The sequence below is a fragment of the Micropterus salmoides genome, unplaced genomic scaffold, assembly GCF_014851395.1.
Source record: "Micropterus salmoides isolate LMB-PRFRI ecotype aquatic unplaced genomic scaffold, ASM1485139v1 Ms_hic_scaffold_6, whole genome shotgun sequence".
Taxonomy (NCBI): domain Eukaryota; kingdom Metazoa; phylum Chordata; class Actinopteri; order Centrarchiformes; family Centrarchidae; genus Micropterus; species Micropterus salmoides.
Window position 1 is genome coordinate 27,917,098 of NW_024044348.1, and position 576,716 is coordinate 28,493,813.

At 40.9% G+C, this 576,716-nt stretch overlaps 17 protein-coding genes, 4 long non-coding RNA genes and 1 other non-coding gene across 37 annotated transcripts; 10 read left to right on the plus strand and 12 right to left on the minus strand.

Annotated features, from left to right (window-relative positions):
* Positions 1-8,692: 8,692 nt before the first annotated feature.
* Positions 8,693-10,336, minus strand: LOC119890571. Its single transcript, XR_005442258.1, has 2 exons — positions 10,076-10,336; positions 8,693-8,921 (listed from the first exon to the last, which is right to left on the minus strand). It is a non-coding gene; the product is annotated as an uncharacterized LOC119890571 (long non-coding RNA).
* Positions 10,337-21,930: 11,594 nt separating this feature from the next.
* On the minus strand, positions 21,931-26,429 carry si:ch211-107o10.3 (uncharacterized protein LOC407663 homolog). Its single transcript, XM_038701843.1, has 8 exons — positions 26,411-26,429; positions 26,170-26,285; positions 25,506-25,646; positions 25,140-25,331; positions 24,596-24,757; positions 24,346-24,462; positions 23,844-24,048; positions 21,931-23,642 (listed from the first exon to the last, which is right to left on the minus strand). The coding sequence occupies exons 2-8, from the start codon at positions 26,243-26,245 to the stop codon at positions 23,546-23,548; spliced, it is 990 nt and encodes a 329-aa protein (XP_038557771.1). The 5' UTR covers positions 26,246-26,285; positions 26,411-26,429; the 3' UTR covers positions 21,931-23,545.
* Positions 26,430-27,030: 601 nt separating this feature from the next.
* Positions 27,031-31,407, plus strand: tmed3 (transmembrane p24 trafficking protein 3). Its single transcript, XM_038701844.1, has 3 exons — positions 27,031-27,251; positions 27,858-28,103; positions 30,266-31,407. Exons 1-3 carry the CDS (start codon positions 27,108-27,110, stop codon positions 30,497-30,499), a joined length of 624 nt encoding a protein of 207 aa, XP_038557772.1. The 5' UTR covers positions 27,031-27,107; the 3' UTR covers positions 30,500-31,407.
* A 186-nt stretch (positions 31,408-31,593) lies between these two features.
* On the plus strand, positions 31,594-36,464 carry LOC119890530 (isocitrate dehydrogenase [NADP], mitochondrial-like). The gene is made up of 11 exons (XM_038701842.1): positions 31,594-31,900; positions 32,974-33,065; positions 33,250-33,415; positions 33,568-33,728; positions 33,822-33,965; positions 34,425-34,561; positions 34,768-34,919; positions 35,022-35,134; positions 35,563-35,660; positions 35,756-35,848; positions 35,999-36,464. The coding sequence occupies exons 1-11, from the start codon at positions 31,780-31,782 to the stop codon at positions 36,081-36,083; spliced, it is 1,362 nt and encodes a 453-aa protein (XP_038557770.1). The 5' UTR covers positions 31,594-31,779; the 3' UTR covers positions 36,084-36,464.
* A 2,839-nt stretch (positions 36,465-39,303) lies between these two features.
* On the minus strand, positions 39,304-49,028 carry znf710b (zinc finger protein 710b). Its single transcript, XM_038701841.1, has 5 exons — positions 48,242-49,028; positions 44,984-46,558; positions 42,244-42,435; positions 41,680-41,851; positions 39,304-41,076 (listed from the first exon to the last, which is right to left on the minus strand). The coding sequence occupies exons 1-5, from the start codon at positions 48,284-48,286 to the stop codon at positions 40,895-40,897; spliced, it is 2,166 nt and encodes a 721-aa protein (XP_038557769.1). The 5' UTR covers positions 48,287-49,028; the 3' UTR covers positions 39,304-40,894.
* A 43,438-nt stretch (positions 49,029-92,466) lies between these two features.
* sema4bb (sema domain, immunoglobulin domain (Ig), transmembrane domain (TM) and short cytoplasmic domain, (semaphorin) 4Bb) lies at positions 92,467-154,426 on the plus strand. Of its 2 annotated transcripts, none has more exons than XM_038701251.1 (15): positions 92,467-92,649; positions 120,977-121,406; positions 136,279-136,439; positions 137,023-137,085; positions 137,657-137,755; positions 140,053-140,164; positions 140,641-140,757; positions 141,129-141,286; positions 145,155-145,336; positions 145,857-146,007; positions 146,607-146,817; positions 146,976-147,091; positions 148,014-148,171; positions 149,095-149,186; positions 149,798-154,426. In XM_038701251.1, the coding sequence occupies exons 2-15, from the start codon at positions 121,286-121,288 to the stop codon at positions 150,568-150,570; spliced, it is 2,514 nt and encodes an 837-aa protein (XP_038557179.1). In that variant the 5' UTR covers positions 92,467-92,649; positions 120,977-121,285; the 3' UTR covers positions 150,571-154,426. The 2 variants fall into 2 exon arrangements, with proteins under 2 accessions (XP_038557179.1, XP_038557178.1); XM_038701250.1 differs by lacking the exon at positions 92,467-92,649 and adding an exon at positions 108,032-108,234.
* Positions 154,427-161,912: 7,486 nt separating this feature from the next.
* On the minus strand, positions 161,913-163,706 carry serf2 (small EDRK-rich factor 2). The gene is made up of 3 exons (XM_038701765.1): positions 163,552-163,706; positions 162,664-162,772; positions 161,913-162,341 (listed from the first exon to the last, which is right to left on the minus strand). The coding sequence occupies exons 1-3, from the start codon at positions 163,556-163,558 to the stop codon at positions 162,269-162,271; spliced, it is 189 nt and encodes a 62-aa protein (XP_038557693.1). The 5' UTR covers positions 163,559-163,706; the 3' UTR covers positions 161,913-162,268.
* Positions 163,707-190,053: 26,347 nt separating this feature from the next.
* On the plus strand, positions 190,054-215,242 carry LOC119890042 (RNA polymerase II elongation factor ELL2-like). Its single transcript, XM_038701053.1, has 12 exons — positions 190,054-190,208; positions 190,769-190,816; positions 202,191-202,318; positions 203,493-203,656; positions 205,658-205,902; positions 208,427-208,551; positions 208,794-208,908; positions 209,194-209,665; positions 210,783-210,834; positions 211,254-211,425; positions 211,539-211,583; positions 212,253-215,242. Exons 1-12 carry the CDS (start codon positions 190,071-190,073, stop codon positions 212,361-212,363), a joined length of 1,815 nt encoding a protein of 604 aa, XP_038556981.1. The 5' UTR covers positions 190,054-190,070; the 3' UTR covers positions 212,364-215,242.
* Positions 215,243-215,641: 399 nt separating this feature from the next.
* Positions 215,642-224,512, plus strand: wdr93 (WD repeat domain 93). 4 transcript variants are annotated; one of them, XM_038701054.1, is made up of 17 exons: positions 215,644-215,860; positions 217,046-217,189; positions 217,478-217,589; positions 217,900-218,101; positions 218,425-218,489; positions 218,578-218,656; positions 218,760-218,845; positions 220,678-220,762; positions 220,874-221,006; positions 221,300-221,370; positions 221,723-221,812; positions 221,982-222,113; positions 223,021-223,228; positions 223,340-223,400; positions 223,495-223,651; positions 223,777-223,957; positions 224,116-224,512. In XM_038701054.1, the coding sequence occupies exons 3-17, from the start codon at positions 217,518-217,520 to the stop codon at positions 224,222-224,224; spliced, it is 1,731 nt and encodes a 576-aa protein (XP_038556982.1). In that variant the 5' UTR covers positions 215,644-215,860; positions 217,046-217,189; positions 217,478-217,517; the 3' UTR covers positions 224,225-224,512. The 4 variants fall into 4 exon arrangements, with proteins under 4 accessions (XP_038556983.1, XP_038556982.1, XP_038556984.1 ...); XM_038701056.1 differs by having other exon boundaries at positions 215,646-215,860; positions 221,726-221,812; XM_038701055.1 differs by lacking the exon at positions 217,046-217,189 and having other exon boundaries at positions 215,642-215,860.
* Positions 224,513-229,166: 4,654 nt separating this feature from the next.
* Positions 229,167-234,634, minus strand: LOC119889694 (putative gonadotropin-releasing hormone II receptor). Its single transcript, XM_038700483.1, has 4 exons — positions 234,424-234,634; positions 232,205-232,796; positions 231,521-231,725; positions 229,167-229,852 (listed from the first exon to the last, which is right to left on the minus strand). Exons 2-4 carry the CDS (start codon positions 232,748-232,750, stop codon positions 229,326-229,328), a joined length of 1,278 nt encoding a protein of 425 aa, XP_038556411.1. The 5' UTR covers positions 232,751-232,796; positions 234,424-234,634; the 3' UTR covers positions 229,167-229,325.
* Positions 234,635-245,348: 10,714 nt separating this feature from the next.
* On the plus strand, positions 245,349-257,600 carry zgc:123258 (uncharacterized protein LOC641502 homolog). Of its 3 annotated transcripts, XM_038701804.1 has the most exons (17): positions 245,349-245,557; positions 246,406-246,516; positions 246,989-247,171; positions 247,547-247,636; positions 247,754-247,887; positions 248,186-248,349; positions 248,438-248,534; positions 248,962-249,063; positions 249,597-249,678; positions 249,966-250,040; positions 250,233-250,289; positions 252,667-252,720; positions 253,854-253,953; positions 254,199-254,279; positions 254,659-254,819; positions 256,353-256,386; positions 257,090-257,600. In XM_038701804.1, the coding sequence occupies exons 1-17, from the start codon at positions 245,504-245,506 to the stop codon at positions 257,128-257,130; spliced, it is 1,620 nt and encodes a 539-aa protein (XP_038557732.1). In that variant the 5' UTR covers positions 245,349-245,503; the 3' UTR covers positions 257,131-257,600. The 3 variants fall into 3 exon arrangements, with proteins under 3 accessions (XP_038557732.1, XP_038557733.1, XP_038557734.1); XM_038701805.1 differs by lacking the exon at positions 256,353-256,386; XM_038701806.1 differs by lacking the exon at positions 252,667-252,720.
* A 2,084-nt stretch (positions 257,601-259,684) lies between these two features.
* Positions 259,685-308,535, plus strand: trpm7 (transient receptor potential cation channel, subfamily M, member 7). 2 transcript variants are annotated; one of them, XM_038701807.1, is made up of 41 exons: positions 259,686-259,871; positions 269,948-270,027; positions 271,167-271,205; positions 272,052-272,259; positions 272,592-272,805; positions 275,462-275,586; positions 275,697-275,868; positions 276,900-277,074; positions 278,406-278,529; positions 278,947-279,019; positions 280,181-280,281; positions 280,708-280,842; positions 280,931-280,984; positions 281,081-281,221; positions 281,502-281,630; positions 281,715-281,992; positions 282,093-282,321; positions 283,216-283,371; positions 283,812-283,955; positions 290,526-290,654; positions 290,881-291,132; positions 293,216-293,390; positions 293,936-294,068; positions 294,191-294,369; positions 294,476-294,608; positions 296,193-296,983; positions 298,006-298,094; positions 298,687-298,783; positions 298,928-299,004; positions 299,159-299,196; positions 299,457-299,485; positions 300,049-300,102; positions 300,974-301,018; positions 301,144-301,188; positions 301,442-301,507; positions 304,981-305,264; positions 305,761-305,843; positions 306,293-306,498; positions 306,754-306,805; positions 306,906-307,012; positions 307,626-308,535. In XM_038701807.1, the coding sequence occupies exons 1-41, from the start codon at positions 259,869-259,871 to the stop codon at positions 307,670-307,672; spliced, it is 5,691 nt and encodes a 1,896-aa protein (XP_038557735.1). In that variant the 5' UTR covers positions 259,686-259,868; the 3' UTR covers positions 307,673-308,535. The 2 variants fall into 2 exon arrangements, with proteins under 2 accessions (XP_038557736.1, XP_038557735.1); XM_038701808.1 differs by lacking the exons at positions 283,812-283,955; positions 290,526-290,654; positions 290,881-291,132; ... (18 more) ...; positions 306,906-307,012; positions 307,626-308,535 and having other exon boundaries at positions 259,685-259,871; positions 282,093-282,314; positions 283,216-283,353.
* Positions 308,536-309,895: 1,360 nt separating this feature from the next.
* On the plus strand, positions 309,896-315,439 carry LOC119890770. The gene is made up of 4 exons (XR_005442297.1): positions 309,896-310,053; positions 310,346-310,440; positions 311,646-311,722; positions 314,336-315,439. It is a non-coding gene; the product is annotated as an uncharacterized LOC119890770 (long non-coding RNA).
* A 3,417-nt stretch (positions 315,440-318,856) lies between these two features.
* Positions 318,857-322,620, minus strand: bcl2l10 (BCL2 like 10). Its single transcript, XM_038700891.1, has 3 exons — positions 322,497-322,620; positions 320,968-321,432; positions 318,857-319,680 (listed from the first exon to the last, which is right to left on the minus strand). The coding sequence occupies exons 1-3, from the start codon at positions 322,527-322,529 to the stop codon at positions 319,558-319,560; spliced, it is 621 nt and encodes a 206-aa protein (XP_038556819.1). The 5' UTR covers positions 322,530-322,620; the 3' UTR covers positions 318,857-319,557.
* A 3,653-nt stretch (positions 322,621-326,273) lies between these two features.
* On the minus strand, positions 326,274-340,274 carry gnb5b (guanine nucleotide binding protein (G protein), beta 5b). Its single transcript, XM_038700893.1, has 11 exons — positions 340,036-340,274; positions 339,220-339,356; positions 339,033-339,074; positions 336,761-336,837; positions 335,602-335,734; positions 330,168-330,311; positions 329,913-330,004; positions 328,826-328,874; positions 328,427-328,523; positions 328,011-328,177; positions 326,274-326,840 (listed from the first exon to the last, which is right to left on the minus strand). The coding sequence occupies exons 1-11, from the start codon at positions 340,145-340,147 to the stop codon at positions 326,829-326,831; spliced, it is 1,062 nt and encodes a 353-aa protein (XP_038556821.1). The 5' UTR covers positions 340,148-340,274; the 3' UTR covers positions 326,274-326,828.
* Positions 334,321-334,392, plus strand: trnap-cgg. The gene has a single exon. It is a non-coding gene; the product is annotated as a tRNA-Pro (tRNA).
* A 3,317-nt stretch (positions 340,275-343,591) lies between the features above and the next one.
* Positions 343,592-395,259, minus strand: myo5aa (myosin VAa). Of its 8 annotated transcripts, none has more exons than XM_038700895.1 (44): positions 394,981-395,259; positions 381,641-381,751; positions 379,825-379,996; positions 379,003-379,147; positions 377,626-377,782; positions 375,223-375,366; positions 373,571-373,652; positions 371,887-371,994; positions 371,542-371,648; positions 370,258-370,523; positions 369,998-370,079; positions 369,741-369,881; positions 368,599-368,724; positions 367,737-367,820; positions 365,236-365,238; positions 363,996-364,151; positions 363,503-363,600; positions 363,218-363,304; positions 362,545-362,653; positions 362,198-362,409; positions 361,891-362,047; positions 361,414-361,653; positions 361,082-361,330; positions 360,239-360,332; positions 359,955-360,100; positions 359,583-359,696; positions 359,339-359,473; positions 358,811-358,867; positions 358,437-358,664; positions 357,943-357,951; positions 356,173-356,273; positions 355,962-356,018; positions 354,637-354,717; positions 352,611-352,809; positions 351,563-351,628; positions 351,074-351,167; positions 350,821-350,970; positions 350,299-350,453; positions 350,050-350,139; positions 349,645-349,795; positions 349,233-349,515; positions 348,945-349,119; positions 348,739-348,819; positions 343,592-347,508 (listed from the first exon to the last, which is right to left on the minus strand). In XM_038700895.1, the coding sequence occupies exons 1-44, from the start codon at positions 395,005-395,007 to the stop codon at positions 347,356-347,358; spliced, it is 5,682 nt and encodes a 1,893-aa protein (XP_038556823.1). In that variant the 5' UTR covers positions 395,008-395,259; the 3' UTR covers positions 343,592-347,355. The 8 variants fall into 8 exon arrangements, with proteins under 8 accessions (XP_038556823.1, XP_038556822.1, XP_038556824.1 ...); XM_038700894.1 differs by having other exon boundaries at positions 365,236-365,241; XM_038700896.1 differs by lacking the exon at positions 357,943-357,951 and having other exon boundaries at positions 365,236-365,241.
* Positions 395,260-398,181: 2,922 nt separating this feature from the next.
* Positions 398,182-404,117, minus strand: LOC119890193 (cAMP-regulated phosphoprotein 19-like). The gene is made up of 3 exons (XM_038701323.1): positions 403,951-404,117; positions 402,908-403,030; positions 398,182-400,613 (listed from the first exon to the last, which is right to left on the minus strand). Exons 1-3 carry the CDS (start codon positions 404,005-404,007, stop codon positions 400,443-400,445), a joined length of 351 nt encoding a protein of 116 aa, XP_038557251.1. The 5' UTR covers positions 404,008-404,117; the 3' UTR covers positions 398,182-400,442.
* Positions 404,118-407,363: 3,246 nt separating this feature from the next.
* Positions 407,364-410,948, plus strand: LOC119890194. Its single transcript, XR_005442199.1, has 2 exons — positions 407,364-407,447; positions 410,088-410,948. It is a non-coding gene; the product is annotated as an uncharacterized LOC119890194 (long non-coding RNA).
* Positions 410,949-415,216: 4,268 nt separating this feature from the next.
* fam214a (family with sequence similarity 214 member A) lies at positions 415,217-449,809 on the minus strand. The gene is made up of 12 exons (XM_038700854.1): positions 448,573-449,809; positions 426,559-426,743; positions 424,268-424,464; positions 422,814-422,939; positions 420,733-422,593; positions 419,750-419,875; positions 419,133-419,221; positions 417,890-417,986; positions 417,430-417,588; positions 417,213-417,281; positions 416,626-416,819; positions 415,217-416,510 (listed from the first exon to the last, which is right to left on the minus strand). Exons 1-12 carry the CDS (start codon positions 448,601-448,603, stop codon positions 416,357-416,359), a joined length of 3,288 nt encoding a protein of 1,095 aa, XP_038556782.1. The 5' UTR covers positions 448,604-449,809; the 3' UTR covers positions 415,217-416,356.
* A 3,889-nt stretch (positions 449,810-453,698) lies between these two features.
* Positions 453,699-464,991, minus strand: onecut1 (one cut homeobox 1). 2 transcript variants are annotated; one of them, XM_038701317.1, is made up of 2 exons: positions 463,523-464,991; positions 453,699-459,161 (listed from the first exon to the last, which is right to left on the minus strand). In XM_038701317.1, the coding sequence occupies exons 1-2, from the start codon at positions 464,592-464,594 to the stop codon at positions 458,872-458,874; spliced, it is 1,362 nt and encodes a 453-aa protein (XP_038557245.1). In that variant the 5' UTR covers positions 464,595-464,991; the 3' UTR covers positions 453,699-458,871. The 2 variants fall into 2 exon arrangements, with proteins under 2 accessions (XP_038557245.1, XP_038557244.1); XM_038701316.1 differs by having other exon boundaries at positions 463,508-464,990.
* A 9,853-nt stretch (positions 464,992-474,844) lies between these two features.
* Positions 474,845-479,985, minus strand: LOC119890864. Its single transcript, XR_005442325.1, has 2 exons — positions 479,761-479,985; positions 474,845-475,067 (listed from the first exon to the last, which is right to left on the minus strand). It is a non-coding gene; the product is annotated as an uncharacterized LOC119890864 (long non-coding RNA).
* Positions 479,986-576,716: the final 96,731 nt, after the last annotated feature.

Here is a 576,716-nt window from a genome sequence, read left to right on the forward strand (position 1 = left end):
GCTGCAGTGTTCCTGTTGTATCAGTTAAGCCTATTAAAAAGAACCAAATGTGTGACCGAACTTTCTGCCCTTCTCCGTTTGTGTAGCGCCTCATAAAGAGGTGTTCTAACCGCATTCCTTAATGTCATTTCACTTTGACATCACTGATGTTGTTATTGTTGAATGTCATGCAGGATTGTAAAAATGAACAGTAAATAGCGGCTGGATGAAGCCTCTCCCCAGTGACACTGTGCGCATTTACGCACGAGCCACACCAACATAAATTAATAATAAATCTCCCGACACGCCGACAGGATCGGTCAGGATCTGGTGTTAATTCATATTCTGTGTTCTTCTTCTACACATCTGAACGGTCTCACACAGACTCCAGTTTCATATAGTAAAAGTGTTTGGAGTAAAGCAGCCGTCCTCCTGATCAACCCGGAGCTCCATCAGAGTCTAAACGTGAATTATAGAAGCTGAAAGTTTAATTCTGTTTCCTCTCTCCGTCCTGTCAAGTTTATTACTGCATTTTTTTTCGGTTTTGTCCCACGGTATTACTGCACCGATGGAAATGTTTAAAATCATCAAAGTAAATCATTAAAGAAAACACTCACATCAATATAACACACAAGAAAGAAATCGCCTGGAAATCTACAGAGACCGGTGGAGGTGTCGGTAAAATGTCCATGCAGATGCTGGTCTCTAAATCTGATAAAATAATTGGTTGGTGGGGGTCAGGGGGATGATTTATGCGTATAGGCCTATATAAGTTCCGTTGATGTCCGAGCCAATCCGCACATCACACCAATTCAGCTGCAATAATCGTGACAAAACAGCTGCTGAAGTCAAATTATTAGGCTGTAATATCGACCAGAGCATTCAGACCTGATCTGTTTCATGTTTTAATAATAGTGCCCATGTAGTCTGCACGTTATTCCAACAGTAGAGTCCTGTGATGACAGCTGTAACTGGGGCTATATGAGATAAATGTTAGGCTACTGTGTCATTTTGTAAAGGGACTGATGATAAAACGCTCATCAGGCTGAGGGCTGTAATGATCTCCTGTTTACAGACAAAAGGCGCACCGCAAAAAAGTGGTAGGCATAGTCTGCTGTGTAGCCTATGATCAGGCTGCTGTAATCTGACTGTTTTCAACAGATAATGTTTATTGGAACCTCAAGATCTTGACAGACATGTTTCTGGATTGTGAAGAAATGATCTGGAGCCTTTATTGCTCCGGCCTCCTCGCCTCGCTACCACGCGACAACAAGGAGGAGAGCGCCTCGGTACGTAGCCCCACCTCCACCTGCTCCTTGGATGTCCTTTGGGTTACTGCTGGCGGGCCCACGTGGCTGGGTCCGTCCTTCGGTGGGAGCAGTGTAAGTTAACTCGACGGAACAAAGCTTAAAAGAACTTGGTCATTCTTAAATTAAAATTGTGTGACTTAACGGTCTGATAACTTCTTACAAACAAAAGAAAATTAAAAAAGCAAGTAAGTTGCTGGAAACAAGGGAAAAGCCGAGGTCGCGGCGCTTCGCATGGGGGCTTGAAAAGGACAAAGGGTCTTCGCGGCATGCCGGGCCGGACTTCTTAGGGCGTTGCTGGGAGATGGAGCACGCTGAGCTCATGCCGAAGTCCAAGGGAAGAGCAAAGAGAGCCAAGCGAGCGCAAGTCGCTGCTTTTGTTGGGGCGTGTTCCCAGGGGGCTTGGCTTTGTTCCCCTGAGGGCTTGTTTCCGGTTTCCTGAGAGACTGTCTTTTAACTTTTAATATGTCTATTCTAAAACCTATTTGCGCGTATTGTAATCAAATGTCTTCCCACACTCAAACCTTAATTGTCATAACAGTTATACCATTCTTAGCTTCAAGCATTTGATAAAAAGGATAACAATTGTCAGTGGTTAAACCTTAAAAAGCTTAGCATTTCACAGGAATCAGATGAAAGGAAAATGAAATTAGATGAAAGGAACTTAACTAGCTTCCTGGATAATATTGGCTGTTACACATTCTTTCTTAAATATATGAGAGCAAGTTATACGAACATGGCATCATATTATGAACAATAAACGGTAAGATTAAACAGCATTTCAGAACGATGGCATGTAATACTTATTTTGTCCTCTTGGGGGAACTCTGGTTCCATGAGGAGACTGAAGATAGCAAATGATTGTTTCTTTAAACAATCATTTGCTCAGGAGCTGGGGAAATGAATTATTTAACACAGGATAACATTTCGGTATATATCATTTCTAAGTATAAGAGGTCAGAAGGAGCTGGAAATAATCCATTAGTTAAAAACACTTAAACAAATGTCAGGAATCATTGCTGAAAATTAAAACACTGCGGAATTAACTTATATGGATTCTTTTCAATGGCAACAACACAGTAACATAACTACTCAAATGAAGTGAAGTTGCCTGTTTAGTAACTTAGCAAAGATTATTTAATTAAACAAAGTAATCTGGCGTCTGGAGTTCCTCACACCTGGCTGTGAAAGTGAGAGGGCATGTTAAGAGTCCAAATTAATGGGTTTTTGGTGGGTAGAGTCACAAGACTGAAGAGGAGATCTTTGATGTTTGGAAGTAACCTGAAAGAGGAACTTCATTACCATGGTTACTCTGCCCTTTTGGTCTTGGGAGTGTTTAGAGGTTGTTTAGTTTATGGCTGCGGAGGTCCACACAGCTTGGTTCAGGTTGAGGTTAGTCTCTGTGTAATGTTAATCTTGTCATTTTAACAGTCAGGCACCAGTCAGCTGCACCAAAGGTGGCAAGTTTTACGACCGAACTGCCCAAATACAGCACTTAGGGAAAGCAAACCTTTCACCCCCCTCCTTTGGGGTCTCTTCAGCTGTCTGTTGGTTGACATCTCAACCCCCCCTCTCTATCTCTCAGGGAGAGGGAAGGAATTTGGAGTCTCCAAATTTATTTGATATAAAATGAACAAATCCACACTGGCTGATCACTACAACATACACTTACAAAAACCTGTGTAAAATAGTCATTTTTCATGTTATTGGTATGTAATTTAAACTAGGACTAGGTAAGACTTAGGCCCTACAGTGCTAATAATTTCCAGCTAATAAGTCCCAGCTATAGTTGTCTGCATGCATTTGTTAGTTTTAGTGTGTTTAAACTTATATTAATCAATTCCAGTAGCACACAATCATTCTGACTTTTGGGTCAGACACTCCAGAGTGTTGCCCAAAACCGTGCATATACTCTAAATGGTTCAAGAACTACATTCAATTTACTTTAGAGATGCCTTGAATAGGCATTTTGCGGTTAAATAATTTTAAAGGAGTATTTATTTTCTAACAACCATGTAATGCTCATTAAAATGTCCCTGCAGCTCTGAAGAATGTGGTTTTTATGTTGTTGTTTTTTTTGCTTCCCGTGGTGTAGTTCTGTCGCTGGTCCAAATATAATTTGCTGTATTATGACTACAAAGACCATCAGGCAGCTTTCATGTTATTGCCGCAAGTCTCTTTCAGATTGTACCACAGAAATAAAACAGATTTATTCTTCAGCTATGGGGAAGTGCAACCTTATCGGTTCTTGGATAGAAAAACAGATCTTAGGGCTTAAAACCAGTCTCTGGCAACGTATTTTAAGCCTACTGTCACTGCCTAATAAATGAGCGCCGCTATTAAAATTTCACACCATCATTAATGATTTTCTAAAAACGACAGTAACACTCAACGCATGGCTGTCTCCCTCTCGTTGTTCTTCAAATGACGAGCAAATGTGAGAGCGTCAGAAATGACGGTGAAAGTTAGCAGACGAAAAGATCAACATTAAGTTGTCAGGTTACAGCTCTGTCCTCTACTGTACATCTTGATAGTTAAATTAAAAAAAATGACGATGTTGACCACGGAGGAGCTGAGGTTAGTAACGTTAAAGCAAATTAGGGATGCAAACTAACGTTAGTCCTTTTAAGCTAATGAAGGGATTATTCTTGTGGATTTTGATGTACAAATAAAATAGTTGTAATACAGAAGGGAGGTGGTTCTCATGTTGCCTATTTGTCAGTTTCTACAAATGTATAAAGCAGTAAATTAAGACACAAAAGGCAAACATGAATAATCCTATCTGTAATGATTCTGAGGTCATTAACAGTGTTTTCCTGCCATTATAAGGTGGTGAGGCTCAAAACTGCTTGATGTGCCATGAATGTAAAATCACTGTGGAGAGCATCAAAACTAACCAAATGAATTTTCACAGATCTAATGGTTGGAATTCAACCCCAGTAGACATATTTAGTAAGTTTAGCTTTTGGGGTGTAGTTTATTATTGTCTCCCTGTCTGCTCCCCTGAGTTTACAGTAGGTTAAGTTTTATAAAGTCGCCAAAAAGACAGAACATTTTTTTAATATTTTTTTTATTTCCACCGGTGATCCATTTTTCACGTCAGCAGGTCCACCGCATTTCGCCAGCTTGGTAATTATGTAGCTTATCAATGTCATCGTCCATCCTGGTGTTTCATTGACATCGTCCAATGCCAATTTTGTAGACATCACTCAATCCTAATTTGAATACATTTATGAAAGTAATTTTGTGACTGCATTTCCAGTCCTAAATTTGACCAGGTGAAACCTGCAGAAACCCTGATTGTTCCATTACCTTGTCTACCTGACTTAACAACAGGGTTGGGCAGTAACGGATTACATGTAATGGCGTTACGTAATCAGGATACAAAAATAATTTTTTTGCGATTACAGTACAGAAAAAATTGTACACAGTAATCAGATTACTCTCTAGTTATCAAGTTTCCTTTTACTACTGTGTTTCACACAGTGTGACCTGATAACTGGAGAGCAATCTAATTGCAGTGTTTCCAAGCGGCAAACTTCTGGTCTCCGGGCTGACGCCGATACGGAAGTATCTGAAACTGCAATTCATCGAGTGGCCACTTGAGGCTGGCTCCAAAAAGGAGTCCATCCCCATTGACCCCCCAACTTCACAGCAGAATAAAACGTGTTTACAGCCTGGTTCAAAAAATTGTTTTAGTGTATCCATAAAACTTTGCCATTATTCATCCGGTGTCTGCATGTAGAAATCTACCAAAAGGCGGAGAGAGAACCTCCAGGAAGTCCGTTTTCCAGTTAGTGAGTAAAGTTTTTGTATTTGTTAACAATATTTAACAGGTATCGGTGTCAGCATATAGCTTGTTAGCTTAGCTCGTTACACTAATTAGCCAGATACGAGACAAGACAAGTTGGCAAGTCGGTTAGACATTAGGGTGATAATGCTTTGAAGAAAAGGCATGTGTGAAGTTGTAAAGTAAAGGCTCAGCTCTGTTAGCTGATGTTATGTTAATGGAAAACGGGCAATGTTAGATTTGGCTTCATCCTATAACGCAGTCACTGTTCAGTTATATACTAGTCAGATACTATCATAAGTGGCTGCACCTGGGTCAATGACATGACATGCATATTTTTGTGTGAATTCTTTTCTGTTAAAGTAATTTTAATCAATTCACGACATATCACTTTATTCTACAAAACCAATTTTGTGTGAATACATTTTCACAACACAATAATATATTGTTTTGGCATCTAAAGTTGCCAAAATGTCAGGTGGTGTAACCGTCTGTGCAAATAAACAGATTAAGAAAAGATTTTAAATTGTCTTAAGCATATTAAATTCAAAATAAAATACTGTGGCATGATGTATTTTAAACCTTTCAAATAAACCAAATTTTACAAGTACCAATAGTTTTAAAGTTGCTTAAATAATTGAAAAACTTCTGTCCAGCAATTTGATTGTTTTCAATTGTCAGGGGGGTTATTGCATCATCCAGAGGACCCCAAGTAACCTTTATGTCTGAGTGAAAAGGTTTGTAAATCCCTTTCAAATAATGATAAAAATACCTATGTTTAACTTATAGTCAGACTGGTTCACTCTCCATGTCAGGTGTTACAACCAATGTAATGCTTAAATTAGTCATAAAACCTTTTATTTAATCAAAACATATGTATGAACTTACTAGCAAAAGTTAATACAAGTTTCATAGTATAAGCCTGTTTCATTTGAAATAAGTTGTAAAGTCAGGTGGCGCAACTGCAAGGAAAGTTATTCTAAAGTGACTATGTTTTGATTGATTGAAATTAATTGTTTTAAATTAATGTTTTACACTCTAAGCTTTTTCATGAGAAATGTTTACTAGCTTCAGAAGAGCTGTGTCCAATTTAATAAGGCAGCTAAAAAATGAACACTAAACAGAATACACTGAGTTCACTCGGGTAACTCAATCCAAAGCTGCCCCGAAGCAACACACTAGGATACTTTTTAAGGATAGAGAAATTTAATTAAACAGAGCCATCCTGAAGTGTCCACTGTGCAACTGTATTTAGTAAAATACAAGGATCGGGACTCGAAATTGGCAGATCCTAAATATTAAATGACTTGAATCGTGGGCAAAAAAAGTGATTGGGACATCCCTATTTATAGTAGGTTTGGGCGAGGTCTACAATGAAACATCGTGATGGATGTCATCGGGTGCGCGGGCGGGGGACACGCAGTCATCTTATGTGCATGTGTTCTCGCACAGCCTTCACTCGGGAAAAAAAATTGGTAGACTATTAACTTACGTAAGCAGTCGCGGTGGATATGTAGGCGACTGCTGATGGGGGGGCGGAATAGAGGGGACGGCTCAAGCCGGGGTGTTTACCTGAGGTGTGGGGAGAAGAGAATTCCGGGCCAGGTGCAAAGCATAGCCTACTTAAAAACAATGATAAGAATGTTTGTGGTCATTAAAACCTGCTTGCTGGGGGCCATCGGCAATGGACGATACCATCGTCGATCGAACAAAAAACTTTGTTGTTCAATTACAATCTAATACATTGAATCCATTGCACTGTAGCCTTTGCCATTTGTTTTACTGAATGTGATATCATGTATCCTGTTTTTAATCAGTTCATTACTTTTACTTCAATAGAGATTTAAGACTAAAACACCTTTTTTGTATTTGAAAGAAAATGCAATTTTTCAGTATATTCGCTGTCATTACTAATATGTTATCAGGTGGCCTAACTGAATTGTCAGGTGGTGCGACCAGCTAAAATATTGATTTTAAACTGATAAATAATAGGTTAAAGCGAACATATGGTTTAAAACGAAGATCATAGATACCGTAATGAAACGTTAATTTGTATTTGTATAATTTTTCCATCAATAAATGTAAAATTGGATGTTAAGATACTAAATAACTGGCCTGTAGAATGCAATAATGTTAGATGATGGATACACAAGCACAAAATAATTAAGCCTATAGACATTAGGGAATACTTGCCAAAGCTTTCTGAGAGAGAGACGCATGTTACTGTTTCATTTATTTTAATTTTTAATATTTCTATCTAACACACATACGCTTTAATTTCTTGTTTAATGAAATGTATGTGGTTGATTGTCCTTTAGTTTGTATGATGCTTTGGCAATATTGTTATACATTCATGCCAATAAAGCTAAATTGAGAGAGAGCCCACCTGACATGTTGTTTAACAAATAAAACTTGTTTATACACTGTTCTAATTTCAAATATATGAATTAAATCCATTTTGAAGAGATTTTTTAAAAATGCATTTTTAGAAGCTTTGTCATTGACTCACCTGAACCGGAGGGACACAAAGGGTTTAAAGGTGGAGAGCCAAAGAGGGAGCGGCTGCAGAGTTCTGCCTGTTCACCGAGGAGAGCCGTGCACATCCAAGTGTACTGTTTAAAATGATACACTATTCTTTGTGGGGTTCATCAGTGGGGATTGATTCGCTTTCTCAGAGGGGGGGCACTCTGAGGTGAAAACCGAGTTTGATCTGCGACGTCGACGATGCCAAAAAGGTTAGTACAGTTCACTAAGAAATATAAAAAGATCCTTATAATAAATGTTCCAGTAAGATCTGACTTGAGTAGTCAACAGGTGTCTAACAGCATGAATTATTATTGCACAGTGTCCAGCAACAAACCGTATTGCACATTAGTAAACTGTATTTCACATTGCCACCCCTGATTACTGTTACATGCCAGAGAGGTTATCATGCTGAGGCGATCTCAGAGTTCAGTAGCTTTATGGCACTCTGGAAGGACTGTCAACAGCTTCAGCTCCTGCTTTGCGCAGCCTTTTCTTTTTACTCACAACACCTAAACACCACTGATGTGAAATTATGATTCTATCATTATAATAACTCTTACAACACATTATTTCAAGTCATACAAAACTACTACATTTGTAACCTTTTAATATTGATGATTTCATGAATGCAAGACAATATATATAATAAACATTATCATCACATTATTCATTCATTAGTTTCCTATGTTAATTGTAAATAGTGTGACTCAACAATATATTATAGTATACAGCTAAATGAAATTGAAATAAATATTAAGATGGTATTTATAGGTTAACATTTTACATAGTAAAAAATGAAAGGTTGATGTTATATACTGTTTTATTTTGACATGTCTTTAAGAGACAAATGTGACATTGACTGAGAAGTTACCCTGTTGTCAAAAACAGAATTATCTGCACACTGAATAGTTTTAAAGCCCTGTACGAGGTGTCATTTATTGCGACCCCTAAGAAGATTACTCTGTGCAGATCATTCTTTGTTTCAGCAGTTACCCACTGGATGGTTTGGAGGTGTTGAAATTATTCTGTGTTTAAGCTAGACCTATATCAGAGCAGCAAACAAGGCACTCTTCAGAAACTTCAGGCTCTGTTACTAGGTGTATGGCTCCTTATTTATTTTAAAGTATAAGGTAGAGAATTACAAAGTGAACCATAAATCATCTTTTTTTTCTTTTCTTTTTTATATAAATGAACTATAACCCAAAGGAGAGAAGGCCTTTCCATGTCAGTCCACCCCAACAGATCTAGACTTCCAGCACACTGAGGATGCATCCCAGGTCTCTGGTCTCCAGGTGGGACATCTGATCCACAATGTGACTCTGGGAGGAAAATGCTCCAGGTAGTGAAAAATATAAAGTAAACGATGCAGAAATGTTTTTTATTAAATATTATAATTATATATATATATATATATATATATATGGAATATTGTGGAGAAGTTACTTTTTAAATATAATTCAAAAAGTGAATCTTTGATATATACTCTAGATTCATAACGCAAAGTGAAGCCCCATTTGTTTTCATCTTGATTACGGTTTATAGCTCATGGAAATAAACTCCATAATCTCAAAGTATAAAATTTTTTAGAATAAATACATTTCTGTATTGGAAATTATACAGAAAAGAAGGAGAGAAGAGCTCTCTAATTAGCTAATTAACTAAAACACCTGCAAAGGTTTCTGAAGCCTTTAATCTCTGTCTGGTTCTGGTGCTCACAATGAACTTTTCCTCAGTATTCTAATTTTTTTTTAGATGCTCTAAAAGATGACTGTTTTAATGTTGACAGCACTATTGTCACATACGTGGGAGAAAATGGAACAAGGGAGACAGTCTTTAAATGTTTGTGTTGTCATCTTAAAACAGACAATTTTATATCAGCTGTCAATGTCCAGTAGCCAAGTTGTCCTAGTAACATTACAGTTTAAGCTTTGACTAGCAGACATGGAGGCAACAGAACCTCAACTAGAACTGTTCACTAAAATCTCGTGCCAAACAAAAGAAGTACCTTTCTCTTTCAAGTGTCCTATTCCAGACAATAATCTCACAGCCCTGTTGACAACAGAAACATTACTAAAAATAGCGGTGTGGGGAATTAATTAACGTGATAGTAGCCATGGGTAACGTTTTGCAAGTTATACAGTTTCCATCATGTAACTAATGACTCTACCGCTAGCTTATTACGTTCATTACAAGTGACATACTGAAGTGATGTCCAAATAAACGACTCATAACTAACTTTGTTAAAAGTTTAATTGATTTGCTTCAAATCGTTCATTTGAGCTGTAACGTTAAGTAAACTTAAGATAATTAATAACTGATTCATAGTTAACTGTTAACGTTGGTCTCAACAAAATCTAACGTTTGTGTTGCAGAAAAATGTTACCCCATTTATATATTAAAAAGCGTTTAAAACCTTGAAGTATAATGTCAATAACAGATATGGTAGTTATTTTAATATTTTCCGGTGTCTTACTTTGACTGTGAGCTGGTAACGACCATAGACTGGTAGCAACAACAGTCACAGGTTCCAACCTCCACCATACAGCACTGGGGATTTAGAAGCTGCCTCTGCTAACGCAGAGTAGCATATAGCATTAGCTCCTTAGCATGAGCTAACTCGGTCACGTCGAGCTAGGCGGGAGTGGTTTCAGCAAAACGTTGCATCAGCTCCACCCACGACCTGCGTCTTTGCCCATTTTTCGTTATTCGGGAGTGATGTGCGGTGACGTGCTGCTAAGATGGCAACGACCAGCTCCGCCCAATTCAGGCTTCAAAACTGCTCTTCAAAAACCAACGGGTGACGTCACAGATACCACGTCCATTTTTATATACAGTCTGTGTTTCACACAGTGACAGTGTGACCCGATAACTACAGAGTAATCTGATTGCTGCGTTTTACTCCTCTGGGGCTGGTGACTGGCAATTTGTGCTGGTTCTTTTGTCTAGTAACTAGTTTGGAACTGAGTAAATTTTCAGTAAGTTGGGCCAAGCAGTCTCAATTAGCCTGGGTGATTTCAAAGTTGTGAAAACAGCATGTTTTGACTTATTATTTTTAATTCCAAAGTCTATTAAAGCCTATGATTATGAAAACAGAAACACTTATTGAATGTAATATTAAATATATTTGAATATTATTTTCAGCAGCACATTTGCATTTCATTGCATATTTTTATCCATCATTTTTTAAGCACAAATAACTGGGCAAGGTATTAGGTTCGTGATGTGTATCAACCTCTTCATTATGTTCCTATGTGGAGTGTATGATTGACATAATCAATCATATAAAACAGCCCCGCCCCTCCCCCATCTGTTATCTTACGCAGCTCAAGTACTGTCCCAATACGCAAGATCACATTTCACAAAGAACGGTTAAAGTCTTCTTAACAAGCCAGTTTTACCAGGATGCATCGGTTGGTAACTTTTATGAACTTGACCACCCAAATTTCCCAGCATTCATTTTGGAATTCCAGTGAGGAGCGGAAAGCAGAAAGAGGCCAATATGTTCACGTTTGAGAAGATTTGAGGCAACTGTGTAGATTTCAAATATTGGCAGTTTTAATAAAAATGGATGGCAAATTGAAAATGTGCTCCAACGTTTTCAGAGTTGAGAGGCTACACAAGCGCCTGTGGGGGTAGCTAGCCAGCCAGCTAGCCAGTCACACTCTTGCCCCACAGTCACACACAGACCACTTCAGCCAATGCAGCAAATGACTTCAGCAACAATAACAGAGGAAACCAGGCCTACCCCAAAGACCATTCTTTCTACTTGCAAATTAGGGTAGGCTATAGCACATCACCAAAGGTTTTGGGTGATTAAGCCTGCCAGTTATTTTGGAGCACTGCAGGCGGCCTCTGTGCTGGGAGTGTTGCACAATACCAGGAAACATATCATCTCAAACTGTCAACAGTGTTCTGTATGTTTTGTGACATTGAGTTCATTCTTACAAGAACGACAAGCATGAACTTTCTCCCCAAGAACAAAAGTCTGTCTTTTGCAATCTTAGGATTTAGAAAAGCCTTCTGTCTCCTCCTGACTTTAATGTTTTAGCTCATGAAAATGGAAACCTCAAAAAGCATCTTTAATATCGATACATAGGCTACATGAAACCATGCTAATTAATCAAAAAGGTCTAAAGGCTAAAGGTAGGAGGTCCCAAAAGTCTGCATCCTAACCAGTTAATTATCCATTTAAAAGCAGCAGCATTGTTCTTGGATGTACATACAGTCCAGATCTTTACTATAGAAATAGACAAGTGGGATAGAAACACAAAGGTTAGATTTATGTTATGATTCATGTTTGACACAAGTGAAATCTTTGAGTATAAGGATGAACTGATTAGTCTGGCAAAATCTTCTTGGATAAACTCCCCCACATCCCACCTAATTGTGATATAATTATTACTAACATCCGGAGCTGGCTCCCACAAAGCAGATGGGTCTGGAATAACATTCTGGTAAGTACTGATTTTACTTAAGCCCCCTGCACGCTTCCTAACCCCCAACTCCTCCAATTGAACTGTACGTTGTCACAGCCGCTGCAGTCAGGATCCTGGCCTTCACTGCATTGATTTCACGTTAGTCCACTGTGCTCGTTTTAGGCGGCATCTGCAGGGCCAAAGTATGAAAGGCTCACAAGGTCCTAACAAGGGCAACTAAATATGTAAATATTATTCAAGTAGGCCCTAATGACTTGCAATGAAATTCACTAATTGTGTTTTATATACAGCATATTTGTGTGGGGGGGGGGTTTACATATTCATTGATTACAAAATAAGTCAACAAAAGTTGGCTCATATAGTGTTTGTCCATTCAGAGTTGACACGGCTCTGGAGCAGCTTTTTAACAGCAAAAGCTAGTAATAATGTTAGTATTGCATCAACAGTGGGTCTGTAGCAACCAAGTTAATTATCAATTTTCATTGAATTGAATGAGAGTGGCCCCTGGTGGCCACTACATGCAAATGTATCTTTCAGATTTAGATAATCTCCACTTAAAGATTCCACAATATGTTTTATTTTTCTACAATATTATTATACCCTGTCATTACTAAATTGGTATTGAATAACAAAAATTATTTTAAAAGCCCATTTAAACCAACATTGTTACCCCTTCCCCTTGGTCTCTCTTAAGGTACCCAGTAAGTATTTAATTGATACTCTTTATGTACTAAATCATTTGAATGTATTTTGGTCCCTGTAATCTATGCTTTAACATCTTCTTTCCATTCAAAACCTGAACATTGCAATGTTCAATTGTTTTTGTATTATGTATCATTATATATGTATTACCAGTTCATCCCAAGTACTGAGTGCATCTGGTCAATGAGTATTGTATACTGAGCGCATCAGTGTTTAAGTTCAAGATAACTGAGTTATGCAATCAATGAGGGAAATAACAATTCTGAATGTGCCAACATCATGGCCTGACTCTTCATTTTCCCTAGGACATTCACAAAAATACCAGAATCCATCATTTTTAGAATCCATTTATACATATGGCAAAATCCTCTTGGATGGATAGAGATAGAGAGAGATATGTATAGTGATATATCTGTGTGTGTGTGTGTGTGTGTGTGTGTGTGTGTGTGTGTGTGTTTTCACAAAAAATGTTACCATGTCAGTGTTTTCATTTCATAGGACATATAGACGGTGTCCATTCTGTTAACAACACACTGACGGTATCATAGTTGATGCAGTGCTTGCCCTCTAGCGTTCAGAGGCTGACAGTGACAGTACAGACGTGTTACATCTCAGTTCGTTGTGCTTGCCATTTCAACTGCTGGGTCCTGATGTGTGCTGGCAGCCCTCCATGATCACATTTCACCCTTCACTTAACAGCAGGGGTGTAGTACAGCACAGCAGCGGCAGCTCTGGAAGCTCCATCGTGTTGCCTCTAATCTGCTCAGGTCCCAGCGAGGTTGACAAGCTCGCTTTCAAAATCAATCAGTTACACATTACTTTCTCCATGCCTAAAACTGGATCTTCTGTTGTGGTGTTTTTCCTACACAGTAAGATAATAACAATTGCTTTACCAATTTTACTTTACTTATTATTATAATTATTATTATTATTGCACATTCAGTATTCCTGCCCAAAGTGTTGCCCTGGCTCACACTGGCCTGTTGGTAAACTCATGTTATGTGACGCACATGTGCACACACACAGAAGCACCAACAAACCACTGTACTACATGTTTCAAACAAGTAAGCATAAACACACACAAACAGAAAGTTGTAGTTTGTTTTTCAAACCCCACATGATCTGTGTCAATGGCAACTAGGTGGTATTTGGTCCCTTCAAAATGGACTGTGTATGGAAATGATAAGAAACGCAAGAATAGAATTGAGTTATATAAAAAACACTCGTGTGATCTCAGAACATCAATCACGTTCAATAGTTCTCCTGTGTACAGAACTGGATGCTAAATGTCATGTTATTGTTATATCTAAATATGGACTAAGATACCACATGGTTGCTTGTTTGAGGCAGTGATAAAATACATCTTCACATAGAAATAACATCTGATAAGGTATGATATGGAGCTGCCAGCGCAAGACTCTGGCAAGATGAGAGGAGGTGGACTGTGTTTTACATCGATGATGCTTGGTGCGCAAATTCAGTCAAGATGGACTCTGTTTCCCAAATATCTGACTGTTTATTGTGAGGATGAAACTTTCATATTATCATCTGGTTGCTGCTGTTTACATTCACCCCATGCAAATTCAAAAGATTTACTGTGGACTGTTGTGTGTATACGTGTCTGTATATATAGTCCCCTCCAAAAGTATTGGAACGGTAAGGCAAATTCCTTTGTTTTTGTTGTTCACTGAAGACATTTGGGTTTAAGATCAAAAGATTATTTATATTATAGATTATAGGATTTCAGCTTTTATTTCCTGGTATTCACATCTAGATGTGTTAAACAGCTTAGGACATACCACCGTTTGTATTAGACCACAGCATTCTTAGGTGAGCAAAAGTAATGGAACAAATAATCTTAAAGTAAATAACATTTAATATTTGGTGGCTTAACCCTTGCTTGCAATAACTGCCTCAAGCCTGCGACACATCGACATGACCAAACTGTTGCATTCTTCATTTGTGATGCTATTCCAGGCTTTTACTGCAGCTTCTTTCAGTTCTTGTTTGTTTCGGGGTGTGTCTCCTCTTAAGGAGGTGAAATGCATGCTCTATTGGGTTAAGTTCAGGTGATTGACTTGGCCAGTCTAAAACCTTCCACTTTTTCCCCCTGATGAAGTCCTTTGTTTTGTTGGCAGTGTGCTTTGGCTCATTGTCCTGCTGCATGATAAACTTCCTCCCGATTAGTTTCAATGCATTTCTCCGTAAATTGGTAGACAAAATGTTTCTGTCCACTTCTGAATTAATTCTGCTGCTACCATCATCAGTTACATCATCAATAAATATTAACGACCCTGTTCCAGAAGCAGCCATGCACGCCCAAGCCATTACCTCCAACATGCTTTACAGATGAGCTTGTATGCTTCGGATCATAAGCAGTTCCTTTCTTTCTCCACACTTTGTTAGAAATTAATCTTGGTCTCATCAGTCCATAAGATTGTGTTGCAGACCTTTTGCAGCTCATCTCTGTACTTCTTTGCAAATTTCAGTCTGGCCAGTCAGGACATTCCAAATAGTTGTGCTTGCTTTGGGGACTGCACATGGATCAGATGAAGGCCAAACAGCAGGGTTTGCAGTGAGATGTGTTCCAGAAGTCTCTAAAGTCTAAAATTGTCCTCTGTCAAGCTGTTGCAAAAAAATGTCCTTTGTATGATGTATACCTTAGAAACACATTTTTGGTGGTGTGGGTGGGCATTATAGCCAACAATGATTACCAATAGTGATTTTTCATATTTTTGTAATTTAAAACCATTTAGTGTGCTGTGTCAGTTTGCACTTTAGGCCACTAGAAGGCATTGCTCTCTTGGAGGTGGATCAGATGATGTGATGTCTTACTTTTTACTCTCTCTTTAAAAGTTAGAAGTTCACTTTTTAAAACACACAGTTCTCATTGCCAACCTTGGTGTGGTAGTTCATCTTACATCCAAAAATAGATTTGTCAAAGTACATGTCACGGTGGCATGTCCAGACTTTTTTGACTGAGGTGGCTCAAGTGGGACTTAGGCAGATGTGGCATGAACCACGTCCATGTGCATGCAAACATCTTATATTACGTTCTGTGTTTAAATTTTGAATTTAAAACATAAATAGCGACCATCAAAACACAATAGATTGACGCCATACAAATTTTCTATAAATATAAAGCTTTTGTACTTTATACTTTTAGTCCTAAAAAAGGAATTATTTACCTCTAAAAGTAGGTTTTGCACAAAAGAAAACGATACACATTCAAAAAATATAAAGTACCAACAAAATCAAATGAACAAAACTGTGTGGACAAAATATTGTATTGACAAAATTGTGCAAAACTTCCCGCTTTGACACGAGGGGGTCCTGATATTTGCCAGGTCTGCCCTGACAAAATGTATCCGTTTCTTTTTGTTGTGTAGTTTTGCTACAAACCTGTACTGCAGAAACAATCAGACATTCTTTCAGGAAAAAAGTGTACATCTGCCTCCTCCTGGCATGAGGCTTTATCAGTACAATATCAATTAAAATAACAATTTCCAAGTTAACACAATGTTTAAGATTTTAAAATGGGATCCTCAAGTTGGAATACAAAAACACACACATTTGGCTCTTCAGAATGCATTTAATAAAAACTTGATCACAAAAAAAAGAATGCATTTAATACTTTAAACACTGTAATGAAGTTCAGGCAGACACCCTTCTTACCTGTTTAATTAACTGCAAATTTTTGTTAAAGTCTAGGATTTGTTGAAGGAAACTCGGTTTATGAATTGCTTCACATACAGTAAGTAGCTATAAGCACTGTCATAATGTAACTGTGATGTGACATGGTGAACATATATATATATATATATATATCAACCGTTATCAGTCTGTTGTCAAATATTTTTCAAGCAATGAAACTGATTTTATGACCAAAATTCTCAAACCATTTTAGCGATCCTATGAATGGTAATTTCCCAAAGTATAAACTCAGATTGCCCTGTTTCACACTGCAGGCTTCATAAGGTGCTCATCCAGCAAGCACTGCCATTCAGGACTGCCAGTAAACTTAAGCCATCACATCTGAACTCAACTAACACTCATTTCTCCAGGTCCAAACACTGAAAAGCAACTTCAGCTTACACAGCAATTACAATTCCAGGAGCAAATAATAGGATTTTTTCTGGCCTAGTGGTTAAAGGTGTATGACAGGAGTCCTTACGAATGGGAAACGGTGTGCAATGCTGGAGGAAGCATGTAGGGACATTCCACTGGAGTCCATCCAGGGGAGGATTTGACACACCAGGGGGTACTTCCCCCACTGCCTGGCTAAGGCTGACATCGCGTGTGATGTGTGGATGGTATTTTATGGCCTCATGTAGCCAGAACCTTGAAGCTGAGGAAGATAATATGATGTGAGTGGATATTTACGCTATTGCTTACAGTACTGCATTGCAGTGGAATACTTAGCTTTTGATTGGTGTAATCTCTCCTTTACAACATCTGATTGGTGTACTGTACAGTCACGAAATAAAACGTTTGAAATCTGAGTGTTGAGTTTTTGTGTTCTGTCACATTTGTGTAATTTGTATTGATCGCAGTAGAATAGTGTTTCAAAGCATATAGAGGGTTTTATAAACACAGTATGTTTTTAGATGTGTTTGAAACTGAATTTATTACAGATCAGTGGTGGATTTTGTCTTTATCATTTTGAAAAAGTGGTGCATAAAATGTGGATGTGAACAGTATGGTGGGAGCTGCAGAGCACAGGGGCCAGGAATGTGTCCGGTCTAATCCCAGTGAGGGACAGAAGATGTTTTAGCAGATCTCCTCTTGTCCACATGAGTGGCCCTGGTGTCTGATGTTCCCACAAACTCCGGAACTGGATAAACAGAGGCCAACGCCTGTTTGGTTAGCACCAGACTTTCACACTGACGAGAGGAACTGAACTAAATAATCAACAACAATGCCAGCAGAGATGGCTATAGCCCTTCCTCTCCCGATGGTATGCTAAGACATCACAAAATATCAGGAGCAGAATGTCAAACCATGCAGAAGAGCTGAGTTAAAGCTGCATGGTACCACATGGAGGAATACTATAGGTAAAGACTACCTTACATGGTATGGTATATGAGCTCAACACACTAATGTACCAAGTCAAAACATCTTTCTTAATCACACCATCACTTCATAGGTCTTCACTCATTTTAAAGCAACTTTTTTGTGTCGTTGTGATTCATTCTGCCATTTTCATGGAAGTAAAAAGTATTAAAACCTAAAAATCTAATTTATTAGTATCAGTTATAGTATATATTTATATAATTTAAAATACTATGGTGTACAAAATTAGTACAAAACAAATTTTAGGTCAAAATTTATTTTTATTACAAAATTAAATTGATCAAATTGAAGTTCCCATCATGCACCAGTCTCAATGAGAGAAAATGTCTTCCAAAGTACAGTTTGGATTGCATGCTTTTAAATGAGTCAGATCAACGTTTCACGCCTTATCGCTGTTTAAATAAAGCGGTCAGAACATTTGAATTTGCCTCTGAACTGAAATGTGGGAGTCGTGGCTCCTGACTTGAGAATCTGATGGGAACCTTTCGGTGAAGAGTCCGGAGCACCACAGCGTGTGCTAAGCCAGACGGACAGCTGACTCAGCACCTCCCCTGTTGTCTGTGTGCTCACTCGACAATGTCTTTATCCCCAGCGACAGAGTACAGCTTCAGGGCCTGAACATCCCTCAAAACCATTTGAAAATCCTCCTCCCAGCCCGGGACCTAGGATTCTTGCAGACACCCCTGATCCAGACACCCCCCCCCCCCCCCCCCATCCCAAGCTCTTATAAAACTTCAACAGAAATCCTAAAAGTCTAATTTGAGATTTGGGAGAGTTGTGCTGTGAAAGAAGTACTTTTAGCACCAATCACAGATACGCAGCACATGGATATCCATTGTTATTAATCATATTATCTTCAGCTGGACTTCTGAGAACTTCATTAGTCAAAATGTTTATTAGCAATTCTCAAAATGTGAGATTTTTGAAAACTTGATGTAAAAAGTCATGACATAACACGGATAAAGTAATGTTAAGTACGTCTTTTGGACTGTTAAAGAGGCCCCCAGGATGTTGAGTGTGCTCCAAATAATAGGAACACCTTACAACATAATGCAGTGCACCCTGAACTACTTACAGGTGAGTTGAATCAACACGTCTCTGATACAGCGTCAACTCAAATATATATATATATGATATATACAGTATATTAAGCCCTACAACATTTATTAGTACATTTACCCTTTGAAATTAAGTTGATTACCTACTTTTGAGTTTAATAATGATTGAAATATATTTATTATTTCTTTCTTTGTTGAATTAAAGCACATTTAATTGTGTGATAGTTTCTCACTAGCATCTCATCACCAACATCTTTTATTGATGCACTTCTGCTGTCGGTTATCTCATTTCTTTTTTATATCTAGTCAACGTTTAGTCACTCTACACTGCAGACAAATTCAGTATACCAACCACAAGAACATCCCCTGGCTCATAATTTCACATGAACGTAACACAGACAATGAGGAAAGCCAACATGGGACATTTCCATATATTAAACAATAGATATTATTTTCATGAGTCACACAGCCTTAGCTGTGATCAGTATTTCACATTTAGGATGCTTTGTTACAAAACTCTTCCGGTAAGTGTGATATCATTAGTACCTTTATTTCTGTTTGAAGTAGCAACAGTATCATTTTTAACACTGTGGTGCTAACATTTCCATATATCAGACTCTTATTTTACACCAGTGGTTCTCTATTGTCAAACTGGGTGACAAACCTGTTTCTGAGGTGAAACATTTTTCAAAATGAAACAAGCAAGGTCTGATGAGAGCTACAGCTATTCTATAAGTGACTGACGACACAGAGAAGCTTAGTCACTGTGGCTGCTCTGACTGAGCTTAACACATGCACAGACTCGTCCAAAGGTAATCACGGCATGGGCTGCTCTGCTCTGCTTTAGGCCAGTGAATCCTGCAAACCTGCATTCCCGCACCTGCTTGAGGCACACAGTGTTCGCTTCTGTACTCTGAGAGAGAGAGGAATAGAGAGAAAGAGGGAGAGATAGAGCAATCCACTAGAAGATGAAGAGCCACAAAGGAGGTGTGTGTGAGAGAGAGAGAGAGAGATGAAGACAGAGAAAGACATATGGAAAATGGCTGGAATAGAGAAAGAGAGAGAAGCCTGCATACCAGAGGGACAGACAACGCAATCTTTACACACATTCTCGTTAAGGCTTAAGGCTTTATGATCTCCAGAGGGAGAAAACAGGCGCAGATGATCTGATGTTCTTTATGGGGGGGGGGGGCACATGCCACTGCCTGCACCTGTACACTGTCTCCACATATCAGGGTGTATAATGAGATACAACTGTGGCTCCAGGAATACTCAACATCCACTCCAAACAGCCTTTGATGCACATGGGAAGCCTTTTTCTGTCCTACACATACACACAGCATGGGCAGAAAATCACTTGTTTATGCATCTGAAACAGGAGCTATTTCCTTCTCCCTCTGCATGGGCCCCAGGAGGAGGAAAGAGGAGAGCAAGTGGTCAACAGAGGTCTTTCTAGGAGCAGCTGAATACCAGAGGAGCTGACAGGTATGTACATATTGGAATGTGCTTCTCAGCCACACCTGTGGGGAACACACCCGCCAAGCCTGGCCTCTCTCATCCCACTGGCTGATCTCTTCAAGATTGACAACTGAACTATTTGGCTCCCGTCCACAAGAGCCAGAGGGCAGGTATGGCAAGTTCTGAATGTGGACCAATGGGAGCCAAGAAATCCCTCCGAGCCAGGCGGGGCCGCAGTGAAATAAAACTCATCAATGGGGTGTGTCTCAAAAGTTTGTCAGCAGTCAAACAGTGAAGTGCTACTGCTGCAGGAGTCCACTTTGACCGGTTAAAGCTTAACTAGTTCTTCGCTGCGTGAGGATCTGAGCGGTTTTCAGTTGGCAGAGATGGTAGAAAAAGACAGAGAGGCACTATTTTCCCATGACCTTTTCTGTGGCTGAGAGATCACTGAGAAGACAACAGATCTCATCTCCTCCAACTTCAAGAACTCCTCTTTCAGGGCCAGGACTTGAAGGGAAGGGATGGCAGCTTCAGGCAGTACATGGTTGGAGACTTTTTAAACCTCTCAGGACTCATTTTCGTCCCTTAACAATAGGTACATCATCACAGTATGATAGAGATTTTACAGCTGTTACTACACTGTAGTCGCTCACATCTCCTTATCACTTTTCCAGCCCAGCTATAGATTCTGTATCCGTTGGACGGAGAACTGATAAGGGCATGTGCATGACATTACCTACAAATACTGGAGACATCTGAGTAAGAGAGCCTTTGGGGTAATTAAGTAATTCAATTTTAATTGGAGATCATTTTGAAGATTGATATCTGTTTTTGTGCTTTTGTTGTTTGCTTTTAAGCAATTTTTAGATGGATGACTTGAACTGTAATGTATTGCTTTTTAAAGATGTCAAAAAATAAGAGCTATAAGTTGTAAGTTTTAAAATGTGAACTTTGTAAGTGGCTAAAAGGTAAGTAAGGGGCTAATGCAAGTTCATGACAACCAACGCTAACATTTTGCTTGCATTGTAATCTATCTTGTGATTTGTCTGTAATGACCTTTTGGTTTTTTTTGATGATTTAGCACTGGATACATCAACTTGTGCCAAGGACTGCAAAGTGGAAAGGTTTGTCTTTCTGCTTCTGTCATGTAACACGAGATTGAGTGGAATATTAATCAAAACAAATTCCCTTCAGGCAGTTCTGAGCACACCTGGTTTTAAGTCCTATTTCCCAGAAATATGACAGAAAGCAAGAGTGCAGCTTTCTTTGTCAGGTGAGACTTCAGGCAAAATGATGTATTTCTCTTAAAAGGCAAGACCGGTGATTGACACAATCTGGTTTGGGAAATCAGTATGATCCATTAAAATTAAAATAGCTTTCCAAAAATGGTTCCATTGACATCAAATTTAGAAAGAGGGGTCACAGTGAGCTTGGACACTCATGACACACATGATACAGCATGACTGACATAATCTATTGAGACCTTAATTACGCTGAGGATCGTGGAACTGGTGAACTGGATTACAAAAATCTGGTGAGTAATTTAGATATGATTCACACCAACATGCTTACACGATTCTCACACCCATAAACACGCAGCCTTGCCGTTTTTCTGTTTTATTACAGATCACACAGTGGATTGTTCCAAACATAGGAATACATCTCATACTTAACATACTTTGCAGGAATAAACATGTTGATACAAAATGACGAATCAACATCAAACTGAGCTGGAAAACAGGAATATGAAAATCCATAGGATGTTATATAAAAATAACATCCACACACGTTGTTGATTCAAAGAGAAAAACATGACTTTCTTTTAAAAAGCGGTATGTGTAACAGCTGAGGGACGCTTTATTCTTTCAAACGCCTAAGATAATACATCTAAGTTCCTTTTGTTTCATTTATATTTTCATCTGGCTTCATTTAAAAGAGCTCTACAGAAACTCTTTTAAATAACTGAGCTTCCAGTAAGGAGCTCAGACTGGCATCTGTTTTTCCCACGTCTTAAGATGCATAAACTGCTCTCAAACACAAGTTGGGGCCACATTCAGCCTTTCAGAACATATCATGTTCTTGAAATGTGTTAACCTGATAACAGAAGCCTGAATTCTCTATTTGTGTCTGCTAAGTGACGTGACTCTAAAATACTGTTTCATTTGTTGTGGATGTTTTTTTCTCATTTACAATAAATATGTAAGAGCTTTAGAGCTTTACTGCACCTTTTATTAAGTAACTGCCAGAATCCCTTCTAATCAGACATTTATTGCCAAATGCATTACATTTCTGATGCTTCCCATTTTAAACTTATGTATTGTTCAATCAACAAAAGGCACACAGTGCAATTCTCACTGTTTACAATGAGAGCAACAAAACACAAAAATGACATTGTGATCATACAACAAGCAGCATCTATTTAAAGAAACACACTCACACATACACAGGAGGGCACTCAGTAAGCTGACAAGTCTTCTGGATCTACTAGCTGCTTCTCTGCCCTCAAGGTGTCCACTCCCTCTTTACACCTGGTGGAGGATCTCCCCTCCTCTGAAGTGCCTCTCACTGCCTGCCGACACACAAGGTCACCTCCCAGGCTTTAAGCAACACCTCAACGCTACTTCAACACAGTCTACCTCTTCAAACTGCATACAAATAGGCTCTCATCTTCCCTTTCTTGTACTTATTAGGAAAATGTAGTTATGCTTTACGTTTTTATCACTGTGTTTCTGCAATTAGTTTGATACAGAACTTTACTGTATGTTGGCAATTGCTGTTATATGCCATGAATAAAAGCGGCAGTCTTAAATGTCTCTTGGAATTTGCAGCACAAATCATTTGATGAAAAAATTAGAGCCTGTTTAGCACCTAAGCATTTTAGCATTCAAACCCTAAAACAATTACTCAGCAAAATGCAAACATCTACAAAGGTGGCAGATTAAAAAGTGTTGTCTTGTTTTTCTAAGGATATGACAGCATACCATAAATATACAATAAAGCAGAAAATATAATGCAGAATATAAAGATGAAGAAATTATTTTAAAATGCAATCAACTGACTGGAGTCTGAGATTAAATGTTTCACTCATCAGCAAATTGTTTTGGTCTAAAGAAATTAACTTGGTAAAATCATCCTTATTAATGCAATACTTTTTAACGTTGAAAAATAAGTGCTGTGTTTTATCCACCCATGCAAACAAGGGCACTGCTGTTGTGTTTAAGCCAGACCAACCATGGAAGCACTGAGATCCCACAGCTTCTTGGCTGCGGCATCATCCAGGGCCTGCGGTGCTGCCGTTTTGGGGGCACAATCACTGTATGATGGAAGAAATAAAATAGGGAGAAAGGATCACCGAAAGTCTAATACTGTGTGCTTATAATCTAATCTGATGTAGTACAATCTCTAATGGATCAGCAGAAGCTTCTGTAATAAACCATGTCACTGAATTTCAGACAACTATTAACAATGAAGTTTATCTTCACAATCAGGTGAGTTTTATTGCAGATGTACTTGCCTGTAGTAGAGGCCACTGACGTTTGCCAGGCTCTCGTCCACAGCGCAGTATATGGTGGTCTGAGCTCCTTCCCAGGGACTTTTAATCAGCATGATAAATGGCATGGCTATGATCCTCTTCCACAGCGGTATAGTAGGGAAAAAGTGGCGGCCTAACTCGGTGCGGATGACCCCAGGGTGAAGACTGTACACTGTCACACCTGTGCCTGATGAGAGGGATCCATCAATTCAAAAGTTAGCTACAGTGTCTGAAACATCATCAGACTATTAGGAAAGGGAGAAGGAAAAAGAACACCAAGGCAAAAACAAATCTGATCAGATCTGTTCTACATTAGGCTTTATGTTAATGTAAGAAATTAAAAACTGGGACAATGTGAGGGAATTATTCCCCAATGTCTTTCCCCTTGCAGAGTAGAAGATTAATAATAACATAACTTACATTACATAATAATAATGCTGTATCAATGCTGTATTAAGGCCACATAATGTGCATTGGGCACTACCTTCCAGTCTTTTAGCCAGTTCTCTGCAGAAGAGCACATTGGCCAGCTTGCTTTGGCGGTAGCTCTTCTGGCGCTGGTAGTCATTATCAAGGTTGATGTCATCAAAGTGTATATGACCTGCAAGTGAAACAATCCAGTGTAGTCTTTAAGCAGAAATCACACATTTTTTTAATCCAGAAACGACCACGTGAATTTGTGTTTTGTGACATTTCAGAAACGATAAAACACACAGCTGCTTCAATCACAAAACCTTTCTCGTGTGCCAGGCTGGAGACGGTGACAATTCGACTTGGAGCTGACTTCTTCAGCAGGTCAAGAAGACAATTGGTGAGGAGAAAATGTCCCAGGTGGTTGACACCAAACTGCATTTCAAAGCCATCCTCAGTCTTCCACTTGGGACACATCATGATACCTAACAATCAACAAAAACACTTATATGGAATACAACTAACTAGTAAATAACCTCTTGGTTCCACCTTCAGTAGAACCCAAATTGAGGTAACTTTTTGGCCTATAAAAGTTGGGAAAGGACAATAAATACAGCCAGTTCAATTTCAGCTGGAAAAAATAAGATGCCTTTTTAATCAACTGACTTTTTTTTGATCGTACGAATTGTTTAGCTGTGATGTGTTATTTAAGTCCTCAATGTGCTTCTATGTCATGAAGTTTGCTTTATGCATCCTGCATTTATCCTGCTTGTACCCACACTATATACTATACACACACACACACACATATACATATATATATATACACTGCTGCCACCCGTGTAAGGGAGAACCACTGCAAAATACCGGCATTGTTGATGAGGATGTCCAAACGTTCCTCAGTCTCCTGCACATCTTTGGCCAGGTCCCTGACAGACTGCAGCGAGGCGAGGTCCAGTTTCTTTACCACGACGTTACCGTTTCCACTCTGCTGCCGGATCTCATCAGCTGCAATGCGGGCTCTGGTCATGTCCCTGCAGGCTAGAATCACTCTGGCTCCTTGTTTAAAATAAGGAATGTAGTCAAGATTTATACAGTAATAAAGTGTAAGTATTACTGAGTTAGTAGTTTTGGTTACAGTCAGTTTAGGTCAATCCAAAGCCACTCTATAAATAATAACTGTGCTGCGACAACAGAGCAACTAACAGAAAGTGTATGAATAACTTTAATCACCTCGCTTGGCCATATCCAGGGCCGTCTCCTTCCCAATGCCAGTGTTGGCTCCTGTGATCAGGACTGTTTTGCCATCCAGCCTGACCTTGCTCCGACACACTCCCCCAGCCAGCCACCTGCGCAAGGCCAATACGCCTGCCCCTGACAGAAAAGGGGGGAAAGAAATACAATGTAGTGAAATATGCCTTGGTTTGGTTATTTTTTTTATTTTCCCTGTAATTGTATTGCCATGCCTTGGTCCTTGTTTATGTGACATGAAAAGCTGAACTAATTCCCTTACAGGAGAATGATATACTGAATTGAACCTCTGCTTTGGATAATTTAGATGTGACTCGGGCACCATAGAGATTATGTTAATTTATGATTGTGAACAACTGAATTACTAAAATTCTCTTTATATTTGTATTTGTGAAACACTTCACTGTGCTGATTCAAACAGCTATTCCACTGACATTTCTAGGTGTTCACAAAGTGAGCAGCAGTAGCAGTGAATGCCTCAACAAATATGATCTTATCTGACGCGAGGGGTTTCAAAGTAGCCTATTACTTAAACTATACGCTCAGTAGTAAGAGTTATTTAATTTCCCTTGCACTGACATTTAAGACGTTGTACAAAACATAGCTTACGTAGGCTAATATCCTTATGATAATAGAAATGATTTACCTGCAACAACAGCAACTGTGAGAACGGTCGCATGCCTCTCTACGAAGTCCCTCATTGCCTCTGCGTAGTTTTGCATCTCTTAGGCTCTTAGGCTGTTAATTAGTAACTACAAATGACTACAAGCATGAACGGAGAGATCATAGCACAATTAAAAACAATTGATTAGTATTATTAGAAATTGCAAAACTTCCCGTTTAGGATAACTCTACGTAGTTCATTTGATATAATGTCAGAGTACTACCAAAAAACTGTCCAAGAAAGTGTTCTTCCTTTCCGTGCGGCGTTGTGGTGTGTACGCACCCACTGGGATTTTCAGAATAAGATGCCTGTTTGTGTACTATGTTATCATAGCAAGAAATTTGTGCCATAACTGCTATGTTGGTACTTTGCTTCTATCTACAATAAAAAATTACATTTTGAGTTAGTGTCAGACTCATCTTGTGTGTTAGTTTACTAGTACTACGCAATTTTACAAATTAAACAGCAATGTTGAGCATTTCAGCTGCGTCTGGACCAGCTGCAACAAAAATGCTGCTTACACGTCCGTGCTTCAATAACAGGAGTCCAATACGCTGACCAGGCCCATTGTCTCTGATATACAGCATAGGTCTAATGTTTTACTTCTGATACTTTAAAATATTGGACATTTATTTTGAAATCTAACCTTCATGACGGTTGCGGTGTAGATGTGTGGCTGTAACTTGTCGATTCGTGCCTTTAAGTAGTTTAAAATGTGCAGTCTCAAAACTAACAACTGGATCTTGTTTGACAGTAACTGCCGTTTCATAACCATTGGCTTTTATTTATTTTTTTTACCAAAAATTTAACAAACCTGACCCGGAAGTTGTTCGTGCTCGTGCCACGTCAGAGCTAAGCCAGTTATAATCCCTGCAATAGTGTCTCTGCAGTTTCCAGCTATTCATTTTTATGCTTTCACCATGCTGTGCCTGGCACTGAGCGGTCTGCTGCTGCATGTGTTTGTGGTGCTCGGGACTGAGCTCACATTTGAGCTGCCTGACAACGATAAGCAGTGTTTCTACGAGGAGCTAGAGAAAGACGTGAAGTTTGACATAGACTTCCAGGTAAGTTACTCTGAAAGCTTCATCCCGTTTACACTGTGCGTTTTTAAAAGATCCTGCCAAAGTTATCATGTTTCTGTTTTTAGTGAGTCGCCCTTTTGGTAACTCAAATGACACCCTCATTCATTAATTTAGCCTACCTAAAAAAAATTGTTTTGATAAATGTTTTCTTACCAACTGGTTTGCTGCAAAGTCAACTTGAGTGAGTCAGCTCATTATTTGCATATATTACAACAACACAAGGGCGGCGCGTGTGCAGTGGTTAGCACTGTCGCCTCACAGCAAGAAGGTCGTGGGTTCAAACCCCGGTTGCCCGGCCTTTCTTTGTGGAGTTTGCATGTTCTCCCCGTGTCCGTGTGGGTTCTCTCCGGGTGCTCCGGCTTCCTCCCACCATCCAAAGACATGCAGGCTAGGTTAATTGGTGTCTCCGAAATTGTCCTTAGGTGTGGATGTGAGTGCGAGTGGTTGTGATGGACTGGTGACCTGTCCAGAGTGTACCCCGCCTTTCGCCCAAAGTCAGTCGCAGGATAAGCGGTTCTGGATGGATGGATGGACAACAACACAACTATTTTGACATGCATGTGAGCTGTCATTTTTTGCTTCTTTTAGGTCATTTCTGGAGGCAACTATGATGTGGACTGCTTTGTCACAGATCCTCTAAACAATGTCTTGTATAATGAGAAGAAGAAGCAGTACGACAGCTTCTCTCACACCACAGCCATGAAGGGCGTCTACAAGGTCTGCTTTAGCAACGAGTTCTCCACTTTTACACACAAAACGGTGTACCTGGAGTTCCGCTATGGAGATGAGGAACCTCTCCTGCAGAGCATGACTGGTGTTCGAGCACTGACACAGGTAAGTCTCAGGAACATATATGCAACGATTAGTCACTGTCTTTACTCCTCAATGACAGAAAACTGAATATCTTTGGGATGTGGTCAAAACATGACATTTGAGTGACGTCATCTCGGGGTGTGGGAAACACTGATCGACATTTATCACCATTTTCTGACCGTTTATGGACCAAACAACTTAGCAATTAATAAAACTGATCGATAATGACGTGAATCATTAGTTGCAGCCCTACGCAAGAGCTTGCTTTACAACTACACTTGAGGAAGAAGGGGCTCAAATTCTGTCTGCTGCAGTGCAAAACATTTTTAATGGGCCAGAGGGTGGCTGTCACTTGGCAGACTGTTCACAAAAGATCAAATGGGCTCCCATAAAGAGGTGTTATTATGCTCATTTTCAGGGTCAAAATCTTATTTAGGGGTTGTATCAGAACAGGTTTACATGGTTTCATTTTCAAAAAACACCATATGTTTTTCATACTGCACATTGCTGCAGCTCCTTTTTTCACCCTGTGTTGAAGGCTTTGTTTTAGCTATGGAGTGATATATCTTACCTCTCTACAAGATCTTTGTTGGGAGTTGCACATGTGCAGTTCCTAGTTAAGGACTACTAGTGTTTGGAAGGGAGAGGAGAGACAGCAGATGTCTTGTCACTGTGTGCTGCAGCAGCTGAGTGTTTTTCCACCGGTGTTTTTTGAGGGCGTGTCAGACAGCGGCTTGGTGAGCATTTTGCTGTGTAGTCACAGGGATCAAAGGGAAACAGCTGGACTACAAACAAGCTGTTTTCAGACATTTCAGAGCATAGTTTTCTGTGGGAGATATGAACTCACTTTGGGGTAGACTTTGGGCTTTTTCACTTTGCAAACCGATTTACATGCAAAAAAAAAAGATATATAACTCAATAAAGGAGAGGGGAAAAAGCCAAAAAGCATAATATGACCTCTTTAAATAGTTCACTGGACCAGAAAATTGCATGTTTGCCTTTATGTTAGGGATTTGTTTAAATCCTTCTGGCTTGCTGAGCATTCAGGTTTTGACTCCAGGGTTCGCCTCCACCCTGTGGCCCTTTGCTGGTGTCATCCCCTCTCTCTCTCCCCTGTTTCCAGATGCTATTCACTATTCTATAACTCTCAATAAAATGCACAAGAAGCCCAAAAAACATTTGTTAATGCATCTTAGTGGACTGGCAAGCAGAAGAAGAAAACCACAATATGTAGCAAAAACTTTTCCAGCAGGGGCTAGCTCAAATAGTGGCATCAGAAGCTACCAGTGGCATTTCCAGTGGCAGGTACTGTGTTTAGTAATTCATGCTTACTAATCAGCTGTTGAGGTGATGCAAATGAAGCAGAACTGTTACTGTTACATTAATGTTGGATTCAAGTGAGACGGTTTATATTAAGTCCACAAGGTGGAGCCAGAGTCTAATCATGTATCCAAAGGTTCTCAAACGTTTTCTGTTCTGCCCTCCTTTAGAAGCCAAAAAAAGTTCAAGCCCCTGATTCTAGCAAAAGGTGGATAATTTTTTAAAAAGTCATTAACAACACGGGTGATAAATAAAACTAAAGATCCAGTTCAACAAAATAGAGTTGCTTGCGTCAGAGCCCTTTTTTTGTTTGAATCACACTCGTGCAATTTTAGGACTCCTCAACATCCATGCTTCCTCAGCAGTGGCACTATGCTCCCCCAAGGGGGGCGTGCCCCCCAGTTTGTTAATCATTGCTGAATCTTACCTGCAAGTCTTTTAATGTGCTCTCCTTATTGCACAATACCAGAAACACCGAGACGTGTTAACCGCCCCTTTTAGAGGGTGGTTTTTCCTTTTCAGTTTTACATAAACTGGAGTTACAAATGAAAGCCATTTTCATAAATACTTCATCATCAGATTCCCCATATCAGCCCACATTTGTAATTCCCTAGTTATGGATAGTCTATACTGTACTACGCTATACTATATACAGGACAGTATAATGTATGTGTTACATTTTGACCACTTCAAGTCCTGAGACTTGCGGGAAAAGTGTAGGAAGTTGAAGTGAATCTTTTCAGGAGCAGTTTGGAGAATATAATTCAACATTTGAGGATGTCTGACCCACCTTCCGCTGTATGTTTTGCCACAGGCCATTGCTCTGCTCTTGATTAATTTGTGTTGACTTTTTCTACTTTCAGTTGGAGTCATCTTGCGTCTCCATTCACGAGATCCTGAAGGTGGTGGCTGATTCGCAGACATGGTACAGACTGAGAGAGGCGCATGACCGCACAAAAGCAGAGCATCTCCTCGAGCGGGTGACCTACTGGTCTATCGGTGAAACCGTCATGTTGTTTGTCATCGGCATCGGTCAAGTCATGTTGCTCAGGAGCTTCTTCACGGAGAAGAAAGGCTCTGTGGCAGCCACTACTTAGAACTCTTGATATGCCCTCAGAAACAGGTGGACACATAAGTGCATCTGGAGCCAGCATGCATCTTAGTGTTTTCAGCAAACACTTTGTTAGAGGGATAGTTCGAATAATTCTTCTTTTTTCCTGCTTACCCAGTGTCAGATAAACGTGTGAATGTCTCTCTTTTTTTTTTTTAAATGTCTGTATTGATTTGTTCTGGACAAGCTATACTGAAAAGAAACTTGTACTTGTGTTGAAAATGAGATTGACACCTTTCAACCTTGCACAGATTATTTATTACGTTTTATAGAAGTAGGGCTAAAAGACAAAGCGGGTTTAGTTGGATCTTTCTGTTAATAACCCAGATTGCCTTACAGTAGGACCATTGTGGATTTTCATCTGGGTACCCAGCAAGTAAATAGTGGCACACTGATAGAAACCAAAGAAGTGTTGTTTCTGAATGTTAGTCTTGTTTGTTTTATAGTGTGTGTGTGTGTGTGTGTGTGTGTGTGTGTGTGTGTGTGTGTTATGTTTGGTATTACCTTTTAATTTAAGTGCAAAATGTTGTTATGAGTTGTAAGAGCTCTGTCTCAGTCATGTCCTTGTGTGTCTCATACAAAGTGCCTTAAGAAATCCTTTTTATTTTTTTCATTTCCTACCAAGTTTAAAGCTTACGTTTAGGTTTGTCTGTTATGTGCCATCTTGTTGTTGTTGTTACTGATTCATTGGATACTCCCTTCTCATTATGTTTTACATTTGGGTGTGCTTACAAGTCTGTTATTTCATAAAGAGATACATTTAATGGACATTGTTAAGTGACCAATTATTATAGCCTTTTTTCCACAAAGACAGTTGTGTATTTTTCTATTTCTTTCTGTTTATTATCTGTAAAAACCTGACAACAGATTTTAGTAAAATTTGGTGGAAAGTCATTTGTAGTGACGCTACAATCCATTTTTTCTTTGCAAGATTATCCATCTTTCAATTTCTCATGTTTTCTTTTAAGTTAAGACACCGGATGTGAATGTCTTTACTCTTCGGATAGGCCTACTCTGTCATCCCTCATGAACAACAGTGCGGGAAAACAGCGGTCTAGACATGAGAGATGGGAAATAGGAAGAAGGATTGAATTGAACTTGAGCCTACGGCGAACTCAACGTGCGCACTTCACGGTCCTCTAAGCTGACGTGGATGGAAGTCATTGGATCTTAGAGGCCCGGCGTCACCAGTTTACCGGCCCGTCATTCATTCATAAGAAAAGCAGGTACAGTTCCAGTGGCCGTGTCCGTACGCAGTCTCTAAACATGGCGGGTTACCTAAGGGCTCTGACGACCGTATCGAGAAGTGCAGCTGCTGTGCTGTCGGAAAACCCCGCAGTGTTCTCACCGGCCGTCGTCTGCCACCACAGACCGCAACAGAGGAACTGTAAGTCCGCCGTCGACCATATGACTCAAAGACCATTGCAGTGCGCATTTTCACCGAGGTTCACAACATTAATGTGGTCGCCTGGGTGTGAAACATAGTCTACAGTGTGGACAGCGTGTTATGAATGAGTAGGCTACTGAATTAAGTGACAGTGGAAACCGAGGTAATTAGGAAGTCGATGTGGCTGATTGGCGTAAAGCCATCACTGAATCACAAGATCCTGAAAGTAGTAAAGTCAGTGCCATTAACCTAAATCAGTTTTCATTTATACAAATGTATCAAAACTCAAGGCAGAAGAGAAAGTTAAAACTGCTCAGGCCTAATAGAAAACTTTAATGTGTAAGAGGAAACCAAAAAGCAATATCACGCTGAATACGAAATAAAATGTGAATCATTTGTTGTATAAATCTCACAGGTGAGAGCAAGGATGTATTTATACCACTAACAGGCTGTATGTTACAAAAAGTAATCTTATGAAGCCCATATGAGCAGCTGGTGCCAGTCTGTCTTGGCATGCAAGTCCATGTGTTACAGTTACAAAAAGGCCTTGACAGGTAATAACTGCTATCAAAACTGTAATATAATCCCAAGGTCACAATGTCTGGCAGAGTTTCACTGTCTCAGCGTGAATGAGTTTTGCGTAACAAAGTAAAGAAAGGGATATAAAAAGGAAAGCAGGCTGTGCTGTGTGTCACTGTCATCAGTTAGTTGGTGGGTCAGAGAGGTTCCACAGGTGAGCGGAGTACGTTAAAAGGTGGTAATTTTTAGAGATATTCTTCACTTGTAGATGATCCAACAGGGATGTGAGTTTAAAGACTACTAACCAGATTGCAGGGATAGTCACAAACCAGCCAGAATGAACGGAAGTGTGGGCTAATATAAGGCAGTGGATTCAGTCTGAAGCAATGAAAACATGCAAATTGTGAATGACCCTAAAGCTAAATTAAAGTTAAGTAGACAGACGAGAGACAGCATTGACTGTGTTTCTGCCCAACATTTTCAGTGTCATCACCTCCTTGCTGCTGTGAGCAACAGAGTAAAGCTTGAAAGATAATGTAACGTACATTTTTCAGATGCCACAAAGCGCATCAAAGTGGACCAGCCAGTGGTGGAGATGGACGGAGATGAGATGACTCGCATCATATGGGAGTTCATCAAAGAGAAGGTACATGGAGCAGAGTAAAACTCGGCTTACTTCTCAGTGATTTAGGCCTTAAAATCATCAGACTGTGTTTGTGTGTGTGTGTGTGTGTGTGTGTGTGTGTGTGTGTGTGTGTGTGTGTGCGCGCGCGCTTGCTGTGCAGTTGTCTTCATACATATAACACATTAAACATCTTGTACATGTACAGCTCATCCTGCCAAATGTTGATGTTGAGCTGAAGTACTTTGACCTGGGTCTGCCCTACCGTGACCAGACAGACGACCAGGTCACCATTGACTCTGCTCTGGCAACTATGAAATACAACGTTGCTGTCAAGTGTGCCACCATCACCCCTGATGAGGCCAGAGTTGAAGGTAACTTTGATTATTTTGATATTTAATTATATGTTAATTGTGCTTGTGCTAATTTATATTATAGCATATTTCAACCAATAGCAGCATTAGCAATAATATCTATATATCTATCTATCTTGTATTTTAAACTGTTTACTGTTTTTTCTTTTCAGAGTTTAAGCTAAAGAAGATGTGGAAGAGTCCTAACGGAACTATCAGGAACATCTTGGGTGGCACAGTTTTCCGTGAGCCAATCCTTTGTAAAAACATCCCTCGTCTGGTTCCCGGTTGGACACAAGCCATAACAATCGGCCGGCATGCTTTCGGCGATCAGGTAACAAATGTGTGTTTGCCCTTTACAGAGATGCATCCAAACTGACAGAAGATAAATCTTACATACCTGCGGGTTTGATTTTTAATCTCACAGTACAGGGCCACAGACTTTGTTGTTGACCGGCCTGGCAAGTTCAAGATGGTTTTCTCCCCAGCTGATGGAAGCAAACAGAAAGAGTGGGAGGTGTATGACTTTCAAGCAGGAGGCTGTGGGATGGGAATGTACAACACTGATGAGGTAAGAATGAGTTTGTTTATATATTTATTTACATGAATGATATACCAATGTGATATTTATAAATAATAAACATAAATAATCTTAAAAGAGGTGGTATTATGCTCATTTTCAGGTTCAAAATCCTATTTAGGGGTTGTACCAGAACAGGTTTACATGGTTTAATTTTCAAAAATCACCATATTGTTTTTCATTGCTGCAGCTCCTCTTTTCACCCTGTGTTGAAGGCTTCGTTTTAACTATGGAGTGATACATCTTGTCTCTAAATGATCTTTGTTGCACATGCTCAGTTCCTAGTTAAGGACTACTAGCCAATAAGAAGCAGAGAAGGGCGGGTCAATGAGAAGCAAACATGGCTTCGGTTCAGCTGTAGGCTACATGTTGCCGACCAACTTGACAGCTGTGAAATTGCTGTGATGCAATTTCAAATCTCTACCTTATTGTTATATTTTCTTTGCACAGTCGATCAGTGGGTTTGCTCACAGCTGCTTCCAGTATGCCATCCAGAAGAAGTGGCCTCTGTACATGAGCACCAAGAACACCATCCTCAAGGCCTACGATGGGCGCTTCAAAGACATCTTCCAAGACATCTTCGAGAAGTGAGATACTGTGCAGATGAGGAATCAGACTTGGTGCATTGCTCCAGAAATAAACTCTTTAGTAGACTCATTGCAATTAAATTATGTAAAACCAGATGAACAAACAGTGTACTTTTCTCCAATTGTATTGCTCAGTGGTCTGGGCGCTGAATTTAACAGTCACTGTTATGGTGACATAAACATTTCATTATTCTGTGTTTTTTCAGGAAGTACAAGCCAGAGTTTGACAAGCTGAAGATCTGGTATGAGCACCGTCTCATTGATGACATGGTGGCCCAGGTCTTGAAGTCTTCTGGAGGATTTGTTTGGGCGTGCAAGAATTACGATGGAGATGTGCAGTCAGACATTCTGGCTCAGGGTAAGCACACTTTAATTAGATGATGGGTAAACGCCATATTGTCTCATTAGTTACATCTGAACTAAGATCACCTTGACAGGCTTGTCTGTGTTTTTTGTCCAGGTTTTGGTTCTCTAGGTCTCATGACATCAGTACTAGTGTGCCCTGATGGCAAGACTATCGAGGCTGAGGCCGCCCATGGTACCGTCACCAGGCACTACCGTGAACACCAGAGGGTGAGAGCCACCAGCTGACAATGCTGGGAGTGTTTTTACTTTGGGAGCAAAATACAATGTTCTTGTACTTCTACCTCTGCTCAAACTGATTGGATTTTTAGACCTTGAGAGTGAGGAACTATGATGTGCTAAGTGATGGACATTTTGGCGGGACCCAAAATTTAAGACTTTGTGTTGGGTTTGAAGTTAGGTTGTAGTTGAAGTTTAGATGGTGCCAAATACTGCCACTGTCAGACAGCTGTCACTCAAATCAGCCTTTTCAAGATATTTCCAGTTTTGTGAGATTACCCACTTTTGAAGTGTTTAAAGCCAGTGCAAACACATCAAACATGGAAACAAAGCCGGATGCTAATGTATCCATCCACGGTGGCATTACTAGATCTGAAGGGAATGCAAAGCAACTACAATACATGCCCTTTGCTTTATAGGGAAGACCAACCAGTACCAATCCCATTGCTAGCATCTTTGCCTGGACTAGAGGATTGGAGCACAGAGGCAAACTGGACAGAAATCCCGATTTGATAAAGTATGTTATCTGATTATATAGTTTTATTTACTCATGGGATATCTGTTTATGCAGTTTTACATAATAATTTGTCACTCTGCACTGTCGCTCTCCAGGTTCTCCCAGATGTTAGAAAAAGTCTGTGTGGAAACTGTGGAAAATGGTGTGATGACTAAGGATCTCGCAGGCTGCATCCATGGTTTAGCCAAGTGAGTTTACATTTTCAGATACCACACTCATGCTTAGAGTGTGTCACATATGCTTGTGGACTGTTTTTAGGAAACTTATTATGATGTTCTAACATACAGACTGATTTTATTACTTATTGCAAATGTAACCCCTGCACTATGATCTTGCAGCTGCAAGCTGAATGAACATTATGTCAACACATCAGACTTCCTGGATGCTATCAAGACTAACCTGGACAAATCTCTGGGCAAATGAAGAACAATCTGAAGACACACTTAGAGAGACAAAACCTGTCTGTAGATTTTTAGCTTTTGTTTGTATGACCCTTTGTATCTGATTTTGAAGGATCTAAGTTTGCTATTTTATAGTGCCATTTTTATATTTGTATAGCTCACTAACACATTACTGTGGTCGTGGTCCTCTGCCTTTCCTGTTGCCAACGGTCCACTTTTGTATTGCACAATTAAGTGATTGTACTGTAAGAATTGGTATTAACTTACGTTAACTTATAATGTCAAAGAAATCACAATTAATTAGAGGGCATCTTCAGGGAACAAAGGACAATATGCCATGTTTTGTACTGTCAGCATTAATATTAAAAAGAAATAGTGATTGCTTATCTCTCAGTTACAAGCAGTGTATGGGCTTGCTCTCATTTTGTCCTTTACTTCAGTAGCTACACTGTTCGGTGCTGTTATCCTGAACATTGGGGCAGAAAACAGACTTATCAGCACACTCTGGACAGAATGATTATGGGGGTTGTTAGATTAACTTTCAGACTCCTCTGCGCTCTAATGATACTCATCAATTTAATTATTTAGGCAGATGGAGGCGTTATAATTAAAAGTAGCAGTGAAGCATTTTGTTTCAGTTTATCAAAATCTGCAAAGAAGAAGAATGTATTTACTAAATGTTTGAGATGTCAGAATAGTACTCAGCTAGTATTGGTCTGATCAGTGTTGTGGTTGCAACTGAGCCTTCAGGAGGAGCTTTGAGAATGATAAATCAGACAGAATGAGAAGTAGAGGGCGCTGTAGAAGTTACCTCACTGGAGCCAAATGGCAAATCCAGATGTTTAAATCAGAATCACTTATAGTAAATGTCATCCACATGCAATTTCCCTTCACATTTTAATTTCAAGCACATATCCAGCAGTGCATTCATGCAGTGCTCATTTACTAGACGTCATATGCACCCTCTAGTGCATGACAGTGAGTAGTAACACTCTGCTGTGCTGACAACTACAGTATATCACCAGCAGATGTCAACATGGTCAGTTAGCCAGCTTTTAACTTTACACTGCTCTTGTCTGAAATTGATTGTGGCAAAATTGCACCTTTTAGATCATTATTGGTGCTTGTAATTTAAAATAATTAATAGTGGCTTGCTGCAGTAGGATAATTCAGGTTATGTCAGGAAGACTGTCAATCATGGTTACCTGAATTATTTCCGTTTATCTAAATAACCTGGTTTTCATCAAGTTGTTCTGTATCCAACCTAAAACCTACCTAACTAAAGCAAACACATGTCATTAGGAAGTTATGTGAAAAAGATCTCATCCAGCCTGTTGATATAATTGAAGGCAACTGGAGCCATCAGACACAGAAGCACTGACAGAACAAAGGTTAGTTTGATAGCATGATATTCCTTCTGTTCATTCTTAGTCATTTGTTACTCAAAAGTCCTGCCAGAGGTGAACTTTATAACTGAACCACTCTGCAGGGAATATGCTAGTCTGTCTCTCCCAGCCACTAAAAAGTCAAAGAAAATGAACAAGGTGCCTCTACCACAAAATTACCAGAAATTAGCATTTAGATTACCTTTTTTAATTCCCTCCTGGAAGAACATTCCCATGCAACTATTAAGTGCTGAAGAACCTTCTACTTAATATGATCTGCAGCCATAAAAGAGTCATATCTCTGAGCATATTGATCAATCACTTCCTGGGAAATGATTTCCTATGGAAGTATAATGCGTGCACAATGCAAAGCATCCGTGAAATAGAGTAGGACCAATCTTTGAGTGCACATTTTGCAGTGGGACAGTCCATACTGGAGCTGACTGAGGCTTCAGAAAGACCACGGACATAACTCAAAAGTAACAATTCAATTCCCACAACGGGCAATGTGTCCTTAAGCAAGACACTAACCCCCTACCAGCTGACTGCTAGAAGCACATTTTAAAAACATGCGTAAGAGATGCCATTACCAATGAACAATAAAGGAAGTTACCCCCTTGACAGTTAGTAAATAAGTCAGACATGCAGTTTGCCTTTTTTTACTGCTCTGTCTGCAGATTTCTCTGATACATCTTTTTTCACATTTAACAAAATACTCTTTTGTCTTTCAGAAATGTCCCAATTTTCTTCCTCACATGTGAACGTCCTGAAACCCTGAATGACAATTACACTGAGCCATGATTCATTGCAAGTTTGGGTTGGTCTTCAGCCATGCTAGCAGCTCTGTGACACTGTGCTTAGGCAGTGCTTTGCTAACATATTCACAATGACAACGCTAACATGCTGATGTTTAGCAGTATGTTTACCATTTTCACAATCTTAGTTTAGCATGTTAGCATGCTAACATTTGCTAATTAGCACAAAGAACAGCTGGGCAGATGGGAATGTCATTAGTTTTGTAAGTTAGAGTTATGTTCACATCCATAATCAGTATCACATCAGTAGTACCACCACAGTAGAAACAAAGCAAACTTTAATTTTATTTGCGATGTGTCAACCAACTACAGCTCTCAAATACCCACAGGGTGGAAATGAGGGATTACATTTATATATATGATTATAATGTCAGTCATTTTGCCATAGGCTACAGTGTATATTCCTCAATTTCATCCTGTGTATTTTGACCTGAGGAAGACACGTAGTTGGTTGAACAGCCCTAATAAAATGAAAAGGAGCTATGGTTCCAGTCCGCAGGTACATATCACTAGTTCCGTCAGTAGTTTTTTAGTCATAAACCAAAGTACTGAAAAATGTTTTATTTATTTCTGATGATGGCCACCCCTAGAGCTTTAGTGCTAGCATGGCTAAATCAAAACCAATAGTCCACAGCCATGCTAACAGGTATATGTGAGACTGTATTTAGACACAGTGGTGCTTTGAGCTAAATGCTAATGTCAGCATGCTAACAATGAGGTATGTTTATCATGGTCACCATCTTAGTTTAGCATCTTAGCATGCTAACATTTGCTAATTAGCACTGAACACAAAGTACAGCTGAGGCAGAATTCTGACCAGAAGATGGCGCTATCTGAAAAGTTAATTAATCAACATATTTATTACAATTCCTACTGAGGGGACATAAATGTGTGTACCAAATTTAAGAGATATTTCAGTCTCAACCAAAGTCTGACAGACTGACATTGCTATCCATACAGCCACTAGCATGGCTAAAAATACAACATGCTGAGAATTACCCCCCAAACAAAACAACAACAAAGGGACAGATTAAAGCATCAGTCTCATTTAAACTAGATAACCTTTATTAAATAATCCATGGTCAATTTCCATGAGGTCTCAGTTTGATACTCCTCATTTCAAAAATGAACAAGTAGACCATTCCTCTGGTTTAGTGTGCATATCAAGGCTGACCTGCATGGCAGGACAGGGGGAACTGACGGTCTTCCCCAAAACAGAATTATGAATAGCAGGACTAGCATCAGTCCACTTTCAATTCAACCAATCAAAATTTAACCAGGACTACCAAATAATAATATTTCCTTCTTTTAAATCTACAGATTGGATTTATATCCATTTTCAGTGTCTTTTTCCCATTGAGAGGGAGGAATATCTTTCTGAAGTAACTGAATTGAAAGTGAAGTGAAAAGAGCCCTGGATTTAAGAGTGCTGAAACTACAAACAACAAAAAACCCAAACTGCTGATTCTCCATACAAATTGCTCATTCTTCAATTCACATTTGAACTGACAACTGTGAAATATCCATATCAAGGAAACTGCAGTTTACAAAATACCTACTGAGAAAGCATATCTGTTTGTGTTTCATAATATTGCCGTTATGGGGGTTTGGAAGATTGTACAATCTTACTTCCCCCAGCTCTTCTCCTTGAGGCAAATGAGTTACAGAAGACAGCCTTCACAGAAAAATGACAGGTCTCAATGAAAAAGTGCTTTGTATTGTTCACTCAGTAATTCAAAAACTGGAGCAGATTATTCACTACACGGGATAGATTATTAATGTAAAGCTAAACCATGTGAAACGAAAACGGTAAGTAAGCACACTGCATGTTGAAGAATCATTTGTACAGTGAGAGGGCTTTACATGTCGGTGTCATTGTTTTCAGTTGTCAGCCGACATGGGACAGTAGCCACTTTGGTAGGAAGTGACCTGCCAAGAAAAAGGCTATAAAGTCCTGTGCAAAGCACACAAGCATTGAAAGACCGTCCTGTTTAAACGGAGGGCTGGGTAGAAACAGGTTACTACAATTAGGAGCTTTTTAGTAAGAGCATTCAAACCTATGAATATGTTGTGACTATGTATCAAAAGTTCGATATACAGTGAGTAAATAGCTGACAAGGCGGAAGCTTAGCTGCGAATGTCTCTAGCTGGCACTTTCAGTCAAAAACTATAAGGGCATACATTGGTTGTGAATGTGACAAAAATGGCAAAATGGTAAACAAATTTTTATCACATCAAATGTAACTGATGGCTCTGCAAATGCAACTTTTTTCTTCTTTTTTTTCTTCAAATAACTGATACATACACACAACATACAGATTTGACTGTCCGCCAGTGAGAGTCTTTGAGTCTGTAAGCGCAGTAATCCCCCCCAAAAAAGGAGCTCCAGCCCGCGTCAACAGTTTCGGCGTCTCTGCTATCAGCAACAGAGCTGAAACGTCTCCTTTGAAGTGCGTCTCCTTCCTGGCCTCCCATCAGAGTTTGTCAGTTCTGGCTCTTCTGCAAGGAGGCCAAAACTAAATGAAAACCCCTTTCCCAGTGTCTCCCAAAGCCTTGTCAACAACTTTGTAATTTCCTTCTGCCTTCCAAAAAAACAAAACAAAAGCAAAACATGTCTTCTGGCCCATCACCACTCAAGGTGTAGTGTAGCTGCTTGTATCCTTCCCAAAATTGTAATACTCCTCCATGTCCTCCATGTTTGCTGTAGTGAGTTTAGTGAGGTTTTGGGAGCCTCCATTGTCCATATTGTCTGGTGATGTAAAGCCGAAGTTCTGTCCTTCATACTCCCCCTGGCTTTCTATTTCTGGAAGAACTTCTGGAAAATACAAAAAAAAAAGCTGTAAAAAAAAAAAAGATATAAAAGTACCAAAGCTACCATATTCCTTTCACTAATAAGTGTCACCATGCTGAAGAAATTGTAGACATATTATATCAATAAATGAAACATAAATGAACTGAACAACAGAAAAGCAAAAACAAGCAAGAGAAAATATATATATACAGTATCTCCCAAAAGTGAATACACCCCACCCATTTGACTATATCTTTTCATGTGACAACACTGAAGAAATGACACTTTGCTACAATATAAAGTAGCGCATGTACAGCTTGTATAATAGTGTAAATTTGCAGTCCCCTCAAAATAACACATCACACAGCCATTAATGTCTAAACCGCTTGAAATAAAAGTGAGTACACCCCTAGTGAAAATGTCCAAATTGGCCACAATTAGCCATTTTTCCTCCCCGGTGTCATGTGACACGTTAGAGTTACAAGGTCTCAGGTGTGAATGGGGAGCAGGTGTGTTAAATTTGGTGTTGAATTTGTTGGACCAGGGTCCAGGTCAGTACTAGGTTTATGATCAGAGGGTCACTGGTGTGGAATGAATAATAGAAATGATGTGTGCAGCGGGTCTCACCTTGTCCTTCTGGTGAGACGTCCATTCCGTGTTTGACCTTCATGTGCCTGCTGAGGTTTCCCTTCAGGTTGAACTTACTGGTGCAGTAAGGACACTTGAAGGGCTTACTGCCAGCATGGAGATGCATGTGGCCCAGCAAGTTGTACATTCTGTTGAAAGACTTGCCACATACCTGGAAAAAAAGGAACCAAAAATATTGACACTGATGAACAAGGACATAAATAAATGTAAATATATACGTCACAGTAGCTACTTGTAGATGGGAAGTAACTATCATCCTGCCTGATGTCAGGTGCCTCAAACCGCTGGGAGTTTATCCCACTCTAATAATATGAATTTAATTGTAGCAAAACTGCACTGGTATCGAACCGTATGAATTGCTTCCTAGCAGCATATTTTCTAATTTCTCCACTTTACATAATCCTGTTAAATTAAATTGAACTAATTTTAAAATGTGTCATCACATCTCATTTCACACCGAAATTGATTAGAAAAGCTTACATTTGCTACTAACCCAGAATATAATCTCTTTTCCTTTTTTATTCATCAAGTTCAAATATTCACCTTGCATTTAAATGGCTTCACAGGTAGGTGGACGATCATGTGGGTCTTGAGGGTCTGTTTCTGGATGAAGCTCTTGAAGCATACGTGACACTGGAAGGGCCTGACGCTGTTGTGGATGAGCATATGCCTCTTCAGGTTGGCTGACAGGGTAAACTCCCGGGAACACACGTCACACTTGTGGCCTTTCATCCCCTGCAGAGTCCAAACAGAAGGAAAGGGTTAAACACTCAAATATAGCAATGACTAGATTTATTGCTTAAATCACAGCTTTTCAAACTGTGAGTTGGAGGGGCACAAGAGTTGGGAAGAGACTGAGGAAAATACAGTGTGAGGTGAAAGACACACGTACATGCTGGTGTTTTTAAAACGGGAAGTTAGTATTGTAGTTTGGCTGCTGATATGGCCTGACTTGTCAACACAGTCAGCAGTTGGAGGAGCAGCAGTGGCACACAGCTCATGGAGGCAATTAAGACACTAAAACCCTTAGCACCCGATTGCCGCAGTAAGTACAAAAAACTGCACTCTTCTCAGATTTATAACGCACTCAAATTTGAACATACAGACATTATACACATATTTTTTCAATTTGGTGTGACTTATACTTTCCTGGAATATAACAAAGTATCAAACTTTGTTGTGGTACTGTAACAATATACAATTCCATCCACAAATCAACAGGGAATGTATAACTTTCCTGTAAAACATGCAGGCCATGATGCCAAGATGTACTCTAATGAACAGAACATTTTTCAGTTGTTATCATGTCGTGCAAATACTATGTAAAGCCAATGTGCTATGACGGCAAAGCAACCATTTGTCTGGGGTGTCGGTGGCAATTTTGTAGAATATTTTAACCTTATGACATTCACATTCTGCCTGGGAGATGCTGCTCATTTGTTTTACTATATCAAAATCTAAGGCAACCAAGGTAGGTGTATCAAAATGATTGCTATAGTACAGCAAAAAAAAAAGAAAAAGCCCTTTCTATCCCTCCTTCTTCTGTTCCCATAACATTCTCAACCACATGCGACAGGATATGTATAAACATTAAGAAGCAGGTCACAAGAGCAGACAATTCACAGCATCTAAGGCCTTGGGGCTTGTCTAAATGAATGTGCTGTAGCCCTATACACTCCACTCTGCAGTCAATATCAGCAGACAAAAAAAGTGGGTCTGAATAAATGGATTCTGGGTTATTGAGAAGAACAAATATGTATCACAGGTCACCAGTGTGCCGACAGACAGTGTTTGTATAAGCAGACAAATCTGGCAGACTGTCAGTCCACCCGCTGCCTACACAACAATCGGTATGTGTTGCTGTTGTCCACCAGGGGGAGCAGTGAGCAGACAGCAGGCTCAAATACAAGCCACAAAAGAGAACATTTTCTCTACTGAGAATACAGACAGCTCTCTCATTTCGATGAGTGTGGCTTAGGATTTTTGCTGCCCTGAAAGTAATCAAATTTAGGTAAATCCTTGGGAATTCAGCATTTTCATTTGACGCTGTGTGTGATTTCTATTAGAAACTAGCGGAAATGATCTGATCCATCTATACGTCCGTCGCTCTATCTATCTGTATTAAGAAAATGATGGCAGTTTCTAAAAATTGCCTCATTCAAAGGTGAATTGAAGAGTGCAGTTTCAGAGAAATTTTAAGATGTCATTTGCTGCGCATTTCAGAATGACAAGTAATAATCAAGGCTTCAAATTGAGTCCTCTGGTTACATTAAATGAATTGTGGTCCTCATCTCTCTCTTCCTCACCTGTGTGTGTGAGTAATTGTGTGCATGCGGGTAGAACAGACAGGGGGCACTGAGCAATTACAGACATTTCATTCAGACGAGGACTATAATGAGGAGTACATGACGACACTCAGTTTTGTAGATGTACAGAATCAAATCTTTGTGAAAATGCAGCACTGAACAGACATATCTATTCTACTTCTCATTGCCATTTCTCTAAAAGCAGATGAAACATCACAGCACACTTGAACAGTTTTTTTAACTTTACAGCTTACAGGAGAATTATTTGGCCGGATTTGTTAACATGAGCAAACTTTTTTGAAAAGCTAGAAACTCAATTCTCTCATCCTGGAGCTTAATCTATTGAATAGTGAATGAGTGATCAACTGGATTTAAGGTGTCTGCATGCAAAAAATAGGCACATCCCGACCCAGACTTGTTAGCACTACAATGATAAGTGGATGAAAATAATCCTGTAGCAAAGACCGTCCTTGGTATGTTGTTGATGAAGTTGCTTCCTATTATTTAATTTGACTTTATTAACATTTAGATTCAGGTTAGCCTAGTTTAGTCTAGTCTATGTTAGAACAGGACATTTAGCTGTTTGTACTTGCTTCTATTCTGACTTCAGAAATTCCAAGCAAGCCTTAGTCACACCAAAAATCTGACATAAAAACACAAAAGGACGCAGTACAGAAGATGGCTGCCTGCCAGGGTAAGTGCTCTTACCTGTCTACTTCACCCAGGTCTCAGTGGGTAAAGGACAGAAAGGCCTTTGGACAACAGAGGGGTGGTATCCTCCCTTTGGTGATCCGATTGTGCCTCTTTTTGTGTGTGTGTGTTTGCTTTCGTTCTCCACTATCATTTTATTTTAGATCACAAAAGGAAAACCCTTAACAGTCTAATGAGCTATACAGGTAATATTTACAGCGTGTCTGTAACTAGAGCAGTCAGGAAGTCTGGGTGGGAGCTGAAGTGTCCGGCGGCGGTGTCAGTACCTTATGAGTGAGTGAGTGCTGACGGAGGTGGTGGAGCTGCACAAACTCCAGGCCGCACTGGGAGCAGGTGTAAGGCCTCGGACTCTGGTGCTTCAAGAGATGGTTCTGGAGCTGGCTACGGTAGGCAAACGACTTGTTGCACTCTGTGCACTGGAAGGTGTGGGGGCCCTGGTGGCTGGTCTGGTGGCGTTTGAGGTGGGCGTAGGTGGGGAACTCCATGCCGCACTGCGAGCAGACGTGGCAACGTCCGCGCTCATGCTTCACCTCGTGCGCCCGCAGCTCGCTGGGATAGGCGAAGCCGCGGCGGCAGAAGCGGCAGCTGTAGGGCTTGACGTCAGTGTGTTGGAGCATGTGCCGCTTCAGGTGGCTGGTCTGGGTGAAGCCCTTCTTGCAGACCGTGCACTTGTGGGGCCGCGTACCTTGGTGGGTCAGCAGGTGGGTTTGAAGATGACTGGGCTGCTTGAAGAGCTTCCCACAATGTGGACAGGCGTGTGGTTTGATGCCATTGTGGCCTAGGATGTGCGTGACCAGGTTGTACTTGGAGGTGTATGATTTATCACACATGCGGCACTTCCAGCGCTTCAGACCATCTCCCACGTCTACGCAGTAAGATTCATCAATCTGGATGTTGATATCTAGCCGGTCCACTCTGCGGCCGCCGTGCCGCCGTGGAGGCTGGGGGTGCGGAGGCTGCTGGTGCTGCCCTCCTCCACTCCCATCTGTCCACATCATGCTCTGGCTGCCGTCTTCATACTCACCCCCCCCAATGCCCATTTCCGCCGAATCATAGCTGCCCACTTCACTGGTCTGGAAGTAGCTGCTGATGGCTTCCTCCTGTTGTGTAGGCTTCATCATGTTGTTCCCCTGATGTTCTACCTCTTCATGATCCTCTCTGCCACCTCGACCGTGGCCCCCCATAGGGCGCTGGCCCTGCAGTCCTCTGTGGCCCTGCTCCCCTCCTCTGTGGCCCACCTGGGGGGGAGGAGGGTGAACATGTGTGTTGGCTTGCTGCTGGTTGGATGCTTCCCGCTCACATTCTGAACAGTTCTTGTTGGTGCCTCTGAGGGTGGCTGGATCCACTTGTACTAAACCACCTCTGGGAGCCATATTGTTAAGCATGTGGACACAGGAGGACATCCCAGAGTTCACCACTTCCCCTTTCACATGGGATGAGGAGACGTCACCGCCTTGAAGGCTGTGACGCTCGGGGCCAACCATTTTCCCGTCAGGATGTTGAGGGGGCCCCTGCTGCCACCTCCTCTGACTGCAGCTGGGTTGCATCTGACCTTCTTCGCCCAAATTGTCTCCAAGGTAATCTCCGTTGGCTCCGATAAGCTGGTCTGCGTACTCGTAGTCGACTCCGTCTACTGGTGGCGCGGGGGACTCTTTGGGTTCGCCGGTGTAGAAGCCGTTAGGTGCAATGGTAGCTCCGAACACTTCATTCTGGGAGATGAGACCTAGCACGGCGGCCTGGGCCAAGGACAGCACGACAACTGGATCTGTCTGTGTGCCTATGTCCACCAGCCTGGCCATTACCTTGGGCTCACATCTACCCAGGCGCCGGCTCGCCTCCTCCTGGAACAGAAAGACACACACATGCACGAAGAGGCAAGATGTCAGCACTGCACGGAAGCAATTAACAAATATATATCTGACAAAATAGAGTTTACATTCTGCTGCATGGTACTGTGGGGAAAACAAATGAAACTATGGATTTCTTCTCTGTCACCATCTTAAATATAGGTAAAGGTCTGTTTTGTTGTTTCAGCGAATTTCTCAAATCCAAACAAAACAAAACTAGCTAGGAGAAGCTAAGAAAACAATCGAGAACACAACACAGCTTGGTCTTGACAACATTTGTCAATACAGGATACTTAGCCTACAACCAAATACATCTCATCTAAACTGTTACACAGGCAGAAAAGTAATGACATGAGTAATATAATGCATGCAATATAATGCAACAGCATACTGTCCTCCAACGAGAATATGTCCTTCATCAAAAGTGACCCAATAACGACAAAAAGGTGTAAAGACTCATCATCCTATCACAGTGTCTCGTTGAGCCAGTTGTTGAGATAGACAGAAGGAGGAAGAGACAAAGAGAAACAGAGATTTTTATTGCATCACTACAAAGACTACACAACAAAACATAGAATATTTCCTCCTACTGAGACTAACCTCATCCCAATTCAATGGTTCTGGTATAAGAAGTAAACCTGAATCAAGACTGCCCAAACGCAAACCTTTAGCTCTAGTGACTGAGACACAGGAACTATGAAAGACACCATCCTAATCCAGCGTGCTAACCATGTATGGCTTGTGTCCGTGTATGTGTGTTGTGGGGGATTAGATGGCCTACTGAACTATACACAAACACACACATTCAAGTGCAAGAAGGAAAAAATATTGAGAATAAACTGAGCAAGATTAAAGAAATTAAAAAAAAAAGAATGGAAAAGCAGGAGAGGAGACAAAAACAGAGGAGAGCAGAGTGAGAACAGAGGGGGGGAAGAGGAAAAAGCAGAGACAGAGAGAGGGTGGGAGGGAGAAAAGCAGGAGAGAGAGAGAGAGCTTTGAGCAGGCAAGAGTCTTGTGGAGGGGAGGGGTAGAGGAAAAAAGAAAAAAGAGAAAATGAAAGGTAGAGAAGAGATAAGGAGAAGAGGGGGCAGGAGGAAAGCAGAGAGAGAGAGAGAGAGAGAGAGAGAGAGAGAGAGAGAGAGAGAGAGAGAGAGAGAGAGAGAGAGAGAGAGAGAGAGAGAGAGATACACTGGAGAGGGAGGGGGGAGAGCTGAGTGAAAGAGTGAGAGGGTGAGTGTGAGACAGCAGTCAGAAGAGAGCAAGAGGAAGACAGAGAAAGAAAGATTTGTAGACAGGGAGGGAGGGAGAGGCAATGAGCAACCAGGAGACAGAAGGAGAAAGAAAATGACAAAATGAAAGCCAGACAGAATGAAAGATAAAAATTGTGAAGTGAAAGAGGCAAGCGAGAGAAAAAAGAGGAACGGAGAAGAGTTGGGAAAAGCTCAAAAGAGGGCGAGTAGAGAAGGCCATGATGCCAGAGACAATTCTTAATTTGTGAGAAATAAGAAATCCGCAAATGGCAACTTTAAAAACAAAGAACATCTACAAAGAATCAAAGCATCTCCGAGGGCCATTTTCTACCTGTCTTTCAGCTGGGACGTGATCAACCCATGTTGCCCACCCCCCGCTCAGCAAACTACCACTTAATATGCTACGAGTGAGAGCCAATAAACTCACCACGCTCCTCCTGCTGTGAGGTTTCAGGTGCTTTAAGGATCTCATTCTTCAGTGCAAGTGTTGAAGTGAGAATGGACTCTGTTCGCCTCCTATTTATACGTGAGGGATGAGGGGAGGCGGGGCTAACATTGCCCGCCTCCACCCCTCTTCTTCTTCTTCAGCACAGTTTCGGTAGTGACTCTGGTCACACGAGCACAAACACAGGCCAGACACAAAAAACAAACAAACAAATACTTCCTCTGGAAAAGGAGCATGTGGCCAGTAGCGTTTTAAAAACAAACAAACAAACAAAAAAAGCTTGTGTCACTGATGCACACGGCTCCTTGATAGTTTGGTGATAAATCGGCTAAGTCACCTCAAAGTCACAAGACACACACACACACATACACCCCAGCAAGAAAAACAAAATCAACATCACATCAGTCTGAAATTATGGATCCACCAGGCTGCCTCCCACCTCACTCCTCACTCGCCCTCCTTTCTTCCATCTCCGTCTGTCATTCTTTGTCTTTGTTTCTGCCTATCCCTGTCTGTCTCCCTTCCTTTATCTGTTTATTCCTCTAGCTCCATCTATTGCTGAGTCTTTTCCTGTGTATCCTCTATGTATCTCTCTCTCTCTCTCTCTCTGCCTTAGTATTTCACTCTCTCATTTATCAAGTAAGGTTTATGAGTACAGAAAAGTGTTGGAAGATTGTTTCGTGCACAGACTTGGATGCAAGTATGTGATAGGAGAGGGGAGAAGAGAGAGAGAGAGACAGACAGAGGGAGAGAAAGAGATAGAAGGTGACTGACAAGGAGATGAGCGAATGGAAGAGAGAGAGAGAGGGAGAGAAGATGGAGAAAGAGAGGAGGAGGAGGAGGAGGAGGGAGTGAAAGGAAAGAATACTGAAGGAAAAGAGAGGGGAGGGGTGGAGGGGAGAGACAGAAAGAGAGAGGGAGAGAAAGAGAAGGAGGGGGATGGGAAGAGTGGAGCAGAATGCGGTAAAAGAATAAGAAGAAATGGAAGATGGATGTAGGGAAGAAACAGATCAAATGAGAGTTACAGGAGAGATTAAAATGTGTTGTTCTGCTCTTAATGATGCATCAAACAGGCCAGTGTCTCCCTCTCTCCTTGCCTCAATCACACACACACACAAATTGGGCCTCTGACTGACACCTCGGGAAATGTCGAGGTTCGATTGTGAAGAACTTTCATCCCTTTTTCGCATCGTCTCGCGAACCAGCGCACCGCCAGCAAAGATTGGGGATGCGTGGAAAGAGGAGACAGCCGCGGAGATGTTGCCAACCGGTAGCCTGAGAGTCCACAAAGGTCATGCATATCCTGCCAATGATGAAACTGAGAGGAAACAGAAATTGTAGATTACCATGCTGCAAATTACGGAGGGAAATTAAGAAAATGGGATTCAAATGACTGACTGACGCTTCCTCCTAGCCCTAAGAAATAAACAAGGATACAGCAACATTCAAATTTCTTGTATGCACTCTGCAACAAACACTTCAGCTGGTGTCAATATATGCGAGGACAAACCAAAGCCTCATGTCTTTTGCTGGAGTTTCCTGAGACATTGTGAAGCTGCCAGGAGAGAATGGACAGTTGAGGCCATGCTGTATATGTTCAAAGTGTGCGCTCTCTGCAATATGTAGTATAGCCACAACATTAAGTTTCATAAAGTGAGTTTCAACAGATCAATCTGCACCCTCCCATGTCACCGAACACACAGTAATAATGCAATGCAAACAACAGACCTTTGTTTACTTTGGGCCGGCCAGATACTGGTTTTCCTTTTTTGTAGCATTGCCACCTCTCAAGCCAGAGTAGTTTTACATGGCTCCCAAGAGAGATGATAGATGAATACAGTGAAAAACTCCAGGTGCAAGAACCGCCAAATGTTCAACAAATGAAAGACACAACCGATCGCTTCAAGAAACCAAAAGTTCTTGCAAATCTGAAAGAGGAGGTGAGGAAAACGGATGCAGTCATTCATTGTTTAAATGATTGGCTGATCGCCAAAATATTAATCTGCAGCAATTTTGATAATCAACTCATTGTTATAACAAGTTTTTTTGAAGCAAAAATGACAAAACTTTAGGTGTTCCTGCTTCTCAAATATGAATATTTTGCTGTGGTTTTCAATCTTTTATTACAGTGACCTGAATCTCTTTGGGTTCGGAACAAAACAAGACATTTAACAGACATCACTTTGGAAAACTGATGGAATATTTTACTATGTTTTATAAAATGTTTAATGGATTACTTGAGAAAATGAATAACTTAGAAACCATCCAGCATCACCAGCATTGTTGTTTCTTTGACCCTTTGTTTATGTGGACTGCATTTAAAAGGTTTTCTAAACAAGGTATACACTAAAGAATTTTGGGGGAAATTTTCTTAGCAGGTAATTTTTGGCTGTTTTGCAGCAGTAGTGTTGATGGTTAATTTGTGGATTTGTTTCCAAGCCTGTCTAATAAAATCACTATTTCTATGAATATTTTAAACATATTAATTATGTCATAATAACTGTTTCTCCTACACAAAGCCGCATCAGAATGTTTAAGACTATACATTTTAAATCAGACATCTCACTGTTTCATATGGAAGTGCACACTGAGAAATACTTCAAGGGCAGAGATGTGACAAGTGGGGCTGACTTGCCTCTATTTTCAGCCTCACTGATTTCCGTGTTTTCACTGACAAAATAAAACTTTCCACAAATAGTTAACGCTCTCTGCGGTTATGCTACAACCCACCTCCTGCCAATCACACACAAAACAACACAAGATGTTTCCACTGAATTTAGTCTGTACAATACGATTTTGCTTAGTTTTACAATATTTCTATGGGTTAAGACATGCAAATCCTACAGTGTGATAGAGCAAAGGAATACAATCTAAAAAAATGTACAAAAGTAAAGAAATCCTGGAAATTAACCCCCACTCATATTGCTCTTTTAATTGGTTTCTTCACCTTTAAACTCTTTATCCAAACTGACTTAAATTATTGAAACGCTTGCTTTACTGTTTTATCTTTAAATTGATGGCTGCCCATGATCACAGAGATACATTTTTCCATTTAAAAGGAAACTAAACTGACCATTCCCCAGCGCACCTACACAACATACCATGGGGTGTGAAGTCTTGTTCACAAACTCAGCAATTAAAATGTGACCCGATCCACCCACTAGCCACTGCAAACCTATTTTCTAGCTGTATGGTCAAGAGCAAAATGTGCATGTTTTCTGTTAAGCAGCAGTCACTGTTTCCTACAGATAAGATCAAATGGGAGCGGGAAGTGAAACCTGACCGAATGTGGCGGCTCGAGATACATTCTGGTGCTAGGTGTAAACTGTCTCAGCTGTATCCAGACTCGTTCTGGATTTTTCTGGATAAAGGACACTGAGGTGGGAGAGAGCCTGGCAGGGTCTGCACTGAGCTTGCTGCTGTTGACCTGTGGAGTCCATCACAGAGCCAATGAAAAACAGTTTGGCCATAGCTCTCTTTGCAGGCAGCCATATTAGCTCCACATTCTGGCTCAATTTGCTAAGTGTGTCCATAACTTCAGATTTAAAGTCAGAGAACTATAAATTTGTAAAAGTGCACGAACAATTAGCTGATTAATCAATAATCGATAAGCCACTGAAAATGAACAGCCAAAAATTTTGATAACCAATTAATAGTATAGTTTTATCACGCAGAAATGCCAAACATTATTGGTTCTAACTTCTAAAATTTGAGGATTTGCTGCTTTTGCTGCTTCATTTCATATTTTTTGGCTATTAAATTGTTGGTCAGACAAAACAAGTGACCTTGGACTCAAGGAAAAGTGTGATGCGGCATGTGTGGGCATTTTCTATTATTTTGTGACATTTTAAAGACTAAATGATAAAACACAAAACAATCAACCAATCAATGAAAAATAATTGTTACAGCTCTAATCTGTAAATGTTTTTTGGTACCGACAGAAATATACTTGTCAACCACCAGAAGTTGCTAACATTTGCAGTCAGAGTTTCTGGTTTGAATCATCATTTTTCATTTTTCATTTCCTTTTAATTCGATTTACTGAACAAAGTCAATACAAAGACGCGTAGAGCCGCAATTTCCTGTCGGGCGGCGCAAAGTGACGCGAAGGGGGCGGGGCCAGTAATGCGAAGGCAACGTGAAGGAATTCGCGTGAGTTTAATATTTTCAAGCTAGAAAGTCGCATGACACTGAGTCGCGATGGCCTATCAGTGTTGAGATTGTCCGTACGTCACCAAGGCTTCAGAGCGTTTACTCGCGGGCGGAGCTCGGAGTTAACTGCTTTTATTAAATGAGCTTTTTACTAGTTTTTGGGATTTCAACGTTGATTTATCTTCACTGGAGCTTCTCAAGAAAGCAAGGAGGTTGAACTACCTGGTGAGTTCAGAAAACATGTGTCGTTGTACTTTACTGTGACCAAGATAATAAATTCATATGTTTAACAAATCTGCATCATGTTGTAGTTATTTCGGTATCAGTTTAATCAGTTTATTGCTATTTAATCACAGCAAAATGTTTACTTTGGGTTCATACAGTAGTAATGGCGAGTTGTGTTTATTCACGTTATCGCGTTAAAATCGCGAATGTACTCGAATGTACTTTAAAGGGTAGACTGTAAAATCAGTTTTCTCAAAAGCATAATCTTTAGCTCCCGACAGAATGTGCTCTGTAATTGGAAATTTCTTGCCAAAATGCACCATGGGAGTTGTAGTTAAGTACTCACCTCATATTAATATGTACACTGGCTTTTTTTTTTTTTTATCAAAGAACCAGATAACACATAACATTGTCTTTGAGAAACATGAATTCAGGAACCAGTGGCGCCTGAAATAGCTCATTTGACTTGGCAACGCTACAGTATTGAGAAAAATTCAAATCATACCCAGTATTTTGATGCAGTAAAACCTCAGTAAATGATCTATGGATGAGGCTTCCAGCTATGCAGACGGGGCAGCTCAGTTTATGAGGCCACCATGTCTGTGAAAGTGAGAGGTGAGGCAGTCACCTGGTTTATCTAGTTTACATTCCTGTGAGGATGATGACTGTCATTTGTGGCGGTTTTGTAGGCTGGCAAGTTAGGCACTTGTTGAATATAGACAAACAGAAGGGTAAACAGCTAGCTTTGGGTCAGATTGTTACAGGAGGCAGGCAGTTATATTTGGGTTAATGTGAATAACAGCGGCCAGTAAAAAGCTCCATAGACGGACCGCTTAAATAAGAAACAAATATTTAATGATGGGGAGAGAAGCTTTTAGTCAAGCTACAGCTTTTTTCGTAGAATTATAACTGTTTCTCTCTCTAATGTGTTTGTTTTTTCTGTGATAGAAAACTGTTTTTTTTAATAGTTTGTATCATAAATGTCATGCAGGAGTGTGGTAAACAACGGGATAGAGAGAACATGGAGGAGAGAGAGAGAGAGGGAAACAGCAGAGGACAAAATGGGGGCGTAATAGAGGAAGCAGAGAGAGAGAGAGAGAGAGAGGGAAGAGAGACCAGATGATTGCATGGAATGAAAGAGGGATTGAAGGGGGAGGGAGGGGAGGAGATAAAGAGAACAGGGATGGGAGGGGGAGTGAGTGAGCGAGTGAGGGAGTGAGTGAGTGAAATGGTGGAGTGAGAGAGGAAAGCAGAGAGACAGAAAATGAGAGGCAGCAGTGGGGGAGGGGAGGATGTAGAGGGAGAGCAAGAGAAAGACAGAAAAAAGATACAAAAAAGGAAGAGAAAGAGAGAGAGAGAGAGATGGGGCAGGGAGCAACGTGAGAGTGAGACAGAGAGAGGGAGGGAGGGGTAGTGTGCAACGTGAGAGAAGAAGAGAGAAAGAAAGAGAGAGAGGGGAGGGAGGGAGGGAGGGGTAAAGCTTGATGGAAACCAAGAGAGGAAAAAAAGACAGAGGGAGAGAGAATGAAAGAGGGATAGAGGAGGAAAGAGGAACAGAGAGGGGGAGGGGAAGAGAGCTGGAGAGAGAAAAACAGAAAGAGGTAGAAAAAAAATAGGGAGCGAGCAAGGGAGAAAGAGCACAAAACCTTTCTCGCTCTATTTTGTGGTTTAACAAACATGGCTGCAGCAAAAGAAGAAGAAAAAGAACAACGGTATTGTTGGTTCTCAGAAGTCCTCTCTCTCTCTAACACACACACACACACACGATCAGTAACATTTTAATATACCAACATCAGTTGTAATCACCCATGTGATTCATTATAAGGTGAAAACAGCTCCACTGAGGTATACTGTGATGTGTTCACAGATGGGAGGTTTACCCTTGCTAAAAGGCCCTAGTCTTTTATTCTGCTCAAATGCTGAGATTCTCAGTAGTAAAGTACAACTGCTATATCGACCAATTTTATCTTACCACAGATATTTTGGCATTGGGGAGGAAGTCTGACACTGTGGGTCCAAGCTGCAACCTCCAGGTCAGAAAAGTGAAGTCAAAGCATTAGTGCTTTAAACCTGCATTCTTTATAATGGCCAGCGGGGAGTGACACCACTCGTTGCAAAAATAATTGATTGCTTTGGCGTCTATGATAAAATGACCCTACTTCTCACGTGATTTGCTACCTCAGTAAACACCTTTTGATAACGCAGGGTTTGTTTTAGGGAATGACAAGTTGCTACCACGGCGACCTGTCAAACAAGATAGAGGCAAATCGTGTCCATTGCGTACATTCAACTAGCCGTGAACTTGTTTTTGAGTGCTTCCATTGTTTTTGTCTAAGTTCAGCGTTTGGCTGTACTAAAAGACACTCTAAGGAGCCGGCTGTTCATTTTTTTAATTTTAAGCCCGTTTTTCATTAGACAATTAATATCACAGCTAACATGAACTACTGATGCACCTTACTAACCAAGCTAGCCATCTCCACACTCTCTTCCAAATATGGCCACTTCTGGTTCCAAAATCCCAAGATGCCGACAGCCAAAATACCAAACTCAAGGCTTCAAAACGGCAGACCAAAAACCTGTGGGTGAGGTCACGGTGGCTACCTCCACTTCTTTAATACCATCTCTAACTTATTGCAATGGATTCAAGTAAGTACATTTGAGCTACAATTTGAGCCCTATTTTATATAAACTTGTTAATATAATTTCATATTTCAATAATTTGGGCAACATTAGCTTAAAGAAAGTTTTCTAGATTAGGTTGAATACTGAAGAAAATTTAAAAATGTGATGATTCTAGGGCAAGTTCTGGAGTTGGAAGGAAAGTCTTTGTTCTATGATTTCTAAATGGATTCATGGATGTTTATTTGTGAATAAATGATAATGAAATCCTCGGACAGCGTAAGTCATATTGAAGCTACAAATTTGTGTATCATGTTTGTGTGAGCTATGACTCAGAAGGAGTCAGATTTTTGACATAAATTACAGCAAACCTTGCATGAATTTTCCACCAGAGAGCGCAGGCACATTTAGTTTTGTAATGTAAAATATCTTATTCGAGGTTGAGGAATTGGAATCAGAGAAAAATCTGGATTCCTCATTAATTATTTAATAACTAAATTTAAGTTATAAGATCTCAGTACATGAGTGAAAATTATGTACTCTGGAAACACAGGATGATTAGGTGCAATATCGACCAACTTTGGAATTCAGGTGACAACACTTGTATAAATAAATGTAGAGAGATAAGAGATATAGAGAGACACACATTTTGTAATTTTAAGCCTTCAGGACGCAGGAAGTTCAGGAGAATACAGAAGAAGAAGATGTCTCAGGGACAGAAATATGTTTGGAACAGGAACAACACAACCATTACTGTGTGACACTAATACTATGTCAGCAGCATTGCTGTATTTCTAGCTATAACCCTGATAATATGTGCAACTTTTGTCAGTTCCTCTAACTGGCCAGAGAGCCAAACAGCAACAAGACATGTAGGATAGCTGTATACCCACCTCCAAAAGTAACCATTGAGAGGGTCCTAAAACACTGACATGACCTCAAAGAACTAGTGCCAACAAAAGGCCGACTGGCCAAACATCTTTTGTTAAACGTTGCGCTTGACCACAAAGCAAATAGTAAAGCACTGGCATAAGAAGAAATAACAAGTCAGCAATTCTCATCAGGGTAGTTAACCATGCTGAGGTCTAAATCTGCAACTTATTCATGTGTGGTGAACAATGTTTAGGCTGCAATTACAAAAAGAAAGTATGCTTCTAACACTGTTGACTCATTTAAAGGGGAAATGTGTAGTTTTTCCACCACTAGCGGTGGGGATTTTAGATTGCAACCAGGTGTGTGCTCAAACTCATGAGCGAGCAGAATCTGACACAAATAGACAGACTCACTGGTAGACAGCTTCACACAACATGCTGGAAACTCAGGTAAACTCCCACTGCAACGTTACAGCGATATTTTTATTAGCTTGAGGTTGAACTAAGCCATGCTCGTTACATGATAACATTACACTGACTACATTTAGCCGACGTGATACATCGCGGTTAGCTCATCTGCCTGCTTTTCAGAAACTAACCAGCAATTGTTCCAGCCTAAAATGCCTGATTCTGCAGCAGCTTTTCTAAAAAATTGTGATAAAAGTTGCAATGTTTTGATGTGATGAAATTGTGGGAATAAGTGAAAACTGCAAAGGTAGATGTGAGTTTTTAAATGTTAGAATTATAGTTGAATCAGTAAACGGGATTTCGCTGACCTAACCCTAACCATGCATATTTTAACCAGCCTACCTTATCTCTCTCAGCGCTTGTAACTGGGATGCAACAGCCTGTGTGACAGCATGTGTCTCGTCTGACGTCCTCCATGCATTTTTTCCACTTTTTTCCACAGTCTTTTCTGTGGGTCAGTAGATTATTCCTTTTATGTTCAACCACAATATTGCACGTTGTGAAATGTGAGACTGTGGTATCACACGTCTGCTGCAAGGAAGTGACAAGCTGTCGTATGACAACATTTTGCAGGAAATGGCGACGATACGTCAAATTTGTGGAAAAGTGATTGGTCTAAATTGCAAGTCACGCTGAATTTTACGGGGATTTGTTGAATTTGTGTTCATAGTTGCAAAATCCTGGAGGGACTGACTAACGTTATTATTTGTTTATCTTTCACCGGAGGTTCAGAATGAAACAGTTAACGAGCTAGACTGAATATTATAAATGAGATTGTTGCCACACTTTAACAGTTAGACCACAGTAACATTACTGTAGTGAATGGGTCTTCCACTGTGTTGTTGTACTGCGCCCTAATGTTGCATTATTGTATATTATGTGGGTCACATAAGTTACAGCGACTGAGACGGTGGAGAAGCTGTGTACCTGAGTGTCGGTAAAACAATAAGTCTAAATTGAACATTACGAAGCAGCAGCGGGAGATCCATGCTAACCTTAGCTAGTATAAACAAATCGTTCCACATTTGATTTGTACTATTTAGGGATCGACCGATATGTTTTTTTACGGGCCAATCCCGATACCGATTATTAGTAACCAATTAGACTGATGACCGATATTTGGATATGGTGATATTTGGAACAGATACATTTACTTTAAAAATTTTAATCTTGGTGTCAAAATTTAGAATAACACAAACTCCAACACAAAACTTTGTTAAAAATAATAAGATTTTAGTTAATTGTCATGTTTAATCTTTATAAAGTAAATTAAATGAATTAGAGATCCATCCCAGACATGGACTTGTTAACTATGAGTGATAAATTATCATAAACTTTGTCTTTACCTGCTGCCATTTATATTGTATTTATTTTATATTGTTAGGATTTTATTGATTTATTTACTGATACTATTTACTGTTCTGTTCTTTATCTAAACTCTTATTGGTTTTTATAACTAACTGTTTTCAGAGCAGCAACAAAAGTAAAGTTTATTACAGCAGCAAAGTCACTATTCAAAATCAGTGTCTCACTAGAAACAAATGGAACATGTAAAATAAACTATATTCCTGACATCAATATACTGAGTGAAGTTTAGATCGAAGACACCAGTCAGTTTCAGTCCTCCTCCTCTCTCTGCTGCTGCTGGTGGAGGGTAGCTGGTTTCTCTCAACAAGCAGCTGAGTTTGCAAGGATTTGCTAAATTTTAAGGTACGTAGCATCTCAGCTAAACAGGCTGCATACAGAGATTTCGTTTTAGCTTGTTTATCACAAACTCGCTATTAGCAGAGTAAGCACATGTGCTTGTATAAAACTAAAACACAGCTACAGTGGATGAGACAGAGCAGATTGAAATATCTCTCTGTACACATCTGTGCCTGTTGTACTGATGCAGTAGCAGCCTTTTACTAGTACTGCTGGTTTTGCTGCACTTACTTACAGTTACGGCCCTAGTTATTGTCAACTTGTGTAAGAGACACTGATCTTCGCTCACTTCGCTCTGTGTGTGTGTATTTGCGGAGCTCTGCTGAGAGAGGAGGGGAGGGTCTCGTTCTATTGGCTACTTCTGCACAATAGTCAGTGTCGATAGGCTGTTACTCGTGACTTGTAACCAATCACCTAGTACAACAGGCGGGACATTGTACTCACCACTCTGTGGGCTCAAGCAGACAGAGAGAGGCGGCTGCATCAAAGCCAAAGGAGCGCATTTTTTGTTAATTAATTATATCGGCGATCTGTTTTTAAAATGACCAATACAGATTATTGAAAAAATGCTGAATATTGGTGCCGATAATCGGTCAGACCGATTATTGGTCGACCCCTAGTACTGTTAGATCATTTCTTGCAGGCTGAATAAACACTATGACATAATACCAGTGGTAAACAGGATAGTAATATGGATTGCGTTCGCTGGTGAAGTTACTGTGGAAAGCCATACAACTATTGTATTTTGCACCAGATAATGTTAGCAACTGGTCGGCATTAGCCGGCGAGCTGAAGTTATCTAACTTGAGCCAACTAAATCACAAAATCCCAACACATTTCACATGCTTTGCAGTAATGTTAGTTTACCTGTTTCAAACCAAACCAGAGGTCTCTCCTTGACTTAATAGCACGTGAATATTGATTAGGTGCTGCTTTCTGAAAGTGACAATGGGTTTTTCCACAATGGGGAGGTAGTCGTGACCGACCTGGGCCCATGCAAAACCCCTAATTGACATGTAGTTTCTACAGAAATGTGTCAGGTGTGCATTAAGTGTGAAACTGAGTAGTGCTACAAGTGGCTCTGCAAATTCTCTTCTCGTTATTCCTATGCAGTGGTCCAGGTGTTGGCAGCTATGGACAGGCAGTCTGTCCTCAAAGATGATAGATGGGTGGAGTGTGACCTTACACAGGACAGAACAACAGCCCAGACAGATTTGCTCAGCTCTTTAGAGCTTCCATAAACTTTGCACAGACCCTCATTATACCTAAACTCTACTTATCTTAACATGCACAGATGTCATTTAACACATAGACGGATGTGAGTGCTTGTTCTTTTAATAACACAACTGCAATCAATTTATGTACAATTTAGTTTTTTTCCTCAGCGTTCTTGGTTTGATAGTTCGCCTCAGTAGAATAAAGCTCTAAATTTTAAAGTTTTGTGTATTTTAACACATTTCAGACTGACAGACTACTTTACATCACCTCTCCATAAGCATCTACCATTAATATAAAATTAGCCATGATGCACTTGTAATCTGACATTTAGTGGAAGAAGGAAAGAACATAGTTCCATAACTTGTACTTTTTTCCCCATTGTGGTAACATGTGAAAGGTCACACCAGTTCACTTTTCACATACACAAAAACAACTGTGTGAGAACCCTGCTTAAGTTGGTATGGCATTGTTTATAGTCAGAATATAATGTTGCTGGTTAATAGAGTGGGTTGTTACAGAGATGTAACTGCCATATAGTTCATGCACTATTAATAGTAAACATTTGTAAATATTGGACTGTAGTGCTCACTCATAGATATGAGGCATGAGAGAATTCAAAGTTCTACACTTTGACACAGTCACACTATAATGGGTTGAAATGAGCATTCATAAATAATTGAGCCCTTATAATAAACACTAACTCTATACAGACAAGACAAATTAAAGGATGAACCTGTATAAATTACATACGAAAATCCTTCCATGCCACGACGGGTCACTGAATGGTGTGATGAGTATGAAAATGTTGTGAATCATATGCTATACCCTTTACAGTCACCAGATCTCAACCCCCATTGAACACCTATGGGAGTACATTTTGGTCTGATGCCTTTTATTTGTCATCCATCTTTATATCTCACCCAAACGTTGCTACCCGTCTCCCTGCAGTCCCTTGAAATGAGCAACTACTACAATAAATGTACATTTCTGTTTTCGATCCTCAAGCCCTAAAACAACAACTAATAACCAACTAAAAAAATCAAACACAGTAGTATAATACATTTGACCCCACAGATACATTTCTATGCAAACAATCCAGATAACAGCATTCTGGATCTTACACTAATCAGCACTGTGATGGGAGGAAACCCTCTACTTGAAACACACATGCAGCCAACATCAACAGCAGCTCTGGCACAGAAATTGCCATTTTAAATGGTAGAACTGAAGTGGTGAACGCAGAGGTCGAGCACCACTGGCTATTGGGTCGAACTATATTGAGTAGTAGTTCTGTGACCCATAAACATCTCTCTCTTTTCTTGAATTTCCGCTGAATTGGAGTTGAAAGTGCTTGTTTACTTGTGCTGTTTACTTTTGTCGTGGAGGCCAATAAAGGAAAACAAATTAAGCTGATAGATTTATATGTTCTGACATGATACCCTCATTTAACTGCCATCTATGAACGTGCCATCAAAGCTGGCAGCAGGTGTAAACAGCTGATTTATGGTAGCCTGTTTGCAGCACTTAAGGCAAGTATACAGTATAATATATGTACGAAGAGTGCTGTCCTTTGGGAATCAAGTCCCAAATTCCAAAACAAGTGGCGTGTTAGCTGTTCCTGGACATATCTCATCTTTGCTGTCCTTAAATATGAGTGAAAAACAGCTACATGACTTGCGAGATACACATTCCCACACCGTCCCGTTCACTTTCTCAGTTTTTTTACGCAGATATAAATGACCAGGGAGACGACTCTGGGTTTGTTCCATGTTTACGAGGTCATCAATCTAAACCAACCTAACAGCGTTAAAAAACATCAGTCCCACGTTTCATTTTATTCCTACCATGTTTCACCGTTATGTTACAAATTCACTTACAATGTCATAATAAAATATCACGGCATAAAGCTATCAAACACAATCACTTTGAGTGTAATTTAAAAAAGATACAATTTAAAGTCTCAATAAATGTCGGATCTGCTGCTCTGTTAAATGCTGCTGTGGGCCTACCATTTTGTTCCAGTGCTTGTAACTAACAGTTTTAAACTACACCACTCCTTTCTCCTCCTCTCTCTCTCTCATCACTCTCTCCTCATGTTTCCATGGATACACCCCCCTCCCCTTTTTTCTCTCCCTTTCCCCCCCACTTTTTCTTCACTTCCTTCTTATCTTTTCCCTCCCAGTATCATCCCTATCTGCTCCTCCACTCCTTCATTGCTCCATTCTTTCCCCAATCATTTCTCTCTTATGGTGATCAGGTGATCTTTGACTGCAAAATGTAAAAATGATAAATAGGACATTAAAAGGAAAGTAACACACTTTATAAAGGACTTTCAAACAACAGGATTAATGTTCTAGTACTATAGTCCTGGAGGGAATTTATTTTTTTTTACTTGTTCTTCGCCGGTTCAGCTACAGATCAGCTACACAACAGCGCCCCCAGAGACAAGATTGAGACTTAGTGTCTTGGTCAGGGACGCTTCAACAGGATTTAAACGTCCTAGCAGAAATTTGGTTTACCTGCTCACCATTTAGTCACTTAACCATACAGTGGGTTCTTGGATATGGAAATTGAATGGGGCCGTCATGTACTCGTGGCATGTCTTTTTCTCCTCGTTATGTTGAAGCTTATCTCTTCAAGGCTCTCAGATACAGCCAGCGATAGCTGGCACAACAGACAGCTGTCACAGGACGTCAGAATACACAACAAAAAGCACCCATTGGGCTTGTTTAATAGAAAATGTAGCAGAAAGGACATAAATAATACGTATAAATACATGGGGTAAATAAGACTTTATTTACATAATCCCTTAATGCAACACTGAAAAATTCAGAAAATAAGCATAAAGATCCTAACCATCTGATCTGAAATGACACAGCTAACAGTCTCACCAATGCACGCAAAGTATTTAGTGCATTACAGTCCAATTGCCAAAGTCTTTTGACATGATGCTGATCCAGTTTGTATTGTCCCAATCCTCCTAAAACTGGACGCCGTAAAGTAAAGCTGCTACCAATATTATCATTACACAATTTTAAAGTTGATTTATTTGCTAAGAGAAGCAATTCAATCTATCTAATCTTATACTAGAAAACAAGTGGTTCAGTCAGAAATCAAAAGTCTTTACAACTCCTCCAAACGGCCACTGTGGAAAAGGCCCCCTCTAGCGGTGACTTTATTGCCAGTTCCCCCCTACTATCTCTCTCCCCACCTGACATCTCTGACTTTTGAGGCAACTACGCCCAGATTCTTTAACAACCTGTCATCTGGTGTGAAGTACGTGTAGCGCAAGTGAATAACAGTGTGTAAAATTCTAGTATGCCTTCAGTATGTCTCTGTGGCATATAGTTAAGTTTGCTTGCGCATAATTTATCAGCCAGCAGAGAGCAGTGCTGCACAGAGACAAAAACCTGCGGCTAAAGTGTTAATAGGCTGCTTTTAGCTTCAGATATGCCTGAACACATTTTTTGCGTTATTTACAGCTATCTTTTTTCTTGTATATTATTTGATTTTATATAGAACCACTTATTCACCAGACAGTTGTGCAGAAGGAACGTGGTTGTGGTGGTGGAAATAAAGGCATTGGAGTTGCAGACATCTGTGTGGTTCTAAACGATCACCTGCAGCGGGTTACTAATTAATCGAATCCAGAACAGAAACAGCAGGGAAGCTATAACTTCCTCACACCCAACATCATAGAGACGGGGAGATGCAATATCGTTAACAGCTAAACATCACTCATCAAGCATCACTAACTGTAAAACTACTGAGATAACTGCACCAGCAACACTGGCCTGAGTATCACAGTGTCACGACAAAAGCCTCAACACTGACAGAGACAGACACAGGAACAGTGTGAAAGGACAGAGAGGGAATGAGAGAACGGGAAACAAAGACGATAAGAGTAGGAGACAAAACAGAGAGATCTCCACATACACACAATGCGCACACACACACAGCCAAAATTACATCCAAGAGGGCATGAACTAGGCCATTGCTCTGCACTATGCGGGAAAATGGTAGTTAGCTGAGAGAAGAGAGGCTGGCAGAGACCTTAAGGCTGAAGGCTGACACTAAATTTCGTTACCTATGTGACTGAACGATCATGTGACTGCACACAGTACCAATTTTGTCAGCCCAGATGGACTATGATCCGATCACGACTCAACACACAGGCTAATAATCAGGATCCAATCAGACTGAAAGAGAAAAAAAAGGAGCAAATGATGAGGAGCCAACAGTCGCCTTTATACATCAGAACAGAACATTCCAATTAACAGATTGTACAATGGTTCATTCTGTTAAACTGACAAACTGACTCACCAGACAACTAGTAACAACTTCACAAGTACAGCATTTAGCCAGACCAGCATCCAGAACATAACTGACCAGCATGACCGGCACCTAATAAGCATTACATACTGGTGTTGTTTATCAAATATTCTTTCCGCACACAGTACGCGCCATGATAGACACAACTCCATGGCATAACTGATGATGGCGCTTGATGAAAAGTTGTTTCATGCCGAGGGGAGACATGAATACTTGTACCAAAATCCGTGGCCAACCATCCAATAGTTCTTGAGACATTTCACTTGAACCACAAATGTCAACTTTATGGTGGTGCTGGAGGAAAAGTCAAATCACCATAGGATTCAGGAAATTTCATGGCAATCCCTCCAGTGCTGAGACATTTCAGTCTGGACAAAAGCGGTGTACTGACTGACCGACTGCTCAACGTTGTAACTCCATGAGCCAAACCACTAGCATGTTGAAAAAAAACTATCCCTGACATTAGCTACAGATATTGGGTAAAACATAGGTTGTTAAAGCAGAATTTGCTTCAGCCTTGTTAAAATATCAAAAAGATACACAGATTAGTCCAGGTTAAATCTAGATCACATTTTGCACACATAATAATTATTTCTCACTTGCGGTCAAAGTGTAGAGATTCTTACAAGTGATAATAACAGCTGACAACGCTGTTTTTGGTTTTAAATCACAATCATATTTACTCACATTGTCATTGTCAGATACGCTGACAGTTGTGTTACTTGCGAAAAATCCCAATGCTCCAACCAAAGAGTCAACTGGAAAATAGCAAGTTGCATTTATTATTAATGAAATCATATAGAGTAAGCTGCAAGCCCACTTAACAACAACAATTCAATGCCCCCCCCCAGAAGGCCTGAGTATTGTGACAAACAAACTAGCATTACCCTCTGGAGGTCGTTCAGCTGGTTGTACCCAACAGGCCCTACACATTAGGCCTTTGTGCTTCGAGAAACATCAGCCTCTTTTTTTAAAACCCTGCCTGCAGCACAGCAGAGCGCTGCAATGTGCTGACACCATCATCAGCTATTCTAAACCTTTTACCACAGCTATATTCCCACATCCTGATACAGAAAGGAGGGAGAGAAAAAAAATGGAACGCCTGATTTTTATTTATCTTTATCTGCAATAAATGGGTCTAATTTTGAGAGCCTGGTAAAACAATTCCGTTTGTTTAGGAATATTGTGGATGTCTTGATATGCTCTCTGTTTGGCCCTGCTGGAACGCACTCAACACAGTCACCCTGCAGCTGATGATCCATGGACGAATGGCTTATGATCCCCCGAGTAGAATACAGATTGTGTAGAAGCGGCAGCAGCGTAATAACACATCATCGATCCAAACATGGAGAAATTCATCATCATCATCATCATCATCACTGTACAAGTCAAGCTGGCCTAGAAATAAAAAAACTGTATAGTTAAACTTGGAGGCATAAATTCTGCAAAGTATGAGCCTAAATTGTTGAGAACTCGCCAGTGCTTTTTGTTGATTTTGACAATTTTCCAACAGACTATTATTAAATCAAGTTATGGGATCATCATACATGATGTCAAATACAATTATATCATCACCAAGCAATCTTTCAACGCTACAAAGTAGTCTGGTCAAAGACCAAAACACAATGCCTGTGTTTTTCATTAATGAGCACAATACGTGAAAATCACAAGGCAGAGCAGATTAGACAAACCATTAACACAAGGTTAACACAGAACACAACAAATATAGCAGCCAGCTGAGAGACAACAAGTTTGCAAAGCAAATTAATATTTGGCGAGATGCCTTCAAGCTAAAACAGACTGGAAATGTTATCATCAAACAGAGGCTCAAAACTGCATTCAGTGAGGCAGAGCGCTCCAATCCACCATGGCTGGTCATCCAGTAGAGCTGCTTGACAATTCAGGGGGGAAAAGCACAGCAAGAGCCAATAAATGTACTCTTTAGAAGACGGACGTTGACTCAGTGACAAAACACCAGGCCAGCATCACTTGACCAACAATCATAAGGCAAGAAAGGAAAGCCAAAAATGACTGGAGATGCCCCATTTAAGAGCTGCAATGAAATAGGACCTGCTGACAAAAGGCTGCTGTTAACACTACGACAGGGCGAGTTGGACAGAGGCGGGTGACGCCCTGCACTCCCTTGGGCACTGAGATGATTAAGTCAGTTAAGTCAAAGTGTCATTTCAGGACGCACGTGTGTATAAACTGACAACAGTGATGGGTCACTTTCAAAAATGCAAACAGCAAGATCTGCAGCGTGAATTAAGATAACATGGCAGCAGTGATACCTTGACGAACAATGCCGTCTTTTGAACATTTCCATCTAAAATGACCATCAATCAGATGACCATAGACTACAAGGGGAGGACGTCTTTCTAATTAGTGCCAGCCACCGAAGTGCACTGGCACCGAACTGCATCACAGCACATCTATAGGCCCAAGGCTGCCAACTGGTATGGACAGTATGCAGCTGCCTTGCTGCATGCAGTGCACCATCCACATTACAGGATTAGATACTGCATAGCAGGTTTGCAAAGGGTCAGCAGTGATATTGCTCATTCCAACTTTGCATTTGCACCTATGAAACAGCACTGAAGCAGTCCATAAGAGATACAGCCTATGCAAACCCAGACAGCCATACAGGACCTTTATGTCCCGTGACAGACAGTGTGAAAGGCAGTGCCCTTATTAGGCTTAGTGCAGTGGGGGATACCTGTGGCCTATCAATGATCTGACAGCTCAGTGAAGAGTCAGCCAACTGGTGGTGGCCTGTCTCCCCTCAGGAGCAAACAGTCCGGGCTACAGGTTATCTGCTGCAGTGCATTTTCCCGGTGTCAAAATATTACCTCTGCACTGGGTTGTGACCAAAATCTGGTCTCTGCACGATAACGTTATACACCGAAGCTGACCGGGGCGTGATCTCCACAGTGTGGACACTTCAGCCTACTTATAATAAACCATTATTTCCCCTCCCCAAAAAAACTAGCGCTGTATCTTTAAAAGAAAAGGGCCGACAACTTAACAGCAAAAACTTTGTTCAAGGCAGGCCTACGCAAGACGTCTCGGCCTCCCGCGTCCTGGCATGATGAGGTGCGTTATGTGCACGGTATCTATCAGTGATGGGGCAGACCCGGGCTAACGTGGCCTGGTGTAGCCCCTACTCCTTTATGCGTCTCCTTCCCCATTCTCTCCATCCCCCCCTCTCGACGCCATCTGTTTGTGGCATGAGAGAATGTGGAAGTAAAAAAAGAAAAGACGACATTTTGACTGTAGTTGCTGACCTACATCGAGCATTTGTTTGCAGTATAGCGTAAACACCGCACCGAAAGACACCCGTCCAAAGCGTACAGGCAGTAAAATCGCCATACATGACGCGCGTACATTTTCTAGCCTGGTCAGGAGGAATTTAATAAGTTACGCTTGAAACACTCCTCCGCCTCGCCGGGCCGGACAAGTCAACGCTCCCAGCGGCACATTATATTCCCTCTATGATCGCCAAAGGAGGAGAAAAGGAAAATCACAACTCACCTGATTCCAAAATCGGTTTATGGTGGCGACGTGATTGTGGTTAATTTTAATATGGGAAAAACAGTTACAACGGTGGGTCCCCGTTGTGTGGAGCAGGAAGGAGGGAAGGGAAGGCGAGAGGGGCTGACGTGAATGAATAAACAACTGAGCTCCTCCTCAACGCCACAAGTAAAGGCGGAATGTGGCTGACTTGGTGGAATTCACCACCAGCCATCAAACACCCTCTTTCCGAGTCTTTATCAATTCATGCTGTTTAAAAAATTTAAAAAACAAGCTTTACAACCCTTTGATACCGACAATCGTACCTAAGCCACAAGGTGTCAACTTGCTCTTTTAAAAATGCATTGTTTCTGGAAAACCCATATGGCAATTCTCATATTGTATTATTTTAAATGTAATATTAAGTAACAAAAAACAGTAATTTTTACAGTAAAACACATTGATTGTATGACATTAACGAAATCCAGAAGGTGGCACTGTGTCTGCGCCCTAACAACAGGGCTGAAATTGGCATGATGGCCAACTCCATTAAGATCCCCTTTAGCCATGTTTTACGAGGTAGAAAATACTTTGTTTTGGATAATAATACTTCGTCTGATATGGTTATTCAACAACAAAACACATCTACCACTTCTTCCTCATTGAAAAATCCAGAATTTATGAATATGCAAATACATTTCTGTTGGATGCAGCTGAAAAATCCATTCTCAGAGTACAGTATGTGTATGTGAACCAGGGACTTCAAGTTTCCACTTCACACTTGTATAAGTTGCATACTGGACCATGATTGGCTTCCAAACTAATTGTGTGGTCTACGCACATGCCTTAAACTTTCATGTAAGGTTTGCACAGAGAAACTTTCTTCTTGTGTCAAACCCCACTTATACATCATTCTGCAGGTTAAACATCCAAACGAGGTAACAATGGACTAAACCTATTTTTGAGTGGAGGGGGAAGCAAGACATAGCCTACCCCTTAAATATATTTGGTTTACTTGTGAGAACCAGCTTTTTGTCCCATGTGAGTCTCCATTTCTGTCCTCACAATGTATTACAAGCACACACACAAACACGGAGACAAAAACATTGTGACAAAAACTAATTACTTATTATTTAATTAGCACGCTATTTAAAAAATAGCTCACTCGCCTGTATATTTTGATTTGATCATTTCACATAAAAAAACGACAAAATCAAACCAAAAGGATTTAATTTATACCATAAAAAACTGACTTCTGTATTCTTAAAAGAGCCACTGTTGAGGTTTTGATTAAATAGATTCAAAAACTATGAATTAAGAGTAGAGGTTTTGAAACTGTGCTGAAAGAATCCATATCATAAGAGAAATATACAAGTCTGACAGTAGAGGGCACAAGCACTCCACTGAACTTGTGCCACTGAGCCTTGAACATCTTTTCAGTCACCAAAGATTAATGTCTCATATGATTAAGATTCCTTAATTCATTCATTGTTGTTAATGTGGGAATAACTACATCCTTGTTCCACTTATAAAGTGTCAAAGAAGATCAAGGCAGGTCCACTGTAACAGCATAAGACTTCTGCTGAAATCAATACACGTTCAGTGGTATGGCTCTCCCCCTTTAAATGCACTAATTTTTTACAACATGCTGGATTGATCCAGTTAATTTGTTGTTGGTAATCAGAAATTGATTGAAGGTTTGTGTTGTATGATTGTAAAGGAAAAAAATGATGTGTCATAACTGTGTCTTCCAGTGCCGTTGTGCTATCAGTCTACACAGAAGGCCTGCAGCTCCCTGCAACCTCTGATTATCCAGTGTTATTGACACAATCTGCTCTTTTACATAAAGATGCTGTGCCCTTCAGTATTCAGAGACCCATGACATCACTACAAATGTGCCGTGAATTTAAATGTTTGCGGGTTGATAGTTTTAAAACCTAGGTTAAAACTGTGTCAGCAAAGTGAGATGAGTTTTTATTGATTGTAATGAAGAAGATTCAAGGATATAAGAACACTGCATGCATTGTCAGAGGGAAAATCCGCTTGTTTCCCTCAGGCAGAGAACATCTGACAATGTGGGGGTGTTAGGGGAGCTCACTGGATTATAAATCGTATTTATGGCCATATATGGCTTTCTCACATCTTTTGTCATTGTCATATGCTTCTGCCTTTCTTTCAAGTGTCAGCAGAAAAGGTGCTGTTTGCATAATATGTGAGGTAATGTGCATCAAACGCTTTGACTTACATTAAGACATACTCCTTTTTTTCCCTCCACACCAGCATATTAATATTCAAGCCTGGTACTGTTGGTTCATCATGATGTGCCACCATGATAATTTGACTGCCTGCTTTTTCGCATTGCAGAAATCTGCGCAGTCTTTGAAAACGGCTTAAAAATGTTGTTCCTGTGGGTGGGTGATTTAACAGAAGGCCCATCTCCTCCTCGCCTACCTCCTCTCTGCCCTGCCTGTCTAGACTGTGATTACCATCTGCTTCATCACTTTGGAAGGTCCACTGTTTACTGCTCTCTCTCTCTCTCTCTCTCTCTCTCTCTCTCTCTCTCTCTCTCTCTCTCACATACACAAACACAATAAGATACTAGGGAGATTCTTGTCAGACTTATTGCCAATTTTCTTTTTAGTCAAAGTACGTTATTCAGTAAATCATGGCATTAGAAGCTGGTGTATATACTTTAAAAACAGTATCTCCAGACTGATGCAAGACTAGTGTGGTGAGGTTATGACAGCATTTGTTTCTCAGGATGAAACACGTTGCACAATGATTAATCTGAAACACATATTCTCTTAAAGGGAAAATGCATCAGAGAGAGAATTCGCCATGTGCTATTTGTTATGGCCTCAGCTAGCTGAGAACTATTTTATGATCAAGTATATTTTTCTTCTAAAACTACACGTATAGAGCCAATGATGATCTCATTTGCAAGCCACCTGCACAACCAGTTACTGACAGGGAACGTAAGAAAGAGGTTGTGACAGAGAGAGAAGAGGCAGGTTTGTGCAGCATACCTGAAAGGTGACAGAGAGAAGTTTTCAAGATTGTAAAATGACCAAACTACAATTTTGAGCCCACAAACCAACTTACAATCACTAATAATAGACCAGCCAAGTTTCTTCATTACATAATAGATCAGAGCCTTTATTCACATCTAGCCTTGGGACCAGGATCACAAATATTTATTGTGCTTTCTGTTTTGGGCTTTTAGCCATGGTAGTGGCATGCCCAAGGAAAATGGAGATGTTCATCTGGTCAATCAGTCCACCACTTTAGTCCGGATAGAAATATCGCAACATCCACTGGATTTATTGCCGTGACAGACATTCATGTTCCCCAGAGGATTATCGACTTTTCCTGTAGCAACACCAGTAGCTTGATCAATCCTCCCTCAGGATGAATTGTAATCATTTTGGTGATTCCTTTCATTTAACACCATCATCAGGTCAGTTTGTCCAATGCTTTGATTCATGACCAAATACCTGCAACACTAATCACATTCTCATCAGCCTTCAGCTATACATGGTGTCTTGTGCTGATTAGCAAATGTCCGTATGCTCACATGCTCAACAAAAATAGTAAACATCATACCTGCTTAATATCAGCATGTAAGCATTGTTATTTTGAGCATGTTAGTTTACCAACGTTAGCTTTAGCTCTAAGGCTGCGGTCAAAATGTCATTTCCCTAAACAAGGTTCCTAGACCTCGATGGAAAACGTCATGAGGTCAAGGAAAGATGTGAAGAAGAATTCATAAGGACTTAGCACCGCTGTTGTCTTTTCCGAGAATCCGACTGCACGGGCCACATTATAAACATACAGACATTCAGCTGGTAGAGATGGAATTAATATTGTTGTACAATTCAATTAAATGTGTGAAAAAAATAAATATCAATAAATATAAAAAAGTAAAGAAATGAGATATAAAAAAGTGTCTAAACATAATAAAAAACACTAACATTAATAAAAGTCAATATACCTCAAACAGGGGCCACAAAAAAATCGTTCTTTAAAATTTAACTGTGTGTGTTCACTTTTTGTCATAAGTGTTAATGTATCTATGTACTAATTGAATTCAACCTGAAAAATATCAAGGCTTGGGAAGGACTTGTCTTATGAAGTATGAGATTTTTCATGGAACTCCAAGGTTTATTATTAAAGCTTAATTTAGTAATAATGTCTTTAGGCATAATTGTTAAAGAATGTCCAGTCTTATCTATGTCAGCAACAAAATAAATGCTAATGCTAATGCTAATAAAGTGTTTCTGGCTCAGTGCCATAAAAGGTGCATTTAATATCTATGTCAGTAAATCTGGAAATAACAGTGTTCTGAAGGTAGACATGTTGGTCATGTTTATAATTTTTTTCAATTCAAATGTTGCTGCTGCAAGGAATTGTGGGACTGCATTATCTCCTTTCCTTTCGTAAGGGATGATCCAGTGTGTGCTATGCTAAAGGAGATAAGAAAGGAAGCATTGAAGCACCTTTCCATAGCATATAGAGAATTTGTCCAGCTCTTATCATGGCTGCTACTTAGATACTTCAGGGTAATTTCACTCTGATAAGAACCTTCCTAAGCAAAACATATCATTTGACCTCAAGCTTCTTCATGTTCTTTAATGATTAAAATAGATATCCAGTAATTGTTGGCTTTAAAATTAAGTTGTATCAACTTTTATGAATCAACCTGATCCGGCTTAACTTGAAGACAATACTTAAACTCTTCATGTCATTTAATATTTAATTCCATGTATTTGAAAGGGCATACAAATGCAAGAGCTCAGCTTGCTCAGTTTTTTACACCAGCGGATTTTAACTTTGGGCTTCCATGTGTTTGCTATTCATTCAAAGCAGTGTAGTATTCGGTTTTGCCATTTGCTTGACAGCGTGTTTTTATTGGGGTGTAACAGTATTACCTCATTCGTCCTCTGACAGCTCACTCCGAGCTTTCAGTGCTTTCCAGAAATGTACTTGCAGGGTGTGTTGGGGCAAATGAAGTTCACATGTTCAATTCAAACCAAAGCCCTAAGGAATGCACAAGCTGTTACATAAGACCGCCTTTCAAAGAAATACCCTGTGTTGTCATGAAGCATTTAAAACAGAGAGCATTCTTTCTGTTTTCTGGACAGCTGTGCATGTAGGCTCAGGTGAGGATTTAAATCCAGTCTGTGTATGTTAGCATCATGCCTTTGTGTATGCCTCTTTCCAAAATGCTAAAATACTGGAAGGAGTTGCACACACATTCCACAGGATTGTAGGAAAACATGTGAACTGTGACAGCACAGCAGTGAGAATGCCACAGTGGGGTCAGGGTGTCTCCAGAATCCCACTCCCGGTGAGGAGTTTAATATAGCCGAGGTTGCTCTCACCCCCTGACGAGAGACCAGTAATTAACACAGGGGCATCCATCCTCCTCCACATGCAGCCCACTGCACCAAGTTCTTGTGCATATTTCAGGATGGACAGCTCCACTTAGGTTTGTTCAGGAGCCTACACGGTTATGAGAGTGTGCAGACAGACTGTCCACAGACAGACGAGAAAGAGGAAGAGACGTCTCCTGCATACATGCAGAGTGGTCAATATCATGCAGCCCTCCTGTATTTCTTGCACTATTCCTTGCAGCCTCTCACGGTTGCAAAATTTTAATAAAGAAAAACAAAATACAACACTTTAAGACAGAGTCAGATAAGTTGTTTAACATTGCGACCATGCGTAAGTAAAAGCGAGACCTCTTTGATGGCTGCAGACCCCAGTGCACTTCCACTCAAGATGAACAACACTTCAGAAAAAATATATCTGAACATTCTTTTGAATACTGTGTACTTGATTTGATTACTTGAGTGCATGAAGTACTTGATTATGATTCTCCAGCCAACCTGGAAATGCGGTAACATGATTCACTAGGTGAGATAAATCAAATGATCCTCATGTATTGCAAAATACTGTATGTCTGAGCTTTTGAGTCCACTGAAAAAGGGAGAAGCAAGTGTACAGACAGAAATACCAGAAATACTACAGTCTCAGCAAGTGGGCTAAATACCTTTGGTAGGAAATGTAAAGAAGAGGCACAATGTCAGACAACGTATGCATGACAGACAAGATGGTGGGACAAATGGACCACTGCTTTAACGCACGTCCTTTAACATCCATTTGAATGAAAGCAGCCCTTTGTACACACACTTTCATGGTACATGTCCTACAGGTGTATTTGCACCGAAACATGAAGGTTTCATGTGGCCTAAACTAAGGGCTAGAGCGCTGCTGATGTAACACCCGATTGCTTCTAGCTGCTGGAGCACATTGAACAAATTGAACAAGCAACCCTCCAATTACTAATTGGTCCTGCTATCCTCAAGACTATTCCTATAAATTCTCAGTGTGATAATCCCTTTTCCTAGAGGTTCTCTCAGTTTATATTGCCCTAATAAGCAATAATTACTTCATAAATATAACTAATTAATAACATAATTACAGTTGTAATTTCAGTCCTGGTTGATCTGGCAACACCCATGTTTACTGTGGTAACAGTCAGTGCCATTTAATACTGTTGCTTTTCACACTAAATTCCGTGAATGTGAAGCAGTTGCCGTAGGATCCTCCATTTGCATTATCAATAACTTAATATAGCCCTGACATGGTGCAAAAAGAGTAAACAATAAACAGTGATGCTGTTTATCAATCATACAATCGTACTGGATTACTTGATGCATTTTTTTCTGTGAAAGTTAATTCAAGGGCAGGAATGGCGGGTCCACCACTAACAGTGAAAACTAATTACTGAACGTACAGGTACGTCTCAGAAAATTAGAAAACTGTGAAATTTTTTTTTGAGATATGGATTTTTGATTTCCATGAGCTGTAAGCTCATCAAATCATCTAGATTGAAACATTGTGCAATCGATCTAGAATATGTGAAAGTGTCACTTCTGACTTAAATTGCTGAACAAAATTAACTTTTTTCACATTATTCTGATTTTCTGAGATGCACATGGAATGACTATTGCAGAAAATATGCTGTACATAAAATACTATCAAAAATGAATGAATGAATGATTTCATTAAAATCTTAAGCATTATAACTTTATGCAGTAATTGTTATTGCACATTAAGCGTGTTGTTGTACTCTGCTTCTTGACAGACCAACAGTGGAAATGTGCGAGTGCCATTTCCATCATATTGTAGCTAATATAGCTTTTTCTTTTTTATATGATAGAAATGTGTTCATGTCTGTGAAGGATATCATCATTACATGGTGGTGGAAATGGCACTGACCTGTCAAGTTTCCTTGAAAACTGCCCTTTAAATCATCATGGAAGTCATACCACTGAACACTTCATTGTTCCTGTGCCACTTTTTCCTTTCAAAGCCTACTGGCCATTTCCATTTGTTTAAAACATTGTTTTAAAGCCAACGGCACTCCTCCATTCAATACACCAACATCTGTCATGTCGTTGGTCATTATTGCTAAAGAAAATGATCATCTAGATTTTTTAAAACCCTTTTTTTTTGTATTTCATACATTTCTTCTGCAATATCTTCACAAAGCTATTTTTCTAATCAGAACAATAATTTGGACTAACCAGCCAGATTTCAGCTTATTTTTGAAGGTCTGTAGACAAGTTTGTATCTGTCTAGCAGTTTGTAGGTAGTAGATCCAAAATACTGTAGGCTGCTCTAAAAAACTGCTTTCGAATTGTAGCCTACATTTTATCTAACGTTGTTAAGAATTTTAAATAAAGAGGGTATATCTTCTACAGTATTAATTTGGCTGTGGATGGGTCAGTGGGCGAAATCATTGAGTGTACCTTATCCTCCCCCCCCCCCCCCTCCCCCCCGAAGATTAGGTGTTGTCTATATTCATGTTACCATAGAAAATATAGCTTTTTATCAACTGAATAAAGCAGAGAATGCAATGTGTGCTTGCCTGTAGTGAAATCATGAAACAATGAATGCAGGTGTAACCATTCAATTGATCACCAGTATACAATGCTGAGGTTGTGCTTCCTTCCAGTGTAATACAATAAAAGCTCTCTCACTTATTCCAAATATATTGTGAATATTCTTGATCACACAGTGATTGTAAAAGCCCCCAAGTTCAGTACAGTGAGGGTGTTTTACAGAGCAAAGTGAGTGAGTGTCTGATCACAGCAACAGTTCCTGTGCTGTAACAGACAACCGAGAGTCCATTTAGGCTCAAAACCTCGATTCTGAACACATTTATAGACTAGATGACCATTAAAGATTTATATAAATTAGAGTAAAGTATAAATTCCTCCTCCTTGTCAAAACCTGCTACCTACATTGCAGTGATTCGGGTGTTTTATGCTAGCAGAGGCTTATGTAGCCTCAAGCCACTGCCTCAAGCAGAGATTAGGAGCTGGCTACAGAGGTCAGGTAAGCTCCCCTCTTTCTAACGCCACAACCCGAGATTTCTTTCATTTTCAGACTTGTAGTCTTCAGCCCCAACTGACACTACCTCAAGTGACATTACTTAAAGGTTCAGTGTGTAAGTTTTAGTGGCATCTAGTAGTGAGGGTTGTGAATTGAAACCTGATTGCAACCAACTGCTCACCGTTCAGCCCTCCCTTTCCAAGCGCATAGGAGAAGCTACAATGACTGACATGGTCTGTCGGCTCTTGTGCTAAACAATTCGTGTGGGCCTCCATTTGTCCAAATTGCACTTATTTTCATACTTTTAATAAACCAGATGACTGCTACTACCACTACAATTACTATTACTGCTACTACTAACGTCACTTCTTCTTCTTTCTTGTTCGTAGTGATGAAACATGCTCTGTAGCGCTGTTTGTCCGTTTGGGCTACTGTAGAAACAAGGCAACGCAACATGGCAACATCCATGTAAGGGGATTGGCAGTGTATGTAGATAGAAATGGCTCATTCTAAGGTGATAAAAACATAACGGTTCATTATGTAAGGTCTTTATACACAACTGAAAACCCTGTTATGTGTATTATATTGAATTTCTGACAATAGATCCTCCGAAATGTTACACACTGAACCTTTAAGGCAATTTATCGGACTTCACACAGCTCCCTCTTGAGCCAGAAAAGGCTTTATACAACTTTTTTTTTTTTCACAAAACCTCTAAAAAGTCCATGATTTGTAAAATTGGTGGACTTTTCCGTTAAGGATTCAAGTGAGAAAACAACATCTAGAATTAAACTAAAAGTGGCAATCTGATGAACTGCGTGCAGTATTGCATTTTTCTGAATGCAGCAAAAACCTCACCTAGGTCTGCTTATTGACAAGCAAACAATCTTGTTCCTCTGGAAAAACATTTCTGTGTCTCTCCGGCTGCAGTACAAAGCTTTGATACAAGTCTTGTAATTTGGTGGATGGGAGGATGTAAGCTAGCTGTGCACCTGTAAGGGGTCTTTCCCTCGTTCCTTGAAAAATAGAGTGTTTTGTAGCCTGAGGTGAGTGGCTAGCACAGGTGTTGCCTCTGTTTGATGTAGACTCTTTTACTGGGGGAAATCCACCCATCTGTATCCACCTGAGTTATTAAAAACTTTCCCTCCTCTGAATTCACATATTTACCTTTTGACATAAAGGACGGGATAGAGATTGTTGTCATTTAAAACTGAGATGTTAATCTGAGGTTTTCCTTACTACAGGTGTCTTGAACTAAGGGTTAGCCACAGTTCATGGTTCATTTTATACTTTATATCAATAAAGGCATTGGAATTTTCTTTTTCAGGTACATTTAATGCCAGAAACAGAAACAGATGGTCTCCACTGATAAGTGGATATTAATTCTGAATATGAAGATGAATTCAGGCATAAGAAAACACATTATAAATATGTATGTTAAGTGCAAGGTATGGCTGGCAGTATATATATTGTACAATAGTTTGCTCTCTGACTGCAGAGAAATATGAAGCTACAACAAATACCTCTATAATTATTGTGACTCCAGGTCTGTTCTAGTTTGATAAATTGTTGGCTCTGCATCAGGTACAGCCAACCTGGGCTCAAAACGTTGTATTCTTATTAAATTAAAGAAAAACTGTTTTTGAAAGGGAATGGAAGCATAAATGTGGCCTTTTGTACACAATAGCAAGTCACAGAAACCAAAAAGGCAAATTTGTCTTTATTGTTTCACATTATAATGTTGATGACTGGCACAGTGATTTGGCAAGCAATTCAGTTGTTTTCAATTTAGTAATTTTTCAATGATTTGACACCACAAATAATCCTCTTCACCCCCGTTGTAGTGGGATTGCATTACAATTATTACATTAAATCTATTTAGTTTTTAGAGTAAGTGCATTTCAACCATGTGGATTCAATCCACCAAAATTGCAGCACATGTCTCTGCAGTGGATATCTCAAAATTTCAGAAGATAAAACCAAAACCTTAGGGGGTAAGTTGAAAAGTCTTTTGGTAATTTAAGTGAGCCTTAAAGTAAGCTTTCTTGTTTTAAATTAATATTCAACCTTTATTTAACCAAGAAGTCTCTTGAGATTCAAATCTCTTTTCCGAGGGAGCCCTGACCAAGACACACCACTTGCAGTTGAAATAGAAATAAAACACTACAGACAGGGAAGCCACCAAACATTGTTAAATAAAGGGCTTCTGTGTGTCTAGTTCTTTATCGTTTCATAAGCGATAGGAAGAGAAAAGCTTGCAGCAGCAAGCAAAGTGTCACAGAGGCCACATTTACCACATGGCTAAAAATACAAGATGGGGCTTTGGACTGACTGATTTCAGCTGTACTTCATACTCGGGAGATCTCAAGTGTCTGAACGAATGTGCACAACCTGCCGGTGCTATCATTCAGCTGGTAATAGAAAAAAACCTAGGATATTATTTAGTCTGTTTCTTTTCTTTTTCTCAATTTGGTAATTGCCTCCCTTGAGTTTTTATTTTACAAAATAATCTTTTGGTTTTTTTTGCTTTTCAGTAGACCTGAAATAAAGGTTTCATAGAGATGGCACTTAAAAGTGGACCGAAAAGGAAAGAGTTTAACCTTACCAGTTCACATCAGCAAAAGGCACATCCATTATAAGTCATTAAAGCATCACATTGGCCACTGACTCATATGTCACTGAGACACATTCCTGTGTCATAGTTTCACGCATGCTTTTATGTATCAATTAAAATCCCACCAGTCAAAGGTTATCCAGTATCTAGAGGGTCAAAAGATGTGCTTCAGCACATCCTGTTGGCAGTGACTCACTTCAAGAATGAAAGAACAATTGTATTCAATAAAGGGAAGCAAAATGTCCCGGTGGCCTTGTTGGTCTTATCTCCCTGACTTTATTGTGTTGGTTATTATTCTTTTCCTCTCTCAAAGGTGCATTAAGCAATTTTAACTCTCCCACTTCACCGTGATGTTCAGATTTTGATGTAAGAATTTGTGAGGTGAAAAATGCTTTAAATGTCACTGAAACGTGATTTTAATGGTGCCACAAGAGAACTGTTTCCTTGTAGCTTGAATGAAATGAGAAATTACATTTCGACTGTAATTTTTCAATAAAAAAAAATAAAATCTTTTTCTGGATGGGAAATTTGATGTGAGAGCAGGTTTCCTCAAAAGACTTTGTTTCATTCATTCATTGCTCCTTCATTCCTACAACACTGTGCCATAGTAGTGCTACACATTCTGACATAAATCACTCCAGTTATATTTTGCCATAAATCAAATCCAGATACGTATGTTTTGTCTCAGCCAGTGTTACATAAAGGGGTTTTGACCTACTGGTGTATGAAAATGCTTTTTAAAGCTGCGCTGTTTATTTCAGTGTAAATCATAAATCATAAAGTGGAACTAGAATCCCCTGTCCATGCTGATGTTGTCGTAGATCCATACTTAAAGGTAGCCTTGTTTATTAGCAATGCAACAAATACCAATGAGTAATATGAAGAAAGAATCTTGTGCCAGATCCACAGGGAAATATCAAGCCAATCTGGAGTTTTTCCTTAAACAGAGCTTTTTACCCTCTTTTAGCTCCTTCTTTTGATTTCACAGCCTGAAACTTCATTGTTGCATTTTGTGTCCTACTGCGAAAAAGCTTTGAAAGCCCCTCTGTATGTTACCTGCCCTACCACTAAATGTCAGACAGGCAATGTTCACGGCTAGCTGGTGAACTTAAAAGTACCTGGAAGCAGGTACGGGTACAACTTTTCCACAATGGAAAACCAAACAAAGGCGAGTTGAGTCGAGTTGGTACTGTGCAGTGGAAAAGGGGCTATAGTGAAGTATTTAGAAGCTAAAAAGTCAGATACAGAGCTAAAAGGAGAGTGAATATTGGATTTACATTTGTCAGGTGGCTAGACACACAACTCCAAAAGAATTCCGTTAAGAGATAAATTCTGTCTTCTGGATATGTAAGAACTCAGCATGAGATATTCTTTTATATCCTTCAGACTGATCATCATAGACTAACCAAGCTCCTAAACATGGATCTTTTGTGCAGTATAATATATAATGTAGGAGGCAAACATGTGAATCAGTGTGTCTGTATCCTGAAACACCATAAGGCACCAAGGGATCTCGACAATAAGTAGAAACTGATGGGCAGAATGGTGCTAAAGTACTGGATATGACGCATGTTTCTGATAAATGACTGTAATTATTGTCGAAGCCCCTGTCATACATTGCATCATATCCTTTTTTCCTCCTCTGGGCTGACTGGATTCATATGTGCTGAGGTGGGCTTGGCCGGGCTGGATAGCGATGACCCTCCTACTTCTCAATAAGGTCAGAACTCAACAGTGTAAGAGCGTGTTTATTGTCTGCTCTCTGCTGGCTCTCCTTCTGTCTCCCTCTGTCTTTCTTCTCAGATGTGTCAGACCATCAATGATTGATGTCTCCCCGTAGGACTTGACTCATCTTTCACCTGCAGCCTGCCTCACAGCTGTTCAGTGAGCTCAGCACAGGCCCACATGCATGAACACACAGCTCGGCACACCATAATATAAGCTGCTCAGAGGCTATGTGGTTTTTGGAGAGTCCAAAGGCTGAGGTATCACATGCCTCTGTCTCTTCATGAATCATCTCGTGTCCAGTATTTCTCTCCCCACTGAGCTTCTTTCTCTGCTTGTTTGTTTCTTCTTTAGACTAGGTTTGGGAGGAGATTCAGGAGTGACAGATCAAACTTTGCCTCCTTTTAACCACTTGCATCTTTGTATGAGAATCAATGCTATTATTCAAGAAATATCCCACCCCTTATCGCCATTCCCAGGAGCACAGGAATAAAAAGCCATTTTTCAGCTGCAGAGGCTGTAATTCCATGTTGTCAGAGCCCATTGTATTGCAGAAGCTACATCTGTTCTTGTCTTGTATTGTCTATTGATGGTGTGGGAGCGGCAGACGCCTCAATGGGCACAATTATGCTGCTTCACACACAGCAAAACTATATTTCCCTACACATGGATCAGCGTTTTTTGAAGGCAAAGGTGAGGAAAGACTGAATAAATATGTTTATTCTCTTCGGCAACAGACCTTAAAGCTTTATGCTAAGGCTCAGTTCTCACTGTGCCTACAGTAACATCCATCCATCCATCCATCGTCAACCGTTTATCCTGCGTACAGGGTCGTGGGGGGCTGGAGCCAATCCCAGCTGACATCGGGCGAAAGGCGGGGTACACCCTGGACAGGTCGCCAGTCCATTGCAGGGCCGCCTACAGTAACATATTCATGCAAATATGATGAGCAGGTCATATACTCTCAGCACTGCCTTAGCTACGATATCGTTTGTTTGGCCTTGGTTTTTGGTTCAGGGCAGAGATTATGCTTGCAGAAAGTTTTAAGCTAAAATCCTTGCTTTAAACAAACAGACCGCCTGTGTTTGGAAAGACGTCTGCAGAGCTTTTGGAGGGATAACAAAGTCAAAGAGGCTATTGACAGCAAGTATTTTGTAGTTCTATACAATGCGCAGAGCTCAATGACTGTTTCACAAAGCAGCCGATGGTAACATGTTTCGGTTGTTGTTGCATTAGAGCGGACGTCCACCAACAACACAAACTTTGCAAGTTTGGAGGTCCAACAGAAAGTAGTGGGGATTATCAAAGTTCACTTTATTTAACTACATTTATTAATGTGATTATTATGTACACATGACTAATTGTTAAGAAGCATTAACTCATAAAAGTACAGTAAAACATGCTGAATACAGTTTGAACTCCAAAGAAACAGAGGGCCTAACATTGTCTTTAATCTTGTAACTGCAACCAAACAGCAATGTTCCAAAATCACAAAACCCATGCCTGGCTGTTACACAACGGATATGCACAAAAAACAATGTTAGATGAGTCATGTCTCCACAACACTTGATATGAAACAGGACACCAGTATCCTGGTTGTTTATTCCAACTTTTTCAAGGTGGCCTTCTTTCTCTGTTTGGAAAAATTCAAGGTTCAAAGACTAGAAAGTCAAAGACAATTATGACAGAATCAAGTTTCCTTGACAATAACACAAATCCACCTATCAAATCAGAATTGCTTTACTGGAACTAGACAAACAAGCATCAACAATGCATCAGCACTGTTCTACATGGCTGATCCTGAATCAATCTCTGAAGAAAACTGACACAATGCTCTAGTCCAGCTGGGAAGAAATATGCTTCGACTGCTGTGCTCAGTCACTGGAGCCAAATAAAATAACACTGCTTCATATGGAAGTGTAATGCATTCACCTGAGAGAAAAAAAAATCTGTTCTGTTTTTCTGAATAAACGGGACACCTCAAAATCCCAAGAGAAGCTCGTTATCGCATTAATTCAGAAAAACAGAGCAGATTTTTTTTTCTTAAATGAATGAATTACGCTTCTGTAGCTTCACATTCCCACTACACATGTAATTTTACTGTTTGTCCAAATTCATGTTCCACCTTTATCCTATACACATTCTGTATGTACAAGTAAAATGGAGAAGGGATGGCAACTGGCAACTGCAAGTTTCTCTTTAATTTCAGAACAGAAAATAGAGAGAAGCTCTGGGAGCGACTGTGACTGATTAGCGCTAGCCCTCCCGGGCCAGCTTGCAAGTTAATGGTCAGCTCGTCAGCTACACCAACTAGCCCTGCGTGTAGTCACAACATCACCAAGTTTCTGGCCTCACCTAATCTCACACAGACAAGCAAATATAACCTTGTGGTGAGATCGCCTTTATAGTCTGTTAGCAGGTGTTGCTCTCTTAGATATAAGATTTAATGTTACAGTGAGTTTTTTAGTTAATTCAAATATAATGAGAGTATCTCTGCTGATTAAAGCATCCAGCCTCCTCTGCCAAATATAACTTTAATTACATTCTTTCCTCATGCACGCACATGTTCTGACAGTAGAAGGGGCCAGAGTCAAACCAAAATAATTTGCCCTGATAGATGTTGACAGATGATTAAATTAACAGCATCAAACCACAGTTGTGTTGGAATTTTATTTGCAATTAACAAAGTCCCACAAAGAGCATAACACCGCTGTGTTACTGACAAAAAAGAATGTGATTTCAGTAGCACATTAATCGCAAACTGCTGGCACACTTCTATCAGTTAATTTATTGCTGATATTTGAAACTGTAGTTAAGGAAGTCGCATTGGCAGCACCAACAAACTAGTTAAGTAATACACTTCTTTAAGAAGTATGTATCCCATGTCTTATGACATGTCTTTGAACAGAAAAAAGTAATCACTTGCGATGATAACAGATTGTCAGATTGGTTGGAAACTATCTCTTGTATGTTATATTGAATATATTTAAATGGACCTTATATTGTTGACATTATATTAAGCATTCAAAATTAAAATATTCCCCCAGTTGTCAAAATACTTTATGCAGCTGCCACAAAACTGAACTCACAGTATCAGGATGAAAATACTCTCCACCCTTGGTTTAAAGTCAAAAGTTTGCTTGAAAAGGTATATGCAGCCAAGAGCATCCAGACTCTGTTCCCATTTAGCCAGGAGGAAGTTGACCTCATCAACATGAGAATCGTCAGATGGCTGACATCATGGGGAACCTATCCACAGCACTAATAGTCCCCCTGTCACATCTCAAAGAGTTTCCTCTCCCCCTTGTTGGTGCATGTGCCTCATGTTTAGGGGGACAAAGGCAAGTGTGTGTGTGTATTCAGTCCTGAACTGGCCCTTGTACAAAACACTATTGAGACGCATCGGGGACGTCCGCCTCAGGCTCCCCTTGACGTCACATTTGTTATAATAAGACAATCAATTGCTGGGCCTTCCCCTACAGTGCTGTGAATGGACGTCTGCCACTGCTTGACAGGTCTTTTTGGTTTTGGGGAGTTTAATTCCCTTCATATCTAACCAGGCTCAATGTCGCCAAGATGACATTTACACATGACCCTGACAGACTGTATACAGCCAATCACAGAGGAGGAACAATGAGGTATTCAATGATGCATTTCTGATTGGCTTGAATATTTACTGTATATGATCTCTCTTGTTTGTGGTCATAAGAGGGGGAGCTGTTTAAAACATGTACCAATAGGGTACAACTTGGTGTTTGGGGCGGCTGTGGCTCAGGAGTTAGAATTGGTTACCTGTTAATCGCAAGGTTGGAGGTTCAATCCCTGGCTCCTCTAGGATGCATGTTGAAGTGTCTTTGGGCAAGATGCTGAACCCTGCCAGTGTGCGAATGTTAGTTTCTGTTTGAGCACTCAGCTCAGTGAATGAATGGTGAATGCTGATGTAGTGTAAAAGCGCTTTGAGTGGTTGAAAAGACTGGAAAGGTGCTATACAAGTATGGAGCATTTACAACTTCAGTTTTATATGTGTACATTAATTATTTACACATTAAGTCCCTTATAGCCGGCCCATTTCTTCCTCTCTGCAATCCAGCTGGACTGTGTAAAGTGCTTCACATCTATGACAATATTTGTCCTCATTGAAGGAAAACCTTTCGTCAGCCTTTTTCCCCATTTCCCTTATGTTCCCACTATGTCATCAGTCTTGTGGATGACTTGCTGTCGAGCTGATTAATTGGCTGGCTGGCTGCTTTGCAATCAAACTGTGATTGTGTGACTGACTGACTGGCAGACACACAGAATGAATGACTAACTGTACAATACATGGCTGTTTTGCTGACTGACCACCAAGGTGACCGACTGGCTAGTTTGCTGGCTGACTCTCATTAGTTGCTTTTGCTTATGATTTATATAGAACCAAATGACTTAAAGGATAAAGCTGGCATTTTTCTACATTTTTATTTTTGTCATTATGATTTTTCCAAAAAAACCCAAAACAAATAGTGTGTTAGTACGTGTCTCAATACTTTCTGAATTCCCCAGCTGTCTGTGGCTCTCAGCCCCAAACATACTGGTCCCGAATGAACGTATGATATTGTTGGAGTGGTGATGGTGCATAGATACGATGCTTGCCGTTGGTGTGGGAGACCTGGGTTTGATTCCCACTGTGAGACATCCACCATTGTGTCCCTGAGCAAGACACTTAACCCCTAGTTGCTCCAGAGGCGTGCAACCTCTGACATGTACAGCAATTGTAAGTTGCTTTGGATAAAAGTGTCAGGTAAATTTAAAAATGGGACATGGATATATACTGTCATGTTTACAAAAGGGTAAAACATTTCCTTAAACAGCTGGGCACTGTAGTTTTTAACATTGCTCAAACAGGACTAAATTGTGCATTTGTTGGGGACTATTTTCAGCAATGGATGAATACACATTTAGTGATTTGGAGATTTGTTGCCAATAAGACAAATATAGACTACCACTAGAAAAAAGGCCATGAGAACACATGTTCCCCAATAGGTATTAGATTAATAGCAATGGGGACCGACATGAACACACAATTTTCATCCAAAGTTTGATAAATTCTAATTATTTTACATTTAGTTAATGAATCATTCATTCTGCATATCTTCTAGTCAGTCAGTCACACAATCACACTTTGCCTGCAAAGCTAGCCAGCTAATTAATCAGCTCAGCAGCCATTTGCTTGTGTTTACTGACATGGTCAATGATCTTTCCTGATGATTAACTAACTATTAAGTTATTTTAACACCTGATGAATTATATTTTTCTCCAACTCTGACCTTTGATTGTTGCTTTTCAGTCATGAATATGAATATTATTATGGAGAAGAACTTAAGATTTAAAATCGAGTTTACATGAGCTTCAAAATTAAAAATAAGCAATCTGTAACAATACAGTTTCTATTATGCAACCCATAAAAGGGAGCAATCTGTGCATCTGTGTGCTGAAGGCAGTCATCTAGATAATATTATGCAAGGATCAGATCTCAGAGTCCCATATAAGGTTTGGGTTGCGTTTCACTTTTGAAACCATCATTCAGCGAAGCTTGTGAGTTCTCAGTTGTTGTGAAAGATCTGTCAAGCTGATGGAAGCAGATGAAAGAGGTTAGCAGGGGACAGATTTTCTCATTCTCATAAAGCATTTACTTCAGTCATTGTTTGTATTTATGAGTAATTATCTCATTAGGTTACTAGAGTGATTTGTGTGGATCACTGCCAGTGTCAACAAAACAAGCTGTTCCAGAAGATCTATCTGTCTGTCACCCCAGGCGGTCACAGTCAGGAATCTCTCCAAGAAAACTCCATATTTGTCCCTTTTCTTTTCCTCAGATGCTTTGGGAAAGAGGGTTAAGTGATGGTTTAAAGTTTGGAGACATCCTGTTTCTCTCTTCCTATCTATCTGCACACACTCAGACACTAAAAAGAAGTATCTCTTTCGACTCTCGCTGTATCTGGAAGCTAATAAATGCCAACTATCAGTGCCACTGCTAACCATTCGCATACTCCAACTCAGAACAGGTTTAATACAAGTAACAACCCTTCAGTGTATTGTTCCGGAAATACAAGATGAACTACACGGTGCACCTGCTTCTCCCATTCTTTGTTCCGCTAAGCCTTGAGAGGCCATTGACCAGAGAGTCTATTAAACTGGAAGATGTTGTCAGAACAGAACGATTTGTTCTGCCAAGGGGGAGACAAAACATACACACACCAATGAGAAAAAGTTCCATCAAGACAAATCCAAATAATTAAAGCTGATGGATTACAGCTAAGGAGATAAAGCGATAAACCATTCTTCATTAATTAACGCAAAACAGAGCATGGGAAAAGGCCCCTCGGTTTTGCATTGTACAGTGTTGATGTTATGGTGAAGTTGAACGTGAGACTCCAAACAACAACATCTGCTCTCAACTTTACATACAGCCCACTTCTGTTAGAAAGTCAGTTGGATGGCTTACCATCACAGAGCAATTGACATCAGACTGACATGTCTATTAGTGTCCAATCAGCAAGACCAGGATGCAGTAGTTTGGATAGGGTGGCATAGGCAATGTGAAAGTAAGACAGGTAAAACAAAGACTAAATGTGCATGCTTCATCTAGAAATTATGAATGTCAAAAAATCTAATAAGCCTAAATGTAAAAATCAAACTGTGTTGGTTGTTTAACTGTGTGAAAGTTGCCAGTAACTGAGCATAAACCTTAATTAGTAAAAAGGTAAAATTAAAGTAAAAGTGAGTGTAGGTGGGTGGAAATAACATCACCAACTGTTTGTCTACTGGTGGTGGAGGCCATCGCAGTGTCTACACAGAGAGACGCACAGGGCGGCTGATAGTGTAACTGTTCAGTGGTGTCCCTGCAATCAGAATCAGTATCAGAAGGAGCTTTATTGCCAAGTAGTGTTTTGGTGATAAGGTGCTACTTGTAGACAAACATACAGTTGACCAGTTGACATAAATCCATCCATCCATCCATCCATCGTCAACCGCTTATCCTAAAACATGGCAAAATAGGGTCCAGGTTGAAGTTACTCTTTAACTGAGTCTTCTTTTGTCAGTCAAATTGTTTCAGGGTAGCTTAAATCTGTTAAAAAAATATGCCTAGAAGCACCTTTAAAGGTTCCTTATCAACACGGTTATTTCCGCTTGATTACCATACAAAAGTGTAAATCTGCTGTAATTATTTGACAACCAACAGTTTATCAGAGTACTTAACAGCTTATTTATTAGGCAAGGAAAAATGTTTTGTACTTGTCCTAGAGCTATATGAATCAACTTCATACACATACAGAAATAAGAGAAAATGGAAAGAGACACACATATGTTGCTAGCTAGCTTACAGCCAACTTCTGTACAGTTAACACACTGGCTGTTTGGGGTGAATAAACACAGATTACACAGTCCAGTGGAAAATGTTGCTTTACCTTCTTTCTGAATGCACATTTGGTGTTCGTAGGTGTATTTTTCCCCCCAACTTTTTTCAACATCTGTTTCCTTCTGTCTACTAAGCTAAGCTAATTTTCTGATGGCTCTAACTGTGTAATTTAAAGCACAGACATGGGAGTCGTATCAATATTCTCATCTTAGTTTAGTGAGCCTTTTTGTCTTGCACGAGCTTTAGCAGAATGGATGAGACGGTGGATGAAAGCAACAGAGACAAAACTTCTGTGCTCATGCTTTATCATAATGGACACTAATCTATTTGTCAAAATGACACAGCACATTATTGTATTCTTGTTTGGCACTTCCTATCAGCTGGAACAGATCTTTTTGACCTAAAACTCTGGGAGTTAATGGCAAACAGAATTTAACCTTTACTTTCAGTTTTCAGAATATATATATATATATAGTGCTGTTTTCCACACCACATATATTTGTAAAGGCTTTATTCAGTTTGAGTTCATGCAAAGAGAGAAAAGACAAGGACAAGCATGTACCTTTTTCTCTACACAACCTTAGTGAGTCTTCTTAGTGAGCTACTTCAGCAGCTTGCAAGAACACAAGTCCCTGTGTGTGTTCCAGAAAGAGAGGGGGTGAGAGAGGGAGAGAGAGAGAGAGAGAGAGACAGAGCAAGGGAGACGAAGGGAGACAGAGAGAGAGAGGCCTGGCCATAGGGTTGCCAAGGCAACAGGGACCAGTGCAGGCATGGTGGGGAAAGAAGAAGAGGGGTCGGGGCTGATAGGGATAACTGAAGACGCCAGGGGACACCTTTGTGCATTAAGATACTCCACACTCCCCTTTGAGGGGGAAAGAGCTTTATTTTATTTATATTTTAAACCAAACTATATTAAACCGTAAATAGTGCTGCTTAGGCAGTGTCTGAAATTGAAGACCCCAATATCAGGGAATATACCTCACGGGCGGACACAGAGAATTTTTCTGGTATCCAAACCAGGGTGAATGGGTACTTTGATCCATTTCTTATGTCTGCTTTATTAGATACATGGTCTCCGGTGCACTGAAAACGAACACACTTGAAAATATGTGAAGTTATTTGTAAAAAAGAAAAATACAAAGCTTAACATGGGCTCTTCCCTTCTACTTGATCATTTTATTTATCTAAAACCAACAGATAAATATATATGCTTATAGTGTTGTTCTGCCTTTTTCTAGGATATAAATATAGAAAAGTTTACATCAAATTTGGGATACAAATGGAGACATATTGGGGGGAAAAAAATAACCCCTATCCCTCAATTCCTGTTTCAATTCACTTTCAAATATCAAATACAAAAGAAAAATACCCCAACAAATTGCCTTAAAAAAGAAAACAGTACAAGTACACACACATTCAGAACTTAAAGTCGCACAAAACCATCGCTATCTGGGGTTTTCTTTGTGCCCAGCATCCTCACAAGGTTTTGAAAGCCACAATTTAATAATCCAGGTGTAGCTTATTGTTATAGTTTATTGTAATAGCATTACAGTGTCCATCCACTAGCTTATATATTGCCAAATATATAATGGGATTGGCCACTGGACATTAAGAAAGTAGGTGTAAATAATAAAACCAAGTTGCTTCAGTCTCAGGTTGCTGGTGTGTGACTGTCACACTGTCTTATGTGGGACACTTGAATAGAGCAGAGCCATCATTAATGTTGTTAGTTACACCTGGGCTTTTCTTAATATGACAATGTCTACTGTGAAAATGCAGTAATTATCTGCACATACTGTAATTTCATAACTGCAGGATATGAACTCCTCTCACATTATTTTATCGTTCAACAGGATTAACACAGTTTGCTGCATTTGTTTTCCCAGTGTGCTAATTAAATCACAAGTTAAGCAATATGGCAGCATACAACATATCTATGCTACGTAATATAGCCAGTCGAACACTGTATGTGTGCTTGCCATACCGATAGACCATCCATCACAGTTTGGGCTGCCATTCTCATGTCAGCGGTCTTAATTGGTGCTTAGTTTCCAGAGCCTGGGAACCCTGCTACCATGTTGACTTTAGATGTGGCCCCCTAGGAAGATACAGCTTTACTGGAACTTACACATAACAAGCTGGCCAGAATGGGCATGATATGACCATTAACGTAACAGCTTCGGGGTGCTGTTTTATCTTTTTTGATCAAAGTGTACAGACCTGAAATGCTAATACTTTTGGAGACCGTGCCTATCACTAAAAAAATGAATCCTGGATTGATCCAATACTCTGACACCATAATAACACGCTAACCTGATACAGTTTTCACACTGCACTGCATCGTCATTCCCCTAATCCCATCTGAATTGAAAGGATGGTTTGATAAATTACATTACATTAATGTCAGTTTTAGTCTTTCACAGTGGTTCTTACAATAGACCCCAGTCTAGGAAGCATACACGTTATGAGCAACATGTAGACTAAATGATTCACATCCACTCACATGTGGGCGCAGGTCCATTAGCCTTTGTCACATTTCATTTAGTGAGTCAAGAGGATCTCTAATGGCTTGTGACAAATAAAAGGTCAAACCTATTTAGAACAGGTTACAAAAGAAGAAGTGAAGAAGTTAAGTTGAATTGAAAAGTCAGCAGCATTACCTCAGAATAGACACATGATGGTGAACTTATGACCACGGCTGTGATTTTCTGGTAACATTACAACCGCATTGCCCAACAAATACCTTGAAATTAGTTAAAATGAGGCACATTTCTGATGTTTGACAGCCCACCTCACAGACAACTGATGGCGCATTCCCAGTCAGCAATTCCTATGTGGGAGATGAGAGGACAAAGACATAAAAGGAGGCCATTCTTTAGCCAGTCAGTGATTATGGCCAAATCTGCCTTAATTTGAAACAGCAGCAAGAATCATTAGGTGAAGGTGTGTGTGTGAAAATATCCAGTATCTCATAAATTGATATTGGCAGCACTTCTAAAAGCTGGTATAACACCAATGTGCCAGAAATGTTGTAAATAGAAAACAATCACTAATAATTCCAATTCAGTAGAAGCTTTTTTGTTTGTTTCCCCACTGAGATTTCCGCCTGTCCTTTAAGGTATAATACCTACATTTGTGTTGGATTAACCACTGCTGAACAATTGTGCTGGTTATCTTTTAAAGAGGTAGTATTTTGCATTTTGGCTTTTTGCCTCTCCTTTATTGAGTTATATTCCTTTTTGTGTATGTGATAGGTTTGCAAAGTGAAAAAGCACAAAGTCCAGCCCAAAGGGAGTTCCTATCTCCCACAGAAAACTCTGCTCTGAACTGACTGAAAACAGCTCGTTTATAGTCCAGCCGCTTCCCCTTGATCCCTGTGACGTCACAAGGATTCTCTTCAAACTTGGTGACACAAGAATATTGCAAAGCGGCTCCCAGTATGTCTGCCATTGCAGTCAATGGCTGCATGGGGTTCAACTTTGATGAAATGTTACGAGCAAATTTACACCAGAAAACTATCTGTCTTGATAATTGTGTGTCACCTCTGTCGGAGTAAAAACTGTTCCACAAAAGAGAAGTGGTTTACAGAAAGTCATGACACAGGGGTTGATGGTACAAATACATATTTTGAATAAAGTTATTGTTCTGTTAGTCACCAAGCTGAGCTAACAAGGTGACAAATTCGCTAACCAACCATTGGCAAGCTTTTTAGGTGAAAGGGCTTTATGTTCCCTCCTCTAGAAACGTTTTATTGAACAAACGGTTCAATGGTGTGCAGTGACCAAAATGCCAGGGGAGAAGAATTAGACAGAACAGTACAGAGAAAATAGAGAGATGCTCTGGGAGCTATGGTGACTGCCAAGAGCTCGCCCAACGGTTGGCTCGCCAACTAAAGAAGTTCACCAACTAGCCCTGTGAGTAGTCACTATGCCGCCTCACCTGTTTCGTGTGAGACATTAGAGGGAGGAAATACTTCCTTCCATCTACGTGTGTCTGCCACCTGCATCCGTCCTATCTCGTTTTCTGCCTGTCGGGTGCCAGATTGGTACAGACAGAGCAGAGGTGCAAGGTATGACCCTGAGCTGTCATTGTTTTCCTACTCTCTTCCTTCTTACGCTCTCTCTTTCTCTCTCTCTCCTTCCTTCCCCCGCTCTGTTCCCTTTTAGGGATGGCAGGCTGCACAAAGGCAGGTGATTGCTGCTATAGGGTAAAAAAAAAAGTGTGTGTGCGTGTTTTCTCCTTTTTCTTTTAGAGATGTGCTCTGTCAAAACCAGCAGAAAGTGTTTGGAATCAATCACCTGAAATGTCAGTGACTTCCTAACAGGGTGTCCATCTGGATTTTTTTAAATGGACAAGGGAGCCATTAGCCAGTATCTCTGAGTGTGTTTACTGAGGTGGAAAGGGGCAGGATTGAGATTTTTTGTCCATCTGCAGCAAACTGTTGACAGAAACATAGATCAGCATCTGGAATTTATCTGTTCATGAAACCTGTGAGAATATGTATAGTCACCTGGAGGTTTGGGTACATGATCTATGAAATGTGGTGGGATTATTATACCATCTTGATTATAGCTGTTGCTTATGTTCTGTTTATGTACACAAACACACACACACAATCGCAGACACACGCACACACACAGGTGCAGGCTCCATGACGACGCAGCACTGTATGCAACATGGACAGTCTTTAATCATCTTGTGGTCCGCTGCAGAGGGAGAATATACAGTGATGTTGATGCAGACACAAACACAAACACAAGGACACACACATGCACCCGCACACCTTCCCCCACCCGTAGTCCACCCCCTGCAAACCCACTGTTCCCTAGTCCATGATGTAATGCTATCAGACCCCTCCTCTGCTGTCTCTCCCTCCCTCCGTCTCTCACACACTCCTCTCTCTCTCCTTCTCCTCATTCTATTGGTGGCTCCCGTCTGCATCTGCTGGATCAGCTCTGACTCCCTGCACACACCACACTCACACACACTTGCATGCACACACACACAGAGATACACACGCACTCACGCACACAAACATCCACGCTCCCTCTCACACACTCTTACACATACACTACCAGGGGGATTCCTCCGCCACTGCAGCCTCTGCTCACTCCACCTGGCTCCTGTCTTCCGCCGAGGGGGGGAAAGCACGGTGAGTCCCTCCTTTCTCTTATGACAGCAGGCGATAGTGGTTCACAATAAGACAAAAGGATGAAAGGATGTTTTTTTTATGCAGAGAGTGGCGGACAAACACCAGGAGGCATTGCTGCCACCGCAGCCTGGGAGGAGAGGCTTGCAGCTGAGTTTGTGCTTTGGAGTAATAAAGTGGTGTGAGGTTGCTCAGTTACTACAGATACCGGTCATCTAGGCGCTGGGTGCCATGGCAATAGATTGCATTCAGTCAGGGTCTGGGCTTGTTGTGTGTCTGTGTCCTAGTAAGGGGCTGGAAGCCGTGGTGGATGCACGTGTGTGTGTGTGTGTGTGTGTGTGTGTGTGTGTGTGTGTGTGTGTGTGAGTGTGATAAGGAATCTGTTTATATGCATATGTGTGCTTGTGCAGCTTGTGTTAGGAAGCCTAAATTTGCTCCAGGGTGTCGTGTGTTATCTGGTTTCCTATTTGAAAACCATCAGTCACCTTGCTTTAATGCAGAGAAGGGGGGGTGGAAGCTAAATGACATGCAAACCAGAGCTGCTATTGCATTGCAATTTGTTTCCTCTGATGGTTTAGTTTGTTCTGACCCCTTACCGCTGGACTGGGAGGATATGTTGGCTACAATACAGTCCTGACAGTCTCATTATGTCCGTAGAGATTGTTCCTGTTGTGTCACTGACAAAACAGGGTGTGTGCATGTGGCGTGAACTCGTGCGCCTGTGACATTTGGACACTTGCAGTGCTCTCTCTCTGTCTTTTCTTTCCCCATGGTGCATGCTGGGCTCTTTCACTGTGAGGCTCAATGACGCTGAGTCTATTAGGAAAAGTAATTACATTATTGACTTTGCTTTTGACTGCTAAATGACACAATAATGATAATGAAGCTGAGGCACGAAGCGACTGGTGCACATTTCTTCCTGGGCGGAGGTTGACCAAACTGCATTTTATGTAGCAGCTCACTGCAATCTCACCTTTAACATCCAATGTGTTGAAATGTAAATATTTTATAATGGTTGGTCTACTCCACATGTGGACACTCTCATAACTAATTCATCCAGATGTTTTTCCATTACTCTTTCACATGGACCTGACAAAAAGACAGATATGAATCGCTGCTTTTCCATTTCAATATGAATGCCTAAAGTTGTTTCATTTTTCCGGCTTCGCCATCCTGTTTTGATGATTATTGCATTGGAAGGATCCATAATTCAAACGAATATCTAGTAAATCTGGATGGAAGTGTAATCCATCAAACGTCACCATCTCACTGGCGGCAAACTAAACAATACATTTTTTCATGCTAGATAATCCACATGCCATCCATCAATTAACCAACAAACAAATTAGCTTTGCTATGCTCTTGAACTTGCTCATTATCATCAATGATTGCAGCTATAACCACAAAGAAAGGAAACAACCCACAAAGATATTTTGAAAGTCAGCTGGCCTTGTTCAAGTTCTCCGCAGTACTTAATGAACAGTGTGTCTTTAAACATGTTGGGGGATTTTTTAATCAATGATTAGCACATGAAACAGCTTTTCCTTGAGGCTGTTTAACTCTGACATACTCTCTGTAGGCATAAATGAAAAGTAATTAGGATGGTGGTCCAACAACAAACTGATAAACCAACAGACAATGAGGAAGTGCATTGCACAGTCAATTCCCATTGGCTATTGAAGCATTATTTCTAAATGGTGAAAATCTAAATGGTAATGTTGTCCCTGATCATTTCTTCTGTTCTCAGATCGTGCTCTGATTGTGAGGATTCTCTTCTTTCATCTGTTTTGTCACAAATTTCTGACTCTGGAGCTTCCTGTGAAGTGAAGTTGAGGATGCAGAACGTGTGTTGTTGGTACATTAGATGTGCTACAATTTCAAGCTGACTGAACCTGTTAATTTTGTATCTTCCCCTCACTGGGCGCACTGACCCTGTCAAACCAATCATCTGAAGGAATTTTTGAATATTTTAACTCACTCAAGATAGAATAGTGAAAGTCTGCGAAAGTAAAAAGGTCAATTCAATCAATATTTCATCGACTTCGCCAACTGCATAACCAATTTGGAGCACCAAAAAGGATGTGTGCATGTGTGTACTGTTTGGTCTATTTACTGGCTTCACGAGCAATGTCAGCTGTGATTTTCTCTTTTTTTATCAAAGATTGAGAGTGATAGTTGTTTTTTCCCTGTTGACTATAAACAGAGACACCACAAGTATTCCTAAGAATAAAACATGTGACGATATGGGCCTTACTTGTGGAAAAACGGTTGATGGTAGTGGTTTTTTCATCCTGAAAACACTGAAGTGCTTTTTCACCCAAACTGTTTACCAAATGTCATGCATACAAGGTTTTCCATACAAAAAAAACTTCCTCTAGCCTCCAACATCTAAATGTATTCAGTCTAATTTGTAACTGCAATGAATACTTTTAAAGTGAAGAGCTGGGTGTCTGCAAATGGACACAGCTTAGAGCATACAGTAAGGATGCCTGGTAATGCACAGTGGTTTAACAGAGACCAATCACAGAACAGAAGGTTGAGAGCAAAGAAATATATGGAGGATAGCTGAAAATCTAGTTTGTATCTTGCTGTTATCACTACTAAAATGCCTAAATACTTAAAAATGTGTTTAAAATGTGTGTTAAAAATGTGATTACTAATATCTTGCATCCAAGCAGCTGATCTTAATCTTCTTTTCAGGCAGCTGTTTTTCATAACATGCTACAAACCTCTACAGAGCTTTACTGAAAGTGGAGCAGCTCCAAGTTTAGATTTTCTGCTCTGTAACTTGAAGAAAGGATCACAAGAAAAACTTAATGGATAAACCTTCCATTAGACCTAACAAAAACAAAGGCAATTTCTTACAGTTAATGATATTCCCCTTTAACGCTGTACTATATTTAATGTCAAGATTAATAAAGTTACGCTGAAAATGTCATCAAAAATCAGAAACTCATTAATTCATTCCGAGTGCCTGGAGGCTTTCTTTCACAGCCCCCACCCCTCCCGCTGTGCAGCTGTGCAGGACCTATGCCCTCTTGCTGCAGCATCCACAGCCTCCCAGCTTCAAAAACCATGAGGAAAAAGCCAGACAAAGAAAGTATATGTATTGAGCAAACACACACACAGAGATGTCTTCATTTAAACTGCACTTAAGCTCTCAGGGGAAAACCAGATCACATTAACATGCAATAATCTCATAACATCCAATAGAATTCATCTTAATGCCATATGTCAGCCGCCCTTCCCCCATGTGTGTGCACCGAAGCTGTTAAATATAGGCTAGCAGATATTGGTTCTTACTCATTGTGGAAGATAAAGAGGCATCCAAACAGTTCAGCTACCTTCAGTATGTTCGGCATACGGCATCAACGGTACGAGTCCATTTCATAATTGTTGTCACCTGTCAGACTCTCTTTATCTGTGTAGCAGAAATGCGATGAAGCTAATCCAAAAGACAGGCCGCCTGCATCCCTCTTTCCCGCCAGATCTTTCAGATCAATTCAAGATTTTCTTTTGTGAAGTGTTACCAAAAACAAAAGTCACATCATGAAATATAACACACCGCTGAACCTTGAGGGTAAAGTCAATATTTTTTACAGTACGTTAGTAGTTTCAATCATCCAGTCTTCAACTCTTTTGTATGATGAGATGTATTAACAAGTTAGCTGGTAAAACCTTAAGCTTTAGTTATGTGGGCGAACCAAAAAGCCTTAAACTCACTCTGGGATGATTGAACATGTCAGGAATGAAGTTAAGAGCCAATTAAAGCTGCAAATGACATGATTTGCATCTACTTTTTAATTATTTTCCCTGTCACTATAAACACAAGCCTACTTCTGTGTGCATCAGAGAAAGAGAGAGAGAGACTGTTTTTATTTCACACTTTCTTTGGCAATGCAAATGTTTGTTTCCCATGCCAGTAACGCCCCAGTGAATTGAAATTGAGAGAGAGAGAGACAGAGAGACAGAGACACAGAGAGAAAGAAGTGGTAAAAACAGGGGAAGCCGGCTCTCTTGGCTTTGATATGGACATGAGCTGTTCTCTCTCACTGATGCTGTTTGGTCTCACTGGCTGTTACCAATAACCTACATGGACATCAACACAGTCCCTGGTTTCTCTCAGGGTCAGTTCTACAAAAAATTAAACATATTCTCTAACATACCTCTAGTGGTATCTAGCCATGCAGATAGTTTGGGTTTTATGTGCTCAGATTTGGTATATTTGTTGAGATTTCTGCCCTGACCCCAATACAACGGAGGTGAATGGAGGATTTTGTTTGTGGTGCTCACTTAATTCATATACAACATGCCTTTCCATAAAATCCACAGGTCACAGCCTCTGCATTGACAATTTTTATAGGGACTTACTCATTTATTTGGTAGAAAGGTCTGGTTTAAAGTGAAGCCAGTGGATTGTTCAGAATAACCAGGTCACTGTTTCAGTTGTGTGTTTTTATATATGTTATTGGCTCCATCAGTCTGTCAGTCTGCCAGACCAACACTTTGGTCTGAAATAAACTATTGGATTACCATGAAATTTTCACTTTTCCTTTAGCCCCACCAAAGGGTTGACATTTATGACTTTTAGTGAAAGTCTTGATGACTATTGGATGGATTGCCATGCAATTTGGTACAGAAGCTCATATTCTTCTCAGGATCAAATATCTAATAACATTGGTGATCCTCTGACCTTTCATCTAGCACCATCCTCTGGGGAAAATTTCAGTTTGGCCAATACTTTATTTTGTTTATTCGGTTTACCTGCAAAACTAATGACATTCCCATCAGCCTCAACTGTGTATTAACTGTGTCCCAAATCCATACAATACTAATTTTATACAGTGTGTGCTCATAGTAATCATCATAGTACTGTATACTGATTTAGTAGTTAGTAAAACAAAATACATTTTGTACTGACAGGAAATTATACAATACGTGAGATGTTGGCTGTCAATTAAACTGTAACAAATTCACATTAAAATGTAACAAATGTGACTTTTTTTCTGTTTTTTCCAAGATTTTTTGGAGCTGTTTCACCACCACCCACAATGTATTTCAGTTTTTTTTTCAGCTGTGAGCTGCTCCTCCATTTCCCTTGTGAATTGCATTGTGGGAGAATAGTGTGTACTCAACAATCAAATATATTTAGGCCCAATCCCAATGTCCACCCTCACAGACTCACAGACTTTGAGGCGCGTTCCCGGGAAGTCCGTGAGGGCTTAAGGCTGACCCACTGTCAAATCGTCAAGTGCGCAAGGGCTCTCTCGCAGATATTTTGAGCCCTTTATAGACCCTTTTCGTAAGTCCACATTTCTGTAGACTGTGGATGAGGGAATTGCCCACTGTTCATAGCAGTATGACGTAAAACACGGGGGTTACCCATAGACTGTATTGGGTTACCAGGGGAAGCCCGGAAGCGAGAGAAATATCACGGCAAATCCGCGTATTAAGAGAAGAAGAAAACAGTAAACAAACAAGCATCGACACCAACGCTGATGTCAAAATGGTTGAAAGTTTTCTTAACTTAAGATGCTGCATAGAACACATGAAGTGAGAGGAATGCAATAACCTTTTGACATACTTAGTTTATTCAACTATTTATTTTAGTTTTTGCTTGATGATGCTATTTGACCAACAATAGTGTATTGATTAATTACAAATATATATTGACATTTAGGCTACCTCTCCTCCACTCTGTAGGACAAGAGCCTGCAGGACAGGAAGGCAAAAACATAAAATAAAAAGTGTGCAATGTGTTTCTGCGTTGTCAAGGTAACGTGATAAAGTGGCAAAGGGCTGTCCCGTTCCTGTTTACAGCATTTTGAGCCCTCACAGCCTCTTGCACTCAATCACTTTCAAAGTGACATCAGTAAAGTCTGTGAGAGTTCAGGGCTTTGGGTTTACGGGGGGACATTGGGATTGGGCTTTAGTCTGCATGTTGTCTGCTTTGAGTCTACTATGTCACTTTTCAAGTGTACTCCTTACAGGTAGAAATCACGGGGGGGTGGCGGGGGGGGGGACAATTGTGTAAATAGTAAAGCAATACAAACGCAAACAGGGCAATTCAAGTACTTTTTAAGTTTAGTAACATTTTGCGTCCCCCCTCCTTTGCCTCCCAGTGGTTTGGTCCACTGCCTGCTTTCCCTCACAGGAGTCCGGTGGCAGAAAACCAGTTGGTTCCTTCAGTAGTTGTGGAGCTACAGTAATGTTAGGAAGGCTGGTAGGGCTGTTTTATGCACTTTAAACATTGGGGATGAGCTGATTCTTTTGTCTTTAATACAGTTGATGTTGAGTCATTAATAAATTAATCATGACAAAAAGTTGTGATAACCGATTAGTTTTCTATGAGCCCACTCTGTAATTATAACATTACCTAGCTTGTTTAACAGCTTATTGGACTGGAACTCACCTTCTACAGCCAGAGATGCGCAGATTAATCAGCTGGGGACTGAAATAGGCCGTTTATTCTCGTTTACTCGGCTCTGACCGGGCCGAGCAGTGTCAAATATACAATTTTTTGCCGGTCACATTGAACGTTACTAACACGCTGCACAGCGCCGTGTTTCACGTGTGTGCACAGATCCTCATGTCGTAGCCACACACACAGGCTAAAACATGTCCTAGGTGTGTGGAAGTTATTCACGAGAGTGAAGAAGACGCAACACTCGCTACATCTGCAGAGAAACACACAGAAAGAGACGCTGTGGATATTGTAGAGCAGGGAGCAGGGAGCAGGTAAAGCAACAGTTTATACTGGTGCTGATGGGGATCCTAATAAAAATAGATTTTTCCAATAAATAGTTACAAAAATGTTTGTGTATGCTGTCAGTTATAGATCTTAGAAAGAAATAAAATCGGAATCGGCCAAAATTAGAATCGGTAGGTCAGACCTTTTAAAAAATCAGTAACAGGAATCAGCCAGGAAAAATGTAATCTGTGCATCTCTTACTACAGCGATAATCCTGTGTGTGAAAGATATTAGGCTAATAACATAGATCCACCGTTGTGTTGTGTTTTGCGCAGTATGATGTTAAGTGGCAGAGGAAGTTGGCTTGTTTCAGTCAAATATCTAATAAATATATATAAATGTGTAAGATACATCCTCTATCCCAGAAGAAACATAAATTACTATGTAGCCTAGAGGACACAAGTTATTTAGGATAATATGGTCGCGTGGTGAACCTATGAACTTAAGTCACATTTAAACAACTATTACTTTGTGTTGTTGGCCAGAAAAATAGTAGTAAGACTTCTCTCTGTGTACACATATCCTATACAGGTACAATTTTGGCTATATTATTTGTGTCCCCCTCAAAAATTGCTCTTGTGAAATTTTATGTTTATTGTCCCCCCCTACAGTGAGATGAAATTTACGCCCATGCTCTACATACTAAAAACTAAAAACTAAAAACTATATACTAAAACCTGCTTAGAATCAATATGGATTTGGGACACAGCTTTGTATTTAGTAAACATGCTAACTTGGTGAAATAGTAAACATTGCACCTGCTTATCTTTTGTTGCTGTCCTTCACCCCCACTCTGCATTACTAGATAGTAGCATGCGTGAGAAAATGTGATTGATTAATTTGGATGAGCTGACTAAAACTGTATCTGTGTCATAAGTCATAAGTAGTTCATTGGCCATTTTGACTATTAGCTATATTTAATTTAGACTGTTCTGATGCATAATTTTAGAGTGAATTTTGAGAATGCATCAATGCAGACATATCAGAAGTTACATCGTTGGGAGTCCAGCAACCAAGCAGATGTATGATGGTTTTACGTGTGCATAAATGACAAACCTATTTACTCTGATACGCATCTGGTCCAAGAATCATTAGTTTACCTTGGTTACCCGAATGTGTGGAAAAGAAGTGGTCATGGCCAACAGCATCCGGCAAGTCATTCCTATCCATGATATATGACCAACTTGTCAAAACAACTCGACTCAGGATCATTATAGAGGAAGCAAATGGGACACTTTCAGACTAGAGTGCAGCATCAGTTGAATGGTCATGAATCGTCAGTGTGAAGAGAGAAGGTCTCCTGTGTAGAGAGAGACAGTGAGTGAGATGTTGGGACATTTGGGGGACTGTCGGAGCGGGACAAGGTGAGGACACGGGGATGAGTCATAGTTGCTCTGACTGCGTCACAGCCTGCAGGTTGAAGCTTACTGGTCAGGTGGAACACACCTTGTACTGAAGGAGCCAAGAGTTTGACCTTGTTGACATGTCAACAATTCTTGTCCTAATCCCCTTTAACAGATACTATTCATACTAGAAACAATTGAAATTTAAATATATTTGGGACTTTTTTGTACGATAGCCTACTTTTCATAAAGGGTTAAAATCTAATTGTCAGCCAGGTGAAATGGAAATTATATTATACTCTTATTCATTAAGCTTATCATAGCTTACTGTTCTCTTATTATAAAATCTGACACTTTATGAACACTTTGACATCTTTATCTTTGTGTGAAAGTGTTCAAGATACCATTCCCAGCAGTTGTTAGGTGTCATTGATGGTGACTCAGCAGAAAAAGGCAGAACGTTCACCTCAAGATAAATACAACTATGAATGGACAATTGGGTGAACAACTTTATATCAATTCAAGGTCAAGTGTGGTCTCTAAGAGGAACAAATGTTCTGTGTTGCAGGAGACTGTATCATTGAAATACAACTGATGATTTCCATAACAGCATTCTCTCAGCCTACTAGCAGGAACAGCTATTTGCAAATGTTTGAAGGACTATTGCAATAAATCTGAAATGAGCTGTTCTTGTTAAATCCACTTTATTTAGGGGATTTGTATAACACTAGTAATCAATTAACAAGACTAGTGCTGTGTCTCAATTTGGGTACTTCCTAGTATACTAACATGCAGTATACTGCGTACACTATGTACTTACTTGCTTAGTGCGTTAATTTTGACAGGGTAGTGTTGTCTCAAATCAAATACTGCTGTTGTGCACAACCAGAAATGACTATGACAAGATTTCATAGAGGCTGCCTGCAGAGCTCTAAAATAACAGCCATAATAATAATAATAATAATAAAAGGATAGTATAGTGCCCTTTTCATATTTCTGTTGTTTATTTATTTTTATTTTTTTAAGTTTTACAAACCAATAATTTTCTTGTACTTCACGAGCCAGATGTTTCTTCATTTAATTTAAACTACTCAAATGTAATGACAGAATAACAACAGTACGAACATATAAACTATCTTACAGCTGGGTTTTCCTCTGCCATTGTTGCTGGAGTCTCTGCTGCGTTGGCCAATAGACAGTATGAAGCTGCAGTACCGGAGGCTGCAGTTTCAGGACCCCTGCAATCCTGGGACCGCAGTTATACAGTAATACACAGCAACACAAAGGAGGTTAACCCTGTCCGCTAGTATGTCGGCCGTGAGGCGTAGGGTTAACCGGTCGACATGCATATAATCAATAACTTAGGTTTAGGCACACATTTGGTTATGGTAAGGGTAATTGGCTTTGGGGGGCTGTAAAGAGTAACACAGCTAGCTAGCCAGTCAGCTAGCTGTCAGTATCAAAGTAAACAAGGGTCCTGGAATTGCAGTTCCGGTCCATGCTACTCAACACGGTAGCATGTAGCTTTTCTATTGGCAGATTGTTAAAAAACAAGAAAGCTTTAAAGACATCCAATATCTTAAAACATATTATAGACAGAATTTAGCTGCTATCTATTTATTTTTATATTGATTTACTTATGTGTCTTGTTTGTTTTTCATTTGTTTGTTTTGTTTTATTATAACCTATGCTCCCTGTTTTGTTGTGTCTGTCAAGTACTATTGGATTAATAAAGTTGTGGGGGGGAAAAAAACTGTCAACGTAGTAAGCATTGTCCATTATGCGTTAATATTTACTATACTATAATTATATATTGTTAATATAGTATATTAATACTATAATTCCTGAAAATCTTTATAATAGCCTAATGATAATAATAAAGCAATGTTTCCAAAGTGATTTTAAGTTTCACAAACCAAGAATATTCTGTAATGTTACATCATGAGCCAGATGTATCTTGATTTAGGTTATAACTTTACAACATTACTGAGAATTTAATGATAGAATAACAGCGGTACGAACATTAACTCTATCGTTCAGCTGTTGCTGGACACGTCTGCTGTGTTGGCTGTAGTGGTCTGTGTGACTGGGCCTGGGGGAGCTAACCGGAGCTAGCTAGCTAAGTATATTCCTCTTACCCTAACCATCACAGGGTGTGTGCCTAAAGTTATTGATTATATGCATGTCGACCAGTTAACCCTACAGCGGATAGCGGATAGGGTTAACCTCCATTGTGTTGCTGTGCAGCCTCTGGTAACGTTACTGCAGCTATATAACACCTGTCGGCACCATGGTCAGCACTTGCGGAGCTTCTCAACTCAAATTTCTCAACGTTTGAACACATTTTCGATTTGCCGCCAATTTTTGTAAAACTGACGATATTCGTAATCTACACAGTTGATTTCTCGCATTAAAATTTCTCAGAAGTGTATTTAAAGTTCTATTGTTGGCCTCTAAAGAATAAAACAGTTTGCATTAGGATCTATCCTGTACATGAGCCGAGATTAACGTCATCACGTTTTATGCGCGGTGTCTTCTGGGACAAACCATATTTGGAAGTTCAACTTCCGTCAACTTCCGTCAACTTCCATCAGGTCTGCGGGCTGCAGCTGGATATACTTGAACTAATTAGCCGGTATGAGTGCACCATCCGGGTGCTGGCAGTGCACTGCATTTTGCCATATTTCTCAGTTTGAACACACTTATGCCCTCAAAATAGTGTAAGTATGGAAGTGCGCGAATTGAGACACAGCATAGGACTCTACAGCCATGCTAGCGGCTCTGTGAGCTGTGACACAGGGATTCTTTGAGCTAAATGCTAACGTCAGTTCTAACAGGCACTACTCATTTTACATAGAATTTAAAATGTATCTGTAACATTACTGTACCATAACCTGCTTTTCATTGTAGGTATAAAGGCATAAAATGTGTCTGTCACCAGTCAGTTTGCCACCAAGCCAGTAATTAATGAACAAGACTGAGGGCCTTCCACCTGGCGCATAACGTAGTGTCCGACCTACGCAGTTTAATTTTCACGCCCAGCGCCCACATTTTGTAAATATGTACTTTGAGTGCTGGTGTTAAAATTACTTGTGGTCAGACACATTTTTGGCACATTGTTATCTCGAGGCAGCAGAAACAGTTGCCCCATTTACCAACATAAACCTGGTCTTATGTCAATTGCTCCATATTTTTAAGGGCGCATTATTCAGATAGTAAGATGCACAGGTTCTAGTGATCACAGTTATATCCACACATCCAAAAGGTCTCACACATAGTCCAGGTTCATACAATGAAAGTGGAGTAAAGCAGCCATCCTGAATAATCCTGAGCTCCATCAGAGTTTTTACATCTCGCTGATACTTCTGTTCATTATTTGCCTCTCCCAATTCAGGTCTGTGCATTGACTTTGCATGTAATCGTACCGTGCGAAAAATTCCCTATGCTTTCTGTTTGAACACAAAATTTCTCGCATGTTCCCTCTCTCTTTCTCGTCCCCTTGGCTGTGAGCTACTACTACTTAGAGCTTGTTGAGTGGGTAAATTCACAAAACATTTAGGCGAGTCTCCAAATCTGGTGTTGTGTATTTCTGAAAGAGTCTGCCATATACTTAACCTCAATAAAAGCTCCACGGGTGGCCGTGACCTTAATATGAATGGCTCCTGTATGTCCCTGAATGTGTTCGCGTGCCACGACAAAGGGATATTATTTGGGTGCAGTGGCAGATTAAGGGTGATGTAGTCAGCAACTGTGCGTTTGTGAAACACAACCTTCAGGTCTTAAAAACTGCCCTGGTGATTTTTTTCTAATTCAGAAAAACATGTGTATAGCTCCAAATAAACGTAAAATGCATGCTCATGAACAGGAGGCCGCTTAATTCTTATCAAAGTGCTTCACCCAACACTGCAGAGCTACTCAGCATCTCGTTATGGCATCTTCAGTTTGGGAGTGCCAGTGTCTGAGGACTGCTTGGCACTTTCAGTTTTTCTCCTTTTTTCGTGTGTGAGCTGGAGGCTCATTTGCACTCATTATTATAATCCATTTGTTTTTGGAGAACGCAATCACAGTTTTGGGGGACTCGCAGCTTAATGCATTCTTATATTATTGAACCATATATCATTGCAGAGCGAATAGAAAAGTAATAAAGAATTTTCCATTTTTTGAGGAATTCATACTGCTGAGTGGTTCATCCACCCCCTGTTGCTGCAAGCCTGACTTTTGCATGACTTGGATGATTTTAATCTTCTCAGAAGTAATCCCTGATTGAATTTGAAGGATTACTGAGGGCCCGGCAGATAAAGGAGAGCAACTTTGATTTGGTGTCTGTCTATCACAGAACATACAACAGAGAGAGACCTGCAAAAAGTTGAAGAAAAAAATAACTGAAAGAGAAACAGAGAAAGTGAGAGAGAAACAGAAACTTGTCCACAAATTTAATGCACCTGCAACATTGTTTTCTAGTTCGGCCTTTGCTGCATCTGTGGCACAGTCACGCAAAACCAGCCAGAGAGTGAAAACATTTCCAGAAGTGTCAGGCTTCTGTCAGATTGGACTATCAGGGCCCTCAGGCATTCTGTGCTTGGATACTGACACCACATTTCTTGGTGTTAACAGTAAGAATATCAGACAAATTCTCACATTGTCGCATGTCACTGGAAGCAAGGAGCTACAGCCTAATTATTAATGTTATCTTCTCCACTGCCAGTTGTACATGAGAACTTGATTATGTCCCTTCTGTCAAGAAATGATAACGATAATTTTGATTGGCCGTCCTGAGCAGAGCAAAAGGTGCAGCCTCGCTGTCTGTTGTTTTGTGCTTTTAAAGGAACATTAGAGGACTGCAGTTCTTTACTCTTTTCTGGGGTCAAAAATGAGATTACATGAATGGCTGAGTCTGGTTGTGTTCAGGTCTTTGCCTTTGTATATAATCCTCTGTAATTCTCTTTGTGGTGGACGCTCCCATTTGTCATACATTGTCTGACGGCTGCAGGGTATGGAGCTAGAATTGTGTCTTTATTACATGCGAGAAAATAAATGATCTGAGAGGGGGAAAAAAGTTTGAGAGAAAAAGTTATCAACACTGATAGCAAAAAAGCATTTCATGAGAGAAAAAAGAATATTTGAGTTTTCATACCAATAGCAAAAAATAATAATATTTGAGACTAAAAAAAGTTTTGAGAGAAAGTATTTTCTCATAGAACATAAAAGATTATAAATTTTAAATTTTTAAAATTATTTCTGCGAAAAAAAATCTCTCAAAATACTTTGAAAAAAAATCTCAAATATATATTTTTTGCTATCATTGTGAAAACATTTTCTCAAAAAAAAAAGTGTTTCTCTCAAACCGCTTTCCTTTGCTCTCGATGCAATTTCTTGCTCTCGTGTCAGGATTTTGCTTTCGCTGTGAAAATTGTGTCATGGGCGGGGCCACGTTCCTATTGGCCAGTCGGGTGAGCATCGTCTTGTCTTGGGAGTCGAACTGAACCATTACACCATTGTTCGGTTCACCTAGATAGATGCCGGTGTGACAGTTTAACTGGTGGCAAAATTAACTGGTGATAGTCCCAGATGTGCCGTAGGCGTGGCTACAGGATCCATTGACTGCAAACCAGGAAATACATTCTGATTACTTTGTTTATCTCTGTAATGTATCATCATGTAGATATATGCTTCTGAGTGTAGTTTGCAGGCTACATCGTTAGCTGCACAATGATTCACAGGGACCTCTCCCACCAGCAAATGAGTTCAAAGCGAGGACTTTGAGCGTGATCATGGAGGCGACTGTGTCGCTGTTCAAAACACTAGAAAACCTCAATAAACCGTCCAAATCTTCATGTTGTCTGTCTGATTTGTGCCACGGTCGGTTTAAATGTGTTCTTACTTTCATAGGGAAACAGGCTGAGGTGTTTGACATTCATGGACCGCTAAGTGGAGACGCTGTTAGCTGCAGCAACGCGCCCAGATTAACCTGTGACACAGCTTCGTACCATCGATCGCCTTTATAGTCCGCTATCTTCGCCATCGTTACCAACATCGGCTTGCCAGTCAACAGTTGTATGATGTATTGTTATTTACCTGACGTCGAGTTGCTGTGAGCCAAACAGTTTGTCATTCAGCCTGTAAGTGAAACAGTCTGGAGTTCAGGCTGAGTTACACTCTACCCGAACACAGCGTGCAGTCAGCTGTGGCCACGGTAAATGCTCAAGTTAACTTGTGATCCAACAGCTGTAGCTACCGTCGCTCATTTCACTCACTCATTTAGCACACACACACACAGAAGTTGGAAGCAGGGGTGGTGTAGGCTATTGTGAGTAGGTCTCAGAAATAATTTAAAAAATTTAAAATTTAAATTTTTTTATGTTCTATGAGAAAATACTTTCTCTCAAAACCTTTTTTAGTCTCAAATATTATTATTTTTTGCTATTGGTATGAAAACTTTTTCTCTCAAATATTCTTTTTTCTCTCATGAAATGCTTTTTTGCTATCAGTGTTGATAACTTCTTCTCTCAAACTTTTTTTTTTCTCTCAGATCATTTATTTTCTCCGATGTAATAAAGACACAATTCTAGCTCCATACAGGGTAGCCCTGAGAAGAGAGAGAAAGAGGAACTCTGATAACCAAGACAACAGAGCAGTGAAGAAATCAGTTGCTGTAAAATTTGAGTCTCTTTTCTCTTAAGCCATGTTCTGCAAAACATATTTGATACAAGTTTTGAATCAATCCACTACTTCATACTTATAGGTCGTTTTCGGCTTTCATTATGTGGGGACATAACTGTCTGTGCCCCACATCAATTTGGGCCTTTTTACACTCTTTTAAATATTGTAAAACAATTATGTTGCATTAAACAAATGCAAAACAAAAACAAAAGCTGAATCTGAATACTGATTTTTCCAAGTTCCCATAAGTCTGACAAATGTTCAAGAAAGGGCCTTCACAATCTTTGCATAAATACTTGAAGCTCTTGCAACAAATAATAAAAAAAGAAAGAAAGTGTCACATCATGCAGGGGTTATGTGTGTGTATATTGTCTTTTTCTATGAAATATACATTTCTATATTTCGACCTTGCAAACTTCACAAACCTTGTAGGTTACTTTAGGAGTTTTCTCTCCGACAGAGGGGGAAAACTAGACTGAACTTAGACGCTATCCTCTTGGTTTAGTTGAGGAAATGAGTGATAGTGATGCAGGCTCTTTACTTACAGTCTGTGGCTGCAGGGAGGCAGCGTGTGCTGTGGGAGGAGCTAAAGTTTACAAGCTTGAGAGTGACCAGCCCTCTCAGTTTGTAGTAGAGGAGGCTCGTCTTCTAACGGAGGATGGTCTATACTTCACGGATAATCTAATGGGCTCGAACATACATGATCATAAGCGCACTTTGCGGATTTTAATACTTTTCCGGCCCATTTGTCGACAGTTTTTCTAACGACTGTGAAGACCTGAGCTGTGACCGACTTTTTTTTGTTGGGGTTTTTTGCGCTGCAGTTCGCGGATGGTAAGATCTCTTTCTGTGCATGCTCCGTGTTCTTTGGATTTCAGGTTAAACACCTTTACGATGGTGACAGATGAGACCGAATCTCATCTAAATCTAGTGTAGCCTATTTATGTATTCACGGGTGAAGAATAGGCTACTTTATGCACTTAATTTATTCTAAAATGGGATCTTTAACGCATAAATGAAGGTTTTCTGAGAAATTGTGTTGGTTGATGGTGTTTTGCCTCAACGTTATGATAGCTGACACTAAACCAGACACTGAATGTATTCCTCATAGTTTGGGGTCTTGCTCTCCTTTTCAATCTTTCATGTCCTTTTCAATCAGATGTGCAGCCTACTTGGTAAGAGTCTCATGCACACATTGGCTGCTTGCCCCTGAGCAAAATCCCCAAATCACCATTTATAAATCTGAACTAAGCCTAATAAAATTGCAGCTTTGGCAATGAGTTGCAGCATTGATGTAAAATAAGTATATGAAGGTGGGGAGGCAGCCTGATGGACTGGCCAATCTGTTTTCTATATAGCCATGTGGGTAAACAGCTGCTATTTGCATTTAGTCCAAAGAAACAGCAAACAAGAAACACAGTTCTTTTACACTGGCTGTGCTTTATTTTCACCAGACTTAAAGACTAAGCCCTGATTGATCTGTAGGGCTGTTAACACCACATGTAGCCTTTTGGAATTGATCCTGTCCAACCCTACACTTGCTTAATGACACCTTTAATTGTTTTAATTCTGTTTCTGTTATTCTTTTCCGAACAGCCAGTCTTATCTCTGCTGCACATATCAGTCTGAATTTCTGTGAAATAAACACAGTTTGACCCTGGATAAAGCATACCTTTTTATTTTTGTCTCTGTACATCTTCAACAAGGGAAGCCCAAACCATGAATGCTTCTAAACTGATGGACCAAATCTGGAGGATATGATCAGTGTGGAAGCAGAAGCCTAGTTCAGTGTTTGGATGTGCTTTGTTGAAATCAGACCGTAAATGACTGGTGGAGCAGTCATTCCCTTTAGGGCCTCTGCTGTTTGTCTACCCCTCTTACTAGTGTGTGATACTGTATCAGTAACACTAATAACTCCGATAGTGTCTGGCTCTTTGACTGTAAACCTAGCTGCACAAACCTTTACTCTGGAAGCACTTGCAAAAGCATCTTGTGTGCTTTGCCCCCCCCCCCCGACTTTCATTGAAAAACACACACATATGCATGAACCCCTCCCACACAACTGCACACACATTCAAACACTCAAAACAAACACATAGACTCCACCCAACACTCCACCCACTGTAACAACTTCAGAGGAATGGTCATCATGTGGCTGGAGAGGTTGCGGTAAAGAGTTGGAAGGGAAGTGGAAGCCGAGGAGGGGAGACACCCAAAAGGTTAGTGATATCCCAAACAGTGTCCAGAGGGACTGGAAGTGATCAGTGCAAACTGATGGGAACTTGCGTGTTCAGGGTCCCTGTGCAGCCTTCCAAACGCTGCTGAGATGTGGGAAAACAGTCATTTCTCTGGGCTAAAGCCAGATTGCACCCAGGACAGAGCAGGCTTGAAGCCAGCCTTTTCATCAGCAGAGTTGAATTAGTGCAGAAGAGTTCAAAAAGGGTTTGTTGTCCACCCCCCCACCCCCCAGCAATGTGTTAAAATCCCATACAGGCTTTGTTTTCTCTGAGGTTTTACTGCAGCTAAAACATTTGGCATGGGAGGCGCCTAAGTTTGAGGAATCTGCACAAATTCTTGTAGCATTATTTCAACCTAGAGTGTGAAAACCCTGAAAAGTCACACTGCGCCTTTACACATGGGCAATAAGGTTTATTGGTTCACATTTGCGTTCTTTAAGACCTGGCTGCAGTCCCATTTGCTGACTGTATGATAGCGTGTATGACCCGCAGGTTCTGTAGAAGACTCGCCAGTCCCTACAGGGGTGTAGATGTTGGGCCAAAGGATGGCTCTGAATGCAGGTGATGTCCCACTGGGGGCCATGTAGATGAATCTGAAAATATTTCCCTGATTTTACTTTAAGACTGTCTCTTGTTGCTTGCTCTTTACCCACTAAAGAAATTACCTTCACAAAAAAATCTTTAAAAAAAACAAACAAACATGTGTTCGACTTGCAGTCGACCCTTTTATATCAGACTGCTGTCATGCCTAGTTATCACTGTTCACACTGGATCTGATACTGTGGCAGCAAGTCCATACAGATCACTGCTCACGCTATTTAGCAAAGTTAACGATATTTATATAGAGGGACTGTAATTTAATTTATTAAATAGGCTTTGTGCTGGGTTCGGCTATGTAATTGTTTTCAAATAAGTCTGAGATTGAGCAGGGAAATAATGTTTGAGAGGAGCAGTATATTAATTAGAAACTTAGATTAATGTTACAATATTTCTATTCTAACCCTATAGTAATCATATAGTTGTTAGATAAAAAGGTGTTCGCACTCTCATAATAAAGCTGAGCAGTGACATATTATTACAAAGGCAGGTTGATCACTTTACTGTGTCTGTCTCACAAGCGTTTGTCAGAAGTACCCAATGCATTGATTTGGATGAGGCCTTAACGGAGGTGGCTGTCTTTGGATAGAAATATATTTTGTAATCTGTTCCTCTCCAGAGAGAAATTAATGTCTTCCCCATTTTCGTTCTCTTGTTTTGAAAGAAATGTAGTGAGAAAGAAACTGTGACTTTGTAATGGAACAGACTTTCTCCGTGCCTGGAATGTTTTTCCTTGTGAATTCACTGATAACCATATCTTATATTTCAGTTGGAGTGATACGGATACAGTCATTGTGTTTTTATTTTGCCCCAAGATTGTCTGGAGATTCAGTATTTACATGGGGAATTACAAAATACAAGTACATTATTTTTCTATGAAAACAATGAACTTGTATTGTTACATGTAGGCAGGAGAGGGACTTTATCTGGCACTTGCAGTTAAAGAAATAGTGTCTTGTATTGAACAGATAAGCAAGCCATTTACTGAAGGAAATACTGCAGTTATATTTCTTTTTATCAACCTCTTTATAAGCTTCTATTCTACATCAGAAGATGTAGTGCTTCCATGCACATGTCCAGTTTCCACGGTACACACGGTATCAGGTTATTTTATGTGATGTATATAAAGCTATAAGAGTGTATTTATTCAAGCATGGTTCAGTAGAGGAAACTAATTTATGTTAGGGACTGTATGAAAATGATTATGGGGTCAGAAAAGGGTTATGGTTTTATAATTTGTCTTTTGGCTGACTGGAGGGTAGTCTGCCTCTTGAGATAGCAGAGGAGGTCTTATTTAAATTTTTTTGCCACCCTGAATTTAGATTTTATTTCCACCTTGACTTGTAATATAAGTAATAGTTACATCATACATAGTTACAGATGTTACAGCTTCTATGTAAAAAGTTATACTTTGCCATATGCACCAATTTGTTTGTCATACATTTTGCAATTTCCAATAAATCCTTACCATCTGTACCATGACAAATACCATGAACGCACAACGACACAGCAAGTAATGTAACGTTAGCAAAGTTGTGGGTTAGCAAACTGTTGCCACAGTTGCTTTTGCGAAGCGAAAACATGCAGAGAGGAGTCGGCCCCAGAGCCAGCACAGCAGCTCTAGACAGTGATACTCGCAGCTCTCCTGTTACTATAGCTAACATCACAACAGCATATCATCATATCTATCTTTATTCAGGGCTTTGTACAAACACCGTATTTTTGTTTGTTTTTTTCAGCGCACACAAACAACAGACAACTTGCGGACCATGAGGAGATATCCGCTGAATTTGACAAAATGTTGTGTATTGGATTAGAATTGCATATATCACCTTTTAAAATGTTGCATCAGGGATTATATTATTGTTGCATTAAGATATTAAGGAGTGTCGCACTTTTCCTCTAATTCCAAAGAAAATTTCATAATGATGGTGAAGATTTTTAAGAACATAAGATTCAGCCCCCCCCCCCCCCCCAATTTATTTTTGTAATGTCCCTTACTTATAAAAATTGTCAAATCTATTGCATTTCATTGGAAATCATTTAATAATAATCTTTTTACACGATTAGCTGTTATAAAATTCATTATGATACCGCTCCTTATCTGTCTCATGTATCAGCGGGATTGTTGCAGGGAGGGGACCACACTGTTGACTTATTACTTCCTTTATTGGTGGCGACTGCTGGCAAAAGACAAAGGAACTCCTGACAGTAAACAGAGCAGAAGTGCTTCAGTTGCTTTTTGAAGTCAACATGTTTGCTGAGCCTAAACAACCGACAGCATTGAGGCGGCGGACCAGACAAATGACTCGGACAAACTGTGTCATGTTTCCTCGTGGGAAGGCCTGTCGTTACCATGTTCGACGTTCGTACTTGAACACACTGAAGGGGCTGCGGTGTGGGTCTGACGAGGTGAAGCAGGGGTCAGAAACAGAATATCGTCATCTGATACGCTTTTAAATCCTATTTCCCTGCTTGTCAAATCGAGTAAAGAAATGAGTCCTCACACCGGTTTAACTGCAGGGATTAATCGAGCCCCCCCCCAACTCGATGTTTAAGTCATGAGACGAATTGCCTACTATGGATAGCCAAGTCTTTGGATTTGATGGTGTAATTAGCAGATGAACTGTGATGCTAAACACAGCGTGGTCCAGACCTCACAAAGGCCTCTATTGTGTGATTACATGACTGCAAGTCTTCCACTGTCCTTTGTCACGCTACAGAGTTTGTTCACAGACTTGACTGACATCATCATTAACCCAGCAGATGAATGAGATGTTGTTCTGTGTTGTGGTTGTTTGCAGCTTTGATAGCAACAATGTTCCCTATACATCGTAGCTAGAAAGTCACAAGGAGACCAGAGTGTCAGGGAAGTAAATGAAATGCCTTTTTTTTTCTCTCAATGCTGTCGTCTTTGGACAAGCATTAAATTGCAGTCTGTGAAATCTAAATTTTTCTTTTTTAAAAAGTTGTAAGCGGAAGCAAAATGTTAGGCTCTAATGATGAGGATTTCCTTATTGGTCAGCACACTTCGTTAGTCTAAATGGGTCATCAAGTTTATAGTGTGGAGAGCTTTTCAACCCAGAAGCACATAATAAACAAGAGGAGATTAGTGTAATCTCACTTCCACTGAATTTGTAGTCTTCATAGCAATCATTTTAAAATGCAGTAAAGTTATTTCTTTATTAGTGGCTTGTGCAAAGGTTCCCATAGTTTCCATGACACGCACAGCTCATTATTGACGGTTTGGAAGTTTTTCAAGAAACGATATCCCACTGTTCCCCATCAGGCTTGAATAATTCGAGGCAAGGGCAGCTCTGTATCAGAGGGAATAAGGTGACCCCCAACTCTCCTTTAAGCACTTATCTCCTCTGCCAGTTCTGCTTCACTCACTCGTTTGAAATGATAATTGCTCTTTCCTGCGTGGCAGCGTTGAGCAGTATGCGCACAAATGTAAAAGAGCTTGAATATTCCACAGAGCCTTTTCGAGCTAAGGATCACACTTAAAGTGGTGTCACACCACGCTCATCGCTCTTCATTTCAAAGCACGTGTGTAGCGTGTTGGGTTGTGTGTCACTGAAAGACAAGTCCCATTGCTAACTCAAAGATGACACAGGGATGTGAAGATCTGAGTTCATCACTGCATTTTAATGAGTACCTTTTGCTCCTAGACACGGGCGTGGGATCATGGAAACAGTGCACGTACTTTAATTAAACAATTAACACAGGCCTGTCTGGTAGCTTTGGGTCATGCAAAGTCAGTGAGGGCATATTCAATGTACCTGAGTATAACTTGAATGTGAGCAGATTAAGAAATTCTCCAATTATCCTCATGTCACACCCTAAACCAGGTTATTTTACTCACAATAAGATTGTTATTATTATCTAAACATACCATGATCAACTAATTACTCTCTTAAACCAGTGAAAGCTAATAACGACTGCTTAAATGATGGCTTTCATTTGACATTGCAAGTAACAGACCTTTCACTAAGGTGCTCTGTAGATTCAACAAAATCCAGCACCCTTATTTATTTTCGTATGACTGACTCAATCCCACAAAACCAATCACGGTAAATCTCCAGCATTACTGGGAAAGTTATGTTCCTGTGAACCATTTAAACTCCTAAATCTTACTAATAGCTTTGTCTACTTACAGTACACAAGTTATGTGTGTGGATGTACAGGAACTGAGTGAAATGGTTAGTATTTAGTATGGTTAGTATTCAGGTGTATGTTTAGTTCAAAGTAGAAGATTTGCTGAATACTGTGCTACAGTGTCACTGTGTGGATCCAGAAAGAGATTAACCACAAACACTGTTACTAAAATAGTGCATTTGTATACATGAGTACTGTGCAGCCCTGGCAGAACATGCCATGACTGAGTGCTTTGTAGTTTACTTAGTACACTTTGTGTCAGTTATGCTAAAAGGAAACTTTGATCCATATTTATTTTTACCCGATGGCAGTTTGAACCACCAGTGAGTGAGTCATTTGGGGGTCATGGGAAGTGACTGGGCTATGACCGGAATTGCCTTTTATTTTTCTAGCAAATTTGAATTAATCTCTTGAGTAAAATCCTAATTCGTTCTACAGAATTTTGCAATTATTTTGTTTTATTTTTTGCATCATCTGTGTGTGTGTGTGTGTATGTGTATGCATCAGGGACATACCACAGCAGGATGCATTACAGTCATCAATAGAAAGATGATTCTATGAATAATTAATTATACATGCAGAAAAAATCAGTATCCTCATATTATCTCTCTGGGATCACATGTATCAATAATTCAGTAAAGGCTGTTGGTTTCAATTCTCAGAGATGTTCATATTACTGTCAAATAAAGCAGGATGTCTGCTATTATAAGATAGTTTTTATATTCTTCTTGAACCTTTTTGGAAACTATACTACAACTAGAAAGCATTGAGAAGTGCATTCAGGAGTTAGTCATTTAAATAAAGGTTTAGAAATGTGGAATTTTTATTTGCATCAAAACACAGTGAGTCTGAGTTTTTGAGACATATAGCTAACAGAAAAGATAAACTGGACTGAAAAACAGACAAACAAAATAAGACAGAAAACAGTTGATGAAACATGCCGCAACTTATACACTATCAGCTGCTTGCTATCATTAAGAGAACCACATTTGCATAGAGGAAATGCAGAGGGATACGTTAAATGAATGGCTCTTGATTAGCAGTCAGATCTGTTTTCTTGTGGCATTTGTACAAATTTGTCTCTTTCAGGGGAAGTTTGCCTTCAGGCATCAGGATCCAGAATCTTCAGTGTGCAGCTGTCTCATATTATAGACCTAAAAGTTGGCGTGTGCATAAAGGTTTTTATTTTATCCTGGGTTAAAGTCTCTTCTGTTGTGTACTGGCCTCGGTTGGTTTCAGAGCCAACAGAAAATCATGTTACCTGCAGGGTAGAAATGATATTGGAGAGATAATATAAGAACATTTTTCTCTCTGTGGTTGGTATAATATATGTGTTTGTTTTCTCCTGTCAAACTGTAACTTAGGACAAAAAGTGAAAGCAGAGAGCATGCTGCTTTTGCTCAATTTTGATAGTAGACGTCCTGTTGATTCCTCTACTTGAGTTGACTTTTTTTTTTTTTTTTAAATCTTCTTTTAAAATATATACATTTAATCAGGATTTAATTTCCTGCTCAATAGAAATTTTCTTTAAGAGGTGAAAAGAAAACAATATCTGGATGGAAAGATGTTTTTGTAAGGCCTGTATTGTGTTCAGCATGTTATGAGTTATGACGAGGTTGTCCATATTAAAAACTACTCGAGGCCTCTGTGAGAGGATATACTGGGGATTTGTCTCTGATAGACGTATTACCTGTAAGCTGCTGTACATTCCTAAGAAAGCATTGGATTTTAGTACCTGTGTAGACATATTCAAGATTTTACAGTTACAGTTTATTTTTAACTCAGTGGTGATTTATTTAGAAGTCGGCTTTCTGGGTGCTGGGAGCGGTCTGCTCGGGTGAAACCCTCCTTTTTACTCCCCTCCATCCCTTTCCCAGGTGGGAATCAGAACAATGTTTAGGATTTAAAAACTTCAAAGTTAGTTAACAAAGACTGCTATCTGTTAGTTATATTTCAGATGGACTAAATTGTCTCTAAGATTAGTTGTGAAAAAGGTCAACTTTGCCAGTAGATCAAGCTAAAATACAGTAATGTATAGTGAAACATAGTGGGCCTACCTGCCTTATTACATTGCATCCTTTGCAGTTTGACTATTACACGTGTGAGCATGATGTAGATTCTGAAATTATATTGAAAAATTTTGGCATTTTATGTGTTGCACTCAAGCGCTGCTGGTACACAACTACAAGTGGTTTAACATCTTTTGGACTTTGCACCTGAGCGGTGAACTTGCAGAACCATCCGTGCACAAAACAAAACATTCTTGCACTGCCACTCACCTATTAGCCACAGTAGCTAAATTGACGATCCATGATGAAACTTTTACGCCCTGCTCCCACCTCCCGAGGTGTGAAAATTAAATATTAAAATTAATTTATAACGTGTTGTTCACAACGAATTACTATACATAATAATTTGTATTGACAAATGATGATTCATTTGTGCTGTTTTGCCAGTTTTATGTCTGACGCTGATGGTCCGGGACCGTCCGTTCCGAGTTGGATCGTATGTGAACCCCTGGGTTGATAGGACTTCTGAAGTGCTGCTGTGTTTAGCCACCGAGGCTAAAGTAGATGTCGATGAGTTGTTAAATACAGAAGATGTGTCATGAGTGTGGAGGCTATAGAGTTGTTTTAAAGGTATCAAGATGGCGCTGGGCTGAGTAACAAGTGACGTGGCCAACATGGCTTTTAAAAGGTACCAGCAATACATGTTCAGTACAAGACTTTGGAGTAACAAGCTAATGTTATTACAGACGGCTATAAGTGAGAGTTACAATGACAGACACAGTAAGGAGTCTCTGCCTTGTCAGCCTTGTAAATGGATAGGGAGCTCAACAAGCTAATGTTATTGAAATTATACTTGAGATATAAATATAATGGCTTTACATCTTTTTTTTAGCAATACAATTAACGAACATCTCACAGTCACTGAATAGCCAATCATTGATTTTTGGGGGAGAAATGGTTTACCTTCCCCCTACCATCCTTTGGTTGACTTTTAACCAATCATGCACTGCCCACTCTGCTAAGCAGACGGCTATAAGTGAGAGTTATAATGGCAGACACAGTAAGGAATCTCTGCCCTGTCAGTCACCTGCTGAGGTCTTTTCTGCCCAACATAATGGCCCCATAAATTTTCCTGAATTGAAATCTGTTTCCAAGGGGCCATGTTGTTTTTAGGGTCAGACATGGGAAGAAAAAAAAAAACTTCTGACATTATTGCATGGCAAGGTGCTGATATTTGACCCTACAAAAACAATTAAACCTGTTTTTCTTCTATTCGCACTGAGCAGTCACTGATAAATTTTCAGTTGCATCTCACAAAGTCACCCTTAAACCTGGCAAAAAGGGAGACACTAAAGTTTCACATTTGATTGCAGCTGGGCAATTAAATGCAAATGTCTTTATAGTTATCTTTCACTTTGGACTTAGATGTACTCATGATACTGTTAATGGATTGGACGGCGGCCCAATCCACTCTCATGTCAAGCTCTGTGATAGCGCTCTCATCACAGGGTCCTGCCCGGCAGTTGATTATCTCCATAAGTGCCTTGGTCCGTGCCAAAGACTAAATGAGAGACAAGACACTTTGCAGGGATGAGTTATTGGGTGCTGGTTGTTAAGCACAAAGCCCAGTCGTTTATACAAAGCTAGCCAAATGGTTAGCATTCATGCTGCTCCCTATCCAGTGAACTTGCCATGACCTGGCAGACTGTATCGTCCAATATGTCTGTCACATCCTTTCTCTCTCTCAACAGATGCAGGTATTAATAGGGAGCCTCGAGGGAGGTTCGAAAGGTTAATGAATCTGTAGCCTTAAGCAATATGGCACCAGATTCACCCTTCATAGATACAGGAAGCAGCAGACCTTCTCCTTGATAAGCAGATGGGTCCTGTGGCACCAAGAACAGTGGGTCGCCTGTACTGGCCCGTAACAGCTCCAGTTGAATAGCGCTTTAATCCTGTAAGTCCTATAATAGTTGCTTCTAATAAGATCACTTTCTTTGGTCCAGTACTTGATTTAATGCTTATTAAATATTTAATACTTTTTCTTCAGATCCATGCCTTGTTGTTCTTCAGAATGGATTAGTACACTACATTATTAATTTGACTAAAATGATAACATGGTATTCAAGCAGAAACATGTGTCAAAGAAAACAGAACAAGTGCGTCGTTACATCAGTTTATTTGCCCTTTATGCCCTTGCTGAGCCTCAACAGATCTTGTGCTTTGGATTCCCCACATATGTTAAGTTGCCCAGTCTGCTGCAAGGGCTTCTACATATTGACATAATAAATTGTGAGGAGTCACCTGAGAGAAGTGTTCAAATATATGAGTCTACATGGAATAAAATTGGTGAAAGTTTATTGAATTTTTCTAAGATTTGATGTAACATTAAAAACGTTTTATTTGGCCCTTTTTTATTTTATTTATTTATTCCATGCTAGAGATTTCACACCAGTTACCTGAACCAGTCTCCTGTTTTCATATAGATCTTATCTGAGGTATTTTGATATAATACATTTAGTGTTTAGGATAATGGTTATTAATATGTCAATGACGCTAAAAATTTGTTTGCTATGCATTCAGCTCTTTACCCACCACCACTTATCTCTCCTTATTTGGTGTCCCTACAGAATTTGCCAAAACAATTCTAATTCATCAGAGTGCCAGGACACCCTCCTAACGGCACTCCTGTGTTTTCATTAAAATTTAAAAGACCTCTGGAGTTACATAAGGATATAACCTGGGAACATGGAGGCCTGGGGTGTGCGACACACGCAGGGCTGCCATGCTTGTTGTTTCAGTCTCAGCAGGCATGAGAGGGACCAGCCGAGGAGGTGGGGGATGTTACAGGTACCTATCCATGTTACACGGATGTTTCAGCCTCCTGTGACTCGACTAGCTTCAGAGGAGCAGCAGGAACCAGCGCAGGCTAATAGGGAAGTGAAGAGTGACACAGACATATTGGATCACTGGTTGAGACTCAAGGGACGGACAGAGATGGGTGTGACAGCGAGACACAGATGCAGAGATAGGGGAAAAGGTTACACTCAGTAGAACTAGTGTTGGGTCAGACCGATGACCCTCCATCTAGCTACAAAAATGCAAAGAAGAACAGCTTGCAACTACAATCCAAACTAGCCATCAACTCAACAAGCCGTTCAGTCACCAAGCTGCTAATTTTGCCTAGTGCCAGTCTGCAAGTCTGTTAGCCAACAGTTGTAAATCTCTGTTGTAGTCCAGGTTGATCAGAAGTTTTTAAAATGGTGGTTCCCAGCAGGGCATTGTCTCATCAGACAACCAGGGGCCACTAACTCACCCCTGGTCTTGTAATGTTGTTGGATTTATTAGCTACCATAAATATTTGAACAAGGTCTTCTGGGAGTTGTTTCAGTGACGCAAGCTCTCAACCAGAGACGCCATGTGCTCTCCAGTGTTTACTTTCTGAACGTCACCACCTATGTGGGAGCTCAGCTCGAGGGGGGGACATCCACTGCTGTCAGGCAGTAAGGAGTAATAAGTTGTGTTCTATCACAGGAACATACTGTGGTGTTCGCTGATTTAGGTGTCTGTACTCTTCCCAGGATGTTGGTAACTGTTTGGACTGCCATTGTTTAGGGTTTGAAGACCTTACCAAATAAAATAACCAGAAAACTGTTTGTCCTCCGGTTTAAGAACTACTAAGATGCAATTTTAATCACATAGCTATACAACTTATGTCCTGTGTTTATTTAGCAAAATATGGATTAAACAGGGTATCAGTATCTATTTCAAGTGTTTACCAAGAAAGCTGACCACCTACTAAATGAAATCTTTCAGCATACATCTACGGCAATAAAAGTCAGAGAGCAGCTTTATTCATTGCATCTTTGAGACAAATTACAGAGTTGTCTTGGGAGTCACTGTTCTTTCATTTATTTCCCCACATAGCCGCAAGATTGGAGCCAAGCTGCCATATTATCTTCTTGGGGATCTCTAACAGATTGTTGACAGCATAATTAAATACAGTGATTAAAAAAAAAAAATCTAACATGCGTTTTATCTCGCAAAGAGAAACTTTGCGGGCTGCAGTGCAAATTGGACATTCATTTCCACTTAAAAGTTTGTAAAACTCTTTTAAGTTACCACACAATGTGTGTCCATGGTAGCTGGCTCGTGGTCTGAATGATCTATTTAGCTGTGATTTTCCTTGGCATAGTGGTGTGAGAGTAAACAGTGGAAGCATAAATATTTGTTTTTTGTCATTAAGGCTTTAGCTGCAGCCATCAGTGTGCGGCTATATTAGGGTCTGAGGACGGAGAGATGAGGCAGGTGATATTTGAGTGATGTCATTGTTTGCTGTCAAAGCTGATCAACACCTTTTTAACTCTTGAAACTCATTGTTTGCAGTAAAATCCACACCATCCTCCAGAATGAACTGCAGCCAAATGTATCAGTTCTCTTGCTTTTGTAGTTGTTGGTTTTATAGCGTCAGAAGTTGGATATAGATCTGTTATTCGAGCGTGTGTTTCATATATTTCTTTCAGCATGTTCTTGGATCAGACATAAAGAATCGACCTCTCTCTCTTCTCTCCACAGATCCAAAATGACTTTTACTAAATGGCCACTGGTCGGAGCTTAGTGCTGAGCCATCGAAGAGAACTATGAGTAGATGACAACAAGCAGCTTTTAATCCAGAAAGGATTGCTCTTCTCTGTCTGTTAACCGTGTGTAAGGACCGCTGGGAGTACAAGAATCGAGTCAAGGACACGTTCACTCCCCCTCAGCCTGCTGTACGATGGGAGTGAGAAAATAAAGCTCTGCAGTGTCAAGAGGAGGTTAATGAATTCCAAGGAATCTTAAAACAAACTGCATTTGTGTATGTTTGCGTGAGAGGATCAGGCAACCATGTGGACAACAGCTGCAACTGCCCACTGTTTTCTGGCCACTGCACTGCTATTGGCTAGCTGCCTCCAATCACTGATGGCCACCGAGGATGATGTCACACCACGCATCAGTTTCTCTTACAGTAAGTCCCAATAACCTGACACACTTTTTCAACATTTGTTATTACAGTTTTTCAAAATATAATTGACCGTTCAGAAAACCCCAAACAGTGATTGTCAAATCATAGGTTGGCAATCGTAAGCATGGGGCTGGAGTAAGAGCAGTACACTGAGTTTGGATGATCTGGATCTTTTTTTAACCTTTAAAAAACTAAAACTACATGAGCTTATCTGTTGTAAGGTAAGCTGTAAACATTGACATGTATAGCAAACTAGCGTAACCCAACCTAACCCAGCATTACTTACAGCGGTATTTTATACCACCATTATTTTGTGGGTTACTGTGTAGTATTGTGTGGAGGCTGGTCCTGAATGTGACTATGTCAGACTGAAGGTTAATGTTAGTTCTGTCATCCTCAATTGGATTTGGGGAAGTTAACACCCAAGACAGCGTAACGATCACCCAACACCCGGCTTGTCCTCATCGTTCAAACTTTCTCTCTTTTCTCGTTTAATTATATAAGCTAAGCAGCTTAGCAACTGGGTTATGTTATGAAAAAACATCAGTCTAACCTTACATTTTCCCAAGCCATCTTACTCATAGTACTGGGACTAACTAGTTCCACACTACACTAAAAAGACAACGCTTTCTCCTTTTACAGGGTTCTTGTTTTAAAACAAGCCACCTTGAAAAAATAAAAGCACAGATGCCGTTCAACCAACTCATGAACACAAACTTATCTTGATTAGATAGCTATCTAGCTACAGCTGAGAAATCTGCTAAAATAATCTGTCGCTAGGGAGAAAAGACTAGCCTGCTTTTGTCTACCTTTGTCTAAAATCAATTGTTTCAAAATTTGAATTTTGAGAGGTAAATCTGCCTGTCGTTGCTCTAAACTGCATCCATGCCGTGTGAGAGCGAAAAGACAGTTGTAGCAACAGTAACTGAAGGGGGCGGAGCTTTACGATCTGTCAGTTCCATGCAAAATAATAATTTAGGTCAATGGTGGACAAACACAGCAAACACAGCTGCAACAAGTGTGCAGTGAAGCATTCTTTGCAACAGTATATTCACAAAAACATGTCAGAGGCCACAAGTGCCTGCAGGCCCAGATGCACACGTGCAAACTTGAAGACGCCTGCACTACAACAACACTTCCCATAAACACATGCAATTATGAGTTTGTCCCTGTCGGTCTTTTTTAAGATTATCTGTCACTTTGCACAAAATTCACTGTGTGTTGTTTTCTCACCCTGGGCCTTGACAGAACAAAGGGGGTGAAATATGTCCATGCAGTACATGTGACTCCTCAGACTGTTACTCAACTGAAGAACAAATAAGAGTGCAACGTTGTGGGGCCTAGCAAGTATTCTGCAGCACATAAAGTCTGCCTTCGTACCTTCAAAAGCACTTCACTCTTAGTCCCTTTTTGCTACTAATTGACCTTTTGGTAATGTTCAGCTGAATGCAACAATTTATCTCACAAATATAAACTCTCTCCAGAAGTCCACTGATTGAATGGAAGATGTTTTTGCACCTGATTTGCATGCAATTACTCCACACGCACACTGCAGCACTCCTCTTATTATGATAACTGTGGATTAAGCTTTTATAATGTAAAAACGTGGAGCTGTTTTTCACTATTTGTTCAGCTAACAGCTTTTTGGTAATGGATTGATGCATTATGGAGTCTTATGACAAATGAGGGAAAAGAGAAATAAGGTTGCTGTTTGGATGTGGCTCACAGGAGAAATTGACTTGGACAAATTACTTAACACTTTTTTTTTACATCCTGTGTGGCTGTTGGAAAAGAACAGTTCTGCATAGCTCACAAGTTGATCCTTAAAATTAACTCCCTGGTTCCTAACTTGTATTTTTATTCTGTCCTTGGCTTTGTTTTGCAACACTGCTTATACAGGCAAAGATGCCAATCCAGCAGCAACCAAAGTATAGGCTTATGTGGATGTAGGGGTGTGTTGGCTCCTGTAAACACTACCTGTCTGAATTTAAAGTTCTTCCCTCTGAAAACAACAATCTGATGGTTGTTTTCTTCACTCCTCAGTCAACTTAGTTTAACTCAATTCACCATTTCAAATTGGCATCGCTTATACCCAAGAACAACCTTTCACATACTTGAGCCATTTAACTTGTTTCTCAAAGAACTAAATGGATTAAATTGGCCTAAGGCTGGTTCCCAGCAACCGAGTGTTTTGCAAACCACTGATGTTTCTTTTTTTCCCCCGCTTTGCTTTACTCCAATCAGCATTCATAATCTAAATTTCATGTATTTTGACACCAGCAGTTAGTGACTGAGATTCTTTCATCTGGAGAGCATAAGTAGTAGTGTGAGACAACATGCTTTCAGCTGATAATATGGTGTAGAAAATCTTATTCAAACATCACTGGCACTAATTGTAACCTATTCATTAAGAGAACAGCTTTGCATAAACGGGGTCTGCAGCATCACTGACATGCTAAATGTTTGATATAAACTCGCCTCAATTCAACCCACAGCATTGATGTAAAGCAGGTCACAGCTTTAACCCCCATTCTGGTTTGTATAGTCTATAAGAAAAGGTGGACCCGGGCTGTTTTCTCGAGAGAGAGAGAGAGAGAGGACCCGTGCTTCAACATGGCAAAGCGTCCCTTCTCTTTTTGTCGTTCTTTCCCCTCCGCTCGCTCCTTCCTTCTCTCCTAATGAGCAGGCTAATCTCTCGTGTGTAGTGAGTGGAGGTTTTTGTGGTTGCTGCAGTGGGAGAGCTTGTCTGTTTTTCATTACGGCTCTTGTGCAGAGAGACAGCACAAAGGATCATGGGAGTTGAAGCAGTAAGCATCGGTTAAGCATGTGGTGTGTATCACTGCTAGTTATAAGAAACTTCTCAGGCAGGATGTTACTGTCTTTCTCCAGAGATGTGCTGAGCAGATGGTTTTATTTTTTCTTCTTTTATTTATTAATTTTTACACTTGGAACAAGAAGAGTTCTGTTCAATTCAAGTTCTGCACTTAATAGGAACAGTTTGCATTAATTAACTGGTTAGGGCGTTTGGCAACAACTTGATCTTTTTTTTTTTCTTTTTTTTTAAGTTCTGGCTCAAGTGCATGAGCTGTATTGTATGTCACCCTGTTTAGCTGTGATTCTGGTTCCCCTTAAAGCAACAGTTTAACATTTTTGGAAATATGATTAATTACAGAGAGTTGGATTACATAATTGATAACATGCTCATGCCTGTCCTTACCTTAGCATAACGACTAAGTTGGCGGATTTTACTACTTTTTGGTCATAGCCAGGCTAGCTGTTAAACCCTGATTCCAGTCTTTATGCTAAGCTAAGCTAACAGGCTGCTGGCTTTATATTTACCATACAGATATGAGAGTGATATCAAGCTTCTCATGTAATGCGAAACAAGAAAGCATATCTCCCAAAATGTCAAAGTATTTCTGTAATCATCTACTAAACTACATAATTACGGGAATACTTTGACATTGTGGGATATAAGCTTCCTTGCCAGTTTAGAATAAAAAACTAAACAACACTGACTTCATTAATTTTATTCTAAAACTTATATCACATGCTCATTAAGTGGTAATCAGTAAAGCTTATCTCATGTTTTTAGAATTACTTTGTTTTCTTGAAAGGTTTTTAGTTAGATTCTGCATAAATCCTTACACCGATCAGTCATAACCACTGACGGGTGAAGTGAATAACACTGATTATCTTGTAACCATGGCACCTGTCAGTGGAGGGGATATATTAGGCAGCAAGTGATCATTTTGTCCTCAAAGTTGATGTATTAAAAGCAGGAAAAATGGGCAAGCATAAGGATTTGAGCAACTTTGACAAGGGCCAAATTGTGATGGCTAGAGGACTGGATCAGAGCATCGCCAAAACTACAGCTCTTGTGGGGTGTTTAAGGTCTGCAGTGGTCAGTACCTTTCAAAAGTGGTGAAACGGTAGCAGGGTCACGGGCGGCCAAGGCTCTCTGATGTATGTGATGAGCTACTTTAGGTCAGATTGCCAACAAATGAATGCTGGTTATGATAGAAAGTTGCAGTTTGTTTCTTACGGGGCTGAATAGCCACAGACCAGTCAGGATGCCCATGCTGACCCCTGTCCACTGCCAAAAGTACCTACAATGGGCACGTGAGCATCAGAACTGGACCACGGAGCAATGGAAGAAGGTGGCCTGGTCTGATGAATCACGTTTTCCTTTTACATCCAATGGATGGCCAAGTGGTGTGTCGCTTACCTGAGGAACACATGGCACCAGGATGCAAAGAAGGCAAGGCGCCAGAGGCAGTGTGATGCTTTGGGCAATGTTCTTCAGGAATGGTTTGAGGAACACAACGATGAGTTCAAGGTGTTGACTAGGCCTCCAAATTACCCAGATCTCAATCCAATTGAGAATATGTGGGATGTGCTGGACAAACAAGTTCCATCCATTGAGGCCCCACCTCGAAACTTACAGGACTTGAAGGAGCTGCTGCTAATGTCTTGGCATCAGATACCACAGCACACCTTCAGAGGTCTAGTGGAGTCCATGTATTGACGTGTCAGGGCTGTTTTGGCGGCAAAAGGGGGACCTACACAATACTAGGCAGGTGGTCATAATGTGGCTGATTGGTGTGCTGCATGCCATTTTGTCTTCCCCTATGAAAAGGAAATTTGTCATAAAGAGGCTTTTTGCAGGTAATTTTCATTTGAATCTTATATTTAATTAATATTGTCACAATTAGCATCCACTGATGTACTGTACCTGTAACAAAGGAAACATTCAGATCAGAAGGGAACATTTTCAGTCTTAAAACTTTCACACAGGCTGCTAGTAGAGAGGCAAATCAAAATGGCCCCTTAAGCCGAGCTATATCAAGCATGCTGTGGATGCTCAGTGTACAGAGTGTCCTTTCCCATTTATGTTTGGTTTATGTTCTGCGAATATTGTGCACTTTCTCTCATGCATGCTAATCCTGTGACCTTGGCCGTGTGCAAATCGCAGTACAGAAACAGAGGGACAGCAAGAGGGGGGTTAAGCCAAATACTCAGGACATGCTCGGATGCCCACCTAAAACCCGGCAAGGACACGCCCACTGATCCTGAATGAAGCGGTCTGTGGCTTCCAGCAGAGGTGGCACTCACAAGTGCCTGCATGTAACGCCATAACAGCCGCAACAATAGATCATAATTACAGCACATCAACTCCATATGTTTCAGACGTTTTAATGGCTTCATCACTTGCACGCTCCAGGGAATGTACAGAAAAGTTCAGTCTTTGCAGATTTCGATCAGGAACGTTTGATTTGAAGAAAATGGCAAGCAGCGGGAAATAATGGTGTAGCTGTTAATTAAGATGGACAGAGAGGAATGTGAGGTGAAAGGGAGTCATTAGGTTTTGTTTTTTTGCTGGGATGCAGTGGAGATTTGTCCAAAACAAAAATGTGGTTGGTCTTATCACTATCTTGCAGCAGAGATTTACATAGTCTGGCAGTTACTGTGACACACACACGAAAAAATTTAAAAAATCATTTCTATGGACTGAGTTGTACTTTTCATTGCACGATGAAGCATTTAGGATTTATATTGTTTCTGTGGTGCTGGCTGTAAATCCCTCTGGACAGCTCTTAAGTTGTAGTCTCACAACATAACATTTTATTTTATGACACGCAAACAAACACTTCAGTGTCCACATTGCTGTCAAAAAGCATTTTCTTTTTGTTCAACAAATAAGAAAGGTGTGGAATAAATGCACTGCTTTTATCATGGTATGCTTTGATGCTGCTCGTATAATATAATCTGAGACCTGGCTAAGTGTAAATGCATTCAAGGAGCATTCAAGATGGATTGAAATCTCCACAGTTTGAAATGGTGTAAATGTGAATGATTTTCTTAATACATCCATGGTCTGTCTCCTCTGTCCTTGTGATACACTCTGTGTGTGTACAGTGACAAAACTGTATATAGTAATACGATCAGAAAGAATAGGATTTGCCCCTATTAACAGTGTTGTGTACTGAATAAAGAGTTTTTTTTAGGTTCAGCTGATGCAGAATATCAAATCATGGTACTTTTGGTCCTTTCCATAACACCTCATTATCATGCTATATTCTTTCATGTGCTAAAAACCGGCTGGGTAGTCACAGTATTTTTCAGCAGTAATGAATTTCAGATTTTTTTTTTGCAGAAGTGGTAATGCTGGACTAAGCAGAATTATAAGATGGCTTGCATTTGTTAATTAAGACTAAACCATATGGTCATATGAACACATTTTAGAATTAATGCATGTTAAATGAAAAATTAAATCTTTATATGCACTTAAAGATATATCACTACCACACACCATTATTATATAAAAACAACAACGTACTACAGAAATAAGCATGTCCTCAGGAAACATTTTATATTTGAGCAGAGGCAGAACTTAAATAGTTGAAAGCAGTTGTCTCATGTATCTTTCATTAAAAGTCAGAACTTTCCAGATTCAGTTCCAGTATGTTAATACGCTCCACATGTCTCTTATTCCTACTTGTGGGTGTAAGTAAAAAGACTGTGAGATGTGTGTCCTTGTGAGGCCTGACTATATATATTATATAGACTGAGCTGAAGGATTCTTTAAAAGTGTCTTATAGAAATCCTATCTGTGTGAACTTTTTTATTTGAGTTGATCAGTAAAGACAGATGACAGCCTGCTGTGCGTGCAGGTGTAGATCTCACGGATTCATGAGAAGAAGTGTCGCCTTTATCAAAATGAATGACACCTGTTGACAGAGAGATGGAGTTGAATTTCTTTTAAACCGCATCAGGGTTATGGGACAAAATATGGAGGCTAATGCAGCCGGCTTGGAGATCACCACGCTCCTAACTACAGGAAGTGTGTGTGTGTGTGTGTGTGTGTGTGTGTGTGTGTGTGTGTTTAAGAAAAGCCATTAGCAACGAGCATAAACCAATGTGCTTGACCACTTCTCCTACTAAGTTACTTTGTGGTGGATGAGTAGAGAGCAGGACACTCAGTTATGACTGCAACCTGCTCTTCTCATCAAGGTCCTCTCTGGACACACACACGGGCAGGCTAGAGGGTTGTGTCTACATGCTCATGTAGCACTTAAAGACCTTCAACACATGCCAGTCCAAAGTGAGTGCACTTAGTAAACTGCACATAGCTTCGCTGGTGCCCTAAAAAGTGTGCAAGCTAGAAAATGGCTGGAGAGATGTATCAAAGTGTATTTTGATGGGATTCTAGCTGTAGCAGAAACCATCTGCAAGCATGTGCAAGCCAGCTGGATCTGGATGTTTTCAGTGCCAACCCAAATTAAGTGTTTTCTCTTCAAGTCCACTTGGCTGAGCAATAGATCTCATTCATCAAGCCAATCGTGTGTGTGTGTGTGTGTGTGTGTGTGTGTGTGTTTCAAAATAAAGAAAACATTTGAAGGAGTGGAAGGTGGATTAATAATAATTTTATTTGTATAGCACTTTTCCCAACCAAGTTACAAAGTGCTGTAGAAACAAACAAGAGTCATACTAAAAAATAAAAATGAAATAAAATAATTAAAATTTAACAGTAGGGAGTAAAGATAAAGGCAGGAACCTGACAATTCAGCGCTTTAAAAACAAGTAGTCCTCCTCTTATGCTGTTTTTCCATTACCAGTACCAGCTTGACTCGACACTACTTGACTCGGTTTTGGCCCGCCGTCCTCCATTTTCCATTGAAGATAATACCCAGAGATAGTACCCCTCAATGTAGCTGGTTGTCATACCAACCCCACGCACAACTGCCACGACTTAAGGTTCAAAGCGACACACACACCAGTGACCCACATACAGCTGTCTCTTGTGCTGTTTCACAATACCGAGTTCAAGCTCGGACTTGGCAAGTTCGGGAGCACATTCGGGAAATGCATTCTGGGATACCTGGCTATACGAAATCCACACAAGTCACCACCAATGCAGGTTCGGTAAAACGGGCGTAGTGAGAACACATCCAGGTATTTGACTGTACTTGGCTAGACCTTGCCTAACCTCACTGACAAACGCATTGCATTTCCTGCAACTACTTCACAATAAAAGTCACTCCCTGTAGGACATGTTGAGTTTGGCAGTACAAACAGTAACACTGGATCACATGCAAGCATTGTTTCCTGTGAATTCCTCGTGCATTTGATTCCCAGATAGGAATGGCAGACCCCGCCATAACAGTTAAAGTATTATATACAGAAGTAATTACAGAATAATGACAATGCTGACTATAAATTGAAAAAGAAACAGGGCTTGCTTTCGTGAAAATGTGAAGGATTAACCCCATTAACACACAATTTTTCACCCCCTTCAGGTGAAAAATTGCAATTAATAAAATATCCTTGCATAACTTTCTTTGGTCCTTTTTTTTATTTTTAAAACAGTAAGTATAGTTACAATAACCAACTACATTGGTTCCTAGCCATCCCATTTGAACATTAAAATCACTCTTTCTTTGCTTTAGTTCTGGGCATCACTTCCCCTGGAGCACAAACAATCTGCGCAACGGCTGAGTCTGTGTGTGTCAGATTCCAGTGACATCTACTGTCTTTTGCCCGTAGAGAGAAAGGGTATGAGGAGGTTGAAGAGGCATCCCACACATGACAAGCACAGGCATGTCGGCTTTGATTAGTGGGAGGAAATTATACCAACTATATGTGTCCCGCTCTGTGTTTGAATAATCAGTCAGATCTCACTCACTCACTCACTCACTCACTCACTCACTCACTCACTCACTCACTCACCCTGCTAATATCCAGGAGTTTGTAAGCTTTCAGCCATGATAGACCATTGCGCTCCATCACTCCACTGCCAATCCACTGTGCATCAGGATGACACCTAAGAGCCAATAATTACAGAGCATAGCATCATGTCTTTGTCAGCCCCTTGTTCTCTGCTTTTAGAGGTATGCAGTGTTTCGTGCACTGACCTCATCCTTGGTACATGTGTGTCAGGGGGATGTTCTCTTTCCTTCAGAGGGAGAGAGGGGCATTTTTCAGTATTTCATAGCTTGTACAGTACACACAACTGTTTGACATTTATTTTAACAAATATTTCGTCATTGCATGGTTTTCTGTTGTTGCCCTGATTCTGAGGCTGCACATGGAGCCACGTGGCACCATCAACACCTCATGGCTGCATAATCCTCACACACACACACCAAACACTGTCAGGCTCTGGTTATTATCTGCAAGGTGCAGCCGTCTGTCTGTACGAAGTGTACACACGCTCGCTCTCTCTCTCTCTCTCACAGACACACACACACACACAGACTCTCACAGACACACACACACACACACACACACACACACACACACACACACACACACACAAACATAAAAAACACATAAAATTGCAGCAAAGCCCCACCATCATCCAGTGATTACAGGCAACACAACACATCTGTGAGCCTTACTGCCTGGCCTTACAGATACTGTAGGTGTCACACTCTTTCTAATTAATATTCAGTGCTGTCAGCTTTTATTTATAGTCCAGTAAGTCCAAAGTGTGATTTCCTCTGCTCCAATTTCTCTGTGTCTTTGTATCTGGGTTTGTAGAGGTTTTACTCATGGTGCATTCATTTGTAAATTTAACCTTTTAAATATAACATAATCCTTCTATAACCTGAGTGATTTCAATAAAGACTGAGTAGAGAATTCATGTATTAATGGAAAGGAAATATGTGAAGTCTGTTTTAAAGTTTACTCAACTCCTCCGACCCAGTCGGCCTTCTCATCAGAGGTCTGTGTCTTTTAGCTGTGCAGACTAACAGTGTTTCTTTGCCTGGCATATTACAGCGGGAGCGCATAGCAGGGCTGCTGTTGGTTGCCAGTAGTCACCTACAAATAAATAACCATCGCTTTGCCCAAATGTCAGGAGCAGCAGTGCTGCGATGACCTTGAAGTAACTTTTGTCGGCTTCTGTCAGGGAGCTCCAGTGTGCCGCTATCAAGTCCATTGTCAAATCATGTCAAGCAGAGAGCCTTGAAGCTGTGCGCTGTTGTGTAGCTTTGGTTTGTAGAGGGCAGAGATAAATAGTGGGGGTGGATTTTTTTTGTCTTGCATGTAAGATAAGCAGAGCTCAGATTGAGATTAATATCATTGTGCTGCGCTCTCCTCTCCTTTGGGTCTCTCTGCCCAGTAGCAAGTGAACCCCTTTGTCCCCATTGCCCCCTTGCCTTGTGACTTGGCTCATGCTGCTTTAGTAAATCTGGGGCATGTTTACTGTCAGGGCTTTTAGGAGTGTCTTGGCAGGCGTATGGCTACCAAGCAGCCAATCAATTGCCCCACCCTTGGAGTACTATTAAACCTCAGAAAAATAGGTTGATCCTGCTCTGTTTTCTCTGAAATATGATGCCTGCCAAAGGGTCGGCATGTATGTTATTACTCAGCGACACTGTCTGCAAGCTGGCACCCTCTGATGATATCTAACTTAGCTCACTCGTGAGTAAGCGCACACTGTGAGGTGAATGAAAGGATTCAGATTCATGCAAATCTTAATTAATGTCACCAAGCTATGGAGGTGTGGTCTCTCAACACTGCTATATATATATATATATATATATATATATATATATATATATAAAATAAAGATTTCACTAATGTGTCTGGAACATAATTTTTTTTTGATGATTGATACACATTTTTGCCCAAGAGCATATTAAAATATGTGTTAGTGCTTCTGTTAAAGGTATAGTACAATATTTTGGAATTTGGCTTATTTTCTTTCTGCCTAAAGTTAGATAAGAAACTTGGTACCACTCATTTATGTACAGTAAATATGAAGCTACAGCCAGCAGGCAGTTAGCTTAGCATAAAAACTGGAAACAGGAGGAAACAGCTAGCCTGGCTCCATCCAAAGTTTACAACATTTGCCTACCAGCGCCTCCTAAGGCTCACTAATTGAGATGTTAATCTAATTTAGGTTATCTAGTTTAAGTTAAGAGCAGAAGTTTGTGGTTTCATGGGCTCTGTGTCTTATTTCTTGCTTTCTTCGGACTACAAAAACATTGTCCTTGCAGATGAGCTCCTATTTGAGCCAATGCACTGAGAATTGGAGATTTTAAAACTCTATAAAGCGTAAATGCAAGACTTTGCCCTGATGTATCTCTGTTTTAATTCAAGACGTTTGGGGCTTCTCATTGTGTGTGCACATAATTAGTCAGATTCTCTCACTATAGAGCAAACATTTCTGTGATCACAGAGCAGCTGCTGTCTAAAATCCTCTGTGATGAGATTTGTTCCTGCCATCTTTATCTTCAATGATTTAAAAACAAACAAACAAAAAACATACACTACCAATGTCGGCAAATTAACTGCTGAGAGGTTATCATGTGCCAGTAGAGAAAAGACCTCCAGTTCTTGAATGTTGTTGGTATCGCATGCAGACCCTGCTCTTTCAGCTGTAAACTTCCCTCAAATTATGCATCTTTTGAACTATGCCACCTCACTCAAGTTTGGACCATTGGCCAATTTCTTTTGCAGCTTGTAGGCTTTCATAACTTCAGAATTGAGGCAAATGTTCATGGTTTGAATTCCAGGCTTAAATTCAAACCCCGTGGTACTAACTAATTCAGCATGTTAGCACTGGCAAAAAAGCAACCATATTGATGGAAGGTGTGATGTGATGAGCATTAGCAGAGGTTGAGGGCCCGGTTTGGTGACAGCCAGCTGATTAAACAGGCGGGTGATGAATGGACCTGGAGCCTGGCTGTGAAATGGCCGGCAGATGCCCGGCATTCTGCTGCAAGCATGTCAAAACACACACAACTGATCTGCTGTATCGGAATATATCCCAACGAACAAGCTTCTGTAGAGAGAGAAAGCCTCGAGTTTTTGAAAGTTTGAAACCTCCGCTTCATGACACAGCACAGACGTTCGTTATGGGCTTGACCTTCTTCTCTTATCAAAAATCCATCTCAAAGTTCTTTGAAAATAACATTTATTTCCATGCATGTTTCTTCATAGGTCAACATCTCAATCCAGTCTTCCTGGTTACCGCAACTACCACTCAGTACCCCGACATCAACACCCCACCCCACCCACCCCCACCCCCCACACTGCTCTCTGAGTTAAAGTTTCATGAGTTTGCTCTCCTCTGCTCGTTATTCCATTGTCTGTCTAAGGGGATGTCACTGTGATTTATGTCAGAGAGTTTTAATATGCTGAGGGAAGGCTGTTCTTGGTTCCAGTGAATGGCCAAAACTCAGGGGAGCTGAGACAGTCAAACTATATGTCCCCCTGTTGAGAGGAAAGACTGCTTTTGCCAACGGCGAGGTCCGCTGGGACTGAGTATACATCTCTTATCTCTTATCAAATTTAGGACAATTTAACAGACTGCATTTACCTTTTTAAATAAAGTTTTTAATACAGTTTTCCCCTTCTCCACATAGTAAAACTGTGTATTTTTCCTGTCCTGAGTGGCCTAAGGATGACAAGAGGAAGTCTTTTTCATTATTGTTATTTTGTATCCCCTCCCTGGATTTTAATGATGGGCCCCTCTCTTCATTGATTCCAGATGTCAAAACGCTTTTAACAGAATGAGGGTTGTTGATCTGGAAAAGGCCTAAGATGTGATTTTGGACAAGATGTGGCTTGTGCAGCTGGCTTTGACTCCCATAAGAGGAAGACAACATCTGCCAATGGGCCTCGAGTGTTAGATGAACCATTTGTTTGCGAGCATATTGAAAAGTTTAAGTTGTAGGGTTGTAAACATTTATTGCCATTTACCGGCTCCATTTGCATTATGGTCCAGTGCACCACCTGGGGTTGGAGATAAACGTGCTGTTGATGTCTTTTTCTTACTGTCAGAAGTGTCTAAATTTGAATTCAGTTTGCTGGTTATTCAGAAGGAAAAGGCTGTAAATGGTTTAACTGCAGCAAATATTAGTGTTGACGACTCCAGATATGAGCCAGTAATCTTATTTGGACAAGCAAATGGAGTCCATGACCCGCAGCGTTTTGGCTTGGGGAGCACATCGAGTGTGTTTTAATATGTTTGGAATGGGAGGCAATAGATAAACATTTTCAAAGATGGTCAAAAACTGCAAAGGGTAAGAAGTATGTAAGCAATGGACGTGCAAATATTTCATTGCATATATCCCGTGTCTTTGGTGACCTCTAGAAGATTGTTAGTCTTGCTGAGAGATATCCTACGATAACATCTACCCATCCAGAAACACACTGACCCCAATTATTCAGCCGTTGTTTCTTTCTCTAAAGATCACTATGCTTAAAGGACTTGATTAAAGCATTTTTCATGACTTCCTGGACCCATTGCTGCTATTTATACTGGGTAGTTTGAGCAGTATATCACACAGTAAGTCCAACTGAAAAGTGACCAATTGTCCGACTCATTGCCTGTTTACAAAAACTGGCTGCAAAAATCAATCCAATCCTCTTGAAACGTCGCTTTCACAGTGGAAAGCAGTAAAAAAGCTGCTGCTGATGCCACTGTGGATCCTGAGTTGTTTGTGTTGGAAATGCTATAAAAGGAGCAATGTGTACATTGAATCTTTACTTCATCACGAGTCTTTGCGGCTCCCGGGAAGGGAGCGGTGTGGGGAAAAAGTAACTCATTTGACTTGTGGCCCACTGCTAAAGAGATCCATTTGAAGAGGGTTGGTGAGCAGCACAATGAAGGCAATTTAGATTGGTGTTGAGTAGAAGAGGATCTTACTCTGCTGTCAGTATAGAGCAGAGCAAAGAGAAAGCTGGAACAGCCAGCACAGAAAAGTGTGGACGTGGCTCACTGGCGTACATGTGACACGTTCTCATGGAGCTACAGTAGCTGCTGGCTGCCACTATGCGCGAGGGATAAACAGAGGGGACAGTCTCCTCCAGTAGTGAAGAGTACAGAGATGACAACATGCTCACTGAGAGACATTTGTATCATAAATTGATTTGACTGGAACTCACCACTATGTGTTAGGCTGTAGAAACATTTGTGATGTGATGTCCACTTGTTCTTGTTTCCTGCTACATTTGTGGGTCTCTGTGAAGCCTTGGTGGAGATTCCCAGATATCCTAGGAGTACCAGAAATAGTAAAACTGGAGTCCCTAGTTGTTGCCTCTCCAATCATACATTGGTGTTTGGCTAACACATACTTTAGGCATTTGTTGATATGTAGTAGTGAGTGTTGGTTTTGGGAGTTTAACAGGTGTGTGTAATAGTGCAAAAAGGAGTTGCCCTCGAAACCCTGTTGTGGTCTGATAATTGTTGAGCAGGGACTTGTAAATCTCTAAAATGCACATTCTCTATTTAATGCTGTTTTTAATAACTGTGCCCAAAAAATCAGAACCATAGACTTGCATAAGTTACTGTCAGTTTGTATTGGGTCTCATATCTCTGCATTGTATTTCTCCTGGCAGATAATGCAAAGTTATTTTGTGATAGATGTTAATGTTAACGATGTCTACTCTATGATTCACCTCTACTTCACCTTTAAAATAAAGTGCTCTTTTTCTAGGTTTTTACCCGAGAGGAGCTTGGAAATTGGTTTATGCCAGCAACCAGATTAAATTAGTTTTTAGCGTTGTCATTTATAGCACAAACAGTTACTTTCCGGTTGGGTGTGAAAAGCGAATCACATACATGTGACTTTTTGTGCATAGTCACAAAGCCAAATCATTTTGTCAGGTATTTTGTATCTAATAACAGGGAATAACACGTTATTATTTCTGATAATGTGATGAAATGTTGGAACCCTTTAACACTCCTCAGCATTTTAAATCTCAGCACTGTGAAATGGAAATAATTCATTTTCACAGCTTGGTGGTATTGTGAGCCACTTATGTGCTTGTGAGCACATTTATGTGTGTTCTTGTTCTCCCAGCATATTATGATTATCGTGTGTGTGTGTGTGTGTGTGTTTTTCCTCCCATTTTCCAGATGCAAAGGAGAGGTCGGCCAAGAGATTCTCTATGAACGGCGTCTTCAATTACACCTCTTTGCTGCTCAGCCAGGAGGATGACATGCTGTACGTCGGAGCCAGGGAGGCACTGTTTGCTCTCAGCCTCTCGGACATCAGCAAGACCAAGCTGCAGAAGAACGTGAGTATGTCCAAATGCCAAGTGGATTGTTAGAGTCAACACTGCAGAAGAACAAGAAGTGCACTGCAAAAAGTGAGCTCTCAAAAACAAGGGGGGAAAAAATCATCTGCCAACAGAACAAGAATATTTCACTTGCTACTTAAGGACAAAAAAACTTGAAACAAGTAAAATTCTCTAACATAAAAGCCTCCTGGTAAGGAAAAAATATCTTGTCAAAAAATAACAAGTATGTTTTGCCTTCAATTAAGACAATTAAACTTACTTAGATTTTAGTTTTTGCATTGTGGGTCGGCAAATGTATGGTTATAAATGGCATTAGGAAACTAATTTAGGTAATAGTTTTAGCTGAGTTGTTCATATGGTTTGTCAGTATGAATCTTTAGAGTTAAATACTTGTGAAATGCAAAATCTAGTAGCTTACTTGACTCTGTGTGTTGCATCAGAATATGTGACTTTTGTTTATGTGCATACGACACACCAGTTGTTTTTATACATTTTGATATTAAATAAAGAGTCCTCCGTAGAATCAGTGTGGTTCCCTGAATTTCACATGACTTATTGAGGGTTTCTTTTTCATCTTCAGCTGACGTGGGGCACTCCTGCTGGAAAAAGAGAGGAATGCAGCTTCAAAGGGAAGAACCTGGAGGTGAGACGTTTCTTAAACTGCTCCAGCAAAACACCAAATAATGAAAATACCTTAGGAAAATAGCTCTACAGTGACAAAGCATGGATTTTCTTGTACAGGGTGTAGGTTCTTTTAGTTCTCTTTGAATCTTGTCATCCAGTCTTGTGAGAAGATAAAATGAGCATTGAGTTCTGTGTTGACAAACCTTTCCATCAGTGGTGTGGACTCACCAGGGGATTGCAAGGTTTTTTTGTGTGCTGCTTCTCTCTCTGTCTGCCTGTTACCTTGTTGTCATGCCAGCTGTTGTATCCCTAAGCGATAAACCTTGGTAATCTTTGTACTGCAATGTAAAACTCTGGTCTGTATAGTACAGAAAGCCCATCAGGCAACTGCTGTATGGTGCTGGAATGTTTTCCCTAGCTGCATTTGTGAAATGGGAACATTTTCTAGCACTTCTATTCAACAGTTTCTAAAGTATTTGTAATTTTTTTGTGGCTCTGAAAGATGTACTTATGATTAAGAGCTCCAGTATTATGGTAGTCAAAATTTCATTTCATAGACCTCACACACTCTCCGTTTCTTCTCCATCCAGACTGATTGCTTCAATTACATCAAAATTCTCCTGCGGCTGAACAGCACTCATCTCTATGTGTGTGGCACCTATGCCTTCAGTCCTATTTGCGCCTTCATAGTAAGTAATGACCTCTCAATCTTGTCTTGAGTTTACTTCTGACACTAACACAGCTTTGAATTTTGATCTATTTCTTTGGTGTTCTTGAGGAATCGAGCTCTTTTATCCACCATGTCAGTATTGGATCTGTAGTAATCCAAGCGTAACCAAATGCTGCTGAAGCGCTTTAGCCAGACAAGTCAACAGGGGGTACCCGAGCTGTGTGGTCTCCAGCAGGAGGGAAGCGGTAGATCTGTTTATCTAGCGGAGGAGGGAATCTACAGTGATGGTAACCGGCAGCAGGGTGACACTGATTTCAGTGATAGGGCAGCAATTGAGCTTGGCGACAGCTCGGCTCTTAAAGAGGGGCGTTAAACTCCCCCGTTTTGACGTCAGAGTGAAAGAAAAACACTGGATGTCTCAAGCTGAAGATGACTTTGCAGGACTTTAGGCCCTGAACTGAGATTCCAAGTAACTCTTGGAGTTCGGATGGTCTGTGTGAACACTCGTCATGTTGACAGTCCAAAACTGTGTGTGTGTGTGTGTGTGTGTGTGTGTGTGTGTGTGTGTGTGTGTGTGTGTGTGTGTGTGTGTCACCTAGAGCATTCCTAGCAGCCAGACATGTACTCTGTGATGCATAATATTAACATTAATAAATGTTTTATTTTTATAGCTGTCCTCAAAACAGTCGCAGAGGGTTTTACGGGCAGTGTAGCAGGGCGCAGAAGATAAACTAAACAATTAAATGACAGACGTGAAGTAAAACAAGCCCAGAGTATAACAACAACCCCTCGTGATGAGACATGGGAAGATTTTCCAGGCAACGGGGACACTCTACACTGTCCTGTTTGATTGGATTATTAGGAAATAGAACTTACTGTTACTGCGAATGGCCCACATACATTTTTTCATGCCTATCTTAATAGCACATTGAATGCTTTTATTGGTGGACCCTCCCTGCAACATCTTTCAAACTCCCTTCCCGCTGTTTGTAACAGCTTTCTGTTAAAAAGGCTAACCCCCAAGATTACTCAAGTGATGTCACTTTTCCTCAGACTTATCAAAGCGACCCCAAATAAGACATTATACATCTGTTTTCAGAGTCTGAATATTGTCCTACGTACTCATTGTAGTTTTGACTGACTTATACACAGACTGTACTGTATATATTAACCAGCAATTATTATAATTATTATAATCAGTGAAGTCCTATTATGAATCGCGTTTCCTTCTTGTGTAAACTATAGACCTATGAAACAGGCAAATTTAAAAGATAAGGTTTGTGTCATTTGTTTCTGAGCAAATAATTGATATTTACATGAATTCTCATCTGTTCCTCACTCAGCATGATGTCAGTAAAATGTAACTTATTGCACATATTCCTTATTATTCTTTTATATTTAGTCAATTTTATATTTATATATTTAGATAAATACAAATCCTCTCACCCTGTAGTATGTTTGCACAACACAAATCGGAGTAATGCATGTGCTACTGCCACATTGTTGTTTTTCTTTTACACATAGATCTATTATTCTTTTATAACTTGCACATCTGTTTATTCCATATTTATTTATGTCAGCTGTATGTCTATGTCTAGCACCTAATCACCATAGCAAATTCCTCATATGTGTAAAATTCTGCTTGGTAATAAAGCTCTTTCTGATTCTGATTCTTAAACAGGAGCAAAGATTGCATTTTGGGGAATATTATGAGGAAGGGATCAATACACATTCGAGAGCATTCATGGCGACAGGATAGTATATGTGGGGTTAACTCTCAAACTACAGTAGCAGTGTTTATAGTAATGAAAGAACATGTCACCCAGAGCAGCGGTGTTGCTCAGTGAAGTGTTTTTGGTGTTTATGAACAACCGCTTTATGGCACAGAGGAATAAACTAAACTTTGGCTACACAGATGTTTTCAGGTGTTTTCATGTGATGTTTGACAATAAAATAATATATATAATATCACCAGATGTATCCTTTTTAATATCTAATGTACCAGATCAACATGGCTCATGGGTTTAGAAGTGTTTCATTACAATAAAGCATCATTAGATTTGCTGGAAGTTTTATTTTCTCACTTTAGAAATATTACAGTATCCTAAAGCCAAGGCTTATTCACCAGGCAGTAGCTACTGTATGTTCAAAGTGACCAAACTCCCTGAAAGTCACTGCCCGGTGTGTATTGTAGTGAAGGAGTGGAGAGAATGAGCTTGCAGTTGCTGAGCTCACTTTAGCTCAGTCTTTTCACTGTAAGTAGAATTTAATTGGACTGTGCCTGAGGGACATTTGCTGTTTGTGTCTTGTCTCCAGAACACGTCAACATTCACGCTGGAGAGAGACGAAGTGGGCGAGGTTGTGTTGGAAGATGGGCGCAGCCGCTGCCCTTTTAATCCAGAGTACAAATCCACCGCCATCATAGTTGGTATGTAGTAATACACAGATTTTATTGTTTTCTCTTCATGTCAATTGAAAAGCTTGGCATGCAGAGAACAAGGTATTATTATGAGCGGCTTCTTGCTGGGAAGAGTCTCTGAAAACAGGCTCAGCTGTTTTCCGAAGCTACTTTGATGTTAACTACCACTTTGATTCAGTAATGAGTCATGATGTGCTGCTAATGTTGTTTGTCTGCATCAGTCCCTCTGATAAATAGGCGGACACCAACAGACACTGTTTGTGTTCAACTTCTTTAATAAGCAATTAGTGAATAATTGAGCTGGATATGTGTGGAAGAAATCATTTGTCGAATGCCTCACTCTAAACTATTACTGACGTCATCAATTGCAGTTAAAAAAAAAGACCCCCAGTAGATCATTTCTTTTTCTAATTTATTATGTTTAATTAATAGCCAATGAAGTTCTCAATTTAGTTTGTAATCTTTTTCTTTTTTTTCTCTTCCAGATGGTGAATTGTACACTGGCACTGTCAGCAACTTCCAAGGGAATGAACCAGTCATTTACAAGAGTTTGGGTCAGGGAACTGCTCTGAAGACAGAAAACTCTTTAAAATGGCTGCAAGGTAAACTCCATTTACCCCATCAGATGGCCGAATGTGTTCCCCCCCCCCCCCCCCCCCCCCCCCCTTTCATTATGTACCCAACAGAGCAGATAAGCTCCGAAAAGTAGCGATCATTAGCGAGGCACAGTCACTAATGCATGCAGACCGAGAGGGAAGACAAGCTCTCTTAGATTGCGGGCGCCTGGTCCTATCAGTCGCCGCACGTGCACTTCAAAACACAGCTTTCTTCTGTAAACTCTGACTGCCATCCAAATTTACGATGACACAAATGTGATGAAACGGCTGAGAAACGATTTCCCTTACGCAGAAGATAAAGTTAAAGCATGTCTGTCTAACCACATGTTTCCTTTGGGCTTTTCTGTTTTCAACAGATCCAGTCTTTGTCGGGTCAGCTTACATCGAGGAGAGTCAGCCAATTGGCAACCCCGTGGGAGACGATGACAAGATTTACTTCTTCTTTAGCGAGGCGGGAAAAGAATTTGACTTCTTTGACAACACCATTGTTTCAAGGATCGCTCGCGTGTGTAAGGTAAGACACCTGGGGTTGGCGTGAGGTCATACCACAAGACGGCCATGCAAAAATAAGAGGCGCAGCGGGCCTCAAGCTTCCTCTCCTTAATCCTGATACAATTACCTCAAAACAAGGTGGGACGCTACCATGTCAAAGCAGGTTTGGTAACATTTAACTGGACGTCATGTCTGTATAGATGCAATGGAAATATGTCAGTGGTGCGGTAAAGCTTTTTCTGTTTGACTGTGCAAACATGTTTTCAACAGTTTTGGTTTCCTCTTGCCTGAATCATCCTCTCCTCCTCACCATGCCGCCCTCCCTCCCTTTTTTCTGCAATGTCATCTCCCCCTCTCCTTCCATCTCACTCACAATGTCAGCTGCACTCGTTCCATCCCTCCAGCTCTTCGCCTTTCTCCACCAGCGCTTTGAGCTTTGCAGGCATTATTAGTATTCAAGGGTGCTTCGTAGCAATGTGAAATGCTTTTTCCACTCTACTATGTGGCCTGTTTCTGTTGCAGGCAAAGCACGCAAACTGTAGCAACTGCAGACTTCATTAAAACCGTCAACGTCATTCCCCTCCTCCCTTCCCGAGAGTTGAGTTTGGCCGATCACCCTGAATAATCAATGCCAGACTTGATGCCTTTTCACCTGTCATCAGATCAATTAAACGGCTGTGAAGCTGCCTGATACACATGCGTTCAGCATCCCTCCCTAACTGATGCCTCTTGTTCATGGAGGCAGTAATGTGAGTAATCGTGGGGACAGCATGTAATCTTAAGTGACAGCTTAATGACTTAGTCCTGCTAGGCTTTGGCACTCGATGCTGCGACACCTCTCGCAGCCGGCGGAGCACCTCCTGGGTTCTATATATGGAAGTCACTGACAGAAAGGCCCATAGACTGTGGCAACTTGCTGCAGATGAACTGTGCAGTGGAGACAGAAGAATGGCTTTCTCTGCTCTATAAAGCGCCTTTATTTCACTGGAATGCAGCAGCCCTCTCTTGCCTGACCGATATCTTTTCAGATGCTGTTCTGTGGCAGTACAGCAGGGATGCAGGTGGTCTGTTCTCCAGTGTACTGGGTAAATGCCCAAGAATATTAACAAATCAATGTATTGAGAGGATGCATAGGAATTCCAGCTACTGTCCAGTTTCTACTAAAAGAAATGCTTTAGATCTAACTAATTGTCGGACTCCAGATAGACATCTAAATTCATCTGTAGCACAAAGCCATATAGTTCTTGATCTTAAGCAGGAGTAAATTTCCATGAATTCTGGGTGAATGAAGAATTTTTTCCCCAAAAAAAATTTACTGTGAAAATTCAATGAGGAGTATCTATACAAAAAAAGTGTCACTGATTGTTGCCATGGAAACATGGCTGTCAGACAAACTCTAAAGTAACTCTTTTAGGCTTAAAATAAGTCAGTTTTAAAGTCTGACACTGTGGGTTCCCCCCTCACACAAAATTGAGACGACTGTACCCAGCCCCCACCCCAGAACTGCAGTTCTGTGTGTCACTGCTGCTGCTGACTGTGTTAGTGAGCGGGCCAAACAACAACAACAACAACAAACTTCCTGTGGTTTCCAGAACACCGGCATGCACCTGTCTACCTCTCACAGTGTCTTTTCCTCACATCCCTCTCTTCACTCCCCTCTAGCAACTCTCCCACACCCCCCTCACAGTTTGAAAACCTCTGCATGAGTCAAATCTAGGAGCAAAGTAAGGCTGACTGGCCCAACACTACAGACCAGTCCAACATATCTTTCAGAGCCCCTGAAGTGCTCCAGGCTGAACATGCTGAACTAGTCAGAATTGTGTATCACATTATCAACACACGCCCTGTGTACTCCTTCAGTGAGCAGAAAGTGCTGAAGTCGGATTGGAGTTAGGTAACACCGAGTGATGAAGACCCCTCCCTGTAAGCAGGCTCCATATCTATAAGACACTTTGACAGAAAGCAAACACTGTGTGGACCAGGGCTAAGGCCAAATGTGTTTAAATGTGCTGTATTTTAGTATCTGAAATATATTGGGCATATTGGTTCATCTTGGCAGACGTTTTGCTACATTATAAAGAGGTCATGTTTCTTGGAAGATAAGATAAATCAAGGCCTCTTCAGCTTTTTCATGCTGTTCTAACTACTGTTTTACTCGGGTTTGCCAAGTAATTCTGCTTCCGAGTTGTTATTTTTTTTCTCTCCCTCTTTCCTATCCACCCCCTCCCTTCTTCCACTCCCTCTTTCTTTTGTTTATTCAGGTGTGCACACTGAGGAACTGTGGAAAGCAGGCAGATTATGAACATTGTGTGACACCACTTTACTTCTTATTCACCTACTTCTCAGGTTGACAAACGTGAGGATTCTGACATGTGAAGTTCAGATAAAATGCACAAGCGGTTAAATACAGCACAAATACGGTGCATCAGTCCCACGAGGTTTCACCTCACCATTGAGCAATATGATTGTTTGTGCGTTACAGTACACAGAGGAGGAATCGGAGGGAACTTGCATTTTATTATCTCCTCAAGGGTGATTCACTCCTTGTGCTGTTATGTAGGAGTAGTTCAGGGTTTTGGAGTCCATGCTGATGGGATAGTTTAGATCTGAGGCAGGAAAAGTGTCTTGAGATTGGGTGAGACCAGTTGTTTTGGTCATCGTAGTCTCCTCCTGCTCCTCTCCAGCTTGCTAGCTCCGTTTGGGAGGAGTTTCTTCTGGTGCATGTATTTACAAGGTCTTTTGATAATTGCTAGTCATAGCAAAGTCGTCTGATAACTGTTTATGTGAATATTTGGTGACGGCTTAAAAGGATAGTGAATGTCTCCTCTGTATCTTGGAGGAGAAGTGAGGTGTGAGCCACTGATGTTGGTTTCAAAGTTGTAATTAATAAGTAACCATTTCCATTTCACCATCTCCTCTCCTTCTAAGAGCAACTGGTATTTTGTGCTAAGGCATCTTTTATGAGCTTTTTTGTCTCACGCATTTTATTGTGAAAATATCCTTTGTAATTCACTACAAATGCACCACACATATGCAGCACCACAGGATATGATTTCAGCTCTTGGAAACGCATCAGAACATTAAAATCCTGCTTGTTTATTGATTATTTGTCCAGTTTATTTCCTAGACAAAAGGGTCATAAATATAGTAACCACTTTCAGGTTCCTTTATTTCATCTCAATAGCACCCTCTAACTCAAACGGGAGGGAATGCAGTCTTGATACAGCACAAGGACTCAGTGCCACAGGTGTTTTCTAACCTTTCAAATGGCTAATAAATTGCAGCATCTCCACTCAAAAAGGTGTTTTTGGTGCTTATTATTATCTTGGATGTTTGAGCCTCACTGTGCAGAATGATGTCTCTTTTTGAGTTTGACACCAGAAGGCTGTTTTAAAATGAATCTGCTGAAGGAGGAAAATTTCCCTGTGCTCACCTTTTGTAAATCTCAGTTCAACACATTTTTGCTAGATTGTTTGTGATGTGACCACCAGTTTGGTATCCAATCGGGTTTCCACATCACACTTGTCTGAGGACTTTTTGAGGCCATATCAGACACACATTTCTTTTTGTATTATTATTTGTAGAGCATTTTTAAGTGAATTAAAACATGTCTGGAGGGGATCTTTAAATTAATAAATAGCCCAGATCTAAATTTGTTGCTATATTCTTATATTTTAGAAATGAAGTGAAATTGGCATGTGTTGTGTCTGGTCCAATCCCTTAACCATGTTTTGGGTCCACAGACATGCTCTGTTTTTTTTTCTTTTTCGGGATAACTGTAAACAGGGCGTTGCCTTAAATAAGTGTGACAACCAAACCTGTATAAACAATAATTAAATGAGACGTAACGTCTTCTGTAACATACAGTAACTTACTTGCACTGTTTGCAGGGGGATAAAGGCGGGGAGCGGGTGCTGCAGAAAAAATGGACCACCTTCCTGAAAGCCCAGCTGCTATGTTCCCTCCCTGATGACGGCTTCCCCTTTAACATCATCCAGGACATGTTTGTCCTAAAGCCCATGGGAGACAGCTGGGAGAGCACCGTCTTCTATGGTGTCTTCACCTCGCAATGGTAAGAGAAGAATGGATGCGTTTGTTCTGACCATCTACTGTGACACACAGGCACTTTAGATAATAAATCTAATTCATGGCACTGTTACAGTTTATGTTTGTGCACAAATACACACACACAGAATCTACACAGCTCACACACACACCATCTTGAGCCAGTTTTTATTTAATATCTGCACTCAAACTTGGCAAGTTGCCTTTTCTTACTTGGCTCCTCTGAATTTAGAGCAGCTGTAATGAGCTTAAACACTAACACAAGCTCATGCAACCCCAATGTCTAATTAATGTATCAACAAAATAAAGGTTTTAATATGGAAATCATTCAAGCGCCCACTCTACAACTGTTCTCCAGTGAGAAGTTGCTGCTCCAGTTTCCTGAATTAAAAAATGGTAGGAATGTGAGACTAAATCTGTAAATTACTGCTTTTTTCAATTGCATGGAAGTATGGAGCCTAGTAGTTCATGCAAGCAAAACAAACAAATTCAAACAGGGAAAACATATAAACTTAATGTGATCACAGGTATAAAGGAGCATCGGGCAGCTCAGCGGTGTGCGCTTTCACCATGGCGCAGGTGGAAAGAGCCTTCAGCGGGCGCTATCGAGAGGTCAACAGGGAGACGCAACAGTGGTACACCTACAATCACCCAGTGCCAGAACCACGGCCCGGGGCGGTGAGTGGTGCTGGCAAAACACTGTGACTAATAATAATACTACTATTCCACTTCTTTTGGTTCAGTCCATACATGCTGTGTATATCTCCATTTCTAGTAATTTATTTATTATTTCACCATTTTAATTCTACTTCATTCACCACCTTATGTCAGTGTTTTAGTGTTTACTCACTATTTGAATCTGCTCCCTTTCCCTTCAGTTCTCTTTTCCCAAACTCACACACACACACACACACACACACACACACGCACACACGCGCACCCCCCTCTGGTATGAACACACCGGCGTGCCCCACTATCTGTGTCTCTCTTCCTGTATGCGTCTGCTCTGCTGACTTTCTCCATCAGTAATACATCGTAAATACACAGAGCTCGTCTTTCAAACTTTTCCATCCACAGTTCCGTTTTCACAGCAGCCGGTACACCGCACACGGAGGAGGCTTGTTAATGATGTAGCCTATTGAAATGATCAAAACGAACGCGGTCCCGAGTGACCTCTCCACTGCTGTGTTTACTGTTGCTTTACCTGATCCGAGCTGGTCCAGGTCTACTCAAATAAGCAGAGATACATTTTTCAACTCTAATTTAATCCCCCACAGTGCGTGACCAACCACGCCAGGCAAATGGGCATCCAGTCATCCTTGCATATGCCTGATAAAGTGCTCAACTTCGTGAAGGACCATTTCCTGATGGACAGCGTGATCCGCAGTGCTCCCCTGCTGCTGAAACGCAGTGTGCGCTACACGCAGATCGCCGTGCACAAGATCCAAGGCATGGAGAGGGCCTATGACGTGCTCTTTATTGGAACAGGTACAGCTCATTCCACAACAACAGCATGTTTTCATGGGTTATGTTGTGGGTATTTCCATATATTTTGTGGGAAAATCTTATAGAGGGAAAAAATAAGATTCCAAACTATACCATGCCTTCAATATAAGTCACTTCCACTTGTCCGCTGTGTCTTCCAGATGATGGAAAGCTCCACAAGGCCATCAATGCCAACGATAAGATGCACATCATAGAGGAGATGACTCTGTTTCCTGAGCCTCAGCCTGTACAACACATCGAACTCGATCCTCAGAGGGTAAATCACACCTCTATTATCACTAACAATATTTATAGTTAATAGAAAAGTTCATAAGTACATATGTCACAATACACATCCATAATGATTGTCGTACTGGTTTGTGTCCGTTTATATTTAATGTTTCGTTGTGCTTACTCAATTCAAGTTATTTCAAGTAATAAAAATGTGTAAGAGCCAGATTTACCAGAGCACAAACCGGCTACAGACATTTTCTTTCCGCAGTGGCCATTCCATTGAGTTTTCCTGCAAGTTATAGCGCTGTCTGGAACAGAGTTTATGATCCTCTTTGGCATTTTACCCAGAGTGAAATTTCATTACCTTACTCTCTTTATTACATAATGGCCTCTCCCTGGGACAAAGCAGCCAAACAGAAATCTTATCTAAGATTATGTAATTCTAAGTCCAAGATACTTTTTGTGAGTGTATTCTTAGCTCCAAATAGGGATATGAAAGACGGACTGAACCCACATGATGTCTATCTATTATACTGGTGGATAAGATAGCCTAAATATAGACTGTACTTCTGGGAACACAGGGATGCGCTGTACGTCCGTATCAGCGTCACATTCATGGTGAAAATACATTTTTGGATGATAGTACTTCTGCAGTACATAATGATGCGTAAAGTCTGAAAAGTGTCGAACATGCAAAAGAATAAATAGAAATGAAGAAAGTGCTGTGTAGCAGCCACTTGTTGCCATGTGTTTTTGAGCACAATCAAATTACTTGGCTGGCATCAAATAAGAGAACAGCTGGTCAGAGTTAGCCCTTTGTTTAGGTTATATTCTTCTGTTTATCTTAAGTGTTTTAGCATGGTTTCCTTTTCTGAAATAACCAACTGCAGTTCTGTTCAGCCCTGTGTTTTCCATTTGCTGAGAGATTAGTATCACACAGACTCACACATGTTTCTCTCCTGCAGGGTCTGTTGTTTGTGTCATCCAACTCTGGGCTGGTGGAGGTTCCTGTGGCCAACTGCTCCAACTACCTGAGCTGTGGAGAGTGTGTGTTGTCCAGAGACCCCTACTGCGCCTGGACCGGGAGGCTGTGCCGGGACGTCAGGATGGCTCCACCTGACAGGTGAGAGCTCACATACACATAACCACAAATTCTTCAACTTTTCCTAAACATTCACTTTTAATTTGCTCATCTACCTTAAACTCACGGTCAGTATGGCTAATTTGTTAGTTAAGCCAACTTAACAGATTTAATTAGTCTGATAACTTCCTTTTCTTCTAAACAAAAGATCTTTCTAAACACAAGGAGCAAAGTCAATAAATGAAATTACAATTTACGGCACCATAATTATTTGCATTATTATATAATTAACTCAAAACTCAAATATAAACGTAAAAAATCATTTAATAATAATTTACATTTACTCTTACAGTAGCCAGTAAATACATACAACATACACATTAGACTTTCTGCCATAATTTACATCATTTTAATTTATTTTACTTTATTTTTACTTTGTTGTTGGAGTCATATTTAAAAATCCACATTCATTTAGATTACGGCGTCATGATTTTAGGTCAAATTAGTGTTTTTTCCCTGCAGCGCAGAGAGGTAGATTATCTGTGTGTGAATTTTGAGAATTTCCAAATTCCACAGATTCTCTTAAATAACTTGTATCTGTTACTTAAGAACAAATCTATTTGTACGAGTGCTCTGGCATGAGGACCGATGGTGCTTAAACAGGAAAATATGCCAGGTTTGGAAATGGTTACTTCACCTTATTTCAGACTTGTGTTTCTGCTGTGTTAGATATGAACATGCACCCAAACAAACTCATAAAATAAGCTCATCATCATGTGCTTGAACAAGTAGCTTTTAAAAGAGTATTGTGCTCTGTGTTATACTGATGAAGCCATACTCAGGCGCCTATACTAGAGGTTTTAAATGAAAGGCTTGGAGGGAGAAATTGGTGCATCCAAAGAAGTTGCCTCTCATTACAGCTGCTGACCCTCACCCCGTTGTTTGTGTGGTATGTTTTGTCTCAGTCACTGGCAGCAGGATGTGGAGGAGGCTGATACATCAGCAATTTGTAACAGGACGTTTCCCTCCACCAGATCATCGAGACCAGCAGCTTCTCGTGAGTGTGTTGTCTTTGCTAAAGTTCTCTTTGATTGAAGTGTTGTCAGACACCTCATGGACACAGCAACAGCCTGGACACAGAGGTGTCAGAGAAGGGGCTGTCACTTGTTGTTGCAGTGCTATATTTACTGTAACACTTGCAAATGACTTATCCATCAAATCTGTAAAGGAATAGGTCAACATTTTGGGAATTTCTCTTATTCGTTTTCTGGTAAATATGAAACTACAGCCAGGGTACAGTTATGTTAGCATAAAGATGTGAAGCAGGGAGAAACTGCTAGCCAGGCTCTGTCCAAAGGGTAAAACAAATGTGTTTACCAGCAACTCTACCCCCATAAAACCTCAACTTGATCTACTGAAGGGAGGATTTTGTTACCTCTGTACTGAGCAAGGCTAGCTGTTTCCCCCCAGTTCCAGTCTAAGGTAAGCTAACCATCTGCAGGCTGTAGCTTCATATTTAACTGACAGATGTGAGAGTGTTATCAGTCTTCTCAAAATATTGAGCTATTCCTTTAAGTTAGGTTTATATTATATGTATATTATTTGTAAAATATTCCTTGACTGGAATCTTTAATTGTTTTGACATTGTCTTTGGGTTTTTTTTTATAGGTGGCACTCATTGCCAAATCATTACAATCCCTGTCAACACATTCAGAGTGCTGCCCTGTAAACTGCGGTCCAACCTGGCACAGAGGAGGTGGCGTTACAGTGACAGCGCCAGCCAGTTCCTCTACGCTACTCCAGAGGGAAACCTGGTAGTTGTGGCTCAGGCCGATAGGATTGAGACGTACGAGTGCTGGTCAGAGGAGGAGGGTTTCCGCCAGCTGTTGGCCAACTACTGTGTGAGGGCGGAGCCCCGCCAGGAAAGCACCACTCTGATTGGCCACTCACGCACACCACACATTGAGCGAGAGGAGACCATCATCCTGCCTGGCGAGTCTCGTTCTGAGCAGGTCCACACAAAGACATACTGGAACGAACTGATTGTGGTGTGCGCCCTGCTGGCGTTCTCTCTTGTGGTGTTCTCCCTGTTCGTCATCTACAGGAACCGAGATCATATGAAGTCCATGCTGAAGCAAGGCGAGTGCCCCAACATGCAGCAGAAGAAGCCGAGGATAGTGGGAAAGCCTGCAGAGAGCTTACCCCTAAACGGTAACACCATCCCTGTTTCCACTTCTGATCACAAGGGCTACCAGACGTTAAATGACAACTACATCTGCAGCACGCCCACCCACGAGTCTTCGCCAGACAACAGCAAGAGCTTCTCCGAGTCCTCCGACAGGCGGCCACTTAACTTGAAGGAGAGCCACGTGGAATATTCCCCGACCTGCCCTCGGCCCAGAGTGAGGCTAGGCTCGGAGATCAAAGACTCCATCGTGTGAGAGCACAGTATTCTCTAGAAGATGCCACCCTGTATCTCCATGAAGGATACAGGCCAATGAGCAAAGGAGAGGAGACACTGACATCCTTCTACATCACAGCACCTCTTTTATTTTAGTCATCTTTGTTCTGTGATCAGTGCGGAGGTCATTTCGTTTAACCATTTCCACTCCGAAGCTAGAGGATGGTCTGGTTTGCTGCATAGGGGCAAGAAGAGGAATCTCAAGAACAGCGCAGCTGCTAAGAAAAGTTATTAAAAAAATTTTTTTTTATGTGAGTCATTCTCATGGCTACTAATGTGTGCAAGTGTAGAGCAGTAGAAAGAGCTGTAGAATTGTCTTTTTTTATCTCATCACATGATATACTAAAAACAGTATAGTCACTTGGTGCCCAGCCCCATATGAGTATGTGTAACCTTCTGCATGCTCTGCAGAAGATGGCTGCCACAGAATCTACACTTCTGTAATTATGCACATTAGAACCAAGCTACATGGTGACCAAGAGTTCAGGTTTAGGAGAATATAATACATGTGTTGCCTATTCATTATGATCCACACATTGTAGAAGCAAGTCAGAAGCACATTTGTTCCCTTTTGCTGAATAAATGTCATCACTGTGTTAGGATAAAGGCAATGAAAGATGAGGCAGACCAGGAAAATATACCACAACTTGGTTAAATAGAGCCCTTGTAACGCTGTTGGAACAACAATGTAAAGGACTGCAAGGAAGGTAAATCTGATCATAAATTATTCTCCAGGGCCTAAATTTACTTCCTGAATGTATGTTATTGTTCAAATAAGGTCTGTTTCCATTCACACATCACTGCACTATGGGCAATTTTGGGAAGCCATTGCTCTACATCTCTACTCATTGGAGACAGCCCTGTCCTTATTTTTTAAACTGCAGGTACTGTGATGGGCTCATAAATTGACACAGAGACCCTGTTTTTGAGGCGAATATGGCGAATAAAGAGACATGCCATTATTATGTCAGGCAAAGTGGACTTTACAAACAAAGAGAGCCAAGAAAAAAGGACCTCTATCATGTTCAGGGCAGCACCTAAATCATCATGTGCACTGTGCCAAAAAACAAAAAATAACTTGACTGTCTTCTTGAAATGCAATAGTGCCATTTGTTTATGACCACTCCCATGTTTTGTGTTGGCATTGATCACTGTCGAAGAGCACATGGCGATGGAACCAGAGTTGGGTTTCACAAAAGTAAAGTGGCACTAATAATAAAAAAATGTGAAGGGCAAGGTTGAAATTTCTCTTTAAGACTGTTAGCTCATAGCAAACTTTTTGGGCAAGATAATTGACTTTCTTGTAAAATCTGAACTGTGGCCAAATGTCTCCATGTGGCATGGAGAGGACTTCATGTGAAAACTTATGGTGAGAAAATATTCCAGTTTTCCTTCAGTTACCCATAAAAGAGTTATCTGCCTTCCTAGTATACACTGAAACATACAGGTACAACTAGTTTGAGACTATTGACCTTGACGAGCGCTAACAATACAAACCTTTTGGTTAATTTAAGTGCTAATAAAAAGTCACAGAACAACTTAGAACAACGGTCTCTGTAGTGGAGAGACAATATTTAGTGGTCTTGTTCAGACTGCGGCTGCACTATGTAGTAATGTAGTGGCACAGAGCGCTGTATTAGCTCAATATAACCTCCTCCTGCCCCACCAGGTTACATTTCTTACATACATGCCATTCAACCCACTCAGTCTGATGTCAAGGTGACATTAACGTGAAAGCACAAGTAATCACAGTTTTGAAAACTAACAGGTTTGCACATGTCAGTAAAATTGGAACGAATTCTAAGAAATGCAACTACTGAGAGGCAGAAGGTGGTGTGGCTGCTAAGGAAAATGATTTTTAGAAATCACTTATTACAGGGACCAGTGCAGCCATTACGAACACACTTGCACCCACATTGCTCAGACTTTTGAGACTTAACAAGCAGAATTTTCCAAAGATGTAGGACGCTGATAGTGTTGTTTAAATCTGAATGAGAACATTTACACAACCATAGTGACACCATGGCACCACATGTCTTAGAATACAACACCAATTCACTGTATTGATCAAATAAGCCTACAGTATATTCCAGAATCATACAGAATAAACATTTTGCTATTTTGAACACTGAGCAGACGAAATGTTATGTTACAGCTACAGGTTGACAAACTAATTGCACAGAATACTGTGCAACAGTGGTCAGTGTTTCCTTTTGTTTTACTTTTTGCTGTGTATATACAGTATCTGTGCTTAATATTGTGTGTTTTTAAGGGACCTTGTGCAAGATGTGTTGTAGAGATAGTCTTGAAACTAGAGAGTGAACACTGCTGATATTTTGTTTTCATAGTGCTTTACTGCCTACTTCAGCATACATTTAAACTCTTGCACAGAACACTGCACATTTCTCACCATGCTGTTAGTTCAGCACCTGGGCTGTTTTTTATCAAGCACGTCAAAGCAGGAGAGGTATCTGTTTTTATTTTCATAATATACTGAATTAAAGGGGTACTTTGATATTGTAGGATAAAGGCTTATTCACTTGCTTAAGAGTTAAAAGAGAAGATTGATACCACTCTCATTGTCTGCATGCTAAATATGCAGGTACCACCTGCAGCCAGTTAGCTTAGCTTAACGTAAAAACTGAAAACGGGGACAAAAAACTGTATAATAACACCCTATAGTCTTGTTGCCTTGAGTATGCCAGGAAACCAACAGAAAATGCAGGAAGTCCCTGCTCCTGACAAAGAAATAGTTTGGCACATAAAACCTCATAAAATGTAATTTTTTACTCTTTGGATTTTGTAAATAGTAAAAAAAAAAAAAAGATTGTTTGGCCTTTGGACAGAACTAGGCTAGCTGTTAGTTCCTGTTTCAAGTATTTATGCTAAGCTAACCAGCTGTTGGCTGTAGCTTCATATTTACAGAACAGATATGAGAGTGGTATCAATCTTCTCATCTAACTCTTGGATGATGAAAGATGTGTATTTCCCAAAAGTTCTACCCGTACCTTTTTAATTTTGTTTGCTCACATGCCAGCTGAGACTGATCAAATAAACCAGAGTAAAACATTTGCCAACAGATAATATAACAAGAACAAATCAGATTCTAAAAGCCTTGGTGCAAAGCATTGTTTGTCACCACAGCTAAGACAGATTTTCTAAACTATAAAATGTCTCTTGCTGAATATCCTGCTTTGAGATGCTTTGTAGATAACCTCAACATATTTTCCAAATGCCTTTTAGATGTCAGGTTGTTCTGCCTTTAGCCATGTGCCACATTGTACACCGCCCAGCAGTGACCTCACCAACAGAAATGTGGTGAATGGCGTGATTGTAGCCCTCCATGGGCACACTTAACTCCAACACTCAACACGGGTCAACAGTAGATTTACAGATTCACCCAAGCCACCATTAACTTAACCTGCAAACAATAAGACTGGGAGCTGCTCAAAATCTTGTACAATTCTGCTGCTTTTGCTTGTGTCAAAGGTGATACTGTGCACATAGGAAACATCTTTCTGAGGAGGTCAATATTTAATAATAATACTTGTTAATCTCATATAGAAAAACTGAATTTACAATACCATTTGACCTTAATAGTTAATAATGCCCAAAAGGTAAATAGTGTCATAAAAGCATATTTATTAATGACGTGCTTTTCATTAAAAAAGCCAATAATCCCGTGGTGATTGATGCTTCATTTTGAGTGGCTCCTCAGTAATGCAACATACTGTACTGGACATGAATGTAGCCAACTATATCACATTTTGTAGAACATCTACAGCAGTCTATTTTCCTAAAAAAAAAAAAAAACGGCTTAAGTAGGCAATCCATTGCAACATCTTTACAGGATTTTGTTTAAACGGTCATACTACAAAGAAACTGTACAATAGAAGTAATTAATCAGTTGTGCTGCACGATGTAGTACTGCAGTAAGATGCAAGCGCAACTCCAAATCCTCCATATCGGCTCAGCCATGAGACACAGCAACAGCTTTGCCTCAGCATACTGAACACCATAAGCTTAGTTGACTGAATAACTATTAGACAAATGTGGTCTTGCCTGCATGATTTCTTTTATTTGTTGTGTACAAATAACATTGTGAACTGTATTTTTTGTATCATTGAGATTGTGACTGTTGTTTTTATTATGATGTACATAAAAGCACTTTATTTTAATTTTTTAAGATAAATGAATAAAATACATGTTTTGACACATGCATGTGCGAGTCCATTTTATGCTGTAAATTGCTTTTGCACAGAAGGTGTGTTTGAGAGAGAGAGAGAGAAGGTGAAAATGGCTTACTTCAATACCAAGAAATAGAGTTGAAAAAGCAGAAGTACAAAAAACATTTTTACAATTGTATATGTATGTTTGTTTATTTATTTATATATATATATATATATATATATAGAACAAAATCATAAATGCAACACTTTTGTTTTTGCCTCTATTCATCAAGAGCTGAACTCAAAGATCTAAGACTTTCTCTGTGTACACAAAAGGCCTATTTCTCTCAAATATTGTTCACAAATCTGTCAAAATCTGTGTTAGTGAGCACTTCTCCTTTGCCAAGATAATCCATCCACCTCACAGGTGTGGCATATCAAGATGCTGATCAGACAGCATGGGTATTGCACAGGTGTGCCTTAGGCTGGTCTCAATAGAAGGCCACTCAAAAAAAATAAAAAATTATATATGTATATAGAAATAGGTTCAGACTGTAATATGAGGTGTCTGACAACATCATGGAAAGGATCCCTATCAGTGACTCTCATAAATGAACTTAACGTAAAATTGGTTAATTGTATTTTTGTTTTTCAGGGTGGAAGTCATGCTCACATTAGCTGATTGGCATCAGTTGCTTCATTTATGTTTTGCCATTAATGGCTTATTCTTAAGCTGCTGGGCTACCAGCTGACTTATAATGTCCAACCATGTTGGTGTACACTGTGGCCATTGTAACCTGACACCGCCAACACGGTGCTGCTACAGCCACCTCCACCACGCCAGTCTCCTCAAATGTACTGGATGTTTTTGTATTGTTGATTTAATTGTATATGTTTAGTAGTGGGGGTTGAAGTGTTTTTGACTGAAATTAAGTTACAACCAAAATATAAAGCTCTGATTCCAGCTGATGAGAGTGTCTTCCTCACAGCACTGAAAATGATGGCTGGAGCTCCTCATACCCAGTTACAGTATATTAATGCTGCACGCTGGTCATGGCAGTTTCAAAGGGCAGCCCTGTCACAAATGTCAGCTTTTGAATCGATACATCAAGTTATTTTTGGGCACTGTGTGTAGCTGCCACCCAATACTGAATGATGTTTACTCAGTAGGGAAAGAGAGATGATGACACAGGGATGCTGTGTCTCACTGCTGCTGTTTGATCATGGTACAGCACAGGTAAAGACTGGGTTTGGTTTTCTTTCCAGTTTGTCTCTCTGCTGTGTACTCTCCACCAACACCTCTTATCAAACCAGACTTCTTGGGTCAAATCCACATGACGATTACTTGAATATCAAGGACCTTGCCATAAAAGAGGTCACTCTACAAGTAATGTCCATGCCCTTTCTCACAACCTGGGATCACAAGACGTTCAACAGTACATCTTTAAATATCTTCTTCTGGAGCATTTAAACACACCCAGTTTTTTAGTTTTCCTCATTTATTCCTGATTTCACAGCTGCTGCAAACATTAAGCAACTTCTGACATCCTCCACCACTTGTGAACTGCACATCACTGATCATTTGCACAAGACATCTGCATACATCCAGCCTGTTTGGAAAACTCACAGTTTTGTACTATATTAACGTAGCTGTATGTGACATTCACTGCCACTAAATGTCGCACTACAGCACCAGCACCTCAGACCAAAACAAATGGGCTCTACAGCTCAACAGTCTCTATTGGGAAAACAGTAATCTTACCTCGCAGATCATTGTGCAACCCACTTCATTCAAGCTGCAATGGCCGCAGGGAACAAATGCGTCAGTCAAAGAATGTCCAAAAAAAGTGCTTGTTTTTGCCACTGACAGGCTCAGATTGTATCTGACAACATTATGGAAAGCACCGCTACAGAGATAGACCATTTTTTAAACGAGAAACAGCCATTATATTGCTCTCACCACCAGACTCCATTGAGAAAAATAATCATTTTTATCTTGCAGGTCATTGTTAAACAAACTTAATTCAAACTCAAACAAAAACTAAATAAAACTAATAAAAACCATATGTCTCACCATTTCTAGTTACTTAATAACAGTGTTAGATGAGAAAGAAACAGCTGTTATATCTCTCTCCTCACAAGGAGGGACTCACATGCACTAAAAGGCTGCGATAACAACAGAGGCAGATGGAGTGTGATGTCGTTCTCTCATTCTCATTGTTGGGTCGCTGTAAATATTACAAACAGTGCAGTCTAAACCTACTTTATATGAGAAGTGCAATGAGATTTCTGATTTCTGAGATTCCTGTTATAAATTGGTGCTATATAAATAAAATTTAATGGAACTGAACAACACTGAACATTTTAAATATTTAGCTTTATGATAGGTACCACTTTTCCCATCCCCCAATTGTAATTGAACTTTAAATCCTTACCCTTGTAAGTATATCTAATAACACTGTCAACTTGTACATCAAAAATACTTTCCATCATGTTTTTGACTACAATGATTGCTCTTAGTAGCCAACCTGAGAAATGATGAAATGACAACACATAGAGCCCTGAGCCCTCTGTGACAAAAAGAATCTGCTTTCTGTGATTGCATCAGAACATGCAATTACAAAGTATTATTATGCACTAATGAGAAGGTGCAACTTCATAGAAACTGGCTCCAGAGTAAGTATTCTGTTGCATCTCAGACCCAAATCCAGCCTCAACATGGATGGAAATATTCTGCAAAAAACTCAGACAGGACAGTGCACTGTGAATAATCCTCACCTTACTGATGTCCTGCTGAGACATAGATCAGCTGCCACAAGGAATCACAGGCCCCTTCCCTCACAGCCTGCCTGTGTGTGCAAAAGCTCTGATGGTCACGTGGATAGAGCTGACTGTGACTTTGCAGAGGCCTCTCATCCAGGTTCTTCCCTCAGAATGACTCAGGGTTAATAAAGACAAAAAGAAGCCTGTCCATTCTCATCTTTTTTCTCTCACTTTCAGCCCATGTCTTGTCTGTCTTTCTGATTCTCTGAAATCCCGCTACATCTCACCGTATTCTCTCTCTTTTGATGCTCTGTGACAGATCCCATTTGCTTGCAACACCAGCCGCTCATCTGCTGTCACCCACCATTTGATGAAGAGCAAAGACGGTAATTTGCTATTCATTATTAACAAATCACTGCACTGTGAAAAGTGTCTTTTGTTTGCCTCAGCCTTGAAAACAATTACAGTCCGCTTGCATTTCAGCTGTGATTGCATTGCATAGTTCATGGCAACGCTTCATTGGCAGTGAAATTGAAAAGCAGATATACTTTTCACAGTCAATGAAAGATCATTTAAATCACTCCATACCCAACTTCCCAGGTCACATACACCATCTCATCTCTCTTGAAAAGAGGGTTAGCACATGATACATTGTTGAGTGGATGATGTTTTTAACTCATCTGGTAAAAACCCAAAACATCTCCTAATTAAAGAGAAACTTCATCCAGAAGTAAAATTGACAGGTTTTTTTGTTTTGTCACATTGAGTTTGGTCTTGATTTCAGTGAATAGGACACTGAATAAATGTGAAATGAAAGAGGAATTTATGTGTGTGTGTGTGTGTGTAGTGTAGTGTCACATGGTATAAATCAGTGATGGATGGATAGACTAACTTTTCCCAACGTTTCTCAAGCTAAAACATTCTGTGCTTCCTACTGAAAATGTAATAATACATGGAGCTCAAATTCACTTAAAAGCTCAATATATATAGTTCATAAAAATACATACAGCAGTAAAATGAGCTTCAGTTTCTGTATTTTTATCATAAGAAGCAGTTACGTGTGCATGGGTTAGGAGGAGCAAGACCTAAAAAAAAAATGAAGCAGGGCAGCAAAAGCTAATTTTCTCAATTTCTCTATATACACACAGCGATTGATGGAAGCAACGCACTCTAAATGTGCTTCATCTTACGGTTTTATTAAGCCTTTAGTGTCATTATAGAATAAAGTCCTCCTGTGATTCAAAATAAAATGCAATTGTATTATTAAAGTTTAATTAGTGTTGTGTGACAGTCACAATGCATCAGCATGAGACATACCTTAAGAGAATTACAGCAGTCTAGTGGCTTACAGTTGATGTATACCACCTGCACCATTGTTATTTACATTATTATAAGTATGTAGAGACAGTAGGGCATTGTCTACACACTGTGGCTATCAACCAGTTACATTATATTACATCCATCATTCATTGTGCAGTCATTATCAAAGTGGTTGCAGCTGTGTCAGATATTTCTTCATTTTTAAAAAACCCGTTCTGCTTTCCCCCTCAGCATAATGAAACAAGAGGAGTACCTGCCCGTGGATACATTTATCAACCACATGATGAACAGGAGAATCTCATATACGCTTCCTGTCAGTGTAAAATAATATTGCATGTAGCTGGCAAGCCAATAAGTCGGGCTTGATTAGATGCTTTAAAGTAAAGTTTGATTGACATGGTGATAAACATGGGATGAGTATTTTGGACAAAATCATAAATCCACAGCAGCAGTTTGAAGGAGGTATCTTTCTGTTTAACAGTGGACATCCAGAGACTCCAACCTGAGCTCCACAGTATAACCTTAGCATTAGCCTTGTAATTAGGAGGCAGTATGTCTGGACCAGATCTTGGAGAGAACAGACAGGTTATAAAGCCCCAAATGTAAACTCAAGTCAGTTTTTCTACCCTACTGAGCTCTGAGTCCTGTGTGTTTCACTTGGACCTAGACTACATCAGAACAAGACCTAGCAGGAGCGTTGAAAGGCTGCCAGTGGGACTATAACCTGTGGATATGCTGAACCACACATGTATCATGTATATATGACGCCTTTTTTAAGTTAAGTGCATTGTAGGAATTGGACTAAATCAGTCCCCACTAGCATTCTGCTTGTTCCATCGGCCCCAGATGTTTTCTGGTGCTTCTTTCTCTTGTGTTCTTCTACTTAAAATTTCACTTGAAGATCATTTTGGTTCAAATACTGACAGCGTTTACCTACACATCTATATTTTATCTTCACCTACACACGGTATGTATCTGTATTAATAGAGTTTGACTTAGATTTAATGACTACTCTTATCTTTGCTCTGGGTAATTTTAAAGCCAAGCAGCTATACTGTTGTCCATCTTCTCCCTAATTCGTACTTTGACACTGGACTATTCAACGTCATAAATAGCAGAGCAACGCCTCTGCTACAACAATGCATTTTACCCAGTGCTCCCCTATCTCAACAAATTCAGCAGAGAAGGCATAAAGAGATGAGGCTTCTTGTGTGAATTTAATTAGATGAGCTGACTCTCGTCTTTTCTTTACCACTGAGCTCCTCTCTTGGTCTGTTTAAAGAAAACTTGCCAGAACCCACAGTCAGTCTGTCGGGCCTTATGCTTGAATTTAAGTGAGATCTACCCAAAGCTGAAAGCAGAGCATCATGGATGATAGCGGATAAGGTCTGAATTTTCTCAAATTTAAGCAACTTGCTGATTCTGCATTTGTTCCTCATCACTATTCAGCTCTTCTGCTACTTCCCCTGCTGTCTGAGATGGAAAAAAGCTAAACTGGTGACTTAATTATACGCCCTGTAATCTGAGAACTGAGGATACAAACTTCAGTAAGTAGACACACAGCTTATTGACTATAAATAGGCTGAGCTGTAGCTTCTGGCTCGCTGAGCACTATATAATATCATGCATATCTAATATGCACTTTGTGCTTATGTTGGAGGATGGCAGCTGTAATACAAATGTACTGCAATTGCAGTGCTTGACCAGATTATGTTGGTGTGTATTCTTCATTTCAATAGTGTGAGTAACGTGTTAATCAAAAGCCTTTTGTTCACCTCAAAGGACCCTTAAATCTTAAATTGACCCATCTAACCCCAAACTGTGGCCTATGTGTATGTCCATATGTATATGACATAACCAAATCAGTCAACCACAATGGATCTGCTTCTCCACTCAGACAAATCTGATGTTCACCGGTAAGAATAAAGTTTAAAAGATGCCTTGGTGTACGCTTCCACCTAGTGGTCAGAGTGCCTCCACAGCATTATTAGGTCTGCTGGCAGACTCTGTTTAATTATAGTAAATTTGGCAGACTCCAATGTTACACAACAGACAGAGCAGAGAGAGAACACAGATGTAGCCTTTCTTTAACCACATGTTATGTGGGAAGGATGTTATATCTGGTTTTATTTATGGAAATTGGGACTTCTAAGAGCGGTTCTGTGCTACTTATATCAATATGAAACAATTTAGGGAGTACTATTGAACATGACTGTGCACACTTGTACGCCATTGTTGCAGACTAACCTTTGATTTGCTGGTTAATTTTATTTCGCTACCATCCAGACCCTAATACTGGATGATTATTTGGTCTATTTGGCATTTATTTTTGTACATAGTACTGTGCCCATAATATTAATAATGAAATGGACACACTGCAGAGCCTAATATAGCAGTATTGACGGGACTGCACCTGCTGCAGATACAGAAGTTGGTTAAATCCTGTCACAGAAAGCTGTGCCCTATTATTATTCTTTTGCCCTGCCTAATTTAATTGACTATATATCTGAATTCCTATAAATAAAACATACAAGATGTTGGCTGTTTAATTGACTTTTTGTCCAGTTCGAGTGCATCTCCACAAACCGTAACATCAAAGCCGATGATGATGCACCCAATATAAACTGGCATGTTAATCCAGCACAATTGATAATATAGTAATACTATCAGGAACTGTTTTTGTGAATCAGTAATACCTTCATTTTTTAATGCATTAAGGTTTAACTGGTTTCAAGGACCTGAGTGAATTTTTTTAAATCTTCCATCATTGCAATTACTCACCTTTTTGTTGGTAGTAAATATTTTACATACATTTGTTTACCCAAACGTTATATCTCCAAATCTGAATCAACAGTCAAATTAACCAAATACCAGAATACACCGAGATATAGCTAGTAAATGTTTATTTGCTGATGATTCCGCATCCCTGCTGTCACATTAAGTGCTCAATAAATTGCATCTGAATATGATGTCACAAAAAAAGATGCTTCAAGATTCAACAGAAATACAGAGTGCGTGAAAATATTACACAAACTGTCTTCTCCAGCATTCAGAATAACTCAAGCAAGCATGAACTAAAAAGATACTTTATTTAAAACCAGCAGGGGACGTTTTTGTACAAAAATACACAACTGTTACGTGGAGGTTTTGTCAAGAATTGTTCATCTTTCTCCTGCTGCTTACACCGCTGATGCTCCTCTGCATGCAGCATGAGCGTGGGACAACTGCTAACTTGCTCAGACATCATTTCACCAAGTAAAATAACAAATCCAACAAGCAATGTCATTTGCCATAGGGAAGAATGTAGGATTCTAGATTCTTGAGTCTAGACAACAACGACAGATCCATTCTCTTAAATATCAGGAATAATGCTGAACATGGGATGTTATTGAAACGCTGAGCTGAATTTGTCTCCGCCTTCATTCTTTACTTGGACTTGGTGCCACCTTTCTCTCCTCCATCCGCCTTTTTCTGCTTCTGTTGCATTATCTCAGCATCCCTTTGGGGAGAAAGGGACATTTAAAGAGAGAATAGACTTTGTTAGGGCAAACTATCGTAATATGGCATAGATTCAAGCAAAAATAACGCATTGCTTTTTTTATACCCAAAAAGTACTATTGTTTTTTGCACCCCTTGTAAGATCAGGAGCCTCATACTGTGTGACTTGTCATGAGCAGGTTTCAAGAATGTGTTTCCATGACAGAAAATACATAACTCCATGATCAGCTAGGAGTGTAATAGTCCACAAATCCCTACATTCAAGTGCTGCAAAACCCATAGCTGAGTTTGTCTGCATCCTATTTCTTTAATCTTATACTTACCTCTGCTTCCGAGCAGCGGCAGAGAGCCCATCGTCGTTCCTCTTCCCTTTACACAGGTCACTGGTTTTTTTGGCATTCTTCTGGCGTGCTAGCTCGCGTTGGTTTCCTCCTGCACGTCAGAAACAAGAAAAACAACCATGTAACAAATGACACATTGGTGAGCAACACATCAGGTGAGCTTTACCATTTTAACCAAAACCTTTATACCAAATGCTACGAAAAAGAAACAGGGAGAATTAACAACTTTCTAAAGTTAGGCGTATACGAGCCATGTTTTTTAATTTAGACGGTCAAAACAGTTAAAGCACGACTGTATGATGGCGCAGAGCAGCCGACGTGGCAGGGGGGCGCTCTGGAGCAGCTTCATGCCCACAACAACAGCAATGCGTCCTCCATCGTTTAAAAGACTGACGCACCAACCCGGTGATTAAAGACGACCAACAAGGGCAGAGACACGTTTGGGAAATAAAAATAACTACTGCCAATGGGTTTCACACTCTGTTTACAAGCAGCGTTGATATCGTCTCTGCTAGCTTTGGTTTTACAGTTGCCTTAGGCCGAGGCTTGGACTAAAAGCTGCACAACGTCGACAAAACGTACAACACACATAAGTTAATGTAACACACGCATCTACGTGGCACACACAGCAAGCACAAGCCCGTCTAAGTTACTCCATTTAAACCTACCAAGACAGCACAGCCAGTGGTGTGTGCGTGATTTAACAAACCAATGCGATAACACTGGTATTCCGTTTCTATTTCAGCAAATAGACGGCACCCGGGTCGACGGTCGCCAAGGCTCACGAGTGGCAAAACACCGACCACAAACTGCATGCAATCGACCCAAGTACATAAATGCCTTACAGTCAAAATACATGTCGATACCCACTGGTCATTTTAATTAATCGACGCTTCTTTCGACCGAAATCCAAATCAACTCAGCCAAAGGGCCGCTGACTCCCCTCTCGTTGTTCCAGTCGCTGTTTCTGCTTTGGTCGCGCCTCCGTGGCTGCCAAATAAGCGCGAGACTTCCGCGGGAGAGGCGAGAACCAGAACATTCCATCTCTCCCCAGATGACACTGCGCATGCGTGGGGATTACAACCAGCTCAATTGACCCTTCGCTTGACCCACCCCCTTAGTTACCGTTGCTAAGTCCGACAAACTGTCGACGCTGCCTTTGTCTACTCCTGCACTCCCCAGAGAAATATTGTCAAAGCGATGACAGAAAGAAGCAGACAGTTTTGCAGTTGCATTATACATTTGAAGGTTGTATTCAGGCTGTCGAACTGACGTGAAAAAAAATGAAAGATAGAAACTTAAGCCTACCGATCACACAGTATTAGAGAACCACCACATCCCTCGACGATTGAGACAAAAGACCTCGATATGAACGATCAACACTGTTAAAGCTGGGTAGGCCTCTATTCATTATTACAATCATTTAAAAAAAAAAGCAGAACAGTAGGACTGTATTGCGTTACACTGAGTAGGAAGTTAGCTAGCGTTAGCTAACTAACATTACTTTAGAAACAATCCACAGCGTGCATTTATCTGGATTTATTTTAGGTTTTTGGAAAGAGAATAAATCATACTTCTCCTATCAGCCTTTCTGGCTAGCGACTGTAACTATTACAAGTGCCCCAGGAACAGCGTTTGACCATATCTTAGAAAAATACAGCCAAAGGCTACAAAACGACTCTTTTTGCATTAGAGTCAATGGAGCGCATCCATAAAAGTGTCCTGTGATTGGCCAGCTATGTATTCAGGGCGTGGCTTAGCGAAGGGTCAATTCATGACATGGTTCATGATTGCAGGCCATTTTAATCATGCATTGTTATCCACCGTAATTAAAGATTAATTAAAGATTAGGGTGGCGATTGCATCCATAGGTAAAACAATTTGCATAAGTATATCAGCAATTACTATTACATTGTAAAGTTAAGTCATTCCCTCAAATTAATTTCACTTTATTATTTATTATTATTATTATTATTATTATGCTACATAGGCATCCTGTGACTGTCACTGCTGCAATAATAACAGTATGGGAGTTTTCTTGTTTTGCAGGGTTTTTTGGTAGTGATGTAGGCTTAAGTTCCAGCAATCATAAGGAGAAGGTTTTGTCCAACTTCGTTATTAAGGCTACACAGTCTGCGGCTTTGATTGACGGCATGGAGCCTGGAACTTTCCTAGAGTGACTTTTCTTCTCCTCTTCTTTCATCTTAGGCTAATAACGCAGGATGGGAGACACAATTGCTTTTTATCTAGAGTTAAAATGTATTTTAAATGAGTTTGATATGTTTTCAATATGGTGCTCTTCATGTACCTTAGCTGTCAATGGGTGTCTCTTTAGTTACTGACATACATTTGGCAAATTTTAATTTGGTTACATTTGTAATATAGATTCACTAATCTCAATTCAATGAGACATTACCTTCAATCAATGAATTCACAGCGATCCCCTTAAAAGCCTACTACAAAAGAGCCAGCAGATGGCAGACTATGCTAAAGTAAATTTGGAAATGAAGGAACCTACGTTGCTATTCTTAACACAGAGGCATCATTTCAAAAGGATATTTTTTCAGTAAGATGTCAATAGTATCAGATCACATGTCAAATACTTATTTTGATGATCAGCGCAATGAATGTTCCAGTGGTGTGTTACACTGGTTACTTTAAAATACAAATAGCTTGGACTCATTAACTGAAGAACAGACTTTTATATAACAATCTGACAATGTCACCAGAGTGTGATTGCAAAATGGAATCTTCTTAATAGTAATTGGAAGTTTTATTTATGTTCTACAATACAAACCACACAGTGTTTTCCTTGTAGTTTTGGTCGGGTGATTTTATTGACTGTCTGGCAATTAAATAGGCTATATGACGATATGGCATATGAGTCATGTTTGCCCCAAACTGAACATCTATCCAAACACTGAATCTAAGAATAGAAAAAGCCAATTTACAGCAGCTAAACCTGGGTGTGCCTAAAGCACCATGTCACAGTCAAGCAACTGCATCAGGAGTATTTTCAAGTTAGCGCATCCGTTGTATTTCAAGGGAAACTTCTAACATGGCAAGTTCAAAAACTAGATAATTTTGAAAAATCATCAGATAAATAAATTGTATGGTTTAAAAAAAAAAGATATGGTAACTGCATATTTCATCTGGAATAGACATTTTAAAATGTGTAGCAGTGGAAGTAAGCTTGTTGGAGGAGAATGAAGACAGGGCTGGGTTTCTTGCTGAAAGACGAATACTGTATTTTAAGGACATAATTACTGTTTGGATACAATGAGCCATCAAACTACTGCTGAGATTGTCTAGCCAACAGTCTATTTGGGTGAAGAATAAGGTCTTCTTTGAATTTAATTATATGCTGTAAGTTTGTTCTGGTCTAAATCCCTCTGCATATTATTCCTTGATGGATGTTTGGCTTAAAACTTATAGATAAACAGATCAAAGTGGAGCACAAACACTTTTTCTCATGTTTCAAATTAAAGACTTGAGGGAAATATCACGTAACTCACACATAATGAGCAATCATTTAGAGATTTCTTTGTGACAAGTGGTCAGACATCACTGACAGGAATACATATAAACACGTTATCTGTAAACAGACATGGTCATTTCATTAGTTACTTTCACTATAGGCTACAAGTGCATGTTACACAAATTTGACCTGACAAAGAGTACACAGTTTATGTGTTAATTTGAGCTGACGTTGTTTAATTATTTCATGAACTATACAATACACACACCCGCTCTGTGTGGTGCTAAAGGGCAGTTACAAACAATGCTAACATCAGTAGGCTAACATGATCAACATGCCAGTGCTAACCTTCAGTGTTTTGCAAGTAGGCATATAATATTTATCATGTTTGCCATCTTAGTTTAGTGTTGGATAAACCGACCAACATGCATTTTGGTTATTTGACAACTTTTCTCTAAGGATTGTGAACAGAACATTACCAAGCACCTATTTCAGCGTATATAGACAGTTGAACTAGACATCATATTATTCCATGTGTAGTTTCAGTTCCTAACGGTGGAGTTAGCTAAGTCTTGACTTACTTGTGTCACGATCTGGCTCTTGGACCGTGAGTATGGAGTGTCTCAAATATGGAGACACATCATGTTGAAAGTATAACAAAGTAATTTATTTTTAACAAAAGATAATCAATGAAGTATGTCGTGTGAAAATCAGTAAAGTCAATAGTGATAGGTGTGAGTGAGTGAAAGTATGGTGTATGTGGAGGTGTTGAAGTGTAGAAATAAAACAACAGAGAATTCAAAACGGCCTCAACCACATCCGTGAAGCGGTAAGCACAAGAATGTTACACAGGACAGCCCCACAGGGGTCGTCACACTTGTCATTTTTTGCACGTGAATTTGAATGGTATGGATGGATGAAAACTGCATCATTATGGCCTCCCACCCTGCCGTCATGTAGATTGGGAAGATGAGAGATCTTATCATCAGACTTGTGAATCTAAAAATTAAACCTAGAGAGAATCCAGCGGATAAAGAGCAAAAGCTTTTTCATGCCACTTGCGTGCTGGAGCATGAAGACTTTAACAGCGTGTAGAACAGCATGTCGAACACTGTGGTCAGTTTATTGGGCTGCTGGCGACGCAAGACAGCTCAGGATGTCTGCTTCTGATTTGTTTTCCCCACAGCTGCTTTCAGTGACAGCACCCTGCTTAAAGCAAACAAGTTTCATCTCCCAGTGCAATTATCACCACCTGGTAATTTTGACTATGTTGACTGCTCCTGCTTTTACAAAGCCTCTAAATGTTCATGCTGTCCTTGTGTGACTTCTGCTGCAGCTCACCAGCTCTTCATGTACCCAGTCGCGTCTCCAATTTAATCAAATGGAGATGATGGGGAGGGCAAAGTTTGTTTTCCATTCATTTCATACTAAATTTAACAGGGGGATTTTATATTAACAGTAAGAGTCCTTGCCCTCTCATTACCTCCAGCACTTTTCCATACTAGTTACTTAGTGGTAGACACCCTTTCCCATGATCACTTACAAGTAAACTGTGTAGTTTGGGCCTACAGCTTGTGTGTGTGTGTGTACGATACTTATGTACTGAGTCAAAAGCAACACAATTAGCTTTTTTAGGGGTAATTGTGTTTGCGATTGTACTGGTGATTTTTTAAATTCAGTCCAACTGGGAGATAGACGATTCATGAAATCATGGAGTTGTGAGATACACAAGCCGTAGTGAAAGGACAGGACAACCATTAATCATTTCTCCTCCAACATTTGAAAGCCGCATTTTCATGCACATACACTGCACTGTTTAGAGCAGCCTTTTCTAACACTGATCTTGAAGTGGTGGAAGCACTGATGTGTGGCAGTATAAACTTAGTGTGACAAGCTGGACGTATGGTGCATTCCTCTCTGTCTCATTTCACCGCTGTCATCCATCACGCTGCCACAGTCCTGCCTGCTGTCATGAATGATTGATGGGACTTGCTGATCCCATCTTCTGCATTGCCTTAATGTCCCTCGTGTCCTGATTGTTGGAGCTAATTTTGACATGAGCCTATGAAATTATTATGTTGTTGCAAACTACTGTACATATCTTTCTCCTCTGCTGAAAACCCCACTGACCATTAGAATTTGAATATATGTAAACCAAAAGTTAAGTTCACCTAACACTGTATATTTTTTTTCAAATGTACTGTTGTACTTGATTTTGACATTTATAACCCAAGCTAATGTGTTACTTTAATTATTTATTTACTTTACCCAATACTCTGACTTTAATGTAAGCGTTCTTAATTCATCCATCCATCCATCCATCGTCAACCGATTATCCTGCGTATGGGGTCGTGGGGGGCTGGAGCCAATCCCAGTTTACATCAGGCGAAAGGCAGGGTACACCCTGGACAGGTTGCCAGTCCATCGCAGGGCAGCGTTCTTACTTTGTTTACAGAATTCTGATATTTGTCAACATTTTGTATTAAAAAAAGTGCACAGCTGTTAGTATTTTTGTTATATGTTTAACATGAACATTTCCTTTAAAATCTTGTAAATAAAGTGGTATTACTTTTACTCCAAACACTGCAAAATTAAAATAAAATCAGGGAACACTTAATCATCACAGTATAACATCCTGTCAATTAAACTTCAGGGATATCAATCTGTCCAGTTAAGAAGCAAAAGCAATAATGAATAAGTCACTTGTTCTGGTGCAAATGAAAGTGACTGTTTTTTCCCCCTGTTATAACTTTCCTTATATCTTGCGTAATTAAATGTTATATTTTATTGTTATTTCTAATTCTTATTGTTATTTTATTCTGCATTTCATGTATTTTATGATTCACTTTGATTTTCATTCATCTCTCTCGCAAAGAGCATGGAGAAGGTACCAGGAGACAGGCCGTTAGACAAGGAGAGCTGGACCGGGCCGTAGAAGGGTGTTACCACAGCACCAGGACCAGTATCTGCTCCTTTGTGCGAGGAGGAACACTGCCAGAGCCCTACAACATTACTTCCAGTGGGCTACTGGTGTGCATGTTTCCGACCAAACTGTCATAAACAGACACCGTGAGAGTGCATGAGGGCCCGATGTCTTCTTGTGGGATCTGTGCTCACAGCCCAGCACCATGTAGCTCCATTGGCATTCATCGGAGAACACCAGAATTAGCAGGTCTGAACACTGGCGTCCCGTTCTCTTCGCAGACGAGAGCAGGTTCACACTGAACCTTAGAAACAGCTGTAGAACAAGATATATGTTTAGACTGTTTTGCTTCCCTCAATCTTTACCAACTAGCTTCAATAATTTCTTCATTTAAACCTGCCTTTTAGACCCCATCCCGACTAGGTTGCTCAAAGATGTTTTACCCTTAGTCAGCACTTCTATACTAGATATGATCAATCTATCTCTATCAACAGGCTATGTACCACAGTACTTTAAAGTAGCTGTAATTAAACCTCTTCTGAAAAAGCCCAAACTTGATCCGGATGTTTTAGCCAACTATAGACCTATATCTAACCTTCCATTTCTCTCTAAGATCCTGGAGAAAGCAGTTGCTAAACAGCTGTGTGACTTTCTACAGAGCAATAGTTTATTTGAGGATTTTCAGTAAGGATTTAGAGCTCATCATAGCACAGAGACAGCACTGGTGAAAATTACTAACAACCTCCTTATTGCATCAGACAAAGGACTTGTCTCTGTACTGGTTTTATTAGATCTTAGTGCTGCATTTAATACCATTGACCATCAGATCCTATTGCAGAGACTGGAAGATTTCATTGGCATTAAAGGAACCGCTCTAAGCTGGTTTAAGTCCTAGTTATCAGATTTGCAGGTTTGTACATGTTAACGACGAGTCCTCCATGCATGCCAAAGTTAGTCATGGAGTTCCACAAGGATCTGTACTCGGACCAATCCTTTTCACCTTATATATGCTCCCCCCCCCCCCCCCCCCCCCCCCCCCCCTCTCACTCTCTCTCCGTCTCTCTCCTTCACCCCCAACCGGTCGAGGCAGATGGCCGCTCACCCTGAGCCATGGCTCTGCTTGAGGTTTCTGCCTCTTAAAAGGAAGTTGGAATGAAAGAGTATGGAGACGCCATGTTTGAACATTATGCTGCCTGCAACAGCATCCAGCGAGACTGATTCAGTAGTGGGTTAGTGATGGTCTAGGGAGCGATATCCTTGGAGGGTCACATAGATCTCAACATGCTAGCCAACTGTACCCTGACTGCTGTTAGGAGCCATGGCCAGACCTTACGCTGGTCCAGTGTGCCCTGGGTTCCTCCCGGTGCAGGACAATGCCCAGCCTCATGTGACCACAGTGTGTAGGCAGTTCCTGGATGACGAAGGCACTGATGCCACTGATTGGCCCTCACGTTCCCCAGACCAGAATCCAATTGAGAACCTCTGGTATGTTATGTATTGTGCATCCGACACCACCAAGTAGCGCCACAGACTTGCTGGATCCATATTGCAAACTAACTATAATCCTGTCAACCCGATTATTCATACTGTGATTTTATGTTGGCCTATTCTTTACAGCAAACATCTATTGAATGTCTTGCTGTCCTGGTAGAGACAACCAGGTCAAATGGACATCAGTTGAGGGGCCAGACATGCCAGTTAATCCCTGCTATATATACTATTTTTTTTTTTTTCCAAAAGGTCACAGAGAACCTTGCTTATAATGCTGATAGAGCCCAGCGTGAGAGTGGTGCTTTCAAATGAGGGCCTGATCAATGAGTTATCCCCAAAGAGCCACAATGGGACCACTTAAATTATGTTTTGCAACACCTGGACTGTACTCACCAATGTAAAGAATAATAAAGACATAGTTTACTTATCTAATAGATACGCTGTATATACTGTAGAAAAGCATTGTTTTACCATGGCAAAAAGGATGTGTTGTTTGTTGCTGTCAATAATAATAAAAAAAAGATTCCTTACTAACCCTAAATTGCTGAAGAAGAGTTTACTTATTCACATTGTATTGACATATACATTACAATACATGTTCAGGCTTTGTTTTTACTCAATTACTTAAGTTTACAGAGGGTTTTAAAGATGAATGTAACTGTTTTTGAATAAGCAAGCGTTACACTGGTGTATTTAACTGCTTATTGAAGTTTTAATGTACTGGTTTTGATAATGGGTTGCTACTGTTCCATTTGTATAGGTAAAAGGGTAAATGTTACTGATTGCATTATGTTATTTTATGTTTGTACAGTCAGACTTGCTGTCCTGCTCCCTTACTTGGCCAGAGCGCCCTTGAAAAAGAGATCTTTTCTCCTGGTTAAATAAATTTACAGAAAGGAAAGGAAGTTGTACCCAACCTTTAAATTGAATGTTGCTTTACCTGCTTTTTTCTTTTTTACACATCACACATTAGTAAAAATACAGAAAAACATTTTGTGTTCAGCCTTAACACTACAAGTCTTGTTGTTGTTGTAAGTGAACACAAATCTCTTAATTTTATTGACCAAGAAAGTGTCTAATAAACACCAATTATAATATATATATCTATAGGTATCTATATATCTATATATATATAGATGTATAGATATATGCAAATTTATTTAAAATACTAAAACAATTTATACACAACTCACAATTTCTATATCATCATACAGTCATTTTAACATAAAATATTGACATAAAAATTACAACGCAAATGCAGATTTTCTTTCTACTCAAAGGTTTGAAGTTACACAAACAATGAAATGGAAGTTGTTCTCAACGTTTAAATTTAATGTGGCTGTGACAAATTTTTACTAAATTATGTGTACTAAAAATTGTAATTATGTGTTTTTGTTACTGTAAGCAAACACAAATTTCTTCATTGTATTGAACAAGAAAGTGACTACTTGTCAAATAAACATTTAAAAACTGAGTAGACACAGTAAAACTGTTGGGACTTTTGTGCTCTTGTTTTTCCTGTGTTTAGCCTGTCATAGTTTGGGGTTTTATGTTTCTTTTTTGTAGCCTTGTTTATTCTTTTGTTCATTTAAGTTCTATTAAGCCCCTTTTCCACTGCATGGTACCAGTTCGACTCCTCTCAACTTGCCTCGATTATACTCACCTTTTTTTTGTTTTTCCATTGTGGAAAAGTTGTACCTGTACTTGCTACCAGGCAGAGGCGTGGACTCGAGTCACATGACTTGGACTCGAGTCAGACTCCAGTCACAAAAATTATGACGAGACTCAACTTGACAAAATCAAAGCAGACTTGCAACTCAACTTTGACTTTAACACCAACGACTCGTGACTTCACTTGGACTTGAGCCTTTAGACTTGAGCTGACTTTACACTCACCATGCCCAAATATAAATTATGATATAAAAAACTGCGCAGCGCATCAACATAGCGCGGTACTCAATTATAATGGAGCATGAGGGAACAATCAAGAGGGAACAATCACCGACCGTCCGAAGCGCGTCTGGCCGCTCCGCGATCTCTTGTCCCTGGCTCTGTACGCCCCAGCGACCCACTCCCTCTCAGGTACCAACAATGGGTTGTGTAGTAGGCCTACTACCGTCGCGCTTTGAACCGTTCGTGATCGGACCCACTGGCTGGATGACCACACAACTTTCTAAATTCCTCCATCTCACGGAGAAAAGAAAGGTCAGGTCAAAACAGTGTAGAGAGACTGCCGCATCTGTTGCGTGAAGCTGCTTCTGCCAATTATAAAAACAGGTTAATTAAGATAAAATGATAATAGCACCGGGTGCTGTTTCACAAGGACACTAGTTTTGTTTTATAAATCCAGCACACCTCTTTCCTTTATAGCTGAGGCTCTCGTCCCTCAGAGAGCCTCAGCTATAAAGGAATTGTAGGTGTGTTCAGTGTTGCTTTACCTGATCAGTGCTTGTAAAATATCCAAGGTGTCTGCATCTTCTATAGTCATAGCGATTTATAGTTTTCTCACCGCTGGTTTCTGTCACTGCATCTCCCAACAAAACACCACGGTTTTATTTCAGCAATCTGTAACGTAACTTCGTCAACTCGAGTAGTTCACCTGGAGGACCCGGTGCGTTGCGGACGGTCAGTGATCCCTCTGGCTGGATGAGGCCTGACGCTGATTTATGCATGATCCATGATGATAGGCTATAGAAAATGAATGGCAAAAATAGCATATTGTAGCATATTTTAGAGACCCCCCCAAAATATAAGAAATCATTTTTTCAGGGGAGCTCATGTGCTATTAAGAAGAGTAAAGCTCCCCCTGGCTCCCCCGTAGTTCGCACCCTGTAGCCTCGAGAAAAAACCCTTGATAAACATGTTTGGGTATGCCCAAAACAAAATGCTTCCTTGATGCTGACGTACTTAAGCTAGAAAAGGGAGAATTTTGAGTGCTTGAGTGGCAGCTTGACGCGATCTTGCAAAACAAGTAGCCTATATTGTATATGATATGAGATGCGACTTGAAAAGAAATAGCCTTAGCCTATAGGCTATAAAATAAAATAAATATGTAATATTGACTTTTTGTTTCAAAGTGTACACAAACATCGTTCTCCTGGTTCTGGCCCTCCATTCACCTCATTACTCAGTCTTTTCTGTTAAATATCATATACCTGCCTTTACCGTCACAAACTGACGCTACAGGGCTTCCCCCACTGCATTGACCTATGATGTTATAGGGATCCCCACTGCGTTACAAACAGACACCGATAGGCCTTGACCATACCAAAAGTGATGAGTTGGGGAGTGAGAACGGGTTGTAGGGATACAACACCAGTCAAACATAGAACAAAACGCATCTCCTTTGTTTTCAGTTATGGGTTTAAAACAGAAAAACAAAACAGATGTCTGTTTTTTGGTTTTCAATTATTCCGTTTTGGTTTTAAACAGAAAAAATACAAAAAACGACTTGGTTTTTTGTTTTTTCCAATTTGGTTTAGTCTTGTATTTTGGTTTTGTGTCTTTCATGTCTTGGTATTCACTGGTCTTGTCTGCTTGTGTTCTGTTTTATCCCAGTCTTAGTCTGCTCCTTGTTAGGTTGTGGTTTAATTGTTTTATTTCATTTTCTGTCTGCTAAGTGCTGGTTTGTGTTCTCTGTCTGGTGATGATTTATTTGACAGTGTTTGTCTTCTGTGCTTGTTTCCTGTTGTGTTTAGTTTACCTTTTTATGTTCAGTTGTGTTTGTGCATTCTGGTCTGGGTCTGCCTGCTCCCCCTGTGATCACTCTGCCTGCCTGTGTGTCTGTGTCTGATTTCCTCCACCTGGTCTTGGTTCCGCCCTGCTCATTACCTTGTGTTTAAATGTGTACTTGCTCTCTTCAGTCTTTATTACATCCTCGTCTGATGTTGAGTGTTCTATTACAATCAGCTCCTGATCCTCTGTTGGTGGCCCAGGTTGTGCCGGTTCCCAGTTGTGTGTTAAGTCACCGGTTCCCAGCCCAGTTGTGACGGTACAAGGCCCGGTTTCCCAGTTGTCTGAACAGTTGCTGGCCTTCAGCTCAGAAGCCTTGTCTCCAGTCCCCTGTTCAGCAGTTTTGCTGTTGGTCTTCTGTCCTGACCGACCTACAGAGAGATCTTGCCTTCGCTGTTGGGCGCCAGAGGGGTTTCGCCTTTGCCGCCAGCCTCCTGAGGGGTTTTTACCTTCGCTGCTGGCCTCCAGAGGGGTTTTGCCTTCGACGCCAGCCTCCTGCTCGATCTCCGGAGAGGTTCCGCCTTCGCCGATGGCTTCCTGGTGGGTTGCCCCCCATTGCCAGCCTCCTGCCTGACCTCCGGAGAGGTTTTGCCTTCATCACAGGCCTCTTGAGATTTCCAGTCCTCGCCGTTGATCTCCTGTTCAGCCTCCAGAGGGCTTCTGCCCTAGCTCCCGGCCCCCCGACTGGCCTCCTGACCTATTCGGCCTGTCAGGTTGACCTGCTGGTCGTCCCCCTGAACTGCCCTGGTCCCTCTCTGCCCTGCCTTCGGGCCGCCCACCTGATATCCCCTGGTCCCTCTTTGGCCATCCTGCTGTCTTCCCTCCACCCACACTGGTTTGACTTGCCCTCCTCCTTTCCTCCCTCACCAAGCCAGGGCGAGTGGAGGCTTAAGAACATCTGGGGACGTTCTTCAGGGGAGGGGAACTGTTAGGACTTTGCTTTTGTGCTCTTGTTTTTCCTGTGTTTAGTCTGTCATGGTTTGGGGTTTTGTGTTTCTCCTTTGTAACCTTGTTTCTTCTTTTGTTCATGTTTATTTCTCTTAGTAACTGTCTTATCTTGTATATTAGTTTTAGTCCTGTATTTTGGTTTTGTGTTTTAGTTCATGTTTTGGTATTAACTCCTGGTTCTGTGTTTGTATTATTTTGGTCTTGTCTGCTTTGTGCTTTCTGTTTTATCCCAGTCTTAGTCTGTTCCTTGTTAGGTTGTAGTTTAATTGCATTATTTATTTTTCTGTCTGCTAAGTGTTGGTTTGTGTTCTCTGTCTGGTGATTATTTATTTATAAAACTTTTTCCTTGTTTCCTGTTGTGTTTAGTTTCCCTTTTGATGTTCAGTTGTGTTTGTGCATTTTGGTCTGGTTCTGTCTGCTCCCCCTGTGATCACTCTGCCTGCCTGTGTCTGTGTCTGATTGCCTTTGTTAGGTCCTCGTCTGATGTTGAGTGTTCTGTCGCAATCTGTTCTCTGTACTTCGTTCCTTGTTTTAGGATTACCCTGTGGATTGTACTTTGTTCGTTGTTTCTGGAGTACCCTGTGGATTATGTTTTGGTTTGGAGTTTCCTTTGTTTGGACTATTGCCGCTGTGCTCCCAGTGTAAGTCTGTTCTGTTTAACTTTAATAAATCCCTGCTTTGAACTGCATCCACCTTGCTGTTGTCTGCATTTGGGTCCAAACCTCTGCTCCCTACCATTACACTCAGCTACCCATGACAAAAACTAACTCAAAAATTAAAAATTGCTGACTTAACACAAAAAATTATGTCAATCTTACAAGGGATTATGTCATGTTGACAGTTCTGAACCTTTGTGTTGACTTAACTAGGGCTGACCATGTATAGTCGAAGATTTGATGCATCAATGGGCGGAGCCTGATTGTCAACCTCACAGTCGAAGCTTCGCAGCGAAACGAGGATTATGCCATTTTGGCGATATGGAGTGCTCAATGTCTGATTTTACATAGAACTACCAGTTTTCTCCCAATCAGTTAATACAATGCCTACTATAATATTTCAACATATAATCCTGTAGATCAACATGTAAAAGAAAAAAAGCTTTTAATAAAAGAAAAGAGTGTGAATAAATCCAAAATTGTAACCCTAACCCTTAAGGAAGGGGCGTCAGTGCACATGTGTTGGCGTAGTATGTGTGTAGTGGCAGAAGAGGAACACTTGCTGAAGAGACTTAGTCCCAGCTTCACCAGTGTTGTGCCTCGTGGGACCTTCGGATTGTTTCTCACCATTGATGAACCACACAAAGAATCTTATATTGTTTTTAAATACCCATGAGGAATCACAATGTGCATGCAGTTGTCAGCAGCACGGCATTCACACAAAACTCTGCACAAGACTGGTGAATGGCAGGCAAGCAGAGAGAGAATGGCCAACAATAAGCCTCAGTTTAGCTGTAAAAGTACAGTGTAAGTTACACTGACTAATGAATAGAGACTCCAGCTCTGCAGCTTCTCAAGATTAATGCAGAGCTACCGTGTATTTGTTCTCCCCTGCACCGGCCATAAAGCTTTCAACATACTAATATGCTGAAAAGGGGTAATGTGTGTTGCATGTGTATTGTCATCTCTGCCAAAATCAGGTAAGTTCTTGATATATAGATAGGCTGGTGTAGGGTGCACATCCTAAAGAGAAGGGAGTTATTCATTACAGAAGATGTAAAGAATGTCTTTAACCTTCTCATACCTCAGTTTGATCATGCGTTCTAGGCTATTTGATAACTTAAGACACAAGCCTTTGCATTTCTTTTTTTACCAGCTAAGAAATTACTGAAACATCACTATCCGTAACATTAAAAGATTAATTAAACAATACAACTTTAGTGCATCTAGTGCCATATGTTTCTTGCACAGATTAAAAAAGGAGGTGGAGGAGGGACATTTTACTGTTTTGAGCCGATGGAGCAAGACAAAATTACCTTCTTCCATTCTTCTTTAGTATTTCCACTCCAATCTCACCCTACTTAGAGGCCATTTTGGTAGAGCCATTGTTTTATCTTTTATCTGTGGTTTAACTGCCCTGCCTGAGGGAAACTAGTCTACCTGATCAAAAGTTATTTAGGGACAAAAGAAGGCACGTGAGCCGAGGTAAGCCAAGGTAATTTTTCCTGGATTGCAGATGTTTCACCGGTTGACCTTGTGCCATGGAAACACTAAACACAATCCAGCAGGGGTGGAGATTAGGCTGGGTCGAATTTCACTGACAGGACTATGGATGTAACCCTTCTGAAAGCACAGAGAAACCCTTTCGTGACTTCTTTCCAAGAAGTCAAGTCAGGTGCATGAGAACAAAGGGAATACATGAAAAAGGCTCCCGCAAAAAAAAAAAGAGCCTCACACAAATCTTCTAACAATGAGTTTGACATTTAACACAAATTAATTGAACTAATGTGCCTTGCACTGATCTGTCCACTTAATGCTGTCTGAGTGAGCTGAATAAACAATTTTAATGTTTATTCTGATTTTTTGGTGGTCCCTGTGAGTTGGGACCTAATGTTACCATTTTACTTCTTTCTGTGAGTCAGTGCTGTCACACAATGCCTAAAATAGGAGCTGTGACACCAAGTGAACATTGTGAGAATATCAGGAAAAAATATCAAATTCAATTTGTTTTGCTCATTCACAAATTAGCTTTCGTGTGAACTTCTGATTTTGCACATCTACGTTGTAGTGTGCAGCTAAATGTGACAACCTGTCCTCTGATACAGTTTAATTGAATGTTCTTTCACAAGCCACTGAACAATTGCAGTCATCCAAAGAGAAAATGATGGCTTCATTCTTCTAAATTTACACCTGACATACATCCTGTCTTCTACTGCATTTGTATCCTGTTTTAAGTCACTTGTAACCCTTTAACAGCACAAAATGAAGGAATGCGTTAAGACAACTGTAGATGCGACAGGCTGTTGCTAAAAAGTCCTCAACATTGCAACTTTGCACACTGATTCCGAACTACATTTATAGCATTTGACTAAAAAGAACAACAGATGAATACAGATGAATCCACAACACTGTTTTCATTATGCTGAGCAAAATGGGCTTACATCAAGACTGGTCTCATTACGATAATTTAATGAAATCATGACATTGTCCAGATGATGTGTTTTGAAATGGTTGCCAAGGTAACTGCCATTTCTCAGCTAATGCACAATGTCTAGTATATGGAAGACTAGATAACAGTGCATGGTGTGGATCATTTCAAGTGCCTCTGACAAGGTTGATGGGTCTGACATCAAATTGATTTTGGATAATTGCACCAGAACTATAGTAAACATAAAAGACACACACAAACATCCTCAACTGTCAAAATATGGATCATGTACTCCTTTTTAAAAAAAAACATATTTGCTTAAGATGTCTCCGTTTTTTTCTCTGTCTCTTCGTCCTCCTGCTGTGGATGAGCTCACCACTGTCTCCTGGCTGACTCATCTTGGTTGGTTCCAGCGACAGACGATCTGACTGACGGCTCCCACTCTGCATGTAAAGTACAGAGAATTATTCCATCTCTGTGAAATCTAAAGGTTGTGCAGTGCAGAGCCGACTCACTGAAAACATTCTGTATGCATGGGATGTTACTGATTCCACTGAGCTCATCAGTGTGTCTCTCACAACAAATTATTATGGCCAACACAGTATTGAGAACATAGATAATAAAATAAATAAAATAGATGTAAATAAATAGAACTAGGGAAATGTGTTGCTCTAAAGAGGAGGCTATTTAGCACATATTGGCACAATGGCTTAAGGCTTGTGCAGACTACATGACTTTCAGCGTCAGCCGATGGCTGTGCCGTTCACACTACACAACTTGCCGTCTTGTGACGGGACTCTTGAAGTCGTTGTGGCGTTCACAGTACATGACTGATTGTGACAGGTCACACACTACACGAGCTGACAGCAGCTCTGTCTGCTCTGTCAAATAGGGCTAAAAATCGTGTAGTGAACTAGGCTTTACTGACTCTGGCTAAATCTACATCTGTCCAGTGCACATGCATTATCCACAACCTGGATGAGTTAGTATAATACAGCAGTTTAAGAAATACACAACAAACATAGGTTTTGTTCAATCTTTAAATCTTGTGCAAAACAAATTGTATACAGTAGTAGTCATTTTCTAGTTTGTTAATGCTAAGAACAAACTTGTTTAACTCCTCAGTAATCACAACCATAATGCAACAATGAGTTCAACATTTGAAAGTTTGGTGTAGCACATCAACATTTTTAACAATGTTCCACCCCGTCCAGGTTGTAATTGATCGGTTCACAAAAAGTGACACTGACAAGTGTTGAACCTGTTTCCACAAAAGGCACCCAGTAAGGTTGCCCTTAGCTCCTTATTCCCGTCGCAATCCCTGGATTATTTTGCTTCTCTCTAGTTTTAGTGTGTCACACAAACAATCACGACTTAGGGTAGGATTTTACTATCAAAGCTCTGTTGTGCCATCATCTGACTCTGTTTGTGTTCTCTTTGTGCCCTAAGGTAAGGTTTATGTAGTATTACTTAGATTTGCTGCCAACAAAGAAAAAAGGCAAGGAGAATGGGAACAGGTAAGCGTAATGTAGAGCCCCCTGGGAAATACAGTTTATTTGGGGCCCAAGAACCTTATATGGAGAGGGCAGAAAAGAGTACCGGCCGTTTGTTAGAAGTGCTGGTGTACAAGACAATGTCATGGTACGCCAAAGAATAAAATGCAGAAGTTTTTGTACCGCATACCAGAGTACTGGCACATTTCAGTTCCGGGCAAAAGACTCCATGTGACAAATCATAATTGGCTGGAGTTTTCTAGCAGTGTCACTCTGGATGGAAATGTCACTTGGTCAGTACTCCACTTTGGTTCTGAACAGAAATATCTCAACCAGTGTTGGATAGATTGTCATGGACATTCAGGGTTCCCAGATAAAAAAAACTTGATTTTAATGATCCGCTGACTTTTTCTCTAGTGTCACCATGAGTTTTGAATGAAATGGCCCAGTTACCAACTATTGGATGGATTGTCATGAAATTTGATAAAGCAGTTCACATTATCTTGGCCAGGTTTATAATCAGAAATCTGCAAAACTAACACTACATAAAATGTTGTTGGTTGAGAATGTTGTAAACATCATCATTAACACACATGATGATGATCACTGTGTTAGCACTATCATGTTTACATGTTGACATTAGCATTTGGCTCAAATCTATTCAGTATCTCTTGGAAGGCGTGCATAGTGTTGCACTTGTCTTCAATAGATTGATAACATTGTTTAGAATATTTAGTTTTTAAACAAATGTTGTAGCCTACTCTATTTAAGTAAAAAAAAATGAGTTATTTTGGTATATGGATCATCATTGCATATTTGTTTGGACAAGTTAGAATTCCTAACTTAAATTGAATTTCTCTGGTTGTATTAAGAAAAATGTGATTAATGTAAGGAAACCATTAAGACAACAAATGGAAAGGTTCTACTGTCCCTCTATGCACAAAATATAAATAAAATGTCCAGCAAAAACTTGCCAGTGTTCCCAATAGAGCAGCACTAAAAGCAGCATCTCATATGGGAGTTTCCTCCATGGAAACGTGCCTTTACCAGGCCTCAATTAGCTGAGTGGCAGGACACATGGGAACCCCTTACCAATCTTGAGACGAGGCTCCTGAGACGAGAGCAGAGGGAAGTGAGTACAGCAGACGGGTTCTGAACAGTAAAGTACATTCTTGTTGGTCTAAGGTGTAACATATCCACAGTGGCTTTTCCCTGAGAGGCCACATGGAGACAAATATTATGAAGGGCGGTATAAGATGTAGCTTGCTCCTTTAGTCTTGCTCCTGCTCCCAGGGCTCTTCAACTATAAAAGCCTGCATAATGTGGATAATGATGAGTACTTAACACAGTCTGTGTTGTGTCTCTATGGTGCATCTAGCAATTTACAGTTTCAATGATGGATGAAATATGCTCATTTGTGTCTCTGACTGACTGTGGGAGAAGAGGTTGTCCCTGTGCATTATAATGTGTGCTCCATCCTGGCTCAGAAATCCAAACCCTTTAGCTATCAGTTATCCACATTTGTAATGAAGTTGTGCAGCATGATGCTCAGTGTACTTGGTGACACACTGGCTAGCTCATCAGCAGCAGGAGATATATTAGCAATATATAAGGCTGACATTTTCTCTCAGTTGTATTTCTTCCTCTGTCTTGTTCTTTTTCTGCACATTTGATCTATCCTTCTTTACTCTCCCTCTCTCACTCCTTTGTGGAAGTGCTGTGCAGCTGTGACACCTGAATAAGGTGACGCCTGCGGCCTGAGTGAGTCACGGAGACCCTAAAGAGCAGTGAGGAAACTATAGCAGGGCTGAATGACTGTACCTTCCTTCCTCCCCATAAAGCTCGGGATGAGGCAGCTCCAATCACCCATCTGAACAACAGGCATAAAATGAGTAGTATTAAACTAAATATATAGTAAGACACAATGTAACTCTTTTGTATGTTTCTAGTCCTTTGACTTTCAAGTATGATTACCTGGTCGTGATACATAATACAGCTCTTGACAAGGCGACGACTTTAATCAAGCTTCAAAGGGTACAGCATCATGTGGTGTCCACACACACACACAAAAGAGGAACACACTGATCTGTTTTTTCTTGTTCTTTAAAAACACAGAGATGTATCAGTCAGCCATAAGATATTTAACATATTGACAGCCCTGCTAAAGTGTTCAAACATGAGTTGGATAATAACTGGATATACTTATGTCTTCATTGTGATTGATCAACACAGAGTGAAAATGACTCAGTACTTCATGTTCTTGCAGTCCTTTTTACTTTACCTACTAAACATCAGTTTGCAAGCATTGTAATTGTGAGCTTGTTAGCATTTAGCTCAAAGCACCACTGTGCCTAAGTACAACCCCTCGGAGCTGCTAGCATGGCTGTAGACCCTTTGTCTGTTCTCCCAATCACAAGTCATGTATTTAAATGAGACTTAATTCTTGCTCAGTTCTTGCCTGATCCAAGACTGAACCAGTTCATTAGTCCTTTGAGACAATACAATCCAGATGCATTAAGGTAAGTCACATCATATTTGTATTTTAAAGGCATCAGATTCATCACAGTGTAAAAGTCTGGTCACTACATTACCCTGCTCTCTCAAAACATGGTTAAAAAGACCCAGCCCCTTCTGGTCCCTTGATATAAATGCTTCAGTAGTCTGGTGTCTGACTTTTATTGGATCGCTCTGTCACTGTTCCCATGTGGTTATGGGAAATGCTCCTGCTCCCAATTACACAATCCTGTTCCAGTGGCAGGCGCCATTTGTTGTTGTCTATTGTGTGTGGTGGCAGGGAGCTGGTTATGCCAGAGAAGACTGATATTTTCATCAAAAATTGTCCAATTAGACAATTATGCTGTAAAAACACAGACAAATTAAATGTCCCGCCACTACTGAGATTCTGCTGTAAGCAAAGTGTGGTTGGTATGCACTGCTGCCGCATTTGAACATAACAGTTTGAAGACAGAGAAGCAAACAAAAACAGGGAATGTGGATGGGAGGTTGAAGGAAAGTGATACAGTAGTGGTACAGTAGGTTTGACATCTGTTTCATGACCAAACCCAAACAATTAACAACACCTTGTCAGATGCCAACAACTTTCTGAATACTTAAAAACGTTGATAAAAGCTCTTCAGAACTCTGAAGTTATGAGGTCGGGACGACACAAGCAGTTCTTGTTTGACTGCTGTCTCTTTTCATGCGTGGAATGATCAGTCACACCTGTACAGTCACTGTAAAAGTGGTGACTGCAAAGGGCCTGTGATCTCAATAAAACACCAAACACCTGGGTCTGCTTAGCAACGAGTGTACACATGCATGTGTGTGAGTGATGGCATAGACACAGAGGAACACACGCACACATTCAGAAGGAATGAAAAGCTGGATTCAAAGTCTGATTGTGTTTCTTTGTGGGAAAGTTTGCACCCACCTTCACTTTGAAGACAGTGAAAACAAATGTGCAAATCTCAGATGTGAACATAACCCACAGACTGTGCTGAATATGCCTGCTTCTAAGTGGTTACAGTAGATTATCACAATGTCCAGATATTTTTTTCATTATATCAATCTTTTTAGAGGAAGGAGGTAGTTAGTTTGAGCTTAGCCACAGTATTTCACAGCCTGTGTGATCATCAAGGAGATTTTTTTGGTTAAATCTTATTTTACATGGTGCTTCAGTGGGTTTTCGGTCTTTCCCAGGTTACCATAGTAGCTTTTGTAATGTAGTTTTAACCTCTTCTGCACAGCTGCAGTCTGTGTCCTTGGACACAAGTTGTAGAAAACATGATAGCCTCCTAATTTTGTTATTCTTAACAGAGCAGAAGATAAGGTCTCAACACATTCCTTAATACACTTATTCTCTTTCTTGCTCACTATAAGATGAGAGAATTGATACCACTTTTCTGTTTGGTAAATATAAAGGCGGAGCAAGCAGCTATTTGCTAGCATAAGGGAATGGGGAGGGTAGCCTGGCACATAACTCGGGAAAAACAGCAAATTGTTTTTTTTACACTTGTTTTCTTGTACACATTAAACAAACGAAATATAATGTGATGATTAGCAAGATATACAGGTGCTGATAGGGGGAAAGGGGGATATTGTTACCTTTCAAAGAAGCCAGGCTAGCTGTTTCCCCCCGTTTCCAGTTTTTATGCTAAACTAAGCTAAGCTAGTCTAACTGGCTGCTAGTTCTAGCATATTAATTGTACAGATATGAGAGTTGTATCAGTTTTCTTATCTAACGCTTGGACAGAAGGTGAATATTATATATATTATTTATACAATAAGTTTCGATGTTGTTTGTTCTGTGGGCCATACAGGTCGAACAGGAAAACATCCTGACTACTAACAACAGCTTTTAGTGAGAAATGGAGGAGCCGTAGGGCCTGTCTACTGCCAACATGCCTCAAAAGTAACACACAGCCTTGAAATTCCTTCACCTCTGAAACACAGAAGCCTCGAGAGTAGCTTGATGCAACAATGTCAGGACTCCTAACATTTTTACTCTCAGGCTTTACAAGACTCACAAATTTGCATCCAGCACAGTTATAAGTCACATTTGTCTTTTTTACCTGTTGATTTAAAATTCTAAAAGAAACATTGATTCATAGTATTTCTTTTATCTTAAACCAACATTTCTCACATTCCTGTGCAAGGGGTCAACCAACAGTGTTAGCTAGTCTCATGACTTATAGCTTCATGAAAACATGAAAAACTACTATAAGACTAGAAAATGACTCAAACAGTAGAAATACAATAAGGCAGTGGTTAAGTTATATTAAGAGCACCGTACAGTTATATATGTTATATTACTCTGTGGAACACATTATAAAGTTAATGCACATGCAGTACATTTATAAACTTAATTTTATCTGTCCCTCTTTATAAGGTGTGTCAGTTTATTTGAACATGCTAACTTTATCAGTACTTTAATGTTTAGGATTTAATTTTTAATTCATGCTTAAGGCCAGAACAATACAAATCAGTTGTTAACTTAAATATTCTAGTGAAGAAGATAGACTATTCTCATTCTTAACTGATTGTATTGTTTATCATTTCTAAATGTTGTATTTTTTGGAATTGAGATTCTCCCTTTTATTGCAATCAACGATGGTGTGAACAAAATATTTTGTACATTACTTTGTAATGTTGGCCTTCACATTGCTTAACTAAAACAATGATTTCCACTTATTCAAATTCTTACCCAAATAAGATAATCAAATTTTTCAACCTGTGACAGAACACCATAAATGTGCTGTTGAGTTTGACACCAGGCGAAGTGTTAGTTTCACATAAAAGGCGTTGGTGTGTCTAACCTGATACCTTTCCGAAATACAAGTGCTTTCTCACTTTGCCAGATACACCATCCCTGCCAGCTGAAATAACAGTGTGTGTGTGTGTGTGTGTGTGTGTGTGTGTAGATGCACACTGGAATACAAATGTACACATTACATCCTTTCTATGCCTCAGCCTTTGAGTCATTTTCACTGTGTTTGTGAAAATCAAACTGTGTTTTCTCTGTGAAATGTGCAGTGCTGTGTTGGATTTTTGTGTGGATCATTGACTGCAGAAAAACACGTCATATGTTTACACATATGTGTGAAACATATTCTGATGTAGCCCCCCTCCAGTGTATTTTGACATTTCTATGATATTTCATATTTTTCTGAGTCATTTCCTTACAATGTTGATTACCCACATAGTTCGCCAAATATTTTTTGAAAAATGGCTTAATTTTGTGCTCGAAGTTGCAAAAGTTGCTTAGGTGTTAAAATGGGCTGGTGACGTATGACTATAGTAATTCCATAAATCATACGTCATTCTCCAAGCTTGCGCAGGCGCACTGTCATGCCTCGTTAACGCCGTCACGGCTGGTTAAGTCAGAGGTCAAACCGATAAACATTGTTGTGACCTCGCTAACCAATCATGTAATTTGCTTAGAACTTACAGTAAGTATGTCCCTCTGGGTCTGATTGTTGGTTTGTCTTTCTAGTTTAGTTAGCTAAGTTAATTAAGCTGTAGTTAGCCAGGTGTGGTTAGCTAGCATAGTTATTGCAGAAAGTTAGCTAACAGAGGGTCTTCATTTTATTTTTTTGTTTCCTCCTCTTGGTTTAGTGTGCTGGTCATTTTCATTATGGCATTTGTGCGTGCGGTGTTGGAGGACAGATGACAGAAAACGCGTCGTACTTTCACCTGCCACCGTCTTATACACAGTCTGCAACATGCATGTTACTGACGGCCGTTTCACCAATGCATCGGTGGAGGCACCCACCACACCCCCGCGGTAAAGTAAGCGCACCACAAAACGTAGTGGGAGTTATCGTGTGCAGTGCGTGACAGGACCATCGACTGTATGATTGATAACAGCTGATACGTGCACATTAGATTTTATCATGAGTAAGTAATAGCTACTCCTGCCAGACAGTAAAGTGTACTAAACTTTACAGTGTAGTGATGTTAACACAGCATATCGTTAGTGAACACTCCACCCGGTCAGTTTTTGGTTGTCATGGTAATGTATTACGTCCGACTATTAGCCACACCCCCGTTCTCTGTTTGAGAAAGGACGTTAACCAAAAACGGCAGTTAAAACTGGCTGGAGGGGGTTTAGGTAGAAAAAGGCTACCACCTCTTAATGACACATAATGATTAGGCAAATCCATTTAGAAGGTATTAAAGCTGAATAAAGCCTGTGATGGTTTTAACTACATTATTCTTATTCTGCATTTGGTGCAGAGTGATGGGAACAGCACCTTTGTGGTTGGAGATGCTCTCCACAGTCTACTAATGAGAAATGCTGATCAGTCACACCTATCTGGCATGTATGGACATATTATTTTCCACAGACCATTATGTTCTCTCTGTGAGGTAGTGACATAATCTGTACTATTTAGTCTGATGTTTTGGACTGATAACACACACTGCTCTGCGATAAAGAAAGGGAAACATGAGGGACAATAGTACATGTGAACAAAATGCTTCTTACCAGTTGCAGGTGTCCTGGGAGTCACTGACCTCAGGTGTGAAACGTCACTCCCAGGGGGTCTGTGTGCATTAGCGGTTTCCCATGCAGCAGATGGCAAACCAAAGACAATGAGTGGATGAGACAGACGAGCCAGGTAAAGAAGAGGGAGGGTCTGAAATAGGTTAATCTCCCACTGCATGGCTGTTGGAGGAACGACTTCAAACCTACATGCATCAGTGGGTTGGGGAAGGACTGTGGTTTTAAGTACTTTTACAAATACTAGGTACTATTACACAGTATGTCATCTCTGGCGCTGGATTTTCATATATATGTAAATTGTTAAAATAGGTTTAAAGGTAAAGATGTTTTTTTTTCCAAATCTCAGATTCATGGCTGTGCATAACACGAAGATTTGGCAACCGCCTGTTCTCTGTTGACCTCCAGTAACCCTTCCTCCACTTGTCATGTACTTTCATTCAGGGAGTAGCTTAGCATTTAGCTAAATAGGCTTACTTGTCAGACTCATCTGCTTTGCCAATCTGCACCGTCACTTGTGAGCTTTCCTACAGTTATGCAAACACTTAAGTTGCTTAGATTTGCTATTATTCAATTTGGTCATGTTTGTGGTGCTATGAGACACATTTCTTAACAGATAACAGGTCTACCCAGCAGTGAGTTTGAACTGCTCCTGTTTCTGTTGTTTCACTGTCTAAGCTCAACCAACAAGAAAAAGGAAAGTTGGACTGTCACAAATGACGATAACTAAGCCCATTAACTTCTCAGGATAAGCATATTTCCTGGGTTATTTTCAAACTGACCGACGTTGTGATTGCCGCTTGGGTTTCCTTTTATTTTTATTTTAGCCCCTAGTGTGGTTCACCAGACAATTTTGAATTAGATTAAAACTAGAAATAATAGATTCTTGCAGCAATTAGATCTGTCTTGTGAGACATGTATTTTTAGAGCTGAATATCACTGGATCGCTCTCTTTTTAACTGAGGAATCGCAGTTTCATGTCATGATGCTAGACAAGAATTGGTCTCTCTCAGTGGAGATATTTATCATCAGTAGTGGTACAATCCACATTTACATTGTACATTTTGTAATGTAATGATATGTAAAAGTGTCTTCCCTTTGGCCTTTTACACAATAAGAAAAATCCATTGCATAACATTATTAATACTGGGTTTTAGCAGTGTCTTTCTTTTCCCTGGAAGCCAGTATTTTATAAGGATTACAGGCTGTGTGGCCTTTGTCTTTAAATGTCCTTTACTGAGTGACTGACACATGTTGTAAATCACATGCATCAGGGTTCAACGTGATGAACAGGACACCCTTAAAACTATCAAGAAACTTCTCAAACTTCCAATGAAATTATGGCCGACAGATCACCAATGTGACACCCCTCTTGACTTCCTGTTTGGGCTGTCCTTTCTTTTTAGGAGTGAAGCAGTCCATCACTTATTATCACCTGGGCCTAACTGCTCCCCAGCAAAATAAGCTGGTGGATTCAGTCACTCCCTCTCTCTGGGCGTAAGGTTTGTTGTTTGGGTAAGGTTTTCCTTGTGTTTATTTGCAGACACTCAACACAACATAACTTAAATTTTGTTAAATACATATTTAGTTAAAACTCATGTGTTGTCCTCTTCTCTTTGTCCTCCCTTTGAGCTGAGCCGGGACACCACCCTACATTTTTTAAAATCATTTTATTTAGCTTTTGTGAAAAAGCAGTCTTTGTCCTTCTGCTACTACTACTCTCCTCCTTACACTGACACAGTAATGGTCTTTTGCTTTGGCTTTATATAAACAGTCTCACTCAGAGGCCACATTTTGTAGGCTGGCAAATATGTACTTGTCTAGTCTTGTTTAATAAATCATTGTCCAAAACACACAAGCTGGCATATTTACGATGGTTGGCTCATTTAACATGCTACACTGGTATTTATTAAGAAATGTTGATCGGCTTGTTAGGTTGCTCCTGACCTGGCTGCCAGTAAAGTCTGTTCAAAACAGAGCCTGCATAATATGGTGAAACATTTCTTACCATGTTTGTGTCTATCTACAGGCATCAGAATCAGGGTACTACATTTGACAGGTTTTGCATAGGAGATTCAAATAAATGGCAGGCTTGCACACACATCTTTGCTGTGGGCCTTTCACACTTCAAATGGAGAAAACACAGGGAAAGTGTGTGTGTGTTTCTGCTTAAAAGTACTTTCGACAGTTAACCCAGACAGCTGTTAGATGCTATACTGTATAAATTTATATAATATGCTAAAATTATTTGGCAAATGTGTAAATAACACTCATAAAGTATGTGGGTAAAGTTTAAGCTTTATCCTCAATCACATACTATTAAAATGATTTAGTAACTGACTGTAATACTGTCCATTGTTTTTTTATAGTATTATGTACAGTATTAATTACACCACAGGCTGCAGAAAGTGTGATATATTTATCGATATTATTATGTAGCTATATTATGACCATCACAAGTTGATGTGGCGTACGCAAATGTATTTACATATTGAGCAAACAGCAAAATTAGCATGTGTTAGAACCAGTTGTTTTTCTGTCTGCCTGATAAATGTACTGTAAGTCCAATACAACCCTTTTAGCTTGGTTTTGGTCACTACTAAGAAAAATACCTAGCTCTTTAGCTGTTAAATGCTCACCTGCTGTGTTCACCAGCTGGTCAGTAACTTTGCCTGTCAGCTGTTTGATGCTGGGTAGGTAGATAAAGTGGACTTTTAGAGCCTTTTTGTCAAAAACAGCTGCCTACTGCTGCTGGAAATGAGGTTAATGGGATTTGGGAGAGGAACCAAAACCATTGTATAAAAACCAAAACAATGAGCTGAATGATGTGGGTTTGTCCTAATGCTTGAGCCCTTTTACATTACACAAGTAATGTGACGCATTGTTTATTTAAAAGAATACTGGCAGTTTTAACATGAAAAATGGCAGATATAAATCCTATAGGCCCAATATATAATCCTATAGATGACTTTCCTTGGGACAAACCAAGAATGAAATATGAAGATAAGAGGAGTATACAAGAAATATGAAAAAAAAATCTCGACATATTATACAGACAATTATATTAATAGAGTAAATCCCATGTAAAAACACAGCCTACAGTCTTTGCGGTGCTCACGGAGCCCTCAGTTCACGGTGCTGTTGTCGCCATGGCCCCGCCCCCACCGTGACGTAGCGATGAGCGTGTTGAGCTGAGCGAGGAAAGCAGCTTTAATTGCGGGGCACAGAGAAAAGCCAGCGATGGCTTCGCTCAGGCAGGAGCACCACTATGGGCTCTCCTGTGGAAAGAATAAGAAAACCAGCTCAAACAGGACGCTGTACCATGTCAAGCTCACAGACACGGCAATCAGGGCGTTGGAGGCTTTCCAAAACCTCAAGGTACCTTTTCCTCATGTGTGTGTTTGGAGATGATTTCACTCTTGTCAAAGTTGTCGCCTGAGCTTAAAAAAAAAAAGTCAGTGTTCTGTTTTGTTAAATTACTTTTTTTTTGTGGCTTATTCTATTTATTAACTAACGAATTGCAAGTTTTTTGTGTGTATAAATGAATAAACTCGTTTACCGTTAGTTCTAACTGCGTTACCCCTGAATCATTTGGCTATAGCCTATCGCTGCATAGCATACCAGGACTGAAGCCTGGGATTGTCGGGAAAGACAAGCCCGTCAGCTGTTTGATGGGAAACCTTACTCTTGCTTCAAAGTAAAGCAGAGAGCCTGCCGTCTGCCTAGTTGTCTAATTAACAAGTAGGCTAGTTTGTCCCGTAATGAGCTCCAGTGGAGACCATTAACAACACACAGGCTTTATTGATTGAGTAACTTTAACTTACATTTAAACTCATCACAGCATAATTGTGTTTACTGGACTAATTTAGAATACAGATCTCTCTAAAAATGTGCTACTATGCCACAATAAATGTCATTCTTTATTTCTCTCACCTCAGGGATCTTTACCAAGTGAACCATCGATTTGTTTCAAGGGAAACCAAGGGGTAAGTTATATAAGTGTTAGATTATTATAATTTTGTTATACATTTGTTAATAAGCAGATACAGTTGCAGATTGCTGAATCACTTTTTAAACTCAATCTGCTAACACACTAAGTGATATCCATCTGCACACAACAAGGCTTTAGCTCAGCTGTTTAAGTGGATGGGGTGACAAAACAGTGCCTTTGTCAAGAGGGGAACCATATCACTGTGACATATTTTAAAACAAAAAATTCTAAAACAACAGAGAAGCTTTTGTTTGTCACACATTGCTGTTGACTCACACTTCCTACCCTTCTGCAGCTCAGATGGGAGCTTACAGCTCGTCGTCTCCAGCAGATAGGAGGCATGCAGGTTACTGGGTCAGGCTGGTGACTGTGGAGAGGCTTTGTTAGGTCAGCAAGCTGCGCTGGGAAAGGGAAAGGGAGGGAGGAGTGCACGCACACACTGACAGAGCCAGATCAGCAGCAGGGAGAGGAGTTATCATAAGTCAAATGAGAACCAACCAATGACAGAGATTAGCCTTGTGCACATTGTTCTCATTTGGGAAAATGTATGCGTAGTCACTGTATGTAATACACTTGGTCACTAATACATCTGTAATCCTACTCTTGTGCTCTTGAAAGTGAACCATAATCTGCAGGATGTGGCCTGAACTATGTGTGTTTTGACTAAAGTCAGTCGAGCAGCTGTGTCCTTGGGGAACACTTTACTTTTCAGTCAATTCTAATTGCACGGGCTGGTTGGAGAGATTTGCAACCCCCTTCCTGCCATGACAAGCTGAGTGGTGGTGAGTTTTGCAATGGGGCTTGTGTGGTTAACAGACTAGAGTAAACCTGTGTGCATGCTGTTGGAATGTACGTTGCTCCTACTTAGACTGAATTTGAGGAACATTTTAAAAGGTAGTTTTTGTAGTAGTTTTCAAACCAGCTCCTGCACAAATAGTCACATTAACCCTGGACTGTCAGTCTGAGAAGCAGTTCTCTGCTCGGGTTCAGTTGTTGGAGGTTGGAGGTCATTTAGTCAGCTGCTAGTTTTTATTTTTTTGTGGCTCTGTTGATCCCAACTGCAACCCCAACAATGCACTGACAAGAATATGTGTGGCATTAAATTAGAAGAAAAGCTGCAAATCCAATCCGCAGCTTCACAGCTCACACACTAAGCCGTGGGACTAGGTTTGTACTGAGAAGTTTATCCATAAAACTTTATGGCTGGATTCAGGCCCATTTTGTCAGAGAAACCACCATACCTGTAAAATAAAGTGTTTTAAATGGACATGCACATCAATCTAATTTACTTATGATGGTCAGTGTATTTGATTTCCCCTGTTCCCCCTTGCGACAGCGGAAATACCACCTTTTTAAAAAAAAAAGAAAGGAAATTAAATCTGAAAAATCTCTCTTATCTCAGAAAACTCTTACCACATTGATGATGTCATGTTGTAAAGAATGTCAGTTTTCCTTCAACTGCGTATCCTTGGCGGGATGGCGACGATCCATGCTTCGCCGTGAAACATGAAGTCGTCGTAACTTAACTATACATGCTCAAATCTACACCAAACTTTACGTGCTTGATAACAGTCCTGCCCCGAACACATCTACATGCCAATATTCATTTATTGTTGTAGTGCCAAGTGCTCGGCAGCGCCACAAAGGGGACACAGGAAGTGACGTGTAACACCTTCGTTCAGCGTCCGAATTGCGTAGCATATTCACAGCCACACCGGCAGACCTCCAGAATCTGCAATGCGGGCGCCTCGATGCGCTACAAGTGCGAGGGCCCGTCTAATGCTGCTTGCAGCTTTAATTTTGTTTTTCTCAACAAGGATTCATGTTAGTGAGATTTAATTTAGCAAAGTGCTGTATCGAAGACATGTATCTAAGGTTTTACACCATGACAGTCCATCTTTGGACCTCTGCTGTCATTGTGAAAGCCGAGGGATTGCAGGGAATTTCACACCCCTCCCTGTATTGTGGCACAGAGAGCTGAAGTTATTAGCCAAATGAATGTTTAGAGGCAATTACAGGAGCCGTAATGCTCTTGATTACAGCGTGAGGCATCATGACTTCAGTTTGCATTAGCTTTCCCTGTCTGCCTGACTCAGACATTCATGAATGTGTGTTTTCGTAAGTGTGAGGGTGTGTAGCGCTGGCACACTTTGGCTGCAGTAATAGCTAGGCAGACGACATGAACGCTGACCTGCTAATTTCCCCGTCCCATTCCCATATTGGGGTTCCACTTTTGTTGGGGTGTGTTTTGTAACGAAAGAGAGAGAACACACCTTGTATGTAGAAGTGCTGGGTGGGTGTGTGTATGTGAGGAATATAGAGCGTTTTAGAGTGTTGAAAGCTTGTATTTGTTTGCTATGACGTGGGTGTGGGTGGTTGTTTGTTTTTTATGTGTGTGTCTGTCTTTATGCTCTGTCCTGTGTGGCCTAAAGGCATGATTTATTCATGTTCCACCTCCCTTTTTTTCCTGTCCTGCCCCCACCCCGCTCGTTGTGCAGCAGTCTTTGGCCTGGCAGGACCAGAGTGGATCCCCAGAGGACCCCTCTGTGTGTGGTGTGTGTGTGTTTGTTTGTCTATTACTTGCTTTTCTATGAGTGTCTGCCTGTTTGAGTGTAGTTTTTTTTTGTCTGTGTGTGTATGTGTTTAGGCTGCCTATACAAAGATCCCCCGAGTTCCTCTCTGATTGTGTGTTGTCGCCTCTGATTTGAATAACAATGAGCGGGGGAATGCAGGCTGTGTGTTGTCAGTCTCCTTGGATCACCCAAAATGAATTGAGTACAGTCAGTCCAGATGTGTTGTGGCCTGCCCTGAGGGTTTGTTTGTGCCCAACATGATACAAACCTCCCTGCTGTGGATCTAATAGAGTGGAGACTAAAATGGAGAACTCTGCAAACAGCTTCCATCACAGACATTTAATTTAAAATCATGAACAAAGTTTGAAGTCAAGACTTTTATCTGACATTTGTGAAACACTGATGTTACTTTCTTTGCAGTTGGAGCTGAATTACATACATAGATATAAAAACTGTCTATCTAAATGAGCAATTGTAAGTCGCTTTGGATAAAAGCGTCTTGCTAAATTAATTAATGTAATGTAAATGTAATAAAATATAAAGCACTTTAAAAATATGCTAGTATGTGCATAAATCATCTTGAGAATTGTAAGGCAGTTTCACATAGCAATGGAGCTTTCAATGCATTTCAGTAATCTCTTCAGTATACTCCATGTGTTGTGTATGTCACTTGATTTAAGTGTGTAGTGTTTTCTCTCAGATCATGTTAGTCAGCGTGTGCCCACAAAGGGGAAATTGTTGAGGGATTATGATGTTTTAAACACCGGTGGTTATAGCTTACTACTTTTTCCAAAAAGCTAAGAATGAAAATTTTGTGCACCGACCGGATTACATATTTATTTAGCGAACGTGTGTGCAAGACGAAGACAAGCGGCCCTCTGAGATCTAGCCGCGGCAGCTCTGGAAAAATGCGCTCTCTGTACGATTAAGCAGCTCGGAGATATGGAGCACATCATGGCTCGCTGAGGAACGTGTCCCGTCTAATTCCCTCATGTGAAAATCCACACTGTGAATTAATGAGGCATAAAAGGGCACCCCCCCCACACACACACACACACACACACACACACACACACACACACACACAAACACACACACACACACACGTGTGTCATGGAATGGCCGTGCATGTCTGGAAACATGCCGCTCTGTGGAAGATCCCACCTAGCTTGGGGCAGAGGGGGGGGCTTTTGTCAGTGACCCACAATTTGTTGAAGTTGACAGTTTGGCCCTCAGGCACTTGCCAGAGACGTATCGTTCTTGGCATTGGAGGGTGATACCTTGGGGGATACTTGTGGCACAGCACCCTTCCTATCATTTCTCGTCCTCGTCCTCCTTCATGCACCCAACCTCTTCTGCCTCTAACACTGGCGCTTGCAGCTCTGGCAGCAGCTCTGCTGTCCCTCTGTGATATTGCAAATGAAAAGGAGTGGAAGGTGATTACAGGCTGGGGCTTGATTACATGCACTGTCTCCCACTCAAGGCAGCCACATTAATCACATTGTGCCAGCATGTGGAACTCAGCTAGAAAGAAGACACTGAGTAGCTCCAAGCATTGACTGACTGACTGTGGGATCATGAACGCAAAAACATGTGGAATCTCCAGTTTCCCTCTTTGTATGTCCCTCTGCCCCTCATCCCTCGTTCTTCCACTTGTCCAGACACACATTGTGTTTTGTATCACTGTCCTCCATTGTGGAGGGGACTCATCTTAAATGGCGTGTGTCAACTTGTGGCCCTGGGAACGATTTGGCTCTTTTGTTTGCGATGAGATGATGAGAAGTAGTGTTTACTGAAGTGTGGGGAGGATGAGGGTGGTGGCTGGCTGGCTGGCTGGCTGACTGAGTGTGTGTGTGTGTGTGTGTGTGTTTTGCTGATAGCAAGACCTTGGCCTTTCTCCCTCCTCTGCCATATGAGTGGCAGTAGTAGTGAGAGGAGCTGGAGCTGAGCTTCTCTTCTTACACACACACACACACACACAGACTTTGTATTAGCACCCTGCCCTAGAGTGACTTGCCTCCTGCTGATAACAGACAGCGGTGGTGGCGACAGGTTTCACTCCCTCCTCCTCCTGCACCTCCTCCCTCTCCTCCTATCAACCAGAAAGGGGAAGCAGTGCCATGGCATCCCACTCCGGAGCCAAGGAGGCCAGAACAAAAGATGGCCTGTTTTCAGAAGGCCATTACTCAGGCTGCAGAGGATGTGGAAACAATAGCCTGCATGAGATCTACACCCAGACCCCACATTCAACCAAAAGCTTGCAGGAAACATAAGCCCTGTGCACCAACAGTAGTCTCTCACAGTTTTTGTTCACTTGACTTTATAGTTTGATAAAGCCAGGAAAATGAGCCTCTCCCGTCCTGCGTCGTCACAGTGTTGAGACATTTATGACAGTTGAGAGTGATCTGTGGCTGATTAAGATAGTTTCGCCACATACTGACAGCCTTGCATATTGTATCAAAACTTTTGCTGCTGAAAGGCAGTTTTTTTTAAGCAAGTGTGTTTCAGGTGGAAATTTTTGATGCAGGTCAGTGGGAGTAGTCTTGCGATTAGAGACCAATGAAAGTCATAGGTCAAAGCCACAGGCTTGTGTGTCCATGATAAAAATAAAAACAATAACAACAAAGAGAAAGAAAAGGGTGCTTTTATTAAATGTCTGAGAGAGGCAGATGTGACGTAGTTTCTCTTAATGGTGAAAAATAATCTTCATATGTTGTGCTGATATTTCCTGAAGGTTACCACACAGCTTTCATAAAATGCACTGTTTGTCATCACAGTATCTTAAATTGCCATCTTAAAACAGATTGCATTTATGTGTACATGTGCAAGTCTTGGCATGATATGATAATGTTGCCATGAACCTTCTCCCACAGTAGTGGATGATAGTGTATTTATTCAAACACAACACAGATGGTTAAGACTACTGGCAAATAAACAGTTTTACTACTTTGCTTTGTTGACCCTGTTCCTCTGTGCCAGACACTGTGTGGGAGGTGCGAGTTTAAGAAAACAAAATACAAATGAATTTACAACACCATGGACACACCCACATGTAGGCATGCAGTCGCAGAATTAAGTGTGGACACAGAATCACAGCTATCACTGTGCACACTAGTATTTCTGTTTTTTGCACAGAGGTGCCCTTCAGCTCAAACACCCAAGAACTGCAAGTAACAACTCCCCAAACCTTAAATTGCTGCTGCCGCTGCTGCTATGTTCTCTTGCATAAGCAGATGGGGTGAAAAGTTCAAATGTCTTCACATGTGTTCCTCTTTTCGAGCATGATTAATATAGCAAGCTCATGACCAAAAATGATCAGGAGGCCTCAGGGAATGTGTGCTGATTTATACCTGTGTGAATTGGAGGGAGTGTCCTGTTCACTGTCATATTACAGAGAAAAACAGAAGTTCAGAAAATGACATGCAAGTAAACACTGTACAAGAAAATTGCAGTCCATTTAGTATGGCAGTATGATTTTGTTTAGTTTGTTTTAGCCTCTGTGGACTGTGGATACTGTTTAAAGTGGTGCACAGGTGTTCTCACTTAATTAGGCTGATTAGTCCTCTTCATAGGACTGATAGGTTGACATCTCTCTCCTGTGAGCTTGGTTGCGCCAGTTAGGTTCGGACGAATGACACCTTTATGATTCTTTTATGGCCTGGTTACACCAGCATTTGAAGCTGTGAAATCTGAAAAAAAAAACTACAACTTACAACCCCCCTCCTTTGTTTACACCTTTGTGATTTGCTTGAATCTTTATGAGCACCGTCAACATCTGCATAGTGAACCAACCTTCAGATAATGTCCATTGCTGTAAAGGCTGATGTTGATGGGAATTATAAAACTTGAAAGGAGTCTGTCAGACATACAAAAACATGCAAATGGATAAAACTGTGTTGAAGCACAAAGTGTTGTGAAGCTTGCAGACGAAGAAAACAGATGGACACAGGCATATGCCAAGAGTAACGCCTTTGAGAGAGATTAATGGAGACAGAGGCAGACGGACAGATTGACATTATAGCACAGGGGGATAAAATGGCAAAGGCTTGGTATTTTCTGTTGTCGAAGACAGAGGAGGAATTGTTGAATTTAATGACAATGTGGAGGATGACAGAGGTGGGTTCAGGTATAAGACTTGTTTGTCTGGGGGTGAATATTTTAACCAAACCATGGTTTGGGTTAAAAAATGAAAGATATGTTGAAACAATTGCCAGATTCAGGCTCCTCTATGTTAGACTCGTTGCCTTTTGGCCTGTGGGGGTCACTGAGCATCACTGAGGTCATAAGTCACTCCAAAGTGTCTTAAGCATGGATTTACGCTTAACCACCTTGGTAACGTTATATATGCTCGAGTTTTCTTTTTGCTCCAGATCAGAAGCAACCCACAGATTCCCAGAATATTTTACTTAAAAGGACAACAATAAATATTTCATTATTCATGGTCAGTTGAATTCTTTAAGTGCCAAGTCCTTTTGTAAGAGTGCCTCTCTGGGTTTGAATTGCCATGTGTGCCTCTCAGGAGAATGCTCTAGGCTTTGGTGCGGCCCCAGCAGCTGGGAGCGAGAGTGCTTGTTGTAGTTTGCACAGTGGGGGTCTAGAAGTCTGCCCGTGGAGGTCATACGAGCAGCCGTCACTGGATAAATGCCAGCGAGTGCTCCTGGGTTCACTGCATGACTGGGCATGTGCAACAGCTAGAATCCTGTGATGGCACACTGCACAGTCCAATGAATATACCACACAGGCTTTGTATCAAAAGTTAATTTTCACCTAGAAGTGCTTTACCTCTGCAGCTGTTCCAGGCATCCTCAAACACAGATATGTGGACTCTGGTATAGTTTTATGTCTTTGCTGAGTTCTTACATTTTACAGATTGACTCCTATGCTATGTTCCTGTGAAATGGTGTGTGTACAGAGTACTCAGCCATTCTTAACCTTTTTGCTGTCATAACACTTCCAAGGAAATGCTAATTGCACTTATCGTGAAAGTTGGATTTCACTGGAAGTGGAATCTTAAAAAAAGCAACGAGGCTCATCACCATCTGTCTGGGCTGTTTGAAGTAATCCATGTGAGCAGCATGCCAGGCAGACAGTGAATCTTTCATTTAGGAAATTTAACTTTCTCAATACAACAGCCAAATGGACACCAGCCTTAACCCTGTTCCTCTTTATGGGATGCTGTGCTGTTTTGTTACGAGGATTAGAGCTGCTACTAGCAATTATTATAATTGTAAAAAAAGGTGACGTCAATTTAATCTCTTCAAATTGCTTTTGTCCAACAAGCTGTAAACACAACATTGAGATATGGCGAACTTGATAGCAAACAGTACATATTAAGCAACATTAGAATTAATTGTGAGTTGTATTTGAGTTCTGCCAACAAAAGTTCGATATTCACTCTTTTAGCTCCATTTTTGGTCTCCACCGTCTCTCTTTAGCTACTAAATGCTCCACTATGTTCAAGCACAAGCTAGTAGCTAATTTTCTCGGTGTACCTGTGTGCTAGCTAGCGTACTGTGGCTTTCTAGAGCTTGCTGAAAATAACTGGCTGCTACGACTGAAAACGCTGATTAGAGCAGTGACACTGAACCATAAAATGAGTCTAAAGCCATGCCAGCAGTTCTGTAGGGCTTTATTTGGGGACTTGCTAACATGCTCACAATGACAATGCTAAGGTTAATGTAGTCATTTGAGCAACTTGAATTAATAAAAAGGATTAAGTGATTATCAAAATGGTTTATGATTAATTTTCTGTTTTGATTGATTTTCAATGAATCATTGCACTTCGATGATTTCAAACCTCATATGCGTAGAAGTGAAACTCTTGACTTATGAAGCTTTGACAGCTGTTTCTCTGGTTTCACAACACTAAAGTTTCACAATCGGGGGGGGGGAGATTGCTTCGGCAAGTCTGTAGGTGTCATACGCTTGGACAGATAAAGATGGAGCAAGCTTGTTACACTGTCACATTGATTACACATATCACCATCTTCACATGGATCACCACACTGGTTGTTGAAATAACAAAGCTTTAAACTTTATTACTATTTAGTTAATCGATATGGCTAAGTGGTAATTAAGTATATGTATCATCTTGTGAAATGTTAATGTCTCATGGTGAGAAATAATCCCTCTGTTGAGCTCTGCTGTGAGATCCCACCTTGTTTTCTGACCTGTTTTTTACAAACAGTGAGACCTCCAATATTAGCTTACAGAATTTAAGTGTGTATCATTGAAGGGCTACCCACAGGCATAAATTATGTCAAACATGCTACATACATGCTGGTCTATATCTTTCAGTGCTGTCAGAGCTCAGCTGGATAAAGCTTGTGTAAATTCCTGTTGTGAAAGCCTGCGTGTGTAGACATGTGCAGCAGGATGATAAGAGAATAGAGTCAACTGTCTGTGTTGCTTTGTTGCACACTTGCGTCCAAAGACCTGCTGTGACTTTAAAAGACAGCATTGACACAATGGGCCACCCTTCTGTATGTGGGCTGCACAGCACTCAGTAAATGGTTAGTTTAGATTGAGTTTACTACCTTTTAAAAATGTATTCTTATACTGCCATGCCCAGTATATATTACATTTTGTAAGCAAAAATTTAATTTAAAAAATACTTTAAAATGACAACCCGATTTTCACAATGTGAAGAAACACTGCGGGATCAGGACACAGAGTAGCATGTGGGCATGGCAGGATTAAAAAAAAAAAAAATGTAACTCAAATTTAGCAAACCAAAATCTTCTTTTAAAAAAAGACCCTTAATTACAAAATCTTACATAGAGTAGGAGTCAGAAACCTTCTAACACTGATTTTAATGCAGTTTGACTAGTGCAAATTGCAGTACTGTAAACTGTGTACGGTAAATTTGAGATCATACTGCCCATCCCCTGTAGCTTCCGTGGATGCCACTGTCACATACAGGTAGGGAAATTAAACATGGTTGACTGAGTGGGTTTGAAAAACAAGGAAACCAAGGCCAAGTGGGAGCAGAGGGACACAACAGGAGAAAGTAGATGGAAAGTAGAGGAAATTCCCTGTGATAACTTATCTCTTAAAGCTGCTTCCCAGCCCAAAAAAAGATGGCACAGCTGCCTGCAGCATGAAGAATTGGATTGCTGTGAAACTGCTGACCTCCTCCTCCACAGTTAGGAGGCAGTGAAGAATGCTTGTGATGACAGTGTGGATCTCCTCTGCACGGAGACTCTTCACTCTGAGATTTAACTTACTCTATTTGCTGTAGCTCCTGACGGCTCCTACTAAGTCTCTCTCTGTATTCACCTCTCTCTTACTCTCACTTATGTGCCCCCTAAAACCTCTGTAGTGCAAATTTCCCATAAAGCTAAATGAAAATACCAGTGAAGTATTTCAGAATTCTTCTTTCATAAACATGCAATTACATCTTTTTCAGCGGTCAAATCAGCATAGATTCAGACTTTTTTTTCTGTTCTGTTATTATACGTCTGTGTGTGTTAGTGTGTGCATTTGTCTGCCCTGGAGGTTGCACCCTTGGCTCTGCTGCGCTCCACTGAGTCTGCCAGGAGATCTCATGGACGCCTCAGTGGAGCGGACTCTTAAAAACACTGTTTACCCAAGGAGATTTATTTAAAGTTACAGAGCGGCACAAAGTCTAACTCTAGATACGTGTGTGTGTGTGTGTGTGTGTGTGTGTGTGTGTGTGTGTGTGTGTTACTCTTGGTATTTAAACACGCTGGTCTGCCTTCAGACGCTATGAAACCAAAATGTCCTAGTGGTGGATTGTCAATAGTGTGCCCCAATCCTTTTTTGCTGTACTGCAAGTTCTCATTATCTCCTAGATTTTCCCCAGTGACAGTGATCTGGTCATGGGTGATCTTTCTTCCTGGGATCTGATAGAAGACTCCTATGTGTGCCATCTGGATTTAGTACACTTTCCCAACCTCTGAGGGTCATTAACCAGACAGTGGGGGGGGAATTTAGGCTTTTCATTCTGTCTATGTCTTGGCAGTCCACAGCAAGGTGTCATTGTTCATGATTTTTTTTGCTATGGATATTCAGGTCTATGTTTTTGCTGCGCCCCTGACCTTTCCTCTTGTGGTACCATCAGGTCAATCTTTCCATCCAAGAAATCTGTAAATCTGATTGGCAGATTGCCATTAACTGTACAGGGCACATTCACACTCCCCAGAGGATATGTCAATTAAATTTCAACGGCAATGTGACTTTTTTTTTTTTTGTCCGTGTGCTGCTTGGTCCAGTTGTTCTTGCACTACTGTGTTGTCACTGTCATGAACAGTGTGGCCTCTAGTAGCTACTAGCAGGATTTTAGTGTTATTTCAGGTTTAACTACTGTTTTCGGACCTTTTAACTTATTTGGTCAGAGTCTGTTTTTTGCACTGGTTCTGGAAAAAAAGAAAAGTTTTGTTATGTTGGATGGCCCTGTATTCTCGGCTACAATGCATTTGGCATAAGAGATTTCTTTCTCTTGACATTCTGCGAGTAGATAATTGCTTACAATTCCTACAATAAGAGGCTGTTTGAAGGATAGCAAAAGATGAAACTGAAGAGGTCAACATTGACTAGTTGAAACAGCTGGCTGGTACCAGGTGTGTTAAACAATGTAACCATTCTCTTACATCATGCAAATAACCTGTTCATACATACAAAAGCATTATAAAACTAGGAAAACCTGGCATGTGAGTGACTGTACATGTGTATATGTGAGTGCATTTAACTTTTTAATGTTGTTTGCCAGTCATCAATCTGGCCTGTATGTTTTTAGTCAAATCTGACTTTCTTCTGTTTGTTTTTTTTGCATAGTACATCAAGATCCCAGCTCCCACAGCAGAGTCACCTTCTGCTCTCCGCGTGTTCTCCTTCTACTTATCCAGCGACAGCAAAGACCAGCCTCAAGCCAGCTTCGACTGCATCCATCAATATGTTTCATGGTATGGAGTTAATCACCTGAAAAATTATTTTCTAATGATGTCCAACTTCCATGCCTCTACTTTTTCCTCATTAAAGAGTCTGTCTCAAAGGTCCAGGGAAAACTAGAAATCTTTTTTCCCCACATAGATCAGCAAAGGAGGCAAATTTACAGCAAAAAAAACTAATTAAAGCTTAATTACCTAAGGCTCCACATCTGTCAGTCACAACAGTTTCAAATGCAAGTGTTTGACCTGATCTACTGTTACCTCAGACAATTTTTTGGTAATTTTTCATTGGTGATCAGTTTTTCAGCTCTCAGCTCTCATATTTTCGAGGGCCTAGTGAGAGACATTTAGCTCACTGCTTGCTGTACACAGGATGGGGCAATTGTAATTTCCTGTGTATTTCTGGGCTGACCCTCTCATTACTGAGACCTGTGATGCCTTGTTTACGGACTGGATATGCTTGGAAACTGAAGGTTATGCTCTGTTGCTGCCTCCTGCTGCCAGATGGTTAACTGTGGCCTGAACTCAAACTCGTTCTGGTTCCAGTCAGCTGCTGGAGCCAAGAGAAACAACGTAACAGCATGAGGGCAAGATCCTGCTCTTTCCGCCCCCACATTTGTTTTGATATTCAGAGGATAAAGAGGAGAAATGGTTGGTGGTCACGTATATATAATTGTGTTGTGAAAATGGGATCAGGGGAAAAGGCTCCTATTTTTAAAATATAAAAAAATGTAATCACAGTAAATCCTTGATTTTCTCTTATATATATATATGTGTGTGTGTGTGTATATATATATATATATATATATATATATATATATATTTTTTTTTATAGCATGAATGCAGCCCAGGTTAATGTATTAAAACTTTTTTTGTTGTTTTGCAAGTGTGCTGGCTGGAGCCAGGCTAATCCTGCTGGTTTTCCACATGCTCTATCCTGCTTTGAACCAGGATATCTGGCTTTCTCACATGTAGCGGGCTGCAGAGCTATATCTGGCCTGTGACATAACATACAGTAACCATAGACCTGTCTTAGCCAGCTCCCACCACAAAGCCACTTTATGCTGCATTGAGCCCATGTGGGTATGCAGCTCTGAGTTAGCTTATAGCACTATATGTCTTTACAGTGTTGACTGTACAGCCAGCAGAAAGCTCTGTGGCTCAATGGCTCTCTGTTTTTGTTTTTCAGTGACGGCCGCGAGCAGCTGGAAGGTCAAGGCATCATCCAGGACAAGATCACAGTGTGTGCCACCGACGACTCCTACCAGATGACCCGTGAGAGGATGTCTCAGGTGGAGAAGGACATCTGGAGCCGCTCTGCCATTGAGATCAAACCTGGAGCCACACATCCAAGTAAGAATAGACTAGAGGTCCCTGTGGAGCAAAAACAGAGGATCAGTGGATGATACATGTGCAGATTTTCACAAGGAAAGGCCAGACAGCTTTAAGCTTGGAGAGGCATCAGTAAGTTGAATGTGGATACAATGATGGTGTATAAAAACAAAAATAGAAATATAATAGCGCTTATAAAAGTAACAGGAATATTTGACTCATATGAGAAAATATTGCTGTATTTAAGCTGAAAACCAGATATTTTCCTTATTTGATGTGTAATGAAACCAGATGTGCAGGCCGCATGTAAGTAGTTTATTTTTTTCAGCAAACAACGTACTTCTCCTGCAGTGTCGTGCCACACGCTTGTGCAGTAATGGCTCACTGTTTGCAAACAAATCACAAGCTTCTGATAAAAATTACCTTTGTCACAAAACTGAAAAGCATACATAAATTAACAGGTGATCCATTTTTTGCAACATGTGCCAAAGTTGTGTGTTTTCTCAGATCTTAATCATCATAAAGATTACCTACTGCGTATTAATCATATGAGAAGAGACATGAACTGGCAAACTTCTTTCTTTTCTCTTTTGTCTCTTCTCTAACCTTTGCTGTGGTTATGCAATATTGTTTCTTGGCATGATTCAAGATGCCCGTGTCAGCGCTGGAGCTTCAGGAAAGCTAAAACTCTGGGTGTTTTAGACCAAATTTAGACTGTGTGGATTGTGTAACATCAGGACTTCAGGTAAAGATGACCTAGCAACATATATGCCCATAGGGAAACATTTAATAACTGCACTCTATATTCAGCCTCAGGAGCGGCTCATCAACGCAGTTCACATTATCAGGCATGCACATGCCTCTGACACTCCATACCTCCTTACACCATAATTGTTACATCATTCTGTGTATTTGTATAATGATTAATGGCTGCTAGTGGATCGATTATATAAATGCAGAGAAGGCAGAAAGCCTTCTTTTCCTGTACCTCTGCCACACTCTGACCTTCAAAGCACAGATTAACCTATAATGGGATTAGCACAGAGAGATAGCTTTCACTGCTCTAACATGCCCCATCTGTCAGCAGCAAAGATGTAAGCAATGATCAATGGGGTGTTTACATCTGAAGACAGATAGCTGCAGGCCAGCATGTACATATATAGAACTAAAGGTTAGTGGAAGATATTTTAATGGATGTTTCCCCATTACTCAACCAGTTGTCAAGCCCCAAGATGCACATTGAATAGGTAAAAGCAGTGGTGGGGTTGTAAAATCTATCTTATTTTGACTTTTGGCTGTCACATCTCTTATTTCACTGCCTGCATAAAAATGTGAAAAGCTTTATTTTTAAGTTCCTGTTGGGAATGAGTTCTAATGAGCTTGAGTTTAAGTATCTATAAATGTCTGGAAAATCCAGTGATTAGATTATTTTTTTTTCCCGAAGTAAAATGCATATATTTAACAGTTTGTTCGTATACAAATTTGTGTTTGTGGGCAGTGTAATACAAATACAATAACTGCATGACCACGTAGGGCTGGGCGATGTGGCCAAAAATGTTATCACGATAAAAACATTTCATATCTATCGACAATTATCTCGATAAATGTCAAATCATCATCAAAGTTTAAAGGCAAATTTTTCCCCCTGATTGAAAATTGAAGAGCCAGATGATTAATTGTGTGGTTAAACTATACTTTATGGTCAGAATGTGACAAACACTTGATGCCAAACATTGGATCACTTCACATATCTGAGGTGGAACATTCAATTGATTAAAAAAAATATGGTTATTAACTATTTTTGTCAGTCCCTTTTCCACAACAAAATAAACATCTTAATAGAAACATTAAGTGCTAATTCGTTTGTGATTCTAATTAATTAAATCAAATATTTATTGACGATATATTGAATATTTGTTATATTGTTGAGGAAAATTATCTTTTTATTTTATTGCCCAGCCCTATGACCAAGTATGACGTATTCAAGAATCTTGATCTTTCTATCTACTTTTTTGCATTCAGGTAAATGTGTCAAGGTCCACAAGAGGCCAGCCCCTCTGTCTGCCTCAGACAGCAGCGTCTATAAGCAGTCTACCAACAACCGGAGGAATGGCAGTACAGCCACGCCGACCCAGAAGTCCTTGAAGGAGCGTATCATCCACCTGCTAGCTCTCAAACCCTACAGGAAACCAGAGCTGCTGCTGTGGCTGGAAAGAGAAAGAGCCACCCCCAAGGACAAGGCCGAGCTGGGTGCCATACTGGAGGAGGTATGCGTAAATAATGTCCTACGCAGTATGGAAAAGTATGGAATTTGATTGAAGTCTGGAAAAAAGAAAAGAAAGCATGTAAAATATTTGTGTTTCTAAACTATTAACCCTACTTCTGAATTTCTAAAAATAAATTGATCATACAAGCAGAGTGTGTTTCATGGCATTTGGAGCAGAAGCCATAATGTTTCCCACTATGTAAGAGAGCACGGGCCAGAGTGGACTTGATGTCGTCGAAAGCAAGGCAAGAAGTGTGAATATGACTGAATGCACACTCCTACGCAAAGCTGCCTCAACGTCCGCAGGTCACCGTACAACAGCTTTATGCTGCGGTCCAGTCAAAGTTGGAGGTCGGAATTTTCCAGTTAACTTCCGACCTCTAGGTGTTTCAGGTGCATGACGCCAAATGTAAACAAAAAACATGGCTGACTGTGACAAACTGATGTTTCTTGTGTACACACAATTGAACTCTCAGCAGTGCCCTTGGTGTTAATAAAACAGAGCCATTTTAATGAATACGATATATATAAATTATATAAAGATACGTTACACATTAACTACGTTCATGTTTAGTTACATTTGTCTGTAAAGGTAACTCAATGTTGTATATTTGCTAACATTTATATTTTGTAAATTTAACACCAAGGGCAAGGCTGAGATTTCAATTGTATGTACACAAGAAACATCAGATATGTTTGACAGTTGAATGTCATCCAGTTTTCTGCGTAGGAATGTGGACTAAATGTTCAAAAAACTGATTTGAATGAGCTACAGTATCTAGCTACAATCTTCTGGCAATTATTTGGCGTAATAATAGCATACATAGTCAGAATGTTGGATTTTAAAACCAACATTTTATTTACATAATAAATATCTACCTGTTTGTAGCCTACTCAGGTGTTAAATATGGTCTGAAAAATCTACAGAGAAATCTGGAGATTTGATTCTGGAAAATTTTAAAATGGAAAATGTTTAGGAACCGTGTAATGTATAAATACTACTACTTGCGTATACACACCCTGAATGTGTCACATCATGCACAAATGATGCACATTTATATATTAAACACTCTTGTGCATAAAAAAAAAACCAATGCGGACACTATTGCTTGTGTGTGTGCACAAGCCCATTTGACCTAAACATTTGCACACTGCCTACGCATAACAACATATTCATTTACGTACACAGACACATACACACATTTCTGGTGTCCTGGGGGTGAAAACCTGCCGTATATAAACCACACTGTTGCACAACACAATGCAAGATGTAACACCATCCAGTTAGCAAACATACAATCGCATACTAAAAGAAACCAGGGGCCAGCTGTGCTTTAATTCAGCTTGTAATCTAATTTAGAAACGTTTATTTGTGCGACTTTCCTGTATACATTTTTGAGTAATTCCTAAATTATGTTTGTGTTAGTACTGTCATCACGTGTGTGTGTGTGTGTGTGTGTGTGTGTGTGTGTGTGTGTGTGTTCACGTTCACTGCCCTTGTACTTGTTGATGTGTGTGCATGCATGTGGTTTTTGTGTCCATGCATGTGTGTAATTAGGTCGATGCTGTAATTGTCTCTGCAGAGACTGTGTTTGCAGTGGGGCGGGGCTGCTCTGTCAGGAGGCCCCAGAAAGACAGATGTCCTCCTTGAAAGGAGTCAAGATTAGAGAGGAGGTTAAACGCTGAGACTCCCAGTTTTGGGAACAGAATTGCAGAAAAAGAGTTTTGCTTTTCAGGAATGTGGATGTGCCACTTTCAGCACGCCCAGGAGTCCAGTTAGTGACAGTGTTACTATTTGACTAATTTATCCATACATCCATCGTCAGGATCGTCCACCCATCCTGCGTACAGGGTTGTGGGGGGCTGGAGCCAATCCCAGCTGACATCGGGCGAAAGGCAGGGTACACCCTGGACAGGTCGCCAGTTTGACTAATTTATTACAGATAATATTGGGTTGGTTTTACATTTACAAAAAAAAAGAAAAAGACACAACTGTAATTTATATAATTGCAGTGCTCAATTTATCCTGATAACACAATTCTGGAATCAGCCCAAACGTTATGGTCGACAAAATAAAAGCTGGGATATAATATGTGTGTAATATATATTTTATTGTATATGAAAACAAGCAAGGGATTTATCATATTGCTAAATAATATTTTTACCTTATTTTGATGAATGGTTTGACACCATTTTGAATATTTTTGTTTAAATATCTGGACCTTCAAAATGTATACTGGCACATGCATATTTTGCAAGCATTGTGACAATGTAATGACAGCTATAACTTGAATCTGCAGCTCCCTTTGACTTGGCCCATGACTTTGGAGCTTTGGCTGTTTTCAGCAACAAAGCTCTAAAAACCCACTTTACGCTTCCTCCTCTGCCCAAACATCAGACAGACACAGGTGGCAACTATGACTGGATTTTTGATTCTGTTAGATCCTAGGTCATAAATCCCAGGCATTAAAATACTTCAATGGCAGTTGGTATGGTAACATCATGTGGTATATGTTGTATTTTAGGTGGCAAAGGTGAATCCCAAAGACAGCAGCTACCTGCTGAGGGATGACTTCTACAAGCACGTACAGAGGGACTGGCCAGGCTACAGCGAGGAGGAGAGGCAGCTGATCAGCAGGCTGCTGGCCAGGTGGGTCAGGCACACAAGCTCAACCAAGTCTGTCATCTTTTCCTCTCTTCTATATCTGCTTCTCTCAGTCCCACATGCAGGTGCAGAATCTGTTTCGTTTTCATTCTTAACTTAATTAGCTCTCCTGTAAATCTACTTAACTCTGCAGCAACGCCAGTTAGAATTTAATGTTTCTAAACTCCACATTGGGAATATATTTTTAGTCTGCAAATTGCCTTGTGTTGATTCTTCCCGTCTAACAGGAAGTTGCAGCTGCACATCAGCCACCAATCACAGAACGTTCAAGCAAATGGGTTCATGCCTAAGACCATAGAGGATATGGCACTACATAGCAGCGCAGTGAAAAATCCTGCATTGGTAAATGTCCATATTGTTTTTCATTCAAATCTATACATGTGTGAAAGTTACTAATCTGTTTTTAACCTGGTGCTTCTTTATTATACAGTGTTTAATATATGTTTTCTACATATATGCATATGTAAAAAAGCACATTTTATACGTTGTCTTATGTTTTTAATGATTGTTGACTTTTACATTGCACCGGTGAGGTCAGTTTAAGGAAAGGTTGTGAATGGTATTTTGTATGTAGTTTTACAGAAATATTAATGCATGATTTCTCTCTTTTTCTACTTCCTTTCCCAGAAACGTCCTGTGCCTTTTGACTCACTGGAAAGGCTAGCTGTTAAGAGACAAAAAGCTACAGACCAGAGGTTGCAACAGCAGCCCACAGTAAACAGACTCTTAAACAATAAAGGACATGACATTGTAGCTCCTACCCTCAACCCCAGTTTCCACACAAAGACAGAGTTTCAAAGGACAAGTAACCAAAATGGCTTACCAGAGGGCAACAATGGCTTCCCTCTAATTCACAAACTGTCTATGACCTCTGATGCACCTGTCACAGAGAGTAGAGAGCAAGAACCCAAAGTAAGCAGCCACCAGCCACCGCAAGGTGACTCTGACTGCGCTCACCAGCAGCTCGCCAACAGCCAGCACAGGAAGAAAAAATCAAAAAAGCACAAAGACAAGGACCGGGAGAGGTTAAAAGACAACATGGGCAGCGAATGCTTAGAGACCAGTTCTGATCTCAAGCAGAAACCGGACAAACTTGACAGTAAGTATCTTTTTATGTAGATTTTAGCCTCCATTTCTCTTATACTGTTTGATCACATCATGGAACAACACAGTAATGAAGAGGGTGAGTCTTGATAGATTTCGACCACACTTTATAGTTGAGGATAAACTTTTACATTCTTTTGAGTCATTTTAATTTCTATGTGACTTGGAGAAAGTTTGGAGATATCACTTTATTGCTTCTCTGACCATTTTTGTTTGAGTATTACATCTATTATATGGCAGTGGCCCCATCTCCAAAACACTTTTGAACTGCAGTTTCTCCTCTACAAAATAACAAGTTAGCCACACGTACTTTTAACTGGTGGCCAGTGGTAATTGTGTGTGAAGTTTCTCTGAGACAGCTGTCCGACAGCCACAGGTGCATTTATACAGTATTATCTTGTGAGCCTATCTGTGTTTGCTCCCTTAAACTAACTCTCTGGAGTCCTCAGTGTGTTATGTGGCTGATGGACTCAACAACAGCTCGAGCAGTGCTTCAGGTCTCTAAGCTGACATGTCTCCTGATACCCACAAGCTCTTAGCTAGTCTGCACAGAGGCAGGCAGGCACGCAGGCACGCACACACACACACACGCCCACACACCCACACACACACACGCCCACACACACACCCACACACACACACACCCACACACACACACACGCCCACACACACACCCACACACACACACACACACACACACACACGTTTGTTCCTCTATTCCCGTGGGGACATCTCACTGACATATTGCATTCCCTAGCCCCTTACCTTAACCGTAACCATCACAGCTACATGCCTAACCTTTATCCATACCCTAACACTAGCCCTAACCTTACACCAATTGTAACCTAAATGCTTAAACCAAGTCTTAACCCTCAAAAAGCAGTCTCCACCCATGGGGACCTCAGTTTTTGTCACCACTGTGACACAAGTCCTCATGGGTTAGTGTGCATTCAGGTTAAAGTTCCCACCGGGATATAAAAACATGCACACGCACACACTTTGCAAAACAAAAACACATTGCTTAACATTCAGACAATGACACGTAGGTGACTGTATTGACTCAACTCGAGCTAATGTCCTTTGCTTTATCTATCTGGTACTTTTTTTTCCAGATCCTGACATCACAAATGCTGTGGCCTCTGAGGAGAAGCCGGATTATGTGCTGTGAGTGTGAACATGTTTTAAAATCATTTAATTTATGTGTGCACATCCTTTTCAGCTATCAGAACTTACAGTGATTGGGCTTTTAACAGACATCACTTTTCGCATTGTTTATAATTGGTTCTGCTGAAACATGGTGTTGAATAGGGGTACCCCTTTATCACAAAAGCATGACAGTGTGGTCTTATGCTGCCATCTTGTGTCAAAAAGAGGTACTACACAAAATAAAATGAAATTAGGACTTGAGGAAATAGCCTCTTTTAGAAAACAAAAAAATATTAAACGATAATTGTGTGTGAATAAATGTGACTACTAAAATGTATCTACAGGGTGAAATCCAGGTGGAGGAGTGTGTGTTCTTTATGTGTTACAGTTAAATCATCATTGACAGTGTAATTGTTTGTCTACATGTCTCCTTGTAGTACATATGGCACTATCATGAGTTTGGAGCAACGTCAGAGGTACCTGGAGGATTTCTGTGCGGAGTATGATGAATACAAAGACCTCCACTCCCGGATCGCCACCATAACTCACATGTTTGTTCAGCTAGGATCCAAGATCAAAAGCTTGTCCCCTGGCACACAACAATATAAGGTACATACATAAAACTAGATCTGATCTGATCTACAGCGCTCAGTGCTGACGGTATATTTTATGCAGCTCATTTAATATTTACAATTTAATGATTTGTGTTTTGTACCCTTTAGATAATGGAAGACCAAATTCTAGAAAAGTACAACAAGTATCGGAAGGTAAGTCAAACATTTAAATGATTTAAGATAGATTTTCACATACCACTATTTTTGTAATGACCATGCTAATGATGTATAAAATAGCCCCATGATTGTATTCATATCAGGATGGAAAGGACATTACTGCCTTTGCATAAATGAGTAATTAATTTATTGAAGGATTTACACAATGTTTTAAGTAGAGACAACATCCCCACCTCCTTCACATTGGTTGCCAATATTTAACATTCTATCATTCTTTGTATAATGAATCTCTGAGTTCACTTCATTTTGATGACTTAAATTTGTAACATTCACATGGAAAGCAATATCAGCCATTTTGTTTACAGAGTCAATCATTTAGTGAGCCTAATAATGCTGCAAAAGGCTCACTGTTAACTCCTGTTTTAAGCAGCTGCATGAAATGCCACATATCGCACCAGATCTACTTAAAACTTTAATTTGAATTTTGACTTAATTCGTGTAAAGAGTTAATTAGGCAATTGTCCTGCTCTTAGCTCCATTTATTTCCACTTCTGCATCACCAGTTTACACATTTCTCATCCTCCTGTATTATCCATCACTTGGCTGAGGGAAAACTTTTTTATTTTGCTTGTTGATAACAATTAAATGTCCTTTTTTAAGTAGTGACGTAACCTTTTGTTGAATTGCTCTCTTTTTTCTCCACAGAAGTTCCCAGGCTACCGGGAAGAGAAGAAACGCTGCGAATATCTCCACGAGAAACTGTCGTACATCAAGCAGCTCATCATAGACTATGATGTCTCTGAGGCTTCTTCATAGCATTGGCTCTCCCCTTTATCATATTTTTATATGGAAACCCCCTTATTAGGTGTCAGGACGTGTCAAAGAAAGCCTTTTTATTGAAAGTGATATTGAAGGTTTTGGATGAAACTGCAGACGTCAACACAGATTATTTTCCGCCGGGACCACGGATGATGCTGTGGACACTAATGAAATCAATCAATAGCAGATTTAACTTTGGTATTTGTATGTTTATTTGGTTTGAAGTTATCATTCCTTAAGAGATGTCTTGTTGATGTGAAAGGTCCAAGGGGAGAGGCATAAAACAAAAAGTCACTAATAAAATCTTGGAAAGCATCTGTGCACATCAAATTGCCATGCCAGACAGTTTCCCTAATAGTTTTTTTCTAACCTTGTTAAAACCAGTGTCAGTGTAAGCCATGGAAATAATGGAAAAGGTAGCAAATATGACTTTAATTTATTCACTTTGTGTTTGACATTTGTTAAGTCAAGTATTGCTTCAGGCAAAATCCCCCTTTCCTTTTTTTTGGTAAATTTAAATATTTCAAAATGCTGTGTGTAAAAAAAAAAAAAAAAAAATTCCACATCAAAGTTGCCTCATTCATGAAACATAATTGAAGTAGCCCACTGCAAAAAAAAAACCCTGAAGTGTTTGAAGTCATTTCATTTCAGATTCAGCCTTCACGTCCTATTATGCAAATGGCGTGAGATGATTCCACCAGTTCCCAGTGCAGTTTCCCTAAATGTTTCAGGAAGCAAGCAAGACTACTTTAAAGCAGTTGCTGCATTAGCATCAAGCTATTGAAACTTGGATTTTTACCAAAATCTTAATCTTATTTGAAACGAGTGAAATAATCTCACCCTTTGGCAGAAAATAATAATTTTATTTTAAATGAATGATGATTTAAAATTGAGAGATTGTAAGGGGGTCCTACTGTTCACCCGGATTCATCTGATCATCTTGTTTCATGGAGCAGGTGGTCCTGACATATTGCACACTAAATTCAGATTCATAAAGTACTTGCTAACATTTTGAAAGCAGCAGAATCCAATGAGGGACAAAAGCTGGAAAATATGTAAATGGTTGGACATGCACCACACCCCTTTTCTTTAGAATGACTGGTAAAGGGACCAAAACGCTTGGCCTTGATGGCTGTTGCAATAAATTGGTGAGGAAAGATGATTTTCCTCCTCAAAGCCATTACTGACATTGTTAATTAGCCAATGAGTCTAGTTTGAAGTATTTTAACCCACTGGAAAGAAGAGTCTTTCGCTTCCTCCCCCCCTCCCCTTAGAACTACTGATGTATTTATTTTAAGCCATCTTCCTTCGCTTGAAGTGCCAGGTCTTGTTCGATCAAAGTGTTTGTGTCCAAACAGGCGGGAGAGGTTGTGAGCAGATCAGAGGTTCGCCTAGCATTATATGTTTGTCTGTCCGGACACAGTTGTGGAGAGTGGCTGGGTTAAAGCTGCCTCAAAGTCCTCTAGATGGGAGGTTAGTGGCTACGTTGGCAAACACTTTTTGCTGTGTCTGAAATTCTTCACTTCTTCCCTTCAAAGCATGGTGGTACGTTATGTTTGGATTCACATTGTATTGCATTGTTGGATTATTTGAGACAGATCTACAAAATGGGCGACTACATTGGGGACTTTGTAATGGACAGTGAATGATTTCAGAGTCAGCCATAGATGTTTTGTCTTCAGGGAAATGTGGAGCCATATTGGTAAAAAGTGTACATTTGCTACTTCAGAGCTATTTGTGGTACTTGGGTGTTTTAAACAATAGTATGAAATGTTTTCTATCCTTTAGTTTCCAAGTAATAATCAGCGCCCATTCAGTGTTTTTTTTTTTTTGCACTAAACCCAGTTTGGAAAAAAGGGGGAAGGCAGGCTAGTAAAAATTTCCACTTAGATTGTAATTGTTCATCATGGTTGCAGTTTTTGTACTGAATGTTATCACACAGTCAATGACAGATGAGCCTTAAGATTACACTTTTATATGATGAAATCTTCAATCTGCCAATATCCAAAAGGAGTCATTATCCACACACATCTGTTATCTGCCTTATATTACTTTTAGCTGTTACATTTAAACCTATCTAGACATTTCACTGTTCAAATGAATGCCAACAGTGGCTTTCTCACACATTTGAATATTGCTTTTTGGAGAAAATGTTTCATAATGTAATTGTACAATTGTTTAGTACACAGTTTGACTAGCTATGATGGCATGGTTTACTCATCAGTTGCATTTGTAATCTTTAAATCTTTCTGGTACTCGTGTTTTTTATACTCATCATTGTATGGTCAGGTATTTATCATTAGGAACACCACTTTGGTTTATACTGCAGCTGATACTCCTATTCACGTCTCATTTGTCTCTGCTCTGAACACATGGAAGTTTGATTGGAAGACTGTCTTCAGTGATTCCTGTGATATTTCAAGCACACAAAAAAATCATTCAAATGTTAATGCACCATCACTTTCAGGTAGTGGGTGGTAATTATGAGAAGGTTTGGGGGGGGGGGGATGGTATAGCAGTGTTGAGTGGCTGATTGAAGACCATAATTATCTGTGTGATGAAAGAATCACCAATCTTGAAGACAGAATATTTCTGACAAAATCACTAAATGGGTTTTATTTATCTGTGCAAGTCTTAATCAATCTGCAACAAAAAGTTCATATGGATGTTTTGTTTTTTGGACTGGTGCTGAATATTTAAAAGGCACCAACCAGTGTGTACTGCACAGTAGGTGTTTTATGTACTGCATACCTGCTGAAGGGAAAGCCTCATCTTAGTCACAGAAGAGAGTATGCACTATGAACTTTTACAAATGTATGCTTTCTCATGTCCTGTTCCTGCAAGTTCAAAAGAATAAAAAAAAACATCAAAGTGTATTTTGCCTTGAGATTGTATTTTGTCATGAGCATTTTCTATGCAGGTCATGACTCATCATCATCATCATTGGTCGTCATCATCATTTTTATTTTTTTTCTTTCATAGCAACATTGTTCAGCCTTTCTGTCTGCATCTCACTCTCTCTTGCTCTGGATAGAAAAATAGGTCTATGGATTATTTTTGTCATGCAAATAAAAGTGCCTAGTTCATGGGATGAAATCGAACCCCCAAAACATACAGTTATGAACACAAAAGAACCTTCATTGTTGAACACTGAATAAAACATTACTACTTACAAGGGTTTCTAAGTTGTATTTACTAATGCCTGATTGATCTGTTATTCACAGGAGCAACTTGAATGACTTTCTCAGGGCGTGTAATTAGTTAGTATGTGTATATGAAACAGCAGCGTGTGCCTTATCTCACTACTGATTAGTCTGAATTGTCTGGGTTGGAAGCTGAGACAGAAAACCTCAATTTGTGCATATTCATCTATCGACAGCCGCGTTGGACTCGGTCCAACCGTAACACCGTTGTCATGTCGACCGTGAAACACTAGCTAACCTACACCTTCATAGGGCTGCCGGTGTGAAACTATAAATTAGGGTCAAATTAAGGTAAGACCCCTGGCCAATGATGTGAAATGAAATGCTATTTCGAAGTGACATTATTTTAAGTTCTACCTAACCAAAGATAGTTTTATATTTGTAGCCTAAAGTGTTCACCTTTTCTGTTGTCCTTACTTGTTCACCGTGTTTGTTGTAACGTTAGCTGTTAGCAATAGCTAACTTGTGTGTGAACACTTTTGTGGTGAAATTAACAGAGAATTCAACGAAGTTGCTATTTAATTACAAATACAGCTGCAACATGACTCTTTCTCAGCCAGACCGAGACTGAATGTGATGCACCGATATGGACTGACTTACTCCTCTAACGTTACATTTAACGTTAGTTGTCAACTAGTCGACTATAACGTTAACGATACTTAGTGTTTAACTGTATTGATACAGGAATGTAATACATAGTATACTGGTTATATACTGTATAGTAAAATATAGTAAAGTATACAGTAATGGATGTACGCAATCGTATAAGATGAAATTTATAATAATAATAATAATAATCTTTATTTGTAGAGCACTTTTCAAAAACAAGTTACAAAGTGCTTTAAGTGTAAAGACAATAATACCCAAAAGACAATAATACAAAAACAATACAAGATAAAAGCAAGAAAACACTGAAAAGATTAAAATACACGTTTAAGATAAATATAAAATTAGTAAATAGAATAAAATAAAAGGGATAAAAAGAGTTCACTGACTCAGCCGACCTGATTTCCTCGGGCAGGCTGTTCCAGAGCCTCGGGGCCCTGACAGCAAACGCTCTGTCCCCTTTAGTTTTCAGTCGAGACTCTGGAACAGACAGCAGACCTCTGCCCGAGGATCTCAAGGTACGTGCTGGTGCGTATGGGACTAAAATTTAGTCATATATTATAGTATATTGTATAAAGTATATAGTATAGTACAGCATTGCATAGGATATCAATAATCATCTGGTATAGTATGAGTATTGTATACAAATAGTATTGTAGAGTATGCTACATAATAACTAATAAGCATAATATAATATAAACCAAATATCTAAATTAGTCCAACAGACAATGGAGAGGGAGAATTGTGTGACAGTCCACCTGGGTGGGATGACGTATTGATGTACACAGCTCGTCATAGAGGGATTGAGGGGGGGTTATCCAGGATGACTTTGATTTTAACCTTCATCCTCCTCTCCGCCACTGACCCCAGACTGTCCAGTTCCAGACCGACCACAGAGCTGGCCTTCCTTACCAGCTTGTTAGGTCTCACCAGCCTTGATGCCACCAACCCAGCACGCCACTGTAGAACAGAGAACAGAGCACTGTCTATTAATGACTGGTAGAAGATCTGCAGGTTTGATGCTAATAGCTACTTCTGTCCTTTTATGTAACTAAGACAGGACCTTTACTTGTGATGGGGTATTTTTTATACATTTTTACCATGTGGAACTGGTCCTTTAGATGACTAAAAAATCTCAGTAATTCTTCCATCACTGCGTATGTCTGCATGGTTAGACATAACCTGGGACATTCTTTCTTGCCCAGCTGTTGTGGTGTTGCATCAAATTCAGATGGTTACAGAAAACTAAATGCTTTGCAAGTCAAATGCTTTGTATCAAATTACTTTTTTTTTTGGTTATAGGATGTCCTTGTACACCAGTTAAGGTACCCCAGACTCAGAAATGGAAGCACCTTGCAAAACAGAGACATCCAGAAAGAAAACTTCTACTTTTGAGCTGCCCAGTGTAGCACAGGTAGAGATGGGGAGTTTAAAGTTATCAGGTTATTGCTGGACATTTGTTCATGACAGAGATCATGCTAAATGTCAAATACTTGACAACCCATCAGGCAAAACTCTTACTAAACTGTGTATTATTGAATTATTATTGAATAACGACAGATCAAGTCAAGATTATCTGTGTAGCCCAGTGTCATATGTGTCCAAAAGGCAGTCAAATAAAGTCTTTTTATTCTACAAATTAAAATATATAGGTTATTGAATGAAAACATCAGTGTTTTCCAAATGAAATGTGGGTATCAATTTTTTACTGTCTTATCTGTCAGCTTCCAGAGAGCACCAACTGCCTGGCGTGCTCGGAAGACGGCAGGTACCTCAGTCTGGGTCACTCCCAGGGCTTGTCTGTGTGGTGTGCATCTTCTCTCATCTGTCTTGCAGAGCGGCTGCAGGACAGCTTGGAAATCACATCTACTCAAATGACCAGAATGGCTGAGAATACCTATCTGCTTGGCACTGTTGATGATATGGGTGGGTAGTACACCTCTGATCCACCACCGTGCTTCTCTTCAGCCTCTGTTTATCATCCCTCACCTGCATAGAACCTGTATAGATTGTAAGATTTTCACAAATAAACGAACAGATTGACACTTACTTGGACTCTTGAATTGCTCTAGCTTGATCCTGAAGTCACAAACTAGTGCTGTGCTGAACAGAGACAGTAACACCTGAGAATTAGAGAAAAGAACAGTTAAAACTGGAAAGCCCCACCAGGCCCCCCACCACCTAAAACAGGGTCTTTGTTAAAAATGAATCATCATACTGACATCAGCTGACATCATCTTCCACTGCAGGTGTTGCCAGAGTCTTTGCATATCACTGTGAAGGCATTCACCTCCTCTGTGTTATTAACACCATGGTGCGTATTGTCAGTGTCATATTGTGTTTGTGCACCACCATTCAATAGGAAAAAAATTAACAGGTTCAAAAAATTCTTTCAATATCAGGAGAATATCAACAAAAGGAGCATTTGCTTGACCTTTGAACTATCTGAGGGGGGAGATTATGGAGCTGCATCAATCAGCTGTAAGTGAGGACTACTTTCTGTTTGAGCTTTTTTTATTACGTGATTTTAATGAAAGACTACACATTCAAATTCTGAATCATGTGAATTTCAACCTCCTATCAGGCAACGGCGTTCTTTGGCTCGAGGTCTATCATTTCCCCGCAGAAGCATGGCTGAAGGAATTAGAATTGGCACTATCACAAAAACAGGTATATATACTCAAATGTAATTGGTAGGCTGGTTTGGACATTATTGTGTAGGAGGAATCATATTAGGCATCTTACCAACAGTGAAATTTTATTGTCATTGAGTCTGTGCTTCGTTAAGTTTTTATTTTTATTTAAGTCATTGGTTTTAAATTGAACACAAAGAAAAAAGGAGGGGAGCCATTGAATCTAGAAAAGTGAGAAAATGCTAAAGGTGTGTATAAATACAGGTGCTGGTCATATAATTAGAATATCATCAAAAAGTTGATTTATTTCAGTAATTCCATTCAAAAAGTGAAACTTGGATGTTATATTCATTCATTACACTCAGACTGATACATTTCAAATGTTTATTTCATTTAATTGTGATGATTAAAACTGACAACTAATGAAAAACCCAAATTCAGTATCTCCGAAAATTAGAATATTACTTAAGACCAATACAATAAAAGGATTTTTAGAAATGTTGGCCAACTGAAAAGTATGAGCATGTACAGCACTCAATACTTAGTTGGGGCTCCTTTTACCTGAATTGGCATGGAGTCGATCAGTCTGTGGCACTGCTCAGGTGTTATGAGAGCCCAGGTTGCTCTGATAGTGGCCTGCAGCTCTTCTGCATTGTTGGGTCTGGCGTATCGCATCTTCCTCTTCACAATACCCCATAGATTTTCTATAGGGTTAAGGTCAGGCGAGTTTGCTGGCCAATTAAGAACAGGTATACCATGGTCCTTAAAGCAGGTACTGGTAGCTTTGGCACTGTGTGCAGGTGCCAAGTCCTGTTGGAAAATTAAATCTACATCTCCATAAAGTTGGTCAGCAGCCCAGCACCCCAAACCATCACTGACTGTGGAAACTTTACACTGGACTTCAAGCAACGTGGATTCTGTGCCTCTCCTCTCTTCCTCCAGACTCTGGGACCTTGATTTCCAAAGGAAATGCAAAATTTACTTTCATCAGAGAACATAACCTTGGACCACTCAGCAGCAGTCCAGTCCTTTTTGTCTTTAGCCCAGGCGACACGCTTCTGACGCTGTGTCTTGTTCAAGAGTGGCTTGACACAAGGAAAGCGACAGCTGAAACCCATGTCTTGCGTACGTCTGTGCGTGGTGGTTCTTGAAGCACTGACTCCAGCTGCAGGCCACTCTTTGTGAATCTCCCCCATATTTTTGAATGGGTTTTGTTTCACAATCCTCTCCATGGTGCGGTTATCCCTACTGCTTGTACACTTTTTTTCTACCACACCTTTTCCTTCCCTTCGCCTCTCTATTAATGTACTTGGACACAGAGCTCTGTGAACAGCCAGTCTCTTTAGCAATGACCTTTTGTGTCTTGCCCTCCTTGTGCAAGGTGTCAATGGTCGTCTTTTGGACAGCTGTCAAGTCTGCAGTCTTCCCCATGATTGTGTAGCCTACAGAACTAGACTGAGAGACCATTTAAAGGCCTTTGCAGGTGTTTTGAGTTAATTAGCTGATTATAGTGTGGCACCAGGTGTCTTCAATATTGAACCTTTTCACAATAATCAAATTTTCTGAGATACTGATTTGGGGGTTTTCATTAGTTGTCAGTCATAATCATCTAAATTAAATGAAATAAACACTTGCAATATATCAGTCTGTGGAATGAATGTATACATTATACAAGTTTCACTTTTTGAATGGATGGAATTACTGAAATAAATCAACTTTTTGATGATATTCTAACTATATGACCAGCACCTGTATATAATGGCATAAAGAGCACAAAAAGACTTGGACTCAGTGTTATCTGAGGAAGAGCACTAAGCTTGAAACGTGTTGCAATCCAGAGTAGCTGACAGGATTTTTTTTTATCCTTAGGACCCAAACTTCTCTGGAGATGTGGATGTGAAATGGTCTCCAGTCGCAGTCAAGATAAAAATCAAGCCACCCAAAATACCAGCGGGTATAATTTTACCTGGACCAAAAATGTAGTGTGGTATAATTGAAGTAAAACAGCATGAGCATGCCAAATACAGCCGAGTAAATATCACATCATGTTTCTGCTATTTTGCAGGGCTTGAGGTCTTGCAGATGGCAGACTTTTTGACACACAGTTTGGCTCTGGACAGAGACACCAGCAGCTGTTACCAATGGGAGGAACTTGGGTGTTTCAATACAGATGCAGGAAAAACAATTGAAAGCCCAAGGTACAATAAACTATACAAAAATACAATCATCATTTCACAACTGAGCTAGTTCTGTTGTAGTTTTAATACACAACATAATTACGTAATACATACATGGGCTTTGATTTAAGTATTTGCATGAAATGTGTTTGAGTCTTTTAAGTATTTTATTTGTTTTTTGGTCAGACCCCCTGACTTCAACCCACCTTCTGAAACCTTAGTTGGGCTAATATTGACAATATTGCCTGTAAATAAATAATTTTATGTAATTCTCAGCCTTCTTCTTGTCTCATGTTGCACTGATTCTTTTTCAGACGTTGCACCCACCACTTTCTTCTGCCTTGTGCTCAGTTTCCTGGTGAAAGTAAAGCAAAGTCTCAGCCAGGTTTGTAATGGAGGAGGGAGGGTGCTGGCTTCTCCAGTATTTGAAATTTGAGTGTTGAATATGTGAACTTTCCATGATAAAGAATAATTTAATACAGTTGCCCAGCACAGTTTCAGAGGCATTCCCACAAAACCATGTGACAGAATAATAGATCATAATCAGGGACTTTCTGTTTTACTGAATAACCTTTGGAGAATTGCAGATTGACAGGCACAAGGGTATACCCCTACTAATGAATTCCTGTGGATTACATCCCTCATATTCATTCAATCCTTTCTAAACGCATTTTCAAGTCTGTGGTGACAGGCTATGCTCCTATTAATGTCATCTTTAATTTCTGACCTTTTCTCAGCAGGATTGCCTGTTGCTGTCTGTGTGTGGTGGAGTGGCAGCCATAATCTTCTTCAGTATTTGCTGAAAAAAACACCTAAGAACAAACCAGGTATAGGATATTTATTTGTTCATTTATTTGACATGAATTTGCTAGAGATGCTCAAAACCGCATCTTTAAAATGTGGTCCCGCTTGTGAAGAGCTCACGTGTACGGTGCTTTTTTCTTTGTAGAGGACAGGCATACATTTTTGGTTTTGACCCTTCTCTTTTTGAGGCAGATGTGGAACCCATGCCAGATGTGTTGTGGCCAAATGAACAGGAAATCCTCTGCTCTGCTGTTAGTAGATGCACCCATTACATAGCTCTTGGGCTCGATGGCGCTTTGGTGTGTGTCTCGGACAGACAATCTGGTGAGCAAATCTTATGGTGAGGTATCTCTAATATTTCAGCAAATCTGACCCCAGTGTCATTTAGCTGTAGCCAGAGCTCATACGCAGTATAGAATTTGATTAGTAATTTCCAGGTGTGGATAAGTTTTTCATGGTGTTTGGAGCAATTCTAATTTACGACCTCCAAGCGTTCCAGGTGCACAACGCCAAATGTCCAAAAAAACGTGACCGAGACAAACTGACATGCAACTGAACCTTCAGCAATGTCCTTGGTGTTAATTAAAAAGATAGCCGTTTTTAATGAAAACAAGTGACAAAGATACGATACTCGTGTTCACGTCTAGCTACATTTGTAGGTAACCTGCGAAAGTAAGTAAATGTAGTATATTTCCTAATGTTTTCAAATTTCCCTGAATAACTTTTGGGCAGAGAAGATTAGATTTTAGAAGATTTTAGAGATTATTTGTCATAAACCAGCTACCTAATTGGTGACATGTTGACACAATTTATATGCAGAAATTATATAACAGATATTGTAAATTTTAATTAACACAACAAGAAAGTGTCAAGAGGCGTCTTCTTCAACAAGTCAGTTACACTAGCATACTGTTAGGTCTGTGTTCTTAGTGCTTCTGTGGTTCAATGCCCCCCAAACACTCGCACACATCAAAGCATGACTCAGTGAATTCTATCAAGCTCTCAGTTAATCGTGAGATATATTTAGAATTTCACCGAAAGAATGTTAATTGGTTAGCGATAATAAGGCTGAATCAGTTTGTGGGAAGATGTAATGACACTTCATGTGTGTTTGTGAGTGACTGACAAGCTATTAGCCAAGCTTACAGCCATTTCTGCTTGTTAGAGGTTTGTAATATAAACAAGGTCATGGCTTGTTTGATTCGCTTTCATTTTCTTGTCTTCCCTGCAGGCTCTCCATTGTGTGTTGTCTTAGTGTCAGCAGCAGACAGTGCCTTCTTCAGAATGCAGTTTGTGGATTATTGGCCTGTGTCTGCTAATGATTCCCAGACTTTTACTGCAGCAAAAGTCCATCTTTTGGTGCTGTGTAAAAGTGGAGCAATTCATACAGTAACCACAGGGCGAGGGACACAATCCTGCACAATGCAGCTGACTGAAAGGTCTGTGTAATACATACATATTTACATATTTTATTTATACATGCAATACATTATAAATGCAATCATATTGCATCAGGCAAAACATTTTCACACATTATTTCCTATCTACAGGCCAAAAGACAGCAAGGACCTCCCAACTGTCACTATATCAGTGCCTTTCCTGCAGAGCTTGGTAAGAACAAGAAGTTAGTAACTGAGTTTAGTTCATAATACAAAATTTCTAAAACTTACAGTATTTTCTACTTTATTTTTCTTGCCTCAACTAGTCGCTTGTGGTGCAAAGAAATGGAAAAATGTTCCTCCAAGATGTCATCAACAAAACCACTGTGTGCTTCTTGATTCCTCCCACAACTCATGTGATTGCTACTCCCTGCACTCCTGTTTATGCTCTGAACACCAGACAGCAAACTCTGTTCATAAAAGGTAAACGCAAAGCCAAATGTTTGATTTGTTTTGCATTACGTCATAGGAAAGTTACACAACGTTACACAACGTTACACAAAGTTACGCAAAGTTACATGAAATAGAACTTTCATTGTCTTACACAGGTGACCAGGACCCCAGCTGCGGTGCTTCTTCTAAAGACAGAAGCCAGAGTCAACTTTTCATCTTCTGTTTCGGAGAGTCTGACATCATTAAGGAGTACAATGTTTCACAAACAAAAACAAAACAAAAAACATTGAGCTGTGTCACTTTCGAGGAAACCTGCAATTTCTACCTTCAGCAAAGGTTGGCAAAGGCATTTTTTGTGTTTTAATGGCACCATAATCTGAATATATTGTGTACAGTAATTTTTTATGTGTTCGCTTGATGAGTCAGCCCAAAAAATTCATATTAGCATGTTAAACTAGTGTCTTGTCATGTGTTTCCTGTATTTTCATGTGCAGAGCACTGTCTGTGGATGAAAGGAACAAAGCAATAATGGAGACCTGGAAGCAGCTGCAGGATACTGCAGTGATGGTACAACATAGACATAGCAGAGCTGCAGCCAGCTGAAGAACTGCAACAGATTAATTTCGGTACTTTTGTATGTGTGCATGTACATTTTAATTTATAGCACCTTTACTGCTCTGCTCTCCTTGACACAGATTATTACACACAGATGTAATTTGCCATGTGAAATTGCTGCAATTAGCGCAATATAGTGTATATGTTTTTTTTTTCCTTTTTGTTAAGTGAATGGATGCTGTTGTAAACTATGCATTCCAGACTTGACACCCCTTTCGCACCTAATAAAGATATAAATTATATACTGAGCAGTAAATAAAGAAACATTGCAAATAATGAAGTATGATATTTAAACAATGAGGGCAGTACACATTAAAGTAAAATGAATAAAACCATAGTAAAATCTAAACCTGCAGTGTGGAGCCTTTGTCTCCCCTTCTGGCAGTGAGAGTGATTTAGGGCTAATTTGAGAGTAATTGACTATTTGGATTATGAATCACAAAATTACACAATGCCTCTAATTTAGCTATCAGCTTTTAAATTAAACTTGAGTTTGTAACAATCAAGACAACAAAATGAATACTGCTTACAAAAATACATCTTTTAATGAATGTTTCTGCTGCAGCAACAGAAAGTTCCACTGAAATCAAGTCCTGTCACGAACCAAACAGGTACATACATTAACTAACCAGCACTCATCTGAGCAGCTGAAGTGCTGTTAACAAGACATGTCATTTATCTAGTGACTAGAATAGCTTACACACCAGTACTGCAACACACCAGGACAAACTGACACTATATTTATACATGGTGGAAAACTTAACTTGCAGGGGACTAATAATAACGAAAAGTATGAAATTGTTTGGTCTTGTGCACTCAGCAGCAACACATTCCCCAGCTGTAAACGTTGCCGTGAGCGATTCAGAGATATTTACGTGGTGCTGATAGGCTTAACCAGCATTGTGTGAACTCATTTGGTAAGTGCTTGAATGTACCATTTATGTACAAGTCCCGCGCGCAGTAAATGCCATGGTAATTAGATCAAACGTTGCAGGACTGTGTCCGTTGTTTATGGTAACTCATAACATGATTGAGGGAGAATAAGCTGCTGAAGTATTTTGTTTTGATTGTCAATTGATTATCTTACAGCCACTCATTGAATCAGCGGCTCTGCCGGTTAAATGCACTATACAAGAGAGGAAGCTCTTGTTTAATACTGTCTCACATGTCCAGATGTGACTGAACTGATTTGATGCACTGATCTTGAATTTGCCAACTGGTGAAAAAGTAATGGCATTATGTTTGTATCCCCACCCCATCTGTAATATGGATTTTAGTGAATCTATTCAGGCCCTATTTAGTCACAGCATGTTGCCATTTTTTTGCCTTCAGGGTCCTAGAATGCTTAATTTTTCAGAAGACACAAAACAACAAGGTGCAGAGATTTTTATAGTCTGTCATGCAACAGTCTTTAAAAAATACTCATTCAGGGCTTTGACTGTCTATACTGAGAAAGAGGTATGTACTTTTGTACCTAAACATACCACTGATAAAGTTTATAATTTAAAGGAGCTATATGTAGTTTTTCAATGTAATCACTTAAATTAAAATACATTTTTTTCTGCCTTTTTTGTCAATGGGCTGTAGCCTCACTTGAAGCACGCGCATGTTTTCTCTGTTGTTTAGGACAGCCACTATTCTGCTTTTAATTGTGAGATTTTTGTTTATACTAGCCTATAAGGCCCCATCCACACTACTCCATTTTAGTTTACAAACAGAGAATTGAAACAAAAACGATCTCAATCCACAGCAGTGTTTTAGCAGCGTATCAGAGTTGATCTCCGTCTACATTAAGACGACTGGACTGGAAACGCACATCTATTGGCCGTTCAGGTACACTGGACATGTGGTGTAAACATGAAGTAGATGGTGAAAGAATAAAGTAATGCAGATGAAGAATCAGACCAGATTCTTTTTTTACATGGACCAATAACAAACTGGGACTGTTACTGAACATCAGAAAACAGACTGGGAGTATGTGCAAAGTAAATGGCAACATGCACAGTGGCCTATAAGTGTAGGCAGATAGGCCTAAGTGTTATTTGCACGGTACAGAATATTTTAATAAAAATACCAACTCAAAAACTCTGTCAGTAGCATCGTGTTTCTGCTTTGCATGACTTATAAGACCCAATCAGAGAGCCGAGCGTAAGTGTCTGCGTCATCATTTCTAAAGTCCTCCGTTTTTGCCCGTCTTCACTAAAACGCCCTCCAGAGTTTCGAAATGCAAAGCCAGGTTGGCAGCATTTCCAAACTTCTCCGTTTTAGGTCTTCGTTTTCACCGTTTTAGTCTGGACGGGAGGTGCAAACGTAGCAAAAGGTCTCTGTTTTAATTCGAAAATGCAGTTGTGTGGATGGGGCCCAAGGATGCAGGCAGGGCAGTCAGCTAATGTGATGTTAGATTTATTGTCGTTTTACTGTATTCACGTCCACAACTTCTCCACCTGTCAGTCGCTGTAACTAAGTGACCCACATAATATACAATACTGCGACATAACGTACTGGACAACAACACAGAGGAAAACCTATTCACTACAGTAACGTTACTTACTGTTTAATTGTTCAGTCTAACTTACTAACATTAATACTATGAGTATTGTGCTGATATGCGGCTCACTGCGCTATATGAAAGGTACGGAGCTGGTGTTGATCTGCCTCTGAGCCGGGAACGTTGAAGTAACAGAGCCTGAACATGCCTGGAGAAAGGCCGCAGCCTATGGTTCGAGCAGACGTACGAGCACACACCTGTTTGTCATCTTAAAACCACACCACTAGCGGCCGCTGAAAACTACATATTGCCCCTTTAATCGAATTTTTGACCCCCTGAGACATCATCCCAATATGTAGCAAGATGTAAAGTAAATAATCAGTAACTTTCAGTTCTAAAGGCATTTTTTAGCAATAAAGCAAAAGCAGAAACTCTGCGGAGAAATGGGCTTGGTGGGCAGCATTAGTAGCTGAGTGCTCGTTTAAGTCTGATAAACGGACACTCAAATTCATGGTTGCATAATCAGCTAGTGAATAATGTCTATATTTATTAAGTGCCAGGGTAACAGTAAATTAGATGAAAATAGGCGAGACGGGCTCACAGAGTTGGAAGATCTTAATCCATCAGACAGCATATGGTTCATGTATAACCAATCACCCATGTTCAGCTGTATAATTATTCCTGTGTGGCTCCCTGTCTGAGTTCAGATTGGTTGCAGAACAATAATGGGAATTCATGTGACACAATGTATTTGTGGTGTTCGTTTCACTGAGCGCTTTATCGACATTGCTGCATGACTGAATTCTACCTTCACCAGTCGTATCAGATCATACTGTCAGTCTGGTCTCTCTGGCAAAAGGAACTGATACTGATTTTAATATGTGCCCAAAAGCCTCATTTGAATTTCTAAAAAGCTTTAATGAGGGTCAATGCCAAAGTACCACAGTCATTGAGAGCAAAATCAAAGCACAGGTGGTCTATACAAACAGCTCGAAATGTGTTACTGTCAACATCAGATTTGTACTGGGAAAAGTAATCAGTCAGTAAAAGCAATGAAGCCATGGCCCTAAATTTAAACTAAGAACCTGCAATGAGACTTTATTCATTTGGGATGTCATCGTAATAAGCCATGAGCTCCCCTAAAAACATGAGTTGTGAAATTATTTGTTAAATGTTTCTGTTTTTGCCATGTATTTCTATTTTTCTGTATCTTCATCATCATGGTTCGTGCGTAAAATTAGGATACTATTGATTTAAGACTGACGCATGGGAGATTCATCACTAATTCATGTTAGTAAAGATACTGGCGTGCATGCTCTGACAGCAAGGCAGCAGCAATAGGTTCCCTGAAAATGAGCTCCACCAAAAGCCATGGCATGGTTCACACACTGCTCATGACAGCGGCAGGTATTTAGTTGTCTGGAAACTGTCTGCCTCTGAAGCTAAATGACGACCTGTTGAACAGTTGAAAGCTACAAAAGCCCAAAGTGGAACTTTGAGTTTATTTTGTTACATAAAGATCAATGAATGCTCTGGGAACTTGTACTTGCCATTTTTCACAATAGACCAAGCGGTTTATCAAGAAAATTATCGACTGATGATTATGAAAATAACAAAATAATGAAATGTCATATTTAAAATCAGGACCCCTTTCCTGGTCCTGTACGCTGTATTTATCTTGAAATGATTTGGTGTACTCAATTTCACATTCAGGAAGAGTTCATGTGTGCAGGAAATGTTTATGAAAGATGGGCAATCCAGGAATCAATTTAGATAATGGATTAAGATAGATAAATTTCTCATCTCAGTCTGAAATTATGTCTTGTAGCCACAGTAGAATGTGACCTAGATAAGACCTGGAGGGCTGAAACACACTCCTGTTCTTACTGCTGGTTTTCACAATCTGCCCAGATTAAATACCTTTTCAAGCTACATTATTTATTTATTTTATTAAAATGCAAGTTGTTGTGATTGTCAGTGAGTCATGTGTATAGTAAATGTTGCTCAATAAATCCTATTCCTTAGCCAATTACATACAGTTTTAATACACTTCTTCTAAAATGACATGTTAGCCAATCTCACACTTTTAGGTTCATCTAATAATCGGATGGCATGATATAGCCACTGAAGCTGAACCTACCTGTCTCAAACATTGTTCTCAACAAAATAAGAAAGCCCATCTTTTTTCAACAGAGAGTGGCTCGTCACTGAGCACCCCCCTCATGGATCCTACTGCTACACGTCACTACATATTTAGAAGTGTATTTGAATTAGAGCTCTGCACAGAAATTACATGGCATTGCTGTGAAAAAGGAATTTGAATGTGTACAATTGCAGTTATATGTGTGAATTGCTTCCAACCTCACAGGCCTGGTCATTGTTTTAACTGGCAACGTTTCCTTTAGCAAATGATTCACAATACAGACACTGAAAATCCTGGTGAATACATTTAATTCAAGATGACCACAAGTTACAATTTACAGAGCACTAAACATGTATTTTTCAAGGAATACAGGACACAGACAGTCAGACACTGAATACATCTGAATAAATTAAAAGCAGTAGTTAAAATTGTCAGAGAGCCTCCACTCTGCACCCTCCTCAGATGATGCTCTCAGTGCTGGACTGGTTTGGATCTCTCTCTGCATCATTGTATGCTGTTAAAAAGCTGCTTCTTGGTGACATCGACTCTGCTTTGCTGTGGTTCTCACTGCACATCATGAACCTCTCCTGGCTGGCAGGGCTTGCCTCTCTCTTCAGTGTCAAAGAGTTGGCAGCACAAGTGAACGATCCGGTTATAACCGTGTTATTATCCAGGTCAGACGCCGTGGTGGCATTGCAGTAATACCTTCGGAGCCCCTTTCGGAAGTGTATGGTAAACAGGCCATAGATGACCGGGTCCAGGCAGGCATTGACAAGGCCAAAGATGAACAGGATGTGTGTCAGTGAGTGGGAGACCTTCCCCTCCAGGTCATCAGGGAAGAACCAGTACCACAGTCCCAGCAGGTAATATGGAGTCCAGCAGATAATAAAAGCCGAAACAATCACAATACTCATTTTTAGAGTTCTCATCCGGGCTCTGGGGATGTTGTTCTTCGAACGCCGCAAATGCATTTCATTGGAGGGCACTGGGAGAAGAGCAGATGACAGAACAGACAACTGGCTTTTTAATGTGACGGATGTTTAGCAGGCATATTATTTCACCATTAGTGTGTTAGCATGCTAAGAAAAATTTGCTAATTAGCACTAAACACAAAGTCAATATTGCAAGTACATAGTCAGAAATCAAGTAAAGAATGAATTAAGGGATCACCCATGTCACTAAACATCCTCTGACTACGATGGATATCTGTACCAAATTTCATGGCAATTCATCCAATAGTTGTTGAGTAGGGGTGTGCGTAATGTACAGCGTAAGTTACAGTGGCCAGGGAATAAAGACTACAGCTTCTCAATACTAAAGCGGAGCTCCAATGTGTTGCTTGCCAACTGTTAAAGAAAGCGTAAAGAGGGTTAGCCCCGAAGTTAGCATTTTCGGCCCTGGATAAAAACAAATTCTCCCCTGTGCTTCCCGACTACAGCCTGGGAGCCGAACAGGATTGGTTAACAACGGGATATTTAAATGTGTTATGTATTTAAAACTGAAGAATTTAAAGAGGTGGTATTATGCTCATTTTCAGGTTCAAAATTCTATTTAGGGGTTGTACCAGAACAGGTTTACATGGTTTGATTTTCAAAAAACGCCATATTTTTTGTCATACTGCACATTGCTGCAGCTCCTCTTTTCACCCTGTGTTGAAGGCTTCGTTTTAGCTACGGAGTGATACATCTTGTCTCTAAATGATCTTTGTTGGGAGTTGCACATGCGAAGTTCCTAGTTAAGGACTACTACTACCAATCAGAAGGTTGGAGGGTAGCTAGTGTTTGGAAGGGAGAGGAGTATGTGCTGCAGCACAGTGTTTTTCGGGCTTTGGGCTTTTTCACTTTGCTAACCTATTACATGCACAAAAAAGGTATATAACTCATTAAGGAGAGGGAAAAAGCCAAAAAGTATAATACCACTTCTTTAAGTGAAAACATTATAAAAACACTGAAATCACCAGCGCAAGTATTAATGATATCAAACTGTGCAAGTATGAGTAAACAATTTCATCTGTCACTGTATTAGCTGTGAGTTCTGTCGTATCTGTTGTCTTAGTGGCTTTGATTCTGTCATCATTGTAGCAGTGTTTGAACCAGTGTTTTTGTGCTGGTACCTCGGCTAGTTTAAGTTATTATCGTAGATACATAGCGCACACCCCTATGAGACATGTCACTAAAATGCCCCAAAATGTAAACCTCCTGGTGGTGCTAGAGAAAAAACAAACATAGTAAGTGCTAATTATCCTCTGGGGAATGTGAATTTCATGGCAATCCATCAGATAGTTTTTGAGATATTTCAGTATGGACCAAAGTGGCGGACCAACTGCTCGAGCAACAGCAGCGAATAATCCACAGAATACACTGTTAACAGTTCAGACAACTATCTCTTAGGTAGATTTATTACAACTGTGCACAACGGGGTCTGTGGACTATTCAGAGTAACCAGGACTGCAAAGAAATATTTTTCAATGCTGCTCATATCAGTACAATGGATGTGATTCCAGTCAGCTCTACAGCATTAAACCACCTAACAAACACAGCCCAGCTTTTATCAATGTGCATCTACTAATAAAAGGGTCAAACAAACTGTGCAGCAGCAGTTATGTAAATGCTAATTACTGAACATGCAGAGCTCAGACTCCATTTGAACTTACAGTTGTCCTTTTTCAGTCGTTTGGAGATCTCACAGAAGATCCTGGTGTAGCAGGTGATCATGATGACCAGTGGAAGCAGGAACAGGCAGGAGAAAGTGAACATGTTGTAGGCAGTTTCATGCCAGTGAGTGACAAAACTTCCAAGTGTGGTACACTGAGTGAAGTCCTTGGGATGAATGATGGTTACGTTGTGAAAAAGGAATATCTAGGGAGGGAAAGGAACAATAAATAGAAAGCATTTCAATCGTGTGTTTGTTGGCCATATAATCATTCAGTGATAAATTTCCCTTTGATTTGGTCTCTTTGTGGAATTTGATTACCATAATAAATTAAATAAAAATCAAGCCAGCTATATTCTTCAATGTTTGGATGGGCATGTATGCAAACACATTGAATAGAAACTTTCCTCGCTAATGGGATCACCATTTATTTCAGACTAATGGTGGGAGGACTACTGGCAGCCAAACCTTTCATACTTTTTCATTTCACACAGTTTTTGTGGAAAGGATTATTTCTGGAACAGAGATTGTAAATCACAGGATATAAAACATTTGTGTAAAAAACTTAATCCAAACTAAGAATTATGTCACAGTATAGAAAGTAGCCATGTTCATATTAGACAGGATATGTGTAATGAAAGCCTGACCTCTGGCCCGCGTCGTCAGCTGGGTTACCAGATCTTACCTGAGGGACTGACAGCACGACACTCATGCACCACGCTACAGTCAGCATGACTCTGTTCCTCTTTCTGGCCTTAGTGATAGCCAGAGGGTTGAGGATGGCTGACTGCCTATCCAGACTGATCACCACGGTGACAAAGGCGCAGGAGTACATCGCCTGCAGCTTAAGAAACATCAATAGCCTGCAAGCAAAGTCCCCAGCGAGCCACTGCACTGTGATGTTCCACACGGCATCCACAGGCATCACAATGAAGGTCACTAGCAGATCAGCCACCGTCAAGTTGATTATCAGCACTGTGACGTGGGACTTACGCTTCCCATCGCTGTGTGCTGCCCACAGCACAGCCAGGTTGCAAAAGGCTGATATGCCACAGAGAATACAGGTGATTATCACTCTGACTTTGGCTGCTGTGGTGAACGTGGGCAGCTGCAGGGTACCGCTTCCCGCTGTCCAGTTACAAGGAGGCGTGGAGCAGTTGCAGCTGGTGTTCAGTTGGTCGGTCATTAACTGATACATGGTCGCTGCAGAGTTGCACGGAGTGGTGTTCATTTTCTGACACTCGCAGAGGAAGAAACATTCTGCACATCCATCAGCGCTGGTAATAAGAGTGAAGCAGAAAGAGAGAATCAACAAGGTACAAGACGGATGAGTCAGAGGCCATGAAGTGGGCAAAGATCATCCAAACACATTTGTGTAGTGGGAGAAATACAAACATCCCATCAATGAATAAGACAGCGGCTCATCAAGAGGAAGTATTATGCACATATGGGAACCTCATTTGCACTGCAATTCAGTGAATTGGAAAGATGGAGCGTGAGGATTATGTATACAGTACATTAAAGTACACATTGGTGGTGGGTGCAATGACTTTCCCCCCTTCGTGCGGAAGCGCGTTGGGTATCTGTGTTTTCAAGTGCATGTAATAGTTCTAATATTAACAGTTTAAAATCAATCGTATTTTTCCTTATTAATTCATAAAATTTATAAATAAATTTCATTATTATAATAACAATATTCATTTCAAAATCAACAACTGTTTAAAAAATAAAAACATGAGGTCAGCATGTCACTAATCTTTGTGGTGAGGGGCCACACAAAAACTGTTTCACAATAAATTGCAATAAACAAAAAGTCATCTTTTAAATTTGTGATTTGAAATGCAAACAGGACACGATTTCAGCCGACTGGGCCTTGTTCAGTGCTTGAAAGCCTCTGTGCTATATGTGGTGCCTACACCTGCACAGCAAAGCAGAGCTTTGTCACTGACATTAGAGGGATTCTGTTAATACAAACACCACATCATGGATGATCTGGCTGGAAGTGTTTCTGAGGGATAGCTAGTAAAATAAACTTTAGGCCTTTTTGAGATCATTCTAGGAGAGAGAAAAAAATTGTGTCATGACTGCCCCAACCCATTTGCCTTGAATGTTTTATTTCCTCCTCTTGTTTAATGTCATAAAAGAGGAGCTATTATGACATGATGGTAGAATAGTCATTTTCACTCTCTCTTTCTCTCTCTTTCTCTCTCTTTCTCTCTCTTTCTCTCTCGCAGTTTTCAATTCAGTTCAATTCAATATGCTTTATTGGCATGAATTTTTAGGTTAAACAATGTTGCCAACGCAGTTTGCAGCAAAATCACAAAGTTTACATTTTGAATATAACATAACAAGAATTAATGCAATCATGATGATTCAGTTATTATTATAATAATTAGGTAGAAAACTCTCCCTCCCTCTCTGTCTCTCTCTCTCTCTCTCTCGTTTGACATTTCTCCAATTTTGATATAAGCAAAGACTGAAATTATTTGACGAGGCTCAACATTTTCTGTTAATAATCAACCCCAAAAGATTATTTTAAAAATGATAACCGCACTCTCACATGACATTCAAATGTCTCCCAGTGATACTATAAGTGCAGCAAATATGACTTGGCCTATTACATTTTCTTGTTCTGCAGTGAGATCATACCGAATAAGCCTACAATTTAAAACTGATAACCTGCTCTACAGATGGCATTTTGAAGGATGTACCGATTTTATCAACACATGTAGAAAAACAAAGCCATTTCCATTAAATTGTGTGTACACTGCGCATAGTTTCTTTTATTCCCACTTACGACACTAAATGTGCGTGCATCCCCAAACCACATTAAAAACCAAACCATATGACCAATATCTATCATGTTCCCTGAAACTACAGGAAGCTTGGTGCGTAAAAACTTACGTGCAGTGGAGATGGATGTGGGTTTAGCTTTTTGCGTAGTTCTGGGACGCCAAGTATTTAAAAATCACAGCAAGACGGAGGCTTCGTCTGTGTTCTGGTCCGTTTGTTTTCCATAGGTAGGCTGCTGTAAGTTCTGCAACAGAGCAGGTTCACCGACACCTACAACAGCTGTCCAGCTCTTTTGCTATCCAGTGCGTCCTGTGCTCTTCCAGCCGCGCCACCTTTTCCACATACCAATCAGAGTCGTGCAACATAAACCCCCGGGGTGTGGTCTGACCTCAAGTCCATATTCGCTGACATATTTGTTAGAAAAGAAAATAACTGCATGTGATGGCGAATAAACCATGATTGATGATCACCAAGGAAAAAAAACACAAATCATCTTATTCATTTATTTTTTAAATGTAATTATGAAATCACAGTTTAGAATGTGTCTGTCATGTGTGAAATCATCCAGTAAAAGCTACAGTATTACATAAGGTATGATTCATGAGATAGGACCCAGGCAGCTACAGAGCTGCTTGAAAAAACAATATTCTTTTTGACCATGAGAAACATGTCTGCAAACAACAAGAGGATCTAAGTCTGTCAGCTGAATCTGGAGGTTGTAGAGAATGTGGTATATTTTTAAGTTACAAAGACCGTAAATCTAAGCTAATCATCATCACAAATGGAGATGGAGTTTTGAGCAGTACTTATCTGACATCAGGTTAATGGGGCCAGACAAGAAGGAGGGAAATGTTTGGGACATTTTGGGAAATGGGCTTATTCGCTCTTTAGCCAAGAATCAGATGAACACTAATACCACTCTGTATGGTAAATGTAGCCAGAGGTGATTAGCTTAGCATAAAGACTAGAAACAGGGGGGAAATGGCTAGCCTGTCCATGTCCATAGGTTACAAAATCCACCCACCAGCAACTTCTGAAGTTCACTAATTAACACATTGTATCTTGTTTGTTTAATTCGTGTTAAAACAGAAGTACGAACATGACAATGTGTCAGACCATTTCAAGGACAGCAGCAGTTGCCCTGCAACAATTTTCACTTCTTGGTTTTTGTACAGAATTACCAAATGAGGTGTAACATATAAATTTGTGAGCTTTAGAGGTGCTGACAGCTGGATTTTGTTGCATTTAGACAGAGCCAGGCTAGCTGTTCTCCCCCTTTTCCCAGCTTCTGGCTGTAGCTTCATATTTACCATACAGACAATCTTTTTATCTCACTGTAGGCAAGAAAGAGTATTTCCCTAAATGTCAAACGATTGCTTTATGTCAAACTTTAGAGCTGACTCACATCTATATGGATCTTTACAAATGCATTTCTCTGGCAGAGGTTTGCCCTCTGGGAGCCATCTACTTTGTCTAATAAAATGGTTGCAGAGATTTAATAAATAAGTTGGAGAAAACATATCTACTGCTCTGTTTCCACAGTTGAACACAGGTCAACGCATGGAGGAGAGGTGACAGGGATTAACTGAAGCGGTCTCTTAACTTCTCACAGCACATTCATCCTCCTTATCCGTTTCAAAGCAAAAGAGTGAGGCTCTTAGTCAAGCCATAATTAACACAGTGAAATGCGAGAAACTGAAACAAAGAATTTATGGGTGAGCACGGGTAAAAACTTGGGGCTGTCTCTTCTGTCTCCCATTATTGTGTGATTTATTCACTAAAAATGTCAATGTCTGGTCTAACTGCTGTTGTAAGCAGGTCCCTCTTTTTTGTTGCTAGGAGAAAAAAAAACGAATTAATGTTGCATCTGCTTTCTGCTTTCCTTCCCCCTTTATCATCTCATGACCCTTCATGATGGACCTTGTGACCCCTCGGTCAGCATGTCCACCGCTGTTGTATAAAATGACTAAAAACTAGTTATACAATGTGACTACAGTAGTATTGTAGATTTTAGAGTGGTATTAGACAGTAGATTTTCTCAACTCTAACTATTGTCTGAGTTAATGTATTTTTCACACAGTCTTCAGTGTCAGGAGACATTGTAGTGGACCAACAGTGTGGATTTGTGCATTTTATATTAAATAATTTGGAGACTCAACTCCTCTTTTCTCTCCCAGAGAGAAGGAGGAGGGGGTTTGATTATCAACCCTCTACAGACGGCTGAAGAGACCCCAAAAGAGAGGGGGGGTTGAAAGGTCACTTTCCCTAAGTGCTATTCCTAAGCAGCCTGATCGTAAAACTGGCACCTTTGATTCCGCAGCCTGATAACGCGGTGCCTGACTGTTAAACTGACAAAAGGGACATTAACCAGCTATTAGCGTTTTCCTAAACAGCCTATCAGAACTCTTCATGTGTGGGGCAGGAAACCCTAAACTGACCCACACATGTAACCATGGCAACTGACCTTGCTCTGTGTTTAATTACCTCTCATCGAAGGGATATTCCTGGTCACACCCAGGTGTGACAAAATCCAGGACACCAAGGACAGCCCTGAATTTTATGTAAACAAAGACTGCAGTCTCCAAAGACTCAAAGCATTGCCTATTTAATTAAATAATCTTTTAGTTACTTGATTACGTTTGCCTCTATTTGAGTAGTTATGTTACCATGTTGTTGCTATCTGTTGTTGATATTATTGCTGAAAAGAATATAAATAAGTTACTTTTGCAGTGTTTTAATTTTCAGCAAGGTTAAGAACACTCCTTCATTTTATGTGTAACCAATGCTTGTTCACAATACTTTCTCACACAATTCCTTTAGAAATGATGATAAAGAAATGTCATACTATACTCTATTAATTGCCAGCTTGAATTTAAGGCTAAAAAACAAAATTTTCCAGCTCCTGAGAAGATTGTTTTAGGATTAATCTAAGCTGTCGTCATGTAACCTGAGCTCCCCCAGGTGGACGAAATAAGTATTACATGCCATCGTCCTGAGATGCTAACCTTTTAAGGTCTAATTACTGACAATTGTTTTCCTGTTACCAAATGCTTATACAAAATATTTGATTATAATACGCGCAAATAGATTATATTTTCCTTATTATAGACATATTGAAAGTTTAGAAAGACAGTCCCTCGGGAAACCGGAAACGGCCCGCCCAGCGGCAAACGAAGGACTGCCCTCTGGGGAACCACACCCCAGACAACAAAAGAGTGACACACGACGTCGTTCGCTCTCTTCCTCTTGCTCTCTGCTACCCTCCTCTGCCGGCTTGTTCTGGGCTCTTCAACGGCGCTTCGGCACGCGCCCGACGTGCCCTCTCCCGGCAACGCCCTAAGAATTCGACCAGCGCAACAAAATCTTTGTTTCGCTTGAAGCTACACACGCAAAGTGCTGCAACTTCAGTTTCCCTCAGTTTCCCTCAGTTCCAGCTACTTTACTTGTTATATTTTCTTTCTTTTGTTTTGTTAAAAGTTATCAGTCCGTTAAGTTACACTAGTTAATTCAAGAACGACCAAGTTCCCTTTTTAAGCTTTTCGTCGAGCTAACTTCACCGAGGTCAGACCAAGCCACGTGGTTTCGCCAGCGACAACAAAGGACACCTGAAGAACAGCCGAATTGCCAGACGGAGGACGGCCAACCCTTGAGGGTTTTTCTTCAATCAGACACGGAGAACCCCGGAGAATTCCCTAGCAAAAAGCCAGGAATCGGACAGCTAGCGTAGGACCCGTGCAACAGGCCAAGGCAGGCCGCCGACCTACCGTAAGACCAAAACAAAACATTCTGTGGTCAGGGATGTCCCATAGTGTTAATATTGTCTTTTTAACTCCTAAACTCATAGCTTACTTTAATTAGTTCTCCTCCGCCGTATGAGTCAAGTCCTCCCACAATCGAACCTCCATTCTCATTGTTTAGCTATTGTTTATTTCTCTGATGTATTTAACCACCTTTTTATATCACCTTAGTTAGTTAATAAATTCACTGTAACCAAGGAAGTGTGTGTATTGCCTACTTCTAAGTCCCTGCCAAGAGAATTTACCCTTTAGATATGAGACTGACTGATTGATTTAAGATAATTGAGCGATTATTAACTAACTGATCACTGGTGAATAATTGTATAATTATTCAATTATTCTATAGTTAATAACAACTCCAGTGGTGCCCCAGCGAAACGAGAGCTTTTTATGAATTAAAATTTTCCGAATATTAAAATTCATAATTGGGTATTAATTCTCATAAATATATTTAAATTCATACATAGTTTAGACCTGCTACAACATAAAGGCTGTGGGTTGAAATGCCAGCACGAGTTATTTACATTTGAGGCTGTCCTTGGTTATCTGTTGCTTGCATTTCTCCTAGACTTCCCCCTCTAGCAGTTTATATAGGCTTGTCTAGTCACACCTGCAGAGCACACTTGGTGACCCTCAACTTTTTGTTCAGCAAATTTTTGACTAATATACTTGATCGTGGATTTGGTCTTGTTTTTTCTTGGCTTATTAGTTCATTAATTTTATAATTTCATTATCTCAATATTTTGTTCTCTTTTTTTTGTCTTTTGTTTTACCTCATTTAGTTTTAATTTCTATGTATTTATTGTCATTTGTACCCCTTTATATGTATTTAATGACATGTACACCATACGTCTAATTATACTTATATTTGTATGAACTCTTATGTGAAGCTAATGTGCTGTATGGGGTATGACTAGTACTTTTATCTGCTAATGTCTGTCTCTCTTGTACACATTTCTCAGAAAATAAATCTGAGGATTTATCTGGTGACATTTTAGGGCATCATATATGCAGAGGTATACCTGCACAGTGAAATATGGACTTTAGAGTTTGCCTGGAATCCCTGTTCTGAGTCAAAGGAGGCTTTGACTGTGCTCTCAACGTAATTAAAGTGCCCTGGTGGAAAGGATTGTTCAAGTGCAGTGCAAGTAAAATGTCTTGGGGTGAAGCCCTTTGAGGTGACTGTGTCCTGTCTGAAGAGTTTTATTCTATATTTAGCAGATGTTTAGTATATTGGTGGAGAGTAATGTCTTTACGGTTGGTAGCTGTAACACAGAAAGATGTCTACACTTGATAGTAGTGATCTTATTTACTGTTATGCTTTCACAGTATAGAGTGAATGGCATTAATTAACAACCACTCAAGCAGAGAGGGCAAAGTAATCAGTTAATCGGGCAACACTAACAGCATCATTATGCACTTGCATTCGCTGTTCAAGGGTGTGAGATCTCTCATGACTATATTTCCAGCTGGCCTTATACTGAACCTTTCTGACCAGTGGTTAATAACAGCTAAATATTCACAGATTAAATAGATGCATAGAAAACAATATTCAGCTTTTTGATAATAACAAACTGACATTTCCAGATTTATAATCTACCTACAAAGGAACTGGCACAGTAGTCCCCCTCCTTTGACCTTGCATGTTGTAGGATCTGTTTTCATTCATTGACATGGATTAATTTCCCTGGTTCCAAATTAGAAAAAATAGTTATGTGGCGCTTAACTCACAGCCAGGAAGGAAGGGAACATGCTGACCCAAAACATGTTATTTGTCACCTCAGTCTTCCGGCTTCACTCATCATTAGCCCTTGAAGGGATGTTGTGTCACACAAAGCAACTCAGTACTCTCAATTCACACTCAGTTGTGTTTTTGAGCTTTAAAAAAAAAGAAAGGAGAGCCACTGAACTGATCTGTTCACACTGCTGCCGTCTGGTAGACGTTAAGAGCATTAGCTCACGCTCTACCAGACCCACAAACAGTTTTTAACCCCCAGGCCATACGGCTTCTCAACCGGGAACACTGATCCACTGTCATTAAACCATTAATCATCGATTACATCGATTACACAATGGACACCTGATATGCTCTGGTCTGGTTTATTTGCACATTTTAAACGTACCCTTTTATAAGCACTATCAGATTTCTATTTATAATATCACATTTTGTTTCTGCTCTCACTCACCATACTCCCCTTCTGTAAATTCTGTAGGATTGCTGCTCTTTTTATTATTTACTTTATTTTTATTCATAACTATGTATAGATTTTTTTTGTTTATATCTCCTGCCTACTTCAATTCTCACGTGACATGTCACAAGGTTTTTTTCTGTTCTGGATGATGTAATGTTATTTGCCGCATATGACAAATAAAATGACTTTGACTTTGAACTATTTGTTAATTAAAGTAAGCTGGGAGAAAAATGCGTCTGAACAAACTTCAGACGCAAACTCGAGTGACAGAGATATTTACAGTCTTTCATAGTACAATGTGACATAGAGGGACAATATGAAGAGTAGAAGGTCACACTTATTTGGTTCGCATGAGGAAATACACCTATTTTCAGTTTAATGTGACTGAAATGCTCACGACATATGTCATTTCAAACTGGCATTGATTAAGCATCGATGATAAAGCCAATGATGATGTCTGTGTGGCCACTGCATTTGCTTGTGGCAATTTGGTCTGCCCTTGTACCAATACACCAAATTGTGGCGGTAATGAAATTCAGTCTCAAGTGGAAACAGCTCTCAGTCTCAAGTGTTCTGATGTTGGTTGATTAGGCACATAATGGAAGGTTTATTTCTTCTTACTCCATGCCTGCTGACAGGCAATTATGTGAATCTGTTGCAAATTTACTGGATATGACTCTTTATCAAATTTTGAACCCAGTGCCACATCCTGGGGTGTTTGTTCTCAATAGCATTTTCATACATTTTATAATATAATATAATTCACATAATTAAACAGGAACAGAATGTCTATGGATTTCCTGAACCAAAGCCATCGTTTCTTCCTTGCCCTGTGACTAACCAGTTGTAAATGGTTTCATCATGCTACGAAGAAACCTTAAGAAAGCTGTGCCCCATTCACAGGCTGCATTTCTGAATGCGTCATGTCTTTAGACTTCCTTTTTACTTTAGATTATTGTCCTACATTTCCAAAATATACCAAAAACGTGTTTGTTTTTTAACCTTCTAGGCAGACTTCAGTTGCCAACTCTAAAGCCTCACACATTACAAACTTGAAATCTCACATATGAGTTTCACACATCACATAACACACTTACAGTTTTCAAATACAGCCACAGTATGTTTTAACACAAAACAGTAATGTAAACATGAAAAAACAGAACCAAACATGTTAACTATGATGGATTGGCCAAGGTGGTTTTCATACAGTAGCATAAACCATTTCAGAGCTACAGTATTTTATTTTATTCTACATGTTAAGTATCTTATAGCATCATCGCAAAGAATAAAAGAATGAGGGTAGAAACAGAGCCTTCACCATTGATTGAGCTGATTTCACAATCAATGTAAGGCGGATCAGTACAGGATTACATGCCCTAACATGCATGACTTTGTAACACATGCATGAAATTGCAGTGTGTGACTCCCTGCTGCACACAGGCAGGTCAACCTTACCATCTCAGCTGAAGGAACATGTCACTTCTTGAACCCTTGGCTTCAAATGCACGTCCTTTCGTATTCTGTGGAAAGCGCTGAGCAGCAAAAGGTTTGCCATTAGCCAAAAAAGGTACATGAATTTTGTTTTCTCACAGCGTGGATTTGACACAGGGGAGAAGGCTCTGGCAGACGTCGATGTTAAATCAGCAGGGCCACAATGTTCCCTGTATGTGTTACAAGGGTACAAGGGTTACAAGAGCTATATTACAAGCAGAATGGTAATTTCTACTTCACTTTTTCCGTTACCACCAGTGGCCCTCCGTCATACCACAGCACTTTTTACTCTCTCAAAATTTCATAAATTCAGGATTTTACAGTGTATGTATGACCCCCAGGCTGGCTGTTTCGCCATCTCATGCCTGTCTCTTAAATATAAACCATCAGCTGCTTAGCTTAGCTTAGCAGCTGATGGTTTATATTTAAGAGACAGGCATGAGAGTGGTACTCTTGGCAAGAAAGCACATATTTCCCACCATGAATTTATATGATTCAAGGAGCATTCCTCTGTAGCAACTGGTACTGTAGCCTACTGTAGCGATTGCTGTTTGTCCCACCTGCTGTTGCATAATTTGGTGAATAATTAGGCATGATGAGGCACAGTGAATGGTGTGTTTATCACTGCAACGTAAACAAATGTTCTCTTCTGTATAATTTATTTTTAGACACTCTAAAGTGGCCCCCAGCGGGAATAAGCATAAGTAAATCTGCACCACATGGCTCCCAAAGACTTCAGCTGTGAGTGTGTGTATGTGCAGGCGGATGGGCAGCATGCATGGTACATCAGTTTCTACTTGGTTTGGTTTAACAGTCTATAAAGTCAATGAATATGTGTTCAGAAAGTGTGCTTCTTCATTTGTAGATCATAAGTTTGCATGCAAAGAGAGAGACTTGTGCAACACAAAGATTTAAATCAAACTTTACCCATAAGAAATTCCTGTGAAATATCTATGCATACATCAATAGATTTTAATGGAGTGACTACTAAAATCTGACATATTGTACACTCAAACTGCATTGCAAACAACATGTAATCATAAAGTAAAGGTGCGATAGCCATGCAGCTACAGTGTGGTTTAGTGAGACAGCTGATTTGAAAGTCACACATTTAAAGCAAAAACCCCAAAGCCATAGCTGCAGCAGCCGGGCACTCAGGTCAGAGGACCACAAGGCGAGGAAGCTGCTGTGCTTATCTCGGGTTTTGGCGCTGTGGCACCTCAGGGGTGAGCCAGGAAGTCTCCATGTATGCTTGAAAATCCATCCCCATATGGTAGTTTGAGCTTCTCAGTCTTTCTCTGGCAAGCAGTGATGGTTGTAAAGATCACATTACAGATGACACATTCCTTATTAATATAATCTATCTAATCTCATATAAAGATGTGATGAAATTTACAAAGACAGATAATATTCAAATCAGTCTGCATATGTAAGAGGAAACGTAAATTACTGCTGCCCATCAATATAGGAATTCTGGGTGACAAAGGTACATCACGATCAAAAACGTGACCCTATTGTCACCCTTGGTCACATTAAACTGAATGGGTGATTTGCATGAGTCACACGAGCACAGTTTCTCAAGCAAAGCTAAAGGGACAAAGCGCAGAACATGGGGGATTCGATGCAAATCAAAAGCAGTGACAAAAGCTTACAGTATGAAAAACAAGTCATCCAAATATAAAAATACTCAACGCGGTAAACGTGGAGGATGTCATGAAGCGATTCATATAATAACATCATACTCCATGCTGTCCGAGCCTTTGTGACACAAACTAAACTAACTCAGAGATCGAAATGTTGTTCTTTTTTCCTGCACATTTGATTTGTTCTATAAGAAAGAGAGAGACACGTTATTGATAACTGAAATGAACATTGTTATGTTGGAGAAATAAATATGTATACTAGCAGAGAAATAAGAAAGAGGAAATGAGTGACTGGGGCAAAGATAGGTAAGTGGAGTGTATGCTTTGGTACTTGCTAGAATGAAGTAGCAACAGGCTTGTTTGGTTGCATTGGCGGGTTGGGCAGGGCCAGTGCTGGCAACATGCTAGTTATCTTAGAATATTAGTGTGATGAAGTGACAAACTTAGATGGCATTGTCAACTAACAAATTCGTCTGCCTCCTTTGCTAATGTGAAGGCTTTTATTGATGGAGGAGAAGTAAAAGCCTGAAGGTCATTGTATAACGCGAATCCACTACCAGGCATATTTTGAACATGGACTGTTATTAATACCAAACGTTCAGTTTGTTATCCTACCTCAGTCTCAAGTCTGACATTTTGACATAAAAATGGTTCAGTAACTTGTCTTATAACCCTTCCATAATTATAATGAACTTGAATTTGAATTGAACTATGCATTTTTTTTTGTCAGGCAATTTGTTGCCTAATCTGAACTTTGTTAAATCACTGGCAGTGACTGCAACAACATTGGTAGTGGTGATGACTTGTTTCTGCCATGATGGCTCTGACTAGAGCTCATGGTGAGTGTTTGAGCTTTGTGTATGTAGTTGCAAACAAGCAAAACTTGATTTAGATTGCACATTTCATTCCAAGGGAAATACAATGTGCATCATGTGGATACATTATCCACTCTTCTCATCAACAGCTCTGTAGTGTTGTTGGACAGCCTTGTCCCACTCATTGGATTCAGTTTATGGTCTCTGTTTTTTGCACTTTGTTCTAAGAGGCTTGAATTGGACTAAAGCTCAAGCAATCAGGATGATTTCAAATTATTCAAAACTGTTTTGGTGGTTCTGAATGGGTGTATTGCTAATGATTGTGAGATTTCTTCTTATACAGGATTTCTATCAGTATTGATAATACTGATAAGAAATCATCTACATTATGAATTATACATCTATTGTGTTCTATTGTCTAGTAAAAGCCTTGATTCTGGATTGATGGTACACCTTCAAGTTCATAAACTGGTGTGTAGGAGACCCTGATGATTACAACAACAATCATCAGTCAACACTGTCTACAGATTAATTATGAAGGTAAATCACAATGAGGTGATAAAAAGGGCTTGTCTTATCTGTGTGTGTCTGTGAGTGTGTTGTGATGTGATCAAAGCCTCATTCCACCATTTCAGGTTTGACACAGAGATATGCATCAAACACACACACGCACACACACACACACACACACACACACACACACACACACACACATTTAGAGGAGGAGTGATAGTGTGAATGTTTACAGACTTGTCTCTCTTGTATACTCGTAAACATACTCGTCTTGAATCTACAGTCTCCTGTATGAATAATTATGTGAATCTGTGATGAATCTTAATAAAACCTGTAGCCTACTTTTCTAACCATGAGAGTGAAAATGTCTGCTGTGAGAAAGGCCTATTGAGAACATGTATAGAGAACCTAGATGATATTTTAATACGCTAAAAATATTTTAATGTACTTTTACATTTTCACTGCATGGTGGGTTAGTTTTATACCTTCACGCCTTTATTAATTGTAAATGATTGATGGTCAGTATTTGCAGGCTGTGTGTGTCGCTGGGACGCTGTGAGGTGAAAGAGAAACCAGTGGGTCAGCGTGTCACGTGCCAAAACAGGAAGTACCTGACTAGCTGCTGCTGGCAAGCTAAACAAAAGCAATGCAGATACGACTGTCTTAGCTCATGAAAAGTGTATCCGTGTCACATTAATGTTGATGCCTCCAGACTGTGTAAAAAAACGAATGTTACCAACATGGAAAGAGCTGTCAGACTCGTCATTTTCTCGGTCATTTTCTTGGCATCGCAGGTAAGTTAAGTTGACGATAATAAACAGAAACTGAACTGGTTAGCGACCTACGGGCCTGATAGCTGAAGTTACCGTCGTTAAACATGTCGGCTTGGACTACTGTTACCGGTCTAAATCATATTCTTCGTGTGTAGTCGACATACTGTGCTAGTTTTTTTTAACAAGCACCGTGTTGTCCGGTTTACAACGAGGAAAATGACCGCTGCCAGTGAGCTAACGTTAGCTGTAGCGTTAGCGGCCTCAGCTAACGATGGTCCAAGATAATGTTAGAAAACTGAGTTTCTGAGCCGCATTAGTGTTAAATGATGGGACGACGTTAATGTACACAGCAGCTGAAATTAAATTACACCCCACTCTTAGTCCGTTAAAATGTAATCTAACTTATACAGAAGTATAACTTTAAAGTTTGTCGGAGGGTGATTCCCCCGACGTGCTCTTTCACGTCATCACTAAGGAAGTTTTTAATAATACGATGTTTATTTTAAGAATGAGGAATTGTGTATTGATCTCTGCGGCATTTTATGATCACTGTACAGTTCTGTATGTGTCAGTGATTTTAGGTTTTATTTGCAGTTCATGGGGGGGGGCTCTTCAAGGAAAACAAAAGTCTGCAGAGAGTTTAAAGATGGCTTCAAGTCGGTCTAAACTTTATTAAATCTCAATAGGTATCAGTTTTACCCAAAAAAAGCCTACTGGGATGCGGCAAATATTTGCTGTGTGTCAGGCCAGCTACAGATCATCTGCTGCTATCGTTTACTGCCTTAGCCAGCAGAGTATGTTATATAATATATTTTCTTCAACACTTTTAAGTGTGTGTGGAACTTTAAATAACCATTATTTCCTAACAGATAAACTGCCAAGAGGCGATCTTGCACATTTCAAATGGAGGTACAGATAGGGAGTACTGCATTGTCCACAATCACTCCTGGACCCCCCTGTCACAAACCCTTGATGCTGCTGTAAGTTTTTTCAAACCTTTTTAGTCACTATTCTTTTGTTACATGTTAGTATCAGGTCAGGTAAGTGTTTTTGACTTTTATTGACTTCTTTAGTCTTTTGTTTTAGTTTATGTCTCTTTTTTTTTTTTCTTTTTTTTTTAAATACATCCAGAATAAGACAGTTTGCTGCTATGGTGGGAAGCGGAGTTGACAAGTTTGAGATTCACTTAAATAATTCCAAATGTCAAAATGTCACTTTCACCATTTTACAGCCTGTATATACAAACTTGTGGCTGGTGGTGTTTTACCACTCTGATTAATGTGATAACCTTAACTGTTTATAGTTAAGAAGTAATCACAATTTCTTTGTTTTGTTTACTTTAACACCCATCATTGTGAGACTTCCTCTATGTGTTCATGTATGTTATGTTATGATGGGAAAATCTTTCTCTTCTCCTAATTGTTAAATCACTTGTTGTCTTCACTTTTCCAGGTGCAGTATCCACTGATGAACATGACCTCCACTCTGCTATGTAATGGCTCAGGGGTCAGTCCGGATTTGGTAAAGGGCAAAGCGCTGCTGGTGATGAGGGGGGACTGTGAGTTCAGCCAGAAAGCTCTGGTGGCACAGAGCCTCGGCGCTACAACTTTGCTCATTGCCAGCAACAAAAATTTGGTAGGTCATTTACGTCAATCTGTAATTTGTTAGTGAAAAAACAAAACACAAAGGGATGCAATTTGCCATTTTCCTTTAGATTTCAGTAACTTATTAACTAATGGAGGACCCATTACCTTTAATTGTCTGTACCTGATCATAGTGTGAGAATATGCGAATTGAACATGTAAGAAGCACATGCAGAAGTGAATCTGAAAAATAAGGAAGTGACATACCAGTGGAACAGATTTTTATTTGGTTCGCTACCATCTTTGACATATTTGTTTGACAATATACCGTGCACAGAATTACTCCCCAAAGGCTGGATAAACAATTTTCCCAAGTCTAACTAACTGCATTTATAAAAAATCTCTTTTGTACTACTCGGCTCTTCAGATCACTCCGTCAGCCAATGACTCAGAGTATGCAAAGGTCCATATTTCCCTGGCGCTCATGAGGTACAGGGACTTCCTGGAAGCTCAGAAGGTCAGACAGTCTTTTTGTTTTCGTCACCCCCCCTTTTTTTTTTATAAAGGTCAGTGTGATGGTCAAACTAGATGCAAAGTTGCTCATTAAATGTTTAGTTGTCGTGCATGTCCCCAGGTGTTTGGTGAAGGAATGCAGGTGAAGCTTTATGCTCCACCTCAGTCAAAGATTGATCCAAGCATTGCAGTCATGCTGCTGATTTCCATCGTCACAGTCGCCTTAGGCGGCTACTGGAGTGGGGCGTGTGAGAGGTGAGCTTTTGCAGCTGTACATGAAGTGCTGTATCTGTACATTTTAATAGGCTCAAACAAGAACACATACTAGAAGAACATGTTTTTCAAGTTGTTTTAACTGTTTTTTGTTAGTATGCTGTGACAATATAATTGATTAACCATATAATATCAATGTGAATATATTGTTGTTAACGGTTGAACATTGATTATTGAATTATTTAATATTTATTTTTAATTAATGTCGCCTCTGTGTCTCAGTATAGTGAAGAACAACCACAATAGGCTATAAATTAACATGTTTTTCTGTTTGTGGCAGGGACCGGTTGACTAGTGGTGGAGCAGGGGGAGGAGGGGGAGGAGGGGGAGAGAACAAAGTGGACAGCGGAGAGCTTTTCCTGTACTCTCCTCTGAAGGTGGTTTTCTTTGTCGCCCTGATGTGTGGGATGTTGGTCCTCATGTACTACTTCTACAACGTCCTTGGTGAGTGGGACCAAAAAAAACCTCTTCAAAGGGGGTAATAATATCTGCTGTTTAGTTGATGTGATCAGTGTTTCTCTTTTTCCCGCAGTTTACGTCATTATTGCTATATTCTGCCTGGCATCTGCCTCCGCACTGTTCAGCTGTCTAGATGCGGTGATGGAACTAATTGGTTGTGGCACTGTGAGGTATGAGTGTCGCTCTTTCTAAAAAATAATAATAATAAAATGCACACATACTACCACTAGTGTTGGCCAGATATAAAATAGAACCTTCTGACCCACAGACAGTGTAATCACTTCACAAAAAATAATAACAGAAATAACAATGTCAGCCTGAATAGAATAGTATTCATCAGTTCTACCTGATGAACAGCTCAGCATTATTAAGTGACTTTGTGTGAATGCTTTACTTCTTTTCCTGGTTTTTCCCTATATAGACCATAACCTTTGTCCCATCTAAGCAAGACATTGTGGTCACAGTGGGAAGATGTGAAACAGAGCTGTGTGTGTTATTGCCTTCTCCTTACACGTGTGTCTCTCAGTCACACCCTGGCAGACAAACCTCCACTGCTGAAAGCCTTTTGTTTATTTGATCGTCTGTGTCTTTTTCCAGCTTCTCTATCCGAAATTGGAACTTCTCAGTGAGGTCTCTCATACTGGCTGCTGTGTGCATTAGTGTTGCTGTGGTCTGGGGAGTGTACAGGAATGAAGACAGGTACTGTGTTCTGGTGGTAAAGCGGGAAGTGCACATTGCAGCAGCAGTGCTTTTGACATTGCAACACCCAGTGCTTACTGCGTTGGTGTTAGATGTTTGGAGCCAATTGTGAGTTTAACTTGTCAGAGAGAGAGTGTGTGTGTGATATGAATGACAACTTTAGTTTAAGTTAAAGTATTTTCTAAAATATATATTAACCTCGCTCAAATAATGATGTTGGCAGGGTTAGGGCAGCTCAAGTCTCTTATGTTATATTTAGAGGTAGGTCAGTGTTCCTAATATAGCAGATGATGACCTCAGCCTCCTTGCCACAATATCCTTAACGTAACTTGTTTGTGATCTTTTTACAGATGAATTTCATGGTTTTCGGTCATTCATGTTGCTGCAGGCTTTGGGTCATGACTTTCTATTAGCATAAATTCATATGGGGGTGTTATTAGTAATAATGTGTAACTATGCTTTGCTCTTGTTAAAGTTGAAAAAACATGCCACAGTTTAAACAAAAGGTAAAAGAACCTTTTGTGTCCTTGTAGATGGATCTGGATCTTGCAGGACCTGCTTGGCATCGCTTTCTGCCTCAACTTCATGAAGACCATTTCACTGTCCAACTTCAAGGTGCCTCTTACCAGCCCGTCTCGTCTGAGAATCACACTCATGTCATTTAATCTTTGATATTATACTTGGTTAGGCATAAGAGTACTTGTACTGGCATTGTTGTATTTATTTTTGTATTTATTGCCGTTAGTGTATCACACACTGTCCCATATCTTTGCATCAACAAGACAGACCTCTAGTGTGTACATTTACATCGGCAATTAAAGCAATGCTGTATTCTGCAAAGCCGTTAAGGTGTTTTTCTTCCCTGTTTCATCGGTCTGAAATTTTCTCCCATAATCTCATAGATCTGTGTGATTCTGCTGAGCCTCCTGCTTGTGTATGACGTCTTCTTCGTTTTCATCACTCCTTTCTTCACCAAGGTATGAATATAATTATTCATTTGGTTTTCCAGTTAACGCATTTCACTGATGCACAAATGTTTAATTTGACTGAAAAAGCAAACATTTGCAAAGGGAACTGTACATGAGCTCTGGTGTTGCAGTGTGATGTAAGGAGGTTTCACAAACGGAATAGAAACAAAATATGATCGCTTACCCTTTGTCTGTTGACAGAATGGAGTTAGCATCATGGTGCAGGTCGCCCTGGGCCCGGATGCATCTGGAGAGAAGGTAAGTCCCCTGCATTACCCCTCACCTTGAAGGGGAACTCCACTAAATTATCTTTCTAGGCATTCTCAAAGTTTTCATGCAGTCAGCTTCTCCCGGTTAGGATTCAGTGTTCAGGAGTTTTTTACCGGGACCTGAATTATTCGGAGAGGTCTCTTCCTCTCCAAAACATACAGACCTGGATATTATAACCGGTAGAAACTCTGAATAAAGCAGCTTCATGTTAAGAATCAGTGTTTGTCGTTGTTCGGCGGACACAGGACACTGTGAGCAAAGCCCCCGCTAATGTGTTCTCAGCTTGTTTCTCTGATAACTTAAGATCCAGACGTCTGATGACTAAATCCTTTATCCCGTTTCATATTTTTTAATATACACACAGTGGGGGAGAACAAGTATTTGAACACCCTGCTATTTTGCAAGTTCTCCCACTTAGAAATCATGGAGGGGTCTGAAATTGTCATCGTAGGTGCATGTCCACTGTGAGAGACATAATCCAAAAAAAAAAAAAAATCCAGAAATCACAATGTATGATTTTTTTAACTATTTATTTGTATGATACAGCTGCAAATAAGTATTTGAACACCTGAGAAAATCAATGTTAATATTTGGTACAGTAGCCTTTGTTTGCAATTACAGAGGTCAAACGTTTCCTGTAGTTTTTCACCAGGTTTGCACACACTGCAGGAGGGATTTTGGCCCACTCCTCCACACAGATCTTCTCTAGATCAGTCAGGTTTCTGGGCTGTCGGTAAGAAACACGGAGTTTGAGCTCCCTCCAAAGATTCTCTATTGGGTTTAGGTCTGGAGACTGGCTAGGCCACGCCAGAACCTTGATATGCTTCTTACAGAGCCACTCCTTGATTATCCTGGCTGTGTGCTTCGGGTCATTGTCATGTTGGAAGACCCAGCCTCGACCCATCTTCAATGCTCTAACTGAGGGAAGGAGGTTGTTCCCCAAAATCTCACAATACATGACCCCGGTCATCCTCTCCTTAATACAGTGCAGTCGTCCTGTCCCATGTGCAGAAAAACACCCCCAAAGCATGATGCTACCACCCCCATGCTTCACAGTAGGGATGGTGTTCTTGGGATGGTACTCATCATTCGTCTTCCTCCAAACACGGTTAGTGGAATTATGACCAAAAAGTTCTATTTTGGTCTCATCTGACCACATGACTTTCTCCCATGACTCCTCTGGATCATCCAAATGGTCATTGGCAAACTGAAGACGGGCCTTGACATGTGCTGGTTTAAGCAGGGGAACCTTCCGTGTCATGCGTGATCTTAGTGTATTACCAACAGTAACCTTGGAAACGGTGGTCCCAGCTCTTTTCAGGTCATTGACCAGCTCCTCCCGTGTAGTTCTGGGCTGATTTCTCACCTTTCTTAGGATCATTGAGACCCCACGAGGTGAGATCTTGCATGGAGCCCCAGTCCGAGGGAGATTGACAGTCATGTTTAGCTTCTTCCATTTTCTAATGATTGCTCCAACAGTGGACCTTTTTTCACCAAGCTGCTTGGCAATTTCCCCGTAGCCCTTTCCAGCCTTGTGGAGGTGTACAATTTTGTCTCTAGTGTCTTTTGACAGCTCTTTGGTCTTGGCCATGTTAGTAGTTGGATTCTTACTGATTGTATGGGGTGGACAGGTGTCTTTATGCAGCTAACGACCTCAAACAGGTGCATCTAATTTAGGATAATAAATGGAGTGGAGGTGGACATTTTGAAGGCAGACTAACAGGTCTTTGAGAGTCAGAATTCTAGCTGATAGACAGGTGTTCAAATACTTATTTGCAGCTGTATCATACAAATAAATAGTTAAAAAATCATACATTGTGATTTCTGGATTTTCTTTTTTAGATTATGTCTCTCACAGTGGACATGCACCTACGATGACAATTTCAGACCCCTCCATGATTTCTAAGTGGGAGAACATATATATATATATATATATATATATATATATATATATATATATATATATAATTAGTACACAAATCGAATATATACCATGGATCTAGTCATTTTTAGACATTTTAATGTGGAAAGCTTACATCCTGTATCTTTAAAACGTTTTCCTTTAACCAACTCAAGCACTTTATACCCGACCTGAGACTGAAACATCGTTCTGTGAATAAATAAAGTGGTGGAGTAAATTTGTGTTCAAGAAGAGCAGTGTGCAGCAGTTTGTGATCTTAAGAGTGCATGATCAGCTAAGTCCTGCACAGGAAGCTAAAAGCTAATTTTGGTGGAATTCCCCGTCAAGTTTGCTCAGGCTTTATTAACATCCTGGCTGATCTGCACTGCTTGTTGTTGATGCCCTTAGGGAAATGATAGACTGAATGACTAACTGTGCGCTGGGGTTGGGTGGGCTCTGTCGTAGACGCAAGGTAACATGGTGGAGGTCCCTGCTGAACCCCAGACTCCCTCTGAGAAAGTAAGGCTTCACTTGTTACCATCCATTCCTTTTGTCATTGCTGCCTGGTGTGAGTGGGAAGGGATTGGAGTTGTTGATGTTTAGTCTTAGACTCTCATGAGCAGAATCCCACTTTCATTCTTCTCTCAGATAAATATGTGATAAAAATATGATGAGGAAATTTTTGTATTGGGCCGTTATTTTGTTTTTTATACTCTTCTATATAGACACACATGACCTGCACAGATACATCAGATACAAACAAATTGTCAAAATTTGGTTAGACAAATCTGACAAAGTATTCAAATGAGAACTAAAAAATGTCTTACTTTAATGATGATTAAAATGCATTCTTTGAAATAAATTTATATTTATATAAAATTGTTCTCGCTGCCCATCCTGTTCATGTGTATCTATGTAGTATATTACATGAAAAAAAATTTCTGTGGCTTAAACTTTTCCCCAGCCCTTTCACAAAAGAGAAATGTGAAGAAAGGGTCAGAAATACACATGTAGACTGTCACATGATTGTCAGGTGGTATATTCTAAGAAGCCACTCATGTTTGTCGTTTGAACACATCAGTTCTACTCGAGCTAAATTAGTTTTCGCACCGTTTTCATGTTGTTACCTCTCTGTAAATTGGATTTCGCCTTCAGGGGGTTTATAGGAGAGGGGTTTTTTTTTGTTCAGCATGAATTCTGTTCGGCATAGTTTTTTGCTGTGCAGATAGAGGCGCCCAGAGGGTTCAGTAAGGAATGTTAAGCCTTCTTGGGATAGCTGAAGCAGTGTTTCTCCCAGTAGCAGAGTTTACGTTTCTGGATTTTCGGTTTTCGGTGGGAAATGTTAATTATAAGAACAGGACATGATTTGTAGCTTCACCCCTGCTGCCTCCTTAACTGTCTACCCAGACTGTACAGATTCTGTTAAATTGGGAAAGTCGAGGTATATAACTGAGATGGCAATTAGATGGGAGTTTGAAATAAAACAAGAGATTTTAAAGCAGTACGCACCTATATGTCAGCTACAGCTTTGAGAAATGAAGTAAATGGTGTAACACAAAGTACAGCTCACTGCGTTTGGCTGTATACAGCACAACAGTTCTGCTGTCGCGCTTTATGTCATTTTAAACCTATGAAATGTTTTCTTCTCCCAGCTGCCAGTTGTGATGCGTGTCCCTCGGTTCTCAGCTTGGGCTCAGAACCTGTGTGGGATGCAGTTCTCCATTCTGGGTTATGGAGATATCATTGTTCCAGGTGAGGTTAAAGTGTCACCATCAGTGTTCATCTAAACCCTCCCATGTAAATATTTTAAAAGCACACATTGCTATGTGTTTCTTTCTTTTCTCTTTTTTTTGCTTTAAAAATCCCTAAACAAGCTGATGTTAAAATGCAAAATTGTGAAATGGCAGCACTGCGTCTGAGCTGAGAAAGAATAAATAAAGGCAAACATTTGTAGTGCGATGTATCACTCACCGTCTGCATCCTCATTGGTCCAACAGGTCTCCTGGTTGCCTACTGCAGCAGGTTTGATGTTTGGATCAACAGCAGCAAAAAGATCTACTTCGTCAGCTGCTGCATAGGTACCTCACAGCTCAACTATAGTTTTGTTCCATCCATACGTTGTAACTTTGCATGACCACAGGTAAAGATGATTGTATGTTTAGAGTCATATGACTTGCAAGGGAAAAGGTATGAGAATAACTGAAATATGTACAGAGCTAAATATACACGCTCTCTATATACAGTATGTCATCACATGCCAGCCAGAGTCTTCTAATACTTCTGCTTAGTGAAACACAAAATAGTTTTTGCTGAGCACTAGGTGTCTCTGGTCTTTTCTTTTCCCCAGCACTGCAGTCGAGTTCTGATTGCGTCTGTGTGTGTGTGGTGCAAGTTTCAGGTTCACCTTGTCTCTCTCCTTCTGTGTTTGTATTTGTCTGTCTCTCTCAATCCCTGTAGCCTATCTGCTGGGAATGATAGCCACGTTTGCTGTGATGCTGCTGTCAGGGATGGGCCAGCCTGCCCTGCTCTACCTGGTGCCCTTTACCCTGATAATCTCCGCCGTGGTGGCTGGGTGCAGGGGAGAGATGAGGCAGTTCTGGGCAGGAACCACCTATGAGGTGAGAGGACCGGAGAGAGAATTCAAAGTGATTCTGTACACGTTTAGCACAGTAGTGTTACCTGATAGCTATGTTGTTACTTCCTCAGTGCTTTCAAACAGGTGTCAGTATATTTCTGAAGAACCTAACACCTTGTATCTGTGATGTGATGAAACCAAAGTCAACACAGCGCTATTCCAGAAGTACACAGCAAGGCTTGGTGCCAAGACGTATGCTCTCTGCTAGTAACTAGGAGGATGCTGTGAATATGTACTAATACAAACTAGGCTTATGTGCTTCAGTGCCAAGCTGCTTGTGCATAACATAATAATAATAAAAAAAAGCATTTTACCTGTTCAGCAAAAAAAGCCATTTCCTGGTCAGCCCTGAGAGTTTGCGGTTTCATAATTTGTCTCCACAAAGTCATTGCAGCTCAGATAACTGTACTTACTTGCCTTGTAAGTCTGTTTCTGAGTCTCTAATTGTTTAAAACAAAATATTAACAACCTTCACTGTTGCAGTTGCAGCTCCAAAGCTTTTATCATTTTCAATTTGCCTAGCAGTTGTCTTGCCATGTAGTTAAACTGAGAGGAAGCCGGTTGCACCAGACCACCTGACCTTCACTTTACATCACTCACCTCTCTGCAGCCAGAGGTTCTGAGGAAACACTTCAGCGTCACTGCACTGTCAATGCACGTAATTCAGGCAAACACTTCCCCCACATGTAGTATAGAGACTGACTCTATTCCAGTATATTGTGCTTGAATAACTGATATCTGTCATTTACATGCTCCTTAACCTGGCATGTGTTGCGTGTTACACTGTGTCATTACTATTTTGGGATGTCACCTGCAATAAGCTTAAGGACATGTTGTGGTATTGAGGATAAGAATTCTAAGATTAGTTTATAAACTGTTTTTAAATGTTTTTAAAAAGGGAAAAATATTCAGCAGTGTTGGATGCCAGTGTCTTAACAAAATGTACGAAACTACGAAAAACTTTATTTAAATAGCACACTTAATTAGATGTGAAATAAACTGTGCCATGCAGTATGGACACATACATAACATTCAAACAAACATGGAATTAAAAACAACCACAAAGAAAACAAAGTTAATCAAATATGCATGAGAACAGGAAAGTGAGTCTGCTTTAAAATTATTGTTGAGCATAGGAATATTACAACAGCCAGGACCATAAATTGGACCTGCCAATATGTTTGAAAGCATGACACCCTTCTGGTGTTTTGTGTCCGAAAAAGTTTCAAGGTCTCTGCAGGTTTACGTACACAATAGGCATTAACTGAATGCTGAAAGTTAAAATTGACCCAATATCTGTAAAGATTTACTATAGTTAATATTCAACAAAAATGAATTCTATGTTTCTGATATTTCTCACCGGGAGGTTCTAGGTTAAATCAGAAATTCTGAGAGAAATTTGCATGGATGTTGGTGGATAAGTGAAAGTGCTTGTGTGTGTGTATGTGAGAGACAGAAAAGAGGAAAGAGAATAGAGGAAATGGACACAATTCTGACCTGGCTTCATCTTCACCAGGTCTTGGACTCCTCCAGGGAACCTTTGCTGCCAGGTGTGCTTCCCTCCAATCCAGACCTCTCTCTCCCCTGCATCCCTCCTGTCATTTTACAGTTGCTTACGGCAGTGCCTTATCTTTTCTTACCAGCTTCTTTTTGTCTTCTTTTCTTTTTCCTTTGACATTTTAATTCCTGATTTCCAGGGTCAGTGTGATATTCAAAGACACAACAGATGTTAATCCTTTTTATAGTACAAATATGTTGGAGGACCTATGTTTGGACAGTGATTTGCATTAACTGACCACTAGGTGTCTCTAGTTGATTGAAAATAATCTTCTGATTTGTCTGAAGAGCTTCTGAGCCACACTCCAAAGTGGACTTGTGTTAAAGCTGAGGCCCTGGAATACCATTAACTTTATTTCTGCAGTTTGTTTTATAATTCTCTTTCTCCATTCATCTGTCTTTTTCAACCAAAGTAATCTCATCACTCATTCCTTCATGCAGTTACCAACATGTTCATGTTGTCCTCTGCATGTTGTTGCTTGCAGTTAACCTGGGAGAGCTGTGGCATGGATTTTTGGATGTGTTATCTCTGTGGTTTGGTATTTGTAGAACGTACCGCTTGTATGCTGTAGGTAGTATATGCAGTACGCATTACAAAGTAAAATCCCATCTAAGTTCTTTGTCTTTCATTGGTTTTTGTTGAACCAAAACATTAAACCGAGGAATTATTAACTTTTTCTCTCCTTTTGTCTTTAGAGGGAAGAACTGACTGCTCCGTAGAAGGAGAAAAATGCTGACTTACAAGGTTGAGAATGGACTCATATGCTGGATGCTTTTTTTTTTTTTTTTTTTTACATTTTAATATTACATTTGCAAAGCAAGGGAACACAATGTTATTATTGATCAACAGATTCTTAAGAGTATGGGTTCATCTGACTGCTGTGAATGGCTAATAAATACTGTGTTTGTGGAACAGAGATGTTTTAAGTGATTGAAAGGCTTGTTTAGTGCCTGAAAGGTCTGTTAGATTCATGTTCAGAAATCTGTAATGACTTTACCCTGGTGATGATTGCATACAACAAAATGAGAAAGCACTTTATAATATTTAGCTTGACAGTTATTTCATTAGGGGTGGGGTGGGGGTACAAATTACTTGTAGCCACAAAATGATACATTTTTGATAACTGTTTTGGGTTTTCTCTGTAACCTGTTTGTATGATGTGATTTCTTTAATTGCCTTATATTAAATGAAACAGCTTCTATTTAATGTTCTTGTGTATTTTCTTGCCTTGCTGAAACTTCCACACAGATTCTTCAGTGAAAAAAATCTTCCGGTAGGTAAACCCCACATGCCTGGAAAGGCGGTGACTTGTTGTTCTGCTTGGAAAGAAATCCATACAGCCATTACTACGTGTATGAACTGAGAGGAAAGGGCAAGTTTTTTTTACAGGACTTATGGGGGGATTTTAAGTTTTGTGAGGTAGCGAGGGGGACGGACAGTGCCAAGCATTAATCAATAAGATCTTACAATTAATTTTGCAGTAAAGAATGTTTCCAGTGTATGAAATGATTAAAATGAGCTGGTAAAATGCCAAAAAGTGTCAGATCAGTATTTTCTTTCCTTTTAGATTCCAAGGTATGGAGGCTGTTTGTTTAAAACGGTCCCTCCAACCAGCACTCATAAAAATTATACTTTCTATTGTTATAAGTATTAGTTGTATATATGGTTTCCCATCATTGGGTTTATAATGAACATATTGTGCTTGTACAGCTATTTAAGTCCCATCAGATTTCAGTGAGGTAGTCTCTGAAACTTGAAGTTACATTGTCTAATTGCATCTTTTATTCTGAATTGGATTTGTCTTATTTTTACTTTAAACAAGAATGGGGAAAGAAAGACTACACTGGCCGCTATGGGTTTTCTTTCTTTCCAAACACTAACCAGTATCTCCTTGTGACATGACTCATTTATAACTGTTGATATGAATAGACTTAATATCTGTAAAACAAAGAAACCCCTATAGGTTACCACTTTCCAATGAGTCACACTTAACCTGGCTTTATTATTGATTAATAAATAACTATTCATGGAACAATTCCAGTCCATTAATAAGTTTTGGTTGCCAGGTTAATAAATCTTGCTAGATGTTCAATGGATCCCTTGGCTGGGAATTGTCTATTGATAATAATGCAGTTGTAAATGTTGGTAAACATTTAAAAATGCTCAGAGGTTTCTCACTTTCCAAAAGGTTGTCAAGTCTGTGATTATAAATGTTATTAAGTCATTAATAAAGGTTTAGGGTTAGTAGGTTAGGACTTTGTTTAAAGTAATCGCCAGAAGTTGTTAAATGTGGCCAAGATCATGAAAAGAATACCCAGCAAAATTTATTTAAAAAAAATAAAACAAATTGTGAGAAACTGTGTGTTTTGTTTGCCTGAGCTCAGTATTTTATTTCATGTGCCTCTGTACATTCTAAAGGGGTACAAATACCATACCTGAATACCATTGTGATATTAAATATTGGCCCATATACCATATATTTAACATACCCAAACACCATGGTATCAAGTATGTAGTATTTTTGACATTACCATGGTACATGTTCTGTGGTATTTTGTGACAGTATAATGGTACATGTACCATGGTACTATATAAAATGTTATTATAATGTATTGTATGTAATAATAAGTCTTAAGCTGATGATACACGGAGCAACTTTTAGAGCAACGTTGCCGTCAATGGTAATGAGTAAAGATTACTACCGTAATCCCCTTCGCCCATCACTACGCCACCCGCCCCGCACCACCGCTATCCGTTCAAAACATAGTCGGACTTGCCACCAGCAACATTGCCCAGCAACATTGCTCAAAAAGTTGCCCCGTGTATCATCAGCTTTAGATGTATATGTTTTCCCATTATTGGGTTTATGATGAACATATTGTGCTTGTCACTTTAAATCTTGCACCACCACTATTTAAGTCCCATCATATTTCAGTGAGGTAGTCTCTGAAACTTGCAGTTATGTTTTTATTATTGCATCTTTTATTATTCTGAATTGAATTTGACTTATTTATTTGGTAAAAAATGTCTTATGGGTAGGGGCTCTGTTAATGTTCCACCTCTGATTTATAACGTATTATTAGTATAAGATTTATTAACCATTAATAAAGACACTGGTGCCCTTGTTATTTTAGAGCAGTTCATAATTAAGTCAGTCAGTGAGACAGAGGCCAGTTAACTTGATGTGTGTTTTTGCTGGCTCTTTGTAGTTATTAGGGAGTAAAACAAAGCGCACATGTGGCCGCTGGCTCCGCCTCGGCCATGTGACAGTGTGCTGGCTGAGTCAGCTGGCTCGTCATGCAGCGTCAGTTTGGAGTCGCACAATTATGAAAAAGCAACCTTCCGTTGGAGCTGCAGCCGAAGCGGATCTCTCCAACGTCCACCGGGCTTTCCTTCCAAGGCTAACAGAGAGCACCGCCGATAGATGGATAAAAGCCACGACACAGCTCTTCCTGAGTCTCAACGGTGAAGAGAATGGTATGTGATCCTCTCTGAGGACTCAAACACTTTCCTCTAGGTTTTATAGTGAAATTGGCGCTAAGGATCGTCGTGACTGATCTGGGGTTTTGAGTGGCAGGTCCCCCCCCCCCTCCTCATGCATGCTCCCCTCCTGCCTGTCAGGGACCAGCCGAGATCCCGGAGGCATTTGCTGACTGTACCGCTATAATACCTCTCGGACGTGATAAGTAAAGTGTACACGGTGACATAGTGTCTAGCAAGAAAACCCCCAAGTCACACACGGGCGTAGCGTTAGCAGGCTAAATAGCTAGCTCGCTAGCGCTAAATGCTAGGTACTTAACCTAAGCTAACTAACGTTAGCTAGGGCAGCGGCGGTAGCTGGCTGATGTTAGCAGCGGGTTCTTTGTCATAAAACAACTGGAACAGAGGTCCTCTGCACAAAACAGTCCTCTAGACACTAAAAAGATTCAGTTCAGAGCAGCTGCCACGTGTTTAAAACACATTTCCGCCAGATGTTTGACAAGACACGCTGTCATTGCCAGTAACACGTCAATGCCACCTTGAGTGGCTGCCAAGTCCGCTTCAGCTGTATGCTTTTAATTCCGCCAGCTCCGGGAAAAGTTCAGAGATGTTGAAATAGTGCATTCTTTATCTCATACCTTTTGTTAGACATCTGTGCGCCCACTCACGACTGTTTGCTATTTGGTGGGAGTTAAATATTTTAGGCCCTCTGCAGACCTTGCTGAAGACTTGTCTCAACATTATTGTTTGTGAGGTGTAATTTTCCCTCTTCGTGTCAAGAACGGCCTCCTCTTTCTCCCAAAGAATTTCCTGTCTAGTCCTGTCTGATCTAGCAGACTGAGGAGCTGTGGCCAGAGCTGTGAGTCAGTAGTACATAAGTTACACAGTGTGTGAGAGCTGGGTAATATTCATATAAATATATATATATATATAATCACATTTTTTGCTCCTTTAGCTCAAATTGAACTGTCAGATAGATTCAGCAGACGTTCTCTTTTAACTGTGTTGTGGCCTGTAAGACGAGGAAAATATCATTACCCAAATCTGAGGTGATGTCCTCGTTAATCTGAGCAGACAGTCTTTTGCCTCTGTGCAATACTGTCTTGTTTCTCACAGTGCTGGCCTGAGCCGGTCACATGCTCCAGCTTACCCCTGGATGAGGGACACTCCTGTGCTGCTGCTATGAGCAGCCTGATGAACCAGTGCTGGTCCATCAGACAGACAAATTAGTAATGGAGCTTTATTATTGCAAGTCACTGTCTGTTATGTAATGGTAGATGGTTGAACTGGTCATCAGCTTGGGCTTTAGCGCTCTGTGAGCTGGTAGAAAATAGTCTTGCATCACTTTGTTGTGCTCCAGAAACGACTCTAGCACTGCTAGTAGTGTTAAGTTAGTTGTGTACTGAGCACGTGTGTGTGTCTGCTTGCGTGTTTCAGCCTGCAGAAACACTGTGGCATGCCTCCTTCTCTGAGCTCTGTTATCTCATGCTCTAATCCTTTTGCACTGCACGCACACGCCCATTTGAAGATGACTGATAAAGTTTTTCCAATGGCCCTGGACTTGGTTTTCCAAAAAATTGGTCACAGTGTCAGTTTGTTGATTTTATGAATGGAGAGCTCCCCTGTAGTTCTTATCCAGCTGACCCCCCCTCCACCCTCCGCTTGCTCTGCAGAGCTGTAGCTCCTCGTCAAGCATTCAGCTGACTTGCATGTGCTGTGTACTACCCATAGAGCTCTGCAGGGAATACCAACCTACTACCTTCTATCTCTTAAGTTGCAGTTATTTGATGGTGTGTGCAAAGAGCAATATGCATGTTTATGCTTTTGTAGTCCCTCTCTTTGTTATTCCAGAAGAGAGGTATTAACTTGGCAGTGGCCCTGCTGCTATCTCCTATCCTTTGACTGGTTTAACCTGGGTTTACATAGGCTCGCATGACCATCAGCACCAGATGTTGGGAAGAAATAGCCATCACTTACTACATTACTAGGTTATACAGCTGCTTTCAAGTAGGACTCAGGGTGCCAGCATGCTATCGGCCCATGCCGTGCAGTCTTTCAGAGCTATGTCCAGGGGGGACAAGAGCTGGAGAGCCGTCACACTTTGGTCTCATGACTGTATGAAGTGACTTTGCTTCTGTGTGCAGCCTTCCAGGAATCTTATCTGAAGGCTATAATGAACTCTCTCCCTCCATTTAACATTCTTTTTATAGGCCTACATCTCAGAACAACTACTCTAAGATGTGGCAAGAATTGCAAATTGATGAGGCCTGTCTGTGTTAAAACGACTCATAGTGTGTGATATATTCTCTTTGAATGAAGCCAATATAAATGTCTATTTTGATTCTGCTTTGACTCTGTCAAAGGGATAGTAATCACACTATTTAATATCCGGAATTTAACATGTTTTACAGGCAGTACTAGCCAGAGCTGTAAACTTGAGACTTGGATTTGAGCCACACTTAGATCACCAAAATCAGGACTTGATATCTGACTTGGACTTGCCTTTGTATTGGTCTCAAATGACTTGAGAAATGCTTAAACAGCTGTGACACCAGCATTTTTGTTGCTATCACTGTGTTTTTCTGTGTTACTGATTGTACGACTGCAACTGTCAATTAACGCCGATGACTTCCTCGATTAATTGTTTGGTTGATAAAATGTCTGAAAATAATGAAGAAATTCCCTCAGATTATACCCAAAGTGACATTGTCAAATGTCTTGTTTTGTCTGACCAACAGTCAAAAACCAAAAGATGTACTCAATGTACTGTCATATAAAACTAGCAAATATTCACATTTTAAAAACTACAACCAGAGAATTCCTGGCCATTTTTGTTTGAAAAATTGTGTACAACTGCAGTTCTCCTGTGATGCGACTTAATGCAAAGAGAAACCGCAGTGAGGAATTAAGGTTATGGCATGAAAGCACTCATGAGGAGCCTTTTGCTCACTGTACCGTGGAGGATGCCCCATTTCTGTTTCCATGCTTATAACTATAGCCATATACCAAGAGTTCAGTGGCAATTATTGTTATACAAATCTTTAATACCAATCAAATAGTCAGAAAGGTGAGACACTTGGACAAGTTCATACTTTTCTTACTTTCCTGATAAATTTATCTATTCAAACAGAAACCTTATTTCTGTCTTCTAAATAGGAAACCCTTTGATACCAATTTCTCAGAATTAATGATGAAAAAATAAAACAGCAAAAATGTATTTTGTTCTTTTTGTTGGTTCTCTGAGAACCACTTTTCTCTTTGGCTACTTATCACACTAAACTGCTTACCCCGTAGCCTCCGCTCTTTCTAATGGAAATGTAATTGCCAAGCCAGATGTTATCTCACTGCATGTTACGTCAGGCAGGACCAGGGGAATGATGGGTTGGCCAGTCAGCCTCGTTACAATGTTGGGAAAAAGGAGGAGGGGGAAGGAAGAGCTCCGCTGGCAAGTTTCAAGAGTTCAGTGTGTGTGTGTTGGGAGATGATGAGGAAAATAAGCGACAGCATGTGATCAAATTTGTGTCTCTCCATACGAACACATTCGCTCCCACAAGCGCCTATAGGGGCAGATGAACATGACCACACACGCACCATAAACAAAAGTCACAGCATCCTACACAGTTGAACCCAGAGAGATAGAAAGGTGCCGGGTTAGATTTCCTACAGGAACAGAGTAATCATAAACCGTGGAGCTCAGAGAAAGAAGCCAGAGAGGAAGAGGGAGGGAGCGAGGAAGTGGGAGAGCGAGAGGTTGTGTTTTTGGCAGGGGCTCTAAAGTGCTCAAGTCTTTTGTTGCCTGACATTTTCAGGTACCATGGTTACAAGGTTAGCAGTCCGGCTTGATCCGCCTCATTAACACTTTGTTAGGTCAAGACGACACCAGCGCTTTTATCGAAATGATTATTCTACAGCGTGGCACAGAGACCTCCCTTAAGGTGTAGGGTGTGTCTCACCCCTGTCACTAGTTCAGCAGACAGTGAATCATTATTCGGTGAGTCAGATTTCAGGCACTGATTAGGTCACTAATTCAGTAACCAAAGGGGCACTTTAGAGTCAATGAGCTGCAGCTCATAAGATGTATTGCTAGATTAGATAAGAAGCTAGCATTGGCATTGAATAGTATTGCTATCAATGCTCTGGTCAAAAAAACACCCATTAACATCTGACTTTTGTCTTCAGTATGAAAGGGTACAATCGGCATTCACAACCGGGTTAAATGACACAGTAGTCACGTGTATTTATCGGCCCCAGCTCGAACGGGCAGTGAAGTGTAAACATTACACTCGGGCGCATGTACTAATTTTTGCCCCTTTTGTGGCGCATTTCTTCCAACTGTTTTCTATATCTTCGGATAACTAGAAATGTGTCATCTACAAAATTATTAAAATTATTCAACCTCCACTGCAAATCATGTTTATTGTCAATATTTACAGACTTTCAGCTGTTTGCAATGAACTTGTCCAACAAAAGCAATTAAAATAGCTCAACACAACAAATTCTTTAAGTGGGTTCCCCAAATTCAGCTAAAATGCAATTTACAGTGGGGAGAACAAGTATTTGATACACTGCTGATTTTGCAGGTTTGGTAGGTCTGTAATTTTTATCATAGGTACACTTCAACTGTGACGGAATCTAAAACAAAAATCCAGAAAATTACATTGTATGATTTTTAAATAATTAATTTGCATTTTATTGCATGACATAAGTATTTGATACATCAGAAAAGCAGAATTTAATGTTTGGTACAGAAACCTTTGTTTGCAATTACAGAGATCATACATTTCCTGTAGTTCTTGACCAGGTTTGCACACACTGCAGCAGGGATTTTGGCCCACTCCTCCATACAGACCTTCTCCAGATCCTTCAGGTTTCGGGGCTGTCGCTGGGCAATACGGACTTTCAGCTCACTCCAAAGATTTTCTATTGGGTTCAGGTCTGGAGACTGGCTAGGCCACTCCAGGACCTTGAGATGCGTCTTACGGAGCCACTCCTTAGTTGCCCTGGCTGTGTGTTTCGGGTCGTTGTCATGCTGGAAGACCCAGCCACAACCCATCTTCAATGCTCTTACTGAGGTAAGGAGGTTGTTGGCCAAGATCTCGCGATACATGGCCCCATCCATCGTCCCCTCAATACGGTGCAATCGTCCTGTCCCCTTTGCAGAAAAGCATCCCCAAAGAATGATGTTTCCACCTCCATGCTTCGCGGTTGGGATGGTGTTCTTGGGGTTGTACTCATCCTTCTTCTTCCTCCAAACACGGCAAGTGGAGTTTAGACCATAAAGCTCTATTTTTGTCTCATCAGACCACATGACCTTCTCCCATTCCTCCTCTGGATCATCCAGATGGTCATTGGCAAACTTCAGATGGGCCTGGACATGTGCTGGCTTGAGCAGGGGGACTTGGCGTGTGCTGCAGGATTTTAATCCATGATGACGTAGTGTGTTACTAATGGTTTTCTTTGAGACTGTGGTCCCAGCTCTCTTCAGATCATTGACCAGGTCTTGCCGTGTAGTTCTGGGCTGATCCCTCATCTTCCTCATAATCATTGATGCCCCACGAGGTGAGATCTTGCATGGAGCCCCAGACCGAGGGAGATTCACCTTCATCTTGAACTTCTTCCATTTTCTAATAATTGCTCCAACAGTTGTTGCCTTCTCACCAAGCTGCTTGCCTATTGTCCTGTAGCCCATCCCAGCCTTGTGCAGGTCTACAATTTTATCCCTGATGTCCTTACGCAGCTCTTTGGTCTTGGCCATTGTGGAGAGGTTGGAGTCTGTTTGTTTGAGTCTGTGGACAGGTGTCTTTTATGCAGGTAACCAGTTCAAACGGGTACAGTTAATACAGGTAATGAATGGAGAACAGGAGGGCTTCTTAAAGAAGAACTAACAGGTCTGTGAGAGCCGGAATTCTTACTGGTCGGTAGGTGATCAAATACTCATGTCATGCAATAAAATACAAATTAATTATTTAAAAATCATACAATATGATTTTCTAAATTTTTGTTTTAGATTCTGTCTCTAACAGTTGAAGTGTACATATGATAAAAATTACAGACCTCTACATGCTCTGTAAGTAAAACCTGCAAAAACAGCAGTGTATCAAATACTTGTTCTCCCCACTGTATATTGACTTCTCCAGTCTCAAAAGTATTCAACCCCTTCATGGCAAGCATCTTTAGTACTTAGTAGAGCACCCTTTTGCTGTCAGGACCTGCTGCAAACAAGATGCATAGCCAGACACCAGCTTCTGGGAATGTTCCATGAGCAATGGCCTCCAGTTCAGTAATGTTCCTGGGGTTGGGACGACTTTTGCAACCAAGCCTTGGTGGAATTTGAGGTATTCTTAGGATCTTTCTTTTAGAAGGTCCAATGCCGCACAAGCTTCAGCTGTCTCACAGACAGCACAACAATTTCTCCTAGGATATCCTCCAACTTCAATGAATCCATCTTAACTTCCATACGCTGCTGGTTAGCAGTGTCAGAGGATGCAAAGCAGCCCAAGAGCATCACCGAGCCACGGCCATGCTTAACTTTGGGCAGTGTTCTTATCAGTATATGCTTCATTCTTCTTCCTCCAGACATACCGCTGATCTATCGTGCCAAAAAGGTCCAGTTTTGTTTTCCAAAACTTCTGCGGCTTATTTATATAATTTCAGCATACTGAAGCGGACTTATCTTGTGCCTTTAGGTCAGTAGTGCTGTACGTCTTGGAGTTCTGGGATGGAAACCATGTGCGTTCAACGTACCTTACTGCACTCACTGCAACGTCAACGGTGCCTGTTGCCACCAAGTTTTCAGCTGCCTGACATCATCCCCAACACGACAATGGGCTAACCAGCTTCACTTTTCCAGTAGCTGGTAAACAAGCCCCCAAGGGGTCTTTTGGCCGCAGCCTTTATTCACTGACAAACTGTAACATACACTGTACACATTTACTGCTTAACTTCCCTGTTCACGGTTTCTTCTTCTCTGCTGCATTAACATGCCGCACGCTCTCTTTATCTCACCCACACTCTCACTACACACACAGAAAGGATGGACTCTTTCGCGACTGCAAGTGGAGGGGATAACGTAAAAAGACTGGCAAACAAGAAAAGCGCCTCTGTTTTGGTAATATTTCGGGTTGAGTCCCCCCCGAAAGGTGGGCCAGCCACATACAAAGCAGTGTGGACATCATTGCCGTCCAGCCAGCTGATATGTCCGCCGCGACAAGTGTCATCGGGTCCTTCAGCAAGAATGCATGGAACAAGGCGCTTATTCCCTATCTGTTCATTGTTCTTTGGGCATAAGTATTTTAACCCAGCAAGACTTGTCTAAGTAAGCTACATGCTATACATGCAACAGTCCTGTCATCAGCTTACATCCAGTAAGCATTCCTCGTGACCTTGCTGGTATAAGTCAGCTGCTGCCAAAGGGCCATCTGGCGGTCAGGAAGAATGAGAAGGAACAAGAGTTATGAATGTAACTGGTTCAATGAATTCTGGATGATCGCCAGAGTTGTCTGTCACTTTGAATCTGGGCAAGAAGATTCTGTAGGATCAGATTGCCTGATGATATTGGGGTTTTAAACTGGGGTGTGCACCCTACATCATTGCATGGCCACAGGTGACTTTATTGGTATAGCGACTCGACCTGTGCGCCATCACTACGGATGAGTATGTGCTCTGACTGCCATGCCAACGAGCCTGGCTCTTTGGTGGTAAAGTTGCATGTTTGGTACCCTGAGGACCTAGGTTCGAATCAGTTTGCCTGCTCTCTCCCTTCGCCACAAAAATAATGAGCTATTCCTTTTCAAAGGAGAGTGCAACATTAACTGTTTTTTAGAACCTCTGTATTACTTTTACAGCTATGCATGCGTACACAGCATTTCTTTTGTGGATTTAGGGATTATTATCAACCTTCCAGGTGAACTCACTTTTTTTATCTCTAAATAAGTGGTTTTGATAATATAGCTAAATTGAAGGTTTGTCTCTGCACTGTGGCTAACTGATGGTTACTGGCAAATTGCAGCCAAAACATAAATCCATATTGAAATGGATAATTCCCACCTACAAAAAGCCTCACACACATCAGATCATCACCCAGGTCACAATACCTTTACACTTTCAGACATGTCAACTGTTAGGATAAGTATTCGGAAAAACAGTTATAAAATCAGCAGTAGGCGAACAAAATGGGGGAATAAAATGAGTGGCATCAACAATAAGCTTGATGCCACTGGTCGGCAGTATAGCTGTAGGTCTACGTAGCATTTAAAATACAACCTGTCTGAGACATTTGTGTTTGATGTTGTTATTTCCCAACTCATAAATGTCATCAGTGCTCCCACTGTTGTGACAAATGTTTATTCTATCAGGATTGCTTTATGTCATGTGTGGACACACCTAATGTGAGATGAGCCTCAGAACCACCGCCTTATGTAAATACTGTATGTGAACCCATGTTGTGAGTGCCATCATGTTACTTTAGTATACGGGGTTAACATTAGTTTGCTGCCTTCAGTCTGACCTGGATTTGAGTTTTGTTATGCTGTCCTCTTTGAAATGAGTTTAGTGTGGCCTGAGTTGTTGGGAGAGTTTCGTGTGTGTACGCCATGAATCACAGTTGGTGGTGTGTCTTTAGTAGACAACTAGGTATATATCATTGAAGCCTCTGCCCATCCACTAATCCTCTTCCATACCCCCGCCTCCCTTGTCTGCTTTCTCCCCAGCCTGAGTATAATATCTAGTTGGTCTCAGACACATTCATCTGCCCCCTGAGTGGCTTCTTGCAGATTAACAGTGGATGGAGTTTGTAGGCTGCAAACTCTCAAAGATCTCTCAGCTTTTTACCTAGGCTGGATCTGTTTGGTAACAGCATCGTTGTAGTCTCTGAGACCTATATTGAAATTTCTTCTGAGGGACAGAGAGCGGAAGAAGTATAGTGATTTGTTGGCGATGATCCAGTGCTCAGGGGAGGCTGTGGTGACTGTGGTTTGTCCGGGAGATGCATGAAGGAGCCTTGGTATGTTCCTGTACAAAGCCCTTAAACACAGAGATGAAGAGGAGGACATTCAGGTACACACTCAGTGGCTCGGTGTCATGGGTCAAGCGGCGGCATGACCTGTTTATTTAGACTTTTCAAAAAAAACACAATTTTTTTTGTAGGTAGCATAGAACCTGAGGAAGTATGGCTGGGACTCTTGGCACCAGAGATATGTGCCTTTAGGGACAGATAATGATTGATTGATATTTAGACACTATTCCTTTATGCCAAGTCTTCTGTTTCAGTAGTGTCTATGTTTAACCATAGCAGAAAAGGACTTGCTGGTTCACAACATTCCTATCCCCAGTTATTGTAATACTATTGTTTGAGTTTCAGAAATAGTTGAAAGGCTTTGGTGTAAGCAGGTGACAGTTTTGCAGGTTTCCCTCTTTGTGCTTGGAAGGATTAATGGCGCTAATCGCTCATGGGTCCTTCTGAGCTGTACAGGGGGAACAGGAAGGCATGAGACATTAATTGAAAATTCCTGTGATGTAATTCCTTGTTTTAAAAGAATAGCGATACATACATACAAGATGAGATTATATTATTTAGTTTATATTTTTGTTTATAATGCCGGCAGACAACTATAGCTGCCTCCTGAACTGTAGTTGTCCTTATTTTATATAGCCTAGCAAATGTGTGTTTTTCATTTATTAAACCTTCTAATTGCTTTTGCCTGTAATATACTTGATCCTGGATTAAGGGGTTACAAGCTACCTTTTTAGGAGGTTGGGGTTTATTATTTTCAGAGAAAGTTGCCCTAACTGAATTATAACAGACAACTCCCCTCGTTTTAGTTATCCCCATGTTAATTTTCGTGCATGCCTTGTTTTTGTGACTACTACAATGGATATAAAGCCAGCACTGTTTGTACAAACACTCAGTTACTATACAGAGAGGAGCACTGCTTTTTTAACATCCTCAGGGGGCAATTTGCTTAGCAGCTTGAATGTTTGAATGAAAAAACATAATAGAGCTGTAAAAACAAACATGGGGAACATCAGCTGCTGTCAACTGCTCACAACATGCGACTGTTTCTGTTTGTCCACAGTCCCAGAAACCCTGGATAGAAAGCACTTTCACCAAGAGGGAATGTGTGTACATACTTCCAGTGTCAAAGGACCCCCACAGGTATGTTCTTAGATGTACTGCAGTCTGCTTTGTGGTGATAGCCATGGAAACGGTGTAATTGTATGGTGTGTGTTAAAGAAGGCCCAAACCCTAACCACTACTCTCCAAAGAGTAAATGAGTCTGTTTCTACATAATTTTAATGTTTGTGTCTGTCACTATAATTACAGCGTTGAGAGGCAAGACCAGTGATGAGCCTGTGTGTCACATCTTCTAGTCTTAGAGATAGGATGTTATTAATCTTTTAACAGTCTGATATTTAAAGAAGTTTGGATTTTAGCATTTGGGTGACTCATTAGATTCAGCGAAATCTGAATCCAGTTTAAACCTAATTTATTTCCTTGTATACTGTTTTTATTAAAATTTTCTGTGTGAATGTGAAGACCTGATGTGGATGTTCTTTTGTCAAATGTAGCAGGACTTTTCTGCAGACTTACTGGAATCTTACAAAGCAGTGTTAAAATTGAATGGAAGGCTTCTCATTGGCTTTGCGCTCATTCCCAATGTGCCATGTATGCATGAGAAGCACATAAGAAATAGCTCAATTAAAGGTAAAGCAGTTATGAAGAAATGTTAGATAACCAAGAATTGTACAAACAAAATGTTGATTTATTTATTTAAGTACTTGAAGTCTTTAAGTAGTTTCCCACAATTACACATATTTACTATTTAACCGCTACCTTTGTGTGTAAGCCATTTCTGTTTTTAGTTACACTTTCAAGAAGTTGGAATGGGTTATTATTTTCTCCATGTTTTCTTTTACATCAATTATTTGCCACTGGCTTTTCTCGACTAACTACAATACGTGCCACTGCTCGAAGATGATTCAGAGGTGTTAGTGAACATGGGGCCCATTTAACATTGGGCCAAAGGCCTACATGTGACTGCGATCAAAGTGAGAGTCCCCTTGGCAGGTTTCATATTGTTCTCTTGGTTAAAGGCCAATCTAACCGGGCTGCCTGCCCAGCTGACAGATAACCTTCCTTAATGTCCTCAAATGTCTAGTGAGAACGTCTTCTCGCTAGCAGAGATCAGACCATTAAAATCTTTCTTTGCAAATGTTCTTCATAATTAGGTGGTTCGTATATATTTAAATTTAAATTAATTGATTAATTGTGTGTTGCTGTGAAATTCCTTCCAGATGCCTTCCAGGATGCCAGATTTGCCAACAGCTAGTCCGGTAAGTTTCACTCATTCTGACATGATTAGCCTGAGATAATTGATTTCTTCACACTCACACACACACACACACACACACACACACACACACACACACACACACACACACACACACACACACACACACACACACACACACACACACACACACACACACAATTACAGTGTAATTCCACTGAACAGCAACTCTCCTCAGGAAACTATTAACTTCCAGGCTTTGTGTGTCAGGATGCACATTCTCGCCTAAGGTAATTAAAGAAGGAAAGAAAACAACAAGGCTGGGTTGGTTAGTAGTAGTAGAAGGTCTATCAAACTTTGCCATCATGACTCTTTGTTAGGATAAAACTTGTCTTCAACTGACTTTAACATACACACACATTAGACAAGGAAGACACATGTGTGTGCTTTATTGTTTGTATTTTCCAGTCACATGTTTTACTTTTCACGTTACAAGAGAGAAGGCTTTTAGGATAACTTGTTTGGCTGGGGTCGGCTGGTGTGCAAGTGTCCCTTAATCCAATAGGTTGCGGGACCGAGTTGCTAACTTTAGCCTAAACTCTTATATAGTAGCATTCAGGACCTGCTCTTACACAGTGCGGAAATTCTACACAGTGGTTGTCCAGTTGTGAACATGGCTTTTTTAATATAACCTGTAAAACCACAAACATTAGTTAGCTAGTTGGCCTGTTAGCCAAGGTTAGCTGACAACTGTAGTTGGAGCAGATAAAGACTCTGTTCAATACATTCCTTATACTTTTTTGATTATGGAAAAGGAAAAAAAGTTTACTGTGTGTCTTAGATAAGAATATTAAACTATGAATTAAAAGTGATTCTGTTCACCCTCAAGGTGCTGCTGTGGGCGGCTAGTGCGGCAACATGTTGGCTTCACAGCCAGCTTGGCCTCGAAGTACTCGGACGTGAAGCTGGGTGAAAACCCCAACCTGTCCATGCCCGCGGCGGAGGAGTGGTCGGTGGAACAACACACAGAGGCGAGCCCCACTGACGCCTATGGTGTCGTCAACTTCCAGGGAGGGTCTCACTCGTACAGAGCCAAGGTAGGAGGGCAAATTCTTCTCTGCTGGAGGGTTTTTTCCTGTTAAAAGTGTCTTTGATATGGATGGTGGTAACATTGTCTCACAATATTTCAAGGTGTTTCCTTCATGTGGGGTTGTGTTTATGTCAATTACTTAAAAAGAAATCATGGAGAACATTGTGGTGTTTGGTGTGCCATGGTTAATCAACCACTTCAAGCTTGAAATGGAAAAAAAAAAGTACATTTTCAAGCAAAAACTGTAAACAGTTGTTGGTTTCAGCTTCTCAAATGTGAAGGCATGTTGCTTTTCTCTGCTTTTATGTGTTCATGTGACCATGCTTTTCTTGTCGGCAGTATGTGCGTTTGTCCCACGACTCACAGCCGGAGAGCATCCTGCGGCTGATGCTGAAGGAGTGGCATATGGAGCTTCCTAAGATTCTCATCTCTGTCCATGGAGGAGTTCAGAACTTTGAGCTGCACCCACGCATTAAGCAGGTGGTGGGCAAGGGCCTTATCAAAGCTGCAGTCACTACCGGGGCCTGGATTCTCACCGGAGGGGTCAATACAGGTATGTAGTCAGAGAGAGATTATTTTAATCATCGAGGATATCCCCCAACCCTGCTGGATGTGTTGTTCCCAGAAAATTGAGAGTTTTTTATTTGAAGCCAGAGCATTTTACATTGTCACACATGGTCCCTACACATTATGGAATAACATCTGGATTTGTGTTTCAGACTATTGCCTCCATTGTGTTTTCTAAAATATAAAATCTACAATTACTAAAAAAAAAAAAAAAATTATATGAGTGTTTTCATGCCATTCGGAGCAGCAGCCAAAATGTTTACCACTGTGTGAGAGAGTGCGGACCAAAGCGAGCTTGATTTCATCAAAAGCAAGGCAACACCTGTTTAACTGAACGCACACTCCCCTACGCCTGCACGTCGCAGCCCACAGCTCTGCCCCAAGTGTCTTACGCTGCGTTCCTGTCAAGGTGGGAGGTCGGAATTTTCCAGTTGAAATTTACAACCTCTGAGCTTTCCAGGTGTACGACGCAAAACATAAACAAAACACATGGCAGACTGATGTTTCTTCTTGTGTACACACAATTGAACTCAGCATTGCCCCTAATGTTAATTAAAAAGACAGCCATTTTAATGAAAGCGAGTGAAATAAATATATGTTTCTCATTAACTGTGTTCCTGTCTAGCTACATCAGTAGGTAATCCGTATATTTCTAATGTTTTACGTTTATTACGATTATTTACCAAACCAGCTACCAAATAAAAACATTGTGACATATTTTGAGATTAGTCTACATGCAGATCAGGTTTTACTATGATAGTATGTTTTATTTTAATTAAATACAGGCAAATATACTTTAAGTTGCATTTTAGTTGATGTTTTCCATGGGGGTTGTCGCTTCCATGGGGACTGAACGTGTGTAAACAAGAAACATCAGTTTCTCACGGTCAGCTATGTTTTTTTGTTTACGTTTGGCATCGTGCACCTGGGGCCTATACTACAAAGCAAGTTCAACATACCCAGGATATCTTTTTTTGTTATCTGGCTTCACTAACCCTAACAATCGCAATCACGCTAAATGGTCACACGATGCTGGTCATCTACTAACAACATCGTGTGACCGCAGCCCAGGGTTTCCTGATCCAGCCATGAGCACGTTCACATCAAAGGGCGGTGTTTGCAGCAGGTGGCCAATGGCAAACATGGACAAGTCTACTGACAGCAGAGCGGCATTATTTTACAAATGGAGAGCAAACTATAATATTAGACAAATGCGTAGAAGTTAAACACACAATCCAGACTAAAAGCAACATCGTTGCAGCTGCCAAATGAAGGAAGACAGAAAATTCTTGACTGTGTGAATGTTACAGGCTTATAATATCACTGCCCCATCATTAGGGCATGAGTAGATCTGACTATAATTACATTTCTGTATTCCATTAAATTAATGTGTTGCTTAGATGTATTGTTATGACCATTTTAGCCTTATTCTTTCAGCTGTAGCGGCTGTGCATCATCTTTTCTACATCAAAGGTTGATTAAATGGCCCTAAATAAGTGGTTGCTCCAAATAACTTTTGAGAAAAATCTGATTCATTTATTTAACACACTCAGAAATGTTCCAGACAATGTTCTTAATTAACTTCATAAAGCAACGAAACGAAAAATCCATTCATGCCAGTAAAAGTGCTAAAATAGTGGGTGAAAGACTGAATCTCAACCACGGCTTCAGATCCCAACATTTACTGAAAACTCACCCACATAACCTGCGCCCAGATAGTGGTGGGCGCTACATTATCAGTTTCCGTAATATAAGAAACAAATGCATCATGAAGTTATAATAAACAAATTCATATTAAACTTAACTTGAATAATAAAATATATGCTCATAATATTTAGCCTAACATGTTAGATGCTTTGCAATGACGCTCTTCATCATTGTTTGAACGGAAAAACGAACAAGAGAGCAATAAATGTTTAGGTCATGGGAGAGTAATGGAATATCACAGCGCACTTGTAAATGTTAAACTGCCCTCTGAGTGTAGTAAAGACTTTGTATTATTATTGGTGAATAGGTATGGCAGCTGAATTAACTCTTACTTTGTTCCCCTGCTCCCTTACAGATTCCCTGAATGAACATTCACTCACACTTATATTGTACACAACCCTGCGTAAACACAGCCACCTTGTCAATCGCTGATGTAGCAGAAGTTGTAATACGGGGCTCTTAAGTGTGTCATTTGGCTGCGTGTCGCGGCCGAGGTGTGTCTGCAGCCACAGCGCGGCGTTAAGATGGTGTGGTCTGATCATAGTGTTTAAATCATTACTCACAGGGTCAATTACCCAGACCTGTGGTTACTTACTTAATGCCTCTCTGGCACCCTGGCCAGTTGGGATGGTCTCCTAGCTCACAAATTACTGCTGAATCCATGAGCTCCATTAGCTGAGGACTGTGGTTCACAAACAACCCCAGGACTAATGTGCTTGTTGTGGCATTTTGGTTGCAGAAGCTCAGGTGTCGTGGCTATTTCTTTTCCCATGCATGGTTAACGAGACCTACAGTAACTAGCACACTTATATGTAGCGGGGTCAGTTTTATTGTTTAAATGCCAGTCAGAATTTTAAGTGAAGTATGACGATGGTCAAGTAGCAATAACAAGAAATAATGAAATTTATTGATTGTTTAATGCATCCTTCCTAAAGGTGTGGCAAAGCATGTGGGAGATGCTCTCAAAGAGCACTGTTCAAGATCATCAAAGAAGATTTGCACTATCGGGATCGCACCCTGGGGAGTCATTGAAAACAGAAATGACCTCATTGGCAGAGACGTAAGATACAACTCTTACAAACTTGTAATTGCATGATTATCTTGAAAGATCTCTGTCCCTAAGATAACATTTATATCTATTTAATGTTGAGTTTCATGGTCTCCCTGCAGATTATCGCTCCGTATCAGACGCTGCTGAACCCTCTAAGCAAACTAAACGTTCTCAACAATCTGCATTCACATTTCCTCCTGGTGGATGATGGGACGGTGGGCAAGTACGGCGCTGAGGTCAACCTGCGGCGGGAGCTAGAGAGGCACATCAACCTCCAAAGAATACATGCACGTAAGTAAAACTGGAAACTTTGCATTGTTTGGATTCCTGAGAAACAAGAGATTACACTTTAGATCTGCAAAAGCAGTCTGGAGATCTTCTAATGAGTGACATTATTTGTCATGGAAAGCCAAAAGCATCCGCTTATTGATGTACTAGTCTACTCTTTGTTTAAATACCACACATGGCCCATTAAATTATTGAAATCCATAGTGTCCTATTAAAAAAAACAAAAAAAACCCACTTCTGCGTTGTGCTTTCTGTTTCTGTTAAAAATTTACCAATACTCAGAATATGAGGGCAATATCACACATAGACTGGAACAACACTCGACTCAACGCCCATAGTTTGACTAGTCATGCTTCAATGACCATAGACAAGGACAATTAAAGATTATTTATTTATTATTAATGAGTATAATCTAACGTGCCCTTGAGATTAAATGCACATACACACAGCAAATTAGCAACTCTATTTCAGCCTCTTTTCAAAGAACCGTTCCACCAAATGGGAAATAAAATGACCATCAATTTCCCAATTAAACCAAAAGCAATACAGTTTAGTAATTTATTCCTTTTTGACGTGTTGTACTGCCTGTAAAGTGAAACTGGACAGGTGTGCACTTGTTTGTTGTGGAAATCAAATAATAATTTGTATAGCTCTTTCACCAGTGAAACATTATGTAGGTTGGATTGAATTTACTTCAGGAAGTTGTGCTCGGGAAGTGCAACCAATAAAACCCAAGACTGATCACATGGAAACAAGTTGATTAGTGATTTGGCTGGCAGTTCATGTCATTAATTACTGTAAGACCTATATACCCTTCAGACAGGACTAAACCCCATGGTGTTATCATTATTAAGTCAGTGTGTCTTTGTCTACTGGAAACTAGGTGATAACATCGAGCCGGCCATTATCATCTCAACCTCTCACAAACTGTCACTTGGGTGGAGCTGTAGTGTGTGTGAATGACATTGTTGCTGGGGGGAATAATGTAACATAAACTTGAACTTTAAGGGCACTCTCCCTCTTCTTTCTTGTAGGAATTGGTCAGGGAGTTCCTGTTGTGGCCCTGATCTTTGAGGGGGGTCCCAATGTCATCCCGACTGTGTTGGAGTACCTTCAGGAGAGCCCTCCTGTGCCAGTGGTGGTGTGTGAGGGGACTGGTCGTGCTGCTGACATACTGGCCTACATCCACAAGCAGACCGAGGAAGGAGGGTAGGACACACAAAAACGCAAAGGGGGGGGGGGTGAGATGAGTGCTGTCGTTTTTGTGCCAAAGCTCAATCTTTCCAAATACTGTTTTAGTCAGTTAGTTATTTAACAGTATGTTAACGATTAAGCATGAGGTACCCTACAGAGGTTTTAATAATATCAAGTGTTTCATTAAATATTTAGAGGTTAAAAATAGTTGGTAATGTTAGACGATTTGTAAAAAAAAAAATGGCAGTAGTATGCTGTTGGTGATGAATCATTTACTGTGTTGTAGACACCAGTGTTTTCTTGTTTTTTTGTAATTCCTTTGATGGCAGCGTCGTTGGTGGCTCTCTACTATATCTGTCCCAGAAGGATTTTTAACAACCCAACAACCGCAGCCCAGTCTGTTATAAAAGAGCTGAAAGTAGTTGAACTTGTGACCGAGTGCAGTAAAACGCAATCTGCTGACGGACTTAATTAGCCAATGAAATTTGCACAATATCATTAACATTACTGCTGCAAAATGTTGTGAGACAGTCGCACACAATTTGTGTCTTCAGTGTCAATGTGTCCATGAACTTCAAATGTCCCTGATGTGGTGTAAAAAAATAAATTTAAAAAAGCATGCAATTAAAAAAGGTAACCAGGATTTTCTGAACCAGCTGAGAGCAGGTTCACAAAAGGTTGGGATTTATCAGAGGAAACATGCACAGATCCAGAGCAGTGGGGTTAAGATTAGGTCAGATTAAGTTTTATTTTCCCCTTGAAGGTTAGTTAACAGGAATATGGAGATAACAGTAATCGGCAAAAATAGTGCAGAAAATTACATAATTGAACAAATAAAGCATTTAAATTCACATGCCTAAGTATTAAAATGAATTCATATAAGCAATACACAGGTGTGTAGGTGCCGTCTAATGCACTTATCACTACAGTAACTCATACATTTTGCTAACATGGTTTTCCACCGGTGGCTCAATTTTAATGTGATCTTTAGAGATAAAAGCACTTCACCAGCTAAGAAGCATAGAACTTCAGATAAATGTGTCATTTGATCTGTGTGTTACTGCATCAGTTACTTTTGCGTTTACTGCTGCAGAGATAAATTAAAACACGTCACCCAAAGTGTACAGGGACAATGCAAAACATACACTTCTGTATTAAGGACAGAATGGGTTTTTAATGCTCTTATTGAGGCAAACTTAAGATTAATCAGCCAGAGTTCACTGTGTTGTTGCTGTGGGATATTTAGACAGGACATGTGCTGGAATCAGACCTATATTTTAAGTGTTTTGCAGTCATTTGGGTTTGAGAAGTGGGACTGTAACCGTGTCCCTGTAATTCTTCTACAGCGGTCTTCCTGATGGAGTGGAGACTGACATCATCGCAACCATCAAGAAAACCTTTAACTTCAGCAAGAGCGATGCCATCCATCTCTTTCAGACTCTGATGGAGTGCATGAAGAGCAAAGAATTGGTACATGAACATTTTACATACGTTAATTTTTTTTATGCACATATTTTAATCGCGGTCACACACTTCCATCATCTTCAGTGGTCTGTTTATTTATTTATTTCCATTTCAATGACCGAGAGCAGGCATGAAATAAACTTGCAAACGTCAGTCATTTAATAAACTTTAATGAAAACCAAAAGCTTCAGCTAAAGTAAGAGAAAATAGAGCAGCGTTCCAGTAAACTAACCAGTTTAAGCAACGCCACAGAGACCACTGAGAATTCCTCTGGTCTCTTACTGACCCATTAGTGACATCCGCTGATGGTCCCACTGTTTTTATGAATTAATATAGATACCACACATCACAAGCTCTTGAAACCTCTGCATAATGTTTGTGGGAACATGGTAATGAAGTGCTATCTTGTTTCTTGGAAAACAGATCACTGTGTTCCACATCAGCTCCGAGGAGCACCAGGACATTGATGTAGCCATTCTGAGAGCTCTACTCCAAGGTTAGTAGATGACTTATCTCTGAGCCTTGCCCCCCCCCTTCCCCCCCAACTTCTTAAATAAAGGAACGGTAAAAGAGTAAAAGTCACATACTGTAAAGTTGATTCAGTCTATTCATATGCTGAGGTTGTTGGCATTGGGAGATTAAGATTTCAAGACTTTGTAATGTTTTCATTCTGAAAGAGAGATGCTTTGAGAACAGAGCCCCCCCCCGGTGCCCTGCTCTTTGTGTTCCTGAGGAGATCATGTTGCTTGCATTCACAGGGCCTCCTCATTTGAACAGTGTCAGTCATTGAGCTGCATGTCCAGTCTTATTCCTCTTCATCTCCGCAGTCTGTTGGGAGAAAATGAATATGCTGGACATTCACCTGAGCAATTCTGTAGAGGGCCATATCTTCTAACAGTTTGTTCAAATGAAAAGAAGAGTGGTGTTGTACTATATTTAGGTGGGTGCAGCAAATCTGGAATAACAAGTTTGCAGACAGAAAAGATAAAACGCACTGTGACTGAAAATGACAGCTCAGGCAAATATTTTGTCGGCCTGAGGCGCAGTCATCTCAGTGAAACAGTCATTCAGCCTCAAAAGTGCCCTGCACTACAAAAGCTCCCAAGCCTGTTAAAGAATATTGAGTGCTGCTTAAAAATCCTTCTCTCTTCCACTATAATTCAAATCATTTAGCAGACTGGATATTAAATGGGAAGTCACTGGAAAAGCCATCACTGTTGTTAAAAGCTGAGGAATACATCAACTTTTTAAGCAGGCGGACTACCTGAAATGTCAAGTTGTTTGGAAGTCAATTTAGTGATTTTAGTGAAATTAAATTCCCATTATAATTTTTTGCGACATCCGCACAATCAAGTCTGTGTACAGTAATTATGATCATTTGATTCAGATGGCTCCTAGAGGACAATAAAGCAGATTACTGTAGAAGAGAGCAGTAGACTGAACTGGGGTTTACTTTATAGTCTAATCTGCTGTATTGCTGTATTAGTGTGTAATTGACTGTATTACTGCCCCGGCCCTGCTCTACTAACCCCCTCTAATCCTGCTAGCTGGCTAATGGGAAATACACAGTTAATAAGGCTTTACTTGCCTGGGAGTTCATATGTGTTTGTTTGTGTGTACGTGTGTGCTTGCTCATGGCTCCATCTGTGTATTTCAGGTACAAACGCGTCAGCCTTTGATCAGCTGGTCCTGACTCTGGCCTGGGACCGGGTAGACATTGCCAAGAATCACGTGTTTGTGTACGGACAGCAGCTCCTGGTACGTCTGTGTGTTTGTTTTGTGTGTGTGTGTGTTTGTGTGTGTGTGAGCCGTAGCTTCCTGGGATGTTTGCTCAGCATTAGCTCCAAACCTTTGGAATTGCCCAGAATGACCCCAGAATCTCTGCTGACCACAATCTGCAGTCTGGAGAGCCAGGGGACTGGATTCGGGCAGGCTGCCAAGAACTGCTTGTCTTGACTGTAACATGAACCCTATTACAGTTGTCTTCATAAGCTGCCCTCAGTACTTATGTTTATTTTACATCTTGGGGAAGCCTGGCATTTTGCTTGAACGAGAGGAGAGATAATATTTATTTGTTTTGTGTGTGTGTGTGTGTTTTTTGTAATTTGGCCATATATTTGGTCTTCTCCCTCATCATGTTTGTTTTATAAATAATGGTTTGCTTATCTTTGTTTGTGTGTATAGGTGAGCTCTCTGGAGCAAGCCATGCTAGATGCACTCGTGATGGACAGGGTGGATTTTGTCAAGTTGCTCATTGAAAACGGTGTGAGCATGCACCGTTTCCTGACAATCAGTCGGCTGGAGGAGCTCTACAACACGGTAACATTATGAAACATGCTCCAGCCACTGATTAAAATTAAAAAATATATATAATGTATGTGTGTATTTCTATCTTCTTATATTTTAGAAACAACCTACCAGCAACCCAACTCTCCTCCACCTGGTTAGAGATGTGAAACAGGTAGATTCAGCCCACTTCACATAATTTTTATCAGCTGCTATTAAACAGAATCTGTTCAATCTCATTCACCATTTTGTTTCTTGTGCCTTCTTGCAGAGTCATCTGCCTCCAAACTATAAGATCACTTTGATTGATGTGGGCCTGGTTATTGAGTACCTGATGGGCGGGACTTACAGGTGCAACTACACCAGGAAACGCTTCCGAATCATTTACAACAATCTTCATGGCAACAGTAGGGTGAGTTTGAACAGTTGCTGTTCCTTGAGTGTCTTTGTAGCAATGATCAAAACCTGTTGGTTTTTTAATATTTGAAAGGTCTGTATGTGTTTTAACTTTATTTTAGTGATGCACTGCACATACTGGAGTTAAAACCTGGCATGTTGTGTGGATGTAGTATAAAAAAACAACTACAGTAATATTTCATGCATTGTACTCTTGATGTTAGGCCTGAAACTTTTATTGAATGTTTTGTGAAATGTAATCAAAGTCAGTGGAAATGTTTTCATGTTCTGCACAGAGGTCGGAGCGCCACACAGCAGGTTCTCATTTGAGGAAAAGTCACGAGACTTTTAGCATGCAGGCTGACAAGAAGGAGAAGACGAGGCACAACCACTTCATCAAAACAGCACAGCCGTACAAACCTAAGGTAAACTCAAGCAATGACCGTTAAATTGGGAAACATAGACTGTCTCCCTACAACCCTCTAACTGCTCCTTCCCTCCCCTCCTAGCTTGAGTCCACCACTGAGCAGAACAAAAAGAGAAGCAAAGAAGAGATCGTGGACATTGACGACCCAGAGACACGGCGGTTTCCCTACCCTTTCAATGAGCTGCTGGTGTGGGCTGTGCTGATGAAGAGGCAGAAAATGTCGCTGTTCTTTTGGCAGCACGGTGAGGAGAACATGGCAAAGGCACTGGTGGCCTGTAAGCTTTGCCGATCTATGGGCTACGAGGCCAAGAAGAGCGACGTGGTGGACGACACCTCAGAGGAGCTCAAGGAGTACTCAAAGTACGTTTCTCTGTGGCTCAGACGGATGTCCGATACAGTTCTCACATTTCTTTATGAAGGTAAACAAATTAACTGAGTCAACTGTGCTGATGTATTTCAGTGATTTTGGGACGTTAGCCGTGGATCTGCTGGAGCAGTCGTTCAGGCAGGACGAGACCATGGCCATGAAGCTGCTGACCTATGAGCTGAAGAACTGGAGCAACTCCACCTGTTTGAAGTTGGCTGTCTCCTCCCACCTACGGCCCTTTGTGGCACATACCTGCACCCAGATGCTGCTGTCAGACATGTGGATGGGGAGGCTGAACATGCGCAAGAACTCCTGGTACAAGGTTCATGTTCCATTTTGATTTTATTTTTGGTAACAAACGGGAAGCCGGAGTAATATTATTATAATAATAATAATAATAATAATAATAATAATAATAATAATAATAATAATATTATTATTATTATTATTATTATTATTATTATTATTATTATTATTATAATATATGTGCTGGAATCTGTGCTGAAAAATTGTTTTCAGTGGCTGCTGAGGTTCGACAGTGTGTATTATTGTACAGCTTAATCCAAATATGATACTATTCCGTAATAGTTTTTGTGTTTGGTGAAGTTATGGTAACAGGTGCCGTGTTCCTGGGGCTTCAACAAAGGTCTGCTTTCATATCTAATCCCAATGTCAGTTTAGGTACTTGTTAAGATATAAAATGCCACTTAGTTGGATGATTCATGGTGATACGAGGAATCAACAGGTCATCTTTGGGGAATGCTCTGGTTTATCTCAGGTGACTCAAGCGTTTCCTGAATTTTATGTTAAAACCCATTTACAATCAGAACTATCTGTACCATTCTTTAGTTTTTTGTTAATGTCAAAATAAATAGTTATTGTGCTACTGAAAAAATATATATATTCTAACATTTTCCCTAAATTTAAGTTGTATTTAAAATTGTTCTTTTTTTGCATCAGTGTGGGAACTTTGATAACTTGGCGTGCATTATGCTGTTTTTGGTATCTTCAAGAAATATTTAAATTAGTGAAAAGCCACTAAACTGGGACAATGTAGTGTGCTGTATATGTGCAGTTAGCACCATAATTGTAATTCCAGGGTTAAAGGTTAGATGTGCACTTAGGCAATAAAACACTTGTCATTACTGTGTGCAATTAAAATGACTTTCTTAACAAATATAGCATCATCCACCCACATGTGTGCATTTGTCTGTAGGTGATTCTGAGTATTTTGGTGCCTCCTGCCATCCTACTGTTGGAGTACAAATCCAAAGCCGAGATGGCTCACATCCCTCAGAGTCAGGACGACCACCAGATGACCATGGAGGACAGCGAACACAACTTCCAGAACATAGCTGAAGACATCCAAATGGTTTGATTTACTCACTCCTTTTGTTTTTGTATTTTTATCCAGTGATTTGTTTTTCCTTTTCTTCCTTTTTCCCCTTTGTCTGTTGTCCTAGAATCAAAGCAGTCCTCCAGTCCTAAAATAAAATAAATAATTGAAAACTTCATGCCCAAAAGATGTCCATAGTCCATAGTTTAGGCTGTGTTAAAGGGTTAATGAACTGTGTGCATGTTGTAAGTCTATTGTGTAACAAGAAGAGTAACAAGTCAGATATTCACATAAAAAGTGCTATTTTGGGCTTAAATTCCTTAAGTGTTATTTTTAACTCATGTCATTTATTTGCTTATTTTATATCACTCACATTGTCTTCTTTACTCTGCTTTCTCTCTCTTTCTCTCATTTTCTCTCCACATTGTGGCCTGCTGTTGTCTTATTTGGGCCTTTTTTTTAAATCCTCTCTGCAGGATGTGTTCAAAGAGGCCAGATCCCACGACCATGTGGAGGCGAAGAATGACATGGAGACACACATTCGCTCCAGAAAGCTGCCCTTAACCAGGAAAATATATGCCTTCTACCACGCTCCCATTGTCAAGTTCTGGTCCAACACGGTAGGGAGATTACAGGAAGAGAACACACACACACACGCATACCGTACAGTCATCTAGCTTTCAGTCAACCATCAATTTTTTGGTGGTTTGTCTGGGTAGGATTCTGGGTAACAGGACCTACAAAGAGAGGGTGTTGCCCAGGAGAAGTAGCTTGTTTACGTTTTTGCTCTGAAAAGAAGATTTTCACCAGACACCCTGCAGAGATACAGATGTCTTAGGGTTATTACTTATAGGGCGTTTCCACTGCAACGGGCAACTTTAGTATCAATATTAGGATAATTGCTGACATTGCTTGTGGTTTTATAAAGGTTAAAGTTATGTTTTCAGGTGCAAGACTAGTTAAAAGAAGAGCTAGATAAAAGGGGTGTGAACAATGTGTGGAAATGGCATCTCAAACACCGCCATGGTTCTTAAAATGATGGAAATTCAAACAGGAATGTGCAAAAGTGACTTCATTACCTAGCTAAGGTCCTTTGTCTCTTTAGTACCTGGGATAATTTGATCAAATGCGGTGTCAAGGCAGCCTCTTGCGTCTAGTTGGGGTGAAATAAATTAGAATTAAAAACTCAATCACAACATCTTTGTCTGTAATTCCAGAGGATTATTTATTGCTTACAAATAAGAGCCAATAAGACGCAAACGAGACTGAAGAGAAATTGATTACATTGTAGTTTATACTTGAAAATCATTCTTTGTTACAAACAGGTGCATGTTAACCAACAAGGTCAGAGCACAGACCCAGGTGTTGCTTCTCAAAACACTCTTCTACTATCTATACTCTTCGCTTAGTGTGAGCAAGGCTGCTCTGCTGCTCTTATCCTTACACGATATCAGTCACTCTTAGGTTTAGGGTATACTTCATTAAGCACATACATGTTTTGGCAGCTACAAGCACATGAACATTGTAACAATTCCCATAACATGGGCTATTTGATATTTTAATGTTCTGAATAAGAAACGGAGAGATTTGCTGAATGCTTACGGTTCTCTCCACCAGCATGCTCCAGTACAAAACCCTGGAGACTCTGCTGCTGTGATTGATAGTCTGTCCTTAAATACCACAAACAGGAGAGGGGACAGGGTGCAACCTTGTCTTGTCAGACACCCACACAGAAAGTAGCGAGACACTAAGACTGAAAACAACTCTTTATAGGAAATTGGGTGGAAAGATATTCCCACAGCACCGCCCACAGGAAACCTCAAGGAACACAATCCTACAGCGTTTCCCAATCCGTAGCAAACATCTAGTTAAGACCCTTTAATAATTTGTGAGAAGTATTTCTTCTAGACTGTGAATCTAATAGAATCCAATGCTCAGCAGTCAGTTGTGATCTCCTCTCAGGCCTCTCACGTGGCATAGGCTTTCCCAGAGTGGCAGTGGCATAGGAATGTGATTCCTGGCTAGTTGGAGCCCCAAACTGTCCCCCGTTTCCACTAAATTAAAGCCACTTCTCTGCGCTCCTTAAACTCTATTGGAAATGTTCACAAGTTGAAGGCCAATGAGGGGCCATTTCCTTTCACACTGCAGCAGCACTCCCACTGGGTTGACTTTGTGGAATGAGGAGGAATCTGAGATCAATAGCATGAATTTCTGCATGTGTTATGCCCTTGCACTTTTAATAACTTGACTTTAAAACACTAATTTAAGGACCACAGGGTTTTCCAGAAAGAGGCAGTGATAGCAGTTGAAGCTTATTTTTAACACACGTACTGTCACATTCATACTCATTCACAGGATTATCACTCATCTTTTCTCCCTTGCTCTCATGTTTATTTATATACAGCCTGAGGCTGGTTCTCAGGTGTCTGGGAGTTGTCAGGGACAGGGCTTTTTTTTCAGGATGTTCAAGTAGAGAGGAGCTGATACCATCACTGAAACTGCTAGTATGTGTAATATAGCCTGTGCCTAATCTTATCTACATCTGTAGTACCTGCCTGCATCCCGATTTCTACATCAGTGCAGCAGTCAACAATGACTTGCCCATCAGACGGGAGTGTTAATGGCTGATTTTCCAACACTTCACACCTCGTGTGTCAAGGTTCAGCAATTTTTTAACCGTAGACCTTATCCAAGTTGTACCGAGAAACTGGACATGTGTGTTTGTGTGCATGTGTAGCGTACCTGCCTATGTGGATGTTTTCAAATGTTCCCACAGTCTCCAGTATGCTTGACTGGTGCTTTAAACTGGAGCAAGCTCTTTACAGACGTCAGTGGCGAGTTTGTATACCATTGGGAGAAAAATATGTGCCTTGTATGTGATTCTATACAGATTTTCTATCATTTGAACTGGGCGTTGAAGGTGTGCCGAATACTTGACTTAAGTAACCTGGTCCTTGTTCAGATCTAAAATTTTATTTAACATCCATCAAAGTAAAAAAGCTAATAAATAACAGTACTTACCGTGTGATCTCTCACCTAAAGTGTTTATGTATATGATATTTTTTGTTATCTATGTTTAAAAGTAATTTATGTAAATAGCTACTTAATGAGTTTATAAAAAACAAGACTACAAGTCTATTGCTATTTTTAAACTCTCATCAGAACAAATTTATTACTATTGCTTGATTTGTTAGGCATACAGTATACATACAGTAACTGAAGACAATAGCACCACGCTTGCCAGAAAGCCAAACAACCCAGCGCATCAATTCTGTTTCACTTTGTATCACACACAGGCTTACGTAGGGTGTTTGTCTTTCCCACATGAGCACACACAACTGAAGCGCACTGGCAACCGTAAAAACCATAAAAAGTCAAAAGTAAAAATGTTTATATTATACTGTTAGGCTTTCATTCCATGTACCCTTTTAAAACATTCAGTGTACACATGAACTAATATCGTGTTAAATTGAGAACTATGAAATATGCATATGCTGCTGTAGGACTGGGCTATAAAAACAATAAAAATAATTATCAAGATATAAGTTTCCTCAATAACCATATAACAAATGTTCATTTTGTTTTGTCAGGGACTGAATAGTTTTTTGATTAATTTCACTCATTAACATTTGTTGAACAAAGATTTTATCATAATTGTTTTAAATGTTCTACCTCAGATTTGTTAAGTGACCCACTGTTGTGTTTTGTTCTGACCATAAAGAAAAGTTTAAAACACAATAAACCATCTGGTTTCTTCTACTTTCACTCGGGACCAAAAATCAGCCTTTAAACTTTGAAGAAATAATAATTTGACATTTATTGTGATAATTATTGACATTGAATGATATGAAATTTTTTATTGTGATAACATTTTTGGCCATATCGCCCAGCCCTAGGCTGTAGCATTGTGTAGAGCTTTGGTAAACTGTCCTTTTTAAACACTCTTTTTAATATGCGGGAGTGAGGCAGGTAAAACAGCAGAGACTTTAACAAGCTCCACCTCTGCTCCTACAAGGAGAGGGTGAATTTAAGCAATGTGTGTTTTTGTATGAGAGGTTCACTTCCATTTTTGTCACATCTGAATACTGCTGCACATGCCCGTGCAAGTTGCATTGACTCTCCCATGAATCGTCTGTCCACTTTGTTGATGAGGGTATCCACCACAGGGAGACAAAGGCGCTGCTGAAATACAGGTGCCTCATAGTTGTAATCAGGAAACTGTCGAGGGAAGTGGTGGGTTGTTTGGCCCGTTTTTTACATCCACAGGTACAAACACATTTTTGTCCCGGCAGAACTGTTTCACTGATCTCCAGACATTGCTCCTCGACTTAGCTTCCTGTCTGTGTGATATGCAGTGCACTTTTGGGTTGTCGGTTAGTGTCACGACTTTGCGTGTGCAGTTGGAGGACTGCAGGGCCTTGTGCATAACATGAATCACATGCAGTTTGTCTTCATATACAAGGAGACGTGTAATGAATGACATTCTGGTCATGTGGTCATAAAGGCTACTTGCCTACACAGACCACTTGTCTCCCTCGTTACTAATTTCTCTTAGGCACCCTGTAATTGCAGAGTTGTGACTAACTGAAATCACAGATTCCTACTTGCACGCTCATCTTGTCTGACTGGGCTGCCTCATGTTTCATATTCAGCGATTTCTGGATTTCAATAAATCGATGATGGTTAGATGGATCTGCATGTACAGAGTACAGTTTTTCACTGACATTCAGGAATGTTTTAACGCTGCAGTTGACAGTACAACACTCCACAAGCACCAGATTTAGTTTGTGAGCCAAGCAATATGTACACCATATAGGCACCATCGTAACTCGGCAACAATGGGGATGTTTTGCAGTCCACAAGTCTCGGGTCCTTTGTTTACTGCTTCTACAGTCCCAGCCTCATTGCGAGATCCTGAACAATCAAGAAAACACAAAAAGTGTTCCTTGATTTCAAGCTCCTCTGTATATCTCAAACAAACAATAATTGTTCAGTTTTGAAAGACCTGGCCTCATCTGCAATTATTTTTAAAAAAGCCAGTATCCTGCACTTTCTTTGCAAATTTCTTCATAAACCAAGTTTGTGCATATGTCAATTACTTCGTTCTGGAAATCAGGGCTTGTAGCATTTAAATAATCTGACTGACTTACAGAACGAACCTCAAGCCAAGTTTAGACAGTAGCCACACAATATCAACAACTTTGTACAAATAAGATCTGTTCTTCTCAACAGCAGCTTGATGGCAATCAGACAGTTTAGCTGCAATTAGAGCTCTTTGGGTACACATTCGATTTTCAATTTTGCGATTTGAATATTGAGGGGTTTTTGGCGCTCCTGACCTCCGCTCACAGCAGTGAACACATTAACACTCCAGTTTACATCAAAGGGAAAACAAAATGAAGTCTTCAGCTGTGTGAGAGCACTTTACACTGAGTGATAACAACTGCAGTGTAGCAGTAATGGCGTTTATTAATTTTATAATTGCTTAATTTCATTACAAATCAAAACAGTAATATTTCCTAAATTTTAAAATTAATCAGTAAACTGACTACAGCAAACAAACATCAACATAATGAACACATTTAAATAATTATTGAATGATTGTAGAACAAGAGCATATAGTCGCTATAATAAAAGTTAAAAGTGAATTACGCATGATAACGTGTAGTTTAGTTCGGCTACTGGAAATATCGCTCATCCCATCTGCTCTCCGCCTGGACCCCCGCCCAGCTAAACTATTCCTGGATTCTGCTCTGGACCTGCTCGGATCAGACTCTCTCACTCTGGACTCTCAGCTGCGGTTCCTACTGCTCTGTACAGCAGCCATCATCCCGGTTCGGCACGCATCTATTTTCACTCTGCCTCGCTCTTCACTTGCTCAATATCTGATCCCTTTAACCCTGCAATAAATATTTCTCTTTTATGTCACTCCTCCCTTTCTTAATCCTGCACTTAGGACTGCTAGCCTTGCCTTAACAAAGTTAAAAACAAAGTTTTGGTAATAATCACTAGTTAGCCTAGCTATGAGAATAAATAAAAGGAGCGCTCGCTCTCTCTCTTTTTCTCCTCTTCTCTCACACACGCACACACAGGGCTTCGATAGTAATTAAGAGCTAATAATCGAAGCTTCGAAGCTCAAAAAATGACATTCAGGCCAGCCCTAGCTGCAATAGACTCTTTTGCAATAGATTTATAGAGAGCACACACCAGATGAGTCAGTCAATACGCAGGACCACACACTTGCCGTTATACTAAACAATTTCGGAGTGGCATTTCTGGTGACTTGGAATCTCGCAGAAACTTGTGTGATCAAAAGTGACTTCAGACATAAACAATCATGGAGGCAGACTGTCGTCATCAGCTAGTTGCACTTGTGTGCAATGTTTTGCACAGAGAAGCAAAACTCATGGCTGAGAAGAGGGAATCAGCAGGGTTTATACTAGTGCTGGGCAACGATAAAAAAATTTAATCGCGATTAATGGCGTGGTTATGCGCAAAATTGTAAAATGAATTCTAAAGTAGTGTATTGCACACTTAATTTACTGCTATATAGGCCTACACAAAAGTGCAATAACATGTGGTTTGCAAACACTAAACAAATAAGGAGCTTTTTACTATTCCCTTTACACAGTAGCAATAAATTAATTCTTGAACATTTATGTAATCAAATCAAATATTAAACCAAAGCTATTTGCCACTCCCAGGGAATTACCTTTTATCTAGCTTGTTAAAACAAGTTACCTTCAGAGTCCAGTTTTCTTGGGGGGTTTTCTGATATTAAACCCTTACCCCTCCCCAACTCTCCCTGAGAGCAGACTATGTTGGGAACTGTGATGGAGAGGATTTCTCTTCTCTCACATAGTCCTTATCCTCACAGCTAACCACCAGCTGGGCTCAGAGGCCTCAGTCAAAATGGCAAAAACTATTTGCTCCAGACCAAGTGCCCTGATGAGGTTCAGCCCCTTCAGAGGGCCTCAGCTGACCTTGTCTCAAAATATTTTAGAGAGATGAAGCCCCTCTCTGGAACTGGAATTTAGAGGCTCTCTGTCAACACAGTTATCATCTGCGTCCAACATATATTATATATCTAAATTGCCCACATAAATGACAGAAGACTTAATCATGCTACTTGCATTAAAAGAAGTGTTTTTTTACAATGGCATCTTATTGTTGTGTGTCTGCATTGTCAGCTCTTCTACCTAGGCTTCTTGATGGTCTACACGTATGTTGTCCTGGTGAAAATGCCCAAATGGCCTTCTCCTCAAGAGTGGGTGGTCATCCTCTACATATTCTCCTCTGCAATTGAGAAAATTCGAGAGGTACGTGGAAAAGAAATTCTGCGACTTTTTAAGACCCGTATTGTCAAACTATGTAATTTAAAAATAGTGAAGGTAATTAATTTATTGATATGGCAGTAAAACACAGGCAGTAGCTTTTGATACCATTATTTTCTGTATTCCTTTTAAACTTCACCAAAGACTGCAAATTAACTACTGTCCTCAGCATAATTTCATGTTTTTCTTCTTCTTCTTGACTTTTTTCCAGATGTTTATGTCTGAAGCAGGCAAAATAAGCCAGAAGATAAAAGTGTGGTTCAGTGACTATTTCAATGTGTCAGACTTTCTGGCCATTCTCACCTTCTTTATTGGTTTTGGCCTGAGGCTGGGTGGAGGCGATGCCTTCGTCCCTGGGAGGACGGTGTATTGTCTCAATATCATCTTCTGGTACGTGAGACTCATGGATATCCTGGCTGTCAACCAGCAAGCTGGACCGTACGTTATGATGATTGCTAAAATGGTGAGTTCTTTATAACTGGAATACTCATTTGAATGTACACAGTTGATTACGACGTGCTTGTAGTTGGTATGTGAGTAATGTCCGTTTTACCAGCTACGCAGTTAGCAATGGGACTGTTTTCTAGGCAAGGGAGTAGAATTTGTAATTCAAAATACAGGGACCACTGAATTGTCCCAAGCAATATTTTTTTTATCAAATATTTAAAATATAACCACTGTTGTCCATCAGCGTCTAGTCAGTTCATTTGTTACACAAACGGTTGACAGCTCTTATTCGCTACTATGAGTCCAGTTTTTAAAGATTATGTCCTCCTCCCTCATATGCCTCACAGTGGTTTGGTCCGCTGCCTGCCTTTTTCAGACCTTCAGCTACTTTATTTCTAAAAAGCAGCTAGCGCCAAATCTGGTGAGTTATTCAGACCAGGGAAAGTGAGAAACGCACAAAAGACTATTATATTGTAGACTAATTTATTCCCCTGCTCAGTTTAATCTCAGTCAACACAGCGTCTTTCCCTCTCCTCTCGAAGGCAGGAGACAGAGTGAGTCACTATGGTTTCAGGGACGGTGTTTGTCTCTGTTGCTCTGAAACTTTGCAACAACACAGAAGAAGAAAAAGGTGGGGTTTTAGATTACCAGCAGACTTTGTAGTGATGTTTTTACTGTCCCCACCAACAGCGACATAAAATATCCCTTGTTTGTAGGAGAGTTCGGCAAGAAACATGCAGAGTTGGTGAAAGCCAAACGGTGCCTCCAGGCTTATGCACCTATCGGATGATATTGTTATTTTGTGTCTGACACAAGACGCAGCAGGCTTAGTAAATCTGATCCTGTTTCATGTTTTAGTCTTGAATGTGCCTGAAGAGAAATACCTTTGCCGTAGCCTGTGTTACTACTTGAGAAGTCCCACCACTGGTTGATGTGGAGTGAGCAGAAGCGAACGTTAAAGCTGTTGTTAATTTTCCATCCATGTTTTTTTTGAAGGGGCTCTCAGACAGAGGCAGGAGGAGATGCAATGACACAAGATAAACATTTTATCACTTACAAGTACACTACTGTGTCTTGATGTCACCAAAGTGAAGTCAAGAACAATTCACATACATTAAGAAATAATGTTTAATAGTGATTATTGTATGCTACGCAAGATCACTATTACAGACAACTTTAAAGGATTGGCCTCATTTGTTTTGTAGCTTTTTAGCTAACAATCTGAACAATACTGCGAGAGAGAGAGTTGTGTTTTTTGCATTCAGAAATCGCTCATTACTATTCACGTTTTTATTTATTTAAATTAATTTCAAACAGCATGAAACACTTAGATGATGTTAGCAGGTATTAGAACAGATTTTTCACCAGTCCTAATGTTATGTTTTTCCATTTACTGTACTGTGCTCCCTGTAGTAGTTATTTATTGAGTAATCGCCTACCTTCAACAGAACATTGCATGCAATTATGTTGAAATTGAGTGAATTTAATTTTGTTAAAGGAGTTTGACAGTCTTTGATATATACTCATTTGCTTTACGGCTGAGTGAAAGTAATGACAAATTATATCTCTTTTGTTTAATCCACACACAATCAAAGTGCAAAAAATGACAAGTTGCGGTTTTACGAGAGGTACATGCAGCACTACTTCTTGGCAGGGCCGTTGACTTCCTGAAGTCTCACTAGTGAGCTTAGAGGAGCTGGTATGTGGGTTATTTACCTTTTGGACAGAGCCAGGTTAGCTGTTTCCCCTGTTTTCTAGTCTTTATGCTAATCTAAGCTAACCCACTGTTTTAGCTTTATATTTAGTGAGTTGATGTTAGAGTGATATGATATTAGATAACCTTCACATCTAATTCTCAGTAAGAAAGCAAAGCGTATTTTGCATAATATGTAACTCCTCCTTTAAGAGCCACTAGATTAAATTAGAACATAATCCAGTTTCCACCATGTGCCCCTTCATAGCTGTTAAGTAGTCATAAACCTTTAAACATTGCTGTGTCTTCCCTGGGGATTTCACTAGAGACATTTAAAGATTTTTTACTCAGCAGCTACAATCAGCGGATGCTTTGAAATATTCAATAAGTTCGATATCTCTTGCAGGTGGCCAACATGTTTTATATTGTGGTAATAATGGCTATAGTCCTGCTGAGCTATGGCGTACCCAGGAAAGCCATTCTGTACCCAGATGAGGAGCCCAGCTGGAAACTGGCCAAAGATGTGGTCTTCCAGCCGTACTGGATGATGTACGGGGAAGTGTATGCCTATGAAATCGATGGTAAGGACAATGAGGATGGTAACGGAGATGATGACTGTAAAAACAGTTTATTCAAAGCTTATCAGCACGGCATGATAGCTGATTTTCACTCAAAACAAGCCCTGGAAATCAAACCCACGACTCACTTGAGTCGGGCACATGTAGCTTAGGTGGAACAAAACACCTGGCTGTGCTACATAACCTGAGTTGGCATCACAAGGTTTCACACTCCATTGAAATGCATTGTGCGAGTATCATGACCTTGTCGTAGAAAGGGAGTCCTCTGAAAAGAAAATAATGAAAAGAAGAAATAAAAAGGAATTGAATGCTCAAGGTAAATTTTTGAACAAACAAATGTTTTAGCTGTAAAGTAAAGGATACTTTATGGTAAATGTGTGAGCTTTTGTGGAGAGATTTACATTGTTGATGTATAATAACGTTGTCAACAGTGCAGTTTAGCTATTTGTTTCCACAGTTAAAACATCACAGAGAGTACATAAGATAAAAATCTAAACAGGATTTTAATATAAAATCTGCATATGCTAAAAGTCTCCTCCTCTTCGCAGTGTGTGCCAATAACAGTGAAGACTCAGTAAAGCCCCTGTGTACGGCAGGAGTGTGGCTGACTCCTCTCCTACAAGCGGTCTACCTCTTTGTACAGTATATACTAATGGTCAACCTCCTCATCGCCTTCTTCAAGTAAGTGTGCAACATTTCAGTGCTAAATTCTGCTATGTTTCCAAAATAATGTGGTTGCTCATTAGCCACATTCTCCCCATCCTCGTCACCCTCAATTTTTATTTCTGTCCTCTGTTTTCCAGCAATGTGTACATGCAAGTGAAGTCTATTTCTAATCTGGTGTGGAAATACCAGCGCTACCACTTTATTATGGCCTACCATGAGAAGCCTGTCCTCCCACCCCCCTTCATCCTCCTCTGCCATATCTACTCCCTCTTCTGCATGTGTAGAAAGAGGAAGAAAGAGAATACCTACGGACCAAGTACGAAACAAAACTACTTAACAACACTACTTAAGTGTTGCTGCTTAACTTGGCATTAAGGAAATCTCCAAAAGTAATGAGTCTCCGCTTTCTTTCTTTCTTTCAGAGCTGTTTCTCACAGAGGAAGACCAAAAGAAGCTTCATGATTTTGAGGAGCAGTGTGTGGAGACATACTTTCATGAAAAGGATGACCAGTTTCACTCGGGGAGCGAGGAGCGCATACGTCTTACCTCAGAAAGGTGGTACTGTTATTGGCTTTCTGAAAGTTTTCTTGTAAATAAACAAAATTTATGTTTACTGTCAGTGTTGCTCACCAATATGTATTGGGTGTATCCTTTAGGTCTAACAAACGCGTTTAATGCATTTCCCTCCTCACAAAACACATATGTAGAGTCCACGTATTGTAAATCTAACTAGCGGTCTTCGGGCCTTTTTCATGCCCAGTGCCGACATTATGTATGTAGCAAATTTACTTGAGCCCATGGGAGTGTAGGTGTTAAAATGAGTTGCGGTCAGGCCCATGGTTGGCGCATTGCTATCTTGAGGCGGCAGACGGCAACTGGCTGGCACAGTATTTTCCTGCTGTTTAAAGGACGATTATTCACATAAAGAGAGACGCTGTTTGCATTTACACACAAAGCACAGCAGCATAACTTCACTGATTATTTAAATCTCCGGACACGCAGCCTCTCTAATCATTAAAGTAAATCGTTGAATAAAAAACTCATACATCAATACAACAAAGAAGATAAAGATGTGACCTACAATCAGTTCATCATAGTTTATAATAATGCAGCGCAGTGAGAATACAGACGAGCACTTATAATGCACATCACTGTTAACAGAGACAACAGAGACTCCAGTCTACAGTGTAGTTCATACACTAAAAAAAGCACAGAACTGTAGAGTAACATTAGGCCTCATGATCAAAAAGTTTTTTTAATATCACGCTGACACTCTGTCATTTGCTATTTATGCAAAATATTTTTGCTGTTTTTTATGATGTGCCACTAATCTACAATGCCAACCATTGGCTGGGCTCTTACATCGCCCGCACACGCCATAGTGAGCATGGTACGAGGCAAACAAAATGGGGAAAAACTCACCACCCAGTTTTCTCAATCTCAATTGCTTCATAGCGTTACTTTAGCTACTAAAACTCCTTTTAAGTCTTTCAAAAAGCAAACATTCAAAAAGATGCAGTGTTTAAAATTATATCAAATAACTAAAATAACCTACTGAATATAAAGTTATTATGAAAAGAAAACATTTCCTAAATGATATGAACGAATGAGAAAAATCTGACGTTTTCAAAATGAGTCAGTGAATATGCCATGCTTAAGCACTGGTTATTTATTTAGTTAGAGAGTTAAATCTCTCTCTCTATACAGGGTGCAATTTGCGGGGGATGCGGGGGATTTCCTCCTTTCTGGTTTATAGCAATATTCTGGTTTTCTGGTCCCCAGTGGGGACAGTCACGAGCCATTTGCTGCGGTGAGCAGCGGAGCTGTGTGTCAAAGGGAAGGCGGCCAATATTACCGCAACTGCAAGAAACCTCACAATTTGATGATCTGTTTATATGATGACAAGCAGCCCAGTGTCCCTGTGACACCAGTGAACAGCAACGGGATTTCACTCAATGACACACAATAGAAAGTGACGGCTGTTAATTCAGTCGCTCTCTCCCCTTACTCTGAATTGCGATGTAATACTCAAAAACAAACATCCCCCCTATATATATGTATGTTTGTTTGTTTGTTTGTTAGTTAGTTATACATAAAGCTGACATGAGGCTAACTGAAGCTACTGTTTGTTATTTCCAGGGTTGAGACCATGTGTATGCAGCTGAGGGAGGTTGGGAACAAAGTCAACTTTATAAAACGCTCTTTGCACACACTGGACTCCCAGATCGGCCACCTACAGGACCTCTCGGCTCTGACTGTGGACACTCTAAAGACCCTCACTGCTCAGAGGGCATCCGAGGCCAGCAAGGTCCACAATCAGATCACCCGGGAACTCAGCCTTTCGAAGAATGTGGTCCCCAGCATCGCAGCAGACACGGGCCCCCACTCAAAATCGTCCGTAATAGGCAAACGCAGTGTGGGGGGCTACTTCGGCTCCTCTTTTCCCCAGGCCGGAGCCAATATTGCAGATTCTCTTTTTGGGATTGGTGTAGGGGGAGGGCCTGGGACGGAAAGTAGCCGGAGAGTTGGGCCCAGCCCCGGAGCAGGACTGGGGCTGGACCCCAACCTGAATCCATTGAGTCCAGAGAGGAGGGGGTTGTTTGGGTTTGGTCACCTTGCTACAGAGGCTGGCTCCTCAGGCAGTGCTGGCTCCAGTGCCTTTGTCCAAAGTGGTATGGCCATTTCCCCTCCAGAGCTCCATCTCCGAGGCCACTCTCTCACCCAGAGTAAGCTGACCCGTCCACTAGAGCCTGGCTTGTCCGACTCCCCATCCAGCCTGCCCAGTGTGCCCTCCCCCGGGGCTCAGTTCCACATCAGCAGCACCCCTTCCCAGCCCAGTGGCTCCAGCCACCCTGAACATGCCCTAGCTGGGCTTTGCCAGCAGCCCCTCCAACCAGACAGCACCACTGTAGAGTTTGGGGCGTTTGTGGGTAAGTATGAGACTGGGAGTGAATCAGGTGTTGATGAGAAGATAAAAGAGCAGCGTGAAAACTGTGTGTGTGTGTATCCTACTATTGTCGTTGTCTCTGAGACTGCGGGCTCTGCTCGGCCTGCCTGCTTGCCTGCTTGCATTGCAAAGCCTGAGAACGCAGAGGGTTTAGAAAGGTGGGAGAGAGGGGGGGAGGGGTGTTGGGGTTACGTAAATGAGGCGTTCTGCGACGACGAGGGCAGATCAGACTCTCTGAGTAGACAGAGTACAGACACTGAAGTCCCACTCCACCCTGAAGCTGAATCATCACTTGGTGACTCCCATGGAAATGGCAACCTACCAAGTAATGCTTATGCCCCTGATGTGGCACCCGGGAGACCCCACAGACGAAGGAGAAGGGAATGGAGTATATCAGAATCACCTACCCCTCTGTCGTCCTGGTGTGAGGGTCCAAGTGGGTCAGAAGTCAACAAGAGGAACACAGCAAGAGAGCCAAACGCAACGAGAGGTTTGAGTTTCAGTCAGAGGGCTGCGTCTGCCGGGTCCTCGGCCCTGTCCGTCTCCAGATCAGGAAACCAGTAGACCTTTAGCTGGTGGCTTTTCCTTTCCTTTCTCTGCTCTGTCTGGACCTCTTGGCTGACTTGTTTATTCTCTGTTTCTCTGTGGTTCTGAGGTTGACTGGTTGAGGTTTTCATCACAAACTGTGATTGATTCAGGATTTGTTTGGAAGGTGGAGGTGAGGGGAGGGGTTTCTCATAAGAATCAGATGTGTGAACTGTGATTATTTCAACGTTGCAGTGATGGTCATGTCACCAGATCGGGCAGTTGCTTGTCTTGTTCTGAATGCCACACAGCGATTGCCTTAGATTTCACATTGGGAGTAGTAAACAAATCTCTGTCAAGTAGTTCTAGCAAATAATGATTTGATTGTTTAGCAGGGATATCATTCAAGAGGAAAACACAAATTACTTAGATAAAAAGTATTTTACCCTAATGTAGGCTGACAATATTTCTTGGTTTCAGGACATAAAGAGAGTTTGGACCTCCAGCACTCCACACCCAAAGAGACCTCCAGCAGAGAGCTAAGCCCGGCCACACAGAGCAGATCACAGGTGTGTGTGTGTGTATTTATATGCATCATCATATTTTGTTCAGTGCATTTTGTAATTTTTTTTCAGAAGAGCTGGTAGTGTGGACTTGATGGTGTGTTTGTTCCAAATGTGGTGCTGTCATGTTTGCCTTTATGTGAACACTTTGTAGCTTATAGTAGCTCGGTCACCCCACTGTCAGTGTTCAGCATCATTTTCCACTTACAGTCAAAATGTGTCGCATCTAAATGAAGCGGTTTAAATCGCTTCATTCATAAATACATGGCTTTTATTATGTAATGTGGCACCACTGCTGCATTTCTCTGACATTTAATAAGACTTATTATTATTATTATTATTATTATTATGTTTCATAAAATATTTATTATTTGTTTTTTACTTAACAGAGGAGCTCTTTATTTCAGGAGAGGTGAGGTGCCACCGCTATAAAAAACTCTGAACCATGAAGTTGTTTGTTACGTTAGTTTGCTCCCTTCTAATCCACTTTATGATATAGTCTAATAAGATAACACTTCATGAAATTCACCAGTAATCATTGTTTCAGAACAGTGTTTACCATCTCAAACCTTTTTTTCCTCTGTTTTTGTGGCCACAGGCTCAGCCTGAAGGTCACGGTCACATCAGAGCAGTCAACTCTTACGCTGGCTTCACAGAGTTTGACAGAAACCCAACTTTTCTCCATCCTGACTCCAGTAAGCTCACACAAATTAAATGAAAAAAAGGACGAGGATATTCAATTCACTGTCGACCATTCATGTGTCGACAGGGTTCTTCTTAAATGTTCACTGTCCCTGGTAACACATACTGGTTGCTGGTTGTTCATTGTGTTTCTGTAGCTCTGACAAAGAAGGACAGGAGCAGAGTGTCAGCTGAAGACATCCTCATCCATGAGGACCCCAGGACTGCAGTACTGGTAAGAACTGAATCTTTGTGTGTACATGTGTACAAAGTAAAAAAAAACAAAAAAACAACAAAACCCCCCGCCAATTCTGTACAGTTTTAAGTATCATTAACTTCATTAATGCCGGCTTGTGTCATTGTTTAACGACTTCTCGTTTCTCCACCAGGAAAGAGTTCAGGTGAAATCAGCCCAAGCCAGCAACATGTAAGTATCCTTCCACTTGCCAACAAGATGTGTACACTCACTCACACACACAAACTCACTATCTCTTAACTTTATAGCGACTCGTACAGACACAAGTGAAATTCAGACCACTTTGTCTGTTTTAAGTTGATTTCTGACACCCTGATGCACACTGACTCACACCACCACATGTAAATGAATTACGTAGATTCACGAACTAGACGGATATGAATGTGAACTGTTTTCTTAAAAAAATTGTGTTTCTGTTGTGTCTCTGTCAGACAAGCCCCCGGGGAAGATGCAGTAAATGGTAAGATGTGTAGCTTCTCTGTAGTTCCTCCATCTACATGATTTAGTTGGGTCAGGCTCGTTCAGTCTGGATCAGCTGGTCCTGCAGCATTTATACGGATGCTGTTATCAAAGTGACATTTGACCTTATTTTTCCCCCATAAATAAATTTTTTTTCAGTAGTTGTGCGGCAATATTTTACTGGAGAACTGTGTGTGGTTCAGTTGGGATTCGCTTCACTTTAGCAACACCACTGTGTTACGGAAAAGACCATCTTAGAAAATGAGAAAGGAGAACATGTCGTGGCACATTCACTATATTGTAGACTTCTAGGAGGGGTATTCCAGACACGGAAAGGTTGATAGAAGATGATGAAATATTCAGAGTAGTCAGGGAAAATCAAAACTATTCAAAAAAATATTTGAAATTTTTAATAACTTTAACTGTTTTGCAAGTCATTTAGGAAATCTTTAACTTTGTTTATGGAAAGTCAGAAACGTGTGAACTGCGCTGTACAATGCTTTTATGTATTACTCGTGTTTTTAATGAAAGCTTCACTTTGCTTTTCTTCTTCTGTGGTTACAGCCGCAGTTTCTCTCTACACGCCACGACACACCCACCTCGGAGCCAGAAAGGACTGTGAGTAACCCTCACTGACTGACCACAGGGCACATCCGGCTCAGAACCATTTATGAGGGGTTTTTTATACCATGACTGTCTCAACTCGCACTTACAGTTGAAACCAGTAGTTTGTTAATCGATTAGTTGACCAAGAGAAAATGAATCTGCAACTATTTTGATAATCGATTAATCGTTTCATGTCATTTTAAAGCAAAAATGCCAAATATTCGCTAGTTCTAACTTCTCCCATGTGAGCATTTTGTACTTTTCTCTGTTTTTATATTATTGTAATGTATCTTTGGTTTTGGTTTGTTGGCTTAACAAAACAAGACATTTTAATATGTCATATGTTAGGTTTTGAGAAATTGTGATGGGCAGTTTTTAGAAAAAATAATATCCATCCATCCATCCATTCATCGCCAACCGCTTATCCTGCGTACAGGTTCACGGGGGGCTGGAGCCAATCCCAGCTGGCATTAGGCGAAAGGCAGGGTACACCCTGGACAGGTCATCAGAAATAAGAAATGGTGTCACCAGAAATAATAATATATAAAGTATAAATAATATATAAAGTACGTGATCGGCAGATGAAACAGCAACAAAAATAGTGACTAGTTTCCAGCCCCACTCCCAATATCTTGCTCTGTTTCTTGATCGAAAGACCAGTAAACAGTTTGATAACAAGAGACAGGCCTGGTTAAAATGAAATTTGCAGAGATAACAATGGTCTTTTTTTCGAACTAGTGCCAGATGCTGATTTTATTACTTATGAGAAAGCCAAGAAATCTATATGAAGATCAAATGTATATATACTGTATAGATCTTGTGACAGACAAGAAAAACTGTTGCACTAAGCTTGAGCTTTTTCTGTGCTTCTGTTGTTGTGTAGTAGTACAGAGACATCTGCTGGTGGATGCTGGTGGAACAGCGCAGGGTATTTTTGCTGAATTAATGTGCCCAAATGATTGTCCATCACTGCCATGTTCATTTAATAACATCAACTACTTCCTTTAAAATGTTTTGCAGAAAGATTAACAGTTCTCATCTTTTTCTCTGTAGCTATTGGCTCACCTTTCAAGCCCGTGGAAAGCTACCAGTACTCAGGTGAGACACGGAGAAGAAGTTGATTTATTGGGTTTTATGTATTGTTTTAGTTTCCAGAATCAGTGGTTGTAGACTTTTTTTATTTTATGTTGAAATCTAGAGGGCTGTCTGTAGGTGAAAATGATCATTTCACTGAGGCGAAGAGCCATAAATTCTCCTACAAAGTACTTTTACCTCTGTTCAGTTCTTCTTCTGCAGTTGTCTTAACTTGTTTGTGTGCGGGTATGTGTGCACTTACTTTTTCACCTTGTAGCTGTGGAGCGCAACAACTTGATGAGGCTGTCCCACAGTATCCCCTTCACCCCTGTGCCCCCCAGAGGTAAGTCTGGATCCCTGTGCATTCCCAGACTTGTCCTGTCAGGTGAAAACACCGCACACAGTTGTTAGAAACAACAGCAGTTGGAGAATGAGGAAGTATGGCGCCAGATGAATGTGGTTTCTACATTGTTTTTGGCCTCTCACACCTGCAGCTGTTTGCTTCACAGTCACGCTTAAGCTATTGATGAGCAAAGTATAAAGGTGCTGTCTTTTGCGTGTGTGTTGTTTTGTTTTATGTTATAGTTATTTTGGCTTCACAGTCCAGCTACATCTCCTTGCTGAATAGGAACTGCAGATTTTAACAATTTGAATGTCACGGTCTTGAAGTGTAAATGCTTGTGAGTCATGTGACATATGCAGTTTTTAGGCATTTCATTGTGGTGTGCGGTGTTAAGAGGTGATAATGTGTATTTTCAACAAACACATCATACAGTTACAGTTTGTCTTAGAAACAGGCAGCCATATGGCACCAGTTATTAGCATGAGTATCATCTTTAAACACCATTACACAACATTTAAAGTGTTATCATTAAATCCAAAGATTAAAAAGAAAATTATCTATACTGCCTTACAAAGGGCTAAAACTAAAGAAACAGGGAAGTTGAGAAAAAGGGGTTGAACTTTGAAGGCCTTTAGCCAAACTGAGTAACAGTTATATTAGTTGTAATATCTTACTTTTAGGCTGGTTAAGAATCTTTGTTGCAGACCTTACATGAAACTTAATGTAACGTGGAGATACTGCGTGTTTGGATCATCTAAAAAGCACAGGGATAATGTATCTAAAATAGTCTATTCTTCACATTTCTTGTACGTTTAAACCAATTAACTAGTTTGATAAATCGAAACGTTTAATTATAACATTTAAATATGCAGAGCTGCCACCTCTCACACATTCAGCTTGAGACTCACGCAATTGGCACTTTTCACACGCCATCACGCCATTCATCAGTTTTGTCACGCATTGGAAAAATGAATAGCCTATAACCAATTGCGTCTACTCGGCGCAATTACACTCCACCCAACTGACGCGACACTGGCGGACGCTGTGACAGGAATCAAACGAACCCGCTATCGCGCAGAGAGTGGCAGACAGTTTGGTATCGCGTAAGGTAGCTGGTAGAGTTTGGCAATATAATAATGTATAATTTAAAGCACAGTCATGCTCTGTTGGTAATGTGAGCTATACAGAGCTGCTGAAGTTAACGTGAGGATTTGTGGTGAAGTGTTTTCAGTTAGTTGCATTTTGCACAGGTCTCATCTATACAGTCCCAAACGGGTTCATAAAATTTATCAGCATAGCAAGTGATGAACAGCAGATTATAGGGTGGGAGATTTTGGAAAAATATTATGAATTGTGATTAAATGATGATGTTATTCTCATAGAAATCTTTCTGGACATATCCGATTACACAGATATGTGGGATAGATGCAAAACATTTTGAACATTCAGTCCAGGAGTTACTAACTGAATTAAAATTAATTAATTTATCCTAGAGGTTAAAGGTGTCACATTTAAAGAGGAACTTCCCCAGACAAAGACACAAAATAAATATATATATATATTTCTATACATTTCTTTTTTTTAAATAGTCACGTGCTACCTGAGTTTTGTGTTTCTGTTGACATAGCCTAGATAAAAACATTTCCACCATAAATTGATGCAGAAAAAATCACCAGAATGCAGAAAAGTGTTTGATGATAAAAAATGACCCCACCCCTAAATAAGTGGCTGCTACATTGCTAAAGGAAAACCTATGTTCTTGCTTATTATAAACTATAATATTCCATACATTCTCCGTAATTAAAAGAAATACAGTCTCTGGTTTGACCCATAGATTCTGGGGGGAAGACTATTAGGTTTGGTCAAAATTAAGGCCATTATGTCTGGAGGTTGGCAAAACTGATCTGACCATGATTATTGACTTGGCTTTTCATCTGCACATGTATTAGGCTGTTGAACTTTTAAAACAGAAGTCCTGAGGATTAAAGAGTGATGACCCCGACTCCTGCAGTGGGATATGACATAGAAGGCCTAAAATGAACCAACCTCCAATACCGAATCTCCCTCCAAACTAAATTGAAAAGTTGGCAGCCCTGAAATATGTTATTAAAATATATTTAGCTTAACCAACAAATTACAGTTTCAGAGGTACAGACACAGCAGTTACTGCTGAGCTAGGCTAGTTTCCCTTGAGCAGGACTATTTCTTTCTATAAATTCCTTATGATTAGATTTAGCTACTTATTTATGTGATTAACCAAACTCCGTCACAAAGATTTTGGAACATCAAAATTACTTTTATTTATTACATTTTAAAAGAGGGTAAATTAGCTTTGGTTTTGGCGTTCTTCAGCTAGCCATAACTAGCTGGAGTGAAGTCACCGCAGTTTGGTTTTTATCTCTGTATTCCAGTTCTTGAAAATGGTATAGGACGGTATAGACGATACTCAAAAACATGATTTCGTTCTGGTTGAAAATTGCCCAGCTCGCTCTCATAGACCTTTTGTGTTAAGGCAGTTTTTCCAAACTGCAGGCGCAGAAGTGTGATCTTTATGGGTTATGGGGATCTTGCACTAAACGTGTTTTCGTCATAAGTAACTTTGTGCATTCACTTGCTTCTTGGATTAACCATTTTATGATTTCCGAAAGTCATTCTTCTGACTTCACTGTGTTCAAGAGCATTTAAGTCGTAATGTGGAAACACCATGGTTGCTACAAAGATGTGTTGTATTTTATTCTGTTTAAACAACACATTGATCAATCAAATATTGCTTTATTTTCCCAATTATTCCAGCACCACATGAGGCAGCGCCAAATGTGCCAACCGTCACGTTTAAGATCAACATGTTACACGTTACGTCAACTCAGAGGAGCAACTCAATCATGTCATTAAGAGCAATACCGTTCAGTCATCGTAGTAATCAGTATAAATTAATCTAAACTAAAGAAAGCTTTCATTACGTTTTCTGCCAGAAAGGCTTTAGGAAACCAGGTGAGCAGGTTTGGTGGATGAATGAGTCAGACACGTACCTTCTCCTGGGAGATAGAGGTTCGGTGTGACCCTGAAAGTTAATGTTGACTTTTTGTTTTAACCCCAACCTTGATAAACCAAGGCTTTCTTAGACATGGTTAACATTATGAAATGGTCAAATCACTACTAAAACACGAGAAAATATTACGACACCAGTGAATATTAGAGCCATTGTATATTTGGAGACCATTAGAGTTCATGTTGCTGTGTTACCTGCTGGGCACGTAGGTAGGCAGATGTTTGCTAAGATCTTAGCCGGAGGCACTTGATGAACAGATATCAGTGTTATGTAGCTGTGAGTTTGTTTTTCAGTCAAAATCTAAAAACAGACGAGTGGGAGGGAGAGGTCAGAAAACGGTGATATGACATAAAGCCACCAATTTTACATTTGATTCAACAAACATCAAACACTGAGGCACTCACCTGCTGCTCTGTTCCTTCAGGGGAGCCGGTAACTGTGTACCGTCTGGAGGAGAGCTCCCCCAACACTATCAACAACAGCATGTCTTCCTGGGCTCAGCGGGGCCTCTGTGCCAAAATAGAGTTCCTCAGCAAGGAGGAGATGGGCGGAGGACTCAGACGGGCCCTCAAGGTGCTCTGCACTTGGTCAGAGTATGACATCCTGAAACCAGGACATCTGTATATAGTCAAATCCTTCCTTCCTGAGGTGGTCCAAACCTGGCAGAGCATCTACAAGGAGGATACTGTGCTGCATCTTTGTCTCAGGGTAAGGAGCACAGACACTGCACACCCTATAGGTTGTAAGCGCTTACACACATTCCTTGCACTGTTGAGCTGGTCATAACAGAACCTGACAGGTGCCCATACGTGACTGATTGGTGACATGGGGTCACACACTACACGAGCTGACAGTAGCTCTGTCATCTGACGCAAACCACCATTTGTCGCAAAAACACACGGGAAATGACGCGAACCTTCGCGCGAAACAGCTGTTGTTTATAATTTCTATCTTTATAATAACAAAGACAAAGAATATGGTTGAAAGATGTGTTGGGGTGCCGTTATGATGCGTTGTTGAGTAGTTCACACATAACAACAGATCCACCACTGATTTGCCCCCAATCACAGCCTGACGGTCGCCGAGCTCTCCGACTGGCATAACGTAAGTCTGTTACACTGTCAGTAGGAATGGCACAGAGACCTTGTCGGCAGAGATGAGATATGAATCTATTTTAAGTGGTGTTTTCCATGTGTCACTCTAGGAAATTCAACAACAACGAGCTGCTCAGAAGCTGACATTTGCCTTCAACCAAGTCAGGCCGAAAACCATCCCTTACTCACCAAGGTAAGCCCGCATGCATAGCTTAGCTCATTGTGGTTTGGCAAGGCCAAATCGGCATTTGCTTAGTTATTTCAGGTAGGCTGTATTACAGATGATTTACATATTTAACACGAACCCTTCCCTCACCGAACAGCTCTCACTGCAGTGCCATTGTTCTTTGTGCTGAGCTAACTGACAGCTGGCTGCAGCCTTATATTGAACAGACAGACTGTTTTTATCTAATAAGAAAGCAAACAGGCGTATTTCCCAAAATGCCAAACTGTTCCTGTAAAGGATCAAGACATTTGTAAATCTATGACATTATATGATCAAGGAATTTTATCATTATGTTATTCATATTTCTAGAATTCTACAAGACTGATGGGTCATTAAATTAAAATCAGTAACAAAGGAGACTGTGTTTCATTTCCTGTGTGCCAGTACCCTGAAACCTGATTCCTCTGTGTGTTCAGATTTCTGGAGGTGTTTCTGCTCTACTGCCACTCTGCCGGACAGTGGTTTGCGATAGAAGAGTGCATCACCGGGGAGTTCAGGAAGTTCAACAATAACAACGGAGACGAGATTGTCCCCACCAACCTCCTGGAGGAAACCATGCTGGCCTTCAGCCACTGGACCTACGAGTACACCCGCGGAGAGCTGCTGGTGCTCGACCTCCAGGGTAAGAACTGTCGCCACACTCAGTCCCTTTAAAATGCAGTCAAGTTCATTTATACGAAAATGTTTTAAAACGGACGGGAAAGCTGAATAAACAACAAGCTGAAGGCTTGTTGTTTGTGTTGGTTCACATGGTGATGTAGTTCATCTGTTTCCTGTGTGTGTCTGTGTGACTTTCTCTATTAACTGCTTAGAGTGATACTGATAATGTTTTATAGTTAATGTCATGATATTGAAGCTGGCGTGTGTCTCACTGTAGGTGTTGGAGAGATTCTGACAGATCCATCAGTTATTAAGAGCGGGGAGAAGGGGTAAGTGAGCTCGCTTCATCATCAATGAAATCATCACAAGTAATCACTACTTTTTTCCCCAGTAATTTTACAATAAATGATCACCCCTTGACTCTTGCAGATCTTATGATATGATATTTGGCCCTGCCAACCTGGGGGATGATGCCATTAGGAACTTCCGAGCAAAACACCACTGCAACTCCTGCTGTCGGAAACTCAAACTTCCCGGTGAGGGATTTTGCTCCGGTGCTGTTCTCTTACCTTATTCCTGAACTAAATTACATCCCAAATGTGCTTAAAATCTTCAAGCTTCAAGGCAGCATTTGAGTAATTCAAAGATTGAGATTAAGTTATATAAAAATACTTCATGTCTGATATGGTTTTTCCACCAAAAAGTTCTTAATTAGCTAGTTAAGTCATTAAAATAACTGGTCCTTTTCCCTCGTTAAAAAATCCCATATTTTTGCTTGTTGCAAAAGTTTAACAACAGGACACAAGATTTCTCCTACACATAGACTGTATATAAAATCACACTTGTGTTATTTGCATACTGGACAATGATTGGCTTCGACGTGCACGTCTTAATGCGAGCCCAGAGAAACTTTCCCTCTTCAGCATATTAATGTGAAATCAGTCTTCAAGTCACAAACTCTGCTCATACCCTCTGAAGGTCCAACATCCAAGCAGAACACATTTTTGAGTGGAGGACGACTTTAATTCGGTGTATTTGTACATTGATAGATATCTTGAGGTTTATAGCAAATGAGAGAAATACAAATCTAAGATAAAAAATTCCTAACCTATTTTTCTAATTAACAAATTTTTCCTTCTTGTTCGTCAGATCTGAAGCGGAATGACTACACGCCAGATAAGGTGACGTTCCCTTAAGAGGACCCTCCAAAACTAGGGGGCGCTGTCAAAGAGTCCCACCACTCAGCGAGGTGGATGTTGGGATGGTTTAAAGCGAGGGGGAGGGAGAGAGTTAACGATCACAAGGAAACACTGATCTGTTTAGTCAAAGCCAAGGAGCAGAGAGGCGCATCCAATCAACTGGAAGAATCACAACTGTGTTTCCATCCATCTTCCATCTTAACCTTTGAGGAAAAAAAGTTTCAAACATATTTTGTACAAGTTGTGTGTGTGAACACATATATATATATATATATGAACTGGATGTATGGACAGGTATAATATCATTGCAGAGGGTGTATTATTTATTATGAAGTTTGAGAAGTTGCCTTGTTTTAACAAAAAAAAAAGAGAACAAATCTAAGTGCATTGTACATCTGTTACAGCAGCTTCACAGAGGACAGCCTGCTGAGATTCAGTCACTGCAGCACTGCAGTTTGCCACCAGATCATTTTTATAAATGTGTAAAGACTTGTTATCACAACTTTTTGTCTCTTAGCTAATGAAAAGATATACATGAATTTGAAAATCTTGTAAAATATGGGCAGATTGCAATGCAACTTTTACAGAACAATGTATGTCATTTTATTGTATTGAAAGTGTGTCCACCAAAATATTGCTGATAGTTTTTATTGTTACAAAGGTACTATTGCTATATCTTTGTCATCAACTATTGTATGAGCAAATTACTGTCTAGTGTATCTTATAGATACTGTTATCTGGCATGAGCTGAACAGATTAAAATATTTTATTCAGGGGAACTGACAAACGTTAAGGGTATTACTGTATACATTTTGTACTGGATATCATTTTAAACAAATAAAATGTTCAAAAAGCTTTAATAGTGACTGTTTCAATGTATGGCTTGTCTTCGTGGATGTTTCTCTCTGCAGCTTTTAAGTAAGAAGTGGGCTGTGAAGAAGAAACCACAACAACAGGCACTCGTATCTATACGCATTTATTCCAAAGCTGAAATAATGAATTGATGATTTGATAGAATATGAACCTCTAAGAATTTTTTTGTTTTGCCAAACTTCATGGCTGCGATGCTTTTCTTTGTAAAGCAGGACTGTTGGTCGGATAAAACATTTACCTTAGTCTTGGAAATCATATCATATGGTCACTATTTTGATACAAACCGAAAATACTCATTATTTGCTGCCCCTTGTAAAGACATTGCTACCTTACAAGTGTCTCCACATTAAGTTATGTGTATATAGTAACAGCTATATTCAAGCATGCAAATGTTTGCAAAGCAGTGGCTTTCGCGGTCGAAATGTTGCCATCACATTGAGCCGCATCATCAGCAAGGCAGTGAGGTCCTGCAGATAAACAGGCTGGTACATACTTGAATGCCTGCCTGCAGAATGAGACAGTGGGTCTGGTGTTCAAAGGGAGGCCTCAGATTCCTCACCTGGACAGCAGCTGCTGGTATTTGAATCCACACACAATGACCTCTGTTCAGCTGCCTGTGATCACACTGACACACTACTCACCTGTGTGATAGTTTAATGTTCGGAGGACGCTGTGCTGGTTATCTCTTGGCTGTATAAGGGGTCTGACTTCAAGGTCATCGGGAGGGATGTAGTGGGGGATAAATCCACTCACACTCACAAACTTTCTTGGTGGGATAAAAGTTAACCCTGGGCTTTTTCCTCAAGCATTTGTACAGCCACGTTTCCTTCTTAACCTTAAAGGAGTAAAGTTTACATTTTTATGCCATATATGCCTCATGTTCATTGCAACAGTTTTTAGTTGCCGTCATCATTCCTCTTGTCTGCACTGTCTGAAGAGTGTCCCTTCATTAAAGCAATGTAAGTGATGGGGAACAAAAACCTCTGTCTTTGTCCATTGTAAAAAATATTCTAATGTTAAGCTGGAGTGAAAATCGGGCTTTAGCTGCCTCAGTTGGTTAAAACAGGTTAGTCTCCTCTAAAGTCAGTTAGATTCCCTCTTGGTTTTTTCCCTGGGCTGTGTTTCCTTGCTGAGCTTTGAAAGGTGTTCTTGCACAGACGGACAATAGTGGATTGCCCGTCTCCTTTGGAATATCAGTAGCAAGGTGTATCTTTAGTATTAACAGGAATGACCAGTAACTCTTATGTAAAGTACATATGAGACAGAAACTGCTGAAACAATGCTGTTGGTCGGGAAGTCAATTCGTAGTGGTGAAACATCACCCCCTCCCTCCGCCTTCAACTCACCCACCCACACACACACACACTGGGTGTGGTTTGCTTTATAATAGTTCACTTATCATGACTGCATTTTATTCAGCTCATCTTCAGACTAAAAGTTTACAGTTCTAGCTCGACTCCAGGCATCTACAGAACCATGGCTACTTTAGTCAACATTGAATATTGGTGAGTTTATAACTTTCTATTCTGCTACTCAATCTGCAGACTGCTTTGAACTCATTAAACATGGGGAGATTGATTCACACGGCTAAATGGAAACCAAGTAGAAATAAACTTGTGTAAACATAAAGACACAGATATTTTAGTTGATCATATTCATGTTGGCTAGAAATGCAGAACTGCTTTTTCTCTGCATAGGAACTGTCACACCTTTAAAGGCTTCATAATAAGCAGAAGTTGAATCTAGTGTTCAACATGCTAATAAGTAGGTTTATATCAATGTGTTTTTGTGTTACAGTAAAGGATGAGGTTACGGGTACCGCTACCAGGAACTGGCCGCTGTCCTCCGGCAGGTTCCTGGTGTGCAGGTGACAGGAGCCAAAGGGAGGACAGGTAAGCTGCTTCTTCTTTCAGTGCATATTGCAGTCCAATATGGAGGCCCAGTTCAGCCTAGAAAATTTTAAATATTGATGATAGCTAGGAGTGAGAAAGTAACCCATGGCAAATTACGAGTTAATTAAAAGTCAATGGGATATTTAAAGACATAGTGAAAAACATGTTTGTGTGTTTATATGTCAAAATCCTTCTTTTCTGAGCATCTTGAACTCCATAAGATGTTATTTTGGGTGACTATAGCCAAACCACCCATCATATAAAAACCACTCTTGCTGGTCTTAGTAATGAGTGATGTAAATAAGTAAATAAAAAGATATCATGGGTTAGAATTGTGTGTTTGGATCAGTTGGCAAAACCTTTGTTTACATTTTCAAAAGACTGTGGATGAGGTCTAATTTATTCATTTCTCCCTCAACCTCCATTGCCTGATCTAAAAAACACAGATGATGGGTGTGAACTCCCTGAAATCCTGATGTGCAGATTATCCAGAGGAAATGGAGTTTGGAAATTAGATCCCAGTGCTCTGTCGGAGTTGAAATAGTTAATGAAGCAGCTGCTGGTATTAAGTGACTAGAAATAAAGAAATGTACACAGCAAAGTGTTATGGCAGAGACTGAGATAAACATAGCGATGAGCAAATCAGCTCAAGTTGGACTTCCACAAAGTCAGCATAAAGATAAGGTATTCCTTTATTAATTACCATCATCATAAAGCCTACTTCACTCAAACCATACAAGAGGGATGTCATTCCCTTTTTATTAATAAATTCTTTAAAGACAATGGTTGGTTGTTACTCAATTAATTGCTTAATCCCTCACCAGCAATAAATATACAATTTCCACGACATCCGAAAGATTCAGCAAACCCAGTACAAATCCTGCCTTAAAGTCTTTAAATGTTTGATACTAGCCTACATAAAAATGTACAGGGTTATCAAAGTGTAAGCGTACAATATGTAGTTATCACTTTTGTGAAAGTATACCTGTTTTTGTTCTCAGGTTTCCTTGTGCTGACGGGAGCTCATAGTTTCCTAACTTTGACTTTTAGCAGTGTTACTGACATACTGTACTGTGCCTCTCAGAGAAACCTGTTTCACTGGCTATAATACAAATACATATCATGTGCATGTCATGATGTGTCAATACACATCATGACATGCACTACTCTATATTGAATTGACTTCTCGTTTTTCACCACCACAGGCAGCTTTGAGGTGTCAGTGAATGGTCAGCTGATCTACTCCAAGCTTGAGATGGGAGGGTTTCCTGTTACTGAACAGGTTTGTGTGTTGACTGAGACAGATATCACCTATTTTCAAAAGTGACATCTTACTTACAGTAGGGCATAATAAATAACCGATGATCTTAATTAATCTTAATTTTGATGGACTGCTGGTTATTTACTTATGAGAACACTATTTTAGTGCTATTCAGCAACAAATAATAATTAACAGATACAATCATAACTTAGGGTTTGGGTTATAATAGCATTTGCAACAAAATTAACCCAACATTCACATACACATTACATTACAATTGTTCACCTGAATTCAGTTAGAAAGATCCAGATGATTCAGCATTCTGGTTTCTGACTTCATTGGACACACATGACACATGAACAGATAGAATAGAGTATCCATCAGAAGTTAATTAAATTCAAATATATTTTATTTTCCATAATGTAAAACTATAAGCTTTATCAAAGAGGAAAGTCTTAAGCCTACTCTTAAATGTGGAGATGGTGTCTGCCTCCTGAACCCAAACTGGGACCTGGTTCCACAGGAGAGGAGCTTGATAGCTGAACGCTCTGGCTCCTAGTCTACCTTTGGAGACTCTAGGAACCACAAGTAACCCTGCATTCTGGGAGCGCAGTGCTCTGGTGGGGGTAGTAAGGTACTATGGGCTCTTTAAGATAAGATGGTGCCTGACCATTAAGAGCTTTGTAGGTAAGAAGAATGATTTTAAATTCTATTCTGGATTTTATAGGAAGCCAATGCAAAGAAGCTAAAACAGGAGAAATATGATCTCTTTTCCTGGTTCCTGTCAGAACACGTGCTGCAGCATTCTGGATCAGCTGAAGAGTCTTAATGGACTGATAGTAAAGAATTCCAGAAATCCATCAAATTGAGTATCATCTGCATAACAATTAAAATGTTATGTGAATGAGTTAAATGAGTGTTTCCTGATAACATTGCCTAGAGGAAGCAAGTGAACATGATTGGTCCAAGCACAGATCCTTGTGGAACTCCATGAATGACTTTGGCGTGCATGGAGGATTCATCGTTAACATGTACAAACTGAGATCGATCTGATAAACAGGACTTAAACTTAGAGCTTAGAGCAGTTCCTTCAATGCCAATTAAATGTTCCAGTCTCTGTAATAGGATATGATGGTCAATGGTATCAAATGCCGCGGTAAATCTAATAAATATAGAATATTTTCCTCTATTAATGATGAGTAATACGCTGCTCTGGCATTGTGAAGGACCTTCCTATAATTTTTAAGACTATCTTGCCTGATTAAACGAGATTCTTCCAGATTGGTTTAACGCCATTTCCTTTCCGCGTTGTTCGCTTTAATTTGCGAGTTTCTGTGTTATACCATGGAGCTAACCGACTTTGTTTTATTATCTTCTTTTTTAAAGGGCAACAGAGTCGAGTTTCATTCGCAGTGGGTCTGCAGCACTATCAACATGATCAATTTGGGAGGAACAGAAATTAGCATAGGAGTCCTCGGTTATGTTGAGACATGGTAATAAATAAAAAGCTGATGAAATCACTTCCTTAAATTTAGCTACAGCAGTATCAGATAGACATCTGGTATAACCAAAATGATGCCCTGTCAATAAAAATCTCCACCTATGCTTCCAGACAATGCGCAGTTTTGTTGCAATAAGGCGGATTTCAGTTGTGAAACTTTGATGTGGTTTGTGGTTGGCAGAAGGTATTTGTATGGCCACATATAGGGTCATTCATTGAGATATGATGCAGTCATATACTTGTAACAATAAAATACGTGGTTTTGGATGATACAGTGAAGCATATTAGATTTCTGATGACTCGGATTTGCAAAATCTTCTTTTAAATTTTTACTTTACATGATGTAGACAGTATCAACTTATAATCATCTGGGTTCAACGAGTTTATGTTTTATACCCCTCGATGTTTAAACGCTCTTCATAGCTTCTGCTGTCTATAACAAGTCATTAAATGAAGGACCATAGTGCCATGTTGAAATTGTGTGATCACCATAAGGTACACGTCTTTTAAAATCAAATTGATTTATTGGAACAATTATACTGCTGCTTAAACTAGTTACAAGAAACTATATCTGCAATAATGTGATTATAAAGATTTCATTCATCTTAATTTTTTTAATTGATGGTGCCCATTTTTCAGGCTCGAGCAACAGCCCTTCTAAATGTTTGTGCACGTCCCTGTCTACAGCCATGCTAGCAGCTCTGAGGCTGCACAGCGGTGCTTTGAGCTAAATGCTAATGTCAGCATGCTGATGTGCTCACAATGACAATGCTTACTGATGTTTAGCATGTTCCCCATCTTAGTTTAGAGTGTTAGCATGTTAACATTTACCAATTAGCACATCTCACAAGCTTATTTAGTCATGAACAAAAGTAGTAACCAAATTCAAAGTTTGACCTGATGGTGGCGTTAGATGAAAAGTCAGAGGATCAAAGTGATTACGAATCATCCTGAAGGGACCATGAATGTCTCTTTCACATTTTATGGCGATCCATCCAGCTATATTTCACCTTGGCCCAAACTAGTGGACTGATTGATAGACACTGCCATACCCAGATCAATGCTGCTAGCGTGGCTAAAAGTAAACAGTCCTTTATAGCACTACAAAATTATTTTGTTTTTCATGTGACCAGATGGTGGAGATGGTGACGCAGGTTGCTAATGGAGGAAAAGTGGAGAAAGCTTCAAAGCCAGCAAATCGTAAGAACAGATGCTGTAACCATTAGAAGATGGAGGATAAAATATCAGCTGTATGAACAATAGTTTGTCTCCATTTGACATCTTTGACAAACCAAAATCAAAACATCCAAATCTCACTGTCAGCCATAGAAGAAGATCAGATCATCATCTTCACTGTGAATACAGACAAAGACAAGAAGATGATGAGAGCAAATCTGAGGAGCCAGGCACTGATCTGCACTTCTGTTTATGAATGTTCACGCTGAAAAACATGTAACAGTTAGCGTGCACACGATGCAAGTTTGGAAGCTTTTCAGCTGACTGGAGCCTGAGGAGCTGCTCTCATCATGTCTGCCTGGCACGTGCTGATACATAACATCTCTACAGCTGCATTTACTCAGGTGATCAAAAAATGTGAGTCTTTATCAAGCCACATATACAGTATATTATATTTCATTGAGCTTCTCTTTGTTTAGATTAAGTTTCAGGTCTGTGTTTAGTTTGGCCTTTTTTAGAATATCTATTTGCTTTCATGCCTAGAGTTAGTACTGAGAGGCTGTCTGTTGCAGAAGTTACAGCTAGCAGATGCTTAGCTTAGCATAAAGACTGGAAACAGGAAAACTATAAAGCCCACTAATTAGCCCATTATATGTTGTTTGTTTATTCTGTACAAAAACCCAAGTGTAAAAAAAGTCAGTTTTCTGTTTGATAACGTTTATGTGCCGGACAATTTTTAAATTTCAATCCTCAGCAAGAAAATTAATCAATGTATGTATACATATCAAATTTATTTTATATTCATACTTGCCATATATGCCCTTCTTTCTCAAATATATACCTGTACTTTTACCTGGATGGTGTTTGTTCGAAAGAGCTAAGTACTGTGTTTATGCTGCCATCTTTGTTACTATTCTGACATTTTAGATAAACATTAAATCATCATTACATATTTGAACTTTTTAAATAACTTATTGTATTGTTATACTGTTTTTATCATTTGTAATCAATTTCAACAAAAACATTTTCCTACTATACAATAAAATTTCACTGGAAACCAACGATCTGCTCTTTTTAGATTATTTTGACACCCCTTTTTAAACAGTGTTAAGTTGTTCAGGACAAGGAGGCCATGCAGGCAAATCTGTAGTCAAATTTCACTCTGTGTAAGGATCAGAGCTGACAGTACCGGCTGTGTGTCTGACCGACTGATACGATCATCCAGCTCAACAGAGATCAGCCGGACTTCCTGAACTGTTCCCGCTCACATGTCCCTCTGCACCATATAAAATCAAATCATATCTGAGAAATCACCATGGGAAGGGAATACAGCTTCCTTTAATTTTATTTAAATTTAGGTTAATGTATTTAATATATTTTTCTTTAAATTTGAATATGCAACAGAACTATAGCAGTCAAATAAAAGTAGTGGAGTAAAATGTACAACATGTACTTAGTTGCCTATCAGCTGGGGAGAGTCCCAGGCTACCTTTAATCATATCTCGACTCTTCCTGTGTGAACAAACTAAGCACTGATCTCTGACATCTGGACCAGCTGTCTGCCTGTTGATGTGTTGATCAATCTTGAGGTCAACAGAAACCCATCAGATCAATGAGAATGTGACATAAGCTGCAGGTCTAGACCTGAAAAACCCATCTGGAAATCAATGGCCCCAGCCATAATGATCTCTGATCAGCACCTGCTCATCATGTTAAAGACATAGATTCTATAATTTTGTTATTGTCAACAAATCCCATGAAAAGACCAAAACCAACAACGTTGCAGTCCAACTCTCAATGCTTTCTCAGCCCCAAGCTCATAGCTCACAGCTTCATACTGAAGAGGTACATCTTTTAAAACAGGTCATGGTGGGTATACACTTATTTTTTAAAGGCTAAACAATTTGCAAAAACAGCTGTAGTTCTTAGCAAACATTTCTCAAACAAATGGGAGCAAATGGTGTATTTTTTGAGGACTATTTTATTTACTATTTTCAGCCACGGGTTCACTGCTCTGGTGAGTATTTGTGGCAGCAGCAGAGTGTTTATGGGATTGACTCAGAATAAACTACAGTGTTCGTCTTAATAAAAGGACATCAATGGAACTCTATGGCACAAAGAAATAAACTATGTCAGGCTTCAGATACACAGACAATACTTGTTAACAAGGTCAATCCGCTGTTTGTTTAGTCTTTTCATGGGATTTATTGACAATGATTGGACTGAAGAATATCCAGATGTATCCTTTAAAGGGACAGAGATCAGAGTTTTAAAGCAGGACTGCTGTACATGTAATCGCTGTACCTTATGATCCGTAAAATAAACAGATAATGAGAATAACAAGAGTTGTCTGCTGTTTGTGTTTCACTGGTAGAGTAAAACACTATCAACAGGAAGCACAGATCGGAACCCACATCGGAAGCCGTCGCGGTTCTGTATCATAAAGTGAAACTGTGTGCTGTGAGTGTAATGGAGGAAATACTTAAAGTGTGAATACAGCGTGTGTGTGTGTGTGTGTGTGTGTGTGTGTGTGTGTGTGTGTGTTGAAACTACCCCCTGTACAGTAGGAAATGCTCAGCTTCACCAACTAAACGGAAAGCCCAATACATGGTCTCTCTGTCTGCGTATGAGAAGTCGGAGAGATGCAGGCACAATGACATCATGGTGTCACGGCACAAACACAAACACAAACACAAACACACAGGCCTCACTTGTAACAGAAAAGTTTTTGACTCTCTGTCAGTTTAATATATCTTGTTTGTCTGTATTTATTTGTTTTCTATGAAGCAGTTTGTTAATTGCTGGTGAGATACAGAGATTCCAGTCAATTATAGTTGATTTATTATCAATATTATCTCCTGGAAAAAGCTATTAGTTTGATTCATTAGTAAAATCATGTTGACAATCTCAATGCCACTGTGTACCTGGAGCTTTTAAAGATATCCTAGCATAGTTATAGTCAATCTTTTATATATATATTTTTAAACTGATATTTAACCTAAATTTCATGTTCTGGTCAGTGTTTTAATGTTTTTGGTTTCCCGCACGTGGCAGGAAGTGACCAAAGCTGTTTTTGTATTTGTACAAGCTTGTTTCAGAGGTAACCAACCCATGTTTGGAGGTTATCTTATACTCCAAAACATTATTTGGCTGTGCAACAGTGGTGAAAAAAATATTTTACTTAATAATATAAATAAAATATTAGCAGGAAAAAGAATGACCTCATATTTAACGATGCTTGCTTTATAAGTTTGACAACAATGTTAGAAAACTCTTCACTGATCTTCATCCGTCTGTTTAAACCTGAGTGCCTGATGGACTAAAATCATTCGTTAAGACGCTTTCAGGTGTCATGTGCGAGATTGTGTCAGGTGTGTGTTTCCGTACATGGTGTGCTGATTTTGTTTTGGAAACAGATGGTGGAGCAAAGAAAGCTGATATGATTTGACAACCTGATGCTTTTTCTTTCTCTATAAGCTGATGACGGCAGGGTTTTTTGCGATGCCACAGCAACCGGAGATCCAGTTGGGTGACTCTGGTACAGTGAAGTCCAGCGCTTTTCACTGGGGGCAGCAAAAACATTCACTTTGACCAAAATATTATTTTATCAATAAAAAGCCTAGTGTCACTTGGTAAGCCAGCAGACTTCTGTAAAAATGTTTAAATGTTTTAGTTTTGGGAGATGTAGTTAAAAGCCGCTGTCAATAAAATATTATATAAACTGCAAATATTTTAAATGACATTAAATCTTTCAGGACTGCCAATTTCACACGTTGAGATATGGTGAAAACCTTCCAGAGAATCTAGTAAGTGGACCTTTAGTTAAGATTGTCAACAGACACAAAAAGTCAACATCTGAAGAAACTATAAAACAGTCACTTATGAAAACTCTACATTTAATTAAAGTATAAATTCAATTAGATACATGTAATGTAATAAAACATTTCATTTGATTAAATTAAATCATGAAACAAAATTTTATAAATGAAATTAGATCAAATTAAAAATATAACCAAAATCAGTGTCATTCAGTTCTTATATCAATTGTCATAATTTTTATATATGAACAAAGTATTTTTCTAGTGATAGAGAGTTGTGCCAACTCATCTCTGGTGTTTTTGTATCGTCTCACTTGGTTTCTTAGCTGATTCAATTCTTAATTCACATGCCATGAAAATACGCTTTAAGAGTCAATTTTGGTCTCAGGATGTTTTATGCATGTGGCCCGGTAGTGTAACTTGATCACTGACGGTTGGAGGAGCACAGACAGACGGCAGAACATCTCTTATTCATGACACTATGTCTGCATATAAAAAGGGAGGAAGAACCATTTACCAATCATATTCACTACACACAAAAAAATACTTCACTGCACTCAATCACAAGACTCAGTCATGATTACTTTGTTTTTATTTAAAAAACAAACAAACAAAACTGTGACAAATAAATAGAACAAATAATGTAAAAAATATAAGATCTGGGGGGAGGGGGGGCAATAGGTTTGTTCTAAGTCAGATTGGTCCCTGGTTTGTTGGAATGATATGAGAAAGATTTCAACATATCTTAGCACCGTGTGGTCATCAGCCCTGGATATAGCCTGTGTAAACATCACATGGATGTAGGACAGACTTGAAAACAATGAAACAACTGAATTAGCTGTGGATCAGTTTCATTTCATATAAATATAATATATTAATTTATACATTGTACACTAGAATGGCTCTAGACCACATACACAACTCAGGTAAACACGTGAACAAAAGGCAGCAGACAATTTTAAAACCAAAACCAGAAGCTGTTGGGAAATTTGAAATCTGAAAGTCTTTTAGCTACACAGCTGAAAATACAAGCTTAGAAAACAAGAGGACTCCGAACAATTGCTAATTAACCTGTCTAAGATATGCAAACTGAGGTCACTTACTCCAAAATTTCTGAAGGCATTGAGATCATTTTTACAATCTTAAGGAGCAAGTGACAAAATGTCAGTATTAAATGCATGTGTGCGTGGGGTTGGAGGATGTGCAAACATTCAGTTGATGAATTTGATGAGATTACAACCCTGAATTCACTGTTTTTACAGCATTGACATTAGAATTTAAAATGTCTACGTAACTGTGCCAAATAAAAGGAGGAGAACATGGATGAGCTATCACGTTAGCATGTGTTTCAGGAAGGCCAGCTAGCGCACCAGGAGGAAGGTGAGTCCAGCGAGGCCAACGCCAGCAGCTGCAAACAGCGCTTTCTTCATGGACGAATCCAGACTCACTTCTCTGGCACTGCGGGAGAACTTACAGAACCCCTCCTGTGAGGAGAAAAAAAAAGTTAAGTTAAGAGCATGAAACTTTGTTTACTACCAAGAGAGAATATTTATCTGCTACTTTCATTTTTACAAAAAAAGAGTAAGTATTAGCTGCCAAAATGACTTCCAACCAACAGTGGCTGAGCTGACAGCTGGTGGAAATTACACGATATATTTTGGAAAGTATGTCATAATCACAGCCCCGTGTTTCTCCACAAACACAAAAATATTTGCAGTCAGAAGATGCTGCTGATATCTGCAACTTTCCTGATGGCACGGCAGTTTTTCAAAGTGAAAAATAAATAAGTGTCAACCTGAAGTTATAAGGGGAAGAAGTGGCAGTTTAACTAGAGATTACATAGAAATATTTAATTTGGTTATATTAATGAGCAGATTTTATCTGCTATATGGTAAAAACCGGGTGTGTCAGAAGCTGTTGAGCTCCCCAGCAGCTGCACTTCTCCCATCATGTTTTCAAACTGAAGCCGCACAATCAGTGAGTGCACCTGCTCTCAGCTCCAGGTGTTTCGCTGCTTTACAGCTGCTTGTTTTTCTAGTCATACAACGCCAACTTTCAATATGGCTGCTGCCAAATGCAACACACTGAAGCTTTGACTGTTACTACAAAGTCCATCTGGCAGAGCTGGTTATGTGTCTGTTGAAACCAGCTGCCAGCTGAAGAAAGGAGGGGCACGGGTTTGTGTGTGTGTGTGTGTGTGTGTTTACGTGGGTGTTTGGGAGTGGGCCAGCCCATTCACAAAAGGAGTCATTCAACTGTACTTGTGTTCAGTTGGTGGGGCTTCTGGGACCTTAGTCTACCCAGAGTCCACCATAACTCTTCCTTATTCCACTACATAACACTGATAATCTAAGGCTGAGGTCTGTCTTGTTGTGGCACACATTCCTTAGAATCTGGCCTATTGCTACTCTACAAAATCATATAGTGACAGCAGACACATGAGACGTGCTTGTCTCATCTGCAAACACCAAAGTGAAAAAAGAGGCTGCATCTAAACTAAACCCTGGCCATTTTTAAGCCACGTTTACACATAGATCTGAATATATACACCGGAGCAGCAAGCAAACATGATCCTATCAAACTAGGTGGTTTCCAACACCAGAGAAAAAAACATCACTTTCACTTTTAGGTCTTATTGGGATTTTTTTTAACAGTTCCTTTAAACTGGTATACCACCCTAGATATGATCAAAACTCTTCTCTTATCTACAATGTTTGTGTTGACTTAAGCAACTCTGCTTGTTTAGAAACAGACACGTTGTTAAGACCTACCCATCCATCATTCTCCAGCATCCAGTCTCTCTTCTCCTCTCCCAGGTAATCAGCTATGGTCTCTGCCAGTCCCCTGCAGTTTCCAGATTCCTGTCCGTGTTCCTGCCCCTGCCCAGGGTCCAGCCCCGGCTTCGTGCCCTTCTGCTCCAGGAGCTGTCTGGCCAGCACCCCAGTGAAGGTGAAAAGGGAAACAACCCTCCCCCAGTTCAAGTGTCCGTCCCCCACCAGCTCCTCCATCACCTTCCTGAGGCCGGAGCAGGGGTCCGGCCCGCACTGCCTCAAGAAGGTCTGCGCGAGGGAGTGAAAGCGAGCCTGGTGCTGCGCCTCCATGTCCTGGGCCAGGCGCCTCATGGCAGTGGCTGACTCGCTGGGAGGTGGAGGGGCTGGCCGGGGGCTGTTGCAGCACAGGAACAGGTAGTCCTCTGCCAGGGCCAGGGTCTCTTTCCACAGCCCGCACGACATTTTCTAAGGGGGGGGGAATAACAATTCACTTGACTTAATGAATAAAGGGAACCTGCTGTGAGGATCGAGTATTTGTACTGCTACGAAGAACCACAAATAATGAACAATTATTTTCATAATGATTTTATCTACTAGAGCCCGAGGTGGCATCTTCAAATTATTTGTTTTGTCAACCCAACAGTTCACTCACATAGTCAGTTTAAAATAATGTAAAACACAAACATAGTTTGACTTTGACGTTATAAACCATTAGTTAGTGTATTACAATGGATGCCTTTTAAGTTTATGCCAACTGACTAATCAACTGTTTCAGCTGTAGACCAATTAACGTTAGCTGTTACTTCCAATCAGCACTTCCAGCAATTAACATCGTTTCCCATTAGCTCTGCTGGTTCAGTTAGCATCAGCTTTTCTTAGAAATAACCCAGTAACGTTAATCTTATATTAACAATGGCCAATTATTTTATGAAACAGTGTAAAACTCGGCTGTAAAGACGTGTCCGTGTATCAGTAGCTACTGACCCGCTCTCTAGTTTCAACCAGGTGTGAAACAAAGCACAAGCTTGACCAGGTAACGTTATGTAAGTTGTTTAAGTGTTGAAGGCAGCTAACGTTAAGGTTAGGAGCTCCGCCAACAGAAATGGCGTTATATGGCAAAGACGCAGCTTGTGTTAACGTTAGCTCTCGGTTATTACAAGCCGGAGGACGACTACGAAGGCTAAATACAGCCAACGTTAACTTAACTTAATACCCTAACAGACAGATAAAATAACACGGTAGTCCGAGAGGTGCATACCGTTAATTACCCGTTTGTTACGGGGTTTACGGGCGAACTTGCAGTTGGCTAGCCGTTAACAGACCGCTGATCTGTCACCAGAGCAATGGAGGACACAAAGGACCGCATTCACACAGGCTGCGGTGAGCTAGCTCAACTCCGGGAGCCACATCTAGGCATCAAAATCCGTTTTGTACCATTGTACACACACAGCTCTTTCACATTTTGTATAGGGCGCGTATACAAACAGGTTAAACACAAGTTTCCGTGCGTAAAATAAACAAAAGCTTACCCTCCCAGCGATATCAGACTGCTCTCTGCACATACGGACGGCGGAAGGAGAACCTTGCTACACTCACAGCTTCCCTTCAGCCGGCTGCTCTTTATCGTCTGACTCCGCCTCCAGTTATGTTGAACATCTGCCCCCCGCAAAAAACCCCGTAAAAGTCCCGTCACAAAAGACTACGGTGATGGAACCACTCTCCCACTTGAAAACACAAACACACCTAATTGTTCACACAAGGGAAATGGAAAATTTGCAGATAGCAAAAAAGGGTTGGAATAAATACAATTATTGAGGCTAAATTCATTTGTTGGAATGAATCGTCTTGGCACAGTATTTGTGCATTCAATTGTTAGTATTGGCCCAATATATAGTTCTCATATAAGTAATACAGCTCTAAAATCACCACATTGCAGTAGTTTGCAGGGAATAATGAACAGTAGAGCCAAGTGTATGTGCGTTTCTATAGGTAGGGTAGAGCTGAAATGATGAGTCGACTGATGGACTGAAAATTAATCTGCAACTATTTTGACAATCGATTAATTGTTGAGGTCATGTTTTAAGCAAGAATGCAAAAAAAAATTTAATAAAAACAAGAAAAAGAGCCCACCTTCTTGTAAAGGGAGTATTTCCGGAGTTTTTGTGGAGTCTTGGATTGGCAATTTCAAAATGTCACTTTTTATTTCTGACATTTTATAGACCAAGCAACTCATCGATTGCTCAAGTAAATAATTAGCAAATGAATCAGTGATGAAAACAATTGTCAGCTGCAGCTCTACTCCAGTGATAGGATTGACCTCACAAGTATTGTGAGTTGAAGATGAAAGCAACCTTTTATCATTACCCCCCGAAAAACTACTGTAATCACATCACACAGTTGTTGAAGTGTCACAGTGGCTGACCTCCTTAGAGGAGTATGATTTTTTTTTTAACACAAAGTCGTGGCTCACCGGAGACTCAGTGGCCTGAGATGATGTGAAAGACAGATAGTGGTTTACAGCAAAACACATTTTCCGTAGTGAAATGCTCTCACACCCAACACATTCATTTCCAGGTAAATTCATTGATGTCATCTACAACAACAACATGAAATGATTACAGTACTTTTTAGGAATAATGATTAAAGGTTGTTTTCATCTCCAACTCACAATACTTGTGAGGTCACAGATGTCACCTTTATAGGACTAATCTAAACATAGGTCTCAGTTGAGGCAGCCAGGTTTCAATTCTGCTCTGAAAAGGATGTGTGCGGACTAAGATTAGTTTTCATTCATCACCGAAGAGTCCAACTCCTCTCACTCTCTGTGTATCAGGATGAGGAAGTGAAAACTGCAGAGAGTGTGCTTGCAGTCAAATGAATGGCGAAAGCAAATGTTTTGGTGCATCTTGTGATATTTATGGGTACTTTCTCTTTATGGCAATACCCTTGAGTCCTGTCTCTGTCTTCTGCCTCCTCCTTCAGTCCCTTATTTGTTGATCGATGTTCTGTCTTTCACCAGCCTCTCGCTGTTTACCTTGGTGTTTCCCACTGGGGGTTTCCCTCTTTGAATTCCAGAAAACATTTTATTCAGGCTAGTGCATCTAATCAAAATAGATGAGGTCAGGGGACGCTCAGGGGACGTCCTGTGATGCCTAAAGCGATGATGTGGACCGCTGACCTTTGAGCATTGTTTAAAGACGTGTAAGATGGAGACACTATCTGATCAATAATGCAGAGGAAACAACTTTAATGTCAATATGATCCATACATGTGTCATGAACATAGTGACACACAGGTACAAATTACATGTTACATTGAGGTAAATTGTAGGCCCATCTCAATTTTATACCTATATATTTTATAATAAATAAATAATAATTCTAGACCTGTAATGAGACAATTCAGTTGAACCAATATATAATTTAGCTTTAGGAAGGTGTGGAGAAATGCTATTTCAAAAATAGACAAAAAACAAAGTTGAATCAACATTTGGTGTGTCCATGCTTTGCCTTTAAAATAGCATCAGTTATTCTAGGTACAAGTCAGGGGTTTTGTAGGCATATCATCAGGTGTATGATTAAAGAGTTCTACTAAACTGGTGGTACTGATCATAAATTCAATATGTAGGTATAAACACAAACATTAGCTGAAACAGAAACAGCTGTGTGGGAGGAATACTACTGTGTAATTTTTGAAAGATTTTTTTCCACACCGGCCTAAAGCGTCTGCACAGTACTTTATATAAAACACAAGGACTTTGTCACTGAGGATGATTTCACACTTTAGCTACTTAACTTCAAATTATGTGTGGTATACTTTACATTTTTGCTCGCCAATTTCAAAATTCATGTTGTATAGTTTCACGTTTTGAATAGTAATTTTACTACCATTCTAGAGAGCAATTGGCTACACTGATTTCCACGGGGCATGAAAATCAAATGGCAGACCCTTGAAACTTAACTTCAGTCACAGTAAACATTGTGACATCACAGTGACAATGAAATGAGTGAAAGCAAAGTTGCTTCATCGTTGCAGCAGTGAAGATTTTTCAAACCTTTCTCCATTGTCATTGCCTTACCAAGCAACGACAATGTTTTGATCAAAGCAGACTTGATGTTCGCTGTGGTGGATTACATACTGTAACTCATGAACGGTCTGAGAGTCTGCTGAGATTTACCCAGTATTTACAGATGAATGGAAACCAATGGATGCCTGGAATGGTAGAAAAAAACACAATAGAGGGTTTCGTTCATGTTACTTCCCCTTCCGGAACACGCTGGACTGAGTGGCAAAACACCTGTTACCATGGCAGCGTTTAGCAAACTGCGAGTAAAAAGGAACTGCTCAAATTAAAGGCAGTCGGACTCGACAGTGATCCTAACTACTGGGAGTAAATAGTTTTAAACATGCAAAGTCACTTGAATGACTCTTTAGGGTTTGAGGATTTCTACAAAATATTGTCCAAGGGTGACATGTTATATTGATTAGTATAATTGTTAGCACACAATGAAGACAACCAGACTTTCCTGCTACATTTTATTGTGATCAAGGATCAAGGTCATTTATTTATTTCTCATTGTACAGCACAAGATTGTACAATTAAATCGAAGTGCATAGTCCTTTCATACTATACAAATAGAACAGAACCGCTGCTCTTTAATCCAAACGGCAGCTTTCTTTTCTGATGACTGTATTTCTGTTGCATAGGACTTTTAGCAATAAAGCCAAAATATTTAAATAAAAGAATAACGGATAGTAGAAGGTAGCAGAGTTTGAAGGGGTTACCGGCCACTGCATCTACCCCTGGTGGCACACAGTGTATTCAAATTTGTGTTCTTCAGTACTCCAGTTTCCCTTGAGACCATGTTTAGTTTTGAATTGTTTTTTGAAAAAAGCAGAATACCTGCCAACATAACAGTTTTTCTTAGGATGATTTACTAAGAATATAGTCTCCAAAACACAGACACAGACCATTCTGTGTAATTTCAAGCCAAGTGGGGTTCAAACACTCCAAGTAGTCTACTGTAACTAATCACAGGACCATAACAACAGAATCATCAAGCCTATTTACATTTCTCCCCTCCACAGAATAAGAGAAATGCACACTTCAGCCATTAGGACTGAATCTCAGTCAACCTCGGTGTCAGGAGGCTGCAGCTGAATGAGACACACGTTGGGTCACTTTTATCTATTTTGGCAAAGCGTATTTTTGTATCAGCTCCACCTGCACATGGGGCTTGAGGTGACAGGTTGTCAGAGATCAGAGTGAACTGAAGGCAGAAGAGAACAAAAAGGTACAAAAGACAACAACTTAAAATTCATTTTTATTTTTCTCACAAAAAATTTACCTAAGCTGATGAGGTTTATGTATATTGAAATGAGAAATGTTATGTTATGTTCAAAGTTATCTCCCTTTGAAGAATCTTGACAATATCTATGGCAAAGAGCCACAGTAAACAACAACAGCGTGTACACCCGCAGCATGTGTGGTCCTCACAGGAGAGGTGACAGTGAACCGATTTACATTTACAAGACAATCGTTGAATTTCTTCCGGTCAAATCTGACTATTTACACTCACAATAATATTCCACTATATTAGCAATAACAATTACATAATTCAGTCATCAAGCTAACAATGACAAAGATAAGGAATCCAAACTCGATAAACTGTCTGTTCAAATGAAGACCTGCCCTCCAGTTATGATACGATGATAATATTCTCTTTCAGAGGAGACATGTCAGACTGTAGGTTTGTATAAACACACTCCTGCTGTAGTGTTGATTTCAGACGTGCAGTTTTGGCAGTCACATGCAGTAATGCTGGTGCTGTCTTCGCTGGATCACAACATTGATATAATCTCTAGGCCCAAACCTGCATGAGAGAAGTGTGAAGTGTTAAAACATGAAACCTCAACATATTTTTAACACCCTTTTTGTCTAAAAAAGCAAATGTAAGTCCAAACATAGGCCTGTTGCATACTTAAATGGAGCGTTCCTGCTTTCAATAATAATAGTGTATCTCTCTGACACTCACTCAAATCTTTAAGACTCCACTTCTCATCCAGTCATAGGTAAGAAGCGCAACTTAACTTAAAACAAATTAGCAATATTCAGATCAATAAGATCGACCATGTGCAGGATCAGTAAATTTTATTTTATTTCAATCATGTCAGGTTCATAAACAGTCTCCATCTAACTATTTCTCCCCTGTTTTAGGTGCACACCTTTGCATATTTATATTATATATCAATAATATATCTGCGATGGACTGGCGACCTGTCCAGGGTGTACCCCGCCTTTTTGCCCAATGTCAGCTGGGATAGGCTCCACCCCCCCGCGACCCTGTACACAGGATAAGCGGTTGACGATGGATGGATGGATGGATGGATGGATTAATAATATATGCTTAATATAATATGAAATATTCTAAACAATTCAAGTTTGGGCTGTCAGGTTACTTTTGAAACTGAATATTTAAAATAAAAATGTAATGAATTTTTTTTTATAAAGATAAAGGACAAAAGATGTTTGCAGGTACACATTAACAAGGTCACAGTCTTGTTTATTTATTAAATACAAGGGTAACACAAAAAATCTAGCTTGTATTGTTGTGTTACTTTTGACCCACCTGTGTGTTACTTTTGTCCCAGCTGACGGGGTCGAAAGTAACAATGTGCCACTTATGTTTAAAGTGAAATTATACGGAAGTCGTTCTACATTTGTACAAAATACCACCTGATATTGATAGACCAAACCTGTGAGTTAGTGACCACAGCAGAAATATATCTCTGTCTGAAACATTATCTTTTCAAATCAGGTTTTTCTGAAAAATGGTACTTTCGCCTGCTCTTCCCTACCCTGGACTGCAATAGTTATAATCCTAACCCTTTCTACAAAAAAAGATCACAACTCAAAGAATAATATTATTAAAATGCTCAATGTTATTCTCCAAATGAATTTACCCAGATGTTGAGATGTGATTTTACGCATGAAAAAAGTTATAAACGGTGAAGTAATGTTGTGTAGGGAAACGCCTGCTCACCCGTAAAGTGTTGTCCCAGGAGGCCGAGCAGAGCGCCGTGCCGTCAGGTGACACTCTGACTCTGCTAACACGGTTCTCATGGCCGAACAGCACAGAGATGCGATTTCCCTTCAAAACGTCCCACACATTGATGGTGTAGTCATTATAACCAGCAAAAAGCAGGCGACCTGGGGGTGTGAGGAGGCGAGAGAGAGAAAGAGGAAGTGGGAAATTTAGAATAAGTACAGAGGGATTGGTTCAAACTGTGAGATGGAGATCACATTTTTCCTTGGATCACTAAAAATAGCTTTATTTATCTTACAATTTGGTATTTAGATGTAGAAGAGATCACAGAATAAACTAAAAGCGTGGCATTTTCTGAACCCTTTTTCAAGTCAACATTTAATTCAAATTAATGTGCTTTACAAGCTCCTTACCACTCAGAGAGAAGTCCACAGTGGAAGCACCAAATAAGATGCTGTCCTTCTGGTAGATGGCTACCTCACGGTCAGCTCGCAGATCATAGAAACGGCACTGAGAATGCATGCAAAAACAGACACAAACAGGACACACAACAGAAATTTTAGCCTGTGAGTGATGATGGATCCCAAAGGAATCAAGACATGTTTAGGAACCCTGAATGTATGTGTTTGTTAGTTTGTTTCGGGTGTTATTCTGTTACTGAGATCACCAGATTTACCCCAACATCAGAGAGAGTCCCAATAAATCAATTGACGTTCTACACGTGCAACGAAGAGGTCAATTTAACAACGTGGCCCAGGACACAGCAGACACATCACAACAAACTGATAAGGAGGTCATATGACGTGACTCACCGTGGCATCGTCAGAAGCAGAAGCGAATGCATCTCCACTGGGGTAGTACCTGAGCACACATGGCCGAGGGGACAATTAGATATATTGCTGCAACCATCAGCTTTCTATATAAAACGAGTGAGTAATTGTGCTGCTTGAACTGCATCACAGGGCTGAGACTTGGTCTTAAACATACTCTAATAAAATAGATGAACTAATCTCCTCACATTTTGTACAACTCAACTTCTCACACTCTTTGACCCAACGTCTCTTTTTTGCACACTTGATAAACATCCATGAAAAGCTCAACATGCAACAAAACTGTATCATGTTTTTAAATCTTACGATGAAATAAACCACAACAATATTGCTAAAGATTTCGCATAATTTGGCTAAAATAACTCAAACTTCAATCCAAATCTTTTCCCACAAACCTCCTAGACAACTAGAAAGCTAAATTTAAAAGTAGATTTATGCACATTCAATGTTTAGTAGTAATTCAGCCTAAAGGTTTCATAAAGTTTTACAAAATTGAAAACATGATATACCAGTATCGTACTTTTAAGACCGATACCAATTTTGATATTTGAGGATTTTAAATATACATATCAAAATTGGTATTTCCCCCCCTTCTTTTACACATACATAATGCAGTTTTTATTGTTATAAACAGTACTTTGAAGAAAAGAACAGCTGATTATGTCTTTGTGTCTTTTTTAATTGTCATTTATCGGCTGTTATAAACATAGATACAGATATATCAGCAATAAGCTCATGTGGTGCTATTTATCGGTCGGGCTCTAATCTATAGTACAGTACACAAAAAAAATTACATGGTGGCAAAGTTCCTCAGATGTCCTCTATGACGTTGAGCATGTGTGCAGACCTATGTGTGTGAAATGTCTTCGTCTATTAAGCATTTTGTTGATCTAGGATGGAATTTAATCATGTAGGTCTTCATTTGTAATAACAGTAGCAGAAGTGGAAGTACTAAAACAACTATACTTCTAATATTCCCCTCAGTGTGACAACTGTCACTGCTGTCGAGTAAACTCTCCCTCTTACTTTGATAGAGAGACTTTAGATTTTATCAAAGAGCTGGACTCACTTTACACAGTTGATGTCAGAGTCGTGGCTCTCAAAAGATTGAATGTTCTGTCCAGAGCGCATGTCCCACACATTGGCCTTCTTATCACAGCCCTGATAACACACACACACATTAAGGGAAAATATTGTTGCTGTCCTATAAAATGTAAATGTTAAATTGGTGTTTCATGAAAACCCTAAAGTCCAAAGGAAACTTGAGGTACGGGTTTTTCAACAACCATGTGAAACAGACAAACACACACTCTTTCTCTCTCACCCCAGAGACAAATGTGTTTCCAGTCTCAGATGGAGCAAGGTCCAGGGACAAAACATCAGCTGTGTGGCCGTGGAAACTCTGCAGCAGCTGCCCGCTCTCCACATCCCACAAGGCACATGTGCCGTCACCGCTGGAGGTCAGGATCTAACAGACACATACGTACACACACAAACACACACGGACAAATGCACCCACACACATGCATATGAGAGCACGGGTACACCACACATGTTCAACATACACACAAAAAACACAAAGACAAAACAATCAACAATTTAGTCAGTACTAATATACTATCAGTATATTTTGTAACATTTTCGTAACCCAAATAAAGTCAACATCATGTCATCATGGAAGTGCCAGCCTAAAGCAGAAAAAGGAACTGCACAGGAGAAAGTGTCATCAAAGAGGGATTGTCTGCTGGAAACTCCATGATGATTTGGGTGAAACATGAAACTATTTCAGAGAAGCTCAAAACAAATGTACTGTTAATACTATAGAAAATAAAACTGCAGGATTTGGTTGATTCTAGAGAAATAAAAGCATTTATTTTGTTAACACCCACACAATAAATTTTAAATATTGGTTATTTTTGTAGTTGTCTGTTCACTACTTTATTTGACTTCAGCTAAAGGCTTTGCTTTCATTTCTCAATTTTAAGAATCTTAAAACTGAGAAATGAAACCGCCAAAAATAAACATGAAACGACTGACTTGATAGAGTAAAATTTGAAGTGGAATGTCTGAGTTTATTTAAATATCATGTCAGTCATGACATCTGATCATTTTGACCTCACCAGTGGCTTAAAATAATCAGAAGAGCATCATCAACATTTGCTTTCTAATGTCTGTTTAAACAGCGTGGACAGGTAGAGAAATGCTGTAGAGCTCTGATCATATGACTAAATCAAGCAGTAATGTCCGGGTCTGAAAAGTAAAGCCAAAGCAGAAGTGCCATAAAACTGTATTCTTTCTAACGGCCAGCCGGGGGCGTCTCCACAGGTTGCAAAAAGAAGTCAGGCTGCGGTCGAAAAGTCACAAAAATCTCCTTTCCTAACCTCCTTTCCTTGACCTCGATGGAAAACGTCATGAGGTCGATGTAAAGGAGAATCCATAAGGACTTAGGAAAAGAGGACCGCGGGTTTAAGAGAATCCGACTGCTCTTTTCTAAGCGACGTAATTATGCGACGGCGGTTGTTACTGACGTGGCTTGCCGTGATAAAACTACAATATTCCGAAGATGGACTACAAAAACCGCATCCAGTAGCCTACCAGTCACTAAATAAAGGACAGGGTTGTCACATTGAGAATGCTTGCTCACACTCACCCTCCTGCCCACCCATAGGCGTATTTATCAACATGAATCCCAATTGTATGTAAATCCAGTGTTTCCCAAAGAATTACAGCGTAACTGTGCCGAGAGAGAGAGAGAGAGAGAGAGAAAGAGAGAGAGAGAGAGAGAGAGAGAAAGAGAGAGAGAGAGAGAGAGAGAGAGAGAAAGAGAGAGAGAGAGAGAGAGAGAGAGAGAGAGAGAAAGAGAGAGAGAGAGAGAAAGAAAGAGAGAGAGAGAGAGAGAGAGAGAGAGAGAGAGAGAGAGAGAAAGAGAGAGAGAGAGCGACGGGGCGAGATGAGATGCTAAGAGAATATATGCGCTGCGCGGAGCTCTGTCATCAAATACGAGTTTATCCATTTTAAATAGTAACTAAATCAATCGAAAATCAGCGTTGATAATGTGGCAGGCCGCCGCAAATAAATCAGTGTGTAGGAAACGCCTACTGTAGAGGTTATCCAGCTTGATATTTGCCTTTATTAAGGAGAGGGTGTCAGCATCTGTGACTGAAGTAAAATTTATTTGCTAACGTGAGGCTACACGCTAAAACATTATCCTCACTTTGATCACGTTACAAGACCAGTAACAGCTGGCATGGGTCTCAGTTATTGTTGACAGTTTAAGATATATGCATATTAGCAAGTTATGGCATAAGAGAGAAAAGGCTTAATAGCCAATGGTAACTTCCCATTGATCAACCTCCTTTATCCGTCATGGTTGGTGATTTATTTTTATTTATTGTAGAAAACACTTAATGGCTTATTTCAACAACCCGAAACATAAAACGGTGTTGAAACAGTATTAGATTACAAAAAAACCAAAAGAAAACAAACCAAAAGAAAGAAGGTAATTGTGAGTCTTATTAAAGTATCATAATGTGTGTCTGTATTGCAAGGATCTTGCTAAATACGGTTGATTTTATCGTTTGAGTTTGAGAACGTGCGCAGCTTTAAAGGTTGCCGCCGCAAGGAATTGTGGGACGGCATTCTTTCCTTTCCTTTGGTAAAGGATGGTCCGGTGTACCCTATGCTAAAGGAGATATGAAAGAAGCATTGAGGCCCAAGACTGCATTGAAAGCAAAATGAGCCTACTTCTCACTTGATTTATTACCTCAGAAAACAATTTCTTAATGATATTATGGTCGCAATCACTAGTTACAAATCTTCTTAAACAAAGCATGATGTTCATTTAGTTGTTAATCATGGTCCCATTTAGACTGCAATAGACAATAAAGCATTGTATCATATGGGATGAATTGCATCCAATGTGCTGTGCACATTTAGCCTAACTAGCTGTGAACTTGTGTTTTGGGTGCTGTCTGTGTATTTGTCTAAGGGCTTTGAGGCTTTCACAGTGTGTTTTCAGTTCATTGTAAGGAGTCAGCTGTTTATTTTTTAAGTACTATAGATTTTTTAAGCCTGTTTTTTGTTAGCCAAATTTAGCATTCCAATGAATATCACAGTTAAAGTGAATTACGAATGCACTTTACTAATCAAGCTCCTCCGAATATGGTGGCGTCCAAAATGCCAAACTCAGGGCTTCAAAACAGCAGTCCACAAACCAATCGGTGACATCAAGGTGACTACACCCACTTCCTTTATACAGTCTATGGACTAAATCTAATGGCACCATGACTGTAGCTGCTGTTCTCCTCTCTATGCACAACATGTATCTACAAATGCATTCATAGGGCAGAAACACACACACACACACACACACACACACACACACACACACACACACACACACACACACACACACACACACACACACACACACACACACACACACACACACACGTGACAAAAGAAAAAAGGTCAGCACCTCCCCACTAACACAGAAAACTCTCACTGTGCATCATGTATCCACACAAAAAGCACACAAAATGAGAAAATGTCAGCGATTCCTCTGATGAAAACAGATTATGGGCACTTAGAGACACATACAGACATCAGAGATCCCTGATGGCTACTGGATTAGAGAGCTCCTGCTGAATGACCTCAGGCACAAAACACACCACATCCTGCCTGCAGAGAGGTAGCTCCAGTTTCAACATGAATGCAATTATCAGTAAGCCACAATTACTGACACACACACAGATGGGAACCTCACTGATCTAACAGAGAGCCTTTCCATCAGTCTGACTTTGCTTCACTTACCACCACCTGCATGTTACCATATATTAAATACATGCAGAGGGTTCATTAACTTACCCAGGGATCCCACATGTAAATGTATTTAATGAGAAAGCCTCATAACTCACACGTCAGATCTTATATATCAAACCACACCAACTGTTGTGAAATACTACAACACAAGACGCCTGTATGTCATCCTAACTCTCCTGTTAGCAAACTTTAAGGCTGCTTGAAAATGTGTAAGCAGCCTTTCAAAAAACAAAAACAAAAGAAGCCATCCATGTAGTCCATATCTTTGTGCTCCATGGTCTATTTTCTTGGTATAAAGGCTGTGAGCTGCTCATGTGCGTGCATGTGTCTTTGTGTGTGTGAGACGAGATAAGAGTTGTGTGTGTGTGTGTGTGTGTGAGAAAGGCCGGAAGAACACATGTGCGTTTCTGTGTTAAATGTTCTGCCCTCAGGTCAGTGTGCTCCACTCTTTCCTAGATAAAAGCCACTCAGTGTCTATTAATACACCCAGGACAGAGGACCATCAGCCCCCCTCCCATTGCCTCTTTTCTGCACCCTCCTCACCGGCCCTGCCAGTCATCTCACTCTCTTCTTCCTCTTCTCTCACCCCTCATCAATGGCAGAGTAAATAACACAGTAAATTACCAAAGCCACATATCTCTAACCACCAAACAGCTGGCTCGTTGGTCTAGGGGTATGATTCTCGCTTCGGGTGCGAGAGGTCCCGGGTTCAAATCCCGGACGAGCCCAACCTGTCACAACACTGGCGCTTGTCTCTCGCTGATGAATTCTAACTGGACAACAAGGCTCTGTTGGTTTTAACATGACGTAGTGTTTTAACGGCTGAAAGACAGTAAACTGCGTCAGGGCAAAACATGAATATAGTGGTGGGTAATATCACACATCAGCAGGTCAGGTTCAGATCATCTGCTGAGCTGAATAAATCCAAATGTGAAACAATAAGTCAAACTCTGTCCCTCCTCTCTGTCTGCTGGGTTGACTGCCTCGATAAGGATGAACTCTGTGAACCATCTCCTAGGTAGCCCAAGGTCGAGATTATCTTTATTTTGTTTCATTACAGACAGACTGACTGTCTCTCTGTAGAAAGTGTTGCATGTGACTTGGATGACACACAACGTGACTTAGGTTAACTTAGGCAAGCATAGTGTCTTGTTTTGAACCAACATCCAATAGAATCTTCACTCATGTACAGAGGGGTGAACAACATTGTTGGGCAGTAACGCATTACTGTAATAACATTACTTTTCCCAGTACTAGTAGTGTAACGGATTTCCAAAACAGTAATATTATTACTGTTACTAATCCAGGTAATGCTGCGCTACTGAACGCCCCATCCTTGATGTGATTGCGCGACTGTGCTACAGGTCAGTGACACCGGAACTTATGTTGTTCAAGTCAGCTGTTGGCCAAAAAATGAAAGGAAGACAGGAGAATGAGGGAGAGAGGCGTTCTTTCCACAGCTCTAAGTAGCTACTGCTATTATTGCGTCTCAGTTTAAGATGCAAAGTACATTGTCGTTGTAAAGTTTGTGCGACCAGCAAAAATCTTTCAGAAAGAAACTCCGGACGTTACTGTCTCTCATGCTTGGACTCAAAAGTAGTTCAAAAGTCAGGAGAAATTGCTTTGTTTGGGGGTGAGGAGTGAAAGTAATATAGTAATGTAACCATTACCGTAACTATTAATATTATTACTTTTTTAAGGAGTAATAAGTAACTAGTAAAATATTACAATTTCTGAGTAACTTGCCCAACACTGGTGAACAATAACCTTATTTGGACACTTGGTTTAGGATGGATAAATACTTCCTGTGAGGATGTATCCTTCAGATATGGTTTGGTACCACACTGTGGTACTGCACTCCGTACTGCTGTTGCGATATTCAATACATATTGCTGTTTAAGACATCCTGAGTTGAGGGGTATTAAACTGGTGCTCACCTGCATGTCCGAGTTGGTGAAGGTGCATCCTGATACATAGTTGGTGTGCATGGCGACAGACTTCTTCTTTGCAGCCAAGTTCTCATTTTGGTCCAGTGACAGCGGGATCACTGAGCACTTGTTGTCCAGTCCTCTTTTGAAGGAGATAAAAACATCAGAGATTAAATGATGGGTCTCATACCAGTGGGGGGACCTGTTAAGGTATCTCTCACTAATATAAAATTATCATGTATAGGTTTAGGGTATGGATATTCACCTAGTTAGATATAGAGCCTGAACGATAAATCAGAATCAGAAATACTTTATTTATCCCTGAGGGGAAATGGTTTAGTTGCCAGAATAAACCAGTTAAACAGTAATTAAAAGTATTGCTACATTATCGGCAAGATATTATCGGCTGATATGAGCTAATTGCAGATAAATAGTTATTTGTGTTCCTAATTTCCATTAAACAACAATTAAAAAAGAAACGGAGAGACGGATCATTCGATCATGTTATGAGTGTTGTTGTTGTATAGTTTGTCCACTAGAGGGCGCTCCGGAAAGCCCATGTTGACAACACAGGTTTGGAAAGCTACAAATCCACCACAAAACACAGCAATCAGCGGTACTTTTGTTCAAAGTACTATTTATAAAAATAAAAAAGTTTATTTTTAAACTTATGTCATAATATCTTGGTGAGGTCTCATAACTACACATAACTAATGTTAAGGATAATCTTTGTTTATGTTATGTGTTTCTGAAAAGAAGATATATCAGATTTTAAAATCCTCAAACATCAGTCTTAAAAACCTCTTATCGGCCGGGCTCTAGTTAGAAGTTCAGTATGCTGAATAAAACATATTCCTATTAGGATCTCATTTAGTGCCACTGATAGCGGTCACCAAATATACACATGCACATTAACAGACAATTAAAGTAGCCATTGAATGCAAATTGAGTTTTTACTAAACAGTATTTATTAAAAAATATATCTACATGAGGGTGAAGCAGTAAGTTATTAAAAAAATAGCAACCAAGGTAATTTAAATTATTGAAGTAAAGCAAAGTCAAGCAAATACATTATTTTATTTGACAGGGACATTGTGGATTTGGATTATAGGAAAGAGAAGCAGTTTATTACATCTAGGCGATAAGAAAAGAAATTCTTTGTACTCACCCACATGCCACAGCACAGCCTGAGGGAGCATAAGCACACGCCATAACCCATGTGCACGGCAGGGTCACCCCATGTTCCTGTCACACACAGATAGCACAAGCACACACACACACAAATGCATCCAAAAGGATGTGTTTGTGGTCATTCATTATTGGTTATACAAATACATTGTGTTGAATAAGCATAAACCAGCACATATATAGCTGCAGTAAACATGGATTTGTTGAGTATTAATAGGGATTATGTTCGGTGTGGTTACGGCTGCGCCATCAAGAGACGTGATGGTTAAACCGCGCTGAATCCTGGCTGCCATTTAAGTGCACTAAGGCACACTAACACACACACACACACACACACTGTCATTACAGGGGACAGATGGATGGATAATCTTTAAACGCATATTTCCATGTGATCGTGTTGCGCCCTCTCTCTCAAAGGAGTATAGCAGCAGAGGATGACCTGCCCACCTACTCAACACCAGTACATATGGGGAGGATAACATGATCATCTGAGCACGCAAAGGAAAAAACACTTAACCTTACATAACAGGCCCGAGAACAACATGAGGTTAAATTGGGCAACCATGCTTCTGAAAGAAACGGTCATATTCATTGACTGTTTTGCGTGACTGTCTGGTTTTGCATTGGTATCATTAAACTCAATCTTCTGATTTATAATTACTGATTTTACTGAAAGAAAATATAAGATATAAGAAAAAATGCAAAATGTTAGGAGCTCAGTCAACTAAGACTCCAATTGCAGTAAGAAACACTGAGCTGAGCCCAAAATTCTGTTGTCCACACAGCAAATGCCAGATCAATCAGTTGTACAAGTTGAATCCCTTTATTGCAGGATTATGGATCTAGTGGGGCATTCCTAACACTGATATCTTCTCTATGTGCGCTAAGCCTCATGGGTATTGTAGTATTTAGTGCCTTTTGACATATTAAAGCAACATTATGTAGTAATTTTATCTTAAAATAACAGCTTCAAAATCATTTTGATGGTACACTGACTTGTAATAGTGAGAATGGCGTCTTTGTCACTGCCACTCCGGGCTGGGGTGCTGGTTATTGGCACTATGTGACATTGGAATCCTGTACACGAAACCTTTTGTGTCAACGGCGTAATGCTTTACACCACTAACACGACTCTTCAGGTACCAAGCTATAAGAAGCAAAAAGTAAATAATGTACAATGTAAATTCTTTGGAAGAAGCTAGCTTGGCATTCTCAGTATGGATATGGTAGAGGCTGTCAAGAGACCGAAGAAGAAGACGTCGGAGGATGTGTGTGTTTACTCATTGCCATGAGCTAAAATAGCTGAAAGGATGCAAGACAGGTTTTTGAGCTGTCCTTCTTTCTGATGGACTAGTAATAACTTATTAGCTGGCTTGCTTTGTCTTGTGTGTTGCGCTTGCTTATGTTTGCCTGTGTTGCTTGAGTCGACAACTTCTGTTGTCGACTCAAGCAAAATCAGACAGAGCTTTAACCACTAGCTATAAATCTTGAGTTGATGTTAGCAAACTTACAAGATACAACACACTTGGACATTGGTAACATTACTGTAAGTGCTCTTGCGTCAGTTGCTGTCTAGCTTTGTTGGCTATCTCGCCACCCAAGTTTCAAGCAAATTTATGCAGAGCTGTGCGAGCGGGTAACATAACGGGCTCAGCTGCCTCTATGGAGATACTTTTAGCTAATGCCAGAGCTGAAGAGACTGACGAGGACACTGACGGAGGAAGCTAAGATGAGAAAAAGAGTGCGACCAAGCAAGAGGCTCCTGTACAGCTGTCCTTATTTGCAGCATTGAATTACACTCTGAAATGGCAGGGACGCAGGATCGCACACAAAAAGACAAATCTTACATAATGTTGCTTTAACCTGATGGACAAATAATTTCCCTAGACATTACGGTAAAACATTAACAGTGGATAGCAATAGTATCATTAAAAAATCAGTATGTTTGTGTGTTTCTGAGTATTGAGGTTAAAGATAAAACTTTCAAATACAGATTTACAGAGGTTTCTCCTCACTTTGGCTCCTGTCATAAAAGTAAAACCCACCAAGGAATATCAGAACTCCTCCAAATGTAATTTTGATAAACGGATTTTCTGTATATTTGAGCCCTTAGTTAATGTTTTTTTTCCCTCTTCAAAGTAATTGAAAGTTTCTGACATTCAGCCCCTTAATTTGTGGTCAGTTATTACGCAGTGGAATTCACCCTCTTACATTTGCACAACAATAAGCACCTCACACAGACCTTTACTCACCTTATTAAGAGTGAATGCATCCCAGACAATCACTTTTCCATCCTAGATTAGAATAAAATATATATTATGGGGTTACATAGCAAATAAATTAGTTGTCGTGTCATATATACATGTTATCAAATTAAATAATAATACACCATATTTCTCAAAATATACTGTGTCACATCTGTATGGTGCATGTGTATACCTGAGAAGAGCTGACAAGACGACGTTTGTCTTTACACCAGTCCATACACAGCACCTTGTTCCCATGACCCTTCAGCACACGTCTGGTCTTTATGGAGAGAGCGCCCAATGCCTCGACCTTCTCAGCCACCTGGTGCACTGAGGTACCATCACACACACAGTTCAGTTGGTTTTGTAAGGTTTGTGAGAACCAGTGGTGGAAGAAGTACTCAGATCCTTCATTTAACTATAAGTAAGAATACCTCAGTGTAAAAATACTCTATTACAAGTTTTTCATTCAAACCCTTGCTTAAGGAAAAGTACAGCATTATCAGCAAATTGCTCTTCTTATATCAAAAGTAAAAGTACTTAAAATAAAGCAGAATGGTGCCTGTCTGTGTTACATTATTATAAGATATTGTTGGATTATTATTACTGATGCTTAAACATTTGTGTGCAACATTTAGTGTTTCTTGTTAGTCTATGGTCCTGACTGTAGCCTACTACTTACTAATATACCTACCTAATCTTTAACTATTCATCATATCTTACAATATGTTCAAATGTTATTCTGCACAGCCACTTAAAGTCCACTAACTGTAGCTGTCAGATAAATGTAGTGGAGTGGACAGCCCAATATTTCACTGTGAAATGTAACGCTAGTGAGTACAAGTACAAAGTAGCAGAATAGTAAAGTAACAAAAATTGTCAAAATTGTACTTTTAATTAAAACCGTTATAAGCAAAACGGTCACGAGTTACCGAGCTGTGAAACATTTAGTTGTGTTTTCCGTAAACAACAACAACAACAACGGATTGCGTTGTTTTTGTTAACTTACACTCTATGTCGTTCAGCTTGCCCCGCTCCTCCTCCAGCTTTTTCTTCAGACTCTCGCTCTCCTTCTTCAGTGACGCCAGGCTTTCCCCCTTCACGAGCCCCTGACAGGCCATCTTTGAGAGACAACAACCACAAAACAACACACAGAGAAGAAGAGGGGAGCGGGAGAGACACGGGAGGAAAATGTAGGGCGACAGGGACGGGGTGGTTAGTTTGCGGTAAGAGGTTTGAGATTGTCCTCGAGCGCGACGGTGATGCTGCAGCGCGTGCTCTGCGTCCGTCTCCCAACCCCCCCCCCCCCCCCCCCATCCTCCACCTTCAAATACGGTACACTTCACAGGGACCACTGGAGCACACAAAGCTTTATGCCTCTTCACCATACTTTAATCACAATTTTCAAATTTGTGGTCAAAAATAAAATCTGTGACTTTTTCGGACCCTTGAGCTTTTAGCCTGCAGGTAGGCTACACTGTTTTTCTGTCACTTTCTGCTGCAGCTGATGATAACTTGTTCCACTGCTGCTTTCTTCATTTGTACCTTATCATTTTACCAATGTGCCGTTTTTAAACCTCTCTTCAGCTAACTTATTTACTGATCGGATTTTGCTGTTGCATGTCCAAACATAGGCTACTAAAGTTGTGCAACAGTGCCACCTTAATATAGAGTAAAACCGCGTTAAACAAATGCATTGTGATTTTCATTATTTAAAAATGAGATTGAATGTTAGCTCAGCAGTGACATAGCATCATATTTGCAAGTACATTTTTGACAATATTTTGGCAGAAATTAAAATCATGAATGTATTAGGCTATAAACATATCCCAAATACCTGAACCATGTTGAATTATCTCTTTTCTACAAGCATATTTCTATTTGTGTGGCACATTTTCTCAAAAGATCATTAAAAAGTCATCTAAAATAATCATTAAATCAAATTGAAAAGCCAATGGGACAGATGATTATAAAAGAGTGGTATCAACAGATTTATCTGCTACAGATGGGGAGTTTTAATGATAATTGTTATTTTACTGCTCATGGGGCAGTTGCGTGTCAAAAGGTGCAGCTGAGTGGAGTCCTCATTTAAACAGACGTAGCACAAAGTGTTCATGGGATCAAACTAAACATGCAGCTGCCTCACAGATTGCTGTTGGTTGTCGTAGGTTCAGATAAAGGATAGGCCTGTAATGTCAGGGGGCCACGGGCCGAAACCATGTGCAGACCTTAATGCGTTTGTATGGATTCAATCTCTCTTTTTCCATTTTAAAAAGCATCTGTCAGTTGCTGTTATTGATTGGTTAGTGTTCAAACTGTAGAAACAATTATTAATTTGGTTTGAGCAGAAAATGAGAAAGTGAAGTTTTATTTTATTATTATTTTATTATTGTGTTATGGTATTATTGTATAAGTATAAGCAATGTACAATCCTGAGTCAAATTTCACGTATGTGTACACATACCTGGCAATAAAACTGATTCTGATTCTGATTAAATTCAATTTGCAGTAGATAAATATCTTGTTAGACCTACACATCCACTCAAATTTAATTATACAAAAAAGCTTTTGGACACTGCAAACGTTGCACAGTTTGCAATGACATTACATTACTGTATGTAGCTGTTTAGTGGTGAGAAGGTGGTGTGAAGGGAAAACAACATCACGTACCACTTCCACACAGAAGGAGCAGTAGTTGATGGCTTCGTTCTTTATGTAGATGTTCATTAGAGGACTGGCCTTACTACAGCTGTCGCAGGGGCCAAAAGTGGCCGCCATGAATGTCTGGTCACACATGGCTGCAGATGATCACCAACACACCTGTGAAAAAACCAGACACAAACATAAAGATCACATCTGCTACATTACATGTTGGATATTGGCCGCTTGGCCCGTGTGTGTGTGTGTGTGTGAGAGAGAGAGAGAGAGAGAGAGAGAGAGAGAGAGAGAGAGAGAGAGAGAGAGAGAGAGAGAGAGAGAGAGAGAGAGAGAGAGAGAGAGAGAGAGAGAGAGAGAGAGAGAGAGAGAGAGAGGTAAGTAGTTAGTAATCTACTCCAGCCTGATCCTTCTCTGAGCTCCAGAGGACAGGAGCGCAGCACGGCTATTCTGGGAGCTGCACACATCCAGTACACACTCAGAGTAGCCTAGATCACAGAGGCCTACGTGATAAACACTTTGCAAAATCAAATTACAACTAATTATTACCTTTCACATCACAAGTACATTTTATCACAACAGCATTTTTTTCTCATATACATAGGCCTATATCAATACTGTATATCTTTAGATATAAGATACTATAATGTCATAACACACTGAAATGTGTGGCTTCCTTCACTTTGTTTTATTACATTTTGTGAAAATGTCTGCAAACATGTACAAATTTACTATTAAATTTACTTATTTAAAGACTGAAGTCCTTCTATTAAAACCAAAATTAGACAGTCTACATATTGTATAACAGAATTTTTTTTACTGTTTTGAACTGATGGGCTACAATTATACTTAGCCTCAATCATATTATACACAAATATGCCATAGATGACTCTAGTTGTCAATGCCCCAAACTCAATTAATCATGCGCGAGCCTATCATTGATGTTGAGGTAATCATGTTTTTTTTTGTGGAAAATATACACAACATATACCTTAGTAGAACCAGGAACGATTTACCTGTCAAACCCCATCTATGCTTTCCTAAATGTTATTTGTTTCTGTTATACGGGCTGGTTTATCACAAGTTGTAAACTGCGTGCTCTCTACTTACATTTGCACAACAGACTCCATAACCTGAACCCATATGTAAACACAAAAACATACAGACATGAGTTTACAAAATATTATTTCCACAAATAGCAGGCACATCAGTGATACAATCTTACCTCACAAGATACTTTCTTCCACTTGTGCGCAGCAGGTGTTTGTCCCTGGAGAACACTAAATTGAGTGTTTCCAGTGAAGAGGATTGTCAGGGAGGTACAGAGAGGGAACAGTAAGCTTCTTATTGAAGCGTTTAAGCTGTGACTCTGCTCAGCTTTTACCTCCATGCTTCATGTGTCCCTGCAGCATTACCTGGATAGTTACATTTACTGTACAGTCGAACACAATACACATTAGTGATTCAATATTTAAAAATCCATAGGATTATCTGTGTGCATGATAAATGTTGAAACAGAAACCAAAAAGATTACTCAGTGAAATCTGAATTAAAATGTGTTATGGTTGTGTTATAAAATCTACCCCAACATACTCTTCTATTTTTTTTTTTTTTACAATCTGATTTGTTTAATCCCATCAAATGTAATCCATTACATTTAGTTCAGATTACCTTTCTTTAGGTCTTGTGATATCACTTGAAAAAACAGAAATTAGTTTCACCTCTGAAAAAAAATAACATACAGCTTCACCAATACAGATCAATTCAGTTTATTTAAGGCCAGACATTTGGTAGCAGAACAGTTTTCTGCCGCAAATAGATTATTTGTGAGTGTTCATTATTTTATTACATCACCGAAAGAATCACATTTTCGCAAATCACAACAGAAGTAATCACTCACAGGAGTCCAATAGTGCTGAATTCTTTTATTTCACTTTTACAGATCTGACAATTTATTCCAAGTTTCTTAGTTTCTTAACGGTGAACACATTCACTAAGCACAGCTACCAGAAACTACAAACAGTCCAGTTTGTCAAATGTACACATGGGTCAGAGAGGGAACATTTGGTACCGGCTTCAGCATGTTCACACCAGTACCACAACAGCTGGGGTGATGATGTTTGTCTTTAACATTTTTTCTTTTATTTAAAATGGCACAATCAACCCTAGTGCTGATAAGAACAGTGGTAATTTATAATGTCTGGATCATATCACACAGCTTTCTCTTTAATGTAAAAACACAGAGTGAGGGAATGACATTTTCTCCTGTTTGAGAGCCCAAGAGAAGCCCAGGGGAACAAGACGCTGCAGCTCTGCTCAACAACATCAACCAATGAAGGAACATGTGTTTTCTTTTTATTCCTCCTCTGAAACTAGGCCAGCCTTCCCACTCTGCACTCTTAATACGTCTTGACCAAGTCTGAGAAGGCTGGTGAAATTCACAAGAGCGTGTCCTCTTACCCGTGGCTTGCATTGATTGATAGTTTTCATAAAGCAGCAAGAAAGAATAAAATCACTGTTTTAGAAAGTGAAGCGCCCGCTTGCACAGGGAATGTGGTGGAGGAAGCTTGATGGGCTACAGTTCATTAAAAAGGTGGTGGGAGTCAAAGGAAGAAAGGCTCTTAAAGGTGAAGTATTTCTTCATACACATCTATCATTTATCTGACTGCATTTTGACTGGTGGCTAAACAGTGCAACCCATCTGTGACACCAACTGTAGGACAAAAGGACGCCTTATCAAAATAAAAATGATCACTTTTAACAATTTATATTCATTTTACAGTGAGAAAAACACTATACAGACAGAACAAAACAATTCCACAATGTTGATCACGTCATTCAGAGAGCAAATCATTCAGATAAGGCTTCATCCACAATGTGCAGCTAAAATCATGACACACTTCAATTTTAAACATTCATGTGGTTAATTCATTCCTTCAGTTACCATCTTTCTTGCCACAACCTGCCGATATGTTTACACAAACCATACTTTGAACTACCTATTAATCCAAACTATATAACAAAAAGGCAGACTGATAACATGTGGTCCCAATGAGAGCATACCGATATCAAATTAGTTTCAAATAGTGCAGCACAAATCAACTTACAACAACATACTAACTTACAATTTGTTTCCGTCTGTAGCTTGTTCCTGACAGAGTAAGAGTGGTGGCATTTCATGAGATACTTGGTAAACCATGGTTATTTCTCAGCATATACTATATCTTCGCCAGGATGTTTTCCCGGCTCTCACTACTGCAAAACATTTAAATCTACTTCGCCTTCTTGGTTGGTTGGCTGCTCCAGAAGAATAATTTTTAGACTTAACATTTAATTAAAATTCATTCTCTGTCCAGTTTTGGTGAACATTCCCACTCTCCTACATATCTAAGCACAAAAAAAAAGACTATTCTCTCAAAGTAAAATATCTGTTTGAAAGGGTAAGGTCATCAGGCAAAAATAAGGTTCACATGAGGGCAAGAGGCAAATTTGGTTGACTGTTAATACTAATGGCACCACAGGACGTAAAGAAGCAAAAGTGCTAAATACGAGGCAGCGAGGACAAAGGTAATGCAAACAAAATACTTTTTGTAACGACATGGGCAGATTCCCTGACACTCATCCAACGACTCCCAACCACACTGAGGTTTCTTTGTACAAACCAAAAAAAAAAACATAATTAAATTTCTGTTAATTTCTGGTAATGCTGGTAAAGCCAGGCCCATGCAGGTGAGTGGAGGGCAGCAGCAGTGGTGCATGCTGTTTTTATACCACGCTGTAGTCATACTGACTGGGAAAAGGGTGTGGTGCAATTTCGCCCTCAGACTTTGAAACGAAATACCAAATATGTTTGGATATCTGAACCAAGACAATCCGAGCGCCAAACAGAAAAGTCAAAAATATCTTACTATGCGAGAAACCCTAAACTTAACCCTGAGGTGCAGCTGAGAGCTCCAGATAATCTGTTGTTTTTGGTAATAAAAGCCCATGTTGTGCTTTCTTGGCCACTAAACAGGAAGGCATTAGGGAGGACATGAGAGGAATCACTCCACAAAGCTGCAGTTAGTGGGAATATAGCAAAAAAATAAAAGCTAGACAGAGCTTTGCCAAACTCTCCAAAAACCAACGTCAGAGAAACCCTCTCTGTCCACTCCGCTCAGTGATACATGGCTTTATGATATACATAACTTTGACAAAATGACAATACTGAAATAAATTATTCCACATTGATAATAGTAAAACATTTTCAAAGCTCTGACTAGAGCTGTGATCAGAGAAGACAAGTGGAGAGAAGAAAGAAGCGTCAGGGGTGCAAAACGCCCCGGTGATACAGCAGTAAGCACGAGTGTAATGTTGGAGTAAATATCTTTGTACCAGTGTTTGCTGTGACGCTCAGCTCTGGTCACAGCAGTAAACAGATTGTAGCAGGTTCAAACCCTTGGCAGAGTTTGGACCTCGCACCTCCTAAATCTCTACTCAGTTAAAACCCGTGCTACACTTCATCTGCCAGAATTGCAGGACAAACGTGAGTAAGCGACATCTCTAATTTACGACGTGACCTAACAAATAATCAGCTGTACCGGCACTCCCTAAACAATACTACATCATTTACCTGATATTGGCATAAATAGCCTACACAATGGAACTAAAACTGTCCTTACAAAGCTGTTCATCTTGGGAAGTGATGGTCCCATCCTTCATTTTGGACACGTTTTTCTGCAAAGAGAAAGCTTCTAAGCTAAAAAAGGGAGGGTTGGGACGGAGGTGAATGCAATAAATAAAATACATGATATATATTTTTTAATATTTATATATGTATAAATAATATAGTACAGACGATGAGATCTGTCTTGGCTTGACTGTGTTTAGAAAGTAAAACAACAACATCCAGAACAAAGCGTGGTCCGGGGGGGAAGGCTAACTTTAGCGCAGTATCACTCGCATACTAAATAGAGACCCAACATATCGAGCTAGACAACAGCTTATTAAGTTAGTCCACTTTGTTCTCACCGTCCTTTTGAGCCTGCCCTCATGTTTCGGTATGTACATTCTCACTGGAGAACGAGACGATGACAGGAAGTACTATCTTATCGACTAGCTGAAACACAGAGGAGGGACAGCTGGGGTGACTGGGGTCAAGACCACTAAGACAGACCCATGTGTCGGTGGGGGGCGGGTACTGGAGGCATTGATCTGGCCCTGTGGCTTCTCTAAGAGGCAGGCGTTTATACAAGCGGTGGATGGATGGTGGCGTTTTACAGCCAGATTTAAACCAGCGGCGGCGACTGTGCGTATGTGTGCGTTTTGTAAGAGAGAAGGTGCACGTGAGTGTAGGCGTGCATGTGTACGTTCACAGGATGTAAGTATTGTACAGATGCATGTTGAAAGTTCAGCATTCATTTTGTATGTTGTGTGTGTGTTCAGGGATATCTTAAGAGAACTAGATAGCATGTTTCTTTGAGACGTTTCAATTCATTTTTTGGACATAACTGCCCAAATTGCTTTAACACAAATTCTAATTTTGGAAAGTTTGTGAAGCTCAGAATTATTATTTTTTTCTCTTGTGATGTGTTTGTGTTTTTAGGCCCACGAGTGTCATGTCACTTGCAGCTCCAACTTTGGCCACTACATCAAAATTGGTGCAGGGCTCAGAACCGTCCTGTGGGGCCTGGGTCTAGACACGGGTGAGGAACCCCAGGTTGAGTGAGCTGGGTATCTGGATGGTTTCCAGGGCGAGGGAGGAAGGGCTAAACGGGAAAGTAACCGGATAAATCATCTTCGTGTCCATCAGCAACTGGGGACTCTCACAACGGTCTCGCAAGCGAGTCTGAAGGGGGGAAAAAATAAGCAAATGATATGGAAATACAGTTAAAATGCAGAAATCTGTCACAGTGAGCATCATTCCTGCTCTCTTTGCTTCCTATACTAATGTAGTTGTAAGAGCTGATTTATTTGAAATGTAAACTTTTTTTAACTAATGTAACTTGGTAAAATGCTTGGAAACCTATGACTGTCTGGAAGGAAGAAGAGAACATAAAAGTAAAACATAAAACACTGATCTGTTGGTGGAGAATGGTGGTTAGAGTATTAAAAGTCTTAAGTTGAGCTCTAAAAATTTGGAAGGTGTAACTTTTTCAAGTGCTGTTCATGCTCAAGGAGCATTCATGTCCTTTATGTTTATACTTCAGGTTAGGGGTGTGACGAGGTCTTGTGCCACAAGATCTCGCGATATTAAATCGTGACGATATTTCTCGTCAGGTACAAAGCTGTTTTGCGAGACTCATGCACTTGACATTTTTCACATGCTGTCAAGCTTACGCAGTGAAATACAAATGTAAACAGCTGTGACGAGTGGTAACGTAGCTGGTAGAGTTTTGCAACATAAACATCTAAAAACTGAAGAGCAGCCCTGCTCTGTTCAGGACTGTGAGCTGCACTTTAACAGAGCTGCTGAAGTAAATGTGTGTAGATTTGTGGTGAGATTTCTGCCTAATCAAAAGTGTTTCAGTTATTTTCGGTTTCACATGCAACATGCAGTCCCAAACTGCGTCGGTTAAACGGTCTGAAGGGGATAACGTTACTTCCAGCGGATTAAGAACGTAATAAGGGCAGGTAGACTTCTCATTAAATGATGACATTCTCGTTATATTCTGCCTTTTCTCTGGACATGTCAGAGAACACAGATTTGTGGGACAGATTCTGAATGTGCAGAAAGTTTTGACCATGAGCAGAAAAGCTGCTGAAACACAGGAGCTACAGGAGAAAAGAATCATTACCTGCTTCCTTTTGTGTTTCTCTTTACATAAATAAAATCCACAAACTGGTGCAGAAAAATTCACAGTTCTGGTAAATAAAGTGTATAATTTTCATATAATTTAGCATTAAAGATTTCTTAAAAATAGTAAATTCGTAAATTCTCATCTCGACCTCGTGAACCTACTCTCGAATCTCATCTCGTCTCGTGGGTTAAGTGTCTCGTCACACCCCTACTTCAGGTACATAAACAAATAGTATGTCCAGGTAACGGTATTGAATTGATGCATCTGGAGTAAATTACCTGTATGGTTCGTATGAATGCAACAGACACTCTCTCCTCAAACTCATTTACTGGAGTGTAGAGGTTCAGGACCTTCACGATCTGAAAGAGACATAACACAGAAAGGTTAATCTAACAAAACACGCATTTTATCTACAGTGGCTCGGTATCTTAGCTTTTAGATTACTGGTGTTCAGACAGATGACATAGAAAGCTGGATGGTTTACCTGAGCGGTGGTGAGGGCCTGGCACATGGAGCAGATGGCCTCGGCATCCTCGTCTGTCTTTTTCTTCACCTGCAGCAGCTGAGCAGCCTGGATCAGGGGCTCCAGAGTCTCCTTCGCTCCGCATGTCATCAGACCTTTGTCTCTGAGCCACTCCTCCAGCTGACTCACATTGTACCTGCACGAAGACACACATCGTAAGTGTTCACAACAAAAAACGGGGGGTAAAAATATACATCAAGCAAACCAGGCACACTCTGGAGCTCCCCTCTGAGCAGCGACGTCTCCTACCTGATCTGCATGCCTTTGCTCCAGGAGCACATGTCCTTGCGTAGCAGCAGGTTGTTGAGGGTGACGGCGCCGATTATATAGAACTGCTGCTTCACCACCTGCTTGATGAGCTCGGGGTCGGTGCCGTGCTGGCACATGGTGGAGTGGAAGGCGCTGAGCTGCCGCAGGATGGAGTCCAGCGTGTAGGTGCCTTCATCAGCAATGCTAGATGTCCGCTTACGGAGACCTGTAGGCTTCACCCCCGACACGCCCTGGATGGTCTCGTGTTCCAGCATGCCAGAGACTGCAGGGTACACACACTTAGTCAGCTCTTGCGCATGCTCATAAGCAAATACATTATCATTACCGTCGATACTACAGAAGCATTTGCTTGTATGGGCACACATATACTCAGACATGAACAAGGACGAACCTATCATGGGCTGGAGGATGTTCTCCATGCATTTGATCAGCTGCTGGTAGATCTGGATGGCCAGGTCACTGATCACCTGTCTGTATTCTGCCAGGTCAAAGTTGGACAGTGTGTGTTCATTCTGCTTTGGTGTATTGTGCTTCATGAAGGCCTGGGACACACAGACACACGCAGACACAGGTTCAAACATGTAAAGATTTTGTCAGTCTTTATCCCCAACAATTCAATTAAAAAGACTACTCTATTCCAGCGGTGCATAAACAGTGGCATGTCTGGAATAATGACAATTTAACACAAAAAACAATGACGACTAAACTGACAAGAATCCAATGAACCCTGTTTAAGAATGTGTGCATTTCAGAGTGAGACAGTTTCAAGGTTTGTGTGCCAGCGTGTCAGTCTCACCTCGTCTCCGCTGTACTGTTTCAGACAGTGTAAGAAGCGGCAGGTGTTCGCCAGCCAGAAGGAGACCGTCTCAAAGTCATCCCCTCGTTTCTGACAGGAAGAGAAAGAACAAACTGGAGTCAGTAAACCAGCCGGTAATAGTCGTAATGTACCTCTGTCAGACCCTCTCCAACTCAATCATCCTGCAAGCGGCTGATTTTTGCATTTTTTCCCTAGCGTCGCCGCCTCACACTGAACGCACACACTTACCTTCAGGATCTTCTTAATACTGTTGATGGATGAGGTGAGCAGAGTGCGGACCTTCTGGTCGTCGTTGACATAGTCCGCGTGTCTCAGACACATGAACAGGATGTAGGCAGGCAGACCTGGGATCAGATTCACGGCTACACCACGAGGTTTCAGTTCTGGAGAGAGAGGGGTGAGTTCAGACTGAGGAGTACATTAGAGTCTGCTGTCATACAAACCTTAACTTTCTATAGATGCTTTTTAGATTTCAGGCAGTAGAAACTGTGAATGAAGCCTTCATATTTTACACCGCGCTGGAGACTTTGTGGATTTCCCTCAATTTGAACTTTTGAGAAATGGGCATCAGAAGTTATACGTGAAGTTACTTTAAAAAGTGGAACTGTTTCAAGTGGTTTGTTAAACCATAAAAGGGCCCTAAAAGGTCCACAAATAACCTCTTTAAAGTATATAGAATTTTGATTAACTATTTTTATCAAATTTTCCACCTGTTGTATATAATTATATTGTTAAATAATTAGTTCTTACCCAGGATGAGGTTCTTGACCAGTTTGAGCTCATCCTCCTTCTTGTACTCCAGCATCCCTTGGAAATCTTTCTCTCTGCGGGGAATGTTGACGGGGTGAATCGGCTCGTCCACCATCTGTCCAGGTGACGTCTGGCCCTCGGTTTGACCTGCTGAGAGACACATGCGACATGACAGTCAGGCTAATACTGTAGCCCTCAAACACACATATATACAGATTCTCAAGCCTTTGCTGACTGATGTTTTCTCCTGTACCTCCCATCTCGCCAATTCTCTTGGAGTAAACCTTCAGCTGCTTCTTGAGCTTGCGGATGGTTCGGTCCTGCTTCTCCAGCTGCTCCATTAGATCCTGAAACCGGCCCGAGGGATGGAGCCAAGGACAGAGAAAAGAAAAAATTGTGAGCCTCTGACTTCCCAGATTGCTGTTGCCCTCCAGTGGTGAAAAGGAACACCTTTGTAAATCACTTGCTTGCACAGGCCAAAACGTGAGTCTTAGAAACAAAGAAACTAACAAACAGGAGGGGTTAAATCAACATGAGAGCTGCTGTGCTGATTGTTACAGGACTCGCTGGCTGTTAGAAAAGAGAAAAAGGTGGCGAGCTGCTCCGCTGCGAGTTAGAAGACGCTGCTGTGGAGAGTTAGAGAGACACCTGGCGCCATTTCATTCAAAACACACAACCGCAGTTAGTTCGAACACATGCAGACACACACGTGCATGCACACATACACTCTGTCGCTACATACAACCATCCGTCGTAAAATGATGACTCGAGCCTCCCTGGACGCTGTGGGGTCGTCAGCCATGAGTTCCTGTCAGGTGACACCAGCCGCACAAAGTGTGAGTGTGCGTGACACAGTGCTAAAGTGTCTGTTTCACTTTTTGTATGTGTGTGTGTTTGTGCACATCACACATCACTGATGTGCATCTGTAGGTCAGAATCATATGGTAGTTTTTCATTGTTGTTTAAAAAGCACCTAAACACTGGAGCGATTTATCACCATTCTTTGGTAGAAATGCTTCCCTTAAACCTGAAATCACTAATGTTTGTGTAATATATTTTTCTTATTTGCCATCTGCATATAAGATGTCAGGTCACTGTCAATGCTGGTTAAGTAATACATTAAAGTTATTTTGTTGATTGTTGACTTTTCCCTCTGTTAAACAGCTCAATATAAACAGCAACAATGTGTGATGAAGCAACAAGTGTCACTTTCTATGAATCTCTGCTGCAAATGGAAGGCAATAAAAGTGTAACAGATTTCACCTTCAAAGAATTAGTTCAACATTTTGGTTTGTTTCCTCATCTTTTCAGTCTTTATCCTAGCTAAAGCACACCAGCTGCTGCTGGCTGCAGCTTCATATTCAGCGTAACATTACAGACAATGAAGTGCTCACTTAAGTCTCCTCCACAGATTATTTCCCAAAATGTCAAACTACTATGTTAAATGAGTAACGGATTCGCCCACCAACCTCCCTAAAAAGATCTGATAGTAGTGAAGGGACAGAGACACAAAACAGAACAAACAGTGCAGTGTGCTAGAATAAGGCTCAAATCACATTTAATGCATGTGAATACAAAATTTAAGTTGGAAAAAATGCTCTCAAATCAAATAAAGAACACTGGCTCTGTAAACATTCAGCTGATTTCTACTTAAATAGCTAGTTACCTTGATTCTGTTATTGTTGTTATATTCACTTTTTAGTCTTTGCAATATGCCTTTTAAATAAGCTGAAGGTGAAGATACTACTCTTCTTCAGCCTGTGTGTATGTAGGTGTGTGTTGCAGCGTACCAGGTTCTCGTTGGTGAGCCGGGTGATCTCATGTTGCAGGCTGGCTTCGATTCGGGCTTCTGGAGGCAGCTGGAGATTTTGGGCCAAGAGCTGCTGCTGACGGTTGTTCTCCTCCTTGACATTCTGCAGCTCGCCGCGCAATGCCTCCACCTCATTATCGTAACTTCTACGCTGAGTCTGCAGCTGGTGCTCCAGTAACCTGGGGTGGGGATAGGGGGGTGGGGAGAGAGATGAGACCAGAGGGGGAAGAAGAAGAGGAGGAGTAGCAGTGTGTAGAAGACAAAACAAGAATGGGGGGGATAGATGGGAGATGAAGTGATGAGGGAAAAGGTGGGGCAGGTAAGAGGAATGCGATGGAAGACAGGAACAAGATGGCATTAGGCCAATGAGGAGGAAGAGGAAAGGTTTGCAGTGTGAGGAAGAAAGAACAGGGAATAACAAGAGAAAGGGCATGAATAGGAGAAAGAGAAGAACAGAAATCAGCATTATAGTGTGAGTGAAAGAATATAAAACAGTGAGAGAACGACAAGAGTTTCCACCACAGTGTGGTGACGCAGGACAGCAGCATGCTGTGCAGACACTACCAGCAGCTCACCAGCCCAACACTGAGGTCAGAGGTCAGGCTCAGCAACGGAGCAGGTAGAGATGATAGAGTAGTGGTCGACCGATTTGGGTTTTTCAATTGCTGATGCCGATATTTAGAGAGCAGGGCGGCCGATGCCTGTTATATAATGCTGATATCAAAACAAAGAAAAGTATTGTATAATTCCATTATTCCACGGGTACAATCTAACAAAAATACACTGTGTTATGCTGTAGATTTCAGTACGTGACTGCTTTTTTAGGGAGAGAGGGGTACAGTTTGTCAGAAGTGACGTCATTCAACTGCTTTATTCTCTGCAGTATAACAATATATATTTAACACTAGCCAGTAATGGTTTTAGATTAGATCTGCTGTCATTTAGTATAATACATATCGTAAGTGCAGGTATCTGCCAATGCTGATTATCTCACAATGCCAGATTTCGGTCGATCGATAAATAGGTCTATCACTATGACAGAGGTACAGTTTCGTTTTTCAGGGAGAAGTTGGACCTGCTACCCAAACTGTTCACGGATCTCTTCACACTAGTTTAGTAACTTTAAATGGCTAACTCTCTCTTAATTCTCCAGAAAAAAATAGTTTCTTCTCTTCGTGAGGGAGAAGAGTGTTTGTGAACAATTCTTAGGGTTTTGTTTGAACAAACAAGTGTTTCTCACTTTGTTTACATCAGTAAGTACACTGTTAGGGATGAAACAACACTAATCAGCTGGCAAATCCAATCCAACATCAGAAGAGAAAACACATTATAGCATAAAGGCATAACAGAAGCATGAAGCTCTACTATTTAATACTATATCATTATGAGAAAGTAAAACAAGGTTAGTCTGCTGTTATAAATAAAACTTGTATAAATTACTATATATTATGCGACATCTGTAGGGGGATTAGACCAATTTTTATAGAATTGTTTTATAGCAAACAACTCTTACAGGGCTGTGTGGGAAGAGAGTGCGACTAAAACTACTGGCAAAAACTTCTGCTGTGCCAAAGATATTGACAGTAACTAAGCGGACTACATGATACGCCAACTCTAACACAACATCAAACATATTTACTGTTGTCCCGGGTGGGGGCCAATCTAATGAGCCCTGGAGCCACATTCATAAAACATAAAGTAAGCTTAGGCTGTTAAGGAGAAAACAAAGGCTGTGTCAGTCCTACTTTTACTTAAAATTTGTATGTTTGTGGTTAATTTTTGGAACTAAAACCAGCTCATAACTTTGTAAAAGGTTCTGATTAGATGTCCTAAAACTTTCCAGCTGGACAAAATAAACGTAAAGATGTTGATAAAGCATGAGAGAGGAAAGAGGTTAATGAAAAAAACGAAAAAACGAAAACAAACAACAGCACACATCCTTTCTTGAGAAAGAGGCAAACGTATCATGCTCAAAAATCATACTTGTGTTTAAAACACAGTTACACCTGATGGTTTCCTTTAAGCCCTGATTAACCAGCCACAGCTCTCCGTCCTCATTCAGCTTATGGAAGTCTGGAGTGGCAGATCTGACCGACACACAACACAAAGGAACATGAACAACACAGTGACAAAAAGAAAAAATGAGGGATGGTGGGGGCGGGGAAGGGAGAGGTGTGCAACAAGAATATGCCTCATCTAAGGTGTCTGCATGTGCGCATGACTGTCCTTTATTCACGGACTGTAGTAGATTTTATCTGGAGTTAGAGTTGTACTGAATGTGTACTGTCTATGTGTACCCTGCTGTGTACTAAATATTCTAAACTGTACATGTCAGTGTGTGAATAAAGATCACAAAGGGAACAACAACAACAGGGATAAAGGCAGTGATGCACAGTGCGACTTTTTGGGCAACTGATGGGTAACAATGTTTCCCTCAACAGTGTTACTTTAATTGTATTGGGAAAACATTGTTGCATAGAAGCAAACATCCACTCCAATTTCAAGTGTATATCAAATGTGTGTTCACTTTGATATTGTGATGATGTCATTCTAGGGTCAATGAGATGAGCAAACTGGCTACAGAAGGAAAATGGAGCAAACAACTGTGAGAACATGATGCATGATGGTTTTTCTTCAAAGTGTGCTGTGCATCTCCGCTTTAATAAATAAAAGAAACATGTTGACTTTATGCGGGATTTATGCCAAACTCATTCCATAAAGCTGAGACAGGAGGCCTCCTACAACAGCATCAAACCCATCACTGCTGAATAGTCAGTGTGTGAGGATCTAAGTGTTAATAAAAGTTAAACTACAACCAAACATGATGATTAACCTTTTAATAGAGACGTTTTTCATGCTTTCATGCTGCACATTTTGCAAATACTGCAATGTAAATAGGGAGTTTGCAGCATCTCCAAAACCAGAACAGAGAAGACAACAAAAACACCCTTGTATCTTTGTTATGATGGAAAACAGAAACTATTTTGAGGCACCTTCAGTTTCTTGTTCATGCTTTATACTCCATGCAGACCTATAAATCCTAAAACCGGACTCGAGCCAAACACACATTCCTTGACTTCAAATACTGGTAAACATAGTACGTTAGAACGTAAGTAAGACCTAAATTGTAGCTAGAGCTGCGACATTATTTGACATGCTGTTAGAAAACGTCACGCAAAGCTACCAAAGCTTTCATCAGCACTACAACGTAACAGTCGTAAGAGTCAGCGGTTTCAGCTTCAGTAGTATGTAATATCTTCAACCCTGTTTGGCATCAGCGTGGCCATGCATGCTCTGTTCCACGATGCATAGGCCACGTCTCATTGGTTACCTCAGCCTACTCAGGAGGTCACTGACTTCCAACGGCTTACGCATGAACCTAGGAGATCTGCACAGGACAAGGCAGCGTTCACAAACAAGACCTTGGTAAGATACAATATTTGGACAGAAGACAGATGATGGAGTGAGGGCTCGGAGTGAATTCAACACAGATGAATGTGAAGACATGGAGACTGGGAGGAGTACTGGCTGCAACAAAGTACCTGTTGGTGTCTTTGAGGCCTATGCATGCTTGCTTGAGTTCATCTGCGTCCTTCAGTTTGGACACATCCCCAACATAGACGGACGGCTCGGTCATGGTCTCCTAGAAAAAACGTAAACAAAGAGAAAGAGTAGCACCACGTTTAGCATGATGAACCACATCATCAGCACAGCTGTGAAGATTTACATACAGTGTATGAATGAAGACAAGTCGGTCAATGGTTTCATGAATGCGAGTCGACACTGCTGCAGCATGTGTGTTGTTGACTCCCTGCCAGCATCAGTGTAGCTGCTGGCTACGACTGTTTTTTTCCCTCTGAGTCATCAGATAATTGGAGCTTCGGCCCAAACAGCGACAGCCATCTATCTACGGGTCAATGTCACTTCACAGCAGTGAGCCTTTTACTCTTGCTTTCAAAAGAGAGACCCTGACAGCGCAGACAGCCGAGCATCAGCTGACAAGTAACCGGTGGTGTTTGAGCAGGGTTCCTGTAACCGCTGTGTTACGCTTTGATATGAAGACTCACTTTCTTAGCATGAACGAGCGACACTGGGAGCCAGAATATCTGTACAACTGTGTAGCTACAGTTCGATGCAGCAGACAAACTGTCACACAGTTGATTTCAACAGCAATATAAATAATGCAACACCTACGTTAACTATATAAGTACGGACACGAGCCACCAGTGTAAAACACTGTGAAGTCAGACCCTTTGGAGTTCAAGCAGTGCTTATGAGTTGCACCATTAATTAAATTGTGTGCAGTCAATTGTATTTGAGTTTTGTTTTTTTTTTAATGAGGGGTGTCCTTTTTTTTGAGTTACTGTCATTTCATGTGTTAACAGAAATCTACAATCTGCAATTTCAAATTCAGCTCACAGAAGGTTTGCGGTAACATCCATCCTTGGGGTCTGAATGTATTACAGTGCTTACAAGGACATATGCAAAATGTCTGCTGTAAAACGTCCACTGAAGAGAAATCTAAGGGACTTTTTTTATAAATGCATTTACCCTCCCAGACAAGGGACGAGACAGATGAGACAATCAAACCACAGCATGGAGATGACTGAGTCTACATGTAAAGTCTCTTACAGGAAGAATGCTGAACTTGCGCTAGTGCAACAGATCAACTGATGTGTTCCAGCTGTTAATAATGAATTTCCATGCTTGAATAATGTGGCTCTATAAATTTGCTCTCACACTGTTATACATCATTAATTTAATGTTCAGAGGCATCCCAGGAGTTTCACAGTCAAATTTAATTCTTCATTGTAACCTCAATCTGCTCAATCTGTTTGTTTCAGTCCTAAAATTGAGTTAGCAATTTCCCTCATTTCTTAGACATCCGGAGTTAACATGTTTCATTCAGCTTGTGGAGGTGGAAAAAGCAATATTGGTGGAGACAGAAGACGATGAAGTACAAAAAGTGTAAGGCCTCTTATTTATAATCATACTTAAAAGTACCTTAATTTTGAGGTACTGAAAGTAAAACTACATTGACAGCTATTTTTGAGTAGCTGCAAGTGAAAAACAAAAAACTTCCACCACCAAACCTCCAGAAATACCTCATCCACGGCTGTTTTTACATTTTAATATAAGGGGTACATGTAAATTCAACAAATTTCCTTGCAGTGGAGGTAAAAGTTGAAAAAGGATAGTCCTCCTGCTTACTATCACTGAGATCACAGATTTCTTACCCAAGGAGGTTTTACATAAGGCGACACACGGTGCAACAAAGTGTTAAAAACTCATGCATGGTGCTTTAACTGTACCTTCTCATCCTGTGGAAAAGCATGGGTGGAGGAGAGAAGGTGGAGACAGGAGAGTTAGACACACTGAGGGTACAGTGAAAACATTAGCTACATACAGTGTGAACAATAATGTGATTTAATGACAACTAGAACAATTGGTGGAGCAACAAATGTATCAAGTAATTCATCACTTGACACAAATTAAACTGATTTTTAATACTGTTTAAAAGACTCAGTTTTCACACCTCTTTTTAGGATCACTGGCAAAATTTGATCAATGTGGTATTTAGACCAAGCGAGATGGTGGCCTGATCCCTTTGTTACTTTTTTGGATATTGTGTAAACAAATAGACAAACGGAGAAGCAGACATGGATGAAAACACAACACAAATGTATAAAGGTGGATGGATGCAAGCAATCAGGGTACCATCAACTTAAATCTAGCTTCAGTGTATGAAAGAACAACAGCACCACGTGACCACAGTGGACAAATGTTGAATTACATGTGGAGTTACCTTGTGGTGCATGGCTTCCTTCTGGCTGACCAGCTGGGAGCGCAGGATCAGCACCTCCTCCTTGCGGACGTCCAGCTCCTCACAGGAAGCGTTGAGCTGCTCCAGGAGCACCTTGTAAGCTGGGGAACCCGGGGCCCCCGCACCTGCAGCTGCGTTACCCAGCAGGCTTTGCCTCATCTCTGCCAGGTTATGCTTCAGCTTCTTGTTCTCTGACTCCAGCTCCTGACGCTGGGAAGTGAGAAGATTCAGTATCAGGGGGGTTGAGTCACAATGACAAGCTGCAAATGAGGCTTTCTGAAACTATGGCATGAATTACTTAAATTTTTTTTTTAGAAATAAGTTTTCTGGCTTTGGACCGAGTCATTGTCACTTACCTTCAGGGACTCATACTCCAGCTCTGCCCCACGAGCCTTTTTAAACTCTGCGTCATCCTGAAACAAGGAGAAAAACATGGTGATGAAAAGGTGTTTCGGACTGGGACAAAGTTCGTAATACATGATGCAGAACAGTTTGAAATAGTTTGACATAGACAAAAATAACAGAAGAAGAACAGGGTCTGATTTAATTACAGCTGAAAAATGATATAAAATTGATAATTCAGCCAAACTGAAGAATATCTATTTTCCTCTGTTAACTTATATATTAACTATGAAGCTCTTTAAACATGTGCATAATGATTATATTTTATCAAAATAGTCATGAAAAGTAATTTATTGTACTTATACTGGGTCGTTACAAACTTTCGCAAGTAGATTATGCTACTAGAAAGCTTTCCCAATCCATGTATTGCTGAATGTTTACAATCCTTGGGTTAACACAATAGAATGAGGCTCATAAAATTAAGTGTTGTATTATTAGTTGATAAAGTGAGCTATTTCAGAGCCCAGTGTGGGTGGCAGTACCCTGGCTCTAGCCCGCTGGAACTGATCCTCTTTGTTTTCTAGTTCGTTGCGCAGCGACTGCTTTTCTTGCTCCAGTTCTGTGAGACGTTTCTGCAGCTTGAGGGTCAGCGAGGTGTCCATTCCTCGGGTCACATCCTGCATGACAGAGATATGTTAGGACAGAGCATACGCCCCATGAAAAGTATGAAGTATATAAGAGTTTCCCTCTTATTTAAAGACTGTACTTAAATGCCAACATTCTTACTTCGGCGGCACGGGAACCTTCTTCCAATTCGGCGTACTCTGAGTTGTAGGTGTACTCTGATTCGTTGCTGCTGTGGGTGGAATCTGTTCTCCTGTGGCCAGGCTTGGAGATGTTCTACAGAGGAGAGAGAAAATAAGCCTTTTTAAAAAAAATGGTAGGTCTCCAAGCTGCAAGTGTTGAAACCATTTGCTTTCTGCTGTTGTGTTCAAGCGGTGAGAAACACTGAACAATGAATCAAATACATTTGTTGTCTTTGTGTTTTCAGAATTTTAACAAGTTGAGTAGCACTAAAATGACATCTTCTGATTGTGCTCATAAATAAGTGAAACCTCTCCCAAGTAGTGACTGGGTGTGTGTGCATGTGTCCCTCACCGAAGAAGCCATCACCTCCTTCAAGTCGTCGTATTTCTCCTCGAGGCGAAGGTGTTCTGTCAGGAGATTCTGGTAGCGAGATCGCTCCTCGTTCAGATCCGTCTCCAGCTGCTGAGTCTCCTGTGCGATCGAACGGGCCATTTTCTCTGACGGGACAAAACATAAAGAAGGAGGAGTTCAAATAAAAAATAAAAAGAAACACACTGTATGGTTTAGGAGACAAAGGTTTCTGCATGACTAGGTGGGTGTGTTGCAGTAAGTCAATATGATTTATGCGGGGATACCTGTCATCTGCTGACTCTGTTCCTGAATCATCCTGTTCAAGTTGTCCTTGTCTTGCTTCAGTGAACCATTCTCTTCCTTCAGCTCCGAGACCATCTACACACACACACACACACACACAAACAAATAATGCTTAAATCACATCTTGTGTAAAGCAGGTGATGTGAGTCCACTGTACACAACTAAATGTGATGGATTCATTTATGTAGTGGTCACCTAGCATGTTACTGTAACTCTCAAAAGATGCCCAAAACAAGTGCTTCTCATTTAGAAAAACCTCCTGGGTTATTTGAAGACAAAAGAAGACAAAACACTAGACAAGAAGACTGAAATTAGCACACTACTCTATCTCCTGTGCTCACCTGCCTCAGGGCAACACTGCCCTCTGAGCCCACCACGTGCCCATATCCCCTTGGTTCGCTCTGGCTCCTAAATTGAGGAAAAACGTTTTTCCTCTGATGCCAATATGCATATTTATGCAAAAAATGTATTTTGTCATATATATATTTCCAGGAAACTATGGGAGACTGTACTCATTAGGAGCAATTTCTACTGTACTGAAGTTTTAAACTAGTAATAGGAAGCAACTGTCTCACTAAAAATGGAAATCTAAGTGGAGGGGAAAAGACAGGGTGTTTTAAGGAGGTTCAAAAAAGTGAATTTTCCTTGAAATTTGAAACCTCCAAATGGTTCAAATATGCAACCAACATCTAAGGAAACATTTCCGATATACAACCAAGAATAAGGAAGGAGAGAAAAACACATAGTAGTACAGGAGACAGATAGAGGGACATGGAGGATCAGGACAAGTACAGGTATATGGAGGGATGCGGATCCTGTCTTACTTTCTCCATTTCGTTCCTGTAGGTTTGCGCCCAGTCCTCGATGGTCTTCTTCTCCTTCTGCGTGGTACTCAACTCCTTCCTCAGCCTCTCCAGCTCCTCCAGCAGCGAGGCCACCTGGTTGGTTTTGTTTTTGGCCTCCTCCTCCACTCCGCGCAGCCGGCTCAGGTCGCTACGCAGCCGCTCGCTCTCTGCCGTGTAGGAACTCTCCAGACCAGCTAGCCTCTCGTTGATCGCCCGATTGTCCTTGGTCTGGAGACATGGGACAGATCGTAAAACAGGGAAATCAAACACCAAAATGACAAAAATGGGTGTGGGGGGTGGGGGCTACTCACCTGCTCGTCGATTTTCCTCTGCAGCTGCATGATTTTGTTCTCCATGCCTTTGTTGAGCTTCTTGAAGTGCTCCACTGAGCGAGCCTCGATCTTCAGCTTCTTCAGCTCGCGCCTGGCCCTCATCCTGCGGATGCAGCACTGCAGGTAGACGATTGAGACGAGGCAGCGCTTGTACCAGCACCGAGCCAGCCAGCCACGAACGCGCTTCTGAATGATCACCGCCTTGTGCTCCCGCAGTAACTACAGACAAGACACAGTAAGGAGAAGTCAAACATTCCTTTTTGAAACGTTTCCACTTGTTCTAAGTGAAATTTTTCTTGTTACAGGCTTTTTGTAGATGTGAGGGTCAGTAAGATACAACAGGTCAGTAACCGCAACGTAAGTAAACAAAACCCCCGAAATCAGTTGATCAGATGATTTTGTCTTGTACTGGTTGGGATGAAAATGTTTTGCAGTGTTTTGTGATGTGTGTCTTACCGCCTGGTACTTCTGCCGGGCCATGTAAGCTCTGAGGATCGTCTGCATGACCAGAGCAGCTGCCTGCTTCTGTCTGTAGCGTTTCCTCTCCACGTACATCCTCTGGTACTTCTGGATGATGGTGGCCGCCTGAGTGCGACGCATGAACTTGGCCAGGCTAAGGACAGCAGAGATACACTCATCTCAACTAACACTTATTTAGAATTTTAGTATTACTTCAGACTTTAGGTATTTCAGCCGTTGACTTATTTAAATGAAGAAGGAGACAAATGTCTTTGCATGTTACTATTAGATTCAACTGACTCACCAGCGAGCCTGGTATCCTCTGGTGAACCTCTGGATGGTGATGGCAGAGCTGCGCATGCGCAGATACTTCTTACGAACCAGCCAGCAGCGGATGGTTTTCTGGATACGAATGCAGGCAGCACGCAACTTGTCAGCCCTCAACTTCTCCAGGTAGGCAACCTGGCCGGCCCTGAAGAAGATCTTGGTCTTACCAAACTGGTATTTATCCTGGTCCTGAAGGAAGACATGAGATGAGATCAGGGGTAGAACCACGATTAGATGGACAAAAAGAGCACAAAGAAAATACAAAGCCAAACTTTTGATCCATTTCAGTGCCTGTTTAAAAAGTAAAACGGCAGTTTGTCTGACCTGCACTAGTTTCTCCAGGACGTTCCTGCAGGTCAACTTCTTGTCAGGTAACACGTCCTTCTGTTTCATCAACACTCTATAACGGCTGAAAAACTCCTGGTAGGTCCATCTGAGACACACACACAGACAAAAAGAGTCATAGACATACAATGACCTAAACATTTTCTTTCTGACTGTTTTGTTGAGTCAAGTTATTTTTAACCAAAGTAAAATTGCAAAGAGATTAACAGCTTGCAGAGAAAACAAGCTTTGTTTTTGTTCATGTAAAGTGACCCACACTGCCTGACAGTGAAATCAACAACTTAACAACTTTATAGTCCCTTTAATAACATTTTATGATATTCCAAAACGAAAAAAAAATACGTTAAGGAGTCAAATAAAAAAAACTGGACAAATTATTAAAACCAATGCAGGAGGCCAAAAAGAAACTCTGCATGGAGAAAGCTAATAAATTGGGTGATTGTAGTAAATGAAACTGTCTTGTTCCACTAGATCAGATCAATCCTACACCGAGCTGACAGGCTGCAATGCTGTTAGGTCCATACATTCATCATATTCAGACACTCGCAGGGTACCTCTGCATTTGCTTTGTGCATTGCCACATTCACAAGGATACATAAACATTGGTGAGAGTTTGAGAATCAGCAGCAGTGTTGCAGGGATGCATCAGTACCTGGATGGGAAACCTGCAGCAGAGATGCGGATGGTTTCCAGGACACCACAGGCTCTGAGCTGCTGCACCGCACGTTTGGGATCAAACCTGACAACAACAAATAACCACAGTCAATATAGCCACCAAGAACTATGGCTGAGCTAAGTTTTGGGTTCGAGCACAGTGTATAATTTATTAACAAGTCAGGAAACTCACAAATGAGAATATGTATAGAGCACAGAGAAAACTATTTAGTTGAAAACATAACAAGGAGTTATTCCTAAAAGAAGAGAGATGAAGACTCACGAGAAGGCCGTCTTGAAGTCATTGGGTTTGATGCAGCGTACGTAGTGCGGAGTGGTTGCGTTCAAAGTTTCCATCAGCATTTGCAGAGAGTTACGAAACTACACGAGAGGACCATCATCATCATCATCATCATCATTTCTTTTGTGGGGTTCAAAGAAGGCTGAGGGCATGTGTGAAATGCTGCTTTGGATGATCATCATTACAATAGCATGTTTGTAGCATTACAATCAATATAAAAATAAAGATAATGTACTTCAAAATCTACAGACTGGATTGATAAATAATTGATATGCAGAATACAATTAAAACTAAAAATGCATGTAAACAATATATATATGTTTAAATCATATATATTTTTATTTGATCTGACATCTACCAGAATACACTGAATGTGATCCCACTTGGACTGAGCACCTGTGTAAATATGTAACAGCATCAAGGATCAGTTACATATAACAGACCACATAACAAAACACTGGAGAGAGGTATCGACCTGGCAGCCGACGGTCTTCTTGTGCTCCTTGCTGCTCTTGTCTCGGCTCTTGTCAGGTTTGACGCTGAGGCGGGTCCGGCCTCCGGTGCCAGGGGGCTGACCAGTGGGGCTGGTAGCTTTCTCCTCATCCTGGAACAGCTCCACCAGCAGGTCAAACTGGGAACAGCAGCCCACTCACAGTCACAAACAGTACGGCTGATGGCAGCATTAGACCCTGCAGGCTATACTGATTTACTGAGAAATAAAGTGACAACAAAGCCTTTCACTCTGGATACACTATAAATTAAGCTTCAATGTCACCACAATGCATATTTATAAAATTTTAGTTTCTAACAGTGTCTTACTATGCATAGCATGCATATGGATTTCTCTTACCTAATGCACACAGCCTCACAAAGCATGATGACAGCTTTAATGTTAGCTTTTGCCAAAATACATTTGTTAATAATTTGACTTGAGTGTTGAAAACCTCGATGTTGACGGCTTCATTTTTAAATTCAGAAAATTCAACATACTAGTCCCAGTAATCATGTCACAGTGTGACATGAGAGCTAATTAACTGCAACATTTTCACACAAAGACAGTTGAAAAGATGCTTCATAGTTTAAGCACACGAGTGAGTAGATGTCATTTGATTAGCGTTTGTTAAACTCATTCACAGTCAGAGTTATTACAATGTTATGAAAAGCCAATTAAAATAGTAAAAGGTTATGTTTTTGTCATATATGACCATATAGAGTGGTCATATATGACATATCTTGCTATAGTGTTATGACATAAATAGAGCCACGTACGATGTATGCCCTTTAGTAAAGCACACACATCAGTCATGTTCCATATAATGCTGAGGTTATATGAGGAGGATGCTGTGTTATGTGTGCAGCTTTCAGGTCCTCCTGCGGAGCTCAGAGCGTTGCCATGCTGCTTCTCTTGCCAGCGTCATTAAGCAGGACAGCCTCGGCCGCAAAGGCTTTACGTGCTGCTCGCTCTCAGCATCACTCTGACAACATAAAAATACCCTCCTTCCTTGGTCCCTTGTTTCCCTATTCTCTCCTCCCAGAGTGCCTTTAGTGCTCCCCATGCAGCAAACAAAGGCCCACGCACACACAACGTCAATCTCCTCAGTGCTATTAGAGTGATAATAACTTAGTGCCAGAGAGAGACAGGGAAGGAGAAAAGATAAAGGGAGCTAAAGGAAGAGCTACAGGCGTGCCAGCGTTGCAGGAACGCCTCGGTTTACCTTCTGCTGGCAGGGAAGGGTTGTCATGATGAGGACAGAACCAAACATACATGGACAACATATGGAGACACAGTGACAAAAAATAAACAACCTTTAAATGACATTTAAAGGAAAGATTAAAGGACACCCAAAGGTCAAATTCAAAATCATTGTTACCCCCATCAAAAACTATGATACTCATCTACGATTCCAACCAAAAAACTAAATAAAACCAGTCAGACTAATGATGAAGCTGTAGTGGATGGAGGGAACATAATGGGATGATGATTTTTATTCCACAAAAAAACTTCCACTCAATTCCAAGCCTGCGTGAAGTATAAAGCATATCTGTGGCTGGAAGACAGCCGCTGGGTGGGATTTTATCTGCTGTCATTTTGATCATGTTCCTGGATTGCAATGCATTATGGGAAATCTCTGCATCAGGCATTTCCCCATGCACTGCATTGATTAGACTTGCGAGCAGACGTCAGCATGAATGCGATAGTCCCGTGCGTCTCACAGGTCTCAATGCAGTTTTGAGCAATGCAGGTACTGTGAAGCCATTTTAACGCCAAAATATTTAACTGTATACACTTGAAAGGACGTTTCTGCTTTATACAACCCGAGTCTTATTTCTCATAGTTTTTGGTCAATTACTAACATCTGGGACTGCAGTGACATCGCTACAAAATAACTCCAATTTGGTCACATAGTCAGACGAACAAACCTCTACATTAGCCAGACGGAGGAGAAAAGGAAGGCAGCAGTCAAATGTAAACATTCATCACAGTTTCCAGACAGACTTCCTGGCTCATGTTTGACTCACTGTACTTGCCATAGATGACGGGAAGTTTTCATGCGCAATGAAGGATTATTAGCAACATTTTCAGGTGCGCTCACTTTAGGTTTTGATAATTTGGCTTAACCTTTATGATCGTCTGACTGCGCGTTACTTGACCCAATTCATTGTAGCGATGTCGCCCTGTTCCCAGATCTGAGCAGTGCCTTTGATGAGTAAAATTTTATAAATACTGAAAGAAATGTCGGCTAAAACTATAAAAAAAAAAAAAATTAAACAATGAATTTTCCTTAAACAGCAGAAGCTCTACATCCTGGCCTTCAGTCCGTCCTAAGATGGTAGGTACTATGTCAGGGTGCATTTGTGAAGAGACATGCATTCTCCTGAGGCCTTCCTCTGCCACAGCTACCTCCATGCCTCGCAGCGAGGATATTCTACCTCCACATTTTATATTTTGAATGTTAATGTGTTACACAGCAACGTAATATAACGGTTAACTGCTAAATAAATTAGAATTATCTGAATTAACAGGGCTTGTAAAAAGAAAATGCTTTTGCGTTTAACTGCCATTTTACAGATGTGTGTCTTATGTTACTGTGTGGCTAACTGGAAAACACACACACACACACACACACACACAATAAGCTTGGCAGAGAAGTAAAACAAAACCTAATTAGACTAAATCTCATTAAGAGCTCATTAACTTTTAATCCCAACTGTTTAGGTTTAACTGATTTCCATGACAACATTCAGACTATACGCCCATGAGAGAGAGAGAGAGTGTGTGTGTGTGTGTGTGTGTTAAATGATTGTGTTAGAGGTTAGAGCAGACAGTGTTTCAACCCTTACCCAATTCTGCTCTTTGTTGAAGTCTATAAGAGAACAGTCGAAGGTCACTGTGAGCATTTTGGGCAAACACACTACATCATTGTGTGTGTGTGTGTGTGTGTATGTGTGTGTGTGTGTGTGTGTGTGTGTGTGCAACCAAAACAGCAGTAAGGGTTTAAAGGCTTTGGCTGCTTTTGACCCAACCAGATTTTACACACTGATCCTAAACCAAGACTAAAACACACACACACACCCGCACACATGATCATTTGAAAAACGATCACATCAGCGCTTAAAGAATTATTGATAGAACCTTTTTAAAGATAATAAAAAAATGGTTAATGTTGCTGTAAACGTTGATTCACAAGGCCAGGATGTGTTCATTTATAAAATCTGTATTACTAGTGTTAGTTATTACATAACCCTGCATTTATTAAGGCTTAGTCATACTTTTCGCCAGTCATGAAAGTACGAAGTGCAATAAGCAGTGGAATATATATGAACCATATTTATTTATTCTGGGTCATATTTAGCCAATGACCCCGCTTACTGTGTGTGTGTGAGTGTGTGTGTGCTCAGCTTTGTCTGTTATGCGTAAACAAAACCTAAACCACAAATCTCCTGGATGGAGCCTTTGTCTTCACTGATGCGGTCAACACTATCTCCACATGGCCATTGGAGGACGCTGCTTCCCCAAGCTTTCAGGTGGGATTTTCGGAGGGTAAACAACAGACCAGGTGCTACTGCTCTCCATGAGCTGCAGGCGTCTTGGCTTTGATCTCAGTGGATGCTTCACAGCACTTTGAGCTGTATACTGATGTGTCCAAATGGCTCTTTGCTCATCTTTATAGGATCTGATTTTAATGTAGGTGTGTGTCTGTGTTTGTCTCCTCACCTTGCTGGCCTTCAGCACATTGATCTGTTCTTCATTCACTGTGTCTTTGTTCTTCTCCAGGAAGCCCTCACACTGGTATTCCACCTGCTCGACAAGCACAGCACAGTTTGCGTTACAATATCTGTGAGGCCATCTCACTGGTCATTTATTTCTAAAGAGAATCTATGCTTTACATTTTCACATATGTAATCACATTTCTGAAGGTGTTAACAACAAAGCAGACTCAAAGAAACCTCTGTATTCACATTGTCCTAATGTTTGGGGTACATTCATACGGTCAATGTTTTCATGTCTTGGTTTTAACTCAAACTGAGGTGGCCAGTGACAGCTCTGAGGAACAGTAAACTCTTCACAGCAGCTAATATACAGTTCAAACTCCTGATGAAAGTTTGTTTAAATACATCATTGCAAATATTTGATCAGAAATGTTTCCAAGGATCCCACATTAAAATCACAGGGCCTCATGGAAAAGCCTGCGTTAGTCCCTGACCCGTTTATCTGTAACCTTATAGTGAGGATCTAAAAACAGACATGACAAATAACACTGCGTCATACAGCATTACAGGATATGAAACCTATTACACTAAAGTGTATTACACTAACACACACACACACACACACACACACACACACACACACACCCGCTAAACACTTTATTACAAAACTGATTTTTGTGTGTGAAAACAATGCTAATAGAAAAAAGTCATCCGTCCTCCAGCCATCCTAAAAATATCTCACACCAGCACTGCAGCAGCCACTGCGGCCAGTCTGCTCCTAAATGTCTGTTGAGTTAAACACTGTAAGGAACAAATAAATACTTTTAAACAACCACTATGCAGATATAGTCGCCTGTCAAGCCCACCTTGTCAGCAAAATGTTGGATGATAAAGGCGCGGTTGGACATGCGTGGCTTCTCGAACAGGGTGCAGGTCTTTAGGTGAGTGTTGTAGAGTTTCTGAGCCCACGAGTCATCCGAACCTTTAGGCATCTGGTATAGAAACGAAGAAGACACAGTGGAAACTATCAGTAAGAAAACATGCATCTAACCATCAGCTTACAGATACACATAAAACACATGTTACTTAAGTGTTTATTTTTTACTGGTTACACAGGGTATGAGAACGATTTTCAAGTCAAACCAAATGTCCATGTTGTGTTTGCGTTACTCTGCAATAAAGTCAGCAATGTGGACCACCTCAAATGTCAACAGCTTGAAAATGACCTTGCAGTGGTGAAGAGCCACAGAGAGATTAGTCAGCATTGTTAGTGTTAGTGTGCAAATGGTACAGATACGAGCTCTGTCTTTACTCTGCACACGACTGGAATATTAACTCAGATAACTGACATTTCGTATACAATCACCAAAGCTTAGTCAAACATTAAAGTGTTTACAACAAAATAAAAACATGCAATCAGACTAAATTGAAAAGCTTTGTCTCCCATTCAGTTTCACTGTGTACACTGGAGGGAAAGAAGAGGAACAGAGTAGCTTTCAGGCCTGTGGTCATTATTTCCTTCCTGTAGGTGAACTCTGATGAACGATGCATGTAGGTGTTGGAGACTCGGATTTATTGTGTGGTTGGATGCACTGACAGGTCAACTGTCAAAAAATGTGAAGCACAATGTGGGTGTGAACGGGCGAATGTTTCTCACTGAAATATTCAAGCACATCCCACAAGCCTCTGCTCAATCTGCAACGTGGACTCGCTTCACTTCTCCTGTTTGTTTACATTCATGAAAAACTTTTTATTCCACCAACAGTATTTGTAAGTCACCAAGTCTTATGTAATTGTATATTCTTAGCTTGTGTGCCAAAGAAGACTTTTGTTAAAAGAGTTATGATCAGTCTTTTTTTTTTTTTTTTCATCAAATAAACATCAACTGTCATGAGAAACAGTTCTCTCTGCATCTTTTTCTCTGCGTCTTTCAATCATCTTTACTTACCAGAATAACTTATATGTAATATGATCTGCAACATTTTTTAGGAGACTATATTAAAAGTACCTTGCACTCCTCGTCCAACAGGTCCAGGATGCCCATCTTGGCCTCTATGAGGTTGATGCAGGGTTGATTGTCGTAGAAGTCAATCAGAGTCCATGGGATCTCCTCCCTCATGTACTCCTCCTGCTCCAGCTTGAACACGTGCTGCACACACACACACGCACACACGGAGATTAAGCTGTGGACTTGGCATCACATTTTATGTCATCTGTGAATATGATACAATGTGCAATCCAACAGGTAAAACAGATGCTGCTCACCATGTTGAACTGTTGTTGAAGTTTCTCATTAGCGTAGTTGATACAGAACTGCTCAAAGCTGTTGATCTCAAATGTCTCAAACCTTGAGAGGAAGAACAACCAGAGGACGAGTCACCCAGCTGGATGACATCTATTACAAGGCTAACGTGTTAAATCATCTAAAACTATTTATGTGGCCCTTGTTTCACATATTTCCTATAATTATTTCCTATGGGTGAGCTCAGATTGGCCCACACAGACAGGAGAACGCACAGACGTACCCGTAGATGTCGAGGACCCCGATGAAAGAGTGCTTTTTGATACTGGTGATTAGGGCTTTGTTAACATGCTCCACAATCCAGTTGAAGAGCTTGGCGTAGATATGTTTGGACAGCGCGTCACGGGCATTGGTGGCCTGCAGGCGGGGGAGGGTCTTGATATACGTCTCTGTGGCAGTCTTCAGCTTCCTGTGGCACAGCCACTGAGACATGTCTTGGTAGGACACACCAACCAACTCGCAGAACGCCGTCAGGTGGCGATTGTTGGCCTACAGGAAAAGAGAAGAGAGATCCTAACCATTACCAGGAGAAACCCAACAAGATGCCAGCAAAGAAAAGGTAGATTCCCTCATCTGGACTCAAAAATATCTTAAGTTCTATATTTTTGGATACATGTGTCCCAGTGACACCCTCTCCCCTCACAAGATGGAGGCTGTGTAAGTGAGCAAGTGGTGCAAATAAGCAGCACTGACTTATCGCCTCCTTACTTAATATTATATTTTTCCTCACATGTAATCATAAAAAGGTACATGAACTTTACCAGAGGTATATCAATGCAGCAAACAAATTTGTTTTATTTGCAACATTGTCAGTCTCTCTATCTTATTTTAGTTTAGTTTATTCACACATATTGAAAAAAACAATAAAACTTGATAGAATATAAAATACTGTGAAGGGGAGGTCAGAAGCCAAGAAAAGGCTTATAAAGATACCACCCTTCAAAGTGACATTAGTTACACTAAGATAAAAAAAAAATGTTTTATGTACACGATGAAAAAACTGTATAATAAGATCTTAAAAATCATTGTCCTTTTATAGATCAACTAACAGATTCACAATAAATCTAATAGTCCATAGCCTAAAATATCAAATTGATGCTAATTGCTCATTTCAGATATTTACCAACAGAGAACTTGGTGTTTTATCCATTCTGTGTCAAGCTTTTGAAAAGCAACAAAACTCTTGAGGACTTTTGACCATATAAACATTTCAAATTGCTCGAGAGTCTTGTTTATGAGAGAGAATAAAAAGAAACCGACTGTTATAGTTCAGCTATCAGGAACACAGGCAATATGACTTAAGGACACAACAATGGCACCGTGACAATAGGCTGTGAAAAGACTGACAACAGGACTATTTGCAGGCACAGCTTAAACTGAATCAGTACATACATAGGTATGACTGAGGAGTGACACCTATTGAAATATGCCAGCCATTTGAATATCACATAACTACAGATATAAAGTCGTGACTATCACGCATTATCTGTTTAAATATTATCCTCACAGGAATGACGCTGCTGTCTGAGTCTCTGTCCTTTATCTCCACATTTCCCAGATGAAGAATAGCAGCCAAAACCTGGAACAACCCCATCTGGTAGGACTCATTAATCCCTGCACAGAAATAAAACACACACAGATAAACAGACACACACTGGTTATTAGAGAGGTGTGACTCAAATCTCATCTCAACCATACTTAACGTTTGTTTATATTTGTTCATCATACTCTATACTTTGATTCAGTTAATAAGGTACATCCAGCAGACACATCAGTTATCTCTAAGACAGAGTCTCCTGGGTTACAGATTTGAAGGTGTATTTGCTTTTATATGCGAGTGTCTGCATGTTACCGAGCAGAGTGAAGGCATCGCGCGTGTTGCAAAGCTCCTTGGTGTCGTCCACGCCTTCGATAACAGGGCTGCGGCCCTGTCTGGTGTACAAGAAGTCGTTTGCACTGCCTGAGTGGAAAAGAAGAGAAAGTTAATGCATTCAGAAAACATGCAGTATGTGCAGTTTTACCTTGTACAACTTGGGTACAATTGTGCTATCAAAGCCTCCTCGTTTATCACGCAGAGCTGCATCAGAAAAAAAACAAGTATCCGGCCACAAGGAAAATACTTGTTTCTGATTGGCTATGAGGAACTGTCATGTCAGTTAAAATCATCAAGCTCATGTCTAAGTAACAAAGGCAGGATTATTCTCAGTCAGTGCTCAGGGTAGCTCTGCAAATAACCACAGCAACAATTCTGGTTTGTTACGATAACACTGAACTATCAAGGAAACCAAAAGAGGTTCAAAGTCAGTCGTCAGAGGTGTTTCTGAGTGGTCAAAGCACAGCAAAGTTTCCCAAAAATAAAACAATACACTACATTTGTTTTCCTACGGACTCATTAATTTCCCCTTATTTAAGGGTGCGTGGGAATGTTCTTCATGATTCTCAAACAAATTCTCAAACATCCACTCCAACGAAGTGATGTGAATTCTGAAAACACTTTCTATTTTCACTCTCAGATCAACAGACAGACGCCGTGTCATGTTTTTGCAGATGGTTTAGGGTTCTTAGAAAACGGTTAAATCAAAATAAAACACTTCTATGTAAGAATGATCTTAGCTCAACTTTCCCACAATCAGTTTCTTTATACACACACACTTTGCACTTAATTAAGGCATGGCCTGTTGCCTGGCCACGAGAGGCACGGGCATGGCTGTGACAACCGCTCCATTTACTGAGCCAGGAAGTCAGCAGGAAAGGAAAAGACAGCAGCTGTGTCTGTGTGTGTGTGTGAGAGAGGGAGAGGGAGAAGGCCAACTGAGTGGCTGTAAGTGACAGTGCCAGCAGTGTGTGTGTGTGTGTGTGTGTGTGTGTGTGTGTGTGTGTGTGTGAGAGAGAGTGTGAGTGTGAGAGTGTGTTTGTGTGTCGCATGAGTAGGACAAGCAGGTGCAGGTCCACAGCGGGAGTACTCTGTATGCGAGTCTGTTCAACCACTGAGTCAACGAGTTTGATACGTCTAAAATGTGATATCTGGCAGCTCTTGAGAGACCTCACTGTGATTTATGAAGATTATGTTTTAGAGATTTGAAGGGGGGGAATATTTTGTATTATGTTGTAGGCCCAGTGCAGGATCAGCTCCATTAGATGTTACCGTTAAAAATGGTTCTGGATAAATCACTCGAGAAAACATTAATTTTTTTGTTTTTGTTTGGCTGAGTCACTGAGATGATGGATTTTGAGTGTTGTACAATTATTATGCTGTGGAGAGCCACTGCGGCTCTCTTAATATGTGTTCACTGCCGATTTTGAATTGTTGTAGCTAATGTTTTCATCAAGTGCTCTAGGTAACACAATATTTTTATGTGTCAAGGTGCTGCAGCCCACTCCACCACTCTAAAAAACACGAAAGTAATGAGTTGTTCCTCTGGTGAGAGAAAGTGAGCCGATTTCAAACTACTGGTTTTGTAGTTGCTTATGGTACAGTTAAAAAAATGGTGTACTGTGCAGCTCTGTGTGTGTGTGTGCACGTGCATGAGACTTACTCAGCTTCAGAGTCTTGAACTCAGGCAGATGGGATGATGCGCACAGCTGATAAAAGATATGATAATTCCTCTCCTCATCCGCCTGGAAGAAAACATGAAGATGATAAAATGTGAGGGGAATGCGACAGTATTGATCTACACAGACATCCTGATCACAAGCCTTTTTCAACCTACATCCATGCAGGGGAAATCAACTGTGTCAGCATTAATATATAATCACATGAGCTTTACAATGATACAGTTTGACAGTTTAACATCTGGTAGCTCCACTGAAGCAGTTGGTGTTGCTCAAGGGCATGTCAGCAGATATTATTGAGTCATATGACAATATTACGTGTTTATTTTACTGCAAACATAAGCTGTGGCCCACATGTACATCCCTTCAAATACCCATGGAGAGGTGCTAACAGATATATCATACAGTAAATGGGCATAAGTGCGTGTACATTGAGAAAAATCGGGAGCTACCGATTCATTTCCAGTGAAAATAAATAACTCAAAATTTAAAAGGATTTCAGCAGTGGGCTGTAAAGCTGGAAACAAAACATTTACCTGTGTCCTAAATTGGTGCTACTACACCCAAACACAGAATTCACACACACACACACACACACACACACACACACACACACACACACACCTATAAATGGGTTGTACCGGAGCCGAGCATGTGAAAAATGTGAGGAGGAAGGTAATCACGTTTTCTGCCAACATCCTCATTCCCCAACAGTGAGGTCTATAAGAGCAGAGTTAAAATAGCCTCGTTCTTTATCTATAAGCTGCCCTACTGGCAAATACCCACTGAATATACAATAAAGTTACATAACAGAAAAGGCTGGTAAAATGTATCTAGATAGAACTTGGACACACATGTACAAACCAGAAAATCTAAAGTTATAAGATCATGAAAAGGCCCCAAACACTAGTTTTAAAGTTTTTCTGCTTGTTAAATATGTGCAGGGACTGTAAAGACAGAGAAAGGGATTTCTAAAGAAAGATTTAGGCAACAAAAGGATACAAATTCAATCATTACTTAAGAATGTTTTTGACATTGAAGAGAGTGAAAAAGTGAGGAAAGTAGTGCTGTTCTGTACCCAGTGAGACAGATGGATCATTGGGCATTATTGTTGAATGGTGGGTAAAATAAGTAACGAGCTGTATGTTATTTCTACCTTTATGCCAGCCAACAACCCCCTGAGTGTGTTACATTGGCTATACATTACTGGTGTCAGGCCTTTGAGGATTCATATAGCAAGACAACTTCCAATGTGAAGGAAACAAGCTGAAATAGGCTGGTCTTCATAAATGCAACAAATCACACGATATTTTGCCCGTAACCCTGTAAGAGTGTAAGGTCAGCTAAAGAACTGTGTGTATTCATGAGCAACATGTTCAGGAACATGCTGAAGGACACTTCAGCTGGACCAAAATCAGCTATCAGGAACACAGGCAATATGACTTACGGACACAACAATGGCACCGTGACAATAGGCTGTGAAAAGACTGACAAACTCCACAAAAGTGGTTTCTGCACGTTAAGCAAAGCTTAATGTGTTGTGTGTCAAGAAGAGTTCAGAATAAAATGAAGCCATGTATAAAGGTTAACTTTGTGCATGTGTCTGTGATCCACACAAGTACAACAAAACACTTACCTGAAAAACCACTCGCGATTTCTCCAGCAGATACGTTCTCATGTTGGCGCCGATGATACGGAAGCGGTTGTCGAAGCCGATCTCAATGTACTTCCCAAAGCGACTGCTGTTGTCATTTCGGGTGGTCTTTGCATTTCCAATGGCCTGGGTGACAGAAGAGAAATAAACACAAAAAACAGGTGCAAGATATTATGGTCACAGTGTTTAAAACACAGAAGATAGTGCAACAGCATTTGTTTTTATTTAATATATTGATACCACAACAGCAGAGACCTTTGGACAGAGCCAGGCAAGCCATTTCCATTTCTGATGCTAAGCTAAGCGGTTGCTGGCTGTAGCTTTCCATATACTATACACATATGATAGTGATATCAATCTTTTCACAGAAATCTACTACTACTATACACCTGATTCTCAAACTAGTACGCCAGAACCTCTCATACTCTGGCTCATAACCTGAAATAAGTTTATTATTTGTGGTTTGTCCACACTTGACAAAACAGCAGTATGTGTTAATGGACCTTCCACAGACAACAGTTAGGTATTTCATGCTGAGATACTGTAAATCGGCAAACAAGTCAACTGCAGTCAGCAGCCTTAGTTCAATATACAGGATTGATCAATGACCCTACTAGGAATTGTCATTAGACGGGTGGGGCTACATACAAACACACACACACCCTGCCTACGCAACCAGCTGGCTTGAACAGAGTTAAATCGTGCGTGAGCACAGAGGGTTCTTGCTGAGTTAAGGCCGAACACACAGTCTTTCACTGCAGACAAGGAGTCTTTCAGCAGAGCAGGTATTCCAATCTCTGCCTGTATCAGCCAAACACATAAACACCAAGCACAAACACTTATCCCCTCTCTCTCTCTCTCTCTCTCTCTCTCACACACACACACACACACAGAAAAGGTATGTGTGTATTAAAAAGGCTGATGCAACCATCTACTCTGTGTCCAGGCTTAGAGGCTGAAGTGACATCACTGCAACGCAAGAAAGCTTTCTATTCATTCTGTCAGCTCGTCTCTGATTGGCTTGAGGTGAAAGTGGTGGCTGGGAGGACAAGAGTCATGTTAACGGAGCGTTTGGGGGACGGGCAGCGTGGGGGATGGCAGGCGGTGGAGAAAAGGAGGGGAGTTGGGGGGTGAGGGGCATATGGGCACAGGAGAGCTCTTCAATCCCTCCTGTCCTTATGACTCTCCAGGAAGAAATACAAAAGACACACACACACACACACACACACACACTTAAGGATAAGACCAGTGTAATCACAGCAGAGAGCGACTCGAGGCCAGAAAGACACAAGCTGCATTCAAAACCACCTACTATACAAGCAGTACGTACTGATTTGGCCTAAACGTAGCGTTTCCAGTATGCAAACAGCAAAATCTGCAGTGTGCCAAAAATACCTGGATGTCGTACTGATTTGGAAGAAATCTCCAGTATGCTCGTACTATTATCGTTATTAATGTAATCTTTCTTTAATTAGTAAGTCTCAACATCCGTTCACTGTTGAAATGGTGAACAGCAGCATCCCTGAGTCAGTGGTGCTCTGTCCCTGATAACAAGAAATACAAACAACATTCTGTATGTTGTGTTGTTTTCTTATTGACAGCTTACCAAGGTTAACATAGCTGTCTTCAGGATATCAAACGTTATCTTCTTAAGCAGGCTTAATAAGAGTTATGGCATATTTATGGGTAGAAGGACAAATGCAGCTAGCTAGAACGTTATGCGCGTTACAGATGGGCTGTTGCCCTGTTCTCCTCACAAGATTAAATTAAAGAAAAAAAAATGGCACTTAAATTTATATTCCTCCTATTGTTTACTTCCGCTTTCCAAAACCGGAAAATGACTAAACCTGGCCTAGGATACTATAAGATTAATTTAACAGTTTCATACTGCATAGTACTATGAAAAGCAGTATGCAGTACGTAGTGCATAATGCAGCCGCGGGTAGTATGTGGTTCCGAATACAGTCACAGAGTGTAATGGAGACGCTGAAGGAAAGGGAGTAAGTAAATGCCAGTGGAGATGAAAGCGAAGAAGAGCGAGACAAGAGGAGAGGAGAAGGACAAACGGCGTGACATTCAACCCATATCATTCACAAATCAAAAAGCGGGCCAGGAAAAATGATGCAAGACAAATTCACAGCTACAGAGCGCTATCCAGTCCTTCACGCCACCACACATTTCATGAAAGTGTTTTGACCTTTCATTTTAAGAACATGGGTTGCACAAAGTTGCACAAATTAGAAAGAGACGCTCACAAAAAACTTAAAACATGGTCATCATAGTATGTTTTAAGAAATGTTGAGTGTCAGTAGGAAACAGCTTCTCTTCAAGATAAAAGATAAGTATTTAAAAGGTCTTTCTCAACAGACAGCCTCCCGTGCTCACCTCCATGATGGGGTTGGAAGCCAAGACTTTCTCCTCTACATTGGCCTCGCTGGCGGAGCCGCTGACCGTGGCAAAGTACCTCATGGCGTATTTGGCTGACACTGTCTTTCCCGCTCCGGACTCCCCGCTCACAATGATCGACTGGTTCCTCTCATCCCTGCCACATCAAAAAACAACAACAAAAAAACTTGTCACCAGTCAGGAGAAGCTAAGTAGTGGCTCTGTTTGGCATTAAGTTTCAGTAGAAGGGTGTTTTAGCGTTGCTTTAGGATGATGCTTGAATTTGATGTGTACCAATCCTCTAAAGTTCTTAGAATGTGGCACAAACAATGCCAGGGCTAGGGCCTTGGACAGACAGAAGGTGCCAGATGCTTTCATCAAGAAACAGTTTCAATGCCTGAAGGCTGAACAGCTGTTAACACACCTTATAACCCCCTGTGATCCTCTGCACGCTTTAATATTGCAGCAAGCCTCCTTCCTCGTTATCCTAGGAACTGAGACAAAACCCTGATGCACACTGCCTCCTCCTACTGTGCCACCTTTTTTTGTAATAAACTCCCAGCTGCTGGTAGGGAGGTTGGGAGTTTGTTCCGAAAAATATATTGAAATTGGCATTTTCCACCTATGGGTCCTATTGCATCCTTAGGCCTTAGAGAAGTTAGGGTGTTTGCTTGAATTCACTGTTTCATTTCTTTCTTATACCTTGCAGTTTGCAGAGACGTTGAACTGTGTCAGGAACCGTTGCTGTTGTGGGGATGTGAAGCCTACTGAGACACTGTCTGTCAAACTGAGCTATACATATAAAGGTGCCTTAACTTGTATTAAGTCAACCATGCTCCATCATCCCCCGACTCCCACGACCCAAACTATCAGACTATTGATTTAAATGATTCATCTCAGTAATATAACTAATTGAATTTGTTATATCTTAACAGAACAGGCCTTTGCAGTTAAAGCCCCCAGACTTGGGAAACCCTCTGCCCATTGAGAGGCTCTCACACTGGACATTGGACATACTGAAGGGTCACTCCGTGCTGCCAGCTTTGACTAACACCGCCTTGTGTGAGAGGAGAAGGGAGGGAGGTCTTGGTGCTGATTAAACTTGGTGCTATTGATATTGGTATACAGTACTGTTAGTATACATGTGTATGTTAGTGTCCCAGAGGGCAGCCAAAGAGATCATTTGGTTTGCTCCTGTAAGATAAAAGGTAGGGGTGTGTGTGTGTGCGTGATTAAACGAGCAAGCACCGTGAGCCTATTTCTGGATCAGCTTTGACCTACAAAACCAAAAGAGAGTGGGAGGGCTGAACAGCAAGGAGACTAGAACCAAGGCTACTCAGGTAACACACACACACACACACACACACACACACAAACCTGGCCATCTGCTTGTACGCCTCCTCTGCCACGGCGAAGATATGTGGGTCCATGTCTCCCATGTTCTGACCGCTGTAGGCATTGATGATGTCTGCTCCGTAGATTGGCAGAGTCTCATACGGGTTGATGGCCACAAGAACGATTCCTACGACACAAACCGCAGATGAAGTATGAGCTTACATGAAGCTGAACTGGACCGCACTGAACAGCGAATACAATGAAAATAAACACTAAATGAAGCACATCTCATGCTGTGTACTTACGCTCATGAACGTAGATTAACTGTAAACAATACTTTACAATAATAATGGATTAAACATAATAATATTTATATGTTTGCAAAGTTACATAAGTTTAAACATAGTTGATAAGCATATACAGCATTTCCAACGTTGAAAGGAGAAATTAAACAATGCTTGACTGACAATATAAATATAATAAAGATCATTTAAGGTCACAGGCACCAAGGCAATGAATAACTAACAAACTAAGTTGAGTTGCAGGTCTAAATAAAATTAATGGGTTTTTATTGTTTACAGTGGCTGAGGCATAAACACAATGGGAATCCGTGACAATCTCACCATTTACTGTAGAGGATCACTCAAGGTTTCCAAATTTTACAGATCGATTGTACGATGTTCTTATGCTGTTTGATTACGCAGATGTATCAGACATGTAAAGGTAGGTGTAAAGGAAACGGACTAACTCTCTTTCACCTGTTCTTGCCTGTAATATCAGTCGTTCCTTCTTTGCATTAACACTCCTTGAATATTAGATTTCATACCAAAACATGGCAACATACAGACGGGCTTCATTACCTACCGCAGTAAGTGTAGATAAGCTTGGAGTCCATGAAGCGGACTTTGAGGTTGTGCAGCACGGCCGGCTCGTGGAGGTAGCTGAGTGCTGTGAGGTCATTTTCGCCCACCAAGATGTCGGGGTTTCGCAGGTGAGGCAGGTTCTTCGTCTTGGGGTCAAGTTTGTGCTCAATGTTCTTTAGACGACCACGAAAACAGTGGGAACAGGAGAGCATAACAGAGAAACAGTACATTATTTTGTGTAACGCATGATACAACACTGTGAATTCATACATTAAAAAACAAACAAGAAGATGGTGGATCAGCGCAAATCTGACACATTTACATGGTACATATTAATATGACACCCTTATCCAGAGGCAATGTATCATATTGTGTTTTAAAATGTAAGGACTCACATAAATTTCAGCTTAGACTAAGGGCTGATGGATGTTTGACAGGTCCTGATATGATCTTTACCAACACCTGTCAGCCAATGAGATGCAAGTACTTTGTGACCATGTTAAAAATACAATACAGCTGTAATGTACGGATTTTCTCATCAGTCACCCCCCACTGTGCCAACAGACTACGTTCTATGTTTATACTCACCAAATGATGAGAGAGAAACATGCTAATTTTTATTGCTAAAAGGCAAAAGCAAAAAGGTTTTGTCTCCAAACATTAGGTTCAGTCAAGTTCTGCAATAAACAACATTGAGAAATTCCTTCCGGATGCACATCTGTAAGCTTCTTTACATGTTTGTCTGTTGCAGTTTTACAGGTCTGGCTGCCTGAGGCTGACCAACAGTGGAGAGCCAATCGTTAAGAAATAAAAAATCAATAACAGATATCTTCTCCCACTAAAAGTATTTATACCGTATTTCACACACGTTCTCAGAAATGTCATGAGACAGGCTACTGATTTGCCATGGCTCTGGAGCAAAACCACCAGTCGCTCAAAGCTGTGTAGTTTCGTATTAATCCTGTTTTCATCCTTACATTTTTTTATCCTTATTAAATGGATCTCTTTCTCTTTCTTATGCAGAGTCTGTTACAGCAAGGCTTTCAGCAAGCAAATTCAGGAATTAATTTGATTATCAGATTGCATCTTCAACAGCAGCTGTCTATCCCAATAAAAAACCATCCATCAAAGGCCGCACAATCAGATCTAAATATGTTCTTTTATTAATATAAAATGTTTGATTTTAAATCTGCACCAGCAACAGAATCCACAATGACAGGCACGGTGCTGTATTTCACAAAAAACTGTAAAACCCTGCACAAATGCCTTATTTCACAATGCAAATAAATTATTTTTGCAGGTGTTTGGGGGAATTTGACGCTGTCCTTCTGCTGAACACCGGTGGTGTAGTGGGCCTGTAAAGCCCACTGAGACAGGGTATGTGATAAATAACCGACTACTCTCCACCTGGCCTGGATTGCTTCCACAAATCTGTTGCTTTTTCTTTGGCTTATGGCCTAACTTTCCACCAAATTTCACTGAAAATGGTTGACAAGTTGTGCAGACATCAAAACAGCCAGAACCAAAAACATACAGTAAGCACCGTGATGGTACTGAGCGGTTTAAATATGAACACAACAATCATGAGGGGCAAATGTTCTTGCTAGTAGCATGCACTGAACAACAGGAGTGCTTGTTAATGATTGCTAGAAGAACTGTGTGCTTAAAACCAGTAGCCGCTAATGAGATCCAGCTCTCTGAGGTGTCTTTGAGGCAGAGAGAGAGAGACTGAGAATGCAACAAAAAGAGCTGAGAGGAGAAAATATAAAGAGGGAGAGACGGTTTCCTCCCCATCCCGCTCTTCCATTCATCCTCACCGTTCCATCCTCCAACATGAGCTGCAGAGAGGTGTCGCCATTTTTGTAGTCCTTGTTCAGCTCAGCAGACTTCCACACCTCCTTTGCATCGGGAATCCACACCCGAGCACGCTGAGAGAGAGAGGCAAACAGAAGGAAAGAAGAAAAGTTAGATAAAGACACATGTCACAGCACTGACCAAGAGTCAGGGTTGCTGGCATTTTACATTACCATCCAAAAGCCATCTTTGAGACTTTCATGCTGTAGTGGATAGGAGAATAATCTAAATCCTATCCTGTCACTTAAAAATGATCAGTTTAACCAAAGTACCCGGACACTCGCTACAAACGTACAGCATGGTTAGTACTAAAAATCTTACATCAAAGCAATCAAATCAACGGAAACCCCAGTCACAAATTAGTGTTCATAGAAACAAAATTAATTGTCCATAATTCATACATTAAATAAAAAGCCACTAGTTGTGTGTGTGTGTGTATGTATGTATGTACGCACAAGGTGAATCAGGTTGTTACATCCATTTAACTTAAGATAAAGCAGTTCAATTGAGTTTAGTTGTGAAAGTGATGAGTGTGTAGGTGTGTGTGGTTGTTTGGGGCTCTAATGTCCAAATTGAAGGCAGAAGGTGCGGCGTTAGGTATTCTGTACCTTAAGATGGGAAAGGAGGATAGAGCAGGCTGGACAGTTACAGGAAACTAGGCTTAGCTTTACAGGACTAACAGGACGAGGAAACTCCCAGCTGCACCCGAGCAGGTTGAAGAGGTAGTTAACACGGTTTATCCAAACCCACCTCAGAGACCAGCCCATTTTCCAACAGTCTCTTGTTGCTCAGTGAAGTACAAGTAATCCAGACACTGCCTCTCTGGTTCTTCCCAATTTCATTTTAGAGCTGGGATGCTCCCAAAACCCCAGCTCACAGGTGTGCCTATTTTATCTCCCCCTGCTCTACCTTCCTTCCTGTCAAGCACAAAAAGGGCTTTTCTGTAGTTCTTCAACGTGTTTAAAAGTTATATGACCCCGCCCCACTTCATCTAGTTTTCAAGCAGGCTGGCATAAACATTATTCAAGTCTCAAGTTTGCTCCACCTCAGTTGAACTAAAACCCTTTCAAAAAGAGGGAAAACAGGAAAGTTCACGTATACGTCTTCTTGTCTACTAAAACAGCATGACCTCACAGAAAACACTGGGTTTTATGTTTTCACAGTCGTGAGCACATGGCTCGTAATGGTCAGTTAAGTTGTGGGAACAAACTGTTGAACAAATAGCTGATTGTGGATATTGTGCGGTCATAACTTAAACTCCACACACACACACACACACACACACACACACACACACACACACACACACACACACACACACACACACACACACACGTTCACTATAAAACTGTTTCAGGCCTTACAGACTTGTGACCAGAGGCAATCAGCTGATCACAGACATGTGGAATAACAGTGATGAACACTGGCAGTCACATGGCTGAGGAATCCAGCTCACAAACATAGATGCACAGGCGCGCGCACACACACACACACACACACGCAAAAAACTTACTTCTAATGGTTTGCCGGATGCCTGTGCAGCGATTGGAGGATTGAGAGAATCGCAATGTGGCCTTACAAACCCAGACAGATGAGGCCTGCAGTGGGCGGGTGTGTGTGTGTGTGTGTGTGTGTGTGTGTGTGTGTGTGTGTGTGTGTGCGCATGTGAAGACAAAAGTCAGCAGTTAAACAACACTGAAAGTTGTTTTGCAGTATATCTGAAATCACATAAGCTGAAAGAGACAGAGAACAGACTCTATCCACTTAGTTTTGTAAATGAATCAATGGCGTAAATAAATGATAACTCTCATAAAAGAAAGCAGATAAAACTCCTCATCTTTTTGTCTTTGTTAAAGCCTTATTCAGGGGTTTGGAAACTAAAGCTTTGACGTGTTTGTAATAATCTCAACATGAATGAGGATTTTCACTTTGCTGAGCCTCATTTATTTCAAACACTAAGAGCATTATGAACACATACACTGAAGTTATAATATAATGTGAATGACACTTTCTTATGAGGACTTGGGCAACTGAAGCACATGACGAGAATCTGTCTGGAAGCCCAACATCGATTTCGTGGCATCTTTTGGCTTCCTTACATAAACTGCTGAGGACGATTTCACAGAGGCGAGAGAGAAAGACCTCATTGTAGAAGAGCACAACAGGGGAGAAACTGGTTAATTTGGCCTGCTGCTTCACTACCAATCATCTGAATCATGACATCATGGTCACACACACACCCTCATCCTTCCTCTCTCACAGTCTGCCTGTCTCTTGCTCTTCGTATTAAGGAGAGTACGGGTGTGAAATGGCAGCTACAGGCTCTCAGAGGACGAAGGAGAAAGAACGCAGAAATCAAAGACAAAGTTTCTAGTTTTGTTGACCCCAATACCTGAGTATTATTCTGTAACCTCTTAAAACTGAGCGCCAGAAACAAACTATATCAAATCTATTTGTCATCTGTGAATACAGAGCCTTAATGGACGTGTTCGAAAGCGTTATTCAAGTGGTTTTCTTCACAGCTCCACCCCCACCAAGCCCCCAGGTTGTCCCAGTTTTCTCTTTCTCTAATCCTTTTCTCTCTCCCCACCCCTGCAGGAACACCAAACACTGTGATCAGTGTGGTTAGGTAGTGCACCGTGTGGTTTAGGTTTGCCATTGAGTGACAGTTACAAAAGAAGCAAGGCAGGCTGTGCAAGACAAATCTGAAAAACTGAAAAGAAGTCAAGGCCTATGGAAATATACAGGCAAAACGTAAATGACAAACTAATGAGGTGGCAAGAGGTGTGTGTTGTAATGCTGACAGTGTGTTAATTACAATGAGAGTTTAATAAAATAAATAAAAAAAAATTTTTTTTAAATATAACCTGACGACTTAAACACACATTTTTCATCCAATTCCCTTCAATTCAGTTTTATAAGAACTGGGACCACTATACAGTATGTAATGACATTTAACATTTAAAACTAAACTTGTGAGTTCCCTGTTGGACTGTGTAATGGTGACACGGTAAAATTACAATAAACATTTCTTTGACGTGCCGAGATTTCTTGTTAATTATCAGCAGGCACATATGCTGATATGAATATAAGTGTGATGCAAATGCATTTTCAGAAAGAGAGATAATGAGTGTTGTGTTGCTTGTATGTGTGCAGTCAAACACCCAAGATATCTGCGACGTCAAACATCGCTGTTTTACTCCTAATTAGAGATTGCTTTTTTTCCAATTACAATAGATTAAATGAAAACAACTGAACCGACATTTAAATTGTTGCAATTTCTATTATAAGCACTTTCATTTGCCAATAAACAATCTGTGCAATAAATAGCAATAGTAATACAACATTTACATTAAAACACATTCCTTCTATGACAATGTTTGGAAATGTTGTATTTACATCTGCCTGCCAAAACTGACAGATTTATTTATCTATCTGCTCTTCAGTCGCAAGTTAAAACTGGTGTTTCAAAATATTACCCAAGGCATGTCTTTTTTTACGAAAAGTATCAGGGGATTGTTACAACACAGAGCTTTTCTAATGTAACACAGAAGTCATTTACTGGAGCACACTGCTGATGGATATATAAAGATGTATTAACAATTAAGATGTTTTATTATACATGCACAGCACTGTTGCCATTAGCTGGTTAGCTCAGTTAGCGGTCAAATTAGCTGTCTCTACCTGGCCTGGGAGCTCAAAACACTGTGGGAGTGTTGGTGTTTGTTTATACCACCAGCACAGGAGCTTTGGACTGCCGAGGGGAGGACGTTTTTAGGCCCCAAGCACGCGACCCACCTGGGAATACTGAAGGGGAGAGGCACCGGAATTAGCACCAGAGCCGGAGCATTGCGAGTGGGCAACAGAACTGGTCTTAGCAGCCTCTCAGTTAACACGGTGTACATATTGTAAAATTTGGCACAACTATCAACTACAATCAATCTGTAAAAACACTATATTTCTGCATTTCTGGTTAGATGCTAACTGCATTTCTTTAGCACAAGCTACTTAATAGGGAACAAAATGGGCCAACTGAATACCATGGGCTTATATTTACACATACAGGCAAACATAGTGCCTGCTTCTCAATCACTCTACCCATTCCACCATTTCCTTAGTTGTTTTTTGGTCCCCACAGGAGACTGTCCCAGCATCCAGCCTCCCAATGGAGAGAGGGAGAGAGAGAGAGAGAGAGAGAGAAAAGGGAAGAGAGGGAGAGACAGGGAGGAGGAGGAGGACAGAGGCTAAAAATAGCATCAGTGAGTTCTGAGCAGCATCACACCTCACAGAGACATCACTGTGCTACTGAGCACACTTCCTGATCCTCATACCCATCCACACACACACACACACACACACACACACACACACACACACACACACACACACACACACACACACACACACACACACACACACACACACACACACACACACACACACACACAAGTAGGTGTCAAGCACGATGATCCTGAATTAGTTAACTCTGAAAGATGCCATCAGTCTACCCATTTCATTTATTTTCTTTCCTCTTGGACCAAAACACAAACACACACATAGAGAGAAACATAATGCAGCAGCAGAGGCTATGAATCATATTTATAGACCAACACATTCCCTTGGGATCGGAAAACAGAGGAGAGATGAAGGATGAAAGTCAACCACACACACACACCGATAGACATTTACATGTTTCAAGGACATAATCGTCCACAATGAAACACAAGCTGAAAAAAAAGAAGTGAAGGCTGCAGAGAAAAAAATGTGATGAGTCAGAAAGCAGCCTCTCTGTAGGCTTACAGAGGGATGGATGATGGCCACGCTGGTGTGTTATGGGCGGCACACGAAGAGGAGCGGGGTGACGAAAAAGAAGGAGAAAAGACGCCAGAGCATCTGTGACATCAGAAATCACATGACTAAAGTGTCTCTGCATTGAGCTCCCCCGACATAAGCCGCATGCATGAGTCTACACACCCAAGCAGCCAGTGAGAGGCTACATTTTGTTTGTAGGTCTGTAATTATTCTTTACCTCGGGGCACTGGGTGTGGTCACACACTTATGGTAGAGTCACGTCCTTTCTATGTTATTAATGTGCTCAAGAAGAGATAGCGATAAAACTAAAAAAGATAATACCAGTTACATTCTGTTCAGTAGATTTGAATTACAACATGGAGAGCAAACAATGCAACACCATCAACTTCCATCTCACATCCAGTTAGTAACAGATGTCCTATTTGAAATGAGTGGTGACATAATGAATGTATTCAGTGTGATCCTGCCTTAAACACACGCTTAATTGCTTTTCTTTAACTTCAGGAAAACGCAGCGTAGACACAGTCAAGTAACCACTGATTTGGTTATTACACTAGATTAAAGAGGTACCACGGCAATTTAGTATTGGACTTCCATAGGGTTGAGGGATTCCCACCAAACAGATTTAGGCTGAGGCAGCAGAGGCCGAGCTATCCTGACTTTTAGTCCTTAGTATGGGTCTAGCTCCAAAAACACTGGATCCTACATTTCCCATATTGCAACTCACTATAGTCTTTCTTTACCTTATTTACACCTTCTTACCTGTCTGGAAAAGAAGTGTCTTTCAGTGTCCACAAATCCAGCTTGTAACACAGGTTTCTCTGCTTCAAATGTGTCGTCTCCAAGCCCAAGATGATGAACCCCGATGACATCACTGTGACATCATCAGGGTTATTTTTGTAAAACTTCCTAAAGCTCCTCCAGAGGCTCACAAGACATTTTACAACTGTTGTCACAGCCTGGGACTCCGCACGATGAGGAAACTGTAAAATCGATGGAGTGCCTCTTTAATGTGAACAGATCATAGGGCTGGACTCATACTCATCATTCTGAGAGGGTTGACAGTTACTATTTACAGTAATTACCCTCGCCGACTGTAAGAAAAGACTTAAAGTCACTGCGCTTCTGGCATCTCATCAACATTATTTGATATCAAACGATACTTTGTTTGCATTGTTTTGCACTGAAGATGCTTACATCTTATGCTCACAAGATTGTTGCTCAACATTTTAATTTTGAAGGCTGAAATCACTATTTTTACTTTTTATTACCACTCAAAATCACTACAATGCATGCACAATCTACCAGATATGGGATAGTACTCAACTCATAAGGGATTCCCATGGACAACTGGTGTACTATTTACCAGTTCATTACAGCAAACATGCATCATATCAATAAAACTGGAGGACACTGCTGAATTAGCAATGACAGTGTTCCAGCAGCAATGCACTGGTTTTCTGACACATCAAGTATTTAATGACACATAATGAACTAGTGTACACTGTCCCTCACCGTGGATGTCAGCAGGTCAGTTTAAAGAAGGGGAAGGTTGCTCCTGAAGGTACAAGGCTGGCCAGATGCTTATCCTGGTTTAACTACAAGGATCAGGACCTGATTAGGCTGACTCGGGGTTTAACACCGGCTAATCTTATTCCGGTCAACTACACCGAGATTTCATTATATTCACATATGGCTCCAGGTTACCACTCCTGCAACGACTGCTAACACGATGGCAAACGCTTCTACTTGTCTTAATTCTCATCCTGAACCACAGATGGAAACACTGAACATGGACAAATATCAGGAGGTTAGGAAACACTCATTATGGATGTGTTTACATTAATAAAAATGCAAGATTAAACCGATTCCATCCAAAACCTGAGCACCACAACATGGAGGTCAAAGATGTTTGTAATCTCAGGACTGCATGTTTTTACAGTTAAGATTTCCACGAAAGTCACATTTATTTCAGCTGTAAATCGAACTCCCCTTCACTCTTGATTCTACTGCAAAGACACTAGAAGAAGACCAAGGTCGCAGACATGAGGACAGCGTGTGTGTGATGTATATGTGCACGTGCAGTAGGTGTCTACGTGTGTGTTGGGGGTGTAGGGCTGTGCCCACAGGGCGGGGCATCCATGAGAAATCCATGACAAAGTCAACAGCAGATTAGCTTAGCTAATACTGAGCTCTGAGCTTTCACTCTTGGACTGGAGTCACCCTGGCCTGCTGTGACTCCTCCGGACCCTCCCAGGGTTTTCTCCGTAAGTCAACACTTATCTGACTACTTACATGGAAATCTTTCCTAATTAGAACCTGTTCATTCATGTGATTTCTGCCAGATTTCCAAAAGTGAGTTGCTCTTTGCATTAGGACTATTACTACTGGGTGTCCGTTAGCTCACCAAGAGCATGTGCACCATATACAAAGTCAGCGGCCTGGATTCGATTCCAGCCCTCCCTTCGCTACATGTCTCTATTTCTCTCTCTCTTTGGCTGGTCTATCAAATGAAAAGGTAAAAAACTCTCCACAAAAATATATATAGTATATATTATATTGCATTAAGTCTACAAAACTCAGAAAAACTTTAGTGGACAATGAGCCATCTTTACTACTTTCATAAAGAGTCCAAGACTTGCCAAGTTTACTTTTAGGCAGCACTGAAAGGACTGTCCCATACCCTCGACAATACTGAGACTGTATGTGAATGGCATAATACAATGTGGTAATCTGGCTGGATCAGTCGATTATTGCTCAGTCAAATATTACAGAATCAAATATAAAAGGCCTCAACGTGACTGATACATTAAACATGAAATAACAGTTTTACTTAAGAGAAATTAAGAGAAAAGTAAGTCAAGGTCAAATGGATTAAAAACAGTTTACAATACGGTCTGGCAGAGGTGACTACCTAGACAGCTGCAGCGGTATGCGAGAAGTGTTTTGCTCACATATTCTCAGTAAAGCCGTCAATGGAGTCCCAGACTGCAGAAGCCTCGTCACATGATGCCCCTCATGTGAGAATCTGCTGTTTTTCTGCTCAGCTGGGCAGACGCAGCATGATGCCAAGATATAGAGACCATAGCGCCGGTTGAGAGTTTGGTTGGACAGAATCAGCGCTAGTCTCACAACATCCCTAACTAGACTCTTGGCACTGCTAGCGTGCCAATGATCAGAGTCGCTTACTAAGAAGCTGTGACGCTGCCCAGCACCTAATCGCATTAGTTTAGTCAATGCTGACTCTTGGAGTAGTGTAGCTCACTTCTATATGTTATGTTGGGGTAGGAGAATCAGTGCCAGGCTGTGGGCCTGAATAGTTCTATCAATAAGGAGAAGATACGCAAACACAAAATAGAAAAAATGCCACGCTAAGCTAACCAGCTCTTCAGGGACACTATAATCTATGTTTTCTAAAACTTTCTTTTTTTTTGCTCCTACATACAACAAAGGACACTAAACATGCTGCTGGATTATCATTCAATAGGAGAACATACTGCTTTCCCATCTAACCAACTAGACAACGTCCTAACCTGCAAAGCCAGACATGCTGTCCTACAAAAGTTGGAACAAGCTACAAACTACTTCCACTTATTACATTATGACCATCTGTAACAAAGATTGTGCTGTTATTCGGATACCAAAACATAGCTCAGGTTAAATCTGATTTGTCACTACACTGTTGCTGCCTTGCTAATTTTAGTTACACAACTTTGTTCTACAGAGATGAATCTAGAAGAAGGGTGTGCCAGGACAGGGGCTCCATGCTGCACATCTGAGAACTGGTTAACCAAATTCAAGACCAGAACTTACAGATCACTTCAAGAACCACATATAGCTAAAAAGAGAAATGAGCTTCTCCTTCAACGTCTCAGAATTGGATTCAATGAGCATCTTCTTTAACAATTTTCTTTGGCTACATGTCTACTTTATCAATAAATGGAGGGACAGGACGAGAATTGAAAGCTTAAAAGAGGCAAAGACTTACTTGGACAAACATATACTCCAACTCCCGGTTCATCTTGCCGCTTTATGAAGTCTCTAGCTCATGCTGCGAGTCTGCTGGTTTCCTGGATGCCTCCAGCCACATGCGCCACAAGACCAGACACTAGCTGGATAGATGAAAACCTTCCTATTGTGTCTGCAAACACAGGCAGCGTTCACCGACGTCCCCCAGCCTTCATTGCCCCGTGACAGATGACTGGCCATCCCTGCTGTCTATCAAACACCCCGGCTTCCTGTCTCGATCACATGAGTTGTGAGGCCGACGGATTCTCAAGAGTGAGAAAATGACTTGTTCCAATATCCAAACATTAATCCAAATGTTTGTTTCTAAACCTAATACTTGTTTGTATGCGCTGTGTATTTACGACACTTTTCAATTACTTTAGGATTCCAGATGCATATTGGAAACAATGTTGAAACTAAATGCTAAAGGTTTGTTCCCCAAATCATCACAAGAAATAACTGCTGCACCACCACACTGAACAGTAGTAATCACTATTTTAGCCATAAACATGAGGCCCTCCTCTTGGTGTGTTTGTCTGTGTTCGACAGGCCTGCGATGACCACATGCCAGAGCATATACAACATGACTACGTAATTACCTTCACTTGGTTATCATAGCGATCTAATGCACACGCTCTCAATTAGAGCTAGGGAGAAAAAAATAAACCACTGACATCAGATCATGTAAAACTCGTCACCGGATGCAGCTGAGATGACACATTTAGCAAGCAAAGCATAAAGTCCTATGTGATCTGATATGAAATTTGTTTACCATGTTTGTTTACCGCCTTTGTTTAGTGTGTTAGCGTGCTAACATCGGCTCATTTGCACCAAATACAAAGTACAGCTGAGCTTCATGTGAATGTCATTAGTTTTGCAGGTATTTGGTTATAAAACCAAAGTATTGGGAAAATTAAAAGTTTTGACATGATGATGGCGCTAGATGGAAAGTCAGAGGACCGCAAAGTCATTACAAGTCATGCAGGGGGCAACGCGAATGTCTGAAGGAAATTATGTGGATCAAGTAGATGTTGAGATGTTTCACAGGAAAAATGAAAAGTTACTGGAAGCGCTCGATGAGATATTTCAGTCTGGACCAAAGTGGTGGACTGACCGTCCATGCTCTCAAAAAATTAGGGATGGATAAATTAAGTGTGATGCAAATTAAATGTACACTAAATCACAAAATACCACTGTGGCACTGCTCCCTACGGGTCGAAATGGTCAAGCATGCAGTGCTTTCAGTAACACACCAACAAGCGATGTAACGGCAGGTGTTTCCCTGTCCATGACAAAACTCGCTCCCTCACATCGCCATGATGGCGTGTGGCCATATGTGCAACATGCTGAAAAGTTTCAACCGACTACTGTTTTCTGACCCGTATGACTCAATTCTGATTTACCCTAAAGTCTCCCATCCCTGTACCACGAGCAGCTCTTTTAGCTCAGGATTCAGTCACTCTGACTAGACCCTTTAGAGGTGGGACAAATGCTGTGCGATCATGCAATCACAGCACAATTACTGCAAGAATACACAGAAATACTCGCCGATACACTGGCACCAACACTGCAATGAACTGTCGTGTGATACTGTGGCAGGAGTGTACCTGTACATAGTTTCATCACAGAGGTCTTTTGAGTGATGAAAGCACCGCGTATTGCAATACACTCACTTGCTAAACTCACTTATACGGACAAATCAAGGCTGTCTGAACTGCACCCAGACGCAACACATCTCTACATGACTTTTCTACACAGCGAGTTTTTTGTGAAAAGGGAATCGTTTTCCTTCCAGTTTCAGGTAATGAATAACTAAATAAACAAAACAGCAAAACACCCAAATGCAATATGAATTTCTGAGACTCAGGTTGTGTGTTAAATAGCTTTTCCATCTCTGAGTCATCTAATGGAGCACTGCCTCACTGCCATTTTCATTAGAATATCCTCCCTCTCGTCGGCCTCTGCTTTTAGTTATACCGCACTTCATTCACATTCACGATCTCTTACTAGTTTTGAGCCTGATTTGATTTACTTACTTTATTTGGCTCAGGCGGATGGAGCAGACTGAATTAAATCTAATAAAAAAATACAGATTTCTTTTCTTTTTTTTGCAGAATGTTTACTATTGTAGCTTTGTCCTCTAACCTACAAAATGTACCTTCACCTCTGACTCACCTCTCTATAACGCATCAGGTCAGACGGGAGCCAAACGTATATTGGAGCAGAATCCGATCCTGTGTGTGTGTATTTGTGTGCGTTTGTGCATGTTAACCAAGCAGTTCAGCTCCCCTCAATAAGCTTCTATAAGGCTGACTCAAACGCACAAAGGACAGAGTGTTTTCCACCCCTGTGTTGGAAAAGAAAATCACAGAGAGAGGTCTGACATCAGAGGCCAACTTCTAAAAACACACTGCACCATTCAAAGTAGAAACAAACTTTTTCTTCCCCAAGCTTCACTGACATGTACACCCAAAGTTAAAACCATTTAACGCCCAACATGATTCTTATGGAAGAAGACAGCCAAATTGACGGCTGGCTACAAGCCAAATCCTACTGGCAGAGGAAAGAAATTTAGCACCTTCATAAAAAAAACCACTCTGATTTTGTTGATGGTTGCTGGTTGTAATTTCACACCTGGGTGCTACTTAAGCACATCCTTTTTGCTAAAAGAGATTAAAAGCAGCAAATGTCTGCAACTAACTGTTGTTTTCATTATAGATGAATCTATTCATCACACTGCAAGTTTATGTGGTTTCAAACCCATTGTCATTCATTTAAAACCACCACCATTAGGAAGACAGCAAAAAAATCTTACTAGACTGGAAGGATATCCTGAAAATTGAAAGGCATGGACATTGAACATGCGGACAGAACAGTTACTATAGAAAAAAAGCACAGTGACTTGCTTGCAACCACCTATCAAAATATAAATATACGCTTATTTTACCTTTGTGCACAGCTCTGATAAGTTTCACTTCACACTTCCAATCACAAGTTCCTAAAGACAAAGATGGTGTCTTCAAATTTCATGTTTTGTCCAACCGACAACAACCAAAAAGGATTTAATTTAATTTTATGGATGACGTTCGCATTTAAGAAGCAGGAACCAGTGAGGTTTTGCTTAAATTGTTGCCACTTTCTGTTGATCAATGAACTGAATATTTCTTCGAGCACTAAATGCAACACTCGCCTTTTTGTTTTCCTCTCTCTTTTAGAGATCAGAGGTCAGGGTCAGCTAGAAAACAGCTTCCCAGGAGCCGGCGGGAACGCGGTCAGCAAAGTGACCGCTGGCTGACACAGGGTTCAGATCTCATCGGTTTCATAGACTTGGCCTTTGAACACTTGTCTACGCTAATCTAAAGGACAACAAAACCCAATTGAAAGTAGAGTGGTTCAAATTAAAAATACACTGCAGTGCTGCTGTTTGGTACGGATTTAAAATGGAATTTCAAAAGCAGTCGTTATCATCACACACACTGTCACGTTTCCCCTCCACCACAACCTTATTCAAGCTGGTCACACCAGCTTTCAAAGTAGGGGGGATGGGTGACTCATCTCCTTCTGCCTCTCTCTCTCTCTCACTCTCACTCACACACACACACACACACACTGGCCTCTTTCTTTACTTGGTTTCACATTTACAATAATAGAAATACAGCAGCAGCAGACCGTGTGACCTTGTGGGCCTCTCGGGCAGCATATCATACAGTCTTCAGTGAGCATTTGCTTGCTATAAAGCTGCACGGAGGCTTCAGGGCCTCTAAACATCCTGGATGCTACAAAGGATGCTAAACTGTCCGGATGCGGCGCTAATCGCAGCATCAGCGGTACCCGGTCTGCAGGACTCGGCTCACAAGCCGTGTCAGGAGCCTCAGACACGCGCTACCATCAAAATAAAACACTAACACAAGGTTAATGCGCAGGTTTGAAGTAACGCTAAATAATATGGTTCACAGTAGTAAAAACCTAGCGCCTCCATCATGGCTGGCACCGCCTTTGCATCATCCTGCCCCCCCCTAGCCTCCAGTGGGCCGATGCTGTAAAATATGAAGGCCCGGGGGAACAAGATATCTGGTTTTAATGAAAGAACAAGGTGACAAATGTTAAAATACACCTGGTTTTGTTTTTAAATGTGAAAAAGGACGACTGTAGAAACAAAAACGACTCCCTGCCGCATCTGTTGTCTTTTTGTCAGCTGCACCCATTCCAGCGCTGAACACACATCTATATTTAAACAGCCAAACACATCAAAACAACATGTTTTTTGGGGGGGGGCTTAAACCTGGTTTAAACCCCATTTTCATTCATTTTTTTTAAAGCCAGCGCCACGCTCGCTGTCAGAAAGACACATTTTTCCCATCCAAGCGTCAGCATGTTTACTGACAGGACCTTCTGGATATTTAAAAGCGTTTTGCAAGACGCCGAAGACACACGTATTTAGCCGACGTGCGAGCACTCAGCTATAAACATCCACTTGTCTTACCTTTGTGTACAGCTCCGACGCTGCCATGACGGTCTCTCGCTATGTCCTTTCTCCAGTCTGGGCTAAAACTCCGGCAGGTCTCCGCGCCGCATCAGACTCGCTGCGTGCTTTGATGTAGCAGAGGAAAGAAATTTCTGTGTTGCTGCAGAGGCTCAAGGGGAAGCCGTGGCACTCGTCGCCATGATACCCTGAAATGTTTAGGGCTGCTGCTGCTGCTGCTGCTGAGGTTTCGGTGTCTCACTTTGCATTCTGGGTACGATGGATGAAGTGATTCAGCCAAACGAGAGGAGGGCTGCTGCTGCTGCCCGCTTGGAGAACTGCGCCCCCTGACGGCCAAAGGCTGAAAATACACCAACAAAAAAACTTATTTTTTGCCCTGAACAAACCTAAGTGGATACAAATGACACCTCTATATCGTACTTTTTTTCGGCGAGACACTGCTTGTGAATAGGGTAAACATATTAATTAATAAAGATCACTACGAAACTTTCCTAGTTGATTACTTACATTAGGACAATATTTTTTTTGTATTACAGGTTTTCTGAAATTGTATGTTTAGAAATGCAAAAGAGGCAGTATCTAATGAAATCTGATCTGTTTTATTTTGTTGAGAAATGAGACTCAAATGTTTTTACAAAGGGGATTTTGAAAATCTCGTTTTTTACCCCATAAATCATAATTTTCGTCATGTTTTGGTGGTGGTTGGGGGGAGGGGGTGATTTATAATTCAAGCTGTGAATAATATTAGTGCTACGGAAGTGGAGATTGAAGGAAAAACTATGTGCAGTCTTTTGGAAAAATCATGGGGGAAAAAATCCATTTCAGAAAACGACCTTTAAATATATGTACTGTAAAATTCCATTTAGAGAGACAGGTGAACTACCTAACAGATATCAACATCAAACTTCCCCAGTTGATTACATAGATTAAGACAATTATTTTTTGTATGACAGGTTTTCTGAAATATGTTTAAATGAGGCAGTATCTAATGAAATATGCGATCATTTGCATCTATTTAAAGAATTGAAATCTGAACACTGGATTAAGTCAGGTTCAAAATTGTTGTTTAATTTTGTTGCCATAATAGACTCAAATGTTTTTGCAGAGGGAATTTTGGATTTCTATTTTTTGGGGTATAAAAAGTTCTATAATTCAAGCTATGGATGATATATGAACAACCCCCTCAGTAGAAACATTCAGATTATACTTGGGAATAAATCTGGAAAGTTTGGTGTATTTAGGTGCTACTGAAGTTGAGATTTCAGGCACAGAGGATGAGGAAAAAATAATTTTGAGAAAACAGCCTTTAAAGAAATGTGTTGTAGAATTCCATAAATTTTGCAAGACACTACAGGTGAACAGGCGAACAACCTAACAGATATAAAACTTCCCCGGTTAACTACTTACAATAAGACAATTATTTTTGTATTACAGGTTTTCTATAATGAGGCAGTATCTAATGCTAAATGTTAGTGAATTTAGAGCAATCTGCAGAGGAATTGAGACAAACTGTAGCAAAATAAACACCTAAATGTATATTTGGGGCGTCTTCTTTCTGCTACTCTGAAAGAAGACTTGTTATGGAAGTAAATTATCCCCAAATCATCAATCAATTATTACGATAAATGTCACATCATTATTTCTTTTTAAGTTTAAAGGCTGATTTTTGCTCCTGAATGAAATTATATATATACACAGTATTCTTTATGGTCAGAACAAACACTTTATGCCAAACAGTGGATCACTTAAAAAATCTGAGGGAGAATAATGATAAAATCTTTTTTCAACATAGACGCATGAGTAAAATTACATTTTTCAGTCCCTCTTCCTTAACAGAATAAATATCTTAATAGAAAAATGCAGTGCTGATTTACTTGTGATTCAAATGAATTAAATCAAACATTTATTGAACATGCCCTGGGATGGACTGGCCCCCTGTCCAGGGTGTACCCCGCCTTTCGCCCGATGTCAGCTGGGATTGGCTCCAGCGGTTGACGATGGATGGATGGATGGATTTATTGAACATATTGTTATTGAGTACAAATTGTCATTTTAGATTTTTTGCTATGTGTACATGGTTGGATAGCAGTGTATTCTAAGAAATTTTATTACATATGATTCCTGATACATTTGCTAAAAAGGGGGGGAAAGAAAGTCAGCAAAATGCATTCAAACATTTAAGAAAAAGTAAAAACTAGATGGGTAAAATGCAGGGAAAAAATACAATATTATGCAACTACAATGTCCCTGCTAAGTAGGGCTGAAAATTATAAAAAAGATCTCCAATTCTGATTTGAAACATAACTGATAATTATTATAACATAACAAGGATCTGTACCAAATAAAGATTTTTTCTTAAGTCTGTAGAATATGATGTGTAGGCCAGGGCAGCATGACAGTATTTAATTTAACATAAAATGGCATGTTGACACACATTTTGCCTAATCAAATATTGCACCTTCTGTGATTAGAAAATTGAAAGTGTCACTGACTGACTCAAAACTGGTCAAATTACCACATTAAGGAATAAAATATAAGCACCTTCAAAATATTGTCTTTGCATAACTGTATGTGAAAGTTTGTCCTCTACCACGTTTTTTAAAAAAATCAGCAAAAAGACATTGAAGACAAACAGACACTGTTTTCCTCACCAAAGTGAATTTTGGTAAACCCATTAATATAAAAAAACTGCTTTGTGGTCAAATGAATGATTTGATAAGTGGGTTTTCAATGGCCCCAGGGGGGCTTCAAGCTCTTTCAGGGGAGGCTCAGTGAATGGCTGTGAACTAATATATTAGTTATTAAAAGTAGGCAACATCCACAGCATAAATGAGCCTGATTTGGTTAAAGAGATGTAGAATAGAGAGATATTTCACTCTTTCTCAGAGTCAGAAAATAATAAAATTCCTTACAACAGGCCTTTTTTTGAAGTTACATCAAACAGCAATATTAGGCTAACTTGGCACAATTGTTGAATATCTGAGGGATCAAATAACATTATCACGATACCATAGCTATCCAGGAACTGAGTGAAACTATGCAAGTAAACTAAGAGGGTATCAGCAGGCACCTTTTTCCAAGCTTTATTTGAGGGACGGCCCAGTCTCAGAATCTGACAACCCCTGGATGAAACAATTTAAAGTACCTTAAACATACAACATGGCCTAAACACCAAAGCCAACATGACACACACGACACAACTTTAAAACATTTCTGCAAAACTATTTTATTTACAAAACAAAATGGCACAAAGTGACAGCAGGGCAGCCATATACATGCACAGCGCTGACAGATGTAGTGCTAGCTTAGATTTACCACATCGCAGGTACGCTTCATCCAGTCAAGTACCCTGAAAAAGAAGCACTTTACGGGGCCAAGGATATTTTTAAGATAAAATTAATTCAATTTTTGATTATAGAAGGCTTTTCCCAAGTCTGAGAACAGCATTTGAGAGCTGCTCACAGTAAAACAGTTTTTTACCATAAATTCAGTCTACTTACACAGCATACGGTACACAAAGAAGGGTCCCTACAGACAGGAATTTAGCTTTCAGGTCCCATATACTCAGTCTTTGATGATGATTCATTCATGACAACTTGGAAATGGAAACTTTGGGCCGACGAGAGGACTATGTCGTCATCTGAGGTTGAAATGCATGGCACACCACAATTGCAGTGCAAACTTTCAATGTTGTAGTTCAAGCTAAAGTAACAACCCCACCCCCCTCCTCTTACACTCTTTAAAGTACAACACTTCCTTATTTCAAGATGTCTTGAATGCACCACCTACATGGCACTCAGTGCGCATACGCTGCTCCTGAACTTTTAAGTGTGTGTGTAAATGTCTGGGTTCAGCGCACCTTCAAGAATTAAAATGGATTAAGCTACGTTCAGAGTGCAGGCCAATGCGACCCAAATCAGATTTTTTTTGTTCATGTGCGACTCAGAACTGATCTTTTTATGAACAGGCCAAGTCACATGGAATCTGATTTTTCCACTTTGGATTTGGGCCACTTTCATATGTGGTCCAAATCCGATACAGATTGGATCTTTTTAAATGCGACCTCAGTCTGGACACTCAGGTCGGAATTGATGCAACTTTGACGTCACTCTAGAGCAGCTGTTGTCACAATCCTGCTGTAGACGGAGCTGTGGTGAACAAAAAAGCTCCACAAAAAGCCATTGTAAACATGTGGCTTTCTTCTTCCTCTACCTTGCTGTCATCTACTCACAAATTCCCTTTCTTCCACCTGAAATCCACTGGGCTTCAGCTCTCTTTTCAGTTATGCGCATGCTACTTGTCTGTGTGGACACAGTGGGGAGAAAGAGAGGGAGTGAGTTGTGTGGCAGTTGCGTTGTACAGCACCAGAAACCGAAATGTAAAAGAGACAAAGTTGTGAACACTTGTCATAATTTGGGAGAAATGTGACCCGTGAGAGACAAATGAAAAACGGGACTCTCCCGTGAAAATTGAGAGGGTTAGTAAGTATGAGCTAACCGTGGCTAGCCTCTGTGGCTCTGTTTACTTCTGTACAACAGCGTGCTGCTGCGTGTGATGTCATGTTATTTTTCTGCGCATGCAGGTCACTTTCAGGCCAAGGACAATTCACACTGAAGTCTGATTAAACAATAATGTGAACTCACAAAAAAAAAAAAAAAAACGGATCTGGGAAAAAAAATTTGAATTGAGCATTAAGGCCTGTAGTGTGAACGTAGCCATAACAACGCTCATCTTTGGGAGCTGTGTGGTCCTTTAGGATACCCCCCCGGTTCACAATCAAAGTGTTAACAAAACTGAGCTCGATCTGTTGATTACTATATTTAGCCCATCACATACAGTGAATGATACAAATCTGATGTAAAACTTTCTAAGGCTGACGTCGGCCCCTGTGCCAAACAAAAGGAAATATATATATGTGTATACTATATGTGTATAGTGTATACACATACATACACACAAACACACTTCCAAACTGAGGGATCCAGATGACCATGCTAAAGCCCTCCAACCACACAAGACACAGCTTCTTCTGCTGCTCACTCCTCTCCAGCTGGTAAATACCGGGGTATCAGTTGTACAGAGGCGTCACAGTCCGCTCATCACACTGACACTTGGATGCTCTGTCTTTTAGCATATCCTGTCTTTCAGCATATCTTACATGAGTAAAGAGAAAATAAAAAGGAACATGTAAAAGTAAGAGATGACAGAAGGGCAGTCAGTTTGGGGGAGTAGCGAGGGACAAAAACAAGGACAGGAGGTAGTAGAGACAGGGGCCAAACAGGATTTGAAGGTGTCTGCCAGCCAGTTCGCTGGGTGCTAAGTATGGGTTCCTGTTGGGTTGGGGGCAGAGGCAAAGGTGGTACGGTGAGTTGTGGGAGAGGTAAATGTTACAGCTCTGAGACTTGAGTGGAGAGGGTTAGGGCTGGGTAGGGGATGCAGGGGCTGTCGAGGCGGTGTGTGCATCAGCCTGCCAGTTTACTCGCCACCAGAGAAGGTTTCCTCTGGGGCAGGTCCTGGGGGGTGGGGATGTGGTCACCCGTGATCTCGGCCTTCTCTGGTGCAGCAGTCGGCAACTGCTTGTTCTTTATCTTCGCCTTGGCCATGTTGTAGTCACCAGAGTCAAAGTACTTTTGCTGTAGAAAAGCACAAGATTAACATTTAAAAACTGTGTGTATAAACTATGAACAAGTAACAGAACGAGAACCCATGAATACTGAGAGCTCCTGACAGAGTGAACATTCAATGTTATAAAGATTTTAATACACGGAGGAATTAATTGCACACGAGGATGACAACAAAATTTTTGTTTACAAAAAAGATTTTCCCAACAAACGGTGTATAGATTCTAGGGCTGCTTGAATTGTGGTAAAAATCATAGTCACGATTATTTAACACGTTTACAGATTGACTTAGGAAACATCATGCATTCACTGAACTTTTAAAATTGAATGCTTAATTTAAAAAAAATACTAAATTTGATTTTGCATTATTCCAAAATCCCAAACAGCCCAAGACATAAGAAACAGTAATCAAATATGATTAAACCCGGTCTGTTAAGCCTTGCTTTACCTGGTCTGTGCTTGTAAAATATATATTCAGTGTCCCCGTCTTCTAACGTATTACCAGATTTGTACTTTCCTCGCCATTGGTTTAAGTAACGGCATCTCCTGACACCACTGTACAATTTTAGTGTTGCAACATAACGAGGTGAGAAAAGAATGAATCCAGTAATATGTTAGAAGACAGGGACACCGAGCATATTTTACAAGTACAGACCAGGTAAAGCAACACAGAACATGCATGGTTTAGTATAAGTATCAATAATATGTAATTTATTAGTGCCATAAGAATGCCATAGGCTTAAGCTAATGATGGTGACTGGCAAGTTGTAGCAGTTATAACCACCGAAATCTTGGCTTGAGCTGAAGTAAACATGCAACAGCCTGGATGAGAGTGAGTTTGGGCTTTCAGGGAGGGACGGGAGGCGCCGCTGTAAGGGAAATGGTGCTCTGGATTTATAACACAAGACAAAACGAGTGTCATTGCGAAACAGCATTTAGCACAATAATCGTTTTACCTCGATTAACTTAATTTTATAATTGTTAGAAACCATAATCGCAACCATGATCAATATTCAATTAATTTCACATCCCTAATTGCTGACTAAACTATTGGTTGATGAGGAGTCTTAGTTCGTTGCAGAAAAAAACAACCTCAAATTCCATTTGGGAGCTGCACCTTGTTGTTTGGGCAGTTATTAGAAAACAACATTTTATTTCTGTTTATTTTTCACTCTCAAGCTCGCTCCACCACCGCTGCTTTAGCTCTCTCTCTCTTTTGTTGAGCCAGGGCAAACTCTGAATCCTGTGTTTACAAACAGCAATCAAAGGTATCTATCAAATCTTACACATACTTTTAGGCTACAATATATATGTTTATTTGGTGGGCAAGATAAATATGTTTAGGGTTGTAATTATTATTATTCATTCATTATTTTTACAATTAATCAAATAATTCAAATTGTCACAACTTTTGTCAAATGTCCAGCACAGGTTATAACATTGTTTACTTAGTCTCACCAAACCAAGCAAGCTGCTCTTTGTATGCCTGTAATCACCAAATGTTTAGTTTGTTTTACCTGATAACGGATTTGAATAATGTTCTACGAATCAAAAAACCAATTAAACAACTTGTAACTTTTAAGACTGTTTTCAGTTTAATTAGTTGCTTTATCCACTTAGATTAGTTGGAGATTTAAAATGATAACTTAGTCTAACAAAATGTAAAGAAAAATAATAATGGTAAATGCACAAAACAAATTATTACTAGAAACTAAAGTGACCACTTTAAATTGCCCTGTTTTCCCTGGCTATGCTTTACAAGCATATGAAAACCCTCATAACCGTCATTTGAGAGGCTGTAATCACATTTTTACTTAAATAAATGGTCATTTATCACGATTGTCCTCTAGTTTTCTGTCTATGTACTAATCATTCCACCATCCCAGCAACATACTGGGATGGTGGAATGCTAAAATATATGGAGACAGTGTTATTATACACTCAGTTAACAATTATTAAGAGGTATACCTAGCTAAAAGTAACACAGGGTAGAAAAACATCCCTGCAATAAATCCTGCCTACCTGAATGTTACAGTGTTGTGGTGTGGGTTTAAATCAATCATTTTGGACACTGCAGTTTGTGTTGTTGATTTGTGCTGTGGTATACTGAAAGGTGTTTCTAAAACGTTGTCTGATCTCATTGATATAAATGGCATGCTCTGGAAAAGTCTAGTAAGTGGAACCTGAATTAATAATATTTTGTCAAACTGGATTAGTTTAGGTAACTTATAAACTGGCAACAGTGGGTTCAGAAAATATCCCTTAGGTGAATGTTTTGCAGACAAACAGACAAAGATATAACTCACCCCCTTCTGGAGGCGTTTGCGAAGCAGATCAGAGCCCCCAGGTTTGTTTCCTAAATTTGGGTATCTGGCCTTAAGTTTAGCCTCCTCTGACTTCTCAGGACTGATCACCTTGTCCTGAATCTCCTAAAAACAAGCGGAGGCGTGAGACATCCAGATGAGGAAGGAAACCACTTAATTAACAAAATAAACAAGAGTACATTCACCAGGTGCCGAGGCCCCCTCCAAAACATGCGTTGATGGCGGCACTGCGGTATAGATGTAATCTGACCTTCTACATCAGATACTAAAACCTTTACTAAAACCATACATGTCTGAATAACAATTATGCAACAGTAAAGAGACGGTGTAACGTTACATTTACAACATTAATGTTAGCAAACCACAGGGGTATGTACATGTAACGTAAATAACGTCTTTTAAATACTGCTTCGTATTGGTATACGTTCTCCATATCAACATTAAAATATATATTGGCTGGTGTTTGCTCGACAGCCCCTCGCAGACACTGTGGAGTTAAACGGGTTGGACCACCAGGTGGAATTAACCGCTCCTGTAAATGTGCTGAAAAATAACGTTAACCATCGGTTTGTTTGATACTAGGGCGGTTAGCTAGCTAGCAATGTAACCGCAAGCCAAACTGCGGTAGCTAAAGTGGAATTATGGATTATGGCTAACGCTACTGGGCTTCAAGACCGACTACAGCAATCTGTTGGTTTGAGCTATGCTAACGTTAGCAGCTAAGCTAACTGCTACAGATTTGCCACTATGTGAATGTCATGACAGTTAGCTATTAGCTGCTAATATCGGACATTCACACCAAACATCCGGCACGGCAGGCCAGCTAACCGGTAAGGCAATGTTGTTACAAACTTTAAGAAATAACATGAATTATTCTAACCAGGGCTTAGTAGTCGGCTTTGGTTGATATGTCAACAATAAGGAGCGCGGGGTGAGTAAGCTAAGCTGTATAACGTTCACGTAGCGGCCGCTATAACAAAGTCACTGCTGCTTCACTGCTAACGTTAAATCCTCTGCACGGTTACCTTCACGTCCATCAATGTCTCCTCCGCCGTCGGCGTTTCTTCGTTATCCCCCGACATGTCTATATTACCGTGATCTCAGACAACAGGTTGCTCAGCAGTTGGGCAAATGATCCGCAAATCCCCTTACCGTACCCATACGAGCCGAGCGCGTACTCCCGCACAAGAAATACTACGTCACATGCGGAGACACCATGCGCGCTCACCCTGTGGCGCTCCTGCCGCGCGCCCGCAAGGTCTACTTAGTGCTGGGATCGGATTTACATTGCGTAACAGACCGATCAGCTGTTAGGCCCATGTGCTGAAACACAAATCCAGATTTCATTCGAATAATCCTCAGATCTGGAGGATGGTGAACGCTGCGCTGATTAACACAGTTCATTTGATATGTTTCCCCGTAGAGTTTCTTCCTGTGGTGTGTTTTGTGGCTGAAATAGGCCCTGTACTGAAATAAGCGATTGCTCTGCACATAAAGAAACACAGCATAAATAATTGGGAAACGCACTTTAAGGTCAACAGCAGACCCAGATCCTGACTTTGTCACCTTGCGAAAAAATAGAAGAATCTGTAAAAACTGAACTGGTAGTAGACCAGACACTGACAAACAACAGTGGTTATAATTAGTTGTTTTGATTAAAATAATTAATAGGGACAATTAGGCCTACTGGATATTTAGATTGAAACACTGTAGAGTAGCCTAAAAGGAGCAAATTTTGAAGTTTTTTTTTTCTGGCAGCAAGTAGTAATGGGTGTCTTAAGACGACTTAAAACAGCCTATTAACAAAGCAACATTGAACGTCTTCAGACGACAGAAAATAGCATGTTAACGTGTCCATTTTAGGTGTTAACCACTTCATTAGAAACCCATACAATAATTGCCAGAAAGAAAATAGCCTAATCTCCGCTCAATTTACCGCTTATGAAATGAGGACAAGAAGTAATAGTTATTGAATTGGGCTTAAGAAATAATATTGATTAATTAAGAAATATTGATATGAGAAAAAAATGTAGGCTTATACACTGTCACACTTCACATATTCATTTAATAAATCTAATTTAACGTGTGTCCTTTCTGTCGTGGAAATTATATTCCTGGTGAGGGGTTGAGCAAATAATTGAGTTACAACCAACCGTTGTCTTTGAAGAATTTATTTAACAAAAGAGAATAAACAGAGAAGTACTAAAACACATATAGGCCTACAGCTGGTCCAGAGACCTGCTGCCTAGGGCGGCTTCGGGCGTCTGGACCCGAGCAAAGGGATGCATCATCATTTACACAGTCTAGGTTTCTATGTTTTGGAGAACAGAGATCCTCTCTCGGCCTTGAATGAATATTCCAGGAGAGGAGAGGAACAACAAGAGAGGAAAACACCAAAACAATCTCACAGTTCTGGCCTAAATGTGGACGGAATAACATAAGGTGAATAGGAGGAAAGGTTAAGGATAAAAAAACACAGTTGAATACATATAAGCCATAACGAGAATACTAGCCTAATATTAATATTAAAAGATCATACATAAAAGATTAAATGTAAGAGGACACAATTCTCTGCCATAACACTTTCATTGACAGACTGTTGAATCAAAGCTTTCCTTTATAAAACACTACATTTGTGTGTCTTGGGGGTCGGCAAATAGGCTAAGTCTGGCATCGGGTCCATAGCCTAGTCATATTATTTCAAATCCCATAGGCTAGCCTACTCACGTTTAGGCAAGCCTACGTTTAGCTCTTTCGGTAGTGTGCGGTAGCCTAATCCAGTTGGGAGGGTTGTATGATCATCGCAACATACTGCCGATTTTTTTTCTCCCTTGTTAAATATAAGGACACTTTTGCAAAGCACGTGCTAAAGTGTGTGCTCGCTTCCCGGCGTTTGATCCGCATTCATAAACCAATAGACGCTTATTTTAATTTCCCTGAGGAAATTCAGGGGAATCCAATCACACGTTTACTGATGGCTTTTCAGAGGTGTGTCAAGCAAGCCAGAGACTCTTTTGAATGTCCATTTGAACTTTTCAGAATCAGAATCAGAATCAGTTTTATTGCCAGGTATGTGTACACACACATACGAGGAATTTGATTCAGGATTGTACATTACTTACGATCTGCTTACTTATACAATAATAAAATAATAATATAATAATAATAAAATAAAATCAGACACAAACTACAGAGTAGACAACATTATACACACTATGAACAAAACAATATAGACATATTGACAAAGTAAAAGCTCTCAATAAACTCAACATGAGGCATTGATGCAAAAAACGTTCTCGCGCTTTTATTTTGAAGGCACAATCACTTAAGAGGAAGTGATTGTGTGATCAACTGTAGCTTTTATGACTGAGATCTATTTCAGCAACAGCCGCTGTCAATTTATTTATTTTTTATTTTTCTGTTATCAAAGCAATCGGCTTGTAGAGGATGTAGAGTAGGCTACAGTGACCATGAGAGTAAGCATAGCCTACGTGAGTTTTTTTGTTGTTTTTTTTGCCCCTTGAACTGATTATAGGGGTATTTATTAAACTCTGAAATGATGTAAGCCTATAATTGTTACACTATTAAGTACTCAGTTTTGTGGCATTATTTGAAAAATATAATAATATAATAAATTCTTTTTTTATCTTCACCAAAATAAATAAATAAATATGATAATAATAATAATAAAAAACTTGTAACTTTTGCTTTTTAATTGAAATATTGCCTAAACCATGCCAGTCCCCCTCTAAAGTCATTGCTGTCCTTTCTTACATGGTGCTAATTTTGGTCCCTTGTCACATGCTTGTTTAGGTTTACATAAAAAAAAAAAAAAAGATTTTACAAGTCATTGGTAATAACTTGCTTACCAAAATGCTTCGGGTAAGATTAACTTTGTATTCAGAAATGTTATCTTGCTTAAAATACTCACAAGATGTGTATATAGGCCTAAGCTATTTGTGGTACCACATCTCTGTTGTTATTTTTTGATATTGTGCAGTTTTGGGCCCATTTTAAAATCCTTCAATTTATAGGAACATTTACATTAACTGATTTATCTGTCAGTTTTATCCAAAGTGACTTACAATGGTTAAAGGGGTTAACCTATTATACTGCATTTCCGGCTCTATATTGTAGTTCTGTGACTCCTCTATGGTAGCTTTGCCTGATTCAAAGTTAAAAAAATTTTGTATCTTATACTGGTCCTCATTTCAGACTCTGTCTGAAACAATCTGTAGATGCTCCTGTCTCTTTAAGATAAGGCTCAATCCCGTTTCACCCCTTGCCCCACCACTTGTTTTCTAGTGTACCCCTTGGCCCTTAAAACAGAGCATCAGGGACCAAGGGGTTGAAATATTCCCCTACGAAATGGAACAACCCTTCAGGAACCCGATATGTCATCAGTAGTCGACGTGGGCTCTGAAGTTAACAGAAGCAACACGTTTTTACAGGATTTCTCCATGACAAGGATTGACAACAACTCCAATATGCTGTTCTCTGCTGTGGTAATCTCTGTCGTATGGTAATGTTATATCACACATCAAGCAATCTAACTAGTCACCAATTAAAAATAAAAAACACAACTTTAACACCAGGTAACTAACGATAGCTAACAAGTCAACAAGCTTTAGCGGCTGAACCGGTCTGAACTAGTTTTTTTTTTATGATTGTTGACCATATTACACTGCAATGACATTAAACTAAGAATAACCATGGTTATCATAAATCATATGAAGAAAATACTTGTATTCTGGAAACTTTCTTGTAGCCCTCCATTTGGAGTGTGCCTCTGAAAAATCTCTGTCTGGAAGGCTATGTAAGCCTACCCCTTCGTCCTACCCCTCTATCGCAACAACTTCGGGACACCCTACCCCTAGCCATGAATGCGCAAAATGGAGGGGTCAATTGGTAGGGGCAAGGGGTGAAATGGGATTGAGCCTAAGTAACATACCTTGAAACCTGTTGTGCAACATTTTGAGGAAACATATTTAATCTGAAAATGTTGCAAACTGGTGCAAAACATTTTGAGACTGAGTTGCCAGGAGGATGGGGCTACGTGTTCCTTTGTGGGCCTGGCCAGCATTCTCTGCCTGGAGCAAATGACTGTATATGGAAATCTGGGTCTGTATGATGTCATATGGAGCATAGTTGAAAAAACTGTTGGTTGTCACATGGATTTCTTTTAAATAGTTTTACCTAAATATTTAAAGCTTTGGCCAAGTTTAACATGAACATCTTGTATTTTATTATGTGTGTATTCTTCTGAAAGCATTTTATTGATTATTTTATAGATGTGAGTATATTATATACTTTAAGCTTCAAAATGTGTTCCACAGGTTGAATCATTTCACAATTATTTTTTCTCTAACCAAAGACAACTATTATTAGCCTTCTGCACTGAGTTATTAAAAGGTTCAAAATCAGAAGCTTGAAAGAGATAACAATAGTAGCTTCAAGGAGCCCTTCTGAGAGATAATGGCCATCCTCTGCCAAGAAAAGCCACCTGCAAGAAATAATGATCCAGAACAACACATCTAAGGGATACTTTAGAAAATCCCTAGAAGTCCAAGAATGTTCTGTTAAGGAAAACATACACTATAACAAATTGCTGTAAAATAACGGCTGATTTTGTACAGTAATGTGTATACTGTAAATGTTGACGCCTTGGGGGAACAAAACAATAACAGCAAGCTCCTGTACAATCTCACGGTATAATACAGTATTTTTTGTTTTGTTGCAGAGTCCGCCCAAAACCCATCTTTTGTCATCATTTGTATTAACCCATAGTGCAAGCATGCATGCAAACAAAACATATAGCCTAAACAAAGTTTCAGAAAAGTACACTGTATACATTTACTAGTTACATGCTAAAATATAGAGTAATTCACCAGGTAGATATATAGAGCATCATTAGGTTGCTCTCACATCTGCCATGTTTCCCAATAAAAGTCATTTAAATTTGATATCAAAAGAGAGTGATAGAGTGGAGGGCTTCACTGCGCTTGCGTGTGCGGTCTGAACCCAGGGTAATGCATGCGTATCTGAAGCTGTCTTTGACCCTTTTATGATGTCTTTCCATTGGTTTTAAGCTTTTCTTTAAACTCTATTTTTTATTTTGCCTTTTTTGAATGCATTCCCTCATGTACACCTACAGTGATGCTGTTAATACAAGTTAGGTTTGTTTGTGACCCCTCTACCATGGTGTATATTGGTAAATAAGGGATTTTGTCTATTTGCATTAGGAGTGAAAAACTTGCCACTTAAAATTGAGCTCCAATATAGCCATCTGCAATGTAGTTCTGAAATACAGTCGTTACTGTCCTTCCTTTGGTCTTTACACAGCCAAGCTGCTACAGGTTGTGTCCTTTGCTTCTTTCTTGCTCGGTCCGTCTCCCATCTGCTGCAGGTTCAAATACTCCAGTTCATGAAATAAATAAGGTTGGTCAACAAAATTATAATGAAAGAAATCCTGCAGGCAGTCGTTGTCATTCAACCATTTTCCTCTTCATCTCGGTATAAAGACTGACAATGCCTATCCACTCTCCAGATTTTGAAATCTACACGGACAGTTTATTGACCAACCTTATTTAGGCTACATAAACCACAGCAGCAATTTGGAACTGCACTTAGGCTGCACTTCTATTTTGTCCATGATATTGTATTCATTAAAACTATTTCTAACAATAGACACCATGGTAGATGCTATGTCAGAGATTTAGGAAAAATGATAAGTTTTATACACTGGCTTCTTTGACAACAGTACTATAGCCAGTAGTTCCTCTTTTGAAATTTTCATTCTGAAGAGGAACATCTATTTGTGTTTAGGACTGTATGATCCCGCCCACTACACATTTAGCCAGTACCATTTTGGCACCCCAGGTTTATGATTTATTATTATTTATTATTGTATACATCACCGGATCAACATTCAGTGTAGGAGATATCTTTTTCAATATTCACAGGTAAATGTGCTCATTCATGTAGGTTTACTGTCCTGCATGATTAGAAAATCCTTTCCAAAATTTTCAATTTGGACTGATCATTCACTCATAATTATAAGACACAGAGGTCATAACCATGTGAAAATTTAAGAATATTTATTTGGTGAATGTGAGGGGATTACATATTGAGTGCAAATAATTCTCTGTTATTCCTATTGCAGGTACTTCATTGGTATCAACCCCAAGAGGGGAACAAAAGCCAGCCAGGGGAAGGTGGTGTCCAAGAAGACCAGGAAGCTGGTCCAGAAAAAGGCAGCAACTGTGAATGCCCATGTGGTCACCCTTATAAAAAAAACTCCTGGACATTGAGTGAGGCTTCATGTAGTAACACATCTCCACACAGGACTTATAGCCTTGTTTGAGTTGAGTAGTGATAGTTCCAGGTTGATTCCCTTTCTATTGCACGTCATGATCATAACTCATGGATACTGAAGGCAGGGTACAGTTTTAAGTATGGTATGAAAATTGTTGAAAGAACCTGCTTGAAATGATTAATTGTTGTTATGGATTGTGTTTTACAAGAATTACATTACTTGAAATTTGTTAGCTGCTGAAGGTGTATGAAGCAGTGGCTTTAATACATAATGTTACATGGCCATCTCTTCATATTCAAAGTTCAAGAAAAAATTATACTGAATATAGGTTACATGGACTAGGCTAGTAAAGCAAGAACTGCTTCAGAAATAGCATTTTACTGTATTGTATTTTAGAGAAATGTACTTATTTTGAAATTTGTCATTTAATTTTTTTGATAACATATTGACTTTAATAAATGCCAAATGTTGCACTAAAATAACAGTATAACTGCAACCAAAAAAACAGTATTATACTGTAATGCTTAGATTCTATACAGCACATTACTGTAATATTTTTTAATAAAGTGTTGTTATTGATTACAGTAGTTACACTGTAGAATAATAGTTTCATGCTGGCAACTGCAGCTACTGTATTTTACTGTTTAATGACAAAATTTGTTATAGCGTAGGCTTGTGAAATATAATAAAATGTATTGCAGAAGGGTCTTTTGAGCACTATGGTTTATTTAAAATGATTGTGACTAGATAAACATGTTAACCTTTTTAAAATCTTATTTGTTTAATTTTTAATGGTGTCAAATGAATTAAAAACTAGAGCATTCAAAAAAATATATATAAAAAAAAAAAATCACATTACAAAGATTTATAGTTAAACAAAATAAGTGAATTAGTACACTAAAGTGGCTATTAGATGGCAGTAGAGGATAAGAAATTCACCATCGTAACTAGCCAGAAAGGGTGCGGTCAGCGAACATAGGGGAGATTATGTGAAAATCCTGTCTAAATGAGATTGAGGAAAATAAAAGGAAGTGTTTGCTAACTGCACATTCAGTTCATCCTGATGCCTGTTGGGATGTAACTTAGATTTTTGTCTTTAATGGAATAAAACAAGAGTTACGAATGTAACTACGGTTCTATGAATTCTGGATGACACTCTGATGCCTCTTGATGACCATCAGACGGCGGTGCTTTAGCACTGGATGTCTCCATCTTGCATTTGCCTAGGTCGAATAATTATACCAACAAAGTCACCTGTGACTATCCGATGATGTAGGGCGCACGCCCCAGTATAAAACCCTCTCGTTCTATTTCATTCTTCCTGAGCGCCAGATGGTGGTGCTTTAGCACTGGATAATTTATACCAGCAAGGTCACGAAGAATGCTCACCATGCTAAGGAGTGGAAGCAGTCGACGGGACGGCTGTTGCCACCGCATGGGGAGCAGCCACATTTACCCGGTAAATAGCGAGCAAAGGTACATGAAGACTCCCAGCTTGCGGAAGTTCAGATGTCAGACCCCTCTCACGGCTGCCCAGGATGTGGACACACTCTGAGTAGAGTGACACTTTACCTTACTAGGTGCAGGCAGGCCTTGCGACCTATAAGCATGCAGAATCACATCCACAATCCTTCGCCCTTCCTACAACCCCCATAGCAAACAAAAAGATTGTCAGACTTGAACTGGACACAGTAGCTGTGACAGCTCTTCCGCCCCTTCAGATGAGCCTGGTGGCTTGGTTTACATGTGAGGGACCCATTCAGGTACCAAAACAGGCACCTCAGGCTCACTGATAGGGCATGCAGTTCTCCCACTCGTTTTGCTGATGTGACAGCAAGCAGAAATGCTGTCTTAGCAGACAACCACCTCAACTCTGTCTGTCCCAACGGGTCAAATGGGGGCAGACCCAAGGATCTCAAAACCACCTTAAAGTCCCATGGTGGCACTACAGTGACACCTGATAGTCTAAGACTCTGCACGCCCTTCAAGAACTGACTAACCAGATAGTGTGAATTGGTAAGCCTGTCCTCGAAAGGCGAACCTCAGGAACTGCCTGTGGTGTGATGCAATAGACACTTGAAAATAGGCATCCTCGAGGTCTATTGACACAAACCAGGCCCCCTGCGTCACTGACTGGATGACATCTGCCATCCATAACATTTGGAATTAAAAAATACGCTGAATAGAACCCACTGAGCTGTGTATGCCCTTCTACATGCTTGATGGCGTCCTTCTCTAGAAGGGCTGCAAGTTCCTGGCTGAGGGCCAGGGATTTTGCAGGATCTCTGATCAAAGACCTTCTGATCCCGCAGAAAAGTGGTGGCTGCCGTCGGAACTGTAGTGTGTATCCCTCTCCCAGTAGCTGAGGTTCTGCTGAGAGAAGCGTCGGACGACGGCCAGTGGTTCTCAAGTCTGCTGCGCCGCTGGTCCGAACATTTGACCCAGCACCACAGGAAGGGAACAGAGGGTGCGAGGACACCCCTCTGACAGAGGGGACTGCGCCAGCCAGACCTTGCGGCCTGCCAGTGTCACTGTCGAAATCAACCTTCCAAGCTCCCTAGACATGAATGCAAAGGCCTGAAGGGATGCATCACTAAGAGTCTGGGCCGAGGAGCCCGCACCAGACTCGATGAGGGATGATGAGGTTAGAAAAGGAATTACCAATACAGCCCATGCTATGTTATAACTCTGCATCCGGTCTGAGAGAAAAAAGCACTCAAAGGTGCTGGCGCCATAGGAGCTTCATCCAGCGTGTCCCCCTCCTTGTCTTGCCCTTCTTCCCCTTTATATGTAAACAAACTGCAGGAGGCTGCAGTCGATAACACATCATCCTCTTGAGGCGAGTCCCTTGTGGCGGAGTCACCACTGGGAGCTGGCCCCCTATTATCAAGCTGGAGATTGAACAGTCCATCAACTTTGAGAGCCAAGTTGTCCACCTTCCTCGATTTTTTTAGGTGGACCGTGTGAGACTGATAGACTATCAGGTGCCAGTATCACCGCCTAGCTCTGCAAGTCTAGCCCTTCTTACTGACAGTGGCATAAACCTACAGTTCATACATGGATTGTCAGAGACCCCTGCCTTGAGGTGTGCACTGGTCATGGTTCCATTTGGAGCGGCACCATGCAGGCGTCACAAGCCATGATTCCATCTAATTGTCAAGCGTATTTTAAGCATACTTTTGACATGTTGCAAAAAAAGAACAAATATGTGCGTTTCCATCAGCTGGTTTGGAGCGAATAAACCAGTCTACGGTAACGTAGTTACGTCAGTAGTTGACGTTACACATGGCTGTAATAAACAAGACGCATGGGTTCCAAACCAGAAACAAAACCAATGGCATGAACCTGATGGCCACTGATCTTGATAAATGGAGAGAGGTCCTCAGAAATGTGTTTCAAGCGAGCAAGTTGCCAGCCATGTCTTCGCACGTTATGGGAATATTCGGTGTTGTGGTGAGTTTTGCATGCCTGCCGAGAATTGCATGCACTTCCAAATAATGCTTTTAAACGCTATAATATCCTTTGTGTGGTTCATCAATGGTGATAAATGATTTGAAGTATATATTTTATGACCGTTTAGAGTCATTATTTTATTACACTCAGTAGAAGTAGCATTCATTGAGATTCAGCAAAAATATGCTGTGATAACCCCGTCTGATCAGTGTGCAGAGCCAAGTATCTGAAAAGGACCTTTAAGAGGTGAATGTATACTATGAAGGCTACCTGCCAAGATTTGCATCCACCTCTTTTCTCAGCACAAATGAGTGTTAACAGCCGCGAGGTGCATGAAATTCTAGGCAGGCATGCAGAACTCTGCGCAACTGGGAAAGACGCCGACAGCAGAAGCGGCTGATCAGTCATGAGTTACAAGTTCGCTATTTCAGAACTTAATCGGCAAAAGAGTTTCCATCTCCCATTTAGCGCATTTACTCTTTCGACAAAGGCATAAACCACCTCAAGCGAGCGTAAAAACTTTTTTGCGAAATTAAGGATATTTTTTTCAAATTTTGCCGTTTCTATCAACCTTTTCTAATGCGATAGTTCAATGCGCATTAAAAAACGTTAATAACACGGCTACAGACATACGAGCTCAACATGTCACTTAGTGAAGCTGTTCTCACAAAATACACTCATAGCAGGCTAGCCCTGCTATAGGTGACCTGCTATTATGTTTCCTCAATGCGAGAAGATTGAAGGGACAGATTGCGTGATGACGTGAGGGTTTATAATGGGGCGTACGCCCTACGTCATCGCATGGTTACAGGTGACTTTGTTGGTATAATTACCCGACCTGCGCAATTGCGAGACGGAGACATCCAGTGATACAAGCACCGCCGTCTGGCCGTCAGGAAGAATGAAATAGAAACTTTTGCACCGATTTTTGACTCTCCAGAGAAGTTTTTGGACTACAAGTTATTGACTATTTTGGCGAGTTTCTTAAAGTGGTGAAGACTTTGTTTCGAGTCTTTAGCTGGCCTAGCCCAGACCTAGTCCATCAATCTGACATTGTAGCATTATAAATATTCCAGAAAATATGTAAAAGCATAATAGGTAAGTGTCTTGCTAAGAGACACACTGGTGGATGTGTCGCAAGTGGGAATCAAACCGTGGTCTCTAATACCAAAGGAATGGGTCTTATCCACTGCGACATCGCCACCCCATTTGACACAAAGGTGCGCAAGTAGACCTGAACATTTTGCTAGGAGAGCTAACATAGCATTTAGTTTTACAAAGTTAGGAAGCAATGTTTTAGTCAAGATGTTGCCTAACATATAAAACAATGATTACCAGTCTCTTCCTCACAGTTGTGTTTTCTACCACAATACACACTATTGTTTGAACTGAGGACAACAGCACACCCAACTTATCATTCCTGCCACACGTGATGAGTGTGGAAATTATAGCGTCATCCCTGATTCCATATCTGGTATACCAGGAAACATAGTGGGTAAAAATGAACACAAAGAGACAGAAGCTGCTCTCAAGATTGCTTTAGAAGATATATAGATATATATTTTTTTTTCAGATTTGAATATTAATGTCAAAAATACATACTATGATATACAGTTTGCACTACATCATCTTAGCATGACAGACGTCACAAGTAGTAACTGAAATATTAATTTAAATATTAAATAAACTGATGGGTAAGTGAATGCGTAAACACTAAACTAAGGTTACTCTTCCTATTGCAGCACTTCCAATAAAGTGGTTCTGTAACAGTACAAAAGTATTAGAATATTACTATTTTCTGTTTCATTTCCAGTTATATTGAGAAAAAAAAAATCCACAGTGCACTTCTGATGTTCTGCTGTGAAGCTTTCAGGTGAATCTAGCTTGATCGACTTTTCTAGTGGTCCATGGTATGTTTTGTTTTGGACGAGTGGATGGCGTTGCACCAGTTGGTCACCCGCATCCTCTTCCATAAGCACTCCCTCTGCTCGGAGCTCAGGAATCACAGGGTCAAAGCTGAGTTCATGTTCAGTTCAATCAATTTAAGCTTCAAGAATTTAAAACTAAATCTTTTACTATTAAAATGGCCTTGTATTGCATTTATAAAGACACTAATTTAGATTGAACATTTACTGTGTCAAGTGGAGGTCCAATTAACATTGTGATTTGAGTAAACAGAGTAAAGTAGCACAGACTCTGCTGAAATAATTGTGAAAGTGTCTAACTGCTCACTGGTCTCTACACTCCTGCCAGACGCTGGAGGGGATACACACAACAGCAGGAAAAGACTTAACTATCATATCTGGTCATTCTATCATTAGGCCCTCTTAACCAGAAGACTGGGATCTGAAACATACTCTGTAACTGTAACTTTTGACCCAACCTCTCTGATCCAAACTGGTGCACTTAACAGCGAACAAAGTTTCATTTGTGACGAATCTCCCAGGCTCTTAGTCCCTCCTTTGTCAGTTCTGGGTGACCGAGGGGATGAAAAGATTTTGGGCACAGGCCACGTGAGTCTTGTTGACTGACGTTCTTAAATCGCTTCTCTTTCGGAGCCTTTGCAACTAGCTATGGACTGAGTAAGAGTCTGTCGCTGGCATCGAAGTGTGACTGAAGCTTCGGTAGTGGCCTGCCGGGTGGAGAAGGGAGGGGGTCAGGCCTCAGCAGCGAGGAGAGAATGGTGGGTCAATTGGGGACTCTGTGAAGGACTGGAGCTCGTAGGCAGCACCGCTGTCCACCTCCATGGACTTCCTGGAAAACAGCAGACGGATGTCCCTATGGAGGTAGATCTTCCCAGACTTAGAACTCTGGAACCTGGTTGGCATTGCAGAGGGAGACATAAAGGATGAACAAGGGAGGAAAACGGTCACTGCTACCGGATATATTCCACTTTTTCTGTCCACTAGAGATGAAATGACGGCCAACTCACCTCAGATGAACGAGGTAGCGCAAGGTGCGTCCATGGCTGAGGGCCTTCCTGCTGGTGTGATTGTTTATGTCACGGCGGACGGGAACAGAGAAAGTCCTCTGGCGTAGGAAGGTCTGGTGTCCAGCTGGCATGGCTCGTAGGTCGTACATCACAACAAACATCTTCACCACTGTCTTGTTGGGATTGAATAAGGTCTGAGGGGCACAACCAGAGAGCATGCGAGGATTTAGACAGTTTTCTAACTCTGACCTAAACTCTGATCTATACAGACACAACAAAACCTTACATGCTGTGAAAAATATATATAATGAACACCAAACTATAAATATCACTCTAATAGTGTAATTGAAGTACATAGAGGTAAATACCTTTCAAAATCAGAAGTATATGTACCATAAATGGATAAATGCACACCCATGTCTGTTACATGATTCATTTCCCACTATAACCACTAGGTGTCTCCCTTTCCTTTTGTTAGTTGATGTAATTTGCTCTTTGTTCTCAGCCATTTGCACACCATGATGTATATATTCCACAAAAATTTATATTTTTAGAACATATCTACATTTGTAAAAATATTTCCTCACCACTTGAATGGTTCCTGATGGAGGTACACGGTAGCCCCTTTTCCCAAGGGACTCCAGGTTTATCACACCCTGTGAGAAAACACATCACAACCACTGTCACAAACAGGCATACAAAAGGAAATAAAGTTGCAGACACAGCTTTTAGCTCAAAGCTCAGTCACACAGGCTGGAACAACAAAACTGAATTATTGATTGGGGGGGGAAGAAGTAATCTCACCATATATGGTGAGGGAGCGTTGTCATCGGAGACACTGTAGAATGACACATCCACAGGTAAGGTCAGGTGACTGGGGCAGAAGGACCCGCTGGCTCCAACCTCTGCTGTAAATCCCTCCACTAACCCTAAAGGCTCCAGGCGGTAGTTCAGCACGCACTCCTAATTAAAAAAATATTTATTTTTCTTTCTTTCTCTCTCTTTTTTTTAACGCAGACGATATCAATAACTTCTCACAAACTTGTTGTACAATATAAAATGTACAAGCTGCTAAATGATTGCTATTCCAGATTGTACATTTTAAACACGTCTGGCAGGCGAATCGATTCCCTTTGTTGAGCTTTCTGTCTAATTTGAATTATTTATGGATGAAAAATGGCATGAAAGTACAGCTAAGAGTACACAAATCTCTAACAACAACGAACGAGAGGGGCATGATTCTGAGTGTGTTTTTGTGTTATACCTCAAAGTTTCCCAGTAGACTGAGACTGGCAGGTGGAGCACTGGCACTGAACAGCTGCTGTGACTCATCTGTGTACCCCTCTGTCTTTGGACACACCCTGAAGGGTTAAACACACACACACACACACACACACACACACACACACACACACACACACACACACACACACACACACACACACACACACACACACACACACTCAAGTTGTTTTCACTGCATGATGTTTATGTGACAAGCATTCCTGGTACCTCACTCCAGGATGAGATATAATTATCTCAGACTGAATTGTGAGTAAACAAAAGCAATATTAGTCATCTCAAAATGTCTGCTACTCTTGACATCTTAATTTACTGAAGGAAGAAAAAAATGGCATTTATATCCATTGGTCACACAAGTCAAGCTTTAGTCACATATTTTAATTAAGCAAACCTTATTTAGAAGAATGACAACAGCTTTTACCAGCCACAACTTGTCCAGTGGCTAAAATGAACCTTCCAACCTGAAGGCCAAACATCTGCTTTATCAGAAGCAGCACTGAGCTACCACCCACGTCTGCTGTGTGTAGGCAGTGCCATGAAGCCCTGTGTATATCAGGCCAGTTCAGTTCTGTCTGCCATTTTGAACAGAATGCGTGTGAATCTAGATGCAGTCACAGTACAGCAGAGCTTCAGCAGGTGGCAGCGTGAGAGGAATAGTCAGCAGTACAGGGCTCTCCTAACCTCAACACTCTTAATTGCCTGATCTCAAGACACACAGACAATACAACCTGTTGCTGATCCATGACTATGTCAATGTTAGGGTTTATATACGGTAGCTCCTCCCTAATACAGATCCCTTGCACACTGGTCCTAAGACTTTGGACAGCTCGACTAATACTTGCGGAGTATTATAATAATAATAATAATAATAATAATAATAATAATAAAAATTCAACTTAAAAACACAATAGAAAGCTATAGAAAATATCAAAACTAAAGTTTGCTATACTGGCACTTACACATAGTAACAGCTGAAATGGTCTAAAGTGGGAAAAAAAAGTAAGTTGGATGATGCAAAGTATGAGTAACTTAGTCCAGATGGTACTATAATAAACAGCTGATGTGGAGGCAACTATAAAACAACAGTTGTCCTTCAACTGTTATTAAGACATTAAACATTATACTTGTCAAAGTATCCTTGTGGAGAAACTGAGCTGGAGTGTGGTAACCACAGTACCAAAGATCCCAGGTGAGGAAAAGTTTACCTTTTCCCAGAGGCCCAAGGCAAACCCTTACAGCCAGCCAGAGAGGTGTCCAGGTCAAAGTAGCCTGTTTGATTTTTCCTCTGAGGAACCTGCAGCGAAAACACGGGACATGATTAACACAGAGCAACTGTCAGAGTACCCCAGGTAAGAGCTTGACGGACAAGATATCGGGTTCTTCTTTGAAAATCTAGGACTCTAGGATATTCTGTGCAATGTGCGTCACGATGTGCATGTGAAAATAAGTGAGCCTGTGTGTTTTTCTCTGTGTTTATAAGTGTGAGCAAGACCATTCAGAAGACAGGAAACCGTGTCGATCAAGGAGTGTGGTAACCTGACTCAGTCACTTTCTGTGGCTAATGAGGCACACATGAGTCAAGTGCCTTACCCGTCTGTGTGTGTGTTTCTGTGTGTACATTAACCTTGGCTAACAACTCAGTGGTCCAGCAGCAATAAAAACACCTGCCAGACATTTCAAAAGTCTCTTTATGACAAAATTCACAGGTCCACTGATGAAAGTAGGGAGTAATGCCGACGATGGCTTGTAATAAAGGGTAGTGAATGTGGTGTTATGACAAACAATGACTGCGAGTTTCACTGTGCAGATGAGTGTTTCTTACAGGGCTGGAGAGCAGAGGCAGGCCAGTGCAGGGGTGGAAGGCCTTGGTCGCCGTAGAGTCTAGTGAGTGGCGATTCTGTTTCTTCCAGGTGTTGCAAGGCCGCAGAGGGGAGGGGCTGTGAGCTCGCTGGAGCACAGAAACGAGAGAGATTAAGGCAGCTTGCAAGTAAAGTGGAATCATCTGTATTTATCAAATCATGTTCTCATTTATCACACGCCATCTTGATTACCACTCACTCCAGTCCCACCTGCTCCCAACAAATCATTTAAACCGAGCATAAATGGGTAGGTTCCATCCAGTTTACATATGAAACGTGTGATGCCTGTTGTTACCTATTCACTTATTCCTGAAATTAAGTGTCAGTACTTTAGTAGATAGTTTAGGCTTCCTGACAATATTTTCATGGAATGAGTAAATTGTTTAATAAAGTATTTAATTTCCAATAGCTATATGTATATACACTTTTTAGAATATAACTTAAAAAAATTGTGTAGTTTGGCAGTTACTGAAATATATTTTTGTCTGTAAGATAAATATGAGGCTACCGCCAGCAGTTAGTTAGCTTAGCTTAGTACAAAGACTGGAAACAGCAGAGCCTCCAAGAAATCACTGCTCCCTGACAAAAAATATGTGTTTTTACACTTGGTTCGGTTTTTGTAAAGATTAAACAAACAAGTTATTACATGTTAATTAGTGAGGTTTAGGAGGGGATGGAGGATTTTGTTCATTTTGGACAGAGGCAGGCTAGGTGTCCCCAGCCTCCCCCTTTCCAGTCTTTGTAGCCTTTTATTTACCGTACAGACACAAAATCATATCGATCTTTTAATCTAACAGCAAGAAAGTGAATTAGCTTACTTCCCAAAAACATTTCCTTTAGTGATGCAGTTAAACAAAGCCTCCTTTAAGATAGGGCATGGAATAATTGCAGATTACTAAATGGCCTATCACTCAAAAATGAATGGACAAAATGAGGAGTCCCCTACCAGGACAGTAGTAGGGGGAGTCATGTCTGGACTGGGGGTGCTGGAGCATCCAGACTCCGAGGGGGCCTGGTTCTCATCCTGCGGGGCAGAGGCCTGAGCTGCTGCACAAACCTGCATCTGGGACTGAGGCTGAGGCTTGCTGTGGTTGTGGCTTGTGTTACAGTTCATGACCGGGCTGGCATCATTGCAAGTCCAACTAAAGATCTGGGCATTCCTGGGGCTGTTCTCAAGGACAGGGGAGACAGAAGGAGTTTCATGGCTGCTGGGTATCCTGACTCTGAGCTTGTCCTGTGTGGGAGTTCGTAAACGCTGACCAGCCTGGGTGTGGGACTGGCCTTTTAATGAGGGTTCTTCAAGTGTAAACTGAGCACCATTTTGGGCCTGTGGAGAATGGCATTCGGTCCTCGGACTGACTCGGGCCTTGTCTGTGCAAACGGGCGCGTGTGTGGCAGCGGCGTGCGTGCTGCCTCTGTGAGGTTCGTGGCTGGGTATGTGGCCGTTGGCGAAGCCGTTGGTGGCAGTGTGGGAGGCTTGTGGGATGTGTGTGGTGTGCGAGTATGTGCGGACCGTGTGTGTGACTGTCGTTGTGTGTGTGTGATGCAGAGGGCTGCCGCTCCTGCTGTGCCTGGGGGACAGCGAGGGCACAGTCAGTCTCTCCTGGATGAGTCTGGTAATGTCATGTACTGCCTGGGCAATCAGGGAGCTGTCCCTCGCCCTCTCTTTTTCTTTCTCCTTCTCTCTCTCCCTCCCTCCATTCCTCTCCTCCTCTACGTCTCTTGCCTCAGTCATTTTCAGCTTCCTGCAGGCTGCAGGCTTAGGGGATGAGCTCTCTCGTTTGCTGAAGGAAGTGTCAGTCACAGGTGTGTTGAAGGGACTGGGCCACACACGTCCCACAGACTCATAGGGCGGTACCTCGGGCTCTTTGGTCTTACTGGCAGTTACGTCGTCATGGTTACTGCCCCACATGGCTTTGGGAGGGTTGTCAGAAGCGAAAAGGCCAGGAGGGAGTGGCGGTGCTGTGGGGTCGCAGAAGTTGAGCCTCTGTGCGATGCGGGCGATAACTTCTTGCCTCTCCTGCAGCAGGGAACCAATCAGGGGGTTTGTCTCGGTTGCGGCAGGCCTCGGGGAGGGGCAGCGGGGTGGTTCAGTCAAGGAGAAATTCTTAAAAGCTCTCAGTGGCTCAGGGATGGGCCCCTTTGACCTCTCACTGCTGTTGTTGCAAGACCCATAGTCCTCTACTTGTGTGGGGTCAGACGAACCATTGAGAGCTGAGTACAGCCACTTCCCTGCTTTACTTGTGGGAAGTGGAGAGGGGGAGTGGGAGCGGGAGGGCGTGGGGGAGTGGGAGGACCTGTGGAACAGTGGGGAGCCCTGACGTTGGGGGATGTTGACCTGCGGAAGCTCACCATTCTGATACACGTGGTCTTCACCGGGCTCCTGGCTCTTCTTGCTGTAAGGAGGTGGCACAGCAGTGTGGGGAAGGCTATTGATGGGTATGTTGTTGATGGGAAGATTAGGAATGGGTAATCCATTGAGGAGAAGGCCAGACATGGAGTTGGAGCTCTTGCTGTACATGTTGGAGTTGTGAAGGAGGTCGTCTTTGCTGGGGTCCTGCCTCTTTTTGAGGGTGGGTGGGCCACCATGGCTGTTGAGGTTTGGGTTGAGGCTGGGGGTCTTGCTGTAAAGTGGAGGCAGGCCGGTATGGATGCTGCAGGCCAGGGTGGGGTAGGTGGGTTGGCGGGGGAGTGACTGGACATGAACCTGCAGCGCAACACTTTGGGACACATTGGGGACTGGGAAAATGTGCTCTGAAGGAGGCTGGGAGAACTTCCACACCAGCTCCTCATCAGCAGCACTGATCCTGTTTGACACACAGAGAGAGAGAGAGAGATCTTAAAATATCCAGGAATTGTCAGAGCCCTCAGGGATATGGCTTTACTTCCTCTAATTCAATTTTGAAAACAGCACAGCACACAAGACTTACACTCATATACGTGTTTGATAATAATCTGGTCCAGCAGCCTCAGTGAAAAGCCTTCAGCCCACCAGTGTCAAAGTCTTCAGTAAGTGTTATGTCTGACCTGTACAGGATGTTTCTGGGGACGATGCCATGGGAGGCGCTGAGCCAGGCGCTGAGCTGGGAGAAGAAGACGTAGGATCGAACAGCCAACAGCAGCGTCTTCTCCTCAATGAAGCGGTCGCCGCTTCTATTAAAAACACAGAGGTGGAAATGTGCCAGTATGTCAGGTTAATGAGAAACCAGTTCAAGGATGTGTGTGTGTTTTCAAACACAGTGTTCCCTGTTCCTACAAGTGTCAGTAGGAAAGTGGGCCACTTTGTGAGGGTAATTAACCCGCTGAGTGCTAAACCACTATTATTTATCATACTTGTATTATTTTATTTAGAATTATATGTATTTTTTTTGGGGGCATTTGTATAGCATTTTTAGCCTTCACTTTTGCATGTCTCTGTCTAATGGACAATCGAACCCATGTATATGTCATGTAATGACACATTTACAAAGACATTCTTATAGAAACTTATGATTTTTTTTTAATTCAGAATGTATTAAACACACAGAAAGTGGGGATTTTATACCTCTTATATGCTTATTAGGGGGGCTACATGGCTTTTCCCAGGGTACAGCCATTAAGCCAATGTTGTGGTACTGTAGAAATTCATCTGCCATCAGGACTCTATATCTAGGTCTATATGCAGCACAACATCATGCCACTCAGAATAGTGATTTATATAAAGTGTTGACACAGATGCACTTTTTGCTGACAAATGATGATGTTGGAATATTTGTAAAAATAAAACATGCAGAGACCTCCCCCATCAACCTCCCGGATCAAACACTTAGCGAGCAAGATGAGAGGTGGACTGGTTTTACAGCGATGATGCTTGGTGCGCAAACACAGTCAAGATGGACACTGCTTCCCAAATGTCAATGTTAATGTAAAGATAAAACCATCTTGTTGCTGCTGTTTACATTCTCCCAAGAGGCAAATTAATAAAATGCACTGCAGAATGTTCAGGGTGTTTACGTGTCTGTATATAGCCTTTGTATATAAAATAACTGTATATAGCCTATTGTTTTATTTTACATGTTACCATATTGTAAAACACATGTATTTATCTGTTCAGTTCTGTTTGTGGCATGAAGGGACTACAAACTTTCGTTTTGTTATAAAACCTTGTGTTGTACACAGGCACTGTGTATATTGGGTATATTATTTGTTTTGTTATCCTTTCCTTTTTTTGTTCTCATGTCAACGGGAGCACAGTATGTGAAAGCATCAGTAGCGGAAACCAAGGTAATGATAACAAAGGACAGAGGTGGGTGATGGGAGGAGGCAGTAACCTTGGAAATACAACATACTGTATTCCTCTTATAACAGCAGAATTTAGCTTGAGCCTGGTCTCCTTTGTGTGAATACAGCTGTACAACCTCTCCTATGAAAACGGACACATGTGCCCTTTTCTAGCATGGCCCATGTTTAAGATCATGAGTGAGTGCTTATGTGCGCCTTACTGTCTTGGGACTGACTGCAGGGTCCATCTCTCCAGCAGCAGAGCGTCTTGTTTGATGACCGGGTCACTGATGGGGTCACTTGGTGGGCACTCGTCCCCATAGCAACAGTCTGGCAGGAGCATGACCTCAATCATGATGGGGATGTTATTCCTCCAAAGCAGGATCACCTCCGAACGGGTTCGCCTTGCCTGCCGACACTGGACACACACACACACACACACACACACACACACACACACACACACACACACACACACACACACAGGTGGAGGGTTAGCGTTCATAAGCTAATGTCAACATCAGGACCTTGAAATTTAAGGGCAAAGCAGATGGGACCCAGAAAGAGCCTCATTTAGAGCTGAATTTCTAAGTGACTTTATTTAGGTCACATCTTTTTACTGTATATGCTATTCTGTATAGCTATTACAGTGATTAAGTACACCTAATAAAAACTCATGCGGCCCCGCAATAAATCCTACCATTCATGAAGTATATATGTCCAGTTTTTCTCAGTCGCTTTGGTATATTTCTCAGATCGGAAGTGAAATACCTATAACCACTTGTTCAACCACCACATCATCTTGTCACTTGTGCACATCATAAAAGCAGTTTCTCATTCTTCTAAATAAACTGCAAATGCTTTTGGCTTTCAGCTGTGCAAATGATTACGTCCAGTTGTCTGGTGGTTCCTACCTTATTAATTGCTTTTGTCATGTTTTGATCACAATCTATCAGAACTGGTTCTCTGTTGAAAAGTCCCCCAAAACATCTAGGTATAAGTTCATTGCATAAGTCACTACATGCAAAACATTGTCAAAATCTGTTGAGCATATTTTCTATACATGTCTGTTATTTTTTGTAAATATGTCCTGAATTGATGAAGATATCTGTGATGTGGATGAGAATCTGTGGCCCGACTAGGAAAGGGTTTCATTAAGATTTTAATGGTATTACTACTCCTACCAATACTGCAGAATAAACATTGCTTTGTTTTATAAAATGTAAAATACATAAAAGAAACAATTATTTACCGCAAAAGACACAGCAATGTTTTGAGCAAATCACTTTTACAAACTCTACTGTTGTAATGATGGAAAACAAACAAAAGAAAATACAGTGGAATAGAGCAACACTTTACCAAAAAAAAGTTGCAAAATCTTTAAATGGGTGATTGAATTTATGAACAACCCATAGCTAAACAATCAGCTGGCTAATGTTTACTTTTAATCATGAACCCATGTTCGCATAACTTCGTTAACACCGTGTGTGTGCTCTAGGCTGCTACATAGCAAAGTAAATGGGGCAACGAGAGGTGAACTAGGAGCTGGGCAGTCGAAAACTGTGCATTTCTCTGCCCGTATATGATGCACTTTCTGCTCATGTTTCCGCGAGCAGGGTCTCTTGTGTGTGCTGTAATGTGAGAGAGAGAGAGAGCACGCAGGATTGGAAATAGCGAAAATGCATCGTCTTAATCTCACTACAAATTAGACACGGTTGGTGAGATGAAATGTGCAAGATAACAGATAAGATAAGCAATAATACATAGGAAATGTATTTTCTTATTTTTTTTTTAATACTGAAAGCAGAACCGATAATGTCGGAGCTTATCGATACTACGGTCTTTAATACCAGGTTTCGGTACCCATCCCATCCTAAGGGGTGTTTCCCATGTTTACATGTCTAATTGTTTCATTTATTCCGTTGTGCTTAACGGCTAAAGGTTTTGACAGTAAAGACAGTGACATGTTCACAGACTTAAATATTTACTTTTGTGAGATAGACTAAGGATTTTGAGCAAGTTACGGGCTGTTTCAGGTAATCCACTGTGTAGTGCTATTTGTATGCTCCGTTTAGAGAAATCCTCTTTCTGTTCTGCAAATGTTAAGGATGACTCGAGAAATGCACTAAAGCAACTACGAAAAACTGTAAAACTATGTTAAAGAGGTATTGATTCAACTTTATAGTCATTTCAGGCTGTAGTTTGTGCTGCTGTTGAACTGTGTTGCATTTTGCTGTTTCTAATACTTATTAGTGAAGGTTTTGGGTGCAGAGTTCGAGTTGTGTTGGTAAAATTACAGAAAATATACAATTATCTCTGGTATCTCTAATAACCAATATGTCAAATGTGCATCCCATTTAATAAGTGGGCCTCACTTAATGCTCATGACTTGAATGACACAAACACAGCAGCAACAACGTCTAGAAAAAAGAGAGACCGCCTTCTGTTTCCACCGCAGGAAAAGTTAGTATAGTATAGTATGTACATAGGTGTGAGCGCGCACGTGTGTTACCTGTGGCAGTTTGTCACTGCATTCATGCTTGTGAAGAGGCGGCATGGCCGACTGGGCCGGTGGACAGTGCAGCCCCTCGGTTCTGCCTTTCACAGAATATTCTGGTGTCCTTCCCTCTGTGATGAGCAAGGTCAGGAACACCAGGAACTCCTCCGCGTCGTACTCGAAGAACTCCTCTGTTGCATCTAGACAAGGCAGAGAAACAGAGGGTCAGCATAAAATCACTTAGCATCTAAAAAGATGACAAGGAACCAATTGGAGGAAAGCAGCAGGTAAACTATTAATTTGCCTATCCTGTCTGGGATAGTACACTGCTGGGGACAGTACACCAAAGAAAGCCTGAAAGTCTTTGTTTAGGCTTTTACTTAAGTAGATATGGCTATTTAAATTTGGCCGGAAATACTTGTTTAGAGGTGGGGTGTGGGGGAAGGCAGTACACGACACAACTTTTCCAGTTTGGCCACTTCAAAGGAATATATTTAGACCTTCAATGTCAGCTGAGGTGAGGGGTGAAGCCACACACAGACCTGCTCTCTTTTATTCAATACACACACACACACACACACACACAGTAATGACAGTGACGTCATTCACACTCATTGACAAAGCATTTACAAACTCAACCATAACGCAAGGCAAAGAACAGAAATGATACGAGTTATGCTGCACCATCCAGTTCTCCACCAGTTTTGCCAGGGTGGGGCTGGGCAAGGCTGTCAGGGTGACCAGGAACTAGCAGGACAGAGAGCTGAATCACCCTTTCACTATTCAGGACAAGGCTATTCCCCTCTGAATCAACTGCAAGACTCAATTAACTATGCAGGAGCAGAAAGACTACAGATAAGGAATACTCAGGTGGCTGTCAAAACTAAATTATAGTTCCTGTTGAGCTGCTCTATTGTGTACTATTATTCACAACCACATTTATAGCTGTTTATACAAGTTGGGGCAAGATGGGGGGCCGTTGTGCAATGGGTCACCAGTCGAAATGCTAGTAAATTGTAGCTGTGTCACTTTGTCTTCTGACACAACAAAATTAACAAAATCCTGCTCTGTTTGCGTGATTGAAGCTTAGATCTGAAGTAGTGGTATTTTTAGCAGAAGGTTGCAGTGCCCGTCTTAGCTCTCTATCTCTTGTACTCCTCCAGAGAAAACTCCCAGAATCCCGTAGGAGGTCAGCTGATTCACAGCAGCTCTGAGAATCACAGCTTTCTTTTTTTCCACAGCACACAGGCAAAAAACACTGACGTACTGAAGCTGCCTGCCGTACAAGCCCTCCCCCCTGCCTTGACTGAAATTGGTAGTCAAACAAATATTAGGTCACAATTACGTGGACATATTTATATTATTCGGGTCTGCATAAAGCTAGAAGAACAAAAACACACATACACACAGCCCGTCCTCCTCCCACTAGGGCCTGGCTGGCTAGAACAGAGTCCCGCTCAGCTGGCTGGCTCTGCAGAAGTGTGAGCTATGAGCTGCTGTATCTGTGTGTGTGTGTGTGTGTGTGTGTGTGTGTGTGTGTGTGTGTGTGTGTGTGTGTGTGTGTGTGTGTGTGTCTCTCTCTCTATGTACGTATTGCAGTCAGCTAGCCAGTCACGCACATTCCTCTCAGGGAACTCCTCCTACATGCCTTTAAGCTGCTGCTGCACGTGGGGAGAGGCGCAGTCCAACACAAAACATGAGGAGGGAGGGGAGAGAGGAGAGGGGGGGTCTGTTAGCCAGCTGTAGGCTGAATAAGCGCAGGGTGAAAGAGATGGAGAGGGAGGCTATATTCAGGGACAATCTCCTTTTCTTTATGGGCTGCAATCGGAAAAGCTTGAACAAAGGGAGAAAGAGACCAACGGTGGTAGAGCAAAAAGGGAACCAGAGACAAACCAGAAGGAGTAATATATGACAAAGGTCAAGATTCAAGGTCGCAGAGTTCATTATCTTTACATGATGGTTGGCTTGAATGTACTGGATATACAGTGAGCTGCAGTTAAGGTTTATTTCCCAGTCCAAACTGGGAAATACTCCACTTCCTGATCCTATCAGGGGATTTGGGCTAAATGTGACACTCCATGAAGGAGGTGAAGCACAAAAGAGAAAGAAAGCATGGATTGATGAAGGGAAGGAGGTAAAGGAATTATTAAGGGAGTGGTGGAAAACAGCCTCTGAGAAGCGGTGTGCCACACACACACACACACACACACACACACACACACACACACACACACAGCGCCAATCATGTGTGCACAGTGGGTGTCCGATTGCTAATTTCTAGCAAAGGCAAACCCAGGAACCCATACATACACCCCTAAAGCACATGAACATCAACAAGCACATGAACAGTGACAAACGATACACCATCGCAAACACACAAACCCCACTGAAAACACACACACACAAACACAGCAGGACAAAAGGCTAGTGATGGAGGTTTTTGGTTAAGGGGCCCAGCCTATGTAAGGATCGATGAGAGCTGTCATTCTTAAGGACGTCACGCCTAATAGAACATTCCTATGAAGCCTACACACACACACACACGCACACATCCAACACAAAGAAACACCGCTGGGACGTGATCAGGATGCAGGACAACATAAAAAAAGGCGGAAAAGTAGAAAACCTTTTCCACAGACATGATAAGAGTGTGCTGCGTTCAACATACAGAAGCACATTTATATTTCCAAGATGCAGGATGCTGAAATCTTAAAGAGTCAAATCAACCCCCTCTGTAATGTTTTTAATCCTGTCATTGGTACAAATGGTTAATATCATTCATTTGGGAATTTATGTAACAGTCCGCTTTGTTTACCAATCATTAAGCCTTCGGAGCGGGGCTCAATGTTCTGTCCTGCCTTTCGCTTCCCCTCCTCCTCTCTTTCCCACCGGACCGTGACCAATTCATCTCTGCCTCTCCATCTCTTTAAACTGTGAGCTCTGGCTTTCATCGATTCATATTTGCACTTTTTGAATTAATGAAATGTCTGAAAGATGTCTTTTCTGTCTTCCCCCAATTTGTATTGTCCATTCTGTGTATTTTCCCCCCGCTTGCATTCAATATGAGAAGTACCATAGCAACTACTAGCATGCTTGAGAAATGCAAACAGAAAACACTTCAATCAGGAAAACATAATGAGGTTTAGGCCCCTTGTTTAAATAGGACATTTTGCTGATACATCCTGGACTTTGCGGACCTAAACCTAAATACATAACATGCAACGGAATACTGATCTTTCTCTTTTCCATATGCGTGTGACCCCTCCTCCATCTCCCGATAATGTGTGATGTGAATTATGTAACAGGTCGGATTTAGATTCAGGCTTCTTATTATTAGACCTGTGACCGTCTGCCACCATGTGCAGCTGGAGTCCTGCCTACAGATCGGCTGGTTCGGCTTGTATACACCCACCCACCCACCCTCTTAGCGGTCTCTGTGTCCTCGGGCCAAGAGATCACTTTAGAGTCATGTGGGATGGAAAAGGGCCTCCAGGACAAGAGCAGAGGGGGTCAGCCTCGACAGTCAACACTGTTATAGTAAAAACACCGTGGAATACACTGACACACCAATTAGTGTGATTCATCATTACCTAGGACCTGTCAGAGAGGGAAATGAACATGTAACATGTCCGTGGTCAAAGTGGTATGGTTTTTACATTTACATTTATTCATTTAGCTGCCGCTTTTATCCAAAGCGACTTACAATTGCTGTATATGTCAGAGGTCACACGCCTCTGGACTACTAGGGGTTAAGTGTCTTGCTCAGGAACACAATGGTGTCTCATGGTGGATTCGAACCCCGGTCTCTTACACCAAAGGCATGTGTCTTATCAACTGCACCATCACCACCCTTTTGAAGCAAGTAATGTAAAAACATGTTGCTGGATGACTTTTGTTACATTTTGTCCCCAGTAGTGTCTGTTTTAAGAGAGACGCAGATGGGAAGAAGAAACACTCATTCAGATAAGCGGACCTATTAATCCATGCACTATGGCCACACAATCACTGCGTGGTTGGCCCTCTTTCTATAGCAAAAGCTGCTCTACTCACCACACACGCACGCACGCACAGCTAATTTGAATGCTGTGTAAGTACCCATATGGCAAAAACCACTCCCACCCTCTGCTGCTCAGCCATGATGGTTCTCATGGTGTCCATTTGTTTATGTCCATGTCTCATTTTAATGAAGCACAGAACACTGAGTCTTGTTTTTCTTTTCTCATTAGTGATGCATCTGTGTTGGGGGACAGGAGGCAAAAGCAAGTGGCAGATGCGAAAGAAGAAAAAAAAGAAGAAGAGTCACAGATCAAAGCCTCAGAGGGAACACAACGCTGATGAACTCACCTATAGCTGGGCTACTGGTAATCAAAGACAATATGAGATAAAATACTGCAGGGCAGCAACCAGGGGGAAACGAGGCATACTTCAGAAGGAGCGAGACAGAAGGTATACACAGATATTGGAAGAGACAGACGAGTAGGGTAGATAGGAAACACACAGAGTTAGTTCAAAAGGCAGACAGGAAGTGATATTAACGTTTCCAGTTAACTGTCTGTCAAGTGAATTTCATGCAAATGTTTGAAGCCTCGCAAAATGGCCTATCTGGCAGATTGTGTTGGGGGCAAATAAATTAGAGAATATTTTAATGTCTGAAGTCACTTTTGAACTGGTGTGCTACAATACTGAACAAATCGTGACTTGGCTGTGGGGGTTTTCTTGAATCTAACAAAAACCCTCATGCTTCAAGTAAGTGTAACACATCTTGTGCTATTATGAGAAAACGTTACAGGACATCGAATACTTTCTTGAGGTTTTAAGTTCATATGATTTAAGTCATGATGAAGACTGATATTATTTTTGTAGGACGTGCGGATGCTAGATAACCAGCCTGCTGGGAGCCTGTGGGTTAAAGGCATTTCCAGGCAGCTTGAGTGCAGCAGTCTGCTGAGCTCGCTGAGGTGTGTCACGCTAACATGCAGATAAGCCGGCATTGTACATATACTCAAAGGGGTGTGTGATATTTTTTAATTCTATGCTAAATCCCTCTAATATTCCGCCACATTTGCATTAGCAGGGATCTCAACTGCATCAAAATAGGCACTTCTATTTTCTCTAAAAGTTGCTCGACAAATGACAGGACTGTGTCACATCTCTTGAACTGTGCATCTAGAAAGAAACGGAAAAAATTTAACACCATTTCTGTTTTGCTCGTATTGAAAAAGGGTTCCATTCAGTTTTTTTGTTGGATGAAAGGAGTCAAAAAAACTTACATGTATGGTCATACTGTTTTGCCATAGTTGGAGCACAATAGTGGTAACAACCAAATAAAAAGTAACCACAAAATCCAATATGATGAGGCTGATGCACTGTTTTTGTCAGATCAAATTCTCTTAGGCTCAGGGACATTACTAACATAGTATTTATATTTTCAAATGGTTACCCTAAGAATAGTGAGACAAAAATCACACTCTCAATTCTGAGTGAGAAATTTCAGATTCTTATTTTCTCATGCATTGTGCAGCCCAAACACACACACCCACACCCACACCCACACACGTTCACACACACAGCAGAGGCAGAATGGGAGATTACACCGACAGTTCTTCCATGCTGAATCTCCTTACTGCAGCCCCCTGGTGAGATACATATAGCCACAACTTGCTAGCTCTCATTTTCTGTTCATCTCCCTCTCCCTCCAAGTGTAGGTTCCTACAATCAACTATTTGATAACTTTGTGATGGTGTCTGCCAGTAGCACCCATGTTAAAAGGAGCTAATGCTGTGAATGCCTGAAGCCTTGGACACTCCATGGAAAGATAAAAAATAATTGCAACAGTCTGAGAAAAGTTCCAACAGCCACACGTTACTTGCTTAAATGCTGACACATGCCAAAGCCGGGCTCCAGACTGCAACTATTTAGTCGCATTTTGTGACCATTTTCGGAGACAGTGCTATTAAATTTTGTAACTAGGAGCAATATGCCTGCATTTTTTATTATTATTTTATATTTTTTCTCAAATCATTATTGTATATAATGTGAAACGTGTCTGTGTGTATGGCCCTTTACGCTCAACTATGCAAGTTAGATAAACCCCGCCTCCCCCTCATATTAAAGCGGGTGTCAGTGTTTACAACTTTGATGGGAGGATGAAGCGAAACAATCTTTCTGGTAACGTAAAGAGAAATAAAACACCATGAGAGTAAAATGAGGGTAAACATATATTCTCTCCTCTCTAAATTTGATGTCAGCAAACAACAGTAACGTTAAGTTGATGTGCTAGCTTGCAGTGCATCTCTGTCTAGTCTTGCTAACCAAGCTGCATCTCTTGGTCTGTGTCTATGTCTTGCTTGCGTTTCAGCACTTAGGGCTGTGTTTTGTGACGCTCCGCCTGCTAAAAGTGAGAGTGAAATATAACCATTTAGCACATTTAATAACCTCCAATGAGCAACAGCGTTTATAAATTGCTCAGAAAAGAAACCGCATTGTGTATGAACATATCATCTACATTTTATATTTTCTCCAGTTTCTTATTTATGTTAATATTCACTTATCTTAAGATTCAATAGAAAATATTCTATTCACCTAATACTGTTAATCTGTTCTGTAGAGGTCAACTTATTCTTAGACCAACAGACAGAGCAAACTGTTTTAAAGGAGGAAGCATTGTAGTGGGAGGACTGGGAGTCAGGTGCGACTGTGTGGCAATGGCATGGCTCAGAAGTCAGGTAGGAGGGCCCCTTAGCAGAATTTTGCTGAGGGCCCCCAGGGGTTGCATGTCGATTTAAGTGGTGCTCCTAAATTTTGCGCTGGTGCTCCTTTGATTTATACGTACTATAGCTGGTAGGCTAAGCTAGCTCTTTAATGTAAAGTTCCACACTCATTTCAAAGTATAGCACAGACAACTCATGGATTATTAACTGTACAACAGGGGGGCTCCCCTAAAATCCACCACTGGGCTGGGTTTTTGAAAGCTGCCTGGTGTCCACTGTGTGGCTGTCCCAACACTATGAGACACGTGGCCAGCTCAAGTATTCAAACACACTGGAAGCAAAGCAGGTGGCAGATTTTAAGTGTCAGCAGCCTTTGGCAACTGCATTTCACCACCATGGGAATTGTTTGCAATGCTGTATTTTCTGTTTCATGGCCAGTGCTGCAGTCTGACCGACTATATTTGGAGACCAGCTGGTCTGTAAGAAAAACTGTATATCCTTCCCCTTTGCATCTGAAGGATTACAACTGCTTGCTTATGTTTTTCTTAAAGTGTGTTTTCCTTTCTAACTCTCCATTTTCATGAGCACTTCACAAAGAAGAGTGTGGTTCCAAACATGCTGTGAGTCCTGAAATATGCGAGGCCACAAAACTTACAGGTCTACATCAGAACAGCGGCTACATCAGAGTGAGCAGTGTCAGTATGTACTGTGTGCATCCATGCACTCTATGTATATGAATGCGAGTATATTTGTAGTATCCTGTAACATACTGCAGATTTCAGTTGAGAATCCAGCCTTTTAGTCCCCATGTTCTGACATGGTGTTTACAACTTCATAAGTGCAAATAATGATTGTTCCGAGGTAAGTTGGTGTTTAAAAAACACGCAGCTACTACATAGTCTATTTTAGGGGTATTCAATTAGAATTCAAAGAGGTCCAGTTAGAAAAAATTTTCTGAAGCGGAAAGTGCGGAACATCAAAACAACTAACTTGCGTTATCATTCAGTACCATAACATATGTTTTTAGTCAACAACGGACTGTCAAAACTGCCAAGTTACCACTTTCCTACTTTCTCTTGTTCAGTGAGAAACGTGAGCTCTAGTTTGTCCTTCCTGCTAGCATTGGAGATCTGAGATATTCTGGTTCTGAACTGCCCGTGGCAAGAATGTACATGTAAAAATCTGTACATTACTTTCGTCTCTTCAATTCGTGTGTGTTTCCAAAACGTTTCTGGTGAATCTCACGGACTTGACTCTCAAGCACAGGAATGCACAGATTTTACTGGCTGAGCAGAGTCACATGACACAATTGTAGCACATGCGATTGGTCTGTGAGTGTCCTGGTCCGCTAAACCAGCACAGTAAATGCTAGAAAAGCTGCATGGGTTAAAATAGAAATGCCCTGTCACGAGGTAGTAAGTCTCAATAATAAATCGGTCCGCCTATTAGTGATATCTGGTCTATTTGTTCCTCAGAATGGTGTTGAAAGGCAAAAGAAAATCAGTGACCATCTTGACAACAGAACAAGGAGAAGTCTTGTGGTGTCTAATTTTGTCGTCAGCTGTCTAGCAATGGTGTTGTCATGACTTCAAGCATACTGTGTACTCAACTTCCCATGTTGAAACACGTACACAGGCAAGTGATGCCCAAAGGTTTGGACAACTGAAAATTTAATGTTGGATCCAGTGATCCATTTTTAGCAGGTCAATGGTCACCAGCAAAAATAACAAGCTTAATGGCCACTCTTCTGAAACGGCCCTGCTGACTGTGACAGAAGCCCTAAGGTCAGCTAGAGCTGCAGCCCAGTCCTCGGTTCTTCACCTGCTTGACCTATCAGCTGCCTTTGACACAGTCAATCACAGGATCCTACTATACGCACTCTTAGCAATGGGCATCTCGGGCAAAGCGATCCTGTTTAAGACTCATTTAACTTAGCAGCCCTGTGGCAATGCACAGCAGCAATATAAAGGAGGTGTAGCAGTGAAGGGGATACATTGCCAGAGTCATTTCTCTCCTGGCTGACCGACCTGGGAATACTGTGATCAGCGCTGAACAGTGATCAGCGCTTACAACTGTTGACAAGGGAAGGGGGGGTGGTTTACAAGTGTTACCAAGGCAACAGAGACCTTGTGTTAAACATTCCCATCACAGTGATTGAAGAGTGTCTGTAGGAACGAGCTGCACCAATACGTTTTCTGTGACAGTAAGCTGCAGCTTGACAAGAAAGTGTTTGAAGAAAGAAAATGAATGCTCCTGTTGTGTTCTGTGAATGTAAGAGTGACATGCACTGGGTATATACAGCATACGACTGTTTTGTGTTAGAGCATAATAGACATGCTCTGACTGTATAGCGTGTCCTTGCACTGTACACTGAGACCTTCTGTTGAATCTGCTAAGCTCTTTATGCGCTCATTCTTGCTTCAAGTGTGTTGCGCTCCATCTGCGTAGGTGTGTATGTAAACCTGAGAGTGTCCCAGTGTTGTCTGAGCATTCTTGTGTCTTTTCTTCTCCCTCTCTGTGGCAAATCAGCAGAGGACTGCTGCTAATTTTCAAACCTTATAACAGGGTCAGCTGTGTTTCCACAGCGCTTTATGACATGAATCGCACGTCACTGCCAGCTCACCTTTCCTGTTTTTGTCTGCTTTGTGTTATAACATAAAAAAAAGCCTGCCAAGGAAGTGGCATGTTTTTGCCAGAAGACTGTAAAGAATGGTAAGGATCATTAGTAAGGAGGACCTCATCCAGATTCAGTTTAAAGGGTTGTGAAGAAACACATGTTTTAAAATAACTGCTAATACACTGGGTTATTCTGATGCTTTAAATGCTACTGTTGATTTGGCTGTCACCAAACTCACCAATAAACTTTGTTCATCAGCCACTACTTTGTACCAGAAAGTTTCACTATAGGCAGGGTTATGTTTTCTTTCTCAAAACTTTCCCCACTAGATTAAGTGACATGTTTCTTCAAAACTACGGACTTTGGCTCTATGATGTGTGTGTGTGTGTCCCTCTCTCCCACTCTGCAACACAAAAGGGCAGATTCACAGCACACATAGCAACAAGCCCTGATTGGCTGAGAGGCCTTAGTACAGTTCCAGCTGAGGAGAACCCTTCTTCTGTTTTGTGGACTCAGCTGCTATTATTCGCCCACTGCCAACAAACAAACACAGGCTTGACCCAGACTGACACACCACCTTGCCCTCTCTCTCTCACACCCATTATTCTCCACCATAAACAGAGCTGTTGTTTAGAAGCTGAGCGACTCACATACTAGTGAAGTGAGGTGGTAAACAAGCTCCAGGCCTCTGGAATTTACTTTTCATCATGAGGCATAGGCACTTAAGAGACAAAACTCATCTCAGCCCCGCAAAACTGGACCTGATTTCAGAAAGCAGCGATGTATTTACGTCTACGGTACTTGTTACAATTAGTTGTTGACATGTCCATCTCTCCCTTTTCCTTACACTTTTCGGTAGATCAAGTTGTACAACATGTAAAATTTGTGTACATGGCTACTGAGCAAAAAAAACTATTAAATATAGCAGTATAAGTAGGATTAGTAGGCCATCTAGTTTCAACCCACAAACTTCAGCAAACTTTTGTTGAGTTCATGCACACAAATCCCCTTTTGCTGTTCAGCTTTCTTACAGTATTAGGTCAGTACTGTATGATGAAAGCTCCAGTAACAATGGCGTCCTATCACGGTTAGGTAACCATGGTTTAAGGAGTGCCAAGAGTCTGCAGGATTTTATTGCAACCACACACTATGCCAGCTGATTTCATAGAGTAGCACACCTTTAACCGGACAGGTAATAATCAGCTGGTATAACCTTTGAATCAGATGAAAACCTGCATACTCTCTTCCAGCTACTGACCACAAAAGGGGTAAATTCAAATCCCAAAACCTGCCGGGAAGTTCTAGATTAGGAATGAGATACAGTATGCGTGCTCTTTATCTTCGACAACCATAGCAACTGAAGTCCTTGAGTAAGGTACTTAAACCTCCTATTATACAGATGATTTGCTTGGTGGCTAAAACAGGAAGAGTGGCTGCACTGGGCAGCTTCCAGGTGCATTAGGCTGAGTAAATGCCAAGCAGAGTGAAGCTGAAAAACATTACCTGTGCGGTAAACTTTCCTGAGATTTGAAAAAAATGCCTTTGAATACTAAGATGCCCAAACTCCAAAACAATGAGGTAGGCCTACTTGTGGCTAAAGGGGACTCAAGTGTACACTAGGTGCTTGTGACATGTACTTGTTCATAACAATTCATCACACCTCTCTCTCCTAATTTCCCTCTTCAGATGCAGTGACCCCCACAGTGCCCTTTCTGACCTTACTTGCACATACTGGACATGGACCCCCTATGCCCGTGTTATTTAGGCAAGAGTGGTCCTTTGCAAGCTCAAACTAATACCTGTTATGCAATGTGGAGTGGAGTGAGTAAAGCAGTACTGGACTGGTGGGCAAAGTGGGAATTACTAAACCCCAGCAGAGCCAACAATCACGCAGTACTGCATAATCTAGCCTTAACAATGTACACACTATAGGTACAAAGTTTAATTTTAGATTCAACTTTCACATTTTCATTTTATAGAAATGCCACAAAGTAGTGTATGTACATCCCAATATTATATCAGGTGCATTGGCACGAAGGTGAAAACAATATCAAGATTTCTTTGAGAATGAAAATAACAATTTTATCCTCCAAAATAACCTAATTTAACTTTCTCCTCTAATGGCAACATCTAAAACAAAATATAGCAGTATTATAGGCTAGCAGTTTAAATTTCTGCAAGCTGACTGCTGGTAGTTACAGGACACTAGGGCAGTAGGACAACCCTACTTCTCTCTGTAACCGGAGCCACCCCGTCCAACATGAATGCACAGGCTTTTGACCTCCTCTGCCGCCCATGCCAAATTCAGGAGAGGGGGGTCTGAACTGAGCAACCTGAGCAGTCGGGCTCCAAGTCTCATATGAAATGTGTTCCAGTTGTGGTAAAGGCAGATCGAGGTGGCTGGTGATGGGAATTAACTGCTTGGGACAAGGAAGCACAAGGCCAAAGTCTTGAGGTGGCTAGGAAAACCCCCCACCTTATTCTTGGTAAAGCTGTAGTGAATGATTAATCTGCCACAAAAAGCAAACAAACAGCACTTGTTTACCTACTCTGCTTTTGGTTGCTTCTCCCTTTTCATTGTTATACTGTACTTCACTTGCGTATCATTTCGCACCTTCTTTTGTCAGGAATTGTGAAACTCGTAATTACAGTTCCCTTACCCCCAACATCAGCATTCATTAATAGCGTGATACGACAGTAAAAACAAACACCTAAAATAGCATTAACCCAGCTAAACAGGACAGAATGACTGTCAGCTGGTTTGTTGCGAGGATGAAGCAATGCTGAGGGTGATAGGGGAATCGTCTCACTCCGTACTGAGGCCGGTTGCTGGCCTGAAAGCAATGAGATGAGACAATGGAGAAAAGGAAAAGGGATAGATGAGTCTCAAATTAACTTAACCTCACACTGTTGTGAATAAACAATGTGCTCAGCGCCTCCACAATGAGCCCCTGAGGTACTTTTTGTTACCAGGGACTGCGTAAATATGATTATATTACTTTAAAGGAATGGTTCACATTACAGACAGATCAATTATCGCTTTATGCATATTAACTGGTTGATATTAGATGTCTCTTGATTAATCAGTATTCACAATAACACCCAGTATGAATGAACTGATTTACATAGAAAACAACATTTCTTTGATACTTTAGCCCAGCTTTCTTTTTTCCTCGTCTCTCCATACTCTTATCAGACATTTCTTAATCAATCTATAATGGTCTTTCAGTACTAACAGCACACTGTCAGCATGGAAACACAGAAACAGATGAGATGTGTGTGTTGTGTGTCAGCCTAGTGTATGAACCTGATTAAAGTGCCGGCTTACATAACACTGTGTGGTGTCTGGTAACAGACCTTAAAAGCTGAAGAGGACTCCATCCTCTTCAGAGTCAATCTAGACCGTCTGTCACATTAACCAGTTGTATGAAATCAGTGGCATCTGGCAAGGCCCTAGTTTCTTTATTTCCTCATTCACTGTTGTGCTCTGTGAACTCTACTGAGAGCTTGTGAGCTTTGACTGCCTTGACTAGTTGTATAAGTTAAAACATTTTTACTTTTATCAAAAGGAGTGCCGTCCTTCACAGGTACTTTTTGAGACCTGAAATCAGCTGCAGGAGTCATAGCGAGTGCTGCACATGCACATTTCTCAGGCCTTGTGCAAACAATTGCAAAAATTGAAGCATATTTCTTTTTTTTTTGAGCCAGATGACTTAAAAAGACTTCAGTTGCGCCCACAAAACAGCGTTAGTGTGTATATATGTGAACTGGCCTTACACTACCACTTTCTTTATTCAAAGTATTACATGACAAATGCACTCCAATAGCAATAGATCTGCAGAAAGTCTTTGTCAAGCAATCAATATAAAGTATACTGATAAATCTGTCAGGTCCTACTGTTTATTTGTTTATAGTAAATCAACCTAGCTCAATTTCTGTCAATATGCTTTTTGTCTCATTATCAGCAGATGGTGGTGGAGGTGTTAAGTGCTGAGGTGTTACAGTATCTGAAATCTACGTAATGTGACAGGAGGAAAAACGGAGAGGAGGGCAGAGGAACATAGGACAGGTAGGGAAGGCCAGTGGAGCGAGGAGTGAGAGAGCTGATTCACTACAAGGTCAGAGCAGATCAAAATTGCCTGTGCAAGGTTTCTCTCCCGACAAATCTACAGGATAACAATAATCACACATTCCCTAACACACGCCTATGCAAACACTGCTGAGGTTAACGAGAAGCTGTTGTTTTGGTTTCTCAGTTGCAAAAATAACACACACGCTGGATGCATGAGAAAGCAATGCTCAACATTTGTGCCAGGCAGGAGTGCTGGTGTTTTTCTTTAGTATGTGGTTTCTGAGCAAGGCGTGCTAAGTCCCACAGAACTTGGTGCAGATCTAGTTATGTCACATCAGAGATTAATACTAGAGTGGAAGGAAGGATTCACTGTAGAGGACACCAGGAATTCATAGTTCATGGAGATGAAGTACCTGTAGGTGACCGATACGTTCTGCACATGCCCAAAAGTGGTCTTGTCAGTCAAAGAAGGTTATCATAAATGTGCCTGTTCACAATCACTCGTGATGTGATGAACCACAGATGTTTGGTGAACTCAAGACACGGAATGGTTTTAATCAATAGTTTGGTCTCTGTGTAACAATCAAAAGTGGCCGTGTCAGTCAAAGAAGATTACCACACATGTACCACAAATAAACACCGAACTAAAACAAATTGACCTTTTCTTATTTTTTAATTCTTAAAATCAAAATGAAGACAGGGACCAAACTATTACTCTATTGATCAAAACCATTTTGTTATCTTGAGATCACCTTACAAGTCATTGTGAACAGGCACATTTATCTTCTATCGTCTTTGACTGACAGGACCACTTTTGAGCATGCGCAGAACGGATCGGGCAGCCGGTAAGGATAAGGAACTGATAGAACCTATACTGCAAGTTGTTGAGTTTTGGCAACTTTGTTAACAGAAAAACACATATTTGCACATTTTACTAACCCTGTTCAGTCTGTTCAGCTCATTTGCAAAGTTATGAAACTCACTGCCTTATAACATTTAGCTCTATATTGGGCTCTCTATATTCCAAAGACATACAGAAATAAAAGACAGAAACTCAAATACACAAAGATAAAGACATATCGTCCCCACCACAACACCACCCCTACCAGGGGAAAACCACCAGGTCCAGATGGCTCTTCCTGTTCCTGCAGAGCTGGCTGCTGGTTGGCTATGAGTAGCCACGGGGGCATGAGGATGTGACGAACACAAAAGCAATGACATCACTGGCACCCTGGCAGTAGACATATGACCCATGCTGCTACCTTTAGCTTCAGCCAGTCCAGCACCAAGTCTGGATGGTGTATTTGTGTGTCTGTATTAGAGCCCGGCAGATTTATCGTCCGATATGAGCCAATTACATTTAATCGGCATCTGCATTTATAACAGCCGATATGACGATTACACAAAGAAACAGAGACAGATCCTTCACTCATGTCATGAGTGTTGCATAGTTTGCCCACCAGAGGGCGCTCTGCAGCTCCTCTGTTAACAAAAGTGCCTCCCCCACATAAACCACAGAAGGAAATCAGCTGTCTGGAGTCTACCGGAGCCTACTGGGGCATATAGAAACAGCAGAGTGGCTGTGTTAGTGGTGAGTTGGTCATTTGTCCTGTTAATTACATGACTTAAATAATAATAATGAAAGCAGCCCCAATCACTTCTCCTCTCCTGGAAACATCCATGACTTACTAACCCTCCTGTTTTTCACTGCCCTCACCTGGTTTCCTCCAGGCTCACAGCAGTGACGTTATGTTTAAGGTTACGAGAGTTGGGTGTTGGAAGCTACGCTCCTGACAAACGTGATTGTAGATTTATTTCTAAAACAAGTGTGTCATTTCTAGCGAACGGTCCGCATTCCTCTCCAATTCATTACTTCTAGAATATTTTCTAACATCCCCTACAGCTGCTAATGCTGCCGGTTGCTAAATTAGCCACAAAGCTAATGCCATGTTTATCAGTGGCAGAGCGCTAATCTTAATGAGCAGTTAAACTATAGAGTGTAACGTATTCTAAAATTTATCTGCGAGCTGCCTGTCTGCAGTTATACTCACAATTAAACCAGAGCGGACATGTAAATAAATGTGAGCTGAACAAGAATATAATACAGCTTCCTGCCAGACAAAGTTATCTAGCTCCTGTTTGTGTGATGTTGTAGATGTGAAACGTTGTAGTCAGAGCCGTAACGGCTCTGGTTGTAGTTATAGTTAAATGAAGATGCAAGTCCTCGTTGTAGACAGCCATGTAGTATTAGATGCATTCAACAGCAACTCACTATTTCGTAGACGGCATGTTTTACAGCAAGCTGGTGGTTGAGAAATGGTTTCTCGTTGCTTTGGATATTATTAAAGAGTGCTGGTAAAGTTATAAACTAGATGTGAATATGCTACATTGCATATAGTTATTATGGCAGATAATGTGTAAGGTAAAATACACATAGCCTACGCTTATTCTCTTTCAGCCATCTGTTTACAGTTGCACCTTCCTGCAGTAAATATTTATTGATGGGCAATTGTTTACATGTTACGTTGTTGAGAATGTAAAAATAACAATCTATTTAGGAAAAGTTATTATAGCCCACATACCGAACAGCTTTCAATATCGGCCTGTTTGTAAATTGTAAAAAAGTGTAGTTTAGACAGGAAAGGGATCTACTATCCAAATAATTTTCAAAATCAATATATCGGCTCATTAATCAGCTCTTTTTCACTTCAATATCGGCATTGGCCCCCAAAAACCCATATCGGTCGGGCTCAAGGCTGGGGGGGGGGGGGGGGGGGGTAGCTGTTCTAAATATGTACACCTGCTTTTATGTCTGTGATTGACTAAAAGCATTACGCCTATTTCCGTACAGGGTAGCAGTTAGAGAGGCAACGATTATTCGATTGAGAAAAAAATGAATCGACAACTATTTTGATAATCGATTAATCGAAAAATAGTCTGTGCGTGAGGCAGCAGCTAATCCGCCCCAAACTCCCTTAAAAAATCACGGAGTTTTGTGAGTTGTTGAGTTAGGGGAAACTATATTTGTTGTGAAATGCTGTCTACTACAAAATCGTTATTATTGATCCCCTCTTGTAAATTCGGCAAATGAAATGCATGACGTTATTCCTTTGTATACAGTGTCAGTTTGTCCCAGGGTGTTGCAGTACTGGCGTGAAACCTGCTCCGTCGCTAAACAGCAGATCAGTTGCTTATCAGGACGTGATTTCAGTTTTCTGTTGCTGCATTTTTGAAATCAGTATATATTTTATTGTCTTGACTGTTAATTAGCACATGCCTAAACCAACCTCAGGTTTAATTTACAGGCTAAATGAGAGGCATTGTGTAATTTTGCGATTCATAATCCCAATAGTCGATTATTCGTTTCAATAATCGATAGATTAATCCACTATCAAAATAGTTGTTAGTTGCAGCCTTAATTTGAAGACATCACTTTGGCCCCTGGAACATTGTGATGAGCATTTTTCACAATTTCTTGACATTTTATAGAATTAACGATTAGTTAAGTCTATAAAATAGGCAGCAGATTAGTTGAAAATAATCGTTGCAGCCCTAATAGCAGTACAGTTGAGTATGTGTCCTGATAAAGAGCTGGTATGCAAAATAAAATGTTCCAGCATTATGTAAGAGCATTGCTGGACTGGGGGGACTGGTTGCCCAATCCAATGTAGCAGCTAGGCAAGGCTAGGCTACTTACAGTCAAAGCTGTCACAACAGCATTGATTTAGGCTGATTACTCCAGGGGCCAGGATTGTAACTCACAGCTGAATGCCTACCCAGTATTGGTATTCATTGCGAAAGGCTGCTCTGAATCTCGCTGTACAATGGGGAGTCCAATATCCATGTTCAGTGCAGCTGGGTCAGCAAATAGCAGTGGTGTTGTATTAAAAGGCTATAAGGTGAAAATTAAACTAGTTGATGAAATGTATACCTACTGTAAGATTGTGTACGCATAAATAGGAAAGGCAAGCAGACCTTTTAAATGACTAAAAGATTATGGTTTTCAGTGATTCTGTTGCCCTTGGTTTCCAACTGTCACACAGAGTACTACCAACTACCTGAAAAGACAGTACTACCAACGAGCACTTGTTTTGCTGTAGTTAAAAACCTTGAGAACAGGGACTCAGTAAATAAATTAGTCAAAAAAGTGAGAAAAATACACAGACAGACTCCAACTGTGTGACGGGAGTAAAACGAAGGAGAGCACTTGTTGTGGCTGCCTGCTGCTATAGGATAAATCACTGCTGAGGAAGAGGCAAAGACAACACCGGAGTAGACAGGTGCTGCACAGGACAACAGTGTGTGTCGCTCTGCATTATCTGAGTCTCTCATCAGTGAGAGTGTATAGTCTGATCCGCTGGCATGTGGCTGGGACATCTCAAGGCAGCTGTAATCTGGCTGAGCGCATGGCTGAAGGTAGTGGAGTAAATTGGGGGGGGGGCTCCTCCTTAAAGGACTAATTGCTCCAAACAGGAAGCACCATCAAACAAACACACCAAACAGCATTACACAGAGAGCAGGAGCACAGCGCTGAGGCTGGCCAAGCTGACTGAGTCTCTCAAACATGACCAGCGCGGAGGTCATCTCTGTGTGTGTTGTTAAATGTGTGTCTGAAAGGGGGGAGAGAATGAGAGCTGTGGTTGAGGGCATAAAGGTGGAGGCATTCTTAGCTCTTTGCTCATACATTTCCCAAGATGGCCTCATATAACCATATAACACAAAGTGTTTTTTTGTTTTGTCCCTTCAGTGATCTGGTTGTAAGGAGCACCGCCGCAGTTGAGCAGAAACAGCCTATTTTTATGCTGTAAACAATTCCAGGATGCAAATAAAACTCAGCTTAACCACACTTCAACGGAAACTGTTTGAACCTTGACTGGTGTAAACAGCTCCCACGTTTTCCATAGCTGCTCTTTATGGGACCTGTAAAAGCTGTCAGTTGAGCCACATGGTTCAACGGTACAGTGCTCATTAGGGCCAATAGCAATCTGTTGCTACATTCACCCTCTCCTTGCACCCCATGTACTACACACACACACACACACACACACACACACACACACACACACACACACACACACACACCATCCTGACTCACAGCTCAACTCACAGGAAAACAAGGGGGTCAGATGACTTTGGTTAGGCCCCTGAGCAGAACATAAGTGCTCTTCTTCTTCCTTCATAATAAAAGCATGGTTCATAAGGTGCCACAAAGCGTTGCTGCAAGATCATAAGTCTTAATTCTTTGATTTATATCAGGAGCTGAAGTTCAGACTTAGAGCTCAGACTGATGCTGCTTTTTTCTTTGGACACCAATTCTTGTGCCACAACTCATGGTATTAGCTGCCAGTGCTCCTTTTTGTTTTTCCTTTTTTAGGGCGGGTTGACACCAGCCTTGTTTAGTCTGGCTGAACCCTGAAGCGATAATCCCCATGATGGTGCGGTTTGTTTGGGTTGGTGCGAACGCTGGACTCGAATTCTAGTGCGGACCAAACAACCGCCTCTGGTCCGCCTCAAAGAGGTGGTCTCGGACTGCTGTCAAGTGAACTCTGAAGCGGTTAATTTCTGGTGTGAACACACTTTTGAACAGGGAGCCTTTCATGCAGCCGTGCATAGATGCTCGCCAGTACTTTTCGTGAACTGACCAATCACAGCATGGAGAAGGCGGGACATTAAAAAAAGGCTGAGACACTCCAGCAAAGTTTAGAAATGTTGAACTCGTTGACTAACCACCAAGTAGGCCTAGAGCGTTTTTCTTGCTCAATAATTGAATGACTGAAGAAACCCACAAAAATTAAACTGCCGTTTTGTCCAGCTGGAATTAATATTATAGGCAATTAATGGTAAGCTATCGTAGCCTGTACTATTATCTGAAATTATAATAAATACACAAACATTAGTGCTGATCAAACCTTAACCACAGTGGTGTAGGCTAATTTCAGAGAAAGGTTTTATTTGTGACACAGCTGAATCTCAACTAATGAACTATCTGTATGCAAATTATCCAAATCAAGTGTAACCTGTAAATATACTATTATACTAACATTATACTTTACTTGTATACCTTTACTCCTCCAGGTTGTGGATATATTTTGTTTATCAAATGATCAGAAATAACAAGAAAATGCATAGATTTCGGTCATAAGATAACTCACTGCCTTTACTGTACGCGTACTGGTTACTTATGGTTACTGTTGCGCGAAGTCACCCCCCAAAGGCCCATTCTGAGCCAGGAAAAACACTGTTAGCAGGGCACAAACCTGGACTCAACAAAGTGAGATGCCTCCTGAATATCTGGGCTGAGGAGAATGTTTCTCAATTACTAGTGAAGGTGCATAAGGACAGAATATTCAGCGATAAAATGAAGGAGAATGTATTCGAGTGAGGGGTTTGATTTTTTTATCTGCTGACTGTATGACCAATAATCGACTGCCATTTCCGCTACATGGCTTTTGTTGACAATTTATAGACCTTTTGATTTTTACCTTTGTAAATGTAAACCGGGCCAGTTGTCAAATTTAAACAAAGTATTATCCTTGCATTGGTTCTCTTCAGGAACTGGACCTTTAGGTGTGATCCTGCCCTTAAATACAAATGCCATGCAGTATTGAACCAATTAGGATCAATCGTCCAAGTGTAAGTTAATATGAGGACATCACTAGACATCATGTCTTATGTGTATGTGGGGCTATTCATACAGAAACTATTATTAGACTTCTGAATTGATGTTGTTCTGAAGATTTATAAAATGGTGTTGTTATGGCAGTGACTAAGACATAGAACTTAATTTGGATTGGTCACGTCAGCCTGACATGGGATATGTTTATTATGTTCGAGCACAGACACGGATTTGATATGTTGAACTTCAGCGCCACCAGTTCCCATAGTCCCCTCTCAAAGTGCTAAAGGTGGAGCGAGGGTGCCAAGATATGGCAGGGCAGGGTTCAGTCTGATTCTAGCACCTCATCACGCACCTAAAGCCTTGGCTTGACTTTTCACACCCACCTGAACAGGAGGCTGCAGCCTGTGAGACTTGCTGAAGGAGTATTAGTGATAGGGTTAGAGGGCTGGGGTTAGATACACACGTCTGGACTTGTTCAACTCTCCCCTTCAAACTTAACATAGCTAGGCTCTCCTAGAAACCCTCAATCCAGCATTAGAGCAGTGAAAGGGCCTGCTCTGTGCTCAACTCAACCGTGCTGTGGTCCGAGCCTCTGAATAAACAGCTTCTCTCACCACTGCAGTCCCTTTCTCAGAGAGCAGGGAGAGGAGAAGCAATCTGGTATCTCCACCAAAGGAACGGCACAGTATGTTCCAAATAACAATAGCCCCACTGTGTCTGCCAGTCAAATAGGGAGCTACCGCTGTGGAGCAGCTTTTACTGGCACAAGCTTTCATAATTAGAACATGACAGTGAGAGAGCCAACTTGACATGGCAACAACATGGCAACGAACAGACTCGCTGTAGTAATGTGCCTTAGGCCAACAGTTCTCAATCCTTTTGGCTGATAGGAGGCAAATAAACACACACTGAGTATTTGGTACATTAAATCATCTCAATATCCCCCAATTTGAGAGTCATTATCCCAACCAATAATCCAACATACAACAGCAGTGTTGCCGTTTGCTGCTCACAGTTGACCCAGCATGCTGTGCTGCATTATTAGGCTATAATTACACAGTACAGTGCCAGTCAGTGTGCCCTTTCTCTGGCTAGTCACATCACACAGATGTCTGGGTCAGTGCTTCTATATAAAGGCCGCAGGATTGTACAAGCAAGGACGGGCAAGGCAAGGCTAGGGTTAAAAGTATAGGCCCATATAGGGCACATGTTTACAGTTTGTTTTGGAGTCCTATTACAAGTATTTTGTGCTCTAAGCAAGATCTCACTCAGGCCAGTCAGCAACCTGACTGCAGTTTCATAACCAATGCAAACATACAGACTACCCCGACTGACTGCAGATAATGTCATCATGACTGAGTACAGTGGCACTTCACTGCTTCCAAGTATGGTGCTATTGTGCTGTTGACAACACCACCTATTTTTTTTTTTTCTTTTTTTTTTTTTTAATTGTGTCAGGGCAGAGATTAAGGTTCTGAGATGCGCTTTACAAATGAATGCAGTGGTAAAATTATCATAATCACATTGAAACAAACAAGGGTGTCCCCTCTGTCCCTGTTTTACCTCCTGCTGCAGATATAGCGACATGTAAACAGGTTGCAGAGCATAAGGCAGGAGCCTTATTTCCACAACAGGGTGGGTGTCAAGTACATTTTGCAGCAAGAGATTGTCAAAACAAGAGCTACTGGCAAAAAAGGGAAGAGCATTTGGCATGAGAGGATCTTGCAGGTTATATGTTGATGCAACAGTGGGGAAAAGAGACAGCTGACATTCGTGGTAACATCCAAAACTAGGGCACCAAATGCGTGTTATATGTACACGTCCTCATCGACTCAGGTCAGGCTTTGTTAATTCACATAACCAGTGACCAGGCTGACCGGCTGTTACATAATTCCCTGGCCTGAATCTTCTCTCAGGGGAATGGGTACAGTCAGTGCACAAAAAGCTTGCCCACACACTGACCATCAAGTCCACTCCACATGTGTCTGTGTGTTTTTGGTGCCCCACATACCTCGCTCGGGCTTCATGTTGTCCAGTGTCATCAGGTTGCCTTCAGGGTCCTCTTGCAAGGTCTTCTCTCTTTCTATCACACACACACAGTCTTGACAGCAACACAACGGTGTCTGGACCCCCCAAACCCTCTGTGACTGAGACCTGCTGTATTAGCGAAGCAATAATATCAGCTGTGAAGCCTGTGCGTTGGTGCCAGCTGCCCCCTATCCAACAACAAAGCATTGCTTTGTTAGCATGCTACTGTACGCTTCCATCGAGTCGCACTGTATTGTCCAACTGACTAACACAAAGACAGCTGATAGCGAATGCCAGTTACAGTCAGCGTTTGGTAATGGAGATGCCAACCTGCCTGCTAGCGAGTAACCAATCTGGCTACTAGTAATTTAACTAGCAAGTTGGCTACTCTCACAGTCAGTCTCAAATTCCACCACCTGAACCACAGTTACGTCGCGATGCATTTCTGTGTCTCATCTCCTGCAACACTGGCTCCTCACAACGGCGCTCTGCCAGGACGGGGGGTTGCTAACTCAGCAGTGTGAGCTAGATAGCAAACACAAACTAACTAACTTTATCGTTACTGTGTAGTCAAGCGTCTATTGGTGACGACGACCTCACAAACATCCCAACCCCCCACTGTAGCGCAGGTAGCCACGGCTCAGCAACAAACACCGCTTCCCGACGACGGACGGTCTCGATATTTATTTTTTTGCTACGGCGAGAGCACATTCAGCGTATCACTATTCTCACGAAAACCGGTGATATCACACGGGTATGGGCCAATTTCTATCCATCGACAGCGGTGGAACCGTCGCCATCTACTTAATGTTAGAAACGCCACCTGTACTGACTTCCTTTGCGATCTTCATTAAAACTTTTCTAACCTACAACAAACAGCCCGACTCTGCTCGGAAAGCTTCGGCAACACAGCAACGTTTTCCACGAGGGTTTACCGAGCAGCAGTTGGTATTTACCGCTGACAGGCCAAGCTGACTGCTGAAATTACAAGACTATCTCGATACTAATATTTTTCAGGCGAAATGCAGATGAAAGGAACAGTGAGTCCTCCTAGTCGTGATGCTTTACAGTCTGCCTCCCCTCCCCACCGCTTGTCAAAACAGATCAGCGCAGCTCCAGTCACGTGTCCCAACAACAGACCCAGTCGTCACTTCCTCCCTCTCTGCCAGCCTCGCATGAACTCGCAGCCATAGCAACCGCCAAGTTAGAAGTGGTAACAGAACTTGTGAGGAAGACGTCTCTGGTGAAAAGAAATATAAAAAAACAACAACGGCCTGTATAGCTTTCTCTCTCACTGCTGTTACATCAATGACCGTTGATGTTTGGCCAGGGAAACGGGACCAACAACAGAACGGGCTACTCTCGCAAGCTGATTGGTCAGTGGGGTTCGGTGCGCGTTCACGTGCGCACGTGAGGGCTCGTTTTTTTTCGTCGTGAACATTTTGTACTGGCCTGTTTGAAGCCTATGGTGTGCACTATGGTTTAAGGTAATGCTATTATATGTTGTAGTACAAAGTCTTGACTGGCGAAGTTACTTATAAAGCAACTGAGAAGTTCCTGGCAAATTACTAGATATCAGCCAGAGGCAAGGACTTTGTTTCAGCTTTTCATTCGTTGTCACTTTTCAAAAATTAAAGAATGTTTTGGCTCGTACATGTTTCAGACAAGCGAACTGACATATTTGTTATTTGTTACGTCGTCCAACAAAAGGGAGCTTCAGCCATTTTCAATAATAGGGGAACGACTGTTAAACAGTCAGTCAGAAAAGTATAAAAACTATAGTCCAGCCCAAGGCAATGTGGCAAAGTAATGGTAGAGATGTGGTACAATATCCACTATCATTCAACAGTTGACCCCTCATTGTAAAAAAGACTGCCCTTTGACCTAAAAGAACTAAACTTAACTTAAAAGTCAACTTTAAATGTTAAGTTTAAGTGAAAAGGTAGATCCAGAACCCAATAAATTCAGCACGAGATCCATTGTTATTTTGGTACAAATGGAAAAGGACAGAGGGAGAGCTCTTTGTTTTAATCTCTTCTCTGCTAAGACCTCTTGGGGACAAAAGGCAAAGGCCAAAATGAGGACACTAGAATCTGCTTCACCAATCTGTTTGGCAGCTGCTTTGCACTTTGTGTGTTATTGTTCTTTGCTACACACAAATATATTCTATAGAGGGGACTGGAGTTTGGTTAAAATGACTAGTGTTATTGTAATATTTTGGATAGACTACTGAAAAAGAAAAATTCTATATCCTGTTGTTGTCACAGGGTAGGACTGAACAATTCATCAAAATATAATCAAATTTACCCAGAGAATAGGGTCATAAAGTCCACAATGACAATGCAAGCATCTGCCAGTTGTTTATGGGCCCCCTCTGGGGAGGGAACAAAGTTTACAAAGTTAGTCTACTACTGTAACAGATATACACCAAAATTATGTTTAACAGTCTATCCATAAACCCATCTATCTATCTATCTTATGATAGCATAAGAAACCCTGTGGTCTCCTATCAGGGGTTTAGCTCGGAAACAGCTGTGTAAGGGGTGCTGTTGAGGGTGATTGTTGGCCGTCAGGGATTAAAGGGCTCAAAAATTCAGAGTGTGCTCCTGAGTAGTTAACAACAACATTGACAGCAGACCAACATGAGATGCCAATAATCCTAGCTACAGGGCTAAAGGGGAATTCTACAATAAAACTAATTTCACATTAAGTAGGGAGACATGGTACAATGAATGCAGACTCCAGTGGTTGAAATGCCTTGTGGTAGGAAGAATCCACCATCGTTGACTTTCAGTCCAATTTTTTTTTAAAATGCTTGGTGTGAAGCAGCTTTGCAAACTTTGCCACTTTGAGTTAACTTGGTGCTCAGACTTTGCCACTGTTTGTTAGTTGTAGTGTTGCAACTAGCAAATCACAGCCCAAAGAAAAGAGTTGTATTAAAAATCTTATGAGTGTGAAGGGGAAGCTGAATCTAGTTGATGATGACATGAAGAGATAAATCCTGGAGCTAACAGTAGCAACTCCCAGAAAGCTGTGACCCCACCCTTGCTTATTTTAAAGAGATATGGGGACATTTCCTGATTCACAGCTGGAAGATCTGCATTCACTTAAAGCTCATTTGGATTTGATATCTTAGTCCATAGTGCACACTGTTTAGTGTAATAAAACCAAACATCATTATAAGTATTGATGCTTTAGTGGGTTTAAATGATCTTCTTTTAGTGTGACTTTTCCCTTTAAGAATGTAGGCAAATGCCAACAAAGTTCTTGTGCTTTTAAAAATAAATGTCATAGCCCCATCTAGTGGCAGGATACAAGTAATGCAGCAAATAAAAGGAAGCGCTATCTATCTATCTATCTATCTATCTATCTATCTATCTATCTATCTATCTATCTATCTATCTATCTATCTATCTATCTATCTATCTATCTATCTATCTGTCTGTCTGTCTGTCTGTCTGTCTATCTAGTAAAAAGGAGAAGAGGGACACAGGAAGACTCCAGAGACCGAAAGCTAAATGTTGTACAAATAAGACTGTACCTGAGGTGAAACTGTGTGGACATGTTGCCAAGTGGTGGGACTCCCTTGGGTCATTGTCCCATGACTCCATCATCCTCATTCAAGGCAAGTACATTCATAAATAAGAGATTGTCCTTCATCTGTGTGGCACACTGCAGTGCCTTTATTCAGTTCACTTTGACCCATTTAAAAAGTTGAAAAGCGTATGCACACACACACATTTGACACACATTACACACACAATAGTTATAGTTGTAGGAGGTCACAAAGGCCCATGAGCATTAGTTAGCAAGTAAGGTGGATGACTGAAACTAGATTATATCATGTTCTTGCTCACAAAAGTAGCGTACCTTGTGTCTTATGTTTACTTTTCTTAACACAATATTCACCAAGTGTCTTCACACATAGCTCAGCTGACCCATCTTACATTGTCCCTCATTGCATCCTAAAGGAAACGACTGTCCAGGCATGGGTCTAGTTTGGCTTCTTTGACAAGTTTGACAAAGTTTTGGTTCAACCGTAGACCAAAACAGTGGCGAGATCTGCTGTCCACTGGCTCAGTTTGATGAGGATCAATGATTTACCACTGACTCAATGTTTAACTGAGAAATGTACTTATTAGACCATCAAGAATTTGAACTTCCGATGTAAGCCTGAAGACAACAAATATATTTTAGCCTTCCCTATTTACGTGCAAGAGTTTGCCTTCAGGCCTTGAATCAGCGTAATCAGAGTTCAACATATCACCTTTGGGTGATGGATTACAGATGGATTTGCGGGGTTTAGCACCACAAACAGAGGAAACCAACTGAAAAAACTGTTTAGGCTACTTCTTTTATAGTTGTGTTACTGAGTTCAATCAATGAAACCACTGATGGGTTAAAGTGTGGATGTCTCAGCTTGGCTTCACTCATTCATTAATCTATGTAAGTGAAGGTAAATATATTAAGGATAAAACGTTAAACTAGACAACTTTTTCTAAACTCAGGACTTTGCTCATTTATAAGTTATGATTGTGATTATTTGATTATTTAAAGGGCCACATTACCTTGCTTTTCTTTCCTTTGGGATTCAAATCTGGCTGACTCTGAAGGGTTTAGGTGAACCTAAAACTACATGACACAGCAGTATATAAAGAGGTGGCTAAGTTAACTGACTAAAGATTTTACAGCTCTGTAAAATTATCAATACATACCTTTGTTGTGAGACTGTGGTTCATTGTAAAACTTTACTCCAAAATTTGCAATTTACAATTTGAATAAAATGAACCTCCCATCCCACATTTTTAAAAATAATTTGCTGATGGTCTTTATAAGATACTGAGGTTTTTAATTATTGATTGGTTTAAACAGCTTGATATTTCCAAATGTATAGTGTTTTTAAGTAAAGATGCATGACATAAACTCTACTGATCTTCTCAGGCGACTTGTCATGCATGTTCCCATCCAAGACAGACTTATATGCCTGCTTGTCTTGTCCTCTACTTCCTCATCTGATTTGATGTTTTATTGATTCAATTTGCCTGTCTGAACAAAAAAAAAGAAGACAAAGCACACACACCAAAAATAAAATAATAACAAGAGCCAGGATTCAGAAGTTGGAAATACCAACCGTTTATTTTCTACTTTTGCGACTACAGAAATGTTGAAACATTTGAACACTGAAAAAAGCTGGATGACATCATCACTTGCTTCTCAATTTTCTTTCCTTCTTTTTAAAATTTGCTTAGCAATCACAACAGATGATATTGCACGGCACTGAGAAAGCAGTAGCAAAGCCTGGGAAACAGCAATGACAAATCAAGTCATGAGACATGGAGTAATACATCTGAGAGTAACACCAACAGTGGTGCCTCTCAGGCATACTCGGGCTCACACACACACACACACACACACACACACACACACACACACACACACACACACAAAAACTGAAGAAGCATTGTGAGTTGAAGAGGAAGTCAAAAGAAAAAGATCAAGTTTAACAAAAGCACAAGGCGGACGAGCGAGAGCAATGAGATTTCATTTTGAAGTGCAAGATGAACTACTACTGTAATGTATTCCTAAATGTCCATGACAACAAATATGCTTGTTTATCAAAACCCTTCAAGCATCTTTGTATATGAATAGCTGGAGGACACCCCTGTCCGGGTAAGAAACTCATTCCCCAGCGTAAGAGATCCAGGTGATTGTCTTAGGCGATGCAGTATTGTTATGAGACTTGTAGCCAAGCTACCCATCACATGGGAACTCCTTACTGACAAAATAAATAATAGAAAACGTGAAAACATTTACATTCTCCATTCTGTGACACAAAGACTGCATAACATGCTGATGTGATCTGTCATGGACATTTTAGTGATGACCTTCAGTCCTTGGAGATACTGTGCCATGTGCATGACAGAGGTGAAGCAGTACTAACAGTAAGGGCTCTGACAGCCAGAGGGAGTCTTAAACTTACTGTTGTGACATGCACCAATCAGCCGCACACACATGCAGGCACACCAGCAGTACATACAGATTTTATGGATGGATGAACACACAGTAAAGAAATATACGTAAACGAGCACACACACACACACACACACACACGAACTGGCATACCTCAGCAGTACTTGACATTTGAGTTACACACACACATACACACACTTGCACTTAACCACACAGAAAAAGGAATGAGCAATCCAGGTGACTGTCTCCACACACACTTACACACTGGTAAGGTTCTTTGCAGTTTTATTAGACTTTGCTCATAGTCATTACACGAGTACGTACCAAAAGAACAGATACTAGATGGAGCGAGGCGGCAGTGCCACGGCAATTAAAAACAGACCCAGCTCCGTGGCACAGCCCCTGGCAGACCGGCTGCCCAGCCTATACTCCACCTCACTCTGTGCATGAGACAGCAAAGTGAGCAGGACTTGCAGTCCTTGTTTCAAATGCTTCAGATTGTACATTGAACAGGAGATTCCCCACATGGTAGAGTAAGCTTGTCTACAGAGCCCTACGCCTTCTACATTCTATACCCGTGCGAATGGCAAATCAAAACTCAACAAGTCTACCTCACAAATGCCAGTGCTTTTCAACGTTATACATATTTTTTTTCCAATTTTTTGGTTTGTTTTAAAAATCTTTGGATGTGCAGTAATACCCATAAAATAACTGTTTTAAAAAGTCAAAAGAATAGAAAAAACACACACACACATACACACTGCTTTTTGCCAGTTGTTCAACAAAGTAGCTCCTGTATAACTTTGTCTGTGTTGGCAAATCAACTGTCTGGGTTTCTGGCAGTGTTTAAAACACACATTGAAATGCCGGCTAGGATTTAGCTGAAGAAGAATACAAACTACTCCTTTGTTTATATCTAAGCGTGGGAAATAAGGCTGTAACATAAAACTGTCTTTTTTGTTTGTTTTTTTTCAAAAACCTACTATATACAAATCTAGAGTTTCTACAAATGCATAAATTAAAGCAGTGGTTAACCATTACAAAAATGCAAATTAAATTAAAGTCACAACACAGCAGTAGAGAAAAGGGAAAATATGAACACAATATCACAGCAGTTGGTTTTACCCTGTAAAAGCAATAGTCTACCATCATAATATTGGCATAACCCAATGTCTGATAAAAAATACGCTTCTCCCTCCATCTCTTAAGTTTCATACATCAACCCTGAAACTTGTCCTTTTGTGACTTGAAACAGAGCACTTCTTCCAAAAAAACAACAACTTTAAAATAGATAATCATACAGCTTTTTGAAGTAACAATAACAGTTACCACGCGAGTGGAGTTCTGCCTTACTCACAGATAGACGTCTCAATGCAGAACTCAAAGGAATTATTACTATGAGGTATTCAGAGACATTAGTAAAGACATGCACGGCCAGAGTGCTGGACCTTCCTACCCACAGTAGAGAGACATGGAAGGTTGGGGAAAGGAGGGATGGAGGGGTGAAAGGGGGCAGGGGAGAGGAGAAACAAAGACCTTTGGTTTAATCTGTAGAAGTGGACAACATAAATTCCTTTGGTATGTTTTCATTGCATGGTTGCGCTGGCGAAAGCACCACGGTGTGATTTTAAAAAACAACAAAAAAAACCCTTTTCCTTGTTTCTTCAGTTGTGGCCCTTCTACAGGCTGAGGTATTCACAGAGTCAAAGGTGAGAGGTCAACAGCGGTTTAACACTTTGGTTCAAGCAAGGCACTCGTCCTGGGAGTTTTTAGAAAGATTGCAACACGTCTGCTTCTACTTTCAGGAACATATCTGCCTATAGTTGAGTCAACAATTCTGCCCAAGGCTATGTCAGCTTGTCTGCCTATTGTCATTTAAAGATGTCTGACCTATTTGGTGGATCAATATTATCAACCTATAGGTACACACTAAGAGGCAGGGCCAAGTAGAAATAATGCTGTAAAAAAAGACACTCCGCCGGGGTACGCCATCAAATTTACATAGATTATTTTTTAATCAACTAAATCTTTTTTTATACATATTGCCGCAATGTCAGCTTTTTCTTTTTAATCCATTTTATCTGCCAATAAAGTGGTAGAAATGAATCCTTTGGTACTGCTAACAAGCACGGAGACAGACTGATCATATTGCTAGCGAGGGCGTTGTACCCCGCAGGCACCCGCGTGGCCGCTTGTGTGTATCTATGGCTAGATCAGCAAATCTGCCTATAGCTACATCAGCATGACTATTATGGAGCTGTAATCAGAGCACAGATGAAGCAAGAGCACGCATAGCAGGGGTGCATGGGCTGAGTGCAGGTGGGAGGGGGAGAAAGGAGAGATGAGTGGAAGAGAAAGAGTGAGATAGGAGATGGGGGAGGGGGAGACATACAGCATCTTTTAACACCACTCATAGAGGCCGTGCAATGAGAAAAAATCTTTGGTTATCTTTGGTATCATCAAAGTGATAGAAATCACGTATGGAACTTGAGTGAGGTAGCATCTTTGGTTCACACTATAAAACATCAGCAGGTCTCGACACATTTGTGTTTCTTGTCGTCTTTTTGGTTTTTTCTTTCAGAGATGAAGAAGCAGCTCTCTCTCGCCTCTCCTTCAGCGCTTGTACTGATGAATGTAGAGCTGCTAACCCTGGCCATGAGGAGGATGACGGCAAGGGTCCAGCTCAATATATTTAATGATATGCTGCCCTGCGCCAGCCCTGTGTAGTGCTTTCCTCCTAGTGCTGAAATGCATGGCTTACCAGGAGAGCGGAAGAAGGATGGGTGGGGGTGGGGTGGTAAGGGGTGGGGATTGGCAACTGGCAGGGTGGGGTGCTTTCGTATTCGGGTGACAAGCTGACATTGCTGTGTAAGCGCCTGAAAGTGATTCGATCATTGATATCATCCCCTCCACCCAAGATTTGATGAGGAGATACAATCAAATACGTATGAAGCACACGGGGCCAATGGAGTGATGCTGAGAGCTTATTATTAGAGGGGTGACACAGTTTGTCCTAAAAAAAACAAAAACATCAGAGGCCGTCTGTCTCCCTCACAGTGTCAAGAACACATAGAGCATCAGAACCAGCATCTTCTGTTTTCACCTTTGCAGAAGAAACACTATGAATGATTTAGTCTTTGTTTGCCAGCTGCTCACATCAACTTGCGCTGAATCTGCAGACTGAAAGGATGTCTCTATAATAATGAATCTTCACATTAAGCATTTAAAGGAACATTCAGTGGATTGTTTGGGGAGATCTCACTGGAATATTTAGTTTGATTCAAGAAGGCATCTATAAGGCAAATGTCACTAGCTAATTTTCAGGGTTGTGCCCTATATATAATCTTTCCGTTTGCAGGGAGCATAAATTTAAGTATGACTCAAAATGTTGTATGAACCATAAGCAGTAACATGCTCTTCTTTAACAGTCTGTCTCAGGAGGTAAGGGAGCAAATGAGGTAAAAAAATAGATGATCAACTACAAAACATACTCTTTGGTCTAATTACTTCATAGCAAGTGGTTTGTGTTTCTAAGCTGCATGAGAGGCCTCAGGGTGTAGAAGGCTTTGGTTTTTTCTTGTTTCAATTATTCAACGCTTCAGCATGTTGGAAGAAAGCACTACCATGTGGGTTGAGGTTAGGGGTTCTTTTTTGGTTTGGTTTAGGGTTAGCAGTCCACGCATGGGCATATACCTGTCTGTCTGGAATGCTTGATAGAACGACAGACGGCAGGACAGACAGACAGATAGACAGACAGACAGTCCACCGATCCAAACAAGGCTGCACAACAATCCAGTCGCCCCTGTAGGATTTTTTTTTTGTCTTCAAAGTTGATTGGCCAATCCCACTGGAGCTCCACATTCGGGCTGTTTTTCAAGGGTGTGGACAGCTGCTGATCAGACTGCGAGTAGGCTGATTAAACCTCCATTTAAGGACCCATCATTAAAACCAACCAATCAGATTAAAGATAAGGATGGCGAATGATAGATTGATACTGGGTGGGGGATGTGGTGTGTAGTAAAGCTATAGACCAGTGATAGTGAGTGTGTGTGTGAGAGGGGGGTAAAACTATAGTCTTTTTGCAGTATGTTACACATAAACGTGTTGCTGAAACAAACATTTCAAAGCAGGTCAAACAAGAAGTCTTTGGTTTGTTTTTTCATCTTTGGATACTATAAATATCAATATAGTACAGGTTTAAGGGCAAAATGTTGCTTCAAGGTCTTTTTAAGTTTCTCTTTGTTTCTCCTAAGTTTTAAAGCTTTTCCACCGAGGTTGAGTCAGTCCATGAGTTGGTCAAATCAGTCCGTCTTCAGGCTTTGGTGCAGGCGTTTGGGCCAGAGTTGACTGAGTGACCGGAGCCGTCGTCCACCCACTTATCTAGGCTCCGGCGGCGTGCGTTCATAAAGAAGTTGCTGACCGTGGCCAGCTCGAGGCCCAGCTGCTGGGCGATGGTGATCTGGAGCTCTTTGGATGGACGCTTGTTCTCCTTGAAGATGGCGTGGAGTGTCCGACGCTGCACATCTGTGAACACCAGCCGGGGCTTCTTGGTCATGTTCCCCCGCTCGCTTCTGCCGTGGTCCTGTTCCTTACGCTTACATGCTGTGGAGAATTCAGGGAAGAGGCAGAAGGGAAGAGAGTGTGTTGGTGAGAGAGGGCAGAATATACGTCTATAAAAGCAAGAATTGTGGCTCCATCACACCTTGACCTTTGACAAAAAAAGGTCCTAAATAAATCCATGGACGGACCCATGAATTATTATTAGTTTTCATTCTAACTGGGACATACTGATGTGATTATTTAAAGCCAATGCCAATATCTGATATTTTTCAGTCCATTTTGACCCAAACTAACTCTGATAAAGATTGTTTTTGTCCTAAAGAGATGATAGAGATACTTATATATCAAAATAATTCAGACATTTTTGTTTTTACTTTTGACACCACAACACTTAAATTTATATTGTCAATGTGACAATTGTATCAAGTATTATGATCCTAGAAACAAAGACCAAAACATGGCAGTCCCATAATCCTTAAAAAATATCAGAAGTGAAAGTAATGTTGGTTGACCTGTAACTGGTGATTAACATCAGGAACCATACTGGAAACAAACATTTTGAACACGTTAATGGCTTATCCATCTCTGCAGAGGCCATTGGGACAAATTGTCATTTGTGACATCGGGCCAAATATAGGCCTATATAACTTTTAACTGACTACAACAGAAACAAAAACTGCATCAGCTGATTTGAATAAGAGGTCATCCTCTCAGGTTTAACTTGTTTAATTAGTAAACTAGCTGCTGCAGTTTGAGTTAGATAAAAACAAGTAGGCCTATAGCCTACTACAGTATAGGCTACACTGGACTAAGCACTGCATACTTAAGGTGCACATTTTCTGCTCTAATGATGATGTGCTGGAAACCGTACTGAAAAAAATGCACTCAGGCCATATTTCTCATTGAATCATAAATTGCAGAGACAATGTTAAATGTTGGTAAGACCTTTACCTATATTAGCACCCCTCTTATAAGACTTGATCTCTCAGATCTAACTTTGTACAGAATCATGCAACAGTCTGCAGGTGGTGCTTTCGTTTCAGTCACCAAGACCCCCTTTCATTGGACACTGCCGAGTTACATGCGAAATAATAGCGGAATTAAACTTCAAGTCAGGTACCCCATCGAGTCCCATGGACGTCTGTTGGGCCATGAACCAGAGCAGGAGCTCCGTTAGTTCTGGTGGAGAGCAGACAGACAGGAAGCCTGCCAGCCAGGGAACAACGAGTTCTGTCCGCGGTGCTGAAAATAACGTCAGCCCGCAATATTATGTAGGCCTACACTGCAGCTGTGGAAAAATGAACAGCAGATCATATAATATTGGAAAGACGAAATTGGGAATCAGTTTGGCAGCAAATAAAACCTCTCTTCAACTGACCTTGTTGCTATTTCATTTAGTTTTTTTCTTTCTTTCTTTCTTTTTAACCCCAGCACAGCCATCCAAATTGATGTTCACCAGTGAGCAGAGACCAGGAGGGGGCAGAAGTGGGCTGCTAGAGCAAAGCCCGACTCACTGGGGAAATTAGTGAACGGCATGTTCTAACCACAGAGCAATTCTTAAATAATGATGAATAAATTATGAGCAGTGGTGAATTAAAACATTGCATCACAGAAAACCTCAAAGCTCAGTAGGCTAATGTAGGCTACAAAGCAAACCATTTCAAAATAACAATCAAAGCCATGCTGCTCTATCAACATGACCAACAACTTTCTATTACATAGGCTAAGGAATTTGTAGCTTATAGTGAATACTGCATTTAAAGTGGCGTATAGGCTACTTTTTGGACTTTAGTGTGGATGTAGCCTAATCTAGTCTATGTTGTCTTTCTAATGCAAATAAACAAGAAGTAGGCCTAAACAGCGAGCTTCATCAGTGAGAGATTAAAATAAACATTAAAACATATTTTGCCGATCCCACCTTGTAAACTAATTTTAACACACCTTTTCTCAGATGTGTGGTAAAGTACAGTGCAGCGTCCTATTAGCATGACCATAAACCGGAATGTAATTGTGAGTTTGAGCAGCCCGGTGTCGCCAGTGCTGGTAAATATTAACAGAGAGCCGCTCCTCGTGTAAGGGCTGCTATAAATCAGCAGGAGTGAAGGCCACTCAGACAGCAGGAGCCACCACAGAGTGGCCCGGCCCCAGCACGGGAGGCCCGGGCAGAGAGGCAGCTTTCCCAGGACCAGGGTGACATAACAACGGCCTCGTTATCACGCTAATCACACACACACACACACACACACACACACACACACACACACGGCTAATCATTACAAACACACAGATAACTCCACACACTCCAACAGACTGCACACACTGGGCCCAGTAACACGGTGCGACGATAGTCCTGCGTTTCATAATCTCACAGAGAGCACAAGAGAACAACAAACAGATCCTCTGTGCTGAAAATGTTCCAAAAATTCAACTGGAAAACCGACCCTCTAACTATTCTTGTGTAAACGTGTAGGATATCCTAATTTAGGCAGTCAATGTTTAGGCTACTTAAAATTTCTAAAACAACGTTACAAAAAATCCCAACCAACATTGAACACTGTCTCTGCAATTAACTGTGTTGCAACTAAATTGGTGTCGCATTTCTGAATTCATTAATTTTGTCCTGAGCAAAATCACATATGCTTTCTTCAAACCCATTTTATTTTATTTTATTCAGACAAATTCAGACGGGTAATTGAATACGTGGGAAAGGGAGAAAAGGCCCGAGATTAATTTCAGAAGCCTAAAATCAATAAGTATTTCACATCTACTTCAGCACACGATCACATATCTAGTTCAGCTAGAACGGATCAATAAAATGGCGCTCAGCCCTTTCTCGCCAAATTAATTTAGCTTTAAAATGTAAAATGTTCTCATCTCCCAGCTTTTTTTTTGGTGGCGTTTGCCAACAGAAAGCCATAATTATATAGGCCTATTTGAAGTTTCTGCTCAAGAGAAGCTTTGGAATTTTCTTTGATTTACATCGATTTGTATTGTTTTCTTATAAAAAATTGGGAGTAGTATATGAGACAGGACATAACCTGCTCAAGAAATAGTGAATGGGAATACAAATGAAGCAGAATTTCTCTTCCTTCAAACCATCATCACTTCTAATGAATTGGCGACTGATCTGATTTATCTACAAATCTACAAAACCAGCTTTCAAAATCACGACATTTAAATAATGAGATAATGAATGTTGAATATATATATATATATATATGTATGTATGTATAATCTATTGCGATTACACATGTGCACACCCGCGATAAATGCGCGATAAATAAACACATAAATGCACGCACTTTCCACTAAGTGGACTCAGCCTCACTTTTCCTAAGGCCAAAAAAGCTAATTTGTAGGTCATTGATTAGGCCTATAAAAGTAAAAACATCGGATGTCTGTGAACGCGCACGTGCGAGTTGGGCCTCCTTACGCGCCCTAATTGACTCGTGCATAGGCCTACCTCAGGGACAAATTAATACAGAGGTCTATCAGTTAATTAGAGAAACTTCAGTCAAGTCAGGGTTAGTTTATAACCTGAACATAAACACATGCTCTCGACTCTATTCTTTTTTATTCTATTCTGAAATGAAGGCCTATAATTTTTTACCAAAGTGAGAGACACAACCTTTTCACCGGCTAAATAATGCAGGACTTCAGCTTTACTTGACATTCGAATTTAGTTTATCGCAGACTCTCAAGAACACGTGCACACACACGTTTCTCTCTCTGTTTACACCAAGGGCAACACCAAAAAGGCTCCCAACGATTTCTGGGCGAAGGATCAACTTACGCACACAGTCCAGCGGTCGATATTTTGAGGTAAAATGACATGAGCACTTGTTTCACACAACCCCAAATTCAGTGTAGAGACAGAAAAGGGATGCGTATTGATATCAGGCCACTCATGTAGTGCAGGAGCATCAGTTTGGTGAAGCACTTTTCAACTTTAGCAGCTTCACATATTGTTTACCACACTGTATAATGTTGAATTTGACCATCCAGCAGACCTCCCCTACAGGCATCACATAGGCTATCTCTAAAACAAACCAGGGTCGTGGGTTCACCAAACCCTAAAGCAGGTTTCATTTCTGGAGACACATATGTTATTTTGATAAAGAACTCTCAGCCTAGAGGGAACATTTGTCCTGAGTGCTACACTGATGTGATTTGACACTTTTTTTTTTCTTTTTTTTTTTACATTAGCCTAATCAGATTGCAGGATTTAAAAAAAAAACTCTGTTACACTAAAAACTACCAAATCAGTTTTGTTTCCCAGCCCACTTGACTCATTGCTCAATAAGGTAGCATTCAGGGCAAATGATCCTGGTTGAGCGTGTTTTTCTCAGCAACACATTCAGAGGATGAAAGCAAAAAGTGGGCTTTACCGAGGCTTCGCTCACCTGCGAGCCTGAGCGCACTCATGCGTTGGAACTCAGGCTCCTGCAGCCATTTCCACATGCGGCGGAAGGTCTCTCTACCGGACTTGAGCTTGGACCAGGGTTTGGGGTTTCTCAGCAGGTCGGACAGGGTCCCCTGGGACCTGCACAGGACCCGCTGGGCAAAGATGGCCTGAGGGATGCTGTAGCGCTTCAGCTCCGTGGTGATTCTTTGCGCCACCTCTTTGGTATTAACCTCCTCCATCTGGCCCCCAGAAACACCACCCCCTCCACCGCCGCCCCCTTGCTGCCCGGGCCCGGAGGCCTGCTCCCGGCTGTTCCCCAGCCCCTGGCCGTGCCCCTGCGAGCTAAGGTGGGCGTGCGGGTGGTGATGGAGGCCGTTGATTTGTACCATGCCCGCTGAGGAGCTCATGTGCTGCTCCGTGTGTCTGCCGAGCATGGCCGGGTGGTGAGCCTCAAACCCGCTGGGGGTGAGCATCTTCTCACCAGGCATGGCGGCACCAGGATGAGCGTAGGGAGGGATGCCGGCCTGGGTCGTGTGTATGCTGGCCAGACCGGAACCAGACAACGGGGAGAGGCTTTGGCCCATGCAGGGATCCTTGTGATGATATGCGGGATACAGACTGTTCATAGGCGCTAGACTCCGGTCCTCTCGCATCAACGTGAAACTGCCGGTGACATTTCCAGGGATCCTCTGGTGGGGATGAGGGTGAGGATGATGGGGATGGTGGTGGTGGTGGTGGTGGTGGTGATGATGGGGAGGAAACTTGTCGGACACGGTGGAGATGGGGGGTAAGGGCTGCAGGGGGGTTAGGGTGGTGTAAGTGCTGCTCGCACTCATGCCAGGGGGGGCTTCACACATGCTGATGGCTGGATGCAGGTGTCCGGGGTGGCTGGGGTGATAGTCTCCGCTTTCCAGCAGGGTCGCCATGCCCATAGCGCGGTGGCTCAGACCCCGAGGGCTCGGACGGGAATGTGGACTGTGGCCACTCAGCAGCTCTCCGTGACCGGCCACGGACTCATGGCTCACTCCGTGCAGGTCGCCAATATTCTCCATCGACAGCTGTGCGTTCATGATCCGGGCAGCGCTGTGGACGAACCATCTATCTGACCTACCGCAGTTAGCTGGTGTCCAGAAGTCCTCACGTCCAGTAAAGTTCAAATTTCTTTTGTTGCTTTTTTCTTCTTGCAGCAGCCTCCTTTGCTATTATTGCCTCCTCTCTGTCCTGATATTCACCTATTAGTTCTCCCTCCTTCCTCTGACGCTGTCTTGCATGGAAACTCCTTTTTCCGAATTCCTTTTTGTTGTTTTTGTTTGTTTTTTATTTTTTCAATTTTCTAATTCTCTTTATGATTCAAGCCCCCCCACCGCCAACCAGCTGTCCTTGCGCTCCGGTCGGGTGCCGCGCCATCTCTCTAGATGTGTGTCTCCCAGCCCCTCTTCCACCGCAGCACAGATAGCTGTCTACACATGCGCACTGTGAACACCCATCTCCTCCCATACTCTCTCTCTCTCTCTCTCTCTCTCTCTCTGAAACACAAGCGCGCACACACCGCCCCCCTCCCCCCGTTGCGCTGACGTCACATACCTTATTAAGGAAGGGAGGTATCAAACCACCTGCTAAAAGCTTTTCTCCCCGACAAGCTGTGTCCAGCAGCCTTTAGCCTTTACGCAGATGTTAAAAAATGCTAATAGACGGATCTCTAATAAAAATCGACCCGTGGAGATGGACTGGATACAGCGGCTAATGTTTGATTGTCAATTGTTATTTAGAAAATGTTAAATTCATTAGGGCTATAATGAGGCTTTATCTTCAGTCCCCCTTAAATTATTAAGTGCAAATGAAGTAAACTTCCGGGTTCATTTGGAGTTGATTTTTAACTAGTGAGATCTGGGATTCAAAACCTCCAAATCGCCATTGAAACACACGCATATTTATTCTCAAGAAAACAGAAAAAAGAGGCTTCAAACGTTGCAACAAAGCATGCTGATTTAATTCGCAGCTAAAGAACTGCCACAAAAGTTACATGTATTTAAGTAGCTACACCACATAGACCCATTCTTTCATTTTGAGGCTACTTCAGCTGCACCACCCACCCCTGACAAATATGTGGCGGTTTAACCAAACGAAGAAGACTGTAGTACATTATCTTTTGATAGAAAAAGATGAGCAGATGTGTCTATTGTTCAACCATTAGGCTTAACGAACCAAGCCCAGCAGTGTGTGTGTCTGTGTGTGCTTGTCCTATTTGAAGATGGACACATGCACATTTAATCTTTAATTCTGAGAATCCTTTAAGTATGAACATTGGCCTATACACAGTGCAATTACAAATAAAACGGCAACATGGGATTTATTAAGATGAGAGAACATTTATTTTTGTCGACAGAAACTTTCAAACAATACAATTTCACACACTCATAAACACATTCACAGCCTCTCTATAAAAACCCAAGGCCGTGGAGGAAATGACATGCTGACACATAACACGACTGCTATCCCTTTGTTGTTGTAGTGCATTATGCTGCATGAGTGTCAAACTCCCCAAACCTGCTGCCTGATAAAAGCCGGCCCCTGCTTACATGTCAGGGGCCGTTTAGCCTAATATAGCGGTAGCGCAGGGCGTCCTCAGCCGGCCGAGGTGACAGCTTGCAGCGGTCAGTGTCCTGCTGGACCCCCTGCTGAATGAGGGACATGTCAAAGGTGACGCTTCAAGACTCCCAAAGCCAACATCTGCGGGGGGACAGATTAACCTTTCATACTTTTCCCTGTCCAGGACCTGCTAGGGGCCCCGCATCTGTCAGGGCCCCCACAATAGACCCAGCGCGCGGTTGAGCGAGTTAAATAAAAGAAAAGAAAAAAAGAGAAGAAGTTAAACTGTCTCTGATGTGAAGTCAATGTCAACGGCGTGTGTGTGACGTGTGTCGAGACAAAAGGACACTAATTCCTCGAAGTGTGGCTGTCCAACCGTAGTCTCGTGGACATAATAGACTTTAGAAGTAGGCGAAAAAGGCTGACAACGAGAAAACGAGTATACTTTGAATATACTTACATATTGATTTTAAAATAAGTCTATCAGGCGCTGTATTAAGGTATAGTCTACCTACACTTTAATTCCATTAGAATTATTTTCAGTTTTAAAAAAATCATCTAATATACAGACCAATACCCATTTTACATTATTCTATAAAACTATAAATATAATAACTTTTATTTTTACATTGCAGGCCAAAGTATTCTGTTGTTATTTTGCTGCACACCTGCAAACAGACACAAACTAGATGTAAAAAGACAGACGACTATGAAAGGCCAAGGTTTGGCCTAACATGGCAGCAAACCTCATCTACACATTCTCATACGGATCGATAAGCTCCTGCCATGTCTGCACGACCCGAGCTGTGTGTTTATGTGTGTGGGCTCTCCGTGGCCATTGTGCCGAGGTAGGCCTGACATTTGCTTTGCAGAGAATATAAGGGACACGGTTTTCTGAGCACTTCTGAGGACACATTTCAAGCAGCATTCAATTCGATTAATAGCCTACAAACATAAAAAGGGCACAGACCAACAAGTAGTGCCTTGTAAATACATGCGCGGATGTGGATATGCCGACGAGTTTGGAAAAATATAGTCTTTCGTTTCCACTATAGTCCTGCCTTTTGTGGAAAAAAGTCTAGAGCAAAGTGAGGCCAGCCAAGGGGCATCTGAAGGCACCGTGTCAATTAGGCTACTTATAGGTTTCACACTGATTATTAATCAGGGGCATCGTTACCGTGAAGCCCACAGCAGCATATCCGAGCAGAAAATAATGCCTCGCAGAGAGGACCGTGGATCAATATTTCAGCTGCTCTGCAAAGTGACAAAGCGTTGCGAGCCTTATAGATGTTCAAAATGACAATTACAGCTCGTTTAAGAATAAGCCTTTGCTAAATGGCATCTGGTGAAAATAAACTTTTATAAATGGGACTACTTGAGTTTGGCCTATATGGTCATTTATGGCGGATGGATCTATGTGATATAAGGGCGCATCCACGAGGAAACTGAATTAGCCTTTTGAAAATAAATCAAATTGCTCTCATTTAATCCTTTTGAACGCATGAACTAATTTATGGGTTCACCTTTTAAGTCCAGAGTTCCATAAATATTGTTGCTCTGCAAATCTGTTTCTTCCTCCCTCCTCCCCCTCTCCCCAAATCAAAAATTTAGTTTGTTGGAAATAGATAGCCTATAGTCCTATGCTGAAAGTTAAAACATTTTACAACATATGAAATGACTCATATGCGCTCTTTTCTAAAAATGTGTATTGCAGTGTTTTGGGCTGGCCTTTACAGCGCATTTGAAGTATAGGCCTTGAAAACACACCACACCGCGCCAATCAATACTGAATAAAATTATAATTCCTGGAGGAACTCAGGCTAAGGCCTTTGATATGTTAGAATAAACAAAAACATATGTATTTTTTAATATGTACTTTGCGGCAGTTTAGGCGTATATATATATTTTTCATTTAGATAAGGCGAGTATTTAAATTAGCAACCCAGGTATCTCTTAAAGGAAAACACATACTAATCAAAACAGTATTAAAGCTGTACAGATGTTTTAATATGTTTTACTTTATTCTGAGGCTGAAAAAGCAAGTAAAAAATAAGCAACGTGAATACAAACTGGCCAACAGGCGACAAGCCGAGATTACATAAAGAGCTAAAGAGAGATCATCTTCTTTTTAAGCCTCTACAGTTTTCAAGCCCCTATTAGAACATTCAAGACGATCCGGTCTAAGTTGTCAAAGTCAAAACGTGAATAAAAATGTGACCAAACTGGAGCGAACAAACATCAGAGCCATAATAATTAAACGACTTGAATTCTCCGCCCTTTGATTAAGGAATTTACTTTTTAAAAATTTCCCCCTAATTAATAAAAATGCCACCATGTCCGAGCAGCAGATGCCGGACCTGCTGCCTTGCACAGGGGTAAATCAACTGCCTCTTCCCTTGTGTTATTCCGCGTCACTTGCTGTGATTCGTGCACTCATGTGAAATTAATAAGGCATCACTTTACATTAAGGTGTCCATATGCCGACCAATTACTCCCTGTAACTTTGGCGAGACTCCAATTATGACAACAAAACCGTGTCAACGATAGCCAAATCAGCCCCACGGTGATTCTCTAAATGCGCATTTCAAATCCACATGACTTCTTACTCAAACGGACTGTGGCTTCTTGAATGTCAATAATCAGTTTGAGGGAAACTGAAAAAAGCTTCTTCCAAATCTCTGAGATTGCTGAAAATAATAAATTTTGATGTTATATTTTTTGCCGCCCTAATTCCTCTGCTTTTTTTTAAGAAAGCAGAGGAATAAGCAAATCGAATGACTCTAACTTTCTTTAAAATATCTGACATTATGGGCATTTACAAGGATAATTGAGCTCTCTACAACTCAATATGGTAACTAAGGAAAGAACAATTACGGACTGTGTTCTCTGAGATGTAGCCTGGCATTTCTTATATTATAAACTACAATGCAAATTCCTCCCTGTATGAATATTTCCTTATTTAGACAGGACTACCCACTCAAATTTTGGCCCTGATAATTAGGGATTTCTTTTTTTTTAGCATTATGTCAAAATAGATTAACATGTTCCCATGGGATGACACCAAAAGGGTGAGGCTGGTTTCTAATAAGATAGAATGACAGCATGCTTTCCTGCATAATCAAGACCGTTGCCTTTGCATCTAAGTTAAGCACGTGTTCATATCTCAAGAGAAACGTTACTGCTTCACATAAATGCATTTACAATGACTTTATTTTTATTTTGCTGAACAGCTAAATTTGAGTCTAAAGGTGTGTGTGTACGCGCGCATATGGACAGCTATAATGTTCGTGCACTTAATTAACTTTTATCAGCAACAGTTAATGTTTTTGCTTATGTATTTTGTTGGAAGGCAGCTGTTAGTAAAGTAAGCCCGCATTTAAAATACCAAACCTTGACTACAGATACACAGCTCTGCATTATGCCTATAAAACCAACCAATAAGTCATTGTAATATTGCCCACTGCGGGCTTGACACTAGTTATTATAACTACATTTAATGAAGCCGAATCGTTAATTAAATTAATTCCTCCAGACAACCTGTTTGGCCATAAACTGATGCCAGCATGCAGACATCACAGTTTGAAATGTGCCGCAGCTGCTGTAAGTTTGTCAGAGTGCAGAGAAACAGTCTGATGCTGTGCGTCAGACTTGGATGGCACTCTTCTCAACAGGGTGGACCGTCTCTTCTCAACAGGGTGCCAGGGTGCAAAATGTCTGCATTTAAACTCCTCTTCTTCTTCGCCACACATAAAACACATGCACACACGCGCACTCGCGCACACACTTTACCGCAGGATCCTATTCTGTCATGCATTTAAACAGCCTCCCAGCTCATTCCCATACAGCAGCGCACACAACGACAGAGCTTGAGCATCAATGTACATAAACTCTTTAACTCCAACATACGAGTTGCAAAACAAAACAAAACAAAAAAATAGAGGATGCGAGTCTCCTCCGTGTGTGTTTTTCCAGTCCCACCCTCTCCCTCGTCCTCCTCCTCCGGCTCCTCCGGCTTCCAGCTTTTCTCCAGAGCTGCCAGAGTCCCAAATCCTGACCGAGGTAAACATCCTTAGCAGCTGATGCGTCCCCGTTTCCAATGGCAAATTATCCATCCCGTTAAAAGCCTCTCTTTTCCTTCTCCGGTGTCGTGCTTCTCTCCGTGCTTTTCTCGATGCAGGCGCATTTGAATAGCTGGCCGGTGTTGTTATGGATCCGTGCGCACTGAAAGAGAATCAGTATGCAAATTGTTTCAGTATCAATCGAAAGGTTCGATCCGCCTGAGCGTCAGCCCCTTTGGCACGAGAGGCTCCTTTGCTGCATAAATGTTTATAATGATCCCATACATTAACACACACACACACACACACACACACACACACACACACACACACACACACACACACACACACACACACACACACACACACACACACACACGTATAGATGATAGGAAATATGGGACTATTATTTAGATGTGACTAAAATATTCCTTTGCAGGATAAATAAAATGTAAATTTAGGGATGCAGTGGGATGTAGATGGTGCCCCAATGACTCAGACTTAGGGCTTTGCTTAAATACATTTTTATCAGTGACACATAATCACAGGCTATATCATATGAGTAGCACTAAACTATTTATGTGCTACAATTACTGTAATATTTATTTTTCTGTAATCACTTAAGTTCATGTATGTATGCCTGTGTGAAAGTATAATTACACAACTGAAGTCACAATGTTTAGATTGATGTTTGCATGGCATTTTACTATATTGCAGACACAAGACAAGTGGTTTTGAAATGAGCCGTTGAATGCTGTGACTTATAGCTGGCATATGATTTGAATCACAGTAATTGCTTGTCACATTTTTCAAACATAGTTCTGTCTGTTTGTCATATTGTGATAATCTTACACTAAAGCTCTAGAGGAGTGCTGATGAACCACACTGCAGAAAAGAAGCATCCGGGTAAGGATTGATAGAGGGAGGAAATGGGAAAGGGTAAAGATGAAAGAAGTGATGGCGTGAAATATGTGAGAGCGGTACAGGGGAGGAGTGTTGTAGAAGGAAAAGGAGTAATGGCGAAACACAGGTGACGACAGGAATGGATCTGTGAGTTTAGGCAATCAAGAGCGGGGCAGGGAAGATGAAGGAAAAAGAGAGGGAGGGCAACAAGAGGTGAAAGAAAATGCTGTGGCAGGGAGGAGAGTGTGGCTAGGCAGAGATAAAGCATAGAGTCCGTTATCCATCTGTTCCAGGGTTAGAGTTTGACCAGCTGAGGGGGTCAGGGGTGAAGGGTCGGTGACCGCTTGGCTTGAGGGCTCTGTGGTCAGTGCGCTAGCAGGTACACACTGGGGACAGGATTATATGGTAAATAAAAAAGGAGGATGCTTTCTTTCCGAGGTCCTTGTTTTGTACAGACAGACCGTCCAGCTCACAGAAAGATAAACAGATTTTATTCTTAAACAAAATAAATGATAATGAATTCTATTTAGTGTCAACAAGCACGCTGAAATGGGTGGAAGTGCATTTCGTTTGTTCGTTTCTACATCCAAGATGGATTCCTGCACTCCCAATGTTATGCCTCATGTAAAATGCACATTGTTTTTATGTCCTGAACAAGGACATAAAAAGGCAGGCAATTACACAATATGTCCAGTGTTGTTGACAATCCTTCATTAGCAGATGGAGTTCCTCCAGTTGTCATGTAATTGTACATGTTTAAATTTCTATTTTGAGTGCTTGAGCACCAAGTTCAAAATACAGCAGCAAGCTTCAAACTCCCCTGGCAGTGTATATGTCTAGTTGCCAAAACTGTAAATAACATGAGTATTAATCTGTATTTTTTTGCATTGTTTTTAATTGTTAAGTTTACATAACCAAGATAAAAAAAGAGTAATGAAGTTTTATGGAAGGTGATTCTACAATAAATAAAAGAAGTTTATCTGATTTTACACGTGTACAACAGTATTGTATAGTGTCCCATGAAACTGAAATGCTCAGAAGTAGATATCCTTGTTTAAACTTTAATAATGCTTCGAACAGGAGTGTCCCTCTTGATCAGTTAAGATCCTCTCAGACACTTACACTATAGGAGGTGCCATATTTAATAACTAGGTTCCACCTGTTAAAAGTGATGTGTGCACTGCGCACAGTGTGTGCAGATTTAACAAGGCTCTCAGTGGTTAGGTCAAGGATTGCTGTCCTTTACTTGTGCCTGAAAATCTATATCTCGGAAAGGGGAAGGATTATATATCTTATGTCAACAAGAGACTGTCCTTTGTGTGTGATGTGTATGTGTGTATCGCTGTGAGCGGCTTACCGTTGTGCACAATCTCTGTCTCTGCTAGTGTATGTGTGTTAAACTAGTGTTGTGCTGGTATGTATGTCTGTCTATGTGTGTGTGAGAAGAAAAGAAACTTCATTGAAGAAGGTGTGTGCTGTAAGGTATGGGAATCAGTGTTTGTAAACCTTTATATAGGTAAACATCTTCATGCCAGCTGTGGCTGTACTGTCATATTCAATTTAAATATGCACAACTGAAATTTTCCTTTAGTTTCTTTTTAGTCCGTCAACATGGGTGTTACTTTTTCTAGACATGCACAGGCAAATTTGGCTGGCAAATGGAAATATTTTCTCTGTAAAATCAAAGCATAGATTGAAATTCTGCCACCCTTATTCAGAGAACCAACTTTAATGCAATATTCAACATCAGCCAATCAGAGACAAGATTGATAGGGTTATGGTTATGTGTTATCAATATATTTCATATATAATGGCCCTCTGTGGAGGTGTTATGATAGCGAAACCCAGATGGATGACAGTGGAATATTTCTTTCTGTTTGTTTGTACATGAGCCTATTATAAATGAGGTGTAAATTAATAACCTTGATAAAAGATTTCAACATTTTTCAGCATGAAATCGGAGGCCAAGATTACACTGATGGCTGCAGTATCTCTTACTTTATTAATTTCCACTTCTCCAACTGTCCAATTTGTCATTCAGCATTGCCTGTTGGTCTCTTTGGCTGGTATTGCATTCATTTTGGCCCGAAATATGCCTGTGTGCCATCACCTAGACATACAATTTCTGAGGATATAAGAACATGTGCGTTTGTGTGTTGACAAAATGTTGAAATAGACAATCAGTATGCATTAATCATAATTAATCATGCATGGCATGGTGGGTACACACAGGAGTGTTTCTGCGTTTGGGTGTGTGGGTTTTGGGGCTGCGCGGGGGCAGGTGGAGGGATTAGTAGGGAAAGTAGCTGGTGTAAAGACAATGATAGCTGCATCTAAAAGAGGATTACACAGCTTCCCCCTGTCATCATGTACCTGCCATTATGGGATTACGGATGCCACTTCCACCTTCTCCATTCAAAACTGCAGTGCGGGGCAAAGCCTGCAAAATACCTGCACACTCATATAGGCTCAAAGTCTCAACAAGGAAGGGAAAGAGGATGGTCCTGTTTAAGTCAACAGGTAGAGTGCAGTACTAAAGCTGGCTGTTGGAGTTTGGGGGTTATTATGTGCCTGGAACCCACTGTTTTAATCCAAGATAAGACTGCATGCACTTGTGTGGATAAAACATGTTCTTCATATGGCATGTTTGGTGATTCTAGGACCTTGTAGGCGTAGACACAGATGTAACACCCAGCGATTGAAAGGACATTTTAAACCCACTATATGCACACACACACACTCACACCCCATAAACATCACTGCATTCACAGATACACACGAACACAAAACATGCTGACATGTTGCTACACAACTAAAACCATGTTAGTACATACATGAGGACATACTGTAGATATAGCACACATGTTATGAGAGGAAAAAAATGAATGGAGCTAAGATTGCCCCTAACACACATACACACACCCTCTCGGTAACAGTGAATACTGATTTGGCACAGTCTCTCATGATATCTATTGTTCATTAGTCATTGTTATCCTGCTTTGATGTAGCTGTAATGGGCTTTAGATGTGTGGACTGGCTCCATAAAGACCCCTGTTTAGTAACGGCTACAGTTTAAAGGCTCTTAATGTGCTGCTGAGGTGTGGGGAGGGGCCAGGAGCTGTAAATCACAGAGATATTGGGGGTGGGGAGGGGGGTGCGTGTGTGAAGAAAGGAACGATTGTAGAAGAAAGGAGGGGAGACGAAAGGAGAGGGGCGAGGGAGGGGAGGAGGTTCAGGGACGAGGGAATGGAATCTGTGTGTGTGCATTCGGACAGGCAGAGAGAGCCTCCCTCCGAAACTGCAGACGTGTTTACACAGCACAGGTTCACACGGTCGCTCGTACACACACACACGCACACACACACACACACACACACACACACACACACACACACACACGAGTCCTTGCTCTAGTTAAGGTGTTCCTGTGTCGTGTGGACACTTACATTGAGTTTAGCATTGAGCTCAGTGACAGGGGATTAAACTATCGTATGTTATGTGTGTGTGTGTGTGTGTGTGTGTGTGTGTGTGTGTGAGATTTGCCTTTTCCAGGTAGGGACAGAGCAAACAGACAGTGGCAGCTATCAGACTCTCCATTGTTTTCATCTGATCACTAATCTTCAATGGTTAAATCATTATCCATCCACTGAGCCGGGCAAACACTACTGGGCTGTCACCAAGCAGCCAAGTCCTTAATATGTTACTAAAACACACACACACACACACACACACACACACATACAGATAGAAGCACTCATGCATGCACAATGTAAGTGTTACATTATGTTTATTCCTCTCACAGGAATGGACACAAATACAAAAATAAGTAAATACAAGCATTGTATACATTGCTTACATGTACATATGTATGAAATACACACAAAGAGCTGGAGTTGTTGCCATCTCCGGGTCTGAGGGGCCTCCATCACTCCCAGCAGGATGCTCGAGCAAATCTAATTGCAGGTAAATGTACAGTGCAGCTCTCTGTGGCTCCTGTGTGGAGAAGATGGGAGGAGAGGCCCAGCGACATGGTTAGTATTGGTCGGAATGACTGATCGGCCCTGCCCTAACTACATTAGACTGTGGAGAAATGGCTTGCTCCCTTTCCCTCCCCCACACACACCGCTGCTGCTACTCCACTCCCTCCCAGCCCCTCCGTTCCTTCAGAGATGGCAAAGGTAGTCGGCAGGGCTTTGGTGGGGCTACTACATGGGGGCGCTGGGCGTGACCCGTCCCCACCTCGGATCCCTGTGTATCAACCTCCAATAGAGAAGCCCACGGTTGATTGGAGCGTATTAGCAGGCTGTTGGGCTGGAGGTAGTCCAGGCCCAGCGGAGGGCTCTGCCATCTAAGATCTGATCAGAGGTTATTAGCAGTAAAGAGCCACTGTGGATGAGGGGAGGAGAGACATCATTTACAGGGTCAGAGCCTGGCCGCACAGAGCCGGCTGGGCAGTGCACACACACACAAGGCTACATGCACACACTGGACAGTAAAGGGCGGCTCATTACTCAGTGAGAGCTCAGGTTTCCAGCGTAGACCTCTCCATTAGACCCCCAGTTAGGAAGAAATGAATGGCTGTAGCTTCTCCGCACTCATAAACCATCCAACCATCCACAGCAGGAGAAAATGAGATACAAGTAAAAGGAGGGAGGGGATCTTAGAGGTAGTGTGTGTGTGTGTGTGTGTGTGTGTGTGTGAGTGTGTGTGTGTGTGTGAGTGTGCATGTGTGTGTGTGTGTGTGCAGAAGAGAGAGTTAAGGGGTCCTCGGGGTCTTTGAGATGGAAATGTCCAGCTGGCCGGCCGTCTGCTGCCTGACCCCTGAGCTCAAGGTCAAAAGCCGGGGCCCCCAACCAACCGGCCACTGACCAACACACACATACAGTATACATACACACACACACACATACACACACTCAATATCCACACATGTTCATATCCCGCTTGTGTTTATATGTGCGTATTTATGTGTGTGTGCTTTCAGAGACAGGGAGAGGGAGCATGCACTCTGCTGTGTGTGTGTAATTGATCATTTAATCTGGCTGACATCATAATCCCCGGCGCGTGTTTAACTAACTGGATGACCGGCAGAGGAGCAGAAGGGCTGAGTAATTATCTCATTTGGATACATTAATAACGAAGCATCACTCACCGTTACCTCGGCTCCACCGATCCTGAATCAATCACAGTGTGCGGGTGAAGTGTGTTCGCATGTGTGAGAGAGCGAAGAGAGAGTAGGAGAGTGCGCGTGCGTTTGTGTGTATTTATTCTTGTGTGTTCACATGCATGTTCGAGGTAAACTGCATCCATGTGTTGCACCTTGAAGCAGAGTGTCGGCCATCACACAACCCCAACCTGCAGCAGGAGCGAGCTAAAATGGAGACCGGTGCATGTGTGTGTCAGCTCCTGTGCATCTGCAGCATTACATTGGTGCATGGATTTGTAGGAAAGCCAAAACGCTTAAACAATAAACCACAAATCAGCAACACTGGATGGGAAACGATCAAAGAATTTAATCAAGAGATGAGAATATGAGAAGGATATGTGGTGCGCATCAAGGAACAGGCATACGTTTTGTTTCAAACAGAAATGCACATTCAAAGCCAATTGCTCAAAGGATGGAGATCCACACAAACGGCAATCAAATTAAATGGCAGCTGAAACAAAGAGAAGTGGACCTACGCATGTGTCCTTGTGTGTGTGTGTGTGTGTGTGTGTGTGTGCATCAGGGTCTTAGGAAAATTATTGCTATTGATTTAAGGTGGAGAAACGTGGAAATGTTACCAGATGGGACATTTAGCTGTGAGTGGCTTCAGATGAGACGAGTCATCCTCGAAAGGCCAGGGCAGAGATGCAGCGAATGCACATCAAAACATCAAATGCTGTCCAGTCCCTCTCTCAGGATGATTCCACAATGCACCAGATTCTGAGGTATATTTATTCACGTGCATGAAGATTTTAGCTTGTATTTTGGATTCAAACTATCTGAATTTGCTGAAACGTGCAACTTAAAATGGATTTCTGCTGGGATTCATTTGCACACATTTATGTAAATTATTAGCGTTAAAATGCAATGCAATTTGCAGTGCCTCTGATGCTCAGACAGTGAGTGGATCTAAATGGCCCCTGACATGTAAGCAGGGGCTGGCTTTTATCAGGCAGCAGGTTTATGGAGTTTGACACTCATGCAGCAAAATGTATTACAACAACATGCCATTTCCTCCATGGCCTTGGATTTTATAGAGAAGCTGTGAATGTGTGTATCTGTGAATTTGTAGACCATTGTTTGGAAGTTTCTGTTGACAAAAATAAATGTTCTCTTTATTGAATAAATAACATATTCCCTTAAAGTAAGTAAGCAAACTTTGCAGTGGGCTTACAGAAGGCACTACACCACACATCAGAACATTTTAAATGGTTGTTATTCTTTTCTGAAAGACAACTCTTTGGAATTTACAACCAAAAAGTCAGACTTAGTCTAAGTAATAACAAACCAAATTTGCAGAGGCACAAACTTGGTAGAAATGTAAGGTCGTCTCTTGCCTATTTTTGTTAATGTTCTGTTTCGTATGCCCTCCTGTTACAAAATACGCAGTAGACGCTGTGATATTGAGATTTAAAAATAGTTAACACCGACAGAATTTTGATGCTTAATGCCTTTAAACGATGCTTACTTTGTCAACTTAATGCCATTCCAAATAAGCTAACAGACCCCCACATTCGGCCCATGGCTTATGTTATTGGTTATTGGTTGTGAATGGAATTCTATTCGCAATAATGACTCTAAATCTGCTGTCATGCATAAACGCCAGACTTTGTCCGGAGAATCAGGTCCAGATATTACCTGGAGTTGCCCTCAGAAATGTAGCACACTATCCATGTCAGACACATTCTCACCTACTGGAAATTCTCCAGTGGCGAGAGGTGGCGCCTGGACTCATCTGTCATGTTTTTTTTGTGTTGATATCAATAATACATGTATTTGGAAGGATCCACTATATCTACAAAAGTCATCAACATGTCCACTCACCTGCTGTGACTTCTGTGGACAATGACCTGCTCTAGTCACACATGGGCTCAATCGTACATTAAACAGACTACTAGGTAGCTGGCAGAGTAAAGTCAGTTAAATGTCAGGTCCAACTGAATCGGACGTTCTCACATACAGCTCCTCTGAGCAGTGTCTAGATATGTTCAGGATTACAGTGCATGTGTGAAAGGGACTTAAAATATGGCTGCACAACTGTTTAGAAAGAATCAATGTGAATTTGCAATCACGTTTTGAGCTACTATATGCAAACATACATATTAAATTCCTGGTTTAAGAGTTTTTATTCATCCAATGAAAGTTTGCAAAACATTTCAGTCACAGACTGCAATTCAGTCCTGCAGTGCAGTTGTTTGTCCCTTTACTGTCTGTTCTCAGTGACCACTGACCGCTGTCTGTCTGTTCTGGTTCAGGTTTGGAGCCTTTCGGTAGAGCTGTTTAGATTACACCAACAGCTCAATAGAGACAAACTCAGCATGTTGCAGCACACACATGCACACACGCACACAAACACGCACAATTACAAAGAACTGTATATGAGGACAGACATGCCTGCACATGGACATTAATTTAATTTAAGTGCACCTAAACACATCTGGAAAAATCCACACACACAATGACAGCCAGGCAGTCTGGTGTTCTTCAAGTTAATTTGACACAGAATCGATTTGATCCCTAGTCATCTCAATAATGATAGAAAAGATGCTAAATGCAATAGAATCTCTGAAATCTAATATTTTGGGGTCAAATCGTTTAATGAAGAGCAATCTGACTCTGGACTTTCACTGTTCCTACTGCATGCTATCTATTAGGATGTTGTTTTTCCAGATGCTTTGTTGAATTATGGTTAGCTTAAAACGATACTGCAAAAATTGTCTAAAGGAACTGTAACCAAACTGCGCTGAATAGTACAATTACATTTCATAAAGCTGATTGAGGTCTTACTCAGAGGGCCTTAACTGCACAGTCAGTAGTAAACGGAAAATAAAACTTTGATAGTAATACCGGGCAAAACACCAGACAATAAGGTTTGCTTACATCAGTTATGCTCTTAAATCCAACAAGAAAACAGGCCTATTTTCAGTTATGACCAGATGAACACAAACACACACACACTCACACACACACACACACACACACACACACACACACACACACACACACACACACACACACACACACACACACACACACACACACACAAAGTCTATGGCACTTTCTACAGCCGTACTCATTACCAAATAACAGTAATTTGGCAGTAAACTAGGCTCAATGAAATACTGTAGTTGTGTAGGATGATTGTGTAATGTGTGCTAAATTATCCAAAATTAGCCTGCAAAAGGACAGTTCTTTAGATAAATAAGCTCTGTATATCAAAAAACATTAGGTAGGCTATATGCATCTGTATTGTTTGTGACAGAAGGTAAAACCCTTCAACTGACACCTATTCCTGCAGGCTGATAATAACTATGATTGTGTGTCTGAGCTGCAGCTTAGTGAAAAGGGACCTTTGAGTTGTTTATTTTCACAATCACGTGCAACAATCATACTTTAACCTTATATGTGAGTGCTTTGTGGTTCCCTAGATGTGTGCGCACATGTATTTCTGTAAGTGTGTGTGTGTGTGTGTGTGATTACCCATGCTGTTATCAGCGGCAAGCCGCCATTCGCTCCCGCTGAAATGAAAGGTTTTCCTCTGTCACAAAGCAGTTTCTTTGTTTCCATGGTGCTATGATTCTGTCAAAATCCCAGAGAAAACAGAGGGGGGAGAGAAAAAAATCAATGTCCCCCATCACCAACAGCAGTCTCTGCCTAGCAGGCTGCCGCCATGCAACTACACGCAGCAACACACGCATACACAGACAGTGGGAGACACAATAACAGAAAAAAAGTTGCCCTCGCAACCTCCTTTTTTTCAATGGAGGAGGTGGACAACCTTATATCGTAGATATTTTGAATGCTTGAAAAGATAATGATCCTGAGAGGTTAGAATGGAGAAGTTTTCTATCTTTTTGTAACTCTCATATAACTAGTAGATTCAGAACATATTGATATTATTTACAGTAGCTTCCTGCGGCGAGTGAGATTAGGAAGTGTAATTTACTCTCACATTCTCACGTCTCCCAGCAGGTCTTTGTCATTGGAGGATGTGTCAATTATAGAAACAGGCTGACAAAATATTCAGTGTAAGGAATGACATCTTATTTGATGGTATTTGTCATGTTGCTGTAAAGAATATATACGTTATGTCTGTTTTAAAGCAACATTATGTAGTATTTTTATCTTAAAATAACAGCTTCAAAATCATTTTGAGAGTACACTGACTTGTAATAGGACATTGCTATCATTAACTCTCTGGGTTGTGCAAGCTTTGCCCAGCACTATGTAGAACTAAAGTCCAGGGAAGGATTTCTATTATGAGAACAGAAGAAAAGTCTTCAGCGGGCAAGCATATCGCAGTATGGATATTATGGCAGAGGCTGCAAAGAGACTGAAGAAGACGGAGGAAGTGAGGAAGAGAAAAAGAGAGAGTGACCTAGTAAGACTCCAGACGAGAGCAAATATTGGATGGGCTTTTACTCGTTGCCGTGAGCTAAAAGAGCTGAAAGGATGCAAGACATGTGCCGAGCTGTCCTCCTTGCTGTGGGACTAGTAATAACTTATTAGCTGGCTTGCTTTGTCTTGTGTGTTGTGCTTGCTTGATGTTGACTCGAGCAAAATCAGCCAGAGGTTTAACAGACAGAGGTTTAGCCACTAGCTATAAATCTCGAGTTGTTGTTAGCAAAAGTACTAGATAACACAGTTGGACAGTGCTCTTGTATCAGTTGCTGTCTAGCTTTGTTAGCTAGCTTGCCACCGGAGTTTCAAGTAACATTATGCTGCTGCTGGTGTTGAGCCGGACCCGGGTGAGCAAGCAACATAACCTGGCTTAGCAGCCTCTGTGGACATAACGTTAGCTAATGGCAGAAGTGAAGAGACCGGAGAGGATGTTGACAGAGAAAGCTAAGAAGAGAAAAAAAGAGTGTCCAAGCAAGGGGCTGGCAGACTTTGGAGAGAGCTTCGTAAAATACAAATCTGCAAGACAGTGTACACAGTTGGACTAACATGTAATATTGCTAGGTATTGTGTTGCCACACTTCTTCTTCTCAGTCTTTGGCTGTGTTTGCAAAGTTAATTTTTGATCATAATTTAATTCCTTTGCAACAGTGGTGAATTACCACTAAATCGCACAAATAAACATATCTTACATAATGCTGGAGAAAGTGAGAAGCACAATGCAATGGAATTCATCCTGATGATGATATAAACACTAAAATGCTTGAGAGAGAGGGCAGGGTGACTGCCCCACACTAACACACTATATAGGCCATATTTACTAACACCCCTAATAAAGAGTACTAAATTGTATATCCATTCTAAAATATTGCACGTGTAATCATATTACCTACTATGGGTGATTAACTAAGAATTATTGCGTAAGTGACAACAGGTGCAAACACAATGGAGGTGACAGTATTTAAATGAGGGTTTTGGATATTTTAATGGTTTCAGCCATGAAAAGTCGTGAAGGAAAACAGCCACTGCGTTTTTTTTCCTTTAGTGCGTCTAAGTATGTGGAAATCGTATGTACCTGCCCATCCTGTGTGAGATTGCACTAAGTACTTGGGACAGCACACCTGAAAAACTGCGTTGGAAACCCCAGCAGAAACAGCTACAGTATGCTGGAATGATCCAAACGTGAGGAAATGCAGAATTGCAAGACGTTTGGGCACGGCAGGTACTGTGTGACTCCTTCTTGTAGCTTTAATTTCTTTACTTATTCTTTCATTACGGCTGTGTCTCCATCTCGCAATGATAACAGCAGCCATCTCTGTGCAACACTTGGCGGTTTGCACCTTCCTTTCAAACGTATTAAATACAGATGCTATTGCACGCACATGAAATTGCTTTTAGGCTTGTTAGATCACATTGCGTGTAGTAAATAAAGGTATTTGCATGTTAACCTCCCATTACTTTTCACAACAACTTGAAACGCCCCAAATTATTAAGGCAAAAGTAGTAAATGAACAACAGGAGCTATCTTGCACTTTTGAAAGACGTCATTCCGTTAGTAGATCAGCTTACATGTTAATTTTCTGGTGATATCAAGTTTGCACGTTTCTACTCATGCAAACCTTTAGTAAATCTGGCCCTATACCATTTAAATTGTATCAGGAGGTGATTTTTTGTCAAATTTCTCAAATTCATTATCAAAAAGGCTATCATATACTGTACATTTACATGTTGTGTAATGATGATTCTGCATTGCTGTTATCTGGGAAAGATATCAATGAGATTGAGATCATGTTTCTTAAGCTCATAGATACTATGTTGTTTTAAAAAACTCGATCTCGAGTCGATCCTGTTTGGAACTAAGACAAAGTTGTCAAAGACAAACGGAAGTGAAATTGTGTCTCAGACACATGTGAAAGATTTAGGGATAATATTGGACCTCTTGTGAATCTGTTGTTACTAGGATATTATCATGTGCAGAGTTTAGCGTGCATGCCGTGCTTCCAACTACTACATGCACTTCATGGTTCCTCGCGCGTCTATTTCAAGTAGCCGGCTATTTAAAAACGATAAATAAACAAAATATTCTTTGTGTGGTTTATCAACGGTGATAAATTATCCGAAAGTCCTGCGAGGTGCGGACAACTCGGCACAACACCATGAAGCTGGAGCTCCGTTTCTTCGGCAAGCTTCTTTTACTGCTGCTTCACACATACACACTGACGACCCAGGGTTAGGGTTACAATTTTGGATTTATCGAGGCACAAAATATTTATTGAAATTTTTATTCTTTTGACATGTTTATGTACAGCATTAAACATTGAAATGTATATTGTAATAGACTGTATATTAACTTATTGGGAGAAAATTGGTAGTTCTATGTAAAATCAGACGTTGAGCACCTCCATATTGGCAAAATGGCATGATCCTTGTTTCGCTGCGAAGCTTCAACTGTGAGATTGACAGACAAATCAGGCTCCGCCCATCGAAGCATCGAATCTTTGACTATTCAGGGTCAGCCCTACTGTCTAGCTTTAAATATATATTGTTATACTGTAGAGAATAATGCAGCTGAATGACATCCCTTCTGACAAACTGTACCTCACCAGTCTGAAATCTGCAGCATAACATAACGTATTTTTCTATTTCATTAATAATTACAAATTCTATACACTAAGGCATATCGGCATAATATTTCATTGAAAAACCACTAGTATCAACTGCATGTTAGCTATAAGCTAGATAGCAACAGCAACTCTATGTTTGGGAGTGTGTTCAGCTCAGCCTCTGACTTAACTCAGAACTCACCAGCTCTTTCTGTCATTTCCCTGTATTCTCACTCCTCTTCCTCTCGTGCCTCGGGGGGAATGGGCAATGCTACAGCGTGTGACAAAATGTACTGGTGGTGTATTCTCATATCTGAAAAAAGGTAATGCCTGCACATTTACTCCATGCCACAAAAGGTGAATAATGACAGCATTTCAATCCTACTTGTATCTTTTCATTGATTTCAAACGTTGATACTCTTTGTGTTGTGATTTGCCCGTTGCTCGTTGCACCTTACTGCTGAATTATACTGTATGTTGGTTATATGTAACCATCCATCATCTACAGATTCATTCAGAGCAGTAAAACAGTAAAACAAACAGATGCAGGGTTACTGTAAGGCCAGGGACAGGGACAAAATTTGAAATTTTTGACATAACTGCAAAGGATGTTTCTGTTTTGGGAGCCTTTAGGGGCCCAACAAATGTTCTAATGTCTTGAAGAGTGCCCAGAAGAAAGGACCCTATGAAGTGTGTGTGTGTGTGTGTGTGTGTGTGTGTGTGTTTGTGTGTCTGTCTCCCCTGCCACTGACGGCTAATGTGAGGCCATTAGTGTATGTGTTTGTTTGTGTGTCCCTCTTAGAACCCCCTTCATGCTTTTAAGACACTCCTCAAGATTCTTCAAGGCTGCAGACACACAATGGACAGTCTGGAGCATGGGCAGTTTGTGTGTGTGTGTATGTGTGTGTGTGTGTGCGTTTGAGTGTTCGTATGCTGTTTACAGTATTTGTTTGTGTATTTATGAAAGGCCACTTCCTGGTCTTCAAGGAAGCTCTCCATGAAGTTGGAGACAGGCAGCCAAGACATCAAACCCAGTCATTAAAGAGGCTTTCACAGAAATAAAGAGGCAGGTGATGAAGATGATGATGATGATGAGTAATTAGGAGGGGATGAGAGGAAATGGATTCACTGCTTTTATCTCTTTAGCCCTTAAAGGCTAAAGTAAAGTCGTAAGATTTTGCAGGCAAATAAGAGAAAAAAGGTAAAAAATAAGAGGGTACACAACATGCAGGAGAAAGACAGATAGATAGACAGATAGATAAATAGATAGATAGATAGATAGATAGATAGATAGATAGACAGATAGATAGATAGATAGATAGATAGATAGATAGATAGATAGTTAGATAGACAGATAGATAGATAGATAGATAAATAGATAGATAGATAGATAGATAGATAGTGTACAGACACTCAACACTGTCAAAATACAGGATGTAAAATCCGTCTCGGGCGGTCAGATGTTGCTGTTCCTCCTGTGTTACATCAGCTATAAATCTTGATTTCTCTCATTGATCACAAACAGGTTCTGCAAATACAATTTCAAATTTAAAAGCTAATGCACAAAAAAGCTTAAAAAAAATCAATTTTTATTCCACTAAAGCGGGCCCATATTGCGAGAAAGTAGACAAAAATCAAAGCCGATATATACATTTTCCCGTGAAATCATACCTTTCTGGCCCAGTGTAACGAAGTTCGAGAGAACATAAAGCGCATAGTTTTTTTGGAGAAACGGCAATGAGATGTAGTAGAAGTTTAGACCATTAGATTTATTACCCAGGGGCCACAAGAAAAAAAACGCATGATGGGAAAGTGAGGCATCCCATCTAAAAGAGATTAGAGACGCGTGAGCACTCCTAGGTGGGTGAGGTCATGCCCAAAAAAACATCACCAACACTAAACTACACATAATAGCCCCCAAACCCCCCCCCCCCCCCCCCCCCCCCACACACACACACACACATACAGAAGCTCTCTGTACACTTGTTTAGATATGACGCTGACTGTGACTTTCTTTCAGTGTGGATGGAAAATAAAATAAAACGCTAACATAGTTGACCCCCCCAATTTTTTAAAATTCATTACGTTACTTCCCAATACATTTACTCATTTTGCAGACGCTTTTATCCAGAGCGACTTACATTTGAGGAACAACATACAAGCATCAACAAAGCATCAATACAGCAAGAGATCTACAAGTGACAATACATACTAGTAATTCATAAATCAATGTGACTTTAATTATAATAAATTAATGACAAAAAAAATTGTTTTATTTCTGGCTTCATGAGATTCACAACATTACTACAATTAGATCAAACACAAAACAAATATACCACATTTATGCCTTTTTTCAGCAGTATGAATGAGTGAAAGCTGTCTGATCTGATGCTCCACATTTTGGGAACTCTCATATTCCCTTTGTCCTCCCTGTCCCCCTTTCATCCTTCAGAGCTCTATTAAGGGAGGTGGTGTTGATCTCAATGGGGCTTCTTGCTTAAATTAAGATAGAAAGGCACACTCCAGTAACTTACATTAAAGACATGTAAATATGACATATGCCTGAAGAATATAACAAATATAAAAGACACTTTCATCATTGTGTGGACTGTTATTCTTATTGAGCACCTGAGAAGAGCAGCGTTGTATAAAGAGCTTTTGAGTGAGCTTCATGTCTTTCACTGTGAGAGTGGTGAGCGTGACCATTTAAGTTTATTTTGAGATTATTTATTTTCTAACAGTTCTGCTGGTGGAGCTTACACTCAGTAATATCACCTGTAATCAATTTGCATTGTGCAAGGTGCTTTGGCTCATGTGGCAAATGGCCTTGATTGTGTTAAACACACGCTCTCTTTCTCCCTCTGCTGCTTGTGCATTTGTGTTTTCTTGAAGGCGAAAGAGTGATGAAGCAACGGAGAAAGTGAGTGGGGAATAGTTAATGAGAGGTAGAGCAGGAGAGGGGGGCATTTTGGGTTGGGTCAGTAGTAAATAGAGGGATCACTCTTAAGGACGAGGGTGTCCACTGGTCAGTGGAGAGGAGTGAGAGAGAGGGAGAGAGGGCTAATGAAAAGAGAAGGGGGAAAAATGTGGAGTAGAGCAGTCAAAGATGGGGAAGCGGAGGAGGATCGGGGGAAAAGAGAGAGAGAATGGGAAGGAGGAGAAGGAGTGAGAGAGAGAGAGTCAGCATATTGATCGATCAGACCTGTCGGCAGCCAGACAGCCAGGGAGACGTCTGTCCTTGTGCTGCCACTCTCTGGCCTGCAGACACCTAACCCCCTCTGCTCCTACAGGGGTGGTGGCGTCAGACCGGGGGACCATGCCTGTGTGCGTATGTGTATGCACTTGTGTCATGTGCGTGTGCAGCATGTGTGTGTGCTCATATGTGTTTACGTGTGTAGTAGTACATTTGGTATTTGCCGTGTGTCCATTGTGTGTGTGTGTGTGTGTGTAGGTTGCCCTGCCCCTGCAGTCTGCCTGTCGGTGCCCTGTGTCTTCTGGGGCCTCAGGTGTGGAGCATCTTCTCCTCTGTGGAATTAACTAGGTTCCAGTCAGGAAACTAATCTCACGCTCCCTGTCGCACACAGACGCATCTCAGGAGTATGGATTTTATCAATACAAAGAGCGCCGTGCACTGAGGCAATACCAGCGCTGTAGTATTTTCTGGAAGAGCTACTGTCAACCATCAGCTACCACCCCTCCCCCTCAACCCTGTCATCCCCATTTGGGATTTTGTCCTTATATAGGATTCCTTTCCTGGACAAGAAACATTTTCCAGGGAATCATCTTTGGCAGCAGGAGCAGGGGTGGAAAAAGTATTTAAAAATAGTAATGTAATATTAATTCAAATCAATATTTAACTTTGTATCAAAGTATTCATCAGCAAAATGTACTAAAAGCACCAAAAGTGAAAGTTCATATAAAAAAGGACTCAGTGTAAAAAAGGACATAATTTGAGATGGCGACATTATTGACTTAGTAATGTGTAGCTGGTATTTTTATACTCTCACTAGTACAGGTGAGACTGATTAAATTGTGTTTTATCATTGTCTATTTTACTCTGTAATAATTAATGCATTTCATTCGTTTATTTTATGTTTTGTGTCTGAAACCATTAACTGAAATGCTGAAATGTATCTATTTGTCAAACAGAGGACTGAAGTATATTTTCCTAGATGTAAAAAGTTGCCAAGTAGAGAGTCGTCCCCCCCCCCCCCCCCCCCCTACTTTTCTGGGAATCTAGCCATGCAGATACTTTTGGTTTTATTTGCCTACATGCTGTCAACAGGGACTGTTTCTTCAATAGGAAATACTTCCAATGAAAACTGCTGACCATGAGGTTTGGGGATAATCCAGAGTCAGAGACATTGTTGTTGGCATATTGTTGTTGAATTCTTTTAATTTCACATTTCAATGCTGTGAGGAACACAAATAAAATTCCGATTCTCTATTTTATTGAAGTGGAGGCAGGAATCTCCGGGTGAACAAAAGAAAAACTCTGCACGACTAAAGGTGGGTGAGAAAACGTTTTTTATTTGGGTGAACTGACCTTTACAGTGCCTTCCAGTACCTTCCTGATATCTGATATATGTATATAATGGAATATAGTATGTCATTCCTATGTGTGGGATCTGCTAAGCAATGTAAAAATATTCTACAGTTCATAATGGATAGATTAAGGGTGCTGTTCTCTCTCTCTCTCTCTTCCTTTCTCTCTATCATTTAGTCCGTCCATCCATTACAGCTGATCCCATTGTTCCAAACCCAGAGAGCTACGAGTTGACCCTAGAGGTCAGATAATCAGATGCTCTCCTCTGTGACCTGCTCTAACCTGCAGTTCAGGGGACAGTTTGGAATAACACCATGCCTCTCTTCAGCCCAAGAGACAAGCTCATATAATACAGGGATGCTGTGGTGTTGTGAGATTGATAATTGAAGTTAACAACACTGGTATGTCTGTCATTGTAAAAAAACATGTATTGCGTAGGTATGAAACACACAAAACTGACTCTGAGAATAAGAGGAATACAAAAACTCCATCTGGCCAAGTCAGTATCACTTTGCAGGATGCAACTGTTTATAATTTAAGGGACAATGGAATGTTTTGAATTTTATTTATTTTCTATCTGACCACCTTCTGAAACGAAAAACCTGCAGCAAATCCATAAAGTGGATATTTCGTCAAGCTGGAGTGTTATTATAGATTTTTCTCCCTACTACTAGTAACAACTGAATTAAATGTAAAAGATTCCTCATTACGGTTTGAACATAAAACAAAGAACTGTCAGCCCTGCTTCTGGCAGTGTCTTGGCATTAACGCTCATCTTTTATAGCATCAGAGAAAAAAATGCAACACACATGATGGGCTGACAAAAGCAAAACACAGAAGAGACCCCAGAAAATGGAGGCGAAAGACAGGTATAAGTGAAAGAGAGCGAGGGAGAGAAAGAAGAAACGAGCATAGGAGAAGGTGAATCTGATTTCTCCCGGTAAATTGGACTCCCCTGCTTTCTCTAATTCATGTTTCAGAGCTGGTGCATCGATGGGGAGATGGAGAGGGCGAAGAGAGAGAGAGAGAGGGAGAAGAAAGGAGGGGAAAGGGAAGACAAATCCATGCAGGGGAGAGCAGAGGGAAAGAGGGAGACTGCGGCCGCTCTCCCACAGGCAGACAGCAATCAATAAATCAATAGGAAACTGTGGTTGGCTGGAGAACGGCTGGGGCTGGGAGGATGGAGGATGGAAAAGAGAGAGACCTGAATCAAAGTAGCTCCAAGATGGATGGAGCGAGGAAAGGAAGGGAGAAGAGGAGGAGGAGGAAGAGAGGGAGGGAGCGAGGGTTCAATAGAGGTGGAGGCGTTGAGAAGGATGCAGGAAGAGGGGAGGAGTGCGTGGAGGAAAGGTGGTTTTTAGCAGGAGCTGTGAGGGAGAAATGGGTGGAGGTCCAGGAGGCTTTTGGGGTCCCCTCCCTGTCCTGCCTCCAGCACATCCTGCATCAGTGGTGCAGTGATATAGGGCTTGGCACTGTGCGATGCCCCGCTGTGGTCTGCCCAATGAGCCCAGCGAAGCGCGGTTGTATCTGGGGCCGGGGGAAAGCCGTAGGCCCCCTCTGCCCGCTGGGTGCAGCCTGGTTGACTGGCTGCTTGCCTGGCTGCCTGCCTGCTGGCTGGACATCGATCTCAGTGGGTTGGAGAGTACAGCTGGACGCACACTGAGAGCTGGGGCTAAATCTGGCTCAGGCTCAATCAACGTTTGCACCTGTCTTTTCCAAAGGGAATTAAACGTAGTAGATAGAGAGAAAGAAAGAGTAATGGTGTGTGTGAGCATGTGTGTGTGTGTGTGTGTGTGTGTGTGTTAAGGTTAAGTTTTGAAGGTACAGTAGGAGTGGATAGTTTGTAAGGAACATGCTGGTTTTTGCCAATAGTCAACATGGTTTTACTGCAGCAGGTGAGGTTATAGTTTGATGGTTGGTTGTGTGTGTTTGTGCTAGACCAAGTGCGTGTGTGTGCAGGCCTTATCTACAGCACACATAGCTTTGATGTGCAAATGAAAAGGTGAATAGGAGGAAGATAGTTGCTGAGCTTCACGCAGATCAGGCAATTTGTTCAAGTTAAACAAGAGATAGTAAGTTCAAATATTATTTCTCTGGAGTGTCTCCTCCACATGTCTGTAAGATACCAAATAAATGTATTACTTTCATAAAATTTTTACTGTTTCATGAAATTATTCCTCTGCTATAGGTTCATACATTGCAGGCCTTCACAGCTGTGCATATGTTTGTACTGCTGGCTACAACCCACAGCTGGTTATCTTGGCATAAAGAGTAGAAACAGGGGGAACAGCTCACCTGACTCTGTTGGAAGGTAAACAAAATCTACCAACCAACACCTAATGTCATATCTCATTGCTTGATCTGTCTTATTGGGAAGTCACTGCATTTTTAAGCTTACATTTTTATACAGATGAAACAAAAGAATATGTGTGTACCCCCACCGCTCCACACCAAATTCCCAGAAGTATCACATAGGACGTGACCCGGAGGATATGGCCTTGCTCAACAGCACCTCAATGGTTCCTGAGGGAGAAGTCGTTACATATGGATCCTTGGTCAAGACCCCATGGCGTCAATTTTTAACACATTGGGTACACCTTTAGCATCACTGTTGATCGCTATAACAGAAAATTCAGAGTAAGGAGGTGGTTGGGTTAGTCAGACACTGGACTTTCACCCAGACAACCAGTGTTCATGTCCCATGTGAAACAAATAATCAATATTGATTCTGTTTACCAACAGTAACTTACTTAACTTTACTTACAGAACTAACTACTTTTCCTAAACCTAAACAATTAGTTTTGTTTCCTAAACCTAATGAAACTGCAACCATTTCACCGTGTTGACCACATGTTTTATTTTGAAAATCTAACTGGCTGTGAATATTTATTATTGCTAACTTGACCGTAGAGCCCTACATGTGCAAAAACGACGCTAAAGGTGCACCCACTGCGTTAAAATGCACCACCTGGGCGTCATGACCAAGCGTCCAAATGTGACGAGTTGAGAGTGAGAATAAACAAAAGCGGCCACCTCCTCCTGAAAACTTAAGCCAATGCAGAAGGGCCTTAAACCTGCATTCTTTCTAAAGCTCAGCAGGCGGCGACTCCACTGGTAGTCCAAATGCACTAAACTCAATGGCAAAATGGCCCTACTTCTCATGTGATTTATTTCCTAAGTAAACACTTTACAAATCATTTTGTAAATTTTGGTCCCATTTAGAGGAAAACTGATGATAAAGTATGGTAACACATGCTTTAGGGGATGGTTACCTTGTGATTGACAAGTCGCTTCCATGGCCATCTGTCAAACAGGATAGAGGCGACTCCTATAAACTGCACGGTGAACTTCTTTTTGGGGGCTGTCTGTATTTTCTTCAAGAACTTTGTGTTTTCAGTTCACATTTTCAAGTTTCCAATTTCCTCAAAAAATATCATATACCAATATGACGTCCATGCATGATGGTTGAACATATATTGACTTCATTTGCACTCACTGCATTTTACACCTTCTATTTAGAAACAGATAGACTTCAATTTAATCATCAAAAGTGGCAACTTAAGACAATCAGTTCTCTATTAACTCGCTCCGGCAAACTCTTGAGACGTTTATAGCTATTGTCAATAGTCATTGTGCAATTAAGCTGTTTGCATTGATAGCCTGTTAGATGGCTTTCTACAGAGTCTTTATCAACTAATGCGGCTGTGCAGACTTTCATGGACTTATTGCACATGTCTAACTAACAATCGCTGTCCAGCAACTCGTTAACCGTCTATAACAAGTAACTAGTCATCTCCTCTGTATCCTTTTGTTTCCGCTTTCATTTTTCTTTCCACTCTGTCCTCCCATCTACTATATTTTCTTAGCTTTTTGACCTTTCCTTTCTTATTCTGTCTCTTCCTATCCTTTCCTGTCTTTTCTTTCCTCTGATTCTTTCTGCTCCTGTCCTATCTTGCATTATTTTTCTTTTTACTCGCCTTCTCTTCTATCCTCCTTTCTTTTCTCTTCTCTCCTCTCTGGGGTCCCATCCTAGAGGGGCCGCCCCCACCCAGACACAGATGGCCCCCAGATCAGATTTATCAAGGCCAGTAGAGCCCTCTGCAAAAGGTCACTCTCTTAAAAGCTGACCGATCAATGGTCCAACTCCTAATACCAACAGCCATGCTTTTTCGTCCGTTGTCTTTTTTTCTGTGTGTGTGTTTGACCATGAGTGTGTGTATCTATAAGTGTAGGTGTGTATGCTTTTATCCATGCATGTACCTGTTTGTGTGTGTTTGTAGCTCTGAGGACCGAGACGAGGGCCCTGGGTGTTACTAATCGAAGGGCCGTCCCTCAGACAGTCCTCTAATGACCTCTCCCACCTCTAATAGTGCAACCTTATTGAAGCTCTACTAAATATTTCAGCAAGTCATTAGCTCATTACACGTCATTATCTACAGCGTGTTCAGCCCGCCAGGATTAGCTCCGAGACTTTTAGCAACTTCTCTGTGGGAAATCAATAATCGGCAGACACTTTCAATCACTGGGATCATCTGTGTGTGGCTATCATACATTTGTGTATGCACACACACACACACACACACACACACACACACACACACACACACACACACACACACACACGCACACACACACACACACGCACGCACACACACACACACACACACACACAGGAATAAATTGTGTTGATTTCATCTTGCGTGTGGGTTGCTCTCACAAATGCAGCATGTCTGTCCGACTTACAAATTTGCTGAATGAATGTTTAATTATTTCTTCTTTTTTTTTTTTGATTGACCTGGATAGAAACGCACAAGAACATTTACTGCACAAAATTATATTTCTTGGGGTGGCCATGAACCACAGTTTGAGTCTGGCTTTGTTGCACCTCCCTCATTTCCTATCATCTCTTTTGTCTTTAATAAAGTCATAAACATATGCTTAAAATACAAAATTATATAGATTTTTCCCAGATATTACTGTTATCTTTCCTTTTTGGTTACTGGATAATTTTACCTGTTCAAGCTTCTAAAAATGACTAAATATTTGAGTTGATTTAATCATAACCAAAATCCTTATATAACTGTTGCAAATGCCTCAATTCAAAAAACATTGGTTTACCACTGACATAAACTGGTCCATAATTGCTGGACAATCCAATTACAGGAAAATTAATTTGAGTTTAACTAAATTTCAGTGATGTTTTCGTTGACAATTCAGGATCTTGTGCTAAATCAGATTTGTAAATTACTGAGAAGATGCTTTAATACTAAAATTACATTGTTAGCTTTTTTTTGTTTGGTGGAACATTAATCTGTTAGTTGCTTTGGGAATTTGTGGTCACTAAAAGAAGGTGATTATATTGGGGGAAAAAAATGCTTAATCCTCATATTCTGTTTTCAAAGACTATTCAGAGGTAGGATCCACATCTCCTGGAACAGCCTTCAGTATTATAATCCCACTCTATGGAATCAGCTCGACAGACATTCAAAGATCTGTGATATGTTTTAAAGGAGCACGCCAGTGATTTAGTATTGCACTTCCATAAAGAGAGACAAAATCAGAGCTGCAGAGGCCAAGATAGGCAGATCTTTTGTCCCTGGATCCTACATTACATCTAAATAGTGTCTTTCATTTGACCCTAAACACCCACCTCTTCTAAAGTCCAGCACACCTCAAGTTCATAATTGACATCATCAGGGTTATTATTTTGAACTTTAGATAGCTCTTTCATTATCCATTGTACAACAGATTTCAGATTATGTGCAAAATCTGTGAAGTGTCCCTTTAATTGCTACATAAATAGTTTACTCTGGCAAGCAGTAAATTTAGTAAATTATATTGAACATACTTATGAAATACAAGTGAAATAGGAAAGGTTATGTAATGCTTATTCATTTCCTTAACCTTAAAGCTCTGATTTCTGTCTTTGGCCCCAGCAAGGTGGTTAAGACGTGATTTCAATAAAGTAAAAAAAAAACATTTCTCATTTTGTAGGTTTTCTTGACGAATAGTGTAAAAAATGGAAATTAGAGCCATCACATCACCATTCACTGTTTGCAGTGTTTACCAGGAGCCGTCCATTTTGCTTTAAAGGGTCATGGGCCAAGCGTGAGTACCTGGGCTCTAGTCTCTAAAAGGGTTTGTGTGTTGAACCTGAGCGTGCCTGCTGCCTGGGAGGGAGGCGAGAGCTGTTTAAGGCAACCATGAAACCTCTTTGACACACTTTAGGAGTCACTTAACAATGGGCAGGGTGTGTGTGGTTAAGTGTGTGACTAATTTCCTTTAAAACAGTGTGCCACTGAGAGACTCAGGGCCAGAGGGAGGCGGAGCTGCGGCTTGTTAAGAAGGTCAGAGGTCGGCTCTTCTTGAATAGACCCAGAAATCCCTGATCAATTCCGCAAACACATAGACAAACAGAAACACGTACCTGCATATGAATGCATATACAAATGCGCACACACACGAGAATCAGAGGAGTCTATTATAAGCTAATACATTTTTTATTTGGAGCCATGGTGCTGCATACCAAAGAGAAACAGATATAATTCTGTGGGGGCAGTGAATCGACAATCAGTCAACGACAAATGGGAAGCACAGCGCCTGTAAACCGGCTTAACAGTTACGACCTAAACAGCAGCTTTCTCTGCTCTGGCTTTGGCCTTAAACAACATTTCTGTGGGTCCATCTATCACCCTCTCCTCACCTCACTCTTGCCTGCTGCACCGAGACAGAAGAGGGGGGATGTTTGAATCAGCTAAAAGTTTAAAAGCTTTATTATAAAGAGGAAATACAATTGCTCTCTTTCGTTGCTCATCTGTCTTCCCTCTGCTGTTGTCCGGGCTGTTCATTTGGACAGCAGCGGTATTACTCAGCAAAACAGCAAATCTCCTCGTCGGAGAAATTAATAAAGGAGATATGATCTAATCTGAGTTAAAGTGGAGGACCAATGGAGGGGAGCGCACTAAATTTATAAAATGTAATCAGATTTCAGTTACCTCACCATTAAAGTGTTTTCTTTGAGCAAAATGCTTCTGTCTCTAATGATAAGGAATTAGTTTACTTTACAAAATGGCCTCAGCAATTATATTATGCTCACTTGCACAGACTTGTTTGAAAGTAGGATGATGTTGAATGATTTATTGAGTTTGATTCATCTTCAATTATGATTTCATGTACATATCTAATGACCACTTAACACAATATTCCAACACTTTATTCAAACTTAGGTGTTATAATACAAGTTCGGTAACAAATTTAAATTGTTATCATGTCAGAGAATATGGATTTTCTGTAATTAATGATAAATGAGCTGTGGATGTGTGGCGATATGATTGCTGCAGACAGAATTTAGTATCATGTTAATAATGAATCTGTCCTGAACATATTCATATTTTGTCATATTGTGTTTAAAATTACGACACCTTTTTACATCCTCCAAGCCAAACATCAACACATATCACATACAGCTATCTTACACTGTACAATATCTGTTTGGGTTTTTTGTCAGATTTTCCATCTTTCATTTTTTACACTGCCTATCTCTCTCTCTCTCCTCCTCTCATTTCTTCCCTCTCATCCCTCGTACTCATTTCAGTCCTGGGCCCATCCCAACATCCACCCCAACAATATTTCACATCCTGATTTATTTTGGTCCTGGAGTCATGTGACCCTAAATATTGTAACTGACCCTGGGCGTATTGATCTCCCTGTGTCGGCTAGCACTGGGACTTCCTGCCTTATAACGACCCTATGAAACCCTCCACGATCTATCATTATCAACATAGTCATCATCATCATTTAGGAAAAAGAGCAATGCTTTGTAGAGGTGGGTACCTTTATGTGTGCACTGTGATGGTATTTTTCTCCACATCATGCCTCTGCATTTGCATGCCTGAATCTACAGCAGCTGTTTTGTGTGTATGCTGTGACCACTGTGTGTGAGTGTGTGTCTGTGTGTGTTTACACTAATGATGCTATTTTGCCAGAGGAGAGAAGAAACCTCTGTCACCATCGTAATGAGGGGTATTTATATCAGTTACCTGGGAGTAAACCATGCTGATCTCCTCCCCTCATGTCTCATTCCCACAAGACAGGTGTGTGTGTGTGTGTGTGTGTGTGTGTGTGTGTGTCAGTGTTGGTGTGACGGTGCTAGTTTGCATTTGTGAGTACAAAAACATCTGGAGTTAAAATACATGGCTGTGTGTCTAAGTGCACATAAATGGGTGAAGGTACAAGAAATGTACAGGATATCATAGACACAGCACAAAATGGTGTGTGTGTATGTGCGAAGGAGGAGTGTGTAGAGGGTGGAAGACACAAAGAGGGTAAATTGAAAGGAAATGATGAGCGATGAGTCTGTGTCGCACATTAGTGTTGTGCAGTTTTTTTTTCACCATGATTGTCTGATTCCTTGGACCTTACTGTGTGTGTGTGTGTGTGTGTGTGTGTGTGCGCGCGCTTTGTGTAGCCTTAGGGTGCAATTTTTATTCTTATCTGTTAGTCCAGAAGTGTGACATGTCTAGAAGCGCCTTTAGAAATTTCTACATCTTTTGACCAGAGACCTTAAAAAAGTGTCAGTGTGTGTGTGCGCTTGGTTGGGGCAGTGCATGTATGTATGTGTGTATATATGAGTGTGTGTGTTGGGATAGTGGGGGGGGGGGGTGAGGCCGTATCCATGGTAACACCCCATCGCCACCCCCACTGGGTCCTAAAAGACAAAGCCTCATACACACACACACACACACACACACACACACACACACACACACACAGAGCACTACAGGGCCAGCTGAGCCAGATCAATATTTCTCCCCATTTAAAGAACAGAATTCAGAGAATGGCTTTTCAGCACCCAGACTGCAGCCGTGCTTTAGACCTTGGGTTTTTACACTAAACACCCAATCTGCAAAGTGGCGAGGGTTTTTTGTAACAAACCCAAATAATTCCTGGCCTGAATCTTTTTCTTTTCTTTCTTTTTACTGTATTGATGGATCCGTTCAGCCCTGCTAAGACCTCTGTGTTGCTCTGTATCTTTGTCTGCCCCCCCCCGGTCTTTCTCTTTCTCTATTTTCCCTCCTTTACGTCTACCCTCTCTCTCAACCCTGTTTCCACTGTGTGAGTGACAGGGTCAGATTGCATCCCCGCTCTTTGTCCCACCCTGTGGCTGACCACAGCTCAGGTCCCTCTCTGGTCCCCTGGGGCGTCCGAGTCCATCTCTGTGGCTGAGGGGCTGGACTGGCCTTGGCCCAGTGGCCCTCCTGGAGGCTGAGGGGAGGGGGCGCTGAGGCGCTGTGGGTAAGGGGGGGTTCTTTGACTGCTGTCAGTGGGTGAAACAGAGGAGGGCTCCCTCTAGCACTGCTGAGCTGCAACAGCAGGGGAATAACCTAAAGAGAACAGTTTGTTCTAGTGCACACAAAGAAGAGCAAACGGTCTAATTATTCCTCCAATATATAACATACCATACGCCAGCTAATAAATATAGGTGCATGAACATGCATGTAGGACATGCATACAGGCTCGCAGTCAAACTCTCAGACACACATAAATGCACAAACACCCATTTAGAATCGCCCAAGGCTGATTGGTGCATCCTGTTTCTGAAACAGCCATGGGAGGTTTCCGAGGCCTCTCTGGTTCGATATCTTGACAGCCTCAGTGCGTGTGTGAGCATTGTGAGCGTTGGTGTTTCATTAAACACATCCCACGTAGCGGTCTGTCACTCTCCTCTTCCAAATGGAATAATTCATTGTTCCTTGATTTTGTTTGTTCGGAGTCTTCGCAGGCATGAGCCTTTCGGTCCTTTGCCATCGCCGTTGAGACCGTGATCTGATTTAGGAAACTGATAATTGATTTCATCAGGCAACGAGGCTGTGGGCCACTCGGAGCAGAGAGGGAGAGATTGGAGGGGACTTTACCTGAGTGGGTCCATTTTCTACATAATCCTCCACAATCATCCTCCCGTCATCACTATGCTACTGGAGAGCATGTGTGACACATTGAAGATTACTGTGCAATGCTCTCATTAGATGTTACCACTCAGTGACCTGTCAAGTGCTCTTGAACAAAGCTCCAGCAGCCTGTGGTGGCACTAATGAGAGAACGGTGCATAGGTGGAGTGAAGAGAAAGTCAATCCCACACTGCGGTGAGACATACTACACTTTTAAAAAAGGATGATCCAATTTTTAACATGTCACTGCAATTTGACACAACACACTTAAAAGGATAAAGACCTGGTAACAGCCTGACAACACATGTTGCTTTCCACACTATAATCACACTCAGTCTACGAAATAACATACACATCTAATAAATACAACTTCACAAAATGTCATCATACCTTCCAGCAATTTTATAAACTTACTTTTTTAGTTTTAAGGACACCGGAGTCTATCCCAGCATGCATCAGGCGCGTACGGTATTCCATGGACCGGTTGCCAGTCCATCAAACAAACAGACACATTTACAGCTACAGAGGAAACCCACACAAAGAGAGAACTTTCAAAAATCTATCTTTTGAGTTATCACTCGCCCTCCGTAGGCTGGAGAGGTGGCTGAATGGCTGCTGTTGAATGGATTTGAGCTCACAAGTTTTTGTGGTGGAAAAGAATCAAAACATCCACTGAAACACACAGGAATCCACTTTTCCACCATCCATCCATATACTCGGTATGATCCACTTTTTTTATTATGCTTGTCTGCTGTGAGCCACATTTTAAGCCTATAGGGGGTTGGGGAGTGTTTGTTATTCACCGAAAGAAGGAGTTTCATGTGCAACATAACGTAACCATCAGGGCTGCAGACTCCTTGCTATTCTATTTTCTGCATTGCTTTTGGTGTATTTGACAAGGATAATAATCTTTATTCTCACAAGGGAAAACCGGCAATTAACTTTTTTTGTTGACTATAAAAGAAAAAAAGGGTGCTTTGTTGTTACTGGGAAATATAGTAAGAGGGTATTTATTACAGTAAGAGGGTATTTAGTACTAAAGCAAAACATCACGTGATGGCTACTACAAATGTAGCTGTCCTTGTGACAATAATGACATTTTCATCCATCCATACATTCATCCATCCATTGTGAACTGCTTATCCTGCGTACAGGGTCGCGGGGGGCTGGAGCCAATCCCAGCTGGCATTGGGCGAAAGGTGGGGTAGAAACAGGACTGGTCACCAGTCCATCGCAGGTGATATTTTCAAATCAATGAATTAATTAATCAATCCAGTCCAACGCTTTGGATCGGTATCAGCGATGTCATGACGGTGATCCACATTAAATACATTCATTGAGTCACAACAGCTCTGTTTTTAGTGCCACGGCAATCACTTGTTTAATGTGTGTTACCTTACATAAAAAGCATTCTAAAAAGTTCCACACAGAGAGAATGAAGAATTTAAATTTGGGAAAAACAGAACTTAGGAATCACCAGAGTATCTCACACTACCAGTGGTCTCCGGTATGTGCATCCCTAGTTCAAACTCATTAACCTATGGGCTTGTGTCATTGTATAAATGTTATAAACCAGTGAGCAGGACTGTTTTATTACAATATTGGATTTACAGGTTTTTTTCAATAAAGCACCCTGATTTGTCATATATTTAATTCATTTGATTAGCCAAAAACAGAGATTCCCATCTGGTTATAATATCTTTGAATTTGGTTTAACTGAATTTTGAGAACATTTAACTAATATAACATCATATATATCATCATCATGATATAAAAGAGAGGTGACTGTAACCCATCATGGCTTGGACTATGTCGCAGACAGACAAGAACCATTCAAAGATATAACATCTGTACTGGTTATTCACTGGTTATTAGATTTCATATCGCTTTATTTCATTCTTGTAACAAACACAACCTTTTATGGTTTGATACAGCATCGTCCTTCCACGAGTAATGGATCAACAGTGCGTGAATGCAGTCCACAAATGTCACTGAGTGCATGCCTCCTTCATTCTGCCTGTGACCTGTTAGAGTGCAGCGTCTCTGAGCTATTTGCGCCGGTGCTTCTTCCATCAGCAGCGACCAAGGTTTTCTGCTGAAGGGACGAGCCAAGATATACAGACCGGGCAGACGCAGCCATATTTCAGATTGGAGAGGGAGACGTGTGCACTCTCACACACCAAGGCACACATGGACATGTTTATCAGCGCACACACAAAGGTAGAGGAGGGAGGGAGGTGGTGGTGAAGTGGCAGGCTAAGGGGAGTGAGGTGGGGCCAGGGGTTGTGTGACAGGCGGACAGGGACACGCTGTTGGTTGTGTGTGTCACGAGTAGGGATGATTCGTGTGTGTGTGTGTTTGTGTGTGTGTGTGTTAGTGCTGGGCACGTGGGCGTGCTTGGCGGTGACACAGACACCTTGAGGTGTGGCAGACATCCACCAGCTATCTGTGAATAATGTGTGCTGGAGGAGGAAAGGCAAAACCTAGAGAAAACTTATGACCACTATGGCTTCACCTTTGGCAATATCATGTGTTGTAGGCTTAATTATAATGTTTATTCGACAGTCTTCTTACTTAAAATGTGGTCCATGGACTCCACGCATACTGTTCTGTTTGAGTAACCTTTCAGGAACATTGTTCAACCGGTAGAAATTTTTATTCACTGGCCATGATTCAAATGTCCATTAAAAAGTCCACATTTCACAGAAAAAAAAGACAGTCCATGAACTCTCTGTAGACTTTGAAAAAGAGTTGGGTTGAAGGACACACCCAGGGCATGGTATAAGAGATCCTCCATCTTTGAAAATGGAAGAAGTTTGAAACCCCAGAGATGTGACACCAAGACTCTTTGTACACGTGTCTCTGTATGAGTTTGGCTGGAGAAAGAAGAACCTTACTGAGAGTCATGACAATAACAGCCGACTGGCTCTCTGACAGGGCTTCAGAGTTGCTCTGTTGAGGTGGAGGAAGCTGAAGCGCTCTCATCTGTCTAGCCTTGAGGGTAGAGTGGTGAAGGAGAAGGCACTCCTGAGCAGAAGTAAAATTAAATGTTAAATACCTAGGATGTAGGGCTTTTCTGTGTGGAAATAAATAGTCCCATATACATTATTGTCTGTATATTTTCTGCTGTGTATCAGAAGGGAGTTACAAAACTCAATTTCACTCTATAACTTGTTATATTGTGACAATAAACCTACCTATCTATATACCTGTTGGAATTAAGTATGCTTGAAACAAATGTTTTGTGACAAGTCGTCTGACCATCCAACCAAGTCTAGATGAGGGGGGGGGGGGACAAACACACACGCCATCAATCATATGAATAGTGATAACAGTGCACATTTTTGGACAGTCTCTCCTAAAAGACATCCACGATGTCTCTGTGAATAGGGAATGAAAAAAGGGAGCTTATTTTAAAGGAGAAACTCAAATCACACCTTCTCACCTCCCCACGCCTGGTCAATTGCTGTAGGAAGCGGCCATGGTGGTCGGATTTTCAGAATAACTGGCAGATGCAGGGGCATTCTGGATGCACTTTCAATATTTGACAAGCCTTTCGTTTGAAGCAGGTTGATGCCTTTTGGCCCCTCTTAACAAGATTAAAAATATAAAATAGATGTTCAGTGTGTAGTTATTATTATTTTTTTTAATTTCCCATGTGTGACTTGTATGTTCACCGTAGCTTGTTAGTGTAATACATCTGTCAGTGTTTTATTAAAAGCCCTCTTTATTGTGTATCTACAGATGAATGTGGATAATTTTACATGGAATAGAGTAATGTGTGAGCAGAAATCAAAGCTGTCATTTATTGGTCTAGTCCTGAAACAGGAAGCTGCAGAAGGTGCAGCAATACTTTACTGTTTTATGGTTCTCAAATAAAAACATGAATCATCTGGCTTTCTAAAGTGCAATGTCTAATAATACCAGAGTGACGGTTTCTGCCTGCGTCTGCACTCTTAAGGAATCATTGGTGTGTGTGTGTGTGTTTGTTTGTGCGCTTTATATGTGTTTGTGTGTGAAAAAGAGACACAAATAGATTGAGTATGTGAGTGAGTTAAGGTAAAGCGAGAAGAAAAAAAGAGTGAAAAAGAAACTTGTAGCCTGCATGTGTGTGTGTATTCCTGCCAAGGTGTGTGTTGTTGCCTATCCGTAGATGCTGGCTGATTAAAGTGCATCCGTGTTGAGCAGGGAGGATGACTTCTACAGATACAGGAGGCATCACGCAAACTAGATTTACACGCAGAGAGACTCTACAGTTGAGGGCTAGGTGTCATTCCTTTCAATATATCATACAAACCTCTGGTTTTACTCTTGTTGTTTCACTTTAGGTAAAAGCATCAGCTGAATGCCTGAAATCTAAATGTATGCTGCTTGTATAATATACAAAAATATATATAATAAAAAGACCAGAGCAGCTAACTATGTGTTTTTCCTTTAGAAAGCTAGACACTTTAATGCATGAAAATCCAATTAGGGTGCTTGTTTCCTGAGATGGAGCTATCGCGCTGTCTGGCACCAACAATCATACCAAGTTAAAAGTTGTCTGGGTCTCTCACTTAAATGTTTTAGGGGCCAGCATTTTGTCATGACTGCTATTATTTGCTTGTTTCTAAGCTTGACTATCTCACTCAAGCTTCAATGTCTGATGGCCTATTGGTTTAATTATTCTTGTTTGGAAACTTGTTAATTACAAATTCTACAATTTGAAATAAGTCAGATGCATATTTACCTGTATTTCTGTGTGTCTCTTTCTAACAGTGTGTGTTTCTGGTGTTTCTAACAGTGCCCCAAAAATTTGGAAATGAGCGTAACTTCCGATAATCTTACAATTATACAGCACAGCACCCGTCACTTGCTTACTCATGCTCCCCAGACTACATGCTGCCAGCCAGATGATCCAATGGCACGCCTAAATGGATCAGAACTTCCATTAATGATACACCAGTACTTTTCCTGCCTGACAAGTCAAACATTTTCCTCACACTGGTCTATGAGACTTTTTAAATTTTATTAGACCTAACAGCTAATTTTTTTTTTTAAATACACAGACTTCTGATACACCATTAAGTGATCCTTTTATTACTCCCTATTTTGCCATAATTACATAGGGGTAAAAAGAGGGCTGTAAAAGTGAGTTAGTCCCTTAAACTAAGCTTAACTTGAACCTATTTATAACTTTAGCCCTAAAATCACATCTTAACCCTAAAAGAAGAAGTGAAAACTGACATAAATTTCCTCACAAAATCCTACATATTTGTTCTGCTGGATGTTCCTCTTCACAGACAGGGGAAGAGTCACTAACTGTCTGTCTGCCTCATCACCAGCCTTTCTCCGCTCATTTCTCTTCCATCTCCCATTCATCAGCCTCTCTCTCTATGTATGTCTCTCTCTCTCAGTCTCTCTCCGCTCCTCTCATCCTCCCACTCCACTGCTAAAACAATCATCAATTACCCTCATCCCTCTGTGTTATCCTTCTCTCTATCTCCCTCCACATTCCCAGCCCATCCACCAAAGTGGTTCCTACTGGTTGGCTATGGGCCACCCAACCCCGTCCCTGTCAGTCACCCTGCTCCTGGTAGTTGTGCGGAGACCGACAGCTCCATGAGTAAATCAATAATAATCTTCAACCAGTGCAATCCTATACCTGAGGATATCCTTTAACACACCAACACCTCATCGTTTCATAAGTTCTGATTAGCATATTCAGTGAAGTAGTGCTGAAATGAGCAGGCTCGGGGGGAAAAAACTGAAGGTGAGCTGAGCTTGATGTGGACAAACAAGCTAAATGATGAAATCATGATCATGAATGACAGGACATGTGCGCATGCTCTCAGGCACACGTGTGTATCTGTTAGTGCATGAACATACTCAAAAGAAACCCAAATACACACTCGTAGCCACACATCGTCCTGTCCTGACTGTCAGAGGCTAAGGTCATCTCTTTTGATGTATGAGCTGACTCATATGACACCCTTCATATAACTTCAGCCTCTTTCCTCTCCAAGAACATTAACAGGAAGGGCTGAAGGACTGAAGGAGAAGATGCGATCTCTCTCTTGTCTCATAAAAAATAAACCGTAATAAAACATTATTCCTGGACCTTCTCGCCTTGAGCATATTTGTTCATTCTTTTATCCAAACTTTTCACTACTTTCCCATTGGATGCTTGTAATGCTGGGAATCTGTAGGAGTTTAATCAGATTCTCTGTTTGTCTCTATGTATATCATTCTGGGATATGAATGCTAGGTGTTTTGAATAAAATGAAACTAGTTGATTTTTCCACATCTGCAGCGACAGTCAGCTTACTGTAGCCCGAAATTCAACATATGAACCCTCAATGTATGCAACTGAATGGTTTTGTCAACAGACTTGTCTTTTTCATTTCAGGTTACTTTAAAAACTAAAACCAAACTTGCCTTAAAGAGGTCATGTTATGCTATTTGGCCTTTTCCCTTTCCTTTATTGTGTTATATATCTTTTCTGTATATGTGATAGGTTTGCACAGTGAAAAAGCCTAATGTCCCCCAAAAGGAGTTACCACCTCCCACAGAAAAAACTGATCCTGAACTGCCTGAAAAACAGCTCGATTGTAGTCCAGCCTTTCTTCTGTAACCTATCTGCGTCACTATGTAACTCGCGTCATAATGCTCGCCTAGAGGCTAATGTGGCATGCCCTCAAAAACACTGGTGGAGAAACACACTGAGTGGTCCAGTCTAGGTTGCGGAGCTGGTTCAGGAACATGTACAGCTGAACCGAAGCCGTGGTTAAATCTGAGCTTGTCAGGGCCCGCCCCCATACTCTGCTTCTGATTGGCTAGTAGTCCTTAACTAGGAACTGCGTGTGTGCAACTCCCAACAAAGATCAAATAGAAGTGAGATGCTTCACTCTATAGCTTGAACGTAGCGTTCAACACACAGGGTGAAAAAGAAGTGCTACAGTAATGTGCAGTAGGTACAGAAAATTAAACCATGTAAACCTATTTTAGTACAACTCCTACATAAAATTATGAACCTGAAATAAGCATAATATGGGCAATTTAAAAAAATGCAAATGGCTGCTTTTGTGTTGTTTCAGGTACCAGAGAGACAATGAAATAAGGAACAGAGAGGAACAGATGACTTTGATGGTTTATAATACTATGAGACAGGATCTTTCAAGCCAGCAATCACTGAATCCTCACTGCTACGACTGAAATGCACCATTTACATTAACAAAGTAATCTACCAGGAATGTGTGTAGCACCTTTGGGACAGAGGTTTAGCCAGGCTCAGTGGTTTAACTGAAATAAATAGGGGGGCTGCATATTTTCACACAGTACCTTTATATTAATGAACATGACGTCAATGTATTTAATCGTTGAAGTCTGAAAAAGTTGTTCCCTATCTTCAATATTTTGAAGTCCATGTTGTTTACATTGGCCAGTAATCTACACCTTCACTGCCTTTTGCGGGTGTAATGCCACATTTCTTGGTACATCACCTCGAACAACTGTCAGTCAGTGGAATAGCATAAAAACAGTTAGCAAGAATGTGTATCGCATCACCTGCAAGCTTGTGCATGTACATGAGCAACCTCATGCTCGTGCTAGATACAAGTAAAACCGGGAGCCACTCATCGAAACATCGCTCCATACTGCAGTTTGTGGTCAGAAACTTCACATAGCTTTCATCTGGCTCGGTCTTTTTGAGAGGAACAAGCAGTCCTGCTATTTTGTAAAGCAGGGCGGAAAGTTGACTATACAGGAGAAACTCCTTCACTCTTCACACCACTTCTTTCTCCTGAGTTAATCCACTTGCTCTTACTCAGCTTCCCCTTTGTGTAGGTCCCTCAGATGCTATCTCCATCTGCTGTAATTATAAAGACCCCCACCACCCACTCTCTCAGCCTCACAAACACACACACACACACACACACACGCACGCACGCACGCACACACAAGACACTGCCCACTGGTGTAATTCATGCTGCCTAGGGGGTCATGGGAGATTATGAGTGGGATCGATCAATGTGATGGTTCACACACACAAACGCGCACACACGCATGCACAACCTCATCATCGATGAGGGCCTCCTTACCTCCCCTCTCCTACTGAGGACATCCTGCAGCTAATGAGGACACACAAACACCGTTGACTCTATCGACCACCTCGGCTTAACAAGGTACTTCATATATGGACCCTCTGGAAGACCATCAGCATGAAGACTCCCTGCTCCACACCTGCTCTACCACCGGAAAGTGTAGTTAAAGACACAATTAGCACACATTGAGACCATGTCCAAGTGGAGTCTTCACACTCTCCCACTGCTTTCACTTCCTGGACTAATTTTAGCATTACAGCCTGCAAATCATTTACATAATAATGTCACTTTTACGTCTGAAATCTCTAAAAACACTAAATCATGAGTTAAAGGAGCTTTCTGGAGAGAACATTGCGTTATAGATCCAGTTTCTTCAGGTTTGTCCACTGGGTTTACCTCATGTTCGCTGGATGAGCGAATCTAAAGAAACCGGATGCAAAATGTATTGTTTATGCTATACAACATATTCATAGGCATAAATAATTTTCTATTAATAAAAGAGCTGTAAAAACAGGCAATTCACTATATAAATGGTTAATTACAGAATGTATTTAATGGCTGATGCTAAGAAATGCCGACCATAAATAGTATATGCATAGTAACAGCATTCATGCAAATATTAAGGATTATAATAATGTATTTTATTATTATCTTTTTTTGACCTTATTGGGCTGTTGGCTAATCCTTTCATGTTGTACACATTTGAAAATGGCAAGGCTAAGATTTGGTATTGTAACATTATTGTTCAATAACAACATGTAACCTAATCTGACACATCTGACTGATTTCACATTAACACATTGACTATGTGGAAGTTTCAAAATCGGACAATTTGGTCGCTTTTTTAGATGAAGAATTGTACATCTAATTCTCCACCAGTGAACTTTATGATATTTTGAGAGATTTAGATACATTATCTATCTATATCTATTATCCATCCATCCATCGCTGTACCTTCTTGTCTGGTCCAGGCCTGTGAATTTGGCCACATGGCCTGTTGTGATTGTAGTGTGAGTGTATACACATCAGCTGGGCCAATCAATTTGTCCCATATTGGTGTCCAGCAAAGTGTCAATAATATCGTAATGTCTGCATGTCCAGGTATGTGTGTTTATATGGTGAAGGTGTGTTTGCAGATGTGGGCATGCCCATACGTGTGCCTGTGAGCGAGTGTGACTTCACTGTTTGCATTAATGTGTGTTTCTCTGTGTGTGATGTATGGATTATGGGAGCTGACTGCTGGGGTCCAGAGCAGGTGTCAGATTGCTGCTGGGAACATGAAAGAGTCTCTGAGGGGGGAAGGAGACTGGTCGGCAAAGCTGACCTACAGAATCAATGTCCTTATAAAAGAGCAAATGACAAGATCAGAAGAATGGCTAACATCAGTAACAGAGGTCAGGCACAGTAGAAAGCACTGACACAAAGAAGACGAAACTATTTGATTCAAAAATATAAAGGCACTCACTTACGGTATATATTGTGCAGCAAAAAGGTCTCATTGTTACCAATAATGTATACACCCTCCTCCTCAGAGGTCTCTGCACTGATGGAATTTAACCTGTTTGTAATGAGCCCAGTGGAAAAGCAGCTGAAATGGCCTACATACAGTACATCCAACTGCTATAAGTCCATTTAAGTTAATTAATACGTAAGTATTGATACAAAGTTTTGATCAAACTAGTCATAGTGAAGCCGTATGGCTTGTACAATAAACCAAAATGCAATATAATATTAATATTAATATATTAGTATAATATTGTTGTCCTCTTTCTCAACAGTCAAACAGTTGTGTAATTTTAAACAGATTAAAGTTACGTTTATTTTGTGATTAAATTATGTAATTAAATTACATGGAACTAGTTACTCCCCAATACTGTGACTCACTTTGTGGATCAACCATGAAATGTACAAAACGGTAGATAAATGTAACCCTTTAAGTGCTCAGAATTTTTTTTAAATTTGAATCTACATTTCCTTGACAACTAGGCAACTCCCTCTGCCGAAGATGACCATCTGACACGATCAAAAGCTTCAGCTACTGAGTGGACACTGTGGTGAGATGTTTTTGTCAATAAATAAGTGAATCTAACAGGTCACCATATTGTCATTTTTGCTTTCAAACATTTTTGAATTTGGCACTTCTTATGTTTGACATACGCTGCGGACTGGTTGAAGGGACATGGTGGTAACACAAATGTTCCCTTTCCTGTCTTTACAAACTGCCACCAAGTACACTGGATGTTATGGCAATCTTGAAAGGTTCAAGCCATTTAACTGAAAGAAAAGTTCCATCTGCATCAGCTGTCATGAGGCGTGAAGTTCATTCACACCTGCTGATCGTGACATCGGCTCACATTCAGTTACCACACAATGCGCACAAAGGGCAGTGATTCAAGACGCTCAGATAAAGACCTACAGACCCTGAGAGTGCTCATCTTCAGTGTGCTGGTGGGGGACCTGAAGACCACTCCTTCTCCTATATCGACATTGTGTGACCTTTCAGATCCCCCCCGCCACTTTGGTTTCCTTTATCACTGGGTCGGATGGCTCTGCAGCAACCAGCGGGGTTCCCCCACTACAGGAGCAAGGGCTTTCTCCTCTTAAAGGTCAGTGATGTTGCCCAGAGGCTTCCAGTCCTCGGGCCGTTATGGTCCTCTGTCCAGCTGCCAATCCAGTCACACATGCAAGACTGTACAATGCATTTCTTGTGTCAGAAATGTGGAGGTTTTGCTTGGGTCACAAACTGAAGGCCTGACCTACCAGCATTGCCAGAATCCCAGGTGTTGCATGTTCCATGTACAAGTACTCTCACTTGGGTAAAGCTTTGGGTAAAATTTCGGGGGTGGGTAAAAGTAGAGTGAAATTGTCTTTTTTGTGGAGCTGGAAGTGGTGGCAATACAGAGACAATATAAGAGAATATTTTCCCCATCTTTATAGGCCAATGTAATAAGTATGAGTGACAAAGACTGGAAATGTAGAGCAGCACACAGAGCCAGACCATCCTAAACGCTCATTACGCACATTGCGTAGGGCCCCGCCAATTAAGCGAAACCCCACTTCACTGGCAATGTTTACAACTTTGATAAGAGGATGAAGAGGAACTATCCTTCAGGGCATGTGAAGAGAAAATAACTCAATGAATTGCTGGAACTGCAATCAAGTAAATGTGTGTTCTTTCTTCTCCAAGTTTGATGTCAGCAAATAACAGTAATGCTAAGTTAATGTTCTAGCTTGCAGTGAATCTCTCTGTTGAGTCTCTCTGTCTTGGTAACCAAGCTTGGCAGTGCATCTCTTCTCTGTCTCAGTTTTGGTTGCTTGCCAGACTTTGTGCCTGAGAAATGCTAGTGAATTACAACTATTCAACTATTATAAATGCACAAGTGATTATAAACTGCAGCTCAGAAAAGATAACCACGTTGTGCAAATTGAAACTTGCACATTCCAACAGAGACCTCAGTGAGGACAATCATTCATCAAGCTATGGATTGACAATGACTGTTAACAGTAGTAAATAGAGGCCAGCTTTGCACGCTCCCCCGATAGGCTGTACTACAATGCGGGTGTGTGAACCTCTGTCTCTTATATGCAGTAGCATCTAGTTGCGAGATTGTGATGTAGAGACAGGATGGTGTACTGAGATTCAGTGTGGATTTATGTATGCTTTCTCTTAACTGTGGATAAACTGCCTTATAGCAGACAATTAAACTTTCTCAGTATTTTGTTACTGAGTAGTTTCAAATGCATGCGTGGTTATCTTTCATTCTTGATTTAAACTCTCAGTAACAAATGTTTCAAATGCATGCGTGGTTATTTTTCGTTCTTGATTTAAACTCTCTGTAACAATAGTTTCAAATGCATGCATGGTTATTTTTTGTTTGCATTCCTCCTGAGTAGTGACGTCACTGATCGAAGGGGGACCCACACACCAATACAGGGCAACCCCTGGATTCCCCCGTTTGAAAAGAAAGTAAACCAAATGCATTTCCTCCTGTGTTTAAACATGTATTCAGGTTACACAAACAGTCCACGCACTTAACAACGATGGCGATGAGTTAAAAGAAATAGCCCATGATTTTTTGTAAAAAACAATGAAATAGACTAGTGTTATTTTTCGTTCTTGTTTTAAACTCCACCTGTATGGCAGTAGGTCTGTAAAGACCTGTGGGTCATGCAGAACAGGGGTCTCAATTATAAAAACGTGCCCAGAAAACTCGCTAAAAGTGTGCGTCCAAAAGACAAAATGGCTTACGCCAAAAAAAATAAAATATTCAGACTTATAAAACCGTGCATATGCACCCTTGTAAGCTTGCTCCCTTTATAAATCACAATCAACTTGAAATGTGGCCTATGTGAGGAGGCGCCATATCCGATCCCTTCAAATGCTTACAACTGTCTATAAATGGTTAGTGGAATTAATATTAATGCGTACTGACTTCGGGAAGAAAAGGAGGCAAACTCTGACAGAGGAGCAACACAACGACATTTAACTCAGTGGTTAACTGTCATATAACACAAAACAGATGGCTCTCACAAGATGTTTACAAATGCGTGTGTGATTATTTATCGTTCTTGTTTTAAACTGATTATGCATGAGAACACCAAAACACAAGGCTCTCGAGGAGAAGTGACGTCAATCGATATGCATATTATTATGGGGTTGATCCGCTTTATAGCTTTGATGGGTGCAAGAATAGGATACGCCCCCCACATCATATAGACAGGTTTTCTAGCAATCCATCGTCAATGTGTTGTGTATGATTTCTGCGAAGTTTCTCATGGAAGGAGAGAGTAATGCGCCCATCAACCTGTTAAAAGCTGGCGCCTGTCGGCTTGCGCTGAAAGAGCGAATCTTGAATGTAGAAAACGTCTCGGGTTACGTATGTAACCCTGGTTCCCCGAGAAGGGGAACGAGAGACTGCGTCGGTTACGACACTATGGGAACGAGATACCCACTAAACCATGCCGAAAACCCCGCCTGCCCCTGTGTGCAATAAAGTGGCACGACTAAGAGGAGAGCGCACGAGTGCCAGGTGCCGAAGGAAGGTCAAGACTGTAAAACCGAATGAATGTGTGCGGAGTGGCCCAGCCAGCCGCTAAACAACATCCTGCAAGAGGCCCCGGAAAGGAGGGCTCGAGAGGCCGCCTTGCCTCTGGTAGAATGAGCCCTCACAGCCACAGGTGAAGGCAAACCACGCACCTGATAGGCCAGGGAAATAGTCTGAACAATCCAGTTGCTAATAGTATGTTTGGATGCAGGGAGCCCGGCCCTGGGAGACCCAAAACACACTAGCAGCTGGTCAGCCTTCCTCCAACGGGAGGACCTCAGAGTGTAAATACTCAGTGCTCTGACAGGGCAGAGCAGATGAAGTCTCCCGTCCTCCGCCGTCACATGAGGTGGAGGATGAAATGCCTGCAGCACTGTGGACCCTGCCGCACAAGAAGGCACTTTAGGGATGTATCCTGAACGAGGGTGCAGGATAGCCCTAATATTCCCCGAGGCAAACTCCAGGCTTTGCGGGGAAACCGAAAGCGCTTGGAGCTCCCCCACCCTCCTCAGAGAGGTGATAGCAAGGAGAAAGGCCATCTTGAGGGTCAAGTGCTTAGCCTCAGCTGACTCCAGGGGTTTGAAGGGGGCCTCAGCCAATGCCCCAAGAACCACTGCCAGATCCCAAGTGGGAACCTTGGACCGAGTCGCAGGTCTCATCCTCCGGGCACCACGGAGGAAACGTACAACCAAGGGAAGTTTCCCCAAGAACCCCTCCCTCAGAGGGGTGTGGAAAGATGAAATAGCTGCCACGTACACCTTGAGGGTGGAAGGGGAAAGACCAGCAGAGAACCGGTCCTGGAGGAACTCAAGTACCTGAACCACCGGGTAGGTAACAGGGTCCACCGACCGCTCCCTACACCAAGTGGAGAAAACACTCCACTTCAGGCCGTACATCCTCCGTGTGGACGGGGCCCTGGAGCTCAGGAGGGTCTCGACTGCTCCGGCTGTTAGACCCGCCTCTAGGTACTGTGCCCCCTCAGGGGCCAGACCCACAGTCGCCATATGGCGGGGCAAGGGTGAAGAACCCGGCCCTGCGCCTGGGACAGCAGGTCTCTCCTCAGAGGGACCCGCCACGGCGGGCCGTCCAGGAGCGACATGATGTCCGAGAACCACACCCGGGTTGGCCAGAACGGGGCTACGAGCAGTAGGCCGACATAGTCCTGGCGGACCCGCTCCAGAACCCCGGGAGCAGAGCGACTGGGGGAAAAGCGTACAGACGTAGCCTCGGCCACGAATGTAACATGGCGTCCAGACCCAACGGGGCTGGAGGAACGAGAGAAACCATAGCGGGCAGTGCGTAGTCTCTTGAGACGCAAACAGATCCACGTCTATGGGGCCGAGCTCTTCGCACAAGAGCTCCACCACTTCGGGGTGAAGTCTCCATTCCCCGGGCCTCAGCCTCTGCCTCGACAGCAGGTCTGCTCCCTGATTCTGCGTCCCCAGGAGATACATCGCCCTGAGCGATAGTAACCTCTGCTGGGACCACAGGAGGATCTGACGCGCCAGTCTGTCCAGAGGGCGCGAGCGCAGACCGCCCTGGTGATTCAGATAGGCCACCACCGCTGTGTTGTTCTCCTCGGAACAAACCAGGACGTGGTGGCCTTGGAGATCGGGCAGGAAACTCCTTAGAGCCTGGAACACCGCCAACATCTCGAGACAGTTGATATGCCACTCGGATCGATGCACCTGCCAGGATCCCCTTGCAAAGCGGCCGTCCATGACCGCGCCCCAGCCCGTGAGGGAGGCGTCTGTCGAAAGAACCAGCCGGTGACAAGACCCTCCCAGCACGGGCCCCTGGGACAGGAACCAAGTTTCCTTCCAAACTGATAGGGAACGAAGACACTTGCGCGTAACCCAAACCAGACGGAGAGGATTCCCCTCGGGGAAAAACCCTTGTTCCTTAGCCACCACTGCAGGGGTCTCATGTGCAGCAGTCCAGATGGTATTACGCTGGATGCAGCCGCCAGGAGACCCAACACTCGTTGAAAGTGTTTCATAGTGATGGCGTGGCCTAACTTCACCCCTTTCATGGCAGCCAATATGGTGTCGACACGTGCCGGAGACAATTGTGCCCGCATGGTTGTCGAATCCCATGCAACCCCTAGGAACGTAGCCCGTAGGGTGGGCGCCAGCACGCTCTTCTTTGCGTTGAGCCTCAGCCCTAAACGCCGCAGACGAGCCAGAACGACATCTCGATGCCGAACCGCCAACTCTCGAGACTGGGCTAGGATGAGCCAGTCGTCGATGAAGTTGAAATCCGGATGCCCCGGAGCCTCAGCGGGGCCAGTGCTGCATCCATACACTTGGTGAATGTGCGAGGGGAAAGTGCCAGGCCGAATGGAAGAACCCGATACTGGTAAGCCACACCCCCGAAGGCAAACCTCAGGAACTTCCTGTGAGAAGGACGGATGGAGACCTGGAAATAGGCATCCTTTAGATCTATCGTGACGAACCAATCCTCAGATTGGATGTGCGTCACGGTGGCGGGGATGATGATCTTTAACCTGAATCTCCTCAGAGACCGGTTAGAACCCGCAGATCCAAAATAGGGCACACAGCCCTCCGTCCTTCTTGGGGACTATGAAGTACCGGCTGTAGAACCGGCGTCTCTGTCTGGGGGGGAGACACGTTCCACGGCCCCTTTCCTCAGCAGAGTACAAACTTCCTGTCCCAACACCGGACCTTGCTCCGGGCGGACCACAGTCCAAACCACCCCCTTTCTTCTGTTGAATTTGGAGGGCGGGTTTTGAACTGTAGTCGATACCCATCTATGGCAGTGCGCAGGACCCGCGGAGAAATGTTCGTCAGGCTCCGCCAAGCTCCGCCAAGCGTCTCCAAAGTCTGCCACCGACCACCAGCCCCGAGGGGTCTCGTGTGATCTTCTGGTGGACCCCTGAAGCCCCAGAACGGCAGGGGGGAGCCGCCGAAGATCCACGGTGAGTGAGTCAGGATGCCGTCCGCCTGCAGACCCTCGGGGCAGGCAGTACGGCGCGGACTCGATGGTGGCAGGTGCGTCCTGAACGTGTAAACGGCGGGATAACATCACCTGTTGCCACGGCGGAGGGGACCTCGGTCGGGGTGGGGGGGGTGCGGGAGGGGAGAAAGACTCCCCTACCCCGGTCTTCCCTGAGCTCCGTCGGGACTGGATGACGGTCCTCAGATCGCGTCTCTCAGACGGCTGAGGGTGAGAGCGCCGTCTCGCTGCCCCAGCTCCTCGGGGGGGCCCCCGAGAAGCGACACTCTGCTTCCTCTCCTCTCCGTAGGAGCTCGTAGAGGGAAGGGACCTACGCCTGGCAGCCTCAGCTGCCTTGGGTCCAGACCGGCGAGGGAGGTACTGGCGGAACGCTTCGCACTGCGTCTAACGCTTCGTGGTTCTGCGAAGCTCCGCCAGATCTTCCTCGGAGGGACCCCCCCTCTGAACCATCTCCTGTAGCAGGTTGGCTTGGTAGGCTTGAAGCACCGTGGTGTGCAAGCTCGCACCTGCCTGGCCCGCTGCCATGTACGCCTTCCCCACGAGCGTGGATGTGGTGCGACATGGTTTGGATGGTAACGCCGGCTTCTCCAGGGAGGACGCAAGTCGAGGGGAGAGATAGCTCGCAAGCTCATCCTCCACCCGAGGCATCCTCTCATAACCACGGTCCCTAACCCCCATCACATTACTGTAGTTCAGTGATCGGGGTGTGGAAAGCCATGTAGAGAAGGGTCTGCCCCATGATTACTCAGTTCATCATGTACTTTCTTTTCAGGAAAGAATGGCAGAGACCGGCGTGGAGGTGGCGTGTGGTGCTTAAGAAACCTTTCATCAAGCTACCACTAGCCTGTGGTGTCTGCTCCTCCCACGGCTCTAGTCACCACCTCCAGCAGCACGTCATAGTCGGGCGCGGCCAGATGACGCCGCCCCGACACCCGGAAGTCATCGTCCACTGCGCTGAGCACGTCCGCCTCCTCGGAGTCGGATTGCTGCCGCGTCTCCGGATCCAAACCGCGAGCGGGAGAAGCCGAGAACGGGCTCCCGAACGAGGAAAGGAAGCGTCGGAGCCAGCGGATGAAGGTCGGGAAAAAGCCTCAGCCGTCCTGAAATCCTCCGACAGATCACGCTGTGAACCCATGAGTGAAGCCGCCGGGCCGCCTCAGCGGCCGCAGGGCCCGCGCCAAGGGGAAAACACATCCGGCCATCCTCGGAAAGAGAGCCATGCTGTACCTCAGTACCCGCACGGAAAGGGCTTCGCAACGGGCGCAGGCAGCCCCCTCGAGAACTGCCCGTGCGTGCTCCATCCCCAAACATGAGACACACATCTCATGAGAATCTCCATCCGTGATGTACCGAGGTCAAGAAAAAACACACCTTCTGTACATCTGGTTGCCGGACATGCTGGTAGACTTCTTCTTCAGGTAAGACACACTGCTTGTAGGACTGGAGCTTTCTTCAAACAACATACAGAGCGCCTGCTGAATAAAAAAAAGCTAATGATGAGTGTGTACAGGTGCGCTTTATACTCCTCCGGTTATTCCGTCACACCTTACCGTTCAAGCAACAAGCCAATAGGATTGGAGTGATTTCATTCACGTTCAGACCTGCTTCGCCTAGAGGCGTTCCCATAGTGTCGTAACCGACGCAGTTCGAGTTCCCTCGAAGGGGAACCTAACATCTGTCTGATCAACGTAAGATCAGACACGGGGTAGAACCGTTTTTTTATTTTTGATAGGGGTTTTGATATTGACAACCTGTAAATAGCCACACAGTTGCCGGTTTGACATGAACGCATGAAGGCGGCTGTATATTCACCGCCGTCTAACTCTGCATAGACCATAATATAGGGTACCCTACATTTGTCTATGTGATGCGGTGATGTTATCAGGAACTAAATGTTACGAGGAGAAAACGATATAGTTAGTGAAAGGGATAGATTTATGCCTAATAACATAAAACAGATGTCTCTCACATGATGTTTACAAATGCATGCGTGAGTGTTTATTTATCGTTCTTGTTTTAAAACTCTCAGTAACAAATATTTCAAATGTATGCGCTCCTACACCATAGGAAAAGAGGCTCCATGGCTCCCCTCCCTTTATAACCGATCTGCAGGAAGGGGGCATTCCTCCTGAGTAGTGACGTCACTGACCGAAGAGGGGACAGCCACACACAAACCCGCAAGACGGTATGATCCCGGTACTAATATGGATTCCCCGTTTGAAAAGAGAGTAAACCAAATGCATTACATCTGTTTTTAAACATGTATTCAGGTTACATAAACAATCCGCTCACTTAACGATGGCGATGAGTTAAAAGAAATAGCTTGTGACTTGTTGTAAACGACAATGAAATAGTGTTATTTTCCAGAACAAACAGCGCATCACATCCATACCATGCAGTGTTTGGCTCAATACAAGTAATTACTATGATTCCTGGTTAAACGGTGATTGAGGTGTTCTTTTGCAGAAACAGAATCTCCGCTTGTGTTTATTATCCTCAGTTACGGTTCTTTTTGTGTGTCGCATATCATCTTAAATTATGTTGGGGTTTTTTGTTTGTTTGTTTGTTTTAATTTTTATAGCAAACTTTAGGGAGAATCAATCAGACAAGTGTCTGATTATTTAGACAGGCTTTAGGCTTTAAGCCTTAAGCCTATAATACTCAGAGGTAGTATTTCGATATATTTACACAGTTGTAGGACTATTCACTTCAAACAGTTTCATCCTTCTGCCGTGTGAGTCGCCATTTCTCATTTCTCCTCTTTATGTGCGTACACATGGTTCAGAGTTTACTTAGGCCTACACGATGCACATTTTCAATGTCTTCAACAAGTTTGTTTTTTATAGATCACAACCTTTGCTAGGGAAGTGGCGTTAGTTGTTGTCACCTATATTGTAATAATATTTCTTTCTACTTATTTCTTCTTACTTACTTTCTTAGACCGATCATGTGTTTTGCCTGCAACATCTTAATTATTAGCTAGTAAACAAAATACGTCAGGCCCAAAGTCTTTTTTCCGGTTTTATCCTGCATCACAGAGCGTCAGACATTATGTGATTTAAGCTGAGATAGATGTCACCCTATCTACTATCCTAACAATAGGAGACAATTTTAAGTATCTGAGAAATAAAAAGGCTTTCGAACTAAAAAATAAAACATTTGCCGCAAGACTTAAAGTCGTGTACACGATGCGCAGATTTTTTCCTGATCTGAGAACTTTACCATACCATGGCTGTTAGGGAGACTGATGGGTTTGATTTTAGACCACAACATCCTTTTAGTCTAATTGTTGTCAGGTCCTTCAAACAGCGGTAAAACATATTTTGTGAAAATGTTTCAAAACAGACTGAAAATGTTGTATATATTTTTTCGTGCTGGCAACCATTGTATGACCAGTTATTGAAAATTAAGGATTGCCATCTTCTTTATGTGATGACACATTGTAACCTGTAGATAAAAACAATTTGTTGATTATTGATGATTTAATGAAACAATTCTAGCAATAACATTGAGGTTCAAAATGTGTTTAAAAAATATGTGTATCATAGAAATTTAAGTTGTTTATACCTAGTTCAGAATTTGTTTTTCTTAGTTAAGTTAGCCATACCATTAATCTGAATACCAATTATCTTGTTGTTTTAAAATCCCAGAGATAAATACCAAGTCATGCTAATGGCTAGATAAATGTTTCCTGGGAAGAGTAATTTTTTTATGGATTGTTTCGACGATGCCACGAGTGTTCCTTACGAGCAATAGCAATTGTAAGTCGCTTTGGATAAAAGTGTCAGCTAAATGAAAAAATGTATGTAAATGTATATTTAGTCATTACATTGTCATAAGATAACCCTCTATCCATATCCGTAAAGAAAAAACACACAATGCTGACCGCACACTACAGAATCCACATCTTGCACTTGTCTAACAGAATGTTGCGTGGACTTACAATTACTGTTGAGAAAGACAGAAAAGGATTCAGGAAAATGTGAGTATACTGGAGAGTTCCCAAAACTGTCAAAGAATGATCCCACACCCTGCTTGTCAATATAGATAGCGACCCAGTGGGTCTCTTTTTAATAACTGATTTAGGAAGCTGGTCACTAGAAAATACTCCAAGAAAGACGCCTTGCTTCACTACCTTATCAAGTTCTTTTGACAATTCTATCATATTCATACTATCGATTGTTAAAGTTAGAAAAAGTCAATGAGAACCTGTCTTCTTGATGATATCTCAATAATAGAATCATATGTGGTGTAAATAACCGCATTTATTGTGCGTTAAAACGAGCCTCTAATCTAACACTACCGTTTTTAATGAGCAACGTATGGTCTCTGCATCCTTCATCAGGGCTCAGGTTAAAACAGAACAGACTATGTTCATTACAAAATTCGTTGCGGGTTATGGCCATAGCGTTGTTTATAAGATACTTTCCAGTTGCCGAGTACAATTGATGATACTCCCTGATGGCGTTCCCTCTGGTAAAGTTGGGTTGAAATGGTTTTGAAGGATATTGTTGGCTGTCAACGTATAAACATAAAAACTCAATATCATAATGGTCAAATGTAAATGGGTTACACGCATAACTACCTGTAGATGCCTCATGATCTACAAATACTACTACAATAAATTTAGGTATTTGTACCAAGAATATATTTTTTTGATTACAAACACTATTGCCCATTGGGACACTAAAATTTTTAAGACACACTATGTCTATGGGATATTTAACGTTGCCATGTGTTAATGCCTTAGCGTGTGCTAGCTTAACAGCTGGAGATACGGTGACTTTCTTTACAAACAGGCTTGCTGACATAATGTTAACCCGAAAGTCATCTACAGTGTTGCGCGTTAAGCAAAATTCGTTTTTAGCTCTTATGAATTTTATCTTGAGGTCTACTCCATTTATCATTAACTTGTCTTTAAAAAAACAAGTCAGAATGTAAAGGGGATATTAGCTCCACTATGCGTCTGCCTTGTGTGTACTCCATTCTTTTAACTAGTCTCTCATTGCGTCCTCCAGCTGTTGCGTCGTCCATATGACCTGTTGTATCCATGCAAAATAGTCCAGATCCAAACTGTGTCTGCAGAGCGTCCTTTCCGTAGTTCAAAAGGCACTCTATTATACCCCTGTAAGGATATGTGTTTGATGATTGCGTTAAGCGTTGGTCCCCCAACGATATGTCGACCTGTGAAAATTTTGTACATCCAGGGTAGTTGACAAAGCCCACTTTGTCTGCTTGATCCAGGTTTCCGCCATTAGCGTTGGTGATTTTTACGTGCGTGTAGAGAAATGTATTGTTTAGATCCAGGTAGTCCTCTGTACTAGCTGGAATGAAAAATTCAAGGGGTGCAGAGTCTGATAACGCTGCTAGAGGAGGGAATTCGACGTAGACGCATTTCTCAATACTTGTTTGTGTTAACGGCACCATAAACAGGTCTAGCTGCACTCTTGTGACAGGCTATGTACCAATGACATTCTTGTTAGAAAATGTCTCTTGTCTTCTGATGTTTTGTCGACTTGCTATTATCACTTTGACGTACATAAAAGGGATATGTTGATTCTGATCTGTCTTGAGAGAAATCTTGATACTGTCGATGTGTGTTTTGCAGAGCCTCAGATAGTGTGGTCTGTCATAAGTATTTGTGATCATATGGTTGTTTGGGCCCGATATATGTACTATTCTTAAAAGAGGGATGTAACTATCCCCTACCATTTGATGATCAACAATATCGGTATAAACAAATATATTATACATCCCTACATTAACATTGGCAGGATGTGGCGCCAAATATGGCATCTGTGTCAACACTGTGTTAGTTCATGGCTGAGATCTAAATGTTCCAATTCCCTCGTGAGTTTTAAAAGCCGCTCCAGGGATAAATCCCAACATTTGTGCCAGTTTTCCTTGAAACGTTAATTCTACGTCTCTTGTTGGTAAAATGCTTACTCTGTTGGTAATGTTGTTGTAATCAAGCTCAATGTGACCCATGTCGTTTTCAGATAAACAACTGTTTAGTTCAGCTACTATCTGTGACATTGCTGTATAGAATCTCTGTGTCGCTGATAGATCTACCCTCTTGTTGGATTTTTTATCATACACTGATGAAAAAGATTTCCATGTTTTTGGATATTGTATTTCTATCAAACCCACCTCGTATGCTGATTTAAAGTGTAAAGGCTTGGATAGTTTTGTTCTAAAGTTTGCTATTGTATTGCTAATGCAGACGAGTTGCTGGGCAGGGTGACAAAAAAATCCTCTGTATCCATTTATACGTGTGTTTGTAATCTGCTAAGGTAGCTGAATGACCTGTTTTTCCAAAACCCATGAGTTAAATTTATCTGGCCATCCGACCCATTTTACTAACACCATGTCCCGGCCTTGTCTTTTCTTTCTAGATAAAATCTTTTGTCATAGTCTTTTAACCTGTAAACTGGAGGGTCCCTTGACACGCATTCCTTTACAGTGAACTATTCATCAGTATAATTTTGTTCATAACCTTTTTTTAAAAGGGCCGCGTAGTTTTGAAATTCTTACAGTATCGCCCACCTCATATTTAAAGCGAATTACTCTTTTATCTTTTGTTTATATACAAGTTGTTAAATACGATATCTTCATTGTCTTTTGTCACATCAATCAGTTTCATTTTAATACTACGATGATAACTATGATTGTAGGAGGTGACTGAATCCTGCAATATATCTACGTATCGTTTAGAATTATTGGCTTTTAAATAACGCCACATTTTAGATTTCAGAGTCCTGTTAAAGCGCTCTACTACAGATGCCTTAGTCTCATTTGATGTGTGATTTGAAGTGTACGGTACTATTAATTTTCATTAACGCATCGAAATCTTTGTTTAAGAACTCTTTTCCCTCGTCTGTTTGAATTTTATGCGGTATTCTACCTTCAGCTAAGATATCTTTAAAGGACGCTGTGAAGCATTTACCACTCTTATTTTTTAAACAATGCATCCCATACGTGTTTTGAAAACAAATCTATTATTTCTCATCAACTCCTCCATGATCTTTGTTACAAAGACTGACACTTCAACGTCTGTGTTCAAGTATTTCATTTCCAACAACATATGCAACATATCCGTCAGCAATGATTACAAGTATACACTTTTACGAAAATCAGTACAAGCACCTATCTTTTTACAAACCAAAGATTCAGTTAAGCAATACATCACATCAGCAACATTGACATGTTGTTTTCTGGTTAGCATTAAAACACACAAATCAATGCTAAAAGTACAAAAACAAAACACATGACCCATATGAAAATCATTATCGTTCACAGGAAAAACATTTGCTAAATCAAGTAGAGTAGATTTTACATCTGCATATTTATCCGCTGTCATTTCTACTATGGTACACCGTCCCGAGGTCATTCGTCTAACACATTCTGTCTGTTTGTCAAATCTAGAACCTCCTAGATCCATATCAGTCTGGTTTTAAGAGTGCCCACTCTACTGAAATGGCTCTTCTGTCTGTAACAGAAGCCCTAAGGTCAGCTAAAGCTGCAGCCCAATCCTCAGTTCTTATCCTGCTTGACCTATCAGCTGCCTTTGACACAGTCAAACACAGGATCCTGCTATCCGCTCTCTCAGCAATGGGCATCTTGAGTAAAGCACTCCTGTGGTTCGAATCCTACCTCTCGGGGCGTTCCTACAATGTTTTGTGGCAAGGACAATTATCCTCCTCCCACTGCCTCTCCACAGGGGTGCCCCAGGGCTCAGTGCTTAGGCCCCTTCTCTTTTCAATTTACACCACCTCACTGGGGCCGATCATTTGCTCGCACGGCTTCTCTTACCACTGCTACGCAGACGACACGCAACTCTACCTATCCTTCCCACCAGGCGATCCCACTGTCTCGGCGCGGATCACGGACTGTCTATCAGACATATCTGCATGGATGAAGGCTTGCCACCTTCAACTAAACCTCTCTAACACTGAACTCTTGGTCATTCCAGCCAAGCAATCTATCCACCATAACATCAAACTACAAATTGACTCCGCAACCATCACTCCAACCAAGTTGGTGAGAAACTTGGGTGTCATGATTGATGACCAGCTGTCCTTTTCAGACCATGTTGCTACTGTCTCTCGGTCATGCCGCTTTTCTCTATACAACATAAGGAAAATCAGGCTGTACCTCACTCAGTACGCCACCCAGCCTTTGGTACAGGCCATGATTATCTCTCGCATCGACTATTGCAATGCCCTCCTAGTAGGTCTCCCAACTTGTGCGGTGAAACCCTTACAAATGGTTCAGAACGCAGCAGCGCGTCTGGTTTTTGATCAGCCCAAAAGGACTCATGTCATTCCATTACTCAGTGACCTCCACTGGCTCCCCGTGGCCTCCAGAATCAAATTCAAGTCACTAATGCTTGCATACAGAGTGACTACTGGGTCTGCACCCATCTACCTAAACTCCATAATACAAACTTACGTTCCTTCTCGGCCACTACGCTCCTCCAACAAACGCCACCTGGCTCTGCCATCCCTTCACACAAAGCAATCCCAGTCCCGGCTATTCTCATCTGTGACACCACGAAGGTGGAATGAGCTACCACACGCCATCAGAGCAGGGGCGTCCCTCTCTAACTTCAAGAAGCTCTTGATAACTAATCTCTTCTGAGAACACTTCCTCTTATAACACCTCTAACTCCTAACCTCTAACATACACTTCCTGTGCTCTTCTTCTTCTATCCCCTACAATGATCTTGTATTGATTGCACTTTTTGTTTTGATTGCACTTTTTGTTAACTCTTACTTCCTTCCCTAGGTATCTACCCCATTGATGTGATATGTACTGTGAGCTCTTACTAGTATTTATTGCTGCTCTTACTAGTATGTATTGTCAGTTGTCTGTAGTTGATGCCCTGTTGATGCTTGTATGTTGTTCCTCAAATGTAAGTCGCTTTGGATAAAAGCGTCTGCCAAATGAGTAAATGTAAATGTAAATGTAATGTAGAACAAAATAGTATCCTATTTGTGTCACATATCGCATTGTTAACAGCTTCACACAACAGAGCTCTCATCTTATACACGATATATCTCTTTTTGAGATGGTTTAGTAGACTAGACACATTCCCCTTTATTTTTTAGTGTTTTCCCCCTTCCAGATGTCCAGAGATTCCTTGACTATTGTGCTCACACTGTTCCACTCTAACTACCCGTTTAAGCGAAGCAATGAGAAAAGCGTTCCTCAGCCAAATCTGTAGAGCAGCTGCTGCAATGTCTCGAATACTGCATTCACACGTTGGCACCAACCCAAGACCATGTAGGACGTACTTTTGAGCATCAGCGAATTTTTTGTTAAAAAGCTTCTGCGTAATTTCTCTCTTGTGTCCTTTAATATAAAAGAAGGGCAGCGTGTCAATGCATGTGTGAGGTTGTTTTCTGCTCCATTTGCCTGTATAAGAGCAGTACACACATGTTTGTATAGCTTTTTGTTGCAGTATATTGTATAAATAATAAGCTACGGTTACCTGTATAATACCGCTAGCAGTAGTGTTAGGAGATGTGTTCTTGTTGCAACAGTCCAGTGTGCCCAAACAGGCACCCTTAAATGGCTTGACCCTGCTCTTGTCCTCTTGTGATTTTTCTTCAGGAACGAGAAATGTTAAATTTCTTTTCCCCAGTTCTTTGCCATAGTTATCCACCCATGAGTTATCATCATCCTGGAGTAATGGAAAATATTTAGGGCTGCTCGATAGACCCTCACCCGCTGCACATGTCCTCGTACCTGCACAAAACATTTTAATTAGAACAATGTCACCGTCAACCCCGTCGTGGAGTACTTTGAGGTTATCTGTGGTGTTGTTTGTTGTTCATCTTGCTTGTCCTCAGGACCAAAAAGTTTTCTTTTGATCCCTACATAACTGACATAAGGTTTATACCATCTGAATAATTTATCAATGTGTGAGAAGATTTCAAGGGTTCTATCCCATTCCCCTCACTGGACCACAAAGCCAGTGCTGAACCACGTCTCCCACTCTTTAGACGTGATGGGGTAGCCTTTTTATTGCTCTGGGGTCCCCTTCCTGGCATTTTGAATGATAGAATCGTCCTTGCACGATCTAAAAAAGGATTCTGGATGGTAGACTTCAAGGTCTGTCTCTACACGATAGAGGTCTCCAGGCACAGACCCGCACCATTGTGTGGTATAGACTCCTTTTGAAGCACTCATATCTTTACAGACTTTGTTTCTGAAGTAATTCCAGTCTTTGGCTGAAAAACTAATGTGCGGTGTGCTTTCACGAAGAAAAATTTCATCAAGCTCTCTTGTATAAAGATGAACTGTTCCATGCTCAAACAAGAATCCCGACATTCTAAAATCTTCCACCGCCCATTCAAACTGAGGCGCCCAAGCCTTTCGGTCCAGAAAATCAGCCGATGTTGTTGGGGGAGTCTTCTTTCTAGGAGCCATACTCATTGCAACAGGATCTATAATTATACATCGTTAACACACCATTTTCACCCCCCCCCATCTCTTTGTTGTTCAACCTTGCTATGCCCCAATCTTTTTTTTAATTTTATTTTTTTTTATAATTTTTTTATTAATAAATTCTTTTTTTATTAATAATTTTTTAAAAATGAACTTTTAATATAATTTTTTAATAAATTTTTTGATTAATATTTTTTTTATTAATCAAAAATGTATTCACGTGCACGACTGTTACGCGCATCATGCGCTTGTACGTTCACATGCACGCGCTTTGCTGGCCTTTATTCACTACTGTTAACTATTACATTTTTCTCAATCGCGTTGGTAAATTTCTCGAATCAGCCCTAACATTTGCAAAATAGTAAGTGCTCAAAATCCTTGTCACTGAACATATCAGTGCCATTAGAATGACAAGTCCTTGTGTCATTGTTTCACAAGATAGTCAAAATGTTTAGTCATGTTATCAATATAACAGTGTAGTCTGTAAGTGTTTTCTAATGTTAACCATGGCTAACATTTTGATGAAAATGATTGAAAATGCACAAGGCTGCACTTTCTCAATATGTCATATCATATAATTTCAACAGTATAAAGTTATACATTGCAAGAGATTGGACGGGATTCACAGTCATGTTTTTACTGTTTGTACTGTAATTTGTTGACTGACAATGTCATTGTGATGTAGAAAAGAAAAAGAAAGGACTGTTTTACAGCACTGCATAGCACCACGGAAGAAAATTAGAAATGTAAGCATGTGAAACACTCCTTAGTATATACGCACACACACACACACACACACACACACACACACACACACACGTATATATTGGCCTGAGTGTATACATCTACTGCTCACTGTGTATTGTTACTGCTCACTGTGTATTGTTACTGTTCACTGTGTATGGTATTGTGTATCGGGTGAATGGTCTGAGGGCTGTGTTGCTACTGTAGTACGTTGTGATTTGTTGTTGTCTATTCTTATTTTGTTTATGCACGAAACAACATTTAGTTCAGCTGTATACTACTGTATACTTGAATATGAAGAATGACAATAAAGTTTGACTTTATTTAACTTTGATTTTGAACAGTTGCTGCTCCACCAAATGACCCAGCAGACTGCCCCTTCAGTCTTAACAGACTTTATGAGGACTGAATTAGTGTGCAGAAGTCCATTCAAACCAGCACTAGACTTTTCTTACCCAAAGACTAGTCTAGAACGGGTTTTCATCCAGGCGTATTACAAAGACATTGCATTAGAGACAGACTGTTTTAAAAAAGGGAAGATTGTAGTGAGAGCTGGTAAAGTACTGCAGTGTCAGGTGTGACTGTGCAGCAATGCCAATTGTTTACATGGCTCACAAGCCAGGTAGGAGGGCCCCAGAGCAGAATTATGCTCAGGGCCCCTGGGAGGTCAGGATTGGCTCTGGCAGCAACACAGGTTTGAAGAATTTGTACAAATCTGCAAGGCTGAAAAAACCCCATCATCACTATCTCAGGTTTGGATCCAAATAATTGGCTCAGGTGTTAACAAACCCTTTAATTTGCTGGAGTCTGTGCTGAAATTTTTAGGGACCTGTTTCATGTGTGTCAAACAGGGAATTCCTTTACTTAAACAAAATACAATACAATAACTCCCAGATAATTAGTCATTTTGTGAATGTGGGCTGACAGTGATAAAGAGAGAGGAAACTGGCAAAATGCAGGTAGCGTGGCGTTTTGCAGGCACAGCAGCTGTAATGAAACCGCCTAGTTAAGCTAACATGGCTGTAATGAAGAGTGGTGATTAGCAAGCGAGGCCCTAACGAGGGCGTGTTTATTGAGAGGCAGTTGGATGAAAGTGTTGCTGAGAGAGAGGGAGAGAGAAGTGGGGGGAAGAAGGGGGAGAGAGAGAACTTATAGGCTGAGTGATGCTGCCAGAGCCAATTCATTACGACTGCAGCTCTGTCAATCCCTGCTCATCTCCCGTAGCACTAGACCACTAATGGAATTAGTCCCTGTCACACACACACACACACACACACACACACACACACACACACACACACACACAGAGCGAGACACATTCACTTACACAAACACACACTGCATTAACACAATGGTTCCTGCAGATATATCTCTGTGTCAAAGCTCTCACACTTGCAGCCCATAAATCCTTGGAGGTCACCAGGGTAGCCACACACATATGCTGCACAAACACACACACACACGCACATGCACACATAGGTGTTATAAATATAACCACAAAATAATATTTTCTACAGCACCATACACAGAATGTCTCAATGATAATTTCATATGTATATATTTCATATATATATTTATTGTTTTTGCGAATAGCTTTTTTGTGAACACACAGTGCTCCCTGGCTCACCGACAATCAGTCCACTCTGAAAAGTCAAAAGCAGAACAAACCTCCTCAAACCAGCATCAAAGATAATAAGGTCAATCTCTCTCTGATAAATAATTGATGATACATTCTGTATATCCAGTCCAGGATGAATCTGAACCTGTGTTTTCAGTGGCACTCGACAAAAGACAATGCCTTTGACTCAGAGCTGGTTATCTGATTTGATCGAATAGAGGTCAACACCAGCCGGCCAGTCCTGAGGACAGATCAACCCCCTCCCTCCCTCCAAACCCCATCACCCGTCCTTCCTGACCATCCCCCCCTCATCTCCTTCCCTCCTGTCCACTCCCTCAGTGGCCTCCATCCCCTCCTCCTCCCTCCTGCTCTGAGTGAGCAGTCATTAGATTACACCAACGGTCATGACCGTAAGGATTCTCCATCACTTTCCAGTAAACTCCATTCCCTGAGACCTAACCAGAACAGCAGGAGGCTATAGGGCAGGAACATACATCCTAACTTGAATGTATGTTCCTTGGCGCTTCATATAAGAGGCTGACTGCATTTGTAAGCTCATATGGAGCTCTCTGGTTTGTCTAATGCCAATTTACACTAATAACACTTTTCAGCTAGCACTACTTTGTCTGTTGTGATTCTGTTTATCACATACACAGACAGACACACAAACGCACTTTTCAACACAGGCTGCTGGGGCTGGCTGCAGACACTCCTGCAGATCTGCCATGATAGGCAGACGCTACAACATATGCTCCATCACAGCAGGGTGGTATGTTTTTATGTTCAGCTACCCCCCCCGCCCCTGTAAGCCCATCCGCTTTCCTTCCAAGCAGAGGGTCAGAGAGTGAATCACAGGGAATCGTGATTGGCTGGCTTTGACTGGACGACCCCAGAGGTCAAGGGTGAGCGACCCCACAGGCCTGGTGAAGAGTCAATTCTCCTGAGGTCAAAGGGTGGAAGCAATGCCACCCCCCACAGCAGCTTCAGGAGCGGGAGCATCAGGGGGACGAGTGTGCCGGAGTGACAACCATGCACACACACACACACACACACACACACACATCATAGAGACTGGAAAAGGAGAGGTGAGTGTGAAGAGCTTGATTGGGAGTGAGCGAGGGTGATGGGAGGCGGTGCTGCGGAGAGAAGGTGGTGAGGAGGATGGGAGGGTGGTGGTTGGTCCTCTGAATGCCTTTGACCTCTGCTGAATGGTCTCCCCCTGCACTGACTATCTATCTATCTATCTATCTGAAACCCTCTTGTGGTCATCACACCTTTTCTCTCTCTATCAGAATCAGAAAAACTTTACTGTCTCTCATAAAGTGATGGCTCACACAGGTACACACAGAATGAAAACATACATGTAGCAAAGATATAGGCATAGTGTTAAGAGAAAAATATTTACATATGTACACATAGAGTGAAGAACAGTTTGGCTGTGCAAATATGTGCGAGTGTTAGAGTACTAATTCCTTCGTAGCTTGTTTATCATGTCAGTGGCAGGTATGAATGATTTTTCAAATAAATTTGTCCTGGCCAGTAGGTTTTTATTGCAGTGTCCTGATGGGAGGAGATTGAATGAGTTACAGAGGTGGAGTGAAGGGTCAAACTCCTTGTCCCAATCTCCATTTTTTTCTCTTCCTCTTCCTTTCTCTCTCATTGTTTGGACAGGTGAACCAAGACCACTAAATTGAGATAAAAACAACCCACTACACGAAATAGCAACATGAGGTAGTGAAGGTCAACATCAGCCCTTTTCTTTTATTACACAGTGCAATGATATATTCTGGCCCTGTGGAAATTCAGCTTTACAAACTACTTTGGATAGAGAGGTACTGATATTCTAGTCCCCTAGAATAATGCAAGACGCAGTTACAGGTTCATCAGATTCCACTTTCATCTTAGAGTTATATTCACACAGGGATGCTTGGATATCATCACGAATATGTAATGTGTGAGCACGATTAAAGAATATCTTTATATCTTATGTTATCATTGATGATTTTGAGACATGCAGATTTGTAACTGTTTTTGGGAAAAAACAAAAGACTTTTATCTATTTAGTTATTCATCCATCCATCCATCCATCAATCCGTCCACAGCTGTAGTCCACTGACCGGGGCTCAGGGGACTCTTTGTGGCAAGTAGAAGGCTAGGAGGTTGTTTTTAAATCAACCACAGGACACTGTTGATTGAATAATTAATGTGTGTCTTCATGTAACAGGGAAACCCCACACTTACCACATAAAAATTACACATTCAGTCTCCTTCCTTAACCTCTCTTTCCACTGAATTTACAAGATCGATAGATAGGCCTCTTGATCTATCTTTCAATTGATTGATTATTTATCTATCTATACATCCATCCATTCACAGGTCCACTGAGGCAATATGGACAGCCGTCCAACCCTCCCCCACTGGTTTATTTCCTGCTTTGGCTGTTTAGGTCTCTCCTCCCTTCTCATCCGATCGGTTCCACTCCCCCCTTCCTCTCCTCCTGGTTAGCTGTCTTTGACCTTTGACCCCCTGTGTGATCATGCTAACGTGGCACACACTCCCATGCACCCTGACAAACAGCCTTACACACCCCCTGACTCTCCACACACACACACACACACACACATACACACACACACAAATATCATCTGGGCGACTGAATGTTCTTGACAGCGTGGAGAAACACAGCTGGTTTAAAACACAGAGAGATGAGACTTTAATGTGTGTGACAAAGGACTCCTGCTGGCATCCGAACACTAACTACTAACAATGGAAACATATAGATGCACACACACACACACACACACACACACCCAAAGACCACAGTCACGTGTGCACCAAGCAACGATGTACAGTACATTCCACATGTCACTGACACACAAAAACAAATAGATTCCAATCTCTTTTACACACACACACCATATGTTATCACGCACTGCAGTTACAATGGCAATCATTGTTCTCAATTTCACACACCACGCACACATTCTGCACATGTACACAATTAATGCATGTATTCATTACACGTGCACAGTCCTTGTGCTCCTTTCCTTGTGTATGTGACCGTGTGTATGTATGTATGTATGTATGTATGTATGTATGTATGTATGTATGTAGTGTGTGTCTGTATGTGTGTGTGTGCGTGCAGCCTCAACAGTGAAACACTGCACCACAGAGAGATTGGAATCAATACTTTCTGCTCCGTCATTTGTCACATCTTTACAAGGCTGAAGCCATCTGAACACCAGTCTATTTTACTTTGGCGTCATTTATCAAATTGCCCCACCTTGCAAAGACGCGCACACACACACACACACACACACACACACACACACACACTCACACAAACATATACACCCACATACTCGAGCACAAACACATGCATACGGGCACGTATTTAAACAGCCAGTCAAACTTTTTGGCTATAATTAAGAGCACATGACAAATGTATGGCTACTGTTTGTCGCATGAACATTAGTAAACTCATGTGGATGAGGTGGGATGGGGTGGAGGGTTACTCTTTGCAGTTGAAGCCCCATTTTCAGACGTAAAGTTCTTGCTTAAATCATCTTAGAAATTGTTTGAGTGGTAAGAGAGAACCCTTCGCGGCTTCTTCAGTTGATTAACTTGCCAATGCCTGCCCACGGAGTTACTGTTGCTACGTCCGTCAAGCTTTCTAGGCTCGCACGGCACATGATGTGGTTCACAGTGACTGCAGAGGCAGATTTACCATCGCCATTCTTGGTAATTTTTGCAGCAATGGGTGTTTGATTTCAGACAGAGGTAGACAAAAGCAGGCTTATTATTTCCAGCCTGCGACCAATGATTTTCAATGATGCCATTGGCAGATTTATAGAAGAGGTTAGTCAGAGGCACAAATCAGAGCGGTAGCAAATTCAAAACTACTTTGTTGTTACAGTTGAGAACAAAACACGTAGCCCTAGTCTCGGAATTTTAAGTGAGTTTTTATGCATACAAGCTTGTACCTGATATTTTCTATCGCAATTATTTTGTATCAATGATTCTGATGTCAGTCCAAGCCATAGAAGAGCCACGTAACACAGTCTGTGGGAAAAATCAATGGGACAACTTGATCAGGTTAATAAATCCTCCATCTTCGCAATTCTATTGTTATGTCTGGACTGATGATCTTCAGCACTGTACATTAGCAAAATATTGTCCTACAATTGGATTGCATTCCCATTTGTGCTGCTGGTGTGTCTCTTGTCTTCCAGCTTTAAATTCTTGAAACTGTCTCTTCAACTTCATCTCTGCTTACAGGATACCTTTTTTTTTAAAAGGCCACGACCATGATATGCCATGACTTTGTATAAAGTTGCACCTCTCTTTTTCCAAGCCCATAAATTATTTTTCCACAACAGCATTGACTGAGTGCATGGTGAGTGTATAACAGGATCTTGGAAGAGATTGCTCCACTAACCAATTTTCCTGGACCCTGTGGTAGTATTCCAAAAAGCCAGATATGACTTTATTCAATTCATCCACAAACGATAAAGCAATTTGGCCCCGACCACTTTCCTCTGCCTTACACATGAGCCGCCACACACATACACACATACATGCAAGACACACACACACACACACACACACACACACACAGCCACACACAGACCTACAACATACTGTAAGTGCAGTTAATCCAGACAGTTCTACAGTAAGCGTCCTCTGGAGAAGGCTCTTATTCCACCCAGTTTTACAGGAAGGTTTAAGCAACACTTAGGCTTGGACGATACATCTAAAACATTGTATCATATTCTTCTACTTTTTAATAGCTCAGCATTTCACAGCATTAAAGTTTTCCAATAAAAAGACATTTTATTTTAAAGTGCATGGTCTTGGTATATGATACGTCAGACCTACTGTGTTCCTGTCTTTCATCATCAAGGAAGGTAGCTTTCTTGATGATGAAAGAAAGGCCAATATATAAAAATGACACCAGAGAGGCAACAGCAAGACATCCCCCCAAAAGGGAATAGCTTTTTAAGGTGGTGGCCACAGAGCATGACGCAGTACCTCCAGCCCATCTAGTTTGCACAGGTAGTCCAACTCCTCCAGGATGGCACACCCATACGTGCCGTCGCAAAAACGTTTGCTGTGTCTCCCAGAACAGTCTCAAGAGCATGGAGAAGATACTAGGAAATGGGTAGTCACACAAAATTACCTCCAGCGGCTGGTGTTTCTAACCAAACTGTCAGAAGCAGACTCTATGAGGGCTCAACATCCTCTACTGGGATCTGTGCTCACAGCCTAGCACTGTATAGCTCCATTGGCATTCGCCAGAGAACACCAGAATTCTCAGGTCTGCCATTGATGCCCCAATCTCTTCACAGATGCGAGCAGGTTCACACTGAGCACATGTGCACATGTGACAGAGGGGAAAGTGTCTGGAAACATCGTGGTGAACGTTATGCAGCCTACATCTACATGGTAGCCAATGGTACACTGACTGCTGTTAGGTAATGGGATGAAATCTTAGAGCTATTGTGAGACCTTTCGCTGGTGCAGTAGGCTCTGTGTTTCTCCTGGTGCAGCACAATGCACGGCCTCATGTGGCCAGTGTGTGTAGAGAGTTCCTGGATGATGATGCCATTAACTGGGCCTCACTTTCCCCAGGCCTGAATCCAGTTGAGAACCTAGTAGTGCCACAGACTGTCCAGGAGCTCACCTATGCACTGATCCAGATCTGGGTGGAGATCCCCCAGGACACTATCAGTTGTCTCATCAGGAGCATGTCCAGGCATTGTCAGGAATGCATGCAGGCACGTGGGGGCCATACTCACTATTGAGGCACATTTCGAGTTGCCATGATGAAAAAAAAATTTTGATTCTGATTTTGAATCCAGCCTTTGATCGGTAGGTGATTTTCGTTTCCATTGACCGTTGTTAAATCATTTTTTTCTTAACGAATTATAAAATGTACACTAAAGACTTTGAACTTTGAACTGTTTCTTCATGGAGATCTGACGTATGATTTAAATGTCCCCTTAATAAACAATGTATAATGACACAATGAAAACTATGTATCACCAAATTTAGATTATTTTAGATTCTTCAAGGATTGAGAAAATGTGTCTACTTGAAAACCCTTCAAAATCCCATTTGATTATCTTGAAAATGCTGTGACACAAAGCTTGAAACATGCCTTTTCTTAGCTCATGAAATATTGACATTTTGTAGATTCATGGCCTTCACATGTCAGCAAAAATAATTAAATGACTTTTGTGAAATTAAGGAACAATATCTGCATATATGAAACCACAGTACCTTCAATCATCTACATAAAACTGCTCTGTATTGTTTGCCAAACAGCATCCCTCAGCATCCACTGTGGGGGACAAAACAGACAAGTGAAGCCAAGTCTGAACAGTAGGAGAAAAAAAAAACAACTCCACACAGACCCAAAAGACACTCTGCCTGTGGAGTCACGCACAGTGTTACACCTACATGCTTCACAGAGTGAAACATGATGACTGCAGTGCTTGAGAAAAAAAAATCTCCCTTTCTGAAGGCAATATTCAGACCAGCCCTTTTGATCTGCCCTCAGGCCTGCTGGTGGGTATCTCCTAATGAGGGGGCGGCCATTGACTGCATCCTCCGCCTATTGATTCTTATTGGTGACATGCACTAATAGGATGCTGGACAAAGGCTGAAGTCGTTTTAAGATGAGGGATGTAAAGTAAGGTCGGGACCTATTATGCTAAAAAGTACTAAATATATGTTTGGGCATTTTGGAACTAGACATGCACTTCACTAAGGTGCCACAACAGAATTAGTGTGGATTTACAGATCATCGTTGCACTACATTACTCAAAGTACATGTTAATTTCTATAATGCAATTTATATACCAATATACTAAAATTTCCACATCATACAGCTTCAAAACACATGTACTGTTAAAGCTATTTGTTATAGATTATCAACTGTATGTCAACACTACCGAATCTTATTAATATCAATATTGCCACAAATTATTAAGTCAAACAGAGTAAAACATAAAGCTGCAACGCTGACAAAGAAAACTATATAATGATCTAGAAACTCTAAATGTTAAAGAAAACACGTCATCCTGATGGACATTTTTGTCTATGTGAATACTCTGTCTGGATCACTGCCACACTTGCCAGAGGAGGGATACGGTAGCTACCAAACAAGTTAAAGTGAAGGTAACACCTCAGACCACTGGGACTGCGACTGAACATCTCACACCTCTTCTTTACCAGGCCTGGAACAAGACGACAGGCTTTCTCCATTTACACCCATTGATTCTGTCTTTGACATGTGTTTGAGTCTTGTTTGGCTAAAAGTCGAACTTTAGGACACATCAAACCATTCAATTCATGTTCTCAACCTCTTTTGATCGAAAACTGTCCTTTTATGACCTGGTGAGGGAGACAATGGGAGGACTCAAGACACACATCAAACCGGGGGGGGGGGGATTAAAAAAATATGATGTGTTTTATATATCTACAATGCATATATAAATATATACAGTATAAATATATTTATATATAACACATACTGCTCAAAAGCAGTGAATCCTCCCTAGGGGATTCGCATCTTTGTCACCTTCTTTGCCCCTGATGAGTTTGCATCCCTGATGCTGGATGTTGTATAGTACAGCCTCTTAAGACAAATTTGTGATTTGTGATAGTGGGCTATCAAAATTGACTTGCCTTTATTTTTTATGCTGATTTAAACATTGAACTGAACGAATAATCTGGTAATAATCTACTCAGTTTATGTGTAATTTATGCATATTTGCTTATAATATTCCCATATATCAACTGCGCTGTGTGCCAACAATTTTTAATGCACCAACATTAAAAGCTGTATTGTCCCAGCTCCTATACTTGAAGGAGGCCATTGCGGTGGTGGTGGGGTGCTCAGGCGTGACTCTGTAAAGTGGAATCATCTTTCCTTTGAAAGGACAGATAGTTAGAACTCCTCTTTGAGAGTGATCGTTAAGGATAACCACTAACACCACAGCCTGTGAAGAGACAATTACCCGCAATCACACTGGCCGCCAGTGGAGTGGCATTTTATGCAAGTGTTTGTGTGTGTATGTGTGTGCGCGTGGAGGTTTGTTCGCCCCTTTGCTAGGCTTCTGGACGGCCCCCGTCTTCCCAGCCAGTCATCTGTCACCATTACAGCACAAAGGCAGCAGCGTCTCAAGGCCATTACTGAGATTGCTAGAGATGATTTGGAGTGTCCTCCTCAGCACCGAGAAAATCATTTCCTCACAAAGAGGCTGCCCCTCAGCTCTGCGGGCCACTGCCAGCCTACAGGACAAACTACAGAGCCCTTCTTCTGGCTCAGTCACATCCAGGAGTGATGGACATACAGAGAGTCAGAATCAGAAAACAGACAGAAAAGAAAGCTACAGAGAGCGACAGATAGAGGAATAAGATCTGAGCAAACGAGAAAGCACAGCGGAAAGGATGAAAAATTAATGGATCTCTTAATGGGATATTAGGGAAGACAGCTAAGAAAAATGGATGTAAAGTAAATGCTGCCTGGCAGTAATGAGAGAAAAGTAAGTGTGGAATGAAGTTGAATTAGCCAATCGCTAACACACTTCCTTGATTTGGTTCATGCACTGAACTCTGTTCCTTCTCATCTCTCTTTCTCCCCATCTATCTCTCATCTCGTTCTTCCTCTCTCAGCCAGACTCTTTCTCTCTCTCTCTCTCTCTCTCTCTCTCTCTCTCTCTCTCTCTCTCTCTCTCTCTCACACACACACACACACACAAACACTCTACACACAAACTGCTGGCCAGATATGTAGCTTCATTTACAATCTAGCTGACCTTGGCTGAAATGTGGATGAGTGTTTAAAGATCAGTGTTGTGAAGTGAGTACAGTTTGCGTGTGCGTGTGCGTGTGGACAACTGGTCAGTGGCTGTTGCAGTCACCCCCTTCCACCTCCTCACCCCACCAAACCCAAACCCACACACACACACACACCTCTGACACACAGAGATCATGATGAATTGTCCTCTCTGCAGGCCCAGATTGTTTTTAAGGTTTAATTCAGTTTCTTCCTGTGCTTGGATGAGCAGCTGTGTGTATGTGTGTGCATGTGTATGTGTGTATTGATGAGTGTGTCTGCACCTCTGCGTAGGTGTGTCACAGTATGTGTGTGAGATAGAGAAGCAGAGGAGAGAGGGAGAAAGAGAGAACAAACAGGCGTTATGGATCTCAGGTCTAATGTACTCCAGCGGGTCAGAGAGAGGGGGCCTCCAGTCACCATGGAAATGACAAAATCTGATCAATACTCAAGGTTACGACCTCTAAACTGTGACCCCTCCCTCAAATCCCTATCTCTCCCCACCCCATCTATCTATCTATCTATCTATCTATCTATCTATCTATCTATCTATCTATCTATCTATCTATCTATCTATCTATCTATCTATCTATCTATCTATCTGTCTATCTATCTATGTATTACCCTTTTCTGGTCAGCTCAGTTCCCTCAAGGCTTCTTATTCTCTTTTCTCCCAACTGTGTCATCAATATGCATCCACCAACGCGATCAAACCCTAAACCCTGCTCAGAAACACACTGTCCTCTCTCTGACCCACTCTCTCTCTCTCTCTCTCTCTCTCTCTCTCTCATGCTTGCCTGTCTGTCTTGTTGTTAATCTTCTTTTGTTTCACCAAATTTATATTTAGGGCACAGAAACCTAGTCCACTAAATTTAGACAAATCCAGTAAAACCCAACAAATGGCAACGGGAGATTTTCAAGCTCAACATCAGCCCGAATGGAAACTTTTTCTTTAACAATATGGGGAAATGAAGACTGACAAGATGGTAAGCTAAAAATGTATTGAGGTTCCTGGAACAGTTGTTCCCAAAATGGGTGCCACAGCATCTTGGGGTGTCTTGAGTACGGGCCAAGGGTGAAGATCTGTTAATCTTAATATTTTAAAACATCAAGAAATGAGGCAACATTAACAACATTAAATTTTCATCAAAACACTAATATAAGGTTTAGAAATTAAGTTTATACACATATTTACAATGTTTAACTGTGAATTATTTTCATATTAAATATTTTCATCAGCAACTTTAAAACAATTATAATTGTCAGAATCTACCTCTGAGGCTTTCCTCACCTTTACCTCAGACTATGTCCTCTTAGCTGATCTGATTGTTTAGTTCAGTCACATGCTAGTTAAGAACAAGAAAGTGTTGTGAAGCTGACAAAGTGTGGATAACAATAAACATTTCTGTTTCCATCATTAAGAGTGATCCAACCACCACATTTTCAAACCTCATGCTGCACCAACAAAGCTTAGAGTACAGCCTATGATGGTGGCTCTGTGAGGCTGTACAATGTGGAATTTCTAAAAAAACAACAACTTTAGGGCCATTTTATGCCTTTAATGGATAACCAACGATAGAGAGATGATTGGAAACGATGGGAGAAAGAGATGCAGAGCGACATGCAACAAAGGTCCCTGGTGCAAACAGTTTTTGAGACATTTCACTTAAAACTGAAAATGTAAAAATCCATGGCGTCTTTTCTTTACAAACTTTTAATGGCACTCCATCCAATAGTTATTGAGATATTTCATTCTGGACCAAAGTGGTGAACTGACTGACTGACGAAAGTGGGGTACATAAAGCCATGCCACTAGCCTGGCTAAAAATAAGTAATAAACATCAAAATCATCTTTATTAAAAACTCTGTTACTGTAAATATGGAATTTTGCTGCAGCTACAATTGGTGACTTAACAGCTTGCTGTTGCTTACTGTCAGTTTTTTAGGTGGTGAAAAAAATGGTTACTAAATAATGTTCAAATTAATCAGATCTCAACACAACCCATGCCTAAAATCGGACAGGCTACGGTGAAAATTTCTTGACTCATGACTTCTGCGAAAAGGGGAAGCTAACTGTCCCAAAGGTGACTACAAGAAGTAAATGACTCTGACCATAATAAAAAAACAACAAATACATGTATCATGCCCATGTTTCTCTGTACGTTTGTCACGTTTTTGCCCTTTAAAAATTTAATTGTGAGCTATTTTTATTTGTCAATTAAACAATTACATTAAAACGTGTAATATTTATCTGCAAATCTGCACAGCAACATTGCTTTTAACAGCTGACTTGTTTTTTCCCGAGTGATTGAAAATAGGTCTTTCACCTGATATTGATGTTAGTTCATTTATGTCACATATTTTAAGTCAATACCATTTGATGTGCTAGTTTGTTAAAAGAAATTCTCACAACAGATATACATGGTGTCATTGTTTGCTGAAAAGGTTTGCATGTGTATGCGTGTTGCATCTAGAATGATGCAGGAAACCACTATCTTCTTATTTAGATGAGACATGTAGATTTTTAAACTTTTGGGGAAAATGTCCAGTGAGCAGAGCAAAACAGCCAAACACAGAGAAGGTAATGAATGATACAAGTGCAAAGAGAAAAGAGAAGTAAAAGTGATTAACTGTCAGAGACTTCTTGGCTTTGCAGAGTGTATTCGTCAATACAGAGACAGCATCCCCTTCTGTCTGTGAGGGCAGGAAATGTGGAAAATGTTGGACATCTTCCAGTCTGCAAACCACAGACCAAAGCCTCCATTTGAAGTTATCAATATCAATCTATCTTGGCCTTCCTTCAAACTGAATAAAAGGTACAGGTTCTCTTCATCAGTGCTACACAGTGAACTGATACCATCCGGCACAAAAAGGAGGGCAAAGTGAGGAAGAAGTGGCAACAGTGACTAATCAAAATAATAGCACCATTTCTGACTCTTATCCTGTGACTTACAAAGACCGTATTTGTTACCCAAAATGTGTGATAGAAGAAAATAGTCTTTAAACTTTTATAATGTACTGTCTGTGTTAAACTGTTAAAGCCAACAAGTCCTCCAACCTAAACAACAACATAGGTCGATGGTTTTAACCGACCTCCAAAAATGACTCATAGTAGCGTATCCTAAAATAGCGCCCCTGCTAGCAGATCAGCTGTGAGGCTGATGTGCACAGCTGTTGGGTTCACCTGTCACATGCATAGAATCCCTGACTAAGGTTTAGGCACACACCGCTGTGAAGGTTAGGGTTAGGGTAAGGGTAAAGGGCTATGGGGAGCTGTCAATGTCTTTAAGACTTAGCTAGCTAGCTAACGCTGCAAAGCCAACGTAGCCAATGCTACTTAATTTTATTGACAAAACCAAATCAATCTTGGTTCACACGAGAACAAAACACTAGTCTCCCAGGTGAAAGGCTGCTAACTTGCTACTACTAACTAGCCTTGCACCCAACCCACAGATAAATATGAAAATAAATAAACAAAATACAATAAACATTAATACATAATAATAATAACATTAATAAAAATAATAAACGGTATACAATAATATGCATATTATATTTATATCATAAAAAGGCCTTAAAGCGGTGATGTTAATAGAGATAGTGTATGGATTTATGTGTATCTAATTGACAACCCTGAACCCCTTTCAGTCTATTTCAATGAGAGAATAAGCAGGCCAAATATTTTGTACACTCAGCACATGTCCACGTTAAAAAACAGAAGCCAGCAGTGGACAGTAATGAGTAGAAGGTGGTGGGGGTCATACTGAGTGACTTTAAACCCGTTAAACCCTCCACAGATTGCTCTAGTGTTTTGACAATGGCCAGTAAACTATCTAAATTGCGGTGTTTTAGCACCTGTCTTTCTGTGCTGAGCTGTGTAGCGAGGCGTGAGGCTGTCAGCCTTGTCAAACGGCCTTTCTTTCTCTCCTTTCTCTCTCCTTGCACGGCTGCTATCATCATCACGGGCCTTTCAAACACCAAACTTTGTCCCTTTATCTCCGATTGTGCCTCTCCTTCACTATCCTGCTAAAATGACCCTTTCATTTTGTTGTGCCATAAAATTACAGCTTGGTGAAGATTGGCAGTGTTTTTCTACAGAGGGAGGGGGGCAAATCAATGTTTTTGTTGTTGTGGCTGTGTGTGCGTTTGTGTGAGTGTGTGTGTGTGTGTGTGTGTGTGTGTATGGGCGTCTTCAGAATGTCAGAATGAAGTGATGTGTGATCGATGTGCCATTGTTCGTGTGTATGTGTGTTCATGTCTCAGAGCTATCACTGAGGATAATAGGACTCTTGGTAATGCCAGGCTACAGGGGCAAAGACCCCTGTTTTACTGGACACTTTTAGATTTTTTCAATCAGTAAGAGGAAAATAGCAAACTAGTACTGGGGGTGAGGACCTGCAGTGTGGCAAAAGAGAAAGGGGAGTGCTGCAGTTGATCTCTGCATGAAAGTAATCATATTCATTCCAAATCTCAGCAGAGCAGACATGGATTCTCTCAGCTCTATATTAAAGTTGAGGCTCTTCTTCTTCTCAAGGTAAAGACTGAAATAAAGCAATATCCAAGAGGCACGAACCCATGCACGCACTCACGCGAGCAACACACACACGTCTTTAAATCCTTTGTAGGTGCAGGTGTCACAACCCGGCTCAAAAGTGCTTGAAAAAGGACGGGACGGTTCTTCAATAATGCTAAATATTTTAATTAGATATATGACACACAAGTAAGGTATATCTGTGAGCAAGTCAGTAGTGCATGCGTGTGTGAGTGGTGTGGAGTGTGCGAGTGCATGGATGTGAAACACAAATCACAATAAAAGAACAAAGTCAGTTGACGGGCTAGGGGAAGAGAGTGACACGATCTTGCAGGTCTTATACACTCCTGAGTGCAGCCTGCTCAGGTGTACTGCATCTCTTACAAGGCTTCAGCTCCACCCACGACATCCTGGGACAAAAGGAAAAAGCATAGCCAATCAGAGAAGACAAGAATGCTGTGGTCGTCACAGCACTCCCCCCTCACAAAATGCATTTTAACTGCAATAATCAACATAAATACATACCTACGCACGCCTTTACACAAGTTGAGGCTCCTACCGTCTCCAGACTCAGCATCTCCCACTTCAGACAGCTTTGGCGAAGGATGATGTTACCATCGATGAAGCTGAAAGTGTAACAAAGGTGCTTGGGAAAGGGCATATGCCATAAAGTTCTCTTTGCCCTTCATGTGTCAGATGTCCAGGTTGTAAGGCTGCAAAATGAGCCGTTGGTTTGGATTTTGAAGACAGTTCAAAAATGATGTGGATTGTTGTTAGTATATACAACAATTAAAACCCCCAGAATCAGGGTAGACATGGATGCACTGCAAAGCCAACATTAATACCAACACTTCTTTTATTACCACGGATTAGTTCAGCTAGTTGGAGTTGAATTTCTTTGAAAATAAGCTAACTGGATGATCAATTGTCAAGCACACAAGGTGTGTGTCAGCTTGAAGAAGTACAGCACCTGCTATGGCTTACATGTACATGAAGCTTGAAAGGCTGGTCCAAGCAGGGAGCCACACAGTTAAAATATTCCTGCAAAAACAGATGTGATAACTGACCAAACCCAAAAACCTAGTTAGTTAGTTCCTTCTTTTGTGGCGGGAACAGGGAACTCATTAGCCATGTTTCCATCTAATTGTCGAATTTTAAGCAGACTTTTAATATTTCGCCATTTCCATCAGCTAGTTTGGAGTGAATAAACCAGGCTACAGCAAGTGTAGTCATGTCAGTAGTTGACGTTACACATGGCTGTAATAAACAAGAAGTATTGATTGCAAACCAGAGACAAAACCAGTCCCATGGACCTGAGCACCATGGATCTGAGAACAATGGATAGAGGTCCTCAGGGATGTGTTTCAAGGGGGCAAGTTGCTACTAGCCACGTCTTTGTGCGTTATGGGAATATCTGGCAAGCAGTGTTGAGAGTAATGCGTTACAAAAGTAAGACAATTACAGTACTGTATTGCTTTTTGCTGTAATGCAGTAAAAAATCGCATTTTAACCTGAAATGAAGTGGTGTTTTGTTTTTTTAATAATTCACCAACAACCGAGAAACATTTCGGCAGCAGAAAACAAATCCATGAGTAAAAGAGTAACGTTATTTCCTGTTGCGGGAATCCGATGGTCGAGATTGTAGCCAGAGGGCAAATAACGGGGGAGCTAGGCTCCTCTTAAAATGGTAGCTCCCCTGATGGATCATGCGTATATGTGTTTGTGCTTTAACAAATTACTTTCATGGTCAGAGAGGATGCTGTCAGTTCATCCTAACTGATCCTGTTGGAGTGTTGGGGGATTCAAATAATGAATGACGTTATGTTGCTGTACCTCGTGCATAAATGCTCACAGCGTCTTACCTAATGGGTAGAGACGATTCATCCTGTTTCACCCCCCCCCCCATCCGCGGATAAAACTCTGCACATCACTAAAACCCTCCTATGCAGGCCCATCTTACTATCAGAATAATGCGCCCATTAAATAGCAGTGAAAGTAACTCAAAAGTAACACAAAAGTAGTGTAAAGCAATATAATTCAGAGACAGTAATATTGTAATATAAGTAATTACTCTCAAATGACTAACTAGTAATTTATAATGTATTACATTTTGGAAGTAACTTGCCCAACAAAGCTGGCAAGAAGCCAACAGCGTCAAGCAGGAGAGGAGCAAAAGCGAGGTCGGGCACCAGTGAGGCAGCAAGACCGTTAGTTCAGTGAGAGAAAACTTAATTCAGAAGGTGTACGGTAGTATTTTTCTGTTTGTACAAAGTGGTATTACAAAACAGTACGAGCCGGGTCTAGCTGGTTTGCATGCTAACATCAGTAGATACGGTATCTCTGCAACACAATACACAAACATCTTTGACATAACATCAAAACTGATACTTCTCACCTTCTGTTGATAATGTTAGTTCATTTTTTGAAATAATTTAAACTAAAATTCTTACACATTGTACCTTTAATGCATTCATTTCTACCTGAACAAATCAACAGGTAAAATATCATCATTTGCAAGAATTGATAGAATTATATCATACAACAAAATGGATAAAATGCTTCTTTTTTGAAGATTTATTTTTTAACTATTGACTTGAAAGATGCACTATGGTGTCTTGGACTTGCACAATGAAGAAAGTAAAGACAAGTGACAAGTGAACATCAGCTCATTCCTGGACAGTCTCTCCTGTCTGTCTCTTTTTGCTATCAAGTGTTTGAGAGGCAGAGACAGCGTCTGTCGTTATCAGCATGAAACAACCTGCTTCCTTGGATAAGTCTTTGTCTGGTCAATTAATAACCAACATTGATATTAGCATGTTTGTGCAAGGAGCGGGAGAATAAGGACATGCATTTCCGACGCCGCCATTATGTTATCTCTCTTCTTAGTTGACATTTTGTTTTACTGATACTCTGCCGCTTCCTCGTTGGCTGGAGAGTCGAAACAAACACGGAGTCCGGTTTGCACACAATCTGAAATCTACTGGGTAAACAATGTTGTCTTGTAGATTTTGGTCTTGTAATTCTCAGCATGGGTATAATACACGGGACACTACAAAGCTATAAATCTAATGTTGTGATGTAAAAATACAGCAAGTCAGTGGGCCTCATGCCAGAACCACTCTGACACGGTCTATAGCACGTGTGAGTACCTTAAGAAAACTTGTAGTAAGAGTTTTTTTCTAAGGTCATAGTGAACACTGCTGATGAGCAAACATCAGAAAAAAGTAAGAACAATTTATAAGAAAACAAAACTTTGCGTGAGGCACAATGCAACAAAATGTTTTTTTTTCTTTATATTCACTTCAATCATTGTCTGAAAATGTGCTTGGTATGAGAATCAATTTTTTCCTTTGTGCCACCTTTCTGTGATTACAGAATCTACAATGTGGGTCCAGAGACTCCCAACAGTGTATTTATTGAACCAATCCACCCCCTGACTCATAACTCACAGCCAACACTTGATATGAGTTACATCAACATCCATGAAGCAGATTGAGTTTTGGTACTGCGGTAAATATACTCTATAATAAATCTTTTGATATCTACTGCTATCCTGTTTTGGCTGAAAGCTTTCTGGATCCATACCAACTCCTTTTCTCTGACATATAAGGAAGGAGGGTGACCTTTATGGCTTTTGAATAGCGCAAAGCTACCTCTTCACCTGCGGTGCGTGCTCTTTGTCGCAGCCGGGCCTCTCGGTATTGCAAAGTCCAGAAGTATCTGGTATTATATCAAAAGAACGGCAAGAGAATGTGGAAGGCATTTACTTGTGGAGAGGTGAGGGAAGAGGCAGAATGAAAGGCAAGCTGCAAGGTGCCATCAGTGCAGAGAAATGGGAGTGAAAAGGATGAAAACCTATAAATGAAAATCAATACAAGAAGGCAGGAAGGCATAAGAACTGGGGGGAAGGTAATAGAATAGACTAAAGATAAATAATGAGGACAGGAGGAAAGGGGAAAGAAATGAGAGGGGAGAGAAGAAAGAAAGAGACAAAGAAAAATGACGGCAGAATACAATCAGAGGAATATATTTGTTATTGTGTGGCTGTCCTTCCCATCAATAGACTCAAGTCAGAAGACGGACGAATTTGCCCTCAGCAGCTTTGATGAGTGAAAAGTGCTCAAGTCTCCTCTATTCTTTTATGTTTCTAAAGGATTCTCTGATTGACCACGTTCTTGTGTAACATTGAACTTAAAGCTGCAACTAGTAACTCCTCATTTAAACACTGGCACTCATACACGACTTTATGTTGATTAATGTAACTGATTCAATTTGACACTCTCACATTATTGATCTCCTTGTTGGTATAAGGGTATATAAGGAATGCAGTACTGAATGACAAAGCATTGTGACATTTAATTATTAACACTGGTTCCAGGCATGCCACCCTGTGTTCTTGCTTGTGTGGGATGTTTATGTTAGAAAGAACAGAGGAGGATAAGAGCATGTTCAAGGTATTCTCTTCAACTTTATGAATTTATATTTCATCTGAAAAATGATTAAGGCCAGAGTACGCTTGAAATTAATTAGTTCATGTGAAGTGTCGTCCCTCCTTTGTTGCACATCCTTCCCCTCTTTTCCTGTCGTGTCTCTACCCTCAGACTATCTAAAAAGTAAGTTATCCATCTGATAATATGCATGTCAAGCAGCAACAAACAACAAACAAACAAACTAGGAATCTTATTGAATGGGAGTTGCTTTTATGGTACAAAATTCAACACAGCCTTACTGAATGACGCTACTTTACTGAATTTAACCTTGTTGTGCTGAATTCATTCATTTATTTATTCTTTAGCAAGTCACTCCCCTGCAGCTCTAAGGCTACCCATCATTATCTGACCTCCTTGGATCCAAATGATTTCCCTAATTGTTACTTTGTGTTCGTGTTTGAAAGGTAACATCAATTTGACTGGTCTCCCAATCTGTTTTAGAAATGTATCTGTTTTCACACTTCATTATATCAAAGTGTCTGTCTGTTCAGTCTCTTCATTTATTACACCAGTACTGGCATTTGCGCAGTATATCAGTTGTGAAATCTATTCAAGTGTGTATCTATTTGTACAAATGTTTGCTTGTGCACAGAGTGCATTTGTGTATAAGAAGCTATTTAATTGTATTTGGAAACAGAGATGATGGGTTCGAGCTTCTAAGCTATTGATATGTTTCTGTGCTTGTGTGAATGCAGCATCCCATCATACCCTGAGATATTTCAACACAACCATCGATCAGCTTCAGCAACACCCAGATCAGATGATACCAGACTGGGTTACAGGAAGCATGCGTGTGTGAGTGTATGTTTGGGCCAAGGACAAAGATGGTCGCAAGGAATGAAGAAAGCATCACCTTATTTCTTACTTGCGGGGTAGAAGGATGAAGAAACTGAACACAATGTAAAATGTATGATGAAAAAAATGGTTGAAAGATGATGATGATGATGGTGTGTGTGTGTGTTTGTTGAGAAAGGATAGGGTGTGTGTGGGGGGGTCTTTAGCCAACCCTAAACCTCACCCTCAATCATGAATGAGAGCAGATACTCCACCATCACACTGTGCAACTCTCTGGACGCAGGCCAAGCAGGAAAGGGAGGCTGGCAGCAATTACAGATGCACACACACACACACACACACACACACACACACACACACACACACACACAGTGATTTCACAGCACCAAAAGCACAGAGCAGTGAGGCCAGTTCCATCTGTGATTCTTCAAAGAGTTTGGCTGATATTGATTTGGTGCCAAGGTTAGCAGCTCATTCAGGCAGAGTGGAGCTTTCAGGAGCAGCTGGAAGGAGCTGAGACCACAGCCGGAGACGGAGGCTGAGACCTTGAGCTGAAACACACGGCAGCAATCCTCTGTAGGGGCTAACAATGTCTCCAAGCACACCATCACAATCACAATGCAGACAAAGACAAATAAACACACTGACACATGGGCGCACACACACACACACACACACTCACACATGCATACATACATGCACTCCACACCTTCTCACAGTCATGAGTGCGCTGCATTGAATGTAGAGTGGGAAAGGGGGCAAAAGAGTGTGAGAGAGGGAAGAGTTGTGTGTGTGTGTTCGTTGTGGAGAGACAGAGGATTAGTTGTGTTTTTAAGAAAGTGATTGAGCCTCTTCAATTCAACTCTTGTCCCTGAGCAGAGGACCTCTGGGCTAATGCTGTGTATACTGTGTTGTGCAACATTTGTCTGCATGCTCTGTGGACATGTGAGTGTGTGCTACTTTGCTTTGTACAGGCCTCCCTCACTGCATTAATTTAACATGCTAATCCAGCTCTACTAACTGCTAATTTGGTGTTTTTTGTGTACTGCTGACAAGCACGTATTCCATACCTCCCATAACAAACTCGTTATGGGAGCAGAGAGACCTTTTCCCTTCTGACCAACCATTCAGTAAACACACGAGGACACAGAAAACTGCAGTGCTAAAAAATAGAAAACGTCATCACGACCAGGCGCAACACTTTCAGTTTGTCTCTGCAAGGACACCCCTGCATTCCTCATGCAATTTGGATGTTACAAAAGTTCAGTCAGTATGAAAAGTTTTGTCCAAAACACTCATCGTAGAAAACATTTTCAAACTAATTTATGGTCCTAGTAAGCAGAATACCAAGATTTATGTTGCTTGTCATCATTTAACACTTTATGTTAGTAATTTGTTACAGTGAAAATGTGTTACCCAAAACAGACCCTGCTCGATTTCCATTGATAAAAATGCTGGAGGTAAAACCTTCTACTTGATTACCAAACAAAGATCTCCTGCTCCTGTTTGGTCAATATAAACGAGTGCCTTTGTGGCTTCAACATTTCTTCTTTCAGTACCAAGAAGGCCATGGACCGAGGAAGGAAAAAAGGGTTTCTTTACATTCCAAAAAAGGCATTTAACATTTTTATTTATTTTCTTGTAAATGAATGCACTTGAATGATTCTACTGTGCAAATTAAGTAATGGTTTGAGTATTTTGATGATGATCTGGTTTTATATCTGATATCATTAAAAAATTCTAAACTATTTGTTAAACTAAATAAGAGGCTTGTGAAGACTCGGGGTGCTATAGGGCTGTCAATACAGATAATGTTTCAGTATAGTGATACAAGCTATATATTCTTGTAGTCTCTACAGAGAACCAGTTTTCTAGGAGTCTTTCATGTCATTCACTGTAGATGCTCACTTCACGCACTTATCTAGCAACTATCCTCCATTAGGACTGTAGTTAAGTCTAATGTCACAGAATAGAAGACGATTATAACTCAACATTCTACCAACTAAGTACCAAACCATTACTTATAACTTCCAATGGCTGAATAGAGAGAACATTTTCTGCTCATCTATTTTATCATCTTGGGAAAAGCACAAAGGGTGATAGTAACACAGCAAGGGTGAAGTAAAAAGTGTGACATTTACAACAAAGCAAAATAACACAACTCATTTAAGAGTTAATTGTCATATCGCAGCCAGTGCTGAGAAAAAAAAGTCCCTCTGTGTTTATGTTGGCTCCTAAAAAGTTTACTTTTACAGTTATGAGGTTTTAACATGACAGCAGCAACACACTCACATGCATGAGCATCTGCACGCGCTCACAGGCCCACGCACTTCACCGCCTCCGCCGTCATCATTCAGACTAATCCCCTCACAGACCCCTCGTGTTGCTCTTTGAACGGAGTACAAAGCGTGTTCTGGGCTTAAAACAGCAGCACAAAGACACAAATAAAAATACCTGCTGAGACTTTTGACCTTTCGGCTGGGATTACAGTTTTCAAACAGCGTTCAAGGAATTCAGCTTTCGCATCCACACAGCTTTTCAAACAGCCTCCCTGCTCCCTTCATCTCTGCTTGCTCGCCAACTTAATGGCCATCATTCTTGTTAAATACCACAAACATGCTGGAGTGAATGTGCTCTGTCTTAGTTTTCCATTGGGTTTGGTGCTTCAGGCTGATGAAGAGTACAGGTGAAATCATCAGAGCTACTGGAGTCATTTATCTACTTTAGAGCTGTTTACTGTATGCGTCCAACTTTAGTTTTGTTCTGATTGTCTTTAGTAATGTATTTCATTTCACAAAGTTGTAATTTTGTGTTATTTTTTCACAATACCACAAAACTGAACAGAGCAGAGATATTTTTACTCGTCTTTCATCTTGGACAATTCCAACTTTATATGGCTGAATAAATCCCTCAAAACCCACAGCAAGGCCCAGTTGTGTTGAAAAAACAGCTGGTAATAATAGTTTCTGTAGCTACTTCACTGCAGACACTGTGATAATACCCAAGGACACTTTCAGGCTATGTATCTTTTCAGAAGATTTCATAGTTGTGGAAACAGTGATATTTTTTTTTTTTACATTTAAAGTGAAACATTTCCCTGTAGGTATTCAACAAATCATTCTCGGATAATTATCTTTGAAACAGCTCCGGGCTTTGTCTTTTGATGACATCACAGACTGGAGATCTGGGTTTTTTTTCTGGTTTTAGGAGACAGTTTTTCATGCGCACAAATATTGATTAAATTGTCAAGAATACAAGGAATAACATATGTGAATTCTGTTTCAGGCAGGATCTTTTGCTTTAAGTGGTGTTTGCCTACGAGTGGTTTTCTGAGCTATTCTCTCTGTATCACTCGGCTCAAAGAAAGTCAGTGTGCGTTTATGTGTCAACTAGCAAGCAGAAAACACACACACACACACACACACACTCAAATTATATGTTATTTGCAGTCTGAGGTGATGACAGAGTCAGATAAATGTCATCACTTATGAGAGCAACTTCAAAACAAAACATACTATATTTCGGAAACAAAGCTGTGATGGGACCGTCCCATGAAGGTACATGTTGTACTGTGTGTGTTTGTGTGCATAGCAACACAAATCATTGTCTGCTGATTGTGCTCCAACCTACGCTCTCCCTCTCTTTCCTCTTCCCCATACAGCCCATCCCCCCCAAACACACACATTTTCTTCTCACTCCTGCTTGGCTGTTGACGCCTCTGCGAATCAATATGTGCAATTCTGGAGAAATACTGCATCACCATGGCAACCAGGCCTCCTGTCCTGTGGAGAGGAGAGCTGCAAACCGTACAGTCTGGTTTCTGTCCCACCTTCTCCCCCTCCTCTCTCTCTCTCTCTCTCCCTCTCGCTTATGTGTAATTTTTTGCATTTGGGTAATAGTGTACCAGTACTGTGTTGTTGTTGTTGTTGTTGTTGTCATTAATATTCTTTTCAGTCTTTGCCTCCTATGTTTGTTTAATTTGTTTATTTCTGTTGTTTAGGTTAAAGGTTTCTCTCATCCCTTAGATTCTGTAATGTAACTGAAGTTGTAACCTTTTGAACTTTTCTAAATTATCTTATTTTCACAATATTGTCATTTTTTCCCACAGTATTTTAGTTCTGCATATAAAGAAAAACATAATGGCTGTGGTTCAGTGGGTAGCGGTCCTCTACTTATCAGAAGATTGGTGGTTTGATCTCCGGCTCCCCTTGTCTGCATGCCCTTGGGCAAGATACTGAACCCCAAATTGCTTTGGCTGCGCCATCGGTGTGTGAATGTATGAATGTGTATTTCTGTTTCTGATTGTAGATGGCACCTTAGCCTCTGCCTCAGTGTATGAATGTGTGTGAATGGGGTGATTGTGATGCGAGTGCTATTCAAGCAAAAACCATTTACCGTCACCAAAACTCTTGTTGGGCTTCGTGTGTTTATGTCTATGTTCTCTTCTTTTCTCCTTAGTCTGTATGTGGTGTCATGATCAAGGTCTCCTCATACAGCTGACATACTTCTCTAAGGACACATAAGTACATGTGTGGACTTTCCACATGTTCATTGATGACATTCTCCTTTGCAAACATATCAAGTGTATAATAAGGTTTGTGTGTTTCTGGGACAAATACACAGCTCTGCATCACATCGAGCCAGTCACAAGCAACATTGATCAAGATATTTGAACACAGTTCACTGCGGCAGCATGGCGTGGTTCTTCCAAGTGTTCAGCAATCACAAAACTGTGTGAAAATTAAGCGATAACCTGGTATATTCACTGTAATCAGCCCTTAAAAGGTCTGTTAGTGTATGCTAACTCCTGCAACCCTAAAGAATTTGGCACAAAATGTTAAATGTGGTGTAGAGTTCAGTAGAGTAGAGACACATGGGCCTCTTGTTCCCCAGATCAAGTTGTAACGCCAAAGGCTACAAGCCTGTTATCTTAGACTGTATAAAGCTTTAAATTACATATTAAGAGTGACTTATGAAATATTATTTCCTCTTATAATTATTGCCAGGGCACTGTTGTAAGCGAGAGACTTGCCAAAAAGCAAATTCTTGCTTCATTTATAGCAGCACACTACTGTATATTGTGATGCAATTTTTACTGGCTTGTCCACCAAACAGTGTGTTGAGTAGTTACAAATCATTCAAATTGCACCACCTCAGTGAACATTTTTGTCTAATAACTTACAACGGTCTTCCTTTTGTTTTTGTACTGCTATTTGTTATTTATCTACCTTTAACTTTAACATTACTCCACACTTGTTTCTCCCAACCATTTTCTTGTTTTTCCTTATTGTGAAGCATTCTCAGCTGAATTTATTGTATGAAGGGTGCAGTATAAGTCTAGCAGTATTATTTGTGAACGGTTTAGGGTTAAGATGTTTTACACGCAGCCGTTTTAAGATATACCAACTGTTAATTTGTGTGTGTACAGTATATGTGTATGTGTGGCTCTGTCTGCCTGTGTGTGAGTGTTTGTGTGTATCTGAGGCTAATGAACCAGGCTGACAGGGAGAGGGGGGGATCTATACCTTTCCATTGTCCAGAGTCTCGATCTCTTCCCAGGAGGCGAGCTGCCTGACAAAGCCCTGGACCCTAAAGACCAGAAAGCCTGTCACATCATGATACTCTAGACCAGCTGTCAGGGGAAGGCAATGATGTTTGTTTAGTATTAATGACATAACGTTTTTGTTGGTTTCCTATTATTGACAACACTATATCTTATTGCACTCCAAATTCTTGTAATAAATATGTTGTTTCAGAAACAAATGTCTTAACAGACTTTCTCTTCTCTGCTTCCTTTCTGTCACTTGTTTTTGCCACATTCAACGCCTACAAGAACAGCCTACGTAGGTGTGTGTGTGTGTGCGCATCTCCCCAATGTAGCTTCAAGGCTGAGACCGCCACGCTCCAGAGATCTGATGGACACCAGCCATCAAAGGTAGAAAGACGTGTGACAGATGCAGCTAAAAATACACTCATCTCTCTCAACATGTTTTTCTTTCTTCATCTCTCCTTTCCTTGTCTGCCTCCAGCCAGAATTTTATCTTTTAGTACAAAATTGCCAAAAGTAACTTCTATTTAAATGCTATTTACAAAAACTTCTTTATTTCCCCATTCAAGGTCAGTGAAGTCTCTTAACTCTCATGGAATTCAACATAAAGTTTTTCTGATTAAAGCAGTCACACCTAACAATATGGTAAACACATAAAGGGATCATGATAATATGTTTCTTGACAAAAACCCCAGTAGAAATAATCTATATTTCTACTGGGGTTGTTCCATTTTTATAAGGATTATGTGGCAAAAAGAATTCAAATGCAGTTTTCGTTTTACTGCCCCCTGTTTGAACCAGCTACCTGTAGCTGTTGTTGTCACATAGCCTGAGGAAAACTGCTTTATGGAAAAGAAAAATCAATGGCAAATTCATGAAGGACACTCAATGACATTCACATTCAACACTCTAAAGGAAGGAATAAAACATTCAACTGTGGCTCTTAAGGCCTTAGGAGAGGAGGCACATTGGGGAGAAAAAAAAATGTAAAAAACAGTTTGATTACCTGTAGAGTTAGGATGTGTCAGGACTGTATTACCTAAAACTTTAAACACATTTATATGAAAACTTTAAAATAAAAAAAATCTGATGATACTGCACAGAAAACACAGATATTACATGATCTACCATTAAAAACATTTTCCAAGAAATGTACTTGTAGTTAATCATGCATCATCATCCTCACTCGACATATATAAACTGGATTTACTCACTGGCTCATCAAAAGGAAATCAGTGGAGGCGCTGTGGAGAAAATCAATGACAGAGTTATCAAGGACACGCACAGACTATCACATTCGACGCTGTGAAAGGAGCCTAAAGAGAAAAACAACCAAACATAGGTGATTATCCTGCACTCTTCAAAGTCCGAGACCTGCTACATAATGATCAATACTTTCTCATCTTTTTGTTGCTGTAATGCAGGATGCATAACATCTTGTAGCACTTGATTCAGGAAGTGCCCATCTCAGCATTTGTTTCCTCATTAAAGAGCTGGAGACAGGAAATATTCTATTGTAGACAGCGGTGGGGCTTCATCTAAAGAATAAAACAGACCTCATAGATCATATAGATTCGCATTAAAATGAAAGGTACAATGATCCAAATGTAAACAACTTATCCATCAAAACTGAAAACACAGGATGAGAACCTGATCTTGAAATGAACAGTTCTTTCAACACCTCGAATAACACTACACCCAAAGTCATTAATGTTGTAATTACTGCTGCTGTTCAATGTTTGTAAGCACTGATAAAACATACCTTCAAGTTCAACATTTGAATAGCAGAAAAATAAGCTTACTTTTTAAATGTAAGTCAAATACTTGTATAATGTAAAATGTATGTAATTAAAAATTACTGATTAGTCCTTTAAATTGCTTTAGAACATCATTGGAGCTAAAGCTATATTGCTGGTACAATGCTGTCAATGTCTTCTTTCATGTCTTCTTCAGATGTTAGTGAATACTATCTGAATAGCTGAACCCTATAGTTATTATTTGTATTGTACAGGGAGGAATTCAGGTTTATTTTCTCCACTCTACCACAATTTGTACTTTCTGAGCTATAATGATTGCAGAGAACCTTGCTTACTGTAAACAGGAGCAAACAGTGACTGACAGCATAAACAGCTGGTTACAGTATCTGTTCTTTAAATGTTTAAATAATCCTTCTGTATCCATCTACACACTGACAAATAGCCCAGTCCAATGCCCTGTGTGTCTACTCGATGGGACCGGGCAATACCACAAAATGTGGTTCCAATATCAAATAATACTGCGGCCACAATCACAGATATTAATCAAGAAATCCTGAGATACTTTTTATTGTTAAAAGCAATTAGTATAATAGCATGTATATATATATTATTATAATATTATTTTCATCAATAGTATCCTGGATACATTTTCACAAGCATGTTAAAACACAAGACCGTTTTCGAGTAAGTAAATACATGGTAAATGTTAATTGTGTGACTTCGTTGAACAAGGTATCACTGCATGCATGCACACATCAGTTAGTGAAGCACAAACATCAGCAAGAAAAGTGTTCATGTGCCCAGAATGTGATCTTTTAAAAATGTATTTATGCATTTATCAGGGCTGTTAGTGGTTGACAAACTTTTCATTAGTTGGGTTTAAGTTGCCAAGTTTGTGTATTCTTGCATTCCCAGGAGGCAGGGAGACAGTGTTCCTACCCAATAATAAAACTGTGATTTCCAGTCCTGTGATGTCCCTCATATTAGGCCTAATTGAACTGACTACTACGCTGATCTAATCACTGACTAATATGCTGCATTCCAGGCAACTCGGAACTGGAAAATTTCCGACCTCCAACTAGAAAAACTATCATAGAACGCCACCTGAAGTCAGATTTCCTACTTGTGAACTCGGAGAAAAAAAATGTATCCTGACTTCACAAGGAGCAGCTGAATTACGTCGCAAAACAATGTCAGCGCCCATGGAAGCACACATTGTAAATGGTAAACCATAAACTAAAAGGTAACAAAAAGTATATTTGCATGTATTTAAATTAAAATAATACATACGATCATATAGTAAAACCTGTTCTGCATGTACATTGATGTAGAAATATGTTAGGCCTATTAGGTAGTTGTCTACAGTAAAGATGCCGCCCTAGCAGCGACAAGCCAAAGTCCACCACACCAGCCCGGTCGGCCACATGCCACATCACCTAGTTACAGAATGGTGGGACACCCCTGAGAAGGTCGCTGGACCGATAGGGGCTTGGCCAGACCATTAACACCTGGACTGCCCTGACTTCTCACTGAAACGTCAGGCACTGCCAGTGTATGTTCCCCCTCTACACCCAGTAGTCACCAGATCCTCACTTTTCAGATCCTAGGCCATTGTGCAGATCTCTTCGACACATACCCCGCTGAAAAAGGGTTGTAGACACTTCCACACTTCCGAGTGGAATGTGCACGCACCGCTAAGGGTGGGTCTGTTACCGCCCATGTACAGGCTTGGGAGATTCACTCACAAAGCCAGCTGGCCAGGCTCTTCTTGGACAGGGTTTTACTGACTGCACTATCACTGAAAACAGACGAACAGCTGACCAGTGCAACGAATGGGGGCTGTGTGCTATACATAGGACGTTAGCCTAGCACACATGGACACAAAAGATGCACTCTCACCTCCCTGCACCCTAAGTGGGGTAGAAAGCATCTAGATTTATTGTCCTGCACCTGAATATGCTCCTTATGTTCTTAAGAACAAAGTAGGTGTGTTGTCTCAATCCAGCTGCACTGTGTACACCAAGAACCAGCATGCAGCTGGGGTGAACCGACAGGCACACAGCTCACTCATCTTCTTAGCAGAGGTGAGAGCAAGGCGCAGGGCTGTTCAAGAGATAGCATTTTCAATGAGGACTGCTCCAGGGGCTCATAAGCGGCAGATGTTCTAACAGAGGTACAGGCCAGGGCTTGGTCACTGTAGGCTGCATCACTTCTACCAGAATGACGAACGACCGTTCCCGCCTCACCTGACTGGAGGGATGAGATGGGGTGGGGGGGAACGCAAACAGCAGCCCTTCGTGCAATGGCGCGTGTGTAATGCGTCCATCCCCAAGGGTGGGCTGTCCTGTGGCTGAATTGAGAACCACAGTGGGCAGTGGGTGTTGGCAAACAGATCCACCTCCGCTCTCCCGAAGTGAGCTCAGATCTGCTGAACTACATTGTTGTGCAGTCTCCACGCGCTCGGTTGGGGGCCAGCCCTCGACATGAGGTCAGCCACTGCCGTTCTCCAAGCCTGGGAAGTGAAGTGCTTTCAGAGACAGCAGGTGTTCTGATGCCCACGTCTATAGGTTCCCTGCCAGTGCCAACAGAGCCGTGGATTGGTGTCACCATACATCACCTTGGCCTCTTGAGGTCCAGATGCAGGCTGGCAAACCAACATTGTAGCCGTCGCATGTGCAGCAAGCCGAGAGGGACCACCTAATGGACTAATGCCCTGAGGCCCAACAGCAGCATCACTGCTGCAGCCTGTGGACCACCAAGCGACGGGCACAGATGCGCTCTTGGAGTGTTGCAGTTGAGCACAATCTCCACTCGCTGCAGCGGCTGGGGGGAGCTCTCTTCCCAATTGATTGCAACCCCAGGCTGTTGAGGTGCAAAATCAACTGGGCTGTGTGGAGATCACTCAAGGCTTCAATCTCTCCATGACCATGACGTTGTGAGTAGAAAGGAACCCTCATGCCTTTCTCACGCAATGATTGCAGTGCGATGCGTTGCGACGGGGAGCCTAATGTATTTGTAGGCTACCCCCTGAGAGGAGAAGCCTAGAAATTCCCTGTTACTGTGTCACCTCGACATGAAATAGGTGTCTTTCATGTCGATGGCGGTGAACCAGTTGCCGGGCTGCACTGGCTCCAGCATTTTTTTGATCATCAGCATGTGGAAACGCCCTCTTGTCCATTATGCTGGTTCAGGTGGCAGAGATCCAGAATGGCTCAGAAGCCTCTCGTCTTTTTGGGGACCAAAAAGCACATGGTGCAAGACCTCTGTGCATGTCATGTCAAGACAGCCTGCTTCAGCAGAAGTTGCTGGATCTCGGCGGCCAGGAAGTCCACTTCCTCTTGAGAAGATATACTGGCTTCCATTATGTCCAGGAAAACTGGTGGTATGCAGCAGAACTGAAGAGAGTAGCCTCGTCTCAGAATACTGTCAACACGGCTAGCTCAATAGTGGTGGTGGGGAATTAGCACTTTTAAGAATGTAATGTGTTTCTAATAGACAGTTTAACATTCACAAGCATCACCACAGTATAGAACAACAGTACTGAAGAGAGTAGCCTCGTCTCAGAATGCTGTCCACCCAGCCTGTCAGCATGCAGCGGCGTCGCCATTCTGCATCAAAATGTGTACATGTGACCAACGCATCTTTGGTACTCTCCACCGCCAAACTTTCCATAAATGGAAGTTTAGCCCAAGGGGGGGCCGATGTCGAACGGGCTATAGTGTCCCTGAATGCACCAGGGCCGGTTGCTCCCTGGTGTCTTTGAACGCACCACAGCTTGCTGCTCTGTAGTGTCCTTGAATACTCCATGGTCTGTTGATCCGTGGTGTCCTTGAACGCACCACAGCTCACTGCTCCAATGATGGCTCAACGTGCAACAGTGTCACCGTGAGCGCCTCGTCAGTGGAGCAGTCAATATCAACACAGCTGCCGAGTGAAGCCAAGTCAGGACAGGGTGTCCTCCTCTCCGCTGCAGCGAGCTGCTGCTGGGAGAATGAGCCGAGGTTCACTGTGATAAAGTACAGCACCGCTGGAAGAGACATGTTGTCTGGTTGCGTCTCTCCAGCTATATCTGAGCTAGACTGGCGGTAGCTCAACTCATACCGTCGCTGCGTTGGTTTGGTTCAGCATATGTTGACAATGTGGTTGTGTGTTTTAGAAACACACACTGTCAGTGAGGAAGTGAGTGAGTCGTGAGTGCACGGGGAACGCAGAGTTAGCTCGCATTGCTGCATTGTGTCACCGTCATGGCAGCAGCCCTTCATTCGGCTGCCAGGCGAGGTAGGCGACCCCTTGCGCTGGCCAGACAGCCGGCTAGCAAGGAGGGAGCCCAGGTCCTACTACTGTCTCGCTCGGATGCCACCAGGAGAGAAACGTGGGACATGGGCTTCTGTCCCAGTGGTTTGACTAGCGCAGCAAAGACCCGGGCCCTCCTACTGTCTCTCTCGAGCTTAGCAAGGAGAGCAGTGTGGGCCGTAGGTCGGATCATTAGCTTAGCATTGGTGAACATGCAGTTTTGTGGAGACTGAAGCGCACCTAGAAGATGGAGGGGAGAATGCTCTTTAGGAATGTACTGTATTTAATCAGTTGAACATTCACAGCATTTTCAGTGTGTACACAAGCAGCACATGAACACAAATGCATGCTGGACACATTACGGAGGGAGGAGGTCTGGTGGTGTGCATCAGCCTCTGTCCCCCTGTCACCCTGCTTTTTTTTTTTTTTTTAATGAACAATAAGGTTTAGACTTTTTCCAAGGGCTGCAATCAAAAAGGCCATGGTGTCGTTGAACACACCATGGGCCGTTTTCGAAAAGGTCCAAGTCCGGCCGTGATGCGTTCTAAGACACCACGGCCGGACTTGGAAAAGGCCAGCCGGGCCTTAAATACTCCACAGCTGGTGTGACTGTGGTTGACACGTCACCCGGTGTTGACGTCAGCCTCCAGCTCACTGCTTCCATGTGAAGCCGCCCGTGGAGGAAACGAAACCAACCGAAGCAGCAAGCTCTTTCGTCCCGCTATACCAAGAGAGACTTGACTTTGGCTGTCTCTCTCCGGCTATAGCGGACTAGCCTAGCTGCGTTGTGACCGCTCGGCGAAAGAGATGTCGGCAGGGCGGCGTGTCTGTTTATGTAACACTCGTCCGACATGGGTCATGGGTCACCTTGCCTGGGTGCAAAGATAATTTTCTAGAAGTGGCGACTCCATCCATGGAGGTGGTGAATTCAGTGAGCAGTTTGCCGTTTGCTGAAGAAAAAAGGATGCTGAGGCAGTTGGGACACGGCTGTTTATACGTCATGCATGTATCGGTAGCGACGTCCTATTGGTCGGCTACATGCACGATAAAATTTCAGTGGGCAAGTGCGTGTGTGATTGGAGGAGGTAGTACCCATAGAGTCCAGTAGAGGGCGGAGTCTGTGTGAGATAGAACAGCGCAGCGAGTCTAGTATATATCCAGCACATTCTTGTACATTTTACACATGCTCATCGCTCTGATATCCTGGTTATGAAATGGCAAGCAAAGCTACTGTAAGTGAATTGGGTGTCTTCAATCTTCCCCAATCACTTAGAGCCTGTGCATCAGCGCATGTCATCCATCATGTGGACCAGAACAGGCCCCAGACAAATGGTGCATCAGCATTTTGCGTGGCCTTAGCTATGCGATCACTGGTCACAGAGGCTAGTGGTTGACGCTAGAGTCCCTCTGACCATCCAGAATAGAGATGACCCTGCAGTTGTATCACAGTTGATATCAGACACCTGAACTGACTTCTGGCAGTGCTCTTAAGTTGCAGGGTTTTATTTTGCTGAGTGTCAAAAAGGCCATGTGAAACTGTACCGTCATCCCTCGAGAGGACGGATGAGGTCATGTTGGGACAAGCCCGAGAATTCAGGGAAGCATGGAAAGAGGAAATGTTGTAAGATAGAGTTACAGCAGCGGGGAAATGTGCTATGATCCCTGTGTGTGTGTGTGTGTAAGTGTCACCTGTGTGCGCTCTGTCACAGTATCTGCAATGTGATGCAGGAATTTGGAGAGGTGTTGCTAGGACAGGGTCAGCCTGGTAACCTTGGTAACATCTCACTATGGGACAGATGAGCTTATTACTAAATGCTTGACCCGCACTTCGGCCCTCTCTTAGAGTGAAGGAGCCATCTCCTGATGGCCTAACCTAATCCGTAGATGGAGGGACTGTTTAATGGATTACTACACTCCCCACCTTGCTGTCTCTACTCGCACATGCTCACACACACACAGAAACCCACCCACACACACAACACCTGGAGATCCGCTCAGTAACTGTATTGAGTGATTGATAAGTGGTTGGTATGTTGCTAATATTGAATGATACTTTGACTCTGTGTTGAGAGAATTGTTTTTTTGCACCACATGAAGAAATGGATATTGAGATTTCAGAAGAAATCTTTGTCTTTTAGCACATTAAAATACAGTGTTCAGCCCAGCTCTGTGTGTGAGAGCCAGCAGCAGACTATTTTAGATAAATTATTTTATTTATTTATATACACTGTGTATATATTCATATATATATATATACACACAGTGTATATATATATATAAAAATATACACAGTGTATATAATTCTTTAAAATTGAATCCAATAACTGTGAAACCCCACCGCCAAACCATGTGTAAATCCATCTCCCGCTCTCCGGGAGTCAATATGGGCACATGTCTGGCTAAAATCAAAACAGAGCCTCCATAGCCAACTGATCCAAAGTGAATAAGTTTAAAATCCAATCCTTTTTCATATCACATGTTGCCTGTTAACATCTGCTTCGATCCGCTTTAATTGTGAAGGTGGAATCAGGTAAAACTGCAACTATGAATATCTTAAAAAACAAAAAGAAAAGGAAAAAAACACCATAATTTCTGCTGTATATACTGTGTGCCTTTTTGTCCATATGATTGTGTGTCATGACATAGGGCGGTGATATTTGTGAAACTAGATGACAGCAATGTCACCTACAGAAACCTAGGTCCTCAAAAATAAAGCTGGCACATGTAGCCTTCACTGGGCTGCCCACAACTCTGTTATGTTTTTCCATCAACACATTGTAACATATGACAGTCAATCATATATTACACAAGGATATGTAACATACACCTCAATCCAATCCAATCCAATGCATATGTTGATCAAGATGGAGGCACGAGTGAATTACGTGACTCAGCGTCTGTCTGGTTACGTCTCTCCAGCTATATCTGAGCTAGACTGGCGGTAGCTCAACTCATACCGTCGCTGCGTTGGTTTGGTTCAGCATATGTTGACAATGTGGTTGCGTGACTCAGCGTTGTACCAGATAATGAAAAATAATTTATCTCCTGCATGTTCGCCCGCTTCACTTATTGCAAACACACTTTTGGACATAAAACATAAAGAGACTGCAAACAAAGACGGGAGAAGTGTGGAGGGCTGCGGCCTAAGCTAAAGCTAAACACACATTGGCTAGCACTACCTAGCATCTTCCTTGCTAATGTACGGTCTCTAAGGAACCAGCTGCATGAACGAAACATCTGGACCCTCTTGGCCCTTTTCCATTGCATGGTACCAGCTCCACTCGCTTCAACTCTACTCCCCTTGAGGCAATACCAAAAGGTGGCGTGAAAACACTGCAGACTACTGAATGGTCGAGAGAATCGTCACTCTTAACTGCTTCATCGTTGCACGCTCCAGAAGGGGGCCAGTGTTTTATATTTTACAATTTTCGTGTGCTATTTTTGTGTAGATTTTGAAAATTTTGAAAATGTGCTCAAACGTTCTTGAAGATGAGAAGGACAGATGGGGGTAGCTAGCGAGATGGACGGCCAGTCACGCTCACATACCCTTCTGGTCCCACAGTCACACAGACCCCTGCAGCCAACTTCAGCAACAGCGGCAGAGGAAACCACAGCTGGAAGATTTTCCTAACGCTATTCTGAGTAATGCTGAAACTCTGGTGGGTATTTGTCGCGTTGAACATTACGTTGAGGCAGTTTCGTGCGGCGTTACTATGACAGCCAGCTACATCGAGGGGTACTATCTGCAACGGAAACCGAAAAAGTGGTGGTGGTATTTTTATTAAAATATTTTGTACCGTACAAATAACACTTATAGCCTACACCTGTACTGTGCATGTTGCAGGATTTACTTTGCGACGACTCCCAGTCTGTTTTCTGCTGTCACAGCCGCTTTTAACTCCCGTGTGACATTCAGTAACAGTCCCAGCTCGTTATTGCAAAATAAAAGCTGGTGTGGTTCTTTGTAGTACTTTATTCTTTCACCAGATCTTCTGTAACTACGGAATAGACCATCTGCTTCATGTTTACATCAACACACGCATTCTCAGTGTACCTGAACGGCCACTAAATGTGTGTTTTCAGTCGTCTTAATATAGACGGAGATCAACTCTGATACGCAGCTAAAACGCTGGTGTGGACGGAGATGGTATTTGTTTAACACAAAAAAAAATGGAGTGGTGTGGGCCTAAGTATACCCCGGTCATTAAAGGTGTGAAACCCACAACGAAGACCCTACAGGTCTGGTTGAAGGGTGCTGACTACACTCTTCAGCATCAATGCCAGTACACAGACTGCAGTGTGTTTGCTGCTCAGGCCACCACGAACCTTCAGATTAACACTGACACTTGCACCAACTCTGTCCTGGACTATATCTGCCAGGCTCAACACACACACAAACAGAGGATTGAAGAGCACTTCAACTCCTCAGACCCCCGGTGTATGTGGCAAGGCATACAGACCATCACAGACTTCAAACCACCCAGCACTGTGCCTCCCTCCAGCTCTGCCCCCCTCCTTGACAAGCTCAACCACTTCTACGCTCACTTTGACAGAGGAAACAAGGAGGTCACCATCAAAGTGGATCCTCCACCTGGTGAGCTGCCTCTCACACTCTCCACCTCAGATGTTTGCTCAACTCTGAGCAAGGTGAATGCACAGAAAGCTGGCCCTGATGGTCTGGCTGCATGCTCAGAGCCTGTGCGGAGCAGCTGGATATTTTCAATCTGTTCCTGGCCCAGGCTGCTGTCCCCACTATTTTTAAGACTGCCACCATCGTGCCAGTACCAAAGCACTCCACAGCATCAGCCCTTAATGACTTTCGTCCTGCCACACTCATCTCCATCATTGCCAAGGGCTTCGAGAGACTGGTTGTTTCAAACTTCAGATCCTGTCCACCTGCCACATTAGACCGACGCCAGCCTATCTATCGCCGCAACAGGTCCTCAGAGGAAGCCATCTCTACGGCACTCCACTCTGACCCAACCCACCTGGACAATCAAAATGTGCATGTCAGGATGCTTTTTGACTTCAGTTCAGCAATTAACTCCTCCAAACAGATCTCCAAGCTCAGCCAGCTTGATATTAGCACACCCCTCTGCGACTGGACTAGCCTTATTGACTAAAGCTGATGATACACAGATCAACTTTTAGAGCAATCGTGCAGGGCAACATTGCCGTCAAAGGTAATGAGTAAAGATTACTACCGTAATCCCCTTCGCCCACCACTCCGCCAACCATTGTATATCAGCAGACACACAGACAAACTTGAGGCCAGCAAGATGGAAGCCACACACACAGTCAGACAGAATATTCCCCTGAGCAAAGCTATTGACAGGACAAACATCAAGTAGTCCCCCCTCGTATGTGCCTCTCTTCCCCAGTATGTCAAAGCACACCCTCTTGACCTCAAGACTACAGATCTTCTCCTCACACCAGTGGTCACATCAAACATTCAGAGGCTACAGTTGCCGCGACATGAGACAACACACACACACACACACACACACACACACAGACATACATATGCACAAACGTGTGAACGGGTACTTAAACACAGAAACAGACTACAGACTACACCGAGTGTCTCCTTATGCTTTGGAATGCATGAAGTGCAATCTGTATATTTTTTCACTGTATTTTCATGAAAACAAGTTATTGATTGCTGAAAATGTCACTTGTCATGACCTGTTCAACTTGCAAATTGAATCCACTATTGGCAAAATTTTTATTGTAATCTAATTAAATCAGATTGTAATGAAGTCAAATGTTACTCTTCTATTTGTCATTGATTTTATAAATATTTTAACAAATCCTTAAGACACGCCTATGCTGGTGCCTTTGTGCCACACTGCATGAGACTCCCGTCCATAGGACTCTTGCATTATAGTGCTGTATGACAATGTAATCCTATAGTGGAGAAACAGCACTCCCCCCATCTTCATTAGTAGGAGTTTAAATTCCTGCAGCCTCTCTGAGCACGCTCGACTGGGGGAATTGTATCCCATGCCACACCGGGGCAGACGGAGGTGGCGCCTCGGCAATTTCATTTTGTTTAAAAATACTCCCCAAATGTTGTTAGGGCTGCATTAAAGGATCCTGTGTTAAAACAGGCAGGAGGGGAGGATTGAATCAGCTCATCGTGGGCAGGTACTCCTCACAGCTCCACTCTGCATTAAAGGCCTGTTGGGTTACACTCTCAGCAGGAGACAGCGCTACAGAGGCCCACGCTAACTGCATTAATTCTACTGTGTTGTTGGATATACAGCACCTGTAGATACAACTCGCTTCGTTGTCTGTAATTACTGTCTGAACAACAAAGCAATACATGCTGGCAGCAGCTACGGGCTCAGTCAAGACTGAGGAATCTCCCATGACAGTCTCAAGATTTTAGGCTGAGATTGAAATCTGGCAAAATTATGATTTGTCAGTGTTGTGGTGTGAGGCCATTTTTCATTGTAAGCCAATTGAACAAATATACATTTCTATAAAACTAATGTAAGGCTACTAAACCCCTATCTTGTCCTGTCCTCTGACCGATCTGCAGATTATTTCCCCAGTCAATCATGTAGTCTATAAAAAGTCGAACAGTAGTGGAAATTCAAATTGCTGTTTTTTTCCAACCAAGAAAAACCCATATATATATATATATACATACATACATACACACACACACACACACACACACACACACACACACACACACACAGTAAAGACCTAGTTTATATTGAACTAACTTTATTCCACAGTAGCAATAGAAGAAAGACTAAAAACCTGCTCCAAACAGTGTGTGTGTGTGCAGAGAGTGCTAAATCAGACACACACAAACTCTCCTATTTACTGCCATATCATTGCAGCTAAATGTATTTCCTCATGCAACAAACGGAGAACCACTGCTGTTTGTATAAAGACCCTGATCCTTCTCACAAGAGGTGTTACAATAACTATCACAATAGAAAGTGAACTCTGTCTTTATTCCACTGCAGCAAAGTCGCAGGTATCAGTCCATGGATCGGTACGTGATGTCACCGTCACACGGAAGCGTATCTGCCGGCTGCACATACAGGTCCGTGTGTGGTGGTGGCGTCACATACTGATCCTTCAGAAATGCTTGAGATGAAATGTAACGCGTGTGGAAGCTACCGCGCTACTCGGCCAATAAAGGAGCTTCGTTACTGAAAAGCTATTTGATTCAGAAATTAGCGACGCTAGCACAAAGCTACTGAGAAATGTAGTTAAACTAGTAACGGCGCTACTTGTAGCGACACTACTGCCCAACACTGCTTATAAGCTGATTGATTTTAGTACAAGCAACTCTAAAATATATAGCCAAATGAACAAAGTAGGCCTACGTGTCTTAATTTGGTGAAAGTTTAGATTTGTCTGGAAATCCTGCTTGAGAATGATTTAGTTGCATCAGTTTTCATGGGACAATATATGTGTGCATGGAGGCACATGTGCTAGAATCGGAACCAAATGTTTCACAGATAAAAGGAAACATAGGCCTACGGAAACATCTGCGCTCAGGGCTGAAACAAATAATTGTTCATCATTCATCATTCAAGGTTTAACAGGCCATTCTCCTTCCAAATGCAGAAATGCTGAATGTCCACCCTGGAAAAAATTCATCTGTATGTGGCAAAGAAAACTATTGATTTCAGTGCAGTCTGAAAGGTGGGTATGTGTTTTGACAGTGCAGCCAAGTGCAGGTGGGATTTTTGTCTGTCCTAGCCGCCGTCTGTTTGTCTCTACGTCTTTTGTTTATTCAGCCTGTATCCTCTTTGTCCTGATTTGCATCTGTCCGGCTGGATGCATTTCACTTGTGAGCTGCATCTGAAACTTACTTTTCCATAAATAAAGTAAGAACCCAGCAACTACAGAGCCGGTATAAGTTTCTGTACATTGTTATTTCTTGTTGCTCAGCTGTGACGTGTAAATAGTTCTGTCCACTGCTCTGCTAGAATATAAATTGCTTTATGACTCACAGCCACATCACAACGCAAAGTTGTTTCAAGCCTTCCGTTTACAATATCAGTGACATTCATCTCTCTGAACTGAAGTTATTCTTTTGGGTTTGGCTGTAGACTAATCTGTCACTGATTCATCTTTATTAGACTCATCATATCAGAAAAATGTCTGTCTGCTCTGCATTCTGTTCACATTTCACATCAATGAAACACTAAAGCCTCATCACCAGAGTCAAACAAATGCCCCTTCTCTTTGACAAAGGCTGGATAAAAAGTCATTGTTAGGTCTGTAACCCCCTTACAGAAGCATAAAGGCATGTTTCATAAAGGCAGGATGAGTCCGAATTCTCCTTTTATAATGTTTCAACAGGATTTTATTCTCGTAGTATCAATCAGTGAATACACATTTTTCTGTCACCCACCAAAGTACAAAGACGCAGGAGTTATTGAGAGACCTGTGTACATCTGCTGTGATTGGCAAAGAAGAAAGAAAATACATTAGGGCCATTATTGAGAAAAGGATTTTATCAATAAGACGGAGCTCCAACATCTAATAGAGACAAGACGCCAGCAATTGCCAGCATCTTTTTCATGTTGCTGCAATCAAGAGGCCCTTCAGGACTCATTACAAAGGCTGAATCACTTTGAATGTCTGTGGATGCTGGATTGTTACACCCTGACAAGAATATGGTATAGTGTACAGAAAGATAACCATGAGGAGGGGAGACAGCGATACGTGTTGGATCTATGGAGAAATTCAAAAACATGCAGAGTCCAAGTATGATGTCAGCGGTCTGTCTTTCCTTTTGTGCAGGCTCAGTGTCACGTCAAGCTAACAGATGAACACTGACCCTCCCCTTATGGACTCTGATGGACTCCTGAAATCAAGATGGATCTTGGCCTCCTCACATCCGCACTCTGTGAAAATGCCCCGGGCATTCATCAAAATGACACACAAAGAAGCCAAAGGTTTGTGTATATCCAGTGTGGTCGAACAAAATGACGGTGGAGAGCTCACTTCAACTTCTGGGGGTGAAGACTCATCCATTCATACTGGTGTCTTACTATGAGCAGGATTAGGCAAATCATTGACTTGTGCTTCGGTCAAGATAATACACAAATAATGTGTATTTTGAGAATTAGTTGAGTTTTTCGATACTCTGAAGGCCCCTGGCATTCATTCAACTTAGGGTAAATCACTCAGCTTAGTCAGGTTAAGTCCATTCATCACACCGGAGCTTTTGTTAAACCTATTACGCTTCGTCTTTTTATGATTAAGAGGTTTTTAACTGATTTTTCCCCTTCCTCCGAGCCCCAGGTGGCTATGGAAGCTGCTACAAACACAGATATTGCTTCTCTGCATGTACTAAAGCGTGTTTGTGTGTGTGTGTGTGTGTGAGAGAGAGAGAGAGAGAGTGGCTAGTATTGTGCAAAACATTGAGTGCATGCATTACAGCTGAGGCGAGCAGAAGAGAACAAAACCCGGCTGGTTCCGAACGAGTCCTTTCATAAGGCGATCGGTGACCGGTGGGAAACCTTGAGAGCCCAAACTGTGTTTTAAGTGAGACTGCAACTGCTGTGGCCATTATCCTTTCACTCTTAAACCTTTCTCTCTCTGTCTGTACGTGTGTCTGTCTATGTGTGCATACATGTGTGTCCATGCCTATGTGTGTGTGTGTGTGTATGTGTCCTTCCCCTGCCTTGAAAGCCCACGGAGCCTCAGGGAGCTGTGAAAAATCAATACTCTTCGGCAGCTCTGCCTCTTTATTCATTTAATAACTCACTACCATTGCATTACTGTTCCACTGATCTCCCATCACAGTGCCCAGATTGACACCTTTGTGCTCTTTTACCACAGTAGAGTTTGATGTAATCAGTTAAACCTCCACCTCACGCCTGACACATGCATCAAATGGACCTTGAGTATGAACATGGGTGCATCAACAACGTTGCAATATGAAAAAGAGGAGTCAAAGTGTATAGCCTAAGTGTAAGGGAGGAATCTGCGTGTGTCTGGCGTCTGCTTGATTGTCTGATGGCGAGCTGCGCTGTGATCCTGGAAGTGGGCGTTGAACAGGAGGAACACACACAAATAACAGGGGCATTGTGAGAATGCAAGGCTGGGAACAGGGGGACTACCTACTGTGAATACTGAAAGGCTCAAGCATGAGCGTTGAGTATATGGAAGTAAAGAAATCAGAGCGTTATTAATGTACAATAATACTACAAGGTGAGACGTAGTGACAGTCTTCCCCAGGTGAGCGTCATGTTGGGAATGTTTAAAACTCTGGTATGTGACACAGGAAGGCTGTGTGTGTGTGTGTGTGTGTGTGTTTGCATAGGTGTGTGTCTGTGTACAGTGATTGTGATGGTGAAGGTGGGGGTTGCCTCCCTGTGTGGGACTTGAAGCAGAGAGCAGGTGGGCTCGGGATGGAGCAGAGAATCTGTATTGATTGTTTTTGTGCCTCAGAGCAGTTTAGCCGTTGTCAAAGCTGCCTCCACCAGCTGAGAGGCAAATTGCAGCATTTACACCGGGAGGCGTTTTCTTGTCTTTAAAAAAAAAAATTATTTATTTATTTTATAATGGGAGATGGATCTTCAATCTACAGTGTCAAAGGATTATCTCGCTGCTTTATTCACAGTCTTAGCAAAAACTCAGAACTGGGACAAACACAGTCTTTTCTAGGAGTTCAGGTTCACAACCAAAAACTTCATTATTAGTGTTGTCACACATTAAAACAATAAGATTTGCACTTTCGTCACAATCTTTTTGTCTTGTAACAACCATCTGTATTTCCATGGTCTAGGGATGCATTAATTTACACAGGGATCAGGACCGATTTCGAATCATGGACATCAGGACATCGCATGATGTGTGTGTCAGCAGCTGATTTTTAATAATTGCAAGTGCAGAAATGTACTGTTTTAAACTTTGTAGTTTGTCATGATTAAAGGAAATAGATTTTCCCCTTTATAGTTTACTGCCTTTTCATTCTTTCTGTCTTTCATTTGCTGAAACAGAGTTCGGACAACACCTTAAAGGGAGTCCTTTAAGGGTCCTGCTGCTGTAAAAAAAGAGCACAGATGCTTCATTAGAGCTGCTAACAACAGGTTTTAGTACTCGTGATGCTAGTTTCTCAAAAACCAAGTAAGGTAAACACGTTGCATATATTTTGTGTGTTATAATTTTAAACATCAAAAGGGATTTACTCTAACTTATTCATGTCTTGCAAAGGTTTTGGCTCATATTGGTCTACATGCTTAAGAAGGGCATAAAGAGTAATAACACGCATTGCCGATTACCAAAGAATTTTGTTTTCAAATTTGGGTGGTTGCTGCAGCATTGCCATGTGGATTTAGTATGAATCAATCATACAAAAGAATCGAGAAGAAAGTCAAGAAAAAGAATCCACACTTTGTGAATTTATCACACAATTACAGAAACATATTTATGTTTAAATGTTGTATAATCCCTTGTTCTGTGAATAATCTAAAGAGCCGTCTTTCACATTTTATAAAACAAAACTTAAAACAAGCAATTATCCAGATAAATGACACTTACTTGCATCAAAAGGTATATAACATGAAGTGAACCAGGAACACTTCAGGAAAGGTACAGTCGAGATGAACGCTTATTAAACCTAAGTCAGTACCTAAACCATCAAACATGGTTCTAGATGTTTGGCCAATTCCAGAGATGGTAACTTGCAAAGTGTAGACTGACTAAAGCAGTTTCATGCACTTTTTAATTATACATAGAAAGAAAGGGAGGATGGAGGGTAGCAAGCAATCAATCAAAAAGTAAATAAACAAAAAAAAAATAAAACAGCTGTATACATTGACCACAGAAAAGAACCGCTCCATTATGCAGCTGTAGGACGCGGTTGGCAGACAAAAGATAAAGATGCAGAAAAACAGACTATAAGTCCAATGTTTCAGCTCCATAAAGCACTGATTTAGCCCCCACAGAACTTTACAATGCCGTGTGTTCCCTGATAGGTTGAGTCATCGGTGCAGAGGGCTAAGTGTATGATTTTATGACAGTGCTCGAGCTAAATATGCACACTACAGTGTGTTTGCTAATCCAATAACCAGAGGGTAAGTTAATGACATGAAAGGAGATGCTGTTTGCCAAACAGACTGAAACGCATGATTGATTGATAATCCGGTGAGCCTCCTTGCCATGTCAGTCAATAATATAATGACATATATCTGGAGTATACTAAAATGGTGCATGAATACAGCCACCAAAATACTCAACAACAGGCTAGATAGCGCTAATTGGTGGTGGGAGAAGTGTTGGGGTCGAACGGGGGGCTGGTGGTGACAAATCAAGCACTTACGATCTCACAAATGGCTTTTTGAAACTGGTTAGAAAGCTTGGTCAGAAACATCCTCCCCCCTTCACATACCACTAAGATGCTGTTGAGCAGGTGCTTCAACCTAAAATGGCTCCAATGGATGTGTTCACTGGCCAACATAAAAATAGGCCAAAGAAGGCATGCATTGGGCAGCTTCCAAGTGTGAGATGTGAGGAATATTTAGCAGCAGGAAGTAGAGGCTTTATTGAAAAAGATGATTAATGCTTGAGGAGCTCTACTTGGATGATATTACAGTAAGTCTTATTACTGACTGACAAAAATCAGACGATACACTTTGTAGCTGTACAGGATACCCGCATGGTGTTAAAATCTGTTTAACTAAATCTGGCATGTGGACGTCAATCGCACACTTTGCATTTAAATATGAATAAGTCTCACATTTAGGGAAATTAAAAGAGAGACAAAGAGAGACAGAGAAAGAAGAGATGGAGAGTGAGAAAGAAGAGTTAGTGGGTGTGCTGTGTTGCTACTTGGCTCGGCTCCATGCAGAGAAGCTGACATTAAATCATGCATTGTGCTTGTTTGCGTGTGTGTGTGTGTGTGTGTGCACGCTTATTGATCGGCTTACACAGCTTTATAGCGCTCTGTTGTAAATGTCATGTTTTTACAGGCTACTGTTTGATATAAACCTGATTAAAGTATTTGCTTGCTAACACAGATTGCAAGCAGCAAACGGTAACAATCAGACGATTACTCAGCAATTAGGAACCAACTAAATGACTATATGGCTGTCCGCTCAAGCAAAGTAAACAAAGTGTTTCCGTCCTCCCTCCCCCTCGCCCTCTTCTCCTCGTCTTTTTCTGTGTGTCTAAGTAATTCACTGCTCTTAACAAAGGCTGCCATCTTAAGCCCATATGTGTATCTAATTTTGGACTTTATCATTCTTCCTTTCTGCAAACGCGCATACAAAAGAAACATTATCCCAAGGTAGATCCACAGATATAAAACACAACAGAGAAAATGCTACTTGGACATGACAATGTCTTGAACCTGAGGAAGAATGGTCTACGGTTGAAAGTAACTGAGTACATTTACTCAAGTACTGTGCATTTGTACAATATTCAGATACTTGACACTTTACTGTAAAAAGATAATACTGTGCTTTTCACTTTATTACACCAAATGATGATTTTACATATAAAAGATAGGATTAGTTTATAGAAGCTGTTCAAATTAACATAGGACTGTATTGATCCCAGAGGGGGGAACTCACACATTACAGGAGCACAGAAGAGAACTATTAAATAACTATATGAATGTAATAAATAATGATAAACTAAGAAACAAAAGAAATGAGAGAGATGACATTAAAAAGCTACAGTATATACATTATACTACTACTCTAAATTAATTGTATAAACATTTGTGTGAAGAGAACCAAAAATCCAGCAGTGAAACTTGATCACCACCTTGATGGGCAACACTGAAAAGCTGTTTACATGTTAATGCACCAATAATAATAATCTAATTATAAAGAATACATAATAATAAAACTCTCTTTCTGCATAATGAGTACATATTTAAAAACTTAATTACATTATATTGCTAATACTTATGCACATACATACACATTTACATGCTTTGCTAGAAATTGCTACGTAGTACAGTGGAAACCTATTACAGTGATCACGTCTGTTTCGGTCAAATTGATCACTGTAGCTGATTATTATAATTAACAGATTTTTCCCCAGATGTTCTCATGCAGATTACCATCTAACTGACATTTGTATATTTATTACATGAATATAAAGTAATGAAACAGACAACTCTGCTGTATTTTATATTTTTTTTATCGACTGTTTCAAAAAACAGTACAGCTGTTTGACACAATACACTATACAGTAATACAATACATTACTGTATATAAAACATAGCTTATTGTAGTTCAAATTATTATCAGCCTGTAGCCTAAAACAAAATTGTGCTGTTTATGAAGGTTTCAGTGCAATTCTAATTTTTAAGCCTATCTAAAACAACAATTAATTAACTAATTAATTGTTCAGATGTATCAGAACACACAAAATGAACACTGTAAGCGGACTCCATGATTACCATAAGCAAATTATTAAGCAAATTATTTAAACAGTATTTGTATATTGGAATGATTCTGTCCCAAGTTTTTTCATCCATATAAGTGATTAATCACTATAACTGTGATCACTATAAGCGGTTTCTGCCATAAGATCTTTTTTCACTACTAGAAGTTGATACTCTGTTTTTTTTTTTTATCATGTAGCTGTAGGCATAGGAAAAAAGGCTTTAAATCTTTTTGCATGACAGAGCATTGTGCCTTGAATTCTTACTCTATTGCCTGTTTTTGTCACAGATATACAGATAACTTTATACTGAAAATAAGGTCATTCTTAGAGAACCAGTGGTGGTTGAATTATTGTGTTGCTTTTTGCCCTTTTGCAGCGACCTACACACAATATGCTCTGCAGTAGGTTTGTCATTCTCAAAAAGTACAACTTGTACAACAGTTTTTGTTTGGTTGCTGGTTTAATTCCCATTGTAATTGAAAAGACCTGGGGGAGGGACTGAGATAAAGCTACTGTAAGGTGAACTTAGGCAATCATTTACTGGTGTGACTCAAAATTAAACTACCTCAAATATTTTGTGTTCAAGATCTCTCCGATAAGTTTATCTTCTTCTTCATATTCTGTGTTCCTTTGGAAATATTCACAGAGGTTTACAGAACAGGTCTTCATGATTCTCTTAGTTACATCCACACAGGAGCTGCATTTATTCCACATAGGAGCTGTAGGTATCCAACAGACAAATCCCACATTTGGTTGTAATGTCTCTATGTTCTGTATTGATATACCTGACATGTTTGAGTGAAACTGTGCCCCCTCAGAAATGTTTGGTGCACTGCATCCCTGAAGGCATTCATCTTATGTGGCGGAGCTGCTTAGTGACTACGTAAGGCTCATTGATTTAGTTTCACAGATGTGTAAATGTGTGAATATAATGCATGACCAAAAGTGTCCCTGATGATAACTGTGGCTTCTCACAGTTTATCTGGCTGGTGTTAGACGGTGGACTTACAGCTACACTTAGTGGCTGAAGTGCACAATTGCAACAACAATAGAGAGAGAGAGAGAGAGAGAGAGAGAGAGAGAGAGAGAGCAAGAGAGCGAGAGAAAGAGGTGAAATGTCTGTTCTTTTTTTTAATAGTATGTTTTATGAAGGTATTACTATAAAGCTGTACAAATGTCTGTGCTATAATGTTTAATGATTTACTTTATGTTTAAATGAATATGTAAGAGTTTGTTTCAACAGTGGTTCTGCCCTGTCTGGTGCATTGATGCAGTGAATTCAGAAAGAACAAATAAAGCCAATACAATTAAAGTCTTTAATGGCCCAAAAGGATGCGCAAAACGCAAAAACACACATTATCATGTGACCTTACCTGGTGGCCAAACTTCAAGAGTAAGAAACTTTTAAAGCACTATAAAGCAGATGAGTAGAACTAATATTTACTGACTCACCTTGATGCTGTATGCCCCTTTTGAAAGTGACTTTTTGGTTGATGCCAGCACTAAGCGCAGAACACACTCTCTCTCCTTTAATTAAATGCCAGCCTCAGCAGGAGCGTGCTGCTGGAGGTGGCCTCCCTCCAGTTCTTCTCATTTCTTTCTTCTTTTTTTTTTTACATGCAAGTTGCACTCCTACTTGACAACATACATATATAGACTATGTATTACAAAAATGTACATATGCAGTATCAAAAGAATGTCAACCATACAGATGCTTTCACTCTGAATTTTGATTTGAAGTCACTGTCAGGTTAAAGGCTAACTACGGTATTTTTCAACCTGGACCATATTTTCCTATGTTTTTGTGTCTATGTGACTAATGGGAACATTATTTGGTCTAATACTGAGTGAGCGCACTACAGTCAGCAGGGCTGCAAAGTAATACTAGCAATGGCGCCCCGTCAAAGTACGTCCTGATTCTGGTTAAACAAAAAGAATCTTACTCTTGAAAAAAAAGGTCTTTCTCTGTAGGGATCCCTTCTAATAACAATCTGAGCATGTCAGTGACAAAACAAGCACTTAGTGGAAGTACTTTGACGGGGCGCAATTGCCCGCAAGGATAACTTGTAGGGCTGTTTTGCTGCTGCCGATTACAGCACGCTCATTCAATACTGGACCAGTTTTAAAAAATTGTTGTTCTGAATAGTCACATACAACACAAAAACATGGAAAATAGAGTCCAGGTTGATATCATAGTTACCCTAACGAAAGCACTCTAAATATTACAAGTCATAATAAAATATGGTGACAAAAAAAGCTTTGTAGGGCAGGGTGTCTCTCTGTCCAGACAAGGTGCCTGATTCCTTCTCCATACATGGCTTATTGTCAGGTGATTATTGATTCTGGTGGGGACAGTTAACTATCTGATTAATACCCAGTCAGTGCAATTGGAGTTCCCGTAGGACAGCTAAGTGCTGGCAACACTCTGTAATCTGGACCCGTCTTGTGTTTTCAAAGCTAGAATTTCAGTTAGCTAATAAACACAGCTAACTGATATTTCAGTGTTAATGTCAGACACAATACTTGACTAAAGCAAAAATAGATAGTTTTAAACATTTAAATTTGCATCATTGTTTATGCTTATGGCAAGTTTTAAGGGTGTTTTTATCAGCATATGTGCAAATCAACACAATACCTAATTTTTGTCTCTTACAAAACTCCTTTATCAAAACACCATGTTACTCCACTAAGATTCAACTGTGATAATTGCATATTTGTTAGTTATTGTTGTCTCCAATGTCTGAATCTCATCTTTCAGCACATGACATAACCTATTTGGTATTTTTGATTACATTTTGGTCAAATGTGATTACATGACTGGACATTCTCATTTTGTGGACTGATATTTTGGTTGATATATAATATTATTGAGGATTACAGCAAATAAATAGGTAAGAGATGTTTGTTAATAAGTCATATTTCACCTACAGTTCTCTGCTCTTCTTGTATGATCCTTGTACTGTGGCAAAGATAGTTAAGCTTTATATCATTAAGACACTAAAGACCAAATTCCCACACCTAGTTCTTGTCAGTTTTTACAGAGGAGCAATAGAAAGCATCCTGACTACCTAGGCAGAGTCCAAAGGATGCTAAGGGACAGTACCCACCCAGCCACAGCCTGTTCACTCTGCTGCCTTCTGGGAAGAGATATAGAAGTTTCTGCTGCCACACCACCAGACTGTAGAGCACCTTTTTACCCCAAGCTATCAGACTCTTAAGCTCAAATTCATCCTCAGCACTGCTCCATTGAATATAATTTAATTCTGTTTAACATTTCTTATAATTGATTCTTGTATATTGTCTGCTATGTAGTGGAAGGGAGTTACAAAACTCTATAACTCTCACTCTATAACTTGTTATATTGTAACAATACACCTACCTACCTAAAGCTCTTAAATCAGCTAGCTTGATGCTAGCGGGCTGTGGGATTGTTAGCAGGTACATAGCCTACTGACTAATGCTGTCTGAAATGCTACCATTTTTCTGCGCAGTTTGGACATTGTCCTTTTGGGGTTATGTCCAATACAGTCTCTTGCCAACATGTGGAGTGTTAAAGGCCTGAAAAAAAAACATGATCACAATCTAGTCTTACTGACATTTAGTAATGCAATGTGTGGCTATGGTAAACTTTTTATTGTTGCCTCACAGGCAGTGACATAAAGTGCACTTGAGTAATTGACTGTAAGTTTACGTGTGTACGTAATTATCGTGTGTGTATCTTGTGTGAGACTGCATTGGCGTTGTGAATATTCATGGCTGCTTGCATGCATGATTAATTCTTAAGCAAATGTCAGGGTGAGGGATTAGAATGTAAATCCAACTGTATGCCTAGAGCACAAACAGCCATGGTTTACATTTTAATTTTGCTCTTGCACAGGGTTGATTCATCCACATCTTACTATGTAAGACATATGCAAAACACATATCAGAGACCAAAGACATTTACTTGTTCATATCAAAGCATCAATGATCTGTGTGTGAGTATATTGGGCTTCTTGGGTTTCTTCTAAAATGTTTTCTATTAGGATGAATTTTGGAGTTATTTACTGTTTTTCAGTTCAGTCCAGCCTGCAAATAATTTTGCTCCTCCTTCTGCTTCAGTTTCAGTGTTTATAGCAACATAGATGTTTGCATGGTTACTGCATAAGAGAAAGCATTTAAGTCATCCTGAAGTAAATACAGACTAAACAAAGAAGCTGTGTATTAGTGCCACCTAAGGTTGTTGTAAGGAAAAACACCAAACAGTAACATACTATAATACTTCACATTGCCTGGTGGCTAATAGATTAATTCTAAATACCATGATACCATTTTTGTTCCATAATGAATAGTAATATGGCACTGTGGTGATCCCTTAAGGGGGGCATTTCTTATCACTCCCAACCAGGGAGATCAAAGTGCAGGGTAAGCTGCTCAGGATATTAAACCCCCACCATCCCCAGTCACTGGATCTCAATTCCTCTTGTCACAAAAGGATGGTGTCATTAACCCTTTAACCACCCCCATTGTTTTAATGTGAAAGATAACAGGGACATTTGGCTGTTTTATAACCTATGTTTTATTTTTACATTTTCTTAAGATGTGGCGGCCCTGCTGCAGTAGCATTGTATTGCTGGAGGAGCTCAAACGAAGAGCTGCTTGTCACACAGTGCAACACAGTATTGTACTGCAGATCCAATCACTCTCGCCAGAGGATGTAATGACCAAAAGTAATACTGGTTATGAAGACATTTTCTGTCTGCTGCAGCATTTGAACTGCACATATACAAATGTTTCATAACTACCTTAATTTTTCCTTTCCTTTCATTACTTGAGATTAAATTGGACTGCATCCATCAACAGTTTCTAAAGATCTGAACATTTCTGTAATTCTTCTGTGAAGGGCACAGGGACCAGTTGTAGTTAAAGTAAACGTCTTTTAACTAAAATATTAAAGGTTTGAGCGAAGGAGCAACACGTCCGTCAAGAGGTACAGTATGTGCTGTGTTTCTGTGTCCATGAGCTGCTTCCTCATTGCAAACTGCTCTGGGCAATTAGGTAAATGTAAAATATAAAAGGTGCCACAGATGTATGTATTTGCTAAAAAATGGGACAGGTTGTGTTTAGCAGCTCAGTGGTATGCCTTTGTAGGAATGTGTAGGCAGAAAGAACCATTGTTAGCTCCGGGGTGGGGAAAGGCTCTCTAATGAACCATGATGGATGAGGAAAACAATTCATTCAGATGAGAAGAAGCTGCATCACATTCAATGATGGTGTAATTGCAATGTGATTGCACTGGATAGAGAGGTAAACAAGTGACCCACACTCCAGTCACATTCATGGTGATCATTAGTGAAGCAAATGCTTTTTTAAAATCTTTAATTTCTTCATACTGCCATGTCA

What these genes read in the sequence shown, in the direction of transcription:
- si:ch211-107o10.3 (XM_038701843.1), bottom strand. Translation starts at nt 26,245, where the DNA reads ATGCAAAACTACGCAGAGGCAATGAGGGACTTCGTAGAGAGGCATGCG. An exon ending in ACTGGCTAAAAGACTGGAAG is followed by an intron (nt 24,049 to 24,345) that starts GTAGTGCCCAAT and finishes CCCTCTCATCAG; the next exon opens with GCACAGGTGTGACAGTGTAC. An exon ending in GTCAGTGGCCTCTACTACAG is followed by an intron (nt 23,643 to 23,843) that starts GCAAGTACATCT and finishes TCCATCATACAG; the next exon opens with TGATTGTGCCCCCAAAACGG.
- tmed3 (XM_038701844.1), top strand. Translation starts at nt 27,108, where the DNA reads ATGCTGTGCCTGGCACTGAGCGGTCTGCTGCTGCATGTGTTTGTGGTG. An exon ending in AGTTTGACATAGACTTCCAG is followed by an intron (nt 27,252 to 27,857) that starts GTAAGTTACTCT and finishes TGCTTCTTTTAG; the next exon opens with GTCATTTCTGGAGGCAACTA. An exon ending in GTGTTCGAGCACTGACACAG is followed by an intron (nt 28,104 to 30,265) that starts GTAAGTCTCAGG and finishes TTCTACTTTCAG; the next exon opens with TTGGAGTCATCTTGCGTCTC.
- LOC119890530 (XM_038701842.1), top strand. Translation starts at nt 31,780, where the DNA reads ATGGCGGGTTACCTAAGGGCTCTGACGACCGTATCGAGAAGTGCAGCT. An exon ending in GTCAGACATTCTGGCTCAGG is followed by an intron (nt 34,920 to 35,021) that starts GTAAGCACACTT and finishes TTTTTTGTCCAG; the next exon opens with GTTTTGGTTCTCTAGGTCTC. An exon ending in ACTACCGTGAACACCAGAGG is followed by an intron (nt 35,135 to 35,562) that starts GTGAGAGCCACC and finishes TTTGCTTTATAG; the next exon opens with GGAAGACCAACCAGTACCAA.
- znf710b (XM_038701841.1), bottom strand. Translation starts at nt 48,286, where the DNA reads ATGAGATCCTTAAAGCACCTGAAACCTCACAGCAGGAGGAGCGTG. An exon ending in AGCACTCACTCACTCATAAG is followed by an intron (nt 42,436 to 44,983) that starts GTACTGACACCG and finishes TGGACTCTGCAG; the next exon opens with GGGATGAAAGGCCACAAGTG. An exon ending in CGTCTCACCAGAAGGACAAG is followed by an intron (nt 41,077 to 41,679) that starts GTGAGACCCGCT and finishes TGTATTTTCCAG; the next exon opens with AAGTTCTTCCAGAAATAGAA.
- sema4bb (XM_038701251.1), top strand. Translation starts at nt 121,286, where the DNA reads ATGTGGACAACAGCTGCAACTGCCCACTGTTTTCTGGCCACTGCACTG. An exon ending in TCAAAGGGAAGAACCTGGAG is followed by an intron (nt 137,086 to 137,656) that starts GTGAGACGTTTC and finishes TTCTCCATCCAG; the next exon opens with ACTGATTGCTTCAATTACAT. An exon ending in GTCCTATTTGCGCCTTCATA is followed by an intron (nt 137,756 to 140,052) that starts GTAAGTAATGAC and finishes TCTTGTCTCCAG; the next exon opens with AACACGTCAACATTCACGCT.
- serf2 (XM_038701765.1), bottom strand. An exon ending in GCCGCTGCTCGGAAGCAGAG is followed by an intron (nt 162,342 to 162,663) that starts GTAAGTATAAGA and finishes TTCTCCCCAAAG; the next exon opens with GGATGCTGAGATAATGCAAC.
- LOC119890042 (XM_038701053.1), top strand. Translation starts at nt 190,071, where the DNA reads ATGGCTTCGCTCAGGCAGGAGCACCACTATGGGCTCTCCTGTGGAAAG. An exon ending in ATCAGCAGGCTGCTGGCCAG is followed by an intron (nt 208,552 to 208,793) that starts GTGGGTCAGGCA and finishes CCCGTCTAACAG; the next exon opens with GAAGTTGCAGCTGCACATCA. An exon ending in CTGGCACACAACAATATAAG is followed by an intron (nt 211,426 to 211,538) that starts GTACATACATAA and finishes TGTACCCTTTAG; the next exon opens with ATAATGGAAGACCAAATTCT.
- wdr93 (XM_038701055.1), top strand. Translation starts at nt 217,518, where the DNA reads ATGGAAGCACCTTGCAAAACAGAGACATCCAGAAAGAAAACTTCTACT. An exon ending in TCTGTGTTATTAACACCATG is followed by an intron (nt 218,490 to 218,577) that starts GTGCGTATTGTC and finishes TTTCAATATCAG; the next exon opens with GAGAATATCAACAAAAGGAG. An exon ending in TGCCTTTCCTGCAGAGCTTG is followed by an intron (nt 223,401 to 223,494) that starts GTAAGAACAAGA and finishes TGCCTCAACTAG; the next exon opens with TCGCTTGTGGTGCAAAGAAA.
- LOC119889694 (XM_038700483.1), bottom strand. Translation starts at nt 232,750, where the DNA reads ATGAACACCACTCCGTGCAACTCTGCAGCGACCATGTATCAGTTAATG. An exon ending in TCGTGCTGTCAGTCCCTCAG is followed by an intron (nt 231,726 to 232,204) that starts GTAAGATCTGGT and finishes TTCCCTCCCTAG; the next exon opens with ATATTCCTTTTTCACAACGT. An exon ending in ACGACTGAAAAAGGACAACT is followed by an intron (nt 229,853 to 231,520) that starts GTAAGTTCAAAT and finishes CTCTTCTCCCAG; the next exon opens with TGCCCTCCAATGAAATGCAT.
- zgc:123258 (XM_038701804.1), top strand. Translation starts at nt 245,504, where the DNA reads ATGGAAAGAGCTGTCAGACTCGTCATTTTCTCGGTCATTTTCTTGGCA. An exon ending in ACTTCCTGGAAGCTCAGAAG is followed by an intron (nt 247,637 to 247,753) that starts GTCAGACAGTCT and finishes GCATGTCCCCAG; the next exon opens with GTGTTTGGTGAAGGAATGCA. An exon ending in TCACTCCTTTCTTCACCAAG is followed by an intron (nt 250,041 to 250,232) that starts GTATGAATATAA and finishes GTCTGTTGACAG; the next exon opens with AATGGAGTTAGCATCATGGT.
- trpm7 (XM_038701807.1), top strand. An exon ending in CCTCCAAAGAATACATGCAC is followed by an intron (nt 275,869 to 276,899) that starts GTAAGTAAAACT and finishes TCTTTCTTGTAG; the next exon opens with GAATTGGTCAGGGAGTTCCT. An exon ending in TGCTGGTGGAACAGCGCAGG is followed by an intron (nt 301,019 to 301,143) that starts GTATTTTTGCTG and finishes TTTTCTCTGTAG; the next exon opens with CTATTGGCTCACCTTTCAAG.
- bcl2l10 (XM_038700891.1), bottom strand. Translation starts at nt 322,529, where the DNA reads ATGTGCAGAGAGCAGTCTGATATCGCTGGGAGG. An exon ending in AGTCTGATATCGCTGGGAGG is followed by an intron (nt 321,433 to 322,496) that starts GTAAGCTTTTGT and finishes CCCCCCCCTTAG; the next exon opens with AAAATGTCGTGCGGGCTGTG. An exon ending in TGCTGGAGAATGATGGATGG is followed by an intron (nt 319,681 to 320,967) that starts GTAGGTCTTAAC and finishes TTCTCCTCACAG; the next exon opens with GAGGGGTTCTGTAAGTTCTC.
- gnb5b (XM_038700893.1), bottom strand. Translation starts at nt 340,147, where the DNA reads ATGGCCTGTCAGGGGCTCGTGAAGGGGGAAAGCCTGGCGTCACTGAAG. An exon ending in GGCTGTGCTGTGGCATGTGG is followed by an intron (nt 335,735 to 336,760) that starts GTGAGTACAAAG and finishes CTCCTTCAAAAG; the next exon opens with AGGACTGGACAACAAGTGCT. An exon ending in TCTGACATCAACTGTGTAAA is followed by an intron (nt 328,875 to 329,912) that starts GTGAGTCCAGCT and finishes ATGTGTGCTCAG; the next exon opens with GTACTACCCCAGTGGAGATG.
- myo5aa (XM_038700894.1), bottom strand. Translation starts at nt 395,007, where the DNA reads ATGGCAGCGTCGGAGCTGTACACAAAG. An exon ending in GGGGTCCTCGACATCTACGG is followed by an intron (nt 370,080 to 370,257) that starts GTACGTCTGTGC and finishes CTTCCTCTCAAG; the next exon opens with GTTTGAGACATTTGAGATCA. An exon ending in GGTCAAGAACCTCATCCTGG is followed by an intron (nt 350,454 to 350,820) that starts GTAAGAACTAAT and finishes CTCTCTCTCCAG; the next exon opens with AACTGAAACCTCGTGGTGTA.
- LOC119890193 (XM_038701323.1), bottom strand. Translation starts at nt 404,007, where the DNA reads ATGTCGGGGGATAACGAAGAAACGCCGACGGCGGAGGAGACATTGATG. An exon ending in AGACATTGATGGACGTGAAG is followed by an intron (nt 403,031 to 403,950) that starts GTAACCGTGCAG and finishes GCTTGTTTTTAG; the next exon opens with GAGATTCAGGACAAGGTGAT. An exon ending in GCAAACGCCTCCAGAAGGGG is followed by an intron (nt 400,614 to 402,907) that starts GTGAGTTATATC and finishes GCTTTTCTACAG; the next exon opens with CAAAAGTACTTTGACTCTGG.
- fam214a (XM_038700854.1), bottom strand. Translation starts at nt 448,603, where the DNA reads ATGACACTGGACAACATGAAGCCCGAGCGAG. An exon ending in CTGCAGTCAGTCCCAAGACA is followed by an intron (nt 422,940 to 424,267) that starts GTAAGGCGCACA and finishes TGTTTTTAATAG; the next exon opens with AAGCGGCGACCGCTTCATTG. An exon ending in GTCTACTGGGAAACTTTGAG is followed by an intron (nt 417,589 to 417,889) that starts GTATAACACAAA and finishes TTTTTTAATTAG; the next exon opens with GAGTGCGTGCTGAACTACCG.
- onecut1 (XM_038701316.1), bottom strand. Translation starts at nt 464,594, where the DNA reads ATGAACGCACAGCTGTCGATGGAGAATATTGGCGACCTGCACGGAGTG. An exon ending in CGCAGGTGAGCGAAGCCTCG is followed by an intron (nt 459,162 to 463,507) that starts GTAAAGCCCACT and finishes AATTCTCCACAG; the next exon opens with CATGTAAGCGTAAGGAACAG.